Below are 491,866 nucleotides of genomic sequence, written 5' to 3'. Positions count from 1 at the left end.
GATCAAGAAGCAGTACTCTACCCTGAACAAACAGGCTTCCGTACAAGGGCCTCGACTATGGATCGTTGTTTGGTTTTACACCATCTAGCAAGCAAATATTTGGCACCCCCCGGCGGTAAACTCTATGCGGCCTTCATGGATTTGAAGACCGCATTTGATTCTATTAATCGTTGTAGATTGTGGCGTAAATTGTCAGAATCTACAATAGATAAAAGACTTTTATATTTAATTATGAACTTATATACTGACACTTCCGCCCAAATTAGGTACAACTGGCAGGGTCAATTAACTCCAAGTTTTCAAACCGATAAAGGTATGAAACAAGGTTGTTTGCTGGCTCCATCCTTATTTAATCTATTCATTAATGATATGATTCCATTTGTGAAATCACATACCAGACACCCCCCTTATCTAGCAAATACTCCAATTTCGATTCTTTTATATGCAGACGATGCTCTCCTTATCTCCAAAACAGAATTAGGTTTAAAATCACTAATTAACGCATTTATCACATATTGTAATAATGAGGAACTTAAAGTTAATTATGCTAAATCAAAAGTCCTGAGATTTTCCAGGTCCTTCCATAACGGCTCCAAATTGATAAGAGTACTGGGAGGGGCTTTGGAGAGAGTCCCCTCCTTTAGTTATCTTGGTATCACTTTTAATTACAATCTATCATGGAAACCACATATTCAGGCTGCTCTGAAGGCCGCAAACATTTCATCAATGGCAATTAAAAAATTCTTTTACTCCAAAGGAGCAAAATATATACCAGCAGCCATTAGGATTTTTAATGCTAAGGTTATCCCACAGATACTTTATGGGTGTGGAGTGTGGATTGAAGGTGTATCCGACAACCTTGACACCCCTCTACACACATTTTTGAGGGAGATAGCGGCAGTCCCGAGATGCGTAGCAGGTACTGCACTTAGGGTGGAATTCGCCCAACCCTCAATTGAGAAGAGAGCATGGATTACAGCCTTTAAGTTGTTCTTGAACAAGGAAATTTACAAGGACAATTCAGGGAAAGTAGGTTTTGCACATTTGATCTCGCAGGATACCTATAAGAGTAGCCGAACTAATTTAATTAACCAGAAACTAAAAATTCTGGATATTGATATAACATCTTTACAGACAAATGAGGCCCTAAGAGTTATAAAATTAAAACTAAAGGATCTCGATTACAGCAGTACTCTCCAGAGAGCCAGACGTACATGTTTGGGCTTATCCCTGGGACTTCCACCCCCAGAGGCTATTCTATCTTATTGCTATTCTTTAAAGATTCCAGCTCAACGCAGAGCCTTCACATTGGCTAGACTTAACTCCTTCCCCTCTAAAGTGCTTTCTGGTCGTTTCTCTGGACTTATTCTGAACGAGTTTGTGACTGTGGACAAGGAAAGTTAGAGACCTTGGATCATATAATAGTTTTTTGCCCTAAGTGGAGTAAGGAAAGAGATTTATTATTCCTACTATGTTAAAAGAAAAGCTTCCCTTCCTTCCTTGGGCAATCTCAGTGTTATTGTCTGATAACTTCCCTGACAATCAAACCTCTGCTATAGTGGCTTCCTTTTTAGCCACGGTGATAAAGAAACAAGATTTTCATGAGTTTAGATAATTTAAAGTGATAATGATGAGTTATGTCTATGTGAATTGGGTATGTTCAAGTGTATAGTTCATATTTTGTTGGTGTTTGTATGGCTTATGGCTTCGGCTGGAAAAGCAATAAACATATTATTATTAATAGGCTATGTTCGCTTGCCTAATAGTGGTGTGGGAATCAACACTTGCCCTCAATAAAATTCATCCCAACCCAGCGGGGAAACCTATAAAAATTCACACAACAGGCTCAAATTCCACAAAACCCTGGTTCCAGTGGGTGATATTGTTCATCATGAAATTTCAGCTGTAGTTCCTCATATGTGAAATGAAAACAGTAGAGTTTTTTCAGAGTTGCTGACCTGTGTTTATCTGACTGAGGTAGACACAGAATGTCTTTCCTTACCAACTAGGACTGCTACTGTAAGCTTGTATCCCTCCCCAGCAAGCAAGGATTTGGAGTTTATTTCCAAACTCCACTTTAACGTGCATGTAGATAGATCTAAGTGTCTTTTACGCTCCCCTTCCAAAGGGGGATAGCCAGGACAACATCTGCTAGCCTACAACAATTTTAATTGTGCTAGTGTCATAGTTTGGCTTTACCAGATTTAGATCTGGACATTGTACCCTTTCCTTGGGGACTGGCAGTCACTCCCCACCCAAAACTGGTGGGGAACTGGATGGAATGCTCTGTAATATTTAGAAACAATGTACAGGTGAAACACATAAAACATTTATTTAATCTGTAATTTGTATACGACTGAACTATGTGATCACTGTGATGTTTGTATATCTGTTCGTTTCAGCTGAGCTCATATCCTGTTCATTTTATTTACACATAGCTGCTTATTTACAGCCTTTTAGCGTATAATTTAATATGCAATTTCAGCAGCCCATCACCAGGGGTACTCACCTTTGATAAATTTTACTAGAATTTGCATTTTCACTTAATGCTTTCCCATGATTCAAAATGTCAGCACAGTAATGAGAAAGAACTTCTATGTTAGCATAAAAAAGCCTCATCAAAGGTGAGAGAACCCCTTTTCATTCAAGCACAATATGACTTTCAGTGAAATTGGCTTTTACACAGAACTTCAACAATCAACATTGTCATGAGATATGGGGATGATAATATTATTTTGTGGTAACCAAACAACAACACAAAATCCAGACACTTTATGGTGCTTAAGAACATAAGAAGAACCCTGCTGTATCAGATCAGTGGTCCATCTAGTTCAGCGCTCTTTCACATAGTAGCCAACCTCTTGCTCTGGAGGGCCTTGCACTGATGGTGCCTCCCAGCACTTAACAGCAGCAACAACAGCAGTTGCTTATATACCACCCTTCCGGACAGATTGGGTGTGAACAAACTCAGTGTTATTATTATCCCCATAATACAGCCAAGGAGCTGTGGCTGACAGGAGTGGTTTACCCAAATCCACCTGCAGAGTTCATGGCAGTAGTGAGACTCAAACTAGCAGAGCGCTGAGTTGCAGCCCAGCCACTTAACCACTATGCTACTGCAGTGCTTACATTCAGACGCTTGCTGCCTCTGTATATGAAGGATCTAGTGCCAACCTCCCAGAATTACTTCAGAGATCCATTTTTCTGGAGAAAATGGCTGTCACACCATTATACCCTGCTGAGGTTTATTCCTTTCCCAAACCCCATCCTTCTCAGGCTTCACCTCTGAATGTCCAGGAATTTCTCAACCTAGAGCTGGCAACTTTAGGTGGCAGAGAGCACCCTCAAGTCATAGCTAACTTATGGCAACCCCTGGTGGAGTTTTCACGGCTAGAGACTAACAGAGGTGGTTTGCCATTGCCTGCCTCTGCAGACCTGGTCTTCGTTGGAAGTCTCCCATCCAATTACTAACCAAGGCTGGCCCTGCTTAGCTTCTGAGATCTGATGAGAGCAGGCTCACCTGGGCTATCCAGGTCAGAGTAGGAGGCTCCAGTAACTCACCATGACTAGTAGCCAGCTCTTTTAAGCCATCTAAGCTTGTGACCATCACTACAACCACTAGCAGTGAATTCTACAATTTACATACTTGTTGAGTAAAAAAGTATTTCATTTTTTTCTTCTGAAAACAATGAAGTATTTAATTAGAAAACTTTCTGGAAGATCCCTGGGAAAGTATAGGCTGGGCTAGGTTTGCCAATTCTGGCTTGGGATGTTCCTGTAGATTTGGGGACAGAGCCTGGGGAAAGAGGAGCTTGGGGAGTGAAGCAACCTCAGCAGAGTGTAATGTCATAGAGTCCAGCTTCAAAACTGCCATTTTTCCCCAGGGGAATTTATCTTTGTAGCCTGGAAATCAATTTTAATTCCAGGAGAACTCAAGGTCCCTCTTGGAGTGGACATTGACAACCCTTGGTTGGGCAAAGTACAAAAAGTGCTCCATTTCTAGACTGTCTTTCTTGGGTTTCAGATAGGATTGCCAGGTCCCTTTACCCTCCCTGCAGGAGAGGGGGAACCCAGTGCTTACCTTTCAGGCACTTGGGGACTTCCAGGAAGTGACATCATTGTGTAAGGCTGAGGAGCGCTCTCAGGGTGGTGTGATGACATCAGTGATGTTGTCGCACCAGCCCCAGAAGCACGCCCAGGAGCCTGTTCCCCACTTTTCCCCCGCCAGCCAGGTAAGCAGTGGTGGGAGATGAAGGGTGGGAGCTGGGGATCTCCTGCCCTCACAAGAGGAATGGGGTCCTTAGTTTCACACTGTATGCCTTTATTGTAAAAATTGCAAACAGATTACAACTGAAAGCTATCTGCCTTCTGCTGAAAGCCATAATAAATAGCAATCCTAGAAAATGTGGTAAAGCCCAACAGCTCTTCTGATCTATAGAAGATAGGGTTGCCAGCTCCAAGTTGGGAAATTCCTGGAGATTCAGGGGGTGAAAGCTGGAGAAACCTGGAGAAAGTGAGGTTTGGGGAGAGAAAGGATCTTGGCGTGGCATAATTCCATAGAGTCCATCCCCAAAAGTAGCCATTTTCTCCAAGTGAACTGATCTCTGTGGCCTGGAGACCAGTTGTAATTCCAGGAGATCTCCAGTCACTACCTGGAGGCTGGAAACCCTAATAGCAGACCTTAGGAAAGGGGCCATCAAAGAAAACAAAACTGAGGGCTCAAGAAAAACAAAGGCAAAGTAACTAAGCACAATGAAGGCTAATGGCAGAAATATAAAAGGGAAACTGGAAGAGCAGTTTCTCTGCACAGGGCAGAGAAAGTCGATTGATTGGAAACAACGAACCAGATGCTTGGCTTTAGGCCTTCAGTCTATCTGTAATGAGAAATGTGGTTTTTCAATATTGTTGGATCAATTGTTTTTTACAGTAGTCACATGTCTCTCGATGTATCATTATAAAAAAGTGATATCATCTCCTGCTTATTGGCCTCTGCTGCTTTCATCCGATTTATAATGTCAAAATAAATCTGATGGTTAGCAGGACCAATTCCTTTTTTATGTGATAAAGCCACCAAGTGGTCATGTCATCTTATGGCAAATATTTTTTCATGATATTTGTGGTGAGAACTGGTATTTTTTCCAGACCAGGGAAAATATACCAAAGGCTAGATTTCAGCACTATGGTTGTGAGACGAGAAAGGATTTTGCCTTTAGGCTTTTGATTTCAATTTGTTAACAAACATATAAAAGCATAGAATGGAGCTGCAGTTTCCATAATAGTTTATAAGAATATGTACAATGGAGGCTCTGAATTTTGGGCTTTTTGACATAGATTTGTGAAATGCTCTGATGTAGTTGACAGTGCCATTGCACACATATACATTCTTTAGGATACACAAGGTGTTTTTCAAGTGCACTGAAAATATGTTAATTTGGAAAATGCATTTTTGCAAGGAAATGCATCATATAGAAACATTCATCAGATAGCCAGAATTGAACCATATCTCTGTCTGTATACTCTCAGTGGCAAAACAAAATTTACAGCCATGAGTCACCTTAAGTGTTGGACAGAAGGGACATTCTAATAGATGTAGCTAAAATATTGGTGAAATTCTTCTTCCCCTACTATTGTAAAAGGTTCAGGGTCCTTTGATGTATACTGCTGTGACATAAACTCTGTTTGCAGGAAGACTTGGTTTGGTCAAAAGTAAGTGGATGGAAAGGATATGATTATAGAGAATGGAATGCATTCATAAATTAGTAACCAATGTGATAAGTGCAGCTGCAATTGGATAGCAAACTAGATAGTGCCAGCAGGCACTGCCAGCGTTAATAAGTTTCTCTATCAGAAACACGGCCAGGCACCTGACGGGATGCGCCATTCACCTTGCGAAGGTACGTTGTTCGAGGCGGCCTCCAGCCTCGTGTGCTGCGGGGGCCTACCACAGTAGGAAGAGGCGGCAGCCTCAGCCGGGGATCAGTCCAACAGGGCGTGGTGCCGGCAGACGTTGCGATCAAGGGGGCGCGTGAGCAGGCGGGCCCAGTACTAGACCGATCCGCGGGGGCGCAGCTCCGTCATGGAGCAATGGAGTGGCCCTGCGCGGTAGGGCGGGGGCCTCTTGCCCGGGCGGGCAGTCAAGGACACAGGGACAGGCGCCCGCCAGCGCAGGCCAGCTGGCCAGTCACCACCAATTTGCAGCAGGCAGGCAAGTCAGCCTTCGAGCGGTGGGCTTCCCACCTAGGGCATGCGGGTCCCAGTCATTCTACATCGGAGCGGCAACCGCAGCAGCAGAGGTGGGCCTGGCCGCTGGCATGGCAAGGCATGTGGGCAGGTGGACATCCAGATCCAATCTGGGTGATGCCAGGAAGGAGAATACTAACGTTATGTGTTTCAGTTGCAGGCAAGGTTGCAGGCACGGTACCCCTACCGCAGAGAGGCTGCACGAATGCTGGACGGCTGGAGTAACAGCGAGAGCAGCGCAGGCGGAGGGACAAGAGTGGGCCCCCCTGGAGGGCCCTGGCGGAGATCACCAGGGCTGTTTGTGCCAGTCACCTTCGGGGGCCAGGGAGGAATTTTTCCCACAAGGGGCCAGATTGGCCGAGGCCACTTGGGGTTTTCGCCTCCCTCTGGTCATCAAAGCCGGGGACCGCTCCACCTATGTGGTTACAGCAGCTGGAGCATTGGCGGGGAGGTGGGCCCTTGGCCTGCCTCCAGTGGCGGTTTTTGAGGCATTGGGCTGGATCCCAACAGGGGAGCGGGCCTGCGAGCTGCTCACCCCGATGGATCTGGAGGCATGGGTCGCCAGGCGGGGCCGGCGGCAGAACAGCATGTGCCATGGTGGCCAGCGGGAGGCTGGCGGGTGATGCATCGGTTCGGCAGTGAGGCCTAAGATGCCAACGGGGATTCAGCCCAGATGCCAGGCCAATGCTCCATACATAGCTGTAATCAATAAAGTTGTGGCCATTTCTAACCCGCACAAGTGTCTGGTGTGTTTACTCAGCTGCAATGCAGTCCGACATAGCCCCTAGGTGGCAAAAGGAAGCGGCTGACTCACCAGCAAGCTGGGTTGCCACCTGGGACTGGACGGAGTGGAGGCGGGACGAAGAACGGAGGTGGAGTGTCCATCCCGCGAGAATCCAACCGCATGTTCAGCGCCATTGCTGCCTGAGCATCTGCAGGATCAACATGCACCCTCCCACCCTCCGCATTTTCAGAGCTTTTGAGGGGGCTTTGTCACGACTTTATGGGTTGGCGGTTTTTGAGGCATTGGGCTGGATCCCAACAGGGTGAGCGGGCCTGCGAGCTGCTCACCCCGATGGATCTGAAGGCATGGGTCGCCAGGCAGGGCCGGCGACGGAACAGCACGTGCCGTGGTGGCCAGCGGGAGGCTGGCAGGTGATGCATCGGTTCGGCAGTGAGGCCTACGATGCCAACGGGGATTCAGCCCAGATGCCAAGCCAATGCTCCATACATAGCTGTAATCAATAAAGTTGTGGCCACTTCTAACCCACACAAGTGTCTGGTGTATTTACTCAGCTGCAACGCAGTCCGACATAGCCCCTAGGTGGCAAGTGCAGCTGCAATTGGATAGCAAACTAGATAGTGCCAGCAGGCACTGCCAGCGTTAATAAGTTTCTCTATCAGAAACTTTAATTAAAGTTGAAAGGACAACAAAGACAGTCCACTATTCTTGCACTAAAGCAGCATACAGAAAGACTACGAACACAAATACAATCTTGGCCTGCCACTCCACCTTTTACTATGGTGTACTTTGACTCACATGGCTTATTCATACTTTAAAAAAAATACGCATCTCCTATTTACTGATATTTTGGTTAAATTTTAATCATACTATGTTGTGTTCCTTGGGCACAGCCACAACTAAGTACTGTTGAAAGCAACAGAATTACAATATAATAAAAAATATAATTAAAATAAAACCTCTGGTTGGCTCAGGACCATGGTGCATGAGGAGGAAAATTAATCCCCCATCCCATTTTCCTTACCCAAAACAATCCTGTGGGGCGACAAATTGATGTGATTCCTGACACAGAATTGACTTTGGCTGAATCCACACTCACCTATTTTCTGTTTTTCAAATGCAAAGATTGTGTTGGTTCTTACCCCGCAATTTTCAATCCACCATTCACATCCATGGCCAAATTGCGTATGCCTCGCGCAACCCGGTGTTCACATGTTTGGAGGAAATCGCGCCATAGTGGGCGGGGCTTAGCCCACCCGCACCAACTTCCTTTTTTTGTTTTTTTTAAAGATTTCCGCTATATTGAAATTGCTATATTTTGAAACATCAGCGAATAGAAATTTCACAAGCCAATTTTTCTTTGTGTTCATTGATTCCTATCTCTGGCAGGCAATTTAAAAATGATCTAAAAAGGAAGCACTTAAGAAAGATCACTTTGTTGGGGGAAGTGGCTGCTAAGAATCAGGATTTACCCAAGTTAAAACATCATTTTTCCAATATTTCGATATTCCCTTAGTTCCAAACAAACAAACAAAAAAGACATCAAAGTGGCCATGGAGTCCTAGGCGTTCGTGGTGCCGATAAGTGTTCCCTCGCATTCAGTACGGTTTTCCTTTTTTGTACAGCGGAACTGAAGTGGGGGTGGTTAGAGGGGGCGGGCGTTTGAAAACCACTTCTAAGCATTCACATCCACCGTGAAAATTGCGGAAAAGAACCGAAAACAAGCGTTGAAACCACAGCAAAGGAAACACGTAAGACTTGCGGGATTGAGTTGAGGGAGTGTGAACAGCACTGAGAATTGCGCTGAACAAGTGGGAAAATGGCGGGAACACATAAGAAGTGTGGATTCAGCCTTTGTTCCAACAACTGAAATAGCATCTCTGTAGGGTCATTTTAGATCAGGAAAATGGTGCAAAGATCCCTCTTCTCATGCCATGTTCCCAATCCAAACAGGAATTTTGTCACCTGCTTTTTTTTTTTCTACTTGCTTTCCTCCCAAAGTGCAACCTTCTCTGTTCATGTCTGATTTGCCCTCAGTCGCCATGACAAACTTTAGGCTTAACTGATTTTCAGTGGAATGTGCACCCCAATCCTACGCATATTCACAACTCACAACTCACTTTGTTCAATGGGACTCATTTCCAGATATGATTAGACAGGATTTCTTGATAGGCATCAGCTGAAATGATCAGTGGTCATAGAGCTCCCAAAGCTAATCTTATGAGAAAAAATATGGTAGCAATTCCTACACTGAGTAAATATTCAAGTGTGGTTTTGTAAAAATACCAATAATGTGCTATGATAGTATCTCATTAAACCAGCTTTCTCAATGTTACTTAGATTGAGGAGCTAATGTGGTGCAGTGGTTAGAGAGATCCACTCCAATCCCCGCTCTACTACAAAGCTTGCTTGGGTGATCTTGGACCAATTACTTCAGTCTTACCTACTTAACAAAGTTGTTATGAAGGGAAAATAATGTACTGCACCCTGAACTGTAGGAAGGGCAGAATTTAAAATGTACTAGACAGAGCAAGTGGGGGCGGGAAGAATACCAAGAATTGGTGGGACCTGAATAAATTACACATACTGAACATCCGGGGCCATTATTTATTATATTTTACATATGGCTTACTTGATCTTCAAGACAAAACAAAATATGGTGAATTACAATGTGATCTCAATTATTTAAAAAATTAAGAAAAAAGACAAGAGCATGAACAGCTCAAGTGTTCAACCGTAAGTGAGCATGAATAATTGCTTATACCCTAACCATCTGGAAGATTTTTCTCTTTTTTGACAGGAACATTCCTCACATAACTTTGCTTTGCTTTGGCTGAGAAACAACTGCCTATCAAGAAGGCATTTTATTGCTGAGTAAAAGGAAGGCACATAATTCGCACCTTACATTGATAATAAGGAATCATAAAAGTAAGAGCCTCGCTTATGACTGTGGATACAATGTTTAAAATGTTAGAAATATGTAAGTAAAATAGAGTTGCATGCTTGAGACAGTGATAGGTTTTAAAGTAGTTTTAGGACTTTTTAACATAAGACACTAAAAAGCATATATTGAGCCTTTCACAGCTATCGGTGCTGTGCAGGAGTGTTGTTGATGTGCAACAGTAGGAAGTAGTTTTTCAATCAAAGGTACACTATGGCCAATGTAGGTTTGACATTCAAACTGAAGACTGATTTGAACATAAACTATTTTATGTCTCACAAATGAAAACTACCTTTATGCTGCTAATCGCTTGGAGTCTTCTCTCTGTTCCAGACTCCTGCAGCTACTACCAGGACGCCTACATTTCCCATGAAAACTTGAGGGAAACTGACAAGTGTCCAACCTGTGTCAGGTGTCACTTGTAGCTTGGCTCTCACTTTCTCTGACTGGTAGAATGTAATCCAAGGGAACTTCCTTCCTTCTTTCCTCTTCTTTCTTCCTCTCTTCCCTGCATGCATCAGGAGAAGCAGCATGGTATCTCCTCCTGGGACAAATGAAGCAGATGGCCTGTTATCAATCTGAAGCCATCCTAGTTAGCTAGATTAGTTCATCACTTTTTCTCTCAACTATACTTAAGTTAATGTACTTCTATAAATAAATATACCATTATTAGTTCTTTAACTCAAGGAAAAGGTTCTCTGTGTACAATTTATAAAATAATGTGGTAAATATTAGTTTAGGCCATGCTGCTGTGCTAAAGCTCAAGGAAAGCACTATATTAATAAAGGAAGGGCTGTCTAACTAGTCCGGCCATCCTTAACTAAACCCAACATCCCATTCACGGCAATATCTTGGAGTAGAAAGTAAGAGTCTTAGTCTAAAGAATTACTTCCCTTATTACGACGACTGAATAGTAGCATTGGGGCTGCACGTGGATGTATGGATGAGACCTTCACAGGAGCTCTGAAAATACATTCTTCACCTTTGGAAGGTCATGAGACAAAAAGAAGGGAATCTCCCACAGGAAATAGAAAAAGGAGGAGTCAGAGTGTTCCCACCTTAGACAAAGAGAAGCAGCTTACTTAGCAAGAGAGTAACACACCTACACAGAAAGACACTGAGTGCCACCCAGTGTCCAAGGCATGCTGTTTCACCTATTCCATCAACAACAACCAACTCTGGTTGGTCTGATAGTGGGTATTTGAACCCTGGCCTCCCAGGTCCTAGTACACCCACTATACCATGCTGGCTCCCATTAGCAGAGACTATGTCCTGTGGTCTTTAGAAATACCTTTCTAACCTCTCTAAATAGCCTCTCTAACATTTCCATTGCCATGGTTTATACTGTCAGCAGGGATCAACAATGAAAGAATTGTGCAAAGACTGTGTGTACTGCCCAGTCTCACAGAGGCCTGGTCCACATATTTTAGAATTTGCATAAATTAGACTGGGCACTCAAAGAGACTGCACTGTATTATTTCAGCACATTCTTGGCTGAAAAGTGAACATATTGTATGTGCGTCCAAGAACAGAGGAATATCAAATGCTTATCTGGGCTGATCCTCTCTGGAGGAGGGAGAGCTCTGGAGCTTATGGACTATGAGTATTTGTTTTGTATACAAATATACAGGTAGAGCATAAATGGAGTCACATCGGTCGTCCTATAGGAAAAGAGGCCCTCCAGTCCACATTAGGTCCGCAGAGATCCTTACATCATCCAAGGTACCACCAGGGGTCTGGGATCCCTAACTTCAGCCCACACCAGCAGCACCTGGGTCTCTCTGTCTTCCCTGCAAATCAAAACACTACACTTTCTTTTCATACTGCTTTCCTTTCTCTTCCAGTGAAATTGTCTTTTCCTGCCCTCAAGGGCACTTCCCCAACAACTAAGGCCTACTGGGAAGAATTACCATTCCCTTTACCATGCAATTAGAAGATTAAACATAAAACCAAGTCATTCATAAATCCCAAGCTCACTAAGGGCAGGGTCTCAATCGTCTCATTTGCTTTCATTTTTGGTTCCTGCAACTCAGTTTCGTATTGTTTGACTGTGCAGAAAATCTTCGTTCCTTATGTTCTCTCACACACCTTCTTCATGAAAGATGCCACGTTCTTCTAAATCCTGCTACTTTTTGTTTTTGTTTTTTTGGACTGCTATGCATACAGTGTGTATGTTTTATGTGCATAATTTCATTCAGAGATGATGCGATCAGGTTGCATGGAAGTGTTGTCATGAATCAGCTCTCCTGGCTTTTATAACATGAACAAAATATTCATTGAGGGGAGGCATGGTGAGATATGACATGTTCTGTTGTACATCAAATGGAATTTGGGGAGGTTGTCATAATCACCACTGCTTTACAATAAAAATCAGGAGGATAACAAATTGCATAATCCAATAAAGAATATGTGTGTGTTATATGACGGGAGGGGCATATGCATGCTATATTGGTTTCAATGACCCTGCTTTTTATTGCTCCCTCCCCCTCCCCCCCTAATTGCCTCTTCCCTCTGCTCTTCTGTGTTTGTCCAGTCTCTGTATCAGGCATCTGACGAAGAGAACTTGATTCTCGAAAGCTTATGCTAAAATAAAATTGGTTAGTCTTAAAGGTGCTACTGGACTCTTTTTGATTTTGCTACCACAGACTAACACGGCTAACTTCTCTGCACCTTCCCTGCTTTTTATATAGATCCTTTCTATACTGTCCAAGTAAATTATCAAGGGCAAAGGAGAAGAGATGCTGGAGTTCTAGAATATCTGCGTAAAGAACAGCTACATGTGGCCTATTTCAGCTTGGAATCATAGTATAAGGAGCACGGACAGAGGGTTAACCTTGTTCTCTCGCACCATCATCCCAATATGGAATACCTCTGCAAAGCTGCTATTTATTTATCTATTAGGATATTTATACTCTTCTCCCAAATAGGGGTTCAAACTGGCTTACAACATTGCTCTCCCTCTTCCATTTTGTCCTTACAACAACAAGACTGTGAGGTAGGTTAGGCTGAGAGAGCGTGATGATGACCCAGTGAGCTTTCATGGCAGGTAAGGGATCTGAACACGGGTTTCCCAGAGCTTAACATAATATGAACTGGTACACAATGCTGCCCCATGGGCTAACATCACTGCATTTTCTGTCTCAAGGCCATGTCAGGTTAGATAAATGGTGTGGGGCAAGGGTGAAATGGGACCCACTTTAAACGTACTCTACTTTTGGACCCACTTGTAAGGTTTTTTCACAGTATTTCCCCCTTACCAGCACCAAAAAACACGACATTCACATAAGTAAATATTGAGCAAGTTTATATTTTTAATATTTATATAGCGTATTTAACAACAGGCTGTATTTTATGCTTATTTCACATGTCATGCCAAAGAAATTCTCCCATCTAGCCTCCCCAAAACTTCAAGTTCACTCTATGCCCCCTCCTCCCTCCTGATTCCATGACCCACCTCTAAGAGAGTCAGGGGACCCACTTCTGTGTAGAACCACTGATGTTTCAGGAAGGTTACTCCCTGCACTCTGGTTTTGATTTAAACTGGAATTCTGCATAAGGGAGAAAGCCTTAATCTTGTTTACAGATTGCTCTCTGCCCTCAGTCCAACCTCTTTCTATTTACTTACTTCATTTATAACCTGCCTTTCTCCCCAATGGGGACTCAAAGCTGCTTACATCATTCTCCTGTTTTCCATGTTCTCCTCACAATAACTTCTGAGGTAGGTTAGGTAGAGAGAGTGTGCAACCAGCCCAAAGTCATCCAGCAAGCTTCCATGGCAGAGCAGGCAATCAAACCTGGGGTCTCCCAAATCCTAGTCTGTCAATCTAGCCGTTACACCATGCTAGCTCTAGTTCTTCCTAAAATTCTCTTGAATTGACCTTTTAGTCTGCCTTGCAGTGTACAGCCCAAGAACTTCATCGCAAGTGTGTATATCTTATATCTTTAGTGTGAAATTGTTTGTCTTGAGATTATCCATTAACATGGATTTCCTAGTGTTGTTTTTAAAAAGCACACCAAGCTAATGGCCCCATATGCTGCACCTTTGGTTTACTTTACAAGGGTACAATGACTGGTACAGCCCATCATAAATATCATGAGCCAGCGTTAAGGGAGAGACTTGAAGGCTAACATTGAGAGAGCTATTATGTCTAATAGATGTACTTTCTAAAAAAAATAAGGCTGACAGAATGGAACAAGCAAGGATTACTCCTATGGTATGACATTCTTGAAACAGTGTTTGTGTTTTACACACTTGAATTATAAGCATGATTCTAGCAGGTATGCATGTGCGTTTGAGTTGTTGGTACTTACACTGTCATCTTTTAAGTGGCATGACTATTACATTGGTATGCTTTTTAATAAGCTGCCATGCTGGGGTTTACTCGAATTCTTACTTTCCCCCCATGGGTTCTTGGCCTGTGCTACTTCTGCAGATGGATGGGTCTGGTACCGGGCCTGCTTGGGATGTGGCTTGTGCATCTTCGTGGTTTAGAGCAGTGGACCTCTGATGTCTACGCATCCTTCCTGATCTATCTGCTCAAGAATGATAGAACTATGTCAATATTTATTTTTGTAAAGCTTCAGCATATATAGATCTTGGGGTACATCTAAGTTAACATAGTATTTCAAAATCTGCCTCCTGATCACTCTGCAACATAACTAAGCGATGGCATAGTGTTATGAAGATTGACAGCTTTGGCAGAGGGCAAGGGAGGAAATGAGTAGTAGTCTTGTGGACTCTCCCCTATCCAGGAGCCTTGTATAATATGCCACGAGCCCTGCTGCAAACTCAGTTCAAGTGATAGGAAGGAGCAGGCTCCATTATTTGAATTGCTATTCTTTTATTTGAATTGTAGCAATGGAATTGCCATCCTTGGCCTTGTTAATGTGCACCACTCCAAGGGTTTCTCAGTACCTTCATTAATGCTGCGTATAGTATAGTGTCCACAAACAAAACATAAAATAATTATGAATGCCACATGATAAAACCACAAAGAACTGATTCCAGCACATCAGTATAACCCAACAAGTTGTGGTCAACAAAATGGATTCTAATGGGAAAGGAGCCCTTATAGAGAAAATGAATGCTGAAGAACCTTTCTTTCCCCTTTAACGGTAGGATCCAGCTAGCTGCAGTAAAACAGCATACTGAGAATTAGGATAGATATTGTGCGAGGGACCTGCATGCACTGAATTGCTGCAGACATTATTGATTTTGGATCAGTGAGGCGGGGTAGGGGAGTATGTGATGCCGAGGAAAAGCTCTTCAGAGCTTTGCAAGATGCATGTCCCTTACTCATACCTGACCTTCTGGTTTTTCTTCCCTGCGGCCTTTCCGCACAATAATTGCTTTATGTAAGGAATAAATGTCTCGTTTCTAATTGTGCATGGCACTTATATTCTCTTAAGGTACGTGTAGTTCCCTTGTAAGGATATTGCATTTTCTCTGTGCTAAAAGCATAGTATTTTATATGCTCCACTCATCCCTAAATGGAGAGAAATTTGAAAGACAGTTGCTATTGGGTTTAGTTTCCTTTGGATGAGAGACTACTAGAGGCCTATGGCACTTCTATAATATTTGGTCTCTTTACAAGTAAGCAAGCAGAGCCCCGACAGAAACAAAGTGATGACATATCTGCTTTCTGATATCAGATCCCTGGAGAGACCCTGTTCCCCTGAGTATTTCAGTCAGCTCATAGCTCTGTCTCCCTGCTTCTCGCTCAGATCTTTCTCTCTATGTTCCAGACTCAAACCTGTTGTTTTCCTTCAGCTGCTTGTACATCTTCAGTTGGGAGCTTCTCCCAGCTCTCATTCAAGAACAAAGGAGACCATCTTGTAACAATTAGCTCCGATTGATGAACGAGCTATTAAAGAGGATTTCTGTTCTTTGTAGGGGGTTACAAAAACAAAAGAAATAAGGGTGAGGGGGTTGCTTTTGTTCTTTTTAATCATCTTTAAACTTTATGTGGGTTCTTTAATGTTTAAGTTAAAGCTAGCCATATTAGGAAAGAGAAGAAACAGTCCCCATTTTATAAGCAATTATAGTTCCCACATGCAGAGTGGACAAAGGAAGGCATAGGCCATTTTCACACTGCTTACCGGCCACGGAACATCGCGCCGAGCTCCTGGAACGACAGCATCTCGCACAAAATTGCACCAGGAAGACGCTGTCATTCCGGGAGCTCAGCGCGATGTTCTGTGGCCAGTAAGCAGTGTGAAAATGGCCACAAAGTGTCAAGTTAGTGACCTTCTCACTTACTCTGTGATTCTCAGGTGTGTGTGTAAGATCTGTTTTTTAATCCAAAAATAGAGTGGATAGGTGAGAGGAATTAAATCCCGTGTCCATTTCCCTCCTATCTTTGCTCTGCTGTTACCAGTTAGTTGCTTTTAGCATTTTTCTTCTAGCTTTCCTGTCTCAAAGCCTGACTGAAAACAGTTCCCTTCCTATCATGGAGCACAGTGAGGTAAGGTGTGTGTGTGTAGTTGGGGGGAGTGGCTTACCCATTGTCTCCTCCTGCAAACTGGTAGCAGAACAGTCATCATGGCCACTGAAGGGTCTGATTCTGTGGCTCCTGTGGCACTGCTGAGCTTGGCTTTGAGTGCTATGGTCAACCGCCTGCCAAGAAGTTTCCCTGTAAGTTAAAAGGCCAGTTTGCTTATACAGAGTCTGCAGGGCAGATGGGCTGTTTTTACCAGGTAGCAGCCTACACCAAAGCTCAGATCAGGGGCAGCAGCTTGGTAGAACCTGGAACAAGGAACCAAGAGCCAGAGACAAAGGTTGGTTCAAGGATCGATTCTATAGAAGCAGCAAGAAGGGGCAGACTGGAAAGAGAAGCAGGAGCTCTGGTCCTAAGAATGTCTAAAGTTCACATCCCAGAAGAGCAGAAGATGAGAATGTGCTACATGGTAATCTAGGAACTGAAATCACAGGGCAATCCAAAGATCAAACGCGTACTTGGTTTTATGCCAGGAGCCGAAATCACAGGGCAAAGTAAGTCTCAGAGACCAAGAAGGCAGAAGGAATGATCCACATGCCAGGACTCAGAGTTAAGCAGGAAGGAATCCCCAGATCATCTTGGGGCTTTGTGTTACAGGGAAGCAGTGGGCTAGGTGCATGGGTGGAGCTCTCTGGGCCTCCTTACAAGTGTAATTGGATCACATTTGCATTCTCAGTTGTTTGCAATCTTCCTAGCTTGCCTGCTAATGTACATAAGCAATTTAGCAGGTTCAGCCCCCTAAGAACACAATAGCAAATGCAAAAACAGAAAATGTGTTTATATGGAAACGAAAAATTTCTTCAAACCATTGACATTGTGCACTGATTGGTGGAAAGTGGAACTACTGTACAAAGCAACACTGATAAGGATTATCTTGTTTTGTAAGGACATTGGCAAATTGTTCTGGTTGGATGATGGCACTGTCAGGCTAACTCGCTCTCTCATCAGTATTTATTTATTTATTTATTTTATTGTTTAAAACATTTATTTTCTGCCTTTCTACCTCACAGGAACACAAGGCGGCTTACAATATAAATAAAAGATCAATCACAAAAAAATAAATAAAACAAAGTTTGATAGCACAGTTTAGGACTGCCAATAAACAGAAAAATAGAGTTAATAAAATCAGTCCAAAAATAAAAACTATTTCTCTCACTTCCTGGGAAAGCAGTTTACACCATTCTCCCTGCCTCCATATTATTCTTACAACAACCCTGAGATATAGGTTAGGCAGAGAGTGTCTTATTGAATCAAAGTCACCCAGTGAATTTCCACAGCAGACTGGTTATTTGAAACTCTAACCATGACACTACACTGGCTTGGCAGGGGATTCGGCTGCTGTTGAACATGGCAAGCAGCAAGGCCTAGGTGAGCATACCTGCCACTGAGCATGATGATGTCACTTTTTGCCTTCCAGGCCCATTTCCTGGGCCTTTCCACCCTGCTGGCCAGGTGAGTGAGGGGGCAGGTGAGTGGGGGGGGGGGAGAGATTGGAAGCAGGGATTCCCCTGCTGCCAATTAGGGGACCTGGCAGCCCTATGTTGCATGGTGGTTGCTTCTGGGTCTCACCCTATGAGTCCTCTCTCAAAGGATATAGCAGCCCTTGAAAGGGCCCTGCCCCCCCTTTTCTTGATAGAAACCAAGCTTGTAATACTGGCTGAACTGTTAAAGGTTGTTGCCCAGCAACAGCCACTGAGGGCAACCAGTTAAAGCTACAGGTGCTCCTTTTATCATTGTGAGGTTTTTTTGGTAAACCCCCCCCCCCCATTTCTTCTTCTTCTTCTAGATTTCAGATTTTTCTGCAAACTTGGGCATTTTTCAGGTGTGAAGGAAGATCTGTCTTGTCTGTTCATGGCTCCCGTCTCCAAATTTAAGTATCCTCAGATCAGGGCACTTGGTTATTAGTATATAAGATTTTATACTTTCACTGAGATGGCTACTGGAAAAAGGCTATACTGATGAAGATCTGCAAAGAATTGTAGAGGAGACCAAATATCATCCACTCTCCTTACATTTTTCATTTTCTGCTGGTAGTCATAAGTTCCTGTCCATCTCTTTTTATTTGGTTGCCTTCTCTTCACTTCCTGGTTGCCATTGACTTCCTCCTCCTCCCAGCTACTGCTTCCTCTGCCTTCTACCCTTACTGGCTGTTATTTCCTGGGTTTGGGTGAAACTCCAGGTAGGCACATCTATGTGCATTGTTGTTATATCCACTTTACTTTTCCCCCTTACAACAGTACCCCTGCCCCCACAAACCTAGGAGTTCCCTAGGTTTGCAAAACCTTCAACCGTAAATTGTAGCTGGTCCTGTTGTAGATTTCACAATCTGCACAGGGACCAGCCCTTCAGAATAAAATGCTGTAATAAATATCTGAAATAAATAACATACTACCAGAAAATGTTTAATAAATTTAAGTCTTTCATCTTCTACCAGCTGTCTGCAGAACTTGACTCAGTTTGAAGGTTTCAATTAACTATTGCATGATCTCTAGAGCAACCACTAGAGGGATTCCTGACATACACTTAGGCTACATTTTTTGCACCAGTATTCAGCTCAGATGTTGGGAAGGGCTGTCAACAGTATGTGGTCAAGTCTCTTTTGCATCTGGGCTTTACTCTTCCTTGGAAGCCTTGCCAAGCTGGTTTCTAACGATACTGCGAAAAGGATTCTGCCTGTACTCAGAGAGAGAAAACTTTTCCAGCCTCATAAATATACTGGAAAATGGCACTTTGTTTCTTTGAGAAATAATTCCAAGGTCTGACTCCAGCAACTTATTCCAATTAAACTCTGGAGTTAATCCTTGCCTGTGATAGATGCTAGTGTGCCATGTGCAGGTACTTCAATGTTTTGCTTTATATTTTATTTCCTGTGCAAATAATTATTCAACACATAAAAACTTCCTTGTTTTATGAGTGTGTTTGGAAAGATTTAATTATAATTTAATGTAATTCATACATGCTAAGTATCAGTCTACAAAAATTACAACACATTGTGTACTACGTAACATGTATTTCATATTTACTCAATACCGCTAATGTGAATCTTTTGTCAGTTACAAGATTATATATTACACACCCATACATACTTATATAAATATTTTCCCAAGTAGACGCTTGGCAGTTGAAATAGCAACACATGTCAGTTTTCAGCCCCCACTTTACAATGTTAGTATGGAATTATTTCTTTCCATTTTGTACTCATGTTTTTTGACACGCATTTCCTTTGCTTTCAAGAAAGCAGAGTTTCTGTCAGCCAAACTAGTAAAACTTGTGTTGTGTATGTACGAGAGAAAATGGATTAATATATAATTTACTAATGCCAGCCACAAACACCCTTCAAACAGCATTAGACTGAGACATCATGCGGGGGGTTCTGGTTAGCCATCATAACCAGTACACATTTCAAGGTGCCATAAGACTCCTGCTTATTCTTGTCTGTGCAGTATTTGCTGCCCCTAGACTTCATTGGGTTGTTCCTGTTTTGGGAGAGGGCAAGAACGTTCTCTTTACCTAACCATGGCCTTTTACAGTCCTGTCATAGTTCTAAGGCATTTCAATATGGGCTGTTTTATTTTCAGCCCCTTACTAATCTATGGGGAAATAGAATGGTTTCCAATTGGCAAAGGTGTCAGACAAGGATGTGTATTATATCCCTATCTGTTCCACCTATAAACTGAATTAGATTTAGAAGAAGATGGAATGAAAATCGCTGGAAGGAACATTAAAAATCTGAGATATGCAGATGACACCACGTTACTGGCAGAAAATAGTGAAGACTTGAAATGACTGTTGGTTGTTGGGGGTTTTCCGGGCTGTATTGCCGTGGTCTTGGCATTGTAGTTCCTGACGTTTCGCCAGCAGCTGTGGCTGGCATCTTCAGAGGTGTAGCACCAAAAGACAGAGATCTCTCAGTGAGACTGAGAGATCTCTGTCTTTTGGTGCTACACCTCTGAAGATGCCAGCCACAGCTGCTGGCGAAACGTCAGGAACTACAATGCCAAGACCACGGCAATACAGCCCGGAAAACCCCCAACAACCATCGTTCTCCGGCCGTGAAAGCCTTCGACAATACTTGAAATGACTACTGACAAAAGTAATGACTACTAAGGAATCACACAATTTTAAAGCTGACAATGAAGAAACTGAAATCGTTAAAGATTTTCTATTCCTTGGTTCAATCACTAACCAAAAGGGAGACGGCGACCAAGAAAGAAGAAGATTGAGACTTGGAAAAGCAGCCATAAGGGAACTAGAAAAGATCTTTAAGGATGTCTCTCTGGGGGCCAAGATCAAGATAATCCACATTATGCTATTCCTCATTGCTTTATATGAATGTGAGAGTTGGACAGTGAAGAAAACTGACAGGAAGAAAATTCATCTGAAATGTGGAGCTGGAGGAAAGTTTTGTGAATACCATGGATGGCCAAAAAGACAAAAAGACAAAACTACTTTGGTCACATCATTAGAAGACAAGATTCTCCGGAAAAGCCAAAATGCTAGGAAAAGTGGAAGGGGAAGACCCAAAGTGAGATAGTTTGACTCAATAAAAGAAGATCTGAGCAGGGCTGTTAATGATAGGCCATTTTGGAGGTCTTTCATTCATAGAGTCGCCATAAGTTAGAAGGGACTTGCTATCATACAAGTACATACACACCCTCAAATACTAATCCTTAGCAGAGATTTGAGAGTCTGGAAACGTTGGAGTTACTTATATTCAGTTGTACTGTGTCTCCCTAGAGGTGAATGTGTAGAGGCTCTCAAATCTCTGCTAGGGATTAGTTTTGTTTTCTGTGTATGTGTGACCATGTGTGTGTGTGTGTGGCGTACGCCTGTGTGCATGCATGCATGACCAAGTCCTTCCCTAGAAGTGCATGTGTATCCACAACAGGAGAACAAGTGTAAGATCTTTCACTTGATCCTACCCTATTTGAGGACTCAGAGTCCTGTGCAGAGGCACGTTAGAGACCACAAGATTTTTAGGGTATGAGCTACCAAGAGTCAGAGCTCCTCTCTTCAGACTTTGGAAAGCTCATGCCCTGAGAATCTAGTTGGTCTCTAAGGGACCACTGAACTCAAATCCTGCTGTTCTACTGCACACCAAAACGGCATCCTATCTGAACCGACTCTAGCAGCGAGTTTGGTTTTTTTTAAGCGGGAGAACAGAGAGGGTCAACTTTTTTCCTTCCTCCGAGGGCTCCTTTTTAAAACAGCCAGTTCATCCCTCCATCAATATATCCTCAGAGTACCTCGACCACCGAGACCGACACGCACATCACGCCACGCACCTGTCCTCTTCCCAGCCGTGTTGTTGCCCGCCGGGCCACCTGTGGTGACCGCAGCGGCTACTGATGGAAGGAGTCGTGATGAACCGTGGGAATCGCCAAGCGCACGGGAGCGCGCCATCCTCCCCGGGCGCTTTGGCTTTCCGCCGAGGCAAGCCCAGAAGTTCAACAGGCACCAGCAAACCTCCTCAGGCGGCCGCGCGGGAAACGCCTCCCCGGGCTTGCCTCCTCGGCCCTTCCCGCCCCGCCTCTCCCCCCACAAGGGGCGGCGCCACCAGCCTCGGCTTTCCAATGTTGGACCAGCGTCGGCACATGGAAGGAGCCGCGCTCGCTGCGCCAGCCCCCCGGTGCCCGCAAGCCGAGGGAGCGGCGGCCACGCAGGGGCAGGCTCTGGCCAGTCGCCCTGCTCCGTTTGCCGCCTCGGTAGCCAGTTGCGGCAAGCAGCGGCGCTGCTGCTCCCCTCCTCGGCTTCCTTTGTGTGCGTGAGGGGAGCCGAGGCGGTGGCGGAGGAGGTGGAGCCGCTGCCTTGTCAAGCCTGAGCCGGCGGTGAAGGGAGCGAAGAGCGGGGGGCGGCTCGGCTCCACTCCCCGGGAAGCCTCCCTTCCTCAGGCAGAGCGAAAGGAGCTGGAAGCAGCGCAGGCTCCTGCTCTGGGCAGCCAGAGCGCCTTCTCTCCCCAGCGCCGGCGGAAACCGGAGCCCTCAAGCCAGCCGCCGCCGCCGCCGCCGCCGCCGCAGCGCGTCCTTTGGCTCGCCAGCCGGCAGAGCCCGGGCGGAGGCGGCAGCGGCTGTTGGTGCTGTTGCTTTGCTCAGCGCGGCTCTCGCACTTTGCCATGGGCTGGGGGCGGCAGCAGTCGGGCAGCAGCAGCAGCAGCAGCAGCAGCACCTGGGCTAGTCACTAAGGCACCGCAAGGAAGGGGGATGGCCACGTCCAGCAACTCCAGTCTGTCCGGCTCGTCGGTTTCCTCCGGTAAGTTTACTGCCCGCCCCGCCGCCTTCCTTTGGCAGGATGCTCGCAGTGCCATCCTAGGCAGAATTAGCACCCTCCTCGTGGACTTGCACGGGTGGGACTCTGTCAGTGTCTCCTCGCACGTCTTAACGGAACGGTTTATTTTTTAGCCTATTCACTTTGCTTGTTCTTTGTGGGTCGGTATGTCAGGGACCCCCATGTTATTGGTGGCACACAGAGATGGAAATCTTAATCTTGATAGCAAGATAGAATAGCGAGACCAACACCGCTACCCACCTGAAACTATCTTGATGCAGAATGTTTGCCTTCGGCTTGGCATGTCAAAAAGGAAGGGAAGAAAGAGCAAGGGGGGAATGTGTGGGGACAGCTGAGGTTAGAAGAACGCCAAATGCCTCCTTAGTGTGGAAAAAGGCACACACACACCCCAATCTACTGCCCTTTTCCTCCCTTGATGACTGGACCCTAAACCCAGACATTTGCAGGGATGTTTGATTTTCATCAAGAGAAACATGGCAACACCTAGCAAATCAGGGTGTCAGGTGTAACACTTTTTTATTTCTGGGAAAGGAGGTTATAAAATAAGAGCACCTGCAATCTCTAAAAATATCTGTGTGTGGCTGAGCAGTTTGTTCCAAGTGTGATTACACCTGTTCAGTTGCCAAACTATACAGCAAGGAGTGCAATGTCTGAGAGACCCAATCTCATTTTCTCTATTTTCTTTCTAAGTGACAGTGTGTGAGATTGTGTATGTAAGATGATACTTGCTCTGTGTGGGGCTGAGTCAGTCACATAAGTGCTTTGTGGCAATTCCTTTATATTGCCTTGGGACAATTAGGAATGATCAAGGTGAGAAACAGCATCCCACTCAGGTCTGTCAGAGGCGCTCCTCCCTCCACTGAAAGTGGTTTTAGGTTTGCATTGTCTACCTTAGAGGGTGTTTATGATTCCAGTAGATTATTTTCTGTAACTTCTGGATATCAAGACAATGACTGAGGAAAAAACATAACCACATTCTCCGTGACAGCAAAAGGTTGGCAAAGCTTTTCTGAAAGGGAAAGATTAGAAACTAATCTTGTACTTGTTAATTTTATCTAAGGTAAATGGAAAGGTTAGTCAAAAGACTCCTATTGTGGGGACCCCATTCTCCTATATAATGCTATTGCTTGAAAATTGGTTTTGTAACAGTATTTTTAATTTTATAAAATTAAACACAAGATGCTACTCTGTTTTGATGTATAAAGTTTAGTGCTGATATGTATGCAAACTGGTGCTTATTCCTTTTATTCCTTTTATTTTAAAATAAGGATTAGAATTAGAACATTTTTGACAGATGAAAAATGTAAGTCAATACCTGAACACAGCATCTGTTCTTTTTTGGTATCTATTTCTTACAATCTGCTTTGTTGCTGAGAGTTTAAAAAAACCCCTAAAATGTGATGAATCTCACAAATTCAAAATTGAGATGTGCAAATAGTGAAACAGGTAACACATTGGAATATGTAGAAGCTCAAGTTTCAGTGGTAAGTCCAAAATGCAGTTTTTGGGATGCAGAAGTTCACATGTGACATCACAAAATGGGAAGCTAGAACCCCTGGGTTGGATAACAGCAAATTTGTGCACAGTCTCAGCCTTACTAAAACTCCCATCCCACATAGCTTTTGTCCATGCAGGTCTAAAGATCCCTAGCACAGTCTTTTGGAGGGAGGGGTCAAAGGGGACCACATCATCCCTTTTTCACCAGCAAAAAAACTGGCTGGATCTAATCCAGAAACTTGTGGTAAAGGTCAAGTTTTTAAAATCTGAAACTTCAAACTTACATTTTTTTTCTTTAATTATTTTTGATGTGTGACATCATTTGCGTTTCAGAATCCAATTCCTACTTTACAAAGTAGTTCCCATACTTTAAAATGTGGCGGTCATGGACATAGTGATTAAAGCATTCCTCTTGTGCAAATTTCATCCCCCCCCCCCCCCGAAGATTTTTGTTCTGGAACAAAGAGCCACCACATAGTCATGTGAATGGTCCGTCATCTGAAACAGTGGCATTTCTTAGCTTGTTAACTTTCAGTCCTGGCAATTAATCTTGGGGATCAGAAAGTGAAAAATATCTTCCTTAGCCTGAGGAGTCTTATTTATACAGATAGAGCCAAACTACATGAGATGAATTACATGCGTACAACACGTGAATGCACTTACATGTGTTTCCCCGTTGCTTTCTTGTTCATTTGCACACCGTGGTCACACTGCACTCAGTCTGCCCTCAATCCCATGCTCGGACTGGCACATGTTTCTTCCTCATTCTTCCCAGATGAGAGATGGTATCCCATGATGCACACAGAGTCCAATCTCTCTGAAACTTGAGGGGTCTTTAGAGGAATGTTAGGAGTAGATCTGCAAATTCCTTGGATTTTGCTTGCAAAATGCCACCCAAGTCCCCTAGAAAGCTGCCCTAGTTTTCCCCATAGGGGATAATGGAGATAATGGAGATTGGAAGTGGCTGGGGGCACCTTCTTTGGGGGCCTATAAAATGGCCCCCTGAAGCCCAATCTTCATGAAACTTGGGGGTTCTTTAGAGAACAGCTATTAGTAGGTCCCCAGCAAATTTAGTCCTAAAATGCCCCTCAGACATCCCCAAATCGCATTTCCCATTGGAAACAATGCCACATTTTACCCTATTTGCTCTGTATTGCAGAGCCAAACTGGAGAATGAGTACCCCCCACCCCGTCCTTTTCTGGTTCATGTATCAGGCATGTTTCTGAACTTCTGCTCAGATGCATAATCATGTTACCATGATCTTTCTTCCCACCTCTTCCTTATCCCGACTGAAGACACTGCATGGAGAAGAAGAGGAGGAATTTAAGAGGGGAGGAGGGTGCAGGAAGGAAGGAGGAGGAGGGAGAATTTAAAACATTCCAGATTAAAAGCAAAACAGTTTGGGTGTAAGCCAAATCTAAGGGCAGAAAGAGGGGAGAGGGAAGTGGAAGCCACCCCAAATCGATACTCTGCAATGGCAACTTGCTGATTATGACCATGGACGCAACCGCGACTACACCAGTTTCCCAACACATGCATGGGCTAGGACTACTGGGCAGCTGTTCACCTAGGTAAAATGGACATGGGCAGGTAGGAACAGACATGATTCTAGAGACTCTCACAGCCTTATGTAATTTGTCTCATCTAGTTCAGCTCTTATATATTAATAAGCAGTCAGATGAAGACAGTTAATTCACCGGCGGGAAAGCGTGTTGAGTGGTACTCTGGAATTGGAAACAGGATACTGACTGCTGTTCTAAGCATAGTTACACCATTCTCAGCCAGTTGACTTTCATGGACTTTGAAGAGTGTCTAACTTCAGAGTTACTCCAGTCTAAGCCCACTGAAATCAGTAGGCTTAGACTGGAGTAACTCTGCTTAGGATTTCACTGGTAGACTTGCACTGTGTATATCATACTTATTTGGCATGAAAAAAATTAAAGGATATTAGCCTTCAATTAAAGGATAGTGACTTGATGAACTCAAAATCTTATGGTGGCAATATATTTGGGCAATACTAGTTAATGTGTAGTATGGTGGGCAGGGATGAGGATATAGAAATCAGATGTCTGAGATATTTTATGGGGGGGGAAGGATCTTTGTGACATTTACACAGAAATACCTCCTATGGATGCCATCGCTGAAGGGTTAGTACTTTTCCATACTTATCCAACTACTGAGTAAAGTTTTGGGTTCAATAAGGCCACTGGCCATCTTTTAAAAATACTGAGAAATAATCTGGAAAATGTATTTTAAAACATTTGCCAATGGGAAATATTTGCGTTATTCTTGTGCTTTTACATATCAACATCTTGATCTTCATATTGTTCCACATTTGGTTGGTTGGAGCCTCAAATGGCAATTATCTGTGTATTGCTTACTGCAACTGGTCCAATCAAAGAGACACCCGCTGTATTTATTTCATATTCTTTTTCAGTTAAATGCTAGTGTTCTTCCAGTGCAGAAAAGTTTCCACTTTCAGTGGGTCCACTGTATTTGACTTAATGCAGCCACATTTCAGCTGTTTGTGGTTTCATTCTTAAAACTCAGCAAGTTTCTGAGCTCTTTCTAATGACATCTAACCACACAGTTCAACTGTTTAAATGTACAGCTGTAGCATATTTAATGTTTAACATATAGAGAAGATGTTTTGCAAATGATATACAATTATTTCTATTCATTTGACTTTCCATCATAAGACAATCCACTGCTTACGAAGGAAAACTATGATTTTTCAGCAGATTAACGCAAGACGTTGGATGGCCTGTATGCATATAACTCTGCCTCTTATTACTGCTTTGCTAGATGCAATATTCAGAATATAATGAGTTAAGAATCAGTAGTGCAATAATGTAAAATTATTGTTTCTTTTCTGTTTGGAATCATTAGAGCTGATATCAGTGTGGTAGGAGAAAAGCCAGATTTGCTGGACAGTTTAAGGAAACACAGAATGAGACCTGTGGAGATTTTCATTGGCCACATTCCCCTGAGAGAGGAGAAAAATCAGAGGGTTATGATGATTCTGACAAGTTACTGCTGATTGGGCAGCAGCAGCAGCCATCAAGTTCTTCTGCACAACAGCTTTTGTGTTGACTCATTATAAGAAAACAAGAACTAGGATCAGTCTCTCTGAGTATTAATAATTATAGTAGCAGTGCTCTTATAGCTGCACACCTATTTTTGATTTAATCCAGTGGAGAACTATGAAGCCTGCATATACAGCTCTCCCTACACAGTGGTAATTGCATATACATCATGCCTGGCCCAGTTTCTATTGAAATTAGCATGGGCCGTACAGAGTGGGAGCAAGCTGTCGTTTGCAAGCAGAATGGGAGCAAATCCATATTTAACAAGCCAAATTAGCAAGCAAATTAGTGAGCAAATTTGACCTAGAAGTCTTACCTGCTGGCTTGTTGGTATAAAAAGGTCCATTGGTGTAGCTGGTCTTAATGAAGTTTCCTACTTTGATCAAATCTGGAAGGCGACACACAGGCAGAATACCCACCTGACTTTCCTCAAGCTGTCTGTTCAATAGCTTCTGTAGGCTGGGGTCCAGAGAGACAGGGGTAGTTTGGGATATGTATGATTTGCAGGTAGCCTAGTGGTAAATTACAAAGATGTAATTGAGTTGATGAGTTTAATTACACTCTTGTTTGGATAGCACAGTATAATAGTTACCAAGGTTATCTACAGCTGCATATCTTTAGTGGTGATTCGTACATTTGAAAATGACATTTTAGTAGCATCAAAAATAGAGATTCTGAATTGGTATCCCTTCAAAAATCTAGTCATAAGGAAGTAATGTTGAGAGGTTATAGACAGTTCAGGAAAGGAGCTGATATCCCCCCAGTCTTGTCATTTATATACCAGTTATCATTTTGAGTCTTCTTTGTCATTCCAAAAGGCATGAAATTATCCTGTCTTCCACTTGATGTATTTATAGCTACCTTGTATGGCGTAGATGAAAAATCAGAGCAGTCAGTTGAAAAATACTGTGCAGCTTGATAAGGTTTGGTTTTAAGGATTTTTTGCTCCAGTAGTTATGGTACAAACCATTTGATTTGTAGTCTGATCCTATGAACCACAGCATGGAGAAAGTTTCAGGTAGATAGCCATGTTGGTCTGTTGCAAAACAGCAGGTTTTGAGTCCAGTGGCACCTTTGATGTCAACAAGATTTTCTGAAGGGTATCTGAAGAAAGCAGCTTTGATTCTCAAAAGTGTATACCCTGAATAGTTTGTTGATTTCTAAGGTGCCTGCAATACTGAGAAACAATGGCTTATCTGAGTGTGAGTTGCAGAGAGGGACACAGCCTGGCTCCTTGTACTAGGAGCGAATTCCACTGCACTGCAGTTATTAGTATCTTTGCTGTTGCACTTGATCTTTGCTTTAGATCCAGGCCAGCCCAATTGTGTCATGCAGAAAATTGATGTGGCCCCACACAGGTTTGTTTAAGTTAAAAGCTCAGAAACAGGTAACATTCATTCAAGTCTGCACAGTGTTTTTTACTAGCTGTTGTAAATAGTCCTTTGCCTGGCTCCTCAAAATCAGAGCCAAACTACAAGTGACACCTTACACAGGTTGGACACTTGTCAGCTTCCCTCAAGTTTTGATGGGAAATGTAGGCATCCTGGTTTTACAGCTTGGCTCTCCATTACAGCTGCAAGACCAGGATGCCTACATTTCCCATCAAAACTTGAGGGAAGCCAACTAGTGTCCAACCTGTGTAAGATGTCACTTGTAGTTTGGCTCTCAGGTCACAGTCAATAAAGGTTGTGCATGGTAACTTGGTTATGTCTAGTAACTAGTATCTTTAGTGACAAATTTGCAAGGCTAAGGACTTTTTTGTGGCTTACAGGCAGGGTTTGACATTTCTGTTCTCCCTCTCCTTTACCTTTTTTTTTTTTTTGGCCAGGTACTTATGCTGTTCTAGCAGCCTTAGCATATAACAGCATTTTGTATAACCACAGGTAAAGTAATGTAATGATGTAGGCTGTTAGTGAAGCTATGTATTGCTACACTATTGAATTTAGTTGAACAGAGTAGAATAACAGACTGCTACAGGCATATTTGGGTAGAACAGGGTGAAGAGTTACTAAAATAGTGTGATGTCTGATGGAGTGTTTAATGCTGCCGATGTACTCATCAACTAATAAACAATGATATTCCTTATCGAATTATTCCACTATGATCAGATACATTTCTTCAGCTAATCCTGTTATACAACATGATAAACTAATGGAATGCAACCTTTGTTTAAACCAGTGGTCCTCCATCCATACGTTAGGGCCATCTTGAAACTCCTTGTGAGACTCCTCCTCATTAACTCCCATAGAGCACCCTTTATTTGGAAGAACTTCCTGTGTAGAGATAAAATGTACCATGTGCCCTGCCTGTATTTGCATGCATCTTGAGATGAACATCAGGACAACAAGACAAGCAGTGCAATCCTATGAAAATTTTCTTGGGAGTAAGCCCCATTGAATAGAACAGAAAAAGATTCTGAGTTTAGGATTGCTGTTGTTGGTGGACAGGATTCCTCCAAGGCTCTGTTCTTTGGCTAGTTCCTCATTATGGCTAGTTCCTCATTACTAGTTCTTCCTGGTCCCTGGCTAATGTTTTGTGTCCCGAGCTCTCTTGTTCTGCTACTATAGTCCTGGCTTTGACACTGGTTAGATCACAACTCTCCTCTTTACATAACTTCTTATCATGTGCTTGCTTTTTAGTGGGTCCCAGATGTGGAAAGGTCTAACTGAAGCCTGGTAAATGAATCTAAATGAGAAAGTGGTGTTAGATAAATCTGCCTTGGGCTACTGCTTTCATCCTGCCAGTTGAAAAATAAGGAGAAGATGACCCTCTAGGTGCATGGGCACAGATACAGAATCAGTGCTTAGGAATTCTTACTTAATCTTTGACTTGGAGACTTTGACAGAGGCTGAATTTTTACAGGTTAGTGTGACAAAAAGCTACATTATACCTCTAGCAGTAACCTCTGTTAAATACTTTTTTTTTTGCAATGATGTTAAAACTGAGAATCTGTAAAAGGATGTTTAGTTTTGGAGTACCCTGTATTCTATAGTGGCTTGTTCCTGCCACAATTTGTCTCACGTACTATGAAGGGTTTGAGGTTCGTGGGAGAGTATAGAGCAGGCAGGTAGAGGACTAGAGCCTGCCTTGCAGCACTTGACTGCTTGGATTTAGGATTGTGATTGATGATGATAGAACATTTATACAGAGCCTTTAATTGGTAATATGATATTTTTGTGCCCTAAATTAACCAGGCAGTAGCAATGGAAGATGGGAAATTGCTTGGATACAACATCATAGTGAGTTTATATAATAACTAGCAATTGAGAATTTCTGGAAGTTAAATGTGCTTCTTCAACAAAATTTTAATTGGATTGTTAGTTTTTCTCCAAACTCTTTTGCATTCTTCTCCAGTAGGTGCCAAACCCTGGTGGTTTATATATTTTTTCAATGTTGGAATACTTCTGTATTATGCAAAATGGAACCAGTTGAGACACCAGTCAAATGTTTTAATAGTTTAATATGTGTACAACTCTGGGAAAATTATTTCTCTGCATCACTGTCTGGTTGCCTTCTTCAATTTAGATTTTCTCTCCTATGTCTGGTTTCTTTAAAAGAGGAAGCTTGTAAAGTAATTATTCATGTATTTAGTGCATTAAAAACCACCAGAGGAATTTTAACGTTAGGTTTTTTTTAGACATGTACTTGTATTTTAAAAGGATGTACTTGATTTCTGTGGACTTCAGCAGGCGCAGTATGTGACAGTGAAAAAAAAATGGCACCTCTGTTTAAACAGATTCATTTGCCTGCTAAACAAACACTGCAGTTTAACTGGAATTAATTTAATTAAGATTAATTTAATAATATCAATTTCTATATCATTTCTATAGTCTATCTATTTCAATAATATCATTTCTATAGTCTTTGTTTCCAAGAAGCTTTGATAGTATTAAGGAATTAGCTTCTAAACAACTGTATTGGAAGGAAAATCCAATGCTTCTAACCAGAGGGTGCTTATACAACCGTACATCATTGCCGGAGTGAAGCCACAATAGAAGGGCTTCCATTTATTTAACACATGTTCAGCTGCTTTCTGGGGATACAGCTCATGAGCATCTGTCCTACTTTAGAGCACAACTCAGATTTGTGCAGTTCTGACTGGAGGGTTCTTTTGCCAATCACAAGGAAACCCACCCCCTTCCTTGACTGGTTCGCAACCTAAGCAACCCAGGCGGCAGCTTCTAGAGAGGCCACATTATGATGAAGGCAGTCACACAGGGAGTAAACCAACTCCAGAAGTGCTGGAAACACCACTGAGACTCATCTTCTTCCAGCTAGCAGCAGGAAAGGAATGGGAGATGCCTTTTTGACTTCCCCACTTCCACCTGGCTTCATGGAAAACTCCAGGGGTGCTGGTGGCAGAATTTGGGCTCAAGGTTGCCCTAGGTTGCCAGTGCTATGAGAGGAAGCAATGGGCTTGGCTTATTCCTATTGTACTGTTACCACAAGTGCTCCCCTTCACATGTATGCTTAGACATGTATGGACTCTCTAACTTGGGTTTGGGACTTTTACCCAGAATCACAACCAATGTGGGAGAATTAAGTTCAGTGTCAGGGGTAGGGCCACCAGATCCCCTGGTGGGGGTGGGGGATTCCTCATGCCCAGCCTCTGCCCCACACTGCCACTCACCTGGCTGGCAGGGGAAAAGGCCCTGGGAGGCAAAAACAACAACAACAACACAACCCTGGGCCAGTGCATAGTGGGAATGCTCCCACTGAACATGATGATGTCAGTTCCTCAAGTGATGTCATCACACCCTGCAGTGGGCATGCTCCCACACTTAGCAATGGCCCCTGTGAAGGGCAGGAGCATGCCTGGTGCCAGGTGCAATAACATCACTTCCGGAAGTGATGTCATTACACCCACTGGGAAGAACAACTTCCCACTAAGTGCCAGATTTCCCTATCCCCCCTTTCCCACTGGGAGAATAAGGGGACTTGGTAACCAAGGAGGGACCCTCTCCCCATTTCCATAGCCTGGCAAGCTTGGAAAATTCACACATTTACCAATTAGGGGGAACAGAACATGTGATTTAGGGATCATTTACTTGGATAGTCAGCAGGCAGGCTCAAAGTCCCTCTAATAGGCTACAAGTAACCACAAAATGACTAGATCTTTTCTAAAGCAAGGTTTAGAATTTATTGAGAGAAATAGAGGAGTACAGGAACTGAAAATGTACTTAAGCATAAGAATGGTGCAACTGTTGTGTTCAGAGGGACATGCATATGAAGAGTTACTTGAGAGTTACTTGAGAGGAGAGAATGTAAATGAAAATCAAGCCTCTGGCTGACTGGGAATTCTGTATCTGGAAATTACCACAAGAAGAAGTGTGGGGCGGGGGAGGGGGTGATTTAAAGAAGGAGAAAGGAGAGTTTTTCAGAGGTAAAAAGTGAACAGAGAAGGAGATTACTTATCCTCAGTCTGGGATGGTCCAGAGATTGCAAGTAGAGGACCTCAGGCAGAGGTCGGCTGGTTCCAAAAGAGAAGAGTGGAGTGGGCAGCCTCTGAGCTATACTGCCCCGTTTTGGGTGGCCAAACAGCAGTAGTTATAGGAGCCCGAACAAAAGTATATCAAGAAATAATTGTAATGTTCAGGAAATCAGGGTGAGCCTAGGATGATAATTTGTGGATTTTATGACTTTGAGTGAGTTATAAAATGGGGCTTCCCAGAAAGGTAAAAAGATGTGATTGCATCTAGGCAGGACCTAGGACAAAAAAGGATGGCAGTGTGGAGGCTTCACCCCACGCTTGTAGCAGCTTGGTAGGAGCCATTCAGACAAGGTCAATAAAAGTAATTGAGCCCACCTGGTTGCTTGATAGGAATTAGATTTTGTCCTCAAGAAAACTTGTCCTTGCTGATGAAGTTACATTCAGAGATCTAGATGAGTGCAAGCCCCTGTGGCAATGGGTAGGCGTACAGATGTCCCATCAGTGAATCATTAGCCACTCATTAGCATAGCCTGAGGAGAGCCTTGGCCGTACCTTCTCCAAAGTATGGCATTGCTAGCTCCTAAAATGGCTGCCAAAAAGAATTTAACCAAGATGGAGTCAGAGCAGATAGCACACATCTGGGAAAGTGGTCCCTGAGAACCTCACCTCCCTGAATTGCACTGCCACCCTTCTGCTGGAGGTGGTATAGAGGTTAAAGTGTTGAACTAGGACCTGGGAGCCGCAGGTTCAAATCCCCAGCTATAAAGGATGCCTTAGGCCAGTCACTTTCTCTCAGGCAATATGTCTTCTTGTGGGGGTGATGGAAGTGGGAGCAAATCATGTATGCCATCTTGATCTCCTTGGAGGACGATTGGGATAAAAATGCAGTAGATAGACTAATACATCCTAGAAGCCAGTCTTGTACTCTGTTTATATTAGTTTTCCTTGCAATTATGGGCAAAACTGCAGCTTAAGGAAAGTTGGCTTGATCCAAGCCTGCACTGCCCACAAGTGTCTTCCAAACAACTTCCTGGAGTCAAGTAGAGAATTTAGCAGCTGAGATTGTGAATGGGTGGAAGCACTCCATCCTCCAGCCTTTCTCCTTCTGCTTCTCTTTTTGCAGCTGCTATTGCTGTATGGGAATGAACTGGTTTCTTTTTCAAAAAAGTGGGAGCCAGAGAGTAAATCTTATAGTCATTTCTGTTTCCTTCAGCAGGGATAGGAAACACTGGAGTGAGTAGGCCTTTAAAAAAGCTTGAATTCTGGGAGATGGCTTAATGAATTTTGTATTATCCCCATGGAAGCATTCCAATATACTCAAGAAACAATGGCGATGGCTCTTAGCCATACTGTTATCTTTGTTAGGGTTTTCTTCGTGGGAATCATTAACCAGACCATTCTTGTTGCACAATAAGTTTGATTAAAGTACAGACTTTGTATTTAAAAAAAAACACTTTTAGGTATATTAAATATAACTTAATTTTTACTACTGTGGTCATATTATAATAGACTATCTTCCATATTAGAAAACCAGCATGATCTGTCCAAAGTTAAGACATTTTACCTTACTATCCTAAGCATAGTTACTCCCTTTTAAGCCCATTAACATCAATGGATTTAGAAGGGTGTAGCTTTGCTTAGGATTGCTCTGTTTAAGTCCTGTTGATTTCAGTGGGAGAGTTAAGCATGTGTTTCAGTCATTCTGTTTAAATCAGTAAGAGTTAAAAATGCTTAACCTATATTCCATTGAAATGTAAACAGGTTGTAGAAGAAGGTTGTGTTTTCCACATTTTCAGTTATAACATAGTTATTTGTATGTCTATTTATTCTTTTTTGAGGAACATTGCCCTGCAGTACTGTGAAGGAAAAGAGTTATTAGCAAGTCAGTTAAAGTTCTAAGTAGAATATTTTTATATGAATATCATTATGTGTGTGTATTTGTGAATCTAATGTATCAGAAATTCAGCCTGTAGGTAGGGTTGCCAGGTCCCTTTACTCCCCGGGCAGGAGAATGGGAGCCTGCACTCACCTTGCCGCTCAGATGGTTTTCCTTCTTGCGTACATGCTATGCATGCACGTGCTCCCAGCTTGCGCGATGACATCACTTCTGGAAGTGATGTCATCGTGCGGGGGTCAAAGGCTGGCCAGGAGCGCTCCTGCACTCACCAAGGGCCAGATCAGGCCCTGCGGGGCACGATTCTCCCCAAAACGGGCCTGCTATGGGTGCAGGAGCATGCGGCACGGTTTGGGGGCCCTGCACCACCACTTGGGGGGGCGTGTGCTGCCGCTCAGGAGGGGTGCACCCCAGGGGAGCATGTCCCCCACCAGCCAAGTAAGTGGGCATGGGGGTGGAAGGGTAGGAGCAGGTGATCCCCCGCGCCCTGGCAGGGGAATGGTAACCCTACTTGTAGGTCCCGTGAATGAATGAGCCACAGCCCCTCCACTAATACAATGTTATGTGCAGTCATTTTAGGAATAGTGAAACAATCTCTTTGAGATTAGGGAAATTGCTAGAGTGTTGCAGACATGTGACACTGAGAGATTTCTGTCTTTTGGTGCTATACCTCTGAAGATGCCAGCCACAGCTGCTGGCGAAACGTCAGGAACTACAATGCCAAGATCACGGCAATACAGCCCGGAAAACCCACAACAACCATATGTCGCAGACATGGTGACCAAAATGGATCTTGTTGCATTCATGATGTCACACACTCATTTTATCCTGCTGTTCAGCAGGTTGTGGCAGGAGGTTGTTTGCCATAGGCAAGTGTACTGCCACATGAAAATTTGGGGGGGCAAGCTTATGGCTGTTGTACAGATGAAAATAGCATAATTATAAAATATTAGTATATACAATGTGAATGTAAAGCCATGATTGTACTAGTCACATGCTAATACCATTTTGGAGAAGTATTCTAGAGTTTCTCCAGCTGGCAGAATTTGCATTTTTCCAAATGCATCTCATGCTTCTTTCTACAGGAGTTAATAGGTATGGAGCTAGTCTGATCAGTAGCAGTCATGTGCTTTTTTGGATCATGATAGTTACATGCTTTCTTGTTTTTAAACAAGCCATTTGCCTTGTTACCACCCCCCTGTTTCTGCTTAAGTAAAAGTGGTTTATCCCTGTCACACTAACACAGCTTCATAGCACTCGTATGTGATGTTTTATAGTCAAGGAAACAGATTACTTATCTGAGTTCAAATGGTCTGCTTTTAGACTTTAGGTGCAGTCTGGAGCTCTTTGAGTACCTGTTGTTTATTGCCAGCTATGGCAGATGGTGCACTCTGAGTACATGATGTGAGTATGTTGCTTCTTTTAGAATCATGACTAGCAATCGTAGCAGGTTCCATCAGTCATTGGGTTATCATGAAGTCAATATAATGCCTTTATAATTGTAATTCCCAAAAGATTGTAGTCTATTGACTTTTAGACTATTTGTGCATACAAATAGGTTTGGGCATGAATATGACAATAAGGACTAGTCAGGCTTGATTTATAAATGCAGTGCTGGTGGGACTCAAAATTTACCCTGTGCTTTTGCACCCAAACATCATCTTGTTTATTTGAATATAGTTTGTTTATGCAATTCAAATAATAAGAAATGTTTGTGTCCTGTAAAGCATGTACCAAAATGAGTATGGCTGAGATCCACAAAACCAGCTGAACTAGATTTCTTGGCTTTAATAATGCATGTGTTTTTAATTCTACAAATCGAACAATTGAGAAATAGCCTGACAAATGGAAAGTACAAGTCACATTAATAAATGTCATGATAACACCATGCTGAAAAGAAAAGTGAAAATTTATTTAACAGTATAACATGGACAATGGGATACGTGAAGTCTTAAATTTTCTTTCCGGAGGAGATTTGCTTACCAGGCAATAACATCAAATGGAGTTAGTTTTCAGTAGCAGCTGAATGCTAGTGATATAAAGGAGATGGAGGTCATGTTCCTGAAATGCATGTTGTCAATTTTTTTTTACAGGAGATTGTTTGAATTCTAAGACCTTTTGGCCTGATACTGCCAAGTCTTTTTGAATACTTCGTACTCTTAAGTACAAAGAAAATGTTAAGGGCAAAAGGCATCCCCCTTTTTTAGATTGTGCTTTGCAACTGTTTTACAGTGAAATCCTAAACAGAGTTATTTCAGTCTAAGCCCATTGTGGGCTTAGACTGTAGTATCTTTGTTTAGGATCTCACTGTTAATGTGTGAAATGTACTGTGCTGCTAGTAACATGACAAAGCTTGAATGAAATTTTAAAGCTATTTTTGTCCTGTGGAAGTTGTACAGAGATTTTTTTGTTAATGCAACTTCCCAAAGCTTTGGCATTTGTGCAAACAAGTGGTGGGATTCATGCTTACCCTGAGTATAATAGCAGAATTCCTAATGTTGTTGGAACATAACTAGGCAGTAGATGCCCTATCATACCAGTCTGACCAGTCAAATTATGAATGCCCATAGATTTTCCCAATTGGGTTGAAAACTGATTAGTGGAGCCAAGCTACAAGTGACGCCTTACACAGGTTGGACACTTGTCAGCTTACCTCAAGTTTTGATGGGAAATATAGATGTCCTGGTTTTACAGCTTGGCTCTCCATTACAGCTGCAAGACCAGGATGCCTACATTTCCCATCAAAACTTGAGGGAAGCTGACACGTCCAACCTGTGTCAGGCATCACTTGTAGCTTGGCTTGTAGAGGCAAATTTCAGTAACTCTTTGGTTAAGGGCAGCATACAGGTTGTGGAAGAGTGGGAAGAGAGAGGAAGACCTTGCATCAGCACAACAGGGGAAGATCAGTGAATGTCACCCCCTGAACTCAATACTTTCCCTTTTCTTCTACACACTGGTCACCTCTTCAGATTGCAGCCTCAGCAGCTGCATTTTGTAAAAACAAACTGTCCCTTTAAAGAATCACAGAATTGCTCATAATTTAATTCTGATCTGAGGATTAAATAGCACTGCAGTTTGAATTTGTATGTGGTTGCCAACTAACTTGGGGAAAAATATCCTATCCCTTTATTTGAGGCTTAATGAAATGTCATTTATTTGCCTCCCTGCTAGGACAGGGTATTTTTCTCCAGCCCTGTTGGCAGCCCTAGTTCTGTTGTGTAATTTTGTTTCTTATAGATTCTTCAGTGTCTATAGATACAATGGAGCCTATGTTATTCTTACCCACTTGAATGCACCACTAGGAACACCTTAATTTTTCTACTTTCCAGTAAATACATTTAGGATCACAGTTTAAATAGCTGAAGCAATATTAATGTGAGCACCTGGAAGAATCAAGAAATAAATTCAAGAGCAAGATTACATTCATAGCAAAAGTTTGTTCAATAACTGCCATTATTTGTAACCCAAAGAAATTAGAGTGGTATTTTAGCCTAACAAGCTGCAGGGTCGATTAGGCTGAGAAACAGTGACTTGCCCACAGTGAGTGGGCTTCACAGTGAGCTTCACAGAGGAGCAAATACTTGAAGTTTCTTACATCAAACTCCAATAGTCTAGACTCCCTCTCTGCCCTTGTAATACCCCCAACATGGCAAACACACCTAGAACCCTGGATGGAGAGGCAAAGTGGCAAGGGGTAGAGGGTTGCAGGGATAAAGTAGCGGAAGGGGAACATACTTCTCAGATTTGTCATTTGTTCCTTATATTAAGAAATACAAGAAAGGGATGTTCTAATAAAGTATAATGTTCTGACCATTTCCACTGATCACTCCCCCCGCTTAAAAAAACGTGGAATGACTTGTCCAGGGGCAGGTCAATAACTGTTATTTGTTTATAAAGGACTAAGCAATTGTCGATACCACATAGTTCTCACATTCAGAAAGTGACTCCTTAATGTGGGTTCTCCTTGTAACATTGTTCCCCAGGAACAGAATTTCAGGGGACTCGTTGAGCTGCAGGAAGAGGGAAGAATCAGCGGATATCACTGTGTCCTCGTACGAAAACTTAAGGGCATTTAAATTTTTATGACTTTGTAGGCCAGTAAGTTTGATAATAATTAATAACAACAATTAATACTTTATTTATTTATTTATTTATTTATTTATTTATTTATTTATTTATTTATTTATTTATTTATTTAACTCCGCTTAACTCAGGCTCAGGGCGGCTTACAACAAAAATATATATTTAAAACTTCATAACAGCATAAAACCAATTTAACAGCAGAAATCCAGCGATCTCTAAACAATACCAGGCTACTGTGGAACTACTATAAAACCATGGCCTTGCCATGATATAGACCCAGGGAAGTTGCAGAGGGGGGCATGGCGGTCAGGAACGGGAACAAAATGCTGGCTCTTAGTCAAAGACCCAGCGGAACATTGCCGTCTTTCAGGCCCTGTGGAACTGTAAAGGGTCCCGCAGGGCCTGGACCTCCATTAGGAGAGCATTCCACCAGGATGGGGACAGGGCAAAAAAGGCCCGGGTCCTAGTTGAAGCCAGCCAAATGTCCCTTGGGCCAGGGACCAAAAGAATCTGCTTATCTGCAGAGTGCAAGGCTCTGCGGGGAACATACTAATAATTCTGTTGTAAAGTTTCAAATTCCGTTCTGTTTCAATTTCAGTTTCAAATTCAGTTTGTGCTGCAAACTGATAAATTAATGAATATACAGCTGTGCACTGCTGAACCTAAAGTTTGTACAATAGTTCGAAAGACACAAAGAGGCAAAGTCTCATTCATTACACAGCCCATGGGAAAATCAGGTACTGGGAGTTCCTCAGATCTATTGTGCTTTTGCCAGAGAAAGAGGCTGATTGTGTTCCAAGAAGTTGCTCAAAGAGACTGGTTCAGAAAAGTTTTGAATATACTTGCTGTTCCACGCTTTTATCCCTGAGCCTCTTTCGAAACATCTGAGAATCAGCTCACATTAGCAGGTATGTAGCAAAACGTGTTTCCTTTAAAATTCTTCTTGGCCTCTCTCCTTCTGTGAACGTATGAAAGGCAGTGAGGTTCCAGTTTCTGAATACATTGAGAAGCAGTTTGGTAGATTGATTTACAACTGCATTTCAACCTTCTGTCATTTTACAATGAATATATGATTCTGGTTATACTTGGCTAATTTTTAACATACTTGTCTCTTAGATGCTTCACGATAGATGCCTCACAATAGATGCCAAGTAGTTGCTTTTGAAAAATGTAGAATGACTTGTCCAGGGACAGTTCAAGAACTATTACTTGTTCATAAATTCTTTTCTGTTAAGGAGCATATTTGTTGGCAATGTTTTGAATGTATAAACTAGTTAGAAATTGTTAATTTTTAAAAGAAATTCTCCTCTGGATCCTTCTGAATTTTTTTTCTCACTTTAGTTCTAAAGAACATTAATTTGTCTGTGTTTTGCCCAGCATCTATCAACAAAGGCAGCAGATTTGGTTTTTAGTCTTGAAATACAAGTTGAGGGGGCAGTGAGGAATTGTCCCCTGGAATAAATCACAGGGAAATTCTCCCCTTCTGATCAAAATCTTAGGGGTGTGAACAGGCCAGTTTCATCATTTCCCTTTGTGCTTCCCTTCCTTTAATTGACACTCAACTGACTTCAGCAGTCTGTGAATGTGAAAGCATGCTCAGCCATAATAAGATGAGCTGTGGGGTGGGGGGTGGGGTTTGACCATTTTAGGTTTAGGAAGTAGTGTTTTTCAGTGTATCTGAGGCACACTTACCTGAGTTTGTATCAACTGTCATCTTATTTGTAGTTGGTACTATTTAACTGCTTAATTTTAAGACATTAAGTTTGCATTAAGAGAGATGATACTGTAAATATGCAATAACTTCATGAATGGTATTCAGTAGCAGTGACATGTTCTAGTATGCTTTACACACTGTGCTTAACAATTATGTTGGCATATTTCACTGAAGAACAGAAGGTTTAAAGCATGTAGATTTTCAGAAATTGGAACGGGAAATTTACTGGCTCTCTTTCTATCTACTATTTGTTCAGTGCTTATGCATTCTTACAATAGCTGATTGTGCTAATTTAGGGCACAGTAAAGTATCTTGTGGAGTGACAGCTGTTAAGGTGAACAATTTTGTCACTTTTTTCCTTCCAAGAGAAGCAAAATATCATACTTATAACCGAGAATGCTAATGGTCAATGACACACGAAGGACATATGTTATCCATGTTTTTTGAAGCATTTATGGCATCAAGCCTACTTTAATTAAGAATGTGTCCATGTGCTGTGGTGTCAGCTCCAAATACTACTTTTTCTAACCCCATCCAAACTGAATCTTATATGTGGCAGCAGCTGCCAAAATCAGCTTCATCATTGTCTTGAGGCATATGGCCAACAACCACCCTGATGGTATGTGAAAATTACTGAAAACTGAGTTGCTAATCTTCTTGTATTTGAATTGTGTCTGTGTAATTACTTAAAGTAGACTCTTGTCTTCTGATGACCCTATATTGTATGTGTAGATATTAGGGTGGTTTGGGGACAATCCCTAAGGATATAGAGGTGTAAGTTTTTGTTTCCCCTTCTGTTTCTCTCTTTCCTCCCCTCCCAATTCTATATGCTTTTAGGACTCCTGAATTCTACTGTTTTTTATAATATTTCTAGGATAGTTTTTTGGCAGGGCTTTTTTTCTGGGAAAAGAGGTGGTGGAACTCAGTGGGTTGCCCTCGGAGAAAATGGTCACATGGCTGGTGGCCCTGCCTCCTGATCTTCAGACAGAGGGGAGTCAATCTAAACTCCCCTCTGTCTGGAGATCAGGGGGCGGGGCCACCAGCCATGTGACCATTTTCAAGAGGTTCCGGAACTCCGTTCCCCTGCGTTCCAGCTGAAAAAAAGGCCTGGTATCTGCTGCTGTGCAGGTCATTTTATTTTTCTTGTGCTGGGGTTCTTTTTTATTGATATGTATGTGGTCAGCTAAATCCTAAGTCTCAAGACTGCATTGTATTAATGCCAGTATAGCTAGTCGGTAATTATATACTTTCCCAACAGACAAAAGTAATCCCCACCACCCAAAAACACCCAACCACAAGGAGCTGACAACATTGCAACTACACTGGAATCCGTAGAGTGTGCCAAACGCACCAATCACAGAGCATCGTGCCGGGGATATCCCTGTGTCAGTTATATACAGAAGCAGCCAACCAACATGTGGCAATGCAGTGTCTGTAACCTTGCCCCATCCATCTGCAGAACCAGACACTGGAAAGAACAGAAGAAACATAACATCTCCCACTGTCTGGAGCAGTGTGGCATTCTCAGTAGGAGCCTTATACTTACCATAAGCTTTGAATCTCTTCGGAGAGAGGGCTGAACTTTCAAACATATACCTCTTTGATAGGCCAACACACCAAGAAGAAAGCATAGTTACTCCGGGTATGTCATCCAAACTTCTCCATGGCTCAACTGGCAGATTAAAGTACTGTGGAAAGGCCATGGCATCTGCTGCTCAAGTATGCTGGTCCCATGCAGGGGGAATAGCAACAGTTTTTTTGTAAGAGAAGCAAGGGGGATACAGAAAGTCAGATAAGCAATAAGAGAACAACTGCATGTTCACAATAGGCATTTTCTGTCATTTCCCAATATCTTATTGAAGAAAAACATTCACAACGGAAACAGGAGTGTGAGCAGTTCAGATCCTACCAATGGGGAAACTGGGAATAAGTCAACACTTAACAAAGGAGGAATAAGCAGGGCTAGAACTCAAATCACACAGACCACTCCTCCTACCACACACTCAGCTGGGCCCACAGGAAAAAGACACATCAAGGGGGATTTTGGAATCTCCATTGACCTGATGCTGAAACTAGCCCTATATGGTGGTAGGAAGTGCCATCAAATCATAGCTGACTGATGACAATACCTGTTGGGGTTTTCAAGGCAAGAGACTAACAGAGGTAGTTTACCATTGCCTGCCTCTGCTACCCTGGTCTTCTTTGGAGGTCCCCCATCCAACTGCTAACCAAGGCTGATCCTGCTTAGCTTCTGAGATCTGAAGAGATAGGACTTGCCTGGGCTATCTGTGTCAGGGCCTTACCATGTATACCAGGCTGCAGAGAATGGTGTGGTGCTGTGGAACAGCACAGACAAGAATTTATAAGATATCCAGTTCAAGCTCTGTATATGGTTAACTATCAGACACCCTTGGAAGAATCCCAGGCACCGCTGAGGCTTTGCATGATCAGACCCAGTAATTGGGTCTGGTTGAATGGCTGTTGAGATTCCAGTAAGCTTGCTTTGCTTTCCTACGTAGCCATCACTCTAAATTTATTACTGCTGCCTGCTGCTGTTCATACTGGCACCCTTGTTATACATATCTTCTTCCATCATGCAGCCTGTATGGTTGATCACATCAGAAATTATCAGAGCAGTTGTCTCTCCCCCTTGCTACAGCACAACATTGCAAACATTAGAGGATTCCCTTGCTTCACCCAGTGTATGTCCCACACTGAAGACAGCAAATGATAGTAATGAGCAGAGCATGGGAATTGATCCCTATGTACCAAACCCAATTAAAAGAGAGACTCAGCTGTGAAACGATCCAAACTTTTATTGAACACTATCAGGAATGGAGTTCTGAACTGAAAGTCAGATTAATAGGGTTGCCAGCTCTATTGTTCTGAAAACAAAAATAGGGACCACCCCGGTGCAAGCACAAGCAAAATTACAGACAAAACCAGGGCTGTGAAGTGAAAACTCAATGAATACACATTAAGAACACTCAAATTATCAAAAATATAGTTATAATGTGTATATACAAAATAATCCAAGTGCTAAAGTAATTAAGATGTGAGTATTACAACAACCATCCCAGTAAATACATCACAAAAGTGCTCACTGGCACGAAACAGTAAAGAAGGGGTGCACGCAGGCACCTCCTAAGAATTATACAACCTAAAGGCAGCAACACTCAATAACAACAATACAAGGGTGCACACTGGCACTTCCATTCAATTAGGCAGCCATGAAACGGTTTACAAGGAAACTGTTTTGTGCTAGTGAGCACTTTTGTGATGTATTTACTGGGATGGTTGTTGTAATACTTACATCTTGATTACTTTAGCACTTGGATTATTTTGTATATACACAGTATAACTATATTTTTGATAATTTGAGTGTTCTTAATGTGTATTCATTGAGTTTTCACTTCACAGCCCTGGTTTTGTCTGTAATTTAGCTCTATTGTTCTAGCAAGACTTTTCTGTTTTTGACAGCTGTAACAGACAGTAGCATCACAAGTAGTGTTGTCCATGTCACTGCATGTCCATGATTGGTACAAGTGTAGTGGTCAAATAGATGTCCACTAAGCAGCTTGCAATTATGCAAGCGCTGGACTAGAACAGAAGACATGGCAGTCACACAGCAGAACAACTAGATGTACATTGACCACTGCAACTTTTGATCATATTGTAGACTTGACAGGTAATTGGCACTGCACTGTGAATGGGATCCATCCTGTCTTCTACCACTGTTGGAGAACTGCTAGAAAAGACACAGGACAGTACTGAGTAATTTTTTTTAAAGTGTGTCGAGTCCTTTTTTTTACAGAGATATAAAGGTAAAGGTATCTTGAATAGCCTAGGCTAGCTCAATCTCATCAGATCTCGGAAGCTAAGAAGGTTAGTACATGGATGGTAGAGCACCAGGTAAGTCTAGGGTTGCTACTCAGAAGCAGGCAATGGCAAACCACCTCTGAGCGTCTCTTGCCTTGAAAATTCCAGCAGAGGTTGCTATAAGTCAGCTGTGCCTTGACTGCAAAAAAAATATATCCACGGAATGGAAAATGATGACGGGAGTTTAGGATGCCAACTAATGGCCATTCTTCTTTGGTCATGCTTCACATGCTAGCCATTTGTGGCTGCTGTATTGGCGCAGATACATTGGCATGAGGTTTACAGAAGCATGTCATTAGGTGGTTGTTACACCAGCATATCTTTGAGTTATTCCTCTGTGTGTGTGTATAAAATACCATTTTAAATTTCAGTGCTATTTTTTAATTTTACTGGAAATCGTTTTTGTACTTAAGATGCAGTAACATCTTAAGAAATGACAGCAAAACATAGATATTACAGTATTTATTTGATATGCATTTTTGTAGATTACCTTGAGAAACAAATCTCAAAGTGTTTCAGAAGCTGTACATTGTATTTCTAACTGTAAAAGGGAAAGGCATCTTTTGACTTTGACTTCGTTGTCTTTTTAAGAATTGCACACAGCAAGTAGCAAACACACCTGCTTCTTTAAGTAACCTTTCCCTCAGGAGTTATCATTGCAATCCTAAGCAGAGTTTCTCCAATTTAAGAGCACTGATTTCAGAGATCTTAGACTGGAGTAACTCTTTTTCGGATTGCATTGTATGTCAATATTTTCAACAGAATATAAATTGTATCCATCCAAATGTAAAGCCCTTTTTTAGCCCAGGCCCACCTAGTCTTGGACTCTTGTTCTCCCTGAAGGCAGATTTTCATTCTACTTTTTGTAATTAGGTAAATATACATAACTATAAACCAAATGAATGTAATGAAACTTGTCCTTGGAGCAGAATTAAAATGAGAGTGGGAATCTTTATTCCTGAACTTTGTTCAGGAGAGTATTCCTTGGTTAAATTCTGCTTCCCTTCAGAACTGTCCATCTGAGAGAGACCACAAGAGAGAAACAGAACAGAACAAAGAACTGTCTTATTGTGATTGGACCAAGCATGATGGAGAAAAGAGGGACTATATAAAGTGATATATATCCTAAACCCAGTTTGTTCATACCTTTCCCTTTATATCCCTGTAACAAAAAGGGCTCAAGACTTACTTTTGTTAAAAATGAAAGCTGGGAATTCAGAGACACAGATTGTTATAACATTATAATGATATAACAATATTCTACTTTCAATTTTTAAAAGACCCCCAGTGGCAAGGTGAATAAATGACTGCCATGGTGACAAGAGCAAGGGAAATGGCTACCATGTGAGTGGGACCAAACATGTCCATTGACATTGCAGCCATCTAGGTTTTGCAGTGAAACCATGGGGTTTCTGGAAATTTCTACAGTTACCCCATGTCATTTCTGGGTTTTCCCCAGAAGTGAAGTAGCCGAGATCATGTACCCTGCAAAGTAATAATGATGAAAGGTGGTGGATAGCTTTAATGAGGATTTGAGAAGTGGATGGAAATTAGATCTTCCACTGGCTATTGGCTATTACAACTAAATAGTCTAAAGATGGTGTATCTCTACATACCAGGGGCTGAAGGGCAAATCATGAAGGATTTTTCATTGCTTCATGTTTTGCATGTGAGTTTCCCAGAAGCATCTGAGTAGTACTATTTAAAATGGGGTGCTGGAATCAATGGTCCTTGGTCTGGTTCAGCAGAGCTCTTCTTATATTCTTTAGTAGCTGTCAGCAGTTGATACTAGGAAGAAATGTTCAGTCTGGTTTTGGTTTGGCCACTTTATTCTGACCTTCTTTTCATTTATCCCTGTAAAAAAAAATAATAGTCAGGTAATCATAGCTGGTTCATGTCTGTCAGAAGAGAAGGAAAAATCTCATGAGAAGCTTCTGTGAGCTTTATAACCTTATAGGGTTGAAAACAAAGTTTGCAAAATACATAATGTGAATACAAATGTGTCTTAGTTTTGATTAATTCCTGAACACTACTTAACATTTGTGTCAAGATGCTTTTCCTTGGCCAATATTTTACTGCAGCAGCATAACTATCCTAGTCTGGTTATTTTCCAGGACAGAAAGGAGAAGCCTTTGATATCTTTTTATATTAAAATAACTTCTCTTCCATATGGTTTTTGTTACAGATCCAGTTGTCAGATTATTTATTAGCCATGTGCCATGTACTTATATCATGTTTAAAGTGAACTGTTGGAGACAAAACCCAGAAATAAAACCCAAATATAATATATTTCATACAAGCAGTCATAGACAGTACCACGGTTGTTTTGCCTTTTTTGAAAGTCATGAGACACCTTCAGAAATACCAATACTCTTCAGCAATTTTGCAGGTGGTGAGCTTTAAATAGATGCTTAAATCATATATCTATGGCCACAGCAGGTGCTCATAAACCATATCTAAATGGAAACTATAGACTCTTATTAACTACTTATAAACACCCTTGTAGGTCTCTTAGGAGAAAAACAAGATCTCTATTGGAGGGCAAAATGAAAAAGAAGAAAAATCCTATTTGTGACTGCACTGCACTTTGGATCACTTCTCTGGGCCTGATGAGGATGAGGATGGGGAGGGGAGTTAGGAGCTTATTTTAAATTGGAATTGTGAGAGGTGCTAAATCCTACATGCACACATCAACTTTGCACTAGGGGTATTCATTTCACCATGTTTCTTTGAGACCATGTCACCTTCCCAATATTCATTATGAATCTGGTGGGCTTGTTTGGACAAAATTAAGTGCTTCAAACAGCAGAACGCACTGGGAAATAGAAAGCAAAATGCAGTGTAGACAACACATCACTGCCAGAGCCACAGTCTCTTCTGATATATTTGGTTCCAATCCAAAAACTGGCAGGGATTTTAGGAAGATGTATAATAATCAGAATGGACATCCAACCAATTATTGAGTAGCAGTCAATTCAGCCCTCAAATCAGCCATATTTAGAAATGTATCATAGGAGAAAAGACATTTCAATAATTAAAAAGATGTACTTTATAAAAATGCAGAAAACTCTGCATTTTGTAACATTGAGCATGTCATTAATGCTTGGTGGTTAATTAACTTGAACTGTATTGTCAGATCATTATTGGGAAAACAGTAATTAGCGCTACGTAGCACTGGCAAATAGGGTTGCCAGCCTCCATGGCACCTGGAGATCTCCCGGAATTACAATGGATCTCCAGATAACAGTTCCTCTGGAGAAAATGGCTACTTTAGAAAGTGATCTTGCAGAGATCCCTCTTCTCCCCAAACCCTGCCCTCACCAGGCTCCACCCCCAAATCTCCAGGAATTCCCCATTCTAGAGTTGGCAAATAAAAGTGCAAAATTAGTAGTGGCTTTATTATAAAAGTTCTTAGAATATCTATGGTTAGTCATGGTCAAAATGAATAAACTGGATAGTTTTTACAAGGTATTCTGAGAATAAAGGAACTAGAGCCAGCTGTTCAGTGGTTTGAAAGACACCTACGCTGGTACCAATTTTATTCAAGTGCCCTTTTATCTGCATTACTGATATTCAATTATATTTCCATTACTAAAATTAGAGGGGAGATTCAGTGGATTAGAAGTGTTTTTTTGATCCTTGAATGAAGTACTTTTTTGAATAAATCTCTAATAGAATTAAGTATTTTACATCTCATTTCCTGAAATATTATAAAGAAAATGATATTCACTCTAAGAACATTTTAAAAGATAATGCATAAGCTAAGGAGTATTTGGATGGCAGGTATGATAAGATTATGTAAGAGTCTCCATGTAATTTAAACATTATGAGCTGTTAGATGTGAATCTATAGCCTGTAAGAAACTGTTGTAATATTAGGCCACAGATATATCACTATACCCCACATTTCTCCCAAGTAAGGACCCAAAGCTGCTTACATCATTCTCCACTACTCCAAATTATCATCACAACAATCCTGTAAGGTAGGTTAGGCTGAGAGTGTACAACTGGCCCAAGATCACCCAGCAAGTTTCCACAGCCAAGGGGGGATTCAAACATGAGTCTCCCGGATCCTAGTCCCATGCTCCGTCCACTGTACTATGACAGATTGGTAGTTATGTTAATCTGTTGTAGCAAGAACAACAAAGAGTCTGTGGCACCTTAAAGGTTAACAAGTAAATGTTTATGAAGGAACTTTGTTTGGCCTCACTGGAGTATTGACCCTAGGACAGTGACACAGGCTTATCATATAATGCTAGGCTTGTCAGTCCCCCAGTGAAGGCATGAGATACCTGACTCCATCCTCCTTCCCCACTCTCTCTCATGTGACTGGCAAGCGGGGGGAGAAAAGTATGGAAATTGCCCCCCAATTCAGTATTTGGAGTGAATTTGACCCCTGGTGCAGCCTATTGCTTCAATGGGAAGCTGTGGGAATGATGTCATTTCTGACGTGATGTAGGATGCTCCAGAGCGCATGCATGTGAGGTGAGTGCCCATTGTGCTACTTACCCCCCATCCCCCACTTTCACCCTGGGGGACCTGATAATCTTACATAATGCTGTAGATGGTAAAACATTATTCTAATACTGATGATAGATATACTGAGGCAAATATTTATAATGACAAGAAAACTGATTGGTGGACCTCAGGCTTTCAAGAGCGACTTGTTTTTTAATAGAAGCTTGGAGCTCTATCAATCAAAACCAGACATGACATGATGGTTCATTGGGTGAAGCCAAACACAAGATGTTGAGTTAGGGAGGCTCACACTTTCTTTTATTCCTCAGCCTTCCGGAAGATCTTTGTAAAAATGTTCTGCTCCCCATACTGGTTTTTCATGTTTTTTTCATGTGTTATGTGCTCAGGGTGATTCTGAGCACATATTCAGCCCAGGAATTTGCCCAAGGTTAGACACAATATCCATTGTAGATAATTCTTTCTTAATTTGCAATTTGTAGGAAAAGCAAATTATGTCATTATTTTAAAGCACAGAATCCTGTTTTGAATCTGGGAGACACTGAGACGCACACAAGTATATGACTTGTCCATGGATCACACAAGTCAGTGTTCAGAGATGGCAGTTTATGTATCAACACTTTATTAGCCATGCCTCTTCACAGAGAAAATGAAATTGACAGCTTGATATCCTATGCATATTTCATAAGAAGTAACTGAGTGTAACTGACTTCAGTAACATTTACTCTCAAATAAATGTGCATATAAGTGCAGGCTTAGAAATGACACATAATAGTGAGACTTAATGTATTACCACTGGACATCACAATAACATTACTTAGCTGAAGAATGTATTTATATTTGTACTTACTTATCCGTATGCATTTGTCCTCATTGGGGACCCAAAACAGCTTATAACATCGTTCTTTCCTCCTCCATTTTTTCACAACAAAAGCCCTATGTTAGGCTGAGAGAGAGTGAATTCCCATAGCAGAATGGAGATTTGAACTTGTCTCTCCCAGGTCCTAGCCTGGCACCTATCCACCTAAAATTTTATAGGAGATCTGATGGAATTGGTAGACTTTTCATCTTTAGCTAGTAGTAAAGCTTGGTCAGGGTAGTCAGAACAAAAAGTAAATAAAATCAAAACAGTGCCCCCAAAAGATGGATGATAGAGTGAGCAGTGTCAGGAAATTGCAGACGATGGGAAAGAGATGCTTAGGTTGGAGGCACACTTGGAGGGAGTCGGGATGAGAAGTGATGGACAAAGATAAAAACTGGGAACAACAGATATACTAGACCCTCCAACCAATGAAAACAGAAACATCCCTTTACATGTGTGGGTACCAGAGCTTAGCCACAATTGAGAGATTTTTGTTGTTGTTGCTGTTGTTGTTAAGCAAATTATTGCCTTGGTTTTTAGCAAGAGCAGGTTGATAAGGGAGTATCTACATTACATTGTGGAGGCTGAGCTCTGAAGCCACAAGTACCACGGACAAGGGTGGAGGAGATGAGTAGAGGAGTGAAAGTAGGGATGCCAGGTCCTGTGAGTCCCCTGGCGGGAGACTGGGACCCTGGCACTTACCCTGTGAAGTGCGGCAAGTGATGTCATCATGCGGGTCAACGGGCGTCCTGGGAGCGCTCTTGCATTCAGCAAGGAGGTTGAATCCCCCCCCCCCTTGTGGGCCTGATTCAGCCTGAAACGGGGCTGTTGCACGGCATGGGAGCGCACCACAGCAGGGTGCAGGGGGCGCTCCGGGGGCACGTCCCCCACTGGCTAGGTAAGTGGGGGCAGGGGGAGGAGGTGGGAGCAGGAGATCCCCCGCCCCGGGTGGGGGATTGGCAAGCCTAAGTGAAAGAGACTGTCTGGGGCAAGCAACTTTGCCACAAATGGGGAAAAGAAAGGAAATAAAAAACTAAGCACTTAGGCAGATTAAAAATGGCACTACCAGTCTGCACCCTCTCATTCGAGTGTGCAGAATTTGTTGAGGGGGAAGGCAGAGAACTCAAGAAAACCTTTCTGAATTCTATCCAGTTTCCAAATCATAGGTCAGTGGTGTAAATCATAAATATGCCAGTACGGCTTAGGCTGACTCTCAAGATTAAAAAGGGGAATTGAAGAAGCTGCTGGAATGGGAATAAGACAAAATAGATACCAGAGATGTCATAGCTTTGCCGTCTGTATCTGCAAAGAAACCCAAAATGGACATCTTGAGGAGTACAAGATGTTTTATGATGCTCATTTTATTCCTCACGATTCCTTTAAAATTGGTTTTATTTTAAAAAGTATAGAGGCTCAGGAATGATTTGTTAGTTTGCTTTGTCCGTGGTCGCATCAGAATTTTAGCCCTGTTTTTCAGGTCCAATCACTGACTTTGTCCTTCAGCTAGTCCAATGAGACTTTGCTTCTCATTAGATTTTGCAGTTTACTAATTACGTTAGAAAAGGTGCAGAGTGTCAAGTTCTTGTGACAGGAAGCAGGGTCTCACTCCATTTTTAATTGTTTGTTTTCCTTTTAAACTGAACAGAAAACAATGCTGCAATTAAAATGTTTGTGAATTATTTTTTTCAGTTCACTGAATATAAACTTTTTTATGTTTGAGGTCATTTTCTCACATCTTTACCTTCATGCAAAATCATGCAGAACTTGTGGAATGAGGATGTCTTCATAGTGCAATTTCTGACGTCACCCCGTCATCATTCTGTTTCGTGGTGCGATGACGTCAGAAATCATGCCATGAACGCCGTCATTCCATGAGTTTTGCGTGATTTTGCGCGAGGGTAAAGATGTGTGAAAACGACCTTAGATTTTTACACACTTGGGAAAATAGCTTTCTTTAAAAATGCTATTAGAAGTTGTAAAAGTATGTTACAGAATATATACAAGTTATTTGGAAGAAATTGATGTAATTACATTAAAAACAATACAATCACCCGAATTAGGCATAATAGAATCTGCAGTTTAGTACTTGTACACTGCCTTCCCTTGATATTTCTGAAGACAACTGCACTGAACATTTTTTAATCAGCCATTTTCCTATATTACCTTCTTCTGGCAGAAGCTTTCCAATGTAGCTGAACCATATCTGTTACTTTTATTAGTATAAAAACTTTCAAACCAATTGCAATGCTGACTAATGTAGCAAACTGATACTGAACAGATGCTAAGAATTGGTTTTTAACTTTTAAATAGACTTACTTAAGAATAAGAATATATTTCTCAGTAGTAATTAATGAGTGGTAGTTAATGATTGGAGAGTGGACAGATTGATGGATGGATACAGCCAGTGTCGTTTTCATCTAGAATGACAAGTAAGCTGATCGAGCTACTTTAGTTCCAATCATAGAGAGATTTGACCTTCTGTTGTTAATATAGGCTGCAATCCTAAAAACACTTTCCTGGGGGTAAGTCCCATTGTATAAAATGGGACTTGCTTTGGAGTTGGCCAGTTTAGGGTCGTTTCCACACGACCTTAACGGGACGGCCTTCTAACCTAACTTTAGCAGGTTATTCCACTCATTACATATGTCATCATTTCCCATGCGTGAGCAGTTCGTGATGATCCCAATTTTTTAAAGTATTTTTGTTAAACTTGTTTGGTTCCATTTTCATTTTTGATTCCGCTTTTTTTGTGCGATTATCTACCATAGTGCATCTGGATACTTTTTTTGCTTCAGAAGAGCCCTCCCACAAATCTCCAACCCCTCCTCTCACCATTACCCCTCCTACCCCCAGACGCATGCGAACATCTGGCACACATGCACAATCGTATAACCCCCTCATTCCAGTTGCTTAGCACCTTTGCCCGTGTGGTGGCTCAGAGCCAGAAGACTTGTGTCATTATTTACTACATTGCCCACTCTACGCATCCCCCAGAAAGAAATTTTTAAGTCCAATCCTAGCTAGTTTAGGTTTCAGACAAGATAACGAAAACATTGTTGCTGCATTAGCAGATGTGGACTCAGAGACCTCATACAGGGTTGCTCTTTTTGCCTTTGCAGCAGGGAAAATCTGAGAGAAGGTCGTGACAGCACAGGGCTGTCCACAGGCTGTAGTGTAATTCCTATAGTGTTTTATCAAGTTTGTACTGTATATTTTACTTGCATCGTCGCTCATATTTTTGTTACTGTTTTATTGTTTGTAACAGCCTTTGGCCTAATGCAATAAACTTTACCTACCTACCTATAACCCCCTCATCCTTTTAAAAACTTTTAAAAACAGTCTTTGCACTATTACAGTAAAGGGAATCATACTGCAGTGCTTGCTATATTGGATCATTTAGCAATCGGACTGTCAATCACAACTGGCCTAGCAGCAGTCCTCCTCCCCACACCTCCCCCAGTGGCATCGGTCGAAGGGCAGATTGGGGAACAGAACAGGGGTTCCTTTTCCTATGGCCCTTCAGCTGCTGTTTGGATTGTGCATGGCCCTCCCAAGGCCCCGCGGAGGTGGCGGGGAGCCCCGCCTCTGGCTACTGCAGGACCTTGGGAGGGCTTTGCCACTGTGCTGAGCCTTTCTGTGTGTCTGGAAGCCCAAGGAAGCAGTGGGGAGGCAAACCATTTTGACCCCTGCTCACTTCTTATCCCTGTGTACTACACCTGCATGGGGATAAGGAATGGGTGATCAGTTATACAGTTTGCCTTTTATATAGTAGGATATGGAATCATGCGATCATGCTACTCTACTGTCCACATATTTATGAAACACTTCTGCATTTAAAATGTTGAGTGGGAAATCAATGATAGCGAATGCTGTACTACGCATGCCCAGTTCCTACAGAAGCTGAAAGACGGACAATAGTATAGTGCAATCCCGCATGTGCTCAAAAAAAAAAAAAGGAAAGTTGGGTGGGAATGCGCCAACATCATTTGTGACGAGGCGCAGATAAAGAATGCATTTTCTGTTTTGGTACCTTTTTTCACAACAAACACCCACAAAACGTGCATGAGGATGATGCTTGTGAAAAGTGAGTTCTCAAAGTGGATTGGGGAGACACAACTTTGGGACAGGGAAAATTCAAAAGAACTGGAGCATGTGGAAGCAACCTAGGGCCGTTTCCACACTGTCTATAAATAGCGCGAGACTCACGGAAGGCTGCCGGCTGCCGGCTTCCTTGCGCGATTTTTAACACCATCCGACTACAAAACGCCATAAATCACCGTTTGTGGCGTTTTGTAAACAGATGGCGTCAAAAATCACGGGAGGAAGCCGGCAGCCTTCCGTGAGTCTCGCGCTACTTATAGACAGTGTGGAAACGGCCTAGGATTGCTTCTGTAATATAGAAAGAAAGTACAGAGGAACTCTGAAACTTTGTCCCATTTCGCATGTTTGCATACAGCAAACCAAGAAAGCAGACAGAATTACATGAAAGATACAAGGAGGTGTTTGGAAAGAAGGCAACAGAGCCATTTCCAAGAAATGGACAGAGATAGCAGTTGGAAGTCTCCAAAGGCACTCTTGCACACAGCTTTACAGTGCCATCTTAAGCAGAATTGACTTCAATGGACTTAGAAGGGTGTAACTCAGCTTATCATGACACTGTCAGTCACAGATGTTTTCCACATGGGGACAGGCATGTGTAGTTTCCCAATACATCATAGTGGCAATAGGGTATTTGAATGGCTGCTTTCCCCATAGTTTCCCTGTTCTGGTCCCCTGGCAGTGGCTGTCCTGACCCTGCTCCATCAGAGCCTTTTCAGGTTTTTTTAATCAGCAGTTGAATATAGTTATATTGGTATAACATTATAACAATAAGGAAAACTGATTCTATGAATTCCCAGCTTACATTTTTAAAAAAGCAAGTCTCTAACCCTTTTAGTTGTGGAGATATTCTTTTCTCCTTTAGGGCTGCCAGGTCCCGTGGTGGGGCCAGGGGATCCCCCACTCCCAGCTTGGTCCTCCCACTACCACTCACTTGACCGGCAGGAGAAAAGATATCGGAATAGGTCTCCCAGGGCATGCTCCTGGCACAGCGTGACAACATCACTTCCAGGAGTGACATTATGCAAGCCCTGGGAATGCTCCCAGGCTTCATGCCAGACCGATTTGGCCCATTTGGAGGCCCAAATTGTCCCGGCGCAAAGCCTGGGAGCACTCCTAGGGCCTGCACAATGATGTCACTCCCAGAAGTGACATCATCGCACCACACCAGGAGCATGCGTCCTTTGTGAGCACACGAGAAAAAACTGGGAAGTGCCAGATCTCCCCTCCCACTGGGAGGGTAAGGGGACTGGGCAACACTGTATGGGAAAGACCTACAAAAAATGGGGGAGAGGCTGTTCGTCACACAATTGTACCATGATGCTGTAGAGAAACGGGGGAAAAACCCACTTTCCCGGGAGCATCAAACACAGGTCAGCTAACCTATGTGGAAATTGCCACAGAGGAGCAATTACAGTAGTAAAGCAACCCATACGGTCTTAAAGAGAAAATAATCAACACTATTATTTATTTTGAATTCCATCCCCCCAAAAAATCATTGCTCTCCAAGCCAACAAACAGTGCAATTATTGCTTGACACTCAATGCACAGGAATCTATCAATGCAATTCTTTTTAGCTGTGAGATCAATCTACTGGCTGGACAATGTCCAACCGATGTCTCTTTTCCTGCTGACTTTGTAAAACTGAAGCAGAGGGCTGGATGGATTCTACCAGCTCAGTCTTTTCCAGTTCCTCTCTGGCTTGCAGCCCCAATCCCACACAGATCCACAATCCATTATATGTGCTTTGTAGTGGTTAAAAGGATCCACTCCTGTTTTATCAGCAGAAAACCTAGTGGGAGTTAACCCAGTATCAGCAAAATGGCAGAAGTCTGAGAATAAATAGTCATTCCTGATCACTCATGAGTGTTATTATTATTTTTTACTTCAGATAGGTTATGATGAAAATATTAGAGAATAAGTTGTATTCAGTTTCGGTTTTCATTAGTTAATGTCCAACTACACTTTCGTGTACACTTGTTTTTCATAAGTATTCCTGAATATATTCACTTGAAAGTTAAATACTTGTGACAGTAATGGGACTTATTTCCAAGTAAATATTCTTAGATTTACAACCTGTAGGAATATTTAAGGAATACTTCACAGATAGTTTATTCCCACACAGAAGAGATAAGGTTATATTTTATCCCCCCCCCCCAATCAGAAGAATGAGACAGACACACAAGGCTTTGGAATTAAGGGCTGCTTTATTAAATACAACATAACTCTAAACTGGCGGTACAGATCAAGCCACAGGGTCACTCCAGGACCTCCACCTTGACCTGTCTGGACGAGCCCCACTGTCCTGGGCATAAGCCATTCTTGAAATGGCGTTGGCTTGGCCAGCCAGGCAAAGGGTTCCTTGCCTCAAGATCCTAAAGCCTCAGCCATACAGCATGAGGGAAGGACTTGCACCTGGGGTTCTCTGAAGGCGGTCTGACAAGTAGTGGCAGCCATGAAGCATACCCTCCCTCCTGACAGACCCCATTTCGCCACCAATGGGGAATTGCCAAGGGGGTGCTCACCAGCCCACTCCCTATTCCCCAACTTTCTCCTGCCAGTACAAAAGGGCCAAACCTCTGCTTAGGCCCTCACGCCACATAGGTGGCCTAGCGCCACCCCAGCCTTGCCACAGGTTCTACAGAAAAGTGCTGTTGCCTAGGCACCATACAGGAGAACCCCTTACAAAAGTCGCCGGCAAAAGCAGCCCAAGTTTGGGCGTGTATTAAATCCTTAACAAGCCCCCAGCTGCTAGTAAACCAGGTGCATGTGCCTTGAAAACAGGGCCTACAAACAGGGCCTACAACTTAGCCCAATAGTCGGGAGATGACCCCACCTCCCGTGATACCTGCACGGTGGCAGAACTACGTTCATTCCCAAGAAAAATGCAGGGGAGGACCTTTCTTTCCCTAAAATAATGCAGGGGAGGACCCTTACTTCCCAAACAGGAAAACGGGGTGGACCTATCCGACCCCTAAACCAAGAATGCAGGGGAGGACCATTCCTTCCCCCCAAACACCGGGGAGGACCCTTCCTCCCCAAAACAGTTGACACAGGGAGGACCGTTCCTTCCCTAAAACATCGGGGAGGACCATTCCTTCCCCAAAACACCAGGGAGGACCCTTCCTTCCCAAAACAGTTGACACGGGGAGGACCGTTCCTTCCCTAAAACATCGGGGAGGACCATTCCTTCCCCAAAACCAATGGCACAAACGCATCCATCGTGGCAATCCGTCTCTGCCATTCCTAGGTGGCCTCCAAGTGCCATCTCTCTGCCCTTCCTAGGTGGCATCCAGGCACCATCTGGATCCAGTCTGCTTGCACCAGTGTACCTAGGAAAACTCCATTAGTGTCAGGTATTATAAATCCCCACCTCTGAAAACCAGCACTTCCCAAGGAAGCGCTTATGGAAAAAGGCTGGGCTCTACCCAGCACCCCCGCGTATATAGAATCATAGAGTCGGAAGGGGCTATACAGACCATCTAGTCCAACCCCCTGCCCAGTGCAGGATCAGCAATATCAAAAATCCCGGGAGACAGTTGTGCCAGTTATGGTCCAGCTTCCTCCTCCTGATTTTCTCTTTATCCCGTTCATCTAGATTATCTTTATCCTTCTTCTTCAGCTCCCTGAAGAGAAGGGTAAAGACATCTAGATACCCCCCCCGACAATCTTATCCTTAGTGGCCTGGATAAGATGGTCCACGAGGGGTAGGGCTGTATCTCCAAAAGGGAGTGCCCTATAAGGTACCTGCCCATAGGTAGGCAGACCAAAAGGCGAAAAGCCCCATGGCTGGTATGCTCCATATTGCCAACCACCTGAAGGGAGGCCATGACCTGGCTATCAGCTGGTTGATGGCTCCCCATCGCCAACTGGGGGCTGGAGTGCCCGCTACTGGACCCAGCCACCCCCCAGACATTAGCCAAGAAGAGGTGTTGAAAAGATAGTATGATGTTGTGGGGCCCAAGGCCCAGAGGCAGCGGCCTGACCCCAGGGTCCCCATGGCCAGGTGCATGCCTGCTGCAGCAGGGCAGTTTTATCCTCCATCCCGCTGGGCTGCACAGCCACAGCAACTTGGTCCCCATCTCCTGGTCCTTCCACCACAACTTTGAACACAGCATCCTCATCAGGATTCTCCTGGCTGGTACCAGCCACTGCCGTACCCACTGCGGACTCAAGGACAGAAATACGTTTAAGAATTTCTCTCTCAATTGCAGCCTTAGATGCCGCCCTGACTGGCCTGGCACACTTCTCCTTGCCGCCAGCAGGGAGGGCAGCCCCGTGGACCCTATCCAAGACATCCAAATGCCTCAAAATATCAGCATTAATACCCCCGCTCCCCTCATCCTCAGAAGATGTTGGAGCAGGCGGGGCCCTCTTAGAAGGTTGCTTCTTTGTGGGCTGTTTACCCTTAGGTGGGCCCTTGCCCTTCCTAGATGCAACCCCCCAGTTTCCTTGCCTATATGACACAAGCAGGACTTTAAGTACCAATATTAAATTACACGTTTCTTCTTCCTACCAAATAGATTGCCAGCAATAAAGACGCAGGCTCCACACAGACAAACCTGCCTGTTCGCAGGGCCACTAGGAAACCTAACAAAATGTCAGCAACCACAAGTGTGCGCCCCCTACACGACACCCGCCTGCCAACAGGGCCAATAGGCGGCACACACAAGATGTCTGCCAGTACAAAATGGCGCCCCGACTGACTCACCGAGGCAGCACAACACAGGCCCCAGCACACCACAGGCCCAAATTGCCTACAAGCCGGGCCTAACTATACCAGAGGAGGGTGAGGGGGGGCAACTGGTATACAACAAACACCTCAACAAAGACCTCCTAGGCAAGGGGGAGGGGGTAAAGAAGGCTCCTAAACTGCCCTCAGACCACCAGGCAGCCACCAAAATTGCCCCCACTGAAGGCCACCAAGGCCCTACACACAACACCCCTTCGGAAAGAAGGGGGGATGCTAAAAAGAAGGCCCCTGACCCCCCCCATCCCCCTACCACCCCAAGAGAGAAAGGGGGGAAGAGAAGAGCTGAAAGCCAACTGTCGCTGCTATGCTAGCCGCGGCAGGGCACATCACACTTCTGCAGCAATCAAACCCCGCTGGCTGCGCCGAGCTGTGCGGCCTCCAATGCTCTGCCACTGTCGCCACCGGCGCCATCACCACCACGTGCCGAGGAGACAGGGAGGGCAGGTAAAGCCACCGAGCCTCCTTCAACGCGAACCAGGAAGAAGCGCCGCAGCCCTGCTCGCTACAGGAGGCACTCTGTGGATCGGACCAAGCAGGTGCTCAAAAGCACCTCCTGCTCCGTCCGATCACATGGAGCAACTGAAGCCGGTGGGGGTGGAGACACCTTCTACAGCATCTGTCTCTCCCCACCCAGCAGGTCCCAGATGCCCGGGAAGAAGGGAGGTCTGTCTCCTCCTCTTTCCAGGAGGGCAAACTTCAGCCCCCAGGTAAGCCTCTGCGAGGCAGCTGGGAAGGGGCCGCATTATATATGAAATGAAGGAATATTTTTTCTGATATAGATATGTTGAGTGGCTGTTGATACCCACAGCAGTTATTTCAAACATTCTCATGCTGCAGGCATGACAAAAGACAGTTCTTTTTCTGTCATGGAGTTTGCATCAGAAAAGCTAGTATATGAAGTGATTCTCAGTTACCTTCTACACACCATGGATGTTTTTCCCTTCTGCCAAACAGCAGCCTGCCTCAGTTGGACTATTTGACAGGAAGACCTGTATTTTGGGGTGTGATGCTTAATAGAAAGGAGTGTCACTTTTTCTTTGCTTTCGTAATTGTGCTTATAAAGCTGAGTGCCCGACTTGTAACAGCATGCACGAACATTGAGAACAAGTATAACTGCTTTTCATTGTGACCATTCTGCAGTATTTCTTCTTCATGCAGAAAAAAAAACAGATTTTTCCCTCATATGTATGGAACTGCAGTGTAACACAATTTATTAGCGTGGATTATTTCTTTATAACTTTTTGTATAGTTGCAACAGCTATCCTATTCCATACCACCACCTTCCACATTGCCAGGACTCCTGAAAGATTCAGGGATCTCCACTTCTCCTTGTATCTGAAGAAGGGAACTTTTCTCTCAAAAGCTTATAGTCTGAAAATCTCATTGGATGCCAATCCTCCTATGTAGGAGGTTTGGCTGAAAGAGAGTGACTGGTCCAAAATCACTCACTGAATTTCATGGCATATTTGAACCTGGAAGTACCTGGTCCTAGTGCGACACTTTAACCTCTATACAGTGTTGCCAGTGCTAAGGTGTTGGCAGCCAAATACAGTGGAGCTAGCACACCCCTTGGCAGGGCTGGGGCATATGTTGTCAGTCCCAAGCCAAGTTCTGAAGCTGTGTCAGCAAGCAAGGCACCAGCACTAGAACAAGAGCCAAGTGCATCTAAGGTTTGCAACACATGTATTGAGTGGACAGCTCAAATGCTTCAGCATGATGAGGTTAAGGAGCCAAGGAGCAGAAAGTGTGCACTGGAGTATGGGGAACAGGCTGGAAAACAAGGGACAGGAGCTTCATCTTAAGACCTGGCAGACTTCAGCTGTGGCAAAGGCTCAAGCATGACCTGGAAATATGTACAGGCAGGCCAGTTTGGGTTGGGAGGCACCAGCAGGATGCTGGCTTCATGGTCCCACCTGCTGGGATTATGCTCCTGTGTAGTCTGCTACCTACAGCCCAGTGTTAGCAGGGTATACATTTGCAAAGCAATTTTAACCCTAACTACCTATTAGTAATTTGTAGAAATCCATGTTACTCTATTAAGTGAAACCTACTATAGTACAAGTCAGCAAGTATGGACTTGTATGTGCAATAATATTTTTTCTTCCACTCTGTAGCCTTCAAGGAATACCAGTATATAAGGAAAATCCTAGTTTGAATCTTGGTGGATCCTGATACAACCTTACCAATTGTGCAAGCGTATTTGCCTAAATCTGCTGTGTGTTATTACACTGGTGTTGCATTCTCTATGCCGTGTCCTAAGCATTCTTCTGTTACTATTACAAGTTTTATAGGCCTTAGGATCAGTATGTTAATTTTAAAAATTTGTGTATGTAAATTTCTGTCTGCTTAGTGAATTATGCCCTTTGATAAATATTAAAATTTCTTACAGTGTTTGCCTAAGCCTTTCCCTATATAACATGCCTGACTTCAGTTGTGATTGAGATGAAAATAATTTGATGTGCTATACTTAATTCATTCGTTGCATACACATATGGAGCTTTGCTGACTTTTTATCTTTGCATAACCACTTTGAAAAATTGAAGTTCTGCTGACTGACTCATTTCATAATAAGCACCTAGGTTGCTTTTGTGCAATTGTTGACCATGGACACATTTTCTGTTGTTTTCTGCTTCTGATAGTTATTCAGTAAGAACGAGAAATTCAAAGGTGTGGAATACATAATTCCCCTTGTGAACATTGCTGAGCTCTTCTCTTGAAAAAATTGACTGTCATCTGCCCAGTGGAATTGCTTAATGTATAGTGTAATGTGAGCCAGCAGTCAATTTTGTAATATTGTAATCCTGCCTACTTATTCTGCAACATAAAACAATGAATCATGCTATATAAAATCTGTTGATATATTTATTCTCAATTCTTCTGCATTTTTGAGATTGCCAAATATGAATTTTATTCTTTTCGTTGTCTCCAAAGTGCTATAATCTAAGAATGTGACAGATAGTATGTAGATCATATTGTATTGTGATGGTGTGTGCATAGATTTATATTCAAGACTATTGAGGGGGGCAGATTGATCATTTTAGATGCTTTATATCAATTGACACAAGGTTTATATAATAATAAAAAACTGCATTAATTGATATAAATCATCTAAACTTTTTAACAGAAGCTATATATTTTCGAAACTGACCCCACAATCTATAGTTGGCGCCATGGCTTATCTCCTAAGAATATGGGGGGGAAACAGTGAAGAGTCTGGGTCTTTTCAGTTTAGAAAAAAGTTGACTAAAAGGAGACATGATAGAAGCTTATCAAACTGTGCATGAGGTGAAGAAAGTGAACAGAGCACCTTTTCTGCTTCTCTCATAATTCTAGAATGCAGGGCACCTAAGGCAGTTGAAACAGGATGCTGGACTAGATTGACTCCTGGTTTGAGCCTGTGGAGTTCTTCTTATGTCCTGTTGCTTGTTTCCTCCTAGAGTTGCCAGCGCCAGGTCCAGGTTGGGACATTCCTGGAGATTTTGGGGGTGGAGCCTAGAGAAGGCAGGCTTTGGGAAGGGGACAGGCCTCAGAATGGTATAATGCCATAGAGTCCACTCTCCAAAACAACCATTTTCTCCAGGGGAACTGGTCTCATCTGCCTGGAGATAAGTTGTAATTCCAAGAGATCTCCAGCCACCACTTGGAGGCTGGCAACCTCCTCTCCGCCACATTTGCCTTCCTCCTCCATCACTTGCCTCCTCTGCCCTTTTCTAGCTAAAAAGTGAACCTTTCAATTTAAACTGTAATGGGCAGCTAAAATTAACCTGTGGCTTTTCTAGCTGCGGGAAAGTGATGGTAGTTGTGATGCATCTATAGCATGGGTTTCCTATCATGTATCTATGCAGTGTTGCTCTTTCTCTGGCCTGGACAGATGAATAGCCTAGTTGTTTCCCCTTGCTTTTGAGTTCCAGGAGATGCAGCCTTGACTAGCTTTTTCCATTTGTAAAAGAAATCATTTCAGTAGCCCTGAAGGGATTGGGGTAATGAGAGAAGGCAATAATAGGGGCTGTTATGAATCTGCCCCTACTATTGAGTCTGGATGCAATTCATGCCCACTTTCAGAGAGCAGGCCAGTTGCATTTCAAGTTGCAATAACCATTTACTGCAATAGCCCTTTCCAGGCATTGGTGGTTGTTTTTTTATGCAGAAATATAAAGCAACACAGAATAGTATTTCTATCCAAAAGGTCTTCTCCCCTCAGTAGTTTATGTATGAGGCAGAAGTGTGGAGTAGAGATGGGCAAGAATCGAATTACGACCCAAAAAACCGCATGAACCAGGCCTGTTCGTGAACCAGTGGTTCATGGAAGCTTGTTTCCATGAACTTCCACGAACCGGTCTACTGGTTCATTTGGGTTGTAAAGGAGCAGTTTAACTTTTCTTGTGGCTTGCAAGTGGCAGGTCCTTTTAAACTATCAGCTGGCAAGCGGTAAGGGGGGGAATCCCCCTTTCTTACAAGCTTGAATTGGATCCCCCCTTGCCGCCTGCCAGCTGATAGTTTAAAGGGACCTGTCACTTGCAAGGCAGGAAACGGCCCTTTAAACTGTCAAATGCCCCTTTCCCTGCTGCTAAGCGGCCGGAAAGGGGCATTTAAACCCCATGAACCACGAACCACAAACTGGTTCGTATATTTGCCCCAGTTCGTGCCAGTTTGTGGTTCCTGGTTCGTGAAAATCCACGAACCTCATGATTCAGGTTTTTTGTGGTTTGTGTCCATCTGTAGTGTGGAGCACACCAGATGGTGAGGCAGGAGAATGCAGCATGCTAAAGGAAGGCAATGCTATTCCCTCAGTGAGAATATGTGTCTCCTGATCTGATATAGTTATTTTCTGTCCCTGCAACCTATCCTGCTTGTTCACTGAGGGAAGGAAAGTGGGAAAGCCTCCTGTCCCAAAATTTCTACTTACACTATAATTAGCAATGTTCTTTTTCAACACTTGTATTTTTTTATTTATTTTACATCTAAAGCATTACTTAAATTCATAGATTTCATATCTGGCTGGGCAAGTTTACCTTAAAGAATGTTTTTTTAAGTTCAGAGCCTTCAATTTTTCCTGCCATTCAAAGAAGGTCAAGAACAAAAAATTCATTATGGTACTGAAACAGCAACAACAAAAATCTCTAAAGTCATTAAATCCCAGACACTGTACAACATGTAAAAGAATGATGAAATATTGCATAATATTTTAGAATCCAGGACATTTATTTCTTACTGTTGAAAGATTTTTGAATGCTGGATTGTTTTCATGCTGCATCATGTAAGAAGGATTAAGGGAATGTACACGAGAGCTTGAGCAATTAACATGCTCACTTTCAAATTTTTTGGTGTTTATCAGGGCTTTTTTTCAGGGGGAACGCAGGGGAACGGAGTTCTGGAACCTCTTGAAAATGGTCACATGGCTGGTGGCCCCATCCCCTGATCTCCAGATAGACGGGAGTTTAGATTGACCTCCGCGCGACGCAAAGGGCAATCTAAACTCCCCTCTGTCTGGAGATCAGGGGTTGGGGCCACCATTTTCTCCTAGGGCAACCTACTGAGTTCCACCACCTCTTTTCCCAGAAAAAAAGCCCTAGTGTTTATTATTTCTTTCTGTCTTTCTAAATCATATCTATAGAGTATATTAGAGAGCTCAGTTCTTTTTCTGAGAACTCGTGATGTCACACTTTCAGTATGCTTTCCTGCACCAGGGTCATTTTGCAAGTGCTGCTGTGGAGGAAAATATTACACTGTCTGTAAGATGCCTTTAATCAAACATTTATTTTTGTGTTGCTTCTGAGTTCTAGCTGGACTGCGGGAAGCAGGAAACTGGGTGGAGTTCCTCCAGCCTTCTTAATCACAGCTCAAGTGAGGTGAATGATACAGGCCACTTTCATCAACTTGTATACATATGATGACTTGAATATAGTTTCTTTAATCCTTTATACAGAAAACTGCTGTCAACTGTACACTGTTGTTTAGCAACAATGGACACTTGCCCGCTTCATTGGATGCTTTCTAAACAAAGACTGGAGCAAGACTTTGAAAGAAGACATTAATGGAGTAATCGACCCAGAGTGCTTTCATCTAGACTCCCCTGTGCCACTTCCTCCCCAAGAGTCACACTAGAAATTGCATGACCTTCTTAGTCCATTTCTTTTTTTCTTTATGCGGAAAGAAATTATAATTGGTTTGGATTAGATTTATATGTTCTGCAAATGGGTAAGATTAATTTGAGTGTAAAGACGAACAAAAGTTCTCTTTGATTTAATTATGTGAATAGCCTAGAACAGAACAACTGCAATTCAGTAATTTTGCATTCATTTCAAATCTAAATTAGAGCAAACCTGTGTCCCTATAATGATGGAATTTCCAAAGCAAAAAGAATAAACATCTGCTGTTACTGGAAAGAATATACTGGAAAGATTTTTTTTAAAAAAACCTATTCTTTTGTACTATATAGGCAAATCATCAAAGATTAGTTACAGAAAACCAAAGGGGGCAGGAACCAGGGAGATGTGAAGAATTCCCTTTGCAGAGACTAAAAATTAAGTCAAAGAAGATCACTCTGATTTCAGTTCCTAGTTGTTTATACAACTAATGGGAACTAGACTGTGCTAATCAGAAAATCAGCCTTTGAAGTACAAAGTTCATGCAAATGTAAGAAATGCAAATAGACTAGAATTTAATTAAAGAAATAGAGAAGCATTTTGTACAAACCGTGTTTCCTTGCTGGTAAATGTAGCAATTGGAATTGGCGTGAGCATTCTTTTTAAATATTTCACTGTTTGAAAAATCTAGCAGTTCTATACCCTAATTCATTTGTAGATGTCTGAATAAGAGCTGGCACTCCTTTTGTCTGGGAATGAAGTTAAAGGCTGACATTAAGACCTCCCCTTGCTGGATGTATGCAGGTTTTGACTGGATGCTTCGTAAATCTTAAATCTTTAGCAAGTACAGTTGGCAAAGGACCAGATCTTTTTCCGGTTCTTCTTGTCATCATGCATCAGCTTCTCCACTCCTGCAGCGCTGAGGATTGTGCTGGATGAGACAAAAGAGAGTGAGATGAAGATGGGAAAAGAAGTGGGATCGATATCAAAGGAATGAGAGTAAAGTCATTTGAGAGAAAGGAGAGGAAGCAGCAATTAAGGCATGCCTCAAGTGTGTGTCCCCCACCTAAACCCCTGGATCTTCATGCTTAGGGAGCTGGAGCTGTCTTCAGGCAGCTGCAAAAAATGCTTACTACAGTCTCACTCTAGCCTGGAAGATGGCTAATTACCTAGACACAGCAGGCCTTGCCACCTGGATCCATGCTATGGTAACATCAAAACTTGACTATTGTAATGCACTATACATTGGTCCCCCATCTAAGTTAACTAGGATGTATCAATTGGTGCAAAATGCTGTGGGTCGACTGTTAGCCGGAGCGAACAGGAGCATGAACATCTCTCCCATCCTACAGTCACTCCATTGGCTACCTATCAGTTAACATGCTCGGTTCAAGGTATTGCTTATTACATACAAAGCTCTTCATGGCCTTAGCCGAGCATGGTAGGTATGCTGATGGCACACTGACACACTTATTCGACCTATGAGATTAACAAGTGACCTCATGACAGTGATAGTGCCATGTAGCCAGATTGGATAGGCTAGTCTGATCTTGTCAGATCTTGGAAACTAAGCAGGGTTGGCCTTGGTTAGTAATTGGATGAGAGACCACCAAGGAAGAGTAAGGTTGCTATACAATGGCAAACCACCCCTGTTAGTCTCTTGCTTTGAAAATCCTAACAGGGGCCACCATAAGTCAGCTATAACTTCCACCACCATGTATTTTTATGTCATCTCACTTGCTGCGAGATTCTTGATTGGTTGAAATTGCCAATATGACTGTAACCAGGAAGAAGATATTAAGTCAAACTCAAACTTTTCTTTCATTAAATAGAAAGAGACCTTCTTTGAAAAGAAGTGTCTATCCCAGTAGTTATGAGGAGAAAATGTAGCACCAAAATAGTATTCTTCAGCCAGGAACTGCTAGCAGCTAGGTAGTATATATCTTTAACAGAAGAAAGGTTAGCAATATGTTGCAATGAGAGTCCAAAGGGGCAAATAAACAAAATAGAGAACGTCAAAATGCATATTTGAAAGTTGAAACCAATGTTTGACCAGGGAGACATACAGTAGGCATGAAAACCATGGTGGGAGGGGAAAGACAATGTCAGTAACGGGCTTTTCCTTTCTCAGGATCCTCTTGTGGGAGTACATGAGTGAGCTCAGCTCAGCTCTGTCACTTCCTATATTTTACCTCATTGTGTTTAATTCTTTCATTATTTTTCACTCAGCCCAGCTAATTTTTTATATTGGAGCCCGGCTGGGAGAAAATCAGGGGCTTCAATTACCCACCAGTTCATCTCCTATCCTGCTCATGGTTTCCAATTGGTCAGCCATTTGATCAATAGTCTTGTCATTTACATCTGAATGGTTTAGATATGTCCATTTACATGATTACAGACTGCTTTCTTATAGCTGCTGCCACCTCTTTGTGTTTGTGTGTGCATGCATGCGTGCGTGCACGCTCTTTCTATCATGATCTAGGGAGGAATATTTATTTTCAGCCTCTAGTAGTCTTCAGGGCAGGTTTGCTGCCTGTAACTATTGTGGGAAAGCCCAGATTCTGCCTCTAGTTTATCCCTAGTTTCTGCTTGCCTCTCAGTATGGTGCAGCAAAACCTTTGCCTATGTCTTCTGCATGGCAGGCAGGATAGCTTTAGCCTCTGTGCCTCCCACTAGTCTACAGGAGAAGTACCTATCATGAGGGGGGGGCAAATCTAGGACTCACCTGCCCTGCTTGCCTAGTAGGCAGAACCTGATATAATAAAATCACTGACGCCAATACAGGATCCATGTTTATGTAGGATCAGAAAGACTGTGAGACAGTTCAGTGGTTTGCAGAAAATGTTAGCATTGCAAAGAAATGTTAATTGGAATGATCTTAGTTGGCAGAAAAAATTGTTAACTGTTCTTGTTAAGCAATATCCCTGTCAGGCATATATTTGCTGAGTCACCCTTTCTCCATTGCCCCTCCTGTCTCCAACTGCCTTGGAAACTGACCTCAGACAGTGAGACACCAGTGTATCTATCATATCAGATGTTTTCTGACTAGCAAAAATAATTGTATTCGCTTTTGGAGTGTTTATTATATTTATGAATCAGGCATGATTTAGGTTGGAATTTGATTAGTAACTTTCAAAATACATGATCCTGGTGCATTTCTTTTTCTGAGCATCCTGGACGCTCTATTGTTTGTAAGCTGTGACTAACATATGTATCCTAGATGTACGTTTCCCCCTCTTAAAATTTACCTGTTTCACTTTCAAAGAGAGTTTGATGCAATGTTCTGATTGAATTTTAGTTCCGAAAGGCTAGGGAAGGAATCAATAGCAACTTTATAGTGTATTTGGAAAGTTATTCACCAGGCCATGTCAACTAATGACAGAATGACAGCAGTAACTTAATATTTGCTCCATGCTAAAGGATAAAGATTATAAACTTTAGCAAATGCTGCTATTCTCCCTTTACTTTTATATCGTGAATGCTCAGTAAGTAAAATATCTCTAATTGAGGTATGAAATATGAGCTGACTGGTATGTATATTTACTTACTGTGTTTCTTAGCAGATAATTTTAGAATGCAAATTTATATGCAATTATTCCCAAACCACAAAGGTTATCTTTTCCATTGTCTTGCTTATAATAATTTAATTAGATTACAGCAAGTTTTTGATTCCCAGAAAAGAGGTTATTTCCAGATCAGTGCTTTAAAAATTATCATAAATGTATGAGCGAATGTAGACTTAAGTTGTAAAAGAACTGGATTCTATGCACTAAAACACTAAATATTTAATAAAGCTGAGAGCGTCTTGCTTAGTTAGTACAATTAACAGGATACAATAGTTTTGACTTTTATCAGATCTCTCTTTGAAATCCTAAACAGTTATACACACTTAACTGTATGTGCTTTTGTTCTTTTTCTACTTTAGCAGTTCTCGGCTAAAGATCAGCAGGAAACAGCAGAGTTCACTCCCACAGCACTTGAAATATCCTTACGGTGCAAAGATTAAATTTTTCATCCTGTTTTATCAAACAAAGTGGTAATGATTAAACACATTTTCAAAATGTTTTGGATATTTCTATAGGCCCTATTGCCCTCTGAGGAGTCACTGTTTAGGTTTTAGTTTCCTCCCTGGTAACTTTTCTGAGTCATGCATGCATAGTATTTCCCCCTCCCCTTCAAAAGTCCTGATTGGCAACAGAAATCTCTTGTATTAGGCACTGGAAACGCGCAAGGGGAAGTATGGTTCCTGCTTCAGAGTTAGATTTGACCCAAGTCCTACAAAAATATACACGGACAGTGCATATGCTGGTATGGATTTCTGATGTTGTCATCCTAAAAAGAGTTCACTAGGGATGTGCATTTCAAAATTTTTCATAATAATTTTGGATCCAGATTTCAAGTAGGGCTTTGTTTTCATTATCCTGATTTTTTGGAAGTGTTGTTATTGGTCCAGGATTTATTTTCTGGGTATTTCTGAGGAGTCTCAAATATTTGGGACCACTATTGTTGTTATCCCCCTCTCTCCAAGGCAACAGGAAGATGGAAGGAAACAGAGGAAACCAGTCCCATGCTGGCATTATCCATACTGGAGGCTTCTTTCTGCTTTTGGCATTATTGGCAGCAGTCTGCTCACAGTTGGAAAATAGCAAGCTCCTGGACTGGAGCAAGGCTTGGCAGTCACAACAGCCATTTCCTCCCCAACCCCTGTTTTAAAGTTTTTTAAAATAGGCAATTGAATAGCATTATCTTGATATAACAGTATAGCAATATGTGTACTGGATTATGTTATTAATTATCTTGTAATGTTGATTCCAAGGAATATTAAGGACACAATTTCATTGAATTTTAATAAATTGATCTCGGATAGAGATGGGCATGAACCGCATTACGAACTTCAAAAACCCACGAAATTGGCGATCGCGCAATCACGTTCCGGTGGTTCATGATTGTCCTCGTCCAACGAACCTGCGTTCAGAAGAAGCCTGGTTCGGTGCATTCGGCTGTAGTTCGGGAAGCCAGACAGTCAGGCGCCAGCAATCAATTCCCCTGGAAACAAAGCCGGGGGAATGCCTGAACTCTGTCTGCGCTCCTTCTGTCGCCCTGGAAACCCGAATGGAAACCCAGCTTACCTTGATCGGCAGGTCTTCCTTCCAACCACGGAGCTGCAAAGCAGTTACCAGTTGGGAGAAGACAGCCAGGGGAGGGAGGGGGAAGGGGGTGTTCTGTAGCCATGGGCACTCCAATCTCATCCCTGCAAAACCTATAGGCAGCTCTGACAGCCAAACACAGACCTCCTGCATTGCTCAATGGGACCTGTGCTTATAAATAGCTGTGGGCTCCCAGGCTGGGTTTCACTTTCAGTGAGCAGTGGAGTGGGACAGAGCTCTTGCTTGCCACTTGCTAGCCTTTGGGGAGAAAGACTGAGAGTATAATTCAGTTTGGATTTGGGGGATAGGGATCTATCTCCTCTGGTTCCAGGGCTGCTGCCAGGCCCTGGGGCCAAGCTTAGTGGGCATCTCGGCTGAGGGCTCATATTAGTGCCTGATCTGTTCAGGTCTGTGGAAGTGGTGGGCTAGGGCTCTAGTCCCTCCCGCCCTCTGGTGCCAGGGCTACTGCCAGGCCCTGGGACCCCAGGGCACTTATATTAGTGCCTGATCTGTTCAGGTCTGTGGAAGTGCCTGATCTGTTCAGGTCTGTGGAAGTGGTGGGCTAGGGCTCTAGTCCCTCCCTCCCTCTGGTGCGAGGGCTGCTGCCAGTCCCTGGGGCCAAGCTCAGTGGCCACCTGGCCTGAGGGCTCACCAAATGATTCTTATTATTATCACAATCATTATTTTAATTCTTATTATTACTATTATTATTCTTAGTCTCTGTGCCTGTTCTGTCCAGGGATATATTCTTGGATTTGGATAGATAGGGTTAAATGCACTCAAAATGAGTATTATACCTTGAATTATATATGTTATGGGTGCAATCCCTTTTTATATACCTTGTAGATATATTCATAAAATTAATACTTTGTCTTGGAAATTTATGTGGGGTTCAACACCATCCAAGATTTCTTTAAAGAAGATGACGCTTTCAATTAATGAAGGAGGATTTGGTCTTCTGGACCTTAGTATTTATTATCAGGCATATTTGTTAGCATGTACAAATGGGACCCTTCCCCTCACTTGGAGTATCATTTTAGGCTATTTTGAAGGCCTCTTTTTTGAAACCATTTCTTAAGTGGAATACATTAGGGTTTACTTATGTTAAAATGGATTTTGTTCCTCCAACAATTTCTGCAGAGAAGTATGGCAAAAATTTCTGCAGAGAAGTATCATGACAATATCAATTTGACCTGTTCTCACATGCCAAACTAACATTATGGTCAAAGTCAGATTTAAAAATTGGGAAGAAATCTTTCTTATGGAAAGATTGAACAGATATGGGAACTTTTGCTTTAGATCAATTGATACATAATGATGATGAGTTCTTGTCATTTTTCCAGCTGAGGTCTAAATATGATTTGCCAACTTTGCCAAATGGCAACATTTACAGTTGCAACTTTTGTTGGTGTCCAAATATGGTCCAGCAGTTTTGAGTGCTTCAGAATCTCCCCCACTTTTGGAGATTCTTATTGAATCAATACAGAAAGCAAAATTTACAATATTTGTAATGAGCTAGAGCATCCAATTTTGCTACAGCAATGCTACTATGGATCCTAAGCTGTGACTTATTCAGCAGAAAATTATGTTTAGGTATAATGGACACCACAGTGTCTTTTTACTAAAGGTTTAAGCACAGTGTCTAACTGTTGATGGCATAAGTCACAAAATGTATCTGTTAAGCATATTCTTTGGTCATGTTTAGTCATTCAGCCCTTTTCGGAGGAAATTATTAGTCATATTAATTTTCTGTTAGAAAACTCATTTATTTTTGAGGGTGTTAATACAACGTTAAACAACTTGCTTATCTCTTGGAATCTAAGCAATGGTCAAAGGAAATGGACCCTCTATGTCTTACAGCTGCTAAAAGACATACTTCAGCATTGGAAAAACAAAAGCCCGTGTAAGGTAAATCACTGGATTGAAGACCTTATAAAATTATCAACATTGAATGTATTGAATGTATAGAAGGCAACTGCGCATGGACCTATTTTTAGATATTTGAAAATCTTTTATGTGTATCTATGTATAGATTTTCCAAAAGTGTTTTTGTAGCCAACACTGTTTTCTTTCTTACTTTTTTCTTTTTCTCCTGTTTGCCCTTTTTCTTTTGTTTTTGCACTAATAAACAAAAAAAATTAAAAATATATATTTGAACCAGATTCTCTGGATTCTCAGATTTCATTTTTTAAAAAATAAGTTTCTAGCTCCTTCTGCTTTCTTTTGTCTATTCTTGCACAGACAGCGTTTTGAAGCCTCCAGGCTGCTATTTCAAAGACAAATTCTGGTAATTGAGTAGCCAGTTAGAAGCACAGTGATTTTGTGTGTTTTGCCCTTTACTGTAAACTGCCCTGGTGAGCCACTGTTTGTCCTGTTAGGGAAACAGGCTGGTAGCCATCAGTACATGAAAGTTTCCCAGATGGGGGAAATAACAGATCCCTGGAGCCTTTTCAGGTCAAGGAAATGGTATAACGGGGAGCCATAAGCCCTGTCTTCCAGTACACCATAAACCTGATCCAAAATGGATCCATGTACACCTGGGAATTGTGTTCCAAGCATAAAACTCCAGGTACATGCCTGATTGACAGGAAATCTATGGTGATCCCATGGCATGTTGATTGTACATACTTCTATATCAGTAATCCTAGTGGAGTTTCTGTTTGTGCTTTCAGATCATGTATCCATAAGAAAAGGACACTAAGGATTTAATATTTTTCCATACGAGTCTTTTAAAATAATTTTCAAATAGCTTTCATAATGCAGCTATTTCATTTTATGCTACCTAGGCTGAAATGACTGTGTGCTTCCTCCCAGTACTGGTATGTTGGTTCCCAATTGACTGGGAGGCAGGTTCATTTGATGTTCAGCCATCCAGTTAATACCGTTTGTTGTGTTTGTACACATAACTGGGAAGAGCAGATAAAGGTTGCTGTTCTTTTTCACCAACATCACAAAACTGGGTCAAAATCTATAAATGTCTTCTCTTCTTGCACAGATGTCTTGACTGGAGTCTTGAACGCTTTTATTTCTATCCTTAATTGTTATGAACTGATGAGAACATTGCTTATAAAGTACTGACTCCAGACCTCCTGCGAGTTTCCTGTAAAACCAGCATTTACATTTGAGTCTATTATTTGCTCTTTAAAGTCAGCAGTAGGGAAGCATAAGATCACTGTACTAATTACGAGATCAGAAGTGCAAACTGAGAAGAAGTGAATTGTGAACAAATGTATGCAGCACATGCTACAGAGTAGTAATTAGATTCTTTATAATTCACGGTCTACGTCTTTTTAATTTGCTTGGTACACGAGGATTTTCTTTTATTAGGGAAGCTTATTCTGAAATAAATGGAGAAGTTTAAAGGTTTTGATGCAACATGTTTTAAGAGTGACTGTAAAGTGTGACAGCCCCAAACTTTACCTGCTTGTTCTCGCTCAGACCTGTTTCTGTGGTTCTGAAGCCGCTTCAGATGGTTCTCATCATCTTTCATCCTCCCTTTTCCGGTTCTGCACCTGCTTGAGGCAATTTGTTTCCAGTTAATACTGGTTTCTGCATTGCACATTGCAACTATATACATTGGGCACCCTCCACGCTTCCCCCCTCCCCGGTCTATGTGTCAGTCAAGTTTATGGAAATGGTGTTTGGATAAGATTGTCTAATTAATGTAATTATTTTTTTAATAACAACACTGTTTTTGGTCAAGAGATGCACGTTTTATTCCTTCTCATTTGTCTCCCAGGATGAATTTAATATTAAAAAAGTAACTGTTAATTAGCCATTTCTGTGGTACTGGAGGAAGAAAGGAATGTTTCCTCTGCTCTGTATCTTAACATGCAGCATCCATAAGTTTCTTCCTAGAATAACCTACCAAAGCAGTACAGCTCATTGCTCTTTCTATCCCATCAACAGAGAAAAGCTGTATAATATTCTGGTGATGCTGCTGAGTGCTGACTATTAGTAAAGGGTAACATTAATGGCATTCAGCATGAATGATATGGGTGTGGTGATTTTGCACATACTTTGCAAAAGGTCCAGGTCTAAAGAGGGCAAAGTCTTTGCACTGAATGATCAGTATCAAAAAGTGCAAAAAAGCATGTGGTCTTAAAGTTCCATTGAATTCAATTAAACATTTCTTAAATGTGATAGTGTTGAACACTATTGAGCTTTCAATACTAAACAAGAAGTAATGAGCCCCTGCAGCAAGTGTGATCTTACCTTTCCTGAAGATTTTCTATTCTTTCTTTTCTGAGAGAGCATGAGAGGGAGCCACATGGGCCGTCGTCACACGGGCATCTCTTCCGTTAAATTTACAGCATATAGCGTCCTACCTGTTATCGGCACAGTAACGTTTCTTTGGGTCACCTAACGGCTCTTCGCGCCACCAGCTGTCCACACCGATGCACTCTGTTCTGTTCTCTCTAACAGCGCAGAAGCAGCTCCTCCCCCTTTTTGTTATTATTCTGGCGTTTAATTCCGCTATAACGGAATAACAGCATATAAACATTCCGTTAGAGCAAAACATTACGACCCTTTTGTTTTTCCAACTTTGAAATTATATAAATAGCCCTTTGCCCGCAGAAAACTCCCTGTCTGACGTGATCCCCATCGCTGAAGACTCTGCCATGGCGATTGAGTCATTTTTACTTCAGCAGAAAGTTTGCATTGTGTTATGTCGTTATGGCGTTATAAGGACATAATAAAATAAAAAAAGGGGAGTCGCAGGAAGAAATGGATTCTGGGATTGAAGGGAGGGCATAGGACGTTGCGAGGCGAAATACATCGATGTGAGACATTCACACTGAGGCACAAAATAGCGCAACTATCAAGCACAAAGCAGAAGAGAGAAAATCGCTACAGTGTTGAAATAAGGTGGGTGTTTGCCGGGAAATAGTGCCATTTTAGCGCTAAATAAAAGCCCATGTGACGATGGCCATGGACGCAGCAACTATGCCATTTCTTCTGAACACAAGGATGTGGACTAATGAGTGGGTTAAAAGGAGTGAGTTTGTGATCCTGGCATGATATTCAGGATGTTATAAACCCTAAAGCAGAGAAAAGTTTTTGAAGCAGGAACTTAGGAGTAAACAAGCAGAAGCAGGAATTCGGGTTCAAGACAAGATGCATGGTTGGGCTTAAGACCAGGATTCTGGGAGACTCTTGATACAAAACGTACACCCTTCAGGAGTAAGGCATAACTTAAAAAAACAGATAAGATATGGCTAAAAATGTCAGTAATGTTGGCTTCTCTTGCTACGTTTGTGCTGTTATACAGATATTGAAATACAAAATGCAACACGTATGGTGTTAGCTGAGGAAGATGTTTTCATCTGTAAATTAAACTGCGGGAAGGGAGCATTTTGAAGGAGGTAAAAGGGTTAAATACTTTCTTATGCCAATTTTCTGCTCTCATTTGCTATTACCCCCAACACACATTTCCACCTGAAGAATGACACTGAGCTACAGTTAAATACCTTCAGATGCCTTCACATGTTGGAATGAGGCAGTTAAAGTTGAAATGCTGAAAGACTTGGCTCTGATGCATTAATTTTTTTATTTTTGATTTTTTATGTTCCACTGATTGCAGAATTTTTATATATAATACTGTCCTTATCAGTTTAGTAAATAACAATAAAACAAAACTTAAAATTTTGAATTTCATTGTCAGTGTGACATGTAGATAGCTTATCTGTTTGGCTGTGTAAAAAAATGGAGAATGCACCCATTCTCATGGTTTTTAGAAGATTATTTTTATTAAGGTTTTGTTGGTTTATAACCTGTTGATTGGTATATAACCTTCTCTTGTAGGTTGCTATGGGTTCCATACAGTCAGAAGAATTGTGAATGATAAGTATTTTAAATAAATAAATAAATTCCAATTTTTGAGGACTCAGACTGCAGAAAGTTCAATCTCCCATTTCTGTGATGCTTAAAGGGGAAATTGACAACTTTCATTTTCTTGCACTCCTTTATAACTGACGAAGTATTTTGTGCTTGAGGACAAATGAATTGCAAATGGAAGTCTTATAAACTAGCAGACAAATACAACAGGAGGTTCCTGAGGGTTGACTAGGTTGGCAAAGATTTCCTAACAAGAATAGGATGCAGAATAGGATGCACATGGAGACAGTACAGTAAGTCAATACCCTACCCTGCCGTCATATCCTAGAAGGTCCTTTTTATTTGATAACCGCTGTGGCTGTAATCCAACAGCATTCTGTGACTGTGAACTTGTGGCTCACATGGTGAGGATTCCAGCTTCTACTTCTGAGCACTCCTGTAAGGGCAGGGGGAATGTGGTGCAAGTGCTGGAGGGCATCAGGAGGTAATGACAGAAATGCTCAGAGGACCACATTTTCAGCACTGTGCAGGTGCTGGTGAATGGGCACAGTGAATGGATAGCAGAACCCAGTGCTGACAGCAGAACTCATCACTTGAGAGCCACACTGGGTTCTGTAGTCCATTCAGTATCAGAACATAGGCACAGTGCTGTGGAACAACCCTAGAATCTCCATTGCTGCCTCCTGATGCTCTCTGGTAAAGGAACCACCTCTCCATTTAGTGATGCTCAGATGTGGGCACCCTGTTGTTATGCACAAACTTTGTGCTTCTGTGGTATCTTTCTCTCTCTTAGCCAATCACAATGACAAAAAACACTCCCGGAGTCCTGTTGAATTGAAGCAAATAGATTGTTTAATTAAACAATGGATGAGCTCCCACGGGAAGTAAAGGAACTCCCTCATGCCCAGTGCTCATCAAAGCTACAATAGAAGTGCAAAGCAATTAATACCCTCAGATTAATTATAATAATATTACAGTATTATAATATTTGTTATCTTATTGGCTCATAGTCTTTGACACAGGTGTCTAGGGTTAGTTTGATTGGAAGACGCAATTCTGGGTCGGCTACCTACTTGGGGGAATTCCAAATTCTGCAGCCCCTTATCTTGTCCTTGTGCTTGTTCCCCTTGGAAGGACATCTTCCCCTTTTGCCCACTTCCCTTTTGCTACTGTTACCTTTGACGGCGCCATCTTGGCAGCCTTGAGGGAGATAATGCCACAGGTGGCCGACCCAGCTTGCTGCATAAATCAGTTTCTACAAAAGGCTCTCTTGCATTGATTCCTATTGGAATCCTATAAGATAATATAACATATGTGTAATATTTTTATAGGTGCATCTCTACAAGCACATTCTTCTTTGGTCTTCTTGTTTCAAGTGTCATATTCTTACAGGTTGCATTATAAATACTATATTGGCTCCTGAGCATTGAAAAAGTGCAAGGCATGTAATACTGAAAGGCACAGAATACTGAAAGGCACAGGAGTGGTATATAAAATCCCTTTCTCCAAATCCATATTCCTCACTGTGACCCACCACCTCAGTCAGTGCTGATTAAGTGCGTAGCATTATAGCTTAAGTATTTAAAAGCATACTTGGGTCAAGCAAAAACCGAGGTTGTTGATCTCAGGAGGATCACTCCAACATGCAGTGACTACCATGGAGACCACACTAGAATCTGCATTCTTTTAGGAGATGCTCCATACAGTGAGCTGTTTTATATGTGAATTGTAGAGTTAGTGGCATACATTTTGTTACCAGACTTGTGCAATACAGTCCTGGGGTGGTTTGCATTAACAGAGTCAAAAACTATGCTGCAATGCATAATGGGCATGATCTACTACCCAGGAATGGCAAATTTCTTGGGTCAGCTGCTATGCAATTTCAGACAGCTGCACATGACACTCCTTTCATGTGAAGTCAGCCATTATGACACCTCCCTGGATAATTGGGGTCAAGATCTAACCAAAAATATGTACATGCATCAGAATTACTATCCTTCTGCTTTGAATAGCCATATGTTTGGGAGGATGGGTCTTGAGACAAGCAGGAATAGAACTCAACAGTTGGGAAATGAGGCTGGTAAACAACTGGACATGAGCAGCCCAAGGGCCAAACAAGATGTGCAGATTTTTATTTGTTTGTTTGCTTGCTTGCTTCATTTATACTCTGTCTTTCTTTCCAGCGGGGACACGGAGCAGCTTACATCATTCTCCTCCTCAATTTTATCCTTACAACAACCCTGTGAAATAGGTTAGGCTGAGAAAGCAAGACTGGCCCAAGGTGTCACTCAGCAAACTTCCTTGAAAGAGTAGGGATTCAAACCTGGGTCTCCAGATCCTAGTTCAACATTCTAACCACTACATCACACTCACTTTTTAAAAAGCTGGGCCTAGGTTCCATGGAGGGAGGGAGGCTGCCTTCATGGGGAGAGAAAGAGCTACTGCCTCTCCCTCTAGCTGTTTCCAAACTGAAACAGCCTGGGTAATATTTCCCCATTTTTCCTGTTGTACATGCACAGAATATTCCATGTGGAAAGGTGAAATGGGAAAATAATGCTCATCAGAATTTTTTGGCATGGGAAATCAGTTGGGGGAGGCAGGAACTCTTTCTCTCCCTTCAGCAGTGATCCTAGCCCAAATGGTCTCTCCTTTATTTTTTAACAGCCATTTCTCGCAGCTGCTGCGTGGCCCTGGGGAGCCCAAGCTGTGTCTGGGAACTCATACTCAACTCTTTAGAAACCTTCATATCTAATTCGCCCCTGAGGCAGCACTCTTTCTCTCCCTTTCTCTGTGACTGAGCAGACTAAAAACTCAGGTAAGAAACTTTCCAGAAGCTGATGGAACTGTTGGCCTCTAAGATACCAGACCTCTGTTGAATTGGCAGCTGAAATTGTTCCCTCTGGACATCCACATTAGTGGTACTGAAGAGCAGTGGAAAGCAAGCCAACAGTAGTCTACCCTGGTAAGCCACCACGCCGGTGCAAAAAGTGAGGCCTCCTGGTACTTTATATCATCTGTCTGTGGTGACCTACATAGAAAGTTCCTTGATAAATAGCCATAGTCCATCTGATCTATTAGAATTTTCTTAGTGCTTGTCACAGAAACAAAGTTTGTAAATTTGTACAGGATTTAAGAAAAGACATTAAAACCAGAACAAAATGTTTTCCTCCTCTATTCCTCCAAGGTATGACAATGTCTGGAAGAGATAAAATCTTCTTTATATGTACCTCAGTTAGCCACTTCTGTTGGAATATCTTCAACTGCCCTTGAGAAAAATTTCCTTATCATAATCCCTCTGATTGCTATTTATATCATGTTTATCTTACTGATCCACATTAGTGGGAAATTGATAAACTGAGAGACCTGATTCACTCCTGCATCATTCTAGACTCACTTCACTGTATCATTGACAGTGTGCATTAAACTGGAATAAAAACAGATAACAGTGATTGTAACTCAAACTATTTTTTAGCATGTGACCTTTAATTTCAAAAAGGTCATATTTTATTTATCATATTTTGATATTTAGAAAAAGAAGGTGGTAGCATTTAATACCGTTCTTAGAAAGTATACAATCAAGTATTTACGTTTATTTGAGATTTTGGTTATAAGTAGGAAAGACATTTATTTGTCACATTATCTGCAAAAGTATTAAATATTATTAAAACATAAAATGTGCTTGGAATTTTTTTCCCTCCACCTAAACATATTTCATATTTCTGGCAAATATGGAAATACTTTCTGTAACTCACATAGCAAGAAATCAAACCTAAGTTAATTCATTCTTCTCTGATTAGTGAAGGAAGGTATATCTTTTCTTGAACTAATTTTATGGTATTTATGGAATTGTGGACACTGACCTTTTAAAATACTCAATGGGCAGTGCATGTTGTTAGTATGCAAGCTCTATAGCACAATAATTGTTCAACATTTTATCTCTCTTTCAAAGGTTATCAGATTCAGAGACACTTATCCAAAGATTCTCATTTACAATTTGTTTTCAGTAGACTTGCAAAATCATAAATGAATAATGAATAGCTACTGGTGATGAACTGACAATATTCAATTAGGCCAGTTTATTTCCCATTCTGTTCTATTATAGGTTCATTGGAGTCAGAAAGGGATCCCTCCCTTTATTACTGTAGCTTTGTTCTGTCTTCCCTCTGGAGTATTAGATTGCAACCACTGCAGTTGTGACTAAATGCCAAAAGTTGATCAGTGCTGAGTCCAGCAGACGTCTGCAGCAGTTGCCCATCTAGTGTATGGTACAGCTGAAATTCAGTGTGGATGGACTGAAAAAAATAACACCTGCTGAAAGGGTCGTGTGAATGGAACCTAAAATAGACAAGTGAAACTATGGAAGAATCAGCATGGCTAACAATACAGTCCTGAGGAGAGTTATATTCTTCTAAATCCACTGAGGTCGCTAGGCTTAGAAGACTGTAGCTTTGTTTAGGATTAGAGGTGGGCACGATCCAAAAAAAATTACCGATCAAGCTGATTGTGGATCCTCGCTGGCAATGACCCCAAATCACCGATCCACACCGATCATCTCCCATTTCCGATCTGTGGGTCGGATCAGGGAGGCCAAAGCAGAGGGGTACCCCGCTGTTCCCAGCTATGTGGGAAGGTGGGTGGCAGCGGCGACTGCCTAGCCCGGCGGGCACGGGGAGGGGACGTTCACACACACACACACACTTAGAACAGAGGGGGGGGAGTTTTTAACCCGGCGATGAGCCGCCTCCCCTCAGGGAGAGGACGGGGACACACACACACACACACACACACACTTAGAGCGGGGGGGAGTTTTTAACCCGTCCCTGCCTCTCCAAATAGAGAGAGAGAGACACCCCGTCAACATGTTTCAGCCAGCTTTTTAAAAAAATTAGGGACAGAATCCTCCATTCCTCCCCACCCAATTTTAAAAGTAAGCAGCCAGTCTTCCAAAAGCTTATTTTAAACACACACACAGAGCCGTGAATGAGGTTTTGCCACAAAATACAGTGTTTTAAAAGCAGGTTAAAAACAGAGAGTGACAGACAGAAAAACAGCCATTCCTCCTACAAAGCCCCGTTTTTTTAAAAAGCAAAAAACGTTTTGAATGCCCATGGCTACAGAACACCCCCTTCCCCCTCCCTCCCCTGGGTCTCTTCTCCCAACTGGTGGTGAGTGTGTTGCTGCTCCATGGTTGGAAGGAAGCCCTGCTGATCAAGGCAAGCTGGGCTTCCATTCGGGTTTCCAGGGCAACAGAAGGAGGGCAAACACAGCTCAGGCATTCCCCTGGCTCCGTTGCCCCGGGAATAGATTACTGGTGCCTGATTGTCTGCATCCCCGATCAGATCCTGATGGCCTGAATCAAGCCCCGATGAAGCCCCCCCCCCCCCGAACGCTGGATTGGTCGCCGTGGATGGCACCGATCCGCTGGGTCCCGATCGCGCAAACGCCATTATCGTGGGTATTTTTCTATCGTAATGCTGATCGTGCCCATCTCTATTTAGGATTGCACTATAAAATGGTATGAGTCTATTTTATACACAAGATAAGTTATTTCAGCACACTTTTCTGATTTCAAGTCTGTCCTAAAATTAATTCTGCCTTAATCATTCCTGTTGCCGAAATAGCTTTAAACAACATGGTATACAATGATTGAATAGGCAAAGAGAATGTGAGCTGTTGGGGCTTCTTTTTTTAAAAAAAGATTAAGTTTTTCTGCTGTTTAAAGGGGAAAATTCCAGTTAGCATATTAATGGTAAAAGAGGGAGAAATGAATGAAGAAGTGCTTGATAATTCTGCTATATCTGGGACTTGGGTAATACAGATGATGGTTTCTATATCCATCACCAACTTGGTATAAAGATAGTACAATGCCTCTGTGCTGCAGATTGTTTTAATAATTACTTATGAAACATCTGATTTGTCTTTGGGAGAGAAAGATACTGTGCTATCAGGCAGTCCATGAGATAATATGCATGGATACAGCCAGGGTTAAGTAGAAGTTATTAAGAAGAAAATAGAAGTTATTTAAAGTTGAAGTACTTTTGGTTTATGAACATGAAAAGTGTTCTTGGAAGTAGTTTTATATAAATCCTATTGTAAGAAGAACACTTATTGAAGAACCACATTTTAAAAAAACTATGCTACTCACTATTCACAACTATTTTTTTTATTCAGGATTTAATTGATTAAATGTCACTTATGAGGAATAGCCAAATGTGCTAGTCACTTGGCATTGCTCAGCATTCACATCTGCAAAAATCATCACTGCAGTTAGGATTACCAGGTCTCCCAGGAGCCCAAGTGGGGAGTGCAGGGTGTGTGTGTGTGTCATTTTCTGGCATGATGGGGGAGTGCAGGAGTGTGCACATGTGCATCTCCCCCATGCTTCCCCCACTCACTAGCCAGGTGAGTGAGGTTCCCCCACCCTGATGTGTGTGGGGCAAGCCTACAAAATTACCTGATTTCACAGTATAGTTATATTTTTGTTTTGCTAAAGCTTCTCCTTGATTATACCTGTGTTACAAAAGTAGACGTAATCTCTTTTTGTTATTAAAAGTGTATTGTCCACGTGCAAATACACTCTCATTCAATTAAACCTTACCAAGTCCCCACCAATTTACCCTTAATAAAAAGTAACTTAAATCCACATGTGGACGAGAAACTAAAAGACATCCAGATAGTGAAACTGCAAAGAAGGGCAACTTTTGTTCACTGCGACTTTCCAACTTCTTATGTTACAGGATTAGAAAGACCCTGATAATTTAAATGTCACAAACATCAAGTTACTTAACCATGTTAAGAGAGCATCTGTGCAAATTCCAAGTTGACCCAACCTAGAAGATGCTTCTAAATCTCAGCTGTTCACTGGTGATTAATAGAAAGTATTGTGGTAAATGCATAAATATGGAAGGTTCATACATCATAGTTTGGAAACTAGTTTTCTGTTTTGGTCTAGAAGTAGGTCTTATATGGATTTGTTATGAAATCGATTTTCTTAGAATATTTTTGAGAAACAGGAACCAAATTTTCTAGATATATAAAATTCATGGTTTGGCTTCATTGCTTATGGAACTGTAGGTTGGTTGTCACATTTTTTGTAGCATGTGTTTTGTTCACTGTTTTTAAATTAATATATAAGGTTGTTTAACATTAAGAATAGTATTAATTATTCTGCAAGAGTGCTCCTAAGAAGATCATTAGTTAAATTCTGGAATTAGGATATGCCTGAGAGAAGATTTAGAAAATAATTGCCTGTCTTCAAGAAAATGTTCTAGGCTTGAGGGTAAACTAAATATCACAGCGCTGGCAAATCTGTAAAAAACAAATCACTGAAAAAAGTAAACATTACTGCCAACTTGGTTTGCAATTTGCCAACTAATTCGCCTTGTGGGTTTTCAGATCGATTTGATCTGTTCTTGTACAATCCCTCAATCCTGTTTATTATTATGATAAAAGGATAACAGGCGCAAAGATGTTGCTGTCCTATTTCATGACCACAATTTCATAAACCGTGTCAGCAGAACACTTAGAGTATTCTTTTTCTTTAACATTCTGACTTTCCCAGCAAATACGAAGATCTTCCTAAATTGCCAGTATTTCATTTTATTATGGTCACTGTGATTTGCTCATACATACCTTTTCAAACTCAAAACCTATATGAATTTGTTTTTGCTTCAGCAAATGTAAGCACTAACAGGAATGCAAGCATAGTCACTGTTCCATCTATACACCTTACCTGAAATTCCATATCATACAAGGAAGATAAAGCAGGGAACTAACCATGTCCCTCGCAAAACTGAACATAGGTAGAAGGTAATAGAAAATTCTCGTTAATGGAAATGTATAATAATTGCCAAAATAATTCTATAGAGATAGGTGTGCAAATCTGTTGCAGCAAAAATAAAGAGGAATTTTGCGATTATAATACCCACCCAAAGAAGTAAAGAAACGTATTGACAAAACCAGAAATAGCCTTGTTTTCTGGTACCCAGAAATAGCCTGGTTACCTGCCTTGGACCCTGAGATGCTCAGGAGAAAGACAACCAAATAAATATTTTAAATAAGTAAAATAGATACCCTCAAGCCTAGATACAAGCCCCAAAGAGAGAGCAACAGATCATCACTAGTTTCAATCTGATAATGATATATCTCAATCACAGGCCTTGGATGGTATCGTTTCATTGCTTACAGACAACCACATAAGGTTTCTTACCAGCAACAATGGACAGCTTAACTGGACACAACCCCATGGACCAAACCCTGCAACAAACCAGATGCCAAATTTACCCCCATATACCCTTAGGCAATACTATTACAAGATCCAATAATGTCAGCTATGTCATCCTGAGCTCATCCACTTGTTCATCCTCTAGAGTTGTCCGTTATGCCTGACATGAGCTGGGTCAGGGCCAGGTTCCCCCAACCCACACTCTGTTCTTTTTACAGTTAGAAGTCCTCTCATGAAATTAATGTTTCTAAGTGTGATGGTGCTCTTTGCCCCACTGCGGGGTGCATGTGTGTGTCAAATATAACGGCTAGTTTGGGCCTTAGATATATGCCATCATGTCTCAGTAGTGTCCTTCTACTCACCATGTAAGACAAATAGGTCAGTACTACATAAATGAATAAATGGACACAAATTTGACATTAAAAATCATGATGTTCAGAAACTAATAGAAGAACAGGATGCTCTTTTTCTGACCTGACAATCAACATCCTTCCAGTAAAGAATTTCAAGGGAGACTGCTGAATTCATGCTATTCATCCGCCTGGGGGCTTTGGTTTTCTAGTGCACAGTAAATGCTAACTATTTTAGGACTTCCCATGCATTACGAGTGTTAACTAACTTAGACTTGAATGTTACTTATCTACCCTTCACACTGTGATTCCTGTGTTTCAAGGCCCCTTGGTTCTTCTGTTTTTTCACAGGGAATAAAATAATGGTAGAGTGCAAATGCAGTCTTTGCATCTGAAGAAGAGGTCTCTAGTCCACAAAAGCTTATGCTGGAATAAAATTTTATTAGTCTTTAAGAGGTCACAAGACTCAAATCCACAACGAGAACCAGTGTTGTGTAGTGGTTAGAGTGTCAGACTGTGAACTGGAAGACTCAGGTTTGATCCTCACTCTGCAACGGAAGCTTGTTTAGGCTAGTCACACATTCTCAGCCTAATATACCTGATAGGGTGATTATGAGGATAAAATGGAGAAGAGAATGATGTCAGTCACTTGGGGTCTCCATTGGGGAGAAAGGGAGGGTATAAATGAAATAAATAAATAAAATATTTGATATATGTGTTCTGCAGTTTTCATATGCCCACAAATCCAGTCCATGTAGATTAGGGGTCTCCAAAAGGTAGCTTGTGAGCTACCAGTAGTTTGTGGACTGCTGCAGAGTAACTCATGTGATCCCTATAAACCCAGAAAAAGATCACAAAAAGATCTGCTTTGTGCTGCTTAGCTGATTGCTAAGCCTTTCCTAGTCCATTCTGTGTTTCTAGGACGGAACAAAATCTGTCAGCATGCTGGAAGGAGAGGGAAGTAGCTGAATATTCTTTATTACTTAAAAGTAGCTTTCATTAATGAAAAGATAGAGAAACCTTGATGTAGATCTTAAATCTCTGAACATGTGATAAGCTTTCAATTGATAAACTTTAGAATATTGTTTTGTAACTCTCTCATCTATGAAAACATTCTGATTTGATGCCCTGATTAAGGCAAGGTACTTAAAGCAAAACCCAGTTCTTTTCACCAAAGGGAATATATTTTCTTATATTTTTGAATTTCTAATTACTTAAACTTTTAAAATGTATACATCTAGGAAAAAATACACATGCAGGTGCTTCTAAAGATAAATATCAGGGATTTTGAAATGCTGTGTGTTGCTTTTTCCAGTCAGTTACAAGAATAGAATCATCTCATTTATCTTTGGCTAATGGGAGAAGAGAAAACGCATTCACGTGCACTCACACATACACACTCACACACACACATTGTGAAAGTAATGATAAAATAACACTTGTCAGGCACAATTGAATGAGAAAAGAGAGCGATTTGGATTTTGCTAAAGATTAATAAGTCTTCAGAAAATAGCTTTTTGTCATGCCAAATAAGTAGTCATTAGAGGCGGAGCCATGGCATCTGCTTTGCTTGCAGTAGGTATCAGATTCAGTCCCCGGCATCTCCAGTTAAAAGGATCAGGTAGTAGATCATGTGACAGACTTCGCCCTGCAGGGCTGGTGTCAGGGTTTCTGGAGACTGAGGCAAGATGTCTACTTGCGCCCCCACCCCCCACCCCCGCTAACCAATTTTTAAAAACAGAAGAAATATAGGAAAAATAAAAGGCACAAAACTTGAAACTTTTTACATTTTAATGTAATTTTCATTACATTAATTTAAATTTAAATCTTAATTTAAATTTTAAATTTTAATTTTTTAAATAAGTGTGAGAATAAATAACAGCTTTGTTTTTCTTATTGTGAGCCAAAATTCTATTTTGTGAGCAGAAACAGCTACTTGCATTAAAGTTTTGAGCACACCTCCTTTGTGTGTGCGTGTAAAAAAGTTTCCCTCTTTCTTCCCACGTCTCTCTGAACCCAAAGACTCTTGGCAGTAGAAGGAGGGCTTCTCTTACAGGGCCTGCTTGATCACCTTTGTCAGAGATCCCTTTTGGGAACTACCCTCCATGCTCATCCTTCTCCCCTCCCCACCCTTGGGTTTGAAGGGAGCAGCAGCTGACAGCTAAGTATATGGTGTATAAATATTGAAATAAAGTATTGGAGGAAAGGGGGAAGGTGGGGGTGATATATGGAAACTAGGGAATGAGAGAAGGGAGGTGATAAAGAAGGTGCAGTGTGGGGCGCTGCTCTGCTGGAATGAAGGGGGAGCAGCATTGAGATCAGAGAAGAGGAATGGGGAGGGAGAACGAAAGGGAGAAGGGGGGAGGAAAGTAATAGAATTTAAAACAACAACTTTAAACTCAACAACAGTGATTTGCTCTTACCTGTCGCACAGGGACTGAAAGGGAATTGTGTGTGTCTCTCACCTCACTTCCTCCTTCCTCTGCAGCAGTGCACACACAACCAGCCACTCTTTCCACCAAAAGCAGCACCCCCCCCCCAAAAAAAAGCCTGAGGAAAGGTGAGAAGCAGAATTGATGCCAGCCAGGGAGGGGGAAAGGGATGCACTAAAAGGAATGACAGGATAGCCCACTGGAAAAAATGGGAGAGGCTTGAAGGCCCATTGGAGAAAATGGGAGCCAGGAATTCCAATTTACTAGCATGGGCTCCATTGAAATGCATTACAACACCAAAAAAGGCAAGAGTCCAGTAGTGAAGAAGTGAGCTATGGCTCATGAAAGCTCATACCCTACCACAAATTTTGTTAGTCTTATAGGTGCTACTGGACTCTTGCTTTTTTCTATTGCTACAGATAAACACGGCTACCCATCTTGATCTATCAACACAGGCCCCAGAGTGGAATGACAGTCCCTGGGAGAAGAATCAGTGGTCTGGGACTGGAATGGCAGTGGGTGTGGAATGACAGGGGGTGTCATTCCAGTCCCAGAGCCCTGACCCTATTCCCAGGAACAGTTGTTCCACTCTTTGACTTGTCATTCCAGTCTTTGAGCACAGGCTCTGTTCCTAGAGGCTGTCAATCCACTCTGGGGCTGTCATTCCAGTCCAAGAACACTTCTGCTACTCCCAGTGGCTGTCATTCCATTGTGGTGCCTGTAATTCCACTCCAAGAATGCTTCTACTACTACCAGAGGCTGTCATTCCACTGTGCAACCTGTCATTCCTTCCCAAAGCACAGATTCTGCTCCGAGGGGCTGACATTGCACTCTGGGGGTTGTCATTCCAGTCCCAGAATGTTTCTTCTACTCCCAGGGGCACTGCACTCTGGGGTCTGTCCTTCCAGTTCCAGAGCACTGAGCCTATTCCACAGACTGTCATTCCACTCTGAAACTTGTCCTTCTGGTCCTGGAGCACAAACTCTATAGCTAGGGACAGTCATTGCACTGGGGGGGGGGGGGCTGTCATACAACTCTCAGAGTATTCCGTCTGGTCCCAGAGGCCTTTACTGTGGTCCCAGAGTCTCTCTTCCTTGCTCCACATGGAAGCTTTGCCCAAGGCTTAAATTGAGAGAGAGAGAGAGAGGAGGAGGAGGGGGGAAATGGCAGAGAGAGAAATGTCCCCACTGATTCTCTAGGTCCTTCCCGCTTTCTCCTTTCTCTTCCCTTTTGCTTTCTTCTGTCATTATTCTGTCTCATCCTCCCCCCCCCCCCCAGTCCTCCAAAAGAAACCTATAACTTTTCCTCTGCTCCTTTCCAGTCTGTGAGGCGACAGGCAGGAGATAGGGGGGAATGCTTGGTGTGCGTGCGTCCTCCCAGGCCTCCCGCTCAGTTGCTCTGCAGCGCACACGCACCCACCCCGGCACCCCCTCCGGCACCTCTGTGCCTGAGGCAGTTGCCCGACTTGCCTCCATTGACGCGGCGCCCCTGTCTCCCTCAGACTTGCCAGTCTGAGTAGACAATATTGACCTTGATGTGCCAATGATCTGATTCAATACAAGGCGGCTTTATGTGTTGATGTGTGTGTTCATGTCAGCTTATTAGAATGTGACAGAAACAGAAGTTATTTTGCAGCTGTGCTACTAAGTGAAATAGTTCATTCATTTTGATCTGTCATCTACTATATACAGTATGTTAGCATAATTTTGGTGTTCTAGTCACTCATGCTTTTGAGTGGCATTGAGTGGCAGTAATGACACAGATTCTCAGAAATTATAGGCTAATATTGGTGGCTCCACCTTTACAGTCAGAGACCTCAATTTCTAGATACTTAATAGGTTTTTAACTGTGAAGGGTAATTTGAATCACATTTAAATTGGTCAAGGGCTGTTAAAAATGTTTAAAATCATGCTAAAAGGCAAAATTCTACTTTCATGCTTGCACTGATTTTGTATGACATTTGCATGTCAAGTTTTCATTATTTGTGTTCAATATGGAATAGTTTGCAAGATTATTTTGATCCAAACCACATTTCATTCATCTGATAGGAGTTGTGCTTTTGATGTTACTTATGCAATGTAGTTCTTTCCTTCCCATAAAACATTTTTTTTATTTTGTGAAATCATAATAGCATATCAAGTAGGAATTTATAATAAGCTCAGAGGCCATTAGGTGGTTTCCTGCAAATTGCTGATATCTACCTATGGAGCCAAGCTAACCTGCATTAAAGACTGCATAATTTGTTCCCAGCTCTTATGAGACTACAGTTTTAAAATAATGAAAATATGACATATTTCAATTATCATATATTAAAATAGTTGGTGGAACAAGGTGCATTATTGTAATCCTATGTTTTTTATTTAAAAAACCGAAGAATGTAAACACAGGTTTCATATAATGATGGCTATAAATAATGAAAAATCAGCTATTACCTGTATTAGGAGCTTGGCAGTCACTGTGAAAACATTTTCACACCATTTTTCTGCTCAGCAATTAGTTGCCAGAAGACATCATTTTAGGCTGGGATTTTTCCCAGATAGAAAGCCAAAAGCCGTCATTGTTAAATGTTAACATCCACATGATGTTATAGATCCAGAGGAGTTTATTTATTTATTTATTTATATTTCAATTTATATACCGCCCATCCCAGGGGCTGTGGGCGGTGAACAGTTTAAAATCGATAAAAACAAAAAAACAACAATACTAAAATCAATATACAAAACAATCATGAAATAAATTAACCAAGTGCAATGGTGGGGAGATCATCGTCGTCAGCATGGACGTTGAAATCCCCAAGAACCAAAAGTTAGCTGTGTTAGTCTGTAGTAGCAAAACAGAAAAGAGTCCAGTAGCACCTTTAAGACTAACCAACTTTACTGTAGCATAAGCTTTCGAGAACCACAGTTCTCTTCGTCAGATGCATATGACGTTATGTTCATTCCAAGCATGATTTGTAGTGTTCCTCGGGCTTTCTCTTGAAAGCTGCATTAAAAATAATACAGTTTTGATCTAGCACAAAGGGAAATTCATAGAATAGCTGCTGCTTCTCAGTAGAGCAGCTGGTGAAGGCTACAGGGAGTATCACCATTGCACTGATGGAATGATGTCACTTCCTGCACATACCTTGAAGTGACATCATAGAGTCACTTTAGTAATATGTGGCTTGACTCCACCCCCCAGGATATTTCAAGAGTGTATTTCTGATCTGGTGTTTAACCTTCCAAATAGCTTGACTAAATAATTGACTAATTCTTGGGCAGTATTCAATATTAGCAATCAAATAGAAACTAAAGCTAACAAACCTAATAGCAATTTTCCCACTGTCGATGTGAGATAATAATATGTTTGCTTACATGGAAGAGCCTAACAGATAAATCATTATAAATTCCTACCATGTTTAATGTATTGTCTTGGTGTTTCTGTTAACATTAGGATAGTAAACATCAATAACTGATTTAGTGCAGAGGATAAACCAAACAATTCAAATGATGTAATTGTTAGGAAAATACTGGTTTTCAAAGCAATTGCTATTGTTTTATAATGCAGACTATTTTGACGTTGCTATGAAATAACCTGTGGAGATCTTTGAAAATCAGTAATCTTTTAAAATATCTTATTTGTAACCATTCATTATCTGTCTCTCTTTCACACTGACTAGGACACATTGTATACAGTTGTTTGCTGTGCCAAATTCTATTAAATGTGAAGGGGAGATGTGCCTCCAAACAGTCAGAGATGCCTGATGGATATGTGCCAGAGAGCTGCAGGCCAATGTTAAATATTAAACAATATTTAAACTAGCAACATTGGCCTAGGAAGCACACAATAATAAACCTCTTTTGTTCACACACAAGCCTTCCTTATACATATCACTCACGTCCACCACATCTATCAGTCATACATAGGGATGTGCGTTTCGGCATTCAGAATGCCGAAAGAATGCCGAAACAAAAGTGTTTCGGCTTCTTTCGGGGAATGCCGAAACGTTTCGGGGAATGCCGAAACGTTTCGGGTAGCCGAAAGAAAAAAGCCGAAACGTTTCGGGATTCTTTCGGCTTTACTAAGGGAAAATGCCTCCGTCTTCCAGGACGCCTGGAGGAGGCATTTTCCCACCGAATAAGCCCAAAATTGGTAGGGACCTTCCTCTAACCCTTCTCTAACAACCACCCAAGTTTCAGACAGATTGGACTTTGGGGGGCCATGTTATGGCCCCCCAAAGCAGGTCCCCCCATCCTCCCATAAGAAAGCGAAGGAGCAGCATATTGTTAGCATGCTGCTGCTAATCTTTCTTCATTATTTCCTATGGGGAAAAAATGAAGAGGCAGGCTTCCTTTGCCAGGGGTGGCATTTTGCATGCAAAATGCCCCCCAGCCCTCAGGGGCCCTTCTCCCACCCCTCCTCCCACCCCCCACCAAGGCTCAGCCTGCTCCCACTTGGGGGGGCCATTTCATGGCCTCCCCAAGTAGGTGCTCTAATCTCTACCACTGACAGCTGGGGGAGGCTTGTGTTGCCAGGGGTGGCATTTTGCATGCAAAATGCCCCCCAACCCTCTGGGGCCCTTCTCCCACCCCTCCTCCCACCCCCCACCAAGGCTCAGCCTGCTCCCACTTGGGGGGGCATTTCATGGCCTCCCCAAGTAGGTGCTCTGCTCTCATCTCTACCACTGACAGCTGGGGGAGGCTTGTGTTGCCAGGGGTGGCATTTTGCATGCAAAATGCCCCCCAGCCCTCTGGGGCCCTTCTCCCACCCTTCCTCCCACCCCCCACCAAGGCTCAGACTGCTCCCACTTGGGGGGGCCATTTCATGGCATCCCCAAGTAGGTCCTCTCAGCCCCTAAAGTCCACCCCTTACAGCCCCACACAAACCCAATTCCCCCCCAGCTGCCACACACAGACCCAAATCCCCACATTAGCCCCTCACAGACCCAAATCCACCCCCACCTGCCCCACACCCATAACCCCAGGAACAGGCTGGCAAAGGCCAGCCCTCTCCCTTTGTTCCCTATGCTGGGAACTTCTAAACTCTCTTTCCCTAGGCAATTCTGCACAGCCCAGGGGTGCCACAATGGTGGGCACACTTCTGAGTGCCAGCTGGTCCCTGTGAAAGAGCACCTGAACCACAGACACCCTCCCTCAAATTCCCCCACCACCTACAGAGATGGCTGGCCAGCCAGCCCCATTGTTCCCTATGATGGGAACCAACTGCACAACAAAGAATAAAACAAGAACAACACAAAATAAAGTTTTAAATTTTTTTTTCTCCCTTCCAAAGTACAAGTAGGCAAAGCATTATGACACATTACACCAGCAGTCCCCCACACAGAAAAATAACACAACTCACTTAACATCAGAGAATCACAAAGCATGATACCTGTCAAAAACACTTTATTTCTTGAACAGCTTTAGGTTACACAGCAGGGGGGAACACCAAAGGGCATGGCAGCACTATCTTACACAAAAATAACACAACTCACTTAACATCAGAGAATCACAAAGCATGATTCCTGTCAAAAACACTTTATTTCTTGAACAGCTTTAGGTTACACAGCAGGGGGGAACACCAAAGGGCATGGCAGCACTATCTTACACAAAAATAACACAACTCACTTAACATCAGAGAATCACAAAAACACAATTCCTGTCAAAAACACTTTATTTCTTGAACAGCTTTAGGTTACACAGCAGGGGGGGAACACCAAAGGGCATGGCAGCACTATCTTACACAAAAATAACACAACTCACTTAACATCAGAGAATCACAAAAGCACAATTCCTGTCAAAAACACTTTATTTCTTGAACAGCTTTAGGCTACACAGCAGGGGGGGAACACCAAAGGGCATGGCAGCACTATCTTACACAAAAATAACACAACTCACTTCACATTAAAGAATCACCCCAAAAAATTGCTGTCAAAAGCACTTTATTTCTGTAACTGCTTTAGGTTACACAGTAGGAAGTCACCACAGAGCAGGAAAGCAGTGTACTACACAAAAATAACACAACTCACTTCACATCAGAGAATCACACAAACACAATTGCTGTCAAAAACGGTGAAGTGGGTTGTATTATTTTTTGTAGTACATTGCTATCATGCCCTGTTGTGCCCTCCTACTGTGTAACCTAAAGCTGTTCAAGAAATAAAGTGTTTTTGCCAGGAATTGTGTTTTTGTGATTCTCTGATGTTAAGTGACTTGTGTTATTTTTGTGTAAGATAGTGCTGCCATGCCCTTTGGTGTTCCCCCCTGCTGTGTAACCTAAAGCTGTTCAAGAAATAAAGTGTTTTTGACAGGAATTGTGTTTTGTGATTCTCTGATGTTAAGTGAGTTGTGTTATTTTTGTGTAAGATAGTGCTGCCATGCCCTTTGGTGTTCCCCCCTGCTGTGTAACCTAAAGCTGTTCAAGAAATAAAGTGTTTTTGATAGGAATCATGCTTTGTGATTCTCTGATGTTAAGTGAGTTGTGTTATTTTTGTGTAAGATAGTGCTGCCATGCCCTTTGGTGTTCCCCCCTGCTGTGTAACCTAAAGCTGTTCAAGAAATAAAGTGTTTTTGACAGGAATCATGCTTTGTGATTCTCTGATGTTAAGTGAGTTTTGTTTTAATTTTTCTGTGTGGGGGACTGCTGGTGTAATGTGTCATAATGCTTTGCCTACTTGTACTTTGGAAGGGAGAAAATAATTTTTTAAAAACTTTATTTTGTGTTGTTCTTGTTTTATTCTTTGTTGTGCAGTTGGTTCCCATCATAGGGAACAATGGGGCTGGCTGGCCAGCCATCTCTGTAGGTGGTGGGGGAATTTGAGGGAGGGTGTCTGTGGTTCAGGTGCTCTTTCACAGGGACCAGCTGGCACTCAGAAGTGTGCCCACCATTGTGGCACCCCTGGGCTGTGCAGACTTGCCCAGGGAAAGAGAGTTTAGAAGTTCCCAGCATAGGGAACAAAGGGAGAGGGCTGGCCTTTGCCAGCCTGTTCCTGGGGTTATGGGTGTAGGGCAGGTGGGGGTGGATTTGGGTCTGTGAGGGGCTAATGTGGGGATTTGGGTCTGTGTGTGGCAGCTGGGGGGGAATTGGGTTTGTGTGGGGCTGTAAGGGGTGGACTTTAGGGGCTGAGAGGACCTACTTGGGGATGCCATGAAATGGCCCCCCCAAGTGGGAGCAGTCTGAGCCTTGGTGGGGGGTGGGAGGAAGGGTGGGAGAAGGGCCCCAGAGGGCTGGGGGGCATTTTGCATGCAAAATGCCACCCCTGGCAACACAAGCCTCCCCCAGCTGTCAGTGGTAGAGATGAGAGCAGAGCACCTACTTGGGGAGGCCATGAAATGCCCCCCCAAGTGGGAGCAGGCTGAGCCTTGGTGGGGGGTGGGAGGAGGGGTGGGAGAAGGGCCCCAGAGGGTTGGGGGGCATTTTGCATGCAAAATGCCACCCCTGGCAACACAAGCCTCCCCCAGCTGTCAGTGGTAGAGATTAGAGCACCTACTTGGGGAGGCCATGAAATGCCCCCCCCAAGTGGGAGCAGGCTGAGCCTTGGTGGGGGGTGGGAGGAGGGGTGGGAGAAGGGCCCCTGAGGGCTGGGGGGCATTTTGCATGCAAAATGCCACCCCTGGCAAAGGAAGCCTGCCTCTTCATTTTTTCCCCATAGGAAATAATGAAGAAAGATCAGCAGCAGCATGCTAACAATATGCTGCTCCTTCGCTTTCTTATGGGAGGATGGGGGGACCTGCTTTGGGGGGCCATAACATGGCCCCCCAAAGTCCAATCTGTCTGAAACTTGGGTGGTTGTTAGAGAAGGGTTAGAGGAAGGTCCCTACCAATTTTGGGCTTATTTGGTGGGAAAATGCCTCCTCCAGGCGTCCTGGAAGACGGAGGCATTTTCCCATAGAAAAAAGCCGAAAGAATGCCGAAATAATGCCGAAAGAATCCCGAAAGTCGAAAGCCGAAAGAGATTCTTGTTTCGGCTTTCGGCTTTAACGATAGAGAATCTTCTTTCGGCTTTCTACTTTCGGCTATAGCCGAAAATTTTTGGCTTGCACACCCCTAGTCATACACTTACACAACACTTACACAGAAGGTGCATTCAGATTCAACATGATTAAGGGGAAATGTGCACAAACTCTGCCATGTTCCAGACTTACATAAACACCTGCCCCTTCCTTCTCCTCCCTTCCTACACAAAGAAGCATGGTTAACACTAACTTCAGTTACCCATGAAGTACAAAAGCAGGTGCATGGGTGTACTGGAGTCAGTTTCCCTTCAATAACCAGGAACGTAAGCCTAGATTAAACCTTGATTACTGATGAGAAAACTAACTCCAGTTAGTCTGCCTGCTTCTCTGTGAACCTGACCAACATCTAAAGCTATACTTTGGTGTGTGATCCAGAGGAGTTAGCCCTGTTAGTCTGTAGTAGCAAAATACTTTACTACTTTGGGGTGCGCGTGTGTGTGTTTGCAGACACACACCTGCCCCTTCCCTTCAGCTGTGGAGGTTGATGGTGGTGGCTGTCTCTTCCAACCCCTAATGAACAAAACCATTTCCTGACACTCAAGGCCTATTAAGGAATATTGGGATTGTCAAAACTATCTCCTTCGACCTCAAAATAAAACCATACTTGGCTCATTCCCAAAATTAGATTGTGAAAAGTCCAGTAAAACTATAGTGGAAAACAGAACCTTTACCTCTAGAATATGTCTGTGCATTTGTCTTTGCAGATGTATTACGCCAAGGATTATGCAATTACTATGATCAAAGTTGATGTTAATAAAGTAATTTAATAAGCATCCAGTGTTATGGCCTTGGGGTTTAAGGGGGAAAGTCAGTTTTAGTCTTCTGTCTTCACATAGAAAATAAGATGGAACAAAGGAGCTAAGATGCCACCAAGCAACTTACCTGAATAAGAAAAATCCATAATGACAAATGTAAGTCTCTATTGACAGAGTCATATTGAATCTAGACATTGAATAAATGGGACATATCTGTGAATTAATGATTGCTACACCAGAAGGAATCAAAATTACTGTATAAGTCATTTGTAATTATTAATGAAATATAGGTAAGTTAGCATTTATTTAAAGCTGATCCAATTTGCCAATTAATGAGATTTCTCAGTACTGGGAAAACATTATAATATGTATTAAATCCAAGATATCTGATATCAGAGCAAATTATAGCATCCAATTGTTCATGTTACTGGTATAAGACTTCTTGGGAGTAAGTAATCAGAGGATTGTGGAGTGGGTGACAACTGTATTTATACTGTTTATTGCCTTATACAAAGTCTCATTTTAAAAACAGCACTCTACAGTTAATCATTAACATTTCTAGTAAATAGATCTTACACGCAGGTATATAAAATGCACATGTATATATGTGAGCTCAAGAAATGTGCTTGAATTTTATTTCCATAAATAATGGAGGAGATGAGAAAACATCAAATTATTTTAATTAACTTGCATATTTTATGCAGATTGCATCATCAATCTACTTGATTTTATTATTATATTAATCACAACCCTTGTATATGGTGCCATGACAGGCCGTATAGCAGGAGTAAATGGGGCCTGCTGCTGAGAAGACAAGCACCACTCCCTTGCCAGCGGATGTTGCATTAGAGGTAGGACAGTGAAATTCGCATTGTGCAGGCATGAGACGACTCACTGGTCATGCATGGACAGGGTTCTACTGTCCAGCATCTACACAGTTGCATATTGCTGACAGTGCTTACTAATAAAAATGGAAATTGCATTACTTCCCTCTCTGCTCATCAGAATTGGTTATTTACTATTGCCATGCCACTTTGCTGGCTGTTATGCTCTCCATGTTGTGAGAATCCATGATATGTTTGCACGAGCAGTGAGTTCTTACAGTTGGGAAGGGTTGCTATGCCAGGGCTAATGCTCACATCATGGTTGTGATCCTGTGAACTCAGAGTAACAGAAATAGGAGCACCACAATAGCCACAGAAGCAACCAACAGACACTTCCAAACCATCTCTGAAAATTCCACTGCCACCCACAGATTAGCAATAATTTACAGATGGGCTTAAGATCACTCCAGCTCCAGGCATACCTAGCTCAGGCTGCAAGCCTGTTACCATGAGCTGGACAATTAATGATGTTTCAGAAATTAATTATTTTTTCATAATAATGAGATTATATGGATGAGATGGCAGCAGGAAAAGGGTCCCATTCCAAATGTACCCAACCCAGAGAAATTATGCTCATGCACCATATTAGTCATACATGGAGGGCAACATTCTGTGTGCAGTGATGGTTGGTTAACTCTATGATGTCCCCCGAATTAGTCTTTCATGGGACCATAGAGGCCTGCATAGGTAGGAGTCTGCTCCACATCAGAAAGTTCAACTTGCACTGTGTGACAGAACCTCTAGCCAGGTAATATCCAGGAAATACCATATAACATATTCACTGCTGCCTCTGTAAAAAGAATTAGAATTTTGCAGGACAAAAACAGATAAGGGCTACTTAAAAAAGAAATAACAGAAGCTATAACTACAGTTTCACAGCAGGTTTAGGTTAGTGAGAAAGCTCATGATGACTAGAAATGGGCATGAACCGAAATACGAACCAAGGTTTGTCATGAACCAAGTCAGTTTATGGTTCACAAATCAACGGTTTGTCAGAGCCCATTTCTGACGAACAGTGATGAACTTCAGGCCAGTTCATTTGTTTCGGTTTTTAGTTTGTCACTAGAGCCGTGCACCCTCTTGGGTTCCAAGAAGGTATTTAAATGCTTAAAAGCAGAGTATTTAAATGCTTTGGTATTCTTCACAAAGATTCAAGAATCTTTAGGGGGCACACTGAAACTCAAAGTAGCACTTTTCTTGCTGTTTGCAAACAGCAAGGAAAGTATTGCTTTCAAACGCCTGCCGCTTCTCAGCTGATGGGAAGGGAATTCTCCCTTCCGCCAGCTGAAAAAAGCTGCCGACTTTGAAGGCAGCAACACTTTTCTTGGTGGCAAGAAAAGTGTTGCTGCTTTCAAATGCTCCCCCCCCCTTTTTCAGCTGAGGGAGGGAAAGGAGGGGGTCCCTCCTCCCTCTCTCCTCCCCTGAAAAAAAGCTGCCAGGACTTTGAAAGCAGCTTTTTTCAGCTGATGAGAGGAGAATCCCCCTCCTGTCAGCTGAAAAAAGCTGCCGTGTTTGAAAACAGCGACATTTTTCTTGTATGGCAAGAAAAGTGTTGCTGCTTTCAAATGCCTGTTGCTTTTTTCAGCTGCCAGTGTTTGAAAGCAGCTTTTTTCAGCTGATGGGGGATCTCCCTCCCATCAGCTGAAAAGCAGCTGGCATTTGAAAGCAACACTTTTCTTGTCTCTTGTAAGCAGCAAGAAATGTGTTACTTTCAAACTTCCCACCCTGCTTTTTCACTCAATGGGAGCAGGAGGTGGGGGTTCCCTCCTCCCCCTCCCATCGGGTGAAAAAGCAGCAGGGCAGGAAGTTTGAAACTTTCCTTGCTATTTGCAAATGCAAACAGCTAGAAACATACTGCAGCTGCTGGCCCAGAAGTGACAAACCACAAACCAAATGAACTGGTTTGCAAACTGGGCAAATTCATGGTGGTTCGTGGTTTGTGGTTTGTCGCTTTTCATGAACCATGAACTGCCATGAACCACCATTTTCCTGGTCCATGCCCATCTCTCAGGGCTGGATCTAGGATTGCTGGCACCCAGGGCAACCCTAATCTGAGCCCCTCGTGCACGCACAGCACGCATGCGCTCCCAGCACTGTGTGATGACATCATTTCGGTGATGTCATCATGTAGGGTGGAGCAGTGGAGGCAGTGTGCAGGGCTGGGAAGCCGCCTGCGCCATTCGCCTCCCTGCAGGCAAATGGCATGGGCGGCCTTGTAGACCCCCCCCCCCACGCTGCCTTTCGCCTGCTCTGCAGGACAGGGGGGCGCCGGCTTGCTGCATGCCCCCTGTCCTGCAGGGCAGGCAAATGGCAGCTCAGGGGGCTGCGAGGCCACCTGCGCCATTCGCCTGCCCCGCAGGAGAGGGAGCGGCCGGCCGCCCCCTGTCCTGCAGGGCAGGCGAATGGTGCGGGTGGCCACACTGCCTTTTGCCTGCCCTGCAGGACAGGGGCGAATGGCGCGGGTGGCCGTACTGCCTTTTGCCTGCCCTGCAGGACGGGGTATGTGGCAAGCCACCCGCCCCCTTTCCTGGGGGGCAGTTGAAAGGCAGCGCAGGGGGCTGTGAGGCTGCCTGCACTGCTGCCCACACACTCCCAGCAGCTGCAAGGCTGCCCGTGCACTCCCAGGGGGCTGCGAGGGTGCCCGTGCTGCTGGCAGCTGCTCCTGGCACCCCCTCCCTGGCGGCGCTGGGGGCAGACTACCCCCCCTGCCCCCCTCGATCCAGCCCTGCCATCTCTACTCATGACAGACCATATGGACCCAGCCATCAGCCAGTAGACATTGTGTGAATTTGAAGCTGAATAGAAAGGCACTTGTTTACTCCACAGTTTGTACTCATGGGGAAAATGTGATTTAGCCACCACGTAATACACATCAATATACGAGATCTGTCTTCTTTGGTTTGGTTGTTCTTTGGCTACGTTGGTGGTATGCCATGAACGGCTGCAGTGTAAGTCAGAACTATATCCTATGTTGTGGCTTTTGAATGTAGACAGAAGTGGTGGGAGAAAAGTTGTCCGTGTTTTCTGTTGATAAAAACAGGAATGTTTTAACTTACACCATGACTTTTTCAGGCATAATCCTATATTATTGTTAGACAAGAAGCATCTTTAATTGAGCAGAGGATTCCGGATAGCTTTGTCCTCCCCAACCATAGCCCCAGCCCTCTCCTTGTACTGGCAGTCCCCCACTAGCATAGGGGGTAAATAGTGATGTACTAGCCTTCCACCAACTCAAGGACAGGACATTTTTTTTCCTGTTGGTGTAGCATCATACTTTGTGTGCAAAAGATATTGGAGTGATCTTACTTCGTCCATTGGGCATAACTTTCATATAGGGTCATATGCAAGACTGCAATTCTAGACATCGTTACTTGGGAGTAAGTTCCCTAGTGTCTAATGGGCTCTGCCTCCAAGGTTGACTGTAACAATTCTAAAAATAACCCTTGGCAGCAAAATAATTGGCAAGTTCTTAGTTTAGAGAGCTTTTTTTCTTTTTCTGTGTATCTGTTCTCTGATTCTCTTAAATTACTCATGACTAACTTGTTGCACTGATTTAAATGGGATTTAAGTGCAGCTAATTAAGATAACTAATCTGACATCCAATTAGTCTACTAGATATGGTAAAGGAAGCAGCTATCCTGTTTAGAAAGTGGAGCACAGCACACTTAAAACAAACGAGCATTTGAGAACATATGAGTGAACTTTATTCACTTACTTATTTGGTTGGTTTACAGTGTTTGTTACAGTAGCAACTGGGTTTAGTCTACCATTGTAATGGTTATTTATTTATTATAATTTTAACTTTTCTATGCCACTTTGAGTTCTATGTACAAGAAAAAAGTAGGATAAAAACATCTTACATACATACATAAATAACTTTGTCTGGTTTGGAGACCGTTCCTTAACTCAGTGAAACTACTCTGGAGTGAATTTGGTTTTGCGGATGTGGGGGGGACTTTGTCATTTGTTATTCTTAATAAATGTCTGCTCTATTGGCTGTGAAGAAAAGAAATCGTATAGTGCATTATATAGTTCCTAGATAGTAACTAGTTTTGTTTAAGCCATCCATCTTGTTATTCTGTAATCAAAACTGACTTAGAAATATTAATTTCTGTATTCATATATGCTGCTGTAGTTTCCATTCGTACTTTAGTATATCCTTTCAGATTCTAGTAGTTATACTGAATGAAGTAAAATATAATTTGAATGCCCTGTGCAGTTATTTTAAACATTGATAAAGCTACTTAGATATTAGTGAGAAAGAATCATGTTACCAGTTTGGGGAAATGGTCCCCAAGTTCTCACTCCTGGTGACATTAATATACTTCTGTCATGTATAGCACTGTATTGTAAACAGGCATATCATTCTCCTGGAAAAGCAATAACATTTTTACAGGTAAGTTTTGAAGTCTTTGTCAGTGAATTCACTGAGCTGCCGGTTGATTGATTTTTCCTTTTATTACTGTTCTAGATGCTGAAGAGTATCAGCCTCCAATATGGAAATCGTACTGTAAGTATTAGAAACTGGAAACCAGGGTTGGGAGGAGGCAGGATGTCAGAGTTTGAGAGATATCTGCTGACATAAGAAAGGCATCAAGTATGGTTTGGAAGATCAGATGAGATTTTTTTTAAAAAGCAAATGGAAGCAAGTGTGAGAGATTTAACTGAAGGACAGATCCTGCTATGATTCTCCAATAGAATAGAGAACCGGGAAAATACCGAACCATGTGGTTTGTGGTTCATTGCATTTCACAAACCATGAACTTTCATAAACTTGCCCTGGTTCGCGAACTGGTTCATTTGGTTCATGAAAATGTCACTTCCAGGGCAGCAGAAGGTCACTTCTGAGGTTGCATAAAGCTCAGCCCTCCCGTTGCTAGGAAACTTATTGATCGGCACCAGGCTGTCTGCAGTAACAAACTGAAAAACAAACCAAATGAACTGGCCTGAAGTTTGCGGCAGTTTGTCAGAAATAGACACTGACGAACCACTCATTCACGAACTATGGCCCGGTTCATGACAAATTTTGGTTCGTATTTTGGTTTGTGCCCAACTCTATTCTACGAATATCCTTTGAGAGCTTTCCCCTCCTAAAAATAACACAATATTTAACATTTGTATTGGAGTCAAAGAAAAGTGTAACTCTGCTTAGGGTCACACAGTTATGTACCATGAGATCATGTAGCTTATATTTTAAGACTTTCAAGAGTAAAAGAGAGAAAAAAAGTTCTTGCCAATATGATGCCAGGAGCTTAAAAAACCCTCTTTTGCATAAGCTTGATTTATTTTTTTCCATGTTCATTTTTTGCAAGCTAAAATTACAATTGCTGTTTTTCTTAACTGTGGCAGCAGTTCCCAAACAAAACAGTTCATTCTGGTCAACTCCCACTGATTTATAGGAACTTTTTTTTACATCTCTGAAGGTATATTGAATAAATTATCAATCATATTTATTTATTTATTTATTCGATTTTTAGCCTGTCCTCCACACCAACAGGCTCAGAAGAACGGAACTGATATGAAGTACACAGTTTACAATTCACTGGCTAATTTCCATATAAATGACTTGACTAATATGAATTCTAAACTCATCCTTTATTGCAAGGTTGAGTGCGGATAGTGCCAACTCACCCCCATGAAGCTCACTCTGCGCCCCCACCCCTTCATTTAAGATACTCTGTCATCACTAGTCTCCATTAATATGTGAATGATTTGGGCTGTTCAATTATTATACTATAGTTGTTTGGTTTTGTATGGATTTTAATTGGCATTGCTTGTTTTGATTGATTGCTGCTGGCCATTTGAAACTTTGAGAGGTGGAATATAAACATTTTAATGAATAAATATTTCCTACTTTGTCATTCAAAAGTTGAGATTCTTCCAGTTGGCTATGTAGACTTATTTAAATTAATTCTTCAATTCCTTCTCTTGTATTGTGCTAATGAATTATGAGCAGGAGGTCTCTGATATCCTTGGATGTTTTTAGGCATACTATGATTGCCCAGTCTTACAGTGCAGTACTGTATGGTACAGTAGTACCCATTGACTTCAATGGACTTAGAGTGGAACTGTGTCATCCTCACATTTAAAATAGGCTGTAAGGTTTACTTGTGCAGTGAATCTGAAACATTTAATTAAAATACACTATAAATGCAAAATATTAGCTCCTCTGTGTCAGCTGGGAACCTTTCCCCAAATATTTGTGACTTCAAATCAACTCACTCTTGCTTGATCTTTACTGCATGTATATTAACATGCATAGAGTAGAGTTATTTTCCAAATGCTCCCATCTGAAATAAATTCTAACTAGGTTTGGCTAACCCTTTTATCACTTACATATTCCCTAAAGATTTGCTTCCTCCATGATGCATAAAAAACCTTGCTGACTAAAGTAATTTTCTAATGTATTTCATTTACTTGTCGTATTACTGGCCAGCCCACTTACTGACATAAGATCATTAGAGCAGAAGCTGTAAATAGCTGTCAGAGAAAAAGCAGAAGGGAGCAGAAAAGTAAAGTAAAGTTGAAGGGAGAGGTGTATGAGATTTTAAAAATACTTACCTGTGTTTGTCACAACCATGGGCAACTTTGCATAAATGCTTACATTATTCTCTTTCTTTTGTTCTCTTCCACTTGCCTTCTTCAGTATTCTTTATATGTATGTTTGTAGCGGTTGTAACAATGAGAGGATTAAGCTGAATTGAAAGGTCTTGTGCACAACATTTTCATTTTAGTATATTCTGTTTTTACTCTCCCCCCCCAACTCATACATCCTGAACTAGTAACTCCAGTAAACAAATACTGTGCACAGACAATAGCTTTCAAAGACTACAAAGTAGTATTGTAGAGCTGTCATTGCCCGTGGCACATATTTCTGTTTGTGGTATCCCACCATGATCACTGAAGAAAGTAGTTTTGTAGGCTTTAGTAGTTTTGGAGGCTATATCTTAGAAAAGTCCCCAGATCAAATTTTTTGTAATATATGATTTGACATGACAGTCAAGGTTGTCTACAGGATGCCAGACATAAAAAGTAACTTTTAAAAAGTATTAAAAGATTAGCCATGTTGCCTTAGACTTTTTTTCCATTATTTGCTTGCATTCTCTTTCAATTCTTCAGTTCTAGCCCATTCCATTGTTCTGTTTTATTTGAGATCTCCGCAGGTTGTTTTTGATATTTTGTATTTCATATCTTGTAATCTGCCTTGAGTTTCAGTGAGAGAGACAGGCTATACATGAAATAAACAGATGTGACTCAAATAGTACTTTGTCAGACAAAAATTGAAACGGTTAATTATCTGGAAAGTAAATAGACAGAAGTTGCTTGTAATCTGGTGTACTCAGTTTCACATCTCCTTTGACAGATGCACAACTAGGTAGAAAACCTACAGTTAGAAAAACTGAGCCAACAGGTCTGGACCCTCACCAGTAAGCAGTTCCATTTTTAGCCCTCTATTATGTTTTTAGTTATCAACCAATTAGAGCTTGATCAGGGCTAATGCGACAGTAATAGCACGGGGCACCTCAGTTCAGTGAAGTGTCTAAACTCTCTCTAGTGATATCACTAGCTATCACTAGAGAGTCAAATCCATTTGACTCTCACAGTCAAATCCATTGCCATATAATCAGGTATGCTTAACATAGTACCAGTATCTTGCAGGTCTGCACTTGTAGTAGGCTGAAGGATAAGTAGATAAACCTCCCAAGAGAAATTGGAATGAATAGTGCTAATAACAATTACAAATTTATGGCCTAATTTCCATATAAATGATTTGACTAATACACGTTCCAAATTTGTCACTGTGTAATATTTCCATCATCCCATTATTTCCCTTTCATTTGATGTTTCTTTGAAGCATCGGGCTTATATTATCTAAATAACATTTGTATTTGTTGTGTTTTTATATTTGACAGTATATCAGTTACAACAGGAGGCACCTCGGCCCAAGAGAATAATTTGCCCTCGAGAGGTCAGTTCTACTTTCTCTACATCTTGTTAAGTCAAATGAATGGTCAGCGATAAGTTGACATTTGATCCTCACCTTTTCTGTGTACTGCATTTGATTTTTTTATATCCAAACTCTTGTTTCCGTAAATTACAAGGTGAATTGTTGAAAATATCAGTTGATATGTGCTATTAATATGGAATAATAAATCTTTAGCATTCATGTCATCAAGAGGTTGTTTTCAGCGTTATTTCAAGAATTTGTGTTTTTATTCATCAAATTTTTGTGTTTACCCATATTAGAGATGAAATATGATTTTTTGCAGCCAATGTCTTGCCTTTCCCTTAGGTGTACACTCCCCATTTGTTCTGTGAAAAGGGTTAGTTTTTGACAAACATTGCAGAAAACTGTTGAATTAATTATGCAAACTCTGCCTGCTGTCTAAAATATAAAGTCAATATACAAAATTGATAAGTCTGTTTAATTATTGGCTGTTTCCCTGTTTGCCTTCCCACAATTCCCAGTTAAATACCCTATTTCTTAGAGCATGTTCTTGCCAATTTATTCTTAAAATGGACCCTAGGAATGTCAGGTGCTATTTGCAACACATCCTGTATTGGCCACAGATTTTTATTTTTTGTCTTGCAAAAGTGAACTCCTCCTTATTAAATAGATACTTCCTTTCTAAGATGTTCCAACCAAGTGATGTTTGCAGAGCTCTTGCAAGGAACATGGAAACTCTTCTTAATGAAGGGCACAGACCTGCTGCACCCATTCATCAGAAATGCAGATGTGCTAGAAAATATTCATTCAAGTGGCAGGCTGTGATGTGTCAGGTGGTTGTTGATAAATAGATCTACTGGAAAGGTGGTTCCAGCCTGCCCTTTGAAATGAAGCTATAGCAAGTCAGTTATCTGTCACAGTGAAAGAATATGGTTGCTTGTTGGGAAAAGCACAGTTTCAAGTGAAAGGAAAAGAGACCTTCCCACTCAGCCATTTTATGGCAAGTCATCCATCAGGTAGCATTGTTTACGTAAGTAATTCTTCTTTGTTCTATGCAGACTCACAAAGGGCTAACCACAGATCATTCTGAGAGAAGGTGAGATAGTTTGTCTCATCTTCATTTCGCCTTCTCCCAGAAAAAAGCTGCATGGTTTAGTTTATCTGTCTCTTAAGTTGGATAATTCTCTTGCAGTGACAGCCATTTTTACTAAAATTGACTTAGAAGGGTATAACTGAGACCCTGCTGTTAATAGGTTTCAGTAGTCCTCATCTGTTTTATTAAGGATAAACCAAATTAGCTTAGAAACAAAACCTTTCAATCTTTTTACCAGTCTTGTTATTCCCTATATTTTAGAAATCTGAGGAGTTAATGTAACTTGAAAGCTCCACTAATAAACATTTTTACCCTTTACTTATTTAACACATTTTTATACAACCATGCCTCCATAAAGCTCAGGGAAGCACATACAGTTTTCCTCTTCCACTATTGTATCCAGACAACAACTTGTCAGGTAGACTGTGCTGAGTAACACTGATCAGTCCAAGATGTTTGTGACCTTCATAGCAGAGATATGAATACAGATCTTTTTTCCACTTGAGACCAAAAGCCTGATATTTTTCTGCCTTTTCAGTCAGCATATAAATTATGGCTACTTGAAGACAAGCGGTTATCAAAAGCATGCCCTTTTATGCAAAACATTGCAGAAACTGGGGAAGAATGACATCATTAACCCAGATGATGTCACATGAGCCAGTCTTAAATGTTTTCTCACTAGATAAATGGCTTAATTAAACATGCAGATATGGCACAGATGCAAGAAAAACAAATCTGTATATAACCAAACAGTTTGGTCTCCAGGGATTGTGTGTATATGTGCGTGGTATGTATATTAGAGATGGGCACGAACCTGAATACGACCCAAAAAACCCCACAAACAAGCCCAGTTTGTGGGTCGCGACTTGCGAACCAGTGGTTTATGGAAGCTGGTTTCCACAAACTTCCATGAACTGGTCTACTGGTTCGTTTGGGTTGTATTTAAATGGCCATTTCCCCAAGGAAATTGTGCTGTTTATTATCTAGATGTAGATCCATTCCTGTGCAATCTGGTATGGAGGAACTAAAATTAAGAGAAACATTGCATCCAAATGGAACTCCTTATTTGCCTGCAATGAAGAGGAGGAGGAGGAGGAGGAAGAGTATTAACGAAAAAATTTACCCTGCCTTTCTATCCTTACAAGGCCACCCAGACAGCTAACACACTTAAAATTAAAATATTTTAAAAGCCATTAAAACCAACACATAAATAGACCATTAAAAAAATTTAAAACCAGAACTTAAAATAAATTCAGAAGATAAAAACAACAGTGAAAACATTGGGGAGAGAGGTGGGATTGCAGAGGGAATGCCAAACAAAACAAAAAGTCTCCATCTGCTGGCAGAAGGCAGTAGCTGAAGGGGACAGGCAAATCTCCCTGGAGAGAGAGGCTTCTAGAGTTTTGTTTTCACTGTGGAGAAGGCCCTCCCCAAGATTGCCACCTGCCTAATCTCAGAAATGGGGGCACCGAAGCAGGGCCTCTGACGATGACTGCAGTGATTGGGAAGGTTCCTATGGGAGTAGGTTATGTAGGTCCAACTGTATAGGGCTTTAAATGTCAGCACCAACATCTTAAATTGTGCCAAGAAACAGACTGGAGTGATATGTTCCTCTGACCCACTGCTGCATTCTGCAGGAATTGAAGGTGCTGAACACTTTTCAAGGTCAGCACCAAGTAGAATGCATTCCAGTAATCTAATCTAGCTGTAACCAAGGCATGTACCTTTTTAAAAATAAAAGCTTGGAATTCAGAGGTTCTGGTTGATTGCGTCAATAGATCATTATAATGTAATGCTATAGTAATGTATCAATTAACCTTTTAAAAGCCCTTTATTAGAGGGGTGGGAGGAATAGCTGCTGTTGGCCTGTTTCTCAGGCAAGAAAAGTGTGGAAAGAAGCTGTTTTGTGGGGTGATCTGTTGGTACCACATTCACAGCAGCAATGGGAACTATACTGAGAATTATTGCCATGTTAAATATATCGTGTAGCAAGAAACCTTTTGACAGAGATTAAGATGAAGGGAATATAGATCAAGCTCATTTTCTGTCATTCATATAATGTAATGTCCTAATTCCATAAGCTTCAATTAATTTGCTTTCAAAAATATGCTTCCCCCATTCACCTGCCCATCGACTCCTGCATTTCTAAAAGTAATTATTTGTGACTTGATGACCTCTCTCTCTCTCTCTCTCTCTCTCTCTCTCTCTCTCTCACACACACACACACACACACACACACACACATTGTTCACTGAAGGCCAAATTTGTCTATTACTCTTTCTACTTAAAGATAGCAATATAACTTTCTGCTTATGGATAGGAATTTTATTCAATATGCTATAAACGAAACTATCACTAAAATGTGTATTATATACTGTAGAAGGCAGCAGGTAATTACTTATTTCCATTAGTAAAATTATGTCTTATCTCCCCCCCTCCCCTAATTTACATTACTCTAGCATATCTTTTGCTTCAGGACAGGAATTCCAAGCCTACCTTCTTTTATTAATAAAATATCATAGTAAGCATAGACATTTAAAAGTCTACATTGCTGAAAATTAGGAGTAAAGAGAATATACATTTACAAGGCATAGCTTTGAGAAGTGCCCACAGCATTAGTGTGACTATAATTCTGGATATCTCTTTGAATTAGTTCCATTCATCATCACCCTTTAAAGATTCACTCCTACAACGTTTTTATTCCATCATGTGATTAGGTTGAGATAGTCTCCAGTCTGGTAGGAAGATCTTTAATTGTTACTGCAGAGTGGGGGAACTGCTATGATCAAAATAGCCACCCATACCAGTTACATCACAAAGATGTCTCATGAAGTTGTTATATGGTGAGGGACTGGACAAAGCTGATATGATTTAGAGTAGAGCTGAAGATGCCTCATCAGTATCTCATTTGGTCCTTACCTTATCTCAACATTATTATATGTGCTTAGGAACAGTATGCTATCCATATTAAAATCACACAGTATTAGGCATGCCAGGTTGCCTGCTTTGGTGGGAAACCTCCTGCTCTCAGCCTCCATCTCCCACCACCACTTGATAGGAAGGTGGAGGAGAAGAGTGGGATGAACAGAGGTCCAAAATGCCATGATGTCACTTCCAGCTTCATAACTAGAAGTGATGTCTTATTGCTACGGGACGCGCTAGGATTTACCTGAAATTTTGTGGTTTTACCATAGAGTTTCAGGTGAATGCTAGAGTATTGCAGGATGTGGTGATGTTATTTCCCGTTATGCATCCAGAAGTTATGTTGTGGTATTGCTGGATGCTGTTTATATAAGTGCCACACACACACACACAGTATCCTGGGGATTGCCAGCCCTGCAGAACATATTGGAACATAACTGCCCCACTTGCCTTACTAACAGATGCCAATGTATCTCTGTTGGTTTACTCTGTGTGTATCCTTAGTGTAGGAGTCTAGAGAACCACAATTTGCACTTTTCATGTTGCTTCCTTAGAGGACTATAAGGAAAGAAGTATCTGGATGGCTGCCAAAGATCCATCTTTGATGCTGTTGGACAGATACGTTGCTTACAGCCAAAAAGTACAGAAGTAGACAAGAACATACTCTATATAATACCTGGGGAGGGGGAACCCAATGACACATTATAGTGTGCAGGCTTTCAAGTTCACCAGAACTCTTAATTAGGCCAGATGTTACAATCTAAAAAGATGAAAAAAACAGATTTCTCAAGTCATGATTCATGCCAATATATGGTAGATCTTCTGGCAGGCAAAGATGAATCAGATTTCAAGTTGATGCATGCCAGGGGCTGTTAAAGCAAGAGGCAATAAATCAGATTCCAGAGCAACAAGTCTCCTCAATACCCCTAATTTTGATGTGTCTTACAAATAGTACATGTGGACCTGGAAAATGATTGGTTAAGTATGTCTGAAGCACAAGCCTGCAAGCTACAAAGACATATCTAAGAATTCTCCTGCCATTTATCTTTATGAAAAGTTAGCATAAGAAGTGATCCTGAATTACTACCTTCTGAAGAATGTGACTCAGTGAGCAATCTGACAAACTAAAATGGTTCTAAAATTTCTATGCAAGAGATGAAAATGGCTTTCAATTAAATGACAGCAATATTCTGAAGTGTCTTACTTTAATGATCTCAGCAGTAGTCCTACACTAAGTGAAGTCAAGGAAGCTTCCATGCAACTGAGCACAGCATTTCAGCTATATACAAATAGTGAGAAATTAAGCTAGGTTGCAGCATAAGTAACATCACACGTGTTGGCAATTTATTTGTAAAATAAGCCTAGATGAAAGACCCTATAAGAAGGAAAGTTAATGCAATGCAAATATCATGTCTGGCTAAGTTAAAAGGGACTGATGTCAAATAGAAATGAAAGGTTTAAAAGGGATGGGAAAGGATGTTTCTGCAATGGGTTCTATAAAACGTGTGTGGGGGGGAGTTGTAATCAGTTTCTGTGCTTATACCATCATCCTAGATCACTTTTCTTATCAGAAGATCAATGTAAAATAGGAAAAAAGGAGGTAAAAGTGTGGCTGGCAGGCAAAAACTGGAGTGTAAAAATGTTTAAAACTTAGCCTATATCTTCAACTGTGGCTCTGAGATAGATGAAAAGGTCCCACAGTAGAAACTGGAAATAAGGAACCATATCTTTGTTTTACTTTGATACAATTGAAGACTGGACACAGATCAGGATTTAAAAAAAACAAATATGTAGTTAGTAGTACACCTTGAATTAGCTCACATAAGGAATGCTATGAGCTTCTGTGAATCCATATGTGTTGCAATTTTAATTTGCTGAGTTTTGAAGATTCTGGAGAGCTTTGAACTGTTGTTTCCAGTTCAGCTTGATGTTTTATTTGCATGCCTTGTTTGTTGTCTTGTGAAGAAAGGGCACAGTACAATCTGCAAGATCGAATAGTTAGTTTTTGAAGACCAAGAGATCCTATCAAATCATTTTGCAAGTTTTTCAGTGCTCGTTTTCCCTCTTCCTACCATAATTGTACAAGTTTGGCACCGCAGTCCTAAGCAGAGTTCCACCCTTCTAAGCCCATTGATTTCATTGGAATTAGAAGGATGTAAGCCTGCTCAGCATTGCAATGTAATCCTATCTAATTATCCCTGTTTGTGGATGCTTCTAAAATGCCCTTCGACTGAATTGATCCCATCCTACCCCATGTGTTTGGTACTCTGATTTACCTGCTTCTGGTCACAGAACAGCATGTATTTTGTTATCCATCATTCATTCATTTTGATTTTTTGATTTTATAAATTCCTACTCAGTTTGCTGTTCCTGCAGCTTTCCATTTCTTTCGCAGATGGTATTTGTTTTATGCCACTAGTTAAGTTGTATACACATGTGAAACTCAGTCCAATTTTTGGGTTTTTTTGGTTTTGAGCTTCCTGATCCATGCACACAATCACATTAGAATGGCTTTTTGCAATGGAAAGCTTAACAGTACATATACACTGAAATTAAATTTTAAACTCCGTTACCTTACATGAAATTTCACATATAGGAGAATCTATGTGTGAGATTTCAAAAGATAAGAGAATGGAAGATTATCATTGCAGTAAGCCAGTGACTTTAAAGTATGGCATGTTTCTCTTGGGAATACACAGAATTTGACAGGGAAAATCAAGGTCATCTTCGTTTCTGTGCAGCCAGCTTCTCATCTCCCAAGTCTAATGTCCTCTTCATTTCTATTTTCCACCAAGTTTCTATCATATCTATATCTTTGCAACTATTGCAGTGCCCAAGGCTCCTTTAGTATAATTGCTCTTACCTTTATATCATTTCTTGTTGCAATGTGACTTAGGTTTTGTCATTCCTCTTTCTCTCCCTGTACTCTGTCTATGTCAATAGCTGTGTTCTGGACTTTGTACAGCTCTCTAATGCACTCCTTAAATTTTCCCGTAATTACCAGATTAGATGATTAAGCAATATAGATGGGTGTGGATGAAAAAATGTTGTGTGGCTGTAAAATGATCACCAGTTACCAACAACTGGTAAAGATGACTGCCTCTTCCCAGTTACAAAATCCTAGATAAAATCTTTAATGTTTGATTTCCATCCTTAGTGAAACAATCCTGGGAAACTTCCGGGCATGTTAGTCTGCTGCAGCCAGATCCTTTGCGGCCCTTTAAAGATTAACAAATGGCAAAAGCTTTTGTGAGCCAGAGCTCATTAGATACATGAAATTAGTACAGTCAATATCAAGAACATTTCCATAGGGTAAATAGATAAAAGTTCACAAAAACACAGCATTAGCAGGAATCCAATACAACATAGTGGTAAAGTCTATGGTTCCTAACTCATTAATGGATCATCTGAGATCCCCTCCCTACAATACACCCCTCCTATCTGAGTAAAAAAGTCTTTTTGAATAATTCAGTTTTGCATCATTTGCAGAAATCCAGAAGAGTGGGGGCTCTCCTGACCTCAGGCAGGCCAATCCACAGGGTAGGGGCCACCACAGAGAAAGACTGTCTTCTGTTTAAAATTGCACAGTTAGGTGCATTTAATTTATTCCATCAAACTTTTTTGGCTTTCTTCTTCACCTCAAGACTTCCATTTTAGACAGATGAAACAAACTGTTTGATCACATTTTGATTCTCATTCACTATTTTCCTTTTGTATCATTTTGATATTTATGTACAAATGTTTTTTGTGTTTTAAAAACAAGGTCCATTTTTATTATCAAAATTATTATTATTATTTTATTATTACTTTAGCATTTGATAGATTCTTAGGGTTGCCAGCAATGGAAGCCTTTCAAGAAGCTATGTTGCACAATTGTGTGACTTCATTTCTGGTTTATACCTTGGAAGTCTAGGAATTTGTTCATCTCTGTTTTTACCATAAAGATGTGTGAATTCCTAGAGTGTCATGACATCATTTTCAGGTACCAATTGGAAATGGTGTCACAATATTGCACATCTTCATGCAGCATCACACCCCGCCACTTGCTCCTGCTAGAGTGGGACCTGGAGCCCAAGGACAAGAGCTTGCCCTATAAGATACCAGTACACAATAATTACTACAAGTAGTGATGTGGAAGATTAGATAGGAAAATTCATCCGCTTAAACCAGCTATTCAGAAGTGCTTAGTTATATTGTATCAAAAAAAAAGACAGGACTAGCCCTTGGAACAATTGCATAGGCAGAGATTGGGAACAAGAAGAATATAAAGGGAAACACAAATAGAGAAAGGCAATCCTGAGGAAAGGGGTGCAAATAGAAATATGGGGGCTGTCCTGTCCTCTTGGTGTCCTAGACGTTCTTCACGTTGACTCCTCTTGAGTGGCAATCAGATACTGGAAGGAACAGGAAAAATTCAGACTGGTATCCCTTCCCTCCCTCCACAGACTTTTCTCCATGCTTCTGTTTCTGGCATTTTCATTCCCCAAATACTTGCTCCCTTTTTCTCGCCCTCTACCTCCCCACAACAAATCTCTCTCACTAGCCAGAATTCAACTTCTTGCTTCTCATTAAGAGTTTTCTTCATTGGGAAGCAGGACAGCTACACTTAATGCTCAGATGAGAGCATAAAAAAGCTGAAAGCTTCATAAATACGCATATTTGCCTTTTCCCTTGTTTTACTTCACTTCTAGTAATTTTTGTACACTGTTCACTTTTAATAACTGAAAGTGATTTTATCCCACTTTTCAACTAAAACTTGACTCCCAAAACAGCTTATGGATTCAAAAGACAATACTTGTCACCAATTCAATAAAAATGTTCTTGAGTGGTGGGGGGGAGTAAATACTCAGCCAACTGTTTCCTGCTCTTTCTCTGATAAATCCAACTGATAGCAGTTGGAATCTGGAGTTCAGCCTAGTTGCTAAGGAAGAGTTTTTAGATGTGATCGCAAGATACAAATTGCAAACGCTGGATTTTTTTTCTTCAAAATCAGTTGCTTTCTTTGAAATCTTGACGATCTCAACTAATGATAAAACATTGTCTCTACAATTTGAAGCTGCAGAGAAATATTAAGAATATTCTGAAAAAATTCTGCTAAATGCTCTGAAATAATATTTATTTATTGAAATAATATTTATTTATTTAAATATTTATAACCTGCCTGTTTCCTCGAGACTTAAGGCAACAAATAACAAAATAAAAACAATACACAGCTTAAACAATATACAGTTTAAAATGCAGCCCAATCTGCCACAACTGTTTACTGCCCACTAATGGCAGGAGATTTAGGGTGCAGGGACACGGGGCGGGCACCATTGGAGTGATGGCAGGATGTCACTTCCGGAGAGAACACTATAGCAGGAAGCCTGGTAGCCCTAGCCTCCACCAAATGCCTCTAGAACAAAACAGTCATACATGCCCTTTGAAAAGCAGCAAGTGAAGGCATCCTCTCCACCCACTTGGGTAGGCCATTCCAGAAGAATGAAAAAGCAGTGATCAAAATGTTGCTATATAGACAATGCTAGCAGAGGGCAACCTTTTATCTTCATACAATACATTCTATACTTTATGAAACATAAGAGTTTTAAATCCATTTATATTGGAGCTAAAGTATATATTATTTAGCTTCTGAGGCATTAGAAGACTCTTTGTTCTTTAATAATAGAATGCTTATTGCATCTGTTGCCTTTGAGATGCACTTTGGTGTTTGCTTAAATTTACAGGCTTCCTTAACTCCTCCCCCCATGAAACCATTTTCAGAATTTCAAAATATAATTGGTTTTTTTGAAAGGCTGTTTAAGCTAGGGTCTGATGATGGGCAACATTTAACAAATTAGTAAATTAATTACATGCAACTTGGATTACCAACTGGCATGGCTTGGGGGAAATGCTCTGGTCCTGTAATGGAAGTGCGGTGGGTTTGTATTTATCTTCATGCCACTTCAGCTGCACGTTTGCATGTATGAAGGCTCTGTTAATATAGTGGAACATTTTTCTTCAGGCCAGTCAGCAACCCCAGAAGCAACTTTCATGTGCAAAGTGACAGCTGCTTGAACACTGCTAATTTTACCAACAAACTGCTATATGAATATTGTATATTAGGCCTGGCTTAGCAGTATTGAACACATCTTTGCATTCAGCTGCCCTAAGATAGCCTTTGTGATACCTTATATATGGTGTAGTCAGATTGTTGGGTTGGGATCTGGGAGAGCCAGGCTTGAATCCCAACTCAGCCACAGAAGTCTGCTGGGGGATCTTTGACCCGTCACACAGTCTCAGCCTAACCTACTTCACAGGGTTGCTGTGAGGATCAAATGGAGGAGAGAGAGAGGCTTCTCTCCCCCCTCCCCCCAGTTTGGGAGTCAGTTCACAGTCAGGGAAAGGAGCGATGAATGGAGGCATTGTATTGAATTATCCATTGGGCTGCAGCACACAGCCACCACACAATGATTGGAAGATTAGCTAATGCCAAGGAAGAGCATCTGGAATATAGGAAGAAAAAAGGGTGTGCATTTGTTTGGGTGTAACTCTTTTTTTCCTTAAAGTAAATAAGGTCTGTATAGTAAAACACCAAAGAATCCATAGACCTGGTTTTGCAGAGGTAACCTGGTATCGATAACACCGAGAATTCTCTGTCTTAATGGATTCAAATGCTGATGACCAGCAGAGCTCAGCTAAGGAGGAGTTCTCATCTTATTGATAGTGGGTTGCTTGATTTTGCTGGTTCTTTCCTTGTTCCTGCCCTCCACTGATAGTAACCTCAACTCTTTTTGTTACCTGCTTTTAGTGCTTTCTGCTTGTAGTCTTTTCAGGGTGTTTTTAATGCTACTGAATTTTTAGTTTTTTATGATTAAAAAATTCTGTCTTGTAAAATTGTAAGCTTACCTCAAGAACCAAATTGGGTAGACACAACAGCATTTTAAATTAATAAATTACATGTTTAACTCTATATCTATTACTGAATTGGGGAATGACTTGGCCTATAAGGTTGGGACCTTTTAGCCCACCATAGGGCTACAATGGAATTAAGAACTAAAGATTTCCTTAGATATTCCTTTCATTTTGGAAAACTACCTGCTTTTTTAGTGTATATTACATCAATGTATGAAAAAGTAGCATATATATATAAAACAAATTCTTTTAGTTCAGTTTAGTACCAGGAAGCCTTTAGGAACTTCAGGAAATCATTATATCAATTCACTGTGATTTGGGTGCAGATTATTTGCTTCAGATGGGAAATTATGACTTTGGGACATATTCTTCCCACATGCATTAGTCACAGTAGATTTCTGGGAAGTTTCTATTGTTCACTGTCATAACATTCTCTTGTAGTAGTGTTAACCTTGCTGACAAAGGATCTGTGTGCACTGTAGCGTATTATCCAAGGAGAAGGAATATATACATTTACTGACGCAGCAAAGGTTCATATCATGATCCTGAAGTAATTGACAAATGTTTTCAGTGGAATATCCTTCTATATAATTCTGATTGAGAAGGATTACAACCCCAGGGCAACATCTCACGCTTATGCTGGAGGTTATGTTTGTACCTATTTATTTAGCCACAGTTGATCTAACAATCTGTCCATCCTTCAATAGTGTACTGTAAATTTTCTCAAAGTTTCTCACTCAGGATGGATTTTTTGGCAGGCAAAATTTTCAAATATTCTGAACATTTATATTACTATAAGATGTGCTGTCCTGATCTTGGCCATGCCAGAATCTCTGCAAAAACAGTCATTCTTAACATTATAGTCAGGTTATGGTGATGCTAAAATGTTGCCCTGAGATCCTTGAAGGGAGAGTAGGATTAAAAATACAGCAAAGAAATAGACACTAGCCAGTGCAAAAATGTTCCATTGTTGCTATTTGGGTTGCAAGTTGGGATTGTGAGCCTTATTGAAATATAAAGATATCAAGATCTTACTACCAACCAGGTGAAAAAAGCCTTTTTGAAACTTTAAGGATAAAGAACATCTTACGAATTCATCCATAATTTCAGACCATCATTGAACACTTCAGCAATAAGTATTTAAATTAAAGACATTTAAAATATAATAGCCAGATTTATTCTCCAAATATTAGACCAGCATTGCAGAAAAACACGATGTGTCGAACTTTGTAAGGAACTGCCCCCTGCTGGCCCAGCATGTGTTTGCTTATAAACTCCAAATTAAATTTTCAGTGGTAAATGTGGCATTCACAATTTCCCCATTGCATTCTCCTGATAAATGATGAAATCCGGCAGGCATTGTTGCTATGAAAACACCACTAATTTCAGTAAAATGAATAGCAAGTTCTTGATAGTTTGCTTCCTTAGGAGCAGTCTGAAGTGCACTTTATTGGAAGTAGGTTGCCAGTCTATTAAATTCTGCCTTTTTAAGAAGCTGGTTTGCAGATAAAAGTATTGTTTTGTTTTTAATTGTTCTTTTCAGTTTTTAAAGTATTCCTTAGAATTCATACTTTCCATAAATTCAATAAGTAGCGTTTGATGCACATTGTAAGTAAGTTACTCCGAAACAATAACAATTTCTTTGTTTTGTTTGGGTTGTGAAAGGCAAAACTGACAATGAGAAGCAAAATCAAGATGGTGTAACAAATCAGTGATTTTAATGAAAAGGCAATTAAACAATTAAAGCAAGCCAAAGCAAATTTATGTACATTGTTGGTAGCTTGGTTATGGGACAACCCTATGAACACTTAGCTAAATCCCTGTTGAACACACTGCATATCACAGTGTATCAGTTAAGATTAAAGTATTTCAGCATTAGCAATCAGATAAGGAGTACAAAGACAAATCCTATGGAATGAAGTTTTTTTTAAAGCCCAGTAAAACCGATGTTTTCTACATCTTTTCTTGGGTCTTCTAGGGGGCACATGAGCTACTCTGCAGCAGCTAGTGAGCTACTGGTAGTTTATAAGCTAGCTGCTAGAGACCCTTGATCTACCATCTCATCTGTAGGTGAACCTCATTTCATTTTTTTAAAAAATGGTTTGATGTGTTTGCTATAATGGTTGTAGTGAATTGCCCAGATCTAGCGATCTAGGATTCCAGTGCATTCAGAGTATACCCACTTACATGGGCTTCCCATTTATTTCCACAGAGGGCATAATTGTGCACATATATTCCATTGCATCAAACCACAAGTTGGGACCTGGAATTTGGAAAAATATTCCTTCTGTTCTTCTACCAGCTTCAGTGTTAACTTTTAATGCTATTAATTTACATTTAACTTTGTTATTCATGATCTTTTATTTTTGTTTATTTGTTTATATTTAGGTGGAGAACAGACCAAAATACTATGGAAGAGAGTATGTACTGAATTATTTGTAAAATTGTTGTATAAGCTATCATTTGAAGTATGCTATGGTACAATTTAAAGTTTATGTAGAATTATTAATGAAGAAATCATTTGACATGAGATTGCATCTCCTTTACTTTGCATACAGTTGTTAATTTTTTTGAATGCCCAGAATCTCAGTTTGCATGTGAATGAATTGCCTCCCCAGATGGTATCGACCATGTACATCAATTTTTGTATCATTCTGCAATTAGGGTAAAACCATTAATTGCTTTTAAAAACTAATTTAGGGCTCTGTTTGTAAAAGCAGTTCTAAAGCTGGCTTTGTTTATCTGTCTCTGTCTCATTCATACACAAGAGACACCCTACGCTGCCAAAAAATAGTCGGCATTTGAAACATGTTCTTTCCAATGTGCTGCTATGACAGAAAGGAGGTGAAGCTCAGGGCTAATTTTTTTTAACCATATGTTTACTATGTTTCAGGTGAAAGAAATCTGCTTAGCTTTGAAAAGCTGCAAGGGCTGGTTTACTAATTCAGCAGCTAGTAAAAATCGGAAACAGTAGTTAAATTAATCTGAATATAATGTGCCTTTAGTTAAAGATAATAGGTGAATCACTAATTACAGTAAAATGATAAGGTCTTATTACTTTCTCATGTTACTAAAGTAAAGAATTCCCAAAGTTGCTTACTTCTGTATCGAACAAGTGGCAAAGGGCAGCTGAATGAGCACACTGTTTTGTTTTTGAAAGCATCGGCAGTAGCTTCAAAGTCACTTTTGTCTCTATGTAAACTCGCTATAGACAGAACTTTGTTTTAATCAGATGCAATCTTGTTTTTCCTTTTTCTAGCATTAATTTCCATCCTGATTCACCAGAGTTTAGCCCCAAAATGGAATAGATCAGATTATTTATATTGTGATCCCTCTAGCCACTGTGTAAGCACAAGTATACTCAATGTACGTGACAGCAGAGTCCAGGCAATCTGAACTGGAGAATCTATAGTTAGTCTATACGAATCTGAGTCCTGTCACCTTTATTTTCAGTAACTGAACCCTGATTCTTCTTTCTCATTTTCTTCTATAGCTCAGATCTTTATATCAGCTAAAAATGAGAGCTACCATGGCAAACTGGCTCCTTATATCTGGGGTACCATCTTAGATTTTCCTGAGAGTGTAGCAGTGAAATGATATATAAATCAATCCTATAGTAAGAGAGGTAAAATGAAGGCAAATTCAGAAAAAATGATATTATAGATATTACAAATTATGTGTTATGTAGTGTTTGGTTTCTTACTTGACAGTCACGCTACAAAACAGTATGACAGGATTGTTGCAATTACCCTACCCAGAAGGTGCCGTTGCCAATAGCAAGACCCCCACTTAAAAAGAATCCCAGCTTTCTTGGTTGTACTTATGTTACCTCACTTGCAGAAGGAGGGCTAATTACTGGTGAACTTTTGTTTGACATTTAAAAGTTTGAATCCAAAATAGGCATGTTTCAATTATTTATTTGCAAAAAATATGTACAGATTTCAGTGTTAACATCCCCTCCCCTCCCCGTTCAGGAACCACTTCATATACAAGCTACACTTAGGAAACTTGTCTCAGTTCATTCAGTGGCATCCTATAACAAATAGCCTTTAATTTCTAGCCTTGACACTTAACAGAGAACATTTAAAACAAAAGGGCTTCTTGGTGACACCAAGGAATGAAAATAAATTAACTGAAAAATTACTGTTCTTCACAAGGTCAGCAAAGCAGCACATAGCCATCACAGGATTAAGTCCCAACTGTTGCCAGATAGACATAGTAACTGTGTATTTTCTTTCATGTCCAGCATCCTAGCAGTGGTTCGCATGATCATGATGATATATTTTTCAGCCACAGCAAGCCACTGTTAATTGCTGTTGCCACTGTAGGCTCCCAGATCTTAAGGGGGGGGGGGTCTCAGAGTCCATTGCATAGAACCAATTGCATAGAGCCCTCTGGATTAAGCCACTATATCGAACTGGACTAAAGGGACAAGAGGTAGTAATAGTAGCAAAGAGACTGCCAGAGCAGACCCTACCAAGATTACCTCCTCCTTATTTCTGATTGATTTCAGAAGCAGTACTTGGGCACATTATATCCAGAATAGTTGTTGCCTGCTCAGAACCATCTGTTTAGTTTGCACTCTGATGACCTCAGGGCTTGATGTGGGAACTTCAGTTCTCTGTATTTTGAGCCTTTCAAGATCTGTACCAAGAGTATTTGTGTGATTTCTGTAACATAAAAAGAGGCCTTACTCTCACTTTTTAAAATAAGTCCTAAAGCAAAAATAGCTCTGTCTGCATCCCAGTTACCTCCCCCCTCCCAATTTACTCTCATCATGTTTGCCACCCACTTGGTAAATGGTCTGCTGGTTTGCAAAGTATTAATTGTTTTGCTATGGTTTACATACCTTCTTCTCTGTTAATTAGCCATGTTCCTGTGGCCCTTTTTTCCTTTTCTGACTGAAATAGCGGACTTTCTTTTTTGTCAGGTTTCATGGAATCATTTCCCGTGAGCAAGCAGATGAATTACTTGGAGGTGTAGAAGGAGCATATATTCTCAGAGAAAGCCAGCGGCAGCCTGGATGCTATACCTTAGCTCTGCGGTAAGCTTTGAGCTTATGTTTATACAGTTTAAGAATTAGCAACCTCAAGGCATCTACCTTATTAACCTTATTATAACTGCAAATAAATTAATATTTTTAATTTTTAAAATGCTGTAATGTAGAGGACAGAGACCAGTTGTTCCCACCCCAGTTTTACCAGTTTGTTCATAGATTGTGAAGGGGGTGGGGTTTGGGGCAATCTTTCAGTACACCTTTTTGAGATGGGATTGAGATTTGCCCCATTTACCAATGGTAGAGACATTCACTTCCTTTTCTCTCCATCTCTCTCTTCATGAAACCATCACCCTCACCCTATTTCCTATTCTCAGTCTCAATTTGGCTTCATAACTGTGCTACATAATCAGTCAGATTTGGCTGTTCAACATCTCAAAGCCAACTCTGAGAGTGAAGGTGGCACATCTAGAAATCTAATATGACTTGATTACAATGCCATATAGTCAATAAGAGTTAGCTACATGTTGACATATGAGGCAAAATGGAGGCTAGAGATGATGTCAAGCAGCACCAGAGAACTCCTGTGATGAAGAGGGGCAAGGACAGTAAGCAAGGGTTTTATGTAGCCTCTCAAGTTCCTCTTTTAAGTTAAAAAAAAAAGTTCAGTAGAGAAATTCCAGCTGACCACATTAAAGTGGCAAGTCACCATCTGTATCCACACCATTTCGTTGAGAAACTGTGATTCTGCTTGTTCAATTGTCTTGGTCACAATGAGCCTTTGAAAAAGCGTGTTACACGAAATGGGAACATACTGCTGGCACACGCCCGTCAGGCTCCACCCCAATAATTAGATGAATATATCTTCAGTACTATGAACTTTATTGACTTTAATACAACTAAATAAGAAGAAAATGCTGAAGGCACACCTGACAATTGAAGTCAACTTCAGACAACTGAAAGAAAAAGAAAATTGTATTACTATGTACGAATATGAATAATTGAATTTTCCTGTACCAATGGTGTATATGTACATAGCATTGATATAGTGACCCCCCTCTTTATGTTATTGAGTATATTGTTGTTCATAATGAGTGATTGATTAAGACAACATTCATACAGTAATTGAGCACTTTTTGCATATAGACACTTTATAATATAAAAATAAATAGGAATTTAGTAATATTGGTTATATACTCTGTGTGCCCTCTGAGAGGCTGTGCCCTTTTTTATGCTTGACCACATTAAAGTGGTCATATTAGGCCTGGTAGACTACTATTTATTACTTAAATGGGGCCTTGTAGGCTGCTATAAGTAATTTTACCATTTCTTTATGCATCTCCGCACAAACCTGAATTGACTGAGTGCAGCCTCTACCACCTGATTCTTTCCTCTCTCCTCCCTGTCTTCATAGTTGATAATGAAGAGAACCTTTCTTTAATGTGTTACTATGAAAAGCTGCAGTTTGAATGTTAAGACAGTAATGCGACAACTCCCATTATGTTTCAATACAGATTTGGCAATCAGACTTTAAACTACAGGCTGTTTTATGATGGGAAGCACTTTGTAGGAGAGAAGAGGTTTGAATCAATCCACGACCTGGTAACCGATGGCTTGATAACTCTGTATATAGAAACAAAAGCTTCTGAGTACATTTCCACAATGACAACAAATCCTATCTATGAACACATTGGATATGCCACTTTGCTCAGAGAAAAAGTATCCCGTAGGCTAAGTAAAACAAAAACCGAATCGAGAAAAGCAAGTGTAACAACATGTGAAGAAAATGCACCTGTTGAAAAGGTAAGAGGTTTAATTTTATGCAGGGAAACAACCCATTTTTCAATATTTATAGTTATTTTTAATGAACTGAATTTGCAATTTAAAAAAAATACTTTTTTAAGAGTTGCATTCAATGCTAATGTTTTTAAGCTGGCATTGGAAATTCTGATGATGTCAAGTTCAGTCCATAGTGAATATCAGTGAAGTGCCTGGATTTAAATGAGACTTTTCTATTGCAACCACTGGAAACAAACTTCACAAGAGCTTCCCATTTGTTTCTGTGGAAAGGATTTTATCTGTACATAGGAAGAAATATGAGTTTAGTTCACAGCCTGCTTACACAGGAGCTTCATGTAGTCAAATGTAAGCACATAAAGGTCCACTTAAAGCAGAATCTAGCCTCGGTCTTGGGTCACTGATGGTGGAAGTTATGCTGATTTAGAGGTCACCAGTTCTCAAGTTTGTGAGCCTTCAGTGCAAAGTGAGAAACTTCCCTTTTTCTATTTTGCCTTTGGTGAGTGGGTCTGGATTTGAATGCTTGGCTTTTCTGTCTCTCCATCTTGCTTTTCACAGCTATAGTTGTCATAACAGCAACATAAATTGAGTGAAAAAGAAATGGCTGTCATAATGCAATTTACTGACACTCAGCTAAAATCTGCTGGAAATGTAAGACAAATTACACCATATGTAACAGATAAGCACTCTTATAAGAGTTTATGTGAGTATTTTCTGGTACAGCAGATTGAAAAACATGTCAAAACCTCCTTCCATAGTAAGTGCTTTTGAAGGTTATTTAATACATAATTCACAAAGTGCTTGGCATCACAGTAAAGATTATTTTGTTGACCTGTTGTTGAACAGTACCCCTTAACTGCTAGAAAATATGATTTGTAGTTTTATTTATGATTCTGGGTTGTGGGGGGGTCCTATTGCATGGGCATTTCTAGAAATGTTGCTATTTGAGAAGATGTCAAGCACTGTCTCAAGCTGGTCTGGCTTTGACATTTCTAATTGGTACAAATTGAGAGCTGAATTGGGCGAAATATCAATGGAAGCTAAGGTATGGATAAAAGCATTTCTTTTTAAAGTTAAGACTTTAAAATCTGAGGGAGGGCCCACTCTACTTGTACTCATTCAGGCAGATTAATATAATAGGATCAACTACTGGGAAAGAAAATGAAATTCCTAGGAATAACAAACAAACAAATGAAATGCCTATGAATAACAAACAAACAATATGGTCAAGATTACAGAGACCAAAGATATAATTAGGCAAATAAAAATGTGTGTCAGGAAGTTGGACATTACTAGTACATCTGTTAGAGCACAGAGAGTATGTTTGACTCTTTACTTAGGTATAGCCCTCCCGATGCAACTGCCGAGGTATTTTTATCATCTGACAGTACCAAAACTCAGAAGAGCTTTTACACTGGCAAGAATGAATGCCCTTCCTTTGGCAGTTTTGGAGGGTAGAAACAAGAAAGTACCATATGCCAACAGAACATGCAGATGCCAAGATGATAAAATTGAAACCATTGAACATACGAATATGGAGTGTCCCATATTTGATGAGCTGAGGGCTAGCTTGATCTTCCCTCTACTTGAAAATGTGGAACTACCTAGCGTGAGAGCCTGGGTGACATGGTTGTTATCAGATACAGATGATTCCATTACCCTTTCTGTGGCAAAATATATAGGGGCAATAATTAAACATCAGAGACATGATACGAGGTAAGGTTCTTCCCATTTTAATTTCTGCTTAAGGCAATAGCTGTAGGAGCAGTGATAGAAAGAAAGAAAGAAAGAAAGAAAGAAAGAAAGAAAGAAAGAAAGAAAGAAAGAAAGAAAGAAAGAAAGAAAGAAAGAAAGAAAGAAAGAAAGAAAGAAAGAAAGAAAGAAAGAAAGAAAGAAAGAAATGAAACTGGGGAAATGTAAGCAGAGTGAGGCAGATGAGAAACCTTTAGTTAATAAAATCACTAGGAGTGCCATTTCTGACCTGGAGAATTAGTAAAAGAAATTAAGCATGACTAACTACCTATTAATATTGTTTGAAAAGCACAGGCTCTGTGAAAGAGAAGCAGGCTACACAGCTGTGACTAATCACTGATTTATATCAACATAATTCAAGACTTTTCAAGCTTGGGTGCCTGAACCTGGACTCTGCTGCCACACCATTAATAATCATTTCACTGGAATTTTATGTCCTGGCCCATGAATTCGTGTGCATGTTCCTTTGCACAAGAATTGTTTGCAGTTTGCTGGTAATATGGTTGAATATGGTTGGCCCTATGAATCTGTAGGGGCAGGATGGGGAAAGTGACAGTCTGGTTGGCCCTGCCACCATCCAGAGAGGTCACTGAGTCTCAAGAAATGTGTGCACAAATTGATCAGCAAGGCTTACTTAGCACATGCTGATGGATGCTGCATGTGGTGAGAGGGGCGCGTGTGTAGAGCGTACCTGTGTTGGATTCTGCTTCTATACACAAGGTTGGATCCAGCCATCTTTTCTGTTGGTGAAAGAGGGGTGAGGCATCCTCTTCAGCCACCCAAAAATGTTATGTTAGGAATCATGGGTATGTATGTTCAAAAGCCATGTGCGGTGGGGACTGTAGCAGGGAAGGGAACTGAGAGACTGAGTGAAAAAGTCGGCTGGATCTAACCCATCTAAAATGGATAGAAGAAGCATACAAGAGTATGGCAAATCTCATTCTAGCAGAAAGAATGACAATTATATGCAAAAGGCATGAGTCCCCAAAGTACTGGATGGTACAGAAGATATGGTAAAATTACGCATATATGTGAGGACAGGCATTCTCATGTGCTAGCTTTCTCTTTGGTCAGCCTCTGCAGAAAATTAAGATATATTATTCAGTATCTAGGAAATGTTCATGCTTAGCATATACTGTGAAATTAGGATAATATTTGTTTGGACCAGCGCCCCACACTTTACTCCTCAAGTAACATAAGAAATAATTTATCCAGTGAAACACATGGAGATTGTTACTGTCAATGTCATTTGCAGGTTTCACTCAAGAAAAACTACTCTAATTTACATTCCCACCTTTAACACCATTTTGCTTCATGAGAAAGTCAATTAGTGGTATTAGGCAAGTGGATTTTTAAGAGATGCTTATGGCTTCCTCTCACTAATAAATAAGACAAAGAGTATAATAAAAAGCTATAATAAAATGTTTATGTGTTAGTTTTAGTTGTTTGCAACAAAACAAAATAAGAAAATTGGCCAAAGGAAATAAAGTCTTGTTTTTATACTTCTAAAAATGTTTTTAGGTCTCTACAATATTCTAGAGAAAAATGCTAGAGGAGATTATGGATTGTGGTTAGTTGTCAAATATATTTTCTGATTAGGGTAGGTTGTGTGACATTTTAAATTCAAAGCATAAACTGTGATATTTCAGCTACAGACCAAAACTTTGTCCCTTGGCAAAATTACACATAAAGGTTACAATTCAACCAAAGTTAAGCACTTAAACTTTCAAAGTATTTCATTAATAGGAGAGAGCTAAGTATGTTTATGGGATCAAGAGATTTAAAGGAAGCCAGGATAACACAAAGGAATATTGTTATACATATATTTAGTAAAGTTGTAGCATAATTTCAACTGAATGTTCTGTAAAATAAAGTTGTACTGACATTTTAGAAGAGGTAAAATAAAATTGGTTTATAACGATGTATTTTTCATCTACTCAGGCTATTGGGAACTTTGGAACTTTTCCGAAAGTAGAAATGAAAATAAAGTTTTATTTCAAAAAGCTCAACAATATCATGATAATTTAAGATTTTTTTACATGAAACTTCTGTTCATATTGCTAACATTTCAGAAGCTGTGAAAGCACTACAGAGGGCATTAATTTCCCTGCTAGATTTGTTAAAGCATTTGGAGAGATATAGTCATCCTTTCCTGCTCTAGGTTGACAAAGAAATGATTGGATAGTTCAGTCATTCCAGAGACTACTGCCCCATGGGTAGGTCAATAAAAGGTTGTCACAGAGGCACTAACTAAGAAGAGAATGCTCAGTTGGAAGAGAATGCCTTGGCACTGCCTGAGGTAGCTGTCTTCTCACATATCGCTTCTTGGAAGTTATAACTAGTAGAGCTGTGCTAGATCCAGTATGAAAAATGCAATACATACACCAATTAATTGTTTGACTCTATATTTTTGGTGTGAAGTTTTTTGAATAATTCAGGAATAAGATTTATTCATTCTTACTCCTAAAAATAAAATGCTTAAAATTTCTTACTGTATCATTCTAGCTAATTTTGAATATCTTGCACAGTTCTCCATAAAATTGTATGAATAGTTCTTGCTTTAATTTAAGATATTCCAGCTTTAATTCAATATAAGCTGCTTTGGGACTTCGTTGGGGAGAAAAACAGGATGTAAGTGAAGTAAAACATGAGAGAGAGAGAGAGAGAGAGAGAGAGAGATCTCATAATAAGTGTAGTATTTAGTGTGCCTAAGAGAATGGAATGAATCTAAGCCCCCCCTCCTTAGTCTTCAGGGGTGCATAACTGACCCATACACTTTAAGTCACTTTCACATGCTGTATTTCCCATTTTAGTATTGTTTTACTTTCCATAATTTCCACATTTCCCCTCTCCAAAGCCTAAAATACAAATTATTTCAAATGCTGCCTTGGTGCAAGTGAAGTGTTCTTTGCTATTCAGGGAACAGCACAGACCAAAGAAAAAAATTAAGACCTGATATGGCAGAATATTTAAAAAACGCCTAACAGCAGACAGGAGACCCAGGTAGGGGAACAGCCTAGCTTGCTTGTGAGCAGATAAAAGATTGGTTCTCTGGCACTAGCAGCTAGAACTCTGCAAGACCACTTTGTTCATTTGGCTTTATGAAATGGTGAATATATATATAATTTTCATGGAAATGTGACCACCCATGAAGTATGTTGACTGCATTAGGTCCAAACATATTACTCTGGAAAAAAACTGTTATATAAGTTTGAAGCAAACCTGGGTGCATTCATTATCCTTCCATGACATCAAGAAACCTCTCCCAAACTCCTGGAGCAGTTTTCCACTTTAGAAAAAGACAGCCCCCCACCCAGTGTTTATGTTGTGGTGTTTTTAAACAAAATATTAAGGTGCATAAGCCCACCTTAGTCTACACTCATATCCATATGAGCAACATCTCTGTCCATGTCATTCTGGTATGGCAGAAACAATTGAGCATGTCCTTTTATACTGTCAGTTTTACAAGAACATTCAGAATGTATACATCACTCCACTTATGCATAATTATCATGGCAGATCAAATTAGTTTTATATTTCACTTCTTCTTGGCGATCGTTGTAATGAAATCTCCTTTAAAGTAGCTAGATTTTGTGCCTTAGCGTGTTTAATTAGCCAGAAAAACATGGCTTCATTTTAGCAAATTTTAATTAAGAATTGCATTTTATGTTTAGTATATCTTTATATATTTATGACATATTCAGTGTATGTCTGTTGATGATGCTGATTCTGATTTCTGATCTCGGATTGTAACAATAAATACATACATACACCATAGCCACGTGGGGAATAGCAGGGTTGAAGTCTGAGCCTGTGTTCCATTCATTTATATCCACATCTGTTATTTGAGTTGTGTGGCCGTGCTTGCACCGTGGATGAAGACTTCTCTGTAAATGTTGTTTTTATATTCTGTCTTCACCCAGAGCTCTTCTTATTTCCAGCAACAGAATAAGATAACAAGTTGCTATTTTGGTATACCACACACATCAAAAAGTGTTTGTTGCTTTCAGCTAAATCCATGTGACCTTGGTTCTCTGCAAGATTTCAAGAAAGTAAATACTTCCCTTTCCATACAGTTGTTGCACAGATTGGTACCACTTATCATTATCATCATCATTATCATCATCATAGAAAGCCTGATGCAATTCATAGACTACTGGTGGATTCAACAACATTTTCATTGCCTCAAGGGCATGTCTGTGTTTCCAAATGCCTCCTTTCTGTCTTGTAAGGCCTTGCTGGTCTATTCTTCAAATGGAAACAGTACGTATCTTATAAAACAAGCAAAAGAACTGTGAAATTTGATTTCCCCCAAATCAATGCTAGAACTAAAAATAAACCAGTAGAACTATGCTGAAGGCTTTTCTGTAAACGTTTGAGAAACAATTCAGCTAGAAACCTTTATTCATTTATCAATGCCATTCTGGATTCCTGCGCTCTCTTGAACATCATCAATATACTTAACAGTCAACATGGTCCCATCTGTGGATACATAAATCCAGGGACTGGGCTACGTTGAGACAAGGGAGACTTTTTTCCAACTATGACTACCTCAGGTTTGCAGAAAAATCTCAAAATAAAAAAATGGGGGTGGACCACAAAACAGAAAGCAGTTGGCTGCTTTTGCATAGTCAATTGCCTTGAACCCTCCTTCCTCAATGCATTCATGTTGGAAGCAGACAGGTGGGAAGAAGGGAGCCTCTGCCACTGCCCCCCATGTTCCCCACCCACTGTCTTGGGCTACCAAGGAGCACCCGTGCAGGCAGACAGGGAGGTGAGGAGAGCCAAGAAAATCCACTGTCAACCCCCCCCCCCCCGGACCCTGCTACTGATCAATATTCACTATTAAAGTGGTTACAGTGTGTCACAGAGACACGCCATTATTTATTTTTCATAGTGATACCTTGCTTGTGTGTGTGTGTGTGTGTGTGTGCATGCCGTCAAGTCACAATCAACTTATGGCAACCCCAACAAGAGACTTTCAAAGAAAGTGAGAAGCAGAGGTGGTTTGCCATTGCCTTCCTCTGCAGAGTCTTCTTTGGTAGTCACCTATCCAAGTACTGACCCTGCTAAGTTTCTGAGATCTGACAAGACCGGTATGCCATCCTGCCATGCTCCCAATATCTTGCTTCCCACCCCTCTAGTTTTGGAGCTAAATGCAGCATACATAGGTTTCTCAGCCAGATACTGGTCACTAAACCCAGGCTACCTTCATTCTGCCAAGGATGCTTCATCATGTGTCATCACACCATGCCCTGGAAGATTATATCCACCAGTGCACAGAATGAGCTATTGATGGCAGCAGTGCAATTGCTCCATCTTCCTTGCAGATTGTTCAAGCTGAGGATAAGCTTAGAACCTAGAATGCTCAATGGAGCAATAAATAACAGACATTATATAGTTCATTAACAGTATAAATCATTAAAAGTAAACGAATAAGGTAGAAGGGTTAGGATTGCATTGTAAAGTCATTAACACTTTTTTTGTTTTATTTTAGTGGGTTATTAGAGTAACACCTAAAATACTGCAGCATGTGGCTGAACCTTTTAAGAGCTGGGCTGGCAGTTCCTTTGCTTGTGTTCAGTCATGAGACATGTCCCACTTGAGCTGGTCAAATAGGGAGCGGCTCAAGGACAGCTATCTGGAGTAAACTGGAATATCTTGGGGAGTAATGATTGAATGAAGCAAGAGAGAGGCATTTCAGATCATTTGTATGACATTTCTAAATAAGGTGGCATTCTGTGTCTGACTTTTTAAAGGACTGTTTATTTCAATTAATATTTTTTACTTTGTTTAGGTGCTCAGCATGAATAATACCACACTTCTAAGGTTGCTGGTAGTTTGTTACTAAAAGCTAACTCTTTATGGAGAGACAGATTAAGAAAAAAGAATGCCCTGACCAATATACAGACAGGGAAGATAACGAGGACAAACTAAAATTCATTGAAATAAATGAAGGAATGGTTGGCCTCCTAGTCTATTTCATACATTTGTCATAAGAATGGCATATAGTGAGAGAGAATGGCCCCAGTCCAAATTGTTAGCCCTGCAACTACTGCTTGCAGTTTTATAAACAGATGATCCATTCCTGGATCAGCAGTTGCACATCTACTTAAACCCTCAGTGTGGCCATGCAAGGGCACACTGTTGTAGGTGCTCCCTATAGAGTCAGCCCTGATGCCAGCAGCCTCTTTATCTATGCTCTGAAGGATTTTAAAAAATGTAATGTTGTTGATTTGTGCACAACATGCATAACATGATGTCCTAGAGGATTTTACAACATTGATGTTTATTTCAATTCGTAACCTGCCTGATAACTGAATGTTTTAGGCTGTATGAAGTGCAAAAGAAATCGATTTATTGGTTTTAGTGCATAGTTTGAACACTAGGTGGCAGCTTTATGTAAGAGTTTCCATGGATTTTGCTTTTACTTGCTATCAAAAGATAGTGGCAGCATGTATTTTGTGTTAGCTTTGAACAAAAAGCAGGTGACCAGATGGGTTGCTGTAGGTTCATATTATTCAATATGAACTGTTCTACGGGAGGAAGTATAATTTGACCCATGAACGTTGGCATACATATACATTGTTTCACCTGTTTAGTCTCGAATTAGGTTGCAAGTTTGTTTTTTCATATTTACGTTTACAAAAGTATGTCCAGTATGATATGAGATATGGAAGACAACCACCAAAATTTTGGGAAAGCCCTGGTCCAGCAATATATGTAACATACAAGACTGTATTGGAAGTTATCAAAACTTGTACATTTTCTTTTGCCAGAATCTTTATTTACATAAATTACTTTTCTGTGGTTATCTGTGTTTTCAAATGCATACATTAATATATACTTCTAATAATACTAGTTTCCCTGTTTACCAAGCCTATGAAAGAGACGAAAATCACCGCTTAGTTGAAATTTTCAGATATATTCTACTGTAGTCAGTAAATAAACCTTACTGTAGTGCTAGATATGCACCCTAAGTTTCCTGTGACGTGTTTGTTTTATTATATTGTATCCCGCATTTCATCCAGTGATTGCAGCATTTTATCCTCACAACAACTCTGAAAGGTGGGTTAAACTTAATTCCCAGGCACATGTGGATCTGATTTGGATCAGGAATGTAGTTCGCAAGGAGGGGTTACTTAATGTCACCTAGGCCCATTTCTGGTTGGGGCAACAGTTCAGGGAGAAGGCTGAAGCTCCTCCTCTTTGCATCCTATGTTCTTGACCCAAATTGAACCCACAAGTTCTAGCATGAAAATTGCAAGATATGTTTGTGTGTATCCAGGGGAAAACATAATGTGTAGCAGAAGACTAGCCAGCGGTCATGCAGTGAGCTACATGACAGAGCAGAAATCTGAGCCTGGGTCTTCCTGTGCCTAGTAAAAAACTATACCTACTACATCACACTACAGTTTTGTGGCAAGGCAATCTCACCTTATTTCTATAAGACTCGCAGATATGTGTGGATATGTTTACAGCTTAGGACCACTTCCAGTCCAGCTTTTAGTATCCATGTATTTATATAACACTCCTCAATGTAATATTCTAGGGATTTCATTCCCCCAGAGGGGGGGTGGGGGAATTCCCTGCTCCTAGCACCCACTCAACACCACTGCTTCCCTGGCTGGGGGCATTGTAGTGCACGCCTGTGAGCTTCGGAGGACTTCCTTGCCACGCTGGTTTGGGGATTGATTTGTATTCAATTGGGCCCACATGGGGGCTTTCACTGCTTTGTCATGGCAGGTATGACATCATTCCTGGTGTGACAAGGAAGACCTCCAGAGCACATGACCTCCCATGACACCCCCGTCTCCCAATCTGGGTCCTGGGAGACCTGGCAACCTTATAATATCCCCAGAGCTTTTTACAAGTTAAATAAAAAATTAAGTAACAAGTTCGATACAAATCAAAATGAAAAACAGTTGAGTGAAAAAGCAGTTTTAAAAGAACCAAAGAAAACAGAGTAAAATACCCAGAACTGAGGAACATTAGACATGCTCAGAATAAAATAGTCTTAACCCAGTATCGAAAGGTCAGCAGATACGGAACCATGTGAACTGAGAAGGCAGTTCCAAACCTTTGGTGCAACAACTGAAAGATCATCAATCAATGATCATCTTCATCATCAATCTTTTTTACCATAGAGTTTCTGGTGATTCCTAGTATGATGAGATGTCACTTTTGGTTTTCCCTGGGACATCATGCCATGCATGATGTAGTGGCCCCCTATGTTCTGTCAGATGCCAACCATTGGCTGGCAACCATAGTTGTTGCCTCCGTCAGCCTCAGAAAGTGGCTGTCAGCCTTCCATCTGTCAAGTTGACTGTTGCCAGGCTTTTCACTCAGCTGCTGAGTCCCAGGTCACTGCATCTAGCCTGTGTTTCCTTTTTGTACACAGCCTCTCACTTTTTGTCACCTATATGCTATGTGAAGTCAGAGGGTTCCAGAAATTAACACATAGAGACACCATCTCTTGTTTGGAATGGCCACAACTTTATTGATTTACAGCTGGATGGTGCATTGGCCAGGCATATGGGCACGGATTCCTGTTGGCATCATCAGGCCCTGGTGCTGACTCAATGCATAACTCACCAGCCCACTATGCTGGTCTACCATGGCAAGCATTGTTCCGCTGCCAGCCATGCTAGGTAGCTCTTGCCTCCCAGTCCACCAGGGTGAGCTGGCCGCCTGCCCCACTCACCTGTTTTGGATCCAGCCCAATGCTTCAAAATCATCACAGGAGGCAATGCTCCGACTGCTGTGTACAGTTGGAGACACCCTCTCAAGTGGTTCCCAACGTCCACCCCAAGAGGAAGGCGTAAAAACCCCAAGAGGACTGGTCAATTTGGTTCTTGTGGAAAAAAATTCCTTCCTGGTCCCCGCAGGCATCTGGCCCAATGGGCCCTGGGAGTCTCAGCTGCAACCACCCAGGGGCCCAACTGCATCCCCCTCTTGGTCTCTAACTCCTGCCTTGGAGTTGCCATCGTGCACCATGCTGCGGGACGCCGCCTGCAACTAGAACAAACAAAGGTTAGTGCCTTTCTCCTTACTGCCATAGCCCAAGTGGGCCTTGGATGCATCCTCAACTAGAAAAAGAGGCGTTGCTCCTCACCTCCCTTGACCTGCCCCAAGATAGACATGGAGGCCCCCATCCCCCTTGATGGATGACCTGCCGCTCACTGGCAGCCCTGCCTCTGCCACAGCGGTGACCACCGCAATCCTGAGTGAGTCGGCTGACCCTCCCCTAGCCTGTCTCAGATCAGCCTGTAGGCCCATCACCCTGGCGAATTGTATGTGATTTGCTGGCAGCCCTGCCACTGCTTCTGTGGCTGCCCCTGTACCAGGTGGGTCAGCTGAACCCTCCCAGCAGGGACCCTGTTACTCACCAGCTGTCCTGTCACCTTGCGCCAACCCTGGAGAAGGATGTCCCCCAGCATGCTGACCAGGCTCCCCTGAAGGACCCGGGCCCTGGTCCAGGTCAGGAAGGCTCCGCTTGTTTGTGGTGGTTGGGGAGCATTGCACCTGTGGGGGCCGGGGGCTCGCCCATGTCTCCCACCGGTCCAAGATTGACCGACACACTGTGGCGTGAGAGCCGCGGCCAATGCCTGTGATACTAAATGAGCGTACCTGGTCCTGCCCACTGGTCTGAAGTCTGCTGTCATTTGTCCTATCACATCCATCCCCCCATGTTCTCCACAAGTGTGCCTGGACGAGATGCCCTTGAGGTCCACCAGGCATGCTTTCCACACCCATGAATCAGCCTTCATCCCCCTTGTGGCCCGTATGTGTTGGTGCTGCACCTGTGTTCCTGCTGTTGCCTGGGCCAGGTGCACAGAAGGCTCACCCTAGGGCCAGCCCTGTGCAAGCAAACTTTGGGTGACCGGGATTGGCTCACTACCCGGTGTCCTCAGCTTCCTGCAGGGCACCCACTCTGCGCTTCGTAGCCCCCCCCCAACTTGTCTTGCTATCGGCAGCATCTGCCTTTCCTGAGTTATCTAGTGTGCCCCTGTGTGTTCTGAGGGGGGGGGCTATCATCTACCCCAAGAGCGGACCGCTCTGTTGTCGCTCAATTCGGGTGGCAGCACCCTCAGGACCCCCCCCCCCATAGGAATCTTGTCACTGCCGCCTCTTGTGGCACCCTTTCCCATACCTGATGCTGAAAGTTTTGAAGGCAGCCCTGCTGCTTAGCATCCATTTGGCATGACCCGGTACCTCCCCCTGCCCTGGCATGCAAGTAGGGGGGCGAAGATCATTCCGATGCACTGTCAGGGCCAGCTGAACAACTCCCTTGCTTCACTCTTGGGGCTCCTCCTGTCCACCCGCTCTCAGCCCATGCCCATGCCTGGCCAAGTACCCCTGCCTGGGCCCTGCAGGGTGGACCATGGCTGCATCAGACGGTGCTCTCCCAGCATTACTGGGGGCGCCCCCCCCGGTGGGACTCCTAGGAGTTTGGGATGGAGGAGCACTCATGGACGCTGCTCTCTGGAGCCTCGGGGCACTCCTGCTGGGTGTGTCCCCATAGCCCCACCCATCACACGATCATGCCCGCACTGTGCCCATTGGCTTCCCTCAGCAGGAAGCTGCCAACCAGGTCTCCTCCCACATGTACTGCTACGTGCTTCCTATGTCAGCCGGGGCACTCTGCCCCACCCCCTCCAGGCTCCCCAACGCTGTCCTTCTACTACAACCTGGAGTGTGCACAGCCGGACGCCCTCTGCCTGGACCCTTCCTCCGGCTCAGTGGCTGCCTTGCTGTCCCTTAGTGTCTAAGCGCCACTTGAATAGGACTGGCAAACCCTGTCCCCCCCTTTTCCTCATAGGATTTCCTTAGATCCACCGAGTCAGGTTTGGTGACCTTCCTAATGCTGGGAGATCTCCAGCCACCACCTGGGGTTGACTGTCAGCTGTGAGATTGGCTGTCTGTCTGATTCGAGAAGATCAGAAGCCCCTGCCTGGAAATCAGCAGCTAGTTGTAAGTCCAGATCTCCAGCCACCCCCTGGAGACTGGCAGCTACTTGTAACTCTGCCTGGAAGTTAGGAACAAACTTTTTGAACATCTCCAGCAACACCTGGAGATTGGCCATCAGTCTTCATTCAAGAAGATCTCCAACCACCACCTGGGTATTGGCAGCCTGCTGTAACCCAAGAAAACCCCAAGCCCCCACCTGGAAACTGGCAGCTAACTGTAAGTCCAGAAGATCTCTTGCCACCCCCTGGAGATTGGCAGCCATTCACGATTCAAGAAGATCTTCTGCTGCTGCCTGGAGACAAGCAGCTGGCTATAATTCAAAAGATCTCCTGCCACCCCCTGGAGATTGGCAGCCAGTTGTAATTCAAGAAGATCTGTCACTGCCTGGAGGCAGGCATCTAGTTGTAATTTTGGAAGATCTGCAGCCATTCCATGGAGATGGCAGCCCATTGAAATGTGAAGCTCTCCAGTCACCCCCTCCGGCCAGATGCACTCTAGTAGCTGTCCAGCTGCCGCCTGGAGATTGGCAGCCAGTTGTGATTAGAAGCTTCTGCTCCAGCCAGTGGATCTTCCAGAATGGTGCTGACCATGTTGCCAGCCAGGAAATGGTCACATGGCTGGTGGCATCGGCCCCTGATCTCCAGACAGAGGGGAGTTTAGATTGCCCTCCGCACCGCTCCAGCGGCGCTCCAGCAGCGCAGAGGGCAATCTAAACTGCCCTCTGTCTGGAGATCAGGGGCCGACACCACCAGCCATGTGACAATTTTCAAGAGGTGCCAGAACTCCGTTCCTCTGCGTTCCAGCTGAAAAAAAGCCCTGCTTTTGCCAGAGTTGAAGTGTAATGAAGCAGCAGGTACAAAGCAGTCATGACTCCGTATGAGTCATGATGCTGGTATTTTTATACTAGATCTCCCACTGATTCACTTCACCTTATAAGACAAGCACATAGACTGTGTGTTGCACTCTCCCCTGTCTGATTAAAAACAAGGGAGTGCATCTTTGCTTCTAGTATAAAGAGGTTTGGTTTTTTAAAAATATCACATGAATCTTCATGGCACAGGCTGTTTTACGGGGGTTTGGTAGATGAACGGTCTTTCTTATGTCCTTCTGACTCTCTGTGATTGCACGAATTGCAGCCTAGAATGTACAGCCTACCACTCTTTAGGAAAACAGAAACCTAAGAGAAATATCCACATTGTGCAAGCTGTAGGTTGAAAAGAATAAGAAAGTTTAGAATTGTCACTCCCTTTGTTCTGTATAGCTTTCTGTAGCAATCATTTCTCAGTATCAGGAAAGTATCGGGTGAATTAAGACAGTGAAATTTAGATTGAACTAGAATATGATGTGCTGCAAATGATAGCGTTTGTGATCTTGCTGTACTCAGAATGACAAAAATTTCCAGTGAACTGGAGGGGAAATAACAGTCTAATAATAAGTACAAAAACTTAATATAAGCTATGTACATGGTGGAACAGTTCCTTTATAGAAGTGACTTCCAGAAACCTTCCTTTATAATGTAGGCCTATTGTCCTTATAAAAATGCCCTCCTGAACAATTATGTGTTACATAGTTTGTGGAATGACAAAAGCATGAGAATCTTCCTGACTGTTCCAGAAAGCGGGGGCTCCAACAGGCAAAGTATGCAAAACTGCAGATGTTATTTGGTACCTGCTTTCAGTTCATATAGACAGATTTGCATACTATTAAATAGGCTTAAGAGAGCTGGTAGAATGGGATCATTAAAAGTGTTGGCTGAAGTCCCCTGTTCTAATTTAGCCCCTGTCATTAATTCACTATTTATGTTTAGATAGTAGTCACATCAATAAGACAATAATATTGACTTATTGAACAATGTTATTATAAGTATGAGATAATATATACAAAAGTGCTTTGAATATACAGTGTATAATGCCAAGCATTACTGTTGTCATTATTATTATTGGTGGTGGTGGTGGTGATATAGTAAGAGATATGGAAATGTGCAACTCCAAAAGGGCATCCCAATTAGTCTGCTGCAGCCAAAACAACAAAGAATCTTAGGGCACCTTAAAAAATAAGAATTTTTTAATAGCAAAGGCTTTTGTGAGTCACAGCTTTCTTCTTCCAAAATCTTATCCTTTGCTTTGGGGATCTCTAGCTGTTAACAATGAAGCAAGTTTTAAAACTTTTAAGTCTTTCTTTGACATAGGAGTCTTTCTTTGATTTCATATTAATTTTGTTTAATCCATATTCCTAATAACAAATCGTATTTCTTCTTGATAAAAAATAGGTGAGGCTTAATTCCTATGTATTTCATTGTGGTGATTATAACATATAAGGGATGTACTTTCTCCTGTATCCCTGAAAAGGCTTTTCAGCTATTGTTTTAATTTATGAGTTCCAGAAGATATCCCATTAAAGTCAGCATCCCCCCCCCCTGCCCTGGCTTCACTAGTCCAGTGTTTTGTTTTTGTTTTGTTTGAACCTATTTTATGTTGTATTATGTTGAAAGTGATTATTTTCCCAGCTGGCCTGGAAAGCTGCAACAAAGAAAGAACTGCTGCAGAGAAGGACTTGGGTTGTAACAGAGGATTGACATCTGCTCTCCTTCATGGCCCTCTCTGCTTTTGAGATCTTAATGCATGCTTCGTTGTATTCACAAGGCTGGCGCTTTGATGATCTAGATGTCTGAAAAGAGATTTGGTCATCTCCAGCTGTTAACAATGAAACCAGTTTTAAAAACTTTGGGGTGGAACAAAACAGGCATCTCCCTTTGATTCATATTAATTTGATTTAATCTACTTTCCTAATTCCATCTGCCCTTTCATGCGCTGCATAACTATAAAGCAAGCTGAATGCCTTTACAACTGAATAAAGGACAGGATTATCAGGATAGAATAACATTGGAAAGAGTGGATCAGAATCCATGTGAATTGATAATCTAGACTGGTATAATTTTGCTTACTATCATGCAATTCAGAAATTGTTTTAGTGCATTCCTTTGTTTTAAGCATTTTTAGCACAGTGTTATAGGCTCTTCTTTGTTCATGATAAAATAAAATATTGTAATAATAATTTAAGTGTTTATATAGCACTTCTTGCATGTGCCATGTGCTTCACATATATTATATAACTAAATAAATAAAATGAAAGAACAAATTATACCCTAACAATTAGTACTGAGCAGTCTATTGTGACTACAAACTCCTAGCATTTTAAGTCTGGTTGCAAAGAGTTTTAGCCAGTCATTAGCATACATTTATATATAGGAAAAATAATCGATTAACAGATCAGTTCTCATCCAGGACTTTCCCATAATGGCTTACTACAAGTGGTATGTGAACTTCCTTGATCATGTCAGGGTTCTTTGGCATATTGCATAATAGTCGTGATGAACTGCTATTAGCTACTGTGGTTTTTTTGGTATATAAATACTACCCAAAAGAATTAACAGTAGTATCATCACACTGACACTGAGCTATGTATATGAGGCCTAGAGCGAGGGCCAGATAGAGGGGGGGCAGGGGGGGTAGTCTGCCCCCGGCACCACCAGAGAGGGGGCGTCAGGAGCAGCTGCCAGCTGCCAGAGGGTGCAGGCAGCAGCACGGGCAGCCTCGCAGCCGCCCGCGCTGCCTTTCGCCTGCCCTGCATGACAGGGGGCAGCTGGCTTGCTGTGCACCCCCTGTCCTGCAGGGCAGGCAAAAGGCAGCGCGGGGGGCTGCGGGGCTGCCTGCACCATTCGCCTGCCCCACAGGACAGGGGGCAGCTGGCCGTCCCCTGTCCTGCGGGGCAGGCGACTGGCGTGGGCGGCCGCACTGCCCTTTGCCTGCCCTGCAGGGCAAGGGGTGTGCAACAAGCCAGCTGCCCCCTGTCCTGCGGGGCAGGCGAAAGCAGCATGGGGGGGCTGCGAGGCCACCCATGCCATTCACCTGCAGGGAGGCGAATGGCGCGGGCAGCTTCCCAGCCCCACACACTGCCTCCACCGTTCCGCCTTATGTGATGATGTTGCCGAAGTGATGTCATCACACAGGGCGGGGAGCGCATGCGCACACTGCGTGTGCGTGAGGTGGTCGCCCTAGGGTTGCCCCGGGCGCGGGCAACCCTAGATCCGGCGCTGCCTAGAGCTTTAGTCTAGTATAGAGTTATACATTGTATTTTATGTCACTTCCGCTGGTATCAGTAGAATTTATGTTTGTGCTATAGTGCTATGTTCTCCAGTTCATTTATTTTAAATTTCTAATTTAAATATGGGAATTAACATTAAACAATAATATTCCAAGGTGTGCAACTAAGATTGCACACCTCTTTTTAAAATTAATTGATATTTTATTGTTTTTGATAGAGGCAGGATTTTACCCTCAGTATTTTCATTGTGTGTATCTAATGAACCCGTCAAGTGCAAAGATGTGCTATTTCCCAGAGTACCACGGGTCAGGCACAATGTCTATTCAGCAGGCAGAATGTCACAACCAGTGGGATTGCCACAGTGTCACAACAAGTGTACATTGTTGTTGTCACTGGGACACATATCAAGACTACTGACTGGCCAGAGATTCCCTATAGATAGTGTGTTCTAGCCTGGAGCTGAGAATATTGGATGGCTTGTTAACAAGCTATATATAAAATCTAAAGGACTATTGGAAAGATCAATTCAAGAGCACAAATTTCTGTGCCGTTCTCCAGTTAGCATGTCATACAAATCCACTGTGCTAGGGCACTCTTGCAAGTTCTGCTTTAGCTGTAGTAGTGCATTCCTCAGTATGGGAGACAATCGGGTAATTTTGTAGAAAAAGAGCTGGAAGAACTCATTAGCATAACTCATTAGCATATGCCACACCCCTTCACATCACTAGAAGTGTGTCATTAGCATGATTGATTTGCATAGCCACACCCCCTGACATCACCTATACTGGCTGTTTTGGACCCAATCCTGGCCATTCAGGGCTGAAATTGGGCCCAAAATGGCAAAAAGGGGCTGAAAATGGCTGAAAAGGGGCCCCAAATGGTCAGGATTAAGCTGCTGCTGTGTGGGAGAGGCCCAATCCTGTCTGTTTTGGAACCGATCCTGGCTGTTTTGAGCCCAATCCTGGCCATTTGGGGCCTGAATTGGGCCCAAAATGGCCAGAATCAGACTTGAAATGGCTGGGATTCAGCTGCTGCCAGACAGGGAAGTGTTCCTCCACCTGGCAGTGGCCTGATTAGGGCCGTTTTGGCCCCAATACTGGTGAAACTGCCCGATCCAGGCCGAAATGGGCCCAAAATGGCTCAAAATGGCCATATTGAGCATGTTTTGGTATGGATCAGGCCCCAAACAGCCCAGATCAGGTCGGTACTGGGCAGGGGAGGTGTCCCCCGCCCAGCACTGACCCAATCCAGGTGGTTTTGGCCCCGATCCCAGCGGAAACAGGCCCAAAATGGCCGAAAGTCAGGTGGGCGGGGCCACCTGACATGTGACCTCTTTTGAGAACTGCTGGAACTGCGTTCCTGCACATTCCCCCTCAAAATGAGCCCTGGAGACAATACTGCTAAAGCAGACATGTAGAACTGGGTTACAAATACTAACAGAACTTTCTTGTTTATTAAGTGCTATTAAAATGTTGAGTTTTATATGCAAGTATGCTAAACCATAACAAATTTGGTACAGTGGTGTCCAGGACCAGACTGTTGCTGTCACTTCAAAAAATTGATCTAAAGGGAGTTACTTAACTAAATTGCTAAAGACATTTTTTAAAAATTGCTTGCCTTGCATTCTCTGCTTATTTATGCTCTGAAACCCACCAGTTCAGCTCATGTCCTGTTGGCCAGTTATGAGCAGGAAGCTGACCATTTGGCAAGTTGTTTGGATACGTCTGCTTGCATTTTATATATGATTAGATTTTTTAATACCTGATCAGACTTTCTTGCCACTGCCCCCAATTACTTCTCTCCCACTGCTTGCAGTTTTTAAAAGAACATGCAGTGAAATTTTTAAAAATCAGTTTCAGATTTTTGAGCTTATTATTTAGTGCCTCTGTAGTGCTTTAATATCTGTCCATGAACATGGCAAATCTTACTATCACTTTTTGAATATATAGTAGTGTGGGCATGGGCATAAAAAGCAAGCCATACAATCTAACCAATATCTATCATTTAAAGAATTTTGCCAGAGCAAAAAGATGAACTGTAATTTATTCCATGCTTTATACAAGTTGAATGAACTTGTGGCACCTTAAAGATGAGCACTGTTTATTTCAATATGACCTTTCACAAGTGTCTGCTCATTTCTTCAGATGTATATGGAAATTAAACTGAGAATCCTTCTTATGGGTCAAGTTAAAAGGGAGGAGGAGGAGTTAAGGCAGAAGATTAATTTGGTCATGAGTTTTTCAAATGTAGATTTTACAAATACCTGGCACCAGGTTGCCATGGTGCCTAGGAATTTCATTTTGGCTCCTAGATCCGGAGGAGTTAGCCGTGTTAGTCTGTAGTTGCAAAAGAGTCCAGTAGCACCTTGAAGACTAAAGAATTTTATTATAGCATAAGCTTTTGAGAACCACAGCTGTTTTCGTCAGATGCATCTGACAAAGAGAGCTGTGGTTCTCGAAAGCTTATACTACAATAAAGTTGGTTAGTCTTAAGGTGGTAAAGGTAAAGGTAGTCCCCTGTGCAAGCACCGAGTAATTACTATCGGCAGCACCTGCCTTTAGTTTATGAAAACATAAACATATCGGCAGCACCTGTTTAGTTTATGAAAACAAACTAAAATATATTGAACCTGTTTTATAATAGTCCATGTGGGCCCACAGAACATTCTGGATTAGCTATGCATCATGGGTAATCCATATTTATCTTTTTGTTGCGGGGGAGTTGGCGGTCTGTTGCATTTTCAGATACCATCCATGGCCTTAATTTCATTTTTCGCTTTATCTTAATTTAGTTGCTTAAAATAGAGGACAAAAGCTTTTATGGAATTAGGACTGGCATGTGAAGAGGAATCTGTCCAAATGGCTGACAGGTCTTTTAGGTCTAATACATTTTTAAAAAAAAATACCAAGACACAAATGAACCTTACTGAGAGGATTTGCCCCTCATCCTTGGGAAGAAATTTACACAATAACTACAGCCTGACTCTTTCTTTTATTATTTTCATTCTCATGACTATTTTATTCTCTGGAAATACAATATAAACCATTGAATGGAGAGAGCCGTTATCATGTTGATTTACATAACACATTTTCATCTTGCTGCCAGTGAATGTTGCTCTATATCACACTAGTTTGTCACACTGATTTTCTCCCTTAATTGTTCTCAGAAAAAGCAGACACTTGAGTTAGTTATCCTCTTAATAAGCAGCTGAAAGCTAGATAGCAATATAACCTGGTTCAAAGTCCATGATTGAAGTCAACTGTGAGGTCCTTTTAATTTAATTTTTGTGTTGAATCTTTAGTTCTGCAGACACTGTGACCAAGACAAAATTTTTGACATTTGCTGTGATATAAAAGTATAAACAGATGTATATTTTAATCCATATTGTGTGCTGTCCTTTCAAGTGTCCTTTCAACTAATACATTCAAAGCATGTGAAATAATTAAGGGAAATAAATGATTAGTTAGCTAGTAAGGTAATATGTAAATAAGCCCTGTTTGAAGAGGAAGAGGTAATCCTGGAGCCAAGTCAAATAGACGCTAGTGAAATTTTGCAGTATTCAGTGAAAAGATTCACATGAATTAGTGTTCATCAGGGATTAGTAAAATGCAACAACTTTTCGTCAGTGGTTAATAGCTGTTAATCAACAATATTGGTTTAAGATTCTTATCTATACTTTGGCAAAATTAGGCACAAAAATGCTTTGCCATAATATCACCCCATATGCTTGAGCTTCCTCTGACTCTCAAACCTTTGCATTTCACAGCATACACAAACAACAACAGTTAGATAGGGGTGTGCAAAATGAAACAAATGAACCAGAAATACACCCAGAAATCAGTGTTTTGTTCAGTTAAAGCAGCTTCCAGAACAGGGAACTAAATCTGGGATTCCAAATTGTAACAGCACCATTCCACCAAAAAGTGTGTGTGTTTGGTTTGGTTATTACCTCACAACAGTGGCGGCAGCAGGCAGGCCCTGGGCCTATATGGCAGCATCTTGTTTTCCTTAACAGCATTCACCAATTGAATCCCAAGGGGAGAGAACCCGTACAATATTAACTGTTGGTGGGCATGCAGTGCGCATGAGCGCATTTTTTTTCTCTGTCACTATCTAGGCAATGGCATTGTTTCCCTGTTAATCAGGTACTTGCAAAGGGAAATCCCACCCCGCCTATCAGCTTTGGAAATGTTTGGAAGAGGGAATGTGCAGACTCCAATCATAGGCTGCAATTCTAAAGATACTTCCCTGAGAGTAAGCACTATTGAATAAAATGGGTTTTACATCCAAGTAGACCTGTTTAGGATTATTCTACCACCACCACCCCCATTCCAGCAAGCCATTTGCCCACTCTGCTCTTTCAAAAACAATCCTGTGTGCTTGTAGCAAAAGGAAAGTGTATGGAAAAAACACAGGTCAGTTTGGGCAGGGGTCGAGGGGATTCAAACAATCATGCTGCCAGCCTGCACTTGGGTGATGGAGATTGGTGGAGATTAATGTGAGCATACCACCTCATCATAGGAACAGAACAACAAAGCACAAGCAAACAAGGCACCAAAAGGTAACAGCAGGATGTAAAGGTAATAATTTATTGGCACTATAGAATAAGAAAATTTAAAATAAAGCAAGACTGTTTTTAATGACGCTGCTGCGCTGCTACCCCTTTGCCATCCAGTTTCCTACCATAGTGTGCACCCGCTGACAGTTGCCTTCTTTAGGGTCCATTGTTGTTCTCTGTGTCTAGTGTAACTGAGGAAAAACTTGGATCTCTGGGATAATGTAGTGACAACAGGAGACCGTGATCCAGATGCAAAGTCTGTCCCTCCTTCCGGAGGCGAGGGCTTTATTGGAAAGTTTTCAGGAAGTCCCGGAAAAGAGCAATGACCAAACATGTCTATAGCAACAGTTACACATTCTAAACCAGTCACAGCTAGCTAAGCAGATACGCTGTGATCATGCTTTTGTCTTATCTATGAAGCATAGCGGGAGGAACACAGTGGACCTTAAGACATGTAAGAATATTACTTAGAGTGTATGGGAATATTGTGCTCTGAGAAGGATGAGAGACTTATTATGCTCAGATGAAACATATTGACACTACTCCCCTGATTCCAGTGTGGTATGCCAACTGACCAGGAATCAGGAATGTAGAAATGTAAGAGTCAGCTAATGCAAACTGTGTAGCATGCCAACTCCAGGTCTACAGGATAAAAGGTAGAGGCATGGAAAGAAGAGCCGTTTGTTGAGAAAAATAAAGTCTTTATCTGTAACAGTAAATTAAGTACTTCAATAAACAAGTTAAGTCATACATACAACAAATAGCTAGCTAGTAAGAAACAAAAGTAACCAGGCTATACAGTAGCAAGGCTGTGCGTCTGTGTCAGCATCTGCGTCAGCGTCAGCGTCTCATGCCTGCTTGCTGGTAATTAACCCTTTTGTAGTTTCTGAACAGAATTGACTCTAAGCCAAGGTTATACTTCCAGGTTAGGTCTCACAGGATCAAAACAAATGTGTTAACCTATAATGACCAGAATTTAGATCTTCCCATCTCCCAACAGGATCAATGATTTAGAGAGAGGACTGTGTTCTATGTGGTTTTGGTGCCATTAAGTGCAAAAACAGTTGCCCTAAAGAGCCTCAAAATCTTCATTGCAAAGAACAGGACCAAAACTCATGACAATAAAAAAATAAATGGATTAGATCTGATTCAGCAACACCCCATCCAGAAAAAGAACCAAAACGGTAGTTCATTCAGAAACCCTGGATCTGAAACAGAAATGGAATTTTTTTCAGTGCACTCCTCTCATTACTAGGGGTGTGCAATTCGGTATCGGATTAGGTTAAAGTTACCGAATCAGGGCTGTTTCGGTTTTTTTCAGTATTACCAAAACTTTTTCTGAATACCGAAAAATTTCGGTAATACCGAAACAGAGATTACCGAAACAATTCGGCCATTGTTTTCAATGAGAAAACCTTCTCCCAGCTTTCCGGGAGTCTGGGGGGGGCATTTTCTGTCCGAATCACACCAAACTTGGTGGAGACCTTCTCCTAACTATCCTCTAACTACCCCCCAAGTTTCAGAAAGATTGGGTGATTCGACTCACTTCACATCAGTGAATCACCCAAACACAATTGCTGTCAAAAACGATGAAGTGAGTTGTGTAGTAGACTGCTTTCATGCCCTGTTGTGCCCTCCTACTGTGTAACCTAAAGCAGTTAAAGAAATAAAGTGTTTTTGACAGCAATTGTGTTTTGGGTGATTCTTTAATGTGAAGTGAGTTGTGTTATTTTTGTGTAAGATACTGCTGGCATGCCCTTTGGTGTGCCCCCCTGCTGTGTAACCTACAGATGTTAAAGAAATAAAGTGTTTTTGACAGGAATTGTGTTTTTGTGATTCTCTGATGTTAAGTGAGTTGTGTTATTTTTCTGTGTGGGGGACTGCTGGTGTAATGTGTCACAATGCTTTGCCTACTTGTACTTTGAAAGTGAGAAAATATTTTTAAAAAAACTTTATTCAGTGTGTATTTGTGTTTTGTTCTTTGTTGTGCAGTTGGTTCCCATCATAGGGAACAATGGGGCTGGCTGGCCAGCCATCTCTGTAGGTGGTGGGGGAATTTGGGGGAGGGTGTCTGTGGTTCAGGTGCTCTTTCACAGGGACAAGCTCACACTCAGGAGTGTGCCCACCATTGTGGCACCCCTGGGCTGTGAATAATTGCCCTGGGAAAGAGAGTTTAAAAGTTCCCATCACAGGGAACAATAGAGGATGGCTGGCCAACCTGCTCCTGGGGTAGTGTCCTGTGTGGGAATGTTGGGGAGGGTGTCTTTGGGTCAGTGTGGGGCTGTGGGGGTGGATTTAAAAGGGGGACTGTGCCTGTGGCCATAGATGCCAAATTCCATGGGTTCCCGCTGTAGGAGATTTTCCCATAACAGGAATCAATAGAAAGTGGCTGGCCACAGGACAGGGGAGGTTAGATTTTGGGGAGGGTGTGTGTGGTATTTGGCAGTTTGGGTGCAGGTGGACTGTGGTTGTGGCTATTGGCAGCCCCAAACCCATGTGTTTCTGTGGTGTGGAAGTCTTCCCCACAGTAGAAAGACAAAGTGGTGTGGCAGGAGAACCACCTTTGGGAGGGGGCATAAAATGGCCCCCCAAAGTGGGATCTGCTTGAGCCTTGGTGGAGGGAGGGAGGACAGGTAGGAGGAGGTCCCCTGAAGTTTGGGGGCCTTTTACATGCAAAATGCCACCCCTAGCCAGACAAGCCTCTCTTATTTCCCCCATAGGAAATAATGGAGAAAGGGGGGGGGCTAAGAGCAGCATCTTTGGGAGACCAAATGGCCCCCCAAAGTGGAATCTGTCTGAAACTTGGTGGAGGGTGGGAGGACTGGTGGGAGCAGGTCCCCTGAAAGTTGGGTGCATTTTGCTTGCAAAATGCCACCCCAAGCCACCTAGAAAGAGGACTTGTTTTTCCCCATAGAGAACCATGGAGAGTGTAGGAGGATGGGGGCACCTTGTTTGGGGGGGCATAACATGGCCCCCCAAAGTGCAATCTTTCTGAAACTTGGGGAGTAGTTAGAGGAGAGTTAGAAGAAGGTCTCCACCAATTTTGGTGTGATTCACAAAGAAAATGGGCCCCCCAGACTCCTGGAAAGCCGGGAGAAGGTTTTCTCATTGAAAACAATGGCCGAATTAAGCCGAAACGCGAATACCAAAACGGTTTCCTGATTCAGTTAAAACCAAATCAGGTTTACTGAAACAGGCAGGCCTTGCACACCCCTACTCGTTACATCCTGCTGCTTTCCTAGCTAAGTGCAGAGCCTTCTTCTGCCTCAAGGCGGGCCAGTGCCTGCCAGTCATATCTGTGCACACAGGGTATGAGTTACCAGTTATAACAGGGGAGTTCGCCTCACACGCCTTGCCACCCAGGTAGGTAAAGGCTGGGAGCCACATGCCCCCTATCTAGCCTCTACTACAGCAGGCAGAGAGCCCCCCTGACTCAGATCCTCACAGTGTCCCCACTCCCTCTTCCAAAGGCTCCACCAGACAGAAGCCAGTTCCCTATATGTACCTCCCCTCACCCAGCTACAGCCCAGGGCTATTGGGGGAAAGGGAACTCAGAGGTTACTTTTCCTATACATACACTGCCACCATTTAAACTAGGCTTGTTTAATGTGACCAGAGAGTTTGTGCGTGTGTGGTACATTTTTCCCCGTCAGCCAACAATTCCAAGCCAGCCAGGATCAAAACAAAACAAACCAAAACTTTATTTACAAGATAAAATGTAGGTGTGAATGGATTTTAAACTAGTAAACAAACTGAAGTTAAACAAGATGGGTAGCTGTGTTAGTCTGTCTGTAGCAGTGGAAAAGAGCAAGAATCCAGTAGCACCTATAAGGCTAACAAAATATGGTGGAAGGGTATGAGCTTTCATGAGCCACGGCTCACTTCTGAAGAAGTGAGGACAGCAACCTTTTAACGGACAGATGTGCTTGAATTTGGAACCATTCTTGGATTTTGAACCAGTCTTAGAATTTGGAACCATTTTTAGTGCCCAGTTGTGTAATCTTACCACAGTAGGCTGTAAATTTCAGAGCCAAGAGTTGCAAGTCTGAGTCATTTTAACTAATTCAGTTGGTTATCTGTCTTGTATTTCTTGAGCGCTCATCTTTTGGCTTTCTTTCCATATGATTTCATAAACCTGTTATTGAGGATATCTTCTTGCAACGGTGCTTCCAATTCTTTCACCCTCTTATTTATACTGCTTCGTTTTATCTTATATTTACTTTTTATAGTCCTTTCTCTTTCACACACAGCCAAACTTGAGACATTCTGGTGACATAATGGTGGAATTCAGGAAACTGGTTTGGCTAAAAAAAAAAAAAGGCTTTCTAAGCCAATGGTTAGTCAGCATTGTGTTTTTTATTATTATTATTATTGCTTGCCCATGGGAGGATAGCTACTATAATTCAGCCACTGAAAATGTAAAGATTTTTAAGAGAATGACAATCCTGTAACCCTAAGAACACTGCTGAGAGTAAATAAAATGGGACTTATTTCTAAGTGGACCTCCTTAGACTTGCTCCCTAAGATGTGAAATTAAATATGTATGTAACATGTGCAAAAGAATTCCAGTAACTAAATGTCTTGATCATATTGTTGTTTGCTTTTGCAAACTTGATCTATTTTATCCAGTATTCAGTGATTTCCAATTTCTTATTTAAACTAATATGCAAAGCTGCTGTATACCGAGCCAGACCATTGATCCATCAAATTCAGAGTTGCTTACTCTGACTAGTGGTGGTTCTCCAAGGTCTTTGGGAAAGAAAGGTCTTTCCCACTCCTGCTCCCTGAGATTCTTTCACTAGCAAGGTTTGAAGCTGAACCTTCTACAAAGCATGTGATCTACCACTGAGCTATGACCCTTACCATGTATGCCTACCATCTTGCATGGCTTTCTCCAGTGACCCTGCTGTTCTGCTTTCCATTGACAACAGTGAGAAATGTATCCATTGTCCATCAACTCCTTTTCACTTTTCACAGCAGAGGAGAAAGTTAGAAAGCATGAACCAATATTTTTTAAACTCCTTGACAATGCTGGGCAGAAGAAATTTCATGAATCCTCATGTATATATCTTCTCAGTGACTAGAAGCAACAAAGTTAGCCTGAATATAATCTTTGGAATTGAGCCAGTGTCTTACTGCTAAGAAAGTCATTCATATGACTCCTCACCACTATGAATGGCTGAGGCACTGACGGATGGGATAAAGCAGGCCGTTGAGTGAATTTCATTTATTTATTTGATGCAGTGAACTGTCATTTGAATGCCGATGCATGTCATAGATAGGTGACAAAATTGCAGCTCACAACATCCGGGAAAGTCTCAGTTGATCCATGTATTCTTCCAAAGCATCTAGAAAAGGGAAACTTGACTTCCCAGGAAGATCTTTTTATATACAATTAGAAAGAGAACTGTCAAGAAAGAGTAGACTATCTCTTCTACATAAAAAGTATAACCAACCAATTCCTTGAGCGTGAGACAGAAAGCTAACACTTGTCACCACTGAACTGTTCACCTGGAAGAAGTGTGATTGCTACTTACAAATTGCCCATATAATTAAAATGTGGCATGGTCGGATTTTAAAATTTTAAAACCTAAATGATCCTTTCTAGCTATTTTAACAAGCCTGGAACTGCATTATTGGCGCAGCTGGGAACCTATTTTAAAGGAAAGAAAGCAAAATAATGAGCAGTAAATACATCGCTAACATAAATATTAAAAATTTCAAACAAAATTTATAACCTCATTTAATTGAGAGTAGCCTTGTCTTATGTTTGTTTTAAATGCATTCTAAAAATCTAAACAGCAGAGTGTCTGTTGCCACAGCCACCCTCTTTTTTAATTATATGAAATTGTAAGGAAATCCTAATTGAACTCTGGTTTCCACGGAGTTAATGAACCCGGCATCTGCCTGGTTAATCTGTTATTAATCTTGAATGACCTTACTACAAACTTAATAAAGGATTTGAAGTGGGAAGCAGGATTTTCCAATCTGAGTGCAGAATGTTCATGCTTTAGTAGATAGGTGTTACAATATATTAAAAAAAAATACTATCTACACTCTCATATTGTTGGATATTGTGCTATTGTAATAATTCGTCTCCTGGATTTTCTTTTTTAGATCAAAAAATCCAGAGATTGAATGTATTACAGTAGTGTAGTATCCAATGACTGGCGACCCTAAGCCAGTCAGGGCCAACACACAATAGATTCCAAGGCATTATCTGATATTGACTCCAGAATTAACAACATTTTTATCTCAGTATTTTTCAGCAGTCAAATCAAATGATGCCTTAGTTTGAGTGACAAGTTTGCAAGTAAAGCTTTTGATTTTTCCTGACTTAATTGATTGATGTGTTGCACATTTTGGGTAACAGAACAACAAACAGATAACACAGGATATGTTTCCTTACCATAAGCACAAGTTCTTATTTATATTAGGCATTACAGTATTACCGTCTATTACAGCAAAGAACATTAACTGAAATCTTAGCAATGTAAAAGCATCCTTTACTGCAAAACTAGACAAATCAGTTAAATAATTTTACAGCCCATGGTGAAATTGAATTAACGTAATTTTAACACTTAATATCATACTGAAAAAAGATATATCTCACCCTCATCTTAAATTCCTGTTTAGCAACTGATGCAACAGAAACTAGAAAAAAATCTAGGAAAAGGGAATATAAGTGGATGATGATGACACCAAATTGATAGGTTTGGGTAATCAAAGTTCACATATTCATAAAGACAAATCCTCCGAAGTCTGTCTTTTGTTATATGCTTAATTTTTAATCAATAATCAGAGATCTTGGAATATTCTTATCTCCACTGGAAATATCCCCAGTTTGGTTTGTCAAAAGGATAATGATATATGGTGGTCTTCTTTCCTCTTCTGCATATTCAGATACATAAATATATAGATAGCATAAAACTTGTCTGCACAGTAGATGAGAAGGATATAAAACTATTAAATCCAGTATTAGTATGAAATGTGCATCAAATATCAGGAAGGTATGGATCCATACAAAAGACTGGAAAACCAACTTTTTTGAACAAGCACCTCCTGCATTAGTAGCTTTTGGTATCAGTGAATAAAACCTTAATGAAAAGGAACTGAACCTCTCTAGTTTCCTGTTGTGCTTCCTTACTATATCACCTCTTCCCTTCCCAGGACAAGAGAAGGTCTTTCTTTTGGCTTGTACCTAATTTATGCAGCTTCAGAAATTCAGCTTCCGATAATCTGTCTGATACCAACGACACACCACCACCTCAAAGGAAAAACCCTGGTTTCCACTTCAGCCCAGAAGATGCTACAAGGAGCCGAACTAAAGGGGTTAATGAAGGTCCCTGGGCTAAAATTTGCAATGTTTTCAGAATGTAGAAGTTAAACTTCCGGTTTTGTGCATAAGAACAAATACAGCAATATTCTTTGTCAAAGTCATATTCTTGGAATTCTATAGGAATGGGGGTAATATACATTCTCTTTTTTATATACACACAGAGATCGATAGAACACATTAAGCTGCCTTAAACTGAATCAGACCATTGGTCCATCAAGGAATTTTCCTCCAGGCCAGAGATCCTGGAAGTTTATCTCTTCTTCTGAGCATAGAGCAGGAGTCGCTGCGGGGGTGAGAAGGAATATAGCTGTATTATGCAGGGTGTTGGACTAGATGATCCTTGGGGGTACCTTCCAGTTCTGTTTCTAAGGTCAGTACTGTCTACTCAGACTGGCAGTGGCTTTCCAGTCTTAAATATTTAACTGAAGATGCCAAGGGTTGAATCTGAGACCTTCTGCATGCCAAGAAAATGCTCTACCACTGAGCCACAGCCAATACTCAATAGTAGGGTTGCCAGCCCAGTGCTGGCAACCTGCAGGAAGTTTCTGGGGGCACGGACATTCAAACTTCTGGTGCAAAAGTGGAAGTGATGTAATCACATCAGGGTAAAACCTTGGTGCTTCTAGGGAATCCTTCAGAGTCATGCATATCGAAGTCACTCATATCCCCCCCTTTCTTCCCCACTAGGGTTGTCAGTGCCCCAGAGCTCAAAGCAGGGGATGAGGCAGTCACCAGGGGGGTGCAATAGGTGCACTCACCATGTGTGAATGCACAGTGCATGCACGCTCCACAACACTTGCGCATCGCTCCAGGAACAACATCATTCCTGGCTTGATACAGAAGCAGTAGGTTGCACCAGGGTGATTGGGTAGAAATTGTCCCCCAGTCTAGCATTTGGGGGTGATTTTTATCAAATCTACCCCAACATGACCCCAGTCATGCCATTGCACGACACAGAAGAGTTCCAGAGCACACAGAAGCACACTCTGGGGTGTTCTTGGCTAGTTCCCACACCTTCCTCCCCTGCTGGTCAGGTAAGAGGGGCAGAGGCTGAGAGTGGGGGACCCCCCACCCCCTCTGAGATAATGGTAATCCTATCCTCCACAGCCCTACCAAGTGGTGGCAGGAGACTGGAGCTGAAGCAGGAGACCTTGCCCAAACTGCAGAGCTGAAGATCATTTCCAGAACAGCAGATTCCAGTCTAGGAAAGTTTTCCACAAATTCTAGAATCCAAGTAAATTAATTTGAGGCCTGGTGAAATAGTTCACAGCATCCCCATTCAGTCTCTTCAGTGCATAACAGAATGCAGTCTCTTCCATGCCTGTTCTCTCAGCATGACAGCCAGACATCCTCATGTAGGTATAACATTTCAGTTGGATATATACATGTGCCTTACAAGTGCAGACTTGGCTGAGCTTGGACTAGAACTGCACACTTTGTCCTACATTTTTATTGGTCCTTCAGCAAATTAAGGAGGAAAATAATCGATATACAAGAAAGAGAATGATGTTTTTTAAACCATATGTATCGAATATGATACATACATACATGTGTAGCATTTGCAGTGCAAACCTAAACACAGTTACATCCAGTTGGCTTCAGCAGACTTAGAATGGAGTAATTCTACTTAGGATAGCTGTTCATTTTCAACAGTTGGTGGACCATGGTTCAGCTAAACTTTTATTGTCATTGTGGAGAAATGTGGACAATTGTTCAATATTGATCCCTCTTTTCTCTATTGAGTGAATAGAGCTTCATCACATCAAAGCGGTTTCATTCACCACATGAGGTCTGTCAAAGAATGCTTTGATATAAAATAAAGATTCACAATATAGCATTCTTATTTATCAAAAGAAAAGGCCCAGACCTAGAGTCTCTCTACACAGGATGCCTTGGCGTGTGTTCATCAAGTGTAGAGAGCCGCAATGTTAGCTGAGAAGCATAGTCTAAAAAGACAGCCAGCAGAGATTGCTCCTCAGAAGAAATTCTGTAAATTTTACCTCTGCAGTCTAAAACTGTGTGGGATCACAACAAGAGGGCAGCAAGGAATGGAAATGGGATGGAGCTGCCTTCCAGAACTGGGCTTGGACCTGGAGAGGTTATAATGGGCTTAAGTTTCCCTTCTGGCATTTCACATCTCCTTCACACTGCTCCATTGTATAGCAAAGCTTTTGCCCTGCCACTGGCGCTGTCTTTTTAAACTACCCTTACCGGCTACAATTGCATCTCCCAACATATGTTCTTCTTGTGTCAGATGCCTCACGTAGAGAGACTCTCGAACAGGTATTTTGAAATTTTATTTGAAATATCTATTATTATAGGCACCGTTAACAGTGGGGCTGTGTATTACTCAGTTCAAGCACATTACATCTGGAATATTACATGGGGTAAAGAATGTGACTTACCATGTCTCATAGGGCCAAGCTACACGTGACGAATGACACTTGAACGGCAAGTGGATTGAGTGGCGCGCAAGTGGAGGGCAAGTGAACAGGGAGAAATATACTTGCCATTCAAGTGTCATTCGTCATGTGTAGCTTGGCCCTTAGTTTTCATTTTTTTAAGTAGTTGCAATTCAAGTTTCATAGTTAAAATGCTATTAGAGGTAAAATATGTTCTATAATCTCTCCCAGTTAATAAATAGGATGTGAAAGTATATAACTTTGACAGGATTATGGCAGCAAAGAAACGTTTAGGAGTTTGTGGGCAATACATAGCAAAATCTAAGAAGGTGGCAGGGGTAAATTTAGAGCCATTCATCAGGGGTCAGCACTTCTGTTGCCCTTTGCTTAAAAAAAAAGCTAAACAAGTTACACAGAATGAGAAAATATATACAAGTTTGCACTGATTATGCTTCTGTTTCTTTTTTCTTGGTATGATGTTTAAGGTGACAACATTTTTTATTTTATTATTTTGTGAATGTTTTATGCAAAGATACCTTTCTGAATTGTTCATTTTACAACCTTGACGAAAGCTTTTGGTTAGGAAATGATTCTTTTTGTTCCATGTGCCTCTCTAAGAGCCTTCTCCCAAGGATATTTGTAGTAACTGGGATCCAAACTAGAGAGATATTTGGATATCTGTGAATTGTGATTTAATGCAGTTTTTTAAATGTTTCAGCAGTAGGTACTGGTGCAAGGGGGCATAATCCAGACTGGGATAGCCCCATAATCTTTACCATGTCCCAAGCATCCTTCTTTCCTCTCCTCCCCTGTCTCCTTGGGAAAATACAAGTTCCAGCAGGATGTTTGAAGGTGGGAAACTGGTATGGGAGAAAGGAGTTCAACCAGTGATGCTCACTCTGTGGTTTGGGAGCCCCGTGTGACTCTTTGAGATGCCACTTGTAACTCTTCAGAGTACTGTTCCCCAGTGTGGCACCTGCCCTCTCTTTCAGGAATGGGAGCAAGGCCTTTGACTGGTGGGGCTAGTGGTTTGCAGGCAGTTTCCATCCTGAGACAGCTGCTGCCAGAGAAATAGGTAGGTAGAGAAATAGGTGGCTGTGTGCCTCCCTGAGGCGCAGGTATTGTGCTGGGGAGGGAAGTAAATGTGGCTCTTTTGGTTGATAGTAATTGTGACTGTGGCTGTCCGTGAGCCATGGAGTGAGTACCACTGAGTTAAACCATTCTCCCTCTGTGCTGTGCTTCCTTCTGAAATGGGGCAACCTGTGTTTACTCTAGTCTTTACACATTTAAAAAATGCAGGAAATACATTTACAGATCTCTCAATATCGTGTCTTGAATCCACAGCCTCCAACAGGAGCAGATTTTTTGGTTTACCAGACATCATGTTACTTTGGAAGGCTAACTATATAATTGTGGTTGATATTGATTGGTCTTTATGACCAGAAGACCTCTGCCATTTTGTCTATATTTTGATCTGACTTAGTAGCATGGAGAACAGTAGTTTGTACATTCATTGTTTTTTGGGCTCTTTCTTCCTTAACAAGCTGGCTGCCTGTTTTCTGGCAGCAATGGCACCATCAGCATATATTTGTTTAGTTTTTTATGGATTTGAAGGTGGGTAAAGTAACAATTTAAAACACAGAGGGGTTATTGGAAGGAAAACCACTTGAAATATTGCATCTGACAGGAGTCTAGTATGCAAATCAGCAGAAAGAAGGAAGGAAAATTGAACTACTTGTATTAGGTTGGTACTATCTCTGACCATCCCCAAATAAGTGGTTTCCAGTGTAATCCTAAAGCAAAGTTACACTTTTCTATGTTCACTGAGGTACATGGATTTAGAAGCATATATAACTCTATTTAGGATAGCACATGAAGGGGATGCTGCGAAACTGCTTTTCTCCCACTTGGACAAACTTTCACACATATTATAATTATATATGATGGAGTTGACTTTTTTGTGGTATCATATAAGTTATGTATGTCCATGCAATATCAGAATACCTTAATAAATAACATTAATACGATTTATATTTTTAAATGTCCATGCAATATCAGAGTACCTTAATTTTAACACACACACACACACACACACACCCCATATCAATGTCCCTAAAATCATGTGAATTGAGAGAATTACATGTATTGGATAATGTTAGACTTTAATTTAACATTGTTGGTATATCTCCAACAGCATCTAAGACATTTATGGTGTTTATTGGATGCTTCTTCACTCCAGTATTTGTAAATCCTGCCTTTTAACTGTGAAAATAAAATATTTTCTTTTCCAAGTTTTATTAAAAAATTATTTTATTAATAATAAATCATTTTATTCTAATGAATATAAGGGGGAGGAATCTGTGCTGGCAGGGGTAACAGAAAAAGTCATACCAAGTAGAAGTGCAGTCCTTTCTCTTTTAAAAGTGCCAGTTACTTCTTTGGAGAATGGGGGAAGAAAAAATTAATTACAGCCACCCTTTCTTCCCCTCTTAATTAGTGATCAGGTTTATCTAACCTGATGGCACCAAATATCTATTTAGCAGATCTCTCCTGTGCTGCAGTGTATGTAAATTCATGAACAAGGCTCAAAAGATTTTCCATTTTATGTACTGTTCCAGGAATGCAAGCGGTCCTATATACACATAGAATAATAAAACAACTAGATATCCTCCCATTTTCTTCATTGCTGGGGTATGCAGTTTATATATCATGCACTTGTCGTGGGCTGAGAACTTCACAGTCTTTCACAGTTATCCTGGTTCACCAACAGAACTTTCATGCAGCTAGGGAAATGGAGCTGACACAGCAAATTGCTAATTCCTAAAGCAAGATTAGAAAGCATGTCAGGGGATTGCTGACCTTCACTGTAATATACATGACACAAAAGTACAGGGAGGGAAGCAGAAGAACAAAGTAAATTTAGACTCTTTTGTTATCTTATATACAAGTTACATAATGGCCAGGTGTCATCACCATGAAATGATACTTCTGGGCAGACAGGAGCCAAATGGCAGTTGGTGTCAGTGAGACTGGAGGAGTGAACCTTGCTGCTTCATCTGCCCTTCTCCTGGAGAACTACAGGAGACAATTCAGGGAGGGGTGGAGCAGGTTATTGCATGATTTCCAGGTTCTCTCTGGAGCCAAGTGTGGTCATGGAACATTTTCCAAAGAGTTAATGGGAAAAGTCTGCCCAGTTCCAACTTATATCACATTGATCACTCGTTTAGAGGCATGGATTGCTGCATGTGTAACATTGGTACTTTTTAAAGGAAGTAAATTTGCATCAATCAAAGCATCTAAAAATCAACAATTAAAATTAATGAAATAAAAATAATCCAATAAAAACTCTTTCTGTCCTCATTCATGGAAGTCTTCCTTTGCAAGAGTACAAATTCCTAGGTTTTTCATAGAGATAATAACCTTTTGGAAGGGAAGCAGAATGGATGAGAGAATCTAGTGATTGCTATTACATATTCATACACTCTGCAAGCTGTCATTTAGTTAAGAAGCACTGGGATGCAATTCAAATCAGATGAGTGAATTCTCACTACGTTTACCAAATTATAGTAACATAATGTAGGTATGTAGCAGCAAACAGAGTTCCAAATGCTTGGTAAACATTTGTATGAAGTTGTATATGACCCGAAAGACAGTGCAATCCTAAAGAGATACACTGCAAGATTTCACTGCAAGATACTGGTCCGTACCTCCTAGAACAAATTCCACTCTCTTCCAGGAACTTAAGCTACCTCCAGTAGGTTTCCTGGAGAGGCAGCATAAAAAAATCTCTAAATATATAAACTTGTACCAATTATTTGAAGTACACACTGCTTGCATTTTAGTTGAGAGGGTATTTTTTTACTTTTAGACTCAACACAGTAAGAATTGGAAAGATACTTCAACGGATTATGTTTTGGAAGCAACTAAAATTATAGTGCAAATAGCATTTGAGATACAGGTCGAATCCACATTCACCCATTACCCACGTTTATCGGATATCTTCCGTTTGCCTCCAATCCGCGATTTTTTCCTCTTCGTTCACATTCCTGCTTCCAATCTGTCTTTCTCGCACATCCCTCTGGTCACACGGCCGCTCGAAAACCGCTTTTTTGGGCGGGACCTTTTTTCCCGCCCATTTTTTTTTATTTTTTTGAGCGCACTTTTCCGTTATTTCGATCTTGCCTTATAAAGAAACATCATTGAAGATAATGATGCCTCTCTTTCCCCCACTGACAGCACTGATGGCTCTCTCCCGTTTCTTTTTTGGAAATTTGGAAGCATGTGGGAAGCTTTCGTGGGCATTTCCTATGCAGGACAGTTCAGTGCCTGAATTTTACTGAAGTTTCACTTCCTGGGAGTGTCATTATTTTGATATTTCATAATTTCGATATTACTGTAATGTAAAATAAAAAAAATAAAAAACAGTTAAAAAAGAAGTTTCGCGGGTCCGTTCTGAGGATGGATTCACCCCAAAATGATTTTTCAAACTACCAGATTTGATTCAGGAACAGCATAATCAATAAATCCAATGCTATGAAGTCAAAAACAGTCTTTTGCAGACTACGGAGCACTTGCAGGTTGAATCAGCCAATAGGAACTCTTGGAACGGCTGGAGAGACAGGAAGGGGGGTGGTTTTTAAAAAAAACGCGTAAATTGCGCATTGACCCATTCACGGCCACCGTGAAACTCCTGTTGAAAACCTGTGACCACATATTCGGGAGAAATGCGCATGAAATGCGTCTGTTTAATGAGGTAATGTGACCGGCACTCGGGATTGCGTGGGGAATGCGGGGAACATGCGACTTAGAATGAGTAATGTGGATTTGACCACAGTAAAAGCATTCATTCAAACGTTTATATACAGTCATAAGAAATAGTGGGCATTACTGTTTTCCCCTGATCTAGATATTCTTGAGTAACTTTGGGCTGGATACAAAGATTCTACTTTTAGGAGATAAGGAACTATAAGGCCTACCCCTATCCCACTCAGAGCAGAATGCAGAGTTGTCCCTCATGCAGTATTTTGAGGGCCTAATCCTTGGCAGTTGGCAGTATGGGATCCAGTCCACAGCAATCACAGGAAATTTGTCTTTGTATTTTTTATGATACAACAATGCTGAGATTTCATTCATTCATTCATTCATTCATTCATTCATTCATTCATTCATTCATTCAAGGCAATAAATAGGCCGCCTTTCTCACTGAGACTCAAGGCAGATTACATAGTGTAAATCAAGTACAACCAAAAAGTTTGCCAAAATTACAGTTCTCTCAAATTATAAATTAGTCAGCAGATTTATTTGGCATGCCCCTTCATAAGAAGGTAATATATGTACTCATGAATTATGATTTTTTCATCATGAGAATGAGCTGTGAATGTATTCCCATGAACAAACTCATACTGTGCTACCATACCACCCTGGAATTCAAACTCATATCTCACTCAGCTGTAAAATACTGTGAATTCTGTGAATTCTTGACTTCATAGGACAAGGAGGTGAAATATTGACTCAGGCTAGCCTGATCTTGTCAGATCATAGAAGCTAAGTAAGGTTTGTATCGAATGGGAATTCACCAGGGAAGTCCAGGGTCACTATGTAGAGGCAAGCAATGGCAAACCAGCTCTTTTCATCTCTTGCCTTGAAAACCCCCTGGGGTTGTCATAAATCAGCTGTGACTTGATATCACTTTACACATAGTTTAAAATATCAAAGTTCATCTTTTGAAAATGTAATTGCTCACAGATTATTTTAGACAGCTAGACCTCTAAAGGGTTCTAATTTACCTTTCTCTGTTTCACTGACTATGCAAATTTCAGTAAGTCTCTAAACCCAGGACATCAGTTTCTAGAGCATTGTTTTGTCTTAAGTGAGTAGCTGATCACTTTATTTGTCCCTATTTGATCTCTAAGGCTGTTTTGAGCTGATTTGCTTTTGAGCACTTGTCTGACTCTGCAAGGCCTGAGCTGTGAGACTCTGTGCGCCCCCCCCCCTCTCCCCCAATCTGGGAGGTTTTCTCTGAGAAGAGCCCCAGTAAGAAATGTAGTGCCCTCATGGGTGTAAGCCATCCAGATCTTTTGAAATTTGGGGTGCTGAGTAAGAACCATTTCATGAGACTGAAGAAAATCTGCTTCTTGATACTTCTTACAATTAAAAATTCTTATCAAAGAGTTGCTGATCTTAGATAAGCATGCCCAAATATATGTTATATAAATTAAAATAAAATTGAATGTAGGAATATGATACATTTGATAGCAAGGTACTGATATTGAGTCCCACCATTTAGCTGCGGTAACAGGTCAACCTGTGTCAAAACCCTTAATGCAAATTGGATTTAAGAGTTTGATTGAATCTCACAAGAATTAACTTATTTAGTCTAGGTACAGGATATATAACTCAAGGCCTTTTTATTGTGGTGATCCAAAGATGCCCATTTATCATGGCAATTGCAAAATATTGCAGTTGCATTAAAATGACTATGTTTAAAATGGAGATAAGTGAGATTTGAAGGGTGCTGTTTTCTAAATACTAGTCAGCTGCAATTTGGTAGCACTTTACACTTAAATATCTAGACTAAAGCTGTTGTTCAAATGCATATGGTGTTAGCGTCTGTCAATCTAGAATGAGAATTCATTTATGTAAACACAATTCAAAGTGTTTCCTTCTTGGCTTCCTACTTGTAAGATCTCCATTAATGCATTTGATAGTATTAGTAAGTATGTTCCCTCCTTGTTAATATGCTATCTCCCCAACAGCTGAGAGTTTTAAGGCCTTCCAGCAGGAACTCGTATCTTGCAAAGGCTGCAGACAGGGTATGGCTCGGATGATTCCCGTTTCTAGTAATGTTTAGATTAAATCTGTATTTCTAAAGCCCTTGAAAAACAAAAATGAAACCACAAAATGGCTGTAATTCACACAAGACCTCACAAGACATAGCTCTGCTCTTACTCATGCACGGATGTCAAAGTAAACATTTCATCTTGTTCTAAAACCGAGTTTCTGAGCTGGGACCCTTTATTAACAGAACAAATGTATTCTGAAGAAGGTAATGGATATTTTTAACATTTGATGGTCAAGAGAACTTAATCAGAAAGTTGATACAATATGGCCTGTGATATCTTAGTATGTGTAAGGAGGACTGGGCTCATAAGGCAGTTAGGCAAAGACAGGGATGGATTCAAGGAAGCGTCCAAAGGTCTTCACCTAGACCACACTGAATCTCCAAGCATGAATCAGCCTCGCAAAAAGGACCACAGGCCGGTATGGAAAAATAGGAGTTGCGATGTACCAAGTCACTAGCCAAGCTTACAGGGAAAACTAGAGTCAGGATGGAATCAAGAAAGCAGGAGGAATCTGATCAGTAGACAGTTCATTGAATAGGAACCTCCAACCTTGCAGAGGGGCCAAGGCCATGAAGGGCTTTGTGTGATAGCAAATACATTGAAAGGAGCCCAGTAACTGATGGGCAGCCCTAATGGAGGGACTGCCAAATGGGAGTTAAATGCATGCTCTGCCTACCTCCTAACAATCAAGCGGTAGAGTTCTGTACCAATTGGGAGTCTCTCAAGTTGACTCTGAGGGGAGGCCTATATAGAGTGCATTACAATGTCATAGCTCAATGTTAAATTGCATGAATCAAGGTGGCCAGATTGTCTGTGTCAAGGTACAGCGCCATTTTCCAGGCTAGTCTGAGTTGGGAGAAGGCCTTAATTGCAGCTACAATTACCTGCTTCTCTAGCAGCAGCACTGGATTCAGTAGAATTCCTAGACTATTAACCAAGTCTGCAAGTGTCAGGGATGAACTCCCTCAAAAGTAAGGAGCAAATGCCCTTCCACTGTCCCAACCAGCATCACTTCTGTCTTGTCTGGGTTTAGTTTCAGTTTGTTCACTTTCAGTCATTTGATCACAGTTGTTAGGCAGCTTAGAGTTCATTATTACCTTATATCTCCAGGTTGGGACTTCTCTCCATTGTCCTCTGTTCCTAGATGAAAGCTTAGTCCATCATGGCTCATGCCCATCCAAAAAGCAGTCCAAAATGGAAGGGCAATTCCTTCCTCAAGTCCTGGGAATTTATAATGTTCTCTGTAGGCGTCTCTCTCCCCTGGGCTCATTTTGATCTTCCTGCCCCCAAAGGAAGCAAGCATTTATTTTCTAGCCATTTGGCTGTTAGCAGTCTCTGTTCCCTTTGGGTATAACATGGCAGCAGGGTCGTTGTCCTGCTTTGCCAGTACCATTAGCATAACTAAGAAGCCATCAAGCTCTCAGCACAGAGCTCTATGCTGAGAGCTTGATGGCCCCTTCCCCCCACTTCTCCTTTCTGCCAAGGGGGCTCCTATACATGGACAGAGTGCAGCCGTAATGAATGCAATATTGGGTTGCATTCATCCTGGGTGGAAGGCATTTCTCCACACTGTGTCATTCCTGAGTGAAAAGGAGAGGAGTCACAGACATGTCCATAGCTTTTTAACAGAACAAAAATCCCCTTGTATTTTTCTTTGAATTTCCACTTTCAGTATTGTTGTGACATTTGTTATTCATAGCTGTGCTGGTCCATAGCAACCTCCCCGCTCCCAACAAAAATCTCATGTAATACTTTTTATAAGACCAACCACAATGTTTCACAAGCTCTCTAGAACTCTTCATCAGACTGGATGTTTTTTAAAAGGAAGGGGGGTGGATCAGATGATTTTAAAGGCTCTTTGTCTGCATTCTGTGAAGGATCCTTTGCTAGGCACAGGGTATCATCTGTTATCAGATTTCACCCAGAGTATGCCAGGAGGAGCCGCCATGCAGGAATTTCTGTGGGCATGACCCAGCAAATTGGACCACTTTTGATTTCAAGGGATAAATTAACAATTTGCTTAATACTGAAACCATGTTAAGCACCTTCTCAGAATAAATAAAAAAATGCAAAGTGAATGTAAAATTGTTCAGAAAAGGTTTTGAAACCTTTGTCTCTTTAAACTAAGCATTATCTGGATGTGTTAACATTGTCTCTTAACATTGGAATTAATTCTATAAATCTAGCAAAGTAAATTCCAGGCAGGATAGGGATGTCACTCCCTCAGTTCTGCCCATTGCCTTTAAATCCCGTTTCTTTCTTTTTTTTTTAAATTGAGAGCAGCCATCTGTTCCTCTTTGAACAATCACAGAAGCAGCTGTGCCTGTTGTGCCCTTGATAACAAAAAGCTCCACTTCATACCAAAGGGTAGCTGGCTGAAAGTTTCTGGGAGTTCTAAGGATGCTCGGGGTCAAGCGATACCTGATGCTGGGCAGCATAGAAACATTGCACGGATTATATGGCATCTGTGTTTCTCTCTGTATGGTTCTTTTAGCAGCCATGAAGATTCGGGGCGGGGGGGGGGAGACAACAACAACAAACAAACAACAAACAAACTGCTAGTATTTGAATAAAACCACTGTTTAATTTGAAAGTATATTAAAAGCTACCTGTAACTCCTACCTTTGTGTATTCTGTAACACACACACAGTCCTAACATGGAGCAGAAAGTGCTGTGGAATCTCAGCATGGCAACCACCTTACTGTGGTGTCAAAAGCAGATATACTAAGTAGATAAGCGGGATCACAGCCAAGGTAGGGTTCCCACATACACAGCTGGGGCTCTGTTTTGATCCACCCAAGAATTATTCAGAACACAGAATTATTCAGAGGCTGTTTTTAGAATGCACACATTTCTGGTTGGTTGGTTTTTAAAACATCCTTTAGCTACTATAACTGTAAACATGACAAGGGCTTGAAGTGGGGAAAAGTAGAACTTAAAGCCTGAACTGAGTTCTTCAATCTGGAAGGCTGGATTTTTCTCAACCTGACATCAGCTTTCTGCCCCCTTTGGCAGATAGACTGGGGCAGATTAGAATAGACCTAGAAGTGAAGAAGGATGGCTGAGGCTGTGAAATTAAGGGCTCTGGTATAGTGCTTTTAACTGTTCTAAAATATATTATGTATAGTTTATACCCATCACTTATAATGCCACATTGACATACATTGCTTAGTTGCAGTGCAATTTAATCCATGGGTCCCCAAACTTTTCAAGCCTGTAGGCACCTTTTGAATTCTGACACAAGGTGGTGGACATGACTACAAACTGGCTGCTGCAGGAGGTGGAGAAAACCACAAACTGTTAGAGTTAAAGATCTGCAAACCAATCAGTTTTCCAGTGGCTAATCAGAAGCCATGCTGGTCAAAACGCTACCTTGCCCTGCCCACTTTCTAAAACCACTTGGGGACCCCTGGTTTAATCTACGCCTTTAACATACGCAAAAATGGTATGCATTTTTGCCTCTATAGTTTCACATTTATATTGGGCCACAGACATTTCTTTGGGTGCAAACTTATTTCTTTGTCTGCTATAAGCAGTTCACAAGAAAGTCTGGACAAACATTTACAGCTAATTTAATATGTTTTGTTTCTCCTCAAGAAATGTGCAAGGATTACATTCTCCTGTTTGCCTTGAAGAATTCTTCATTTCAGATCCTCTGATGGAAATCTGAAGTCATGAGATCTGAAAATATAGGACAAGGAGGAGTCCAGCCTAGAGTAAACACAAATATCATGTTTTCTCAGCCTTTTTTCAAGACATGGGACAAGAAAATTAAATAAAAAACTCTCAGGATTGAAACAGGCACCAGCGTGCCAGAAGTTCCTTGTACACTGTTGGATCTTATGATATCCCATCCAAGTCTGTCTGTAACAGTACACTATTCATGATATAGCACATTCAGAAGTGGTTTACTTCACATGAATCTCTTTATTTTGGCTTGTGACCTTAAAAATTCACTCCCCTTGAGCTACCTTGCTTGGGGGAGAATTCTCATGGCTCTTTTTGTTATTAGTTCCAGAAAATGCCAGAACAGGATTTCCATTCTGGCGGCTCGGCCTAAAGTTGCTTATACAATACTTTCAGAGGTCAGCAGATGCTGAAAAGCGGTTGGTGGCTCAGAACATAACTGCTATTTATGTCTGACTCTGTGATTTCTGGGAAATGTCTCAGAAAACGATCACCCTCCTCATTTGGTCATAATCCTGCAGAGACTGGATCTTATGTGCTCTCAACAGCATTAACTTTGGCATGCCAAGTTTGAAAGGAGTCTGGAGTATTTAACAGGAGTGCTGATTTGGGACTCCTCTTGAAGAAAGCTTAACCCTTGGTATACAGTGTGCCAAAATAACGCAGACCCTGGACAGCAACTGCTTTTACCATAAAGATGTTTGAAATGTGGTGAGGGAGCCAACATTCAGATTTTCATCCCCCAAAGTACCCCCTGTATATATGTTTAATCTCTATCCCACTTTTCTCCATGAAGCTCTGGGTGATATACATGCATCTTTCTTCCGTTTTATCTTCACAAGAACCCTGTGAGATAGGTTAGGCTAAGACACGGTGTCACCCAGTGAGGTTCTCAACAGAGTGGCAATTAGAACACAGGTTTCCCCAAGGCCTAGTGTGACATACTAACTACTGCACCATACTGGCTCTGCAATATCCCATTGTTCCAGTTTCCACTTCAGTCACACCCTGTTCTGCCTCTTTGTCAGCAATAGGAAGAATCACATCCACAATTCATCCTTCAAGAGAATCAGGGCTGATCCCCGGGATTCAGCAAATAAGGGCACTGAAGAACAAGAATCTCAGCTGTGGAAACGCACCTATAACACTGACCTGTGATTAAAGCAGCATGCAGTTTTCAAAGCACATGTTTTACAGTGTGACAGCACAAACCTCTGGATGTATTATGATCCTTGGGAAAGAGCAATGAGAATTTGCTTGTGACCTATAAAATAGCTGAGGAGGGGAAGATTGGCAAATTGTTCTGGTGCCTTTTAGATGCTGGGGGTATATTTCAAAGCATGGATTTGATCACCAAGGCCTTGAAACAATTAAGAGGATACATACACTGTATACCACTGTTTTATTACTAATGCAGTCCTAACATCATATAGAATGAGGTTTTTAACAACAAATAAATTTACATCTGAATGTAAACTGAATTTCAGTTCCATAAAAACCTTAGGATTTTTGTTCCCATTTGTTTGGGCATCAGATACTGCTGGTACTGGAAACAGAGTGGCTAGATTTGGGTTAGATTTGGGATTTGATAGTTTTCTCTCCATCAAGGAATCAAGAGCCATCCAAGCTCAGGATCAAACAAGACAAGATGCTGGGAGATCCATGAATGAATCAATCTCCCCGTGAATGAAGCTTGCACCCTAATTTTTTAAAACTTAGAAATAGCAGTTGTAGGAGATGGGTGATTATTGGATAAAACATACAAGCACCCTTACTGTGATCTGTATGTTTTCCCCAGTAGGGCCAACAGCAACCATGAGAGGTAGATTGAAACTGGAAAAAAAAGTACCAGATAATTGTTTTTTTAAAAATGTAAAAAGGAACCCTTCCCTTGCACTGGTCATGTTTTGTGTGAATAGAGCAATGTGTGGATTTTCCACACGTGCACAGCTTTATTCCATATGAAAAAAAAATGGAGAGAAGTGTACAGATATGGAAAAGCCACATGTTGCCCATTCGTGCAAAATGGCAGCTATGAATATCACGAGCATCCTGGGTAGCGCATGCTTCCTTTGGAGGGCTTCTGATACATGTACTTGTCTGAAATGGACTCATCATGACTCTTATAGGTGTGCTTTTATCCAGACACCTGGACAGCATATACAGAAACATCTGCATAGTAAGAATCTAATCCATACTAAACTGAAAATTTCCATCAGTTTCCCCTTTCCTCTACAGTTTCCTCTCATGCTGTTTCTTGCGATCCTCTATCATGCTGGAGCAGCATTGCATAGAGATCAGTGGTTTGCAATGGAAGAGGACAAGGCGAACAATTTCATTTAACTGCTAGAAAACTTAGTCTCAGAGTCATCATAATAAGAAAAATCTTTAAAGTTGTGCAAATGCCTTTATTTCTTATACCCCCTTCTCCCCACACCATGCATGCTTTTTTGTTATTGTTCCTGTTCTCTTCTTTAAGAACAGTCTGGGTAATCTGCAACACGTTTCACAGGCAGGATGCATTGGACATCATGGTTAGATGAGAAGGCCAGGTGATCTATGTTGGCAGTATTCAGAAATAACATCAAACCGCTTTTTGTAGCTACATGAATAAGTTTGTGGCATTAGTGGGCTCAAATAGTAAATTATTACTGAAAACATAAGTTGCAAACCAGATTTCCAAACTGACTCATTCAGAAAGCAGCAAACTATGATCTGAACTGTGCCATGGTCTTCAAGACCACTGGCTTTTAAGTCCATTAGAATCTACATGCTTTATCTATCATGCAGTGAAAACAAGGGGGAGAGCCCACCGTTTAATCACTCTTTATCTTGCTTGATGAGGTGGTTTAGAATACAATAAAAGGAAACTAATCCACATTAAGTAATGCCTGAGGTGTACAATACCATCTTGACCTGATCATGCACTAGGTGATTATTATAATTCTCAAAGAAGCCACATATGACATGCATGCTACACAGAATAGCATTCCTTCTCATAATGAAAACTGATAATGTGTTTCAGGAACAGTACTTCCTCAGGGCGAGGTGCAGACTTTCTTTGTGAGGCAGAAGAGCAAGTTCAGTTCTAGATAACATAAACAAATGTGAGAAGAGGAAGCTCAATTCACTTCTTCCCTCATTTTCCCTTACCCCCTCATTTAGAACATCTACAACCATTCTTTATTGAGCACATCCAGATCTCCCAGGTTGATCTTAGTCCCTGGAATGCACCCTCTGTATGGCCTTGGAAACTCTCTGGGTGGCCTTGAATTTATCAAATCCTTTGTGTTTCAGTTTCTATCAGTAATATGGGAATAATAGTGCTGCAGGCCTCAGAAGCCATCATGAGAATGAATGAAGCATGGCTTATAGAACAATGAAATTAACATGGTTTTAAGAAGTATAGTAGAAAAACAGTAAAACAGGAGGCCTAAAAAGAGGGTCCCATGGGTTAAGGATAAATGAGTAGAGGAAATCAAGAACTATAGAGGGAGGTGGGATGGGAAAAAACAGTTACAGAAACATACGTAAACAGAACCATGTTGCAATAAACATTCATAGAAAAAACGCAGACGCATCATCTTGATCAGATAGGTAATCGTTCATGACCGCAGTGGAACACCTGGGATTGGATTGGAACGGATCAAAGAGAAAGTAGGAGGAAAGGAGATAAGACTAGAGAAATAAATAGGCTAGACCTGCTGTTACTGTGTTAATCTACCAGCTACTCAGAACTCACCACGAAGGGCAGGCAGAGTTCATATGTGCTTCCTTCAAATCTATCTTCAAGACCTATTTTTTTGTGATAAATTAGCCAACCTGACGTATATTGAGATGAGGACCTTTATTCAGGACTCCCCCCGGCATCGAGATCACACACTCTCAGGGTCTTGTAGCGTACCAGCTCCTCGTCTGCTTGAAGAGAAGTGGCAGCAGGTATCCAGTATACCTGACCTGCCCAAACAGAAGCTCTTGATCGCTCAGCTCCCTGAACGACATCAGGTCACCATTATTCCAGACCGGAAGTCTGGAATTAAAAAAAAAAGAGCGATGAGGACCAATACAGGCAATAATGAGCATATGTCAAAATTTCTATGAACAAACATTCATTATGAAGTGCTCACATGGCCTTAAAGCAAATTAGAAACATATGTAGTACATCAATCTAAGCCCAAAGTGCATTACTCCTCAAAAATGATGAATAGACTAGGGTTACCAACCTCCAGGTGAAACCTAAAGATCTGCTAGAATTAAAACTGATATACTGACTACAGCGATCAATTTCCTGGCTACAGGATCAATTCCCCTGGGAAACATGGCAGCTTTGGAGGGTGGGCTGTATGGCATTATATCTAGGATTGCCAGGTCTCGATACTCTCCTGGGGGAGGGGGCTGGCACTTACCTTGTGCTTCCCAGGAGTCTCCCAACACTTGAGTGATGATGACATCACTTCTGGGAAGTGATGCCATCACACTGGCTACAGGCGTGCTCCTTTGCTTTGTGAGGGACAAATTCAGCCCATTTGGGGCCAAAATTGGCCCCAGAGAAGCAAAGGAGATTGCCTGTGGCCAGCGCAATTACATCACTTCAGGAACTGATGTTGTTGCACCCTGCCAGGAGTGCACCTGGTGCGTGCTTTCCTAAGTTGCCAGCCAGTGGCTGCCAAGGGGTACTGGTGATTGGCAGGAAGTGGTAATCCCCCGGGAGATTGCCTGTCACTGGCAGGCAACTAGGAAGTCTAACTATATCTTGTTGAGGTCCCTCCCCAAACTCCACTTTCCTTTGATTCCACCCCAAAACCTCCAGGAATTTCTCAGCCCAGAGTTTGCAGCTCTGGTACGGACATACATGGAAACAAAAGGAGCTGCAAAGCATGGGACGGGGGGGCGTGGGAAATGAATTCATTTCCTCTACCCCATTTTCGTTCCTACACATACATTCTTCTAAACTGAATTCCGATTGCCTTCCTACTTCAGGTAGGCTGTTTGCATTATTTGTTACCTAGGCCGTTTTTACACATCTTTAAAATAGTGCAATACTCACAGAAGGCTGCCGGCTTCCTCAAGCGATTTTTGACACCACCCGTTTACAAAATGCCACAAAAGTGCCATCATCACTGCCTGCAAACGGATGGCATCAAAAATCGCATGAGGAAGCTGGCAGCCTTCTGTGAGTATCGCGCTATTTTAAAGACGTGTGAAAACGGCCCTAGTTATCTAATAAAACATTTGTTCTGTAATTTTTATACAAGTTTTAGTAAGTTTTTTTTAATTCTTAAAAATCTACTTCATGAATGACATAAGGACTGATCAGTCCATACCGTGTGAATCTAGCTTTTGCGGCCAACTATAAAAAAACAAGAGAGAAGATGGTACGCGTGTCCAAAATTTGCTGCATGCATTTCCTCTTCATCTTTACTGCTACAAACTATGTAAATCTGTGAACATCCTAAATTTCCCCAAACTACCTTGTCCTTGACACAGCCATCTTTAACATGCAATGCCTCCCTCCTTGCTTTGCAAGAGAATCAAACAGCAAACACACTGAACACATGAAGATGCTTTATTCAGAGTCTTGTCATTGACAGAGTCTACCAAGGTTAGTATTATCTGTTTAGAAACATGGTCCAGCCACAGAAAGGACAAGCCCAGAGAAGGAGGGGTGGGCTTCTGCTCCTGAACACTTATCTCCCTTCATGCAATAGCCAAGCTCCCTGGACCCAAAGACTGGAAGAAAGGTCTCTCTTTGCCTTGCAAAAGAAGATCATGACAACTAGGGCTTTTTTTCTGGGAAAAGAGGAGGTGGAACTCAGTGGGTTGCCCTTGGGGAAAATGATCACATGGCTGGTGGCTCCCGCCCCCTGATCTCCAGACAGAGGGGAGTTTAGATTGCCCTCCGCGCCAGTGTCCTACACAGTGGACACTGGCCAGTGGCACGGAGGGAATCTAAACTCCCCTCTGTCTGGAGATTCGGGGGGCGGGGGCCACCAGCCATGTGACCATTTTCAAGAGGTCCCGGAACTCCATTCCACCCCGTTCCTGCTGAAAAAGAGCCCTGATGACAACAGTTGATCAGGCCGGAAAGGGGAATGAAACCATACAGTAGCTAAGGAAACCCCATGTGCTTACCGGTCCTCCTGATGCTCCAGTAACTGTCCAGCCATGGAAAATGGTTTCCTTTGAATTAGGGCAGCCAATGACCTTTGTACTTTACAATGGCCAAACACACTTTCTGAAAATCTCGGCAGATGCCAGGGAAGTAGTGGTGTGGGTGTCACGTTGACCCCAGGTGCCACATTAAGAAACCTGGAATAATACATGTGTGAGTAGGGCTGAGAGAGCTCCAAGAAGCTATGACTGACCCAAGGAGTGGGGAACCAAACCCGGTTCTCCAGATTAGAGTCCTGCCACTCTTAACCACTACACCAAACTGGCAATCAAGGCCATAGAGCATTAGCTTTTCTGCCTTAGGCCATAGCAACAGAAAAGTTTGACAAACACAGGGGAAGAGCATCTTACAATTAAAGCTCCACAAGATACACATACAATCAGAACAGATGTTTCTTCCTTGAGTTGATGCAGCTGCTGTTGCATCTGCCAAGAGGTAGCTTTGTAGACTGGAAATTTTTGTTTTGCAAAAATAAATATTATATTAAGGAATCCTTCGTATAAATATGAGCCAAATCCACTGATTGCAGTAAGGCTGCTTGCTCATGCTGACTGTTGCCGTACTATTTTGCCGTACTATTTTTGCACTATTTAATGTGTCATGTTAATACTTATGCTTTGCTTCAGTTCTGTTTTCAGATTTCTGGTTGGTTCCAGATTTCTGCAAGACGAATCCTATTGCATTGTTTATTGGATGTCCCATCTTGTTTGTTCTATTGACGCACACTGTGTAATCCACCTTGAGTCCCAGTGAGAAAGGTAGACTATAAAACATAAATAAATAAATTATATGGCAAATACTTGCACTATCTGCCCTGCCGAAATGGTCATGCAACTCACGTGTGTACATCTGCAGGGCAGGTCCATGGGTCTTGGTGGTAGAGCCATCTGGGTCGGATCCAGCCTAAATTTTCCATCAGCAAAACAGAACTTTCCTGCCTCCCCCTTCCCACTGTGTCCCACTGATCTTCACAAAATGATGCTCCTGGGAGATAGGCAGCCCTGAGGAATGACATGAAGGCAGTTTGCTGCGGGAAGAAAGCATCAGTGGAAATTGCCAGTTTAGTCTGGATCTAGCCATCTGCTTTTCTGGTTCGAAACCAGCATTTCCAATTAAAAGGATGAGGTAGGAGGTGATGTGAAAGACCTCCTCTTCAGACTATGAAGACCCTCTTCCAGTCAGTAGGCAATATTGACCTTGATAGACCAGTGGTATAAGGAGACTTCATGTGCCATGTAGGAGTACCCACAGTGAGTGTGTGTGAAGGCAATTGTACTAATTCACCAAAAGAATAGCTTTGTTAGTATCTGGCAGAAAAAAATGGAGCACATCATCCACTGCTGGGCGGATGGGAGTGATGCTGCACATGCCAAGCTCCCACACCAGTGACATTTCCCATTCACTTGAATGAAAGGAGCAGATTCATAGACAGAAATGAATCTGTGTAAGATGCTTCCCCAATTAAATTGAATGTTGAAGACCTTGCCTTGACAGGCGCTCTGTTATGTGCCTTGAAGCTTCAGTGTTGGCAGGGATCTCGTGGATGTGGGCAACAGAATGCCCTTGTATTATAAGAACGAACTAGTTGATTATGGAATAGTCATTTATGCACTTAATGTTTTACTAACATAAGCAAAGAAGGAAGTCCCCATTCAAACATACATTTTGACATCTAGAGGGGACAACCAAAAGAGAGAAGGGTGAAGCAAGTGTAACTATGTGTTTTCCTTTGTTCCAGTTCTTATGTAATGGAATTAATCTAGGCTAAACTGGAAATGCAGTATTGACTTATCTGGTTGATGGAAGAATTAAGCAAGAGGCATCTATGGCTTGTAGAAATAATCTAAATATAGAGCCATTCTATCTTTGGCTTACAGTTTTTAGCCTTTTGGACATTTGTTACAAACTAAAAATCTTCTCAGCTGCTAGAAGCCTAAGCCATTACGTAAGAGATACATTAAACTTAGTGGGAAAATACTGTGCAGTCCAAGATCTGCAGCAAGATCCACAATTCTTAGACTTGGACTTAAACTGGAACTCTAACTGGAAAGTTCTACTGGATTGAGCAAACATACTTCTAGAATAACCAAACTGAGCAGTAGCATACCACTGAGCTCTGGGGTACAATGAGTAGCTTCCTTGCTCTGAATCGCAGGACTCTGCCCCTTTCACAGTTTCAAGAGTCATGGGGGACACGATGAATACCACTTTTCGTCTTCTATTGTTTAATTTGCTCCCTCAGCATGGACTGTTTCAGCTCCAAAGTAGATGGAGCTCTGAACTGGGAAGGGGTTAAATTAGGGTTGACAGTGCATCTCTGTTGACCCTAAGCATCCTAAAGGTGTCTGTGGATCCAGCCCACTAATTTGCCTTCTCCACTCTGTCCTCACCCCCTTCAATTGATGCTCAGTTGTCCTCAACATCCCATGGATTTTGGTGGGCAATGAGCATGCTCATCAGCCCACTGGGGGAAGATTTTTTTTTAATTTCCAAACTAATTTGTTTATATACTATTTTTTTATATATTAGTTCTCTCAATATGTGGCCCTAGTAATAATAGGCATGGGACTATCATGTTCACCATTGGAGAGAGTGACAATTGCCCCAATCCAGCAAGACGGAAAAGTGTACCAAAAAAGCTTCTATACACACAGTCCCTGTGGATGGAGATGCACATCTTGAAGACAGATTACATCACCGTGTTCATTTGAGCCCCCAGTGAGTTGGCAAGGAATGATGCAGAGGTGGGATGTGCATATCTGTCCAGGAACACTGGTTGTTATCAAGGCTTTTTTTCAGCTGGAACGCAGTGGAACGGAGTTCCGGAACCTCTTGGAAATGGTTACATGGCTGATGGCCCCGCCCCCTGATCTCCAGACAGAGGGGAATTTAGATTGCCCTCCGCACTGCTCAGTGGCAATGTTAGGACTGATGTGCAAATGTAAAACAGATAAAATTCTATACAGATCCTTTGTTTGTGGGAAACCTTTAACCTGACTGCCATAAATGATTGAGAAAGCAATACAGCTGAACGAATTTTATTCAGATTTCAGATGCCATATACTGTATATGCAAAAAATATCAGTCTTCCTTCTATCAGAGAAACATGGCTATATTTCTTTTTTTTGAGGCATATGTTTTAATGATGCTTAAGATACTGCAGCCTTGTTTAGTTTTCTCTCCTTGAGATAATGTTGTCATGGATTCAAAGTAAACATTTTAAAATTCATATACAGTATAATTTTGGAATCCTGAACATCATGTCTTATATATTACATGTTAGGATTTTTTAACATTCAATGTCATTAACACAAGTGCCAGTGTATTACTACGGAACTGACCTCTTACTGTTGTGGTTCAATGTTGCTGACATATAAATTACAGAGTAAAAATGTATCTGTGCCAAGAATCCATAAATATACTGATGCATAGCAAGCTTTCAGTCATTTTGAATTATTTTCCAGTCTGACTGACATATTTCAAATTATACTTATTATAGGATAAACATTTAAAACAATCCTACCAGCTTTTCTGCTGGTGAAAGAAGGCAGAAAGGCTGCTTTTGCCATCCATCATGGTGAGGAATTGCCCCCTCCTCTTTCTTGCACCAGTAGAAAAATCTGGTAAGATTCAATCCTCTTTTCTTCCACAAGATATCCATTTAATTCAGCTTACTGAGGCACTAACATACATAATTTGTTCATCCTTTTAAAAGTCAGGAAGAGCAGAATCTGTGCTAACATGATGTTGAAAGACAGTGGGGAGAGTTGGAGGTTCGTAACACTAGAACAACCACCTCTTCTGAAACACTTGAAGAGGAAGAACATGCCACCATGTTACAACCAGCGCATGGCAACGCCAACCATGAGGTGTTCAAGGCAAGAGATGACCAGAGGTGACCTGCCATTGCCTTTCTCTGCATAACAACTTCAGTCTTCCTTGGTGATCTCCCATCTAAGTATTAACCATGGTCAATCCTGCTTAGCTACCAATTCTGATGAGTTTGTGCTAAGCTGAACTATTCATGCTGCTCTGGAGTAGAGATGGGCATGAATCAGAAAAAACGAACCATGCAGTTTGTGGTTCATTACGTTTCACAAACCACAAACCACGAAATTTAACAAACCTCCCCTGATTCATGAATCGGTTTGTTTTGGTTCGTGAAAATGTCACTTCCTGGCCAGCAAATCACCACTTCCGGGTCAGCAGAAGGTCACTTCCATGTCAGCAGAAGGTCTGCAGGAAGTCCACCCCTGTTGCCTATGAAACTGATTGATTTGCGCCAGGCTGTCCGCAGTGATGAACTGAAAAATGAACCAAATGAACCAGCCTAAAGTTCATGGCAGTTCATCAGAAATGAGATCTGACAAACCACTGGTTCATGAACGACGAACCGATCTGGTTCGTCATGAATTTTGGTTCTTATTTCGGTTCATGCCCATCTCTACTCTGGAGCTCCTGTCCAATTAAAGGCTGATCAGGAAGTGTAGGGAGAAAATAATGTTTAGGCTCTGATTCCTGAACTGGCAAGAAGGCATGATGAATTAATGCCCTGATGAGGATTCACAAAATAGCACTAACCATCAGCCCCTGGGGAAATCAATATATGTATGTCATGTTTAAAATTAATAGTAGCAGTCAGATGTTCTATCATTGGGAGGGGGTGTGTTTATTTATTCACTGAGAATACAGCAGTGAAACTTGTAGAGGTTTTTTTTAATGGGAGCGAAGGAAGTACGGAAGAAGAGTAGCATTGTGATGTTTCCCTGGAGGATTAAATAAAGTCAACAACATATGTGCTGTTTCTGTGTTACAATTTACAGAACTTAAGAAATGCTGTTTCTAAGTAAGACAGTATATGAAATTGCACAACCTGATCTAGGTAAAGTTGCCCATCTGTCAAATAAGGTCAGGATCATTCATCTACACCAAGGTCATAATAATGATGTGCTCCTAGTTTGCTTTCCTATTAGAAAATTATAGTAACATGTTTCTCAAAGATGTTTAACCAATCTGAATACCACAGTAGATACTCGAGAAAGGATTAAAGTTCTTTAATATGTTTCATATTATATAGATGGAGCATACAATGGCTATGACTAATCAAACCATTGTTTGATTATAAGCAATTGGTCCGGCCCAGAAGCAGGCAAATGTGAGAACAAGAACTACGTATTCAAGCCATGTACAGAGCTTCATTCCATACATGTATATGAGACAGAGTAGCTCATACTAAAGTACATTCTTTACATCCCCCTCCATTCTGTTGTAGTGCCACTAGTCGGAAGTGTCAAATGTGTTCAGGAGTCATAAGTGTTAAAACTTTTAAGATGAACAAGAAAGTGTTTCCACATGCAGGGATGTGTTTAGACAACTGAGTTTAAGAGCTGCCTGCTGGTATCATACAAGCACTGCTAACTGCTTCTGCAGTGGACTGTACAGAATAACTATTCTGCAAGTGCTGCCATAACCAACAACTTACATTTTGTCACAGCACTATTCCTTGTTGTCAGTGGTATTTGATCGTGCATATGGGGCAATCTCACATGGAGGCTGCCGAGAAACGTTGTTCCATGTAAGCTATAAGGCACCCATGTGACCCAGGTCCTTACAGTGTGCTTCGACGGCAGCTTGCTGAGAAAGCTGCTCCGTTGTTCTCTGCTGTGCATTAGTGGTGCCACTACTGATCATCAGGAAGTAGTATTGTTGTTGCGAGCTCAGCTGAAGTCTGGTGCCAAAAGGCTTTTAAGAAAGATGCGGAGTCCAGCCTGGCTCCTTAGGCTAAACATCATGAGCCCAGACTGTACATCGGTCTTCTGCTTGACTGCTTTCCTGCTTCCCCCTTCCTAGCATTCCTCCAGACTGTTAGTATAAAAGTAACAAAGCCTAGGAATCACTGTGTGATTATCATACGTAAGCATTCCTCTATAGGGATCAGCCCAATTGAGAGTCTATGTGTAGTTGGCCAAGAAGAACCATCTGTGAGAAGCACTAGGGAAGAATCATAGGCATCCATTAGAGTCCCTGTATGTAGGCATGCCACACATAATTCGCTCTTAGTGACTGCTATGACATCCAGACTGGAGGGTGCATCTGGAAACAAGCAGGAGAGGAAAATCATTGGTCACCAGCCTGCAGCATAATGTGCATTAGGCTGGATGAGTCCTTATGCCTCAGCAATTCTCTTGCTATCCTTGGTGGGAGTCTATGTAATTTTCCTATGTAGATGAAATGATAGGCTAGGCCTGCAATTTGCCTCCGGTACTGAAATGATGGGGTTACTTCATACATGCTAAATGGGAGCACTCCAAAAAAACACCCTTAATGCATGGCAAAGATCGACTACTAATCCTTCAAGTGCTATCAGATTTTCACTTGCACAGGATATGAAAAAAGAAGAACGTTTTAGCCCTGTGAGATTAAACAATCATTGGGATTTAAAGGCTTAATCTGCTTGGTGTTTGTACTGGAACAGCTCACAAGTCCCCAGCTACGAGTGCCGCTGGATGCCACATCAGAGTCATTTGTAGAAGCGGGGCGGGGGGGGGGGGGCTCCCAAGTAGAAGTGATCTATCCTTTGAAATCTGTTGTGGTATGATGCCGTAAAGTGGTGCCGTTGCCTGTATTTCTTCAGCGTCTGGCAGGATATCACTGCTGGAGTTGGGAGGGAAAAGAGCGGGGAGAGCTGTTCGCTACATGAATCCAGGCTATTGTTCCAGACACACGTCTGCCTTAAAGAAGTCCCACAAAGCAGGCCGTTACTTATTCAGATGCAGAAGCTCCTTCCATCCCACAAGACAGCCCATTCAAGTCACATGCCAGAGGTCTCAGCAGAATGGGCTGCAGCTGCTTCAAATCTGCTGTCGAACATTAGAAGCAGTTGGACAAACCTGACGGCAGCAAGCCTGCCGGGCTCAGAGGAAGACAGGCAAAAGATCTGGGATCCGAGCGCTATGTTCGCTGAGGAGCTGTGGCTGGAGAATGACAAAACCTGTGCCGTGGTTCACAAATCTAAGCGAGGAAGGAAGCGGCAGGAGCTGCTGGCAGTGGCATTGGGGGTGAAGATGGGGGTCAAAGGGGCGCTCTTATGGCAACCTCTGAAACTCTTTGCCTATTCGCAGATCACCTCTTTGGTCAGGAGAGCAGCACTAACGCAAAATGACAGCCATTTCAACTATGAGAAAGCACACAATTTTAAGGTAAGATACATATACATGTATATATATATGGACTGTGTCTGCTTTAAAAGCCGTGGTTGTCCCCCCCCCCTCATTTTTTTTTACTTTAGCAGCTTATTGTTGTGCTGTTTTATGTTTCTTTGTATCACTTTCTTAGAGTAGTAATATTAATGGATAGTATACTTTACGCACACAAAAATACTCTTTATATAAAACTTTGCGATACAAAGATAGTGTTCCTATATATATAAATGAGGGGAATGAAAAGAAAGCTCCAAAGAAAAGCATCATGTTACTAATGATTAAATAAAGATAGAGTCTGGAATGAATGTACTGAAACAGTGAAAACAACAAGACTAGCAAGCCAAAGCATACTTGTTTGCAAATAAGTTTAACTAAAATCAATAAGGCTTATTTCTGAATAACCATGTTTAGGATTACATTATAAAGTATGTATCACAGATTGGAACCTGAATTGAGTTTCCAAAGCAACTCCTATAATTCACATTTCCTGTATCATTTGATTTATGTCCTTTTTATTTTAATGCCAGGCATATACTGAGACTAACAAAAATGCCTTTGCCCAGGTCTTCATTTTACCTGTGAAGAGAGCTCTCATTTTAATCACAACTTGTTCCCTTGACATCCCTAAGCATCAATTAACAAGAAACCAGAGTGCTGTGAGGGCATTGTCTGATATCTTTTGTTTGAGTCCCATGTGCCAAGGAAACCCTTCAGGGGTCCCACTGAGCTCTTGAAGAAAGCTTCTGCCGTCACTTGTCAATAGCTGAAGCGGCAGCAAGCTCCCGTGGCTTTCATATCTAAAAAGCAGCTTTCTCCCCCACCCCCATGTCGAGGCAGTTTTTGGGACCGGTATATGTGCACGGAGGAAGTGATTCATTCTTAGCAACTTAGCTTCCAGGCATCTTGCTCTTTTGCGGGAAGAGCTGTCTTTGTCCCAGATTCAGACTCTCTAGCTATCATAGTTAAAACCACCCAAGCTCCTGTTTGATGTTTATCAGGAACGGATGGAGAACATTCCTCTGTACTCAGACATCACATGCACACATCAAACTGGCTTTGCCAAAATCTTGCTGTGGATTATGAGTTCCACTATGTAAAACCAAGTCTTCCAAAAGCAGTTAGGACTAGGAGTGTTAATTCCCTAAAGAAAAGCAAGGGTATGTGCTGAGGCAGGTACTATGCTGCTGAGCACAGCCTAATTCTAGAGCTGGATGGAAACTGCTGCAGGCTTAACTATATTGTGTATACAAGGCATATAAACTTGGGGATTGTAAAAAAAGAATAGTTTGTAATATTGCTCTGTTCTTGCCTAAGGTAAGGATGGAGCTAGTATTATTATTCGTAATTCTTTAGCAACTGTGTTTTCACTTTGACTATTAGTGTGCTTTGATCTGAATGGGATGAATTTGTATTGGAATGTGGGGGTGGGGGTATTATATGAAAATATTTTGCAGTAACCTTTGCCTCAATCATAAAAGCCAACGCGTTTCTGAAGAGGAAAGGGATGCTCTCTTCTGATGTGTTTGAAGCATTCTCTGAGCTTGCAGATTTCCCTGTAATCATCATTATATATGAAAAAATGGTTTGACTTCAGCCAGAAAGATAGTTTCTCATGACTTGGGGCATATTTTCCACGTTGACCTATACATTCTTTCTTTCCTCTTCAAAATTCCCCTTGTTTGGTCTTTGATTTAAAATTGGAAGTATGCCCAGAAACTTTATTTGCTCACTCTAGCTGTTCTGCATGCCCTCTTGTTTCCTGTTTGAAAAGAGCTATAATTTAACTGATAAATCACATTATTCTTTTTCTAAACTTTAAATGCATGATTAGAAAACTGGATTTTTTTTTTCCAAGTACCCAGTGTAAGTTTCAAGATGTGCTCTGAAAATGAGAATTGACAAAGACAACCGTGTTTGTTTCTTAAAGAGCAAATACCTGTGTTTTTATGTGCTTTTAACATTACGATGTTATTGCTTTTTCTGGACTTTGTCTATATTCCCTTTTATGTGTTCTAATTGTAATGGCCTTTGGCCCCACACAATAAACATTACTTGTGTGTAAGCATGCATGCATGCATGCTATCAAGTCACAGCCAAATTATGGCAACGCCATAGGGTTTTCAGGGCAAGATACATTCTGAGTTGGTTTGCCGTCGCCTGTCAGTCACCCCCAAATCAGGTATTATAATCACAAGCTTATACAAAAATAGACTGACTGCTTAAAAAGAAAATAAATCAGTGATCAGAGTGGAACATTGTATCTCTTATTAGATTTTTATTCCATCTTTCTTCCAAGGATCTCAGGATATTATGTATTTTGTCCCTCCTCCATTGTACCTTGCTTATTTAGATATTTATACTCTGCTTTTCTCACAAGTGAGGGACCTAAACACAATTCACAACATCATTCTCCCTTTCTTCATTTTATCCTCCCAGCAACTAATGAGATAGCTTAGGTGGAGAAAGAGTGACTTGCCCAATATTATCCAGCGAGATTTTACTGCAGAGTGGGCATTTGAACCTGGGTCTCCCATATCTTAATCTGACACTCTAAACACTAAATCATGCCAGCTGTCTCACAACAACCTTGTAAGGTGGAGAGAGAGTCAAGCTATTCCTGTTCCTAGTCTTGCACTCTAACCATTACATCACATTGGCTTTTAAATTTACCTTGATCTAGATGGTAGTACAGTGTACATTGGAGCAGGATTTTGCATATATACCCCCATCTAGATATGAATCTTCCATGGCTTTGACACAAATGGTTTAGCCTTCACTCCAACAACTAGGTCTGCATGCGTTCATGGAACCATTCATGGAGCCATTTTTTAAAATGCTACATGTCCATCAATCCCATTTTCAGAATGGCTACATTCAACCCCTCTCTCCGACCTTTAATGGCAAAAAGCTCATTGGTGGGGCTGTAGCTGTTTGGAAAGGGTTATAGGTACAATCCTGCTGCTCCACAGATAGTCATTTGGTTTAGGCACCTATCATGGAAACATGAGATTCTAAACTCACAGACTTGAACAATGCATTCTTAAATCTAGATACAATCTGGAATATAAGATAAAAACAGAACTTTAATAAATAGTTCTTATAATCATCCTGCTATAAAAGTTAACAAAAATATCATATTACTTTGTAGGAATACCAAGAGGTGTTTGACCATTTGTTCTGGAAGATGTTAAAAATAGTGTGCTATAGAAGTAAAGGCATATGCGGGGGGCATGAGAGTTCATGGCACAGCACTCATCAGAATGTGTGGTATGTGCTTTTAACAAGAAATGCACAATTAAAAAAACACTTGCTTGGAACTTTACCCCCTCTTGGGATGAAGTGATTTAAAGATCACATTTCTTGAAATAACTAAATATAAAATCTAATCTTGACTGAAGATTAAAAATAATAAGAAAGAGGTCCAGTGCACAAGACTAGACAAAACAATTCTAGATCTTCTGCAGTCCATGTTACAAGTCTTTGAAAAAAATTAAATGCTTTACTCACAAAATTTTGGTTTGATTGTGTTTGGACTTGCTTTGCATCCATGGTTTGACACTCACAGATCTTGCATAATTAATCAATCAAGCCAAAAAATTTTAGAAGGTTGTGTTATAATTTATTTTGAACTTTTATCCAAATCAAAGTATTAACCAGTCCATCTTACAGAAGTTTACATATGTTGTGAGACACAGTTTCATCAAAGGGTTGGAACAAAAGGGTTAGAACAAAAGATTTAACATGTGAAGACAAACCATTACTGATCAAACAATCAATTGCCGTTACAGGAACAACCCTTGGAAAGTCTCAGTAACTCACTACCCCTCCTTCTTCTCTTCAGGAATGAGTTGGAAAATTAATCCATTCCACTATTTCAGTCAATTGATGGATGGATGGATGGATGGATGGATGGATGGATGGATGGATGGATGGATGGATGGATGGATGGATGGATGGATGGATGGATGGATGGATGGATGGATGGATGGATGGATTAATGGATGGATGGATCGATCAATTTTTTTCATTTTCTTACATCAAAAATTTGTTCCTTTTTTCCTCTAACCTGCAAAACAGATTTCAAACAAGGATTAAACTGTGATTTAAAATCTTGATATATAAGGAAAGAAACAAATCATCCTTTTATTTATGTATTTATTTATGTATTTATGTATTTATTTATTTGTCATTTATTGCCCACCTTTCTCACTGAGACTCAAGGTAGATTACATAGTATGAGATTAGTACAATCAGTATCAAGTACATTTCAATACAGTATCTAGGACATTTCCATAAACAATGCCATAGAGTAAATAGATACAAGTTTAAAAGACATAGCATTAGCAAGAATCCAATACAGAGTAGAAAAATACTGAAACAGAACATAATAAGTTCTAGGACTAACATTAGACAACATGGAGCACAGGTGGTACATAAGAGTATAATCTCTAACAGCAAACTATGGTTTGCCATAAAAACAGAAAGGATTAATTTCTGAGAGGCAAATGAATTGAGGAGAGTAAAGTCCACAAGGTGGAGGATTTCCAAGGCTTGTTCTGATAAAACATTAAATGGGAATGGTGCTGTCATGGGCTCTGAGTCCTCAGAGGATGAAGACCTCAGGGAGGATGACAGGGGAGAGAGTATGCCAAGCCCCTCCAGAGTCAGCCGCTTGGAAGACCAGCAGGGAGGGGAACAGCAGGAACCCTTGCCAGAGCAGGCTGAGGAATCCAGGGCAGACTCAGAGACAGAGGCTGTTCCCCTACCTGCACCAGAAGTTGAGACCAGGGCAACATCCCCACCAAGCTCCCCTGAGCCTGAAAGGCAGCGTAGGGTGCGGCAGCATCTTGCTGCACAGGAAAGGAGACGACGTGCAAGGCTTCAGGCACTCAAACAGCGGCGTAGTGACCTTGAGTCTTAGCAGGATGCATCACTGCCCTGGAGGTGATTGCTCTTAAGCCAGGACGCCCTTCCCCTCATTGCAGACGCACCTGCGCACAGACCTGCCTGGTTGTACTGCGACCCAGCTCTGCTCTGACTGCTCTCTTGGTTCTGACCTTTGAATTCGGCTCCCTGGACTACGCTCCCTGCTTGCTCCCTGGTCGGCTTGGTTGTACTCTGAACTCTTAGAGAAGCTTGAGGCAGACTCCCTGCCTGCATTCCAGCACAGGTGCTGCCACAGCTTTTTTTGAGCCAAAACGCCCTGGAACGGCGATCTAGCACCTCTTTAAAATACCCACATGACTCATGCCACAAGGGTATTTTAAAAAGGACCTATTTTGGACATTTTGGGCCTGGAATTTGGCCCCAAAACAGCCTGGATTGAACCGCTGCCGGGTGGGGGAGGGTTCCACTGCCTGGCACCAGCCCTATCCTGGCCATTTCAGCCCCGATCTGGGCCGTTTGGGGCTCTAAATAGGCCCGAAATGGCCAAAATGGCACAGAAACAGCCCGGATTGGGGCCACAATGGCCAGGATCAAGCCGGTGCCAGGCCCCGCCTGGCAGCAACCTGATCCAGGCTGTTTCTGCCCCAATCAGGGCAGTTTCAGCCATTTCAGACCCATTTTGGGACCAAAACGGCCCAGATTGGGGCCAAAATGGCTGAGATCGGGCCAGTTCCGGGCTGGGGAGGGTTCCTCCGCCTGGCAGCAACCCAATCCAGGCTTGTTCATCCCTGATCCGGGCCATTTTGGTGCCATTTTGGGGCTATTTAGGGCCCAAAATGGCCCAGATTGAGGCCAAAATGGCATGGATCAGACTGGTGCTGGGTGGAGGAGGGTTCCAAAATGGCCTGGATCTGGACTGAAACAGCCAGGATCGAGCCGCAGCTGGGTGGGGGAGGGTTCCCCCCTCTGGCAGTAGCCCTTTCGAGGCCAGTTTCACCCCCAATCTGGGCCGTTTGGGGGGCATCCTGGCTATTTTGGGCCCATTTAGGGCCTAAAACAGCCAGGATCTGGGCTGAAACAGCCAGAATCGGGCCACTGCCACATGGGGGAGGGTTCCCAATGCAGGCCCCCAAATGGCCAGGATCAGGCCCAAAATGGCCAGCATTGGGCCCCTGCCAGGATTGAGCCTCTACTGGGTGGGGGAACTCTCACCCACCTGGCAGCTGCCTGATCCTGGTCATTTTGGGTCCCTTTCAGAACGGCCCAGATCGGGCCCTAAGCGGTCCAATCTGGGCCCTAAATGGCCAGGTTTGAGCTACTGCAGAGGAGTGCTCTCCCATGTGGCAACACCCTGTTCCAGGCTTACTGGGGCCCAGATCCGGCCCCTGCCAGGTGGGGGGAGTGCTCCCATGTGACGGAGTAGCCCCATGGCGGAGCGGCCTGTTACGGGCTGAATCGGAACACACACACACCCCGGAGCACAGGAGCGTTCCCAGGGTGGCCATGCCTGCATGATGATGTCACTTCCTGGAAGTGATGTCATCATGCAGTCCCTGAAGCATGCATGAGCTGCGTGCACAAACATGTATTGAAAGGCATACCACCTCCTCCCAGGAGTTGCCCCAGGTAAGAGTTCCCCCATCTTTTCTCCAGAAAAAAAGCCCTGGGTGCTGCTATGTACATTTGACCCTCCATGTTGGATTTACATTATCGCAGCTGCCACAGGCATGCTTCCATGCTTTACATGGGACCAATTCTGCCCCATTTGGAACCAATATTAGCCCTTATGAAGTGCAGGAGCACTCCCACAACTGGCACGATATCACTTCAAGAAGTGACATCTTCGCACCCCACTGGGAGTGTGCCTAGTGTGCACTCTCCTGGGTTGCCTGAAGGTGACAGGAGATCTTCAGGGATCTTGTCACCACCTGCAGATCACCAGCGATCAGCAGACAATGGAGCAAACCCCCAGGAGATTGCCCACCACTGAGCATCTGGGAAGCCTAGGATAAATAATCCCAAAATAATAGAAGCAGTGCCTGTACCTTTAAAAAATGAATGCTTTCCTCAGCTTTTTCTAGCCCTGTTTTTATGGGGTTGCCAAGCCTTCCTAACTGGAAAGTGAAGGATACAGTGTGCTGGGGTGTGAGGGTGCAGGTCCTCCTCTGGAGCATGGTGCTCACACACAAGCTCTGCAGGCCCAATGCCATTACTTATAGTTTAAACCAAAAGCAATGGTGTCTCAGCAGACTTGGTCTCCAGACCAGACTCCTTCGTTGCCTCTCTGCCACTTGCATGACTTATCCAGGATTGGCAGCTTGCTACTGTTTAACACCAGCCATGTTGCAGAAGCCAGTGTGCTGTAGTGGTTTCAGACTAGCAGATGGGACACCCAGATACCAACTCTGCCATGGAAGCTCACCGTGACTTTAGGCCAGTCACACACTCTCAGCCTAACCTACCTCAAAGGACTGTTGTGAGGATAAAGTGGAGAAGAAAAGAATGAAGTAAGCAGTTTTTGGTCTCTGTTGGGGAGAAAGGCTGGGTATAAATGTAATAATAATAAATATAGCTGGAGGAGCAGATAAAAGGTAGATGGGTGGGTAGATGGGTGGGAAGGTGAGAAGGAAGCAGGGAAATGTGAGGATATGGGGATTACCAGAAGAAGGGAAAGAGGAAATGGTGTGGGGAAGGAGATACAAGGGTAAATGAGGTGCTCCAGCACACAACTGGGATCTGCCTGGTGGCCAGCACTGAACAACTGGACCATAATTTTCCCAGGTAGAGGCTGGCAGGGGGACAAAAAAAGGAAAGCTGAAGATGAGGGGGGCAGATAAAGTTGGGCATATATAAGAAAGAGAGATGAAGCAGGAAAAGGGAAGAAGGTATGGAGCCTTTCAGAGAGGCAAAAGAAAAAAATAGTAGGGGAGAGGAAAATGAGATCATCCCTGATAGACCCCCAACTTCTTTCCTATAATAAAGGAAATACTTCTTTATTCAGTGAATAAAGTGTGGAATTCACTGCCTGTGGACACAGCGATGAACATGAGAATAGATTAGTTTAAAAGGGGGCTGCACTGATTCATGGAGGAGCAGTCCATCAATGACTACTAGACAGGGTGAGGAAAGGGAACCTCCATATGCAGAGGTAGTAAACCTCTAGGATGCAACATCAAGGGAGCACCTTTGCCTCTGTGTGTTCCAGAGCAACTGGTTGTCCACTGGGTGAAACAGGATGCTGGACTAGGTAGACCACTGGGCTACTCCAGCTGAGCTGTTCTTATTTTCTTATAAAACATGCTACGTAGCTGCGTATTAGTGAGTAATCACAGTTGAATAGCCTTCCATCTCAGTTCGTGACCAGTCCATTTTGGCTATAAGCTGCTATCATCATCATCATCATCATCATCTTTTTAGTCCGCTCTCCTCGCAAGCAGGCTCAGAGTACTGCATAATAATATGTATAAAAAGATAAAACAATGGCAGCAATTATGTTATTTTAAAAAGCATCATAGTACAGCGCAGAGTGCATCCCTGTTTTTCTAAACAGCAAGGCCCGCAGGGCGGGGTGGTCATCCTAATGACAAAGTTGGGGAGGCACATGTGCCCCTCTACTGGCAGGAGGCTGGTTGGAGAAACTGCCTGCCTCAACCCCCATAAGCCTGGTGTCCTACAAGCCCTGTGGAATGGCAACAGGTTCGACTGGGTTCAGGTCTCCAAAGACAGAGAGTTCCACCAAGTGGGTGCCAACGCTGAAAAATTTCAAATACTTAAGTATTGATTCAGACCAAATTTTGAAAACTAATCAGAGAAGCATAGTGTCAAATAGAGGCTTAATTTCGGGAAGCCTTAAAGACAAGCTTCCATCTCCTTGCCAAATAAAATTTTACAAATAAAATCATTTAGACACTTTCTTTCTACCAGTACTCAAGTAGCTTCTTCGTTTCTGTATTTGTGGCTTCAGATGGAAAATAGCCATGTTCAGAACTACCTTAAATAAAAGCAGTGGTATCATTTAGATTTTCAGAGTTAATGAGAATTAAGTCTGCAACTTAAATTATTAAGCCATAGAGAAATAATTACTTGCTTCCTCTTAATGCAAGAAAAGAACAGGAATAATCGGCAACAGTTGCGTAAACAATCTGCCACAAAATTACTACTTTATGTGATGCCACAGACAGACCCAAAATATCCTAGTGATTAGAGCAGAACCACTTAAGAAGATTAGGAAATACACTCGTTTTAATAGCAAACTCAAATACATTTAATGTCTATAAGCATTTGGCTAGTGAAGCTAAATATTCTGAGAGCCAGAAGCCTGAGGATGACCTCGGGCACATGGGTTCCATCAAGTATTTACTTATTCAGTTAAATCAAGTGTTAAAACACGGTGCAATATATCAGGTGATTGAATATCAACTAAACATTACTGTTTTGCATTTTCAAATAAGTAGATCTACAACTGTAAAATAAAGACTGGATAGTAAAGCTGATAGCACTTACATTACATTTCACTATTACCAACAGTTTTATTCATGCAACATCATATTAAACAATGTAATACCCTAATTTAGGGCCCCCTTTGTGCACAGATATGCATTTGTTCATACACAGGTATCTGAAGAAAGGAGTGTTGACTCTTGAAAGTTTATACCCTAAAAATCTGGGTGGTCTCTAAGGTGCCACTGGACTCAAATCTTGTTGTTTATACACAGGGAAATTATTTATAGTGATGGAAGGAGTCGACTGCATGTGAAAAAGTATATGCTGGTTGGTTTTGTGTCTTTTGATGGATACAGAATTCATCAAGGGTGGGGATCTCAATGCACACATTATGAAGGGCAGAGCTTGGTGCATGTACATGGACAAGTGGATTTTTGCACTTAATAAACTGTGAGAGTAGCTCTCATCCCCAACTTGAATACCTTATTAAAAATAAGCCATAATTTTTCCTTCAAAAGTAATTCACAATGAATCATGAAATTAGACCATTGCACTTTGCAAAGGTGATCCCAAATGAATATTTATGTACCTAAATGGTTAGTAAAGTTCCACAGTGCAAATTGTTATTATAATGTAAGTGGTTTCATATTAGAGAGAAGATCACTGGATCACTGATGGATTATATGAATTGTTTCTATGCTGCTGCTTTTTGTACTCTGTATTTTAGATTTTAAATTATATATTATTGTCTATTGCTTTTAAAGTTGAAATATTAACATTTTTTATAATGTATATGATGTAATCCACCCTGAGCCCGCTGATGTGGGGAGGGCGGAATATAAATAAAATATAAATAAATATATAAATAAAGTCACAAGTAATTCAACCAATAAATAAAAGATTAAAGAGAGAACTGGGAAAGTATAACAGTTAAAAAAAAATCACTGTTCCAAGTGACAGAGGCTCCCAGGGTTACCACCTTTCCCAGGATGGTGCTCTTTCCTAGTCCTCTCCTGTAGATAATGCAATCATCTGCTTTGTTTCACTAAAATATGTCCACAGGTTACCTCATAGAAAACATGTCCTCTTTGGTTATTTTTATATTTTCCCCACCACTTTTATAATATAGTTAGGGATTCATCAGATTAACTACTCTTTATTTTTAGTTTATCCACTCTTGCGCCCTTAATTCTGAACAACAGCATGGCAAATTTTCAGGTGGGTAGTCATGTTGGTCTACAGTAAAACAGGAAGATTCAAGTCCAGAAGCACCTTAAAGACCAACAAGATTTTCAGGGTATGAGCTTTCAAGAGCCAAAGCTCCCTTTATCAGATACAAGTAGGAAGGGACATCCCTGCGCTGTTGTGGGAGGAGTGTCAATGGATTTAGACTGGAATAACTCTACATGACTGCTCTGAATTATTGGCTTCATCAATGCAGGTATTACAACCTGCAGAATAGACACTGCATCTGTCCTCATCACACTTGTTCATCACATTGCTTATACTGAGATTTGAAGCAAAATGGCACTTACTGTGTTTTTGTTTGAACAAGGATCTGTTTATATATTGTGGTCTGTATAAAACAAGTTTACTCTTTTAACTTGAGGACGGTAAGGATAAGGAGACAGAAATAGTTTGCCTTTGTCTGTAGTTGATTCAAACATGCAAAAGTTGGATAATTGCCCAACCACTGCTTGGAATGTGTCTACAAACCTCTCATTATTCCTTTTGAGTCAAAGTTACAATAATCCCCTTGATTCTAGCTTAGTGATTGTAATGTGTATGTTTGGGGGGGGGGGGTAAACCATATAAAGGCTCGTGCAACAGAGTCGCATCATAATCAGGCTTCACTAGGACTAATTCAATATTCAAAATTATATGTAATATACATTTGGCCCAGGTATTGTACTAACGTAATATAGAAGGCTAATACCAATATACTAAAAACAAACAAACAAATAAATACTTATGAAGGAATTTCAAAATATTTCAAACCTTCAAGGAAACTATTTTATACTAAGGCAGACTGGCTCTCTGCATATGCAAGTTTTAAAGAGTGCTGTGTTCTTGCATGAGGGTGGCCAACCTCCAAGCGGAGTCCTCCAGGAACTGCAAGTGACCCCCAGCCTACAGAGATCAGAAGAAATGGCAGCTCTGGCAGGTGGACTCGATGGCCTTGCATCACCACTGAGCTCCCCCTCCCTCCTCAAATTCTGTCTGCTCCAGGCACCACCTCCAAATCTCCAGGAGTTTCCCAAGCCAGAGTTGGCAACCATATTTGGCGCACAGATTACTATCTGCAGAAGAGACAAGTCTTAAAATGTGTCCATGCACTTCCATAAATATTGGTAGTCACCCCTTCAGATTTTCCTGAAATATTCTCCCCCCTCTCCAAAAAACAAACTCGTTGCATTGACAACACTGGAAGCTGAGTTTGACATTAGGAAATAACACTATTAGGCAGCAATACACAGAAGTAAACTCCATTTTATTCAGTGGGGCTTACTCCCAGGAAAGTGTTTTAAAATTGCAGCCTTATAGGCCATGATGAGATTATCAGATTCTTTTTCTAATCTTCTGATAAAGGTTTTCAAGATCATATCCTTTTATCTTGCCTTTAACGCGGTGCATCAAATGGGTTTTCTGAAATTCTATGGGTTGTTTGTTTCTGTAACTAAAAGGCTTTTCAGTCCTGTCTGTAGCCTGGTACCACAATCCAAAACAGAGAGCGGCTGTCGTTTGGAATCACATGCACAAAGGCTTCCAGTTCTCTTCTATGAGAATGCATGGCAGGGAATGCATGGCCCACCAAATGGGGCATCACACAGAGGCTCTGGATCATGACTATGATATAAAAATAAAGGCTAGTACATATTTTAACTAGTCACAGTGAGGCCAGTTGTTTGGGTTCAGCCATGCAGCATATTTGCATAGGAATGAAGCAGTAGAATAGATTGTATCCCTTCCAACTCCAGCTGACAGATCGCTTTTTGAATGCTTGCTACAAAACAAACTCCCCATGGAAAATATATTCAATAGGAAGAGCGATCACATAGAAATGCTAATCATTTTTATTTGAAATATTATTACATGGAGAACTGTTTTAAAAACAGTATACCCCCACACACACACACACACTGAAGTGGTAGAGTCCGCTCTGCCAGAGATCCCCCAAGCCACCACAAGCATCAAAGAAAAACTGACAAAACTGTGCCTGAGCTGATGTACACTAGCGCCTCACCCAGCATGGCATCAGTACACCCAGACAGGGCCACTGCCAAGGCCCAGGGTTTCTGGTGGGGTCCACTGGTGTGGCCCCCCACCTGTGTGCCTGACCTCCTCCCTGCCTGCGAATGCTTTCCCCACCCACTTGCAAACCTTCTTGCCACCCATGTTCCTGGCTGCACAAGCTGCCTTGTGCCACTGGGGAAATGGCGTACAGGATGGTACATGCAGCTGGGAGCACAGGTGAAGGATGAAAGATTCACAGGCAACTAGGCAGTAGTGGGCAGTGGGGAAGGGCACAAGAGACAGGAAGGGGATGCAAGAACCACCTCCAAAAAACTGGAACCAGACCTGGCCTTATAACAGTTCCATCATGGAGACATAGGCATTTGTGATATTTATTTATTATATTAGATTTTTAGTCCACCCTACCTGCCAGACGGGCTCAGGGTGGAGTACAACATTCCAGTTTAAATAAAATACACTTTAAAACTGATAAAACATTACAGTAAAATTAAAACAACTATATACAATAAAACTTCTCCTTAAGATGGCAACAGTAAAATACTGCATTTCAGGCATGGCCCACACATATATATAGGATGGTGGACAGATCTTTTCAGTATGGCCAGTGGGGGCCCAGCCTAGCCTCCGCTATATGCCTGGCAGAACATCTCTGTCTTACAGACCCGGTTGAAAGATGATAAATCCTGCCAGACCCTAGTTTAATCAGACAGAGAGTTCCACCAGGCCAGTGCCAGGACCAAAAAAGCCCTGGCTCTGGTTGAGGCCAGGCAAGCCACCCTTGGGCCAGGGACCACCAAAAGTTGTTTATTTGTAGAATGAAGTGTCCTCTGGGGTACATATAGGGAGAGGCAGTCCCACAGATATTTTGGGCCCAGTTCACATAGGGCTTTATAGGTCAACACCAAAATCTTGAACCGGACCCGGTACTCAACTGGTAACCAATGCAGCTGGTGTAATATAGGTGTTATATGTTCCCCAGTCAGGGCTCTTGCAAGCACTCGCACAGCTGCATTTTGAAACTGCTGTAGCCTCCGGATCAGGCCCAGGGAAAGCCCTGTGTAAAGCAAGTTGCAGTAGTCTAATCTAGAGGTGACCGTTGCTTGGATCACTGCCATTAGGTCGTGGGTTGACAGGTAGGGGACAAGCTGCCAGGCTTGTCTTAGATAGTAAAATGAGGACTGGGTAACTGCTGCGACCTGTGCCTCCATGGTCAAGGAGGCATCCAGGATCACCCTCAGGCTTCTAACTCTCGAAACCGGCGCAAGTGGCACTCCATCAAGAGTGGGGAGCTGGAGTCCTGTGCCCATGGACCCCCGACCCACATGCAAGACTTCCGTCTTTGTGGAATTTAGTTTCAACTGACTTTGCTTCAACCACCCAGCCACAGCTTCGAAGGCACGCTCCAAGACATCCAGGGCAGAGTCGGGCTGTCCGTCCATCATCAGATGTAATTGGGTGTCATCAGCATACTGATGACACCCAAGTCTGAAACTCCACACCAGCTGGGCAACGCATATAAACATTAAACAATAATGGGGAGAGTATTGCAAAGACACTGCACACCAATGGGGGGCAGGATGTCAATTTCTCCCCAAGCACCACTGTCTGTCCCCGACCGTGGAGAAAAGAGATGAGACACTGTAAGGCTGTCCCTCGTATCCCCACATCGGCAAGGTGGTGGGTCAGTAGATTGTAATAGACCGTGTCGAACTCTGCTGACAAGTCCAATAATATCAGCAGCACTGATCCGCCATGATCCAGCCGCCTGTCGAGATTGTCAGTGAGAGCGACCAGCAATGTCTCCGTCCAGTGTCCTGGGTGGAAACCGGACTGGAAGGGATCTAGGGATGAGGACTCATTAAGGAAATCCTGTAGCTGCTCCACCACAGCCCACTCAATCACCTTACCCAGAAATGGGAGGTTCAAAACCGGGCAATAATTGACCGGGTCGGTGGGATTCAAAGATGATTTCTTCAAAAGAGGCCTACCCGCAACTTCCTTCAGCGATCCAGGAAAAAAAACTGAGCTCAAGGACATGTTGACAATGGCCTCTGAGGCAGTCCGTAGCCCATCTACTATGGCTTTCACCAGCCATGACGGGCACGGGTCCAAGGAGCACGTGGTAGGTCTCACCGCTCATAGGGTCCTGTCAATCTCATCTCATCTAATATCGACCCTGTAAACGGCCAAGGGGCCTCTAGTTCACATACTGTGTCAATTGTGGCCGGCAAGTCACGGTGGAAAGACAAGATTTTGTCACCAAAAAAGCTTGAAAAAGCCTCACAGCTAATATCCAAATTCAAAATTTGGCAGTCTCCCCCCAACAGGGAGACTAAAGACCATATTAAACAATTTTGCTGGGCGTGAGCTAGCTGGCGCAATGGAAGCTGCATAGAAATCCTTCTTTGCAGCCTTCACTGCCGTTGCATACGCTTTCATAAACGTCCTATAAGATGTTCTTGCTTCTTTGTCACGAGATTGTCACTTGCCGTCTCAGCTCCCGCTTCATCCATTGTAGCACCTCTCTATACCAGGGAGCCAGTCTGTCGTGGGGGCAAAGAGGGTGACGGGGGGGGGGGATTTCATTGATGGCGTCAGAGAGATTGACTTGCCAGTCTTCCACCAGCTCATCCAATGAACCACCAGGGAGTATTGGATCCCACAGAGCATTGTGGAAACCAGTTGGATCCATGAGTCTCCATGGGTGAGCATAAATAAGCTTGCCGCCCTTGCAGGGGGGCGAGTTATCCAGCCGAGCCTTCAGAACCGAGTGGTCTGACCATGGCACATATTCAGCTGCTTCCAGATCTGCATTTATCCCCACCCCAAAGATCAAATCTAGCATGTGTCCTGCTTGATGTGTGATGGTTGAAACAATCTGGGAGAGTCCCAGTGCGGCCATGGAGGACACCAGGTCCACAGCCTGAGTGGAGACGGCATCATCGGCGTGGACATTGAAGTCTCCCAACACCACCAGTCTTGGGTACTCCAGAGCCCACCCTGCTACCGCCTCCAACAGGCACAACAGGGTATCTGCTGGTGCACTAGGTAGTTGGTATACCACACAGATAGCCAAACTTTCCTCAGCACCCCACACTAGGGCCACATAATCAATGCCAGAGATCTCCGGGGCAGGGAGCGGTCTGAAGGAGAAAGACCCCTATATGTAAACTGGCTCTAAGCTCTACTAATTTTTTTTTACTTTATTTATATCCTGCCTTTCTCCCTAGTGGGGACCTAACGTGGCTGACATCATTCTCCTCTCCTCCATTTTTCTTTACAACAAGCCTGTGAGGTAAGTTAGGGTAAGAGTCTGTGCCTGGCCCAAGGTCACCCAGCAAGCTCCCATGTCAGAGTGGAGAATTGAACCTGGACCTCCCAGATCCTAGTCTGTCACTCTAGCGACTACACCACACTGGTTCTCATGGCAAAATTAGTTGGAATTATTTCTGCATTATGTTTTCAGTATCAGGTGAAAAGTGAGTGATGCTTTCGTTGTGCCGTTCCCTGGCATATGTGAAACAATCAGCCCATTAAGGATAAAGTTTAATGGGTTTATTTCAGTGTCATGGAATGTAACTTGGTTCTGTTTGATTTGTCTCCCGTGAAATGAAAAGAAGCACGAGACCCAGTTCACTTTTCCCTTTTCCCTGGGCTTACTACTCTTAGCTTTTGAGACATAATAGGCGGTGCATAAGGAAGACTTTTTCTGAGTGGAATCTTTGTCTTTATCTCTTTCTTCCTTGTTCCATCTGTCAAGCCATCTGCCTCCTGATGATCCTGAAGGGGTCCCCCCCCTCTTTCTTTCTGTATTGCAGGTCCACACATTCCGAGGCCCACACTGGTGTGAATACTGTGCCAACTTCATGTGGGGACTTATTGCTCAGGGAGTAAGGTGTTCAGGTAATCTTGAATGCTGTATTGGCCCAGTTCTTTTCCTTGAAAAATAGCAATGTAAATCTCTTTGATGAGTGATTTAACAGAACTTGATACACTTTGATACACTTCAAAATTAGCAAAAACATTAAAGCTGTACATAATCAGCGAGTAACATGAGAGATCCCTGGGTGAAATTATAGTTGCCAGCCTCCAGGTGGTGGCTGGAGATCTTTCAGAAATACAACATCTCCAGGCACTACAGAGATCAATTCCCCTGGGATTCTGCTGTAGGCAATTCACTACAGTTGCATTCAGATATCATGCACTCAAATGACACTGCGCGTGAACTCGGCTTGTTGCCAGGCTTAAGTGTTTGCTTCACTCTTCCCCTTCCCTTCTGGCGCAGTTAAAAATGACTCTGGTTATCTGTGATGTGCAAAAGCAGGCATGAGGATCAACCAGAAGAAATACGAACTCTACTTACAGCAAACACCTGCATTCATATGTCATGGATAAACAGATCCAATTTTTAAGTGGGATTCTTCATACAGGAAGGGAAAAGCTGGATTTATGCATATTTTTACTTTTTGAATGCTGCATATATATATATTTTAAATGCACTGGCCTAAACAAGCTACATATTCTTTCTGCCTTGGCACTTTTACAAAAGAAGCCCTTTATAAATAAAAGAGAAATGACAGCAAGCGACGGTCTATTTCAAATTATCTCCAATAATATGTATCCCACAAAACCAATCACATTGCATCAGCTGAGTCATTCGTTTCAGGTAATGCCTACTGCTCTGATTGCAAAATAGTGTAATAGCAAAGAATTAGAAATGAAATTTGTTGTGGAGGTGAGGAGTTGGGTTTGGGCTCCACAGAGAGGAACAGGAAGCTGTGAATAACTGGATCCTTTTATTCTGGATCCTTTTATCTCCCATCAACCACCCACCCCTCTCAGAACAACCAGCAAACACTTCCTTATTTCCACAACAAATGGGGCTAAAAGAATGACCCTTCCTGACAGTAATGATTCTGACAGAGGCACTGGATGGTGCCGATAGTAGTGTGATTGTGGTTATGTATCAGTTTATACCATTAAAGGTTCCAGGGGTCAGATACTGCTGCTCTTAAAATTCTTGTCCTTGTTTTGAGGAATATGAGCACTTGCCACGGATGTTCAGTGGTAAAGGAATGGCACTCTGCATATACTCACAGGCATTTTTCACTTTTAAAATATCACGTGCTTCAGATTGAATCCTAGCATTGCAACAGGTTCCTGGACAAAGCCCAAATGAGCAACCTGCAGTCAAGCCCCAAATGTAAGAAGAGATGTCATAATAATAACTGTATGCTGTCTTTTCTCCCTGACAATCAGCATGTCAGTAACAAGGCAAAGGGGAAGATTAAAATGACTAAAGGTTTGCAATATAAGAAATTATGTAAGAATTGTATATGTAAATTTAATCCATATTACTAGCTTTGCTCATATTGTTTTAAGTAGTTAGTCTGTGAAAAAGTCTGTTTAATGTTCTGCTTCATTAGGTTACCAATATTTAACTCTAAGCAGACAAACAAGTTTTTAACTACACAGGAAATGTTTAGTGAGAACACTAAACAATAAAGGGAGTATCTTAAGTACAGCTGGCTGGGTTTGTCTAGATTTCACTGAACAATAATGCATTATGTGGTAGTTTCTGTCCGAGTGAGTCTAGTAAGCCAAATAGATTTAGTTAAAGGCACAGAGGTAATTTACTTGTGGATATCAAATAACTATCACTTTGGCTAGCAAGAATCTCCCCTCAAGCAAGTATTACAAAAAGAGCATTTTCTAAAGTTATATTTGATGTGATCTTCAGATTGAACTATAATGCTATGACATGAAAATTGGAATCGCTACAAAGACAGTAACTGCCTGTGTTCTTTCAACAAGGTTTACTGGCAGGTCAGAGACATCAGATTGGATCCTGCAGATGATTTCTGCAATGGGGGGTTGTCAATTATTTCCCCCTCCTGCTGCAGACCTCCAACTGGCCTGTTGCTCTGTTTCTGGGGTTTCCTGCCCCTCAGGAGAAGTATTTGGGTGGGGGAGGGATTTGCTGCCGCAGAGGGACAGGGAAGAGCGTCCACTTCCATTAGTGGAAATATTCTGCAGACAGATGAAATAGTGATTTCTGATTTAAACTTTTGAGACTATTTTTCTAGTACTTCAGTCTGGTTAGAAGCAGAACCTTGGGACTTGGAAACCCTGTCACCAGTCACTGGTGGGTGAGGCAGTCACTCAGTCATAAGAGCACTGCATTTTGCTCATGCTCATAAGTTTTATTGCTACTTCTGCCAGGACAGAACCACTGACATTAGACCCAAATTCAAGGGATGGGAAGTGAGAAGAAAAGGTGGCTTGGATGTCATCTGATCCCGCCTTTCCACTATCAATTGCCATTATTTGATGAAGTAGAATTGATCATAGACCTGCACAACTGTGAACCACAAAGATAATGCATCCACCAACCATCTTGGTGGCCCACCAAGAACTCAATAAATTCCAGTGTTTTCCTTCTGTCTGGGCATGAAAAAAAATGTTCCTGGGGAACTATCAAATGCTGGAAATGCTGCAATTCATTGATTGTGGGTTTCATTAAGCCCTGTGAATTGTAATGGAAGTCTGGTTTATCTGCAGGACATCACATTCCTAACATATAATAATATACTAAATTATACTAATTATCAGTCAGATTAATTAATATATGTTCTATTTCAGAACATGTGAAACTTAAACAAAATTTCTATAACCTCTGTTAGTCAAGGCTAATGTCCAAATTTACTTCATCTATATCTATAATAGGTGAAGTAATTTTCCCATTTTTTTCAAATTCTCTAATGGATCTTCTGTTTATATAATTCATTAATTTTGCCATTGCCACATATTCTAGCATTTTATCTTTCCAGTTTTCTTTAGTTGGAGATTTTTCATCTTTCCATTTACTTGCCAATATTTGCTGTTAACATATACCTAAGCAGTTTATATAATGTTCTATAAACACTATCTGGCAATATTCCCAACAGCATAGTCTCTCGTTTCATGGCAAAATCTGTTTTTAAGATCCCCTGAATCTCCACATGTATCTCTTTCCAAATGTTTTTAGTTTTTTTGCCCGTCCACCACATGTGGTAAAAGATACCTTCTACTACTTTGTACTTCCACATCCCAGTATATTTTTTGTCCATTTTTGCAATTTTTTTTGGAGTTATATACCACTAATATAACATCTTATAGCAGTTTTCTCTTAATGTTCTCTACCCCATGCATAATATTATATCCCTATCATGTCTCCCCGTAACCATCTTTTTTCCTTAAAGTACTCTTGTCTAGAGATGGACACGATGGGACTCACGATGTGAAAAAAACCCTGATAATGGCGTTTGCGCCATCGGGACTCAGCTAATCGGTTCCGTCCACGGTGACCGATCCAGCGTTCAGGGGGGGGCTTGATCGGGGGGGCCATCGTGATCTAATTGGAGAGCCAGAAACTCAGGCGCCAATAATCTATTCCCCTAGCAACGGAGCCAGGGGAATGCCTGAGCTGTGTTTGCCCTCCTTCTGTCACCCTAGAAAACTGAATGGAAGCCCAGCTTTCCTTGATTAGCAGGCTTCCTTCCAACCACGGAGCAGCAACCCAGGAGAGGGAGGGGGAAGGGGGTGTTCTGAAGCCATGGGCACAAAGGTTTTTTGCTTTTTAAAAAAACGGGGCTTTGTAGGAGTAATGGGTGTTTTTCTGTCTGTCACTCTCTGTTTTTAACCTGCTTTTAAAACACTTTATTTTGTGGGGAAACCTCATTCACAGTTCTGTGTGTGTGTTTAAAATATGCTTTTTGAAGACTGGCTGCTTGCTTTTAAAATCAGGTGGGGAGGAACGGAGGATTCTGTCCCTGCTTTTTTAAAAAAGCTGGCTGAAACATGTTGACGGGGTGTCTCTCTCTCTCTCTATTTGGAGAGGCAGGAATAGATTCCCCCCCCCTCTGCTCTAAGTGTGTGTGTGTGTGTGTGTGTGTGTGTGAGAGAGAGAGAGAGAGAGAGAGAGAGAGTGAATCAGGGCCGGATCGATGGGGGGCAGGGGGGTAGTCTGCCCCCAGTGCCGCCAAAGAGGGGGCGCCGGGTGCAGTTGCCAGCCCCAGGAGTGCGCCTGGGGAAAGTTGAATGGCATGGGCAGCCTCCCAGCCACCTGCGCTGCCTTTTGCTTTTCCCGCAGGACAAGGGGTGGCTGGCTTGCGGGAAAAGCAAAAGGCAGCGCGGGTGGCTGGGAGGCCGCCCGCGCCGTTCGCCTTTCCCCAGGACAAGGGGCGCGCGGGCAAGCCGGCCGCCCCTTGTCCTGGGGAAAGGCAAAAGGCAGTGCGGGTGGCTGGGAGGCCACCCACGCCGTTCGCCTTTCCCCAGGACAAGGGGCACGTGGGCAAGCCGGCCACCCCTTGTCCTGGGGAAAGGCAAAAGGACGTGTGGGAGGCTGGGAGGCCACCTGCGCCTGTCATGGGCTGGGCCAGCCCAAGCAGGGTGGTTCAAGTCCAAACCTCAACATCAAGTCCAGGGGGAGTTTCAGGAGCCAAAAGCAAAGTCAAAGCAGTGGTCAGAGCATGAGCTAATGCCAGAAGTGAGTCCAGAGTCCAAGAGCAAGGTCAGGCACAGTCCAAGGTCAGTTACCAATAGTGTCAGGTCCAAAAGCAGGCACGGGCAAGGTCCACGGAACACAGAGTGGTTGCAGGCAGTAGACACGTTGCTTCCATGCCTGGCTGTCGCTCCTGACTGGCTTTTATAGCCAGGCGTGGTTTTCAGCCAGCTGCTGGCGCTCCATCCTGATGCTACTCATCGTCACTCTCCAGCAGCTGGCGTCGGCTCAGGAGACGAGCACTGCGCCGTCTCTCCTGCAGCTCCAGCCTCAGCCTTTGTCTGCGGCGTTCTTTACGCGTGGGCGAACCTAGGGGGGTGGAAGCCCCTGGCTGGGCTTCCCCTGTGGTGCTGGCAGTCCCTGACTGAGCTTCCCCTGTGGAAGTCCCTGGCTGAGCTTCCCCTGTGGTGCTGGGGCTGGAGAGTACTGATGGCTCTGCTTCAGCTGCTGGCTGTAGGCTCCAATTAGCCAGCAGCTGTGGCTCCTGATTACCAGCCTCTGCTGAGTCAGGGCTGGCTACATGGAGCTCCTTTTCTCCTGAGGAGGAGTCCTCACTCTCACTGAGCCCAGACTGGGCCATGACAGTGCTGTTCGCCTTTCCCCAGGACAAGGGGCGCGCGGGCAAGCCGGCCGCCCCTTGTCTTGCGGGGCAGGTGAACGGCGCGGGCAGCCTCCGAGCCACTCGCGCTGCCACCAGCTCCGCAGCGCACCAGGACATCCGGCTTGCTGCGTGGGGGGGGGGGGACCCAGGAGCGCGTGCGCGCAAGAGCCTGACTGGTTGCCCTGGGCGCTGGCAACCGTAGATCCGGCCCTGGTGTGAATGTCCCCTCCCTGAGGGGAGGCGGCTCGTTGCTGGGTTAAAAACTTTTCCTCCCCTCTGCTCTAAGTGTGTATGTGTGTGTGTGTGAACATCCCCTCCCTCCCTGAGGGGAGGTGGCTCATCGCTGCCTCCCCGTGCCCACCAGGCCTGGCGGCCGCTGCTAAAAACAGCAGGGCGCCTCCTGCTTTGGCCTCCCTGATTCCGGATTGGAAACGGGACTTGATCAGTTAGAATCGGTGACCTGGGTTCGGTGGCGGCCCGGATCCATGAACGGCTTGATCGGTATTTTTTTTTGGAGCGTGCCCACCTCTAGTTATCACTCACTTCTGAAAGGCATCTGCTTTCAATCTAAAATGACATCTCAGTAATTACTTAGTAATTGCTATTCAATGGCACATAATGGAGCTATATATTTAAAACACTATATAAACCTACCTGAGGGCCAATGAATTACAGAAAATACAGAAATGATTATAAAATGATTTCAGCTGATTGATCTTTTTTTAAATTCACATCCCCTCCCCATTTTAAATGTATCTGAAATGGAGGAATTATAAAATAACACAATAATCCAGATTATTGTATTGGCTCTGCCAGCCAAGAATTATGTTTTATGGAAAGATCAAGGTCCTCCTTTCTCTCCAATCAGAAGAGCCCAGTAAATTATTTCATATCCTGTTTGCCCATCTCCTTTCCCGCTTTTGTCCACAGATTCATCTTCACCATACCATTCGTTGTGCAGTTTCTCCAGTTTCCATTACCAAGGGCTAGTTCACATGTTAGCGAACTGATATCTTGAGAACTTACCCTACTATCACATGACCCTAGTTCTAGAACAAGGCTTAAAGACCGTTGTATAAGATGTCTTATAGTGCAATCCAAGGCAGAGTCACATTGTTTATTTCAACATGTATGACTTTACTTAGGCATGCAGGGTTACACTGTTAGTTGTTGTGCATATTAAAGTTATTGTAAGCCATTTATCATTGTGATAATCTGTGGACTCAAATATTACAATCATATAAACATGCCTGAGTATTAAGACTTTCAGTAGAGGCTACTCCCAACCCCTCCCCCATGTGGGAGGCTAGAGATCCAGCACCTACCTTTTGATTTCCCTTTTGCACATGCACAGAGTGTGCATGCTCCCAGCCTGCGTGATGATGTCACTTCCAGGAAGTGACATCATCGTGCAGGCCATGTGCCACCATGGGAGTGCTCCCATGCTCCTCAGGAGGGCTGAATCGGATCCAAATAGGCCCAATTCAGGCCCGAATCGGGCTGCTGCAATGCATGGGAGCACACCGCGCCACCCAGGAGCATGCCCTAGGAGGTGCATTCCCCCGCCAACCAAGTACACGGGGGTGGTGGAGGGTGGGAACAAGGGATCTCCTGCCCTCAGCAGGGGACTGGCAACTCTAGTAGATGCCCTTGATAGCTCCTCTGAGGTGTAGGTGGCCACCTTTGTAGTGGTGACCCGCTTATGATATTTCCCTCCTATATTGATTCCCCTGATACATGCTCTGATAGCATTCAGGTGCCAGGTAAAAATTCTTGCTTTGCATTCATGAAATTGGATTAAATGAGTGATACTGCTCTTTGGCTGACTTGTTACAGTCCTGATATTTGTGTTTTCAGTTGATTTTAAATACTTTTGGTTGCTTTATTATATATTTTAATTGACAATGTGTAAGCTGCTCTAATGACCATGGTTGAAAGGAGGTGAAGCAAATATAGTTTAAAAAATAAAAGGAAATGTTGAAGCCTCTTGGAATGCTTCCTTGTGAAAAAAACACATGGGGTCATAATGCTTACCGCATGGACTGCCTCAGGCTTCGCAGACAGTTGCTATGTCCATGCCAATCATTTCTAGAGGTGTGAGGTTTTAGCACAGAAACTACACAGCTAACAGAATCCACATGGTAATTCAGTTTAAAATTATTGGTCTAATTTACATCCCTAACCACACTGAAGCAGTTCCAGCAGCCCTACTTGGTGGTTATATTAGTCAATCCGCAGGACTGCCAACTGCAGTGAAGGAAATTATGAAGATTTGGGGGTGGTGCCTGGTGGTGGCAGAGTTTGGGGAGAGGAGGGATCTCAGTGGGGATGTGATGCCATAGAGGCCATGCTCAAAACCTGCCATTTTTCTTCAGGATAATCTCGATAGTCTGGAGATTCATTGTAATTCTGGTAACTCTCCAAGCCCCAGCTGGAGGTTGGCAACCCTATATGACCGAACCGTAACATTTTTCTATTTTATGTTGGTAAACAATTATGTATATGTACAGTACAAATATGTAAATTTTCTTATGTATATATTATGGTTATTTTCTTACTTAGCAGTAGAAAAGAGCAAGAGTCCAGTAACACCTATAAGACCTTTTCTGAGACACAGCTCATTTCTTGAAGAAGTGAGCTATGGCTCACAAAATCTCATAACCTACCACAAATTTTGTTTGTCTTATAGGTGCTACTGGACAGTTGATCTTTTCTACTGCTACAGACAGACTAACACAACTACCCATCTTGATCTATCCTACTTATGTTATTTTTTATTAATTTAATTATGGCACTATCATTGGGCATGGTGCTTCACAGGGTAGCTTATTTAAAGGGGAATGTAATTTTCATCTAGGATGTATCTTTCTGTATCTTTCTTTTCAATGGTTAAAGTAATTTCAACTAATACTAATACTTCCTTTACAGACTGTGGTTTGAATGTACACAAACAGTGTTCTAAATATGTTCCCAATGACTGTCAACCAGACCTCAAGAGGATCAAACGAGTCTACTGCTGTGACCTCACTACATTAGTGAAGGCTCACAACACACAGAGACCCATGGTAGTGGACATTTGCATTCGTGAAATTGAAGCAAGAGGTATTTAAGAGTTTTCAAAGTATTGATCTGTCTAGAAAATGTCAATATCATCTCTCCAGAGAACATGCTCAGAACGGCTAACAAAATAAAACATAATCAAAATATGAAACCATAAACGTTGTTAAGGCATAAAAACAGCATGAAACATTGACTGGCTTAAAAGTAGTCTCATAAAACAGTTCAGGCTGGAAGAAGATGATGTTAAAATATCAACCCCCTTAATTAAAACCCTGGGCAAAAAGAAATGTTTTGGTATGTGCCAAAGCCCTATCTCTGGTTGCTTCCCGCTTCACATCTGAAGGCTGACAGTATAGGGGGCAGCCACTTCTTTGGGTTACCGAAACTCTAATATTATATCACCATAATATATTATACATTAGATATTTCAAACTATATCCAGGCTGATTTATTTTCACTTCTTTTAGAAAGTATATTCATATAAATTCTAGATTTGCTGGAGAAAACAAAAGATGCTCTGATAAAATTTGTAAGTAGATGAATTAAAGACAGTGATGTCGAAATTACAAAATGTCTCAGTTGACACAACAAGGGGGGGGGGATAAAATCCTTGAAGGTTTACACCAGATATTTGAAGGAAATGCAGAGATATGAGATTTCTTACATTGATTCTCCAGGAGAGAAATGCCCACCCACCGCCTTAAACCAGCTGGCATTAGGAGCAGAGCTGGTAGCAATGCCTACCCCCCATCTTAACGCAGCTGGTATTAGGAGCGGAGCAGGTGGCAATGCCTACCCCCACACACACACACCTTATCCTAGCTAGTATTAGGAGCAAAGAATGTGGCAATGCCCACCCCCCTTTAACCTGCCAGAATCAGGAGCAGAGTAGGTAGCAAAGCCCGCCTTCGCCTTTGCCTGTCAGGACCAGGCATAGAGCAGGAGGCAATACCTGCTTCTTTCTTCACCCAGCAGGGAGCAGGTGGCAATGCCCACCCCCCTTCACCCAGCTGTAATCAGGCGCGGAGCAGGAGGCAATGCCCATTTCCCCTTCACCCGGCTGGGATCAGGAGCAGAGCAGGTGGCAGTGCCCACCCTCTTTTTACCTGTAGTGGTTATAGTGTTGGACTAAGATCTGGGAGACCCAGCTTTGAATCCCCACTCTGCCATGGAAGCTCCCTGGGTAATCTTGGGCCAGTCACACTCTCTCATCCTATCCTACCTCATAGGGGTGTTGTGAGGATGGCATGGAGGTGAGGAGAAAAATATAAGCTGTCTTGTGTCCCCATTGGGAAGAAAAGCAAGGTATAAATGAAGTATTTTTTTTAAAAAATACTGTGGAAGGCAATGATTCTCCATACACTGATGTTACAGGACTAAGGGTTTATAACTAGCATAAGCATACTGTGATATGTGGCAAATCCCAAAGTGTTGTTAAAACACAGCAGTATGGTTAGCAATAGAAATTATTTCGTTGGGAACATTCAGAAAATAGCAGCTCACTTCTGAGAAATTAAAATCATATCTGCAGACTTAAATGAAAGTTAATGATATTCTGTTTTGTAGGTTTGAAATCAGAAGGAATTTACAGAGTCTCGGGGTTCACTGAACATATTGAAGACGTCAAAATGGCTTTTGATCGAGGTAAGCATGTCTTAGCTTTAGAAAGTGTCTTAAGTGCCCTATTGGTTTTCTATACCCTGAGTTAATTAGCATAGCCAATGGTCTGATTGTGCACCCAGTAAAAGAAAGAAGTTGTTTTTCTCCTAGTGATGACATTCTTTCTGGGTATTTTATTATTTACCATGTATATTAAAACATATGCATGTATTTAGCAAGGAATTCTTGCTAATGCTATGTATTTGGGAATTTGTGTTTATTTACCCTATGGTATTGTTTATGGAAATGTCCTTGATATTGACTGTACTAATCTCACACTATGTAATCCGCCTTGAGTCTCAGTGAGAAAGACAGACTATAAAGGACATAAATAATAATAATGGCATAAATATGTCTACACTATGGGCCTTCCATAGCTGCATGTTAAATTATCAGGAAGTTGAAACTTCTTTTTTTTAAATAGGTGGGATCCAACAGATACCTTCCTTTATGCTTACAACCTTCTCGCTTATGTTCTACCTTGCTACTTCTAAGGAGCTCTTTATGTATGAAAACATTCATCCATACAATCTCCCCACACAGTCTGGAATGTACAATGTCAAAAGGGCTGCACCATTTGCATGCTTGATTCTGTAAAATAAGCTGGGTAGAAATTATATTCGATTAGCTTTACAGTGAAAATCGGGCGAGTTGATTGTTAATGCCACTGGCATTATTTTTTAGTACGAATTAGAAGAATAATGTTTGTTTATTTCTATAGCGAATGAATATGGATGCTGTAGAGCAAGAGTTGCTCACTGTGCCATTATTGTTGACCAGTTCTGTTCCTGCTGGGCCTATGAAACATTCATTGTACAGCTTGTTCATAGAGCGCTCATTGTGCTTTTGTTTGTTTGTCCTGCTTGGCACAACACAATTTATATACAGCACTGTGATATTACTAAGGAAGAAGGATTCTCACAGCCCATTTTTTCTGTTAGGAGGATGCTTTGATTTGTTTTTGCAGTCACCTCAGGGTGGTGATCCATCTGAATCCTCATGCTGTAAGTGGTTCATCACACAGTCACTGGCTGTGCACTAACACAAGCCCTTCTGTCTGTTCAAAATAAGATCAGGAAGTTACATTGACTCACCATCTCACCACACTTTGAACTGTACAAAGGCCTGAGGTGCAGTCACGTGAGGAGGTCAGGAGATCAGCTACAGCAACTGCAGATAGTTAAACCCCCCTCCCTGCTGGCCCCTCCCTCAGCTCACTGGAGCAGCTACTTGCCCTGCTTATATAAGCCTAGGGGGGTATACTGGATCCTGCTTGGCTGCTAGAGAAGCAAGTTAACGCAGCTACTAAAAATCCCTTCTTCCAACTCAGTCCAGCCTGGAAGCCGCACCTGACCTTACCTTGACACGGCTGACCAGGCCACAAGGATCCCCAGCATGATAAGTCATCGAGACTTCCTGTAATGCACTCTATATAGTCAACTTGGAGACTCCGGTTGATGCAGAATGCCTCAGCTCAATTATTATCAGGAGCTCGACAGAGTGTGCATAGTTCTCCCATTCTGCAGTCATTCCATTGACTACCCATCAGTTACTGGGTTCAATTCAAAGTGTTGCCTGTCCTCTACAAAGCCCTTCGTGGCCTTGGTCCCTCACATATGCTTCTCTCCCTATGAGCCACCATGGCAACTTTGCTCATCTGAACCTTCTATAGGTATCACCTTGCACATGGTGGTACAACAGCTGCTTGTACACACACACTCTCTGTGGCGGCAATTTCTGCAACTCATACACTTTTGTATTGTTTATTGAACGTCCACATCATTGATCATATCGAGTTACACTGTGTAATCTGGCCTGAGTGAGAAAGGCGGAGTGTAAATAATGTAAATAAATAAATAAATAAAATATGTTTCCCTTTGGAGGCAGTTCAAGCAAGAAAAACAGTATATGGTGCCATTGCCATTACTCTAATCCAGATGAGCTGCTGATAGTGGGCTAGCAGTAGCTTGCCTGCTGCTTGTGCAGCCCCTAGAAGACCCAGGGAGAGATCTCAAGAGAGAATGCACTTGCAGGAGGCAAAGACCCAGGAAGGCTCAATCAATCGACCTGTCTCATTAAAGAAAAGTTTGGCAACTCCTGCTCTAGATGTTCTGTACAGTATATGGCAACATGCGTAAAGCAATTTCCATGCCATAACTGCTAAGTTATAAGAGTTAGAATGAATAATAGTATGAATAGTGTGGTGCTGAAAGGCACAACCAGTCTGGAGTTTGGATCACCTCATTCATTCCAGCAGCCCTGTTTTCAGCAATTCTCTCTCTCTAACATCCCCTGCTACATTTTAAGCTTTATCTAATTTAAAAAGAAATGTTCAATTCAGAACATGTTAGTGAATCAGAAGGTGTTTTTCTACCACCACCCCCTTCCCATAGCTCAAAGCAGCTTACAGATTCAATTATTTATTTATTTAAAACATCTTTATGCCACCTTGCTACCCAAATTGGGTCCCCAAGTCAGAAAACATGAAAACATGAAAACATTTGAACATTAAAACAGGATTTAAAATAATATATAAAATAATTCAATGAAATAATAATAACAACAACATTCAATTTATATAGGACAACTTCAGGACAACTTAATGCCCATTCAGAGCAGTTTACAAAGTATGTTATTATTATCCCCACAACAATCAACGTGTGAGGTGAGTGGGGCTGACAGAGCTTAGAAAGAGCTGTGACTGACCCAAGGTCACCCAGGTGGTTTCAAGTGGAGGAGTGGGAAAATCAAACCCGGTTCTCCAGATTAGAGTCCAGCACTCTTAGCCACTACACCACTACACTAAACATATGACACAACCAGAGAGGAGGGTGAATAACACTTATTGGGGGTATGCCAAATTGGGGGGGGGGAGTCTTCACCCAGTGGCAGAAGACAATGACAAACAAATACGTCTCCCTGGGGAGGGAGTTCTAAAGTTTTGGTGCCGTGACAGAGAAGACCCATTCTCAGATTGCCATCCATCTAGCCTCAGATGGCAGGGGCATCTGAAGCAGGGCCTCTAAAGATGACTGTGGAGGACAGTTCATAGGGGAGAAAGTGGTCCTTAGCAACAATACTCTCTAAATTTCTCAAGCCAGTTAACTCATAATGATTTCCAGCAATACCAAGTTTCAGAACAAGCAGTCCTTTCAGTGTACCCAGGTGCATTTTGTAACACACATTAATCAATAAAGAAAACAAACCAACAATATTGTTTCTGAAGAGCCTTCTTAAGGTTTTTAAAGGGGAAAATGAGGTTGGAATCCAAATAAACTATATATGTATTCTTACAATGATCACAACATACCGTAAGCAATCTTTGCTTTGTCTTTACGTGCAATATGTAGGATTAACCCTTCTGGCTACCTTCTAGCTGTCTTGTATCAAATTACAGGGGGAAAGATATGCTCTCTTCTAATGCCACTTGCTATCCAATGTCCTTTTATTTAGTAAACTAGTGTATTTGCCATCAAACGAAGGCTAGGATAATGAATGCATATCTAGATGGACGTGGATGCAGCTGCAGATCTCCCCCCCCCCAAGCTTTTGCTTTCACTGTAGCACTTTAGTGCTCATTGTACTGCAATTAAATAGAGCTGTCCAAACAATGTTTTATAATACTAATGCTACCGTGCCAAGTACGTGAGGATAAATATGAGGCTGGTTAGGGGAGAATAAACATTGTGATGGGAGAAGTGGTACTGTATTAGAATAAATGCTAATATATGGGTTCAGATGACTGCTTGTTTCGAATGGGCTTGTTTTAAAGACTTGCTCTCCATTCCTAAGAACTAAATTGATTTTGATACAATTTTCAAACAATTCTATGTATGATTGAGGTGTTAATCGTATACGTTTTTGTTCCTTCATCCATACCTGTCACTTCTGTTTCAGTTGCAGTATGTGAATATTTTTTTGTAGACTGAAGTCCTTTTAATACAATGATTATCATAGATTTATCTACCGAGCTTCTAAAACTCTGTCCTGCTACACAGAAAACTTTTTAAAACATTAGAAAACATAATTGCTATTATTTCATAAGCAGAATAAAGGGTTCCATCATGCTGAGGAAGGAATAACTGTGCATAACATTTATCAGTATTTTTTTAAATAATAAAGAAGGGGAGGTATTGAGGTGAAGTCCTAAGTGAGACTTCACTTGGAGGAAAGTGAAGATAATTTTTGTAAAGGGAGTAGTAATCTTCTGATCCATTACAATGCGACGGAGGAGTGCCTACTCATTGTATAAACATTACCACTTGGTCAGCCTGAGAATGTGATGTGTATACAGGGGCTGCCCAAGAGCACAAATCCCTGTACCTACCAATACCACCTGTAACATCATCGCTGGAAGTTCAGGGAATGCAACAGAATAGAACAACAGAAGAGCCAGCTGAAGAGACAGGCTGAGCTAAGGAGGTCAGTGATAGACTGAAGTTACTAAAGCTTTCCACAACAGTCACCACACTACACCTACCATACCTTTCATTCTATAGCAATTTTAAAACTATGTATAGTTACATCTGCAGAAGGGAATTAAGAAATATATATCATGTTTAACATTGCTGAAAACAAAACAGCGGCCTCTTAATCTATTCTCCTTCTCTTCTAGATGGTGACAAGGTAGATGTTTCTGCCAACATATATCCAGACATAAACATCATTGCTGGAGCACTAAAGCTCTATTTCAGAGATCTGCCGATTCCTGTAATCACCTATGATACTTACTCTAAGTTTATAGAGGCAGCCAGTAAGTACTAAGACATACCACTTGTTTTGTTATGAGAGGTTTATATCAAACGGATGCTCAAGTCTTTAACAAATAAAGACACATAATATGTGACACATCATTTATGGAGTGGCTCCCAGGAGTAAGCCCATTGAATGGACTTGGAAGGGTAGAAGGAAACAAAGCAGAAGTCCTGTGCCACTGCAATAGGTTAACATGGCTCCTCCTCTGGAATTATGGCCTGAGGGTATCTTGACTTTACTGCTCATTGATGAAAGGCATCAGTATTCAGACGGCTCTATTAGTGATCACTCCACAGGAGCATGCTGTAGAAAGTCATTCAAGAATTACTATTAAAATAACATTTTATCTATTACTTTATCTATTACAAGTTTATCTCACCATTTCTATCAGGAGTTCAGGGTGCTGAATTTCCCTCCTTGTTTCATGCTCACAAAACCCTGTGAGATAGGTTAGGTTAAGGAAGAGAAAATAGCTCAAGCACAGAGCAGGCTTCATGGAGAAGTGGAAATTGAACCAGGCTTGTCCAAATCTTTGTTTTACATGATAGCTATTATGCCACTCTGGCTCTCTTTCAACATGTCTCATTTTAATTAAAATTCTATTGTTGCCAGCCCCTAGCTGCTGTCCCCTGCCACCACTCACCTGATTGGTGGAGAGGAGTGGGGAGGCTAGTTGGAGCATGCAGAGAAATGGTGCACACAAGGTCCACAAGGCTTCTGATGATATCACCTCCTGTTCAAACCAGGAGTAACAGAGTCTCAGCAGGGCTGATTCTTTAGGTATTTGCCCAAAACATAGCAATAACACTCTTTGGGGAGCTAATTCCTAAAGAATTGGCTTTGCCGAGAACCAGTCACTTCTGGCTTGAACCAAAAGTGACATCATCAGAAGCCCCAGGGAGCTCACACCCATGAGAGAAAGACCAATGCTGTTCACCTGTCTGGCAGCCCCCATTCCCCACCCCCAGTTTTAAGGTAGGGGGACCTGGCAACCCTGAATAATTCTAATTTTAAATCATATTAACTAAGTGCAAGGGGGAACTCTCTGCACAGAGGGCAAATCCACATTACTCATTCTAAGTCGCATGTTCCCCGCATTCCCCACGCAATCCCGAGTGCCGGTCACATTACCTCATTAAACAGACGCATTTCATTCGCATTTCTCCCGAATATGTGGTCACAGGTTTTCAATGGGAGTTTCACGGTGGCCGTGAACGGGCCAATGCGCAATTTACGCGGTTTTTTTAAAAACAACCCCCCTTCCTGTCTCTCCGGCCATTCCAAGAGTTCCTATTGGCTGATTCAACTTGCAAGTGCTCCGTAGTCTGCAAAAGACTGTTTTTGACTTCATAGCATTGGATTTATTGATTATGCTGTTTCTGAATCAAATCTGGTAGTTTGAAGAATCATTTTGGGGTGAATCCATCCTCAGAACGGACTCGCGAAACTTCCTTTTTAACTGTTTTTTATTTTTTTATTTTATATTACTGTAATATTGAAATTACAAAATATCGAAATAATGACACTCCAAGGAAGTGAAACTTCAGTAAAATTCAGGCACTGAACTGTCCTGCATAGGAAATGCCCACGAAAGCTTCCCACATGCTTCCAAATTTCCAAAAAAGAAACGGGAGAGAGCCATCAGTGCTGTCAGTGGGGGAAAGAGAGGCATCATTATCTTCAATGATGTTTCTTTATAAGGCAAGATCGAAATAACGGAAAAGTGCGCTCAAAAAATTTTTAAAAAATGGGCGGGAAAAAAGGTCCCGCCCAAAAAAAGCGGTTTTTGAGCGGCCGTGTGACCGGAGGGACGTGCGAGAAAGACGGATTGGAAGCAGGAATGTGAACGAAGAGGAAAAAATCATGGATTGGAGGCAAACGGAAGATATCCGATAAACATGCGGGTAATGGGTGAATGTGGATTTGACCAGAGATTAAGAATGTATTTCTATGAGTATACAAAGCAGAGTAAATTTTATCATGAATACTGTTCTAAAACTTTTCGGGTATGAATCTGGATTTCTTTGTTTAAAACATTTGTTTTATTTACCTCAGAGTTTATATAAATCTTGTATTGTACTACTTAGAAATCGCCAATCCTGATGAAAGGTTAGAAGCGGTCCATGAAGTGTTGATGTTACTTCCTGCAGCACACTATGAGACTCTCCGATATTTGATGATTCATCTCAAAAAGTAAGTTAACTTGCCTGTGAAATTATAGCTGGCCATCTTTTTGGATGGTACAGCAATATGATATAAAACATGTTTAAGTGGTTGTGAAACTTTTGGAGGTATCTTACAGCTCTTAACCACCTCTGGTGTATGTCACCCTTAGTGGCCACTACCAATGGGCCTCCTCTCACTCAGATCAGGTGCTGTCAAGCCACAAAACCCGCAGGGGCTCCAGAGCTTCACAGGCACTCTGGTTCCTTCCTCTTTCATGTAAGGCATCTAGGGCCTCCTGCTCTGTGACTCAGGCCCCATCATTCTGGCCATAGCTCTTACCCTCATCAGCTCCCGTTGGATCTACTGGTCATTATTTCATTAGCATGGCGGCATATTCTGGCATTGTGAGCTGTCCAGCTTACATCTCCCACACCTACCTCAGATCACTAGTTAATGAAAACAGGGCCATGGCCAGTTATCCTGTATCTAATTCAGGGTCCTTCTAGTCCAAATTCCTCCCCTAAACCAGCATCACAGAAGAAATGACATGGCCCATGTGTTAAATAAGTTCAGAAAAAAATTTACTTCAAAGTCATGAATGTATAAACAAGCAAATAATGTTTGACAAAGAATGTTAGAGACCACAGTTAAGTCTGATTCAAATTTATAGTGGATTTATACTTTTGTGGGGGTTTTTTTAATTCATCTGTTGCTGTAATCAAGGTGATAAATCATACAGCCAGTTGTCCAAATCCAGGCATTTACTAGGGCCATACGGATTCTTTTGCCATTTCTTGTTTCCAAAGCTTTTTCCATTCATTTCATTCTGCATTCATTTCATTCATTTCATTCTGCACCAATTCAAAGAGTGTACACTGTGTCCACTAAAAGGGACTTTGTTAGCCTAAATTCACAGGTGCTTTGTCTGTACATTATAGAATGCACGGTATTCATCAATATAAAAATTATTCAAAGTGGTTTTTGAGAACTGACTGTTATGCTGGCTTATTCTTTATAATGACTTTTTATCACAAACTTATTACAGTTGTAGAAGGATTACATGCCATTCTTCATCCATGAAGCAAAAATAGCTTTATAATTTACATGAAAACACAAAAAATCTTTAAAAAGATATCCCTTTTTTCTTCTATTTTAGGATTACCATGAATGAAAAAGATAATTTTATGAATGCTGAAAATCTGGGAATAGTGTTTGGGCCTACCTTAATGAGACCCCCAGAGGACAGCACTCTGGCTACGCTCAATGACATGCGATATCAGAAGCTGATTGTACAGATATTAATAGAAAATGAAGATGTTTTGTTTTAGACAAATGAAGGAATAAATTCATGGCCATTGGCTATGAAAATCTAAGTTGAAAGAAAAACAAATTCCCAGAAAAATAAGAAAAATGGTTAGCTCTTCATTTTCTGCTGTGTTGCAGATGAACGCCGAAACATTAAGTCAAGTGTATGTCTCATAGACATATACCTCTTTTTTATTATTATTTAAGAGAAAACAAAGGCCAGAAAAAATCCTCTTGCCTTGTATCCTTTGCCTTGTTTCCAGTGTGTATCTGTGTTGAAAGGTTACAGACTGTTCTATTATTAACTTATTAAAGGACACAAACTTTGTATGGTTATTTAGATCACTGAAGCAAAAAGGTACTTCTAACCTGATCCACAAAGTACTGTGCTGGCACAATTCCTATTTAAAGAACAAGATCAGTACAGAAGGATTGAACCTCTACACCCTAACCAGCAAAGGTCGTTGATACATGGAAATAGGTTTCAACATACAGCTCACCCTTCTGATACTGCCAATTCGAGAGAGTGATGTGGGAGGGGCACACCCACCATTCATGAGTGTACCACCACACAGATCTGTCAGTGCTGTCTGCTCTGACCTTGCTCATCATCTGTTTGCAGGATCTAAATCCAAACAGTTAGCACTTTCAGAACTGAAACTTCAGTTACCTATTTGGTCACAATTCTCATGTAAGTTGCAGATACACACCCTACTGCTGCATACAAAGAGCTCTATACCACAGTCATTATGTAAAAATGTGTCATTTAACACACTGAGATCTATTTCTGCACAATGGCCATAGTTTAGGGTTCTAGCTATGCACACATATTTTCAGTTTTCCTCTGTGCATACTGAATATTTCCCTTTTATTGAAAAGAAAGGTAAATTTGGAGTAGCTGGACTGCAGCAATCTTTTGTGTTCAGATCAAGCTCCATGCAAGCAGGCAGTTCCCATTTTTCTTCTATGAACCACAGAATGCTTTGCATGCATAATGGGAAATTCCTGCTGCATAGGGGCATTTTAAAAGAGAATGAAAAGGCAACACACAGGATTTTTGATCTTGTGCATTATATTTAGGGTCAGGATACTTGTCAGTATTAGCTATATCAGGAATGGATATACAATTTATTTCTATGTAAAGCATAATTATATATGTCTAAAGTGAAACAAACCAGTTTTTAAAAATATATTTTATCTTATTTAGCTGCAAAAAAAGTCTTTTTATTTTAGTAAAGAATAATCCAATGCGGTGCATTGGTGATTTTCCATATATTCCTCTTCTGCATTATCACAATGTCACTCTGAATACATTTACCACTAGTGCAGTATTAACCTGATACAGTATTTTTATTGCAAATTTTTAAAAGAAAACTTCTTATCTTAAAAATTCATATCTTAAAAATTCTTTGATTTATGTTATATTCTAGAAATTAGCATTCTGTACTCTTAGGAGTATGATATTTTGGAGCAATTACAACATTATCTTCATCACCTCCAAAAAAGAGACTGAAGAGTTTTTTTTTTTAAAGTGCTGGCATTAGAATAATCTACTACACACAACATACGTTTCTTGGAACACAGTAATGTGTAAAAGAAGTGATGCCAGGATATTGGATATTTTCTGGCCTTGCTGAAAGTTAGCACTTATTTAGAGTTAATTATTTTTGAAAGCCGAGTTGTGTTACTTTGCTTTTGTATTTATAAAAGTCAACCTGTTGAAAATTAAGTATTTCTCTTGAATGTCTTTGGGAAGATGTTTTAATAAAGGAGAGAGAGAATTTGTGCATTACCAAATCTCTGGGGGGTTTCCCCCCCTGATCTTTCCAGAGGTTAACCTCACTATCCAATCTAATACAGTTCTAGTATTGGAATTTTTCTCATCCTGAGCTTTTTCTATAAACATTTCAAACACAGGAAGGTAGCATAGTTTATTACAAAAATGAATTTTCAATATGAAAAGCTCTATTAAACTTTCCTCGATTTGTACAAATCAGTTTTTGAAACTATTATGCTGTTTTCTGAATTATTTCAGGGAGCATTGGTTTCTGTTAAAAAAAATGTAAGTGTGAAACTTTGATAATGAAAAAAAATGAATACAAAAAGGGGCACGGGAACTAATGTATATTAGCCTTTGAATAGGGTCACCAAGGGCTAAATAGGCAGATTCAGACGGCAGGCCAGGTATTAATGAGGTCTGATTTGCTGGTACAATACTACTAAAGATTCTCCTAAACTGTACAGTTTTAATTGTTGTGGGTTATGTACTAAATACTGTCATTTAAAATGGTATGCAAATGGTTTTATTTTGTGAAGTGACATATGCTTTGTAATTTATGATAGTGTAAATGGAAAAGGAAAAAAATGCCATTAAACGTGTTGAGTCTCTGTCTGTAATTTTCACTGCCAACCCCCTCCCCTTCCTGGTTTCTCTATAACTTTTGTATATTTGTTTTTAAAAGTGCGTATATTTTATATACAGCAAATTGTCTATAAAAAAAGTGTAACATTTTGCAGATGCAACTAAAACTTCAAATCACTGAGATTTTTTATCAGCAAGTGTTCTGACAGAGATTTATTCCATTGTTTTCTACATTTGACCAGAGTTCAAGTGCAGGGGGTGTTTTTATATAATTAAGCTTTTTGTCTTAGCAGCCTAAAATATGGTGCTATTTTTTGCTTCCTCTGGGCATAGGCAGAGGTCACAGGGGGCAGGGGAAAGATAGCCATAAATTTCCTACATTGTGCAGGGGGTTGGGCTAGATGGCCTTTAGAATTCCTTCCAGCTCAATGTTTCTATGTTTCTAAATACTACATTCTCATATCATTACCTTTGCCCCCAAAACCTTCATATAAAACTCAAGAATGGATTAAAATTTTTGAGGTCCATGAAATGTATTTCTTTTTATTTATTTATTTTTATATAGCTTTAAGTATGTCAAAACACATAACTCAAAAGCTTTTATGTGTCTGGATGACAAAATATGATATTTCTGTTCAACTATCCTGCAGAAAATTCTTATTATACTATTATACAGAAACATGATAGTTTTGGGATGGGGGGTGAGATTTTGTGAGGTAGCATATTATCCCAGTATATACTCCAATATTCCACACTAGCACGTGCCCGTTCCCAACAGTCAACACAAGTGTGGGCCACTGCCCCGCTGGGTCCACTGGCCCCACCCTCAGTTGTCTTCCTGGGTACCTCAAGGAGGGCTTCCCTCAGCCACAAACTTGGCAGGGAGACGGCACATGGGTACTTGCCAATATCCTTTCATGAGGTCTAGCACCAACAGGTATTGGGCTGTGCCCAGCTGGTCAATTAGGATGTTGGCGCAGGGCATAGGGTACGCGTCGAAGTTGGCTATATCATTAACTTGGCAATAGTCTACACAAAACCTTACCAACCCATTGGGTTTGTTTACTAACATGATGGGACTCCTCCACAGGGCTCATTTTGAGGGGGAACGAACAGGAACACAGTTCTGGCAGTTCCTCAAAAGGTCACAAGTCAGGTTGCCCCACCCACTTTACTCTTGGCCATTTGGGGCCTGTTTCTGCCTGGATTGGGGCCGAAACAGCCCAGATTGGACCTCTGATGGGTGGTAGATCACTATCCCACTCAGCAGCAGCCCAATCCTGACCATTTTGGGCCCCTTTTTGGCCATTTTCAGCCCCTTTTTGCCGTTTTGGGCCCAATTTCGGCCCTGAATGGCCAGGATTGGGTCCAAAACAGCCAGGATAGGTGATGTCAGGGTGTGTGGCATATGCAAATCAGTTATGTTAATGACATACTTCCGGTGATGCCAAGGGGCATGACATATGCTAATGAGTTATGCTAATGAGTTCCTCCAGCTCTTTTTCTATGAAATGACCCCTGCTCCTCCATGCTCTCCAGGAGGGCTCTATGACCCCAAGCCGGAGCATATCGTCCACCTCTCTTGCCACTATGTCCCACTGTTTCTGAGGCAAAGGTCTCCAGGGCGCCTGGGCCACATTCCCCAGCAGAGTTGAGATGGCATGGGAGATCACCGCCATCCAGCCCTGCTGTAGGGAAAAGACGTGCGGGTGCCATTTGAGCACCTTCCGGACCTGCTTGCGTTGGTCATCAGACAGCCCCTCATCAGGTTGGAGTTCCTCCCCCCTGGGGGGTGTACTTGTCCATGGCAGGTCAGGTCCCCATCAGGTAAGTCCTAGGGATCCTCAGCCAGACTGCAGTGTAGTGGGCTGGGGTCTTGCCAGGCCTTGAGGTCATTTATGTGCAACCTCTTCTTGTGGCGTCGTAGAGGTCCGCACTGAACTTTGTATGAAAGGGGGCCCCCTTTGTGATCAGAAAAGGACCCCACCTGGGGTCTCCAGAACCTGATGCCATCACTCGCTGGTTCACCAACACCCGGTTTCCAACTTGCAACTCATGGCCTTTTGTTCCCCTGTCATAGTATTTCTTTTGTGCCTGTCAGGCCACTTCCTTGCGGCCTCAGGCAGGTCTGTAGGTCGCGAAAATACATTGTGGCTGGGTGAGCTTCCTCCTGACCCGGGGCTCTCCACTTTTCCTCTACTAACTGAAGATCTTTAACAGAGGCAATACCAATTCTGAGAGGGGTAAAGCAGGGATGTGTCCTGGCCCCTTTGCTTTTTAACCTATATCTAAACGATATTATCCCAACGTTATCCAGCCCTAAGTTTGCCCCCCCCCCTATAGGATCTCAGAAAATATCAGTTCTTTTATATGCTGATGATACGATCCTGGTCTCTCTTACCCATGTTGGCCTTTAAAGGCTTTTACAGACACTTGGTGACTTTTGCAAAGAAGAGGCCTTAAACATCAATTATGCCAAGACAAAAGTTGGTTTTTAGGAAAAGGCCTCGTAGGTACAAGTGGACCATAGATGGAACCACCATAGAACAGTGCAGCACCTTTAAATACCTGGGGATTACATTTAGTGAAACTCTATCTTGGAGGGTGCATTTGGCAATAACCAAATCTGCAGTTCTTAGGTCAATCGGTGCCATTCTGAAATTTTACTATACAAAAGGAGGTTTTCTAATAGACCCGGCACTGAAAATATACTTGAGCAAGGCTATTCCTCAACTCCTTTATGGTGTAGAGGTCTGGGGTTGGAAAGATTGTTTAATTACTCCTGCAGCTCTTATGCGAGCAGAGCTTGGCCTGCCCTCAGTCAGAGCCCGTGTACAACTAACCCTGCTCAGATTCTGGACGAAGGAGCGTAACGACAATACCAATCTGTTGCACAGGTTATGCTATGAAATTATGTGCAAAAATGAGGCTGTACAACTAGCCAGCTATAATAACATCCTTCGATGTTACTCCATCTGTGACAACTCCCAGGGTGTCCCGGCTGCTGGCTTTAACATTCGGGAATGGGTGTTCCACTGTGATGCCATAATGGATAGGCAGGCGATCTCCTATTCCAAATTCTCCCCATGGTTTAAACTTTTCAAGAAGGACCACGTCAGAGCGCCCTATCTGGTCAACATCTTCCCTCACAACCTCAGAACAGCCTTTACCTCAATTCGGTTCCGAACTATGCCTACAGCGCTGCTAGCTGGGTGCTATGCCAAAACACCTCAAGACCTCTGCTACTGTATTTGTGGTGCTCACGTTGTGGAGGATTTACCACATTACCTACTATCCTACCTACTTTATGCAGAGCCAAGGAATAAATTCCTAGAAGAGTTTTTAATTGGTTTACACTCCTCTTCAGACTCTGAAAAATTGTTTTTTTTCTACTGTCTGACTCTGCTGCATTTGTTTCTTATAGAGTCTCTGTTTGCCTTAGCAGCCAAGAAAATCCGGGCTAGAGTTGTTTCCTGAGACTGCAATGGTTTTATCTGACTAGTATCTCCTGCCTAGATCATCTTAATCTTTTAATATTTGTACATATGTTTACATGCTAGAGTGTTTTATGTGTTTTATTTGTATGGATTGTAATGGCCTTTGGCCACAAACAATAAACTTACCTTACCTTACCATTTACCTTACTAACTGAAGTATCCCCTGTGGTTTGCGACCATAGACCAGTTCAAAGGAGATGAAGCCTATGGATGCCTGAGGTGTCTCCCATACAGCAAACATAAGGGGGTCTATGTAGAAGTCCCACTGGCTGGGCCGGTCGTGAGCCAGTTTGCGCAACATCGCTTTCACGGTCTGGTTGAATCTTTCTACCAACCGATTGGTCTGGGGGTGGTAACTGCTGGTGAAGACCTGGCACATTTGAAGTGTCTGACAGAGCTGTTTTTTCAGATTGGCCGTGAAGGGCTTGCCACAGTCTGTTAAGATCTCCTGGGGAAGCCCTACCTAGGCAAAGAAGTGCATCAAGACGCGGTCTACCCCAGTGGCTTTCATGCCCCAGAGGGGAATGGCCTCAGGGTACCTAGTGGCGTAATCCATTAACACCAGAATGTACCATGCCCCCTGGGGAGCCTGGGGTAATGGCCCCACAAAGTCCAGGGCAACCTGGGAGAAGGGTTCTTGAATTACCGGCAGGGGGGCCAGTGGGGCCCATGCTGGTGGCTGGGTAGTTGTGCGCTGGCACAGTGAACAGGCCTGGCAATACTGCTTTACTTCCCTACATAGGGTGGGCCAGAAAAACCAGGACGTCACCCTTGCGGTGGTATTTGGTACCCTCTGGTGTCCCACCCAAGGATGGTCATGGACAGTGGTAAGTACCTCCCGCCAATAGCAGTAGTAACTGGCATGTTTCCCCCGTAGGCCCCTTCTTCAGGCAGCACATCATCCTCTGGCCCTAGCATGGCCAAATGGAAGGGTGGGTCTGGCCGTCTCCCTGGGCCCCACCTGTGTCCGTCCCTGTGGCCTGAGCCCCTTCCAGGGCCTGTCTCAGGTCCCGCACCAGAGCAGCCTGGGCATCAAACTGCTGCTGTGCAAGGGCAGCCTGGGCCTCTCGCTGTTGCTGGGTCACCTCCTGCAGCAATTGTCCTTGGTGCTCTGTCAGCCACTGACCGAACTGGGTAAAGTCCATGGCTGAGAGCGTAAGTGCTCCCACCCCCGGTGAGATCTCCTCAGATGCCTGCAGTGCTGTTGGGCAGAAGAGGGGACGACTGCTGCTCCAGCCGGTGGGGGTGGGGAGTCGGGGCAGGGGTCGGCTCACAGCTTGTCCTGTGCCCACATTCTCCACCAGTTTGTGAGCCGCCGCCCCACTGGGTCCGCTGGCCCCACCCTCAGCCGTCTTCCCGGGTACCTCAGGGAGGGCTTCCCTCAGCCTCAGAACTAGGCAGGGATGAGGTTGTGGTCACCTGACCTTCCTTTTTGCCTGCTGGGTGCACTCTCTTTCTCTCTGGCTCTCTCTGATGCTCCTTCAAGTCACTCCAGCCTTCTCCTCCCCGGTATCATTGGGAGCCTTCTTCTTTATAGTACCCTGGCTCTCCACCCCCTCCCAGGGCAGCCAATCTGCCCTCTCCTTGCCCCATTCCCAGTGTTCCCCATCATCTCCACCTGTGCCTCCTCTTGTGGACTGGCTCTGCTCCTGCCTGTCTGCTCTGTATCCTTCCTCCCTCTGTGGCAGCTGACCTATCAACCTCCCACCTTGGTTGGCTCCCAGTCCCGCCTCCCATCCTGGCAGCCCCACCCTCTGCCTTGGCCGAGCCCGGCCAGCCTGTGGGGCCATTTTGGGTTTACGGGCAGCCATCCTGGGCTCTCTCTCTGCTGCTCGTGTTGCTGGCCCCTGCAGCAGCCTCCAGGCAGCCTGGCAGCCACCGGTCACCATCTTCGTCTCCTCTGCGCTCTGCTGTGCTGCCGAGGAGCTCAGCTGGGTGGTAGGCCGCCACTGCACTGTGGCATGGCTTGACAGCATTGCTTTCTGGGCCGTCTAAGTACAATGGTATTATTATTGACTTCTTCTATGTTTATGAAACTCAGGAGAGTTTTCCAGCATCTAGCTTACTCCAACGGGGCCATGTTGGTCATCCTATGAACTTTCTCTAATTCCTAGCCTGACAAACACACATCAGGTGCACCTTTCCTGTATTCTCTGTTGCATCACCAAATCTTAAACTCATGACAATCTAGGAGCCAAAGGTAAATGAACCAAGACTTTGAAGAGAGCTCAGGGTGGCTTTTCCCTAAACAAATCTGTTACTATATAAGCAGAGAAGGTTTCTGAAGTCTGTGTGAAATTTTGCAACACATTTGCAATGAACTTTCAAGTTCACAAAGGCCTCTGGTGTTCTTTGAACCAATCGTGTCAACACACACACACACAAAATGACCACAGTTCCCAACCACAAGTGTGCAACCAGTTGTCCCTGGCTCAAAAAAAAAAAATCCCTTCCCAAATTTGCTTGCTTTTCGATGCACACAGTTCTAAAATCCCATACGGGTAGCTGTGGCATCACACAGAGGAGAGGTTGCAGGCAAATGGTGAAGCCTCAATTTGCTTCAGGGCTATGCAGCTATGGAAATAAGGGCTTAACTCTTTAACTTCCACTCAGTTTCACTATTCAAAGCCAACTCCATTGCTCTGCTATTAGCATATGAAAGGAGGGGAAATGTGTTTCTTCTTTAGCAAAGTGGGGAAAACATTTCAAACCGTGAAACTAAATTGAAATCAAACAGTTAAGCCTCCTCTCCCTTCATGACCATGAGGAAAACTGTAGCTTAATGAGCCTGCAATTTACATTTTATGCATGAATGAACCAGGGAACTGCAGTTTTCATCACATCTACTTAAGCACTAAAATAATCTTATTGTGAGGTGTTTGTGTGAAGGGGCGACACATCATAGATAACTTCTCTAGGAGGTTTTTTTCACTATAAGATTCTCAGAAAGTACACTGATTTTTTAAAAAAACATCATTTTTGAAAACACCAATAACTCACTACTCCTGACCATGTATGCAATATAATGTACATAGACAAATTCCAGAGGTGTCTAACAGTGAATTAGAGGGCCCAGGACATACCTGTCTGATTTGTGTCCCTTTATTCCCTTACATAGAGATTTCCAGTTTGGGCAGCATAAATGGCAGAAAGGCATGGAACGTGATGGGATACTAGAGAGTGTACAACTGAATCAGTCCTTCATGATATGGCAGATGTTTTAGGGCCCTAAGTGATAGTATCACTTGCAATAGGGTCACCCTGGGGAGAGTTGGCACCAGGGTTTGTTGCAGGAGTTAGTCCCTGGTTATGATTCTTCGCTTGGTGACCCATTGTTGCTAGTGAGAGCTGCTTCAGATTGGTGAGTGGAGGGTGGGGGGAGAGCTGTCTTTAGACGGAGATATCTTTCAGGAAACACTATAGTTCCTTGATGATAAACGGGAGAACTTATAGCTGGGAATAGGTTGCAAACTGCTGTCCTGTCCTACAGAACAGGCACCGTGTCTGTCTCATCATTTCTGCAGGTGAGTACTGTTGGTGGTCCCTGGCCCCAAGGAGGCACGCCTAGCCTCGACTAGAGCCAGGGCCTTTTCGGTCCTGGCTCCCACCTGGTGGAACGCTCTGTCTGCTGAAATCAGGGCCTGGCAGGACCTACTATCTTTTTGCCAAACCTGCAAGACAGAGTTGTTCTGCCAGGCATATGTCTGAGGCTGGGGCTCCGCCGGCTTGGGAAAAAAAGGGGTGTATAAACCTTAACTCTCCCTGTGAATGCTGTCCACCATCCTGTTTTAAATGTATTGTTTTTAATGAACATGAATTTTCAATTGTATTTTTAATATGTTGTTATCCGCCCTGAGCCCACTTGCGGGGAGGGCAGAATACAAATTTGAAATAAATAAATAAGTAAATAAAAATTGATGAATGGTTGGTATAATCCTCCCACTCCCTATCCAAACGGCTGGTGTAGATGCAGTTGTATCTCAAGGCTTAGCTATAGACAATAACTCATTTAATGTGTTAGAAGCATGTAGGAAGAGTTTGGTATAAAATAGGCTTTGGGTATAAGGCATTGTTTATGTCTCCATGGCGTAGTTTTACAGTGAAACAGATAGTGGACATTTCATGGACTGGTCCACACTCAGCTCGGTAATGAAACAGAAGTTTTTATAGTCCTGTTGGAATATCTCTTTCCCTTTGATCCAGATGATTAAAATGTCATCAGTAGTAAAGAGAAGGTGCTTGGGGGCAGGTGCTGAGGAAGAAAGATTCTAAATCTGCTATAAATGTGTTGGCATCTGTGAGGCCACAAGGTACTCATGGAAGTGCCATTGATTTAAAGAGACAGGATTTTCCCAAACTTGAGATAGTTGTGAGAGAAGACAAAATCACAAAACCCAACAGCCAGCTGGGCCATGGCATCTTCAGACATGATATTCCAGATGACTTATAACCCATCCTTGTTTATAATGTTGTTCCATATAATATTTTTTTCCAGCAAGGTCACCAAATGTAGGTTTTTCAGGAAGTCTGTATTATGTCACAAATAATAACCAGCATGTATATCTCCCAGCTGAATATAATACTTTGTGTATCTGCCAAAATACGCTCTGACAATTCTTAGAGATCTACATATATATGGATGCACATATATCTCCTGTTCCACCTACTCTCCAGTGCCTGAGATCTGCCATAATATGAAAAACGTTAGCTACTTTGCTCCTCATATTGAGCAATTTCCCATGCCAAATAATATGAGTCGTGTGGAACATTAGCTCCATATATTACAGCACAGCTACTTCATCACATTTTAAAAACACTTGAGAGCATTTTAACATAACAATAAAGCTGTTAAAAAGATGCGGTAGATTTAGACTAGAGTGAACCAGTTTCAAACTCCTTCTCTGCCATGAAGCTCATTGGATGGTTTTATTATGATTATTGTACCCTAATTCATCCTACTTCACAGGGTTGTTGTTAATCATGTACGCTGGGCTGACTAAAGAATGGCACAGTTGCCATTTGTGGGGCTCAGATACACTGGAACAACACAACCATATGATACCCCCATCCTAGTATTTATCATGCAGGTAGAATCTAAAAGACAACTTAAGTGAGAGGGGTTAGCCTAAAACTGTGAACAACAGAAAGATTCATCGTTTACACATAGCAAAACAAACCAGGCTATTTGTATTGCCTTGGAGAGCTGCTCCGCCTGGCACTCTCTTCTTCTTGCTGCCAACAGAATTGTCACATGGGCAGCAAGACTGGCAGAGGTGGAAAGAACCCATGACACCATTACAAGGAAATCAGCCTAGGAGGGAGGAAGGAAGCCAAGTTGTGCTGCATGGCCAACATCCAATCTGAACTGGCTGAGACAAAAAGTTATACCCTGCTGCCTGCATCTCTCCTTGCCTATTGATTTATACCGTGCTGCTCCTTCTCCCACTCCCAGGCCAATCCTGCCAAGCTGCCGTTCTGTAGGAGCCAATCACAGTTAGGAAGGAGAAGAAAGGGCGGGGGTTGTCTCAAGAGCTTACCTACACCTGCTTCCTTGTTTTCCCAGCGCCAGGTACACAGGTTAGGCTCAGGAGAAAGTGAGTCGGGCGGGTTACATTTGCTTCGTAAAAAGAGGGGCAGAGCGAAAAGCGCTTCCCTTCGACGGCCGCTGCCTTTTCCCAGCCGCTTCTAGCAGACCCTGGAAACGGCCACAGCCAAACTGGCCAGAGGGGCTGCCTAGGATGCCGGAGTGCGCGCTCACCTGCGAAAGTTGGCGCGGCTCTCAGGAGCGGGCGGGCGCCTGAAAGGCCAAGTCCTCCTGAGCCCGCTCGTTCTTCTCCGCGGCAGCCTGTTGCTGCGGTAGCGAGGAGTTTCCCCGGAGAAAGCCGCTCCCAGCGGCGGGCAACGGGATTCAGTGAGGGAGCTTGCGCCGAAGTGAGTTCCTGCGGCGGACAGGTGGGTGAGAGCGCGCGGCGCGGCTTTTGGGCGGCGCACAGGTGTCCGGCCGGGAGGAGCGCAGCCTTCTCCCGCCGGGGGTGGGAACGGGGCTGCACGCGGCGCCCCCCGGCTGTTCCTTCAGCGCCTGGCACCGGCGCCACCGAGGGAAGCGGGTAACGCTACAGAAGGCTTCCCCGGTCGGGGTTTGTTGGGGGTGGGGGGTCGAAATCGTTCAGCATCCCCTTGGTTGACAACTTGCGTGAGCTTGAACGGAACCTCGAGTGGTCCCGTAGACGGCAATGGGACTCCCTTGGGGAAGCAGAACTCGGTGACAATTGTTATTGAATTGCTTCCGAGGGCCACAGATTGGATGGGTGCCACATACGACCCCTGGGTCTCCCGCATGACCCTTATACATGGGCCAGCTGTGTAGCAGGTAGAAATTCTCCGTGTAAAGTTTTACTCAGCAACTCTTAGCCAATGGCATGATGAAGAACGGCCCTGAAGAGCACACACGCTGTAGCTTTGAGAACTGTGGCTCTTCTGGAAACTTTCACCATGTTTAATTTTAAAACAGACCAAGTGAAACTTGTGAGGCTGTAAGATGAGCAGGAGGAAAAGAGTCGCACTTTTCTGTGCCTGCTGCAGCTGCCTGGTTTGCTTGCATAGCACAGGTGCATCAAAGGCCCTCTAGCTATGACTGGCTGCCAGCCCAGTGTGCTCAGGGAAGCAAAGTGCTGCTCCTTCAGCATCCCAGTGCTGCTGCAAGAGGACTGGAGCAGCATTTCGCCATCTCTGTTAAATAACAGGATCTCACTGCTGCTTGTTACAAAGGCCATTCCATGGCTATTCCTTTTACGCACCTCTCTAAACAAAGCTGCCTCATTCTGCTCCTTATAGTAGTCTAATGTGTTCTGTCCAGCTGTACTCCAATACTGGCATCTGTGTGGGTGAAATCCTGTCCCCACTCCCATATGAATTTGTATTCTTTAACAAAGCAAGGCTGTCTGGCTTCACAACCCTAGCAGGCTGTTCAAAATGTATAGTCTTTGGTATTATTGACCTGAAGATTTAATACATGTTTTTATAAAAATTCCTGGATATCAGGATAAACAAACGACTACTCGTTTTTATTCTTATGAAAGCTTTTGTGAGGTTTCACAACCTTGTAAAAGGAGCGGGAGCAGTTCATCTTCAGTTCTTAACTAAACATTAAAGCACATTCACAGAAACAATCATAGTGTGTGCAGCTGCATGGAAGAGAACAGCTTACACAGTGGCTCAACTACTGAGACCACAAAACAGAAGTGAAAAGCCCAACTTGCAGAATAAGACTAAAGAACATCCGACTGTCCCTTCCGAATACAGTTCCCTGAACTGAAGGCAGACAGACTTCCAGTATTCCACTATCACCCTCATCGTTCATTCCACATGTCCATGACAGTAGAGTATTTATGATGAAAGGTAGGTTATTACTGATTTTGTTTTCCAGAGTTCAGGGAGAAAATCAAGGCTGATCATCACTGCTATCATGCCTTGCTTCTCAGGTTGCTGAAGCATCGGCCTGACTCTCATTGGAACCAGACAGATCTCTCATTCAGCAAAGCAAATGTGACATGCTATCTGATCTGCATGCATGCAAGTAAATAGGATGACACACCTAGATATATGTTTGCAGGCCATCAAAAAAATGAATACTGAACTCTGTGCCACCTGTTACAGGGGACATAATGAAACTAAACTACATTTTGGATTTTTCGTTTGATTCAGCATTTGTGCCTGTTTGCTACTACCTGGTTTACAGTTCAGCCCCATGCCTGTTTGATTGAAAGTGAGACAGTTCAATGAGACGTTGCCTAGCAAGTAAGGCTAGGATTGCAGCCTTCAATATTTGGTCCAAAGCACAGCAGTTATGCCACAAGTGACATGCCAATGCAAAATTCCTAATAAACCAGAAAAATTAACATTTTAACTTTGCTCTGCTAACTCAAGAGAGATGATTATAAACTTCTCTGCAAATGTTCTATTCTAGCTGGGCTGATCGAGAGGAGCTGCTGGGTCAGAAAACCAGTGTACTGGAAATACCACAAGCCTGTACTTAAATCGCCTAACCAAAGAGGCTTTTCATGAATTGTGCTAAGCAACTGAATTCTTGGTTGCTTAGCCAGCCTTGGAGAGATTTAACTATTGCTAATGACTTCATTAGTACAAAAGAAGCCTATGTAGTGTGGAACGGTTTTAACTGTCCAGAGCACTCCAGATGAATTCAAGTGTACACAGTTTTTCAAGTGTTGTGATTTTAGGAATGGAAATACTCTCTTTTTCCATGAAACCTATTGACACAGGCAAGTTTGTGCAACGTAGTGTGCAGCAGTAGTGAGAACATGATTGTGAATCCTCCATGGCTGAAAAAAAACATCCATTAGTGAAGTTCAAGAACAAGATCTGTAGACCTTAGCCTTCATATTTCTCCATTCAGCAAGAAATCCAGCTCACTCCTGCAGTTAAAAATCTGAAGTCAATTTGCAACTGAATCTCTTCCTATTGGTGTCTGTATTTCCCCAAAAGAAGAGTGCCAATCCATCCTACAGTTTTAAGCCTCAGATGATGAAGGGGTTGTAATTTTTTTTTAAAAAAACTAAAGTTTCGTGCTTTTTTTGGTAATGTGATGGTCCCCCTTAAAGCGTGACATGGGTTAGGGCCTCAGAGCACCTTAATCCAGTCCTGCACCCTTGACTCCTGTTGACTGACAAGTTGGACCACAGAGCAGCATTCCCTCCTTTGCCACCTTTTTGTTCCTTCAGGATCTCTCCTTGAGGAATCTTTAAAGCGGCTCTTGGCTCTGTTTTCTTTCTGGCTTTCACTGAATAGCTTGAGGTGGATGGACCTGGCAGGTTCATCAGAGTGCTGCTGGGTGGCTTTTATTTATGTTTGAGGAGGCTCGAAAAGTTCTCATGGCCAAGAAAAAGCTTCTGGGGGGAAGTCTGAGAACTGAGTTGTGCGAGTAGTTGAAACCCAGTGAGCTGAAGGTTAAAGACAGCCGTGTCCTATTAACAAGGGAAAGGCTATGTCCACAGACAGGCCGCTCCGTGAACTGGCAAGCGTCTGAAGGAGCGGTTTTTGTTTTTTGAAAGGCGCCAAGGTCCAATCTTGTCTGCCATCAGCCCGCCGGGCCAAGGAAGCCCATTCCGCGCTTCAGTTTTGTTGGGTTGCTGGCGGCTGGAAGCGATTAAGGGCACGGCGGCCATTTCTGCTTCCCTGGAGTGTGTGTGGGGGGGGGGGGAGACTCCTGGAGGCGCTGGCCCTTGGGGGCCCTCTGCTGCGCCTCAGCCGGCGGCGGGTCCAGAGATGCTGGAGCTCAATGGGCCCCCTTCTTTTCTTTCCCTTCCCACAGGACGCTGGCCCTGGCCGCTCCCGAGCCAGTCCACGCGGCGCCCGCCTGCCTGGCACAGGACCTTCCCGGACAGCGAGAAGGACGCGCAGACGATGGCTGAGAGCGCCGCCGCCGCCACCCCCTCAAGCGGGCCCGGCGGCAAAGCCAACCCCTCGGGCACCTGGTGGAAATCGCTGACCGCCCGCAAAAAGCCCAAAGAGGCGCCGGCGGCGACACCCGGGACTCCCCGGCCGCCGCCGCCCGACCCTTCGGAGCAGCTCTTCGCCCCGCCCAGCTCTTCGGACTCGCGGGAGAACCAGCAGCCCAACTTGGGCAGCGGCAGCCGCAGGAACCTCAAGATCTCCCGCTCGGGCCGCTTCAAAGAGAAGCGGAAGGTTCGCGCCACGCTGCTCGCCGAGAGCCCCCAGCAGCTCTTCGAAGGCGCGGGAGGAGGAGGAGGCGGTGCCGCCGCCGCCGCCCCCAACGAGGAGACTCCGTGCCCGTGACCGCCTCCTGTTTCCTTCCGCGCTCTGGGGACTGCGGCTTGGCGGGAGGAGGAGCCGCCTCCTTGGCCGCGTTGGAAACGGTCGCCTTGGCTCCAGCCCAGCCGGAGAGGGCTGTCTTTGCACCTGGGGACGGGGAGCCCCGGCGCTGAGGAGCGGAGCTGGCCGATTCGTCGGAGTTTGGAAACTTTCCTCCTCCCCGTCTCGCTCCTGGAAGAAGGGGGAGCGGCGTTTAGCCTCTTGTTTCAGGGGGAGGGCAGCGCGACTCTGGAACAATATGCATATGTAACGAGAGCTTGGCTAAGGACACAAAGAGGCATAGAAGTCTCGGTTCCAGTTCTTTCCTGACATGTTCCCATGGCATTAAAGTTTGCAAGGAGAACCCTGTCCCCTAGAATATTGTCATAGTGAATTCTTTCCTGCCACTTTTGTGGGGGCGGGGGGGGGAGCGGGATTTGGTAGTGCTTAGTACTACATAAATGTTGATATTTGGAATAATTGTATAAAGGGAATAAGAATGGTAATAAATACCCACTGCCTAGCTTGTGTGCCACATATCTCTACAAGGGAGACAAACACAATTTAAACTTTCAGCGGAATAGCCTTGTTAGTCTACTGTAGCAAAACAAAACATTAAGTTTGTTCACATGTCCCTGTGCACGCCCAGATGGATTCCCAAGTGAGTATGGAGTCCTGCTATTGCTCAAATAACCCAGGTTTTTAAAAAATGAGTTTGGCAGACATCAAAGTTGATATTTGAAGTCATAATGTAGACAGCTCCTTAGAAGGAATCGTGGGAGCACAAGGGGCTGGGGGAGAGCAAAGGACCAAAGCCCTTGTCCTGGACGAACGCCAATTACAGAACACTAAAAATAGCCGGAATCTGAGAGTAAAATAAGTCAGGAGTTCTTATTTGTCTTGTTTGGGTGATTTTAGAATACAAGGTAAAATGTTATTTCCTGAAAGTGAGCCCACATGCAACTTCCTGGAACACAGTCACACAGCTGGATTTAGAATCCCAACCTTCCTTTTCATTAGTGATTCTTCCCAAAGTGGAAGCTTATCTTCCATGTGTCCCAGTTACTGTCAAAAAGACTAGGTGGTAAATGTATATGAACTAATTACCACAGTACCTGTTTGTTGTTGCTTAAAAAGAAGAATATTCTGGTCTCTTCATTGATGCCAAGGATAGCTTTTGTTGGTCAAATATGCTTTTACTAGAATGTCTCCATTTGGAAGGAAGGGGATTGGAAAAGATCTGTCCTATCTTATTTCAGGGCCAAAACCTTCCAGTGGCACCTGTTGATTCTTAACAATTGCATTCCTGTTGGTAGAAACATTATGCAAGCCAGTAAATGAATCTGTCTGCTATTCAGTGAATTAAAAAGAAAAGCACCAGGTTGGGGTGGGGGGAAGACCAAGGAATACTATACATTTTGATTCCAAACCTAATCCTTTCAAAGATGCAGAAGATTTTTTAAAAATGTAATTTTTATATTGTTTCTAATCATTAGAAACAACTGCTCAAATATGGATGTAAAAGGAGTCCTGGTTGTCACCATTAAGAAATAAACATGATCTCTTCTAATAGTGTAGTTCTCAAGTAATTGATAGCTCATCTAGAGAAAGAGAACAAAAGGGGCCCAGCCTAAATATCTTTGGGTGAGAGGATAGCCATTGAAGGTGAACAGAGGTGTTCTGTTAGCTTAAGGCAGTGAAAACAGCCCTGCCACTCTAAATATTTAAATGGTTCTTGAAGCAGTGCTGAAGTTCATAGCAAGCCTTTATAAATACTGGTTTAAAAAAATTTCAGAGGGTTGGATTCCATGTTGGGAAATTCCTGGAGATTTTGTGGGTGGAGCCTGGAGAGGGCGGGGTTTGGGGAAAGGAGGGGCCTCAGTGGGGTATGAGGCCATAGAATTCATCCTTCAGAACAGCCATTTTCTCGAGGGGTACTGTGTTATTGCCTGGAGATCAGTTATAATTCCGGGAGATCTCCAGCTATCACCTGGAGGCTAGCAATCCAAGGTTGAATCAAGCCAGTTTTTGCACCAGTGGGGAAAAAAAGACGTGTTCCTGCCTGACGCTAAAAAGGCTGTTTGGGATCATGGGACCTGCATGGACAAAAGCCATGTGAAATTGGGGCTGTAATAAGAAGGGGAATTGGCCAGGATGGAATGAAAAAGCTGGCTGGATCCAACTCATGGTCTGGTGATGAAATGGCACATTGGCAGCTTTGCTGGAACAGGTGAAATCTTTAGGATTCATTATTAACTTTCAGATGGGTCATTAAATATATTGGCTTTAACAAGGTAGTTGGGGTGGGGAGGAGTGTTTGTTATTAAACTTCTCAATAGTATCTAGTGTAAATAAAACACATCTTTGGAGGCCTCAAAATAAGGCCTTTGAAAGTTTACTCAAGAGAAATTTGTCTGATCAGTGGGGTTCAAGTTGATTGTCCTGGTGTTTGAGTTGGACCTATAAAATACATCTAGGATGCCTACCACATTCACAAAATTGTTTTTTATATTAAAGCAAAATGTTGTTTTTGGGGGGGAGGAATAAATTATACTATTAATATGCTGTTGCTTTTAAGGCTAACTCCACATCTTAAAGTGAGCTACCCTTCTCTACTTAAATGGGCTTCTATTTTAAATTCTGACACTCATTTTGACAGAATGGAGAAAAAAGCCCATTGTTACAGCAGACGCATAGGTGTTTCAAGATATAAGGTCAGGGACCCCCTCAGAGCTATTGTAGCTTATACAAGTTGTTCACTTGGTACTATTTCACAGAAAGTTTCCATGCCAGATTTTCTTATCATCTGTGGTGGGTTTGGGCAGCAATTATGCTGCTTTACCAAAGTGTGATACCAAGTCTCACTAGTTTCTGTGACAGGCACTTACAAATACATGTGCTTAGCTATGCATAGCTAGCAATTGGAAGGTGCAGGGACTTTTTCAAGAGGGACTCCCCAGGAGCAGCATAAAGTTTTGCTGTTGCTTTGTTAGATGAGCAATTGTGAACAGCCATGATAGCCTGCATTTTGGCTCTAGCAATCTGGCCTAGCCCTTGTTTGGCATTTTGCACGCTTTATGCAACCTATATTTTATTGCCTCCAGTTTCCTTCCCAAAAGATTTTTGCTCTCACCTCAGTTCTCTCTCAATTTGACTTATTGAATAGAAAATCTTAACTATAGATAGCATTATTACAGAATGGTCAGTGTGTGGGTGTAGCTGTAAGGTAAAAAAAGAGGTATTTTATTCTAGATGAAACAGGCATTCTGCTTAACAAGATACAGAATTTATAAGTGTATGTGCAATAGTTTCAGAGTAATTTGTAAGCATATTGGTTTCAGAATGGTTCATAACAGGTATAGATACAAGTTTCAAAACAGGTATAGATTTTTCAATGTTTATGCACAGACCCAGTCACAAAGACTAACTTTCCATACAGTTCCATTTAGGCTAAAAATATCCCCAAAAGAGAAGAACATGGAATTTTCTGAGTTCCCAGAAGTTCACTTGGCACATATGCTGATTTCATCCACTAAGTAAAACACACATACTTCTCTCAACACTCATAGATAACTCTCTTCTCTCACCACACAGACTTTCACACTGACTGTCTGACTGAACACATTCTTCAGCAATTCACTCCAATCAGTATCCAATCACAGCACGCTTCAGTCACCCATCCAGCCCCCCTCCATCTTTCTTTAGAGTCCTGCATTATAAACCATAGCAACATACATTTAAAACCCCACATTAACCAGCAGAAATAAAATACACAAACTTTACATGGCAAAACATTTCACTTTGCTATGAGGTGGGATCTAACCAGCACCAGGTGCTAGGGAACAGCATGCTAAAGAAAAGCTGTGGGGTAAATTATGTTGGAGCAAGTGCTGAACATTTTAATTCTAGTTGCTGTGTCACTAGGCCCTGTTGCAGACCAAAGAAAGCTGGAAGAGTCAAGTATGATTGTGTTGGGGCAAATGGTTGGGCGGTGCAGAAACTCTTGCTGGCTGTTGCTATTCCTGCTGCCATAATGGCTGTAGGCCAAACCACATGACATTGGATATCTTCCAATGTGGATTTTTAGCAGTGGGGTGAACTTGATATGGTGCCAGAGAAGGAGAGCAGGTTGCTTCCTCTGGGCCATTTTCCTGGCTGAAAAGCTGCTTTTAGCCCTAACAGAAACAGGTACAATACAGTTAACCATCTCCCTCCCCCCCCCCCGCAACTGAGGATAAAAGCAGATGGGGAAATGGCATGTGGAGGGAGAGTTAAGCAAATTCTGCCAACATCACATGTGCTAAAAGGGAATTTAGATGGGACTGTCCTTCCCAGGCCACATAGAAAGGATGGATTGTCATGCACAGAGAGTTTAAGTAGCATACACTTTCAGTCACTTCTTGAGAGAATCCTGCAGATCATCCCAGAAGGGAAAGTAACCTTAGTTCCAGTGAACTGTACTATGCAATCCAGAAATAACTTATAGCAGCATAGCCATCCTTTAAACTTCATTTACCTGAATGGTAGTACTGTGCTTTAATCATTTATGCTCCTAGTTCCACTAATTTTTTTCCTTAAAGAAGAGTGGAGACTGTAGAAGAAGAAATGTGATTTTTCTTTCTCTGCCCACCTTTACATCAGAAAAAAAATATATAAGCAGGAATGAAAAGGAGGAAATGCCATTTCCTAAAAGCCTACCCACTCTCTAGAAAAAATAATTCTGGTACTTGTTGAAGCTCATCTCTTTTGAAACGAAGAAGGAACCTCTTGATGCAAAAACCCTAGAAAATAAGCAGCTTTTATTCTTTCAGAAATTTTAAAAAACCCTAGCAATGAACTACAAAACTATGGAAACCCTAGTTGCCATGACTTCTACTGAATGCCAAAAGGAAGAATGCTGCCCACTAGTGCTGCAAAGAATATGATTGACTGGTAGGAAATCCAGGAAAGTGTCCATATGATTTGCAGGCATTGTCTGCAATCTGCTTCACCTGTAGAACTGGAACTGACCAACAACTCTCTGAAACCACTGCAGGCAGATTGTTAGATTAACATGAAAACACAGGCAAGCTCACGGTGCTAACAAATTAATTTACATGGTGCTATTTAGCCAGTGCTTCTCTAGTAAAGTGAAAGCAGGCCATTCTGATTTTTTGGTTCTGAAGTGTCATTTGCATTTCGGGAAGAAGGAGTCCCAAAATTGTCGGTAAGGCCCAAAGTTCCATACAAAGTTGTGAGCAAGTTGGGAAGGTGAGAAAAGTATTTAGCACCCACCCACTGCCAATCAGTACAGTACAAGGAAACGTGGAATCGAGCAGCTATAAGAAATTGGCAGAATGTGGCCTTAGACGAATCTCACGCATCTGTAATGCTTTTGAGGAGCCAAGGGTTATCTTTGTCATAACATGGGAGACCACTCAGTAGTCTTCCATTTGACTGACTCTTAAGTATGCAATGTAGCCATTGAAGGCACGAGTCCTAGTTTCTGAATGCTTTACTTTCCTTACTATGACTCATTCCTCTCGGCCATCTGCAAACACACCCTTTCGCCAATCTTGATCTGTGCTCGCTTACCAGCGAGAACACCTCCCTGTTGCCTAAATAAACCACTGCAGCTTCTACTTTGCCCTGTTTTCATTGAGTACTTAACAATGCATGAAAAGACCAACTTAAATCTCACCATGAACTTTTTTTTTAAAGCACGAGTTTCATGCCATAAGGTATTCACAGGACTGTTAGTTGTATGCCAACTGCATGTAATGCTGGGAATTGGTAGATTGTTTCCAAGAGGCGTTGGTGAGTAGTTGAGCTAGAAGATTAAGGCACAGTAATTGCTAATCTTCTGGATGAGCACCCTAATACGATACAAATATATGGAAGGGTTACTGGAAAAGCATGGCTCAGTTTCTGTAACATGTCCAGTTGTAGATCAAAGTGCCTTCTGCTGCCCCCTTCAGCAAGGTTAATGGGGGAGAGGCTGGTGGGCTGTGAACATTACAAGGATATGAAATGGGGTGTGTTAAAGTTGATCCACAAAATAAAAAAATTGGGTGGGCACTGCTTTGGGGAAAAAGTACAGCAACACCCTAATCCTTCATGCCGTACCCTTTAACATTCAGTATAATGTACTGGACAAATAGATGGAGACTCCTAGTTCAAATCTCTGCCTAACTGTATGACACTGGCCTAATCTATCTTGGATTCCTGAGTATTTATATTGAGTCCTCTGAGGTGGGAGATGGCAATGGAGATGGGGCAGGGCTCAGCAGTAACATGTTAAAGAAGAAGGGGAAGACTAAAGCAGGAAGGGGTTCTGTGAAGCAAAAGCACCTTCTAGAGATGCTTTCAATCTGCAACTAAAATTTGTCATGGCTGCAGGTTGTAAATAGAGACCCTACTCGGAGTCATGGTGAGCATTAATAAACAATGTATTTTATATCATTTTCTAAAATAGAAAGCACATTATGTTAAATATTAAAGGCAGTGTACTTTCCGAGGTTATACAAAAATTATATTGAGATTTAAATCAATATGTTTTAGCAACAAATTTGGATGCAATTTTATTTTGGCTGTAGCTAAATAATAATAAGGTATTTTGATTTATGTCAGTCTTTTCTCTTGATGATTTAAATCATGATTTAAGTCCGTATATCTAGATGGAATGCATTATCTACAACATTCCATGGGCTAAGAGTGTTGGATATGCAGAATTTTCAACTGGGTTGCCAGAGGGCCTGCGGGGGAAAAAAATTGCCCTGCCCGTTTAATAGAGGTGAGGTTATTTATCTACATACCATGAAAAGCTTCAACTGCCTCCACCACTGGTGCCTGTGGCCACTTTTCCATGTGTTTGTGCCCCCAGACTGCATGATGACATCATCATGCAGCAACACTGGGCCCATTAGCCAGTGGGTGGCTGGGGTGGCGCGAGGAGGCTGCCCGTGCTCCGCATGCTGCCCCGGCCGCCTGCTGTGCCTGGCCTGCAGCTGCTGCGCCCAGCTGGGGGCGTGTGGCTGTGGCGGCAGCAGTGGCGGCGGCGGCGGAGCTAGCTGCGGGCCAGGCATGCCAGCTCCATGGTGCGCGCCTCTGCCCCTGGCACCCCCTCCGGCCCTGCGACACCTGCAGCGCCCGCCTCACTGCCTCAATGGTGGCGCTGGCCCTGGCTGCCCCTTTCTACACATTAACAGTATAATCCTAAATAGAGTTACTCCAGTCAAAACCCACTGAAATCAATGGATTTAGATGGAGGTGACTCTGCTTAGGATTGCACTGAATAACTCTTTTAAAGGGTCAGGGCATTTTCCCAGGCCTGTTGGCCTACTTTCAAGTGACCCTTCACAATGTAAAGACTACTATTCATTTTTTGAAGTCGAGAGACTGCTATAGTAATAAAAATTATTTAGATTGCATAGATGATCATTCAACAGAGTTTTATTCTATTTTTATAAAAGCAAGCTTGTAATGTGGAATGGATTTTGCTGTCAACTATACAACCAGTCTGTGAGATCAGTGATTCTAATTAAGATAATTAAGATAGAGATTTTAAGCTTAGGGTGAGTTCCTTGATCAAAGAGAACTAATAAAACTGTGTGTGGGATGGGATTTATTTTTAATGTTTCCTTTCAAAATTTATATTCCACTTTTGAGCCCTCAAAATCTTGCACCAAAAACCCACTATGATGAAACATCATTAAAACAGAACTGGAGCAACTACAAACAAAAAGGTCCAACCCTTTTGAATTCATCTTTGTGGATGTACTGTTTGGTCTTCACCAAGAAGCAACGATGTGAGTGTTCCAGGTTCACATTTTATCCCCTGAGCTGAAAAAATACACAGAGTCAAGTTCTGTTTTTTAATTTTGTTTTCAGTAATCACAATGTGAATCTTTGTATACATAAAACCATTCCTGTACATCATTGTTTATAAGATTTAACCAGAACAAAGGAGCTCCTCAGCACCCAGTTGACTTTCTGGATAACTCAATGGGACTATGACCACGGCCTGAGAAAAGACTCATCAGGCCTTGAATTAGCTGGATGAGCATTTGAATTCAGGCCTTACTATCTGCTAGATCACACCAGCTCTCTATGAAGCACTCCTCATACATAGGGTTCCCAGGTGCCTGCAGGTGGTGGGCAAACTCCTGGGGGTTTGCCTTGCTCGCCAATCTGCCAGTGATCAGTGGGAGATGGCAAGCCCCCTGGAGGTCACCCACCAGCAGCAGGTGTGTGTTCTCCAATGGGGTGCAATGACATCACTCCCAGAAGTGACATCATCGCGCTGGCTGCAGGAGTGCTCCCATGCTTTGTTGGAGGCCAATTTTGGCTCCAAATGGGCCAAATTGTTCCTGCACGGAGTGTGGAAGTGCTCCTATGGCCAGCGCAACTTCTGGGAGTGCAGGCGCACTCCCATGGCTGGCGCAACGATGTCACTTCCAGGAGTGATGTCATTGCGAGGACACTGGAGGAAGCATGTGCACACGCAAACAGACAGCACATCACCAGCACAAGGTAAGTGCCAGTCCCCCCTCCCAATCCTGCCGGGAGGGTATAGGAACCTGGCAACCCTACTCATACATGATCCACAAATAAAGCATAGTAAGTTAAAAGTGCTATATAGTACCCTGACATTGAAACTTTGAAGGTCAGTGAGAAAGGGCAGTCTAATCTACACTCCTGACTGATACACATTCATTTGAAGAACACATATACGTGCGCACATGTTCAGACATGCAAAGGGTTTCTCCTCATGATAGAAAACCCCAGAACAAAAGTCTCTTTTCCATTTGCTGGACCATTGCTGTCCCTTACCTCCCACCCATAGAAACATTTTAGAAATGTTTATTGGGGCTGGGTAATATGGGCCACTTAGCGCTGGTTTTTTGCTGCTGAATTGTATGTTTTTACGGTTTTTAAATGGGAATTTTGATGTAGACTTAAACTTTCTTGTCATCCACTCTAAGTCTGCTTGCGGGGAAAGCAGACTATAAGTTAAATAAATAAATTAAAAAATACATATAATCAGTGCTTTTTTTCAGCTGGAACGCAGTGGAACGGAGTTCTGGAACCTCTTGAAAATGGTCACATGACTGGTGGCCCCACCCCCTGATCTCCTTGTGCGGAGGGCAATCTAAAGTCCCCTCTGTCTGGAGATCAGGGGGCAGGGCCACCAGCCATGTGTTCATTTTCACCAGGAGCAATTTAAACTTTTAAAAACTCCCCCCTTGTTCCAGCTGACCCAAAGTGATGTCATTGGTCCTGGGAGCATGCACGCATTTTGTGCGCGCATATGTGGTACCAGGAGCACCACCTCATGCCAAAGTTGCCCCCTGTGCTGGCAACCCACTGAGTTCTACCACCTCTTTTCCCAGAAAGAAAGCCCTGCATATAATAGTTGTTGTGAGCATGTAGGATCCAGCCTATGCAGACCTTCCGATGAGGTGTGTATATTTCTTACAAAATAGTTGCCCATGTAATAGCATACATCCTAGTTTGGAAAATCTGGCTTGGAGTAACTATTAAAAGCCAGAAATGGCCTATATAATGTTGCATCCCTTCAGAATGTGTCTTGCACATAGGAGTTTTTTTTTTAATTTACAATTCCAATTTAAGTGTGAATTGGGTTGGTCACAGTGTAGTTCAAACACTGTAGTTCAAAAACACATTCTTTCATAAATTAGCCCTGTAATAAGGCCCCTTTTAACCTTTTCTCTTCATTAGCCTTTTTCAGATTGTGGATTGCAGCTTTATATTATGAGATTTATTTTTTTGATGAATGAATTCAAGCTTTTAAAGCTACCCAGAGCTAGTCTATGTATAAAGAGGTTTCAGCAGAAGCAGGTGTGCCAGCACTTCAGCTAGCAAATGGTTGTCCTCGTTCAGTATTTCCCCCCTTTAGAACCGCTTCCAGATGACCCATTTAATTTCACACTCAAATATGAAACATCTGACAGCTTTCCTTTTCTTTGCTGTTCTTCTTTTGATTGGTTGCACCTGTAAGCAGCATCCTTTACAAATTCAAAAAAAAAAGGAAACCAAAGATTGCTATTTTGTCATTCTTTTTAAATATATGTTGGGGTCCCTAATGTGGTGCCTATGGATACAATTGTGCCTACCAACATCTTTCCTAGTGTCCGCCAAGTATTTTAAAAATTGGGTGAGGCCAAGTGGGGCTTTTGGAAAGCATGGTTCTGATTGGCAATGCAGATTTTTAAAAATATTGGTTTGGCAGAAACTGCTACCACAACATAAGGATCTTCACCGTATGACTGAAGGTAAGCTGTGGCAGCCATTTTATGGCAGCCATTTTATTGCACTGTTTTCAGAATTCCATATCTGCCCACAGGCTCAAAAAGGTTGGGGACCCTTGATGTATGTTTTCTCTCATAATCTTACATTTCAGAAGCGACTATAAACAGATGTCTCTTTCAAAGCCCCCTGAAGGTGAGGAAGGGGTTAAATGTGAGGGAGATGAGACAGTGGGAGATAGACCTTACATGGGAGGAGAAGACTCAGGTGGATCAGAGTGGCAGCAGAGGCTTAATCTGTGCTGTGTGTCCATCTTTATATATTGAAAACTGATTTATCAAATGCCTCGAGATATAGTTTCCAGATGTCAAGATACATTTCTTCTTTATCTTGGCAACTTGAATCTACAGCCATTTTTTACTGAGATTTGGGCGTTCAACTGCCTTGGCCTTTACTAGTTTTGTTTACCCGCCAGGAAAAGGCACACCCTCAGCCACCACAGTGGAGAATTGTTTAATTAAACAACAGCAGCAACCAATTCGAACCTGCTAAAAATGTTTGCTAAAGCACATTCCAGCAACTGAAAGAGTTATACTTTTCCAATGCTGCCAAGCAACAGTATGAAATGGGGGGGGGGGGGGGCGGAACTCTAATCTTTTATTCGGAACCATTCGTTGTTTTTTTATTATTATTATCTATCCAAATCTGCAAATTACTTTTTAAAGGAAGAAGGCCTTATAGTCTCTTGCAACTGTTTCTGGCTTTTAATTTTGCAAATTCAGATAAATATCATTACATATGCGACTAGTTTATAAGAAATATATAGTTGCAAGCATTCAGGGGCTTACCAAGATTCAGCTGCAGAAGTTGTTTTTAATGCCAGTGATTAATAGTGATGATATACAAAGGACAGAGACTTGTAGTACAGCAGTTGGTGAAAGCAAAGCTTTATGGCTTGAACTCCTAAATGCAAGGCCAGCGCTCCATCCTCCTTATTGCACTGCCTCTGCAATGAAGAAACATTATATATTAAATGTGTAATAAATATAGGTAGAAAAACAAAACTTTCTATTGCGATAAGGGAGGAACTGTATTTCTTGTCATTACTGATGCTACTGGCACTCTCGTAGAGGTTCAGAGAGGCCTAAGTCACTTCAAGCTTCAAGGCCCTTAGCTATAATAATAAATGGAGAAAGGGTTTCACGTTTTGGACCAATAGTGACATACATAAAAACAAGCCGTGAAACTTATAAAATGCCACCCTTCCCCCCAAAAACCAAATGTTTAAATCCCCTTAGAGCTTAAGGCCCAAGTGAAATGGCATCCTGGCCCCTCCTCCGTTTGGCCTTGATCACGGGTGCCCATGATGACAGCAGACGAGTCTCTATAGCTATGGTAATTCTAGCATGGAAGGGAGGATCACATTTTCTTGTCAACAATGAAGTATAGTCTGAATGCTAGGAAAATGTAACTTCACTGAACCTGAGATACAAACACTAACTTTCAAAAAGTTAATCAGTAGCATGCCAAAGTCCATATCCATAGGCCAGGGTCTATGCGGTGATGCTGGTGACTACTCAAAGAAAATGGTGTCCTGAATTTATTCCTGAGGTGAATACACTACTATTGGTTGTTGTGGATTTTCTGGGCTGTATAGCCGTGGTCTTAGCATTGTAGTTCCTGACATTTCACCAGCAGCTGTGACTGGCATCTTGAGAGGTATAGCACCAAAAGACAGAGATCTCTGTCACAGTGTGGAGAAGATGTTGGCAGGTAATTTATATCTACTCAGGAAGGTGGGTTTGGGCTGAGTCATCCTGTAAGAGTTTCCCAGGGTGTGGAATGCTAATGGGGGGAGGCTTCACTGTATCCTGAGGAGGTTCTTTTGCATATGGATTGGTGCTTGATATGCTAATCTTCTCTGCAGGGCTATTGTAGGGCATAGAGTATTTTGTTAGCCTGGTGTTTTTCAGGACTGGAAACCATGCTCTATTCATTCTTAAAGTCTATTCATTCTTAAAGTCTCCAGGAAAGAATCTATGTGGCTCAAGCCTGGTTTATTTCCCAGAGGAATGCTCAAGGTCTTTTAAAATAAAGAGCCACTAATAATAGAGGGAGGCTCTTTAGGCTGGAGAGAGGCTTAAAACTTTGTCCATTGAAATGGTAGGATCCACTCAAAGATGTCTCTCTATATATGTGTGACAGAAGAGAGCTCCAAGAATGAGGCATCATCATATGTAGTCGTTGTTCATCATAGAAAACGTCAGAGTTAGAGGTCAGTATGTCTTGGTGTTTTGAAAGGCTTTGTCACGATGGCAAGTCCAGTTTCACTCAGCAATGAAAGCATTCCACTATGTAAGCTTTATCATTCATGAAGATATGATGAAATCTTAGGGCATTTTGGTGCAGGGCATCTTGTCCACAGGTGCTGCATGCCAAATACATGAATTCAGTATCGCAGAAAACTGCTCCTGGAAGCTTCAAGCTGACTTTATTGCTTGTTTTTGCCTCTGATGCCTTATTAATCAAATCTTGTATATCTTCTCTGAGTAGTTCTGTCAGTGGTTCATTCAATGGACTCAAAGAAGAGAACCACAGGGATGCCTACTAGTAATGTTGACCACATGGAAATTTCACCATGCATTACAGACAATTTTGAAATAGGTCAGATTTGGCAAACACCCTTCCTCCTATTAGAGCATGCAGTAATTAGTTAGTATTATGTACTAGATCAGGGTCACCGTGAGTGTTTCATTTACAGTGGACTTATAATCGTCACAGAGGCAAATACTGGCATTAGGTTTCAGGTCAGGAACAATAGGCGTGGTTCAGCTTTTATGCATGAATGGCTCAAGAATTCCTTGAGCAATAAGCCAATCCAGTTTGCATCGTTCTCTGAGTGCAGTGTAAGGGGTATGTTTCAAGTTTCCATACAATTGATGTTTTTGCAGCATCTATGTGGTAAGTCATAATAGCCCTTTGACTGCAGAATAAGCAAGGAAATATATCTGCAAGGCTTTCCAGAATCCCCATGCAAACAGTATGCACAGCAAACACTAGTTCCCAATTACGGTTGCCAGGCAGAGCAACCAGCACAGCCTGGCAAGCAGTGGGAAACTCGGAGGGGAGGAGTCATGGCAGTGCCATTGGCATGACATCACTTATAGGTAAACTATAACATTCCTGGTGATTCCTAGAGAGGATTATCATCCTGGCTGTTCCTCAAAATGATGTCATGCCATTGTCTGGTGGCCATTTTTTTAGATTTTCTCCTACTATGTGCAGTGGCGCGGCAGAAAACAGGAGCCAGTGCCAGGGAATCAATCCTATTGGCAGCCCTATTCCCAATTGTCTTAACCTGTTCAGCTTTGTGACAGCCCATAATGAAAGTGAGGGAAGCCCTTTTTCCACTGATCCAGATTGGTTGCCAATATGGTAGGTTTTAATAGTGTCAACTATCTGGCTATTTTAGTTACTCTGGTTTCAAGAACTTTTTATTTATTGAAAATAACTGTAGCACTTCTCCAGTACAATATGGTTCAACACATTATAAAAGCAGCCTATACAATCAAATTAGAATCAAAAGCAGTATCCAACCTGACCAACTAAAAGCTAAAATCAAATTAAAAACATTAACAGTGCCAAAGTAGCAGTAAGAAAAACAAACAACAACCAGTTAAAATGATAATATAGCCAAAAGCAAAATGTCAAAGAAACAAAACCATCCACCATCTTTTGAAAATGGTAGTGGAGTCCCTAGGGAAAAAAATGTGTAGAGATGGATGGGCTCTGCTGTGGACCAGCCCAGCAGAGCAAAGAGATGCAGAGGACTCTTCTGAGGAAGAGGCAGACAGTGAACCTGACCCAGATCCACCGCCAGTGGCAGAGGCACTGCAGGAGGAGGCAGTCACTGAAGGATCAGACATGGACCCAGAGCCAGGTCCCAACACATTGGCCCCTCAGCTTCCCATCCCTGGGATGGCAACAGGGAGCCAGGCACCAGCCAGCTCTCCCACCTCATCACCAGAGCCTCGAGAGTGCCATCAAAGGAGGGCAAGGAGAGCCCTCCAAGCTAGAATGTGCAGTGCCAGGCTAGCAGCACAACACCGGCCCAGCATGAACAGTGATGATGAGTGCTTGCAGGAGCAGGGCTGATACAGCTGGCAGGTGCAAGATGCAGCACAAGTGGCTGAGCAGCATAAGGTTTAAAAGCAGCAGAGAAGTGAGTGGCTGTGTGGAAGCAATGTGTCTGCTTACTACTGATCTTGCTGCTGTGTTTGGAATGGATTCCTTTGTCTCTGACCTTGGCCTGCTATTGTGGACTTGATTCTCAAATACCCCCTTTGGACTCGAAGCTGTGACTGTCTAACTTGTGCCTGAACCTTGGAACCATGATTTGACCTGCTCTGACAACTTCCCCTGCCTGCAGTCTGTGTGAGTCAGTAATCAGGATAGTCTCCCTGCTAGCTTGCCTCAGATTGCAGTTCAGGCTTTTAAAGAAAAAATGCCAAAACATTGCTTTATTAGAACTGAAAACTGAGAGATCAGAACATCTTGGCAAACCCAATGAAGACATCAAGAATGCCACAGGCATCCTTTCATTCTGTCGCCTTTTCTTCTGGAAAACTCTTACTCCTTGGTCCATCTGCTTGAAAGTATAGCATTTAGCATTCCTAAATCATCACTTGTTTTATGTTCCTCACCACAATTTAAATGTGGATATTGATTAGTTAGTTTACATGACTGTTAAAGGGATGCAAATGATTGAATTTGGTGCTCTACTGATGACAAAGGAAGGACAGAGGAAGAACATGTGATCCCAAGGACGTCTAGGATTTGTTCCATATCGACAAACCATGATTAAGATCCACACTAACATTTCCACAGGCACAAAGACTTCCATTATTTTTCCTGCCTCCCCCTACCTCAGCAGCCCAACAGTGCTCCCTAAATCAGGTTCCTGGGTCCACTCTTCCTCAAGAATAGGATTTCAGGGGAATTTCAGGGAAAGGCAGGAAAGTCATGTGCCCCAGGAGGTAGTCCTTCCACCCATGGAAAAAGTGAAATCTGGATCGAGCCCTATGTCTGAATGCAGGCACAATGTTACATGCTGCTGCAAAATAGCTGTAAAGCAGATTTGGGTTTCATGGTAATGATACACAAGGCTTTCACTCTCCCAGTGATGCATGTCAGTGATAAAATCTCAGATGAAATACAATTAGGCACAGGAGCATTAATTGAAGCTTGTCTGGGGATGTACTTCTTTCTTCTCTGAAAATATGAACTAACTCCATCCATAATAGGGGTACACCACTCAAATAATACTGAAGGCCACTTACAAAGGAGGAGTGGTGCTGTTGTAGTGATACAGGCATTCTTCCATTCCTGCTCCCACTTCTGAAAAGCTTGGGCATGCTTTAGATTCCACCCAATTATGTGGTAATGGCTACTTCCAATGAGTATTGAAATTCCCCCAAGTGGCTGCAACTGGCCTTAGGCTGGCCAGGCCTGAACCATAACAATTTTTCTTCTTATTACAGGACAAATATCCAGTAAAAAATGACAGGAGGCCTTGTTCATGTAACTCCAGGATCATGTGTAGATCTGCCCTAAGTTAAACCTTGTTCTGGATTCCATTATATTTGGAAGTTGGGACATTCTCTATACAGCAGAGCATTTTCTGCCGACACCTCAGCTTTATGGAACTATTTCCCTGTGGAGGAGGACTGACTAGCATTGTCTCTTTTTTCTTTCAGAAGACAGAATAAAACCATTCCACAAGACTATAAAACCTTTAAGGGGTTTTAGAATAATCTGTAATTGGTTTAGATGAGGCGTCTGCAACCTTTCTAACTTGGGTGCATCTTTGGAATTCTGACGCAAGGTGGTGAGCATAACCACAAAATGGCTGCTCCAGGAGCCAGAACTAAGCACAAAATGTCAGGGAATGACAGGGTTGCCATTCCCCCGCTGGGGGCGGGGGATCCCCAGATCTCACCCTTCCCTCCGCGCCCACTTACCTAGCTGGCAGGGGACATGCTCCCTGGGGCACGGCGTGGTGCGAGAGCGGGCGACGGCAGTGGTAAGAGCAGGCTGCTCTCGCCACCACCGCTGCTGCTGCCTCTCACCACCATGGCCCCTGTGCGCCAAATCAGAGCTGGCTGCAGTCGTGGTCATGGCAAGTGGCAGCGATGAGAGCTAGCAGCTGCGCTTGCAGCGAGAGCTGGCAGCAGCAACAAGGGCCCCCTTTGACCTGGGGCGTCCTTTGACCCCATGTGAGGATGTCACTTGTAGAAGTGACATCATCACGCGAGCTGGGAGCGCACGTGCGCTGTGCACGCATGCAGAGAAAGGAAGCTGGGGTAAGTACTGGCTCCCAGTCCCCCGCTGGGAGACTACAGAGACTTGGGGATCCCCTGTTGAGGGACTCCAGGTCCCTGGCAACCTTAGGGAATGACATTTTGCTACTAATAGTTTTGTAACTAATAGTAAGTCTACAACGTTTCAGGAAGAAGCTCTATTTAACAAGATGCCTTTTAAAACGAACATATTGTTTTTAAAATGTTGCATACACATAGCTTACCTTCTTATTGAATGAAAATCATTCAGCTGTGGTGGCAGCTGCTGCCAAAGATCTCCAATGGCCAATCAGATCTCCAATGGCCAATCAGAAGCCCTGTTGAACAGAAGCCCACCTGGCCCCATCCACATTCTAAAAACACTTGGTGAGTGCCAGAAAAAGTGTCAGCAGGCACCATGGTGCCCCAGGCAGCACACTGGGGACCCCAGTTTTAGATACTGCTAACTGGTTTTAACGAGCAAGCTGAAGAGTTTCTGATAGGTTTAATCTGATAATTTTTGTATTGGTTCTTTTGCTGTCTTATTATAGTTTATTGCTACTGTTATGTTTTTAATTTTTGTAAAACATTTTAAATATTATCTTAAAACTCACAAGGCACAAACTGTTTCCAAATAAAATAATAGAAGGTGGAGATGAGCAAAAACTAGCAGGCTAGGTTTTTAAAAAAAATATAGGCATAAAGTACATACCACGTAATAAATATTCACAAGTAATTATAAAACTGTAAAATAAGTTCCACACCCTTGAAATACAGTGATCTGGTAATCTGTAAGACTCACGCCCTTTGAACAGAACTCACACCCTTAAAGATCCTTCCCACAGGAGATTCTAAACGTTGTTAGCTTTAAGGGATTTTCTTGTTCTCAGAGATAACACTTCCTCAGTTCACATGCAGGCTGCTTTTAGTAACTCTCTAAACACTGACATTAACTATGCAGTCAGACTTTTTATAAAATGTTATGAAGCGTCGTTAACTTTACGAATTGTAGTTTTAAGTGAACAGCTGTATTTTTTTAAGGAGTTGCATGCAAATTATATATAACTGAATGAAACTGCACTGGAACAACGCAATTGTTCAAAGTTTATTTTTAAAATCAGGAAAATGTTTCCTCAGATGATGATTGGAGACACAGGGACATTTGTGGTGAAATTTCACTATTTGTGTAAGTCAGACAAGAGAGATTCTGTTCTGATGTTTTAAAAACTTACAGGCTGGTTCATTATGCTTTTATGACACATGACATTTTTATAACTAAATCGAAACATATTTGTGACCAAATGATTTGCATGTCATATTTTTATTATGGCTATCTCTGTGAGGGGCATAGATTGTTATGTTTATGAGGTTAAATTATATAAACTAAATGCATAATAGATTTGCCTACAAATCTTTTCTTCCAGCTGGTAATCTGTCACTTTGACATTAGCTGCAACATTATTATGTTCCCTTTTTCACCATGATAACGTTTTATAAAGATTTAGGGAACAGTTCACTGGGAAGGTTTCCTGTGTAATATAAGCCTTGTTGAAAAGACAGCAGCCACAAGCCAGAAGCACAGGCACACACAGCTAAACTCTTTTCATTTCAACAGGACCTAAGAATATGACTACGTACTTTAGCGACTACAAACCTTGTTGAGTCTGCAGGCCTTAGTGACATCACTACAAAATGGCTGCCACAGGGGCAGGGCTAATCCCAAACTGTTTGGCAGTTCCATAAAATGTTGGGAGGTTTCTAGCTATGTATTCTCCTACGGTGGAGGCAGCTGTTGTGGAATGGGCACTCCGTTCAGCTGCAGAAGTGATGCCTACTGGACTGTTCTGAAATGCCTCCTGCCACCAAAGAAGAGGAAGAAAGTAGGATCAGCTGTTTGTATCTGGACAGAGATTCTGTTTGGCTTCAGTTCTGACAGAAAGAGAATATCCAATCCCAGCATTCTAGTCCATGAACCATACTGTATATGGTCAAGTGTTTGATGAAACCAAGCAATAAGCTATCAGCTTAAATGCATATACATCTAAATATTCAATCTAAAAGGAACTAGCATATATCTTTGCATGTGTTTTGTTTCTGCATTCTTGCTACTCCAAGCAAAAGGATAGTAACAAAAGAAAAATGGTTTCAAAGCACTGACTGTTTAAATATACAAAAGAAATTCACATTAGCTTCTTGTCTTTAGCGTGCTCGTTTAGGGTAACAATGTGACACGTGAACAAGAACAGGAAGTCTTCCATGTGTGCATTCCAATTTCATGCACAAAGTCATCACAAACAAACCTGATTCTTATGGCCAGTTAACAAACAGAGATTGAGATTTATTCCCTAGTGCATTTATATTTCCAGGCAACATTTTATGACAGTTGTTCAGATATCAAAATATTGCAGGGTATCTAATCAGAGTGTTGTTTTCGCTATCTAGTTGCTAATAGCAATTAAACCGTGATGTTGGAAAAGGTCAAGCCAAAGTCTAAAACTCTAATCCTGAAAGCTTACACAATGTTTTATGTTAATCTGGTTGGTCCTAATAAAAGGTCTTATGAGGATTTTGTTCTAGGAGTCCCATGTACACTACCCTAAGAAAAAACGGCAGCTTAAGAGTGTGGACTCTGATATCATATCCCTGCTGAGATCCTTTCCCTTTCCAAGCTCCACCCTCCCCAGGCTCCACCCATATGTCTCCAGGAATTTCCCCACTCAAAGTTGGCAACTCTTTCCAACAGCAAGCAAAATTTTTGAGCTCCCAAGAACTTTTCATCAGGCTAAATGTTCGTTATAAAAAAGGGGAGGGGAGAAAAACAGAAGTTTCAGGAGATGTTTCAGGAGAAGCTTCAAATCTGCAATTTGCATCTTAAAATGGAATACAGAGTATATTACAGACTTTACTAGATTAGGTGGTGCTGGCTGCAAAACACTAGAGGCTACCAGGAAAAAGAAGCAACAAAATGGCCACTCTTCTTTTGAGAATGGAAAATCCAGCAGTAATCAAAGGTTTCTCTTGCACTAATTGGAACACAACGATCCCTCGAAACTTGAAAACAGCAGAAAAATACAGTAGTGCTAACATTAACAAAGGTGGAAATTACAGTAATTCAGAAGATGCTCTAGGAGTCAATCTATGTATCTAATAACCATCTGAGGCCCCACTGAGTGGATGAAAAATTACACTGTTTGGTTTGTGACCTAAGTTCTACTATCATTAAAGGATTCCCTTTGGTTTTTGTAGAAATGTTTCTTGTCTGCATCAAGTATATGCTTTTTTAGTATACCTGCTACCAAAACAAGCCGGTGAAATCAGGTTTGCTGCTGATTTTACTTAAAAAAACCTTTTCCAAATGCAGTAGAAAGGGATCTTTGGTCAGATCTTATGTATATTTACTCAGAAGTAAGTCCCGTTGGTTTAATGGGGCTTACTCCCGTATAGGGGCATGGGATTGCAGCCTTGAACATATGAAATTGTCCTTGGGGAGCAAGGGAAAATGTTGCCAGGCTCTAGACTGAGACCATACTGACACCTAGGAATGGTGACAGTGCCGAGCAAGCAATACCAAGTCAGACCCTCAGGTAGATCTCTTCACAAAGACTCACAGGCTTCTTCCCTTGGCCTAGGTGTCTGGATAAGGTTGTCCGGCATGTGCCTGGAAACCTCTGGGAAATTTTGGGGGTGAGGCATGGGGAAAGGACAGCAGCAACACACTGACTTCATTTCTGGCTGGAATGAGAAGTCCACCCAGACTCCACCCTCCCCAGCTCCACCTCCAAATCTCCAGAAATTTCCCAACCTGGAGTTAGCAACTGTAGTTGAGAGGATTGGGTGGGTCTATGAATGCTGCCCTGTGCTCTTTGGAAAGATGGCTCCATAAAGCATTTTAAAGTGTAAAGTGTGGCTTTCAGTGCCTAACACACAGCAAATTGTCCGGGATGGCTCTGAAAGCTTTACGCCTTAACTGTTTAGGACTCACAATAGAAATATATTCAGCGTAGAAGAATTCCAGCAATGTGCATAGGTTGCCTTTCTTCTAATTGGTAGTCAAGTTAGCTGTAATAAATTTATTTTAATGCAGCAGCAAAAACAAAATAGGGGGGGGGGATCAGCCTTGCACAATGCTGTAGGGATTCCCCAAAGCTCTATGGTTTTTACCACAGAGGATGGCATTGCAGGATGCCAGTTTCCATTGTCTCTGCCACAAATCCTCCTGGGGATTGCCAGACAAGGTCTGGCAACCCTATGAAAGTCCAAAGTTGGAGCCCATCCTTGGTGTGGTTACAAGTGTACAGTATTCCCAGAGATGAAGTAAGGTAGGTTGGAGGGGGAGGATTGAGGTTTTTCTCCCTGAGCACCACTCAAACAAAAGGATACACTTGGGAAGCAAGGAGGCTTCCTTGGGTGGGAAGGGAGAGCTGTTCAAAGAAGCAAAGGGGGGAATTTCACGTGTAGCCTGATCACGTAATACAAATGCTTAAAGCAGTGAGAGAAGTAATATAATGGGCGAGGGTATCAGTGGTAGATGATCAATTTTATGGATCAGTTTGAACCTAATTTTTCCCTTGCTAGGGTGCCACCTTTATACTGTTTTCCTGGGGCATTCACTATTGTAGCAACTTTAGGACTCTTTCTGCCTTTTGGGGCGGGGCGGGGGGGAGTCGGATTCCTAGTTATTATTGATGGATGAGAATGATTAGAAAATGGTAATAGGGAAGGTGAGGTGGTAGGTAATACCAGGTGAGGTAATGGAGAAAGTGGGATGGATTTGGGTGGGATAATTGGATTAACTGACTGGCAAACTTGATTAATGCCTGTTGACAAAGGTTTGGAGATTTGATGGCCTTGGTTTCACTTATCATTAGGTTTCCAGAGAAGTCTGTGTTGTAAGGCAAATTCCTGGATAGTTCTAGAAAGTGGAATATTGTCCTGCAAACTCTGATCATTAATCATAGACTGAATTTTAATGAGTCCTCAGGAAGCCAGAGAACAGAGCCATTGTCAGGGTGTATCTGAGCTCCCAAGAGAACCCAACTGCTCCCTTATGTATTAGCATTTTTATTATTAGCTGAAGCCCAATCATAATTCCTCTGCTTTAGTAAGAACCATGGATTCTTTCCTATAGCTCAGGCATTGCAATGCCTGAAAAGTCATGAAGGGGATTTCAAAAGCATGTCTCTCAACCCAGAGCTCTTTGTGGAATCGTTATGTCCATGCAGGTGAAGAGTTGCTTCCCTTTTCATCGAAATAAATGAGGAGCACAATGCATGTTTCTGAGCTGGGACGAGATTCTTCAGTATGTAGCCATTCGATCCTTGGGGAATCATTACTGATTTTATGGTGATACTACTACAGAGAGCAATACCTGCAGTGTTGGAGCTTGGAAGGGTGACTGCCATGTTCGACTCTCCTCACCTGTGAGTCTCATTGTGGATGCACCTACCTAACACAGTGAGGTTCAAATGTAACCGTTGGAAGAAGGAGATAAAAATTTAGTGAACGGCAAAAACATCTCTCTGTAACTCTATGATTAATCTCTGAAGTGAGAGGTGGCCAAGCTCAAGCCATATTTGGAATCCTTAATCCTTGCTGTGTAAAGATTGCTCACTGGTGAGGAAAGGTGCTTTGTATATGCTTAAATATACTCTCTTGATCATGGCTTCACATAGGACTGAACTCAGCACTGAAGAGAACAGACACCCTGTAGTGCCTTTGCTCACATTAAGCCCACTGGAAGCCTGGCATCGCAAGCCTGAAGGAGGGATGAATTTATCAGCTAATTGGTGGCCATTAAAGGTCTCTTGTCACTGTTTCCCAGAAAGGCATAAACAACTTTGGGCGTGCTCTGCTCCTGTTCCAATTGTTATAATTATCATTCAGCTTATGCCAGGTCCCCTGAGCTTCAGTCTGGCTTGGTATTCGGTGCTTCTTGTTTTGCTGTGTCTTCATATTATCTTAAGGGGACTTTCATGGATATTCTTTTCAACGTTTTGTATAAAAAAAGCAATTAAACTCTCTCTCTCTCTCTCTCTCTCTCTCTCTCACACACACACACACACACACACACACACACACACACACACACTGTGTCTATTTTTAACTCAGGCCCTTTCAATGTATAACTCTAGTAAGATTTGTTTTAAAGATTAAAATATGACTACTATCTATAAAAATAGATTAAAATGACATCTCAGTCAACCCTGAAAGTGATCTTTTAAAGATTATGGAAAATGCTGAATTTGACTTTTGACCAGCCTCCTGATTCATGCAGTTCTGTAGCTGTAAGAAACAGGCACTTGGAACTCTTAATTGTATGCCCTTGCTGTTAACAACACAAAATAGCAATTATTAGCATAATATGAATGACATTTAAAGACAGCAAGTACAATAATGCTGCTGTAGAAATCTGTAGTGTGTTCCACATTTAGAACGCCATGTGGGTCATCCCAGCTCAGAAAGGGTATCAAAGACTGAGAGAAAATACAGAAATGGCAACTGGAAATAAATGGTTTGCAGAATCTTCCTTATAATGGAGCCAGTTTAGTGTAGTGGTTAAGAGTGGCAGGACTCTAATCTAGAGAACTGGGTTTGATTTCCCCACTCCTCTGCTTGAAGCCAGCTGGGTGTCCTTGGGTCAGTCACAGGTCTCTCAGCTCCACCTCATAGGGTGATTGTCATGAGTATAATAATAACACACTTTGTAAACAGCTGTGTGTGTGCTTTAAGTTGTTCTGAAGGACTGTATATAAATTGAATGTTGTTATTGTTATCATTATTAATATATAATCCTCTATAAATGTAAGAACGGAGCAAGGAGATACTCAGTGGTGTGTCATAAAATATTCTGAAATTCTTCTGACCTTTATTTGTTTAAACCATAAGGTACAGCAGAGCAGGATAATTTTCATGGTTTTTCTGACAGGATATTCAATATGGATTGCTCTGCCTCATTGTCAAAGTGTGAATAAACTAAGTTGTCAAAATAACTGAAGAGAACACAACTGAAAAATACTGAATGAGCTTGGATGAATACTTGTCAGAGATGCTTTAGGCTGATCCTGCACTGGGCAGGGGGTTGGACTAGATGGTCTGTATGGCCCCTTCCAACTCTATGATTCTATGATTCATGCCTTTTTCTCTGACCCTTCATTTTCCTGTTTGCAAGAGCAGGGTGGAGATATGGTGCCAGAATCTTCTGTCTTCTCCACATCTCATGACTGCCTAGTGTTGCAATGTACATAAGGAGACCTTACATTTGTGGAAGTAAAGGCTAACAAAGTGCCAAACAAAACTGTTCTTATAAGTAAACAAAGAAACCTATCTAATGTTACTCTCATAGCAACCTGAGATGCAAGCTAGGGTGAGAGGGTATGCATTGCTTAATGCCCTCCCTCAGGGGTGATTTGAACCCGTGGCTAAACCCACATTATGGAAAGGTGCCTTTATAAGACCCCCCCCCCCAATATATTACTTGCATTCTTTTATCACTCATGTACTTCTAGTAGGTAGCGTTTGGATCAGACGTCAGAGCGTGAGGGAAAGACTGTAATTAATGAGCTGATAGATACTGACAGGTGTACAAATGAACTGCCAAAGCAGCACTAAAACTGCCTTTGGGTGAAGCACTGATATTTCTGGGCTGCAGTTGCCTTGTTTCCTTAAAAAAGCTTAGAAGGGTTAATGACAATGCATAATGCGCCACAGCAAACCTAGGCAGTTAACCCTATAATATGGCCTTCACAGCTGTTTCTGAAAACAAGCTTTACCGAAGAAGGGGAAAATAGCTTTTATTTTCAGCGCTTCCAGAATAGAGGAACTAATAAGACTACATTAGCACAAATTCGGCCACAAACCTTCATAGCAATTGTCGCGCTGGACAAGGAGATGCCTCTGGGAAAGCTTTCTTGGGCCCCTTGGGGGCAGGGAAGAAAAGCGGGATAAAAATAAATGTGGGGAAATGGGGGCCAGATATGTTGCCTGCCCATCCCAAGCTAATTCCACAATGGCCACTGCTGACTATGAATCTGACGTACTGAAGCAGCCCTTTGTGACTGTGCCCTCCCGTGGCTGCAAAATTGTGAGAGAGAACTAAAGTTTTCCATCAGAGCATTCTCAGTTTCATTGGCAGAATCAATGACAATTTCAAGTGATTTGAAAAGGATTTTGATCATGTAATAGAAGGACCATTTGCTCCCATCCATACTTGCCAGGCAGTTAAGATTTGGGGGGATGGCCTTCCTTCAATCTTCCCTTACCTTCTTTAGTAAAGGTACTAAGAAGCAGATCTTCTCTGTGATAGACCTCAAATTACAAAAGCCCATCCCTGCAGAGATTCACTAGGTGCCTCGTGCATTGTGGTTTTAAGTGCCAGGTGAAAAGATTTCTCTTTTTCTCTGGCTTTCAGTTGAAGGGTTTTTTGTTTGCTTTACTTATTTGTATGGTATTGGTGTGGCTGATTTTAGTTATAATGTTGTTCTTAGCTGCCATTTTACTGGATTTTTACGGCTGGCTTTACTTGATTCTTTAACAACTTCTACGTGAATTTATTCTGTAGGATTTCATTTTATTATAATCTATTTAAAGTAAAACTGTTGTACTTTCCTAAGTCATGCTGACACTTTAGGAATCCTTGTAGTTAAAAGAGTGGTGTAAAAATGGCCAAATTATATAAAAAGGGTAGAAATGTATATGGAGACTGCAGTCCTACTCACGAGTTCTTTACCCTGAAATCAATGTAAACCAAATTCAGTATAAGACCACAAATTTTGCAAGCTTGGTAGTTTAATTTGAATATTTCCATTTTTTTTATTTCTCCCTTGTGAAAAACCACCACCACCATCCTTGTGATTTTTGCACAAACGTCTGTTTCATTGTGCCAAATGTTTCTCCTGCACAGTGAACATGTTTTCAGTGTTATTTTTGTCACCTGTAGATAAATTTTGTAAGAAACAAATCAATAATCAATAGCAACCAAAAAACGAGCTGTGCTTTAAAAAAATGATTACCCTGGAAACAATTTCAGAGTTTAGAACAAATCTTGTTATACAGAAGCCAATCCATAAGTATTCTGTAATGTATCACTAAACTGTGGTGCTGCTTTTGTCCTCATAGTGACAAAAGACATGCTGCTTCCTGTGGGTCATCATATCAGCTGGATACAAAAACTATTTAGTTTTTTTAATAACCTGCCTTTCTCATTGAGTCTTATGGTGGATTACAGCTTACAGAAAGAGGGGGAAAGTCCTGTACTGTATGGTTACATCAAATGAACAATACAAAAGGACTAGGAATACAAAACAAAGAGTCGTTCTACACGAGACATCTCAGTGCATATTCATCAAATGTAGAGATAGGCAATGTTAGCCAGGCAGCGTAGTTTAAAAAGACAGAGCAGGTGGAGATAAGCTCCTCAGAGGGTTTGTTAATTTCATTTTCTCCTCCCAGAAGGCTCTGTCAATTTCACCTCTCCAGTCTAAAATCGTGTTGTATTGCAACCAGAAGGCAGAGAGGAATAGAAATTTGCTGGAACTGCCTTCCAGAGCTGGGCTTCGATCTGGAGAGGTTATAATGGGCTGAAGTTTCCCTTCTGACATTTCACAGCCCCTTCACACAGCTCCAGTGTATAGCAAAGCCTTTGCCCTGCCGCCAGCTCTGTCTTTTTAAATTACCCTTCTCAGCTAACATTGCATCTCCCGACATGTTAGATATCTTGCGTAGAAAGACTCTTAGGAACCTCTTGGTCACAGACATAATTGCCCCTCCCCCCCTTTCTGAAGAAGTCGACCTGGACAGGGCTTAACTGTGTTATAGAACACAGAATTACATTTTTTGAAGGAACATATCTGACAAACCTTTCAGCTAACCATAATTAAACAAAAACAATCTGTTCAGGTACTAAACAGGAAATTAGGTGAGATGCCAAATGTTCCACTATCTTGTCAATTTCTGCTTACTGTGTATCATGTTTGTTTGCAGTTGTTAGGGAGGAGCCCTGCTTTGTTTAAACACACACACATTGCCATACTAATTGTGGGGACAAAAAAAATGGGCACACCATTTAATTATGAAAAATTGTTGTGTGTGGTCACCTGCCATTATAAGCCACATTTCAATGCCTATGTATGCAGACTTGGACAGACTGGCTAACACAGCAATCTTAAGCATGTATACTTAGGCTATTTCACTGTTATCAGTGGGACTCAGATCTGTGTAAAAGTGGGTAAGTGCATTGTTTTTTTAAGAATTCATCCCTACACATTCATTCATTCATTTAAAATTATACCACAGCTTTTCTGGCATTTGTCTGAAACTACTGTCAGTTTCCAGCATCTTTTAAAGGTATATTTCAGGCGTCCCAAGCGGGGCAGTGCACACATGCAATATTCTTGGAAGAAAAATAATGAACACTTGACTTTTGCTATTTTTTTCCTTCTAAGGTTAATAGGATTGCTGGGTAGTCGTATAGTCATTTTATTAGGCAAGCACACGGAGTTCAAGAATGAATAACCTCACTTTCCCCTCCCTGCTGGTTCCAATCCAAATGGGGCTCAGGAACATCTGAAATGCATTTTTTTACAATGCTGACAAGAGCAGATCTTGATATTTCAGTATCTTATCTATACTCACCCTACGAACAGACCTGAAAGTTTATTTGGGTGGTACCACACGTGAAAGCAACTAGATTATTGGGTATGATACGTGGATAAATGCTTCAGTCACAAACTGGAATATCTATTTTAATAGGAATCTCTTTCTTATGAAAGTTAGTTCGCTGCTGCTGGCATCGATTAAAATATTGTATGCATACCTCTACATTAGTTTTGTAAAATGATTTCTACAAAGCACACTTTTAGATTATCTAGCATGAAACAACTGTTGATTTAATTAAAGTATCCTTTATCATAGCATTTGTATTAAGACAAACAACTGATCACAGTATTTCATCTTTTGATGAACTGCTGCTTGTTGCACAAAAACCAAGCAAATAATTGCTTCATATTAAGATACTTTCAAAATACCCGTTGTGCAGAACTTCTAGTTATTTGATATTAAAGATGAATTAATAATCTCTCTCATCTGCTTATGAGCAAATATCTTTTAAGACTGAGTGCCATCTAGAGGCTTTGGTGTTGCAAAACTTAAGGTAAGAGTTTCAAATGCAAAAGGATCTATGTTCACGATATGGTACTTCTGTGTAATGTAATTTATCATATCCTCTCTTTCTCCCCAAGAGGTTTGAGGATGCTCACAAAATAAATGTGCCTAGAGGCCGAGAGTCCTTCCTACTGGCAGAAAAAAAAAGAGGGATCCTCCCTGCCGGCCATCTTGAGACTCATAGGACCCACATGCGCAAAAGTTAAGTTGACTAGGGGCTGTCATATTGTGAGAAATTGATACTACATGAAAAAGCTGGGTGTGCCAACCTATTGTTAGGTAGCCTCACTTTTTTAAAAAAATAGACTATCATTTTTTTCTAATCAAGTTGGTTTTTTAAAATTTACTATACTTAAGTGAGAAGTCAGTAGAAAGCAACTGCCAGGCTCTCCCTGACCAGGGACAGAGCCTGGAACTTCAACTGTCTCCAGGCTGGTCCCTTTTAAATGGTCCTGAAGGGCAAGCCACAGAAATGGCAGAGGAGGGGGTTAGCAGTCACTGCAGTCCCTCTCCCCCCCACCACATGGCTCCCCCAGCATTGCACCCATGAGCACAGGCTCTTCCTTCCTAGCTGCTTGTCAGGTTCCCTTTTAAAGGCCCTGCCAGCATTAGCCCCGCCTCAGACTCCACTAATCCCCTACTAGTCCCCTGAAAGGCAGCCCAGCCTCCCAATGGGCTGCCTTTTTTCTGCTGGGCTCTGCCCTTGTTGCCTGGTATGGCGGGCAACGCTGGCTCCTCACATAGGGCACCATGAGATGGGGAAGGCACCACCTCATTGGCTGGCCATGTGAGCCGCAGCTGGTAAGCAGCCCAGCTTATTGGCACTGCCTCCCACCCCCATCCCTCCTTCCACAGTGTCAGTTGCTGTGTCTCCCCTCCAGGTCAGGCGGAGGGCTGGCTTTCTTGTGCCAGCTTCCATGGTTCCCACACAGCCTGCAGAGCTGTCTCTCCATGCCTTGGCCACCTTCCCAGCTGCTTTCGTCAGCTGGCTGCCCTCAGAGCTGCTAGTCCTGTGGAGGGCGTCTTTTTGGAAGGCTTCCGACTGGACGCCATGGGAAAGGGCAAAGCCAATGGGCCTGGCTCCAGACACAAACCTGTAGAGTATACTGCAAGATCATAATATAATAATAAAGTACCCCCCCCAGTGGAATTTTGTATTTTGCATCAAAGTTGGTCAGATAGGCCTCCAGCATATCTGCCATGTATTAAATGTTTCTTGCTAGAGTAATATGCCTCTGAGTATATGCAGAGCAAACTCTGGTTTCTGTTGTGCCGTTGCTAACTGCTTATCTTGCAGGCAAGGTGTTTTGATTGTGAATTCCGGTCAAAGCCTGAAAACCTGACCTTGGATTCCACCCACAGAGCCTGAACTAAGCTCCTCTCCTCCCTCCTCCCGTCTTCCCAGGCACTGCGCGCCAAACCTCCTAACAGACTTTTCTTCCCACTGGGGGGGGGGGGGGCGGGGACAGCAACCTATAATTAATCTTGTTTCACTACCTTTAGGCATTCCAGCCAATTCCCCTGTCATAGTATCTTGATACTGGAATCTTTCTTTAATAAAAACATCTTTAACTCATCCACCTGAGTGATGCAGTGAAATGTTTGGGAAGTACCTGGCAAGACCTGACAGTCACAGAGGGTTGTTCTAAATTAAAATATGTAATTACAAGTCCATAGTTTTAATCTGTGATTTTAGGAAATCACATCACCTGATGCAACCTAATTACCTGATGCAGCCCTCCATACCACCGGGAAGAACGAATTTCATCTACTGCTGCAAGGCAGAAGGAAATGCATTTCCACCACCACTGTAACTGCAGATCTGCAGATCGAGTCAGTGAGACAATGCAGATCTGAAGACTGCTCACAAGTGATCATAACTACAACAACGGGAATGCCCCCGTGGTATACAATAAATAACACTAATAACACTAAATAACAAGTATATAATTGAAATTTATAAAGTGCAAAAGTACAAAGTGCCATGACACGATAAATAAATAACAATTTTATAAATAGTTATTAAATACATCAATAAATAATATTATAAATGACAACCAAGATAATACAATTTACAATCAATAATCATATACAATACATGTGAGAAAAAATTCTCATCCTGCAGTCCATAGATGTTGTGCCCCGGGTCTGAGGTAAGTATTAATTCATAATAATAGTCTTTGTGATAACTGTTTATTTTCTTTTTCTTTTTCAGGTCACCTCAGGTCCAGAGAAGAAGCTGGAAAGTACAAGGTGGCCCCAACAGGCTGCTAGCAAGTAGCCAGTTTCATAGAGCTTCCTCAGGGGTTCCTATAAGCTGCAGTCTACATACAATCAAAGCAATTAAAAGGTAACTGACATGGATGTCATCTCACACAGGCGTTGACGGATAATTCCTGTCATCTCTCACATATAATTCGATATACTGCTAGCGTGCAATTTTTTAAAAAATTGTGCACCAAAACAAAATGGTGAGATGGCTGGAGCAATGAGAAATGAGACAGGTGTTGCAGACAGGTGAAAAAATGAAATCAAGGTGTTTCAGAAAAAAGGTCAGGGGAAAACAGGTTTCAGAAAGAGTGGAGAAAAAACCAAGAAGAGCTGGGACAACAATCCTGTGAGATAAATTAGGCTGAGAATGTGTAACTGGCCCAGGTTCACCATGTCACATTGTTGAGTTTAAGAAATTCTGAATCCAAGATACAGTAAAACTGCTGCATTTGCAGACATCTCCTACTGAGAAATCCTTTAAGGTCTCATAGTAATAAAATTAATTAATTAATATAATATAACTGACATAAAGTAATGGTATCTTCATAACCGTCTGTGATGGACTACACTTAGCAGGTTTCCAAAGTGCAGCTAAATCAGAGAGCTGGGAGGGGAAGGGTTAACTATTCCCTAGAATGGAAAGCTTGAGTGACAGGCTGCTCCCTCTTTTCTGATTAGTCAGAACTAGTCTGAAGGCAGTCAGTTTGTTTCTGACAGGATTTAGAGTAAGGGCATCTGACGAGAAAAGTCAGACAGGTTCACCTTTAGAATGAAGAGAGAAGTCTCCTTTGCCTTAACTGTAGTATTACTGTCCTGAAGAAGAATTCCATCTAAGATTTCAAAGTGTCAGAGAACTGGGAATGTGTTTTGGCAAGAGTCAGGGCCAGTGCCTCCATTGAGGCAAGCCCAGCGATCGCTTCCAGCGCTGAGGCACTGGAAGGGGCGCCGGGACTGGGGGTGTGTGCCACAGAGCTGGTGGCGGCAGCGTGCAGGTGGCTGACCGGAAGGGGTGGGAAGCTGCCTAGGTGCTGCCCTGGCTGCCTGCCATGCCTGCCCCGCAGCTACTGCAGCCTCCCAGCTGTCCCCTGCTGCTGCCGCCAACACTCACCCCTGGCTGGGAGCAGCAGTCACAGGCCAGGCGCAGCAGGCATCCAGGGCGGCATGCAGAGCAATGGAGTGGGAGAGCTGGGAGGACGCACATGCGCCTCTCCAGCCACCTGCCGTGCCTGGCTGGGCAGGCAGCCTCTCAGCCCTCCCACCCAGCTGCCAGCCACCCTGCAGTCTGGGTGCGCACATGAGGGGGCAGGAGCAGTCCTGAAGCTGCCCCCCGCACCTCAGGCGCTAGAAACTCTGGCGCCAGCCCTGGTGAGAGTGATTGAGAAGTGGATTGAGAATGAAGAGGGGTTATTATCTTCTGAGGAGAAGATTAATTCCAGCCCAGTTTTGAAGGGGGTTTGGCTCTGAGGAGGATCCTGGGTCTGTTGCGAAGGGAAAATGGTTTTAGACTACTCAAGAGGTAGAAATACTCTCTAGTTTCAAGAAAGGAGCAAGTTAGGTGCACAAAGAAAGTGACTAACTCCAGAAAACCTGAACTGTCATAGGAAATTTCCTGAAGAAATATTATTGCTGTACCTAAATTACTAAATAAAACACCTTTCACAGTTGGCAGCAGCAGAGAGTGAACCAAGAATATATGAAAACAAGCTTCAAGAATATTTTGCTTGTTACAAAATAGTAATACATGAAGTGTATACTGTAATACCGACAAAATTTTACCTCTACATTTCCATCCCCTGACTACACTTACTCAAACCCTGCCTGTTTAATAAAGTTATTTCTTTTTGAATGCTATACAGTCTCCAGTGCCATTTTCAACAAAAAGGAAAAGGGCTCTTGCTTTTCCCCATCAAGTTCCTGGGCTGGGATAAACAGATTTTCAAAACCTCAACTATTAACACACTACTTGGAGCTGCTCAGTCAAAGCAAGGATACTGAATTTTGGCAGGAAAATGCCTCACAGTGGATAGAGTGAAAGGGGAGGGGGGATCATACCCTCATACTAAAAAACTGTAGCAATAATTTGTAGCCTTATTATGAGAGTATACTTCAATACACTTGCCATTATGGTAGTGATACAGTGTCCCCTCATATATAGGTAGTAGTGTTTGGTCCAGATAATATTCTGGAGTATTACAAACCATCAGGTGAAATTTTCTGTAGGCATGCCTTATTCCATGCAGAAGCCAACAGCTGGGCAAGGAGAAGGAAGATTTCATGGGCTCTAGGCATTAATGGAAGAAGAAGAGGAATAGAGAAGCAGTGCTACATTTTTGTTCAAGGCAGCCTTTTCACTTATTTCCTTTCTTCTCAGCTCAGTAAGTTTCCTTGCAGTTCCCCAGCACCTTTGCTCCCACACATACAGCTACGAAAAATCACAGTCCCACACAGGCAGACTCCTCTTGACCTTATCAGGGCCAGAAGATATTTATAATTTGTGAAAGCTTCATCACATTTTTAATAGGCAGCATTTGTTGTTACACACAAAGGTGGAAAATATGTCAAATTTTGCTACATCTGTCTTGCAGACATCTGGTATCTATAACACTGAAAGGTTTACAAATATTACAATATAGCCGCTCAACTATAGTGTCCCAGCACAGCAACTCTTCTCCCATTCCTCTCTTTTCAGCAAAGATGCCAAACTCAAATTTCACAAAAATTCTCCAATAAAAGCAATCCCAGAAACCCAACCTGCTGTGAACCAGCAGTATGGCTCCTAACCAAGTCACTTAAACAAAGAACAGCTTTTACATCCTCAGTGGTCCATAAAGCATATTACCTTAAACATCATTGTTGCTAATTCATTTGCATGAGAGAGTATCTACATAGACAAACAGGTTATATTCAGCAATTGTTATAAACCCACGTACGAGTAACCCTTAATATAGATACAAATGTGTATTCATGCTGTAGACTCTAATATCTATCAAGGAGATACTTTAGGGAGCACATATATGGGGAAAGCATTAAAAGAATGGCTGGCTCCTGTGTGGATGATGAAAGCAGCAGAATGGAGCCACCAACAGAAAAGATGGCGGTCCTGACCTACGTGCTGGACTTCCCAGAGATTCAGAAAAATACTTTTCCAATTAACCAGAAGAGAACCTTCATAAACTAGCCTGACAAGGACCAAAGAAGTTCTAGAAGGGACAGAATGTTGAGACCATCTGGCAGTCAGTTAAAGAGAAAAGAGGAGGAGGAATTAACCTGTCAAGCTGCTGAGAGCTTAGAGAATCTTGGAGATGATTTCCAAATTGGCCACGATCCTACATGATTCGTCACAGGTGCCCAGGTAGGGTTTTTTTTCATATTTAAACATGACCAATGAATTTGATTGTAGGCTTCCTAAATCTCTTGCTGGCTGCCAGGGGCTATAAAACAATGGCAGTCGGCAAGCAGTTGTCAAGCCACAAGAGATGGCTGGTGATCTGCTGAAATGACTTTCTGCTTACCATTTCATTCTTAAAAGACCATCTCCTGGAGAACTTCGGCATGCCCTACAATATGTAATATCTCTGCTCTTGCCATTTGGATATGCACATGGGATAGTTTAGATGAACCGGTGACCAGGCAAACTTGCTAGGTTACAATTTGGGAAACACAAATGTACACAAGTTGTACATTGGATGCAATTTCAGTAGAATATGTAAGGCAGCAATTCCTAAATTACATGGCCGAGGCATTCTGATACTACTAAGTGGTCTTTAATTCAGTTATTGAATGTGGCGACTGTCCATTTAGTAGGAGCTGTATCAGTTGTGTTTTATTTCTTTAATTCAGAAGTGTGAACTTCCATGTTTTGCTTCTCTCTCTCTCTTGTATTTTTTAGAAAAGGTATTTCTGAAATATCTGATTTCAAGGATTAATGCAGACCTCATTGCTATGCATGGAAAACAAGATGAAACACTTTGTTGTTGGTAGCTGTTTTTCCAGGATAAGGCTTCACTTACTGGGGCTGATTTAGCATTTTGTTACCACAGCTTTACATTGTGCTTTTCTTTTTAGTGTCAGAAGAATTATGCTGGAAGGGTATCAACTGAGAAATGGTATTCTTCCAAAGAATTAGGTTTGCAACTCCTGATTACTGATCCCCTTGAAACCTGTTAGGATTGCACATAAAACCCAAATGATTTCCCTGCCCCCCCCCACATCTGTTCCATACGGCACATTGGCCCCTCTCTCATACATAGACATGTGCCCTTCTCTCCGCTATATGGATCAATCTCTCCAGGCCCTGTTGACAAGAGAACTACACGGAAACCATTATAGGTTTGTTCCACCCTTAGGGCAGAACTATTACCATTCCATTTGGAGCTTCAACTCAGACATTTGAAGAAGTTCTTTATTGACTGCGTGGAAAGGAACTATTGAGGATAGTGTGGTGGTGGTTGCTACGTGATACAGACTCCTGAACTGTGGCAGTTTGCCTATATATTTTTCCTTGGAACTATCTGCAGTGGGAATGTGTACAATTATGGATTGTTACCGATTTTGATTGCTATGTATTTAATATTTGAATTTACTGATATAAGAAACATTTTTGTGTATACATCGGAGTAGATTGCTTGTAACATATTTTTGTATGATAATTTGTATATGAAAGATTGCACTGTTACATATTAGCACTTTAGTAAATTATTACTATAATAGTATTCTATATAGGAGGAGAGTTTGTCGTCTGTAGCTTCATGTTCTCTCTCTTGAGTGCCCCTTTTTGTGTATTTGTTCCACCCTTTCTTCAAAGGATCAGGGCAGTGATCCCCTTATTTCCATTTAATCCTCACATCATCACTGTGAGATAGGTTCGGCTGAGAGAGCATGTCTAGCTCATAATTAATCATGAGTGAATGGGGATGAGATACTTGGGGGTCTTCTTAGTCCTAGTCTGGCACTGTAACCCCTTACACTGCACTGGCTCCCGCATTAAGGAACATTCACATTCTTTGTTACAATGCCTGGCTACCACTGTAGACCCATTACTATATGACTACTGTGTGATCTTAGAAAAATATTTTGCCAAGTCCTTGAATGGGTAATGCCAGGAATTGATCTTTTGTACACAAAGTATATACTCCATCACTGTTCCTTCTCTGAAGGTACAGATTAGGCCATTATTTATTTAATTTAGGAAGTTTTATGCTGTTCTCCAGAGCCCTGCTCAAGGTGACTTGCAAGTGAAAACAATACCATGAAATATTAACAGCAAGATTCAAGGCCATAGCACGGTAAAGGCCAAAAAGATTTTCAGGTATCAGCTTTCGAGAGTCAAAGCTTCCTTTGTCAGATATCAAGGGAGCTTTGACTCCTGAAAGCTTATGCCCTGAAAATCTTGTTGGCCTTTAAGGTGCTGCTGGACTTAAGTTTTGCTGTTTTACTGAAGACAAACAGGCTACCCACCTGAAAATAAAATATTTAAAGAATCATAAATCATCAAAATGAAAATACAACAAGTCATTAAAAACAAGCAAGAGATGGATCTTTTAAAAATCCACAAAATAGACCAGAAGCAGACCAAAAACAGCCAAAAAGGTAAAATTCCTTAGCATCCCTGTCCATCAATTGCTCCAGGATTCAAACCAGCATCCACCATGAGAAACAGCAGAGATGAACTTCTTCAGCATCACTGCACTTGCTGGAAGCCACCATACCAATACTTTTCTTGTGCTTCCAAGCATCTCTTTAGCTCATAGGGGTGTACATCCAAATATTTCTGGTCCAAATACATGTCTGGAAAAAAAACAAAAACAATAGTTCTCTCATAGTCCTCAGCATGGCTAAAGAGGATAAAAAGCAGGCCTGCTGAGGAGTAGAGATGGGCACAAACAGAAAAAAAAATGAACATGATGTTCGTTGTTCGTTGCCATCCACGAACAGAGAATCACGAACAATCATCCAAGTCAAGATCCCTACTGCATCACTCCCAGAAACCTGACCTGAGCAGGCAGCAGGAAAGGTACCAATAATACCTCTGTTGTCTTGGTGCTGGAAGGAAGGCAGTGGGAGGGCTTCTGGTGTCCTGGCCTCACTGACAGTCCTTTAGATGGCACTGGATTTCTAGCCACTGTGTGTGACAGAATGTTGGACTGGATGGGCCACTGGCCTGATCCAACATGGCTTTGCTTATGTTCTTATGCTTAATAAATAATAGCTTGGCCCCAGAGCCTGGCAGCAGCCCTGGAACTTGAAGGGGTAGATCCCTATCCCACCACACACAAAGAAAATTCAAGCTCTATCAATATGCCAACAGCAGCTGTCTCTCCCTCTCCAAAGCCAGAGCTGGGAGCCCCCTCCCCCTTTGTTCCCTTGTAAAAAATTTGGAGCTCCACACTTGAAAGGAAGACCTGCCTATCAAGCTAAATTGGGTTTAGATTAGGGTTTCCAGGGCAACAGCAGTTCAGACAGAGTTCAGACAATCCCTGCCTACTGATTGCAGATGCCAGACTGTCTAGCTTGACGAACAGCAATGAAGGAGGTGTGCAATGACCACCCGTTCGTTTAGAAGGGCCTCATAAACAGCTTGTTCTCGAATAGCAGATTGGGCTGTTCATGGCTTTTTTTGTTCGTATTGCTGTTCATGCCCATCTCTAGTGAATAGTGTGGAAGAGCCTTTGTTTTCATCCTGTTCTTTAAAAAAATGTTTCTCCTTGTTTTGTGTTCTATTGTTTTTAAAAGGATTACACTGTTTTGTTGGGTTCTCTTCTCTTGGCCTTAGAATTTTTAACTGCTTTGCATTTTAATGGTTAAACGTTTTGTGCTTTTGGGGTGGGGGTTCCAAATTGCTGCTGTTACTGAAAGTTTATCTTTTGGCATTCTTCTGGCTCTAGTTTTACAGTAGTTTCTCTACCGTTGTTCTACAGATCTTTTGGGGTCCTGTTTTTTGGGGGAGTTGGTTTCATAGACTTTGGGGCCATTCCTATTGCTTTTTAAAAATGTGACTTTTGCAGCAGGTTCTGCGGTCTAACATTGGTTCTGTTGGGCTTGCAACAGTATCCTTTGCTTAAGTTGGTTTAGATTGGATTCTGATGGTCTTGCCACATTGGCCTGTAGTTCTGCTGGGATTCAGTGACATTGGGTCTGTTTGCATTTGGAAGCTTTGGAGCAGTGGTTGCTCTTGTGCATAGGATGGCAGGGGACACATTGTCCAGGGGCCCACAGAACTAGACCCCTTGAGCCAATTTGCTTGAAAATTGGAGAATAGTCAGTGGACAGGAAGGACTAGATTCCATGCTATTTCGATGTCATTTGCTTTACAAACAGCCACTCTAGCTCCCTGGAAATAGTACTCCCATAGGGAATAACAGCCCTCCGAATGTTTGGAATTCCAAACAAACAATAACAAATACCTGAATCAGAATGCCAAAATGGCATGGGGTGGGGGTGGGGGAAATGGGACATGAATAGTTCAGAATACTGGTATGGAACTCATTCCTGAAAACTGAATTTTAAAAATACCATTTTTTCAGGTGCACATATCTACTAGCGCATTCATTTCTCCACACAGTTTTGTGCCCAAGACGATGATTGTGTAGAGAAATAACCAGTTGCTAACCAACCCTTGATATTCCTTTATAATGCTTTGAAATGTTTATAGTGATTAGGGCTGCCACATTTTATTCTGTAAGATTGGAGGTGCTTTATTTAAAAAAAGGGTAGCAACTCTGGTAGCAAGAACTGTTATCCAAATGTGTTCCAAAACACATTTTTTAAAATTGCTTTATGTCTAAATGAGGAATCTGCTTCTTGGGACATGGTAATATAAAAGTCATACACTCATATGTTTGCAGATGTACACAGGCATACCTTGTTTAAAGGCTGCAGAAATTAAGATAATTTGACTATACCAAGGAGAAACGCTTCAAAGGAATATAAAGGCTATTATAAAATTTGATTATAATTAGCCCATTACAGATTAACAGTGGCAATTTGAAATTATCTCTTGAGATCAGGGCTGTTTCCATAGCAACAATTCTAATTCCCAAGACTTACTGTGTCAATTTATCACGAGCAGCAAAAGAACAGTGGAGGCTGTTAGGAACATTCTGTTTTCCCATGTCGTTTGCATAGCCTGATAGCCTCATAAGGGCTACTTAGGTGTCTTTTAGAGCCTTGCCAAAGTAGAATGACTGTAGGCATGGGGTCCTGATGTATAGATAGAACTCTACCACCCGCAAGGATTGCCACATGACTTCCTTGGAAGATGGCAAACAACCATTAGTATTAGGTAGGGACAACCCCAGACATTAACCCAACATTTAAAATTAGCTACTTTCTTGTGGCTTACAAACAAAAATATCAACGGGGCAGAATCAAATCCTTACTGAGCACATCAGGCTACAGAAAGTACTTGCCATCAATGATACATACAAAAACACTTTTATTATATTAAATTTTTAACATTTTTCCCATGTTGGGTGGGCTCATGATGTCACATATCACAGCCAATCAGAACAGTGCAGAGCTTACTTCTGCTCAACATGCAGAACCAGTTTTCCCTGAGCTCAGTCTGGCAAGATCGTGCTCATACAGTTATTTTAGTTCCACAGTCACTCCACTACTAAAAACAGAAATATGTCTAGGTCCTTTAAGTCACCTAGATGGGAGCCAGGTCCATATAAGAGCAGGCATTCTTGTAATTTAGAGCACAGTGGAGAAAGAAACCTTTTAAATGTTTAGTGGGAGAGAATTCTAATGCAAGAAAGGCAAGAATGTCCAATTATGGTCTCGGAAAAAAGTATTGTAATCTTTGCTGATGGAGATGAAGTACGAAGAAGAACAAGATTGTAATGCTAAAAAGATAATTTTATAAGTGCAGCTTCTCCGGGAGGAATAATGCTGCATTTGCTGAAATTGTGAGTACCTACAGGCTTGATCTCCTTTGCACCTGGTTCCCCTAGTTTTATTTATTCACACAGTAGCCTGTTTGCTGTAACCTTTGTTTTGGGTGGCATAGAACTGCAGAGAATCTTGTATCTTCTCATAACCAGAAGGGGGGGAAAGCTACTGACTGAAATACTTGCACCCAGAAACCATGATGCATTATATTGCAATTACTGCCCCCTAGTGGGAATAAAAAGTATACTAATCCAATCCAGAATGTGTAGGCTGTATGAAAGAAAATAAACAATTATTTTAAAATGTATGTAACCACATGTTCTACATTGCATACGGCCAACTACCACCTAGAGTCCTTTGTGTTTTAAAAAAAAATTGCAAAGATGGGCATATCTCAGTTCCCTCAGGCAAGCTGTTGCAATTTCAGATGATGCACAAAGATAAAGGTTCTATGACTCAGTACTCACATACATATGTATCATTGTAAATATAACTAATCACTACCTACTGGTGGAGAGAGAAACTGAAAAACCAATTAAGATCATGCCTCTTCATTATCCCCATTTTAATAGTCAATGTATATTTCTTAACTGCCCAAACCCAGCCTCGTAGGGCAGGTTACAGACTAACTGCTCAATTATTCTCAGAAGCTAAGCAGAGTATTCATATTACACTCATTCTGCCCTTGCTCCATTGGCTACCAATTAGTTTCCAGGTTCAACTCACAGATCTGCAGGACAGCCTTTCCCAATATGTGCTACTGTCCTAAGGCAAGCCTTCTGAAGATGCTGCCCGCAATGGAGAAGATACAGCTGCCTGCAGCCAGGCTATCTCTGTTGTGGGCCTCAGCTGGCAGAATGGTCTGCCTGAGGAGGACTGGAGGACTCCCACGTTTCTATCACTCTGCAGAATGCGTAAAATGGAATTGCTCAGGATATTTTTATAAAGTGAATATGGTTGTAGTTTTAATGTCTGGAAAAAGTCAGGCATACATACAATCCTCTTCGTACTGCATTAGAATTTTTTAAAGAGCTCTGCTAGATGAGGTTTAGTTGATGTCATAGTAATGAAGAAGAACGCTTCCTTTACTGCTCTCGCAATCCCTTCATAGGCCTACCGACAGGCTCTGGGTCATGTTCTGATTTATCATGCATCTTTTGCCAGCACCCTCTTATATTCTCCCAACCTGCTTTAAGTGTCACATGCTTCCAAGTATACCACAGAGTTGAAGTTCTGCATTGTGAGAGGTGAGGACATTGTCTGTGGCTCAGGACAACTCTATATTCCAGAGCAGGAGTCCCCAACCTTTTGGAGCTTATGTGGTGGACACAACCACAAAATGGATTCCGAGGAAGTGGAGCCAATCACAAAATGTCAGGGAGTGACATTATACATAAATCTGCTAATAACTCAAACATTTCAGCAAAAGCGGTTTAACAGGATGTCTTTTAAACTGTACATCCGATCAGATCTCCAGTGGCCAACAAGAAGCCCTACTGTGAAATCCCCACCAGGCCCCACCCACCTTCTAAGAGCACTTGGCAAGTGACAGGAAAGGTGTCAGCGGGCATGTTGGGACCCATTCCAGAGGGCTACCAGAGTCACAATTGAGACGTCTCAAATCTCCCACAGTATTTTGAAATGCCATTGTATCAGATCATCTTATTGGGCTGTGTTTGACAAATCAAAGCTTAGCACTAACAATTTTGTAATATCTTTATTAGGACCACCCACCTTTGCTATTCGGGAAGGGTTTCTATGGACTAGTACAGCCGCCTACAATCTCTGCTTGCCACTACATTCCTCATGGCATAAAGTATTTGTGAACAAAGAAACTGCAGGAAAGGATGCTTCTATGGGCATGCATATTGTGTGCCTTTCCTTGGAGAGCTTTTATTTGTGCCTACTGCTAAATAACATGATGTGATTGCATGATATTCCCATACTGTGAAAAGTGGCAAAATACGTTACAATTATAACTCATTTGGTGGGTAACTGCCAAGCTGTGAAAGGAAATAAGAGGGAGGGGGAAATGTACATACTGAATGATGACAAGAGTCTTGAAAAGTGTATTGTGACTGTAAAGGTTATTCAGGTTGCAGTGTAGTCATAAACATGCTAGGAACTGCAGATTACAGAAAGAAAGGAGAAAGGAGTACAGATAGCATGGAGATTAATCTTAATAAATAGAAAAAAGCACCTATTGACATCAGTGGAAATGCATCAATAGCATAAGAGGTAGCAGCAGTATGTTCTACAGAAGAAGTGCAGAAGAGGCAGAGACAGATATTATGCTGGATCATTTTTACTTATGCAATCATAGCAGAAGTCCACTAGGCAAAGCTATCTAGAGCACAATTAAAACATTACAAAAAGAAAATAGTTTACACTCAAATGGTACTGCAGGTCTCCAAGCCACACAGCAAATAGCAATGGCTACATTGAGTTCTTCACAATTCTTATCGGCAATCACCTGAACAGCAAGTTCAGCTGCATGATTAGGAAAGATGCCCGGAACAGTGCAAATGTATTCCCTGAATACAAAAGAATGCATCTTTTAAAGCACATCAGAAAAGAATGCTTGTGAAATCATGTGGTCTTTAGCTCCACTGTGGTGATCTTGATCTACAACAGAGTGGCTAGGTAGATTTTTTTTCATCAAAAGAACTGGAATATACGAGGGCTCAGGGATGGTCCTCTATGGCAGAACAGTCGTTGCACTGCACCTGAGCTTGATTAAAGAAGAAAACCCTAAGCTTGCTACTCTTTGTTCTTGAGAGCCAGGACCTCAGTCAATAGCGACTCCTCAAGGATTAGTCAATTCAATCTCTCCTTCGCATTCATATTGGGATCCCAAGGGCCATGCTCTACAAGAGTTTGGAACTCAGTCTGTACGTTTACCATGTGAACAGCAGAATGGAACACTGGACCAGCTGCTTCATTAACAGAAAGCAGTTCTAAGGTATGGACAGAGAAGTAAAGAAGATCTGGTTTAGCCTCGTTTCCAGTAATTCCAGTGAGAAAAGTGTGTAACATTTGTAACAATGCAGCACGGGCCACAGGTGTGTGTCAGAGGGCATGCTTTGCATCCAGAAGAGTCATAAAAACTTAAGAGCTGCCCTGCTAGATTCAACCAGTGATCCATCTACACCTGTTTCACAAAACGACCAACCAGTTGCCCTGGAGGAAACACGAACAGGACACAGAGGTCAAGGCCTTCCTCGACATTACATTGCTGAGATGATCCAATCCCCAGCTTCATTTAAAAAGGTCTCAGGTATCATATTGGGGAAAGATCTCTGCCACAGACTCTGAACAACTGCTACCACCACACAGTAGAATTTCCTGGCCCAAATGGACTAGCAGTCTGACCCCACAGAAGGAATTGTCTGTATCATCATATAAATAGAATTCCCCCATGGCAAAATGCCAACACAAAAACTGCCACTTGATTTTAATCCAGCATCATTCCTTCTAGCAAAGGATTAAATTACATGCAGGTTAACCACCTCTACTGAACAGAATTCACTCTGATTTATTTGTGATCTAGCACCCATCTGCTCTTGCTGTATTGCAGCTTATTGTGGTAGTTTTGCAATTTTATGCTACTTCTACATATCTCTTAAACAAAGATGCTAACCTCTCCTGTCTGAATTTCTGTGTTAAATTCAGGCACCAAGGATCCTTTAAAAAGACAGATCAAAGACATCTAAAAACAGTCCTGTTTTGTTAAGTATACATTTGCCATTTCAAAACTTCATCTTGCTTAGGCATAAATTGAGCATTGCCAAAAAAGAAAAGCCAAGGAACCAAGTATTATGCAACATCTATTTGGAAAGCTGTTTTCATACAAGACAGGAATCTGTACAGTTTATTTATGGCCATAGGGCATGCTTTTCAGCAAGGAAAAAATTCAAAATCTATTCAAAACCCTCAGTAAAATAGTTCCTTTGCTTGGAAATAATTAGATTTAATTTATTCAAGGGCTTACAAGTATTGGACACAGGAAACCATCTGATCTGAAGTTCCTGAGCATTTCTATTAACAGAAGCACACATACAATCCAATTTATTCAGGTGGTTCTAAATCATCTAGGATCGTAACTGTGAACCTCCACCAATCCAATGAAGGCAATGAAGCTGGTAACAAGGGTTCTGTATGGGTGGGGCCAGCTTGTCTTTGAACAGCCCTGGTTGCTATGCAATGTACAGAAAAAAGTCAAAACATTATCTCAGCCAATCACTCTTCTGTACTTGTGTAATATGCATAACCTGACCCCCCAAAGAGTTATCACACATAGATGTTTTCCCCGTTTCTTACATATACACACTAGGGGTGCCATTCCCCCACTTGGAGCAGGGGACCCCCTGTTCCCACCCTACCCCCACCCCCACTTATTTGGCCGGCAGGGGGATGTTTCCTGGGGCATCCCACCGGGTGGCATGCCCTGCACCCAAAGTGGCTCGATTCGCACCCCACAGTGGGCCCAATTCAGGCCAAATCGTGCCCCTCAGAGGGCCAATTCAGCCCCCTGGTGAGTGTTGGAGCACTCCCAGGCTGCCCCCTGACCTGCCTGATGATGTCAATTCCTGGAAGTGACATCATTGCACAAGCCAGGAGCACACATGTGCAGGAACCCTGGATCTCCCACTGCAGTAAGTGCCAGGCCCCTGATCTCCCACAGGGGGAGGCAAGGGTGACTGGCAACCCTAATACACACCCAGGCAATGCCGGGGCTCATGTCTGCTCTTCCTGAGTTAAAGGCATAACAACTGGATGTAATTACTCAACAGTGTACAAAAACTCTGCCCATGCTCAGTAGCTTCACCTATTATTCATGCATCAGTGCAAGCATATGTAATAAATTCTGGAATTAAGCCTTACGCAGAACACATATAAATGTCCTGGTTTGGAAAGGGACACCTTGGGTAAGTTCTGAACCATGAAACATAAAGTGGAATAGTTTTTGTTAGCCTTTAAAGTGCTCTTAGACTCCTATTTTATTTTTCCCGTCTGGAAGCTTCCTACTTCAAATACCTTAAGAAAATTTATCTGAAGAAGGGCGCTGTGACTCTCAAAAGCTCATGCCCTAAAAATCTTGTTGGTCTCGAAGGTGCCACTGGACTCGCATCCTGCTGTCCCACTGCAGAGCAACACGGCTACCCACCTGATACCCTCTGGAATTATCACCTCGGAGTCGGGCAGCGCCCCGCAGACTCCCCAGCAGGGCCTTTGCAGCGCCGGCGAGGAGAGGGGCTCACCTGCCCGCCCTCTTGCCGCCTCTCTCGGGCGCGTTCCAGGAATCCGCACCATGGCCCAGGAGGGGACGCGGAGCGGAGTTCTGCCAATGAGGCAAGAGCGGGAGGGCGGAGCTGGCTCGGCTCACCGCCCTCTTCCCACGCGCTGCCGCCGGAGCCAGCGAACCTTAGCCGGGCGCGTTGAGGAGCTCTCTCGGCGGCTGGCGCTCGACGCCCCGAGACCCGGCGGGCAGCGGAGGCTTCCCTTTAGAGTAGCTCAGCGGAAAGGCTGTAGCGTCGCCCGGTTGTTGTCTTGGTTCGGGGGAGCTCTTGGCGTCCAGGTGGGTACGTTGGGAAAGGGGCTGCCCGTCTTGTGTTTCTCTCACCCCGAATCTATTGGGGAGCGTCTGGAAGTCTGTCGATCCAATCCTAACGCGAGGCATCTGAAAGCGGCACAGGGTCTCTCTGCCCCTCTCCTGAGATCAGGCCGTCTGCTGGGGCTTCTGACTGGCTCGATGACTTTAATGGAGGAGATCATTTAGCCCTCCCAGCTTGAGGGGACAAAAAAAAACCAAAAACCGGACGGGGCAGTCGGTGCGAAACTGACAGGTAACCAAATATCCTTTCAGCGATGGGCTTGGAGCGCTGGAAGGCTAAAAAGGAACGTGCACCCTTGGCCGATGGGCATTGGTGGGTATGTTACAAGCGCTTGAAATGGATCGTTGGGTTGTATTATTGATGAAAGAATACCTAATGGGAGCGGCGTTTGTCTTTTAAAACAAATATTTGAAAAGCCATCCCTCGCATGGAAATTCCCTCCAAGAAATGTCGCCCTTGGAGAGCTTGCAGCGTTTTCTTTAGAAAGCGTTTCTTGGGGAGGTGGACCTATGCAACTTGTTTGCATTACCAGCATTTTAATTACTATCTGCCGGTTGTAGCTGTAGTTATGTAACACATTCCGCAGCCCCCCCCCCCCAAGCTAAGCACACTTGCTTGAAAATAATTTCTATTTAAATCAGTCAGACTTGCTTCCAAGTAAAGGGCTTTATTAAGGTCCCTTATTAAAGAGGGCAGAAAGAAACAAAACCTAGTGTTCATGTATTCCTACTCAGAAGTAAGTCCCAGTGAATTGTGCCAGGTGTGCATAGGCTGCCATTGTAGGTCCCTGCTGGTAGGAATGCATGGTTTCAGAGTCAAGAAGATAACCTGGCAATGGGAATAGAAAACAGGTGGCTTGTAAATTCAGCCTCCTGCAGGATTATCACCTTCATCAGCATAGGTTATGGTGAGTCCTGCTGCAAATCAATGGTAGAGGAAACTGTTTAGATTGGGATACTGTAGCTGGTCTGGCTTTGTTCAGGGTCAGAGGAGAAGGCAACACAGTAAACACAGAGTTAAACTGCAGAGAATTTTGTATTACGGAACAGCTTGTTTATTTATTTTTATTTGGGGCCAGTAGTACTTTAAAGACCAACTAGATTTTCAGGATGTGAGCTTTTGAGAATCAGAACTGGAAATTTAGTTGGTCTTTAAGGTTCCACTGGACCTGAATCTTGCTCTTTTACTACAGGCCAACATGGCTATTTAGCTGAAATTATTTATTTTTATACATCAATTGTAGTTGCAGTTGTATTTATTGCAGCTACACAGGCATTTACTGAAGTAAACACCTAAGGGAGAACCACTTCGGCTATGCACCCAGAGCATATTGGAGAGCCCTGTTTAGCTGTGGTTCTCCTGTGGTTCATTGCATCTTTGGAGTTCTAGTTCTTGTTTTCACACTTCATGTGTCTCTTGTCGTAGAGACCAGTGCAAAATGGGATAAACATGGAAAAAGTGAGTGGTCCAATAGAGCAGATTCAGACTTGGCCACTGTGTGAAACAGGATGATGGACGAGGTGGACCACAGGTCAGATCCAGTAGGGCTCTTATGTTCTTATTATTGCACTGTTGTAATAATTCCAGATGATGAATGATTACAGTAGTACAGTATCCAAGGATGTGTGGATCCAGTCTGTGTGGGCTAGCTAGGGGCCCTCTCTGGTAGTGCAGTCCTAAGCATCAACTTCAGTGGGCTCAGAGAGTAACTTCTGTTTGAGACTAGGTGTGTCCATTCCAGAATTCCCAAATGTACTTAAAAAACGCTGCTTCTGGTCATTACAGTGATTTTTCTAGAACAGTTACACAAATCTGGGATTCTTAGGCATTATAGAAACCCCTCCTGAAAAATCAGTGTAGTTTTTTGTGTTTGGGTGCTTACCATCATCGGTGGCAGGTGTCTTGTTTTTCTTTGATTCTCTGAATTTCCCACATTCAGGGAAGGTGGTACCCAGCGGACACAAGCTGGACCTGGCAGAGCTATGGTTGTAAATAGGGAGTCACATTAACTGTTTATGGTTTCATTGTTTATGTAAATAAGGTTGCAGGAATTGTTATTAAATTATTGAATTAGAGACGTTTCACTTTTGACAAAGGTTTATTAGTAAGCATATGCTGGGCTTTTTGCTGTTGAGAGCTATGGTTCTGGCTTGCTCCTCCTCTTCCTCTTCTGTTGGGGTGGGGATCTTTTTACCTCTGCAGGTAGGATGGCTGCAGGCGCCTTATTCAGAGACTTGTAGAATTCAACCCCTTGATCCAGTTCATTTGAAACTTAGGGGGGGGGGGGAGTCTTGAGTGGGCTAGTGCACCTGCAATTTAGGTGCCTTTTGGTTGAAAAATCAGCCATTCCAGCCACCACTGCCCCAAATCCCCTAAGGGAATAATGGCAGCGCTATAGTTCTCCTTCCCTAATTTGTGAAAGGAAATAACATACCACAACAAGGAACGGTGGTAAACACGGAGTTTTCAGCTGAATGGTTAAAATTGTTATTAGTCAATCATTGTAAGAATAGGAAAATGAAATGAATGTGGATAAGCTTTTTAAAAAATATACAGATATATTAATATATTTAAAGAAGAAGAGCTCTCCAAGGCCACCACTTGAGTGTGCCTGCCCTGAGAGGCCCTTTTTGAGGATCTGTAAAATTGAACCCTTTTGCTCAAACTGCTTGAATCTAAGGGGTCTTTAGATTAAAGGAAGGACTATGTTCTGTGCAAATTTGATGCCATTATCTTTATAAACAACTCTCAGGCCTTTGAATATATTCCTCATTGAAAATAATGGCCCCGAAACTCTGGAACCATGTGGATTTGAATCCCAAACCAGTTATGTTCTACCTGAAAATCAGCAATCATAAAATCCCTGCCACCAAATCATAACATTTTTTTTTCTCTTAAGAGCATATCCCTAGTTGTTACTGTTCTGTAGGTTACCTTTTCCATGTCTGTTGTTATTTTATACCTGTCCTAGTAGCATTGAAGATTAGAAACAGGCAATCAGTGGAAGGAGTTGTTTCATTTCTGAGTTTGAGTTTAATAGCTGGGTTAAAACTTACTAAGAGCCAAGCTACAAGTGACACCTTACACAGGTTGGACACTTGTCAGCTTCCCTCAAGTTTTGATGGGAAATGTAGGCATCCTGGTTTTACAGCTTGGCTCTCCATTACAGCTGCAAGACCAGGATGCCTACGTTTCCCATCAAAACTTGAGGGAAGCTGACAAGTGTCCAACCTGTGTCAGGCATCACTTGTAGCTTGGCTCTCAGAGTCCCTCTGCACACGACCTCTTACACAGGGAAGCTCAAGTGACTTACTTCCTGTGTGGTCTTATATTCAAGTGTACTCTGTCTCCCTAGCAGTATGTATGTATCCACAACGGGAGAACAAGTGTAAGATCTTTCACTTGATCCTTTCACTTGATCATACACAATTAATATTTTAATTGTGTATACTGCTTTGGCCAACTTTATTAGTAAAGCAGCATATAAAGCATATAAAGAATTTCATTAAGTGTACCATATTTAATTCTCCATTTATTTTTATTAGCATGTTTTACTTGAACCCCAAACCATATTGTCTAAGCAATGTTCAAAACATGTTCCAATAATCGTTAGACTAGGGTTGCCAGCTACAAGTTGGGAAATTCCTCAAGATCTGGGGGGTGAAACCTGGAGAAAGTGGGGTTTGGAGAGGGAAAGGACCTTGGCATGGCATAATTCAATAGAGCCAACCCCCAAAAGTAGCCATTTTCTCCAGGTGAACTGATCTCTGTGGCCTGGAGACCAGTTGTAATTCCGGGAGATCTCCAGCCACTACCTGGAGGTTGGCCACCCTACGTTAGACTATTAACCAAAAAGCCTTCCAAGAGTCATTAGACTATTGACCAAATAGCCTTTGACCAAAACAAGACCTATTAATTGTAAAAAATTATTAGGCCTGAAGCTGACAGGATAGATTATTTTTTCTCCATGAAAGCACATGTGAATCAAAAGATATAATTGTAGATCTTTGAAAGATCTTGTCCTTGAAGAGGAATCTTCAAGATCAGTCCACATTTTTTCCCAGTCTAAGCTCATTAATTTCAATGGTCTTAGTTTTAAACAGTCATTCAAAAATCTTATTTCTTGGTTAGAAACAAGCTTTAGATATTTCAGCTCAAAGAGAAATATTGAGAAAGATCCTAAACTAACTGTAATGGCTTAGACTAAAATTATTATGTTTTCATTATTCTGCACTTGCTTCTTTATGCATAAATGTATTTTTGAAGATGTGAAACCAAGGAGTAACATTGATAAGAACAGATTTTCAGCTTTTTCCTTGTGTTGCAACTTTTAAGGCGGTGAGCTGGAGAGCGCTCGTCTTAGCTGTGCAGAGCATTTTATACCACCCATGGAGATCAAGGCTTGGTTTTCCCTTTTCCCTTTTATCCTACATCATCTCTGTAAAGTAGGTCAGGCTGAGAGAGTGTGACTGACCCAGAGTCACTCAATGAAATCCATGCCAGACCTCCCCGATCCCAATCTGATGCTCTAACCACTACACACACTTGTTCATTTAAACCAATCTAGTTCCTTTTAAAGCAATTGGGTTTAAATTGCAGCTACTGTACGTGAGTTGTGAATTAGCTACTACAAATCGTACCATTCTATAATCTCTTGGCATGCTTTTAAAAAATAACAGGCTTTTAAGACCATGGAAAGCTAGACCCAATATAGAGACATTTTTCTGAAGTGAGTAATAAAAAAGGGTTTAACAGAATTTCTGCAGCACTTGGGTAGCCCACTGCTAAAACCATCAACATTTAAGATAGCTGCATGCCCCATCTTCTTTACTATTTAAACAATATCTGTGTCATTTTCTTTCTGGGCAATTATGATCAATACTTTTCTGGCTGAATGAGTCAAGTAGAATGTTATGGCCAAGGTTTCCTGTGTTTCTATGGCTGCATTAATGTAAATCTCTTCCTGCTAAGTTGCAATAAAACTGAATTTAGTTGCTAAGAAGTAAAATAACATTGTTCTCATAGGGATTAGCTCTTGGCACATGGCCTTTTTGTCTCCTACTTTGATACAATCTACTAATGTATATATGCACACAACATTTTTCCCCGTTCCCCTGTCCACCCATCCCAGGACTGTTTGAAACCTACCTTACAACAGAATTCTCCACAACAAGTAGACTCCATGCTGACTGCACATGTAGTTCAGCTGGACTGAAGATTCAATACAACATCCTGAGTGTGCTTGTAAAAGCATGCATCTGTTGCTTATTTGACCGTTGGAGAAAACTATGTGGCATTGGTTGGGCTTCCAATGCCATTTGAAGAAGAGTTAAATTTTTCTAAACCAATTAACTATAGTGGACTTGGAAGGGTGTAACTCTGTCGAGGGCTGCACCATTGGTTTCCCTTCCCCATAGTCAACTATTCATTGTAGGCCATCAGATACTTTACCTGTGCTTCTCTCCTGGTGTCCAGACTGCTGTGCTTGAAGTCTCTTTCCTGATTTTCTACTGGGCCATGGAAGTCATATGGTTGTTCTGCCCTACCCCCCAGGGTGGGGGAAATTGTGGCAAGTTGAGAAAACAGTGCTTGCTGCCATAATTGGGAGGGGGGGAGGAATCACACTTGCAGACCATCAACTTCCTGTACTTGAATTAAAGACAAGGTCCTCTGTCAATGCCAAGAGTTAGCAATTCCATTTCTTACCTGGTAGGCTATATGCCAGTTGCTCATATGCTCAAGCAACCAGAGTTCAGTCTCTAGTTGGGGGATGATTGCCTTGGTATTGTCTGAATTCCAAACCAGCACCTTTGCCTTGAGCATTAACAGCCTAATGTTCAGGGCCAGCGTGAGGTATGTTTTTTTTAAGTTTTTTATTTTTTAATATCTAACATAAAAAAAACTACAGAAGACTACAAAAGTATAAAGGGGAGGGGGAAAAAAGGGGAAGGGAGAACTGGGAAAAGGGAAAATCAACATACAAACAACAAACACTACCCTACATGTCTTGTATTCCCTTCATACTGCAATTTTTCTTAAAAGTTAACTTTCTAATATGCTATCAGATTGGTAGGTCTTATACAATACAGATTATATTCAGGATCAGGACTTCTCCCCCCCGCCCTTGCGTCTCGGTCTCAATTCTCTCTGCGCAGCTGGAGCAGCTGCGCCCGCTCTTTCCTCCCCCCCACTTTCCCCTTCAGACTTCGAACTTTCTTCCTGCTGAAACTCCTGATGGTTGAACAAAAAGTCTGTCAGCTGCGCGTCCGATGTAATCTTGTAAATTTGATCTTTATATCTGAACCAGACGCCTTCTGGAAACAGCCACTTATATTTTATATCACATTTCCTCAAGAAAGCTGCAAGTCCTTTATACTTGAATCTTCTTTTACGAGCCAAAAATGGAACATCCTTCAATATTTTAACCTTATTGTCCAAATAATCCAAGTCCACATTATACGAATTGTCTAAGATGGTGTCCCGAGTCTTCTTAGATGAAAAGTCAATAATAATCTCGCGAGGCAGCTGCCGCTTCATTGCATACTTTGAAGATGTCCGCTGGACTTCCAAAATATCGTTTTTTATCTCTTCTTTAGTTGCCTTTGCGAATGGCGCCAAAAGTCCAGACACCAAATCTTTTAAATTTTCACTTTGCTCTTCTTTTACATTTTGAAGACGCAATACCGTTTGGGCACGGTCCACTTGTAATCCTATTATTTGATTCTCCAAAAGCTTCACTTCCTTACTTGTTGCTTTCATGAGCACTGCGTTCTCGTGCGCAGACTGCTCTGCTCCGGTCGCTGTTTCTTTAATGGCTTTCACCTCGCTCTCCACTGAATCAGCCTTTTGCCCCATTTCATTCAGTTTCGCTACAAAGGGCTGCACAGCATCGAAAACTGCTCGTCTCACCAACTCTTCCAAAGTTTCCCCCTTCCCCTGTAACGTCGCCATCACCGATTTACTCATTGCTGGGCTCTGCTTTCTCGTCGCCATCTTAGGGGGGGGCGCCAACTAAGTTCTGAAACTCGGTGCAGGGGAAGAAGTCTGTGCCTTTTTAGCTTCAATTCCCACCGATCCTTCGCATACGCTTAAAAATCAGAAGGGATTCGCTTACTTACAGGTCTTCACCTTAAATCTGCTTATTGCCATTCTCCATGGCCCGGCAGCACACGCGGTGCTGCGCAAGTCTGCCGGCCTCCGTTGGAGCAAGCGGGCAATTTACCCCCTGCATTGCTTCCAGAGGGTTCTTCCCACGGCGCCCCGGATCCAGGCTCCCTCACTGGGAGTCCTGGAGGTTAACCCTCGCGGGTCAACTGCCCAGTCAGGCTGCTCAGACAGTTCCCCCCGGACCTGCGGAGAGGAACGTCCGACATGGCCGGGAAAACGAATCCAAATCGCCAGCGTGAGGTATGTTGATACTGAAGTGGAAAATTCTTCCTTAACTTGCATGGGCACAAAACATCAGGAAGTTCACTGCTCAAGTTTCAGTAGATTGACAAACGTATGTTTATGAAATTGTGATTTTACTGTTTTATTTCTTGTATATCTACTGCTGTAACCCGCCCTGAGCCTGCTTACGGGGAGGGCGGGCTATAAATTAAATAAATAATAACAATGGAATGACAACAGCACAAGAGCTGATTTGCAATCCCAATTTGGATGGAAAGCACAAACCCTAGTTTGAATGTAAGGGTAATCTGTTATTGCTTGAGCAAAAGTACCTAATGGAATTGGAGTTTGCAAGGGAGGAAGGAACACCCAAACAGAAGTCAGTGCTTGTTCTGGTAGTCCCAAACTGTGGCTTGGCATTGGATATGAGATGAGGCACAGAGACATCAGGTGATCTAGGGTTGCCAGACATCAGGTAGGGCCTGGAGATCTCCTGGAATCCAGACTACAGAGATCAAGTCCCCTGGAGAAAATGGCTGCTTTTGAGAGTAGATTCTATAGCATCATATCTCTGCTGAGTTCTTTCCCAAGCCCTTCCCTCCCTAGGCTCCACCCCCCAATCTCCAGGAATTTCCTAGCCCAGAGCTGGCAACCCTAGGCGGTACAGAATGCCCTTGGTTACTTTGTTGGCCATCTGCAGAAATCAGAAAGTGGTGTCTGACGTGTCTGAGAGACATAGGGTTCCCCCCGCCACATTCATCTAAAACAGACTTAAAGGAAATAAGTTAAGCAATAAAATAACTTCATCTGAGGCAAGCTTCTAACCATCCCTAACCAGTGATTAGTAACAGAAGAACATAAGAAGAGCACTGCTGGATCAGACCGGTAGGCCATCTAGTTCAGCATCCTTATTCGCAGGCCTCCCCCCTGACGTGGCCTCCTAGCTCTGATATTTAACAGCTTGCTGCCTGTTTATAGGGAGGGTTCCTTCACTCACCGTGCCTACCAGCAATTGATGGGTGCATCCATGGATCTGTCTAACCCTCTTTTTAAGCTGTCTGTGCTCATGAGCATTGCTATATCCACTGGCAGCAAATATTACTGTTTAATTACTCATTGAGTAAAAAGCATTTCCTTTTGTCTGTCCTGAACCTGTTGTCCGTCAGCTTCATTACTGAACTTTAAAGTTCAAATGAAGGCTGTTTTCACTGTCCTGAAATTTAATGCAGGCAATATGATGTAAGGTCCTATCAGCAATAGCCTATCTTTATTTGCCATAACAACATTGTAAGTTTAAAGGCACATATATCTTTACGCATGACATAATGGGTGATTCCATCCCCTCTTCGTCTGATGTGACATTTTTGGAGATTTTTCTGCATTACATCACGTAGAGCAGTGGTGGCGCACAAGCTGAATCCTGAAGCAGTTTTATGCGGAGCCTTCCTAAAGTGTAAAACATTTTGCTTGTGTAGACATCAAGCAGTTCTATCCATGTGTATTTCATATAAATGTTAGGGAATCACAGTAATTGCTGTTCTTCCTGAAAAAGTCACTCTGATCTCCCTCTTATACAGGGTAATGTCTGATTGTCAGCTCTGATCTCATGGATCCCTTCATAGCATCTCAGTGCAAGTACACCTTGTAAAGGGAATCACATGGAAGCCCACTGGTCAGGGAAGCCCAGTAGAATTGGGGGTTGCCATCCCAATCCCAGCAGAGCATCCCTGAATGCAGCATGGGTAGGGCTGCCACCATATTCCCCAACTAGTCCTACCACAAAGCCCAGGGAAGACAAGCCTCTGACCTTACCAGAAGGTACTAGACTTACTGTGTGTGTGTGTGTGTGTGTGTGTGTGTGTGTATTTTGACCCCTATGTATGTGTTTTGATCTCTGTTTCTCATCTTAATCTCCTCTGCTATAACTGCAAATATGCAATTGATTCCCTTGTTTTAGTTCTTCTGATTTCCCCACTGCTGATAAGATAGCGCTGACTGATCTTAAATATGTTAATCTCAGCAAATCCTGTTTTGTCCAAAAATGTAATGCTTTGCTTCCTTCTCTAAAGAAAAATTGTTTCTGTTTTTAAATATATATTTTGCAGAAAGAATTAGAGCTGAAGATTTGCTTATTTAGATTTATTAATGTGGTTCAGTGCAATTCTTTGGTCAATTTGCTCTGGCTGGAGAGCCTTAGGATATGTGTGCAAGATTTGAAATCAGTATATCTTGATGTTGAGCTCTACTGACTCTGTAAGCGTAACACTGGCAATGTAGGAGCCAGAATTGGGTGAGATAGAGGCAGAGCTGGATGTATATACAGGCTAGGTAAACTACAGTTTAGGGCCTCAGACTATGAGGGGCCTCCAAATACAAAACAAAATGGACTACATTTGGGGGCTAATAGTATGAGGCAACTTGACATAGGTTTCCTCAGCATGTCTTCTTAATCCAGCCCAGGGTGGAGGAGGCATGGCTGCTCTGGGTTGGGAAGTTCCTGGAGATTTGGGGCATGGAGCCTGGGAATGGCTCTAGGCATTGGAGAAGGGAGGGGCTTCACCAGGGCATAATGCCATTGAATCCTCCCTCCAACGCAGCCATTTTCTCCAAGGGAACTGATCTTTAGCCTGGACATCAATTGTAATTCTGGGAGATCTCCAGCCACCACCTGGAGGCAATCCTAAGGGCAGGGCAGGTGCAAGATTTATTTGGTATTGTACACTCTCTTACTCCAGAATCCCACTTCTGACAATAGTACATTATGCTGCCTAAAAGACTTATATGCTTGCATACTGCTATTGAAGTTATTGAAGCACTCTCCCTCCTTGCAGCTTCCTGCTCTGCCTACACAGCTACAGTAGATCAGAGGATTCTGACTAATTCCGATGGAAGTTTCCCAGTTTCATACTGCTCTCACAGCAGACTTTGGTCTACCTAGCTTCCTTAATATAACTGTATTTCTTAAAGAGATACAGATTTTGAAGGCATTATAAAAAAGAATTTGGGGGCATGATATTGAGGCTGTGTTCAAGAGTAGGCTTTGCTCATTTCAGTCACATTTTTCCATATCCAAAGAAATGGATGCTAGTAGCACACAACAATTGTGTTGAATAGTGGACAGTTGTGTGGTAAAGTGATTAGAGTGTCAGCCTAGGATCTGGAAGACCAGGTTTGAATGCTCACTCTGTCATGGAAACTTGCTGTGTGATCTTTGGCCAGTCACACATCGATAACCTGATGAGGTGTTTGTGATGATACAGTGCAGGAGAGGAGAATGATGTAAACTGCTTTGGGTTCCCATAGAGGAGAAAGGTGGGATATAAATAAATAAATAAAATTTAATAACATGCAGACTAAAAATGCAGATCAAATTTTTAATTGCTAAAATAAAAAAGCAGTGTGCATCTCACATTTGTGTTATGCTAGTTATCAGTAGCATGAGTGATGTCCTTTCTTGATTTGGAAATGATCTGTCAAATAGAGGTGTCAGATGAAAGCACTGGAGATCCACCCCCCCCCACGACTTCAAAATCGGTTTGTTTGCTTTGAGTAGGAAGGATAACATGCACAATTCCTTTCACGTGCACACACAAAAGAGGGTCACATGTATGCTCTCACATTGCTGCATGAAAATGGTAGCTGGTAAGCATAACACATTTGCATGACCTTCCCTTGAGGCATATGAGAGATTTCCTGTTTCCCTATTTGGGTGAATATGATAACTCAGGTGTGGATGGGAAATTCTGTGTGTGCAACAGTTTCCCCTTTCATTCCAATGTAAGAGGCTCATCAGAATATGCAGTCTCTTTATGTTCATGAATCTGCTTCCTACCTTGAAACGGACAGGAAGTTTACAGACAGGCATGACATTCTGGATTGAAAACAAAGAAGCTTCTTACTTTTGAGAACTAATTTGGGAGCTAAAATTTGATTGAAAACCACATCTCATGATTTGGAAGCTGTTTTGCATATTCTTTTCCTGCCCTTCTTGGCTCAATGTAGCCCAGTAGAGTTAATAACCTCCAGGTGGTGATTGGAGATCTCTTTGAATTACAACTGATCTACTAGGCCACAGAGATTAGTTCCCCTGGAGAAAATGGTGGCATTGGAGACTTCTCCTGCCTTAAAATCTCTAGGAATTTCCCAAATTAGAGCTGGCAACTTTATTACCCAATTAGCTTCATGAAAGAATGGGGATGTGAACCTGGGTTTCTTGGCTTCTCGTCTAGTACTCAAACCACCATACTACACTGGCCTAGTTTCCTCCTGTATAAGATCTAGGGTTGTTAGGTCACCCAAACAGAGGGAGAGGAGGGTAGGGTACATGCATCAGGAGTCTTGATTTGGAAATGATCTGTCAACTGCAGGTGTTGGAGGAAGCATGCTGCAGAGCTCCTGGGCCGAAACCCAACTATTCTCCTAGTCGACCAGGTGCAGGGTTGCCAGGTCCCCCTGTATTCCTGGTGGGAGGCGGAGGCCCCAGCACCTACATTTTGGGCGTCTCCTTAGCGCGTGTGCACCCCTGGGTCTGTGTGATGATGTCACTACCAGGAAGTAATGTCATCACGCAGGCTGTGGCTGCCCCAGGAGCACTCCTGGATCAGGCCCAAATCAGCCTGGAATGTGCCACTGCCACACGGGGAGCACTCCCCTGCCAATCCGGGGCCGAATCAGGCCTGAAACAGCCCGAATTGGCCTGGAATGGGCCACTGCCTTGCGGGAGAACACTCCCCTGCACTGTAGCAGCCCAATCCTTGCTGATTCAGGCCCTATCTGGGTCATTTTGGGCCCACGGGAGCGCGCCATGGCGCCTGGGAGTGCACCCATGAGGCCCATGCCTCCCTCACCAGCCAGGTAAGAGGGGGCGAAGGGTGGATGGTGGGAGCAGGGGATCCCCCGCCTCCAGCAGGGGAATAGCAACCCTAGCCAGGTGAGAAGTAGATCCTACGCCTCCACCAGGGGACTGGTAACCCTAGTAAGATCTCTGTCATTACTTATAAGTTAGGGAAATATACTCTGTACTTATTCAGAGATATTTTAATTTATACTTATAAGTACCAGGGTTACTGCTGGTAACGTATGGCATATCCAAACATTGGTTAGCTCTGGTATAAAATCCCTGTACTAGCTTTGTGGAACTCCAAAATAAGTGGTTTGTTATACATTTTATTTATTTAAAAACTTTTATTTTGCCTCTCCAGAGAACCTGCTTTGAGGTGGCTACAAAGTTTAACATAATAAAAACATAAAAAACACCATGAAAGTTGTTAATGTTTAATAATCTATTAAAAATCCAGCATTAAACCTTCAGCCAGAGCTTATGTAATGTACAATGCCAACTCCCAGACCCTAGTCTGATACTCTCATCGCTACATCACATAACTATACTACACAACACAGTGCCATCTTAAGCAGAGGTGTAAGTTTGCTTGAGAGAACACCGATACCATACAATATAGATAGTACTGGTAAAAGCAACCGCTTTCTAAAAATGACTAGAGCTATCCCTGCTGCCACACAAAAATAGTTGTCAAATACATCATGCATAAGAAGAAATCAGATTTGTAAACTAGAGTGCAGGAAAAATGAAGAGCTGAAACGAGAATGATACAATGGCTGCTTAAGCAATTCAGGCCATTTATGTACTTTTTAAAAATCCCTGATGCGTATATACATCCTTGAAAAGGTATGTCATTCTGTATGGCAAAGAATTGCTTAAGGCTTCTTGAGTCAAACTGTTATGCTTCAGGGATATGCCTCCATTCTTTAATGGAATGCAAAGACACACCTCTCACAGAGACTGTAGCTTGTGTACTTTTTGTGAATGATGCTTAAAATCGCACCTGCTTGCATTTTTGTCTATGGTGGAAGTATTCCACTTGCTGCCCATTTGGTCTGTTGCAAATTAAGTCCCTTCTTAATGCAGAACATTGTAGACTTTTTACAAAGTGTAATATGGAAAAAGGCCTATTTCTATATCATGGATGCATGGCTTGACTTTGGCTTGCCTCTTGTGTATGTGTGGTGCACCTGTACCAGTAACTTCAGCGGTTACTTAGTATCATCTGACAACAAAAAGACAGGATGCCTTTTAGGGTTGCTATCTCCAAGTCGGGAAATTCCTGGAGATTTGGGGGAGGGGGGGGTTGAAGCCTGGAGAAGGCAGGGTTTAGAGAGGGAAAGGACCTCAACATGGTATAATTCCATTGACTCCACCCTTCAAAGTAGCCATTTTCTCCAGGGGAACTGATCTCTGTGGCCTAGAGATCAGTTGTAATTCCAGGAGATCGCTAGTCACCACCTGGAGGCTAGCAACCCTAACTCCTCTAAATCTTATTGTCTTTCTCTACAGATGTGAAGGAAGGCTTGAACAGGTGTGCAACTCTGGTTTTTAATCTAACTTTGTCATAAATTCATACTAGTTTTCAGTTAGATTTGAGAAGTCCAGTGTGTTTAATGAAAATATACTAGGGTATCTATATAAAGTTGATTTTTTAATGTTAAGTTCTTAAAAATATATATGTTAAATGATGCTTTCCATTTTGAAACATTAGAAATAATTGACTGTACATTTGAAATCTGACTGCATTTGTGGCTGTCACTCATTTAGTTTCCTATTTTCTTCAGATGTCTTCTCAGCCATAGCTATAGATCAGGTTGTATGTTGTGGTCATTGTCTATTCATAAATAAGTACCGCAGTTATTTCAGCATGTCTTCCAACTGGGTTGAGAGCATCTAAGTGATTATAAATTAACATGTTACCTTTTTACATGGTGCTATGTATACTGTGCATAAAGGAGCTGGTCTCTGCCCATAGTGCTGGGAATTTGAGACCTTGAAAATGATTTATATTTATGTTACAGTTACATAATAGAGTCATCATTAGGGGATTTTATTGTGGCAATCAATCAGTAGAGCTGTTTAATTTTCTAGAAGGTTAGAAACCATTTTTCCCTTGCGGGGGGAGTTTATAGGGGAAAATAGGGGGGAGAATGATAAAATATGTAATATTTGCTTTCTTATCTAAACCTGTTTTACTTCTTTAAAAACATAACTTTGTTAGTATTCAAAATGGCACTATTTGGCTTATTTATAATAGTTAAAGGTATAAAGCCATACAGGGCCATTTTAAGCAAAGTTACATACTTCTAAAACCAGTGTCCTACGCACACTTACCTTGGAGTTACTCCTATTGAATGCAGCTGTATTTACTTTTGAGTAGACTGGTTTAGGTTTGCTCCCTTAGCATGCAATCCTAAATAGAATTACACCCATCTAATTTCATTGAAGTCAGTGGGCTTAGAAGCTTGTAACTGCTTACATTTATGCTGTTGCGGTTGTACAAGTCACAAATATTCCAGAACCAATCCTACAGAGAGAGCTGCAAAACACTATACATTCTGTTTCCCAAGCACACATCCGTTCTGTGTATGAGTCCCTGCAAAAGAGGATAAATAACAAATAAATACCATGGTGTTTATTATCTGAAAATGTGTATATTTTAGTTATACAGACTACATGAGATTTATAAACTGAAGCAGCATTTATGGGTGCCCCAAAATTACTGGCTATGCAACATACTTTTTTGTATTGCCAATGTTTAATGTCTGTATTTGTTTCTATTTACTTCAGACTGCTACTTTTAGCAAGTCATGCAAAATTCAACCTCAAATGAGGAGTAAATACTAGAGATGGGCACGAACCAGGGAAAAACCAAACCATGTGGTTCATGGTTCATCAAATTTCATGAACCATGAACTTTTATGAACCTGCCCCTGGTTTGTGAACCGGTTCATTTGGTTCATGAAAACGTCACATCCAGGTCAGAAAACCGTCACTTCCGGGTCAGCAGAAGTTCACTTCCAGGTCAGCAGAAGGTCTGCAGGAAGTCCATCCCCTGCTGCCTAGGAAACTGATTGATTGGCACCAGGCTGTCTGCAGTGACAAACCAAAAACTGAACCAAATGAACCAGCCTAAAGTTCGTGGCGGTTCATCAGAAATGAGATCTGATGAACTGCTGGTTCGCGAACCACGAATCGGCTTGGTTCATGCTTAATTTTGGTTCATATTTCAGTTCATGCCCATCTCTAGTAAATACAGGTGGCAACTTCCAGGTAGTGACTGGAGATTTCCCAGAATTACAACTGATTTCCAGGCCACAGAGATCAGTTTCCCTGGAGAAAATGGCTGCTTTGGAGGGTGGAGTCTATGGAATTATACCTTGCTGAGGTCCCTCCCTTCTCCAATCTCTGCCCTCTCTAGGGTCATCCCCCCAAATTTACAGGAATTTTCCAACCTAGAGCTGGCAACCCTATTACAAGGAAAATTTGAAAGATGGCTAAGTGTACCTATGTGGACTTGGCATGCTTTGAATGTGGCACAGCTTATAAATGGAAGGGGGGGGAATATTCTGAACAAGGCCCTAAGGTTCATACAGCAATCATCGGGAACAAGGGAAGAAGGCTAATCTAAATGTCACATGAGAACCTACAGCTGCTGCTGCTGGCTATGCTTCTGTGACTCACAGAGCAGAGAGGAATGGTGAGCATGTGCTCAATATGTTTTGAGGGAGGAGGAAAAGCTGTGGCTCTGGGTGGAATCGCTAGTTCTGTGCATAAAGGGTATTTAGGAGAAAAGAGTAAATGAGCTAATGGAATTGGTGCTGGGATTGCTTATAGCTTGTTCTCGGCTGCAGGTCTGTGCTGAAAATTTAATGGTTTGGATACTTTTTAGGCCAATGGGAGACAGAAGAGCAGTGGTTCTCAATTGCCGCCTCCAACACACTGCATTTATGGTTGAATTTTGCCTGAACTGGCAAAATTCGACCACCTTAGTGCAGCATACTCATGGCATGTGCACTAGGATCTTAGTGCAGCACATACTCTTGGCATGCACACCAGAATTATGATATTAAGTGCAAGGTTTTTATTTCAAAAGCAGAGGTCTTTACATGATGGTTGGTTGTAGACTTTTCATTATTTCCTTTGCAAGTGCAGGCTCATGGACTGAATGCTTCTACTCTCTCTCTCATGTCCCTGCACATAGGCATGATCAAGTCAGAACCCTTTTGACTGACATCTAGTTTTCTTTGTACAGGGTTTTTTTTTTAATGGTAAATATATTTAAGCATATAAATTCGCCTCCACTCCCTGCAATCTGAACTGCTCAGGAACCAGATTATGACCTCGGTAAGGTTAATAATTTATTTGTTTAGGTTCATTATCAGGGGGAAAAATCCTGTCTTAATTATCAGTTGGAAAAGTTGATTTACAAGCGTGTGTATGCTTTTTTCTCTGTGTATGACCTATGGAATCCCACCCAAAAAGTAAGGTTTGGTGAAAATTCTTCAGCCTTATATGAACAACCAAACTGAGATCAGCTCTTTCAGTATGCAATCTGTAAACTGAACTTTCTTGTTTCTTTTTTCTAGGAATTACTGTGATCTTTGGTAACAGACAGAATTTAGAAACTTCAGATGCCTGTGCCACCACCGCCACCCCCACCACCCCCTCCCCCACCTCCTCTGCCACCACCTGGAGTTTCTCCTGCTCCCCTTCCATCACCTTCTTCTGGAGGTCCACCACCCCCTCCTCCTCCCCCTCCTCCTCTTCCATCACCTTCTGCTAGAAGTGGACCACCACCGCCCCCTCCTCTTCCATCACCTTCTGCTGGAGGTGGACCACCACCGCCCCCTCCTCCTCTTCCATCACCTTCTGCTGGAGGTGGACCACCACCGCCCCCTCCTCCTCTTCCATCACCTTCTTCTGGAGGTGGTCTACCACAGTCATTACCATCATCATTTGCTCTGGTAAGGCTTGACTTGCAATTTGGTTAGATTATGCAGAGTACTATGTTTATGGTCGTATATTATTCAAAAGAATGTTGGCTAGAAAACCTTGTTTGAATTGCAGCATTTGGAATGCAATTTCTTTACACATATTCAGTTTAGAAGAGGTTTTTCTCCATCTGTATGTAAAAGATATACAATCATCCATGATGTTTCCTTTGTTTACCCTGTCGTTGGTGATCTTGGTATTTAATGTTTGTTTGCTATGATTGTGTGTTCTATTAACGGTAATCCCAGTTCTTGTGGCCTGTCTTCATAACCAGATTGTGCATGTTCCATGGTTTAACCACTTTCCAGGCTTTCTCTTGCTCAGTTCTGAACTTCAGGCTGTTACATAATTATGGAAATTTTGTTGCACATGGCAGACTTATTTGGCTTAATAATGCTTGCCACATAACACTAATGGCAAATGCAACTGCCTTGGGTGCAAGCATAAAGTAAAGACATGCTAGGGCTGCCTAAAGATTTCTTGGCCAGTTATGGTTCCTTTGCTCAAGTCAAATCATTGCAAGAAAGAGCCAAACAACAAAGTGATGGTGGCCACAGGTCCATCCCATGGCTGCCAACACCATTTGTTTGTTTGTTAACACCATTTTAGAAGCATTTGTAGTTTTAAAAAAATTGCTGTGAGGCCTGAATATGGATGGCATGGCGGCCCTAGGAGCTCTCGCCCACATGCCTTTCCAGGTGCCAAAACAGCCCCCCCCCTTGCTGTTTCAGGACCTGAAAATGTAAGGTGGGGAAACAAGAACTTCTGGGACCACTCCAGCTGTCATTTGTAGTTTGGCTGAAAGAGAGAATTCCCTTTCATAACCCCTGGGTTCCTCTTACAGTGAGAACTGGGTTGGTTCTGTGATAGCCAATTGTCATCATTAATTCACTCCATTTTTATGGACGACCTAGAGAATTTTGTGACCACCTGTTACATTCCAGCATTTTCTGTTCTTTCTTGGCAGATTTCTGGTTATTCTTACTCAAAATACAGTTGCAACCATGCTGTCCTCTGTGGACTGTCAAAACCCAACTGAGGTATCCCAGGGTTAATGTCCCTTTAAATTTTCAGTCCTTTATTCTCCTTTCAACTTGGTTGATCATTTTTCTGCTTTCAACATTAGTGACTCAATTGTGAATGATTAGCTTTTGTTCTCCTAAGGCAAGGGCTTAAGTTCTGCTGCCCAAGGCCACTGGTCTTTTTATGGTTGTTGTTTTGTGATGACACTGTTACGATGGTGAACACCGTTTTTTAAAATGAGCAGTGGCTTTGGCTGGCTATAACAAAAAAAAAAAACTATGCATAAACTGCTTCCTCCTGCCCTCCAAGAGAGCAAAAACTGATAATTAAGGTTTAGTTCATGAGTGTGAAGAGCAGGCCAACAAACCTTGAGAGAACAGGAACCAATCAATTAGCCTGGAAACAAAGGAACAAAATGGAAATTGCAGGGGATAGCAGGAGGCTGTATGGGACTGACTTTCAAATAAATATAAGTAGGCTGGGTCTTGCCCATGCAGCTCTAGTGGCTTACTGTTATTTAATTCCACTTGCAGGAGGATGCAGAAAAGGAATGATTGAGGAGTCAGAGAAGATGTCATGTGGAACCGCCCCTGGTCAGCGAGGTTTTACTTTTTAAATGGCAGTGGGTAGTGGTGAGATTGGATCTTAAAAACAGCCAGCAGGATTAAGGCTAAGCACCCCTTTCCCACTGTTTGTCTGTTCAAAATCACTCCCTGCTGAATCCGCTTTTTGTTAAAGAAAAATGGCATCAGAACTTCTGTGACGAGTAGGCCAGTAAAACTTACCTCAGGAGCTACTGAGCACAGAACAGCACAAGGCAGTTTAGTGGAGGGGTGAGGAGCTGACCATTGGCCTGGCCTTTTGGGAGTTTGGTTCTGACAGTTGAGGTGTTAGCTGGAGAACATGGTGAATAGTTTAGTCGTACCAGGTTAAAGACAGCGTATGGACCACATTATCCGTCAAATCCCCTGATCCTGTCTTGTAACTGAGCAAAGAGGGTTACTGAACAACAGCTTGTGGCTATTTATAAGGGTAACAATTTTCATTCAGAGTGTAACATACTAGTGAGCCTGCTGGGAAAGGAGGTTTGGCATGTATATTGTTCATAATTACTATTTTAACATGGAGGAATGCAGTTTTCTTCCTCAGTTTGTGTTCTAAATACACCTTATTCCTTTTTTAAAATGGAAAAACAGTCTTTATCTTGTCAGGTCTTTACCTCACACCTTAACTAATGGCTACGGGGTGAGGAATTTCTTTCCAAGCCAGAATTCTGTCCCCTCGAACAATTATTTTCCTCCTGGAATTCCGTGGAGAAAGTGGGGAAGGTAGGAACATGATGTAATACTTTGGTGTGTCTAGCCCTTCATCTATTGTACTTTCATTGTGTGCATTTGTGTTGTATATACTATATAACATGTAATTTGCATCTTAAAGCTGCAAGTCTTTATTATTTTGAAGGGAAAATGCAAACCTTACTTTGCTGTTCAGATGTAATGGCAAACAAACTATGGTTTATGTCAGGGTTCTCCAGTGTGCTGCCCATGGCTGCCCCAAACTTTTCAGAAAGTGGGCAGGGCTTTTTTTTTTCTTTCATTCAAATGAACTAGTTCACCACTGCAATAGCAGCCACAGCTTCTACAGGATAGGGTTACCATTCCCCCACTGGGGCGGGGGATCCCCTGTTCCCACCCTTCCAACTCCTGCTCCCACTTACTTGGGTGGCAGGGGGCGTGCTCCCCCGAGGCACCCCCCCCAAGCTGTGCCGCCCATCCCGTGTTGAGCCGAGCCACACCACATGCCACTCACCCTGAGCCAAGCTGCGCGCTGTGGCTCTGCTCAGGCCATGCAGCGCAGCTCGGCTCAGGGTGAGCGACTTGGCTTGGCTCAGGTTCTGCGGCACACTCCGAGCCACAGGCCCCAAGCCAAGCTGCACTGCATGCCCCAAGCCGAGCTGCATGCTCCTGCACCCACAACAGGCCCATTTTGGGGAGAATTGTGCCCCACAGGGCCCGATCCAGCCCTTGGTGAGTGCAGGAGTGCTCCCAGCTGGCTTTTGACCTCTGCGCGATGATGTCACTTCCAGAAGTGCCGTCATTGTGCCAGCTGGGAGCGTGCGCATGCACAGAAAAGAGAACCCCCCTGAGCAGCAAGATAAGTGCCAGGCTCCCAACCTCCTGCCGGGGGAGTAAAGGGACCTGGCAAACCCCCGGTTTGGGCTCCAGGGGACCTGGCAACCCTACTATAGGATCTGGAGGATCTGTGCTTTCCTTAGTCAGTTTCCATTTACCCTTCAGTTTTCCTTTTTATCCCCCTTTCTCTTTTTCCCTTTCTCTTTCCTCTTTGGCTTTTCTTCATTTCTTTTTATTCACCCTTCTGTGGTTCTTTCGCAAAGCAAGGAGGGGGTTACTGTGTTTGTCTTTGCTTCTAACAGCAGCCATTTTGAATTTGGCTCCAGCTTCTGCTGCAGCCAATTTAGAAGTCCCTCATGGTTTGGTGCTCTGCTGTAGTCAAGTTATAGACTTGTTCAGGTCTCTAAAGAAAAACAGTTACCTTACTGGTCTCTTACTACTTTCCCCTCCTAAGGAACAATAAATCATATTGTTTAGTTTAGTTTAGTTTATTCAGTGTTTAACCTGCCCTCCCCACAAGTGGGCTCAGGACGAGGTACAACAGTCATAAAATACAATTGCATAACAAATGTTACAATAAAATTCAGCAATTAAAATCATATATATACAAAAACCTCCGATGGTTGGATATACATTCCTGCCCCCAGCATACAAAGAGAAGACAGACAGACAGATGAGCTGTACTCGAATACTGGAGACCGGTGAGAGGCTCAATGATGGTCCTGACACTGGCCTCAACCATAAGCCTGGTGGAACATCTCCGTCTTGCAGGCCCGCCGAAATGATACAAGATCCTGGTGGGCCTGAGTGTCCTCAGACAGAGAGTTCCACCAGGTTGGGGCCAGGACCAAAAAGGCCCTGGCCCTGGTCAAGGCCAAACGAGCCTCCCTAGGGCTAGGGATCACCAGTAAGTTCTTACCCACTGAACGAAGCACTCTCCGGGGCACATACGGGGAGAGACGGTCCCTCAGGTATGCTGGTCCCAATCCGTTTGGGGCTTTAAAGGTTAAAACCAACACCTTGAAACGGATCCTGAATTCCATGGGGAGCCAGTGAAGCTGCTGTAGGATTGGTGTAATATGTGTCCTGTATGGAACACCCATCAGGACACGAGCAGCAGCGTTCTGGACCCATTGTAGTTTCCGGATCAGACCCAAGGGAAGCCTTGCATAGAGTGAGTTACAGTAGTCCAGCCCAGAGGTGACCAGAGTTCTTACCAGAGTTCTCTCATCTTGTGTTTTAGCATCAGCCCATGTACTTGTGGAAATTGCTTAAATCTTGGAAAGTACATATTTAGCTAGATTCCCTAAAAAGTGGAATATTCTCTGCCTTGTCATACCTTTGTACCTATATTAGCAGCAACCAGCACTACAGATGATTAGAGAATGTATTCATATGTTAACTAATCTATCAGTGAAATAAAACAGCCTTTTTATTAATATCTTTGTTACAATGAAAACAAAATTAACAGCTTTTAATATTAATACTCTGGCTTGAATTCTGCAGAGAGTGGTAGGGTTGCCAGCCTCAAAGTGGTGGCAGGATATCTCCCAGAATTACCACTGATCTCTAAACAACAGAGATCAGTTCGCCTGGAGAAAGTGGCTGCTTTGGAGGGTGTACTCTATGGAATTATACCCTGCTACAACCCCCCACCCCCACCCCAAACCCCACCCTCTCCAGGCTTCACCCCACAAATTTCCAGGAATTTCTCAACTCAGAGAAATGGCAATAGCCGGGGCAGGGGCTACTGGGAACTGATGTGGTTCAAGACTATCTCTCCCCCTTCTTGTTGTCTTGAATGCTGTGCTAAGAAAGTGAACTTCAGTGCACCCTGGAAAATGTAAGAAGAGTGTCCAGTATTCCTGATGGAGGCTGGCAAGTGAGAGCAAAGACATTGTCTGCTCGCACCAGGCCTGTACCTGGCTGGTCTAGAAGCTGCACTAGCCAGGCCCATACAAAAAGTGAGAGGAGGTTAAGAATTGTGACCAAGATTGTACAGGAGCTGTTTCACAATGTACAGTTTTAATATTGACAGATCAGATTAAGACTAGAAAAGTCTAGATACATTAGATTTTAGTTTTAGTAATCTAAGCAATTTAAATTTAAATAGTTATAACAAATAGAGGAATACAGCTCAGATAGATACAAGACTAGTACAAGACTCAGGAGTAAACACAGAAAATAGCGCACACAGAGACACCAACAAAAAGGAGCTAAATGAACTAAGCTAAACTAAACCTTCTCTTATCCTCATAGTAATTTGGCATAGCCTGATAGATCTTCAAAAGAGAAGGGGATAAAGTAGATAGAATAAAATAGGATAAAAACAAAAAAATTAGTTAGCAACCAAACTCTTTAAACATCTCATCCCTCCCTCGCGTACTTAAGCTAGGGAGGTAGGGAGATAGCAGAGAAAAATAGGATCTAGCCCTTCCAATAAAACTAGGAAACAAAGACAAAAACTTGAATGAAGTTAATAAACTTAAGACAGTAAGAGGTGAATACAAAATATAATATATAATAACCTCAAAACATAATAACCCAAAAATAAAAATTAATAATAATAAGACCTTCAAATACGGAGTACAAATTTGAGTGTCCTGCAGTATCACACCAGAAACAGGAAACCAAATGTTAGTAGATCCAAACTATGTTCTTGCTAAAAACTTAACTTCTGAGGTATACTCGTCTTTTTTAAAAACTTTGTGTGCTCCACAGAAACAGGCACCATAACCAATAGGGCTATTTCATGTTTCTGTATTGTATAAAATTATTACAAGACACAGATGCTTGGCATATATTACAGCTTTAGTGGATACACTGTAGGTGTCTGCTGCACCTGTTGAGGTTGCTTCAAACATTAAGATTTCAAACATCAAAACAACTGGGTGTATAAGAGGTTCTATTTCCTAATCACTGGTAGTTTAAAGCACTGCACTCCCATACACCAAAATTGCCTCCTTGGTTGACTGCACAATGGTTCCAGAGAAGTTCACAGCATTGGTGTTATCTGATGATCTGGTTTTCATCAAAACATGGTTGAGATCAGGGGGGGGGGGTTTCTGAGAAGAGAGGTGGCGGAACTCTTAAGAGGGAAATGCGGAAGAAACACATGGGATTCTTTGAAATCATATTATTTTCAAGCACTATTGCCGAGTATTTTCAGGAGGTGCCGGAACTCCGTTCCCCCGCGTTCCCCCTGGAAAAAAGCCCTGGTTGAGATTCTGAAAAGAACTTTGGTTGGAAAATTTATGAATTAGAAACCCTCAGATGTAGGTCATTTTCTGGGAGAAGAGAATTTCTGGGCTTCAGTGTCTATATCTGCCACCTGTTAAAATTACACAGCTGCTGCTGCAGCTGCTGAATTTATTGTGAGAACCAAAATTAACTTCCAAAATGCAAATTGAATTTGTCTGCATTTTCTGTCCCACACTCATAGTCCAAGAAGTTAGTAAATTTTCCACTTGCTCCTTACTAATAGAAATCTTCTCAACCACTTTCTCTTTCTACTTCTCCTAGGAAATGTGGTCTCACAGCTGCTATGCAGAGAAGATTTGTTCCAAATTATGTATTTGAAAATTAAAGATGCAGCTTCAAGTTAGAGATCTATGTTGGAGCTTAGTTAAGGTTCCCAGAGGCCTGAAAGTGGTGGGCAAACTCCCAGTGGTTTGTCTCCTTACCCGTTGATTGCCACTGCTGGTAGGGAAGTCAGGCAAATGTGCAATGCATACTCATGGCTGGACGTGATGATGTCACTTCTGGAAGTGATGTTATCATGCACCGGGCATGCCCCCCCCCACCGATTGCCAGGGAGACATGACAACCCTAGGCTTAGTGTACATGATAACCCTTATGGTAAACTGTTATGAAAGCAGACACTACATGCCCCATTCTTCAGTCCAGTTCAGTTTTATTATTATGATCCAAGATCAAAATTCAGATTGGCATATATAGTATATAACAAGTACATTATATATAACAAGTACATTAATTCCAAACCTAAATATATTTAAGGATTAAATACAATTATGTACTAAAATGAATAAAATCATTAAAACATAGTTAAGATTTCTTAAAAGAAGTTATAATATTCTGTCTGATTAAACTAGCCAGGGCACAGAATCTTGGCAGTAATTTCATTGCAGCAATCAGCTAAAAGGAGAGCAGAATAAAATTGATTAGATCTGCCTGGGTAGGCAGCAATAATTGGTAAAATGGGCTTTGTTTGAATCGCCTGATAATACTGACTGTATAAAAGAGCATGCCCTATTGTGTCTACCAGTCCAGATCAGCAGGGGCAGAGACGGTTTGCATATGGGATATGAGCATATCTCCCGTCCAAGAGAGCAGAGGGGAGAACATTAAAATGTGCCCCATTCTTGTGAACCTGTGCTGACCTTTGTATTGTTAGCTGGGCAATTAGACACTCTGGGTTGGGTTGCCAAATGGTCTCTCTCCCCAGAATGGATAGGGCTCTCATTATTCACAGACTCCTGCGTGATGACATCAGCTCAGTGAATTATCGCTGCCCTTGCAGCCAGGCATGTGTGCCCATCACCTCACTGGCCGGTTGCTTCTCTGGCACTCAGGGGCCAAGCAGGCCCCCCACTTCCCAGGTGAAGGAGGAGGCTGGGTTGGCTGGGCACTCTGCCGGCCAGGCGCTTCTCCGGGTGGGAGCAGGAGGCTGGGCTCCTGCAGGCTAGCTACCAGCCACTACTCTGCCACAGGCAAAAATATTGGACGTTTAGATGTCTCGTGTTTAAACCGCATTTCCCATGGGCAGCCTGATAAAAAACTGGACTATCTGGGGGAAAACCAGACACCTGGCAACCCTAACTCAGGATAGAAACAAAAAGTAGAATATAACTTTATTAAATTGGCAGGCTTAACTAACTACACTTTAGGCTTCTCTTGTTTCCTCAGAAAGTCCTTTCTGTTCCTGCTTCCCTTTGATCCCTGAACCAGGCTCCCTGCTTCTGCTGATTATTTATAGCACCCCTGTAAAGAAGCTCTGGATCTCTTTGATGAAGCTAAGCATAAATTTTGTCTTCCTTTGCACAACTTTCTAGAGCGTTTATTGAAAGTAGCAAGAGAAAGTTTTAACCTCGCAAATTTCAAGGGACAGACCAAAGTAAAGAAATAGCAGCTCAACATCCTAACGATATTGTAGAGCTGGAAAAGGTGCAGAAAAGGGCAACTAAAATGGTCTGGATGTTAGAATGCCTTTCCTATGCAAAAAGGTGAAAGGTTGGGGGATTTTCAGTCTTGGTAGACTAACCAATTTTATTATAGCATAAGCTTTCGAGAATCAAGTTCTCTTCATCAGATGCCTGATCAAAACTGGGCATCTGATCAGGCATCTGATGAAGAGAACTTGATTCTCGAAAGCTTATGCTATAATAAAATTGGTTAGTCTTAAAGGTGCTACTGGACTCTTTTTGATTTTGCTACTACAGACTAACACGGCTAACTCCTCAGAGTCTTGGTAGAAACTCACTATGGGGGGAAATTATGCATGTGGTGAAGAATGTGGAGAAATCTTCTTTCTTCAACCTTTCCCTAAAGTTAGAACTTTAGGTAATTGGTTCAGAAGAGGTTAACTTCACTTAATGCATAATTAATTAATTAATGCCTTGCATCTCAGTGAAAAAGGTGGAATATAAAAGAAATAAATAACATTGTGAAAAAGTGTTATTGACACAGAATTCAGGTTTCACTTTCTTAAACAGAATCTATACAGGCTTTCACTGAGCTGTGTAATATTTCCGTAAGTATTTCTCCCAGTGAAGTCCATTTACCTTATTGAAATCTCTGGACTTATTCTAGAATAACTATTGTAGCCTTAAAATAAAACCATCCTAATGTAGCTAAGACTGCATTTATGGTCATTAACATAAATTCTAAGTTTGGTATCTTTACTGTAGGAGTGAAAATAAAAAGGAGAAAGCCAATTAGCATTTTTAATGTTAGGGTATCACTTGTATAGACTAAATCTTTTTTTAATCTTTGCACTTGGATGTACAATTGCATTTTCTGATCCCTCTGTAATGTTCTGGAAAATTACTGTGTGCTTTGTGTGTTTAGAGTAGGTGTTCTTTTATGCCGTCTGATACTGCTGCAATGAGATACAATGTTCTTAAAGACATCCTTGAGGCAGATGGTGGTAGCATCTCAAATACTTTGGGAGGTTATTTATCATGTGGCTGCATTCTTTCAAACATTGGAAGATGCTGTCTTGCACTTGACAAGACCATAATAATTATAGAATAATACAAGCTCACATTTCTGAAACAATGAATATATTTCCTTTAAGAAGAACAACTGTAAACAGAGAGAAGATACCAAGAGGAAAATGCCCAGCAACCATTCCTTCCGTCACCTGCTGGCTCCACTGCTGCTCAGTGGCAGCAACAAAGGAACACTGCAGCTGCTCCAGCTCCTGAGGGAGGAGTCAGGCACACGAGTAGCCAGAGTGGTGGCAGTGCTCCTTCACTGCTGCCACCGCCATCGAGCAGGGGCTGAGCAGGCCAGTGAGGGATGGAGCAGCTGCTGGGCAAGCTATTTGCCCTGCCCTCACTGCTGCTACTGTGGCTGCTCACATGCACTCAGGTGGGCCAGTTAGCTGGCCATGCCATTGTCACCACCAGTACATTAAATTAGGGGGTGGGCACTGTCGCACCAAGGGATTCACCGGGTGACAGGGCTCCCAAGAGCCAAATCCCAAGTAGCACTGAAGGGCAAGGTGCTTTGGCACTTTGGCAAGGCTGGATGGCCAAAACCAGGCAAAAGAGCTGTGAGGTGCCTGGCTGTACAGAACTAGTAGCATGCAAACTCACAAAAAAATTGATGCAACATCAGTATGTGGGAGGAGAGAGAGAGAAAATTCTCAGGCAGGATGTTGGCAATTCATCGCTTTAGTGGTTAAACAGTTGTACAAAACAAACAATAAGGGCAATGAAGTAAGAATTTTCAGAAGACCTTTCTTCATATCAGAATTCTTTTTCCAGTCATGGGGGAACTGTGCAGACAATTAACGTCAGAGAGAAATCTGACACCGAGGCAGAGGTGAATAATGCACCAAGCAAAATGGGTCAAATAAATGAGCTTTCACTTCTAACAAGATCCGGAGCAAGGCAAGGGAGCAAAAACGGTCAACATTAGAAGCAGGGAACACACCAAGGAAGGGAAAGGATGGCTGACTCAGTAATCCTAAGCACTGACTATCAATTAGGGTTACTAACCTCCAGGTGAGACCTGGAGATCTCCCAAAATTACAACTGATCTCCTGATGACAGAGAGCAGTCCCCCTGATGAAAATGGCTCCTTTTGGAGGGTGGCCTAGACTCTATGGCATTAAACCCCATAAATCTCTCTCCAAACTGTGCCAGCCTAGCCCCCAAATCTCCAGGGATTTCCCAACCTACAGCTGTCAACCTTACTATCAATAGATAGTTGAAGCTTTTGGCAAACTGTGTTATTCATTCCCTCCTTTCCCAAGATAAAACAGGGACATCACTGGTCAAAATACATATTTGCACATGAAATGCCTGCAGTCGCTACAATTAATCCACCTACTTGGGAACTCCTGGGGAAAACAATGTCAATGGCCACATAGTCCTGGATGACCTATCTCCCTGGGAGGCACCTCCTGTTACCAGCCCAGTTGCCTTGAGGAAACTTCCTGGCCTAACTATAGACTGGTGGCATTGGTAGATTGGTGCCCCAGGGAACAGGGACGTACTAACCTATGGCTGGGCTCCTAGGCTTTCCGGTATTTCGGGCCCCCTCTGGCACTCCAGTCTTTCAGCCCGCTACAATTGACCTTGGTACAGTGGGTACTAGACTGCAGTACATAGCCCTATATCCATTTTGAGGGTCTCCTGAAGAATTCTATTCACAATTTATTAATATTTTTATTGCGCAAGTAGAACTCTTTAGGAAAGCACATTTTGGGGGTATAATGGTTCAATACTGTAATATTTTGAAGTGAATAAAATGTTTATTTATTAAAAATATATAATTTCTGGATAATTGTTTTAATATGAGAGAGAACTTGTTTCACTTCAATAAGAGAGCAGTTAATTATCTTATTAATAGAGGTTATGTAAGAGAATCAATTAGTTGTAATTTATGTGGGGTGTGCCTCAGCAAAAAAAAATGACGGGCCCCTAGTCCCTGTGGGGCCCCTCGGGTTCAGCCTAGTCAGCCTTATGAATAATACGGCGTTGACAGAGGAGGAGGAAAGGGACCAGACCTATAGAAACAGTTTCTTCCTTCTTTGTGACTGTCCTTTCTCCAACCCCTATCAATTCTCATGATTTATTTGCCATGTGGTTGGGTGGCTGAAGGAAGCCTTAAAAACTGAGTTTTCGTTAAGACCAGCACCACATACTTGCCATTCATGTACAGTGCTGCTGTAATGAATCTCTAGACTGTGACATGCCCAATGATATGAGGAGAGAGAACCACGAAATCATGACTTTAAAGAAGATGTTGACAAAAAAAATTTCTGGAAGCAAAATGGCATTTTGGACGTAAACGATTCAGCATGGTCAGACTTGAGTATCTGGTGATCCAGTGTTCTTAGCAGTTTAATGTTACTCCTTGTAGGGGTGATGTTATATTTGTAGTGCTCTGTGGTTTGCAACCTAAGTTTGAGAGTCTGTGGCCTAAAAGTAGCTCTAGTATTTACATTTTTTTCAGGGTTAGATCAGGCAAATGGTCTAGTAAAAGTGAGAAGTGCATGGGTGGATAATTGAAACGGATTCATCTGTTGACGTGGTTGGTCTGCCTACACCATACAGTATACGGCCTTTAAAAATAAAATAGAATAGAAGCCTGCGACAATATATAAAATAGAATCTAACTGCTTGCTTTTATATACTAAGACTGCACATAGTTGTTTCTCCGTGAATAATGATTAACTGACATTGTTGCTTTGTATTTCTAGAGTATTACTAGAGTAAGCGGTCTTTTGGCGTGCTCCATCCCATCTCTATATGAATTTCATTTGTAAGAATGCTTGTGTAAAAATGCTTCTCAACATAGCTATTCCTTGGCTTTTTATGTGTGTAGTCACCTTTGCGCGAGGAATTTGACATGTGTAGAAGATTGGTTTTAAAAATTACTGAAGTTATGAGTGTGTGTCCTTAAAATTATCTTAATGACGTTTCTTGATGAGACTTTTTTCCAGATTTTTAAAAATCTTATAAGGGATACCACCATTTGTCTGATAGTCACTAAACTTGTGGAGAATCTGTTGTTTGTTGCCGCTCTGAGCTAAACATTACTGTGCTAATTGGATTGGTATCACTGTTACATGCAATCAGAATGAAATATTTAAAGAAAGCCTTTTAATTTTACGTTGATTATTAAAAACTTCGTAAGAAAGAAGAATGGATTGATTGTGCTCTTTGTAAACACTCGTTTGTTTGGAGTGACAGGAAGAGAATTAACTGATTAATTTGTACCAATATTGACTGGAAAGCATTAGATACTTGTAGTCATAAAACTGGAAAGCACCTGATACTCATCTATTCCTGACCCTTGTCTTAACTAAGGCACGATTTCTTTATATAGCAATAGAAGGAGCCTAACTGCAGATAATTAAACGTTGTGTGTGTGTTTGAGGGGTAATAAATAGTGTTTGTATTATGAGCATGGGTGGGGTGACTGGAGCAGAATTTGAGACAAGGGGGTGAATAGAATAGGATCACATTTTGCACATATCCGCTAAATTAAAGTCACATATTGCACATCAAATGACAAATGTTATGGAAATGCCAGTTCCTCATCTTCCCATTTCCATGGAATTTTACTTCACTCGTTCAGAAATATATGATGGAGTAAAAATATTGTGACGACCACTATGGTGAAAAATAGAACTGTTCTTTCCAGTGAACATTCAGCCTATTCTACTTTTTTGAAGAACATGCTCATTATGTAACTTGACATCTCTTACATGAGAAATAATAGAAAATCCTCTAATGGCTGCCAAGGAAAATTAGAACCAACTGTTCATGTTCTAATTTCAAAAGCTAAGGTCATGGAAATTAATTTTATTCTGATCTACCAGGCTCATCTTGGGGATTCAGTAAAACAAATGAGCTTCCTTTTCTTGTCATGTTTGCGTTCTTGGTGAAAGGCTAACATGTTTTTCTTCATGGAGGTACACGTTTTCTGTTCTAATAATGAAAGAAAAAATTGTTGTATCTGTACATAATGAATCTGTACACATTGAATCTGTGATATTTGAAGAAAGTGAGTTACTTGTAGAAATAGAATTGCTAAATTCCAAAATAAAAATAACATATTTGCCTTTGCACTCAGATTATCAAAGAAAAACTAGTTTATAGTATTTACAGTTACATTATTATAAAACATCACAGGAGTAGCTATGTTAATCTGTAGCAAAAATAACCAAGAATGACCACTTTTTTTGTAGTATGAGCTTTTATGAGCCAGAACTCCTCTTCTTCAGATGCATTAAGTGGTAACCTCAGTGAAAATGCATTAATCCAGAAAAGGCCTGGGGATGGAGGGAGGACAGTTTTACAAAGTGAGGCCAAAGGTTAAGCAATACAATGGCTGTGTCTCAGTAGAGTACAGAGCATAAATGAAAATGAGATCCAGTCAAGAGCAAAAGATCCAACTGGAATTTAAATACAAAAGCAGAAGACACAACTGCAAGGCATAGCTATTAATCTATCTAGCAGGTAATTTGTGCATTATTTTTTACTGCACACTACTAATGTGAATTCACTTTGGCCAGTACCAGAACAGCAATAGAAATGGTGGTCTAAAAGCATTTGCAATAGGGGCAATATCTCCGCAGTGTCTGAAATTGCCCTGTGACTGGAGAAGAGAAAGAAAAGGCAAGGACACTCTTGCAGCCTCTGTCAATATCCAAGGGCCACTTGTAGGTTGCACCTTCTCCCTTTCAGGAAGAATTATAATTGTATATCAATTCTAACAGCCCTTCCATGCTCCATCCCAGAGCCAGTTTAGTGTATTGGTTAAGAGCAGTGGGACTCTAATCTGAAGAACCAGGTTTGATTCCCCACTCCTCTGGTTGAAGCCAGCTGGCTGACCGTGGGTCAGTCACAGCTCTTTCAGAGCTCTCTCAGCCCCATCCACCTCAAAGGGTGATTGTTGTGAGGATAATAATAACACACTTTATAAAACACTCTGAACGTGGCATTGGGGAATTCCACATGATAGACTTTGATTGGACTTTCTGAGCAGTCATGCTACAGTGGAGTCGTATGAATCTACCGCTCCCGGATCCCACATTAAGTCTTTTGTTTCGCATTGACATTTCATTTCAATATGCACAAAGTCCATCGTGTGGAATTTGCCTGTATAAAAATCGATTCCTCATCGCTTTTTCCAGGGAAAGTGTCGACAGATGTGCGTCATCTTCATTTTTTAATTTTTTTTTTCAAAAAAACGTTGCTACATATAAACGTTGCATCAAACAAACACGTCTGATAGGTCAGAACATTTCCTGCCGATATCGTGGAATGAGTATTGGTTATTGACATTTGGAGGGGAAATTGTTACCGATGACCCCACTTTCCCTCTGCCTCAGAAGCTGTCAGCTGTCAGCGAGCAACAAGTAACAAATTTGGCGCGTTGAAAAACAGACCCATTATTGGGCAGATGTTGTCATGTGACCCAGGATTTGTTTCTGCATAGACATGTAGAAACGTTGCAACGTTTTTAATATTTTTTTTTAAGAGAGAGAAACAAAAGGAGAAGGGAAAGGGTAGTGGGTGTGGCTTGGAAAATGTGATCAACCAATCAAATTTAGTTGATTCAAAGGGCGTGAGAAAAGGGCAAGGGTGAGGAGAACGTCAGATAAAGAATTTCGCACGATTAAAATCCTTAACCTGCAGCGAATGGACAAATAAGTTGGGGAAAAGCAGGAAGGGAAAAAATGGACAGAACCTGCAGTGACTTAGAAGCTGCTGCTAGGATTGCTTTCCCACGTGTGGAAACGCAAAAAAAAAAAAAAACCCGAGGTCATTGTTTTTATATCAAGAACTAGTAACTTTTTTATAAGTAGTGTATTTGGAGATTTCTTCTCCCTTCCTGTTCCTCCCATCAATTTTCTACTTATGGGGGGGAGGGAAGTTGGCATCTGTGTGGTATGTACAAATGACACAAACTGAACATATGAACCCATGAACAAAACGGCAGCTGTTGGATCTAAATTTAAACCAAATAGCCTGCTCATGTCCCATTCTAACCCAAGTGCAGAGCTACCGCAAAATCCTTGCTTGAAGTTACGGAAATAAATTACCTTAGGAAAGCACTGAAAAGCAAAAATTCTGGAAATATTTTTGTTTCAGTCATGTTTCTTCAGTTTTTCACAGTAAGTATTCTTTATTCTTCTAGGAAGTAAAGGCAATTGATTGTAGATTCTACTTCATGCCGTGTATGTTATATAAACCATTCAACATTTGAAAGCGATATTAAACAGGCTTAAGTAGTGGATGTGTGTGTGAAATTTCTCAAAGCTTTTGAGGTTTGAGTTATATGGGTTAATGAATAGGGGAATAAATTCATCAGTGCCTTTTTTGCAACATATTTATTCATTAGAATATTGGTAACAAAGCTATTAATGAGATTTTACAACATCCCTCAGGAATGTTACTGGTCTCAGTATCACCCAAGATTGCCATCTAGAGGAGCTTACCTAATAAACCAGGGGGAGAAAAGAAGTAATTCACAAACCATTTAAAAATGTTTATAAGTATACTTTAGAGATTCGATAAGAGGCTTCATTATATATGGGTTGGTTGTTGGTGAAAAAGGGTGAGATCTTCTTTGACCACTAAAAAGGCTATGCTGAAAATCATGGGCCCTGCATGCTCAAGAGCTGTGTGGTGTGGTGGGGCTGGTTGGACCTGATTTCATATATAATGATCAGGTCACACAGTCCTTCACCTTTAGTCTGAAATGGTACAGTCTAGAAACAGGCGACTCACATGACGAGGTATTTGTTTAATCTATATTTGTCTGCTCTGTTGCAATAAAATTAGTGAAATGAGTCATGGCATCAGTATATCCGATTCTCATGGGTCCACCTGTGGATACTAGGGATCCCATTCCCACAGTGGTGGGAAAAGGTGAGGAAACAGGACCAGTGCACTCCCACAGACTCTGGAACACTTACTCATCACACCAGAAATGATGGGCCCCATGTAAGGCCAATTTGATAAAAATCAGCTCTCAGTCTAACGTTGGAACTACACGAGACCCATCATTTCTGCATCGCTCCGAGAATGACATGTACATTCCCCTAAACTCTCCCCCCGCCTGCCAGTTTCAAGTGCAGGGAACCTGGCATCTCTAGTGGATACTTAGATCTGCAGACTAGGGCCATGAACAGATAACACAGATATTTCTACAAATGTAATAAAAAACCCAGGTTTGCAGAAAAATATGAAATCTTATAAATTAGCAACAGAGCCTGTTTTTTTTTAAACAAAAACAGGCCCTGGAAAACCCAGGAATGCTGGCACTCCCGCTGCAGCACTCTCCAGAGGAACGGGACAGCTCACCTGGCCTTTCTGCTACTGTGGCACCCCCCGGAGGGAGAGCCCACCTCGCCTGGCCTTCCTGCCACCATGGTGCCCTCTGGAGGCTATATTGGCCACGATGCACTTTTTATCCTGGTGCTCCTGCGCAGGAGCACCAGGATAAGAAGTGCGTCATCAGCAATATAGCTTGCCTTTTATATAGAAGGATAAAACACTGGGACACAGCACCTGTAAATGCCCTCAATGGTTGTTGCTAGGCAACCACCCACAGCAGTGCTGCCAGCCTTTAAGGTTTGATTTTCATCAGTAAAAAACAGAGTGAGGAGCAGGGCCATTTCCATAGCTCTTTTCCTGAAGGAAGAGTCATTTGGGCCAGACATGGCAGTGACTACTGGGGTGACTTAATACCACACAGCTTGCATGACTCACCCTGGCCTGGCTGCTTGCTGCTGTTCAACAGCAGCCACCCCATGAAAACTAGTGTGGTGTAGTGGTTACAGTTTCAGACTAGCATCTAGGAGACTTAGGTTTGAATCCCAGTTCTGCTATGGTGCTCACTGTGACCTTGGGCCAGTCACACACACACAGTCTAATCTACCTCACAGGGTTGTTGGGAGGAAAAAATGGAGGAGAGGTGGGGTTGCCAGGTCCCCTGGATCCCAGACCTGGGGAAAGGGTGTCATGGGTGCACAGGAGGAACACCCTCTCTTTTCATGTCCTTTCTCCATCAAGAGCCTAATAGCATATAACAGGAGATGGTTTCTATTCAGTGAAGTTGCATAGTGAAGCAGTCCTCTTGCCTATTTCCCAGTCCAACTCAGGGCCAAGATACAAGTGACGAATGACACAGGTTGGACACTTGTCAGCTTCCCTCAAGTTTTGATGGGAAATGTAGGCAGCTTGGCAGAATGTTGGACAAGTGACAGTTGAAAAGTCCATTGGACAGCAGTTGGAGAGCCAAGCTGCAAGACCAAGATGCCTACATTTCCCATCAAAACTTGAGGGAAGCTGACAAGTGTCCAACCTGTGTCATTCGTCACTTGTAGCTTGGCCCTCAGAGGGAAACATTCAACAGCTGTTTTTAAAGATTTGAACTACACATCAGGGAATCCACTCATGGATCCCTAATTCTATGTGCAGCTGACTTAAGAAAATGAGTTTTGCTCATGATTTTCCTCCACTACCTGTGCATGAATGTACAGGTCAGCCTAGCTCTACTTTTATAAAAATGCAAAGATTTGTAAGTAAATTAGCAAGTAATACGTGGAGGACTTGTGAGGACTCATGGTAGGGAACTTATTTCCTCATTCTCCCTCATGCTTTTCCTCTTTGCCTGTCTCTGGCAATGTCTGCAGCTTCTCCCCTTTCTGTCTCACCTGTCCACTAACCTGTTGCTTTTCTCCCCAACCATCTACAACTTTCCCTCTCCTGGCAACTCTTCCCCTTTCCTGCTGTCTCTCTCGCTCCCGTGCCTTTTCTGGTTTCTTCTCCTGGCAGCATCTCCTTGCCTCCCCCACCCACCTTTTTCTGTTCCCTCCCCATTGTCAACTTTCCCTTTTCTACTTCTCCCTCCTCCAGCTTTACTTTCCCTTCCTCCTATTTTTGGCCTTTTTAAGTTGTTTGATCGCTGTATGCTGTCACTAACTAAGGCTTGGAACCCCAACAGTGTTGATTAGGGGTAGCCTGGTAACTCCCCAAATTGCTGCCAAGAGGGTTTCTCTCAGGCTTGTAGAAAAATACCCCCTATTGGTATATTATCCCATTGTGTGGAATTTTTGATCCACAGTCTGAAACCATTGTTCAGAATGGCCATGGGAAGAATGAGAGAAGGGTGCATTTAATTTGTTAGGTTTATTTCGGGTGCTTTCTGCATAATAAGATCATCCAGGACAGCTCTACCTTCAGGCTACTTCTCTGTCAGATGACTAAGAGTCATGAGCTGTTATGGTTTGCTTCCTCATTAAGGACATTCCTTCTTATCAACAAATTCACTGTCAGAGAAATAGAAGGTGGCATAGGACTGCTTTCAAGAAACCTGTGTTGCAGCTGTGTGAAGAGAATTCTCCCACATCTGCTGATAGGATTGAGTGTGGCAGAAAGAGAACATGCATTTTTATAAGGCAGGTTAGCAGCCCAGTCATCCTTTCCTCATCCTCAGTTTGCTCTTTCCCAAAACTTCTTTGGGAAGAGCACTGCCCAGGTATATCATTCCAGATGATCTGAATGGGGAAGAGACATTTTCAAGGTCCTTCACACATCTTCTGTCAGTCCCTTGAGGCTGCCATTTTCCTGGCCATTATACAACTTGCTTTTTTTAAAAAAAGGGAAATGGTATAGCAATAACTATTTTTTTTAAAAAAAAACCTGGTCATGCAGCAGGTTGCAGGAAAATTGGTGGTTAATGGAGGAAAATGTGCAGAAAGTACTGTGTGTATAGTCTACTTAAATGAGCATACCTCTGCATTTGCAGCAGTGATTAATGCAAAATGAAGAATCCTAGCTGTGTGAGTGCTTCCTTGGTTGCCCTGAACCAGCTGCACAAACTGCAATATGGGAGATTGTGGTACGCTCATGTGCAGCTTGCAGTTTATTGTTCTGAATAATTACATGTTGAATTAGAAAGTGAAAATTAATGTTGCTATTTCTCTTCCACCTCATCATCCATTTCCGACCCTGGAAAAGTTCATTCCCAGAGTCATGGGGCCCATGTAAATTAATAGCCATGCAAATTGGGAGGCTGCACAGAGAAGGGGGATATAGCGTGCCGTCCTACTCTTCCCCACTGTGAGGTAGATTTTCCCTCCAAAACCAACAAGGTTGTTTGCTGGTGCTGGGAAGCCTTTGGTAGCATGTAGATGGGTGTAATTTAGAATTCCTTTTGTCTCACACTTCAAGAACGTATAGATAGTTTGTTTATTACCTAGTCCAAGATTAAGTAGAGGAAAAGCAGAGGCCCGTGTTTTTTTTAAATGAAATGGCACTAGAGGCTAAAGTTCAAAAAGGTAACAGCAGATTTATTCAACAGGCAGGGTTGGTATGTAGAGAGGCAGAGAAAGGAAAGCTGGGGTAAATGTTGTTTGTTGAACAGAATACTTCACTAGTATGAGGCACAATAGTCTTCTTAATGCTTAGTTTCAACTATATACAGTTCCTAAAAGTGAGAGATTGGTAGTTGCAGATTTAAGTTACTTTAACCCAAATTCCTTCATTGATTTCACTTCACAGCTTAGATGTTCAGACTTTAACACAGCACTCTTCTCCTTTTACTCCAGACCCAGGTTACTCCACAGAGCTAAAAAACCCTTTCCAGACATTGGGCAGGAATTATTCTTATCCAAAAGACATAACCCTGTTCTCTTGGCTGTAGGGGAGTCTCCTTACTACCCACTTCCTTTGCCAACCCAGTACTATCTTGTCTGAGTAAAATTAGTGCTGGCTTCCCCACTTTGGTTCATCAGCTAAAAGCTTTTCATCAATCTTAAGCTGTCAGAGATAGGGCAATTTTTCCCTCTTTTTCCTCACACAGAGGAATCTCAGAGCCAAGCTACAAGTGACGCCTGACACAGGTTGGACACTTGTCAGCTTCCCTCAAGTTTTGATGGGAAATGTAGGCATCCTGGTCTTGCAGCTGTAAGGGAGAGCCAAGCTGTAAAACCAGGATGCCTACATTTCCCATCAAAACTTGAGGGAAGCTGACAAGTGTCCAACCTGTGTCAGGCGTCACTTGTAGCTTGGCTCTTAGTCTGACCCTTCCTGGTCAGATTCCAAGCTTTGTCTCTCCCCTGACAATCCTGTCAGCACCAATTTGTTACCTTTTCCCTGGCCAATCACAGAGAGGGGGGAGCAGCATGCCAATCACCCTCCCTTCATGCCGTTGTTTGAACTCTTTACTTTCCTCTCTCTGGATGCAGCATTTGGTAATCATTGCATTTAATGCCCATTCCATTACAGGGGAAGAGGACAGAATTGCTCCGTTCTATTACTTGCATCAGCAGTGATTCACTAATGAAGAAGAAGGGGATGGTTTAACTCACACCCCCTCCCCACTGCAGCCTTCCAACCCATATGGCTATTTCTCCACATAGGTCCTGTGACCTCAGGAATGGCTGTTGAGGGTGGGGAGCTGGAAATATTGAGGATATTTATAGGGTCCTCACTCTGGATCCAACCATAAGAGTATTTTGGTCACTTCCCCTTTATCCTTGTACTTTTTTTTCTGGCTTCATTGACTCTCACTCTCTATTTTTCAGGCAAGCCCTGAGCCACCCAAGCCAAAAAATGAGGATTCCAAAAGTCGGAGCGCTTTGTTAGCTCAGATCCAGAGAGGCACTCGCTTAAGAAAGGTAGTGCAGACCAATGACCGAAGTGCACCTCAGATTGAAAGTAAGTCTTTGGCTTTGGGATTTCGCAAAACAGTGGGTACTCAACAATGTTTAGATTGTAAATTCTTTGGTAGAAGGCACAGTCACATCAATTAAATAATAATTTAAATTTGGCGGTTTCTGTATGAGGTAAATGTGACCAATTCCATTTTTTTCAGTGGAAAGAGCCTGCCCACTAGAATTAATGTAACTTCCTTGTGGGTTTCTGTCTGTCATGTGTCTGCTGCTCCTTTTCCCTGATTGTTTCCAAAGAGAAAATGAATTTGGATCCTGACATGTTCCTTTTTGTAATAACAGTGTATGCTTTAATAACCCTGACTGGTCTCCCATTTGCCTAAGTGATCGTATGTTTGCTCTATTTTTGTACTTTTTATCCATATTCTTTTACAAAACTGATTTTATTTGACAATGGCATGTGATTAATTTCCCTTAAACTAAGCTAGTCTTTAATAAAAAAATCAGTACTGCTCCTTGGTTTTCTGTCCATTGCCCACCTGTACCTAAGCACTTTGGATTTTGTTACCAGATACTTCAGGTTTCTGAGAGATGTTGACTCTTTCATGTAAAGCTACAAATAGGATGTTGATCTAAGACACAATTCACTTTTTGTGCAGGAAGCAGATATAATAATACTTGTGGAGATGCTGCATTTTTCTAACATTCTGTCAGCAGTATTTTATGATTGAAAAAATTTGTAGCCATGGTTACAAAACCAGCTCAAGTTATCTTTGTTGTTCTCTAAAGTAAGCACTAACCCATTGTGGGCTAGCAGATGACTTAAATATCGGGTTGTTTTTACCAATTTATCATTGGAGAAAGACCATATGATGACATTTTCCTACTTTTATTTGTAGGGTGCTATACTTTAGGATGTTATAGTATTACTGCTGTTGCAATAGTATATATACTAGCAATTGTATTAGAGAAGCTCTGACCTGGATAGCCCAGGTGAGCCTGATATCATCAGATCTCAGAAGCTAAGCAGGGTTGGTCTTGGTTAGTAATTGGATGGGAGACCTCCAACAAAGACCAGGGTTGCAGAGCCAGGTAATGGCAAACCACCTCTATTAGTCTCTTGCCTTGAAAACCCCAGCAGGTGTCGCCATAAATCAGCTATGACTTGAGGGCACTCTCTACCACCGTATTAGAGAAAGGTAAGGCAAAAATGATTCCCTGTATTTATCTTTTGCCTTGAAAACCCTATGGGGTAACCATAAGTCAGCTGCAACTTGATGGCACTTTACACACACAATTCCTGAACCTTGGTAGAAATATCATTAATGTCCCTTTTTCATTACAGACTCTAGAAGAAGGCCCAGCAGAGAAGGAGCAGGGCTAGGACTGGGCAGAAGTGATGTTCCTCAGGCATTAGGAAACCTTTTTGCTGATGGTTTTCCTGTTCTAAGACCAGTGGGCCAAAGAGATTTGACAGGTAAAAATATTTTTCTAGTTAAGGCCTGGCACTACATCTATTTCCTTTTAGACGCCAGGTAAAAACGTTTATTTTCCCCTAAACTTTTATTTTAGGGGTCCCTCTGCTTTTTTACTCTGTCTAAACCCATTCTACCATTCCTAAATGTTCATAGCTCAGAAACTCTAGTATTTTGACATAGACTGCCATCTTTATGATTAATGTTTATTATATTTGATGTTTTTATTACATAGTTTGCATGTCTATTTATTTTATTTAGGCAATTTATTTGCCTCTGCTGAGCCCTTCTTGAGGCAGATTACTAGTGAAAACAATATCATAAAAACATTATAAATTATAGAGATAAAAAAATCAAAACAATCCATTATTAACAAGCCAGGGGCATAAAAATAGCTTAAAACAACCATCTAGCACCCTAAAAATAGCCATAAAATGATTCAATGTTGTCTTAATGTTATATTGAAAGTCATCTAAATGCCTTCTAGGCTGAATTTTGCAAGGTATAAATCTTTAAAAACAATTCCCCTGCCATTGCATACAGATGCAGGTTGGGGGAAATACTAATTAATCTACCTGTGATTGTATGGCTTGGTTTAAAGAAGATGAAATCTAGTTAGCACAACACTGTATGACAATCCCCTTTCTGACAAAGGGAGCTTTGACTCTTGAAAGCTTATACTCTGGAAATCTTGTTGATCTTTAAGGTGCCACTGGACTTGAGTCTTGCTAACCTACTTTGGCAGTTTCTGTACCGTGAATTTTCTTAGTAAGAACCTTCTATGCCTGGTGATAGCTTCTCTATTGAAATGTAGAGATGTTCTCTGTCTTTTTCAGTCCAAGACAGCAAGAATTTAAGGGGGAAAGTATGGAAATATGGCAAAGGAGGGAAATTCATGTGAGCAACATTATAAAAAAGGCAAACTAAGAACCTAGTAGCATTGAGGATGGAGGAGATCACAGTGCATATAGCACCTTAATCTACCTCCAGCTGCTAGATTTGGCAGCTGTCTCATGGCTTAACTCTTACCTCTGCACACTGTAGAGAGACATACAAGAGCTATTACTGTAGTCAGTTGTGTCAGAGCTGTGGATTTCTGTGGGTCAAACTAAACATAATTTAAGGATTTCCGGTGACTGTGTCACCACTTCCACTACACCATTGGAGCAGCAGGCAATGGGAATTCATTGGAAGGTAACTGTTTCTCTACTTATCAAAAGGCAAGTAGGGAAATTCCTAGTCAACTTCCATCCATATTATTTTTTTATCCTTGAGCTACTTATTTTAGAAACCTGATATAAAATTTGGATGTAAGAGCATATTATTTTCTGCCTCCTGAAGTTTTCGGTTGGTATTTTCAGGGCATAGGACTGGACAGGCTCAGGGAGTGAAAACATCTCCTCCTCCAAAGTCTCCAGGTTCATTGAACAGTAATGGGAAAGCCAGCAGCAACCTTCAAACAGCACCTGAGAGCCCAAAGTCAGCAGATCAGTTGGAAATATCCGGGGCCCAACGAGTGATGCCACCCCGTCCCACTGTCCCAGCTCCTCCTCCCCCACCACCATTACCTCCACTTCCCTCCAGCAAACCTTCACTTATCTTCCCCCCTCCCCCTCTTCTCCCCCCTCCCACTGTGGGTAGTCCTGACAAACCAACCTCCCCAAACACTGCTCCTCCTCCTCCTCCACAAAGTGACAAGCCACTTAAAATGCAAGCATCCCCTTCACGGGTCCTCTCTCCTCCCTTGCCTCTTGTGCCGCCTTGTGGTCTTCTGGGGAGAACAAGTGAGTCTCCCAGCCCTTCTTCCTCTCAGCTGGATCTAAGAATTAACCCCCCACCCATGCCACCGCCACCACCTCCTCCAGCGCTGCCTCCTTCTACTTTTTCCTCACGCAGGACATCTTTGCCATCGCCACCTTCACCAACCTCTAGCAACACCTCAAACAACAGCCAGGATGCTCTTCCTCCACTACCCCCCCAAGTCCCTGGCAGTGCAGTCCCAGTTACAGAAGCCCACCATTCAATCCTTGCCTCTCCCCCCTACTCCTCCTGGCCCACAACAAGCTGTTGTAATACAGAAGAGACGGCAAGGCAGAGGCGGAGGTAAGAACTGCTTTCTTGGACCAGTCCTACAATGATGTGTTACCTTTTATCCTACTCAGTGCTATGGGTCTTAATTCTTTGCCCCCTCTCCCTTGACTTCAGCAAGTGTCCTGCTTTTTTCAGTTTTTATGTTGCAATATACGTGGATTTCCTCCTAGAGTGAAAATTATGCTGCTCCAAGTTTACTCTTAACTCTAATATTATTATTTGCAAAGCCTGCTCAGTTTCAGCAAAATCAGACGTGTGTTCTTTTCCTAAACCCTCATTTTGTAGAGGAGTTCAAAGTCTTGGAATGGAATGGGAGCAACGTTGAAAAGACAGACTTATATAAAAATCGAGGTGGGGTGGTGAGAGAAGTTTGAAAGATCTCTTTTGCTAAAAAAAAAAGAAAAAAGAAACAATTATATGTATACAGTATATCAGGATTTCCCTGGTTTTTTCCTAGTTTTTGCTTACAGCAAAACTGAAAAATCACCATAATAGAACAATAATAAACTAGCGTGTTTGATATCTCCTTCTCCTCCTCCACTGAAATACAAGTACAATAAATAAGAGAATTAGATACCTTTCTCCACCATGATCTAATTTTTCTAAATTTATTTTTAAAATACTGTGTGCCTTTAAACTTGCAGTACTAAGGTTACCAGTCCCCCGGTGAGGCTGGGAGATCTCCCACTTCCAGCTTCTGCTCCTTCACCACCTCTCACCTGGCCAGTGAGTGGGGAGACTGCACAGGAATGGGCCTAGAACCTCCACAGCGCACTCTGGAGAACTTCTTTGTCACCCTTGCAATGATATCATTCTCGGCATGACGCAAAAGTGACGGGCTGCATGTGGGACCGATTTGATAAAAATCAGTCCTCAGTCTTGTGCAAGAGTCCCCAACCTTTTTGAGCCTGCAGGCTCTGACACAGTGTAGTGGGTGCAACAAAAGGGTTGCTGAAGGGTGGCGGAGCCAACCCCAAAATGACTGCTATAGCTTATGTTCAGTCATACAGTGAAGATCCTTGGGCTGTGGAAGCAGCTTCTGCCAACGCAGTGTTTTTAAAAATTTGCACAGTGACTCAAATCTCCAGTGGCAAATCAGAAGTCATGCTTGTCAAGAGCCCCACCCACTTTCTAGAAACACTTGGCAGACACCAGGAAAGGTACTAGTAGGCACAATGCGAACTCCTGATCTAGTGTTTGAGGCCAACTTTTATCTAGTGTTTGAGGCCCACACATTATCCATAGCTTCCATGTTGGCTGGGAATGATGTCATTCCTGTCATGATGTGGAAGTGCTCCGGTGCATGCTTGCACAAAGTAAGTCCCCCTCCAGCACTTCCACACACAATTCCCCCATCCCTCAAGTTTCAAGCCCAAGGGATCTGACAACCATATGCAGTATTCACCTGTGGTTTAAAGTGCTACCATCTCATTAGGACTATAGTTTGGGGTTAGTAGTTTGGGAGAGGTAGTGTAATGTAGAGGTTAGTGACAGATCAAGGCAACCCAGTTTTGATTCCCTGTTCTGCCATGGAAGCTCACTGGGTAACCTTGGGCCAGTTATATACTCTCAGACTAATGTACCTCATTTTGTTAGGAGGAAAAATGGAGGGGAGGAGAATGTTGTAAGCTGCTTTGGGGAGAAAGGCAGGATATAAACGAAGTAAAAAAATTATGAATCTGTAGATGGGCTCAGCTTTAAAACATGATGCCCAAATTCTTGGAATTCTTATTTGGTATGTGGCTTGATGTATTGATTCCTTTTCCTAATGTTTGCTGTCCGTCTCTCTCCTCCTTAGGAAAGCTGATGACACCACCAGTACCTCCTGCAAGGTCTCCAACGACTGAACTCTCAAGCAAATGCCAGTATGCCCAAATCTCAACAGTTACCCATGATCTTTCCCCAGCGTTTAGGAATGGGACTGTGCACATAAGTGGTAACTTCTCAAAATTTACTCCTGGGTAGGGGTGCATACTTAAAAAAAATGTGTTAAATTCAGATCCAGATTTTGGGGATGGCGTGCATTTCATTACCACAAAGTTCTGGAACTTCATTAATTTCAGGATGGGGTGGGGGGGGTCCACAACCATTTTCCTGATTTCCTCCCTCCCACCCTCCAAAGCAGCAGAAGCAAGGAAGAAGGGAAGGAGAGGGAGGAAGCTGGCCCTCTCGGATAGTTGTTAGTTAACATCTCTTACAACTTTAAATTTCAAAAGGACTAGAATTCCTGGCTAACAGCTGATGCCAACTAACAGCAGATAGTCAAGTGGACTATTGGAGCTATCAGAAATAATGGGGGCAGTAGCGCCAAATGATGTCCTTATTATTTCCAGTGAAGGGTAGTTTTGTGCTCTGATAGGTAACTGTCAGCTGTTAGTCTGCTAACAGCTGAGTCACAGGCAGAAGGGCTTACCAGGCAAGCACTGAAAAATGATCAGCTGGCCCTTGCAGCCTGGGCTTGTAGGCCCCGGCCAAGCCTCACAAGAGTACAGGAGTCCACCAACTGATTTAGCAGGGCAGCAAATCCTGTCAGGAGCCTGCCTGCCTGCCTGCCTGCCCAAACCACCCATCATTTTTCAGTGCTGACCAGTTTCCCTGCTCCCAACTATCTGCTGTCATCCTAAACCCCAAATATTAGACAAATTGTTCTAAAATTCTCTTTTTAAGATGAATTGTGAGCATCCAAGTATCTGACTTGATTAATTGTGGGTTGGGACTCCAGAGGTGAAATGGCTAATCTGGAGGAGGGTAGGCAGAAGGGGGGCTTCCATGACTTTTCCTGTACCATTTTTCTGTAATTCCTGTCACATATCTAGGATGGGTTGTCAAGAATTTAGTTATAATTTCTTTGCCTGATCTGAGCTTTTGTTTTCCTTTTAACTCTTCAGATGATTTTGAGGCTAAGTTTACTTTCCATCCGGTGGAAGAATTCCCTCCTCCAGATGAGTTTAAGCCATTTCAGAAAATCTATCCTAGCCAAGAAGCTAAAGGTAAGTGGGAAACTCCTAGTACTATACAACCATTTAAGGAGAATTAAATCACTTGTTTGTCCTTCACTTAAAAATTATTGCCCGAGATTCTAACTACATTAAGAATCCTGAAATAGTGTTTGGTGATACGAGAAGGCTGCCAGTAATAATCACTGTTGCTGCAGTACAACAGTAACTATCACAAAATTATTGTGAAGGTACAAGCTTAGGCTGAGAGTAGGGGGACTGGCAGAGACATGACTGGGGTTATGTAACATCACAATTTACCATACCAGAAGACGTGGCATATCATTTTTTTTATAATGGGACTGCGTGGCGAGACAGATGTTCCCCACATACCAAATTAATGAGTTTTTTGCACCCGGATCAATTCAAGCGTCACAGCTAAGGTACCTGGCTCACTAAATCAAAGGCACTTAACACAGGGTTTAAATAGAGGGATGCTAATCTTAATCTTAAGTGGCTTGTGCATTGCACTGTCAGTCTGCAATGTTGGGCTCTGCCTGCATGTTGGAAAGCTGTGCAGAATGTTTCATTGATTTCTGTGCAATGATTTCCTGGTGTAAAGGTTTTATAACTAGCCAACCCTTAATTTTTACAGATAACACCAATAACCCGCCCTTAAGAACACAAGTGAGATGAGAAGACCCCCCGTGTCACTGACTCAGCACAGCAAGAAGGATCAACAGCAATATTATAAAACATTAGAGCTTGTTTTGATAATCTTGATGATACACGCAAGCCACACTAGTGCTGCATGAAGGACCCACATGTGGTACTCAGCAGTTGGAAAATGCTGGATGATGATATCCAGATGGAATGGTGATGCACAAACTATGTGCAAGGGTTCGAAACATAGTACTGTGTCTTTCTGTTGCTTTAGAATTGGCCTGTTTAGTGTCAATGGAACGCTTAATTTTTGTAGTTTAAGAGACCAACTCTATATGGCACAGTTCCTTCTGGCATATCATTTATAGTGTGCCGAATGAAATTAAGTTTGCCATAGATAACAATAGCTAAAGTTCCTGCTTATATCATCCACTTCTAACGCTGGATGTGTTCAACAAGAAATGCACTATATTTCCAAAGTGAACGTGTTGTATTTCCACCTATATAAGTTTTGGTGTTGTGGGGGGAATATCTCTTAAGAATTTTACAGTCCAAATCCAGATTTCTTAAGAGGCTTTGCCACTGTTAAGGAAATTCTATATATTATTCAGTTTTTTAAAACTTTTGTGGTCACTGGATACCAACAAAGTTCTATAATTTATAGAGGTGCACAGATGCACTCTTTATTGGAATAAGAGCTGCCATCCAAGCTGTATTGGTTGGCCACATTTAACTGGAAATTGATACCTTCTAGAAGACCTGAAGGCTCCCATTTATACTCTCCCAGTCTTTCTGCCTTTCATTTTGAAGTTCCTTTCAGAGCTTCAGACACAGATGCAGAATTGTAGAAATCTAATGCTCGCTTTCTTCCCTAAGCTAAGCAGTTGGGTCATTAACCTACACAGTATATTCTGCGGTGACTATAAAATGAGATAAACTTCAAACATGTCACTCCTCAGCAATCCCTTTGTCCCAAACTGGAATTTACAAGGCAGAAGTTTCCAAACATCTGTATTTTTTAAACGAAAGCTTGGGAAACTGGCATTTTGTCTGCATCCATCTTGGTTGTTCCACTCATGCTGCTTAGATACCAGTCTCTTCCCCTGCCCTGTAGATAGAAAAGGAGCAAGGGGAAGTATTTAGGGAGAAATTGGCCAGACAAGAAAGGGTTTAAACACTTTCTCCTTGTGCCTGGAGTGATGATCATCCAGTAGAGAAGGATGACACAGAATCACCAGAGTGGGAAAATCAGGCCAGAACTTAATTGATTATAGATTTGTCAGGTCAGCATGACTGACCTGACAAATCAGGTGAAGCCCTGCCACGACACACGAGTTAGGGATAAGCAGGTAAAGAGAACCAGTTATAAGGTGAGAAGCAGCAGATGCTGTTATTCATGCCCGTCACCAGCCTCTTGGCAGTGTGGCCACCATGCTATTTGCCCCTAAATCCCTTAAGCGGACCCCTCTCCCTTTTGGATTATATAGGGAGCCCACCCCTGCATACCTGGGTCTGTACTATTTTCTGACTCTGCTGCCAGACCAAAGGAATCTGCAACATCTGCACCAGTCTGTCTCTAGACAGACTGCCCCACTTACAGGAAACGCCTCAGTGCTCAATTATTCCCCTCCCTTGATGGACAAAGGCTCATGCCTTGAACACATACGAAGCTGCCTTTTACTGAATCAGACCATTAGTCCATCAAAGTCAGTATTGTTTACTTTAGCAACAGCTCTCCGGAAATATTTATATCACCTCCTACCTGGTCCTTTTAACTGGAAATGCCAGGGATTGTATGCAGAGGCTCTTCCACTGAGCCACAGCTCTTCCCTGCCTCACTGACCTTCCTTCATCATCAATACTTTTGGGGTTTGACATACCGTCAGTCCTATCTATGTACCAGCTCAGACCAGATGAGCTGAACACTCAGAAACGTCTGCAGGCATGTCTCCAGGTCAGCCCACACCACAGGGTTAGGCCAGTCCATTATATGTTGTTCTTGTACAACTGAATGATAGCATCTGGGTGGCTGTGGTATACAAAACACTTGGTAAGGGCTGGTACACAGATACCCAGTGGCCCTGGCACTGGGTAAGCTCCAAGCAGCTCCCAAAGTGCTCATGCCATTCTGTGTCCCAAATTCTGAGGGCTGAAGGCATGGTAGTCAGTGCAGCATGAAACCCTGTGAAGACTGGAGTCTAGTAAGGGATTCTGGTCCTGCATTCACCACCTAGGCAAACAGCAAAAAGACTTGGTTACCTGAACTATACTCCCTTGCCCCAGCTGATCTCTTTTAGATCTCTGGATTTAGGGGACCAGACCATTATCAATGAACTGCACATCATCATGGGAAAGAGCCTGCCCAGAAATTTCTGAGTAAGAGGTGGCCACCAACTTACTAGCCTTGAGTGCCCCAAAGCCAGGCAAACAGCAGATTGAAAAGCTTTGCTTTGCACTTAGAATGGCATTCTCTAACCAGAGTGGACTGGAGATGACATGAAAGTGCATAGGGCAAGGGGCACCTGTGGTCAGGTCTGCTGGGCACACTGTGACGCCAGTCCTCAAGGCCATGTAAGATTCTTTAAGAAACACATTGGGCTTTAAAGCCATTGGCCTTGCCATTGGCCAAGCAGGAGGACACTATATATTGATGCACAAATGTCTCTGAAATGGGCTAGCACCTGGGAAACCTTGGGAGGTTAGGAATGCCCAGAATGACTCGAATGTGCTTAGCGAAGATTTCAGTTTAAAGCTGCTGACTTACCTCTGGCCCTTCTCCTTTAAAGGGCTGGCATGGAACAGAGGGACGCTTCCTGACCATATCTCCCCAGGTGTCCAAAAGGTGGAGTAGAGTCACAAGATGGCAGCATAGGCAGCTAAGAGCTGCCAAGAGGGGCAGCTGTCCAGCCTCCTTCAGTTCCTTCCCTTGCCCCCATCCAGTTCCAAGTGTTGCTCCTGCCTTTATGGCAGTTACCTGAACACCATTTTTTTTTTCAAACTTACTGCTGGCAGTGGTTTTTCAGTGAAATTTTTAAAAAGCAATGTAACATCTTACTGGAGCATAAGATTGGAGGTTTAGCATCATTTCTAGTTAGAAATCAAGAACTACACTCCACCTGTATCTCCATCACTTTGCAAAAATGGTACTGAGGTGCTTCTTTCTCAGGTGAGCAGGAGCTATAAAAACCAAAGGTGTTACTTAATACAAAGAAAAGAGAGATTGGGAAGTATGATAATCTATTGGACAAGACGTTGCTTAAACTCTCATTGAACTAAGGGTACCTCTTTATAGCTGTCATGGCCCCTGACCTCTGGAATTTGTTTGTTTTGTATGAGGCACAGAGGAGAATAAGGAGTTCTTAAAAATGACAGTCTGAAAGCACCTGTCAAAATATCAGAAAATTCATATATCATCTTTTAAAATGCAAATTATAAAATCCTTTACAGGGGCTGTGCTCTTCTTACAAAATATTCTATCAACAGTATGATTTCAATGTAGGGTGATTTTTCCCCCTTCTGTAGTGGAGCCTCTATGTCAGAAAAGTGCTTTTGTTTGGATTGGCATATTAAATTATCTTGTAACACACTCATTTGTAAAGTTCTTTTTTTTTCTCTTGCATGACCTTGCAGGTATGGTAAAAATACAATATGCTTTGGAGTGGATTAAGAATTTAAGAGCTGTATCTAGGACAGGCTGATGTAGGCCATCTTCCTCATAGCCAACAAGAGGACTCCACAAAGTCCATAACCATTGTAATATGGCAACCGCTCTCCCTCCGTTGTCTCTAGCAATCAGTACTCAATGGCATACTGCCTCTGAACATGGAAGTTCTACTTATCCATCTGGGCTAATAACCAGTGTAGTCTCATTTTTCATTAATGTGACTAATTCCTTCTAAAAGCCATATTAGCCAGTGTCCATCAGTCAATTCTTTGTTAGTTTACATATTAAAGTACTTTCTGGCTTCATTGTGAGCATTTAATTTTATCTTTTAAGTTTTATTCTTCACTGGAATCAAAAGCAGGAGGGGCAGGTTATAACCTCTTCTTCTTTTTTTTGAGAAAAAAAGGGGGGGGGAGAAAAGCAAAAGGAAACACTGCCCCAAAACATTTCAGGTATTATTCAGCCACTAAGGTGTTCACTTTATGCAGAATTTTATTAGTTTTATCAATTAGCATTATCCAACTAATACACAATTCCCACTGAGATGACTGCAAACTCATACTATTTTCCATGAGATTTACAAATTCTGATTCAATTACATACATTTTGACACACCCCTTGGGGAGGCATCATGACCAGCTTTTCAGCATACATGAAATATCAGATACCAGCTGCAAAGAAACTACACAAAACAAGCCTTTATTTTACATAAGAGATCTCTTTATTGCCTGCCCCCATATGGTTGCAAAGACCTTGTGTGGTCCAGATCCTCTAGTTACCCATCTTTCAAAGCAAAATCTATTTTTTAAAGTCGCTTTAGCCTGTGTGTATGTGTGTCAAACAGTCATAACTACATAGGCAGTGAGAACCACAACTTTGCCCCCAGTGAAAAGAAGCATAATCTGGGATGAAGTCCTACTGACCACCTACTTCGTCTATTGTTCACAAATGCATGTGGTGTTCCAAAAATTTACCATCACTTTCATGACTAGAGAATTTCTGAAGATATGTTTGGGTTAAGAATAATTGAAGGGTTGTGATCAGACAACTGACTGTGCAGAATTGTACTTCTCAACTAGCGGACTAACGCCATAAGTTAAAATAATTTTATCATGGTTACATCTGCATTTTCGCTTCAAATCATGGCTGGTGCATCTAGCTAACACAGACAGAAAAGTGAATCAAGGCAACATGACTGAGGAAGAGGCTATAAAATTTCGGCCCCCTCGGTCAAATAGAACTGTACTACCTTCCTACTGCCTGTAAACCAGTAATCTAGTCTTCCCCACAGAGTAATACCAATACATATTATGAACTCACACATGATTTTGCTGTGCTACAATCATGAGGTCACTTAGGACTAAAGAGCAATTGTCACAATGTGTCTCATGCAGTACAAAAAGCTGTGATGAACTTTCCTGTTCCTACCACAGGCCAGTTTGCTAGGGATCCTGGAGGTGGTTTGCTATCTTCTGGGCATGAAGCAGGGGTCACTGGGGCAGTAGAGGGGAGGGGGAGTAGTTGTGAATTTTCTGCATTATGCAGGGGGTTGGACTAGATGACTCTAAGGGCCCTTCCAACCCTGTAATTCTACCATACTGACATTCCAGTGGACTATTATTTAATAATTGTACATCAATAGTTAATAATCATGTGACTGACCAATATAATTCTTTACGACAGGCACATTTTAGTTTTTTAAAACATATCTTTCAATTGCTATAAACATCCTTTCAAGCTTTGTTTTCTGGCCTGTGAGCTGTCACAAAAGCCATCTTTCAAGTGCGCTTCTGCAGTAGTGCTGAAAATTGCCTTTATAATTGCTGCAGCTGTCCATGGAATCACCATTGATTAAAGTACAAAGAAGCGTTTATTTTTATCCCTGAAAACAATGTGTAGCCAAGCTAAAATAGTTGTTATCCGACAATTCATGAACCATTCAGTTGCTCTTTTGAAACTGGAAGTGAGGTAAAGGAGAAGGAAGCTACACTGTGATGGAAAGCTATTAACAATGTTGGGCTTCTTAAACTTCTGAGGGCCAAGCTACACATGACGAATGACACTTGAACAGCAAGTGTATTTCTCCCTGTTCACTTGCCCTCCACTCAATCCACTTGCCGTTCAAGTGTCATTCGTCATGTGTAGCTTGGCCCTGAGTGACATAGCACCATCCATATTACCATTCTGCAGCCCATTCATAGGATATGATTTTAAGTCATAAGCACCCTCCCACAAGCAAACATTCAGGATCCTCAGGTCAGGGCCAACAGATGCGCACTTCAACTTCAAATAAGACTTAACTACATGTTACATTTTCCCCTGGTTCCATGCATGCAGATATGTTTTGAGTTCATGAATGGCACTACCCAGGTGCATCTGGGCCTGATCCAGAGCAGGAGCACAGCACATGAGAATGGGATTCAGCTTTTTCCCATGCCATTTTTATGACCTGAACAGGGCCGGAGCGGCACTATTTGCCTTGCTGAGGCAACTATATACATACTGATGGGGTACATCTAGGTTTCCTCAACTGGACAAAGAGTTGTGGGACAAACAGCCTTAAGGAGCTGTTTTAGGTCAGGATACCACACAGGACAAAGACTCTTTTTGGTGTACGATGTAGTCCTGATCCAATTTGGACCTCTGCATGCCTGGAAATAGAGTTCCCATAGTGGAACTCCAGCCACTTGTCTGATAGCATGTACCTGGTGGACTCAGAGAAAATGCGTTTTTATTTGTTTATTAAGCATTTACATCTGGCTTGTCCGTGTGATTCAAAGCAGCTTAAAATAGAAGTTAAAAAACATTTCAATTTAAAACCAAAATAAAATAACAAACGGCAAGCCATCCCCCCCTTAAAAGATGCCTGCCATTCACATCCCCCCCCCACACACACACAAAGCCCTGGCAAACAATCAAGCCTTGCAGTGCCTCCTGAAGATCTCCAAGGAGCCCCCGCCCCCCGCTCCTCAGCTCTTCAGGGAGCCAATTCACAGAGCAGTGGCCCCAATTGAAAAGGCCCAGGCTCTAGTTGATGCCAGATGGTACACCTTAAGTGGTGGGACTGCCAACAACTGGCTGCCTGAGGATCTTAGGGAAGGAGAGGGTCCTTCAAAAATGTGGATTGCAGATCATGAAGAGCTTTAAAGGTCATGACCAGCACCTTGAATTGAACTTAGAAACAAACTAGCAGCCCATTTAGCTGTTTCAAAATGGGTTACATATATTATTCCCAGCTAGTCCCAGACAATAGTTGGGCTGCTGCATTCTGGACCAGTTGTAGTTTCTGGGTTATGTTCAGGGGCATTCCGACTTAAAGCACATTGGAGTAATCCAAGCATGCAGTTACTGAAGCATGGTTCAGCATGGCCAGATTGGCTGAGTCTAAGTAACGAGAAAGTTGGTGCACCAGATGCAGTTGACAGAAGGTGCTCCTGGCCACCATCCCAATCTGCTTTTCAAAGAGCATGGACACCTCTTAACCTGCTCTGAGAAAGCCAACTTCACTCCATCTAAGACAAGTGGATTAAATCTCTCTAAAATATCAGCTTTTTCGATCAGCATTACCTCTGTATTGCTGAATTCTGCTCTAGCTTGTTCTAGTTTAGCCACCTGACCACAGCCTCAAAGCACTTGTTCAGATACATCTGAAGGCTTGGATAACAAAATACAGAGCTGGATGTCATCTGCATATTGATGGCACCCAACCCCAAAGGTCTGGATGATCTCATTCAGTGGCCTTATATGTATACTAGTTTGATACTCATGCTTTGTTACGGTATTTAACTACTTTAAATCCAGTTATAATACTTATAAGTATGTAACATTTTTTGGTTTGTGGAGGGGGAGGGGTTGAGTTGGTTTTGTAGTATAATAGCATAGTATCCGAGCTTCACAAAGGTGTTTGAATAAAGTGAAGCATGTTGAGGGGATGAGTTGTGGAATGTTGTGAGCCCCAATCAGCCCACATATTCAAATGACCTTGAAAGGCTGGCCCAATCAGGGAAGAGTGGCTGACCTGGCAGTGGGTAGGAGCGCAAGCAGGCAACAGCCTGCTAGCCACACAGGGAAGCTGTATCCTTTTGGGAAAACACATTTTACCCCCTTAGGGGGCAAATTTCTTAAAATCATTTCTCAGTGGGTGGTTACATCATGAAAGGAATGTTCTCCCCAAATTCATGTTTCTAGGTCCAGGGGTTTGGGCTGGGCATTGATAAGTCAGTCAGGACATGTGTCTTTTTATTATCATCATGTGCCCTGTGGCACTCCACATGACAAAACTTACACAACTGATTCTGCTCCTCTGGTGGAAACTCTTTGTGTCCAGTCAGAAAGAAGAGAGTGAAAGCATAACATGTAGTTAGGTCCCAACATTTTTCATTGTTTAGATTTGCAACCAGGCACATTAACTTAACCATGCTTGCTTGAAAGCCAGAATTCTTGCTTTTAATAGGACTTTCAAGTTCTGCAGTCTAAAGTAAAATAATTAGCATGATAGGAATAAGAAACTCATCACGTAAAAATATTTGTGTCTTATATCTGCCTTCTTAATAACAACAACAGATCTGTCTCTAAGCCTATTCAAACTCCAAGTCTCCACAGGGAATCTGCACCAAGGTTCTACTTTTATCTCCATGTTTTTCCTGGCAAAACTTGGTCTATTGGAACACAGGTGCATTTGGTATTTTTTCTTTGCTGCTGGCTCAAAACTTTGTCTTCCTAATGGTGTGTTTAATTTGCAAGGTAATACTGAAAATTAGCTGGACTCTAGTTATTCATTCTTTAAATTCTATTGCCCCAACACATATATTTTTAAAAAAAACATTCTGCATTACATTAGCCAGCATGCATACAGTAATTGAACCAATCAGTGACCTTTCTCTGTTCACAACATAAACACGCACACGCACACAGGACACCACATGATGAAAAAGAGGGAAGGAATGTGTTAACTGGATACAGCTACTGAGGAATCTCTCTCTAGAAAGATGACGATTTCCTCCCAGTTCGGCAATATGGCGAGATTATCTTTCAAGGCCTGAAGAGCTTTATGATCTTCTTTATGTAAAAATTAACAGTGTCTATGGTCACTGAAATGAGAAAGTAATACCTTAGTATTCACTGATGATTGCCAAAGCAGGATAAAGATGCACATATAGGAATAAGCATTTTGAAAACAATCCATTTGGAGCTGTAGTAAAGTAGACCAAACCATTAAAATGACTGGGCCTCTTACTCGCACTAGTACCAGGAAGGAGACTTTGACCTTGAAGACAGAGTTGTAAAATACAAGCTAAGCATACCAAATATCTGGACTAATGTTTGTTTCTGCAAATAGTTGGGAAAATAAGGATTTCAGAACAGAAGGAGAATATGAAAAATGACTCACTTCACTTTAAAAACTTGATTTCTGTATCAACACAATCATAGAAAAGGTCTTCTACTTCAGAAGGATCGAGAACTTCAGAGCTGGTAAGGATATTTTCCATGGCTTCCAAGCCTTGTTTTTCGAGGTCCATCATGGTGGTTCTCAGCTTTTGACCTTTGTCCTAAGAAACAGGGAACATTTATTAACTAAAGTGACTTGATCCATGATCCTAGAGAATGTCTCTATGTGCATGCACAAATTTACAAAAAAACCAGAGCCACATGTTAAGCATGCATTACACTGAATTTCAAAAGTGCTGGACAGCACTAATGCTATTAAAGGGGAAAGCAGCAGAAATTTACTGTAGGGTTAAATATAATTATCTCTGGTTTAAGCCTCATTTTCATTTAAAAAAGAAACTTAAAAAAATGCTCATGAGTGATGTATAAATGGTCTCCCCAGTTAACCAAATATTAACTAGGACCCAAAACACAGGAGTTTTTTGGGGGTGGGGGTGAGGGGAGGTCCCAAATAAACTATTCTCTGATTCTCTTTTAAGACCATGTTCAGCTATTACTAATGCTATTTGTAAACAAACTGTAATTTTAAAAGTCTGTTGTGTCTGATGGAGTAACAAATATTGGATCCTATGACTCCCTTCCACTGGTTCCTATGACTTTCTTCTGCTAAGTTTTCCTTAGAAATGGAGAATGACTTTTTCTGATGGAAACAGGCTTCCTCTAACAGAGAAAAATCAGTATTTGTTGAAACAAGACTTGGTGGAAGATAAGCATAGGATCTAACACATTGTGACATAAGTTTTCATCAGCCAGAGCTTTCTTTGTCAGATATATCTCCTCTAGGAGATCTCATTTTAAAATTACAGATTTGGCAAGCCAGACATAGGGCATTAAAAAAAATAACATTAAAGGCCTCTTTTCACTTCCGAAGGGAAAGTGGCAGTATGACACTTGGCCGTACAATGCTTATTTGAATATGGTATCTCCCTGATCTATGCCAGAAGAAACAAACCTCTTCAATCAGTGGGTGAGAGACCATGTTAAAATAAGCAAGGTGCTGTTCACCTGTTCCTTTCTCCCAGTGATGAGGAAGGAGTGTGTCAGTCCAAGTTTTTCTCCTCAGAACAGGCCTCCAAACAAGGGGATGTTTAAATATTACATCAGCACCACTTCCAGAGGTTTTTCCCATGGTGCTAGAGTAACATTTAAAGGCTGACTACAACACAGGAAAATCTGGTTCACATGGAAAATTCTCACGAAGTTGGCACCTTGCTGGAGTTAATGATTCTGTAGGAAAGGCCCACATGATCAGCCTAACCCATGTTCCCTGAGAAGGGAAAGAAACTTCCACTGTATGAATGTAATCTTTTAGACGGTACCTTTTCCTCACTATAAAGAACTGATGACAAGAGTGTACATCTTATCGTTTTGGAATTAAAACAGTAAACCTTACAGAGCACGCGTTGCAAAGGGTTTTTCTTTTATAGTTTTAGCAGGTGGAATACAATGAGGAGTATCATTTTCCTGCGATCTATGGCTTTTCTTGGATTCATTACATTTATTTTATGTACCACATCGGTGTACAATAAACACACTATCAAAATGGCAGATTATCAATTTCGTTCTTCAACAGGTAATGGCTTAACCTTATAATGCTGCACTTGCTAACTTCTAGCATTACAGGAGAATCTTGAGAATATTTTTCTAACTTGTGTCAAAACTTTTTAAAGCAAGCATAGCATTCCTTAAGTCTTTCGGTATAATAAGAGTACAAATCACTTTTGAAATACAGCTTGTGAAAACACTTTTTCTGATACTAAGAAGACTTTGTTATAACAGTCATTTAAAAGTCCCATGTACTTAATAATACCAATATGTGACTGGAAAACCTCACGAGCTTGGCTACTGGACCATCTGGGAAATGGAGGCTGCCATGTAAAAATGTTTAGAACAGAACTACATGTTCAGAAATATCACACAGTACAGTTCTTCCTGATTTTTAGTATTTCAAACTGCAAAAGGAGTGTGTGCTTTATGCTGATTGCATGCAGACAGAAAACTAGCACAGAACCCATCTCCTTAACATGATAGTAGAAAGAGATCTGTTGATATAGGTTAGCATTTGTTGTTAAGAGCTATTCTTTCTTTTCATTCTTTTTAGATGTTTCTGTGATTTGAAAGGGTAGTTGCTGTTTGTAATCAAATCCTCAAATGTTAATTAAAAATGGCTTTCTTCCAGGCCACAGATTCTTCTGGCTTTACCTGATCACTTTCTATGACTGATCGGATCCACTCGTGTGCCCTGTACAGCTCATGTCTGCGATCTGGTTTTTTCAGGAACCGAGGAACATTTTTCACAGGGTCATCACTACCAAAAACAGGAGACTGAACTTTGGGAACTAATTTCACATCATCAACAAAGATGAAGGGTTTAAATATGGACCTGAAAAGAGATTAGATGCATTACCAATCATGGGTATAATTTGTGTATCACTGACCAATTTGTTTAAAAAACAAAACAAACTATGAACTTGGATGTGTCATGCACAGTAGCTAGTCCTATGATCCACAGGCAATCATAGCACAAATAACATAGGGTTTTAAAAAAATCCAAGTATTATGTCTTGACCAGGATAGAGCAGACAAGCCTGATCTCATCTGATCATGGAAGCTAAGCAGGGCCAGCTTTGGTTAGTAGTTGGATGGGAGATCACCAATAAAGATCCATGTTGCAGAGGCAGGCAATGGCAAACCATCTCTGTTAATCTCCTGCCTTGAAAACCCCAGCAGGGGCCACCATAAGTCAGTTAGGATTTGATGGCACTTTCCACCACCATTCTCTTTACCCCTTCTAGTTTTAATGATTAAGGGATCAAGAACTTGGACATAATGTTCTGTCACCATACTTCTTAAATAATCAAGAAGTGGCTTATGTAAAAATAAATATTAAAATATTTGGAGAAACAGAACTGTTTTCCAAAACTGGAGCAGGTGCAAGCAGCATTGAATAATGATGATAATGCTATTCTTAGAAAAAGCATGTGCACATTTACACAGGTAACTGACATTATATAAAATCCTCAAGGTTTTGCCCACTTTATTCTGGACTTCTCATGTGACCTCGGAAGAGTGCTTAACTCAAATTTACTGCATAAAAACCACTATAGCACTCAGAAGTCATTTAATTTTGCTTTGAATTTCTAAACCTTTTAAGACACACACTGCACATTTTCACTGAAGACAAACTCTGTTATCTTTATGGATTTTTAAAACACAAATAAATTGTAGTAAACATTTGGAAAAAATACAGCCAAGTCACTTCCTCAACTTGCTTTCACCCCTATTATGTTAAAACCTATGGCATGATAGTCTTCCTCAAAGAATAAAAAATGCAATTATATTAACCTGACTGCATTCTGCTGATCCATAAATAAAAAAGGGATCAAAATGGGAAAGGGAAGGTGTCATAGTAAAGGGTTTCTCTCTACTTTGAACCTTTTCAGTTATCAAAGCCAGCAATCTGAACTAGTAGCGATGCTATAATGAGAATGATTAAAAGGAGAAGATCTACTCTGTGAAATGCTAACAAAGAACTACTGAGCTTTTCATCAGGGTTTACAAAATGACTGCTGTAGTAACAAGCAACTAAACACAATAGAATCCACTGCAGGAATTTTTGCTGGGTCATCCATGGCAACATATTAACACAGCTACAGTACTGAAACAGATGCTACCTAAAGTCGTATCAGCTGACTAGCTCATAGATCCACAGGATTGCTAGGGAGTTGAGGGGGAGGTATGGACAGGGTGTGTATGCCATCAGAGACAGCATGCCTCTCTAGGAATTGCTGGAAACCACAGAGTTTTCTCCAGAAGTGACATCATGCCATCATCCCAACAGTATTTTCGTTTGTTGCTATTTTTCTCCTGCTACAAGTCTGGTGGGAGGTCTCCTGCCACAGCAGGCCACCTGGCAACCTTGTAGCTTCACCTTCAAAACATGATGAGGCAGCAATTGCAGAAATGGTTTCAGGCAAGCAAGAGACACCTTTAACCTCTCTTCAAGTTGACTAGCTTTCCACTAATGAGCCATTAAGAAGATTGCTAAGATAGTGAGCTCTGGCTTGGGAAATTACTGGAGATTTGGAAGCAGTGCTTGGTGAGGAGAGGGAGCTCAGTGTGGATGTGTATACCATAACCTGCCCTCTGAAGTTGCCATTTCCTCCAGGGGAACAAATCTCTGTAGTGTGGATATCAGTTGTAATTCCAGGAGAACTCAAGGCTCCTTCTGGAGGTTGACAATCCTAAGATGAGGAAGGAATTTTTTAGATATAAACCTAGAAGTACATCTTGAGAACTCAAACACCTGTGGCAGGATGCCAGGTACTTTGCTGACAGACCTTGATGGGTCCGGTGTGCCGGTGACGTAATGGATGCAAGGAGAACTAGGATTCTGAGGTAAAACAGACACCATACTTGCTGTAGTAAGAAAATATTCTGAATCCACACAGACACCATTTGCCTTGTCGCGCAAGACATCAATCATAATTTCCACAGTGATATCACCTGCAAACATCAAAGTGGAAACATTAACAGAGCATGATTCAAAGCTTTGGTAGGTGGTAAATTTGGGGAAAGGTTGTAACTAGAGATGAAACTGCATGTGAAAGTGAGGAAATACCTTTCTACTTAGGAGAAAAAAATTAACCCATCTGGGGGGATATGTTCCATGAAAAAACGTTTGCCTCTCTCATTAAAAGAACCATCCAAACCTCTGTGTACAACAAAATCATCCCCCTCTACAGCCAGGAGAGAAGGGGAGCATTGTGCTCTGCAAATTCCTGCAGACTGCCGCCTTGGAGATGTTTGTTACCTCTCCCTCTCTCCGCCAGTGCTGTTTAAACAAGTGTGGAAGGGGTAGGGCTTTTTTTCTGGGAAAAGAGGTAGTGGAACTCAGTGGGTTGCCCTCAGAGAAAATGGTCACATGGCTGGTGGCCCCGCCCTCTGATCTCCAGACAGAGGGGAGTTTAGATTGCCCTCCACGCCACCAAGCGGCGCGGAGGGCAATCTCAACTCCCCTCTATCTGGAGATCAGGGGGGGCGGGGACACCAGCCATGTGACCATTTTCAAGAGGTTCCGGAATTCCATTCCCCCGCATTCCCCCTGAAAAAAAACCCTGGGAAGGGGGTCACTGTTTCGAAACTAAAGGATATTTTTCTTCTGGTTGCTCTTTCAGAGGAAACTTTGCACACCCTCCTCATCTCACCTTTTACAGCCAAAATGAACTCTACAAAAATTCAGCCAAACCACAATTTTTATCTCCTATTTGATTAATTCAATGTATGATTCAGTTCAGGAAGACAGTTTGAAAACCTTTTTAAGCTGTTACTCAGTCCAAAGAAGGAGATCATTTAACTTAGTTAAAGGCTGTTACAGGTTATAAGGAGATAAAATTCCTTCCAGGGTGCCAAGATAAGCACAGAATTATTGTCTGGGATCTGGGGGTCAGTCACAGCACAATCTTACACAGAGCTATTCACTCCAGTGTATTACTTTCAAAGGGCTTAGACTAGACTAACACGGCTTAGAATTACACTGTCAAACAAAAACATAATATCTGATACCTACAATACCCTGAACAAAAGTCTCCTAAAACTTTCCAAGAAGGGTTCATAGCTTTCCATCAAAAGCAAAGTCCCAAACTCCCTTCAGTCTTTTAGTTATGAACAAAGTTTTAGGTGAGTAGCCATGCTGGTCCGTAGTAGAACAGGAGGATATGAGTCTGGCACCTTAAAGACCAATAAGATTCTCAAGATAGAAGCTGCTGAGTGTCAAGGGTCCCTTCTTCAGGAGTGGAGATCCCTGATCTTTTATATCCCAGTCAGGAGGTGGGAATGTTGAAGCAAAGAAGGAAGTCAGGATGGAAGGGTACAATGGAGCTGGATTAGAGCAAACATTGGGATCTGTAGTGAGATAAGAATCCTACGTCTCTACTCAGCCCCAGTGGTTCCATTGTTCTGAACTTGTGAATGAACTCAAGTTCAGAAACGTCAAGTTGCAATCTGCCCTTGAGGCTTCTTTGTCTGCCACTTTTAGGTCAGCAATGGAACGTCCTGGAAGATTAAAATGTTCTCCTACTGGTCCTATTTATGTCCATTTATTCTTTTGTACATGTCCGTCCCTGGACTCAGATCCTGCTGGGTATGAACATGGTAACTCAAGGGTGGGGGAGGAGAGTGAAATGAGACCTCTTCTTAACTTACCGTCCTGTTTTTCTAGGCTCTCCTTCCCCAAACAACAATCAGAATGATTATCAACTTGAGAAAACACGTGAGCAAAATTGAATTCGGTATCTGCCATCCACCACCCTTGCTTTTCCGCATAACTTCTAAGCTCCGGATGTTCAGCATCAATTTTTGTAGTTAAGGAAAGCTGGTTGCAAATACACTTTGTTCCCTCTATGAAAAAGAAGCATATTAAAAGGAGAATTTTAGAAGTGGGAGGTATATGAGCATGTAACAAACAACAACAGCCACATTCATTTTCGCATCCTGCAGTATCAGTCCAATTACATATGCAGAAGCCATGGTGGTTCAGTACAAGGAGGGCAGCCAGCCTGGAGTTGAGGCCTGGAGTTCTCCCACAATTACAACTGACTTCCACCAAGAAAGGATGTTGCCAGCGCATTTCTCTCTCCATTACCTTTGACCACTTTCTGTTCCCACGTGCTGTAACATGCAAGATTCTCATTTTAATCAAAGCAGGTAAAGAGAGGGAGGAAACAAAGGCACCAGTGGAACAGCAGAGTTGACACCATCTTTTCTCTTTCTGCTTCAGAGTCTTTAGAGAGATAAACTTTTTTCCATGCAAAACTCACAGACTGAAGCACCAGGGACAACTGATTTAGACTTCCAATAGCTGACCCAGGAATGTATCCTTTTCCTAGAACACGTTCATCAAGATTCTTCAACATAACCACAAATGTGGAACAGATCACGCTTCATGGGTTCAACTTACTTGCCTTCTCTTTAATGCTGTAGTGTCATTGATTAAAGTATCACCGTGGCAGTTTCAAAGAAATCTACCACAAACAGACACATGTAAAATCTTTAACTGTCCTACACTTATAGTGAGCAGGCGGCCTAGCTGTCTCGAGGTATGTCTGCATGAGTATCTTGGTATAATTGATTACTGAAAAGGGGTGTGTGTGTTTTTTTACTAGATGACCGGACTGTATTTTGTTATTATGAATATGTACATGGATATTATATTAATCTTGTTAGATTGACTGGGGGGCCTGGAGTAGGAGGGACTTGCCTCAGAAGGACGCCAGCTTGCTTATAAATGGATGCATTAATATCTTAGGAACCCTTGGAAAGAAAGAGATAACATCAGGCAGAGAAGAGCAGCAGGTCCATTTGACTTCCAGGAGCTGGCTTGATTAAAGATGGAGGAGACTGTGAGACACCCCGTCGCCCAGTTTGCTTAGGTTTGACAGGCCTGAACGGTTCCATGTTCATTATTATGCTATACATCTTAATTATTGTCTTACGTTATAAAGAAACCATCGGAAGTTGCTTATTGTTATTTTTTATTAATGTACGTGTCACAAGGTGGGATCTCACTGTTCAAAGACTTTAACTCCCTCAGTTAGGCTTATCAACATCCAAGTGGGGCCTGGAGATCTCCTGAAACTGCAACAGATCTCCAGCCTACAGAGCTCAGTTCCCTGGAGAAAACGGCTGCTTTGGAGAGTGGGCACTCCGGCATTATACCTTGCTGAAGCCCCTCATTTTCCCAAACTCCATCCACCCTAGCTCCACCCCCAAACTCTCCAGGAATTTCCCAATCTGGGCCTGGCAGCGTTATCCTCAGGTCTTTAATTGAAGAAGGATTTCTTTTTAGATTCCTCTCTGAATTTGAATTAAGTGAAAGTTACATAAGCGTGCTTAGACCCATGAGATCCCAAGCCTGATTTAAATGTGATGCTGATGGGACAGAAGAAGCTACCTTCTAACAAACAGAAGAAGCTACCTTCTAACAAACCACCATCTAACAAATATGAGAATATTGCACATATAGTGGAGGAGGCAGACTAAACAGAATGCTGAATATGTGCAAAATCACACGATGGTGGTTCGTTAGATTCTCTGGTGGAGGATTGGTATGTCTGTCTCTCTGAAGTCATCAATGAAATTGCCTCCATTGCCCTCTCCACTCCCATGCCAGGTTAGCCCATTGGGACACTGACGAGCTGCGACAGCTGAAGCGGGAGCAAAGACTGAGTGAGTGTGGAGGCAAGGTCAGGACTAAGAGCCAAGAAGATCTTATAGGGCATTTATGAAAGCCTATGAGCTGGCAGTGGAGGCAACAAAGAAGGAATTCTACGCCGTTTCCATTGCATCTGCATTGCAAACTCACACCTTATCTTAGATCAGTTTGCTCTCCCAGGATGAGGTCAATAGGATCCTGTGGTTGGTGAGGTCCACCACCTACCATCTGGACTTTTGCCCATCATGGCTGGTGAAAGCAAGCACTGACAAGCTACAGGCTCCTCTGGAGGCCACTGTTAATCTTTCTGTAAGCTCTGGGGGTTTTCCTGGAGCATTGAAGGAAGTGATGGTGCAGCCTCTCCTGAAGAAACCATCTTTGGACCCCACTGACCTGACCAGTTTCTGGCCAGTCTCAAATTTTCTGTTTCTGGGTAAGGTGATTGAACAGGCAGTGGTTGAGCAACTGCAGGTATTCCTGAAGGATATCTCTGTCCTGGATCCATTCCAGTCGACTTCCTCCCTGGCCACGGGATGGAGACAGCACTGGTCACCCTCACAGACACTCCACAGACATCTGGATCCTCCTGACTCACTGCCTCGCCAATGTGGGGATAAGTGGGACCACTTTACAGTGGCTAGTCTCCTTTCTTCACAGTCAGGGACAGAGGGTGGGGCTGGGGGAGCAGTTGCCACCTCATCACTCTTTAGTGTGTGGTGTTCCTTAGGGAGCAATAATCTCCCTGAGGTTATTTAACATCTATATGCGCTCCCTTGTCCAGCTGGTGTGGAGTTTCGGATTGGGCTGTCATCAGTATGCTGATGATGCCCAACTTTACCTGTTGATAGACAGTCTTCTGCCAGCTGCACTTGAGGTTCAAGATTTTGGTTTTAACTTTTAAGGTCCTTAGCGGATCGCCTCTCACCATATGTTCCCTGCAGGGTGCTTCACTCAGCAGATAAACATCTACTTGTGATCCCTGGCCCCAAGGAGGTTTGCCTTCCCTTGACTTGGACAAAGGCTTTTTCGGTCCTGGCATCAACCTGGTGGAACTCTCTATCTGTGGGGACTCGGGCCCAGCAGGATCTGTTACCATTCTGCCAGGCCTGTAAGACAGAGATGTTCCACCAGGCATATGGTGGTTGAGGCGGGTGAGCCATCCAACTGGCCTCCTTCCATAGGGGGATGTATGCCCCTCTAGTTCTGCTGCTTATTATCAACAGGCCACCCTGCCCCACCAGTTTGTTGTGCAATACACACATTGCTATTTTTAATGAATTGTATATTGATGTTTTTATATTGTTTTATGCTACCAAGTTTGTATTTTAATATTACGATTGTAATCCGCTCTGAGTCCGCTGGCAGGGCGAGAGGACTATAAGTCTAAATAAATAAATAAATAAATAAATGTCAGAGATGCATAGCCTGTAATACTTAAATGTGTACAACTTGAATAAAATCTTCTCCTGAGGAAGAGCCCCTCACCCCTATCATCATGCTTGAATCTAACTCCAGCCAAAAGTTGGAGATCAGAGATAGAAGAGGCAACAGCCAAGCATCTACTTCTCTGAGAGCACCTTGTCTATATTGTCATATTGATATCTGTATTGTTATCTAATTTATAATTGCATAAGCTGCTTTGGAAGCTAATTTTTGGAGTAGAAATAAATTAATAAATACAAATGAAAATGGACCTGTAATTTTTTCCGCTGCCCAGTATTTTCCAATTGTCTCCAATACCCATGCTTCTTTCCTGTCCACAATGAGATATGCACTTTGGAAAGCATGGCATGAGCTCGCATCTTCATAATAATTTCCACCTTGGCCATATTCTTCCAACAGAGAAACTATTACATCCAAGGCTTCTTTAGCTGTTGCACCCCTTTCTAGACCAAGCCTGGGAAGGGAGGAAAAAAGCAGAAACTTTATTACAGTAAGAGTGGAGAGTCATCTCCCCCGCCCTTGTTTAAATAATACAACAGACGCAAACTGGGATAACATGTTCAGATACTAACATATTACTTCTCTTAATTCAAATAGTAGCAATTAGTAATATTTGAAGTAATTTAAAATATGTTATTAATGTTTCCTTGTTTGCAATAATTCATTTCTGTAAAGACTTTGTAAAGACTGGTAAAAATGATAAAAAATACTTACACTGATAAAATTAAAATCTAGAGCAAAACAACACATGGCCACCATGCATTCTACGATCTCTTTCTGATGTAAGTGTAGAATAGGCCTGAGAACAGCAATAAGGATTCTTCCCTCATTTCTATCAGTTCTTATGTCTCGGCTTCTCTTTTAGTGAATGAACCAAATCTATCTTCCCTACATCTAGTGATTTACTCTCTTCTGCATTCTAACATCTCCAGTCATGGTTGAGGCGGCTTTCAATTTAAAAAACATAAAATATAAAAATAAGCAGGGCTTTTTTTCTGGGAAAAGAGGTGGTGGAACTCAGTGGGTTGTCCTCAGAGAGCGCTTGGTGGCACGGAGAGCAATATCAACTCCCCTCTGTCTGGAGATCAGGAGGCGGAGCCACCAGCCATGTGACCATTTTCAAGAGGTTCCAGAACTCCATTCCACTGCATTCCGGCTGAATAAAAGCCCTGAAAATAAGTCATTAAAAACCAGCTACTGGACCAACAGGGGGCAGGGCAAGACCATGGGGGAGCCCACACCCACTGCCACAGGCCCTTGCTGGCAACATCCCGGCGTTGCTGGCAACATGACATCACTTGCAGAAGTTGTATCATCACATTGCTGGCACACTGGAACAGCTCTGGTTTGAGGGCAAAAAAATCAATGGTTTTGCCCAAATATCATGGCTTCACTGCGGGTGTGATGATGACAACACTCTTGGGTGCAGAGGAAATGAAGTGACTACACTGCCTGTGACATGGCAACGTTGCCAACATGGGCCTATGGCAGCTGGAAAGTTTCCCTGTTTCTCCCTCTGTTTTCCCCTTCACCCACCAGGTGAGCAGCAGGGAAGGTGGTGGGCTGGGGATGTTCCGCACCCAGCAGGGGCCAGGCAACCCCATCCCTGTGCACAAACAGCCCAAGATTATCCATAAAAAAGAAGCCAACCGTTTAAGAACCTGGTAAAATAAAACTGGGTAAAAAGATGTTTTCTATCATTGTCAGAAGTGTTTTTTCTATCATTGTCTCTCTTCCTTCTCTCTAGGGTTGACAACCTCCCACAATAAATAAAGTTACTTTTAAGCTTGCTGGGAATTCTATTTGAAAATAATAGAACAAGATTTTGTTTTAAAGTTATATAGAACATATGAGGAGTGAAATAAAGACAATGCTATTAAAATAATAAAAACAAAATGAATAGTAAAAAGCACTGTCGAGTATATGGCTGTAAGTTAAAACAGCTGAAGAATTCTGGTAAGTAATAGATTACTTGAACAAAACACTCCCTTGGGGAAAACAATTACTGGCTTCAAGCACAGATTAAAAATGCAAAGAAGAAAGCAATTAGTGACACTGGTTTATAAGAAATGTATCTGTTATAATTCATCCTTGTTATAATATAATTCATTATCTCTAATAAGTGGATGGTATTATAATAAGCCATTGCGGCTATAATATGAGACTAGGACTGAAGCGGCTCAGGTTCAAATTCCCACCCAGCCATGAAGCTTGCAGGGTGAACCTGGACCATCGCTCAACCTGACCTTCCTCAAAAAGTTATTTTGAGATTAAACTGATGGAAAACCATGCACAATTCTCTGGGTTCTTTGAAGGACTGGCAGGATAAAAATGTTGTCAACTAAAGCCAAATACACAGAACAGAAGGTTTTCAAGTGCCAGGACATTTTGGGGGCAGTGATGAGATGCATTACCACTGATACCACCTCCACCATTTTATACCCAATCTTCAAATTATCAAGGCCAGGGATAGGTGATTGCCCGCTACCGGCCTGCTGCTGCTATTAACAATTTGGGAATTCATTCCACTATGCAACTGCTCCTAGAGATCTCCTAGAGTATTTCAGTATAAGCAGATTTACCCCCAAGTGATTGAGTGTCCACCCCCTCTTTTATAAATCTGAAAAACAAGAGAGATTTGAGGAGGGGGGAATAAAAGCAGAAATGTTAGGAAAAGTCAAGGGATAAAAGAAGATTGTAGTACAGAACTCTGGTTTCATACGAGAACAGAGGAAAGAGTTTAGATTAACATACTAATATATTAAATATACTTTGAATAACTTGCTAAAATAATAGGCTTCTAAACTAATCCAAATTAACACGGCTGGATCTTTCCAGATGAGGACTCAGCAAGAACAGTTACGTGACCATACCTGAAAGCTGTTTGTTCTCGGGAAGAAAATCCAAAAGAACAAATTAAACAAAGACACAATAAGTTTGGTTACAAGCCATATTCAGTGACTGGGCAGTGTGGGAAGGAGGTTTCAGTGGGGAAAAACTTCCTCAAGTCTTACCATTGCCTACAAGTCCATTTACCTACAAGTGTCATTTGTCATTACCATTCCACCCTTTCCTTTTTGGTTTTTGTTGTCACCTTGATGAGTCACTTGGCAAAAAATTAATCTAAATCATATTATGAATTTTACAAATGAGACCAAATCACATCACCTACTATACAAGGATGTTCAAGAGCTCATTTACCAGTATTCACGTCCTACCCAAATGTTAGATTGCAAATGGGCAATCTGTTTTGCTGTAACTAACATAGCATTTAAAACAAAGACATTATAGCCCAATGGGATGCTGATATGTTCACCAGTATCACCCCAGATGAAAAAACAACCAGAAGGGGCAACAGCCTGCAAATATCTGCTGCCTCTTCCCCTAACCTGGCATGTTCTTCTCCCGCCATCATATCTCCCCCTACCCCACACCCTACTGATTGTGGCACCATCCCTCACCCCATTCCGCTCCCCTAAACCCATTCCCAGCCGGCTAGCAACACAAGGACAAACAACCACACTACAGTTCAGATGCCAGCTCTCAACAGGATCCAACCCATGTACAAAAGAAACCACTGTGTTGTGTTGTTTCTCACATGCAAAGTGACCTCAAACAGCAACAAAGCAGTCACAGCAAACAGAAGAAATCTTGTAACATCATAAAAATTATCAGATGCAACAAACCACGCGCACAACAGTCCATATCATCATCAACTCAAGAATATATTTTATTTAAAAATATTTATTTAGTTAAAAATATTTCCATGCCTGCTTTTATCTTGAGTATCGCAGAATCCAAGATATAATATGCACACACATGCACAAGCAGTGTGGTATAACAGTTAGAGTGTTAAACTGTGATCTGGAAAACCCAGGTTCAAATCCCCACTCTGCCATAGAGGCTTTCTGGGTGATCTTGGGCCTGCCATACACCCTCAGCCTAGCTTACTTTCTAGGATTGCTGTGAGGATAAAATGGAGGAGAAGAGAACAATGTAAGCTGCTTTTGATCCCCATTGGGTTAAGGTGGCATATAAGTGGATAAAGAAATAAATAAGATGAATAAAAATATTTTAAATGGTAAGCCAATTTTAAAAATTGCATCATTTATATACTACCAGCTCAGGACACATCTTACATATGGTATGATAAAATAGACTCTAGTCCACAAAGGTTTACACCACAGTAATTCATTTAGGTTCCACAAGACTTCAGAACAATAAGGTTATCCAAGATATGATTTATGTTGGATTGTAAAGACATAGATGGAAGACTTATTTCTAAATCACTGATTTACTTCTCAGAATATTAAATAGGTCAATTAACTAATCTGCTATGTAATCATTAGGCACCTACCTGACAAGATCCATTCCTAGGAGAGCTTCAGTGTCAGAGGCTGCTTCTTTGGTGATGACGGCTTTGTTTGCGATGCACACTCCATGTTCATTGGCTCCCATTTCTGCTCCCCATAGCCATGATGGTCTGCTCAGTGCAACTGCATGAGTTTGGGGCACTTGGTCAATCTCGATATACGTACACTACATAGAAGGGGAGAAAGACTCTGTTGAAGCGGTTGACATTTCCATATTATCTTATTTTCAGGATAAATCATAATAATTCTTGCTTGCCATAGGTTAGTGGAAAAGTAGCAACTTATTAACCTATATAAAGTTAGGAGGCTTCCTACAGCATAAAGCATGTTCTTCCTGCTTTACTGATTCTTCTGTTAGAGGAAGTTTCCTTAGGCTGTAGAAATTCAGGGCCACATGGGGAGTATTTGGGGATGGGGACAACTTTTTCAGCATTGCACCAATGCATGATGTCCCTTCTGGCACAAAGCCAGAAGTGATGTAATTGCACTTGGGTGACATTCTGGAATTCACCTGAAACTCTATGGCTAATCCATAGAATTTTGGGTGATACCTAGAATGTCACACCAACACAATCATGTCACTTTTGTTTTTGCGTTAGAAGTGACATTGCACATTGGTGCACCAAGCAATATCCACTTCACACACATGGTTTTCCTCTACCAGCCTGTCAAGCAGCAGCGAATGAGAAGTGAGGATATCACCCACTGCCTATCTTAAGGCTTAGTTCACACAGGTAGCAGAATAGAGTGGTCCCACTTGAGATTACAAGTAGTGGGCTCAAGCTTAAAAGTTCCTTTGCATTTAAAAAGGTAAAAAACCACTTAGTGAAGAGAAAACCCACACAGCTGGAAAACATGGGGGTAGAACATTTCTCTCTACCATGTTAATTTTCCATTTGCATGATATTTCTTATGCAAAGGAATATTTAAATCTAAGTACTAGTACTAATACTGCTATTCAGTAAGATTATCTCCAGGCCCTTTTTCTCCATAGGTCTCCTTTAGGATACTGGGGACTCTACACGAAAGGCTACTTGTAAACTTCATCCTCAAATATTCTCTAGTATTATCTTGGAAATACAATATTAACTTTCCAGACCTGAAAATGTTGGTGCCAGCTAAGATAAAAATTATACAGATGTCAGAAGCAGAAGTCTGCAATCTAAAATGGTGCAGAAGTAGGACTGGGTAAATTACCTTTTAATAAATCATTATAGAACCTCAAAACAAATAACATTCCCATTTGTGGTGTCTGTACATAAATACTAACTTTAACTAACAGGTCCAACAAACTTACTGTTTTAATAATGGAGAGCACTGATTGTTGTGTAAACTCCAGTCTAATGCAATTTATATTAAACTGGTAGTGCTAGGATTTCAAGTACAGTAGAAACAACAAAAATAATCGTGAGAAGAGCAGCATGCCTTGCTCTCTAATAATCTTTCATCCAACAATTTACAGGCTAAAAAAATGGATGCATGCACATGTGGTGTTCTTTGGCTGCTAAATAATGTGAGAATCTTTATTCTTTAGTCATTAACATTTTAAATCATTTTTGAGAGTCTTTCTGCTTCCTCCTTTAAAGCTCCTCTGCCTGATATGCAATAACACATGCCCCATCCCTCCCTTAATCTCTGTTTAGTTGTTCCTTTCCATCCATCTCTTGCGGAAACCTTACTCTCACAACACACTTGCTTTTTTCCTTCTCCTATGAAAGTATTATTAATTACTGTAGCTTTTATCAGAGAGAAAGTGGGTTGTCCTAATAGAAAGAACTACCATAAAATAAAACTTTTCACCTTCTATACTAAAAATGTCCATTTCTTGTTCTACAAATACTATATGTTGAAATATCAGTTACCTATGAACAGTGTTGCCACTAACTGAGCAAGTAACTCCTGAGAATGATGAGAAGTCTTGGATATAATGGATTCCTGGTTCTCACAGGTAGAAAAATGACATTGTAATGAGGTGGCAGAAAGGACTGTGTAAACATTTTCAGGTCTGGAAAGTTAATATTGTATTTCCAAGATAATACTAGAGAATATTCCAGGATGAAGTTTACAAGTATCCTTTCGTGTAGAGTTCTCAGTAACCTAAAGGAGACCTATGGAGAAAAAGGGCCTGGTGATATCATACTGAACAGCAGTATTAATACTAGTACTTCCACACACCACTAGAAATTGTACCACATGGTTATTTGTGAATTTGAGTAATCATAATAACCATATGGCTTTGATGGAATATTTACCACACCAAAAAGACATTTAAAATAACATGGAAATTAACTCTGTGCTAAACAAAAATTTACTGTAATGAGCCAAAAGAAAGATGATTCTGGTAAGACAACTCCTGCTTTAAAAAGGTTATATACTTTTTTTTTTTACCTGTAACCTGTATACGAATTTAAACCAACCCTTTATTTTTTTATGGCATTCCTTTAAAAAACCTAGTCTTCCTTTCAGGTAAAAAGGAGTGCTTACTTCTATCTCCAGTTATTTTATGCAGTAGTTACCACAAACGTGCAGACATTGAAGACTTAGAAGAATCCATGAGCTGTGGAGGCTGAATGACGGTATTGACTGAGGTTTCAGCTTGCAGCACTGTGACACCGACAGCTTCAAAACCCAAGTCTCAAGGCCAGTACTAGTGACCTGGAAATCAGGTTCCTAACACTAAATTCTGGGAGATTTGGGGAGAAGGGGCTGGGAAGGGCAGAGTTTTGGGGGATGTGATGTTATTTTCCAGATATGGGAAAAGATGATCTCATTTCTGGGTAGCAACTGGTAGGAGACTGGGAGGCAGGGACATCTGGGGGTAAAACTATAGTTTCCACTAAATGCTAGAGCAGAGCTATGTCACTTCTGGATTCATCCAGAACATCACATCACAATGGTAATTTTAATTTTTTTACTCCCCTCAGCCTATTGAACAGCAGCAGAAGTCTGTAGTTTGTAGAAAGACGCCTCCTGCTATAGCAGGTGATCTGGGAAGCCTACTTCTAGGTAATGCTCTAGACTGCCTCCTCTAGTTTCTATGGTCTTTACTAAGAGCCTAAGTTCCTAGAGAGTTGCTATGTGGAGTTTTTTCCCTCTCATTCCTCAGTTCCTTAGGGATGGGAAATTGCAGCTGTGGCTGGTAAAATGGAAGGCCTGGGCAGGTAAAAGGCCCTCCCAGCTGGAAACCCTACTTGCTAGTAGGGATGGGCACAAACAGAAAAAAAACCGAACATGATGTTCGTTGTTCGTTGCCATCCACGAACAGGGACTCACGAACAACCACGAACACGGCCCTGTTCATGAACATGTTAGTGGTTGGCTGTTCATGGGGGCCAGCAGGCTCTCCTCCAGCCATTATCCAAGTCAAGATCCCTACTGCACCACTCCCAGAAACCTGACCTGAGCAGGCACCAGGAAAGGTACCAATAATAAATAATAGCTTGGCCCCAGAGCCTAGTAGCAGCCCTGGAACTTGAAGGGGTAGATCCCTACCCCACCACACACAAAGAAAATTCAAGCTCCAATGCCAACAGCAGCTGTCTCTCCCTCTCCAAAGCCAGAGCTGGGAGCCCCCTTCCCCCCTGGTCTTTGTTCCCTTGTAACAAATTTGGAGCTTCACACTTGAAAGGAAGACCTTGCCTATCAAGCTAAATTGGGCTTAGATTGGAGTTTCCAGGGCAAAAGCCGGAGTTCGGACAGAGTTCAGACAATCTGTCTGAACAGATTGGGCTGTTCGTGGCCTTTTTTTGTTCATACTGCTGTTCATGCCAATCTCTACTTGCTAGAGATGCTAGATCATCAACCTGTTTCTCCTCTCAGATGTCCAATTTTTGTACTGAATAGCTACTAATCGACAACAGTGCCATTCTGTGGTTTTATCAGCCAACACAATTTCTGTGCCACCAACCCACTGACTAGATAACCCTGCCTGTTATTCCAGACTCTTCTAGCCACACTCAGTTGCTGGGTATAGATCTTAAGCAACCTAGATTGCCAACTCTCTGTCTTCCTCCCTCTTGTACTAGACTTCACTAATCCTAAAACAAGATCTAACCTTGCGTTCACAAGTCAAATAATCGGCTCTCATGCAGATCCTCTTATATTGTTGTAGTGGGCCCTAAGTGCTCTAGAGTTGCCAAATCTGGGTTGAGAAATTCCTGGAGATTTTAAGGGTGTGAGCCTGGGGAGAATAGGATTTAGGAAGAATAGGGTTCCCAAGTGCCTGCAAGTGGTGGACAATCTCCTGGAGGTTTGCCTCAGTGCCTTCCAATCACCAAGCAAGCGTGCAGCAGATATGCTCAGTGGGGCGTGATGATGTCACTTCCTGAAGTGATGTCATCGCGCTGCTGCAGGGGTGCTCCTGCACCTTGTGGGGGCAAATTTTGGCCCCAAACAGGTCAGTTCTGAAAGAATCAGCCCCTTGCGAAATGCAGTAACACTCCTGTTGCCAACACGATAATGCCATTTCCAGAAGTAATGTTATTACGCTGAGGCCAAAAGCATGTGCAAAGAGCACACAGAGGGTGAGTAATGGCCCCCCTCCTGCTGGGAGACTACAGGGACCTGACATCCCTAGAGAGGAAGGACTTTATCAGGGTATAATGCCATAGAATCTATCCTCTAAAGCAGCCATGTTCTCCAAAGGAACTTATCTCTGTCACCTGGAGATCAGTTGTAATTCCAGGAGATCTCCAGGCCCTGTCTTGATATAGTCAATCCTAATTAGTGCTCAGCAATGAAAAGTAAATGATGAACCAACCACTCAGTTTTAATCTGTTATGCAGTTTTGAGTGCCAGCACTATAAAATGCACAGTTTAATTAGTAATCATCAGCATTTAACAAACCTCTCCCTAATGATTTACTCTTACATCTTGCATTATAACACCAGAAGCAATACAAACCACTAAGGAAACATCTTAGTAGAAATAATTCAAGGAAAATGTAGTGAGTGTTTTTAAAAACAAACTTTAAAGTTAGTATGTATACACAAGCCTCAAATGTTAGGTCCTCTCCCCTCATATTTTGTAAATGGTATGGAATTAATACAGGCACCAGACGATGTCAATAAGCTAAATTAGCATTTCAAAAAACAGAAATGTAATTACACATACCAAAGCACTGCAACCAAGGAAAATCTTTCAAGATATTATATTCCCAAAGATTTAGCCATTAAGAATGAATTTTGCTTACATAAATGGTTATCTTTATAATAATAATATAATAACATTCGATTTATATACTGCCCTTCAGGACAACTTAATGCCCACTCAGAGCAGTTTACAAAGCATGTTATCATTATCCCCACAACAACAATCACCCTGTGAGGTGGGTGGGGCTGAGAGAGCTCCTAGAAGCTATGACTAGCCCAAGGTCACCCAGGTGGCTTCAAGTGGAAGAGTGGGGAATTCAAACCCAGCTCTCCAGATTAGAGTCCTACGCTCTTACTCACTACATCAAACTGGCTTTGATATTAAAAAGTAAGTAAAATCAAGGCTTTAATACTAACAAGCCTTTCCAATGCAGAAGACCAATAATCAGATATTTAAGTGATGATTTCACCGCAGCATCATTCAATGCTATTAAAATTGTAAATACTATGTTATGTTATCTGGTTCCATTCTCTCTCAAACTATTTTAACATGTTTGAAGAGGAGACCATTCTTTACACTTGTGTAATGATACATAACCTGTCCCCATCTACTGTTCTAAATAGTGTATATAGTCTAAGCACTTGCTTTCAGGATTTTAATTAGAATGATAAATCTGAATTTCTGAAATTATATATTTTGCTAGATGATGAAACAAGTGTGTGACTGCACTGCCAATACAACAAGGGCACTGAAAACTAGAAATCTTCAGCTCTATAGCCAGCTTCAATGCAGGGGTAATTTTACAGACACGCAAATTTTGTATTTATCTAGATACAGCTCAACATATGCAACAGTACATCATATATACTCAGAAACATTGCAAGCAGTTAGCATTATTTCTGCAAACAGAAACAAAAAATTGCTCAGTATCACATTCTGGAAAGGTAGGAATAAATATAGGTGTAAGAATCATTGTTAACTGATCTGAAAGAGGGGTTGCCAAAAAGCACAGAGACAGAGCTTTATATTGCCAGTCTCTGGAGTTTGTTTTATAGAACCAACCTGCTTATGAATCTACTCTGGTCATCTTCGGAGGCTCTGCTTTGGGTGCCCCCACCATCTGAAACTAGATGGATAGCACCAGCGAAAGGGCCTTCTTGGTCACAGAGCTGAAACTTTGGAATCCCCCCCCCACACACAGAGATTCACCCGTCTCCCTCTGCCATTGTCTTCCACCAGCAGGTGAAGACTTGTTTCATATGGCATACCCCCTTTAAACTCTTACTCGTCTTCCTGCCTGGTTGTGTGTGTCTGCTTGTATGTTTATATGTTCTTATTGTATTTACACATACATTTTAAATGTTATTTTAATGTTTTGATGTTCTAATGTCTGTTTGCCACCTTGGATACCCTATCGCAGTGGAAAGGAGGCATATAAATGTTTTTTAAAAATAAATAATCTATACTATCAATTACACCCAGTCAGATCTTCCAAGGAAGTGAAATGTTGGCCAGGCACCATCTTTGCAGATTGCAATGATGAACGCAAATTCTAAGTGCAGATTTCCCAATATTTAAATCCTTGGTCGGTGGTGGAGAGTGCCCTCAAGTCATAGTAGACTCATGGTGACCCTGGTGGGGTTTTCACGGCAAGAGACTAACAGAGGTGGTTTGCTATTGCCTGCCTCTGCACCCCTGGTCTTCACTGGAGGTCTCCCATCCAATTACTAACCAAGGCCAACCCTGCTTAGCAGCTAAGATTTGACAAGATCAGGATCACCTGGGCTATCCAGGTCAGGGTAAATCCTTGGTTATAGGAAATTAATTACTAAACATAAATTCTGTAGATTTCTTCTGGTTACTCAAGCAGCAGCTTTACAGACCATTAACTTCACTGGGCTTAGAATAGTGTAACGCTGCTTAGGGTGACACCTTTAATTAAGCATGGGCCACAGATCCATGGAAGTTTTTGGTTGGATAGTATCCTTGCCTCAGCTCCCCTTTCATGACACCAAGTGCATTCCTTCCATCAAACAAAACTGAAGCATGTCACAAACTCTTTTTGCTTTCTCATACTGGTGATTATTTGGTCTGGCTCTTGATCAGTCATGTTTGGTGTGGCCTAAGCTAACATGATGAACTATGACAAAGTAACAATGGTGCTTCCGCGCAAGGTTGTTTCAATGCTTATCCTGATTCCTGTCTAGCAGCTGGAGAAGCAGATGCCATTGTTATCAATGGCACTTTGTGGTAACAAAGAGCAGCTGGAACCTTAAGCTTGATTATTTAAACCTTTCAAAAGAAACCATGCAAACAACTGGCTCCCCAGCAAACCATCTTGACTCTTTTCTTGCTTGCCAAGTACATCTCAACAGAAGAAGATTCATAGCCATTAATCAGTTGAGAGAGACTGATCTGCACTGCTAGCCCTGGTCAGTGATTTTTCATGTGAAAGGGTCAATGTTACTTTACCAGATATTTAAAGTCTTGTTGCAATTGTTAATTGCTCATAGGGTGGTTCCACACCCTATGGACAAAGCCTCATCATTTCTTTGAAATCTTCCTTGTTGTTCAATATACGTGTCTGGAGTCTGAGGCGCTACACAGGAGGAGGGAAAGAAGCACCCAAGACTCAGAGGGTTAGAAGGGGCAGGTGGAGGCCCGCTAGTTCCATCCTCCAGTGGGAGTCTAGGAGGCCAGGCAGGGAGAGTGGGGTCAACCCAGAGGGGGCCAGGACAGAGGGAGAGGGGACAGGCAGCCAGCAGCTAACCAAACAGAAACTTTACCAGCCATGGAGGAGAAGCAGCCACAGCTGCTCAGAGCCATGCCCCAGCCTGCAGCCCAGCTAGAAGGCAATAGCCTGGCCCAGGGGATGCCAAGAACAAAACAACTCCAGGTGGAGCTGCCTGAGGCACTCTGTAGGAGAAGCTTGGCAGCCAGCCAAGGTGACACAAACTGTGCCCGCCTCCAGCAGTCAGCTCAGGCGGATAGGCTTGGCAGCCAGCCAACGAGACACAGGTGGGCTGGCCCAGTGCTTCCAGCTGAGTGAGCACAGGTGCAGCTGCCTGGGAGCTGCGGTTAGAGGGCAGGAGGAGGGCGTGGTTGACAGGTGGAGCAGGGAAAGGCTGAAAGGATAAAAAGGGCAGTCCACCCACAGGGCAGGGTGGATTTTATAGAAGGAGTGGAGTAGGAGTTGTTGGATGGAGAAAATGAGTGAGCGAGGAAAGGCGGCGGCAGCAGCGGCGAAGGAGACGAAGAAGGAAGGTGGACACAGGAGCAGGGCTAGGTTGAGCAGGCTTTCTTGAGAGGGTGCATGGGTGAGGTATACCTCCCCTCCTTACACAAAGCGGTGATGGATATAGATTTGAAGAAAAGGATTTTATATATTACTTTTATATATCACTTATATGCCTTGCACTTTTTTCCTACGCTCAGGAGCAAATGTAGTACTTGTAATGCAACCTGTAAGAATATGACACTTGAAACAAGAAGATCAAGAGAAGTATGCTGAAACTCTGCAAGAACTGAGAACTAATAATATACTGCTTGTAGAGCTGCACTTATGAAATATTATGCATATGTTATATTATTCTATAAGATTCCAAAAGGAACCAGTTCCAGAGAGCCTTTTGTAGAAAACTGATTTGATGCAGCAAGCTGGTTTTGGCCTCCTGTGGCCTATTTTCCTTAAGGCCGAAAAGGAACTGGAGGAAAGGTCACAGAGAAAAAAACATCCCTTCTTACCAACAAACTTCAGTTATCAGAGGGTATCAAGGTTGCCAGATTGAGACGCATTGGCGCTATTATGCCCAGAAGAAAGTAGGTGAGAGGTTAGAGGATGTCCTTCTAAATTGAGGACAAGATAAGGGGATGGCAGGATTTGGAATTCTCCCAAGTAGAAGCGCCAACCCAGAATTGCATCTTCAAATCAGAACTAACCCTAGATACTTTACAAGGCAATAAGATAACAGGTATTAGAATATTGTAATATTGTTATGATTATCTGAAAGTATTAATTGTTTGACGCCTCTATTGTAAGGGGTTGAGCCTTTACACACAAGGAGACCATCTACTTCTGTGTAAGAAAAAGGGCTCATCCACTGGGTAAATAAAAACCATCTGTTTTGCTTCATTTCAAGAAGGACTCCTGGATTTTATTTTAACTTTTATTGTGGTTGGTCAGAAAAGGGAAAACGAACCACAAAGGTGCAAAATTTGTACGTAACAGCGGGACCCTGCATAATCCCTAGTGGCATTCCGGTGCCCAACATAGCAGCGCCCGGGAGAAAACCTGACAATATGCATGAGAACCAGACCTGAAGTAAAGCAGCAAGTTGATGCCAGCTTCTGTAGTATTGTGGTTAAGTGGGCAAGCTGTAAATCAGCTTTGTGCTGGTTTTAATCCCACTATTTCCATGAGCTCAGCAGGTGGCCTTGTATAAGCCACTCCTCTCAACCCCAGCTCCCCAGCTGTGTTGTGGGGATAACAACAACACTGGCCATTTTCACATGCCCGTAACCTCTGGAAAATCGCACAAAACTCACAGCACGAAGCATCTTCCTAGCATGATTTCCCATCATGATCCTGTTTAATGGTGCGACTTCTGACATGATCGTGCCGTTAAACAGAATCGTGATGGGAAATCACGCTAGGAAGACGCTTCATGCTGTGACTTTTGCGAGATTTTCCAGAGGGTTACAGGGGCGAGTGAAAATGGCCACTGTCTTTGTCTACCTATTTGAGTGGGGTACTAATCTGTCTAGGAGATTAGTATATAAGTACAGCTATATTATTATTATCTCTCCTTTTATCTACTGAGCTCATCCTTAGTTTGTACTGTAAATCTATAGGCTGCCAATGTTGCTCAAGCCTCCTGAATATTATTATATAATATGCTTAAATATTAAAGTTGATATGGTACTTTCCCAATGGATTTTAAATCTGAAATTTTGTACACATGTAGCCTAAAATTGTTAGAAGATTCTGAAGATTGGAAATTAGCATATTTAGTGCCGGAAACTTTCTTTCGCAACACAGGCCAGATGCCCTAACAAATATAGTAAAGTTAGTCAAATGTGCAACTGAATGTAAGGAATGTAAGCATTTTTCCTCCACACATTTGCAAAGCTTTGGAATATGGAAAATCTGCAGAGGCAGCCAGAAACATGTCTACAAGTATAGAAGCTCTGGCTTGTGTACAGACTACTATGTCTGCAGACACACAGATTTCTACCCACAAAACCTGACTTTCTCTCCTCCTCGATCCTGTAGAAGCCTGAAATGCCTCTTGGAAGAAGATTTGGGGAGGCATTTTGGGCTGTCACAGGAGGTGGAAGTGAATTCACAATTCACAGGCAGAAATTCTTGCACCTTTGAAAACACTTGTCAGGATCCAAGCATATATTTACTCATAAACTTGGGCAGTACACGTGAACTTGCTCCCTGCCTTGTCCAGAGGACTGAGTGTGGGTAACAATAATTTGTAATATAATAGATATGTGCTTTCAATAGAAACAGTACTTAATATTTGGACCCAGGTAAGGAATGATGGGAAAGGAAACGAGAGGAACAGCGAAACAATTTTATTTTAAAATGTTGACCTATATAATTGTCAAGGACAATGAAAAGACTTTTTACATGAAATGGATAATAAGGACTTGATGACATCTGGATTTATGGATTAAGAACCATGAACTATAGAAAAAGAGGGCTTTTATGTTTAACTTAGAATAAGTGAGATTCTGAAAATAATCTATATTTGTAGCAAAAAAAAATTGCAACTCAATCTGTAGTTTAGTTTAAGGGTTTCTTTTTTTTCACTTGTCTATGTGTTGATGGTGTGTCTTCTTTTTAGAACGTTTTTTGTCCTCTAGATTTGTTTATAGTTTTTGTGTTGTTGTTTGTGGTTTAAATAAAGAAAAATTATAAAGGACAATGAAGAGAGGAGAAAAAACAACCACCCTGCAAACGAAAAGTAATCAAAGAGGTTGAAACAGAAGAAAAAAAAATAAGTATAACTAAAAATGTAAAAGAATAGATTAAAAACACTGGAATATAATTTAATTCATCAATTAAAAATACATACGTTAGATTTTAAAACATCCACAATATGGTTCAACATGTAAGTACTAAAACCTTGTATATATACATACAGTAAAATCATTCAAGTACAGATGTATTAGTACATTTAATCTCCATATGCACAGAACCAAAAACCAGATACATTTTTGCCCAAGGGCCTTCCTCAGTGATATATATATCTCGCATTAATAGCACTCCATCGATATAATAAATCAATCAAAAATGCATGACCCAGCACAAAATAGACACTGAGATGTAATATAAAACAGCATGGAGTGAATTCATTGAAATTCTCCCACAGAACAGCATAAAATGCAATAAAGGCAATGCATTTATTTCTGGTCGGTATTCAGCACTTCATCTTAAATCTGTACATTTTTGACCTGGCTATAAGATGGGCAAAGGAACAACTCCTACCTGGATGCATTATTTGGGTCTTTACATCTGGAGATGTGCAGTGAAATCAATGGGCTTAGACTGGAATAACTCTGCTTTGGATTGCACTGTACTAAAATACCTCTAAGTGTACTAATACACCTGTTTATGAGTGATTTTACTATATATATACAAAAGGCTTTAGTACTTATATGCTTAACCATATTGTGGATGTTTTTAAATCTAACTTATGTATTTTAATTGATGAATTAAATTAAATACCAGTGTTTTTAATCTATTCTCTTATATTTTTAATTATACTTAATTTTTCTTTTGTTCCACTGTATATGGCTGTTATTCAGAATATAGCAGTGTAGATCTGAGGAAAATACTTTGTAAAACTAACAAGTTCGTTATGAATCATAAAGTTTACCTCAACTTTGCATCCTGGATCATGAGTAGCAGCGGCAAAGTAAACTATCTCCTGCACTTCATCCCTGGGCCGTGCAGAATTTTTTCCAAATATGACAAGACCCTCTTTAGTACGCGGTGGAAATGCAACAAAACAGTAACTTGGAGGTGGCAGAGCCATCCTAAAGAAAGAGAGAAAATTAACTGGTATTTGAATACATGCTTCACCTAACTGCTATAAATGTTGCAAAATATTTAAGATATATACATAGCTAGTCTGGAACTCTAGAATATAGCAAAAATTCTTAACAGTAAAACAACACATTTGCGATGAAAGGGAAAAAAACCAGCCAGCCACCTACATTAGACTTACCCACAGTTCAACTACACAAATTTTTTAAGGCATAGGCTAATCTAGTAGAAAAAACAAGATCTGGGATGTATGTTTATAATTACAACAGATGGTCTCTTACCAGTTAATACAACCAATCACACTCAGCATAAAGCACATTTCCCATTTCAGGGAACAGGGATTAAACAGCACCAACTACTTCTTTTGCAATTTTCAAACGCTTAAATATTAATATTAATTACTGAGTAAGGAACGTATAAAGTTTATATTTTACAGTTTTGAACAAAATTGGCTTAATCACATAAGAGTATTCTTTCATTAACATCTTGGCAATCTTACACAAAGCAAAGATAGGCAAAAAAAAATCTGGGTCAAGGCAAGACAGGGAAAAAAATCTGGTCCTTATTATAGAGACAGAATAGGCGGCTGAATGTCCTATTACAGTTTTGAGCCTCAGAACTTTGTTCTGAGGCTATGCTATGCTGAAAATTTATTAGGCCAAATGGTTGCCACCAACAGTCTTCAGAAGTCCCAAGTAGGTTTCTTTGATGTATAACCAGCTGTTGTATTTTGATCAGAGAGTCAGTTGTGGTCAATATAAACTATCCTCAATGACTTCTAGATCAGTAAAAGTGACTGACATTTAAAGGTTATGGTATGTATTTTTTCATTAAAGTGTTTGTGCTGATCACAGTAATATTGGTGACATTAGGGGGGGAAATCCTTTTCTAGCTTTCCAATATTCATACCTCCATTTATAATAATCTGTTAGATACACACAAACAAACAAACACATATGTATATTTCACTTTCTTAGAGTGTAGCTGGAAAAGTATCAGGTAGATGCTTGATATCAGGATATACAGAGGCCCTTGCACTTCGTGTTCTCTTACGTATATACACACTGAATTGCACAAACTTGACAACAATGGAGTTGGGTTGATAGTATAGCTACCTTCTAAATTAAGGTGTGGGTTTTTCCCACTTGCATTACATGAGAATAAAGAGTCCATATTACCAAAATAAATAGGAAACGTTTATGAGGAGGCTGAAGTAAAAGAATAGTTAAAAAGGCTCATCTTTACTACTTCATTCAACCCTATTACAGTTAACACATCAGAACCATTTTAAACAATATTTATTCTCATAAACCTTAGCCTCATCAATCAATCTGTAGTGGATCTTCCGAAAGCTTGGTGAGCAGATCTACAAGTTACATTGATTAAATTTGCATTGCATCTCTAATAGATAACCAAACTAGAATGCTGCACATGATGAAACTTGTTTAACTGCCTCATCACCCCAGCAGAGAATGGCTTTAACTTTTGGAAACTTGTTATATGATTTCAATGAACTTAACCTGGAGTAAATATGTTTAGGATTGTGCTGTTAATTACCTGGCTAGGACACATAAATCAGAGCCATTGCACAGCAAGTTTCCCATTCCCCAAACCACATCAGCCATGATAACCACAACTTACATTGTACATTTTTACAGAAATTTACCACTAGGATTACTATACCTGCAGTGAATACTGTATCTAGATCAGTTCCACTTTTCCACTATACTATCTATTCCTAACCTATCTTCTGAACATTTGGTTCAATCTGCTATAAACTGCACTCATTATCAGTCTTTTTAAAAGCTTGATGGTTATGCTGTTATTGCCCTCCCCCCTTTTTAAAGCATAAATTTATGGGAAAGCAATGGAATGAGAAAACTGGATATAATAATTCAGTCCTACTTGTGTTTCTTTTTTATTTTAATGTATTATTCATACCCAGTTAATTAATTCCAAGGGAAAAATATAGCTTGCTGGTGTGATGCAGATCTTATCAGACAAAACAATGGTCAAAAGCAATCTCTAATTCCCTTATGATTTCTGAAGTGACAACTTGCGTGTAATTTCTCACTGTCAAGAGTTTCTTGATGAAAATTAATCTTAAGGGAATTGGAGTGTACAGTGCTATTTTAGCTCCTGTTTGTTTGGCTAATGTCTTTCTAGTTACTATGCCAATGTGCTTAATATAGGCTGGTATGTCAAAGAACAAGTAGCTTTGATTAACATGCAAATGTATTACTTCCTAAGAATATTCCAGACAAACCGTAAATGGATTTGAAGTTTGTAATAGTCACAATTCATAACTCATCTATAGAGATAAAGGCGGGGTTTCAAAATCTTGGGTATTTGTGTGCGTGTGTGTGAGAGAGAGAGAGAGCAGATCTGGAAAGTGTTATATTAATAATGTCTAATCCATTTATTTTATTTACTTCATTTATACCCCAGGTTTCTCCTCAATGAGGAACCAAAATGGCTTAATATAGTTCTTCTCTTCTCTGCTTTATTCTCACAACAACTCTGTGAAATAGGTGTCTGACTGACCTACAGGTCACCCAATGAGTTTCTGTGGCTGAGAGGGGATTCAAACCTGGGTCTCCCAGATCCTAGTCTGACATTCTAAGAACTATACTATTTGCAATGGAAGTTTCATTCACAAGCACCAGCAAGCAATTTTGTCATGAGAGCACAATATAACCTGTCATACTCCTGTGCTGATTTTACAGTTGCTAATATTTCTTTTAAATCATATTAAATGTCTCACTTGACTTTTAGTTCAAGTACACTTAATTTGCTTCCAATTTACAATTAAGTACAGCCTTTGTAAAATTACAGTAAACCCATTGCAAAATTAGCAGGCGTTTATAAGCATTAGAAATAGGTCAATCCCTTGCAACAGCTTGCATTTGAAACAATGGTTAGTAAGGGGGGAGAGGGTGGGTTGTCTATTGCCTAGTGAAAACAGAGTCACTAGGAAACAGCTGAGAGGAGTGTGGGAAAAACTATGCCTGCTTGGCAGTTTTGATGTTTGCTTGCTTGCTGATCTGAAGTCTTTGCACTCTCCTTTGCCCAACTTAATGCCCAACAGTTTCTGCTCCACAAAACAACCTCAAGATGACACTCCTTATTGCTTGACATACTGGAAAACTTTAGACAAGTCAATGCATTAAAAAAAATCAAGCCAATATTGACTTTAAATAGGCAGTCCTCCCCCCACCACTTATTTTTTTTTGTACAAACTAGGTCTCTTAATTAATATTTCCTGTCCACTTGCAATCCAAATAGCATAATCCTTTGCAGTAAACAATTTGCTTAGGAGGTACACCTTAAAGGGACTTAGACAGAAGGGTGGACAACTGGCAGAGCAAAGGAAATGTATTAGTCAAAGATAGCTCCACCAATCCTGGTCTAACTAATATGGATGGATTATTTCTTTGTTAAGTATGAATCTTTAAATGACTGCATTCTATTACAGTGAGGTGTTTCCCCACACAATGTTCAAAAAGCAAGTTTCATCATTTGCTATAGATTTCACAGTTCACCCTAAAGGCACTTCTTTGGATACAATAATACATACCTTCCAATATTTGAAGACACCTTTCCCAATTTATGATGACTTTGCACACTGGTCATTCTTTAGCCCATATTATGGTTATCAAGCTCCTCAAGCCTTGAGGCCTCTCAGAATTACAACTGAGAGCCAGTTTGGTGTAGTGGTTAAGAAGAGCACGGGACTGATTTGGAGAACCAGGTTTGATTCCGCTCTCCTCCACTTGAAGCCAGCTGGGTGACCTTGGGTCAGTCACAGCTTCTAGGAGCTCTCTCAATGCCACCCACCTCACAGGGTGATTATTGTTGTGGGGATAACAACATACTTTGTAAACTGCTCTGAGTGGGCATTAAGTTGTCCTGAAGGGCGGTATAAAAATTGAATGTTGTTGTTGTTCTTCAGGAATTTACCAAACTAGAGTTGACAAGCCTAGCTCAGATGGCTTCTGTAAAAAGGGGGATAGGGCTGCCCCAACTTTAATAAGTCTGTAGAAGAGGTTTTTGCTAACACAATTTGTCATGCAGGCGGGAAAAGGCTAGATCTGCTGCAATCTCCTCTTCTGTCAAAGATGATTCTTAGTATAGCATGTACTTTTTGCAACCATAAAAGAAAACTGTAAGTTTACCCAAAAAGAAATGTTATATACAAGAACATTTAGCATGTGTACACTTAGTGCAAGGTGCTTTTATGATCTATAAAGTCCTAAATAGCCCATGTATATCTGGATTTATATTGCTTGGCTGTATTAAAAGCTGTTGTGATCTCTTGAATCTGACCTAAAAGCTAAAACAGACCTGTCAAAAATGGCTGAACTTGGAATTTCTATCAAACACACAAGGTCATATTATAATCAATATTTACTTCAGCTGGAGGCTATGGGTTAGATCCAGCCAGCCTTGCCACTCAGTCTTGGCCAATTACCCTCATTACAGCCCCATCTCGCTTGGCTTTTGTCCATGCAGATCTCCGGTTTCCCAGCCTTTTCTGTAGGCAAAGGGAGCCCTGCCTTCTGTTTTTCACCTAAGCAAAAGCAGGTTGGATCTAGCCCTTTGCTTACTAAAGAAAGATTATTCTGGATGTTCTTGAAGGAACCAAAATACTTTCCTTAGGCCCTACCTTTGATCAAAGGTATCTTCAGGGAAGGACAATATGAAAATGGACTATTCCGCTGAAACCAAACTTCCAGCGAGTGAAAGGGTTGAGGACTCTTCAGCAACATTCTCATTTGAAGATGCTGACCAATAGAAAGTTTCGCTCAGATTCTTATTCAAGAATATGCTTTGTATTGGTTATTTGATGTCTTTCCTGCAAAGAAGCTTCTTAAGATTTTATTGGTTGAATTTTAAAATGTGATCAGTTAATCTGACACATGGGTCAGCGCCCCGGTGTGGAATGCACGTATGTCTATTCTAAGTCTTGGCCGCAGGTGAATTAATTCTTACATTCATTCATATTTTTTTTTAAAAAAAACATTGTGATTGCTCTTTCTCATTGGCTAATGAACAAGCTTCCAGAATGACTAGCCTTCAATTCTACCCACCCACCCACACTCACCCCAAGAAATAGGAGTTGGTTTAATAAAGTATGGGTGAGTCATTTATGTTCAGGGTTTTTGTTTTTTGTTATGCATACCAAACATGGGGAGGGTTAGCTTTTAGTGGCCACTAGCCAGGCATAGGGTAGTTTTATTATTTGTTGATGATATTACTGCCGGTCTTTGGGATCATGCAAGCTACAAATAAAAAAACAAAAGACATAGGAAGGAGAAAGATGTGGGATATGCAAATCCTAGAATTATAGGGTTAGAAGGGACCTCTAGGATCATCTAGTTCAACCCCCTGCACAATGCAGGAAATACACAAATACCTCCCCACCCGCCCATCCACACACACCCGGTTACCCTTGCTCCATGCCCAGAAGATGGCAAAACACCATCAGGATCCCTAGCCAAACTGGCCTGGGGAAAATTGCAATTTGACCCCAAGGTGGTGATCAGCATGTAAGAAGGGTCCATGAGAACTAAGCAACGATGAAACCCTTCCTGCCACAGTAGTTGCAATATTTGATCCACGTAAAAATTGATGTTTTATGTAAGACACTTGTTTACACAGTGCCATCACAAAACATGCTAATATAAAGCTAGCTCTAATAATTTGCTGCAGCTAACAAAACCTGTTATCTATCAATGGATTTAAATCTTGCACCACTAGTTGTCTCCAGAAAATCATAACATTCTGTCACCAAATCCCATCCCCAAATCTTGAAAATTTCAGTTTTCGGTTTGGTAAGTTGATCGTAGAAGCAACTGTGGTGAAATGTTCACAATCATCACACATTGCAAAATATGAGAAGCAAGACAGTCCTAGCTGGCACTTCTAGTCTTCCATATGTTTGTAAATTCCTTGTCCTTCCCAGTCCCCATTCTCCCCCTATAGCTACTGACACCTGAGCCTACTTCCCTCTATGAATCTAGTCTCATCAGAACAGTCTTAGTTTATTTTTAATAACCTTTACTCTGGTTGTGTTACTCTGGTTGTGTTAATACAAATGTTCCTCAGAGCAAGAAAATGTAGCTATTATATTTTGCAAAGGTAAACTGCTCCTTCATGTAACAAGATATTGCTACAGATTAGGCAACTGAAGTTTGAAGAGTAGTAGATTAGATTTTGACATCTACTGTGCATACACAAAGATTTAAAATGAAGTTGAACATGACCACAGTACAGCAGCCAGCTCAATGTCCTATGCCACATTAAAAGCAATCACACTTACCAGTCAAAAAGAGTCCAGTAGCACCTTTAAGACTAACTAATTTTATTTTAGCATAAGCTTTCGAGAATCAAGTTCTCTTCGTCAGATGCCTGATACAGAGACTGGACAAACTTGATTCTCGAAAGCTTATGCTAAAATAAAATTAGTTAGTCTTAAAGGTGCTACTGGACTCTTTTTGATTTTGCTACCACAGACTAACACGGCTAACTTCTCTACACTTACCAGTGTTTTTTTTAAATATATAAGACAAATTTTTCTCAAAAAGAAAGCCCCAAAAAGGGAATATGAACAGGGTCACTCAAGTATGTTTCAAGTCAGCGATTAAATGTCATAGTCCAAAGTCTGAAGACTGTCAAACTGCATTTTCAACTAAAGAATCTTCATATTTTCAGAATTCAACATTTAGGCAGCTGCTGGGCAACTAAATAATGTTATAGTTTCCAGTGATTTAGGTTCAAGGAGAATGCAATATTCTGTGGTAATGGGACAGGCTTAAATATTTTGTTCCAAGACCTATAATCCATTACTGGTGTCACTTTTCACTGTTCTCTAGAGACATGGTTACTTTTGACCTTCCAGGATCAGCAAGCATCTCCACCAGAGAATCAAAGCTTAGCCATCTTTGTGGACAGATTGCTTCCAATGTGACAACACTAAAGTGACATCATTATATAATAACATTATACAATAGCACTGCAACACATGTCATTGGATGGGCACCTGTTCAAATTTTCCTACTCCCGTAATAAAAATAAATTATTAACTAGAAGTCAGTTGAACAATTATAGCTAGGGAGATTTATTGATTTCAAGAAATTTATAAACTACTAATCAATAGATACTGCAAAATATTACTGCCACTTTTTATATATTATTAGCATATCTATTTTGACTATGCAAGAGATGCTAATAACCTACGAAGGACAATTTTGGCAACAAATTTCTATGATTGGTAGAGAAGTTCCCCCCACCCCTCCATAGCCTGGTCATCATAAATAATTTAATCAGATATACTAGGAATTGGCCAGAAACCACAGGCATATAAATTATGTGCTCTGATCCATGACTTCTCCCAAGAAGGGCAACATAGCCTGAGATTCTGGAACCTATACATAAGATGAAAGAGGTAGTGGTCGGGAAGTAGGGATGTTTGCTCAGATATACCTGGTCCAAATATATATCCAGAAAGTATTAGGGATCTTTTTGGAATATTGATTATCCAGATCCTGAAAAAAACTGGAAATATTTTGATATATCTGGTGCAATCTTTTTTAAGGCTCCCAGGGTTGTTTTTCTTACGTTTTTCTTCAAGCTTACAGGACACCCTGGCAACTGCGGGGAGCAGGGAGGGAGGCAACTCCCCCAGGCTATGGGGAGGCACAAACTGTCTGCCCAGTCATGATGATTCTCTCATCCTTCTATGGCTCTCTGAACACGAGCAAAGAGGATAAAAGGCATGCAGCTGGACTCCATTTTATGGTTAGATCTTTTGGAGTGCTGCTGCCACTTTTGCTGCTGCCACTCTGGCCTCTCTCTTTGTAGTGTTGCCTGCCTAGGAAGACAAACTTGTTCTGTGCCTACCTGATGGACATCTTCAGGTATAGTTTTCTAATTGGTTTGTTTTAAGATATTGTTTCAAGTAGTTGGAGTAGCGGCAGCAGCTTTTTGTCCTGTTTTCTAGTTCTTTTTTTTTAAATTCCTTGGGGGGGGGTGCTGATTTTGTGTTCTCTTGACTTGTTTTAGAATTGCTCTGCATTTTCTCTATTTAAAATTTTTTTTGAAGGGTTTATGCTGGGGGGGGGGTCAAAGTTGTTACTGTTTTTAAAAGTTTCTCTTTTTGTATTATTCTGGTTCTAGTTTGCAGATGCTCTTCTATCATCGTTTTAAAGACCTTTTCTGTGTTGTGTTTTTGGAAGAGTAGTTTTGTGGAGTTTTGGTCTGTTCCTGCTGCCATTTTAAAATTTTAATTGTTGCAGAATGTCCTGAAGTTAAGTTTTTAGTTAAGTTTTAATAACAGTTAACTTTAAAGTTTTAACACTGGTCCTGTTCGTATTTAGAGGCTTTTGGCCAGTGGCTGCTTTGTGTGTTTGGTTATTGGCTTCTTTGAATTCTTTCTCCATAGGAAAAAATGGAGACACAAGCTGGATAGTTGGGGCACCTTGTTCAAGGGACCATAGAATTGAATTTGTTTGAAACTTTGGGAGTATTTAGTGGACAGGCAACACCAGGTCCCTTGCAAGTTTGATATCATTTGTTTGAAAAACAGCCACTCCAACCCATTCCCCCGAAAAAGTGCCCCATAGGGAATAATGGAACCCAAATAATTTTGGAATTCTAGGGGGGAAAACCATACCCAAATCTTGAAATACTGTTGGGGGGTCCAAATACTGGTATTTATGTCCTTACCGAAATCCAAATGAACAAATACTGATTTTTAAAAAGTGCACATTCCTGCCAAGGAGAATGGAATTTTTAAAAGTCGCATACATGCTCTCAAATAAAAAAATGCAGCATCTGACTGGCAAGAAAGAAGCCTTGAATTCTGCAGATATTTTTCCATCTAGGTAATGCATTGGGCCTATCTAGCTTCAGCAACCCATAGACCAGTCTGGAAGCTTTCTGAATGTAAAGGATTTATATATACACCCACACTCTGCAGAAATTAAGGCACACACAAGCCACTAGCATTCTGAATCACACAGGAATAAAAAAATCAATTTTTTAAAAAAATATCTGTCATTCTTCAAATCTACCATACTGAAATCTTAAATTCAAGCCAACACGCCAGCTATTTTTACACAAGCAGCTATGAAGCTCAAACAGTGAACAAAGCAAACAAAGGCTTTGTGTTTCAATCTAACAGTTTAGCCGTGAAGATCTGAGGAATTAATGTCACAATAGGTCATCCGCTGTATTTCTTGCAGAAAAAAGAAAATAATTAGGCAGTTTTAAGATCCAGTATTTTGGTGCCTAGAGTGTCAGAAAATAAAGCATTTTTTAGTGGACTGCAGTCAAAATTCCACGTCTGATATTTGCAGTCTGTCTAAACTCTATCTATTATAAGAGGTAGAGGCACAGAAAGACAAATTCTGTAGATATTTTAAATGAGTCATACAAAACACAAAGACAAGGCTATATATAGCAGGGAGCCATATTAATACTACACTGAGACTACACATCACCTGTTAAACCCTCATAAATGAATCAGCAAATGCTACAAAAGTGCATCAGAGAGAAAGAAACTGATCAATGGCTGTGGAAGATGGATGGAGAATGTCAAAGGACATAAAGATATTAGCAGTCAAAGCTGCTCAGGAACTTAACTAGCCAGCTGAAACGGCAGATATAACAACTACCTCTAGTAAGCATACCTTGATACTCTCTGAAGAGAGATACTGATAAGTGTGCCTATAAGCATCTTTCCCGCACACATATAAGCCTATCAATTATTTCCTATTATGTATGCAGAGCCCTGAGGTCTCCTACGGCATCCTTAACTTTCTAGAATCCACGAAGTATGAACTTTCAAGTTCTGTAACAGGAGCAAACGGTCTACATATTCCAGAAGAAAAATCTACATATTGGGGGGGGGGCGTATCCAAAGGGATGGCGTGATCCCCCCAGACAACTACTAGCCTGCCGCTTCCAACGACGGCGTCCATGTGGGAACAGGCCATGAAGGACTCAGCCCGGCAGCCGGGTCCGTGCGCGGCTTTTCGGCCATTCCCACATTCGGCGGAGAACTCCCCGGGGATGAGTCATCCTCAAGGGATGCGCGCCTGGATCTCCGCGCGACCCAAGACGTTGCCCTTTGAAGCGGGAGGGGAGCGCCGTGCCTTGCGCGAATCCCCCAGGCCCCCTTCCCTTTCCCCCCGCCCAAGGGAGGGGGCGACACGGCAACCCCCAGAAAGCGCCGGCCGGCCCCCGTTTGCGCCCCACCCGGAGCAAGCCCAGCCCGCTCCCGGCTCCCACGGCAGGCGGAGGCTGACCCGCTCGACCGGGGTCACCCAGAAGCCAGGGGGAGGGGGGCTCCCTTGCACGGCGAGCGCAGGGAGGGGGCGCCCCCTCGGGCAGCTCACCTTGCCGGCCTCTCCCCGCCGCGGCGCGCCTTCCCTGCAGATGCGCGAGAGCGAAGGCGGCGGCGGCGGCCCCTCTCCAGGTAACAGCTGGGCTGCGGCTCACGTGAGCTGCCTCCCCGCAGACCCGCGAATGGGGGCGAGGCCGGGCGAGCTGCTCTGCCTCCTCACGGCCCCGCGCCGCTCTCGCCGCTGCCCCCTCTGCGCAGGGCTCAGCCGAGCGGGGCTGCCGCAGCCGCAGGAACAGCCGCCGGGGTGGGGGGAGCGGAGGAGAGCGGGCCGCGCTGCTCGCCCATTGGCGCCCTGGACGCCTCTGGCCCCGGGCAGACCCTGGGCTTTCGCTCTCGGCCGACTGGGCCCCTCCCAACAACGCAGGATTTCCCAAGCGTCTGGCCCCTCTTCCAGTTCCTGCCTGCAACCCCAATCCTTAAAACATATTTACTCAGGAATAAATCCCAGGAAGCTCTATGGGGCTTACTCCTAAGTAGGCAGTTAGAATTGTAACCTGAGAATGATGAAGCCTTAAAAACCTAGTATGAAACTTAAAAAAAAAAACGTGTGAAGAGTTCTGAAGAACTCAGAAACTTGCTTTATGTCATTTTGGTTGGCCATTTTAGAAGGTGGTCTATTGCTTCTGGCTTAACCTGTACAGCCTGGGCATGCCTGATCGCATCAGATCTGGGAAGCTAAACAGGAGCAGCCTTCCTTAGTGATCAGGAGAGCCCCCATACAGAGGCAGGCAATGAAAAACTATCTCGGTTAGTCTCTCACCTTGAAAACCCCAGTAGGGGTCACCATAAATCAGCAATGACTTGATGGCCCTTTTTACCACCACATTGCTTGGGGGACTTGTTTTGCAATAATGCAGTTTCCTGCAAACTGCTTTGAGGAACAGAAGTACTTTATTGTGCAACACATACTCTGTCTCTAGAAGCTGCCAATCCCAAGATGTTCTGATGACCTAGACTGCCCTGAATTTTCTCCTTTATCAATAATTATGAACTTAAAAGTTTAAAATTCCCTGGAGAGCAGCTGCTGGAGGGGAGAGGTGCTAGTGCCTTTATGCGCTGCTAGTGGGCCTTCTAGAAGCACTACGGGAAACTAGATGGCAAACAAGGACCTTTGTTGTGAAGATGAATCTTAAGGCAGATGATAGCAAAGGAGAGAGAGGTTCCAGTATGCTCAGAAAGCTGTAATAGCGGTGACTGCTGGAGGAAGTCTTCTATGTGTCACTTTATGCACTTTCAAATGTCTTGTCTTTTAAATAAAGTTTATAAAAAAAAATTAAACATAGGGCACATTCATGCTCTCTTCCAACATTCTGCCACATCCTTTTATACTGCAAAGATTCAAGCTAATTCTGATTTGTAATAGAAATGAAAGCCCAGCTGAAACACCAGCTGTTTTAAAGGTCTTCTCATACATTAAGGTTAAATTGAATCATAGGACTGTCATCTGTGTAGACATTGCAGTCACAGGGTATGATCTAAAGGCTAGAACTAAGCAGGTCAAGTCCATGCCTAGATGGCAGACCTCCTGGGACCCCTTATGCATGCTTCAACACATGCTAGAGAAGAAAGGTAGGATAGAGACAGAGTAAGCTTATCTAAAATGATGAAAAGCAACTAGAACCTTAAGAAACCCACATTCCAGCAGCATCTTTGCCTGTAATGCTCTTGTGTACTCTCTCAAAAGCTGCACAAGGTTGGTATATGCCTGTCTTGTTGCATCAATTCCTTGATTATGTTACTTTATAGTAAAGTTGTTGCTGTGAATGAATAAGTTAGAGTACAGGATATTGAGAATATTACCAGTATTATTACTATTGAATAACATGCCAGGAATGTATTAGTTAGTTGATAAGTGAAGGGAAATTGACTCAGCACTGTGTTATAATAGACTAGCTTAGAAGAGTGTGAAAGTATATGTTTAATTGACAAAATAAGTTGAAATGAGTAGGGGAAGAATAGACAAAGGGTTGGAAAACTGTTGGAAGTCAACAAACGGGGGGGGGGGGAAAGGGAGGGGGTTAGAACTGGAATATTAAAGTAATTTGATTGTTATAAGTGACAAAATATTTCTAATTCCAATAAAAATTTAAAAAAAAAAGTAAAGTTGTTGCTGTGCTGCAGCTATACTACCCTAAGCACATACACACTGCTGATGCAGCAGATCTTCGAAACAGTCTGCAAGACAGCTTAAACATACCCTTAAAAGTAATGGGAAATAAATCTGCTGTGTGACCATATATGGCCAATGCTATTTTTAAAATTGAGTGAGTCTTAACAGGACATAGAAGTGGACCAAACATTTTATATCAATCATACTTTTCTATTTTAGGCTAGCACTTTAAAAATAGACAAACTGAAAGTAGAAAAAGCTAGTGTGTTCTTAAGCATCATTTGTTAGTAGAAAGGTTTGTTTCATAGTTTTCAAAATAAATATGAACTTTCCATAAGAAATCTGTTTTAAGTTATTTTCACTCTATAAAAAGGCCACAGTTACAGTATACAGTTTCAAAAAATGCGTGTCAGGTAGAAAAATATGCAATGCACTTTCCCTTCCCCACATGAGTTAACAGGCAGCTCCATGCAAACAACATTTCTACAAGTGTCAGTTTTGCAAAGTCTCTTGATTTCCCCCCTATCTGGTAACTCCTTCCAAATACTTTATAGTTCATCATGCTTATACACAAACTCCCTTGCAGATATAAATCCATCTGTGTCCTCATCTTCTTTAGAAAATATGTCTTCAACCAAAGTATCATGATGGCTGTCGTTGACCAATGCACCATGTCTTTCAAATTCCTTCTTCAAGTATATTTTAACCTATGGGGGAAACAGAACAATTTCAAACATTAAGAAGCTGTTAAGATGCTTTCGGCAGAAGCAATAAACCTGAGAAAGCCTGACGTGTTAGATATAGAAGACCCAAAATATCCCTTTGAGATGATTTTTAGATGGACTAGGGTGGTTTATGAATGAAAGACATGGACTGGACAAGAGCTTCCCAGGGACTATGCTGACACTCAACACCTAAGCAATTAAGTTAATTGATGCTTGCATCTCAGAGGATGCACGCAAGATCAGCTCCTAGCACTGTAGCCTGAACCATCTGCTTCCCAATCGTATACCCTGCTTTTAACTTTTAAATTCAGCCTGATAAAGAGTTCTGGGGAGCTCAAGAGCTTGCACACTGTGTTGTGTGCACTTGGTTGGTACTAATAAAAGGTATTACATTGATTTCATTCTTGCATGGCCCAATATGGCTGCACAACTTTCCCCAAACTATCTGGAAGTTTCAGAACAGGTCATGTAACAACTCAAACATTGTAACCTTCATATATCCCAGAATCTACTTTTCTAGTCAAGTCAAGACATTGTAACCAAGGAATTCAAGGACCTAATTGTATGTCTATAACAGCTGTTTACTCCCAGACATCTCTGGGCAGTTCCGAATAAGCAGGTGCATTCTGCAGAGAGTACCAAGCAAAATCCCCGATTAGGACTTTAATTACAAATTCAGGGACAAAGCAATTAGAAGCAGCAAAATGTAGAAAAAGATACAAAAATTATTTCTCATAAGAGGCCAACTTTTTAAAGAGACACTGGCTTTTCTGCAGCCTTCTTTGCAGGAAAATGTTGCTCTGTTTGCAGAGAACATGGAGGCGGAAGGTATACTACTTGCAAGGATGCCAGATATTTTTTTGACAGGACAGCAGAGCATGTTCCAGCTTCTGTTCCCTGTACTTGCCTTAGCTCAAGCTCAAGGCCATCTCCCCAAGCAGTAGCCACGCTTTGCAGCTCGGACAGTGCAAAAGGGGAACTGGGATCTAGCTTAACACATGGCGAATTCTATTCACAAGTAACAGATTTGCACAGTAAAAATTTAAGGCAAGTAAAAGCTAATTGTCTTTTCCTGTTACATACATTAATAATAATATTAGATTTATATACCACCCTTCAGGACAACTTAATGCCCACTCAGCAGTTTACAAAGTATGTTATTATCCCCACAACAAAACCCTGTGAGGTGGGTGGGGCTGAGAGAGCTCCAGAGAGCCATGACAAGCCCAAGGTCACCCAGCTGGCTTCAAGTGGAGGAGTGGGGAATCAAACCCGGCTCTCCAGATTAGAGTCCCGTTCTCTTAACCACTACACCAAACTGACTTTCAACATGAACGACTGTACAAAACATTAGCCTCCTCACCTCCTCTCTGGATAGCTTCCAGTCATCATTAAGATCCATTTCTTGAAAGGACTCATGAGACCTTGGTCCATTTCGAATTTCCAGAAGCTCAATATTGAAGATCAATGTGCTCTCAGGTGGAATTTTTCCTGCCAAACATGATTATTAAGCCATCAGTGTTTATTTATGATTTTCTCTTCTCCAGTTACATTAACAGGATTTTCAAAACCAAAAATAGAAAAAATACATGACCTTCCACAACTAGCTACCAGTGCCCAACCTAGAGTGCTCCAACAGGAAGCTCAAAAGCTACTGCTGCCATATTCCTCATGGCTCAGTGGCCAAGCAACTGGCTGGCATGCAGAAAGCCCCAAACTCAACCCCTAGCCTTTCCAGTTGCAAGGACCAAGTTGTAGGTGATGTGAAAAGTGATCTAAAGCTCCAGAGAGCAGCTGCCAGTCTGAGCAGACAATACTGACGTTGATTGACCAATGGTCTGATTTTGTGTATGGCTGCCTCATATGTTTGCATGTGGTAAAGAATGCGGAAAAGAATTCCACTCAGCTATTTTTTTAAAGGTTTATTTAGCTGGATTTTTCTCTGTGCTATTTAACACATTTCTGGTGCTATTGTTAGCCAGTGGCCCAACCAAAAGCACTAAAAGGTACTTAGGTAAGGGGACATCAGTAGGTGGGGTCCTGCCTAATATTTCCACAGGTGGAAAGGGGGTAAATCCCACCAGTTGGCCCCTCTTACTGCAGATTTCTGACTCCTCCTTGGGGTCTGCCCACCATGCAGGGGGCATTTGGGGCTGCAACTGGGGAAAGGGTGGGAATGTAAGGAAGTCTCACTCTGCTGACAGAAATCCTTCCATCAGTGGTAATATTCAGCAGGATTCAAGTCATTAAATTTGCAAACTCTCTGCTTACAGCAATATCTGTTTTACGTAACTAGTGAAAGTTGCTTTCTTAATGGCAGCCTGAAGCACGGTTTACCCAGGCAGAGAATATGGCAGGAGAATGGAATGTACCACTGTGGACTGCAGAAATGTTCCTTCACATAAAAAAGTCTATGAAAATAGGAAGCTAGCCCAAAAGAAAGCATGTAACCCCCTCACCCCCCCTTTTTTTGCTGCACACATTTACTATTTTTATACAGGGGAGTATTCAAAAATGTGACCCTCTAAGATCCTCTAACTGCAATTTGAAGTGGTCCAGTCCATTCTGTCCTCTCAATATTCCACCACCCTATCTTTGGTCTTACTAAGGAAGGAAGAAATAGGTTCAATTGCTCCTGTATTAAAGAATGAAAATTAGACATTTTTTTATTTTGCTCCAGGTTTGAAGGTTTCAGCATGTCTAACTGATGAAGTATCAAAACTTAAACAAGCAGAAATACATTTTCCACTTTATTGAATTACTTTGAATCTACTGTGTAGAAACACCACACTTTGCCTCCATCTGATTCCAATGTAGTACATCCCTTTTACATGGATCTTCCCCCAATACATTAAGGATTTGCTGTTCTTTTACAGTGTAGTACTAGTTTGCTTTAATTAATTTGGTCATTCTCACTGATGTCAACTGAATTAAGAAGAAGACTTTAGGTGAAAAAGATCCATTAGTTTAACTCTGTGTATGTAAATACTGTTGAAATGAGAAAATTTAATACTGGAACACATGCTTTGCACACAGAAAGGCCCAGTTTCATTCCTCATAATCTCCACTTAAGAGGATAGAAATTTATAAAATTATGCACGAGTTGGAGAAAGTAGATAGAAGCTTTTTCTCCTTCGCCTATAATACTAGGAGTACCCAATGAATTTGTTGAGAAGTAAGGTTCAGGACAGACCAAAGTAAATACTTCTTTACTCTGGAGTTTAATGCCAGTGGAAATAGTGACAGCCATGAGCACAGATAGGTTTATAAAGGGGATCAGAGAGATTCATGGACAAGAGGTCCGTCAATGTCTACTGGTGGTGGTGGAGAGTGCCCTCAAGTCATAGCTGTCTTATGGCAACCCCTGCTGGAGTATTCGTGGCAAGAGACTGACAGAAGTGGTTTGCCATTGCCTGCCTCTGCAACCCTGGTCTTCACTGGAGGTCTCCCATCCAATTACTAACCAAGGCTGACCCTGCTTAGCTTCTGAGATCTGACAAGATCAGGCTCACCTATGTTATCCAGATCAGGGCCAATGTCTACTAGCCATAGTGAATAAAAGGAATCTCCAACTACAGGGGCAGCAAACCCTAGGAGGCAGCATCAGGGGAAGGCCTTGTCCTCCATACCCTGCTGGCTGGCCCTCCAGAGCAACAGCTGACCACTGTGAAACAGTACGGGGGACCAGATGGGCCACCAGTCTGATCCAACAGGGTCTACTTATGTTCTTTTGACTGCAGATAGCAGATGCTGGGAAAAATCCTCTTTGCCTGAGATGCTGAAAGGGCAAGTGCCAGCCACACTAGACAATACTGAGCTGGATGGACCAATGGTATGGCTTAACATGAGGCAGCCTCTTATATTCATGCTGTGATTAAGATGCATTGATTTTTTTTTATTAAAAAGCCACTCTGAACTTGAAAAGAACCATTACCTTTCCCTTCTTTTCCATAACCAAGGGACGGAGGAACAGTGAGCTTCCGTTTCTCCCCGATGCACATGCCCACCAAACCTTTATCCCAACCTTTGATAACTTCATTTATACCAAGAGTAAACCAGGTAGGTTGGCCATTGTTATACTTGTGGCTGAAAAGAAGCACAAACAGCCAAAGGACTGAGTTACGTGTGTCAGTGTAGAGAAAACCTGTAAAAGCATCAGAATTGCCTTGCTGGAACTAATCCACCTATTTCAGCATTCTTCCGTGTCCAGAAATTGATGGAAGCAGCCATCCCATTTATTTGCACCTAGCATGTAGTAATCCAAAAGGCTACTAAAATGGTAACAAGAGCAGCTGGTCCATCTAGCCCAGCACCCCGCTACACAATGGCTAACCAGATGGCACCAAAAGGCCTACAGCACTGGTAGTCACAAGGTTGCCTCTAAGCATGGAAGTCCCATTTGTTTATCATGTTGGGAAGACAGGGGCATCATCCCTAGAAATCAAGTTTGAGAGAGCTTTGTATTTTAAATATGGTGAGAGCTTAAGGGACATACATTATCAACCTAGCACATTTTTATCCTGCCTTTCCTTCTAACTCAGGGCTGTGGACATAATATCTTTGGAAGCCTTTGTGAGAATAGGATAAAAACATAACAAATAATAATGCAAGACTGTGGATCTGATTGTTATATGCAGTTAAGACTGCCCAGTAACTGTCATACGCATGGTGGTTTGTGAACACCACAAGAAGAAAGAAGAAGCACCATATATTTGCCGAGGATGGATCTCTGCAGCCACTACTCAAGGTTCTCAGAAATTCTGCAGCCACTACTCAAGGTTCTCAGAAATTATTGAAAATGATATTATTTAAATATTTTTTTCATCCTGTCCTTTCTTCAAGGCACCTAAGAACAAGGGATATGGTTCTCCCTTCCTCATTTTGTCCTAACAGCTAGCATCTGGGATGTTTGGCTAGCATCTGGGAGATCCAGGTTTGAACGTCCATTCTGCCATGGAAGCTCACTTGTTGACCTTGGACCAGTCACTCTTTTTCAGCATAATCTACCTTACAGGATGGTTGTTGTGAAGAAAGAACAGAGGAGAAAAGAATGATGTTGTAAGATGCTTTGAGTCCCCAATGAGGAGAAAAGCAGGGTATAAATATCTAAATAAATATAGTTACAATGAGAGACTGAATGGCAGTGTGGAAATCTGAATCTAGGTTTCCCAGCTCCTGGTCCAACATTCTAACCCAGGGTCCCCAGCCATTTTGAGCCTACAGGCTCCTCTAGAATTCCGATACAGGGTGGTGGGTGCAATCACAAAATTGCTGCAACAGGAGGCAGACCCAACCACAAAAGGTCAGGAAATGAAATTAGGCATAACCGATTATAACCCTTTAACATTGAAAGCAGAAATCTGTTTGTTAAGATGCCTTTTAAAAAGCTACTATTTTTTTAAAAAATCTTGCATACTCACAGCTTTCCTTCAGTCATGCTGTGAACATCCTTGTGTTGTGGTGGCAGCTGCTGAGAAAGTAACATTTTAAAAAAAATCTGTACAGCCAATTAGATCTCCAATGGCCAATCAGAAGCCCTGCTAGGAAAGCCCCATCCAGACCCACCAACTTTCTTAAAACTCTTGATGGGAGCCAGGAAAGGTGTCATCAGGTGCCATGGTGCCCATGTTGGGGACCCCTGCACTAATCACTATACCACACTATTATGGAACACCAAACAAGTAACTGGAGAGTAGAGATGTCAAGGCCCAGGAGGAAGGGACCTTATTTTTCCTTCCCTTCTCCCTCAGACCTTTTTTCCAGTTTCTTTGAAATTAGTGAAATGCTTTTTAGGACAAGGTTTTCTAATATAGGTTTTTAATATAGCAGAGAGTACAGCAGTTTTCCTCCCTTTACTATTGAGTGTATTTGCAATTTTGCTTGTAAAAAACTAAGGCATTTATACAGTTACATTTAATAAAGATGGTAACTTAGTTATAAATAATGTATTTTATGTTAATGCAGCAAAACAGATTTTGCATAGTGCAAGAGATAACAATTACCTATTTAGTAGAAGAAACTGTGGGGAATTTCAACACAAACTTTATTGCAAAATTATACTTTCTAATGCCTCCACTGATATGAGGACTGCCAATGTGTGTTCTTACCCTGACCTGGATAAACCAGGCAAGCCCAATCTTGTTAGATCTCAGAAGCTAAGCAGGGTTGGCCTTAATTAGTAATGAAGACCAGGGTCTAGAGCTAGGCAATGGCAAACCGCCTCTGTTAGTCTCTTCCCTTGAAAACCCCGAGTTTCCACCACCACCCATGTGGGATCATGGTAGGTTCACACAGCCATTGCAAAATCCAAGCAGGAGGGCTTTGGCAAAGAATCACACCCACCCAGTTATTAACTCTGGCATCATTTTTATTCCCATCCTGCCTAACAACGCACTCCCTTCGGGCTTTTTATTTGGTCATCTCAGCACTGCCTCACCTCTTTCCACCTGGGGTAGCCCTTTCTTTACTTCACACATGTCCCTGGATCCAATGGACTAATTACTATTTTCTGGTACTTGGCCTGCCTTTAACTTCTATGTATTATATATTTATTTATATCTGACCTTTCTTCCTAATGGGGACTCAAATCAGCTGTCACCATTCTGTTATCCTCACAACAACCCAGCGAGGTAGGGTAGGCTGAGCATGTGTGACTGACTCAAGATTACACAGTGAGCTTCCAGAGCGGAAATTCAAACCTGGGTCTCCCCAGTCCTAGTGCACCACTATACCACAAGGCCAATAACCTGTCAATGGGATGTCATCCACAATTGTTTCTCAAAGCCGAGCCCCCCACGTGTATTCTTTTTTCACATCAAATACTCACGTGGAGTGGAACAGGGAACCGTCTTTCTCAAAATACCCTTCATAGTGCACCAGCAACATGTCCCCCAACTTGGTCTTCCTCTTGCATATGAATGGCTTGTGGAGTATCTCGAGCTTCACTTCTGGTTCTGGAATAAGAGCTCCAGTCCCAAAAGCCACGAGCACGAAGGGAAAGAGGGTCCAAAAGGTAGCTTCCATTTTTGGGGACTTCAACAACTGCTTCTGAGCTTTAAAAAAATGTAATTATCTTACTATAAATAAGCCACGAATATTTTTCCTCCCTCCACAGGGAGATGTTTGAACACACTCGCAGGATTTGAGTCCAGGGGCACCTTCGAGACCAGCCAGATTGTCAGGACCGGGGAGGGGGGGGCTTTAAGAAGTCAGGACTCCCTTCTTCAGACTCTGAAAAGCTCACTCCATAAGAATCTTGTCAGTCTCTAAGGAGCCACTGGGCTCAAATCCTGTAGTTCTAATGCAGATCAACAGGCTACCCACCGAAAACTGATCTAACTACTTCACTCGCAGTGATTCGTCCAACGGCTCGGGATACAAGATCGCATTACTTCAACTCGAAGATTCCAGGCTAGGTGCGAATTTCCCACTGCCGTTTTTCACGACTTTGGTTTTTTTCGTTGGTCTCGCCAAACAATTGCCATTTCAAGGGAGCTCTGACTCTTGACAGCTCATGCCTTGAAAATCTTGTTGGTCTCTAAGGTGCCACTGGATTCGACTCCTGCTGTGCCGAACGTTCAAACATTTCTCGGTATTCGTTACGAGAAAAAGATGATACCGGAAAGCCAGACGATGCAGAAGCCGTGCCTTTTCGCCAGGCTCCGTATCCAACCACGCTTCACACGCCTCAAATCCGCAGACGTGGCAAACGCCCCCAAAGCAAGCCATCATTTCACACGACGCCACTCTTTTCTCCTCCTGGTTGGCTCGCCGCGAGGGCCAGACCAAAACAACGTCGCCTATGGTTGGTCAATCCTCCCGTCTCTCTTAAAAACTCGAGCGAGGATTGGCCATGCCAACATTCCAGGAAGGAACGCAGCGCGCACATTCTGGGAGATTCTCAACACAATATAACCGGCTTCTGCCTTGCAGTCATTGGCTGACCCTGTTGTCGAGAACGGCGCTCTCATTGGCTCTCGAGCGTTCTAACACCGCCTGCTCTGCTCATCACGTGGGTTCGCATTTCAGAACGCGTTTACGCCGTTTGCGTGTATTACTGACTCTTTGGCTACGCTCGGCATCCTGCATTCTTACGCTAGGGCCGTAGCGTGTGTGGTGGGGGGGGGGAGGGGGAAGGGGAGGGAGAAGAAGACAAGACATCAGGAGGCGGGCCGGGCTTCTGCCGGCCCCAGGATGGCCCTGAGCGCCAGTGGCTCAGCTGAGGGGCTTGAGGGGTGGCAGAGGGCATAAAAGGTTCTTGGGGGGAGAACTTTCCCCTGTCCCAAGCAGATCTGGATGGGGGGCCTTGGTCACCATGGATGGGGTACTGTACAAATGGACCAACTATCTGAGCGGTGAGTAGCCGCCCTCTCCTCTCTTGGGGAAGGGGGTGTATACCTAGTAAAGAGAGTGGGCTGTTGGCTGCGAGAAGCTGGAAGGAAAAGAAGGAGTACGGATGGGCTCTGGTGGACCCCTGCGCTGCACGGTTGGGATGCTTTTGCTGATTGTGCTTTTGAGCCCTGCAAGGGGCAATCTCTGATCTTTGACGGTGTCCCCCAAATGAGCTACATAAAACAGACAGTCCAGTGGCACCCTCAAGGCTAACAGAACTCATTCTGGTGGGTAGCCGTCTGGGTCTGCAGTAGAAGAGCAAGTTTCTGGTCCAGTTGCACCTTAGAGACCAGCTAGATTGCCAGGTATCAGCGTTGGTGAGTTAGGCTTCACTTCATCAGATGTCTCCCCAAATGATCTTGTTGGCACCACCATCTCACCTGTGTCGGTTGCAGCATAACAATCAAAACAGCGTTACTTCCGTCTAAGCCCATTGAAACCAGACAGGAGTAATTCTGTTTAGGATCTTACAGTAAGAAAAATTTGTAGTTAACTACATCATACTAACAAGGTACTGTGTTATTGGGAAGATTCCCCCCCCCCCATGCCTGCGGTGGAATTTCTACTTTTAACAGAAACAAATGCTAGAAGGAAAGCAAGCCTTCCTTGTTTTACTAAGGTCAGAATTGCCTTCTGTGCACATGATCAGGAGTGTGTCAGTGTCTGGATGACTGGAGTTGTAAAGGTTATCTTTCTGGAGTTCAAGGTGCAGTTGCACAAACTGATGAAAAGAAAGTTCTTTGAATGGCCCACCTACTTACTGTACAAAGATCTCAGTTTGGGGAAGAGGGGTGCACGCCACTTATATTTGCCACAGGAGTGGTTCATCTGCAGGATTATCTTTAGTCCAGCTGGTCTCAGTGAACTAAATAAGCATGATCAAAGTAATTTGTTTTAACAGGTTTGTTTTTAACCTGTTTCAGTTAGTGGCATTTGAGGAAGTTTCAGATGTTAAACTTTGTTATTGCTTTCTTATTGCACACAGTGAAATCCCTTACTGCAAAAAAATTTTTTAAACCTTTCAAATGTTTATGGGTATTATGAATTATGGAAATTTTCCATATAAGTGAAACATGAGCGTAAAGATCTTTCAAGACAAATGTATCATCCAGGGGCACTACCTGGAACTTCTCTGAGCTGATTTCAGTGATGTTGGATCTTTACCTTCCCTAGTTAATACAGATTTGATTGACACTGTATTTTTCTTTACATATGAACAGTTCTATGCATTCTCAAGATACATGCTGATGCAGATGTGGGTGACATTAAGTTGGAAAATCATGGATTTGGCTAAAAAGAATTCCCCTGGTAGTGCTTGTTCTGTGTCATTGGAATACTGACCACCTATCCATGATTGCTCAATTCACCGTTTCTGTCCAGGCAAATTTGTTTTTAGGGATGATGGGACAGCTTTCAGGTACAGAAAAATATATTGTGGTGTCAACAAGCCCACAGAGTAGGCTACATTAGCACACTGCAGCATATTTATTTATTACATTTATATCTTGCTTTTCTTCCATGATATAGTACACAATTGGATTCCCACGAAATCTAGGTCCTTACCTGCAAGATACCCACATCATGTGCCTCCAAACTTAATTATTTGTTTACAACTTTTATATCCCATCTTTCTCCCCATTGGGGACCCAAAGTGATTTACATCATTCTTCTCCATTTTGCCTTCACAAGAACCCTGTAAGATAGGTTATACCGAGAGCATACGACTGGCCCAAGTTTACCTGGTGAGTTTTCATGGCAGAGTGGGAATTCAAACCTGCGTTTCCTAGTCCGACCCACACAATGCACTGGCTCTCAAACTGGACCATAAGATAGCCCAGCTAGATTTTCCTTTGTGCTGCTACAGATTAAGTGTTTTAAACAGCAGGTGTCTTGAAATCATGTGCAAATACACTTTTCTCTTGATATATTTACATAAACAATGGGTGTGGATGCAGATTGTTCTTTACGCAGAGGAATTCTTGACACCACAGCTCACAGTGTGAAACTAACAGGAAGGTGTGGCAGTTTCATTGCTTTGTAAAACAAAGAAAATATAAGCAAGATGAGAGTGAAGGGTTGCTGAAACCCAGGATGACATCTTATTTTAGCCCAGGAAAATATTTTAAGGTATATTTAAAGCAAACAGTCCTACCCTGCCCACCCACCCCCCAATTCCCACCCACCTCTATTGGAATCCAAGCGCTTTACTCAGATTATGAAGATGTGCATAGTAGTACTTAGTTTGTACTGTGTTGCTGCAGTATTTAGTATCTCACAGAATTTAGATTAGTTTGCATTTTACAGAAGTAACAGAAACCCTTAGTGAGGAAGGAAGATATGATCTTGGAGGGTAGTATATACAGCAATCAAGTTTAAAGAGCAGTCAAGAGCTAGGAAAGAGGCAGGCAGTGGGGTATACAAAGAGGACTCTTCCCCTGGCCGTTGCAGTGCTTATTTTTCCTAGGTTTTTAGCTCATATGTTTTCCATCATTCTTCAGGAGCCATGAGAGCAAGACACTGGCTTTAAAAAAAATGAGACCACCACAGTGCAAACCTCTGCAGAGTTACACTCTTCTTAGTTCATTGAAGTATGTCCATGCAAATGTATCCTTAGGGACAAGCATAACTGCACGTAGGGTGGCACTGCCAAATTTGGTTCCCAGTTCTGTACTGTCCCATTGTTACCCATAATGCACTGTTTCTTTGAATGGTGAGTAGTTTAATCCAAGAGAGGCAGAGGCAGCATCTTAAGCCAGTACGTGCTTGCTTGGAAGCAAGTTACATGGAGCTCATTGCCACAGAAGAATCCTGATCCACAAATCAATTGAGGTGCAGTATCCATTTATTGTCATTGGCAAGGATTCAAAGAGCTTGCATGTGCCCGCTGGAACCCATGTGGGCAGGGAAGGGAGGAATTACTGTCAAGGATTGAGGCTGCTCACAAGTAAATTATTCTGTGAGCAAGGAGTGGGTGGGGAAAGGCACAGCATAGTTCAACCCTTTCATCTCATGCCATATATAGCTGGCTTTCTCCATTTCCTTCTGTGAATCATGGACTGTGTTCATGCTTATTGCTTTTCTTATTCGTGCTTATTGTTTTTATCTGTCACCCACAATCTTTCATAAAACTCCCCAAAGCTCAGAATGAAGTAGCTCAAACATATCTAATATTAAAAACCATTGCCAAATCCAATAGCTTCAGCATATGTTACTGCTCTAAGCACTTGAGATGGGCACAAAATGGGAAAAAACGAAACAAGCGTTTCGTGTTTCATCGCATTCCACGAATCACGAACTTTCATGAAATTGTCCCGTTTCTGTACATTGTTTTTGTTTGTTTGTTTGTTTGTTTGGTTTAAAAAAATAAAAGAAAAAAAATTTAAAAAGGGGGGGAAAATTGTCCCGTTTCATGAAACAATTCGTTAGTTTCGTGATTCGTCAGAACCCAGGGCACTTCAATGGCCCCCTTCATACCCAGAGATGCCAAACTTGCAGAGAGACTTCAGCAGGCTCTCCTCCACCCCCCTCACCCAACAAGCCAGCAAGAACAAATGCTCTAAATAAGAATCTAAGCAAAGAAAATTAAAGGAAAAAAAGGTAGGCCTCAGTCAAGCTAGGCCCCAGAGGCAGGCAATGCCCTGAAACTGGGTTTGGGTGGGATGGAGGAAAGAAGGCACCCTCACCCAGTGACCTTCCCAGCAAGGCCAAGAGCTGAAAATAAGAAAGAGGCTTTTCAGTCTCTTTTAAAGCAGCAGCAAATCCAGCCAAAAGCTCCCAATTCCACTCTCTCACTCCAAATCCCAGCAACAGGTCATCCCTGTCCCTCTGACTACTGGAACTAAAAAGCACGAGGCAGAGAGCTCTGCCTTATATAAGAAATGCTCACATAGAGCAGAACAGGAGGTCTCTGGCTGGCAGGCAGACCTGCCTAACAGGGTTTGGAGGGATGAGATTGGTGTTCCCATGGTTACAGAAGGCCGATCTCCTCAGTTGCCTAGGGGATTAACCCCCCTGCTCCTTGCTGTATAGGAGAGAATGGAAGCTCTCCAGTTGGCAGGGAGAGCTGCCTATCAAGGTTATGTGAGCTAAGATTGGGGTTTCCAATGGTAACAAAAGGTCTGCAGACATTCCAGGCCTAAGTTGCCTAGGGAATCACTGGATTGGTGCCAGCCTGTCTGGCATCATGAATCATTTACGAATCAAACAAATCAGCCCCAAAAGTCGTGAATTTCATGAAAACCGTGGCCCCACGAAACTTTTTTGCAAAATGAGTCGGCCCGATTCATCATGAAATTTTATTCGTATTTCAATTTGTGCCCATGTCTACTAAGCACCTGTGAAATGGTCTGTAATCCTAAAGACATTTTCCTGAGAATAACATAGGAGTTTATTTCTGAGTAGACCTGCTTAGATTTGTTCCCATGGAATCATTTAAATGGTCTGAATAGGACTAAAAAGACAAGTGCAGAAGCTTTATTTCCACCAGGATTCTGAAGTCCAATTACTTTTAATCTATTTTAATCTCCATTTATAAAATTACTTAGAAGTGTATGTAACTTGGTAGCTTTGATGGATAGCTAGTTCAGATTAAATCTGACGCAGTATACAATATGGGTTTGGGATTAACCCAGATCCAGGCACATCTACTAACTCCAATGATTATCTGCTTGCAAACTGAAGATGTTCCATAATATCAAAAGGGCATGACATGGTAGAGTCTCATTTATGTGCATGCGCTATAGATAAATCCACATACTGAAGAATGACATCTCTTTTGATTCCAGTCATATGAAATCTCTCTCTCTTTCTCCTTCTCTCTCTCTCGCTCTGCTTTCTTAAATAAGTATATTAAATTTCCTTGTGCCAAGTCAGATTGGTTCCTCTAGCTCAGCATAGTCTAGTTTGCCTGGCAGGGTACTTCCAAGATCATCTTCCCCAATTCTTGTTGCTTGACATTCTTTACTTGGAGAAACTAAGAACCAAACCTGGGACCCTCTGTATGTATGAAGGCATGTGCTACTTTTTTGCTGCTGTATGCAGAAGCAATCAACAGGACTTATAGCGCAATCCTAAGAAGAGTTACTCCAGTCTAAATCCATTCGGCTTAGGCTGGAGTAACTCTTCTTAGGATTGCACTGTTAATGTAGAGAAACTTCATCCCAGTCCAAGCACAGGAACTTCTCTGCCTAGAGTGTCTTCTCCATTCATTTTAATTAAATCTATTCAATCTTGACCATAATGAATGGGAGTTTCCAGTATGTAAGAGAGCTGAATGGTTAGATGAAAGGAAATGTAAATTTATTTAAGGCTGACCGTAGCTGTTTCTGAATGTTGCTGAAAGCACCCCTCCTTCCCCAACCAATTCTAATTTCCTGTTGACAATCTTGCTGTCTTTTTCTTTTAGTTCTCACCCCTCTGAGGAAAAGCAAAGTGTTTGAAAAGATCCAATTTGTTTGGCATAAAATAGAACCTCATGAAACTTGGACACTTGTCAACTTTCTCTGCTGTATGTCCCAGGTGCTCACATCACTCTTGTACAAAATAAACACATATTTCAGATTTTTATTAACCAGAATGAATTTGCTTGGTACTTGGGCAGCCTGGCACCTGAAATTTATTTATTTGTTTGTTTAAAATTTCTATTCCGCCCTCTCCGCGGGCGGGCTCAGGGCGAATAACAAGGGCCAGATGTTGATTCCTAAATACTAGAAAAATATTTTCTGCTCTCTGTTAGGCAGTCTTGAACATTAAGGATATATTCATTTGAGCCTTGCAGTCTGATGTTTCTCATATTTCAAAAATAAGTCCCTCAGAATCACAGGATTGCTACAGATTTTTGAAAATGTATCTGGAGATGAATAAGAGTTTACATGTCAAGAAAATGCAAATGCTTGAAGACTATACTGTCGAGATTCATAGAGGAACAATGGAGATTTTGTGGCAATAGTCCCCTAAAAGTTTGCCATAAACCCTCCTGGTTTGTCATTTTTGTTATTTGGGAGGAAATTGTTACTTTGGAATCCAGTGTTGGTGGGATTTGTGTATCATGTGATGCAAAGAATATGATCCACCAATGGGCTGAGGTAGAATTTTGGGTGGGTCTTCAGATTCCCTCCAAAGAGATTTCTGGTTCAGTGTAGCTCAAGGAGGAGGGGAGAAATGAAACCGGTTCACCTCTGGGTTAGAGCTGACACACAGAGATAATTCTTAGATGATGGTAGAGATCAGCTGATTTCTTAGGCTATGTCTGCAGTAGGTGCATCCTTAAGACAACTTTGCAAACAGTGCTTCCTTTTAACCAGGATAGCAGCAGCAGAGATCAGTCTTCATCATTCATCTCCCCATACCCCCAGTGAGAAGCAGATTACTTGTATTACTTGCTCCCTTTGACATTTGTGAAGATGAATTGTTAGCTGGCATTTACCTTAGACATTTAAGCCAGGAGAAAAAGTGATTATATTGTTTATCCTGCGCAACTGAGTACTCTGCTCCTTGTTTTCTTTCTTTCGTAGAGTACCACTAGTTCATTAGGCAGAAGTAGAAAGTACCTCACTGGCATCTTCCTTGTTGGGATGCACATTCAGTGACATAGCTTTTAAGATGGAGAGACTCTGAGCCATACATGGTCTGATGTGGTCACAGTAATTTGGTATTACCTTAATCCTGTTTTGTAGTTTAGACACAGTAATTGTCTTGGAATGTGTGATCAGGAAAAATGATCTTGTTAGGAGGATGTGCAGATCCACCTGAGTATGAATAAACCTGAAAATGAGGCTATTTTATTTTATCTCTAAAATTGCCCTAACCTGGATGACCCAGGCTAGCCCGATATTGTCAGATCTTGGAAGCTAAGCAGGGTCGGCCCTAGTTAGTACTTGGATGGGAGACCACCGAGGAAGTCCAGAGTTGCTACTTGGAGGCAGGCCTTGACAAACCACTTCTGCACATCTCTTGCCTTCAAAACTCTATGGAGTCGCCATAAGTCAAGTTGATGGCACTTTCCACCACCAATAAAGTTAATATAAAAGAGAGAGCTGATCATCCCACAGGTGGAGATATTCTTTGTAAAACAGATGGTATTGTTATTTGAATTATCTTTTGAATGTCATTGCATTTGTATATTGGCTTACTCCACATTGTAGCAAAATTAGCACTATCAGTCAAAAGGGATTAAATCCTTGTGCTGTCTTGTCTTTTAACTGCACTGCACCACTAAAGTATTGTTCTACTAGTTTAATATCACCATGCGTTAGGTGTTGCACAAGTGCACATGCTAGTGTTCCTGTGGAGAGGACATTTGAGCAATGAAAAATATTTAGAGTGCTTTACAGTCTGTTTTGTGCTTATAGTACTGACAATTCCAAGGCATGGGTCGCCATTATTCCCATTTTACAGGAGATTCAAACAGGCAGTAGTAGGACTGGATGTCTTGAGTACACAATTCATGATTAAAAGGAACTGAGTATTAAGACATATTTCAGATTCTTACGGCTACAGAAATGCACCAAGAAAGTAATGTCTGGAGAGATCTTGGAGGCCAGAAGACTTGTGTGCTCTGGTCCGAGTGGGAGGACGCTTCAGCATCCTGCAGATCTTCTTCTCTTTCCCCCTGGCTTGCAGAAGGAAAAGAAATAAAGCAAAATAAGCACATACAGGTTGTCTTGATTTCCATTGTGGCTCACCAATATGAGTTGCCTCAGGAGGCACAGGGGACTGGTTCAGACATAACACCACACATAGACAAACCTTGCTCTTTTATTCTTCCCTTCATGTGCCACAATTCTTTTAATTCTTTTTAATTTCTTTTTAATTCTTTTCCAGTCTCTGTCCCATGCATCTGGCGAAGAGAACTTGATTATCGAAAGCTTATGCTACAATAAAATTGGTTAGTCTTAAAGGTGCTACTGGACTCTTTTTGATTTTGCTACCACAGACTAACACGGCTAACTCCTCTGCATCTAATTCTTTTAATGAGTTCTTTAGTTCAAACTAATAGTTTGTTGCTACATCTGAACTGACAAATCAAGAGTTGTGCTTTCTTTCCAAACAATAACTGCCAATCATGGTTGGAAACAGAAATCTCTTGAGTGTGAGAGGAGCAAAGGAGAACAAGGCTCATTTGTGTAACACTGTTGTTGTGTCTGACTTAACTCCGTGAGTTCTGGATTGAACAGAGATTTGAATTCTGACTTCCTACACCCAACATTGTCCATAAGATCACATTGCTTTGTATGGGATCTGATACAAAATGGATGTCCTTCTGTCTTCACACAAATGAAGATCATAGCTTCTCTGGACTAACAAACATGGACAACTCATTTATCCTTTGCTCACAAGGCATTGCTACAGCATTGACCACAGAATACTATGAACACCCAACCAAAGGGAACAACTCTAATTAAAATCTAATTTTAAATACTGCTAATAAACTAATCAATTAAAGCTTTAAATTTTAGGCTAAATCCACAAAAGTCATCCTGAAAAATAGCTCTGTTAGAGTGTTGTAGCAAAACCAGAAGAGAGCCTGGGGGCATCCTAAATACTATCAGATTTATTTATTGGCAAAAGTCCTACTTCGTCAGATGCATTTTATATTAGAAGTTCATTAGCATGCTTTGAGCATGCTTTGTCTTTCGGAATTTGGACATCAAAAATGAACTATAGTGTGGTTGGATTTGGGGGATTTTTTATTTTAGCCTTCTGGAGGCTTGGCTGATTGTATAGCAAAGACTGTATTTTAATTTATTCAGCCCTCATTAATCAGACAATAAAGAAATGCTTTTTGTTTTTCACGAGAGTGTTGTTTCTCTTTTTCACTGCAAAATATGGTAGTGACCCCTCAAAACTAACAGAGATACATCTTACTGCTCTTGGTTAAATGCACCACACAGCTCATGACAAAAAGGTTGTAAATTAGTTGCATGTCTGAGAACAGATTCTGCTGCTATCATAGAGACAAAAGAGTATAGTTATGGTTATTTATTTATAACCAGGAGCCTTGCAATGAATTAGAGGACTGAGGGGCAATGTATTATTTACATGGTCATTTTTATACCCACTGAGGTCTAAAGCAATTAGCCATTTCTCCACACACAGCTTTATTACCTGCTGTTTGATTTGAGAAATCACCAATGGTGGGGAATGTTTAGTTATTATTTCAATTTGGTTTTTGCCTGGAAGCTCAATTTGATGTTTTTTAATGTATGCAATATCCTCTTCTTTTTTTCGGTGTTCTCCACATTTCTTCAGGCTTCAGAACAGAAACCGAGTGGACTAATTCTAACAGTATGTCTTTTTGGCAGGGTCTGCATGTGTTCCTGTTATATTGAGTATCAGACAGTGGGTTCATTATCACTGTGGCATTGCGCATCAGCGTAGCGGCCCTGTGGGCTCTGAGTTGTTTGCTTGAATTCTTTAGGGCCCTGGCTTAATCGACATATTGGCAGATTAGTGTCTGGCTGCAAGTCAAGATTCAGTTAACCAGTGTGTCTGATGTGCAACCAGATGCAAATAGTTGATTCTTGTTCGATAGCTTCATGTAGAGATGGCTGCCTCTTTTTGTGGGCTAAAAGAACATTGGTGCAAAGGCATAGCACTAAGAGAGCTGATGTTGTAGAGTGGTTAAAGTGCCAGACTGGACAGGGAGAACCATTTCCAGAGCAAGAGTGTATAACCCAATCCTAGGCATGTTAACTCTGTTATAGGCCCAACTGTATTCAATGAGCTTTACTTGCTAGTAAGTACCCAAAAGATTGCAGCCTCTGTTTCTCTGTTAATATGCATTTATTCTGTGCTTCTTTAAAATGTATTGGATTTGTTGCTTAAGAAACCCTAATTGAAATATTCCAAGGAAGTATTTTTGCATATATTTGTTTCAAATAATTTTGTTTTACTTCCATGAATGAATAATTTAAAGAATTTGATGCAGAGGTATCTATTGTAAGAGAGAAAGAAATAGACACTGGAATTTGGTTGTGACTTGGAAAAGTGGAGAGGAATAATGGCCACCTATGACATTCCCTCATCCTTAAACCACAGAAATGGTACCAGGCGCGTTTTTAAAATTCAACAAATAACTAAGTAGTTTGTTTATGTTAGAGGGGAAAAGGCAGTTGAAGTCAGAGGTTGAAAATTTCTGAGGTAAAATTCAGAACATGCGCAGACTTCTGTTCTTATCCTCTTCACTTTTACTTAAGACTTACGTTTTGCGGCTTTGGTTCCCTTGTTTTCCCCCAAGCACTCTAGTATACTTTCTTTTAGTATTCTCTTTCTCTTCTGAGGTTAGGAAGACTGGTACCCACTTTCTAGTACCCCAAGCTCCTTCTCTTCACACACCAGTGCTTTCCTTCAGTCTTTAACTGAATCTGAAGGTCTCCACAGACAGTATCCAACCACACCTGACCAGGGATCTCTCTACTTTCCAGAGCTACCTCCCTGTTTGACTGGGTGAGGATCATCTCCTCTCCTTAGAAGATCTATCCTCCCTTTCTTTGGCCCATTTGGGAGTCTGCACCTACTTCCCAAACCTACTTGCCAACTTTCTTAGTTCTCCTGCTGGTGTTGAAACTGCTCTCTGTGAGGACTCCATCTCTCAACTCCTTCACTCTGGATCTCTCTTTGTTAGGACTAAAAAAAGACCTCTTTCCAGCCCAGGCTACCCCATCTGAAGCCGTGGAGTAGCCTGCCACTCAAAGCTCTTCTATTCTGAGAGGGATTAACCCACAACAGTCCTGCAAATGTGTGTGTACAGCCCTTCCAGGCTTCTTTAAGATGTGTAGACCATCACACTACCAGACAAAGATCTGGAGTAGGCAGCTTACAAAATCTTATTTCTTAACCCATGAAAGCTGTATCTCTTCGTGCTTTGTTTCTTTTTGCTAGATATTACCAACATGAGGACTACAGTGTTAGCTTTCTAAATGAAGTTTAGATTGTTAAGTTGTGAAATGCTGTGCCAGGTATCAATTTCTACATTTCCCATGATACACCAGTGTTTGCAGAATGCAGATTGACCTGGCAATAATAATACCAAACAGGAATTGCCTGTTTTAGTAGAGTTCAGTTTTATGAATATATCTATAAGTATTAACCAGGAGAGAAATTCATTGTGACCTGTTATCTGCTTGGACATCCAGGGAAGGAATCTCCAGCGGGCAGCTAAAGTCAGGCCGAGCTGGATCAGACCCTTGGTGTAGGAGCTGGATAGTAGGATCTTTGTGGCAGGGAGCTGTTCAGCACTAGCGTGAGTTAGGCAGGAGAGATGCTAAACTAGCAGAGCTTACCTGGAAGCTTATGTAGGAAGCTGATAACCCCACCCCTTTCTGTATCCAGTAGGATTCTGAAAAGATCCAGATAATGTGGTTCTCCTTTTGTGTGAGTCTGGAGTGTGATACTTCAAAGTCCCAGGTGTGTGCTCCTTTGTAGGATTCAGGTTCTTGTTCCCTACCTTCTTGTTTCCTGGAGTCCTAGGAAAGAGTCTGAAGATGCTGGGGGTGGGTTCATTCAGGAGGTTCCTAGTTTACTTGTTTCACTGGCTCTTGAACCTTCTGTGGTAAGGCAGGGAGTACTCCCGTGGAGGCTCTGGGGAGCAAGGAGCCTTGGGTATAATGGGGACCACAGAGGGCTTCCTACCCCTTGAGGAGTCTTCCTCTAGGTCCAGGGAAGACCCCGATGTGCTGAAAGTGATGTAATGCTTCGTAACAGTGACTTTTTTCCTGAAGTGTGTCAATTTGATTCAATTTGAAACTAAAACACTGATGTCTTATACCACCAATTAATTCAGTGGTCATTAGTTCAGCATTCATTCACCTTCTGCATTTTCACTTTTCATTCCATGGGTAGATGTTTCAGCCTTCTGCTTTGAGATGTATTGCACATGAAAGGGATAACCATGTTAATCTGTTGCAGCAGAAATAAAGAGTCCAGTGGCACAATAAAGACTACCAAGATTTTATTCCATAAACATTTGTGCTGAATTAAAATCTTGTTCATCTTTAAGAGGCCTCTAGACTCCTGTTTGTATTGTTGCAGAGATCAGCACAGAATTAATATAGCTAAATTACAGAGGTGCAAGAGCAATTGTGCAACCAGTTTTACATCAGCAGAGTGCTTGCTTTAGTGTCTGAAAATGGCAGCTAAATTTGTGACAATTTCACCTGGCTGCTGCTAAAGCCACTTTTTTCCCTTTTCCAGGCTGGCAGCCCCGATGGTTCCTCCTTGGAGGAGGGGTGTTGTCCTATTATGACTCACGGGAAGATGCTTGGAAAGGCTGCAAAGGAAGTATCCAGATGGCAGTATGTGAAATTCAAGGTAACTAAGAGAGACTTTTATTTTATTTTACTTGAAACATTTTTATGCTGCCTTTCCACCCAAGTTAGGATCTCCAAGGTAGCAAACAATAAAACATTAAAACAAACTTTATCTATCTGTCTATCTGTATATATGTGTATATATATGTGTATATATATATGTGTGTGTATATGTATGTATGTATGTGTGTGTGTGTGTGTGTGTATATGTGTATGTATATATGTATGTATGTATATATGTGTATGTAACAAAACATATAAATGGGAAAGGGAATGCCAAACACAACAGAAAAGTCTTCGCCAACTGGCAGAAAACAATGATAGCAGGGTACAGATGAATTTCCCTGGGGAGAGAATTCCATAATTTTTGTGCCATGACCTAGAGGGCAGTTTCTTGGGTTGCTACCCATCTAGCCTCAGATGATGGGGACGCTCAAAGCAGGACCCCTGAAGATTATTGTAGTGATCAGGTATGTTCCTATGGGAATAGGTAGCCCTTAAGGAATGATGGCCCTAGGCCTTATAGGGCTTTAAAGGTCAAAGCCAGTGTTCTGTACCAGCTGTAAGTTCCAGACACTCTTCAAGGGCAGCCCCAAGTAGAGAGCATTGTAGTAGTCTTATCTAGCTGTTACTAGGGTGTGTGCCACAGTAGCAAGATCTTTTTGCCCAGAAAGGGCAAAGCTGTTGAAAGGTGCTCTTGAGCTGCCACCACCTGCTTATACAGTAGGAGGTCCAGCTGCATCCTGAAGCTACAAACCTGCTCTTTTAGGGGGAGTGCAACCCCATCAAGAACAGGAGATACCTCAATAGCTGTGTCAGTCCTTGCATCCACCAGTATTTCCTCTGTTTTGTTGTACTTGCAGGAAGACAGTTCTTGCTTGTAAGAACTTAAGCCTATGTGGTTCTGCTGCTTTCCAAGCAAGGGAAGTGGTCTGTATCATAACTCTGTTGATCTTAGTTCATTCTACAGATAACACACGGATGGATCTGATTATCCCTGGAGAACAGTACTTTTACCTGAAAGCCAGAAATGCGACTGAGAGGCAAAAGTGGTTGGTTGCCCTAGGAACTGCCAAGGCCTGCTTAACTGACATTAGGACACAGAAGGAGAAAGGCAAGCTGTTCTCTGGTCATGATGCGTCTCCATCACACTTCTGAACTTCCTAAGACCATTTCTTTGAATTTCCATTCTCTTCTCTCAGTTGTCGAACTTGAAAGTACCAACAAACAAACAAAAAATGTGTAATACTTTGATAATGTGGTGTTCTACTCTTTGGAGTACGAATACAATGGCTGCATTCAGAGGTAACAACAAGCTATATTTTATCATTACAATAATGAACCTGGGAAATCCTGGACTGCCTTTTCCCTATTCGCTCCTCTCCTTGACATGACTTGATAATTGAAGAGTCCTGGTTTGTCAGTATAGTTCATTCATTCCTTACAAAGCAGGTTTCCACTTCAGATGTATTGACAAACTATAGTTTGTTGCAAACTAGAGAATCCTAAGTTCCACACAAGAAAAAGAGGAGGAAGGGAGCATGTTAACCTGAGAACCAGTGTGGTGTAGTGTAGTAGAGCCTGGAAGACCCAGATTCAAATTCCCACTCTGCCAGGGAAACTCACTGGGTGACTTTGGGTCAGTTATCCCAACCAACTCTCATCCCAACCAACATCACAGGGTGGTTGTGAGGATGAAATGGAGGAGAGGCCAACAACTTTAAGCCGCTTTGGGTCCCCACTGGGGAGAAAGGCAAGGTACAAATGAAGTAAGTAAACAAATACATTTGAGAATTTCAAGGCTTCTTCTTGTAATGATATATCCCAGTTTGGGGTGTGTATGAATGCAGTCAATTTCTGTAAGGATTTGTTGATTCGTTCGTTGAATGTTACAGTCTGTGAGTTAAAAAAAGTAAGAATGACTGAGTTTAATTGTTCATTGCAAAAATCCACCAAGACGAAAAAGAAAAGATGGTATTTGCAAAAATGGGAGTGAAACGGCTTTTTAAATTTGAACAAAAGATTGATCATGAACTATAACTATACCCTGTCTACTAAGCCTAATTTAAACCAAAATTATCACTGGGTCAGCTCTCTGTTTAAGCTTTCTTTGGATAAAACTTTGTATTTTTTAATTTCTTTAAATTGCCATTAAGGAGGATGGGGAGCGTCTTCAAACAAAGTAAAAATACAGTCAATGAAATAAAACTTGTACTTTTCAGGCTCCCAGAAATCTGTCTCTTAGTTTTCTGATAAAATACCAGCAATGGTTTTAGTTCTAGGGAGTGATTTATATGTTATATTGTTGGTTTTCATAGAACTTGTATTTTTTTCATTTTATTGTAAGCTACTTTGGGAATTTATTATGGAGTAGAAGCATAGGATAGAAAACTTATGATCTAAATAAAATGAAAGTGACCAATTATCAGCTACATGAAAAAACTTATGTGCCCTCTTTTTGTATTCCCTACACCCTCTGTAAAGCATTTCAGGTCTATACTTTTTAAAATTGGGTCCCTTTCTGTTATACATAAACAACCTTTTTCTAGTTTCAGAATCTTCATAGTTTTTCACCATCAGCAACTGATCTAATAAATTGGATCAGAGAGAAAACCAATATCATCAGGCTTGCTTTATTCTTCATCTTTGCCCTTTCATATCCCATCTCTAAAACTCTAAAATGTCCAGTCTAAAATGACCAATAGTACGTCTTTTTAATCAAGCCCGTTTATGTGTAATAGTCTGAAGTATACTGACCAATTTAACAAATTTTTAAAATTGTTGTGACTAAATCTGCTTGATTTTGTATGTATTTGTTTATTTAGAGTTCACAGAAAACACTGAAGTATTGAAAAAAAGAATGGCAGAACTTAGACTATATTGTGATCTCCTTGTTCAGCAAGTGGATAAAACTAAGGAAACAGGCCTATCTGGTATATCTGAATCTGAGGTAAATCTGATTTGGCTAAAGGTCAGCCACAGCTGAAGGTACTTTGTATATCTTTACGGCAGTGGCAGTAATTCCCTGGTGATACTTTCTGGAAGGAAACATTTCCTTGTGCTATTACATTGTGTTACCTGTGCATTAGTGGTAGGCTTTGTTCCTTCTTTTTTTTTTTTAATAAATTTTAATTTTATTAAAGGCTTCGTTCCTTCTGACAAGATTTATAGTGTGTCCTATGTATAAATTGTCAGCACCTAGCTAGGAAGGACTGCTTGGTATGGAGAACATAAGCAGGTCTAGCTTTTCCAGTCACCTCAGTACCGCAACAGGTGGCATCAAGCTTCCTGCCATGTATTAAAAACACAGAAACCATTTTGGGGTGACAGGTTGTCAAGTGTAGGTCAGTGAAAACACTATGTGAGGCTGTGGGGTTTTTTGTGGTATTAGATTGTCATCTTCTGTATTATTGTAAAATGTCATACAAGCCTACTCCTCCCATTATGATACAGTGGATTAAGAATGACTCCTGTTAAATTTCTGATTTTCTACCAAAATTAGTAGTATGCCCTTGTATATGCATTTGCTGTATATTCATACAAGATGTTATTGTCTCTTTCAAGCAAGAGAATGGATCTTCGTATAATAAGAGAAGCCAACCTTAGTCGGCAATATACATTCTTTGACCAGAGTTGCGTTCCATATTTGTCTCCTCTGCTCTTTTCAGCTGCTTAGATAAATAGGAAGAGAAAGGCCAGTAGAGAAGATAACTCCCTAATGGTCAAAGCTCTCGAAGCTCCACACCCTGGGTAGGCTTCCAGCAAATGCAGAAACTGCCAACTGTTCCCTGGTGGCCTCAGGCAAATTTATATAATGAGTCCTCTGCTAACTCCACTGTATACATTGATAATGTTTTTCAATCCATTTATATATTGGCCAACTTACTTCTGAATATCTTAGTAAAGAGCAGTATGTAATGGACATACCTTAAATATTTGCACAAGCACCCCAGTTTGAGGTCAGCACAGTTATCAAAGTGGGGGCATAACATACTTTGGGATATGGCCATAGCTCAGGAGTTGTGCACTGCTTTGTATGCACAACATCCCCAGGTTCAATCTCTAGTTATAAGGAAGTGATGTGAAAAACCTCTGCATAAGACCACTGCAATTCAGAATAGACAATACGGTTCTTGATAGATCAGTAGTCTGACTCAGTAAAAGATAGTGCCATGTGTCCTTGTAATACTGTCTGTCTGACTTTAAGAATTTCTTTGTTGGGAAAAATAAATCTTGGTATCAACGTACAAATAGCTTAATTGCAGTGGTTGAGGCAGGCTCGATAGCCTAAGAACTGGTTGATACTGAGAAGGTAAAAAATCTAATTTTGCAGAATGGAATTGATATGGGAGCATTGTTGAAATCTACATGTACCACATTCCTGAAGACTCTTGAAGAATGTATGCAGATTGCCAATACAGCCTTCTCTTCCGAACTGTTGTACTGCACGCCATCCGGGTCTCCACATTTGGCTGCTCTCAAATCAAACAAGGTAGATTTGAGCATTTCTTATGCTTATATGTAATTCTCCTTCTCATAGGTAGATAGGTTGTTGTTCTGCACTTCAGAATATGTAATCAGGGTGCTACAGTTAATGTGCACATTTTGGTTCTATACAATTTTGGATACTTTGCAAGCAAAAGTTTGTACAAAAGTGATGTGCTTCAGCCAGGGGCTGGGAAATGTGTTGCAAAACTGCAGTGATACCATCTGGGAAATGTCTGGTGCATGAGATGGTTTTTATAAATGGAAAGAAGCAAACTGGTTTGGATCAACCAAGCTACAAAAAGAGATCTTCTAGCAGGTTTCAGCTTCACTACTTCCGTCTTTCTGCTGCAGCTCTCAGCTCCCCCCGCCCCCCAGCTGTTCCTGAGAGTTGGTGGACCCCCTGGAGCAGCATGAGCTGTAACAGAAGGGGAGAATCTGAAAAAAAAATATATGATTGCGAGTGTAGATGGCTTCAGCTTGCACAAGGGAACCTTTGGAGACAAGCCAATATTTAGGCAAGCAAGCTCAAAAAGCAAGTCTGCCTTTGAAAAATGGTTCTTTTCGCTGGAGCCAGGGTCATTGAGGAGTGGAGAGGGAGGGGTGGGGTCCAGTCTAGCCTTTTCATCCCACCTTTCTTCATTAGATCAAGTTGGCTTACAAGTTGTTGTTATTATTTGGTTACATGTGATACTGTAGACTCTTACGACAATCCTAAGCGGCGTTACACCCTTCTCAGGCCCATTGAAGTCAGTGGGTTTAGAAGGATGTAACTCCGCTTAGGGTTACACCGTAAATGTTGCCATGCCTGGGTTCTGATGAACATCCTTTTGATGCCTTCCTGCTTGCGTAGAAGACTTGAGTTTTGAGCTCCTCCACGTTGCTTGAACGTATTTGAAAGCACTGCAACGGAGTCTGTGTGCATACGGCCTGCACAGTAAAACCTCAAGCAATAGAACATAACAGCTTCTTTTTTTTTTTCCCCTTACAGCTAAAAACTCCTGGCATACCTAGCCACTCTATATCGGAAAGGTACAGCACTCTTTTCTTCTTTGATTGTTAATACTCCATCTCTGTGGCTGTCTTCTATTGTGAAGACACTGATAGAAAGCAGCTGATATTATGCATACGTACATTTGAATCTGAAAACTTCATCCCCCCAAATCTACAATCTCTCTTTGAGCAGTTTTTCTTGGACACAAATCCCTTTTTAGTCAGTTTATTTCCATTGACAATTGTGCCGGTGAAAGGCTTTAAGTTCAGTATTCTTATTCTTTTTTTTCCCCTCCCAGACAGATGGAACTGAAAAACTGTGAAAATGGATCTATATATGCAAACCCTAACCTTCACGATCAAACCCTGCTTGATAACCTGACACCTGTCCTCCAGAAAACGGATGAGATAAACTGTGCTGAGGGGAATTTGACAGGTAATATGTAAAGAGTTGTTATTTAGATCTATAGGGAAAGGCAAGTACAAGTACACACAGTCTGATTTTTTTCCCAGGGTGTTCTATGCTTGTTTTTTAAAATCACTTCTATCCTGCCTTCTCACCAAGCAGGATCCAAGTGGCTTCCAATAAGTCACATGACAACACAGTAAAAGTAATGATAAATATCTCTCACATGTGACATATCTCAGGCTGTTTAAGACTCAGTCCTTTCCCCAGGCAGAAGTTCTTATTCTGCCTCAGACACAGGAGAATGTGTGGATGAACAGCTGGTCTTAGTTGGCCTTGGGGTCTTTCTCCTGGAAGAAGCAGCAGCAACAGAGGATAGAAGTCCTTAATTATAGCTGTGAGTTGGTCTGAGCAGCAATAATCTAAACGGGGGGAAACAGGACATGCTAATCAGACTGATCCATATGTCTGTGGTCTAAGAAGCCAGCAACCCACCTCATTGCTTTCTCATCTCCAAGCTGTGCACAAAGCCAGAGAAATCATTCAGAAGTTACTCATACAGCTTCCATTTTTCACCTTAAGAAACTATACTGGTCAGGCAAGCAGGTAAATGGTTGATTATAGGCTTGCCTGAAACTCAGGGCCTAAATGGAATTCGAAATATGGAAGAAGGAAACCACTGAAAGTTTTGATTGGAAGCTGGTTCATTCAGTATCTTCTGTTCCTTTTTAATCCAAGATGGTATCAGTAAAGATAACAAGAACCAGCTGCCGCCAAAAGAGGAGAATAATGACTGTGAATCTCTACAGCCTGACGTCAGTTCTGCAGCCCAATCAACATCATTGCATTTGGCAGAAGGAGAAGACAAGGATTTTCCGACTTTCTTTAGTGTCATGAACAATAGGTAATGTACCACTTTTACGTACAAAGCAGAATGTGATCAACGGAATTCAGGCAGAACCAATTCATTCTATACACCAGACAAATATGGATATAGGTGCAAAGCAATGCCTTGATGCGGCACATAGAAAAGCTACTCTGTGATCATGGGGATTGCTGCATAGTGGTTAGAGTTTTGTTCTAGGATGTAAGAGACGTTCAAATCTCCACTGTGCCGTAGAAACTTGCTTGGGTGACACACTTTCAGCCTAAGCTACCCCACAGGATTGTTGTGAGGATAAAATGGGGGGCAAGAGAATGATGTAATGTGTATTTCTACACATTGTGAAGTAAGTTTCATTGGGAATAATTATCCCCAGTACCTCTAACAAGAGGAATCAGATAATTCCTAAGGTTCTCTTTTCAGTGGCTGGCATAGTGTGTTTCTGCAAAAACAAGTCTTTTGACTCCTTTCTTAGCCACTACAGAGTTTAGATGTATTTTTGTATCTCTAGACCATAGAAGGTTACATCAGAATAAACAGAATAGTCTTTAAGGTGCCACAAAATTCTTTATTTTTGCTGCAGCAGACTAACATGGCTGCCTCTCTGGAATTGTTAAAGTAAATAGAATCCAGTTTGTTGTCACTATTTACAATAGCTGTGAACCGTCTCTCTGCTTGCCTTGTATGCTTTTTCGGTCCAAATTACATGTTATACCATGTGAAGGACTTCAATGATCCATTCTCTTCCCCCAATGTTTTAACTGTTGTTTTTATTTTTGTATTCATTTTGAGCTCTGAGTCCCTGTAGAATGGGGCTGCACTGAATGCTGCATAGTGGTTAGAGTTTTGGACTAGGATGTAAGAGACGTGCAGAACCCCCTCCCATTTGGCAAATATCCTGCCCCCCCTCTGGTCCACTTCAGAGCAGAGAAATTAGGTGGGGAGCCAAACAGGAGCCCCCTGCTCCCCTCTCCCTTTTGTCTCGATCCAAATTGGGCCCCTGTGGAGCTTCTGAACTGAGTTTCCTCGGGAAGCTCACAGCTTCTATCCTGCTGCAAGTTCCGATGGTGATCACATGGCAGATGAAATGTGTTGCTTAGCCCTTAGTTGTGCATAGAAATGACACAAACTCGTACTCCTAAATCTACTTTTCACAACTTTTTCTTCTTTTCGTTTGCCCTACCCCTTTCTGCTGTATATATATTTCTACTGACTGAAGTTGCTCTTTGTGCATCTGATGAAGTAGGCTGTAGCCCACAAAACCTCGTGTTTCAATACATTTGTTAGTCTTTAAGGTGCCACAAGATTTCTTTTCCATTTTTAATGTTCTCTTTGTGTTGTTGCCCAAAGATTCAGTGATATTGACCTTTTTGAGGATGGAGGCATACCCACAGAAGAATTTCTGCAGTCTTGTTATGCAATAGTTCCAGTCTTGGGTATGTAATTTTCTGTTTTCACAGTGGCAATATGGAAGACAGCTTAGTTGATCAAGTGCCTTATTGCTTTATTATGAACATGTAGCATGTTGTTTCAAGTTGGAACTTCGATCTTCTGTCTTCTGCTTTTACACCCTTTGTCAAACTACTGGGGTTTAAAACACCTTCTGATGGTTTAATCCCTGAGTTCCTTTTCATGCATAAAGTGATAAAATACCTTAAACCAGCTCTGGAGTCAGGCTTCTGTTTTTTCACTCAGGGCCGGATCTAGGATTCCTGGCACCCGGGACAACCCAAGTCTGGCTGCCCTTGGGCGCGCACAGAGCGCATGCGCGCTTCTGGCACTGCACGTTATCCCACAGGGTGGGTGTGCCACCAGCAGAGTGGCAGCAGCACCGGCGGCTGGGAGGCTGCCTGTGCCACTCGCCTGCCTGGCTGAGGGGGCAGCCAGCTTACCGCACACTCCCTGTCCTGCGGGGCAGGCGAATGGCGCGGCCGGCCTCCCAGCCCTCTGTGCCACTCGCTTGCCCAGCAGGACAGGGAGCACGGCAAGCTGGCCACCCCCTCAGCCAGGCAGGCGAATAGCACAGAGGGTTGGGAGGCCACCTGCGCCATTCGCCTGCCCCCCAGGACAGGGAGCGCACGGCAAGCTTGCCGCCCCCTCAGCGGGGCAGGCAGGTGGCGCGGGTGGCCTCCAGCTCTCCGTGCCATTCACCTGCCCAGCTAAGGGGGCAGCCAGCTTGCCGCACGCTCCCTGTCCTGCTGGGCAGGCGAATGGTGCGGGGGCAGACTACCCCCCCTGCCCCCCTCCTCGATCCGGCCCTGAGTTCACTAAATAAAATACCTTTCATTGCTTCTCTTTCCCATGGCCATTGACAGTTATAAGTAAATTGACTTTTGATCCTTAAATCTTTGTAGATTTTATGAGAAGTTGGGGATAAGCAGGAGCCTTTGTTTCAGATTGAAATGAAATGTATCAGACTGATTCAGTTACCCCTTTGCCACAAGAATATGGAGGAAGGAGCGAAAGGCATGCAAGCAGCCAAAATATACTATTTTTTGTTTGGAGAAACATTCAGAAGCCTGGTAGAACTTGACAGTCACCTCCAGTGGGTTACATGGGATTTGTTTAAATATAAATGGCAGATGATGCAAGAAAATCACAACCTTCTTTATCTGTATTTTTAAGGCTAATCAAAGAGAGAGCAAAGTTTAAACTAGATGAAACTTGGAAATTCTGAGAGTAGAAGAGAGTAGTAGATAGCTTTTTTCCCCCAAGCAGCTGATTTGATCATCAGGAAGGAGTTTTCAAGGAGAGGGCATACAATCCATTCATCCCTTACCTCATCCACAAATTAAATAGCCTTCCAAAGCTGCAGTTAGCTCTCTGAATTCAGAAAGACAGATTTGAGCACCTGAATCTGTCTTCTTACTAACACAGAGTTAATTGAAACTTCAAATGGGCTATTTAAATCATGGAACAGGCATGGGAGAAAGTTAAACACCCTTTCCAGCAATGAGCCTTCCCCAAACTTCAAAGTACCTCTCTGGCTCCGCTAACTGGCTTTTAGAAAATTCAGAGTTTCCAGGCATAATCCCAGGGCTCTTCCATGATCAGGGCGGACTTTTGCCACGGAGTTTGCACTCATTTTCTCTGTCTTCAGGTCAAAGGTCAAAGTGAGTACATGTGCATCAAGGAGAGTGGTTAGCTCATTCCTTTATGGCAGTCTTCTGAGAGCTTCATTATTATCTTCTGAGAGCTTCATTATCATTTTACATTCATTTCATAACTATTTTATATTAGTATTTCATTATTTATATGCCATCTTTTAGTTTGATTTTAGCACTGTTAATTCGTGCATTCCATACTTTAATGCTAAAAACAGCTTCAGGAAAAATAAATTAAAATATGGCATATTCATATGTTAAATACAACAAACTAGATCCGCTCCAGGGCACTTTTTCTGCAGAGATCCCCCTTCCCAACGGCTGTTTCTGGAGGAGGGCCTGTGAGACGTCTGTGCTGGTGGAGAGAAGTGAATATCTTGCAAAACCCATCCCGTCAGTGAGCATATGTCATGGCGGATCTCCTTTGAGATGCTGTTATAATTTGAGGCTTCCTATAGCTGCCAATAGCTCCTGATAAAGGCCCCTTGCATACAATACATGGCAGCCCCACTCAATCCACCGGCTAATATGGAAAGAAGGAAAAAATAGACATTCTAGCATAGAAGCAGCAAATGTATTGCATTCCCAACAGATTTCCTGAGTTGACTGGCTTGGCGTGCCTTTGGCTGCCTCCTCCACATGCCTGCAAAAAATGGGGTCATTGATTTGAGCTTCTGCTGCTCGCTGAGAACAATGGTGTCTCTGGAGATTTTGGGAAGCAAAACTGCCACACTCAAGAAAATACGGGATGCTCAAACCTTTCACCCCTCCCCTCCCCCAACCCCCAATTTTGCTGCGCTGGTAGATCAAAATCCAAGCAACATAAGAGGTTTTAACAAGTTGTTTTCTTTTTCGTAGACAAACTTGGTCCCACAGTCTTTGCTCCTGTTAAGATGGACTTTGTAGGAAACATCAAGGTAATAGATTTTACCTTTACCTTCCATTCGTAACATTAGCAATTTTAAAACTAGCTGTGAAAATAATCCTGCGGATGCTACCTGAAGATAGCAAAGTGTTTTGTTCACTTATTTGGTTCTTGGTGAGTAACTCCATGCTCAGTAACTCCAGGTGCCAGACTGGTTGGTGGCTCTCTCCAAGAACAATGGCCCTTTTCACGCTGCTTACCTTCACTCGCAACAACCCGGAACATCACGCAAAAACCGTGGAAGATCACGTTTTCTCGCGCGAGATTTGTGCGGATCTTCCGCGTTTTTGCGCAATGTTCCACGTCGTTGCAAGTGAAGGTAAGCAGTGTGAAATGGGCCCATGATGACAAAGCTAGTTACATGATTACCTATCTGTGCTAGGGTTACTATGTAGAGGCAGGCAATGGCAAATCAGCTCTGTTACTCTCTTGCAAGGTGGCAAGTCTCTTGTTAGGTGGCAAGAAATCAGACTATGAACCCACCTATGTGATTCTGGAGTTGAAATGTTTGCCAAAATGACTTGAAATGTTTTACCTGGGCTTGAATTCTCCCTCCTTCTTTCTGTTAAGGGCTATTTCATTATATTGCCGTGTTCTGCTTTGTCACTCTCCAATTCTTTGTGAGTGTTCTGTGTTTTTCCAGTAAATACCACCATAAGAAACCACTTTTGGCAACCAACAGCATTTAACCTTTGGCATACTTTATGCAATTTCTGTTCAGATATTCCCTGCCATCAAAGAGACGTTTGAAATCATGGCTGGGGTCTAGCACAAAGGTTATGCTAGTAATACTAGCATATATTGCAGGGTTTTTTTCAAGAATTCCTCTAGTAATAGTGGAAAAAGCCTCTCAACAATAAGCACCAAGTAGTAATATATTAATTGTATATATGTATGTATTTAACTAAACTGGATAGCTGTTAACCTGAATAGCCCAGGCTAGCCCAATCTTGTCAATTCTTGAAAGCTAAGTAGGGTTGGCTTTGGTTAATAATTGGATAAGAGACCACCATGGAAGACTAGAGTTGTGATGCAGAGGTAGGCAGTGGCAAACCACCTTTGTTAGTCACCTATCTTGAAAACTCCAGCAGGGGTCACATACATTAGGTATGACTTGACAGCACTTTCCATTACCATGTATTTAAAATATTTTTATACCACCTTTTCATAAGCTCAATGCAATGTATTGGTGTTGGTAAAGCAAAAAATCCCGAAAACAAAATCTAAATGACAACAAAATATCCAGAAGCCAAAATGTAACCAAAGTAGAAATGAGTATAGTATATATTAAATATAAACAAAGTAGAATGTAAACGCATGCCCTCTGAGATTTCACCAACTGCTTCTAATTTGATAGATTTCTCTATCAAAATAGTCTTGGTTGATTAACTATTATACCTCAAAAACAAGACTCTGTGTTCAGTGTTTAACACAGTTCGTACTAGTATTTGCAGTACAGCTCCAGGACTGTATGAAATTAGTGGTGCATTTCTCGGAATCAGTATTGAATTGCAATGTTGGCCCTCATTTCTTGGGACAGTAGACCTTTTGGAATTTTAATGATTCATACACTGTGATGCAAAATGGAAAAGATGTGCACATCTTTCCAAAGTATCAAACTTCTTATAAGAACAATAGTTTAGGCAGACTGTATTTGGAGATGGGAAAAAATCATAGGGCTGAGGATTATGTAGCTGAACTCCATCCATCTATTATAATACATCCTACAGAAGAACTTGGTTTTCCCCACACACACACACACCCCACCACCCCACCCCACACACACACCCTACCTTCCATGTTGTGTTCTGCTTCCTGCATTTGATAATATACTTGATAAATGTCACAACAGATAACTTACCCTCTAAGGTTTACCTTTAGGCACGTTTTTAAACATCAGTATGTTTGAGAGATCTACCAAAAATGCAGTACATTATAGAAGACTCTGAAAATATTTTTCATGACGCACAATCACCTAATGCACAATCTGTTTTCCTGTCCCTTCCAGAAAATAAATCAGAAATTTATAACCAACAAAGATGAGTTCAATACTCTTCAGAAAATTGTCCTGCATGAAGTAAACACTGAAGAAGCCCAAGTTAGAAACTCTGCAACTGAAGCCCTCCTCTGGCTTAAAAGGTAAGATTTTGAAACAATGATAAGATTTACAGATGCAGTCTTGGTAACTTCTTAGACATCCATTTGTTTGAAATCTATAAATAATTACTGTGTTTCAGTTTAGACTCTAGAAGGATACATAGCAGGACATAATTAACAGCCAGCAGTAGCAGTAAATGTTCTTTGCCATCCTGGCTTTTAAAATGGCAAGTAAATCGGGTGATTAGGAAATCTCAGGTATTCCAGTATGTTAGCAGAATGTGTACCTATCTCTAAATCGGTATTCAAGTTCAGATTTGCAAGGCTGAAAGATCGCAGAATTTCGAGACTGACATCTACTCTCATCTGCTCTACTGGCAGGCTTTCATTAACCATCTTTGTGACAAACTGTCTGGGTTAAAATAGCTCACTTTATTTATTTGGATATTTTGATCATTACTTTCAGTTAAAAATAACAAGGCAACTAACAATAAATCTAAAATCTAGATTATAAAATTCAATTTTAAAACTAAAATACAAAAACAGTATTTTAAAAAAAACTCAATCTCAAAACAGAAAAACTAAAAGGATCAAATTGGCAATCAGAGAATAAATATAGAACACCAACAAAAGCCACTTGCAGCATCCAGAGCAATCTCCAAGCTAGTATGGTGTAAATAATTACAGTATCAGACTAGGATCTAGAAGATCCAGGTTCAAATCACTATTCTGCTATGGTAGCTTGCTGGGTGACTCTGGGCCAGTTATATGTACTAGGCCTAGGCTACCTCACATGGTTGTTGTGAGGATTAAATTGAGGAGAGGGGAACGATGTAGGCTGCTTTGGGTCCCCATAGTGGAGCAGCGTGGGGTATAAATGAAGAAAATAAATAAATCCATTTAGTTCACATTAAATCAAAACTCTGACATTTAAGAATTGTTATAACCATTGTCCTAAAATGTAGTTTGAATAATGCCTAGCAAGCCTTGCTTAGGATGGCTCCATATGTCGTGCTTCTACACCTGCATTGCCTCAGTGCTTCCTACAAGAAACCTTGACCAAAATACAAGGCATTTTCCACATGGACAATTTACTCCTCTCTTTTAGAGAGATAGCTCCTCAAGGATTGGATTTGTTTTGGCCACCTACCTTTCTACATACTACTTTTAATCCTACTGTGGATGCCATCTTTTTTTGTCCACACCGCCATGAAATAAAGAGGATTATGTGATGAGGTGTGGGCATCGTCATTGGCATCCCTGTTGGCATCACCAGTGCCATCTCACCACCACCACTCCTTTTTTTGTGTATGCCCAATCGTGTTACTACGTTTTGATGTTATGATAACCAGAGGTGGCTAGCACTGTGGCATTAGCAGGGATAGAAATGAAAGCGAAAGGAAATTGTCATGATGTTGTCATGACAATATAATGTCATTATGCTTGGTTTAAAAAAAAAATCCCCAATACACAACAGCCATGCTCTGAGTAGACATTTTTATTTATAATTTATGACGATCCCAACTGGAGAACCCCACCCAGTCTGATCCAGAGCTGGGAGGCAGGGTGTGGTGCCAGAAGGGCAAACTGACACAATCCAATAACAACAACTTTACAAAGTTATGTAATGTCTTTTTTTAAAAAGACATATTGTCTTGGGAAAGGTGAGGGATGAGAGGAAGGAGGAGGGTGAAAGGGGGAAGGAGGAGCTAAAAGGGTAATGGCGATTCCAATTAGCAAGAAGTGGCCTGCGGGGGGAGGGGGGGAAGCAGAACTGAAGGTAGAGGGGAAAAACCCAAAAGGAAAATTCTGAGAGATTGAAAAAGCCAATTCAAACTGCATCAAGAAAAACATTGGGGAATAAGCACAGGCAGAAAATTCGAAGAGAACTCTTGAAAACGCGCCATTGAAATCTGAAGGAGGAATGAAGCCAGAACAGGCAAAAATCGCTTGTATGGGAAAGGCCCAAGCATCTTTGGCTCTAATTATGCATGTCTTGATTGAACCAGGGATGCAGATTCCATGTAATAAATATTTTAACATTCATATAGTCCTTTCAGCATTCAAAGTGCTCCGAGTACATGATCCCAGTAATCCTTACATGAGCCCTGTAAAGTCAGGCAGTCTTTTTCTTTCTGATTTGCAGATGGAAAACAGGCTGAAAGAGAACCCCTAGTGAGTTTGTGGTTAAAATAAGATTTGAACTGTTAACATCCTGGCTCATTCTCCTAGCCACCATACCAACCCAGGTGCATGTTCAACAATGAGGCTTTTATAAAATGGTTTCAGGAGCACAGTAAAGGCAGCGGATGATGGGGTAGGCAGAAGGTTCTGGAAAGAAGCAACCCGAATGCTTTTTTGCTAGCACTAAAAGGCAAGCTAGTAAGACTGTGAAGTAATGACTTCTACTTACTTTGTGAGGTAACAGTTTTCTCAAAAAAAATAGATCACAAATTTTGATACGAGTGGAACTACATGATATTGAGCTGGCTGGCTGCCTCAAGGCGAGCTATGGTCTGTCCCAGACCGCTTTTAAAAAAAAATATTTAAGAAATAGAAAAGAACAATTAGTAGTGCATAGAACCTTACAGAAAGCTATTAAATAAATCTTACAGATTATATATGCTATGAAATAATAACAATAATACATTGCAGTACCTACAGAATATAAGTAAAATATATGAAATATTTTTTCACACCCCTTCCTCAATTCCAAGCAGATAGTCCACAGTAATACATATTATACTTCCACCTATTGTTGAAGATCCTGCATAAATGAAAATATAAACATCTATATGCTATTTATCCACATTAAATTCTATTATAGATTATTAAATATTAATTATATTGCTTGACTTATAGAGCAATATGACAATATATGCAAGTATATTACTTCAAAACAAAGCAAAAAGAAGAAAAGGAATAGAAAAACTTAACAATTACTCTAGGCAAGCATATAAGTGATCAAATATACAGACTACTGAAAAAAATAAAAAAAGTTTTCCCCTCTGTCAGCAATGAGGTAATTCATTTTATTTGGTTATTTAGCTACAATTAGTAAACTAATTTAATCTTCAATAAAAATTAGCTATTATTTATTTAATATATTAATCCATTAGCACACAAAGTAATAAGAAATTACTAAGAAATATGGTATTTCACAAAAAGACCTTGGAATGATATTCCAACAGGGGGGGGGGAATCTTTTAAATTTTATATTTATCTAAAGGGAAGATTCCCCATATTTAATTCCAGCATTTGCTCATTCTAGAAAGCTTTTAATATAATAAGTTGCTATTTTGATATTATTTTGGTTATTATATGTGAGGCAAATTAATGACAATTTTGCACACAATATAATAAAACATTACTAAGAAAATGATATTTCATAAAGAAAAACATAATATTTCAGAAGGAAAAGAAAAATAACAATTAGGGGAAAAAGGAGGGGAAATTGTCAATTACTTTAAGAAGATATGTAAATACACTGGCAACTAAGAATTTCCCATTCCATGAAAAATAAGTTGGAGCTTAGTAAATTACCAAAGAGTGACCTTTGGATATATGCTCTATCTGAGGGGGGAATTCCAGATATTTTGGTTTTAGGAAGCTATTAGCCTCATAAATTGCTATTTTAATTATTTTGTTTACCACTTAACCTAACTTTATTATTTGTTTTACATAGCAAATCTTCTAAAACTATAGCATATTCGCTTATTATATATCAAGTAAATGGATGGCAATTTTGCAAGATAGTTAACCCTAATCGCGTATGTTCTGTCCCAGACCTCTTGTTGGCTTTATGTGACACATGATGGAATCGTGTCAAAAATGTCCAATGCAGAACTAATCATACTTATTAATAGGCCTTGAAGGTTTTTTTAAGGTGAGGTTTGTAAAAGAATGTTGCTGATGAAATGTAATTTTTTTTATTATTATCGCCAGTTTTCACAATTAGCTAATAAAGTCGTTTTAAAATCAGTAGTTTGTAAATATATAAAACCCACACCCCACTGACAACTTCTCTTTAAAAAAAGTAACAAATTGAAGGTCATAATATAACGTTACCATCATGATCTTGTTCCAAACAGGGGCTTAAAATTTCTGAAGGAGTTTTTAACAGAACTAAAGAATGGAGAAAAGAATATTCAAACAGCACTCAGTAAGTATAGAATATTTTATGGAAAAGTCAAAACACTGTATAAACGGGCATGGAAATGTCTGTTTTCTGTCATTTTTATCTTGAGTTCACATTCTCAGACCTTATAATGAAAATTATACTTGGAAATGAAACACATTTGCTTTAAAAAGAAGCATTTGTTGACTTTATCTTTTAAAAAACCCTATTAGGCTGCCTTCACAGTCCGATACACATCACCACATGAAATGCTTTCTTTTCTGTTTGATTCCAGACAATGCTTACGGTAGAACATTACGACAACACCACGGGTGGGTTGTCCGTGGAGTTTTTGCGGTGAGTCGGTACTGCCTTAGTCATTCATGGTAGTAATGAGATCGGATTCCTTTAATCCATTCACTTTATATGTCACATACACACTCTGAGTAGACCTTTTGTCTATTGAAATGAATGTTTATGTTTTCCTAACCTTTACCCAGCAACTTTATACATAGTTCCATCCTAAGCAGAGTTACGTTCTTCTAACTCCACTGATTTCAGTAGATGGTATAACTCTCCTGAAGATGACATTGACATAGGCTGAAAAAAGGAATATTATTAGCTTCTCCACAGTGTTACCAGCATATTGAGAGGTTTGTAATGATGAGAGCGTGTTTTGTTGGGTGTCTGGTCATGCAGTATCAAAAATATTATTAGAGCTTTGCTCATTCCTGCAGCAATACCCACATCATGTGCAGCTTTCCCTCCCTCATTTACTGGCGCAGAAAGACACAGATATCTCAGGAAATGTCAGAATAAGATTACTTCCATGTTTCTCTCATCTCTGATCCCCACCTCTTCCTTACCTGAGCCCAAAGACCAGAAGCACAAGACAAATGAAAGCTGGAGAGGACTGTGACGGGATCAGAACAGGGGGAAGCGGACCTCTCCTTGCAGACTTATTTGTAAGGCTGAGCCATCTAGAGATGTTTTCTGACATTTTGCTTTTAATTTTTCTGCTTGTCTGTGGCACTTCGGTTAAATGTGTGCCTTTATCAGAAATATCTCTGGTCCTTGAACAGAAATTCAGTATCAGAGTATGTCTTTGCATTAAATCTCCTTTGAGCAACGGAGGGTACTGGTCATATTATGTACTCTCTGGTGGCTCCTTCTGCTGTGTAAAAGGAGGAAATTTTAGGCAGGACCAGTGTCTTGTATCATCACTACCACCATTACTGTAATATAATTGAGATCTGCCTGCATCAGTTGGTTTGTTGACTCCTGGCGGCTGAGTTGTTTCCTTTGTTTGACTGATTTTCCTGTATAGTCTCAGCTTTCAGTATGTGCTCTTTTAATTTTGCTTTCGTTTTCACTTTGTGAAATGGATTTTCCTATGGAATGCATCTCTAAGGTTTTGCCTATGAAATATTTCACCACTACGAATTTGTAATCTTGTAAAATTAAACATTAGTAAGGAGAGCTGTGTTACCTTAAAAAATAACAAATTAATGATGGTGTGACTTTTTGGCGAGTGAGGCCTTACATATTATGGAAACCTGAAAGCTTTCCTATACTAGGTCAGTCATTTGTTAGTGCAAATTTATTTTTGTTTACATTTATAGCCTGCCTTTGTTCTGTCATAGAACTCCAGGCCACACACCCCTGTCTTTCATCCAGATCTGCTGACCAGAACCAGACCTGCTTAACTTCATTAAGGTTGCTGGATCATTGTCCCTTCTGACCATATCCTGGGAAATAAGATACCTTCTCTGTCTTTTCTCCTTGCAGCTAGCTTTAAGGGCATCCCCCACCTACGAATGCTTTGTGGCTGCTCTATCTGTCAGAGACTGTGATAATCAAGAAGAAGTTTTTTATAGCGGGATGCAAAGGGACCTCAACATCTACCTACCAGCCATGGAAAAACAGCTCGGCATCTTGGATGCTCTGTATGAGGAACATGGGCTGGAATCAGATGAAGTGGTGTGAGCCCCAGCCAAAACAGTGCCTCGCAAATTCAGGGATTGTGTTTGTTAACATAGCTTTTTTCCCCAGAAGGCTATTTCTGTTTCTTTGTGTTTTTTCTGCACTTGGGAAGGGACAGGACTCAAAGGTTTCCTTTTTTATACATTGTTTTTTAAAAAAACAGTTAATAATTCTTGTTTGTGTTTAAATGCAAAGGTGCTATGTATTCTGGCAAGGTTATGCCTGTCCTTACAGGAAGCATCTTTAGCCAAATTCAGTGGTGTTTACCGTGCGGCAGACCCTCCGTTGAGACTGAAGACATGGAGTTTAGTACTATTGTACTAGAGAGTTTGGAGCTTTTCTAAACTGATGAAGTGGTTCCAGGTTCATACCAATGGAAACATAAAGCAGAGTTTAGTTTTGTGATTGCAAGGCTCTGCCAAGACTTCTAAGCCACTTCCAATGTTGGTGTTCAGGCAAGGCGTTATTGCCATCTAAATTATAACCAGGGACCGGGAATTAGAATCGCAGGTAACTTACCCAGCTACTGACTTTATCATTCAGTGTTGACTGGTGTGGGCCACATCCATCCATGAGAGCCATATCCATGTGCAGTGACCAAGGATCTGCCCGTGATACCTTTCATGATGTTAAATAGCAGCAGCTGTCTTCTTATAAAATAAGGGCATATCCATAACTTTCCAATGGTTGGTCCTTTAGAACTAAGACAAAAACACTGGAGAAATCCTAGTTCTAGTATTGGTCTTTGCAGTCACCCCAATTTAGTACCAACTTGGGGGGGGGGCGGGGGCGGTTACATTTGCTATGTAACTTGTACTAAATAGATGCACTGGAAGAGTATACCTGATTTTCACATCTTTATCTAGTGCGAATGCTTCCCAAACTCTTGGGCTAACTTGCTTAGGATAGAACTAGTTGAAAGTTTCAGAATTGCACCTTGTATAGCCTTTATTATAAGGGCTTTTTAAAAACCAAATCCTATTAATTCCGTGTCTGTGTGTGGTTTAAAGAGCTAGCAGATCTGGGTTGCAGTGTTAATAGGCTTGAGATCCTTTCTGCAAAAGCATCCCTTCTTTAGGGTAGCTGGGAAAGTTTTTTTTTTTAAGGGCTCAGATCTCCTCAAGAGTACAAGAGCTTCAGATACTATTTAAAAGCATAATCATCTAAGCAGAATTCAGAGTGAAATGGTTATCCTTGTAACTCAAGATAAACTTCACCTCTGATTTAAAAGATAATAGGCAGCATACAGAATCTGTAGAATCATATTCTCATAGTGCTTAGTGTTAACCTCAGGAGTTTCTTGACCACTTGTAGAGGAGCTAATTCAGAATGTTTGTGTCATTCAGGGCTGAGAGGGAAGACAACAGTTTGGGACCGCAGTGGTTAACGTTCTTCAGCCTAAGAGCTACCTACCAATGTATTTACCAGTGGCCAAAAAATGTTCCTGGCTGCCGTGTTTTTTATTCCCTTCCCAGCCTCTTGCTAGGCAGCCACTGTTTCTCCCTTCCCACTGCACATTTCTTTCCACTTGTCCTTTTACATCATTCTTCTCCTTGTGGCTGCATCATACTCACTCCAGTATTGCACAAGATGGATGCTTTGCTTTCATGAAATGCTTGGAGTTGTGTGCCCACTGTTTTGTTACACCATTGTTTGGAAACAATGGAGACTTGGGGAAATGTAATTATTCAGCTGATTGGAAGCTTTTTCTGTGGCAACTTCAGCCACATGGGGAAACTCACCACTCTCTGCAAATTTTCATGTGCTTGGTATTTGGTAGGCTTAACCACATGGCTGAAGGCAGCGGTGCCTTTCCACATGGTTACAGGTACCATTTGTTAAAGCAGCCATGCTGCTCCCAGTTTTAAAATGCTTTAGAAGTACATATTATACTGGAGGCCTTTGTCTCTGTTGCCTTCAGGATGGTAAAGGAAGGACTTAACAAAATTACAGAATTAAGACTGAACTGGTAGTATGAACATCAATGCCTACGGCTCTCCTTTGACTATATATGGCAAATAATCTAGAAACGGAGTGGGGAGGGGAAGAGGAATGCTTCTATTAACTAAACATAAATGTCACAGTTCTTAAATGCCTTCCTCCAGGAATGACTGCCAAAGTGGATAGGATTATACCAATGACAAGCACGTTTTACCCACTAAATAAAAAACAGCAAATGGTTCACCATGTGGAAAATCTGAAGGCCCCATTGATCCAAATGTTCAATGAAAAGCCCTGTTGTGGTATTTCATGTGCTTTAGGTACTCTCATAAGCTCTTCTTCCTTCTTACATTGGAGGGTATCTGTGTCTTCTTTCATTAACATTTTTTGAGAAATAATTCCCCCCCCCCATTACATCTAAGACACCCCAGTGATACCATACAGAGAGCAGATTTTTACATTTGCCTACTGAATGCACAGCACCTAGATCTTTGAGGCACTTTATAAATATGTGTTATTGTTGTGATTAGGAGACTTTTCCCACTTGTACCATCTTTAGACATTCATGCCCCCAATACTGAAATACAGAACCATTCTAAGCAGCGTTACTCCCTTCTAAGTCTATTGAAGTCAAGAAGCTTAGAAGAGTTTCTGAGTGAGATTGCACTGTTAATTGCTCAAAATAAACCCAAGACCTTCCCAGTCGTCTGGCTTTTGCTGGTGTTATAGATAGCTAGCAATAACTCAACTGGGCAGGGGAAGTTGGTTTGGTTTTTCAGTTTTCTTTTTTTCCTCCAAACTGAAAGCAAGACGGAAGACATGCACCTCCAGTTAATTCAGCGAAATTGAACATGTAGGTTAAATAGGACTGTGGCACTTTTGGCATGCAGTGGTATGTGGCTGATCAACCCTGTGCTTTACTCACTTCCTGCAGTTACCTTCTTCTGTCATTCCAACCACTTTTGACAGCTCTGAAGTGGTAACAGTGAATGTAGTTTGTTTTGCAAACAGGGTGTGAAATGAAGCAAAGCAGCCACACCGTCATATCTGCATGGACTGAAGTCAGTGAGTGGCTTTACTTGCGTGACTTGACGTAAAGTCGTTATTGGCTTAAATGGATGCACTTCCGCCTTGTACGTGTATCTTCTTCACCATTGGAAATTCCTGCACTTCCATTTTTCTTGGTCAAATGGACTGCTGTTCTTGCTGTTAGAAGGTCAAGCATTTTCTTTTATTACAGCAAGTCTTGCTTGTCATGTTTGAAAGTCTAGCAGCCTTCCGCAAATTAATGTACGCCCCATAAAGTGATGCTTATTTGTGGTACTGAATGTTGCTTTTCTCAAGCAGTGGAGAGACCTGATGTATGTTGACAGGACCTTTGTTGTGGAACTTGTCAAAGTACCATGTTGGATGGGGGAAAACAGCTGGTCAGCTGATTTTGTTCCAAACGTGAGCATTTCACAGGATAGTATGTTGTTTGGAGGCTAAAAAGATAATGGTTCAGTCTTGCAAATGAAATATAAGCATGCTTTCTGCTGTCGGTTATTAAGTTAACGCTGCATTTCCAAAACAAGAATGACTTCCATCCCTGTCCTATTCATCACTTAACCAGGACTGAATTGTCAGGTCGACTACAGCATACAATCCAAATACATCTCCATCTTCTTGATTCCTTTGTAACAGCTGATATATTCTCAGGGACTGGAACAGCAAGGCAAAAATCCAGAATAAGTCCATATTTCAAAAGATGCTGATTGTTCATGTCAATCAATTCAACTGCCTGCAAAGGGAATTTCTGTTATAAGCAGTCTGTTTGGCTTACACATGAAATAAGAATGCCAAAGCAATGTGAAATGCTACTGGTTTATCAACTGTAAGCATATTTGACCTGCTAACTGTATATCTGTAACGTAATGTAGGATCTCATGGGACTGTTGTGTTTCAACAAAGAATAGAACTAGGAAGTTTCCCCCCTACACATTTATGGTATGTATTATATTGGCTTGATATTTTGTAAGATTATTTTAAAACACAATTGAATACAAAACAGCATATTAAATGTATCAATATATACTGATGATTTGTTAGACGAAAATGCCAAATGTTATGAGACTGGCAGTGCAATCCTATCCAGAATTCCTGAAGCCCTTTGAAATCAATTGGCTTCAAGCAGGATAACTCTATATGGGGTTGCACTTTAGTTATGCTAATAGATCACTGAAAAATCCAGTGACAGTTTTGATTAGAGGATTCTTAATTCAAACTGAGTTATTTTTTAAAAAGAAAGGAACATCAGTAAAACTGCAACCTTAATAATATTTAGGCTTTCATCTCCCCCTTTAATATATTGCATGGTTTGAGAATTGCCACCACTTCTGCAATTAATGAGTAGTGGTTGCAATCCAGAAATAAAACCAAATAAGTTTCCATAGTGGGATGTGGAGTACATAGAAAGTGATCCATAATCTATGGATGTCAATAATAAAACTTTTGATTTTATTGGTTTTGGGTTGCTCTTACTGCAGTCATTACCTGTAGCCATGGGAGAGCTCGTACACTGCTAGCTCCTGCATTGAAGTGAATGGAGAAACCTTGTTCCACAAAAGTTACATCTGCTGCATATTGGCATACCCTTGCAGTTGTGGTCTGTGTGTTACAAAATAGATTAATAATAGAACATGGCTCTCTAACTTTAAAATAATAATGTTGGAGTTTGAGACTACTGAAGAGGAGATGAGAAGTATTGGCTAACATCCCTGATTTGTTTTCCTGTTAGCTTCTCTAGCCTTGATTTACTGAAATGATGAGTGTAGCCAAAGATACTGAAGACACATACAATCTACCTATGAGAAACAAAGAGGGTTCGTGCCAGCCCCTACAGAGCTACTGAATTTCCCAGTGAAATTAGGTCTTTTGAAGTTTTCACATCCTTGAGAGATTCTTAGCCAAGCTAGCAACATTATGCACTTTGCAGCATTAATGCTGTCAGGGTTTTTCTTTTTTTAAAGACAAGTACAGTGTAAAAGCTGGCCTTATGTCTCTTCCTTTGCTTGCAAAGCGCTGATAAGAATGGAAGATAAATAAGAAAGGTTTATGAAAGCATCCTAGTGCTTGAGGATTAGATTTGAGAGATTATGGGATGGAGAGTTGGGCAGAAGTTAACCCCTGGGTTCAAATGCAGCTGTTTCATGTGGTGCAATCCATACATGGAAAGCATATCTGTGTAGATAGTTCTGCGCCTCCTCTGTGCAAATCTTCTTGTATGTCAAGTTGTACACTTGCTTGGGAACAGATCGCAGCATCCCAGTACAGTGAAACGGATGGGTAGGTAATGACCACACTGAACAACTGACACCGTTAACAGCCACTTTCTTACATAGAACTACTTTTGCATTTTAAATTATCCTTGCCTCCTGAAGACCCACTCAAAGCATTGTTCTGAAAACGCAGATAACCACTTCATTAGCTAATGTCATTTAATTAAAGATATTCACACTTGCTTGTACATTTTTGCATTTTGTCAAACATTTAACCCATTCTAGTGGTGCTGGCAAATGCAAGCAGAGGATGATGTAGTGGCATGTTTCTTGGCCATCATAACCCCTTATAGTCTTCCTTTATTGAGCCTTGAACAAGGATGCAAGCCAGATTTAGCCTCTACTAATGTTTCAAGGTGGTTGATTCACTAGTATGTGTAGAGGGGAAGCCCATATGGCCAAAGGGTATCTGGACTGAACTGATGATTGAAACTGACAGCTTGGTGGCTCTTATCATTGGTATTGAAGGACTCCATTTTCCTTATCCATGTTAGCACTTTGCAGCCCTGAACTGGATTTCCTGTTACATTCTCAAGCATTTCTACGTTGAGAAAATGCAGTCATGGATTTAAATTTAAGACAAAACTAGTTTTGGTTTTGAAATCCTCCACATTTCCCCATTACACCTTTGCCACTATTCTTAAGAGAGAGAAAGCCAGCGTCCAAGATGCCTTCTTGTGCCCATGTACAACTACGGTGTCATGTGGAGTTAAATAGGTCTGTACTTATACACAGGACTGCAGCTAGAATTAGATTAAGTCCTCATTTGTGACAAACCATGGAGCATCATAACACGCACAAGCTTGGAGGGATTTTTGCCTTCCTGTACTCCCTGACTACTTCCTTGCATGTGTCCAGCTTATGAAAGAATTCTGGCAAACATAATTTGTTATATCCAAACTGCAAACTGGCTTGAATTTTTTTTTTTTTACACAAACTGGTTCAGATAGAAAACAGCCGGTAATTACTCCAATAGCGAAGAAATCTTTCTATAATGGATTGCATGTGAAAGGAGGAAGGAGCATTCTGGCCCCAAAGGCCCCTCATGCGCCAATCAGCAGTGATTTGCACCATTGTTTATTTAATTCACTGACTGGAATATTTGTGTCTGCTAGTCTCTATCAATAGACTCTCTCGTTGGACAGACTGCCCTATGCTGGTATATTCTGCAAGAGGGAGAAAACAGCTACATCGTTTTCCGCAGCTACAACAACAAATTAAAGCACTTTTATTTCATTCATCGTCTCTAAAACAAAAGCAAGCAACTGCATAATAAGTTTGCTTCTCTTTTCTCAATCCCAAGCTATACTTGGACACTATTTTGTAAAATGAATGTTTGTAATGATCAGTTCATCTTTTAATATTAAGACATGTTTATTAAGCATTTTTTAAAAACAATTTTTTACTTGGTTTACACCAATTATTTAGAAATTATTTGCATTCCCCTAAGATTGGAATTTAATCTGCCCCCCAATTCCAATATTGCGACTAAGAGGTATGTTTCTTATTAAAAAAGAAAACGTCCTGTATGTGTCTGTCTATAGGAATATTCATGCTGATGTCACACGGTGGCTGAAATGAACAGTTGAATCATAAAAAACACTGAAAATAAAAAGGGATTGCAGAAAATTGTGTGAATTGCTGGTCAATACTGTCAAGGCCTCCAGAGAGTCAGGAGGAACTTATCCAGTGTCTACCTGCCCCCTCCATCCAGAAGTCTGTCACCAAGTTTCCACTGGATTCTAGTGCTGGGGCTGGCAACTCGGACGTTACCAGATTGTACCTGGAAAATCAGTTAAGCCAAATCCTAACCAAAAAGTTACGAAGGTAGTAAGTGGCCAAAGTTAGGTCCAGGCACTATTTCAGATTATTGAAGCCACAAACCAATGAATCACCACACAGATGTAAAAATATCTTTTTATTCTAAGATGCGTAAAATATTAGATCTTGAAATTGCATAGAAATTTAGATTGCGCGGAGGGCAATCTAAACTCCCCTCTGTCTGGAGATCAGGGAGTGGGGCCACCGGCCATGTGACCATTTTCTCTGAGGGCAACCCACTGAGTTCCACCACCTCTTTTCCCAGAAAAAAAAGCCCTGTGTTTACTAATTGAAAGCGGGAAAATAGTTCTAGTAGGTTGGTTTTCCACGGCTATCGGCTCATATCTGTTTTACTTTAGATCTATCTATAATGTTATCAGCAACCATATTAAGGTCCCCTTCTATTATCAAAGAGCCTTTTTGAAATTATTGAAGGTTGAACAATGCCTCTTCTACAAAAGTAGCTTGTTTGTTATTTGGAGCATACAGTGAAGCAAGTGTCACTGCATTCCTATCAATCTTTCACAAAGATAAATCTTCCCATAGGATCTCTTCCTACTTCCTCACACTTAAAAACTATTGTTCCAGTTACCAACATTGCACTGCCTCTAGATTTAGATGGACCACTGGCATATTGCTGAGGATACCACTTTGTTCTTAAAATTACATCATCATCATTTTCCAGATGAGTCTCCTGTATCTTCAAGATACCTGGTTTGGTTTTTAACATCAGGGCCGTTATTTTGTTGTTCAGTGAGAGGACTGAACAACAAAATAAAGCAAATAAATAAAACATGGGGTGTCTTGATGACCAGTCAGGGCTTGGCAGTGGCATGTGGAGATGGCCCTCTGCAGTTGTGTCATTCCTGCCCATCAGAGTACCCTGAGAACTGAAACAGGGCTTGGATAAATTAACTGGCTGGAATGGTGCTCAGCTTCAATCCCCCTTCTTAGCAATTTCAAAGGAGCCTTGCTCCTGTGAGAAATAAGTTTTGAGATGTCTCTAGAAATGAGCTCATTCTTTTTTTATGAACGTTTACCCAAAAGACTTTGGGACTCCGGTCAGACAGGCATAACTGTTACTATGAATTAAGTCCAAACAGGCCTGGCTCTTCACGCATACAAGGTTCTGTGAGCAAGATAAAGTATCTCCAGCAAGTGTATTGGCAACATGTACAGAAGGTAGCTTTAGCTTATGGGCCTTTCCTGCTGAACTGAGATGCTGGTTTGAAAGGAAAGAAACACATTCAGGACACATCTGCACTCTGGTGTAAAGCAGTTTGAAGCTGATATAGGTGCTTCCCTCGAAAAATTAAAGAATTGTAATTTTATGAGGCTGCCAAGAAATTGTTCCTAAAGCTGCACTTGCCCTATCTAAGCCTGAGGGAGAAGGTGTATTTCTGGGTCTGAGAGATGTATCTGTCTTACAGAAATAAAGCCTAAACTAAAGAAAGCAGAATATATTTTGTGATTCCACGATCATACTGCACAAATGCAAAATTAAAGACTTGGATGTACCATTCAGCAGCTTTGGAATAGCTATGTTCACTTTTTAAGGTGCACATTTTCATCCTTCATTGTTTCAAATAGTGGTTTGAAGCTTTGTGGAGCAACGTTAGAGGCATCGGAGAAGGCCAAATCTGAACAAGGCTGCCCATGATTGGGGGTGGGGGAGGTAGAACTTCAGCCGTCCCTGTTGCTTCTTGTCTTACTTCTCACTTGCCAAACCAGAATGCACAGAGTCTGCATAATCTACCTTTTCTTAGAGCAGGAGTTGAGTCACCTTGGTGAAGGATTTTGCCGCTAGCCCTAATTACATACAGGCCCAAATAAATCTGAAATGTATGCATGCTGTTTTTTTCTTCAACTCATCTTCTCCAGCAGTATGACTGTGGCTTCCTGCCAAACCCTACCCCAATTAAATTAGCATCTGTTTTCAGGGAGGATATTGTCAGGTCATATCTTGTCTTCAGAGAGTAGACGTGTCTCACATATTTTCCAATAGGTCATAGTTTTCCACTTGGTTTTTGCTCAACAGCTGGCCTTCGGCCTCCTTCGTGCAACTGAGAAGCCATTCATCATTGCTAGGTTCTGTAGGGTCTCCTCTATGGCACAACAATTTCCATTCTTTCCCTGTAACTTGATATTGTGTTAGCAAGCTCAGGTATATATCACTGAACTTGATACCCAATGGCACTGGCAGAGCATGGCATTGTAGGTGATCGCTATCCAACCACAAAGTTTTATATCATGGCAAGGGGGATCAGGTTACCCACTTGTTAAAAATAACCATTTAGAGTGCAGTATGCACTATTTTTGTACTGCTATGGCTTTTTCCAGGCTTTGCCCAGTGTGAGAAGTGGATTCTCCCTTTCACTGTAACTCTCGAGGCTGCTGCAATTAAGAAAGGAGGCAAGCATTGGGACACTGCCACAGTCCATCCCTCCAAACAAAATGTGGAAACGTCTGATCACCTGCCTCAGCCAGGATTGTGAAATACGTGTCTTACCAGACTAGATTTAGCATGCAATTGAGGGAGAGCTGGGTGGGTATCCCTTTGGAGCAGAAATCCTTCCATTCTGAAGTGCTGACAGTATGGAAAAGCCTCATTAGGTTACTCCACAGCATTTCACCCATGCAATCTTAAAATGAAATACGGAGACAGAAATCTGAGCCACCTGATGGGGGGTGGGTCTAGGTTAGGTTGTATGCTAGTAATCATCATAATCCACGGCCTTATTCAAATATGTATAAATTATAGACAATTTTTGTTTTTTAAAAAAAGATTAGTTCTACGGTAGCCATTTCTAAATGGTACTTTCTATAAAATCTACAGCATAGCCCACACTTCACAGTGCCATCCTAAACAGAATTATTCTAAGCCCATTGACTTCAATGGGCTTAGAAAACTGAACTGTTTCAGATTGCACTGTCAGAAATCTTGTTTATTTTCTCAGCTATTACTGTTGGAAGAAAAGCTTACTGGAAACACAGGTTCTAATCTTGGCTGTCACAGAAGCTTCTTGGGCAGGGCAGGTGTCCCACTGGAAGTGATTTGCAGAAGCCAGAACCTCTATTTGAATTACTACGATACTTTTTAAGCTCCAGCCCCAGGGAGTTTGAAGATTTGACTCCAGAAGGCTTTCGAAGCCTGGGAAAGATTAAGCGAAGTTTAGGAGTTTGCCAACTGGTGCTTCATCCCAGCTAACCAAATTACTGTTCTCAAGTGGCTCAAATCCAAGGTTAGCAACTGCAGCTCCAGTTCAGAGCTGGAGGCTCTATGGCTCTTTTTAACATTGTGAAACTCATGGGGCATCCAGTTATGGATCCGATACTGTCTTCTCAAGTTTGGCCCTTAAATGGCACCTGGATTATCCATCAGCCTGCCAACTTTTGAGCTACCTCCCTGCAGCTATCCCTTTAACAGCTCTGTGATCTACAGCAATTAGTGGTTGATAGTGTTTTTCTGCTTGGGTTCACAACCTCAGGAAAGAGTTGGTTCATTGTCATTCTTGGGTGTTCTCGCTCTTCTCCCATCACATAGTGCACAACGATTGAACACAAAAGTTTTCCACAAATTCCACCATGTGGTGACATCCAAATTCTTAACCATAATTAAACTGTGGTTAAGAAACCTGGTTACCAGAAAAGAAACTTACCTCCAATCCTGGTGCATCGTGCTTGTCGCAGAGGAGGAAAGGGTCACATTTCAGCCTGCTAATCAAATAGGCTCTTGCACCTCACAAGTAAACTCTGACTTATTCATGGTATCTGAATTGAGTGCTACTGATTTCTGCACATGTAACTCTGTTAAAAACCCAGAAGCAAGCCAGGCTAATTTTTTTTTCTGGACAACTGTAGTTCTTAAGTATGTACCTGTGTGATTCTTCTATGGCATTATTCAGAAGCTGTAAGTACATAATGTTTTGCAGAACTAAACATTTCAGCAGGTTTTTTTTTTTAAATCCTCTGTGATGTTTCCAAGGGCTACAATGTGTGCAGTACAAAAGCCTGTCCCACATCATTGATTTTAATAAACTTAAGGAGTGGAGTGCCTTGCCGAATCAGATCAAACTGATGCTTCACCATAGCTTAAAAGTAGGATAAACAGCATAGAATGAATATTGCCACCAGGTATGCATGGCTTCTCTAAAATGCAACTAAAGGAAAGGAAATTACAGATCTATGATAAGAAAACACAGTAATATCTATCCATTGTACTGAAAGCTGTTGCTTTATTTACATATACCAGTCGCACATCAAATAGCGGATCTGTTATTGATTGTAACATGATAATAGAACCAGCAGATGGCAGACGGTCCTTTAGTCTTGCTTTTCCATGTAAAGCTGCACATAGATGTTTTTGAGAGGCAACGTTTTATCTTGAAGAGTGAAATGAAAGCAATTTTTAGACTTCCTCTCATAAGTGTTCTGTCTTGTAATGGTCTGCACCCCTCATTGCCTTTACGACGCATTACTGCTTTTCACAGTACACACCAGCAAACAACAACTACTGCTGACCTGGATGCGCCCCCCCTCATAAATTAGGTCACAGAATCAGACTCACTTGGAATAGCATGGACATTTAATCACTGTATGGCAGGTGGAACTTTAACAGGCAACTATTTCTTCAGCTGTGATTATGAAAGCTTCCCCAGTTGAATTTCTGCCGGTAAAGTGTAGATGACTGGGGAAGGCAATGGCAAACCACCCTGTAACAAAAAGTCTGCCAAGAAAACCTCTTGATGTGACGTTCCCCCATGGGTCTGTAATGACTCGATGTTTGCACAGGGGACAAAAAAATCAACCTGAAGACGTTTTCTGGCTCTTAGTAACTCACTGCTTGTAGCGCATAATGCAAATGACTATATCTACTGTTTCTGCCTTTGTTGTGTGTACAGGATTGCAGAATTAAAAAGTACCTGTGCCTCTCTTCATCACTATCACAGATTCTAGATGGCAGATGGTAATCAGTTTTCTCTCCATTGTTAACTGTGGTTTCTTGTTCATAGTCGATATGCATTGAAGGCCCCTCTCTGATGTGTTCTCACATGATCCTCAGGATTTTCCACCCACCCTGTTTCCTGCTGAAAATATACCCAAAAATACCCTATTGGTATTTTTCACATATATTTGGGAATCGAGAATAAATCCAGGATTCTTGTATATGCCACTAAAACCATTCCTGAATATATCCAGGAATATTCAGGAATATGTAGGAACCACAGCCAGCTTGTTTTTCCTACTTTGCAGGTTTCATGGACAGCAGGAGGGAATGGGGAATGAGGCAACTCTCACTGACAAATGGGATATGGTGTTAGGGGGAGCTCTAACTAGCCAACCACAGCGATTCTGTCATGGTACTGGCTTGCCTGTTTGGGTGATGGGATTCTCTGGTTTGATGTTGGTTCTGTTGTGCTTGTTTGGTCTCAGGTGCTGCCTGGCTTCTGAGAGTGACACTGTTTATGTTGGGCTTGCAACAGTGTCACTGGTGTCAGTTGGCTCTGCTGGGCTTCTCTAATTTGGCATAGGGTCTGCTGGGATTCTCTGGTGTTATATTGGCTCAGTTGGTCTTTGTTGAGTCTCTTTGCATTAGGTGCCATCCTAAACAGGGTTACTCTGTTACCCTTGGATTTCAATGGGCTTAGACTGGAGTAACTTTCCATAGGATTGCACTTTAAGTGCAGTTATTATTTTGGCCAATGGCCAACATTGTTTGGTTAAGGCTCTTTTTTTAGGCCTCTATCTTTGCCCTGGAGAATGCATTGAATAACAGGTCTTTCCCCCATAGAAAATAATGGAGAATAGCTGGAAGTACCATTCCAAAGGCCCATAGAACTATTGACTTGAAACTTGGGACAGGCAGGACTAGGTCCCCTGAAATTATGGTTTAGTTTGCTTGAACAATGCCCTCCAACACCTACCCCCACTGAAAATTCCCCCATAGGGAATAATGGAGCTAACTATATTTAGATTTCTGAATAATTACCCAAATTTGAATGCTATACCAGTATTTTTGGGCCCCAATATTCAGAATACTGATATTTATGGCCTTCCCCCCCATACTCAAATTCAAAAAATGGTGATTTTTTTAAAGTGCATACCCCTAGCGATCCTCTCCCATTCTACCTGTCCAAAAAGTCGGCTGAGGTGTGGGAAATTGTGTTTTTTAAAAAAAAAAAAACACCACAAGCATTCCTAATGCTACATAGGCATAATGTAGTACCTTTAAAAAATTATTTAAATAAAACCACCACATTTTTACAGAGCCTCCTCAGAACATCCCCTCTATTTAAAAAGGCAGGCAATTCTCGTCCATTATGCTACTTGTTTGTAGACATTAACAAATGAAAAGAGTAATTCATTAGAACTTCATTGAAGTCCTGAAATCATGCTATTTCACCTTCAGACACAAGAAACTACTATTACTGATAGTATCCTACCCAGAAAACACCGTTTTTTTACAGTTTTAGAATAAAACAGATGCATGTGAGAGAGAGAGACAGAGAGGAATGGGCTGTTAATGGACTGTATGCAAATAGAGGATGATGTCATGTAGAGAAAAAACTGCAGGAGTCAGGTGGCTGAAACATGGGAAATCCTTGACGTGAAAGCAGCTCCAAGTCAGTTGGATCCATCTCCACATCTCTAGAGTCAGAGGATATTCCCGGTTTTAATAACAGAACAGGCGTACCTCTGATTCAACTGAATGGCATTTCTAATTGAACCTTTCTAACTTCTTTCTGGCTAAAAATAGCCACATAGACAGCAAAGCAAAAACAATCTTAACATCACAAAATGTCTCTCAGGAGAAAGCCAATGCAATACAAAAGTCTTCATCACTGTTCTTGGAAATAGCAACGCTTTTCCTCCTGTGAACTGAGCCAAATCATTTCTACTATTCCTCAGATTCAGCATTATAATACAGTTGTTTACCTTGCAAAAGACATTAAATCACACCATGATCCAAGGCATCTCTACTGCTTTCTGCTTCCCTAGAACAAGGGAATGGATAACATTTCTAAAAAAAATTATTAAAGGTTCAAGTGCCTTTCTGTCACCATGTAAGGTAACCACCCTCCAACTCCATATAGTTGGCAGATTAGAACAAATAGCATAACTTCAAGAACAAGCTTTATCCTTCACACCTTTAACATTACATAGTATACTCTGAAATAAATCACAGTGTTCCCCTCACAGTAAAAGAATGGCTTCCTTTTCTATCCTGTCTAATTTCCAAGATGGCCCTACTAGGCAGATTGAAAAATCTACACAATGGGGTCAACAAGTGACAGAGAAGATATTTCTATAAACCTGGAGACATGTCCAGGTATGTGCAGATGTACACACATAGGTTAAAATATCTCTTAATGAAACATACAGAATCTGCATGTACAGATTTTGTGCAAAAAGCTTGCACGGAAAAGTTTTTTTAAGGTAAAGATCAGCTGGAAAGGAGAATATATCATTGGGAGGGCTGGGGACGGGAGTGGACAGTGAATGATGGGGGGCAAAGCAAGAGGGGAAGCAGCAGGGAGCAGTGGGGAAGGGATTTTCCTCTCCCTTGTGAATCCTTGCTTGTTTGTTATACTTGTTTTAGCCCTAATACTAGCAAGTGTGAGACTTCTGATTGACAGTCTCCCTGGGGCATGTAACCATATAAAAAGTCTAAAAACAGTACCATAAAAACAAAAGTGTAAATAAGACTCATTGAAGTCTCATCCTTTCATATTCAAGAAGACCTGTTTCTGTACCATGCATCTGACGAAGAGAACTTGATTCTCGAAAGCTTATGCTACAATAAAATTGGTTAGTCTTAAAGGTGCTACTGGACTCTTTTTGAAGAAGACCTGGGAAGCTGAGAAAGGAAAATCAAAATTTTGGGAGCAGAGAGAAGCTTCTACAGCAAAGTTCTTTTTATATTCCTTGTTCTCTGCCTAAAATTAAATAAAACAAATCTATAATACAATTTCCAGTAGGAATGCATTCCCTTAATACAATTTCAATCAGCCGACCTTATCAGACACAGCATCTCCTTTGCTGAACAAATTGGCATAGGTCTTCTCTCTTAACTGGCACAGTAATCACAAATGCAATCAAAACATACCACAAGATTTTTGCTCTCGTCTCTTAGGACTTGGAGTATTGCCATGCACCGATATAAAAATGAGATGACAATGCTGGACTTCACCAGGCACAGCACATCTCTGAGAATACTGCTGCTGAGTACATCAATACATTAACCTAGAAATGGAACGGAAGAGGATGAGAGGGAAGCATATTTGCTTTCCCCACAAACCACCATTTTCTACTTTGAGAGGCTTTGGCTGGCCAAAGTAAGTTGTTAAGTCTCCAATGGTTTTTGTAGCCATCCACTCTTTCCCACTGGTGAACTGAAGGGGGGGGGAAAGACTTTACCTTTGATATTTGTCTTCTTCGCTTCTTCATTTACACAGAAAAGGTCTAATAACCAATTTATCACTTAATAGAATGCTTCCTGAGAATGAGGAATTAGTGGCTCTTGAGGAATATGTACTTAGTAATAGAATATTTCAATGGCAGCTTAAAATCTATTTCACAAACATATTTTTGCTTAAGTTTTGGTCAAAGATACAATATCCTAACACAACACTGAACCACACTGCATACCTTCCAAAAATACTTGCAAAATGCAGCTTATTCATAAAACCATTCTGTCAAATCCAGCTTCTGCACTGTTGAGGCCTAACTGTTGAGTCAGCAAGCCTGACCCGTATTTTTATAGGAATCAGGATGTATTGTCTGGACTGCATTGCCAGTTCACGTAAAGAGGCTTTGGACTTTTCTGCATGGGTTTTTCCCATCAAATCTGGCCCAATACAGCTTGGATGTATCCCCTGAGTTCTGCATACATGGCCAAAATATCTTCCCATACTTTCTTGAGTTCTGCGCAGTGAAAGGCTGCATCTGCTAGAGCAACTATTTCCCTCCCCGTTTTCTGCAGTTTTTTCCCCTGAACCCCATTTTTTTTAATAGCAAAGTTAAAAGATGGCCTTTTTTGAAATGCAGATAATATTCTTCAGTGTAAGCCCTGACCCTGCCTTTTGTCCTCCCCTTTATTCCACTGCGCCCTGGTTGGTTGAACAGCAATGTCTAACCACACCCTTCCCCACTTTCTTCCCCCTCCACTCTCAGACCTCATCCTTTAAAAAAAATCATTATTGTTTGTTATGTTTTATTTTTGCACACTAACTCTGCAGTATGAAATAAATGGTCTTCTCACCAACACAAGCTATTTAGGATGATATTTTGTACAGCAGTCTCTGTGTTTCCTGTATTTTTAGTCCAGTTTTTTTCCTTGATTTTTAAATTTTTTTTTTAAAAAACAATAATATTGCAACATTGCTGGGGTTTTTTTTGAAATGATACTCTTGCAGCTTTGGGCGGGGGGGGGGATATTGCAATGACTAACACTGGTGGCATGCAACTCAGATAAGAAAGATGATGATACAATTTGTATGAAACTTTGACACCAGTTATTAAACATTTAAAATATACAATATAATGGAAGAATAGCCTTACCAAACATCATGCCTACCAGGAAAGCTGAAGAATATATATTATAACATTTGCTCAAGAGGATGAAAGTAAGTAACAGAAAGGCAACAAAATGGAAATTTGGGAATAAGATTTCCTTCCCAGTGACTTCATTAATGAGCTAGTTTGTATTACAAAGACTGTAAATGGATATTCTTTTCTGAAACCGTAGTGGTGCTGTGAGCAACCTTCATTTTTTTGATCTATAAAACTTTACATGAGAAACACCCCAACTGTAAATTTGTGTGCTGTTTTATTTGCTCAGTATCAACAAATGTCACTGTCAACATTTTGTGATGTGTTGGAAAGTGTGGGGCAACCTCTGAAAGAGGACTTTTTCAGATTTAGCCGCAGGATACTGATATGACCTACATTTTCATCCTCCTTTAGCATAATTTCCAAAGTATGCTAAATGAGGGGTTTTCTACATTTTATACAATATGGACAAAAAGCACAGAAAAAAACGTTTTCTAATAGATATTTGGCAGCTACCTTTAAGAAGGAAGGCAGGTAGGCAGGCAGGCATCATGGTATGCTCTAAGTTGCACTGATCCACTTCAGGTCATAGAAACAATCACCAGTCAGCCTCAGTGTGCAAAGATGGATGCATGACTCATCTATGACCTTGTCCCACAGTTAACACCATAACCATACCATGAACGCAGCAGCACCCCAGGCTTTGGCCAGGATAGCCCAAAGCCTTTCATTCTTCCTCACAGCTCATGCTGTTATTGAGCCTGAAGGCTACACATCCAAGTAGAGTAAGCTTAACACACACAGTCCTGGGTATACGATTTATTGCTCAGAGATATTGGGTCTAGTGGCCTATCTGTGGCTGCCACCACTGTGGCAAGGAAGTAAGCAAGGAGACAGCCAGCTTGGCCCATCTTCCTCCACAACGTACCTTGCTCATCACTTGTGCAATACAAACTCCTTGTTTCCTGTCTCCTGAAGTCAGAGCACACAGAGGACAGTATTGGGGGCCACTGGACACAATCCAGAGAAAATCACATCAAGTCCTGCTGAAATTCAGAAGACTTTAAACACGCAAGGTAAATGATGTCTTATTGAGTTCAAGAGATGGAGGAGTGCCTGCCTAATGCAACCAGTATCTAGATTCACCATAATAAAACCATTTTACTGGCTTTTCAAAATTCCTTTCTTCGTTATTATGTACATAAAGAAAGCTAAAGTAATTTACACATCTATCTTATGGTAAAAACACATATACACCAGTTGGTTTTAATTTAATGTTTATTATAATGATATAACATCTTCCTTATTCAACTTCTATAGAAGTAATAGGACATATATGTGATCATGCATTTCAAACAAACACAACAGATCCTTCAAGATAAACCAAGAACAATGACCAATAGGAAAAGATTGACCTATCTTGATTCTCTTGAATCCACATATAACCATACAAGATCTATCTATATTTATGATGACTCCCATTTGTATCATATCCAGCATAATTCCAACATGAAAATTGCTCTTTAGTATTTGCTATAAAGAGGATTCCATAATTATCCTAAATGCTATCAAAGATAACATACTATCTAAACAATCTTTTTAATAAACCACATATATACATATAAATTCTATAGAGCATGTAGTCTGAACGATACACATGGGGTGACTCCTATAGGATATGCTAACAGCAATACTGCTGCACAGGAAACAAGAACAACTGAGTAACTATTAGGTGTGGGGAAGGGAATAAAAAGAGTACATCCTCGTGTCTAAGCTACAATGAAAATTGATAATTGGATGTAATACTTTAATGTAATTCTAAGATTTTCAAAATGCAACCCTCCCATTATGTTGCAAAATTCAGGCATATTAACACAAGGTTATATTATGATCTGTTTAGAACCATAGCAGGAACACAGTACAGAGGCAGTAAGAGGCACAGTGAATCATTTCTCAAGATCTTCTGCTAAATAGAGTCAATTGCGCTCAAGTCTGTTCTTGGTGAAGTGTTAGTCACTAGTCTGCCCTAAACCTTCTAGTACAGACTGAAGTCTTTCCAGTTTGTTGATCCAGTTCATTGGTCTTGATAATAAGCAAATGTGACTTCTTTTTGAGTGCTTCCATTTCAGTAACTCAAGAGACCCAGGCACCTCAACGCCTAACAACTTTATTGTGACAGAAGTTTTCTTAGGCAAGAAGCCACTTTGTCAGATATGTGATGATGGCAGACAAAAATAACACTTTATGTATTTGACAAAGTAGATCCTAGCACATAAAAACCACAATAAATGTGTTAGCCTTTGAGATGCCATTATGTTTGCTGCAACAGATTATAGAGCTACCCATCTAGAATTTGTATAAATATAGACAGTTTGGTGTAGTGGTTAAGAAGAGCACGGGACTCTAATCTGGAGGGCCGGGTTTGATTCCCCACTCCTCCACTAGAAGCCAGCTGGGTGACCTTGGGCTAGTCACGGCTCTCTGGAGCTCTCTCAGCCCCACCCACCTCACAGAGCGTTTTGTTGTGGGGATAATAATAGCATACTTTGTAAACTGCTCTGACTGGGCATTAAGTTGTCCTGAAAGGCGGTATATAAATCGAATGTTATTATTATTATTAAATTTATGTACACCTCTCACATTCTTTGATGGCATCAATCTTAAAGCTGACCAGTTCTTTCATTTGGTTTTCCCTGCTTAAGTAAATACATACATTGCCCCCAATCAATGTACACACAGTGGTGGGAAGGGCCTCTAGCAAATCTGAACATATAAGCTAGCTAAAGCATATACAAAATTCACATTGTTAGAAAAAAAACCCAAAATTGTCCTTATAAACACTGCAACCAGAATATGCTTTGTGTTTATACTAGGAAAGTCTTTTTTGTTTAAAATAAAAACAACAACCTGAAGAGCTTATTTGTATAACTAACAGTGCTAAGTTGAGGTATTATTTTGTTTCTATGAAGTAACCATTTTGAAGTAAAATAGTTTGGTTTTTCTCTTGTTATGGCAGTTCCCATAAGCAGCCATGTGAAATTTTAAGTCTGAACGAGAATGTTGCTTGACAGTTTTCTACTAAGACAGAATTTAGTGGTCCTATTTTTCTCCAGTGCGAGTCATTTGAACATGCGTCTCAAGCCACCATCAATGGCATGTTGTTGGTTGTTTCATCCTAGAGATTGGCTATTGTCTGGCCTTGGTTTGATGGTAACATAGCACCTACAGTATTGATGTTATATAGGGAAATGCTTACCTATCTCTGCTCACACTTCATGTAAAATATCGGCACTCTGTAGAGTCAATATAGCAATAAGAGGTGCATCGTAATTTCCCATAAGACCTGAAAGCAGAAGGGAACGTGCACAAATCATTACATATGAAATATTTTACCATTCCTTATGAGACATTCATGTTTCATTCGGAAATAACTTGTACAAGTTGCTTAGGGAGGATAGTACCTAACAGACAATGTTAATATTTTAACTTCTAACAGGAAGTGGATAAGTAGGTTCTAGTTTTCAGTAAGAAATAAATTAGACCCAAGCTACCTATTACTCCATGAATTCAATCAGGGGACCCCATATTTCTCCACAGCCAGATGGCAATTGCATGGAACTTATTTCCTCAAGTGCCTCAGGAACTGATTTGGAATAACAAGAGAGAAAGGTCTTCATCTCCCCCCCCCCAACTGTTTTCCTGACCCAAAATGGCTTCACAGGGTGCTATTTACCCCATTGTGAGGCTGCATGTGCACTAAATACTGTATGTATGGTCCAACAGCAAGACAAATGTATTTATATACCTCTTTTTTCTCCCCATTGGGGACACAAAGCAGCTTACATTGTTCTCCATTTTATCCTCATAACAACCCTGTTAGGTAGGGTTGCCAACCTCCAGCTGGGTCCTGGGAATCTCCTGGAATCTCCAGATGACAGAGGGTTTTATTTATTTGTTTGTTTGTTTGTTTGTTTGTTTAATTTATATTCTGCCCTCCCTGCACAAGCAGGCTGAGTTCCCCTAAAAATAGTGGAAGCTTTGAAGGGTGGACTTTTCCCTGCTGAGGTTCCTCTACTCCTTAACCCCCGGTCTCCCCAGCTCCATTCCCAAATCTCCAGGAATTTCTCAATCCAGAGTTGCTAACCCTAGGTTAAGCTGAGAGTGTTTGACTGGCCCAAGGTCACCCAGCAAGCTTCCATGGCCTAGTGAGGATCTGAACCTGGCACTCCCAGATCCTAGCCCAACACTTTAACCACTACTCCATGCTGGGTCTCAAATAACATGCCCTCCCAGCCCACTTCACTTTAGGAAAATGGTGTGGGACAGAGGCTGAAGCCCTTTCTTCCTGCTGCAGTCCCAATCCAAATCTCGCCCAACAGTGTTTGGGAAAATAAGTTCCCAGCATCTGCCATCTGGCTGTAGGGAATATGAGTGGAGAAATGTATCATATAGTCTGGGCATTAGATAAAGAAAAAGACCAAGTACATTGCACAGGTTTCTAGAGTGAAAAAGGATAGTCCAAAATTAAGCTGTGTTTTAATATATTATAGAGTTGCCGGAGGCTGGAGTCCAAGGGAGCAAGGATGTGGGGAGGCACCATTAAGTGACAGCATTATGTTACTTTCAGGGAAAACCTGGAAGTGATTTCACGTTCCTCTAGGAATTTCCAAAAGCTGTAGGGTAAAACCATAAGAGTTTCCAGTGATTCCTAGAGTGATGTGATGTCACTTCCAGCTTTTCTCTGGAATTTCCCTGGTTATTTTTTTTTACTCCTGCTGGAATGCTGGCAAGCAACAAGAGTTGGGGTGGAAGAGCAAATGGTAGTGTGCTAATGGTAAACCTAAATATATACATTTCTATAGATTTACCAAACAGCAGTTTTTTAAATGAAATTCAAAGCTTCTTGCAAATATTTGAAGCTCTGACCTGTGCATGCCAAAGAATCTTAGAGTAAAAGTAACTGCCTTATCAACACAAAGTAAGTTCTGCTAGGTTACTTCAAGGAGAAGAACATGTAATGCCAATGGACAAGGCTGCATCTTCTCATCAAACAATGGAGGTCATCTGGAACTCTGCAGTGATGTGGCAGGGATGGTATCCCTGCTAGAGATTCTTCCCAAGACAGAATTTTAAAGCCAGAAATGTTCTTCAGTCTTTCTCCTTTGTTGACATTCAAAACCAAGGCATTGGCTCATTCTGATGTTACAATGCAAACTTCAAAGCCATCTCATTAGATGTATGTAAAAAATATTCTCATTTCAATGTTTAAAGGAAACCTAAGAATCTATCTCCTTCCAAGCAATCATTCTGATCCAACTCTAATTGCACTTTTTAAAAAGGCACTTCTTCATGATTAGCTGCGCGAGAATGGTGATGGGAACATGCTACAGAAATAAGCACAGTGCAAACAGACCACTCAGCTGCACATTTTGATGCACATTCCAATACGCATCAGATTCAGCGAGTGATATGGGCACTGAGTTCTGCAAGGCTAGTTTTGAGGCAAATCTGTTTTCATGCAGAAAAATCTCATTTTCCTAGTACTCAGTATGCAGTTTTGTGGCCAACCAAAAACAATTATTCCATCCCAATGCACATATGCACAACAAAATTATTTGTATAACATTTGTACAAGCGTAATGAAATAGTAAAGAGTCCAGTAGCTCCTTTAAGACTAACCAACTTTATTGTAGCATAAGCTTTTGCATCTGATGAAGAGAGCTGTGGTTCTCAAAAGCTTATGCTACTATAAAGTTGGTTAGTCTTAAAGGTGCTACTGGACTCTACTATTTTGCAATTACAGACTAACATGGCTAACTCCACTGGACAAGTGTCATGGATACTGATTACAAGATGAAAGATGTTCCTTGTCTGGCTTGAGTGTTGAACTCTTGCACCAGTCCTCAAGAAGGAGTTATATGCTCCCATCCAGCCAAGTCTGAAAGGTATCATGGCAACTGTCTGGTCTGAGAATTCAGTAATCCATATATCTAAAGGACTGTCTCTCCATATTCCTCCTTGTGCCAGTTATGCTCTGCAGGCCATCCCTTTCTGGATGTGCCACCCAGTAGAGATGCTTGCCCTGCCTGTTCCTTTATAGTGCCCCCCAATTTTTGGAAGAAGGATCTCTGAAGAGGGAAGGGAGGGGGGGAATTTGAAAAAAAAATTGTGATGCCATCTGTTTGCAAGGGCATTTAGTAGGACCTGAGCGGCAGGCATGGGCTTTCCTGTGGATTGCTTTTATGAATGGTTTGTTTTATATTTATAATGTTAATGGAATAAGCTGTAAACCACTTTGAGACACAAAAGGAAAGGATGGGTTACAGATGTTTTAATCAGTAAATAAACCCCCAAAATGGAGATGTCCGTTTTCAAAACTTGATCTAAGTACCAGACTTCAATTTCTGTCCATTTACAGGATTGCTTCCCCAAAATATGTTTATTTATTTTATACAGCAGTATCGTGCAGAGGATTACGGAGGATGCAGATTATTACAATTACATGCAGAGAGTTAATACAAAAGAGGCTTTGCCAGAAGGGACTCTTGCAGATTCTTTTTCCTGCCAATTAACACATCATTCTTTCATGAGCTATGAGGGCTCTGCAGATAACTTCATTTGCAAATTAAATGCTTCCTGTAAGACATTAATGATACCTGACAGCATGAGAGAGTGCAGCAACTGCAGGTGGAAGGCTGACCAGAGGAAGCCATTTATACAACAGCAAAGCAAATCATCATCACTGAGATGTCTCGACCGAGTACCCTGCCAGACTAAACAGAAACACTACAGTTCTGGTTCAAATTAATATTTTTGCAACTGATGCAAACTACAGACTACAACTGACAATCCATGACTACAGTCTTAATGAACAAGGGATGTTCATGTACAGCTGCCTAAATGGGGAGGGGGTCACAAGCAGAGATTACTGACGACAGAGATATTCTGTCCTTGTTGAAAAACAGAAAGGCTCAGAGAGGACTACATATTCCTTAAACCAGCAGGAAATATCTCAGCAGCAAAAATAAGTGCCCTAAGTGGAAAGGGACTGGAAGAATTATATTGGATGAAAGGAAAAGAGCATAGCTTGTTTCCTCTCAAGGTCCTCTGTGGTACATTTCCCCCAGAGACTTCCCTGGACAAGCTTGGAAATCTGTTCTGGAGTTCCACAGTTCCCAGGTTCAGGGAGTGCAGGGAGAGGAAACATAGATCCTCCCCTCTGTGCTGTTTTCCTGAACTGACCCTAAGTGAGACTATTTGTCTCACAGAAGCCTGTATATAGATAGATGGTAGATGATAGATGGAAGATGGATAGGGATATATGAATGAAACTGGGCCTCTGTGTACCTTGGAACTGTAGAATTCCAGAACATTGCTCCCAAGCCAACTTAGGGACCTGTCCAGAGAAAAGGTAGCATATAATAAGGATCAACACTATCACTTAATTCAAGGGTGGGTTGACTGATGGTCTTCTCTCTGCCAAATTTCCAACACACACGGTTTGTTTTTCAAACAAAAAAAATCTGTGCCCCAATCGTTTTGCTTCTGAAGTTGGAGAGGGGGAAGAGAATTGGTCCCATACCTAACAAGCCAAAAGGCACACTGACTCAGAGACCTGTTACTTCCCCTACAACATCTTCCAAAGCAAGCAAGGGAGACGCGTGATTGGTCTCAGAGGAAGCTTTTTCTGAACTTATCCCTGCTCTCTAAATCTACTGCAGTGAAATAAGAAGGGGGGAAGGAATAAAAAGAGAACTTCCCCCTTTCCTTCCCCATATATCTCCCTGCAACTCCCGCTTGTCAGAATGAATAACGTTCTTCTGTGATTCAGTAACATAAAGAGGGATTTAAATTGGCCATACCCAGGGAGATATGTTTTACATGTAAAATATCCAAAATCTTTCCCGTCACAGTCTTCTACACCTTCTTGTCGGTAGCCATCTCCACAGTAAGCATGGCGACATCCTAATACACGATAAAGAAAAGAACAAAGAAAAGGGGGGGGGTCACTTTTAGTAGTTTGACTTTTATAGAGGACAGCCTGGATTTCGCACCAGTCATTAATTATAACAGTCTGGCACAGATTACCTTTACTGCATGATTTGCAATTAATTTATTCCCAAACTGAGGTCGTAATCCTATTCATTTTACTGGGATAGGCTTGTCAACTCCCCAGTGTGGGTGGGAATCTGCCACCCCTGGCACTTATTTCTCACACTTGTTTCTCACTCAGAATGGCAGTAGGAGGAAAAAATGGCCATCAGGCCAACAACATGACATCACTTTCATGGAAGTCTTGGAAGTGAAAGACTCTTGGAAGTGACATCAGTCTTTTCTAGAAATGCCAGGAACAGACATATCATAGAGGCACACCTCTCGGTGGTTATACCATAGAGTTCCCAGATATTCCTAGAGAAGCATGACATCACTTCCAGGTTTCCCACACCATCACTGACAGCCATATCCATGTCCATGCCCTGCTCATGTCTACTGCTGGTTGCAAGGTCATGCATGGCAGCCCTATACCTGAGAGTAAGCATGATAGAAATGGGGCTTACTTCTAATACAGGTGCAGAAGTTTTTCTGGCAAAAATATGGATTGTGAGGTGGAACACCCCTATTTCTCTCAATTCTCCTGAGCTGTTGGAGGCATAAACATAAAAAGCAAACACACTCACAGCGGGGCAGGAGGGAGGTAATGTGCACCTGCACAGAAGACACTCAACAAATGACAGTTACAGTTAAGTGCGACCCTGTTACTGTTGCCGTTCTTCTGTGCAGTCCCACATTGGGAGTATAGTGAGGAGGGTGTGAATGTATCAGTGAAACACAGAACGTAGCACCACTGTTCCAGCTGCTGATTCCTGTCTTGAATTTGTATCAGCAGCGTAGTACTTCATGAAGGTGTCAGCTGAAGACCATGTGGCGACCTGACAAATGTCCCAGAGAGGTACACCTCAAAGGAAAGCAGCCAAAGAAGCCTGTGCCCTGGTGGCGCGTGTTTTGACTGTCACCGAGCAGGGAGTGTTTGCTGTTTTGTAGCAAAGTCTAATGGCTACTAGAAATCCATCTGGAGAGTGTGTGGGAAGCCTGGTAATGTGCAGTAGATGGAACCCTCGGAATTGAAGGCATTGGAACCAGTGGCATTGGAACTGATAGGATTGGAGTTGTCAAAGGGTTTGGAAAATTAAGTAGAGGGGCCGATTGCAGCCAGTTTATGAAGTTCTGCCAATTTACCATAGGAGTGGGCAAAGGAGCTGATAGCCAAGATGACAGATGGGAGGTCTGTGCAATAGGAGCAGGTTGTTATGGCCATACTGTACAGCCCTGAAAACCAATCAGAACCAATGTCGGATCCATGGAAAAAGTCAAGGTCAAGACCGCAACTGGTAAGGCTGAGATATCCTCAGCAGTAGAGACGGGAATGATTTGAAATACGAACCAAAGTTCGGCACGAACCGAGGCAGTTTGTGGTTTGCAAACCAGCAGTTCATCAGAGCCCATTTCTAATGAACCACCACGAACTTTAGGCTGGTTTGTTTTGTTTTTTGGTTCGTCACTGCAGACAGCCTGGTGCCGCTCAATCAGTTTCCTAGGCAACAGGGGATGGACTTCCTGCAGACCATCTGCTGGCCTGGAAGTGACCTTCTGACCTGGAAGAGATTATTTTGCTGACCCAGCTGTGATGTTTTCATGAACCAAACAAACTGGTTAGCGAACCGGGGCAGGTTCGTGAAAGATCATGGTTCGTGAAATGCGACAAACCATGAACCACATGGTTTGGGGTTTTTCTGGTCCATGCCCATCTCTACTCAGCAGGAGTGTACTCATTATCATTTTGATGTAAAGATGGGGCTGGGGAAAGGGGTCAAAGGTGGTAACATTACTTCAATGGCCGCTGGTGTGAGAACCAGAGAGCGACCATGAGCACTGCGTATCATTGAAGACTGCGAATGCTTTAAATGTTGAGTCTTCAATTTGAATTTTTTGGCTGATGTTTCAGACGCAGCATGCACAGGTCAAGTTGGAACCGGTGAATGCTTTTTCTTGTGTTCCATGTTGCCAACATGAGGATGACCAGATGGGGCATCACAGGGCACAGATAGAGGACCTGAAGAAGACCTAGACAGAACTGAAGAATGACATGTGGTCGGATCTGGTGTTCAGGCCCCTGGAACTGATGATGACTGTTCAGATTGGGGCGCTGGCTCTTTCATGGAAGATTTCTTTGCTGCCAGCCTTAAAGTATTTTCTCCCAAAGTGCTGCCTTTAAACGAGGCCCGATCACTCCTCGCCTTGGGAGTAAAACACTGGCAGTGTTGGCAGCAAGAGACAATGTGAAATTTGCCCAAACAGAGCAGACAGAGGTCATGTTCATCAGAGTGAGGCATCTTTGTTTCACACTGAGAACGCTTTTTGAAGAATGCTTTCTGAGACATATTTTATAAAAAAGACAAAGAACAATAAGACAGAGGAGCAGAAGAAGAGCTTCTCAATGGTGGCAAAAGAACTGAGGGAAATAGGAGCGCCCTGCCTCACAACTAGAGATAAGCATGAACAGAAGAAAAATAAACATGATGTTCGTTGTTCGTTGCCATCCATGAACAGGGACTCACGAACACTTACAAGCATGACCTGTTCACAAACATGTTCGTGGTTGGATGTTCGTGGGGGCCAGCAGGCTCTCCTCCAGCCATCATCCAAGTTTGGTCAAGATCCCTATTGCACCATTCCCAGAAACCTGACCTGAACAGGCACCAGGAAAGGTACCAATAATAAATAATAGCTTGGCCCAGAGCCTGGCAGCAGCCCTGGAACCTGAAGGGGTAGATCCCTATCCCACCACACACAAAGAAAATTCAAGCTCCAATGCACTCTTTCTATTAAAATGCCAACAGCAGCTGTCTCTCTCCCTCTCCACTGTCTGCAAAGCCAGAAATGGGAGCCCCCCTCCCCCCCTGCTCTTTGCTCCCTTGTAACAAATTTGGAGCTCCACACTTGAAAGGAAGACCTGCCTATCAAGCTAAATTAGGCTTAGATTAGGGTTTCCAGGGCAACAGCAGGAGTTCAGACAATCTCTGCCTAAGTTGCCAAGGGAATTGATTGCAGGTGCCAGACTGTCTGGCTTGACGAACAGCAACGAACGAGGTTTGCAACGACCACCTGTTCATTTAGAATGGGGCCTCACAAACAGCTTGTTCGCGAACAGCAGATTGGGCTATTTGTGGCTTTTTTTTTTGTTCGTATTGCTGTTCATGCCCATCTCTACTCACAACCTCTGTTTTTGGTGGGGAAACCTCTGCACATGTGCAGTAGAGGTGGAGCACCCCCTTACAGATTTAAAGAGCTGAAGAAATCTCTCCACGGCTGGCCTCTGCATATGCCCCATGTGTATGATGATGAATGATAAGTAGCAGAAATGCACAAAGCTGCAGACACATTGCCTTCCAAGCTCTGCTGTCTGTACCCTTCAGAGGTGAAGTGGATGGCAACTAAGGACAGGGCATTTTCAGTGGTGGCACTGTCTCTTTGGACAACCCTCCCCCTTGACCTTGCCTATCTTACTTTAATTAGGTGCTAAGCCAAAACATTTCTCTATGGCTTTAACTAAGGGTGGGGGTCTTACCTTTAGCTGTTTTATGGTCTACTTCAAGCCTGAGAGGACTATTCTGTCTGTTTTATGCTGCTTTTATACCCTGGTATATTTTTTAAAAAATTGACCTGGTTTTATGAGCTGGTCAGTTTTATTGACTTGTTTTATTTTATTATTTTAATAGAGAGCTGCCTTAAATTTCTGGAGAAGAGGCATACAAATTGTCTAAATAAATAAATTAAATAAATTATTGGCCGACATGAAGCTAGGAACCAATTCTTGCATAGGATTGTGCACTGGATCCTATGTTAGTGGAACATAGAAACAGTCCATCCATTTATTTTAGGATCTTCATGTAAAATAAGGTAAGAAATAAAACCTGAACAGATCGAACATACTTATACAGTCATCTGTCACAATGGTATTGCCATCATCACACTCTTCCCCGTCTTGGAGGATCCCATCTCCACAGGTACTGCCATCTTGAACAGGGTAGTCCACAGGATAGAAAGGAGTAAGCTGCTGGCATAAATGCATAGTCATTTGAACTGAACTATAACAACCCTTATTGTCCTGGGAGGTAAGCAATGGACGTACACAAGCACTGGAAAGTATGAATGGTTGCATTTCAGACATCACAACATTGTTCATGATGGTAGACAAACTGGCTTGTACACCATGCTCACATGTTCCTTTTCTCCTCCGCTTACATGCAAAGTGTGACTGAAGGTGTTCCAATTTCAGAAGCCTTGGATCAAGCTCCAATTTGGCATTACATCTCAATTTATACGCCTAGGCAAACTGCCGTTCTGTTTCCTACCTACAAACTAGGTCTCAACATTGGGATTAAACCTTTGGTTAGAATTCAAATTAGTGTGAAGGAAGCAACCTCCAGTTTGTCAAGGTGCCTGCATTTGGACACCATGAAATAATGGAACTTGATTCCAGGGAATCCAAAACTGAGAAGGTTTCAATCATTTTCTGCCCACAAGGCAAGGAGGAAAGGAGAATGTGAGAATGGTAACAAGCTACATCCATGTGTATTGTGAACAAACTGAAGTTTCTTGTGACATCTGTGGAAATGATTCTTTTACTTACTGAAAAATATTGCATAATATTTTCAGCTCTGATTTGACTAATTCCAGAATTAGCTAGAAATCTTGTTGCTTCCAAGCATAATATAATGTGTATTTCACAGTCTTAATTTGTGAATCTCTGAAATCTGTGGCTGTTTCCACACTACTCACCTTCTTCCGGAACGGGGTGCAACGTCACAACCCCCCCCTGCCCCCCCCCCGCGGAAGATAGCATCTTCTCGCGCAAGTTTTGCGCGACATCATGCAAAACTTGCACAAGAAGATGCTATCTTCTGCGGTTTTTTTCATGACGTTGCACCCCGTTCCAGAAGAAGGTAAGTAGTGTGGAAACGGCCTGTTAATGTAAACCATGTTATTTTATAATAGACATTTATTTACCCTTTACGGATGGTGCCTATATTACTTTGCATGCGAATAAGTTTCTGTGCATTAATGGGGGTTTTGAATATTGGTTAGTGTGGGTTAAAATGCAGGCCTCTAAAGTAAGGAGGAGTGAGGTTGGATGGGTGAATGGAGTCTGTTGTGATTGGATGGTAGCTGTACCTGCTTGGGGTGGGGGAAGTGAACTGGAGGTTCAGTCAGAGTGCCGAGAGAAAAGTATTCATTCTGGCTAAGTCAGGCAAACTGTGGAAACCTGAGCTGTCTGTGTGTGTCTCAAAGAATGTATTTCTTCTGTCTAAGACAGGCTAACTGTGTGAGAGCCTGGGTCAGTCTGTGAGTGTCTCAAAGAGATGTTATTTTAGGCTTGCCTGCTCTAGATTGGGAGATTCTTGGAGATTTGGGGAGTGGAATCTGGAGAGGGTGGGGTTTAGAGAGAGGAAAGGCCTCTGCAGGGTATAATGCCATAGAGTTCATCCTCCAAAGTAGCAATTTTTTTCCAGAGAAACTGATCTCTATGGCCTGGAGATCAGTTATAATTCTGGGAGATCTCTAGCTACTAGCTAGAGGTTGGCAACCTTAGGTCAGGCAAGCTGTGTGGAAAAGCCTGAGTGAATCTTTGTCTGTGTGGATGAGAGGAGTGTTTATTCTGGTAGTGAAGATCTGTTTGAAAAATTAGTCTTTGTGACTAGTTCTGTGAATATATTCTGTAATATTCTGTAAAACATAACTGTTTTAAAACCACCAAGCATATGAACCTATTCTGAAACCAATACACTTACCAATATTCTGCAAGATTGTGTACTTATAAATAAGTTCTATTTCCAGTTAAGCAAAATACCTGATTCATCTGGAATATAGGATCCCTTTTTAACCTCACAACTAGGGATGTTTAGGGATGTGCAGGGACAGAAAGATTTGAATTTCCCACTTCAGAATTTGCAAAGCAGGAAAAAGATTAGGAAATAAGCAATTTCTAAAGTGGCAAGCCACTCTGGAAACCACTTATTCCCACCCCCCACCCCCAATTGGAGGGGAAGGAGGGAGGTTCCCTACTCCCCCTCCCATGGGGGAAAATAAGCAGCGGCGGGGCTTCCTGCACTTCAGCTGGCAGGCGCAGGGAGATCCCCCTGTGCCTGCCAGCTGAAGTTTAAAGGGCCCTTTCTCTGCCACTTACAAGTGGCAGGAAAGGGCCCTTCCTACACTTCAGCTGGCAGGTGGGAGGAACCCCCACCTGCCAGCTGAAGTTTAAAGGGTTTGAAAGTGTCCTGAAGCTTCCCAAAGCAACCTGAATCGCTTCAGGAAGCTTTGATCCAGCATTTCCAAATCGGGTTCAGCATGTGGGCCTGATTTGGACATTCTGAATCTTTACAAATTGGGTCCAAATCGGAAACCCGAATTGCACACTCCTACTCACAGTCACAACCACTCTGATATGCTGACCATTCTGTCATACTACGATCTATAACTAAGCCTTCCTATAATACAGGACAAACAGAAGAGATCTAATGTCAAAGCCTTTGGTGGCAGCAAAAACCTTTGGCAAGCAGCAATATACAGGTCACATGAACAGGGCAAAAGTCACAGGTGGTATTAGCAATGGGATTCAAACCCCAAAGAAAAGGTGTTCTCAAGGTAAAAGCCTGGGTAAAGAATACCTGAAGCTCTGTGTGGAAATGATGGTTGATGACCAGGGACCTCCTGTGGTAAAAGTTTAATGTAACTTAAGGAGGAGCTTTAATAAAGGTCCATGGCAAATGTTAAAACAAAAATTGTTACAGTGCCTTTAAGTCAAAAGGGTATATTTTAGAAGTCTTTACTTTTTCACATGCCCCACGATCAAAAAAGCATTAAACTACAAAGCCAGTAGAGACATAATGTTGCCTGTTACTTAACCATGCAGAAGTAGTCAGAAGTAGGCCCTACAAAGATTAGTTCCCCTGGGGGAAAATGGCTGCTTTTCAGGGTAAACTCTAAGTCATTATACTCCACTGAGGTCCCTTCCCTCCCCAAATCCTGCCCTCCCCAGGCTCCACACCCAAATCTTCAGGAGTTTCCCAGCCCATCCTTGGCAGGCCATGGGATCACATATCACACTTCTCCATACCACTCCCTTAACCTGTGATTGAAGACAAAAGACTGTACTTTTTTGTTTACCTGGATTGGAAGCCATCCAAAAGTATCCTTGAAATACAAAGATCTCTGATCTCTACGAAATGCTAATGCATTTTCAGTATTTAGTCTATCCAGTTCTTCCTGATTATTCACAACAAAAATCTGGAAAAAAGAAACAATGGGAAGTACTGGAATACTAGATTTCCATAGAATCTACTCAATCAGAATAGTAAGTTGTAAGAGAGGTTGTATGGCTGAATCCAAATGTGAAGCTTAGGACCACTGCTTAGAGCCAGTTTTCCTCTACCCCACTTCCAAAACTACTTGTTATCATGACCAGGAATGCATTTCATAGGGCAAGCCTCAGCTTACCCTGAGAGGGGCAGCTGACAAGGGACATGTCTTCCAGTGGGGCCCACAGCTGCCACTCCTCAACCACTCACCTTCCCATCTGCTGGCTGTGATCAGTCCCACCACCCTTAGTTCCAGCTGCATACAATGCCCAGTATAGTCAGGGAAGGGTATGCAAGCAAGTGGGTAGGAGAAGGTCAGGTGCTGTCAGCCTAGGGACCACCAAAACCTGGAACTGGCCCTGTATTTTGTGTTATGAGGTGCCCACTGAGCTTGGCCCCAGAGCTAGACGGCAGCCCTGGAAGCAGAGAGAGAGAATAGGAATAGAGCCCAAGCCCAGCTGCAACACTCCCCCCCAGACCTGAGCCCTCAGCCAAGGTGCCCACCGAGCTTGGCCCCAGAGCTAGGCGGCAGCCCTGGAACCAGAGGAGATAGCTCCCTATTCCCTAATTCCCTATCCGCTGAAGCCCAAAGCTAAAGCTCCCTCTCTCGCGCGCGTGCTTTTTCTCTCCAAAAGCGGCAAGCGAGAGCTCGCCTCTGTCACACTCCACCCGCAAGCGGAAAGTGAAACTTTGTTGCGCAGCACATGGCTATTTATAAAGCCTGGGTCTGCTACGCAGGAGGGCTGTGTTTGGCCATAAGAGCTGCCTCTCAGGCTTTGCAGGGATGAGATTCGAGTGCCCATGGCTACAGAAGAACAACCCTTTCCCCCGCCCTCCCCTCTCTTCTCCCAAATGGACGAGATGGATGCACGCTTTTCTGGCTGCTCCATGGTTGGAAGGAAGGCCTGCTGATCAAGGAAAGCTGGGCTTCCATTCGCGTTTCCAGGGCGACAGAAGGAGGGCAAACAGCTCCGGCATCCCCCAGGCTCCGTTTCCACGGGGCTCCGTTCCCTTGGGAACAGATGGCTGGCGCCAGACTGTCTGCAATCCCGAACGTAAACCGATCGATCCGATCGAGACCCGATAGAGCGCCCCACTCAACCGTTGAACTGGGAGCCGTGGACGGAACCGATCAGCCCAGTCCCAATGGCACAAATGCCAAAATCGGGGCAATTTTCAGACCGTAATTCCGATCGTGCCCATGTCTAGTTATGATCCACAGCCAGTAGTTTTCTATTCTTATCTTCATATAACTAAAGAATAGACTTAACAAGGATGGAATTGTCTTATGTAATTTTTTTTTAAAAATCTGATCGGGGAAGAGAAGTGCTCTATCTTTGGAGGGTGGAATACCCAAACTCCAAATGGGGGAAGGGGTAACTTGAATTTTAAAACATTTTAAGGCATTTTAAAATTTTAATTTAAAATGAGAGGAAGGACAAGAAACTTGAGGCACAAGTTGCGATGGCACAGGCACTGTTCAATACATGCTCATGATACTGGTACAGCCATGTCCCACACAGCTCACATTGCTGCAAACTATTTTCCCAGCAACCTTACTCAATGCTGTGATTTGATTACAGAAAATATAAATGTGATTTCAATGACTGGCTTAAGTAAGAGAAGGACTATTTTTCTGTATCATCATCTGCAGGTGGATAACATCCTTTTCCCCATCAAGAAAGAACTTTGTCTCAAAAACACAGGCTGATGTGCTGCTACCCCTCCAATAGTGTACAGTATTATAAAGAAACTGGGAGAATATACAGTGAAATCCTAAAGTCACAGTTTTCTAAGCGCAATGAAGTCAATGAGCTTAGAAGGGTGAAATACTGCAAAGGATTACACTGCGAGTGAGTAATAATTAGACATGGGCACAAACCACAAAAAACCCGAACCATGTGGTTTGTGGTTCGTGGGGTTTCCACAAACCAGGAACCACGAACTCTCACGAACTGGGGCAAGTTCACAAACCAGTTCATGGTTCGTGGGATTTAAATGCCCCTTTCCGGCCGCTTAGCAGCGGCAGGGAAAGGGGAATTTGATCATTAAAGGGCCTTTTCCTGCCACTTGCAAGCGGCATGTTCCTTTAAACTATCAGCTGGCAGGCAGTGGGGGGATTCCCCCTTTTAAATGGCCCAAATCCCACAAACTCCAACCCCACCTTATGTCTAGAAAAAATTAACTGTACTGTCAAACATATAGAACCAGTTCAAGTTAACCAAAGCAGCAACTTTACCTTTGAGAATTCCTTGACCCACAACAATTCCTAAACAAACTCACTTACTGCAGGAACTTTTGAATAAACATGTCCAAACAGTGGTTCCTCATATGGTGGGATATTCAATTTTTGCTGGGAGTTGCAGAGACATTTCCCTGGAGGTCCAGGAAGCCCTCTTTCCCCTTTTGGCCCGACTGTTAGTTGCTCTAGAAAGAGGAAAAAAGACATCCAGAAAAGAAAAACTGAAAGCCTCAAGTTGGTGAGTGGTAGAACCTTATACATTTTGTTAGGTAATATATGGAACTTTGCTCGAAGTTCATGCACATTGACAAAAAAAAATGTAACGCTTCAGAAATGCTGCTGGTTATATCTTTTTCAGCCATTGTTTAATCCATGACAGAGGAGATGAGAGGATAAATAACTGAATATATTATTCTTGACATTGACAGAAAGATATGCAAAAGGTTGAGAATATCGACAAGTCTCTCATCTGTAGTTCATATGGAGTTATCTGTTTTCATTGTATCAGTTCACAGATTCATACACACCACCATTAAATATGCAGCAGATGACAACATATGATGTATCCCGAGACTGAATTCCCTGCAGTGAGTGGTCCTGAAGGAAGGGGAAAACAACGCTACTGCTTTAATAGTGAGAAACTGAGAGTGCAGTATCAAGCAGGCGTACTTCATGAAACCAAAGGGCTTAAATCATAGCACCATAACCCATTCTGCACGGCACACTTTAAGCCAGTGATGCTGATGAACATTCACGTCAATCGGTGCTGAAACAGCTTGGGGTCCCATCATTCTGCACTGCAAGACTTCAAGGCAATTTGGTGTTTGCTGACGAGTTGAGATTTGTGTGTTTGAAGCCGCATTATATGGGGGCTGGAGCTGACGTCTTTTTTTTTTTTAATGTTTTCGCATGTGTGGTAACATTGCAATGTTGGATCATGTTCTCCCACCCATTTTTGCTGTCCTGTGTCCACTGGAGAGGGAACTGGTAGCAAGGTTCTGAGAGAAAACATGTACTTTTCCTGCTTGTTTCACTCTCATTTTTTAAGCCAAGCCAGGAAATGGTTAAAATGCTGCTACTTCATTCCCTCTGGGCAGCTTCCCTGCTGCTTTGTTTCCAAATGGCTGTGCAAAACACTTGGGTTTTTTTCCTCTTTGGCATTAGAAGAAGTCTGAAACATGCCGGGAGGGAGAGAGGGAAAAGCAGCCATTTAATCCATTCCCAGCTTTTGAAGCCAGGAGGAATGTGCAGTAACATTACTATGTTACAACCGATTCCTGACTTTGAAAAAAAAATGTGTGCATACCCCTGAAGGAGGAAGGGAAAAGCAGCCATTTAACCATTTTCTGGCTTTTAAAGCCAGCAGGGAATAAGCAGCAAGGTTAGGACTGGTTCCTGGCTTTGGAAAAAAGAGAGAGTGTGCATACCCGTGAGGAAGGAAGCAAACAGAGAAGCAGCCTTATCACCCTTACCTCACTTTACTGATAAAAATGAGGGAAAGAAGTTCAGAGAGCTGAGGAGGGTGGGAGGGGTTACCGGTGGACAGAGCAATCAGCTCCCAGTAAAAAAGCGGGGGAAGAGAAGCAGAAGGGAGTTTTTGATTCTTCACAGACAGAACGTGTGCCAGCTGCAACAGGGCAGCAGCTTTTAAAAAATCGCAGAATGTGCACAGGGGGAAAAATGGGGAAAAAACTGACAAAAAACATTTCTGATTCCCATGACTCCCTTGCAGGTGCAGAACTTGAGAGAACATGGGAAGCAGAATAGATTCTGAAATGTTGTAAAGTTACCATGCAGGAAACACTTTTGCATCTATTTATCACTTTATGGTACTTGATGTAGTTTGTGACTGTGAGCAAAAAGCTCCAGCTATACTGGAGGGAAAAAAAAACAAAGCCTCACTCTAGAACTGCGCCTGAAAATTTGACTCTCTTCTGCTAGTGTTGTTTCATAGATATCCAGGGTAGTAAGGTAAGCTAGTACACGCTAGTATGTAGCAAACAAGAGCCTAAAGTGGTACCTCCCATCGTCTGCTTTGAACCCCCTTAGAGAGACAGTGCCAGTAAGAAATTTAAATTACTTTTGCCTGTGTAGATACCATAAGGGAGGAAAGGGAAAGGGCATCTCTTACCTGATATCAATGTTCCTGGTGGTCCAGGCTGACCTGGAGGACCAGGTTTTCCAGGTCGACCTGTAATTCCAGGAGGTCCCATGTCTCCTTTTTGTCCCTGATTTAAAAAAAAATGGGGCGGGGGCTGTCTTAAATGTTTCTTAATGCATTCGGTACTTCTTTTATAACATGAAAGCACATAACATAATTCAGCTGTTGTGCCCTGGAAAAGATAACATCTTTTTCTTCTTTTATATCCAAGGTCAAAACTTCAAAGCAAAATTTTATTCTGAATGGAAGCAAGTCAAAACAGCAGCACCTTAAGCAGCATGATCCACGTATCTCTTAAAAATATGCAGTTGTTTACTGCTTTTAACTCTGAGTGATCCGATTAAATACTCAATTGAACACATTCCACGTTTCCCATTTGAGCTGTACCAAATACCCTTAAGTTAGAATTTCTGGCATGGGGAGGAGGCTCATGGGTTCCTAAATGGTACACAACCCTTTCCCAACAACCTTGCTTACACCTTTCTGCAGCCCCAACTGTTGCTTTGACAAAATTTAATTTTCTGAACTGGCCTTCTTCCTTAGGACTAGGAGTTAGCCAGATTTGGCTACTAATTACATCACAGAGAGCAAAACAAGCCCTGCATGAAATAAAAAGGTTTAGACCATTGCACTGTCATTTGTTTATGACTCTATGGCCAAGGCAATGCAATTTCATTATCTGTAAAGAAAAATTATTTGCAAAAGGTATGGTTCTGAAAGATGGTGAGGCTGTTAAAGTTCTGTGGCCTGCAGGAATAGTTTGGAGGGGGATGTCAAAAGTCTCTTGTGGAAGGGGGAAATGAGCAAAAATCACACACCCTGCACCTATAAAACCTCTAGATGGGACCCAAGCCAATGTGTGAAGCCTTTTTGGAATCCTTTTGGTTATTTTGGCTGCAGCAGACTGCTACTCCTCTGTGTTTTTATTCAAAGTAATTGTTTTATATACATAAATATGTATATCTATGCAGATTTAACCAACTTAAACCCATGTGATTAATCAACTAAATGACTTTATTCAGACAACAGCCTTATCAAAAACACATGAAAACGTAACTGGAGAAATATAGGATATGTAATTTCTAAAAAGGAAGAGCAAGGTTTTAAGTTTTCCTAGAACTCCCCTCCCCTTTTAGATGTTCAGTTTTAAATGGCATACTGCTCCTTCTGCTCAAGAGCCATGGATTGCTTTGACCTGTATATTGCTACACCAACTCATATGGGTTTACTCATACACTGATGCATCCACATGTCACCTGAAGTATAGGAGACAATTTTCTTTCAATATCTGTGTAGACTGAATGTGAAACATAATGGGCAAAGGCTGTTTGCTTTCTGAAAATCTAATGAAAATAAAGCGCCATGCTGATGAGAAGAACAGGCTGGTTTTTAATGTGCAGAAACTCTGTGAGAACACACTACTAAGGCCTGCAGCTTAATGCAGTTAATTTAGTCCAGTAACTATGATTTACAGTACAAAGCATGATGTGGTTTCTTTGCACATCATTCCTACAGCAACCAAGCACTGCATCATGAGGCTGAAGTTAGCTCCCTGTTCCTTATTTGCAGTTCCTAGTTCCTTATTCGTGAATCCAACCACAAATATTTAGGATTATGTAAAAGCTCTGCACCCCAAAATAAAAAGTGGACCACAAGGAATTGGGAGCTGCAAGCACAGAAGAGGGAACCAACTTCAGCATCCTCACTGAATCAGTTTTACTGCAGGCTGTGTTTGGACAGCTTGCAGAATAAATACTCCCAGCAATCTCTAGTAAGCAACTTGGCATGCCACAAATGCTAAGGAACCCATTTGGGGGTTGGGTCCTGTAAGGCTGAAACCTGTAGCATTGCACAACCACGTTCTGTTCTTTTGGCTGGTAAAAGTTGGAAATTTTGGAAGCTGCCTTACTGTAACTGAATGGCTATGCTTGAGAAGACTCAATCTAAATCTGAAGGAGGCAATGAGGTAATGAAGATGCATCTCAGAATGGAAGAGGAAGTAACACCTTCTCAATTTAGCTGCCGCAGCAAGCAATTTATATAGGGATCTCAGCTGGCTCTGAAGTCAGGAAATGACTGAGTAGGTGAGAAGAGTCACCTCTTATTCAACCAATAGCTATTTAAGTTGAGGCCAGATCCCTGACTGCCCCAGCTCTGCCAGCAGTCCATCTCTTTTAAAGCAACACTGAAGACTTTCAGACATTAACTCTCTGCAGCGGAATAACTAAGAACAGAACAGAAAGCATTATTGTATTCAATAATGCCCTTAACAAGCAAGTCACCCACAGCAGTTTTATGCTGAAAGTTGTTTGCTTGTCACATCTGGTAAATAGGTTCTGGTATTGGTGTAGTCTCTGTCGCTGGAAGTGCACGTCAGCTTTAGGGTTAACAAATGTCAAAGGAAATGATGGTTTTACAAGCATTTCTGTATATGCACAAAACCACATATCCTCATATAATAAAAATCCATCCAATAAAAAACCCCAGGGGGATAGCTGTGGTAATCCATTGCAGTTTTTTTTAAAGCCTTGTGGCATCTTAATGGCTAATAGATTTAATTGTAGCATAACCTGCATCAGATGCATGAAGTGAAGCCTCAGTTTGTGTGCACAAAAGCCCCAAGCGGGGTAGGGGTGGGGGGGGTGGGGGGGAATTGTGACTTGTTGGTAGGGTTGCTAGGTCCCCCCTAGTAACTAATGGGTGTTAGGGCAGTGGGCACTCCCCCATCTTCATGCATGTGCATCAACAGTGCCAGACAATGATGCTACTTCCTGTGTGACCCAGAGGCACTGGGGCCAGTTCTTTAGGAACAGGCGCAAAACCTAGAGAAAATGTGGTGTGATGCTTTTGCTTCTGCGTTGCATCAAAACAGACATAACTGGCTGGGGATGCCAGCATGTTCACACCCATTTCCCTTGCTTTCTTGCTAGGTTCCTGCTGATAACCATGAACAAAAGAGAGTTACAGCAATAAGCTAAAAAAACCAAGAATTCCCACTGTAACTGACTAACAAGTTAAAATTAAGGCTATATATACAAGAATTTATACAATGGTTTATATCATACAGAAACCATTCAGTTATATTCATTCAGTTTTGCATCCAATTACAGAGTCACAATTCTCTTAATGGAGATAAAAACGTTATAAATAAGCACCATTCATTGACATGAAGTATAAATGATAGGTAAGTCCAAGAGTCCAGTAAAGTGACTAAAGTGCAACTTTTTTCTTTTATTGCTTTTAAGGGAAAAGAAGATGTTTTCCAAGACTCCATTCAACAAGGAGCTGTCTTGATTGACCACCTCGTTTCCAGAAAAGTCATTTTTCAAGAACGTGCCATTTCCAAACGGATTCTCCAAAGGAGAGGCTTTAATCCATAGTCATTTACAAGGCAATAGTGATTTTCCAAACGATCAACTTTAAATTTAACTAGTTAGTCAGTTACAGTTGGGATTGCTATTGTCCTATGCTCCTGTAGATGACAGGCAATCTCCAAGCAGCCTGCCTACTCCTAACAGTCATCAGTGATCAGCAGACAGAGGCTACAATCACTGGGAGATTGCCTGCCATCGGTAGGAACCTGGCAAGCCTACCTGTGGAGTTAAAATCCATAAAAGACAAAAGGCATAGTCTTTGTCTACACTTATTCTGAAGCTGCCACTTGGCACATTGGAAGATATACGGTCCTAGGTAAAGGCTATAACTTGAACAGCACAGTCCTGAGGTGGGGGGAACAGGTAGCTGACTGGGTACTATGCTGGTGTATCCCTGAAACATGGCAGTGTAAGCTGGAGTTGCACTGGTACAGCATCCTAGTGCTGTCACACCGGTCCTGGCTGCCAGCGCTGCCCCAACATGGCCCCCAGAGCAGGAAACAGTGGGTAAGGGGCATGGCAGGAGTTTGTCAGTTCCTTAAGCCCTCCCAGGCCAGGAACACCACTCTAAACCACCAAAAAGTTATGCCATTTAAAACTATAGCATAGCCCATAGGTGTTTATGCAATGGAAAAGGGGTAGTGACAGCTACTGGCATGGCCCCACCCAAAAGCCCCAGCAGTGCACAGCTGCCAGCAACCACTCTTTCCCCTGCATCCACTCACAACTCTCCAGGGCAACTGGTTGGCTACTGTGTGTAACAGTATGCTAGACTAGATAGGCCACTGGTCTGATCCAGCAGGCTCTACTTATGTTCTCAAAGACAACTGCAGACTGACATGTGAAAATGAAGCCAGTAGAATTAGGTTACCCCTCAATGGAGCAAAAGCTTTCCAGTGCTGGAAAGCTGAGCCTTTTCATAACTGTAATAGAATTAAATGTATTCCACAGTTCTGAGCTGTCTCAAACAGTCATGAAAACAGCTTGCTGAATATATCTAAAATACTGTTGGTTCACAGAAATGTTACTTCCTATCATACACAGAAAAAAATTCTGTATATATGTGGGATGTCAAAAAGTACCTAGGAGATTCTTTCCCAATGTACATAGTCAGTGCTTCTGGAATGAATAATGATACAGCAAAGTTAAATATATTATACCTTTCTCTATAATATATTTAACTTTGCCCTGACCTGGATAGCCCAGGTGAACCTGGGCTGAATCTACTTTACCTCGGCGCATCCCGGTGTTGCACTAAATGTTCGCTAAACACCCGGAAGTATAGTGTCTTTCAAGCGCGATTTCTGAATCGCACTAGAAAGACGCTATACTTCCGGGTGTTTACCGAACATTTAGTGCAACACCGGGACGTGCCAAGGTAATGTGGATTCAGCCCTGATCTCGTCAGATCTCAGAAGCTAAGTAGGGTTGGCCTTGGTTAGTAATTGGATGGGAGATCTCCAATGAAGACCAGGGTTGCAGAGGCAGACAATGGCAAAGCACCTCTGTTAGTCCATGAAAAATCCCACCAGGGGTTGCCATAAGTCAACTCTGACTTGACAGCAGTCTCCGCCGCCACCTTTCTCTATAGACTAATTTGTTATGAGCGCTGGCCAGCTTACTTACTCATAACACAGCCTTCCCTCTCTGCAGATCCTTGACATAATAATGGTGTGTAGTACCAAGAGTTCAGTGCAATGTTCTAGGCATAATCATCCATCACTTGCTTGCTCAATGACTCAACCTGTTACTTTGACCCATCCAGCCAAACCCTACTTCTATATAAAGCTTTGTCACACCACTTTTTAGATAGACATCTTTTGATGATTTCGAATGGTCTTGGTGATTTCCTCATGTACCATACATTCCTTAGGTAAATGACTTATCAGTAAATACTCTTCATTTGATACAAATACTTCATGATTAAGATTTAAATAAAAAGAGATAATTCTTTTCACAAGGGAACTATATGTGAATATATTCCCCTAGATAATTCATTTCGTTCTTTTTCATGACTCATATGAACACAAATGTGACCTTTTACTTACAAGGTGTTCATTTGATCCAGTAACTTTTCTATACAGAAAAAAAATGTTAGTTACTGAAAACCTATGAGATCAAGGATATACAGCACAACTATAAACATATTAGGAAGGAACTTAAAAGACAGCATAGGATTCCTACTTGTTTGCCTCGTTTCCCCGGCCTTCCTGTAGGTCCTCTGTGCCCTGATAAACCAGGCTCTCCCTTTGGGCCCATTTCTCCCTTAATAGGGTTTAAAAAGGAAGAACAATTTTAGTACAAAGATATACACTTGTTATATAACTTGTCTTGTGTATGACACAGCGATGGATTATGTGCAGAAGAGTGATGGTTCTAAATTGGAATCCATAACTGCAGCTTGGATCCTGCTGAAAAGTACTGCTGACAGATGGATTTCCATCAGTGGAGTGTGACTTCTCTCCTCCCCCTCCCACCGCAGTCCAACATGCCCTTGAAATGCGGTTATTGGCAAGGGCATTGGCAGAAATAACTGGGGAGGGGGCAAGGTCACTCTAGCCCTCTTGCTGACTAATAGGAGACATGTCTGTGTCAGCAAGAAAAATTGGTACATTGCTTTTGGGTGAGGCCCTTTGGGCCCCATAATGAAAGGGGAATTAGCAGGAGGAAGAAACTCGTGACAATTTCCCCCTCCCATCTGCAGGGGAGATACATCCCCTGCAGATACATCAAAAATTCTAAATCCATCAATGGCAGTTAAGCAAAGTGTCTCTCACATCTCATATACCTACCTTCTGTCCCAGCATTCCAGGGAAGCCTGTATGTCCCTGCAAGGAAAAATGGGGGCAGGGGGGATGAAATACTCTTTAATTAATAGGCTTGAGTTTGTCTGGGCATGATACAAAACAAACGACCAAAACCCCTACTGTTTCATTTCTGCTGATACTATGTTAATATAATGCAGTTGAAAACCCAATTATGGACAGTTACAGATATCTATGGCCCATTTTGCTTCAGGGACTAGGGATATAGTTTCATATGGTCAAATAGACTGTGCACATTATTGGCAGTGAACGGAGCTGAATGCAACTTTTGAGCATAGCTATAAAGTTATAATAAAATTTGGACTTATAATCCCCCTTCTGTGTGGTTACAACTTCCAGTCCAGACTGCCATATTAGTTCTTTTCCCTACCATCTGTGTTGCCCCATCTGCCCAAAGACGTGAATCTATGCAATTCAAGTATAATCAGTGAAATCCTAAGCAGAGTTATTCCAGTCTAAGATGGAGTTTACTTCTCTTACATCTTGCCCATCACAGAAGGTCACAAAGCAGGATGGTTGGATTAATCTTTCTCCATTTGGAATTTGATCCCTTTCCAGTCCTGAGGATTCATTCGGATGATTTTGCATTGAACTTCACAAGCTATGAGGAGCTGGAATCCCAGGAGTGATTTCAGTGGTCTTAGATTAGAGTAACTTTGCTTCAGATTTCTTTCAATGTTGCTGTTCAGAGACATGGAGCCTGTGCCTTTCAGAGTCACATTGTGTTATCTAGATAAAATGTAGTCTCCCTGCAATACCAGCTATGTGATAGGGGGATTTAAGAGATGCTCTAACCATGCAGAAACCTGGCAGACCTATCAATCCATTATTGCATACCAACAGTCAAGGGACAGGATTCTTTACTAATTAGCCCATGGGATAAATAAGTCTGATGGGGCCTCATCTGGTTGGTGGATTCTACAAATAAGGCTGATAGATTTTACAAATGAGGCAGAAATATAGGTTAAAATTTTCCACTGCGATTGATGCTAGCCATGCCATAGACTTGGCTGGTTTAAGGACAGGTAACTCCAGTTTCCCCAGACTTGTGTTTCCTGATGTAATTGGAGTTTCCTGGATGTCCGAGTGTATATGTGTGTACATATCCTACTACACATCCTGTAGTGTACAACTATTTCTCTTACATCTTTTCCATCACAGAAGGTCACAAAGCAGGATGGTTGGATTAACCCTTCTCCATTTTGAATTTAATCTCTTTCCAGTCCTGAGGATTCACTCTGATGGTCTTTCATTGAACTTCACAAACTATGAGAAGTGGGATCCCAAGAGTGAAAAGAAAATGGTCCTTCTGTCCTTTCCCATTCCTTCATCTAACGTATCCCCCCTTTTTTCACAAGGGAGCATAAAAGGCAAGACCTCCATCATTCTCATTAGAAACTCCATAGACTGGGTTCAATGGATCATAAAAGTCCAATGGGGAGGGGATTATGCTCATACCTTAGTCACAAACATCTATTTAAATAAGCTTTTAATCCTGACATTTCTTTGAAGGTTTGGTGCAGACTAAAATAATTCATGTGCCTATGTCAGGCATCACCTGTATTATATATAGTTCAACAACTATGTACATACTATAAATGCAGACACGTCTATGTTGAATTACACTTAAGTAATTTTACCTTATCACCTTTGCTGCCTTTGTCACCCTTCTGTCCATGAGTTCCCTGTAGAAAACCATATCAGAGATTAAGGCTATACCTATGCTATTTTATAACAAAAAATATATCTTTTAAAATACAAAAGACAGGTAAAATAGCACTTCTGTTTCTCCCACAAGTAGCAGAAAGGGTCTTGATATATTATAAACAATCAAACAGAGGATAACTTTTGAGTTAGACACCATTCTCTACTTTCACTGATGAGTTGTCAGTCCCCCCAAAACTGAGGTACTTCCTGAGCTAAGCTGGGTCACACCATTATCCTCCTTATCATTTTTGTGCTTGCTTGTTTGTGTGATTACAGTTTTTAACAGAAGGAAAATAATGGTGGGGGAATAGAGACTAGAGATGGGCACAAACCTGAATACGACCCACAAAAACCCATGAACCAACTCAGTTCGTGGGTCGTGAACCAGTGGTTCGTAGAAGCTGGTTTCCACAAACTTCCGCAAACTGGTCTACTGGTTCATTTGGGTCGTATTTAAATAGCCATTTCCCCAAGGAAATGACCATTTAAACTTTTCCTGCCACTTGCAAGCAACAGGGCCCTTTAAACAGCCCACAAACCCCAGCCCCAACCCCCCAGCCTCCCCACCTGCCCCCAGCCCCAGTCTCCACCCCCCAGCCCCAGCCCCACACTTACCTTGGCCTGCGGGCCCACTGCGTCCTCCTCCTCCTCCTACAAGGGGCAGGAAGGCCATGTTCAGCCTCTTCTGCCGCTGTGGCCATTTGAGGGGCGGCAAGGCCATTTTCGGCATCCTCTGCTGCTCTGTGGGCCCACAGGGCAGCAAAGAAGGCTGAAAACGGCCTTGCCACCCCTCAAATGGCCCGCAGCAGCCATTTGAGGGGCAGCAAGGCCATTTTCTGCCTCTTCCACCGCCCTGTGGGCCTGCAGGGTGGCAGAGGAAGCCAAAAACAGCCTCCCTGCCCCTCAAATGGCTGCAGCATGGCAGGGCCCTTTAAAATGTCAGCTGGCAGGCAGCAGGGGAGGATCCCCCCTGCCGCCTGCAAGGCAGGAAAGGGCCCTTTAAACTGTTAAATGCCCCTTTCCCTGCCACTGCTAAGCAGCCAGAAAGGGGCATTTAAACCCCACGAACCATGAACTGGTTCATAACTGGGCCCAGTTCCGTGCCAGTTTGTGGTTCCTGGTTTGTGAAAATCCACAAACCATGCATCTCATGGTTTGGTTTTTTTGTGGTTCGTGCCCACCTCTAATAGAGACTAGGATAAATAATAGGACAAATAAAATGGCTCCACCTCTGCTTTTCACTTGCCTTGAAAGCCCCTTTGCTCTGGTTGCCATTAGTTGGTTGTGACTTAACAGCACACAAACATACACATTATGGCCAGCTGATGTGAATCTAGATTTGACACATTGTACAATACATGATACTTAGGCACATAGCAGAACTCCAATCCCCCAATGGTTCAAACTTTATATTAATTTGTGGGTAGTATTCCTTCCTGTAGTCCCCTATATACTATATATCCAAACTGAACCTTTAGTGTGTTCTCAAGATCTTCAGTTCTCCGATGAAGAGAACTGCGGTTCTCGAAAGCTTATGCTACAGTAAAGTTGGTTAGTCTTAAAGGTGCTACTGGACTCTGCCATTTTGAAGATGTACTGTAGATTAAACCATCTCTCAGAATCACTGACATTACAGCATTATAGTCAGTGTCTTCAGTAGTTATTTACAACAGGCTCTAATACGAGACATTCCATGCGGGGAACAGCTTATTTGCCTAATAGGCATGAGACTCTGAGAGTATCACTGTACCAGGGTATCTGTATTACTTAGGGCCTGTTCACATATGTCTGTTCATCGCTAGATGGCTCTTGGACAAATGTGAGTCTCAATTGAATGATGAGGTGACTCTGAGCCCCATGGAAGTTTCGTTTGTAATCTGTGACTGCTGATTCAGATACGTAGTTCATCATTTCATACTACAATCCAACAAATGACAGGTGTATGATGAACTTGCTAAAGTTTGTTAAAAGTCTCTGAGTCTTGACGTTACCCACGTTCCCAGACAGGGGCTTGGCTATAGGGCTTCTTCATATATGTCATATAAGGCCTATAATTTTTTAAAACTTTTTACCTATAAAAGTTTTATAACAAAATCAACTACAACAAAAGTCCTAGAATTTTGACTGTCATTTTCATTTCACTTCGTCTTTGAATTTTAGCATGTCCAAATTCTGTCCTGGATGTAGTCAATGAGACAGTATCTTTGTCAACTGTTTTCTGCTAATGCTTTGCAAACAGTACATTGGTTTATCAAAGTTCATATATTAAGTAGTTTTAACAATATATGCATAACTGATTTAACAGTAAACCCCTGAGGGAATGATTCAGTTGAGTTCAAGTACACCACCAGAGATCTGGAGAGCTGAACAGGTTCAAAATAACTCTATTTTCTTCATTCCTTCCATCAATATAAAGGATGTGCTTGTATACGGGCAGCACAAGGGGGCTTGTAGAGAACGAGAGATTCATTTATGTTCCTATCTCCATACAGCAAATCTCTCATGCTGCAAGTGTGGGGAACTTGCTTAGCATATGGAGATCGGTATAGGAATATGTGTAGTATGCACAGATTTCATCATTCTTGCAATGTCCTTTGTGTTTTGCATGCACACACACCGTGCACTTAAGTAGGCAGAAGGATGCAGAATACAAACTCCTTGAAACTTCTACACACAGAGTTTGTGCTTGACTGGATCAGGCCCTGACATTTCTAAAACTTTTAAATATCATATCTTTTGCCCAAAGAACATAAATTGCAATGCATTCCAATAATTAACTAAAAGGTTTCGCTTTGCATCACTAACCTTTTCTCCTCTACTTCCAGGGTAACCCTATAAAAAGGATACATATCTTAATGTTTGCTATCGGTGACAACATCATAACATCTGGATGAAAAAGCCATAAATTATTAGTTGTATCAACAGTTTTCTTTGTAGCTTTAGAAAGAAATTGCAAATAAAAAGGTATAATGTTACAACAACATACTTCAGCCAGTAAATTAGTATGAAACAGAAATTTAAAAGTTCAGATACATTAAGCATGCTAGCTAGGTTTGAAATTGCTTTGAATTTTTTTAAAGCCACATTTTATAACTATGCATATATTAAAGAGATTGGATCAGAATGTATCTGTTCTGGATTACATCCTAATGAAGGTTCAACTAAGATTCTTTCATTCCTTTTAGTGACAGAAAATATTCTAGCCTTGTCACTTTGCAATCAAATAATCTTCAACTAACAATGAACCTATGTATTTCTTCCATGTTTTTATTAGAAAAAAGTAGAGGGATTTCACCTTAGCCAGCCATTAGAAATTTTGCACCAAGCTTTCCATTCTTCTTTCTAATACAATATTGTCAGAAATGCAGTTTAGAGAGTCAGTGTTCTGTCCCACCAAGGCCATTTTCACACAGCCAGGCGCTGGGAAGATGTACCTAACATTTTTCTGACGGTCATTGGGCCATTAAAGGGGATCGTGCCAGGAGATCGTGCTAGGAAGACGCTTCATACTGTGCATTTGTGTGATCTCCCGGGGCAAGTGTAGGGTTGCCAGCACCAAGTTGGGAAATTCCTGGTGATCTGGGGGGTGAAACCTGGAGAAAGCTGGAGAAAGTGGGGTTTGGGTAGGGAAAGGACCTTGGCATGGCATAATTCCATAGAGTCCACCGCCCAAAGTAGCCATTTTCTCCAGGTGAACTGATCTCTGTGGCCTGGAGACCAGTTGTAATTCCGGGAAATCTCCAGCCACAACCTGGAGGCTGGCAGCCCTAGGCATGTGTGAAAACGGCCCAGGTGGAAAGTGTACTAATATGTATAAAAGGAAGGTATTATGTTTACAGATAGCAGAATATCAAATGTGAAACCACTTTAACAGACTTGGGAAAGCTGATGATTCACCTCCCAGAAAATATCCTAAAAATCCACCCTGAGCCTGCTGATATGGGGAGGGCAGAATATAAATAGAATAAAATAAATTAATTAATTAAATAAATAAAAATAGTAAATAAAGTCCAAATTCACTGGGCAATTTTAAACACAGTTATATCTTTCTAAGTCTACTGGAGTTAATTTGCTCAGAAGGGTGCAACTCTGCTTAGGATTGCACTGTCAGTTGCTGGGTTGGGCTGGGAGAGAAAGATCTGCCTTAGGGCCAAGCTACAAGTGATGAATGACACAGGTTGGACACTTGTCAGCTTCCCTCAAGTTTTGATGGGAAATGTAGGCATCCTGGTCTTGCAGCTTGGCTCTCTGACTGCTGTCCAATGGACTTTTCAACTGTCACGTGTCCAACATTCCGCCAAGATGCCTACATTTCCCATCAAAACTTGAGGGAAGCTGACAAGTGTCCAACTTGTGTCATTTGTCACTTGTAGTTTGGCCCTGAGACTCAGGAATGCTGCTACCATTAAAGATAGCTAATACAGTACTAGGAAAGATGGGGCACAGTTCTGTCTTAGTACGTAACTGTAGGCTGATATGAAAGAGACAAACACCCAGTCTACAGATGAGGCAAAATGAGGTTGTAAAATCTACAAACCTTTTCAGACCCTTGTAAAAACTCCCTACAAATTAAAAAAAAAAAAGCACACCAGGCAAGAAAGGTTGTAGTCTAAACCATTGCAGGAAGTGGTAGCTTTCCACTTACAATGAAGTATGAATATGTTTAAAAAGAAATACCAACAGCCAAAGAGCTGTGCATGACAACAAAGATACTCTCTCTAACTCATCACAGTAAGGCTATGTGCTGCTGCTCATTATGTAGGGCTGCCAGCTGTACAGCATCAAGGCAGCACTTTTCTTTCCACTGTCTTTGTCTTTTTAATTCCTCCCCTCCCCCCATGAATCTGAATTGTATTTTATTTAAATTACATTTCGATCTATTTGTAAGCTGGTTTGGCTCTCCATTGGGGAGATGAGCAGGAGAATAACAGTACAGTCCCAACCAGAGTCACACCCTTCTAAGCCCATGGATTTAGAAGGATGTAACTTTGCTTAGGATGGATTGTTAATGGCTCCACATAGAGACCAATCCTAAGGAGGTCTACTCAGAAGTCCCATTTTTTTTCCTACGCGGCTTACTCACAGCATGTGTTCTCAGGATTGCTGCCTAATTTAGTTGCATGGACTTTGCTTCTAAATTTAATCTTTTATACTAGATTAGGATAACAGAGCTGAAGAACAAATCCAAACACAACTAACCTATTGGCAAGGCCTTTATGTTCTTTCATGATAGCTATGGAAAAAGAAATGCCTGTCAGCTGTTCCCTATCTCAAACCCCTCCACGGTTCAAAACAAGACAACAACATCCAACTAGCTAACCAAGAAAGCAGCTGTAAGCAGTTACGAGAAGCCAGTGTGGAATAACATAGCAGCCGGATCAACCAACCTTCGAGCCCATTGGTCCTCTTGTGCCTGGCAAGCCCATCAAGCCTAAATCTCCCTTTTCACCCTAAAAGGGTCGATAAAGAGTGTTATTTGTTACAGCTGTGGCAAGGTGTCAATAACTGTGATTCGGATGCAGTGACATAGTGGGGACTTACGTGCAAGTAACTGAGCCTTATTTATGACTGTCTCTCAAAATTATCTATTTCTAAGTAATAAATGGCCTTTAGCAGCCAAAAGGACCTACTGCTAACTATACAGTAGGGCTGTCTCAAGCTCTGTTGTCATTGGGTTGCTAGATGGGGTCCAGAATAATACTAGACCCCGGGAAGGGTGTGTGTGGCACTTACAGTTCATGCACAGAGCGTGTTCATACTTCAGCCCCAGTGTGATGATGTCACTACTGGAATTGACATCATTGCACTGACCCAACTTCTGGGCACTCAGGCTGGCTGTCCACTCCTGGGCAATGCTGCGCTGATGGGCTGGCCACTTCTGCCAGCACTGTGCAGGAAGCCAGGCACCTGGCCTGGCTAGCCATTTCCCTGGATTGGTGGCGGCTGGGCAGCTGGGCTGGGCAGGCAAGATGCTTGGAAGCAGGGGGAAGAGGGAGGTGGTGGTGCCAGGTGTCCGGTATTTGGAGAATGTTTCCCCTGACAGTCCACAAAAATATGCACTGTCTGGATGAAAACTGGACACCTGGCAACCCTAACTGCAAAATCTATTTTGCTTCCCCACTTTGAATCCTGTTGCAAGCAGATAAAGGTGGGTTTTGTTCTTTTTTCCAGTTACAACTTTCCCCATTTTCTCCATAATGAATAGTGCAAAGGGAAGAGGTTGCATGCATTGGAGGGGCAGATATGGAGAATTAGTCACAACTGACCCCTGCCCCAGGCAGTGTGATTCTATGGTATAGCATCCTTGAGGGGTTTTCAGAATAGCTTGATGCCCCATTAATACTTATGCTCCAAGTCAGCAGCTGGTACTTAAAGTTGCCAACTCTGGGTTGGGAAACTCCTAGAGATTTGGGGGTGGAGCCTAGACAGAGAAGGGACTGCAGCAGGATATAATGCCACCTCTAAAGCAGCCATTTTCTCCAGGGGAACTGATCTCTGTAGTCTGGAGATCAAGTGTAATTCCAAGAAATCTCCAGGCCCCAGCTGGAGGTTGACAATTGTGCTGGGTTGTCTGGCTCTGCTCCACAGTGCCCCCACCCCCCATTTGCGGTGATCTACCAATGTAATCCACTTAAATTGTTAGTTCGGGCCAATAACCTGGTCAATTAGTTGCACTGGCATCTTAATTTCTTCTGAGCTATATTAATAGTTGACAGACATTGGGCCACTAAGAAATGTTTTCTGGCAGTCATTATAATCTTGAAGTGGCAAAAAGCAATTGTGCTAGGCTTCTTGTCTGCTGTCCTGATTATCATTTGACAAATGGAAACGCTGGCGTCACTATAAAAGCACAGCAGCAGTGCTCTGCAGGGAAGAGATCATCATTCACTCGCCTGTGTTCCCTGTAAAAAAGGCTCTTTTTAGGCCTAGCTGGAAAGTTGGTGGATGGAATCCTCATGCTGGTTTACAACGAAAGGGAGAAAGTTATCAGGAATGAACACATTTTGTGGGGAAGAAACACAGGAGGTTAAAAAACTAACAGTAAAAGAGAGAGAAAAAACATGGGAACTGGTAGGATAAAGTACTTCTGAAATAAAGTTTAAAAGAGAAAGAAGTGTGGAGGTTTCAGGGCCTAACCAAATGACTATCTCAATCTATGGCAACTGGAGGGTGGGTGGGGGGGACAATCAAAGAATTCCATCCTGAACAGGTTTTGAACATTTTAAAAAACATTTTTATTCATTTTACATACTTCATTTATACCACACCTTCTCCCCAATGAGGACCCAAAGTGGCTCTCATCATTCTCCTCTCTTCCATTTTATTCTCACAAGAATCCTGTGCGGTAGCTTAGGCTGAAAAAGCGTGACTGGCCCAATGTTACCCTGCAAGTTTCTACAGGGGGAGTTTTACCCTCTGTTTTCACTGCTCCTTGTACACAGAACACTCCACATGGAACAGAAAAAAATGGGGAAAACCTCCCTCCCGTGCTATTTTGACATGGGGAAATGGCTTGATGGGGGATGGAGAAGCCCCTCCCCCCTGTGGAGGCATTCTGAGGCTGTTTGGGCCTTTCTCATTTATTTTTTTCCCCAAAGCTGCTGTGTGACTGCAGGGAAGCCGAGCTGAGTCTGCCTCAGATGACCAAGTGAAAGAATACTTGATTGATATGCTATCTTGAGATGCTTTTCAAACTCAAAAGAGTCCAACTTATTCCTGACAGAGTAACAACAAACAAGAGCTGACAGCCACAATCTATTTCCACCAGATAGATTAGAAAGCATAATTTTCAGATCCAAACAGGCACTACCAGTGCATGTAATCCTAAACAGAATGACATCCTTCAAAGTCTATTACAGTCAACGGGCATAGAAGAGGGGATCTGTTTAGGATTGTACTGTATGGCTCTTCCCCCCCCCCGTGCCCCATCTTTTGTTTTAATATTATAAGGATGATTATAAAGAATGCTTTAATATTATAAAGAATGCTTTTTCCTAATAGCTACAGTGGCGGGGGAGGGATATGGAAGGATAGCAGAGATGAAGATGGAAAAGTCAATTTATGGTGTCTTTTAACAACTGTGGCATAACAAGATCATATCATTCATGAACAACGTATCCCACTCTGATGCCACTATTATCCATTCTCCAACCACTCCCCCCACCCCCCAGCACATACACTGGAGAAGATATGAAGTTGCAGTTTTTGCACCAGGGCTATTAAAAGAACATAAACTGTTATCCAGACCCGGATCTGATAAATCAGTGGATGCAATCTAATCTTCAGCAACCTGTGTTTTTCTGTCAGCAGTTTCCATCTTCATTGCACCGTTATGGAAATCTGACTGAAACATGATAGATATTAACTTGCCAGCTTATTTTTCAGAAAGCAGGCTGATTTAACATAAGGCAAATCAAGACAAATTTTGCCCCAAGGAAAACTTGGCACTTTAATCTTACCCGAGGTCCCACTGGACCAGGCCACCCAATAAGTCCTGGCATTCCTGGGACTCCTGGAGGTCCTGGTCTGCCCTTCAAAAGAAAGAAAGAAAGAAAGAAAGAAAGAAAGAAAGAAAGAAAGAAAGAAAGAAAGAAAGAAAGAAAGAAAGAAAGAAAGAAAGAAAGAAAGAAAGAAAGAAAGAAAGAAAGAAAGAAAGAAAGAAAGAAAGAAAGAAAGAAAGAATTTCATCACTGGGAGCAGAAAAATTTGAGCATAACAAATTTCAAGTTCCATCAACCTATGGCATCTAACCTTGGAAGTTCTTACAGGTGATAGGACCTTATGGCCAGTGATACACGGGTCATAACAGTTCCTTGCATGCAGTTCATATATAGTTGTATTCTTGTGTGGTATTTTGAACCACTTCAGGGTTTGAAGGAAAAGTGGTCTTATACTTCTTTTAATAACGAGAGTCCCTGATTATATCCTGCAGAGTATTTATTTGGCTTCTCTACTGCACTAATTAAATAAATGAAAGTACTCTTTTTGTGAGATTAAATAGTTGCCATGGCATTAGACAGACAATGGTTTTGAAAATATATAGTATGCAAAGTGCCACATTTTAATTAACTGTAGCAAATCCAAAGTATTCAAAAATCATATTAATTCTTTCTCTCTTGTAGTAGTGTAGAGTATTTGAACTGTCCTGTTCAGCCATAGATTTACTATCTTTAGGCAAGTCACTGAATTGAACCCCCAAGAAGATAAGATTTTGCAAACAGAAGGAAGGAGGATATTTAGCAATATCCCCCTCTCACTACAGACTTCCAACTCTGCCCTTGTGTTGTTCCTGGTGTCTCCTGTGTATAATAGTAGCATTTTGCAGGGGAGAGATTTTAGGCTGCCAGTGGAAGGAGGGATGTGAGGAAGGTTCATGCCACTGACAGAAATTCCTTCCATAAGAGGAAATGTTCTGAGGGATCCAAGCCCATATCTTTTCGGCTCAATTTATGGATCTTACTTAACTGTGGGTTGCTTCTAAGGACTCTTTTCCACTAAAGGAGGAGTCTTAAAGATGTTATAAAATGGAAAAGGGGTTCTTCCACTGGAGAGAGACTATTCACTTGGTGAAATGAAATCCTTCAATCCAGTCTGAAAGAGTATCACTGAGAAGAGACCAAAGTCTTATTTTCCACTGCTCCAGTGGGTGAGACTAGATTTAATGGGCTTAAACTATATAGAAGTGCGGATTTCAGCAGAATATTAGGAGAAATTTTCTGAGGGTAAGAACAGTCTAACAATGAAACCAATCCTGTGTGACAGGGAAGACTTCCCCTTTGCTGGAAGTCTTCAAATAGATGGTTTGACACCCATCTGTTGAAAATGGTCTGGCTTCGACTTTCCTACATTGGACTAGATGGTTTATAGGACCAAATGAATTAATCAACATATAACTATGGTGATGATGATTATGATGATATCCATGTACCAAATGTCAAGATTCTGCTTTAATGTTTCCTGTTGTTAGGACACTGTCGTGATAGAAACCAGATATAACCATTAATTTAGGATGGTTAGAAAATATTTTAGATCTCACTAATACATGAAATGTACGAACACGTGAACCTCTCTTATACTGAATCAGACCATTGTTCTATCAAGGTCAGTATCGTCTATAGACAGCAGCTGTCCAGCGTCTCAGGTGGAGATCCTCCACATCACCTGCTACCTGATCCTGATGCCAGGGATTGAACGTGGGACCTTCTGCATGCCAAACAGATGCTCTACCACTGAGCCACAGCCCCTCCTTGAATCTAAGAATATGTATCTAAGTTACAAAAATGAGATATGGATGTTTTTGTAAGATAGGATTATATTTATAAATTATTGGAAGAGTGGTTGTAAAAATATTCCAAATATTCCTTTCGAAACAATACGTTTTGCAATTCTATGATATGAGATTTCTTTTTCATTTATAGTTCAACAATTATTTTCAAAGTATACTTTCCACAGACATATCAGTAAGGTAAGTTCTCTGCACTGCCCAGGATAGGGACCATAGTAGTAACAGAGCACATATTCAGCATGCAAAGAATCCCAAGTTCAGTTCCCAGCAGGGCTGGGAGTGAGTTCTACCCAAGGCACAAGATAGCTGCTCTCTGTCTGATGATACTAGGCTCTATGGGTCAATTGACTCATCCAAAGGCATCTGTATATGTTTAGGTGTGCTTTGAGGTATATAATTGGTGAACCCTCCTGTACACCAGCAGAAGACACACTTTATCAGATTAAACCTCACCAGATTTGGACAGACTACAACAGTGCAATCCTAAACAGAGTTACACTTTCTAAGCCCACTGACTTCAACAGACATGTAATTCTGCCTAGGATTGCACTGAAAGCTACTATGGCATGTGCAAACCCTTGTGTGCATTCAGAGCATGTGACATCTATATGCACAATTATTCCTACTCAAAAGCACCTTACAGGTGGAATTTTGTAACGTGTAAAGTCCCTGGTACTGATGAAGTGGCCCCCTGTGATCCAAATGTCTTAATCAAATTTTTCATAATTATGTCATAGTGCCATGTTTGCATTAAATGCAGGGGAATGCTATTGAAATAAACGATACAGACGAATGCAATTATGTATTCCCAAATTCTATCCTATACTAGGCAGTAAAGTATTTTTATTTCGTTTTGGGGAATATTTATTTATTTATTTATATTCTGCCTCTCTCATTGTGACTCAAGGCAGATTACCTCAAACAACAATTACACCACACAATATCAAGGGTTTTATGTAATTTGTCTCTTACCTTTCTTCCTGGTCTGCCAATTTCCCCCTGTTGGAGGAAAGAATATATCAGACCCACAAAAGCCTATTCATAATTTAGGATGTTCATTTGGTCAGAGTTGACATAGTAAACAGGTACTACTGAAACAGACCCACCATAACAGTTATTATTATTATCATTGCTGTTGTTTGTTTGTTTGTTTGTTTAATTTATAGCCCGCCCACCCCGAGAGCAGGCTCAGGGCGGGTTACAGCAGTGGATAAAATTACAGTACGCCGACAATAAAATCACAACCCCTTTCCCTCCACACCATACATATAAAGAGAGGGTGGAGGTGTAAATTTATAACTCAACTCTAGTTCATCATATGTGGGGGGGGGGAGATGATCATATAGCTCCCCCGCTCAAGAATAATCTGTGTTTCTGAAATAAACAGTATTTTCCTTTCATATCAACCAGACTGCACATTTATTTATTTGATATATATCTATGTGCCTATCTTCTGCCATTGCACTCAAGGTGATTTATAAAATCAAAGTTATCAGTCCACTCCTGATACTTACTTTTTCCCCTTTTGGTCCTTTCACACCAGGAATACCTTGCGGCCCCTAAGAAAGAAACAATACTTTTCATGAACTATATCTATTATTTTGCTTACCACAACACATGTACTTAGTAACCTGAGCCAGTAATTAATCAGAAGATTTTTTTGTTCTTTCAAAACAAAATACCAAAATACACTTTTCAGTTTCTCAGATCTTGATTGCACATCATACTCAGTTTATGAGTGTTTAGATCTGTCCACTGTCCTTGTCTGATTTCATTTTCAGCTTTTCAGTTACAAGCACTTCAAGACCAGTAGGATGAGATGAAGAGTCCCAGTAGCAGGTGAAACACAGTTGAGCGATATAATGGAAATAACAAGCAAAGCGATCAGAGATCAGAGCAAAAGTAATTCAATATTAGGAAAGAAGATGAAACTCTAAGAATGAGAAAATTGGAAAAGTTCAACACATTTAGATAAATCTTGTGGTGCAGAGATCTTACAATTATATTATTTCAGAGAGTTTTTTTAAACTGTTAACTGTTAAACTGTTTTAAACTGTTTTAAACTGTTTGAACCTTTACACAAGCAAACTGATCCCCACATCAAAAGAAGCTGTTTGCATCTCCATATCAAAGGAGTTGTTTACATCCCTCCTCTCCTCCCCCCTCCCCTCTCCTCTATATTTGACCATTTTCTGCCCTCCATGCATCTGACGAAGAGAACTGTGGTTCTCGAAAGCTTATGCTACAATAAAATTGGTTAGTCTTAAAGGTGCCACTGGACTCTTTTTGTTTTAAACTGTTAAACTGTTTAAACTGTTAGGGAGTGACTATGAGGAGGAAAACATGCAAATTTTGTCCTTCTACTTGCAATATTATCAAAGGAATTCTGAATTGTGTGATTTGTTCAAGTATATATGTGCATCAGTCCTAAAATAAATAAAAACAGGTTATAACAGGATCCTTTATAACAGCTTAGAGCGTTATGAACAACACTGGAAACATGATCTCTTATTAGAGCAATATATATGGGGGAAGTAGGGTTGTATTTTGAAAATTCTGTTCTGTAGTGAAAAGCTAGTTGAAGCCTGTCTGTCTAAAGCTTAGATTTTGTGCCTTCAAAGGAGAGAGCCAATAAGCAGTTTACAGCTACAGGACTTCTCAGGAGCTTCTCACAAACGATTACAAGATTTATCTCTTCAGTGTCATTCCCCCCACCTCTTCCTCCTTCCTTCCCATTATGGTCCTTCCTTCCTTTCTCTTTTATGACATCTTTGGAACCTGTAAGAATTCTACCTCATTTGCGATAGGACAGTAACAAGATTTCAACCTGACAAACTTGTAGTAATTTAAGCCCTTTTCAGATGAAACGACCACATCCACATGTGCCGGGAACCCACCAATAGGAATGTGATACTCCCAATACTGTCATTTTGTATGAATACGGTAATGGGTGGAGTTTCCATGTGTGTACAGTTTTGATGCAAAAGTATCAAAGTTGTATTCCCATGGAAAATTCACACATTGCCTTATTTATGTGAAATGATGACTGCATGTATTGGGACCATCATGGGTAGTGTCCATTTCTCTTGGTGGGCTCCCTCTACACATGGCTGTAACAACTAAAAAGTACAATGGTTAGAAGGTAAAGCTACTTATGGAGGTGATAAGGCAAATTGAGCAGATGACTCAATATTAAAATATTCCAACCTGCAATATTTCATTGTAGTCATACCATGATCACACAAACTAGAAGAGCACAAAGTTATACTATTACTTATTCTTTTTATTTTTTTCATGTATATTAAATGGTTCTGTCAAGAGGTCACTTTTGCCCTAAGAAGTAAAGAAAAGAACCTTTCCTGAAACACTTTTCAGTAATTTATAATTAAAAATCCAGGTAAGTTTCAGCTGTATTTCATGTAACTTTGATATACGGAGCGTCCCGGCGTAGCGCTAAATGTTCGCTAAACACCCGGAAGTGTAGCGTCTTTCTAGCGCGATTCAGAAATCGCGCTAGAAAGACGCTACACTTTTGGGTGTTTAGCGAACATTTAGCGCAACACCGGGACGCTCCGTGGGTGTGTGGATTCAGCCATAATCAGTCAACTAATTAGTTTAAATCAATGTGGTCGAAACTCTGGCCAAAGTATTAATATTTGTTGTTGTGTTGGGCTTTGATGACTATCACGATTAATATAACGAAAGTGTCTTGCGGCATCTTTGACTAACAAATTTATTGTCACGTGAGCTTTCTGGCTGAGGAAAACTCAGGCCACAAAGAAACCATCAGTCTTGTTACTTTAGCTGCAGCAGACTAACACAGCTTATCACCTCCACCCTACCAAGGCCGTCGTCACACGGGCTTTTATTTAGCGCTAAAAAGGCGCTTAAATGGTGCCATTTCCCGGCAAAAACCCACCTTGAAGCGATTTCCTCATTGCTATTTTTTGCTTGATAGTTGCGATATTTTGCGCCTCAGTGTGAATGCCTCACATCGATGTATTTCGCCTCGCAACGTCCTATGCCCTCCCTTCAATCCCAGAATCCATTTCTTCCTGCGACTCCCCTTTTTTTTATTTTATTATGTCCTTATAACGCCATAACGACATAACACAATGCAAACTTTCTGCTGAAGTAAAAATGACTCAATTGCCATGGCAGAGTCTTCAGCGATGGGGATCACGTCAGACAGGGAGTTTTCTGTGGGCAAAGGGCTATTTATATAATTTCAAAGTTGGAAAAACAAAAGGGTCGTAATGTTTATATGCTGTTAATCCGTTATAGCGGAATTAAACGCCAGAATAATTAAAAAAAAGGGGGGAGGAGCTGCTTCTGTGCGGTTAGAGAGAACAGAACAGAGTGCTTCGGTGTGGACAGCTGGTGGCGCGAAGAGCCGTTAGGTGACCCAAAGAAACGTTACTGTGCCGATAACAGGTAGGACGCTATATGCTGTAAATTTAACGGAAGAGATGCCCGTGTGACGACGGCCCAAGTTGCATCATAATTAACATAATTGCTTTTTTAATTAAAAAGAAAATTAATGACTAGAACAAAGCATTGCCAGTTTTCTGTTGGCACCAGGCCTTTCAAAGTCCAACCCAGTTAGAATGCTGTTAGAGCATTCTACTATAAACATTTTTTAAACGTCATTTGTTTTCTTTTGGTAGCAATGATCACCACCACAGAATTTGCCTGAAAGTGTATATAAAGAATACTCTCTGGAAGATAACAGTGGTTTCAACAAAGCACTGATCAAGACAAGAAGCTTGGACTATGGAACATAGGATGCATTTTTACAAGATTCAGTATTTTAATTGTCTAAGATATATCCAGAATTGCTCACCACTGAGTACAATGACCAAAAGTACAATGACCAAATGATTGTCATATAAGTACTCTCATGGGAGAGAAATTGCCTTCCCAGCAAACTTTTCCTTCCTTCCTTCCTTCCTTCCTTCCTTCCTTCCTTCCTTCCTTCCTTCCTTCCTTCCTTCCTTCCTTCCTTCCTTCCTTCCTTCCTTCCTTCCTTCCTTCAATGTACGTCCCTCTGACTCCCTCTGGGATCCTGTCCAAAGCATCCTATGTAATTTAACCAAAACTAACCTGGGGGCCTGGAGGTCCTGGAGGGCATACAGATTCTACACATGGAGATTGTGATATCTGGAGCATTTGACACCAGTTTTTCATATCCAGAGGAACCAACATCTAAGAAATTAAAAATGAGAAATTCTAAATGTCGTAATGGAAGAATAAACCTTTTATTAGGCATATTGTTTGACAATTTATATTCACACCCTTGCAAAAGTCATGAGGATATTTATTCATCCTTACTGTTCTTCGCCAATCAGTTCTGTCTCAAAGTCTCCTTAGGTAGCATGCGGTCTAAATCAATTCTCTTCGTAGCACAATTTGCAAGTGGTTTTATGTGGGTAGCCATGTTGGTATGCAGTAGAACAGCAGAGTCCAAAGGCACCTTAGAGACCAACAAGATGTTCAGGGTATGAGCTTTCAAGAGTCAAAGTCCCCTCTCAGAAACAAGGCGGAATGTCCGACAACACAATCACTGGACTTTTTTTTTTGAAAGTTTTTTTTATTTTTCAATATCTAACATACAAAACTACAATAACAGTAACTACAAAAGACTACAATAGCACAAGGGAAGGGAAAGAAGGGAGAAAAAAGAGAAGGGAAAAGGGGGGTGGAAAAAAGGGGAAGGTAACCTACAAACACTAAACACTACACTTCAATGCTTTCCCTTCATACCGCCATAATAAAAAAATAGCTTAATAAAGTAGTGATGGAGTGGTTGATCATACAAAATACAAATTACAATTCAAATTAAATCTTTTCCCCTCCCCTGGGCCTCGGGCGCAGTTCTCTCTGAGCAGCTACAGCCGCAGCGCTCGTTGCCTCCCCCCTCCCTTCAGGCTTCGGATCCTCTTCTTTTTGCTTGGTGTCTGGCCCAAATTCTGGATTTTTATCCACAAAATCCCTTAGCTGATCTTCCGAATTACTCTTGTAAGCTTGATCTTTATAACTAAACCCGATTCCTTCCGGGAGTAGCCATTTGTACTTTATGTCACGTTCCCTCAAAAGAGCTGCCAACTTCTTGTACTTAAATCTTCTCTTCCGAACTAAAAATGGAACGTCCTTCAATATCTTGACTTTATTTCCCAGAAAGTCCAACTCCGCATTGTATGAATTATATAGGATACTGTCCCGGACCCTCCTAGATGAAAACTCAATAACAATCTCACAAGGCAGCTGCCGCTTCATTGCATATTTTGAAGATGCCCGACGGACTCCCAAAATGGCGCTTTTCACTTCTTCTTTAGTTGCCCTCTCGGGTGTCGCTAAAAGCTCCGATGCGAGATCCCACAAATCCTCGTTTTCCTCCTCTTTAACATTCTGGAGACGCAAAATGGTCTGTGTTCGCTCCACTTGCAGTCCGATCAGCTGGTTTTCCACCAACTTTAGCTCCCTGTTCGTTGCTCTCATAAGTGACGCACTTTCCCGGGCAGACTTCTCTGCCCCCCCCCGCTGCTTCTTTAATGGCTTTCACATCGCTCTCAATTAAGCCCACCCTTTGATCTGTTTCATTCAGCTTGTCAACAAAGGGTTTTATGGCTTCCACGACCGATCTTTTCACCAGTTCCTCGAGTGTCTCGCCCCTCTGCAAGGCAGCCGTAACTGACTTGCCAAGAGCAGGACTCTGCTTTTTCGCTGCCATTTTAGGGGGGGGGGGAACCGCCAATCTTCCGAGACTCTGCGAGGGGGGAAAAATCCGAGTCTTCTAACCTTCAGACCCCACCGCTCCTCACATGTGCTTGTAGTAACAGAAGGGATTCGCTTACTTGTAGGCTTTTGCCTAATCCTGTTCCTTGCCGTTTTCCATGGCCCGGCAGCTCACTAGGTGCCACGCTCGTCTGCCGGCCTCCATAGGGACAAACGGGCGATTTACCCCCTGCCTCGATCTGTCAGAGGGCTCTTCCCGCCGCGCCCCGGACTCAGACTCCCTCCCTGAGAGTCTGGGGGCTAACCTTTGCAGATCAGCCGCCCGGCCAGGCGGCTCGGCCGCTTCTTCCCGGACCTGCCGAGAGGAGCGTCCGACATGGCCACGAAAATGAAAACGAATCACAATCACTGGACTTAACAACACCAGTTATACCATCTCAAGTTCATTCACGTTCTTCTTTCAATGCTGTATATGCTATTAAATGTCAGTAATGCCCTTCCACTCTTTACATTGGACAAAAAGGTCAGTCTTTACACAAAATAATAAATGGGTGTAAATCTGACATTAATAATCACAACTCTCAAAACCAGTGGGAGAACATTTTAATCTTCCAGGACATTCTATTGTTGACCTAAAAGTAGCTGACCACAAAGAAAAAGAAAGAAAGAAAGAAAGAAAGAAAGAAAGAAAGAAAGAAAGAAAGAAAGAAAGAAAGAAAGAAAGAAAGAAAGAAAGAAAGAAAGAAAGAAAGAAAGAAAGAAAGAAGATTCTTTACAAGGTCAGAACAATGGAACCCCTGGGGCTGTATAGAGCCATAGGATTCTTATCTCATTATAAATGCTTATTTTTGCTCTAATCAAGCTGCAGTGTATCCTTAAATCTTGACTCCCTTCTTTGTTTCACCCCTCAGGCTCAGAGATCTCCATTCCTCCTTAACAACAACAACAACAACAACAACAACAACAACAACAACAACAACAACAACAACATTCAGTTTAAATACTGCCCTTCAGGACAACTGAACACACACTCAGAATGGTTTACAAAGTATGTTATTATTATCCTCACAACAATCTCCCTGTGAGGTGGGCGGGGCTGAGAGAGCTCCGGAGAGCTGTAACTGACCCAAAGTCACCCAACTGGCTTCAAGTGGCGGAGTGAGGAATCAAACCTTGGCCGTCGTCACACGGGCTTTTATTTAGCGCTAAAATGGTGCTATTTCCCGGCAAACACCCACCTTATTCCAACACTGTAGCGATTTTCTCTCTTCTGCTTTGTGCTTGATAGTCACGCTATTTTGTGCCTCAGTGTGAATGCCTCACATCAATGTATTTCGCCTGGCAACGTCCTATGCCCTCCCTTCAATCCCAGAATCCATTTCTTCCTGCAACTCCCCTTTTTTTTATTTTATTATGTCCTTATAACGCCATAATGACATAACACAATGCAAACTTTCTGCTGAAGTAAAAATGACTCAATCGCCATGGCAGAGTCTTCAGCGATGGGGATCACGTCAGACAGGGAGTTTTCTGCGGGCAAAGGGCTATTTATATAATTTCAAAGTTGGAAAAACAAAAAGGTCGTAATGTTTTGCTCTAACGGAATGTTTATATGCTGTTATTCCGTTATAGCGGAATTAAACGCCAGAATAATAAAAAAAAATGGGGAGGAGCTGCTTCTGCGCGGTTAGAGAGAACAGAACAGAGTGCTTCGGTGTGGACAGCTGGTAGCGCAAAGAGCCGTTAGGTGACCCAAAGAAACGTTACTGTGCCGATAACAGGTAGGACGCTATATGCTGTAAATTTAACGGAAGAGATGCCCGTGTGACGACGGCCCTTGTTCTCCGGATTAGAGTCCCACTACTCTTGTCTTAACCACTACACCAAACTGGCTCTCCTTGTATTTGAAGAAGGCAGCTTTGACTCTCAAAAGCTTATAGCCTGAAAATCTTGTTGTCTCCAAGGTGCCACTGGACTCAAATCCAATTTGCAAATAGCAAATGCTTCCATAGTTGCTTTGTCCATACACTCGCAAGTACATGACATTGTAACGTAGACTATGAGAATTTCACTATAATGTTATTCATTGGATATGCATTTGTCACAAGAAGCTAAGGGCCGATTCCAGACAGCCCTCTGCATTCCGAAACGTCACGCGTCGTCGCGCGGAAAATGTGATATTTTGCGTTTTCCGCACGACAACGCACGACGTTTTGGAATGCAGAGGGCCGTCTGGAATCGGCCAAGTTCTGCTCCTTGTAGAGTCAGATCAGACTGCAGATAAACACAGACTGTAAATAAAATTAATTCATCTCTCAAACCACAATTATAGCACATATTTTAGAGAAAGCAGGAGAGACCTTAGTTATCCCCATCACAAATGAACCATGATTTATGGCGAGCCATAACTGTTTGATGGTTACATACAAATGCAAATGTAGTGGGTCAGATCCTACCACTCTGGTGTCTTCCTCTGATGCAAAAGGCAGCACCTTGGAAGAGGCTCTTCTCTTGCATTAAATTGCAGTGCTGCTATGAATTGAATGGAGTGGTAGGATCAAATCCAGCATTGTGCCTCTGATTGATACGCAAGATCATCGCTGATTACCCCAAAACTTTTCTATAGGAAACTGCAAGCATCATTTAGGGCCACTTGAATCTCCCAGCATGAATTGAAAAGAAGGGAAAATTACACTATGACCAATCTTTTACTAATCAAATTAAGTAGGTAAATATATCTGATGTGGTAACTGGTCAACATGAAAAATGTTTGATATTATGTACTCTTGGCATAGCTTGTCCAGCTCTTAATTCTCAGACTGCTCATGCAGATTTTTATGGAAATCCATCATAGGACATCAGTTCATTTACTGGACACAATGTATAGTCTACATTTTGACACAGTACAGTGTGACTCGTAGGGTGAGTACAGAGCAGTATAAAAGGAAGACAGAAGAGCTTGTTTTGTTTAACCTTTGGTCATTTTCCTTCACTTGCAGTAAATTGCCAGTAAACTACAGCATGAGGTGAGGCTAGAGATACATTAAAACTAACGTCATATAAAGAAATGGGAAGAACGCCAATAAATGTGACACCATACAATGGATTTCTACAAGAATCTCTAAGAAGCTGGGCAGAATCACAGAATAATTTGCCAAAAAAAACCCTGGGTTACCTTGGTATTCCAGTCATCGGAGAGACATGTCACAACAAAATTTGGGTAAGATTCTTCTTTCTTTGAACTTTTTTTGTATTTTTTTAATATTCAGAAATATAGGGCCTATGGTGTTTTGTTTTGCACAGCTTATTGAAGCTGACTGTGGAGAAATGACAGTAAGGACCTAAAATGGCAATACTTAATAGATGACCCAAATATGATTTATCTGGGTGCATACCTGTGAATCCTACCCTTATCCTCAATTCTACATCTTGTTAGTACATTTATCCTGAAGTTTTATGCATGAGTTATGCCCATGGGGCAAGGATAAGATTGCTACTGGTACTCTGCCATAAAAAAATGCCTCAGCATCAGAACGGTAACTCCAGCACCAGCAGGATGTTCTCTCTAGCTGGCAGTGCCCTGCTAGCACAAACAGCAAAAATGGAGCACAAATAGAGAGTGCTAGGACTTAGCTGGTATAATATTATATAATATTATAATATTATACCTGCAAAATAACTGAGGTGACACAAAAGCGGAACCCTTTCCATTGAAGTCAACAGATAGAAATGATAGACTAACAGCCTCCTTCCTATCACTATTACTGATACTTTGTTTCTTTATTACCTCTCTCACTGAGATTCAAGGTGGGTTACATAACAGAAGTCAGTACAATCAACAGAATGAGGAGACACAATAAACAATGTAATAGGGTTAGGATTTTAGAAATCTGTAAGACGTCATCATAAGCATTAAACATGACATATTAAACAACACAAAACATATTACAGAAGCAGAAATATAGCAAGATAAAAACATGTAGCAACAGATAATACATGTTAGTAGTATAGTCATGATTGAATCGTTTTGTTATAGGCCATTTTCACACGTCTTACCGGCTCCAGTACATCGCACAAAGCTCCTGTAAGGACAGCGTCTTCCTGATGCGATTTCCCGATTCTCGCGCGAAATCACGCCAGGAAGACGCTGTCCTTGCAGGAGCTTTCCGCAACGTACCAGAGCCAGTAAGATGTGTGAAAACGGCCATAATGTAGCATTATTCCTTTATTAAAATGAGCTACTGTATAGTTCTGTTTCATATAGTTTGCAGAAAGCCAAAAGTGTGGCAGCCTTCCTGACCATCTCAGGCAGGGCTTTCCATAGGAAGGAATGCACAGAGGATGCGTGTGAATGGGCAGTTGTGGATCTTGCCCATTTGGAGGGTGGCAGCTGTACAAGGCTCTGTTCAGACAAGTGAAGTTGCAGTGGTGGAGCAGAGGAGGAGAGACAACCCTGTAGTTATGGAGGAAAGAACCCCAAATGAAGCTTTGTCATTATGTTTTTGTATGACTAAGTTGTGTACTGGGAGAATGGACTATGTACCTTTCGTGTGGATAAGGCAACACTTATATTTTCTAGCTGTGGAACATTCAATAAAAAACCCAGATTTGTTGTGGGTGCACATTCCCATGCACCAAAGCTTGAAAATATGTGGGTTTCCCTGGTCACACAAAATGGCAATAGCAAGTATTAGGAGGGTCACACAGGTAGCAATACCATGAGATAGAAATGCCAAAAATACAATGTCTGAAAAGGACTCAGCTCTGCAGCCAGTCATGGCACAAACTAGCAGTCAGTAAAATCCAGGCACAGAACGTTCTTCTCAGACATCAAGGTACATAGCATGGGCCACATCACTCAGTTCTCATGTCCATGGAGCTTAAAGCACATGAGCAGAAACCTCATAATGGGTTCTGGTGAGAATTCACGTTGCGCAAATGGCAAAGGCTCACAACAAACACTTGTCTGTGTAGAACCTTTATAAGATTTCTGTGAAAAGGATTTCCAGTTCCAGCGCTACAGCTAGTACAATAAGAACAAGCAAGGACAGAGGGTTCTATCTTTTTATGAGATTCTTAAATATCCTCCATTCCTGACTTCAAGTACCCCATAATGTTTAAAACACAGGGGGGGGGAGAATGTCTTCTCCCACTACTCTGAAATATATTGCCCAATGCAAAGGAAAAAAACAGATTAAAATATCAAACTTAATTAATTAAAATAGTATTATGAGTCTAGGAAGGCCTAACAGAACGAGGAATGGTTTAAACAACTGTAAAATGAATAATAATTGCAACATTTTAGCATGTAATCTATCACGGGCTGCTTCCACATTGAGGATTTCCCACATTTCAGCCACTGACTGTTAGGGTTGTCATATGGGGTCTGGCCTAATAACGGGCCTCAGGAAGACAGGAGGGGACTTACCCTTCACATGTGTATACTCCCTGAGTGGCATGATGACATCACTGTAGGAACTGATGTCATTCCACCAACCCCTCCACATCCGGGTGCCACTCCTGGGTGGTGCCGTGCAGCCATAGGAGGCTGCTCAGGCTCCCAGGCTTGTTGGCTGCTCCTGGGTGCCACTGTGCTGCTGCAGGAGACCAACTAGGTTCAACACCCAGACAGGGCTGGCTGGCTGCTCATAGGCAGCACAGCACCGATACAGGAGGCTGGGCAGCCAGGCCGAGCAACTGACAGGGGAGAAGCTAGACCTGGGCAAGGTGTCCAGATGTCCCAAATACCAGGCCCAAACTGGACACATGGCAACCCTGCTGACTTAGGATTGCCAGGTCCCTTCACTCTCCCGGCGGAAGATTGGGACGCTGGCTCTTACCTCCCCTCCTTCCTCTCATCTTCCTCTCTCTTGCGCACGCAGCACACGCTCCCAGCTGGCACGATGACGTTACTTTCAGGAAGTGACATCATCACGCGGGTCAAAGGGTGGTCTGGGAGCGATCCCACGCTCACCAAAGGGCTGAATCACCTCCCGCAGGGCCCGATTCGGTCCAAAATGGGACTGCTGTGGAGTGTGGGAGCATGCTGTGCCACCCAGGGGTGCACTGCACCACCAGGGAGGTGCCCTGGGGGTTGCACCCCCCACTGGCCAGGTAAGTGGGGGCGGGGGGTGGGAGTAGGCGATCCCTCACCCAGGGCAGGGGAATGTCAAGACTATGCTGACTGCTTTTTCATGTTTCCACATGACATCATTGTATATTTATGCACAGAGTGGGATTGCCAGTCCCCTGCTCCCACCCTCCAGCCCTTGCCCCTGCTTACCTGGCCAATGAGAGAACAGGTGGGGAACACACCTCCTGGGGTGCGCTCCTGGATGGTATAGCGCTCTCCCACTTACTGCAGTGGTCCGATCTGGGTCCCAAATGGGCTAAATTGGGCCTGTTTAGGGCCTAAATTAGCCCACTTTGAAGCACAGGAGCTCTCCAGAGCCCTCCTTGCAGCACTCTCGCACTCAACAATGGGCTGAATCAGGCCCATTTGGGGTCGAAATTGGCCCACTGCAAAGCACGAGAGCAGTGCTGGGAGGTCCCTGGAGAGCTCCAGCACTTCACAATGGGACAATTTAGGCTGTGGAGTGTGGGAGCGCTTCCAGGGTTGGTACGAGGTTCTGCACAATGACATCACGTCCTAGAAGTGATGTCATTGTGCAGCCCAGAAGCACGCACAGAAACATCTACAAAGGTGAGTGCCAGGTTTCCTGCCTCCTGCCCTGAGGGGGAGGGGACCTGGCCACCCTAGTACAGACTGTTAACCTCCTGTTCTTTATACACACACACACACACACACACACACACCAAAACTACTTTATTTTAAATCTGTAAAAAGCCAGTATTTCCTGATCAGGATGTAGGTCAATCCTCTCCGATCCTACCTTTCCTCCAGGGCTCTGAACCAATCCTTGTGATTTAAGCCTTGTACAAATCCAAGTGATTTCCAACCAATCAGAACCCCTAGAAATGCACTGTTTGGGAGGGGATGAGCCAGTTTCAACTTAGGAAGGGAAAAGAGACACATTACCCCAAAGACAGGGATTTTATTTTTTAGCTAGGATTTGGGGTCATATTAGGGAAGGAAACTTTCAGTAAAATAAATAAGCACCCTGTTAAGGGCCTGTCAAGTCTAACGTTCTGTGTATAGGTTCTATGACCAGGATCTCTGTGAGTTAAAGGATCAGCCCACAACTTGAGTGGTAAGCCTGTTGGCTGTGGTAAAAGGGTTACAGAGAAACCTTGAATGCTGAGGAACTATGTCTGGAGAAAATGGAATCAAATCTCCCCACAGTGTTTCTGTTTAATAACTAAGGCACAGTTTTAATAAGCCCTGGGAGAAAAGCTTATAATCTCTGGGGAGTGAAGCTGAGAGCAGTTGTACATTCCATGCTGATTATTCCACAACAAAACCTTTAACTTGTCATAAAATAAATATTTGTTAAGTCCCATCTGTGTCTGTCAAGTTAAAATAGCTAAGAAAAAGGGGGGTTATACAATGAAGTACCACATTGTTCCTTTAGGGTCACAAATAAGAAACCATGACTAAAAACTGAGAGAAAACAGACTTCCCTGGGCTGTCTGGAATCTCTGTTTCAAGGGTGATTTCACACAATTGCATTAGCAACTAGACTAACATAGAAAATCATCCTGGTGTGGAAACAGCTATGGAAATCAATGGGATTAGAAGGGCAGGACTTTTTTTCAGAAGGAACGCAGTGGAACGGAGTTCCAGCGCATCTTGAAAATGGTCACATGGCTGGTGGCCACGCCCCCTGATCTCCAGACAAAGGGGAGTTTAGATAGCCCTCTGCGCAGTGGTGCGGAGGGCAATCTAAACTCCCCTCTGTCTGGTGATCAGGGGGCGGGGCCACCGGCCATGTGACCATTTTCACCAAGGGCGATTTAAACTTTTAAAAACTCCCCCCTTGTTCCAGCTGACCCAAAGTGACATCATTGTGCGGTCCTGAGTTCCATCACTGAGTTCCACCACCTCTTTTCCCAGAAAAAAAGCCCTGTAGAAGGGTATAACTGAGTTTAGGATTACATTGGAATCCTAGTTGTAGAACTAAGGTAATGCGATCCTAAATCAAATCCTCAAATCACCAGTTCCCTAACACTATTCAGTATAAGGGAATGTGTCAAAATGACAAATTCTATTGGTACAAAAATCAGAATATGAATCAACACAGGGCTTTTCATAGCAGACAGCATGTTAGAAGAAGCATTGCCTCCTGTCTGTGAGAAAAGATAGCACTTGCTCCCTGATTAACCAGGGCACATTTTTTCAAGCAACCAGAAGTTTTTGTATTGATTAATTCAACCAATTAATTGACTATACATGGTAGCCCTATAAAATTATAACTCCTGTCACCAGGCTGTGTATTACTTTTTACATGGAAAAATAGTTTCTTAAGATGCTATAATGCTGTCATTACAGGAAACAGAAATTATTTGAAGCTATACTTACGGAGTTCCATCCCAGTTTGAAGTATGGTGGAGGAAATAATGGAGGGGGTGGTGGAGGGGGAGGGACAAGGAAAGAGCAGACTCTGTTATTATTAATCCGTTTCTTCTGTTCCAAGCAAGGGAGGGCTGTTTGAAAGAAATACTTCTATTAACTACAGGCTAAGAATGGATTAACTGAGTCTTTCAAAACTGCAGCAGAAGCCTCAAGCAGAATAGAATTCAGCAGAAGCACACTCAAACAAAAAGGCCTAGCAAGGATGAGAACACTGACCAAAAAAGTTGAAAAGAAAAAAAAGGACAGGGAACAAAGAATCTCCTTGCTGCATATTTTATGGATTATAATAATAAGGGAAATCATATCAAATAAGACAGCACATTTCATTCATTCACATTTTAGCATAGATCAAGATGGGCAGCTGTGTTAGTCTGTCTGTAGCAGTAGAAAAGAGTCAGAGTCCAGTATTACCTGTAAGACTAACAAAATTTGTGGTAGGATATGAGCTTTTGTCACTCACAGAAGCTCATACCCTACCACAATTTTTGTTAGTCTTATAGGTGCTACCAGACTCTGCCTCTTTTCTACATTTTAGCATGTGCATTCACATTTTAGCAGAATGTAACTACACTATTTTTTGGCCCTCCTGGGCAAGTGGTTGGCCATGGTGTGACACAGGATGCTACACTAGATGAACTGCTGTCTGATCCAGCAGGGCTCTTCTTACATTCTTAAAGCTCAGTTCACTGATGCCCCTTAAAGGTATTTTAGTCATTTGAAGCATAGTTATGCCAGTACCCACAGGCCATATTGAAATTAAGATATGCAAGAACTTAAGATATGTAAGCAAATACCTCAATAATTATCTTTCTTTACTGCTTTCCAGTCCCAAGGATCAAAAATTAAATACATTTTCACTGTATTCAGCATAGAAGGTAATTAATACACAATGCACCCTAATAAATCCGTCTTCCAATTTAAACTCTACGCAGTTTTGAATCATATTATAATATATTCCAAATTGTTCAGGTGCCAGGGTCCAGTTAGCAAAGATCAGTGCAAGCATTGCAGTTATCTGTGGTAAATAGCTCATGTGAATCATTAGTAGAGATGGGCATGAACAAAAATACGAACCAAAGTTCATGATGAACCGGGCCAGTTCGTGGCTCGCGAACTGGCAGTTCATCAGAGCCCATTTCTGACGAACCACCACAAACTTTAGGCTGGTCCATTTGGTTCATTTTTGGGTTTGTCACTGCGGACAGCCTGGCACTGATCAATCAGTTTCCTAGGCAACAGGGGATGGACTTCCTGCAGACCTGCTGACCTGGAAGTGGCCTTTTGCTAGCCCGGAAGTGTCCTTCTGCTGACCCGGAAGTGACGATTTGCTGACCTGGATGTGACATTTTCATGAACCAAACAAACTGGTTCGTGAACTGGGGCAGGTTCATGAAAGTTCGTGGTTCATAAAATGCGACGAACCACAAACCACACGGTTTGGTTTTTTTCCAGTTCATGCCCATCTCTAATTGTCAGTTTGCAAAAGCAGGGTAATATATGGGGAAGTGACTTCCTGTAATACCACAGCAATGTTGCTTAGTATCTGTAAACTACATAGTGGTTCCAACGTGGCTTCAGCCATTGGAGTGTTGATGGGAGCCAAGGGGTGTGCCTGCTTCTGGCTACAGTTTCAGGGCTTTGGGCTGGATCCACTGAGTGTGAGTTCGCAGTGGCTGGTCAGCTCACCCCCTTTCAGTGTCCTTTAAGGGATCAGGAGGAAGCCGAAAGAGACACGCCCAACTTGGGAGCAATTAGCAGGTTTCACCCAGGGTGGCAGGGAACTGCCAGAGCCACACCCAGGCAGATTGATACATCTGCTGCCATCCCATGTTTGGTACCTAGCAAGTGGGTGGGGGGAGGCATGCCATCAGATGCTCTCTATGACTTATAAGAAGAAGATTAAACAGCAGGTGGGTCATTCAGTGCCATGAACCATGCCCCATGATGCGCCAATGCTCCAATCGCTGTAATCAATAAAGTTGTGGCCAAGTTTCTCTGAAGTGGATGTGTATGTATCTTTTTTGCCCAGGGCACCAGACTCACCCATTGCCCATACATCTGCAACACACGCCACAGGAGAGGCCCTGAGGTCAGCAGGACCACTCACTGGCTTCAAATTATATTTGTGCAGAAATACCTTGATGAACTGGGCCCAGTCTGTCAAATTTCTAACTATGTACAGTTATTTATTTATAATATTTGCATCCCCCTTTCCTCCTGACCAACTGCTTACATCAATTAAAATTAACTAAAACCTCTGTTGACAGAACTACAAATAAAAAGCAGACTTCAACCTCCACTTGTGAGCCATCAAAAACACATCAGAAAAACCCTGCTTTTATGTAAGCTTTGAAACCCTTGCAGAGTTGGGATCCTCCTTCACAGTCCTGGAAGCCCTTTTTGTAGCCCAGGAAAAACCTCTGAGAAGGCCTGAGACAGAACAGAAACTGACTAAAATGGAAGCACTACTAATAACCTCTGGTGACTGGAGCCAGCTTGTGGGGCAGATATAAGTGGAGGCCCATATGGTTGGAAGGTGATTGAAATACACTCCTGCAGCGATAGATATCTACCACAAAATATTCCATGTGGCACTTTCAACATTTAGAAGACATGGCACAAAATTCGATCAGTAAATATTGTTATTCTATTATATCGAAATCTATTACTGCTGTTAACCTTGCTTGTGATAATGTTATTAAAATGAACACCCAAAGAGGCACGAGTCTTTTCTCCCTGCTTGTTTTGCAAACCACATGGCCTAAGAAAATGAATGCTTGAAACTGCCATAATGATTCTCGGAGCCAAGGCTGAGTTTGAGATGCTGACAGTAAAAAAAGTTGTTTCTTTACCATTTTCAAAGGAAGGAGCTTGAACTGGAAGTCAAAGAGAAAGACTAAAGATGGGCACTTGGAATGGCTCCATTCCAGCAAAGCACTTAAGAAGGTGCTGAACTCTGAATATCCACAAACTCCAAACAATTAATCTTAGCATTTTTTATCAATACTGTCAGAACTGGTTCCAGGTTTTGGGGTGCCCCAGATGCAGAGTTCCCAGGGCTCCCTCCCTTCCTCTGTTCATGCCCAGGCCCTCCTCTCACACCCACCTTCTTCCCCACCCATCCACATGTCTCCTGCTTGCCTGTGTGTTCTTCCCCTGCCTGCTTGAGAGCCCTCCCACTGCCAATACCCATAGCCCCCAGCATTGCCTGCAGCCCTTTCCTCAGTGGCACTAGCAATGTGAGGATCTGGAAGCATGAATGTTATTTTCCCTAAGGAAAGGGGGAACAGCTTACCAGCAAGGATTAGCAAAATCGGCTTAATATGAGAAGAAACAAAGCAGTTTCTGCCAATGCTTCTCACCTCCTCCATTGTATGTCAGGAAAGAGGCAGCTTGCAAACAGACAAAGTGGACAACTGTTTGGCTCAGTGGTAGAGCACCTGCTATGTAAGCAGAAGTTCCAGGAACAATCCCTTGCATCGGCACTTAAATGATTTCAGGTAGCAGATGCTGGGAAAGACCTTCCTGTAGGGCTCCTGTAGATTCCTGCCCCGCTCATGGGCTCCTGCTGGGAGCAAAAAGCGGGGGAGAAAACAGTGTCACATAACAGTGAGATAGATCAAGATAGGTAGCCATGTTAGTCTGTCTGTAGCAGCAGCAGCAACTTTCCACTACATAACACTGAGATGTCATTTCCAGCTGAGTATTAGGAAGTGACATCACCATGTTGCATGACAATAATTTCCCTCATCTCATGATTTTTACCATAGAGGTTGGGCGGGAGTCCTAGGGCATCACACAAGTCTGTAATGTCTCTTCTAGGTACTCAACCAGAGGTGACGTCACAGCATTGCACAATGTTGTTTCCCCCAGTCTCAGTCCCTCAAATTCTCCTGGGGGTTGACAACACAAGGCTGGCAACTTGACCTTGCTCTGCCCAAGACAATAGCCTTTTGCTGTTCTGAGTGTATAGTGCAGAACTAAATAAGGACAGGAAATACTACTTTTGTGAAGATTGTTTCAGGTGGGTACCTATCAAAGAGCAAGATCCAGATCCAACAGTACCTTAGAGTCAGAACACACGAGACAAAATACCTAGATTCAACTCATGTTCTCTTACCTAAAGGTTTGCCGGGAAGTGTAGGCGTCCTTGCAGCTTAAAGTTTAGCATTTACAGTGCAGGCGTCCTTGCAGCTTAAAGTTTAGCATTTACAGTGCAGGCGTCCTTGCAGCTTAAAGTTTAGCACTTACAGTGCAGGCATCCTTGCAGCTTAAAGTTTAGCATTCACAGAGCAGCGAGGAGGGAAGTGCAGGCGTGGGGCGCCTTTCCTCCTACTCTCAAGGTGCATCACGGCATTTTCCCTTCCCCTCACCCGGCCTGGCCCTGCAGAGCGACGCCTGGCTGCACCAGGAGACTTTAAGGTGCAAGGACCCCCGCACATCCCTCTCTACTGCTCTGTAAATGCTAAGTTTTAAGCTGCAAGGACACCTGCACTTCTCCCTGCTGCTCTATAAATGCTAAACTTTAAGCTGCAAGGACGCCTACACTTAGGTAAGAGAACACGAGTTGAACCTAGATATTTCATCTCGTGTGTTTCGACTGTTAAAGACCACTAGATTTCTAAGATATGAACTTTTTAGAGTCAAAGCTCCCTTTGACAGACATTCAGGAGCACAGGACCAAGAGTTCACATCTCCATTACCAGTCAGCTCTTCTTCCTTACTGAAGTAACACACTCTTTGGGAATTTGGTCCAAGAACCTGTCCAATAAACTATAATCAAGCTCTGGCATTTTACTCTCTCATTAATAGATAAGTGCGTATCCCACAGTTTTTTTCCTCTGAAGGCACAAGAGATTGGAGCTTCCATGCTTTATTTCTATTGCTATTTTAACTAGCCACCACAAGCAGCCATTAGCAGGGGGTATGGGAGGTGGGATAATCTTGGCAGACTTTAAAGACCTGCCATTGAATATATTTTAGAGTACCGGTTGTGGTAACTTTTTCGATATCTCATAACGACAGAAATTGCATCAACATACGACAAATAGTGACACAGAGACATAGTCCTTGTGTCAAAATCAAAGATCTGAGGTTATTTTTTTCATGTGGTCTCATTCTCTCTCTCAAAAGTGAATTGTGTTTTAGGCATGCAAACAGTACATAAACCCATTTTACAGTTTCTAGCAATAGCCAGTGTACAGAGCCAGTAAGTTGGGCAAAAATATAGTTTCTTCTGAAAAAAAATCATAGTTGATCTGAAATGCAAGCCAGGATATAGCCAGGTCTTCAAAGGGTGTAGTATCTATGAAGGGCTGACTTCAAGCATTTTGGTGCCCTCTTCCCCATTCTTAAAAATTAAGCAATACTTCTAATTCTACCTTTGTTGTGTATTGGGTTAAAATAGGGCTTAACAAAGCCTCTGAAAGTATTGAATGTTATGCACTGTGTTGAGCTTCAGGTTGAGTCAAGGTTCCTAATGTTCTTACTCTCATTGGTTACATTCTGTAGGCAGCAGCCAATCGGTTGTCTCTAATAAAGACCAATCACTGGCCTTCCAATCTAATATATTGTATATAGTTCATGCAAATTATAGAATTGTAGAGTGCGCATTTCTATTGGTTACTGGTTATTATCAGGTCAGGTTTGTGTGTATATATTGGCTAACATTGAGCGTCTGTGTCTGTCTGCTGTCGTCTGTCTGTTCAGGTTTGCAATAAAGCATATTATGTTGAGCTGAAACCACTCTGGGCTGAAATCATTCTGAGCACCAAGCTCAGTACATAATAACATTTCAACTGGATTATTAGAATTTTCCTCATAACTGTGCACTGAGTATACATCTGTGCTCCTGTGAACACATTGCAGTGTATCATTGAAGATCCAAGTCAGTTTGAGTTTTTCCATCTGTTCCTAGAAACCCCAGCAACCTGTGATCCATTGGGGGCGGGGGGAGATGCTGTGCACTCCAATAAGAATGCAGAAGCATGTCCAAGTTAAAATTCAGAGGGGTCATAAGACCAATGAGTAACTGCTATTAAAAGAGTTTAGTAACTGCTCTTCATTCTCTTGGCGATATTCATATAGAAGTTATCATTGGTATCTCCCAGCTTCCCTAAGCTCTGAACCTTAAATTATTAGAAAGTTACAATGCTACTTTAAAATGTTCAATGAAAAGTTCTTGCTATAATTTGATTTGGTTATTATGAACATTATTTGTATGTTTTGGAGCTCTTGTTTATTTTCTTTTTTCGTCTTTTTTTGTATTTGTATATTTACTTTAGAAATAATTGCGTGTATTCAGCCCTTCTCTGTTCTTCTCAGTATTCTTAATAATGTATCTATCTATAAACAATAAAATATGAAGAAGAAATTTTAGTTTCCTTTAAAAGAGAGAGCACTGGAGCTTTACGGTATCTTTCTGATTCTGTATTTATAAATTTACAGCTTATGCAAACATTGCTAGATCCATAAAGCAGCACACAGGAAAATAGTATTAGTTCCTGAATAACATCCGTACCATCAAATCCTAAAGCACTGCTTGTTTTCCCTTGTCCTGGTACGCACCCTCAGCATTTAATCTAGGGGAAGGTAATTTCAAATTCCTTCTTGCCTGTAGGTAAGTATGTCTCCAAGAAAATAATTTAGCTAGACACCAATCCTAACAGGTCTATTTAGAACAAAGTCCCATTTTAGTCAATAGGACTTACTCCCAAGAAAGTGCTCTTCAGATTGCAGCCAAAGACTAAGCTACATTTCCCGTGACTACCTGGGGATCATCAGTGCTTCCCTTTCCACAACAAAGGAGCTTCCCTTTGCCCAACAGGCTAGCATGGCTCATGTACCACAGGATTAAAAAAAAAATCATCAGGATCCTTTACCAACAACAGAGATATCTTTAGAAACAGATATCTGCCTGAGAAGATATTAAAAGGCACATCTGCAGATATTCACGCCTTCAGCCCAGATCTGTTACTACCAACTGTTGTTTTGCTGCACCATAACTACATGAAAATGCAGAATCACATGTTTGATCATGTAATGTAATACCCTGAAGCATTTCCTCTAGAAATGATGTTTCAGCACCAAGAAGCCTGGTTGTCCGGTGCTGACAGGATCATTTGCTACTTCCAGAAACAACATGGCACTATCCTACCCAAAGGTTATGCTGGGTAAAAGGCAGAACAGGGTACTTTGCAAATCCACAAACTTCTTTTTCAGAGCAAATAATCACTCCCCACTGTGGTATTTTATCTAAGTCACAGTGCAATCCTAAGAAGAGTTACATCCTTTTAAGCCCATTTATTTCAAAGGGTGTAACTCTCTTTAGGGTTGCACTGTTACTTGACTTATCACATTTTGTTTTCATCTAAATCCGAGTTACCGCCATGTAGCTGTTTAAGTTGTTTTATTTGTGACATGTTGTTGCCATGGAAAGATATTATAGGGACAAGAATACAGGCCCCTAAGGCCACCAGTTTTCAAATATATCTGGAAAATAGCTGAGTATTTTTATAATGATAGGAAAGATAAGTCATCATTCAGGAATGGTGTGGCTGTTTAGTGTGACTACACTTGGCAAGTACGGTGTATAAAGTAGGGTCTTCCAAAAAGAAGCTGTCATCTTGCCAGACAGAAATAATTAGCTGGGATTCCAGGCTTAGGACTACTAAATACATAGAGGAGCATTAGAGTATACCGGAATCCAGACAGAAATAAATGGGATGTCCCTTCCTACTGTCTTCCATTAAACATTTACTATGGGAAACAGAATGCCTTTTTAAATGAAGTAATCATTGCATTACCTTTCAGACTGAGTTCTGTCAGGTTATTTCTTTTCTTGTCATGGTCTTGTAAAAAAAACATAATCTGATACATTTTTATTTCACTAAAGAAGCTTAGAACAGTTTCCATGTGTTGTGGACTGGGCTGAGTTGGCTGAGCAAGGCCTCTAAGGGATTTACTGTATTGATTGTAATGCACTATACCGTGTTGAGCTTAAGGTTCAGTCAAGGCTCCCAATGCCTGCATTCTCATTGGTCCATAATCCCTGGAATATCACTGGTTACTTTCTCAAGGCAGCAGCCAATTGGTCCTCTATAATAAAGACCAATCAGTGGCCTGCCTACTTCATACATTGTATATAGTTTATGCAAATGATGGTATTGTAAAGTATGTGTTCTCATTGGCTATCAGTTATTCTTGGGGCGGAGCTTCTGTATGTATATTGAGGGCTTCTGTTCAGTCTGTGTGGTAGCGTGTGTATAGTGAGTAGAATCTGCTGTTGTCTGTCTGTTCTGGTTGGCAATAAAGAGCTTTGTTTTGGCTGAAATCACTCTTGGCTGTAATCATTCTGAGCTCCAGGCTCAGTACACAATACCATGGTTTATAGTTCCTCTCATATTCTCACAACAACCCAGTGAGGTATATTAGGCTGAGAGAGAGTAACTGGCCTGGTTACGAATCTGACTGTCCTTCATTCTAGTTTGATACTCTGACCACACCAGCTCATTCGTTCATTATAAGCTCTAACATAAACGCAAATGTTAACAGAATTGACTGTTAATTTGCTATAACTGAATAGGTAAAAAGTTATCTTCTGTTCTGTGCTATGAACTAGCTCCATAGCTTAGTTCAGCACATTCTCCGTGGCGGCTCCCGCCTTGTGGAACAACCTGGCTGAGATAGTCAGGAAGGCCCCCACACTTCCATCTTTTCATAAATGTGCAAAACAGAAATGTTCAGGAGGGCATTTTTACAAAGGGATTAGAATTGTAACAAGTAGGGTCCCACAAGGACTTGAGGGAGGAATCTCATTTTCCCCTCCCTCACCATGTCCTCTTTCCTTTCCTTGCCTCCCTTTCCTTCTTCCTCCTCTCCTTCCCATCCACCTTTGCTGCCCCCTGACATCACCTTTCCCCCATCCCATCCCCAGCAACCTCTCCCTTATGGCCCAGCTGCATAGTGCTGGCTAAGTTGGGCCCATTTGCATGGTGGGGAACCTGCAAGGACTTGCTGGGGGTACTTCACTTTTCCCTATACTTCCCTACATTACTTCCTCTTTCCCTCTTCCTTGTAGTCTCCATATGCTCACCTTACCCTACATCCTTCTCTCCTTCAAACCCACTAAACAACTTACCTTTATCTGTCTCCCATCTCCATCTATATATATTAATTACTTCATTTATATACTGCCTTCCTTCCCAATGGGCACCCAAAACAGTTTACATTATTCTCTTTGCCTCCATATAATTGTCACAACAACCCTGAGAGGTATGTTAGGCTGAGAGTCTGTGACTGGCTCATAGTCTCCTAGTGAACTAGGAATACTGGCAAAACTGTTATTGTTGCCTAGCAATAGGCACTGAGGGTACCTAACCCAATGTATTTTTTTTCGATTTCATATTTTTCTGCAAACCTGGGACATTTTTCAGGTGTGTAGAAAGACCTGTTTTGTCTGTTCATGGCTCCATTTTCCAGATTTAAGTATCCTCAGATCTTTGCCACTTGCCTTTTATTATATAAGAAATAATGGAACAGCACAAGAGATTCTTTAAGGGAATCTAATGTAGTCTATTACAGTGTATTCTCTACTTACCACCTCTTTACTGCAGCATTATCTAGCATGGTAACCTCTTTTCTTCATTTGAGTATGTCATTAGACCAGTTTTCATTTGCATTGTCTTTCCAGTTCTGGAAACCTAGACCTGCTTCGTTGTTTATTAGAAGTCTTTGTTGTCTGGGTGAATACCTTTTCAAATTTTTAATATGCCTTGAGTCTCAGTGAGAAAAGTGGGTTATAAATGAAGTTAACAACTCTATTTTTAGTCAAGGAAGGCCTGAATGGAAGGTAATGGGTCCACCACAGACTGACTGCACAACTCTTTGATCTCTTTATCAAATGTAACAGGCTTATTCTGTATACTCACATCAGTTTCCCTGTCTTGGCTTATTCATGAAATGAACAGCTAAGACATGCAGTAAGTTACAGAACTCAAGACAGAACCACTATTGCTGGTCACACTGGGAAGGAGGGCCTTTGGCCTGTGTCTTAGCTTGGGTGAGAAGACTCAGACAAGGTGCATGGTATGGAAATGTATGCATAAGACTTGGAGCTATATTAGTAAGCGCTGGGCAGCTTGTTCTAGAGATTTAGGGAATGAACCATTTAGGTAGATCTGGTCCTCTGGCTGACAGGTGATGACCATACCAGGCAGAGATGTCAAGTAGTTTGCACTGGTGGCTTCCTACAGTGTACAGAGATGTCCTGGAATAAAATAGACTTTGCCCCAGGATGCTTCCCATGCTCTTAATTCTGTGCTAAATTACTCAACCAGAAACAAGAACAGCTGCTGTCTGGATGTGCCATAGCACTTCTTCCAATATTGAAATTTTCCAACACAGAAATAGTCTCCTTATAGGAAACTATGTCTATACTGTGATGTCTGTGATACGGCACAAATATTTTTCAGTGCATTGAGTACACAGATTGGTGGCTCAGTCATGTATTCATGGTTTGAAAAAAAATCCATATTATAATAAACCAGTATTTTCCTGCTCTGTATACAGAGAAATGACACACTGATCTAGCTAGGCGTACAGAAGGCAGATAGGCATGGATGTAGATCACTTTGGCTGCAATCCTAAGAACACCTTCCTGGGAGTAAGTCCCATTTAATAAAATGGGCCTTACGGTTAGTAGACCTGCTCAGGATGTTTCCATTTGTTTCTCATCACTTGATGGAAGCCAGTGTGGTGCAGGGGTCAGAGTGTCAGATTAGGATCTGGTAGATTCAGGTTAGACTCTTCAACACCATGGAAGCTCTGAATGACCTTGGGCTGGTTGCTCATAGGCCATTTCCACACACGTTGAATAATGCACTTTCAATGCACTTTAGCAGTCCTTTGGAAGTGGATTTTTTGTTCCACACATGGGCTATTTCCACACACGTTGAATAATGAGCTTTCAATGCACTTCCGCAATCCTTTTGAAGTGGATTTTTTGTTCCACACATGGAAAAGCAGTTCCAAATGTTCACTAAAGAGTATTGAAAGTGGATTATCTAACGTGTGTGGAAGCAGCCATAGTCTAACATACTTCATAGTAAAATAGAAGAGGGAAGAAGCTACATAGGGTACTCACTGGGGAGAAATGTGGGGTATAAATTATATTTAACATTTGATGACTTGGAATGGCATTTTGTTATTGTTTTGTCATTTGTCACTGAGTTGTTGTAAGCTTCTTCAAGCTGTTATGTGGCAAGGTGGCTAAGAAACCAATCAAATGAACAACAAACTGCTTTGAAAAGTACTCTGTTTGGTTTGATACTGAGTGATATGAAAGTTTTCTCTCAAGTGTTTTGATCTTGATGGCTTATTCACAGTTGAAAACTGCAATTTGATGAGGCATTCATCAAATTACAAACATGCTGATGTGGACCAGGCCTAAGGCAGGCCACAACAATTAAACCACTGTAGAGGGTGAAAGAGGCTGGCTAGTCTTGCATTTGCCAAAGAATCTTGAGAGGCACAAATTAAAGGCCGTTTACCATATATTTGCTATTCTTCTGAACAAAGCTACTAAATGTCGAAGGCTTTCACGGCCGGAGAACGATGGTTGTTGGGGGTTTTCCGGGCTGTATTGCCGTGGTCTTGGCATTGTAGTTCCTGACGTTCCTGGCATTGTAGTTCCTGTAGTTCCTCACACTGAGAGATCTCTGTCTTTTGGTGCTACACCTCTGAAGATGCCAGCCACAGCTGCTGGCGAAACGTCAGGAACTACAATGCCAAGACCACGGCAATACAGCCCGGAAAACCCCCAACAACCAAAGCTACTAAAGCCACAAAACTGTATTATGCCAACGTAACTAGAATTATAAAGGCTGAAATCAACATGTAATTTCCTAAGAATGATGTTCCAGTGCCCAAGACAGCCTTCCTTCTTCATTCTAAATGTTTTGGGACAGTCTATAAATGTTGTTCTTTAAGGCTCCACTGGACTTTTGTTTCACTTTGCTGGAATAACAGTCTGCAGATGCTCAGAGGCCCTTTTGGTTATTAGTCTATCTAGCAGAATTTAGCAGAAAACAGAGCCTGCAGCTGGGGTTCCAGCTTTAGATTTAAACTGGTTTCTTAAAAGTCAGTAGCAGTTGCTAAGGAGCAGATATTGTTTCTGAGATGGTACCACATGCATGCATCTTAGATCCACTGCTGCTTTCATACATGCTGAATAACGCACTTTAGGATCATTTGAAGTAGATTTTCCCATTTCACACAGTTGCAAAGTGCATTGAAAGTGCATTATTTAGGGCGTGTGAAAGCATCCCCCCTTCCTGCCATTTTACTGCAACTATTGCTGGAGATAGAGAGAACTAAATGAATACTGGCCCAGGCTTGCATCTTGGCCCAGGGCTAAAGTCATTGTTCAGGTGCATAGATATATGACCATGCAGTTACTTGGAGCCTTAAGCCCCTCTCCCTTTCAGTCTGTGGCCTTCACCATACTGAAACAGCATGCTTGATTGAGCTGATTTCACATAGCCAGTAGGCTATCAAATCAACCAACAAAGTCCTCTGGGTTACCCTGCATCCCTTTCTCTTCACCCAAGGAATTACGTCTACATATGAAAAAAAAGTTTAGTTTCCTTTATTGAGATTCTAACAGGCAGTTCCTTGACTTTTTCTATTAACTTAGCCAGAATTTAACTCCTCAAGAAAAACAATTTGAATAGTCTACCAAACTCTACCCCATTTAAACAGAGCCTGATGTCGGTCAAATACCACCCCCCCCCCAAGAAATTAAAATTGTCTATAGGAACTTTTCCTTTGAAAAGTTAGCCACTCCATAGCACTAAATGAATAATACAGCACTAAATGAACCTTTGTGCCTATCCCACTGCATACTAGAAAATAACTATGGAGAGGATATATATTACCTTCTTGCTGTGGTGTATTTTCAAATTCTTGCCTCTTTAAAAGGCTGAAATCTCACATACAATTATTTTAGACCAAGTTTCATTGAACACAGTGGGACATATTTACAAACTAACATACACAAAGCATCTTGCCTTTGTCTTAGGATTTTTTTCTTATATGGAGAATCTCTATTTTATATATTACTACATTATGGAGAGTTTTATGAATGAAGATGGGGAGATAGGGAAGCAGAGGACAGTAGGCTGATTCAACTGTTTTGTGTTTAAGTATAGTTAATGCAAATATAAATTGTCTTTCAAAAAAAAAAACAATTATGTTCAGTGCTCTGCCTTCAGTCCATTCTGTTCCTCTTCCTAATGACATTGATTTGCTTTGAATTGATCAGAGTACCACACATCATTGTCCAACAGCATATTTTTCACAATTCAAGGACAAGATTATATAAATGCAGTAGACATTTCCAGATTCTCACTATTCTAGTTAGTGAATACTACTGCAATTTTAAAAGTCTACTGCAATTTTAAAAGGCAGTGTATATAAAAGGAATGATACTTAAAAGGAGTACTATTTTCAAAATTCATTTTTTTTCATAACAGTGAATTCCTAGTAGGACTTCTGCAGAATTCTTCTGATCATAGTTTTTATTAACATTTTTAGGAAAAGGAAATGTCTGTTTATTGGTCTGATATTGCTATAGCTTTCTCCTTTAGAATATACATCTTGGCACTTTCATGTTCCAGATAGATATGATAGCTAGTTAGGATGAAGGTGCAAAATAAGAATTCAGAGGACCATCAAATACTTTAGGATTGTTTGAATGCAGGTTGGGATCTACATATAGTGAAAAAGAAAAACATCTTCAGAGACTAAAAGCAATAATGAGAAGCAACATGTGAATAGCCTCCCTCCCCCCATTGCTCATCTTTCTATTACACACAGTGGGAAGAGAACCTGTTGGAAAATTGTATTCTCTGCACTTCAAAATATATGGGCTTTGCCTTGCGCTTATCAAGGTTTTTCCAGATCTTTGCTATGAAAAAAATCTGAGAATTTGTTCATGTCCCTGGCATGGCCAGAAGATGTTTACTCTGTCTAATGTCCAGTTCAAGTCCAGCGGGACAGGACGAGGTCACCAGAGTATTAATAGAAACGGATATACATTGTGATGCATCTGGCTTTCCTCTCATCTACTTAATTTAAGCCCATGCAAAGCAAAAACATGCAATCCTTGAAGTGAATGTTTGCTGCTGAAATAAATAGTGAAAGCATCCTACATGCATTCACTGAGAATCTGGTCCACTACTATTCAGTAGGTTTTAGCCTAAAATCAGGTTTAAGGAAGAAAAGCAGAATTTGGAACAGAAACATTATTTGCCAATCTTATAATTTTGCACTTGTAATTATAATTCAGTAGACATTTATAATCAAACTCATTGTTATTGCCAAATCTGACAAAAGGGGCAGGAAAATGTAGGAAACCTAAAGCCAATGCAAGTGACCAATTTATGCAGCAATGTTGTCCTTTACCTGCAGAGATGGAGAAGACACTGTCAACAAAGGAGGTCTGAGACAGAGCAAAGCAGAAAAGGAGCTGCAGATAAAATCCCAACGCCATGAGGCTGAGGACGAGCATGCTAGCTGCAAGCTGGACAATTCCAACGTGTTGGGTGCTGATCTGTCTTTAGGACCTCGTCTGTCTGCCCTGCCGGTTTCCCCCCTTTCAGTCTCTCACTCCATGGTATGTTTGTGTGTGCATGGTGCTCACCCTCTCTCTCTCTCTCTCTCTCTCCCTCACTCTGTGCTTTGGAGAGAAAGAATGCCAACCATTTCCCATTAAATCTTCTCCTTACACTAGACAGTGCTATATTTAACTCAAGCAGTGGATCAGATGCTCCCATCACAAATACCAGCTATTAAAACAGAGTATGGCTGCAGGGGGGAGGGGGATAATAAAGAGAGGGAGGGGACATTTTAAACTGCGCTGAGAACCACATCTCTGGCTGATAACCAGTCACAGAGATCACTCAATTCAGTAATTAATCATTTTCTCAACTAATAGTTACCTTCTCGGGATATGGATGCAGTGACCTCTTGTTTTCACATTACTGATTCTCATTACATAAACGAGAATCGTCTCAGCTAAGCTCAGATCTCTGTGGTGCTTAACAAGCTAATACATCAGCATTACTGTGTATTAAACATGCATTGCACATTAGTAAGGTCAGGAGAAAACAGCATATATGTTGCTGAAGATCAGAGGTAGGCAACCCCAGGACATGAACTGACAGAAGCAGCGTAGCCCATTTTGCATGGGCTCCTAGGGCCAGATCTCCATCTAAGTAACAGAGGCACTGGCAGCATTACTAGGGCCAGCTGCAGGGGAGAAGGCAACAGAGACGGCTTGCCTCCGAAGACTGCACAGGCACCGGCTGAGTCTAAGGTGAATTCATGAGAGGCTGCTAGAACTTCTGGGACTTGCTTTGCACCAAGTCTTGTCCGGTCAAGTACAACCCAAACTCACCCCACCCTGTTTGCTGGGATGCCAACATCTTCACAGTTAGACATAGTGTGTGGGGGGGGAGTGGCGGCGTTGTGCTTCTTGGTCCATAAAGATTGCCTACCTTGGTTCAGCTCTTCAGTAGTTAGGAAAAAAGGTAAACTCAGTAGCTCTTCAACTGTATTTTGCTGCCTACGGCCGAGTCCGGGGAGCCCCGGGAGCCCGTGAATAACTGACACCACACCAGAGGTTGGGATAAAAACCGGCCACAACTTTATTAACAGCATTGAAGAGTATTGGCGCAGCATGAGGATCAGATCCCCCAAAATAGCATCAGCTGACCCGCCTGTCAGCTGATGGACCCCCGCCCCCCCCAGCCACCAGCTGAGGGGGGGACCGAGGAATGGCATTAAGGGGGAGACCACCCGGTGTACACCCTTTGGTGACTCCCCTGCCACCTGGAAGTGAGGAGCCTAGGCAGCCCCCGAGCTGGGCATGCCCCCACCATGCCTCACCTCCAAGATTCCTTATGGGAATCCCCTCCATGGGGGGCCTGAGCCTTAGGCCCTGACCCCCCAAAAATGGGATCTGACCCGATGCCCACCGCCTACAAGTTGTGACAAAAGGAACAACCACAGCAAAAGGGGATGGGTGGGTGGGTGTCCCGGAGCCGCGCCGAGCCGAAGTGGAGGGGGGCGGGACCGGCAGCGGGTTAAATACCCGACTGCCGGACCAGAGGGGAACCTGCGGCCGGTCAGGCCCCGCCCCCCCGTCCACCCCCGGGCCGCTCCTGATTGGGCGGCTGGGGTTTGAACGGATTGGTCAAGGGCCCGCCCCAAGGCATGCTGGGGCGGGCCCTCGAACATGGCGGCCGGCCCGGGCTCCCTCGCTCCCCCGGCCGCCGGCAGCAAACAGGACCCCAGGTGAGTCTGGGGTCTCCGCTTCTAGGAATTCTTTCAGGGACAGGAGAAAGGCTATTCGGAGTTTTAATTTTGTATGTTTTAAATTGTGTCATTTTTGAGTTTTGTAAGCTGTCTTGAGCCATGAGAAGGCAGAGATGAGGATGAGGTGGTAAAAACAGAAGCATGAGGTGAGGGACCATTTACTTATGAAAACTA

General features: G+C 42.0%; 7 protein-coding genes and 1 long non-coding RNA gene across 9 annotated transcripts; 4 read left to right on the top strand and 4 right to left on the bottom strand.

Annotated features, from left to right (window-relative positions):
* Positions 1 to 21,998: 21,998 nt before the first annotated feature.
* CHN2 (chimerin 2) lies at positions 21,999 to 213,926 on the top strand. The gene is made up of 13 exons (XM_054990757.1): positions 21,999 to 22,669; positions 100,660 to 100,698; positions 104,102 to 104,157; positions 117,431 to 117,462; positions 119,973 to 120,086; positions 121,553 to 121,841; positions 176,785 to 176,862; positions 193,269 to 193,353; positions 201,522 to 201,695; positions 203,220 to 203,297; positions 207,928 to 208,065; positions 210,155 to 210,260; positions 211,390 to 213,926. Exons 1-13 carry the CDS (start codon positions 22,621 to 22,623, stop codon positions 211,559 to 211,561), a joined length of 1,410 nt encoding a protein of 469 aa, XP_054846732.1. The 5' UTR covers positions 21,999 to 22,620; the 3' UTR covers positions 211,562 to 213,926.
* Positions 180,562 to 271,425, bottom strand: LOC129337226 (uncharacterized). Its single transcript, XR_008597799.1, has 3 exons — positions 271,299 to 271,425; positions 238,322 to 238,479; positions 180,562 to 180,931 (listed from the first exon to the last, which is right to left on the bottom strand). It is a non-coding gene; the product is annotated as an uncharacterized LOC129337226 (long non-coding RNA).
* PRR15 (proline rich 15) lies at positions 222,985 to 228,787 on the top strand. Its single transcript, XM_054990758.1, has 2 exons — positions 222,985 to 223,349; positions 226,726 to 228,787. Exon 2 carries the CDS (start codon positions 226,818 to 226,820, stop codon positions 227,208 to 227,210), a length of 393 nt encoding a protein of 130 aa, XP_054846733.1. The 5' UTR covers positions 222,985 to 223,349; positions 226,726 to 226,817; the 3' UTR covers positions 227,211 to 228,787.
* A 17,295-nt stretch (positions 271,426 to 288,720) lies between the features above and the next one.
* Positions 288,721 to 319,793, top strand: WIPF3 (WAS/WASL interacting protein family member 3; the record flags this gene model as incomplete). Its single annotated transcript, XM_054990935.1, is given in 8 exon segments — positions 288,721 to 288,945; positions 309,929 to 310,061; positions 311,361 to 311,492; positions 312,852 to 313,462; positions 313,464 to 313,593; positions 315,380 to 315,517; positions 316,470 to 316,571; positions 317,173 to 319,793. Coding segments are annotated over 8 exon segments (1,512 nt in total), but the record flags the coding sequence as incomplete, so codon positions are not given.
* A 6,059-nt stretch (positions 319,794 to 325,852) lies between these two features.
* Positions 325,853 to 352,460, bottom strand: SCRN1 (secernin 1). Its single transcript, XM_054991770.1, has 8 exons — positions 352,302 to 352,460; positions 340,305 to 340,486; positions 336,199 to 336,401; positions 332,497 to 332,691; positions 330,633 to 330,798; positions 328,495 to 328,675; positions 326,234 to 326,393; positions 325,853 to 325,934 (listed from the first exon to the last, which is right to left on the bottom strand). Exons 1-7 carry the CDS (start codon positions 352,458 to 352,460, stop codon positions 326,235 to 326,237), a joined length of 1,245 nt encoding a protein of 414 aa, XP_054847745.1. The 3' UTR covers positions 325,853 to 325,934; position 326,234.
* A 12,638-nt stretch (positions 352,461 to 365,098) lies between these two features.
* On the bottom strand, positions 365,099 to 373,427 carry FKBP14 (FKBP prolyl isomerase 14). Its single transcript, XM_054990783.1, has 5 exons — positions 373,333 to 373,427; positions 372,541 to 372,766; positions 369,649 to 369,800; positions 367,078 to 367,205; positions 365,099 to 365,696 (listed from the first exon to the last, which is right to left on the bottom strand). Exons 2-5 carry the CDS (start codon positions 372,735 to 372,737, stop codon positions 365,538 to 365,540), a joined length of 636 nt encoding a protein of 211 aa, XP_054846758.1. The 5' UTR covers positions 372,738 to 372,766; positions 373,333 to 373,427; the 3' UTR covers positions 365,099 to 365,537.
* A 464-nt stretch (positions 373,428 to 373,891) lies between these two features.
* Positions 373,892 to 405,704, top strand: PLEKHA8 (pleckstrin homology domain containing A8). 2 transcript variants are annotated; one of them, XM_054991317.1, is made up of 14 exons: positions 373,892 to 374,068; positions 386,298 to 386,414; positions 387,384 to 387,527; positions 389,239 to 389,363; positions 390,747 to 390,905; positions 391,890 to 391,930; positions 392,191 to 392,327; positions 393,036 to 393,201; positions 394,531 to 394,616; positions 397,143 to 397,201; positions 399,218 to 399,348; positions 403,398 to 403,468; positions 403,719 to 403,780; positions 405,212 to 405,704. In XM_054991317.1, exons 1-14 carry the CDS (start codon positions 374,029 to 374,031, stop codon positions 405,407 to 405,409), a joined length of 1,536 nt encoding a protein of 511 aa, XP_054847292.1. In that variant the 5' UTR covers positions 373,892 to 374,028; the 3' UTR covers positions 405,410 to 405,704. The 2 variants fall into 2 exon arrangements, with proteins under 2 accessions (XP_054847292.1, XP_054847291.1); XM_054991316.1 differs by having other exon boundaries at positions 387,372 to 387,527.
* Positions 405,705 to 423,297: 17,593 nt separating this feature from the next.
* Positions 423,298 to 489,899, bottom strand: COLQ (collagen like tail subunit of asymmetric acetylcholinesterase). The gene is made up of 17 exons (XM_054991532.1): positions 489,779 to 489,899; positions 475,262 to 475,386; positions 465,151 to 465,252; positions 461,562 to 461,606; positions 461,020 to 461,046; positions 458,222 to 458,293; positions 455,150 to 455,212; positions 452,568 to 452,594; positions 449,696 to 449,740; positions 448,023 to 448,058; positions 447,415 to 447,495; positions 441,827 to 441,923; positions 439,741 to 439,880; positions 437,263 to 437,382; positions 434,029 to 434,149; positions 429,900 to 430,002; positions 423,298 to 425,380 (listed from the first exon to the last, which is right to left on the bottom strand). The coding sequence occupies exons 1-17, from the start codon at positions 489,882 to 489,884 to the stop codon at positions 425,311 to 425,313; spliced, it is 1,380 nt and encodes a 459-aa protein (XP_054847507.1). The 5' UTR covers positions 489,885 to 489,899; the 3' UTR covers positions 423,298 to 425,310.
* Between the last annotated feature and the right edge of the window lie 1,967 nt (positions 489,900 to 491,866).

This window comes from Eublepharis macularius, chromosome 11 (assembly GCF_028583425.1).
Source record: "Eublepharis macularius isolate TG4126 chromosome 11, MPM_Emac_v1.0, whole genome shotgun sequence".
NCBI classification, from domain to species: domain Eukaryota; kingdom Metazoa; phylum Chordata; class Lepidosauria; order Squamata; family Eublepharidae; genus Eublepharis; species Eublepharis macularius.
This window is presented reverse-complemented; position numbering and strand designations above follow the sequence as displayed.

Excerpts from the sequence above, each read along its gene's own strand:
- COLQ (XM_054991532.1), bottom strand. The coding sequence starts at position 489,884 with ATGCTCGTCCTCAGCCTCATGGCGTTGGGATTTTATCTGCAGCTCCTT. Across the intron at positions 448,059-449,695 it reads AAGGCAGCAAAGGTGATAAG|GGACATACAGGCTTCCCTGG; the intron begins GTAAAATTACTT and ends TTTTCCTTGCAG. Across the intron at positions 430,003-434,028 it reads TGTGACAGATGACTGTATAA|GATGTCGCCATGCTTACTGT; the intron begins GTATGTTCGATC and ends ATCGTGTATTAG.
- CHN2 (XM_054990757.1), top strand. The coding sequence starts at position 22,621 with ATGGCCACGTCCAGCAACTCCAGTCTGTCCGGCTCGTCGGTTTCCTCC. Across the intron at positions 22,670-100,659 it reads CGGCTCGTCGGTTTCCTCCG|ATGCTGAAGAGTATCAGCCT; the intron begins GTAAGTTTACTG and ends TTACTGTTCTAG. Across the intron at positions 104,158-117,430 it reads GAATAATTTGCCCTCGAGAG|GTGGAGAACAGACCAAAATA; the intron begins GTCAGTTCTACT and ends GTTTATATTTAG.
- FKBP14 (XM_054990783.1), bottom strand. The coding sequence starts at position 372,737 with ATGGAAGCTACCTTTTGGACCCTCTTTCCCTTCGTGCTCGTGGCTTTT. Across the intron at positions 369,801-372,540 it reads GGTTCCCTGTTCCACTCCAC|CCACAAGTATAACAATGGCC; the intron begins GTGAGTATTTGA and ends GCTTCTTTTCAG. Across the intron at positions 365,697-367,077 it reads GGAAGCTATCCAGAGAGGAG|GTTAAAATATACTTGAAGAA; the intron begins GTGAGGAGGCTA and ends TTTCCCCCATAG.
- PLEKHA8 (XM_054991316.1), top strand. The coding sequence starts at position 374,029 with ATGGATGGGGTACTGTACAAATGGACCAACTATCTGAGCG. Across the intron at positions 393,202-394,530 it reads TTTAGTGTCATGAACAATAG|ATTCAGTGATATTGACCTTT; the intron begins GTAATGTACCAC and ends TGTTGCCCAAAG. Across the intron at positions 399,349-403,397 it reads GCCCTCCTCTGGCTTAAAAG|GGGCTTAAAATTTCTGAAGG; the intron begins GTAAGATTTTGA and ends TGTTCCAAACAG.
- PRR15 (XM_054990758.1), top strand. The coding sequence starts at position 226,818 with ATGGCTGAGAGCGCCGCCGCCGCCACCCCCTCAAGCGGGCCCGGCGGC.
- SCRN1 (XM_054991770.1), bottom strand. The coding sequence starts at position 352,460 with ATGGCTCTGCCACCTCCAAGTTACTGTTTTGTTGCATTTCCACCGCGT. Across the intron at positions 332,692-336,198 it reads GGCAGCGGAAAAAATTACAG|AGGGAACAAAGTGTATTTGC; the intron begins GTCCATTTTCAT and ends TCTTTTTCATAG. Across the intron at positions 330,799-332,496 it reads GAGCCTAGAAAAACAGGACG|GTGATATCACTGTGGAAATT; the intron begins GTAAGTTAAGAA and ends TGATGTTTGCAG.